Raw genomic sequence first — 576,716 nt, forward strand, 5'->3', positions numbered from 1 at the left:
TACAGGTGTTTTCACCATTTCTCCTCAAGCTGGGAGAATAACCAGTGCTTCCAGAGATGTTGGGTGTTCCCACTCCCTCTCTTTAGTAAAATGTACACCCCCCCCCCTCCCCATAGGACACTGTAGCAATATAGCTATCACTTCACTGCCAAGCTCTTCCCTGGGACAGCCTTTCATCTGAGCTGGTCAGCACAGCTGATACATTTTGTGTGGTTTTTGAGTAATTGCAATCAAAATTGGGAGTGATATTTGTATGCCTCTATATAGTGTAGTTACTATTTTAAATGTATGTTTATCTTGTATGTAATAAAGCTGCCTTTTGTATCCTTGCTATTGTGTCCTTGCTGTATTATCACTGAACCATAAAAGGAACCGGGGTACTGTGCAGAGCTATAAACCGCGGCCTTTCTAATGGCGTTAACTTTCAAATCCACATGACTATGGGGTCTATTTACTAAGCTTTGTTAGGAGATAAAGAGAACAAAGATAAGGTACCAGCCAATCAGCTCCTAACTGTCATTTTTAAAACACAGCCTGTGGCATGGCAGTTAGGAGCTGATTGGCTGGTACCTTACCTCAGTTCACTTTATCTCCTAACAAAGATTAGTAAATAGACCCCTATGTACCCACATAACTGGTATCCTCATAGGCTAAGTGGTGATTGATGTAGGGGCGAAGATTGAGAAACAGAAATAGGGATTGAGGTAAAAAAAATCATCTTGGCGTCGTATAACAGAAATGTATTGTTACAATTTATAAAAAGTCCATGTGTAATGAATAATCAGATGCTCAGCTGCTCCTCCCTCCATATTCCATTGCTCCGTCTCTGTGCTCTCTATCCCTTCATTGTCCTCTTACCGTTTTACCTAGTGGGACAGTGTGGCTTGTGCTGCTGTGCGGCTCCGCTCATGGCCGGATTAAGCATTTGAGAAACCTGGGGCACTTTACACAAAGAGGGCTGCCCCAACTTGTTGTTCAGCCTGCCTCCACTCGTCGGCCGGCCCTCCTCCCCTCATCGTCCAGCCCTCCTCCCCTCATCGTCCATGCCTCCTCCCCTCATCATCCATGCCTTCTCCCCTCATCGTCTGGCCCACCTCCACTCATCATCCGGGCTGCCCCAACTCGTCGTTCGGCCTGCCCCCACTCGTCCAACCCTTAGAAGATGCAGGGAAGTTGGCTCTGGCTCCACTGTGCACTCCAATTCCTATGGCTAAGACATACTTCCTCTCAACGTGCGGCGAGGCGGTCTGACTTCTTCTCAAGTCACTCAGCGATCCAAAGAGTCCAATTTTACCCCAGGTTTTGGCCTTTGCTGGCACTCCACCTATGTCATAAGCCCCACCAGCCTCCTAGCTTCCCCCTGATAAAGAGACATATGGATGCATGGTGTCAGTGCAAATAGAAAACCATTTTATTCCATATATGATGGAAGAAGGGAGTAAAGAAAGAGTATCAGTGTCATTGTTTCATGTGGAAACAGCTATCATGACCACCTGGTGTATGTAAAGAATATCAGATACATTTTGTTAGAACATGAGTTGCTCCAACAACAAAAAGTAGTAGCGATATTATTTCCAAAATAGACCAGTTGGGTTTATTATACCATTTAATGGCCTGATACAATTAGAGGTGAAAAGCCACGATCGGTGAAAAGCGTTCGCTGTTGCGATGTTTTCACCACATTCCCGTGTATAGCCCTATTCAATTCCAGGTTGTTTTTGCATATACGAAAAGTCCATAAGCAAAAACAGGATTTAAAGTGTCTCCACCCGGAGGCAGTAGAAAAGTTGTGCAAAATCTCTATTTTTGGCTAAAAATTTGGGGACTTGGTTCAGAGCCTTTTGGACAACCCCCCCCCCCCCCCCACCCTAAGGACTAATTATGCGCAAAAAAATAATAATAATAATATATATATATATATATATGGTATGTCATTTGTGGGGTGAAAATGTAAAAAGTGTTTGAAAATGGGTATATAGTACTGGGTCTGGTATTTGGGGGGCTGTATGGATGGGACAGGTGTTTTTAGGATTGCAGGAGGCTGCAGCAGGTGTTTTGTTTTAAGTTTTTTAAAAGGCACTTTAGACCCCTAAAAATATATTAGTACCCATTTAAATGTACCCCCGATTCAACTACAACAACAACTATTTTTCACAAAAGAAACTGCTTTTAGTCATTTTTCCACACTTATGCCAATATGCATATAACAGTCTTTTTACTCAATTTAAGAACCCAAAATAAATTTATTAGGGCTATTAATACACTTATTTATCGATTTTCTGGGTCAGTTAAGCTTTTAATGGGGTAGAGACTGATTTCCCCAAAATAAGCTATCCTTTTCGCTAGTTTCTCCCGTCACTGCATTCACACATCGGCATTTTCGCCTGTTTTGGAATTGAATAGGGCAAAAAGCGTGTATGCGCATTGTGAAAATACACGATAACTTCGCATACAAAAGGAGAATGAGGCGAAAAGATTGCATTTCGCCGTCCATTACTTTTCGGGGTATATTTATATTTAAGTTCGATTTTACTTTCGTTTTGAAGTTCGATTTAGCTCACCTCAAACTGAATCAAATCGAAAATACAAATCCCTCATTTACTAACATTTGATGTTAGAAGCATTTTCTAAATCGAATTTGACTTGGTTCAGTTTTGAACAGTGATTTGCTGTTCGATTTGGCATGTTTATGTACAAATCGAACTGCAAATCCCACTTCAAAACGAACTGCAAAACCCTGACTTAATAGAACTGCTTCATGCTTTCACTTTCATTGTGAGCAGTTCATTTTCACACAGATACATGCATACATTAGTGAGATGCATGCATGTATCTTACTGTAACCAGCTTAGAAAGAATTAAATTTAGAAAAAAAATGACGTGGGGTCCCCCCGAAACCAAACCAGTCCCGGACTTTTCATAGCCAATCCTAGATGTCTAAGTACAGGGGAAAAATTGTGTAGGCTGTGTGTATAAGGTGTATATAGAACATAAATGCATTCTGTGTGTATATTTGGGTCCCATTCCCAAGATATTTCATTATGATATGCAAATATTCCAAAATACGGAATATTCCGTTATCCAAAATACCCCTGGTCCCAAGCATTTGGATATCGGAAACTCACCCTGTGATAGTAAATAAGGGATTTGTTTGTTGGTCTATGTAAAAGTAGCAATGTATTTCCAATGTTCGATTTGAGTGCGAATTGAGTAAAATTCGGTTTTAAGTTCCATTTTACATTCAATTTGGCCTTTAGTAAATACCCAAATGCAAAATCGAATGCCAAATCACTCAAAAATCAAAATCTAACTTTAGTAAATTTACCCCTTCGCCTCTAATTGAATTCGGCCCTAAGTCAGAAAAATAAATAAATAACACACACATACACAATCTCAAAGCTAGACTAATGCTGAGTACACACTGGCCGATATATATATCTGTCCATCGGCAAGTGTGTGAGGGTGATCAGCCGATCGCCCATACACAGGGGTGCCGAGCAGGGCCGCCAAGAGCCAAGGCGGGCCCCGGTAATAGGGGGTGTGGCCTAATCTCGGGAGGCGTGGCCACGCCCCCTTGCTGAAAAAAAAGTAAATAAAAAAGATTTGCAGCGCCGCGAAGCGGCACTGTGTGCCGGGGAGGGGGGCGCTCTGAGCCCCCTCAGCCCGGCACAAAGCCAGGGGGGGCGCGATCAGTGTGATCGCTCCCCCGCACAGGCATAGGAGACTGCTGTGGCTGCTGCTCAGCAGTCTCCAACTGCAGCTCAGCACACGCTGTGTGCTGGGCTGCTGTGAGGGAGGGGGGGCGGCGTCGGACCCGGGCCCCCGCCGGGCCCCTCAGGAAGCCCAGGCCCGGGTAATCTGTACCCGCTCCCCCCCCTCTCGGCGCCCCTGGTGCCGAGATGGGGGGAGAGCGGGTACTAATTACCCGGGTCCGGCACCGCTCGCCCTCCCTCTTAGGTCACAGCAGCCTAGCACACGCTGCTCTGTTCTGGGCTGCACTGGGAGACTGTCCGAGGCTGCTCAAACAGCAGCCGGAGCAGTCTCCTATGCCAATTGGCTGTGCGCCGGGCTGAGGGGCACACAGCGCCCCCCTTTCCAGCGCGCAGCGCCCCGACCCGAATTTTTTTTTTCACGCCCTCCGCGATTAGGCCACACCCCCTGCGTGCCCCCAGGCCAGCCCGCTGCAGCATGCAGATGATGGTCGTTCAGTGTGTATGAACGACCATCATCTGCAGATATATCGCTATAGTGTGTGCCCACCTTTACTCATGTTGTAAAAAAGTGATAATTTCCACTGTGTTGAAGTTATGGATTCTTGTAAATTACCTCTTATTTTTGTCCCTTTGTTACATGACTGCAAATTCACAATAATTCAAATCCACAGAAATATGTCATAGTTGTTCACACTGCAAAGCTGCATTTGCCATAATCCTCACACTGTACAACTTCAACTTTCACCCAGGCCGGTGCAAGGCTCCTCAACACCCAATTCAAAGCTTCAGCATCTAAAAATAATAATAGCAGTAATAATAACAATAATAATAATAATCTGCACATATAAATATCAGGTTAATGGGACACACACAGTAATTTTCTACATATGTAGGCAACTTGTACCACTGTTGTGGAACTACCATTCCCAACGTGTTTACTGGCAGACAAGACAAGCTGGGAATTGTAGTTCTACAACAACTTAAGAGGCAGAGGTTGCTGTATAGTCTGTGCTTAATGTCGTTCCCTCTATGGTGCTACAAGACAATTACATTACACACCTGGTGGCCTATTTAAAAATAATAATTAAAATTACTTGTAAAATGTAGCTGCTTTTGTGGCATTTCACTGTGTAATCACAATTTCTAATACTGCGACAGACTACACGGTGAAGGTCTGTCCTGGCAAAGGCTTTCCAATTGTTTGGAAATGTAATTCGCAAATGCAAAAGGCATCTGTATTGTGTTCATGCATTCGCAGTACAGTTGTGTGTGACTCTCCCCCTTCATGTGTCTTCAGACGCTGATCCCCCAAACGGATGGTACATTATGGAGGAAAGCTGGAAGAGATCATTCTCTTTCCAGCTTTTCTCCCTGACTGCCTTTGTGAGAGCACATAACACAATTTTCAGATAGCATTAGACGGTGTAATGGTTAGCATTACTGCATCACAGCACTGAGGTCTTGGGTTCGATTCCCACTATGGCCCTAACTGTGTGGAGTTTGTATATTCTCCCTGTGCTTGCGTGGGTTTCCCCCCACACTCCAAAAATATACTGGTAGGTTAATTGGCTCCAAACAAAAATTAACCCTAGTGTGTATGTGGTAGGGAATATAGATTGTAAGCTCCAATGGGACAGGGACTGAATGTGGAAATAAATGTTTTTAAAACAGGTTCACATTGTGAAACTTTTTATGTGCTCTTTAATTTGCGGAAGTGCCCGGGCTCCATGTAAGCTATGGAACACTTTCACTATTTGAGATCTGTTGTTTCTGATTTTTAGACAGCAGTAAACAATTTTTCCTGCTAAAAAGCAATATAAATAGTTTTTGTTCCTTTTATAAACAGACCACTTAAGCTAAAGCTAGGTACACACTTGAACGATTTAACAAATGATGCGACAGTCATTTCAATTCTACTAATCCCAGAAGACACGATATCGAGCATACACACTATGCAATCTTCTGAACGACACCCCAATATAGTGTGTCGGGTGATTGTATCCAATTGATTGTTTCTTCTGTACAATGTGTGCGGTCGTGCATACACATTACACAATGTGCACCACATCGTACATCGCATCGTCCCATATGACGTGCAGCGCATCAGATGAGATGATGCCATGAACAACGTGTGCAAACGTCACATTGGGCATACACTTATACAATGGTCGCATGTAGATTGTTTAAAAGTACAAAGATTGCACAATACATTGTATAGTGTGTACACAGCTTACCAACACAGCCGTAACATGATAGTTATGCTGGGTACACACTAGACGATATGTCTTCCGATTCCGCAGCTCGGAGCGACATATCGGGTACATCGTCTAGTGTGTACCCATGATATGTGCGCTCCTGTGGGTCGTTAGCGACATCCCCCGTAAGCCCTACTGCAGGCCCGACAGGGGATGTCGCTAACAATGCCATGTTGCAGAATGCAGCCGGGCGCAGCCCTCACTCCTTCGGACCCGGCATCGGCAAGTGTGTTTGCGCTTGACACATGCCGATGTCGCCCACGACGTCGGGCTGGGGACACATTGTCTGATGTGTACCCAGCTTTAGGAGCTGAGTGGCTGGTAGTTTATCACTCTCCAATGTATCACTTTCCAGAGCTTAGTACATCTCCCCCACAGTCTGTAAATTGACAGTTAGGAGCTGATTTGTTGGTACTTAATCTCTCTCCACTTTATCTCTCCCCAAGGCTTAGTACATTTCGGCAGCGACTGAGCAAAACACAACATAATTTAAAACAATTTTAGCCAGTAATTAGAACTTCTTGACCCCCCCCCCAAAAAAAAAATAAAAAATCAATCAAAAACACACAAACAAAAACAGTGCTCCATAACCTGCCTCAGTAACACTGATACAATGAATACTGCATTTCACATCATTATCTTACATTAAATTCATTTTACCTGGACAAATAGAACTGCTAATTTGAAGACAGAGATATGTACCCTGAAACTGTGACTCATTACTCGCCCACAGCTGACAGTATAGCCCTGTGCCTTGTGAGTGAGGGGGTACAGCTATCTCTCTTCCCAGCTCAGCAGCAGTCACACAGTTAAACCCTCTCTATTTTCCCACACCCACTCCCACACCATTCTCTGTCAGTAGCAGCTTCAGAGGAGTAACAGAAGACACAGGGGGGAACTCAGACAGAAATCCTAGAATAAGCCTACTGTGCACCTATAACAGCATAGATGAGGCTCCTAAAACTTGCAGAGGGGGGTTACCCTGCCCCTGTGGCTGAGATCACACCTGCCTCAGATGAGTGATATGTCTGTCTATAGAACTGTACACAATGTTGCAAACTCAGATCACTCCCAGGTATCTTAGTGCGCTTTATAGAAGTGTGTAGGAAGGAAGATGTCCCCATTGTCTGCTGGTGTGTGCTGGGCACTGCAGTCTGGAAGCACCGTACAGCTGGGGAGAGGGGGAGAGAGAGGAGCAGGCGGAGCCAGTGATCGCTGCAGCTGATCACACACATACACAGCATTCTCCCTTCTATTCACACTCACCACAATCATGATTCTACCACCTCCCCCGAAAAGAAAAAGGACTGGAGCTAATTCTCCTTGAACTGGGTATTTTAATACCATCGACTGCATTGCATAAGAGATCCCCCTCCTCCCCTCCAAAAAAGGATCTCCTTGGACAGAGCATGAAGCAAGGGACTGTGCTGTGAGTACCATTGGTGCTGTTATTCACAACATCCCAGGAAGCCAAGAGAGTGGGTTGCTTGGAGAAGGCTCCATCCTCAGATCATTCCAAGCACAGTTCTGCTCTGCCGATCTTCAGTTTGGGGGAGGGGGGGTGGGGGGGTACTTTGCCTCTGAGGTCTGCCAGGTTGGACCTCTGCTTGAACCCATGTGCATTTTGTTCACTGATACTTTCAGGGAGAAGGTTCCTGGAACCAAACCTGCACCTGACCGGTTAGGAGACAGATTTGCTATCACTCTTTTGTATTCAGGTTACTCTGCGATATTATTTTTATTTTTTCTGCATTCTAACTTCTAGGCAACGTCAAAGCTGCAGGAGATGCTTTGCTGCAGAACCAAAGCCAAAAGGGACAGGGATCTGGGGGATGAGATGATGAGATCATTTGTATTGTCTTTAAGAAAAAAGAAATTGGTACAGTAAATCAGTGTTGTAACCTGCTTGACCAGTTTGATGCGAGATCTCAATGGATGTTCATGGATTATGTGGTTTGTAGCTGGGCATAGGGGACCATTACTTTCATAGAAATAGGAGTCAATTCTACTGAGGAAAAACAAAAACAAAAATTACATTACAATATAATAAAGTGACACTGAGTTGCACATTGATCGAATCTGGCTGTTGTTTTTTCCATATTATGTCTGCACTCCGAAGGAAATTTGGGGACGATTATCAGGTAGTGACCACTTCGTCCAGTGGCTCTGGATTTAATCAAGCTGCCCCCAAAAAGAAAAGACAGAGGTTTGTGGAGAAGAACGGCCGGTGCAATGTCCAGCATGGGAACCTGGGAAGCGAGACCAGCAGGTACCTCTCTGACCTCTTCACTACACTGGTGGACCTTAAATGGCGGTGGAATCTATTTATATTCATTTTGACTTACACTGTTGCCTGGCTTTTCATGGCATCCATGTGGTGGGTCATTGCCTACATGAGAGGGGATCTCAATAGAGCACACGATGAGAACTACACACCTTGTGTAGCCAATGTCTACAACTTTCCATCAGCCTTTCTGTTCTTCATAGAGACAGAGGCCACCATTGGGTATGGATTCAGGTACATTACTGACAAGTGCCCTGAAGGGATTATCCTCTTTCTTTTTCAGTCCATCCTAGGTTCCATCGTCGATGCCTTTTTGATAGGCTGCATGTTTATTAAGATGTCTCAACCCAAAAAGAGAGCTGAAACTCTAATGTTCAGTGAACATGCTGTCATCTCAATGAGAGATGGCAAGCTCACCCTGATGTTCAGAGTGGGCAATCTCCGAAACAGCCATATGGTTTCTGCACAAATCCGTTGTAAATTGCTAAAAGTAAGTATTAGTCATTGCATTTACTTATTTTTTTCCGCAGAGTGACCTCAAGGCTCTTGTTGACAAGATATTGGAGAAATGGACACCATGAGATGTTGACATAGCCATGTGCTCTGAGTCTTCGGTGTAGCTGACTGTGAGGTTGCACTACTTAATTATGTTGATTGAAGGATTATTTTAGGAAGCTGAAATAGTTGTTTGATCAATAGAACTAAACACATCACACAGTGTGTAAACATGCACCAGTGTATATGAATGGGCTTAGTAGGCTATTGCTTCAACAATGTGAATATTTAAAAATACAACATTAGAATATTATTCCAGCCTGTTCTTAGATCTAATTCTAATTGCAGATCTAATTCTAATAGAAACGGGTGACCTAGAAAATCTTTGAGATATTTAACAATTATTCTGCGCAATGTGTGGTCGGTATAATTACTAAACAAGTGTAAAATCTGGACCAGTCCTATTGTTTATCTGTTGAAGTGTTTAAGTGTACCTGCAGCCTGCACAGTACCAGTTAACCGTTAGTAAAGGCCTGCTTTTTTTGTTGGTTGAAGCACCCAAAGATAATGCAGTTTAATTATCAGCTTCTATAGTTATTAATACACAATCATTTAAATTAAGTCAGTTTAATTTTTGGTGTACAACAAAGATAAGTTAGGCAATGCCGCTGCTTATTCTAGTAATCAAGCAGCCATTTTTATCTGACCTTTACTTGTGCTTCAATATTATTAAAGTTGTATTGTTCAAATTAACTAGGCACATTCTTTTAGCGCCCTTTTTATTTTGGAGTTATCATGTTAACATATCCTAGTTTATTATCATTTTCAAAGGTTAATGCCTTGTGTGCCACATATCAGAATAGAAGCTATGGTTGGTATTCTTTCTTCTTTTAAACCAGGCAGCAAGTGTTTAGGGGGCTGTTTTAGTCGCTCATCCATCACCGTTAGATGAACAAATTTATTTGCACATATAACTTTCTGGCATAATGATCCCCAAGAGTCTCCTTGTTTCTTATTCTGTTTTGCTTGGTAAGACTCCAACTGTATTGATTTGTGGTGTCATCTCTGTAATCTATACTCATTGCAATCTATTTTGACCATTTCAGCCACCTGCCTGTTCAGTCCTTGTCTAGAAATGAATGTTAAAAAACACCATTGCAATCCCCTACAGGAAATTGCAACGTCATATATTTTTTTCTTCAGTATGCATGTCCTAGCACAGTACACACAGTATGCATGTCCTAGCACAGTACACACAGTATGCATGTCCTAGCACAGTGCACACAGTATGCATGTCCTAGCACAGTACACACAGTATGCATGTCATAGCACAGTGCACACAGTATGCATGTCCTAGCACAGTGCACACAGTATGCATGTCTTAGCACAGTACACACAGTATGCGTGTCCTAGCACAGTCCACACAGTATGCGTGTCCTAGCACAGTCCACACAGTATGCGTGTCCTAGCACAGTACACACAGTATGCGTGTCATAGCACAGTGCACACAGTATGCGTGTCCTAGCACAGTACACACAGTATGCGTGTCCTAGCACAGTGCACACAGTATGCATGTCCTAGCACAGTGCACACAGTATGCGTGTCCTAGCACAGTACACACAGTATGCGTGTCCTAGCACAGTACACACAGTATGCGTGTCCTAGCACAGTACACACAGTATGCGTGTCCTAGCACAGTACACACAGTATGCGTGTCCTAGCACAGTACACACAGTATGCGTGTCCTAGCACAGTACACACAGTATGCGTGTCCTAGCACAGTACACACAGTATGCGTGTCCTAGCACAGTACACACAGTATGCGTGTCCTAGCACAGTACACACAGTATGCGTGTCCTAGCACAGTACACACAGTATGCGTGTCCTAGCACAGTACACACAGTATGCGTGTCCTAGCACAGTACACACAGTATGCGTGTCCTAGCACAGTACACACAGTATGCGTGTCCTAGCACTGTACACACAGTATGCGTGTCCTAGCACTGTACACACAGTATGCGTGTCCTAGCACTGTACACACAGTATGCGTGTCCTAGCACTGTACACACAGTATGCGTGTCCTAGCACTGTACACACAGTATGCGTGTCCTAGCACTGTACACACAGTATGCGTGTCCTAGCACTGTACACACAGTATGCGTGTCCTAGCACAGTACACACAGTATGCGTGTCCTAGCACAGTACACACAGTATGCGTGTCCTAGCACAGTACACACAGTATGCGTGTCCTAGCACAGTACACAAAGTATGCGTGTCCTAGCACAGTACACAAAGTATGCGTGTCCTAGCACAGTACACAAAGTATGCGTGTCCTAGCACAGTACACACAGTATGCGTGTCCTAGCACAGTACACACAGTATGCGTGTCCTAGCACAGTACACACAGTGTGCATGTCCTAGCACAGTACACACAGTATGCATATCCTAGCACAGTACACACAGTATGCGTATCCTAGCACAGTACACACAGTAAGACATGTCCTATTATACCCCTATTACACAAGCTAAAAATCCTGGGTTGATGCGCATCAACCCGGGATGTTTGTCGGTGTAAAAGGATCCATCCGGGTCCAGGATCCAACCCGGGTACTTTGCAGCGCTGGCCATGGGTCGATTCCATGCCACCCTGCAGTGTAAACGGCGCGATCCGGGTCACGATGATTGGCCGGCTTCAGTGGCGCTCGGAGATGACGTAATCTCCAAGTGTCCACTTCAACACCGGAAGAGCCGTGTCACTGCACACCCGGCTCTGGTGTGAATGGCGCCAACTCGGGAATATCCTGGGTCGGCGCTGGGGAAGTTCCAGGTCTGATCCGGAACTTTGGTATAAGAGCAGTATCCGCTTTGTAGGCTGGTTTTTAATTTACATTCAAGTTTATGTACAGGTATAAGATCTATTATAATAGCTATACCAAAAATATACTAAATTGCATGTTAAAGTTATCTCTTTCTCTGCACTGCTCCTGCCACCTCCCATTGGATTGTTTATCACTGCTCCTCGTAGTGCATGTAGGAGGCAGCATTTGGCGATGATTGCTGCATGTATTACATTACCACTCTAACACCACCAATGATTTATTTCTGTACCTATCTGGTTTTTGCCAAAATTAAGATAGACCCATAACATTTACTTCAAGAGATGTACTAAGTGGTAAGAGATGTAGTACCAGCCAATCAGCTCCTACTAACTGTCATTTTTCAGACACAGCCTGTAACATGACAGTTAGGAGCTGTTTAGTTGGTACTTTTTCTCTCTACACTTTATCTCTTTCCAAGGCTTAGTACATCTCCCTCACTATGCTTATATTTTTCCTTTCTTCCAAACATACACAACTTATCAAACTTTCCCATTTTACTGATCATAAAACACAACACGCTCTATACATGGCTAGATACTGCAGATGATTCATATTATATGGTGTTAATGCATTTTAGAGACACCTTTTATATAGGGTTTTTTTTTACATATTAGATGCAAGCAGACTCCTCAGTCATTGGAAGATTTTATCCATACACAACTATATATGTCAGACTGAAAAGAGGGATAATTTGGAAGGCACAAGGCCATGGGGAATGTAGGTTTAAGATAAGGGCATTTCAGAGATAAGTAGCAATGCCATAGAAAACTCCACTTCTGTTCTGCAAAACACTTTAATGCAGCATTGTTAACCCTTTTTATGTCACAGACGATTGGTTTTGGGAAATAAGAGGTTAATGCACGGCTATGCTTTACTACCGTAATATTAAAATGAACTAAATGAACAATTACAGTTCAGCGAACCACACTTAGCCCTCATTCAGTGTTTATTTTTAGCATTATATAAGGTTCACTGTACACATTATGGCTGAAAGATGATCCGTGCCTTCCAGTGTACACTTAAATGAGAAGCAAAGCCGCATACTAGATCTAAGTGCTATGCAATCTAGGACGTGGAGGTGAATACTTAGGGGGGAAAAAGGAATCCTTATTTGTCGCTTCCAAATCTTTTTGACACAACAGGGTTCCAAGGGACTTACTCTAGAGAGCGTCTTTATTTTCCTGACACTTTGTAAATGAGTGAAATTGTGTACACTCTCTGTAGTGTTTTAACATGCCCAACACACAAATAAATCATTTAGTTCAGTTCCTTAGAAGCAATAAGCCTTTTTCATTGTCTGCATGGGGGGAGGAAGCACAATTAGAAAAGCTTTCAGGCAACCTGCTGTCTGTCCACTTTCCAATATACCAGGCTTGCTTAATTATAAAACCAAGAAAGAGAGGTCCCTAATGTGCATTTTTACAAGTCATTCCCAGATAACAGGGGACAGAGTGAACACCTCTTTATTAAGGAGGGTATCTGTATTAAAGGTTAAGACATTACTGCCATAAATCTGTGACATGCTTGTACAGTGGTTTTAGTTTTGCTTAGCCTGCAGATCGTTACCCATGTGTGCAAATTTAATGTTTAGAATTTACACCCAAGTGATTTTCACTTTAGGTTTTGCATTTATCATAGGGCATGAAGCCCATATGGCCAGCAAAAGTGGTTCTTGTCACTGGCGACAGGGCTTAACCCTATACACTGAGCCGTAACTAGATTTTTTGGTGCCCTGTGCCAGAGAGAGCATTGGCGTCCCCTCCCCCCCCCCCCCCCATTTTTTAAATAGGGACATAAGTTAGTGGACCTGAAAAAGGGCCAGGGAACAGATAGGGGAGGTCAGGAGATGCTGGGGATAAAAGAAGAGGAAGCTACAAGAGAGAATGATAATAAACAGGAAAAGTGACAGGCCCAAACAGTGCCCCATGCCCTGCGGTGCCCTGTACCATGGCACTGGTCACACTACCCTAGTTACGGCCCTTCCTATACACATACAGGTGTCACAGCGGCTGTTAAGATTTGAAGAGTTTTAATGCTGATGGCTTCCCCATGCATACCGTGGGTAACCCTATTTAACAAGCATCGAGGCGTTACATATAGAATATTGTGGCTATAACAGAAGAAAATGAAAGATAAATCACCATATTATTAAAATAAAGCCTTTTTCCTTGGTGAATACTTACAGTACATTGTTTTGAGAATTTTACATTTTTTTAACTAACTTATTTTTCCAGGAGGCAAATAGTCCTCCAGCTGCTGTGGTTATGCCCCTCTCATGCCCTCAAGATGACAAAGCTTTTCTGGCCATGTCCAGGTTCAGATAGGGGGAAGTTCAATTAGGTGTGAGGTCCTGGAACTTTGCGTGATATCACTCGCGGGATATTGCAATTAAGACACATCTCTATGCTTGTGTTTTATAGAGGTGTCTTACCTACAATAATATCCGGAAGTGCATGCATCCGCGTATCGCACAAGGCTCCAGCAGTACCTCTCGGCTAATTTAATTTGCCCCTTAGAATGTGGGGTGGTATGGTAAAGTGAACAATCCCTTTGAGGATCCGATCTATTAAGTAAAGATGAGCAGTTTGGTTTTACTGAAAACCGAATACACCCGAACTTTTGAGTTCTGAGTCCCGGATTTGGAAACACTTTGGGGTTCTGAGTAGAACTGAGTCCTGACTCGGATATTCTTTCAAAGTAAAGATCTCAAAAACGGATCTCACGTGTTTTTTAATAGCGTGTGAGTCCCTCGCTCGTGATTTCAGGTGTCATGTCACACAGGAGAGTGTATGGAGAGGGTGTTGGCTGTAGTTCATGCTGCAGTACGACACACTGATCGCCATTAGAGAGAGTTGTAGGTAGATGGAGTGAGTTGGAAGTGTGTAATAGACTGCAGGTATCTTTGTCTCTGCGTATATAATTGTTTGTCAGACACTACTGTAGCTAGCACTTGGAATCTAATGCAAACAGGCTCTTGTGTATGTTAGTAGTGAATTTGAAGTGAGCTGCACTTACAATTGTTTTTCATAGATTGTTATATCCTTTTACTGTGTCTTGTGTTTGTGCCACTGCTCTGTCGCTTAGTTTAGCCGGTCAGCTTACAGCAGCCTTTGGCCTATATTGGTGAAAAACACTATAGAAAGCTGTGAGGTGGCCAAAATGGACTGGAAATGAACGTTATTGATGTTAAGAATACTGTAGGAACAAAAACAGGACCAAATTACATGATTTTAGAAGTTTTTTTTTCAATTTTACAGAAATCCAAAACAGAATCAAAACACTTGAGGGTGGTTTAGCCCAAACCAAAACACAACGATGATTTAGAAGCAAAACACAGGGGTCTCCGCACTTCTCTACTATTAAGCTATACGTTTTACAAAAATTTTGTTTTTTGGAGGATTATGGCAAGTTTAAATTAGTACCATACACTACAGAACCGCCGTTCCAATTGTTTCCTTTGGGATGGCATTTTTTGGTCTATTTTACTCAGAGGTCCAGGGCTGGTTATGCTTTTAGAGGGGGACCCCACACCATATTTTTTATTTTAACCCTTTTATCACTGTATACTGTATATAATATTGATAACAAAATCAAATTATTCTTCAATACCCCTATCCTCAACAGGAACCGAACTCCAGTTGCAGACAATGTTAAGAATTCAACATACCACTGAAGGTGCATACACACAATGATTTTTTGAACGATTATCGATAACTATGTCGTTTATCGTTCAATTGTTGAAAAAATCATTCACTTTCTGAGTGAAAACAATGAACGATTATCGTTCATGCGCGTTCACGTTTGTAGTTTGTAGTTCAGTCAGACTGACCAACTCAACGATTTCATTAAGGGAATATGCAAAAATCATTTGTAGTTCAAAAAAATCGTTTATTGCACTTTAAAAAATCTGACAGATAATCTGACAGATAATCTGAGAAAATCATTCAGAAAATCGTTGGCAACAAAATCGTTGTGTGTGTATGCAGCTTAAGCCACAGGAGCCAACTATTCAGGTGCTGCACACCTCCCTTTCTGACAGCCCTTATTATACTGTTTACCATAGTGGCCAGCGCCATTAATACAAGTAATACGATAATTTACTTTAAGCTGTTAGAGAATATGTCAGCTTTTAACTAGAGTACAAGTCTCATCGTGAGAACATCTCATTTTATTAAAGACCGCGCATGCGATGTATTCGCTGTCAAGTTTGCGACTTTTACACAGGAAATCCTCCCTGAGCACTGTTGCTCCGGTGGTCTGCTGTACTTTGCAAATTTAAATTTACAGCGTCTTCTTCTACGAGCAGCGGATCTGCTAAAACTGTACAGTAGGTGATTGGCCCGTCTGTCAGTGCTCGCTATACTGTAGTGATTTCACTACATTTGCATGCGCAATGACATTTAGCAAAAGTGACATCTGGTGGATATAAATCAGTATTACACTCTTCGCCGTCTCAGTACACTGTGCTGTGACACTCAGTATCACAGTGGAGTGCACGCGCACTGCGATGCAGAACGCAACAATCGGCCGACTGCATGCGTAATCGTAGTTGTGATTGCTGCTGAATCAGGCCCAGTGTTGTCGCAAATTTCAAACAATTCTGCATATGTATGACCAGCTGAAGAAACAGCACCTAACTCTGGAGGGAATTCCGTTGTTTTTTTTTTGCACCCAAACTCTCCTCTAAAGTGGCGGGAGGTCGGGAATCGATGTTCAATTGGTTTGGGCGCCCATTACTTTTTGCACGCGTTGCACTCAAATGCACCGGGTTTAGATGCGTAAAACGGTGGCTAAGCCTGTGCAAAGTCCTGGTTAGCTGCTGTTTGGGCACCCAGCAACCCAACTTTTTGCTGGATTTCTGCTTGCCACCTCAGGAGGGTGTGAGCAGAAATCTGTGCGCCCAGTGCTCTCTCGTCTGATCGGGGGCAACAATTGAATTGCTCCCTCAGACGCACATTAGTAATGGGTGCGCAAAAAAACTATTGAATTCCCCCCAATTACTCTGGCAGTAATGGCTCAAGACGCTAATATTTATATATTCAGCAAACTTCCAGGGCACACTACAGGTCGCTTTATTTTTCTAAAACTGTGAAGAACCCTACTGCTGACTGATGGGCCTTATTCAGAGATTTCTGTAAGTCTCCAAAGTTTAATGATCTGAGCATGCGCAGGAAATGCACTGTGCACGTGCATCTCCTGGTCCTGAGATGTCTGATCTGGTCCTGAGATGTCAGTTGCAGAGCCCCAAAAGCCGCAGCACGAATTACATACTGCTGGCCTTTGGGGGTGACGACAGGCAGCGTCCCAGATAACAGGGGCGTGTCTGCCCCATTTTCTTGGCATGCCGAAGCCATCCTTGGATGCTGCTTCACTGGGCCCAGCAGCGTGGTTTTGCTGGACATCCTGATGAACCTGAGGGCTACTCAGATGTCTGATAATCAGTTGATCCGATGCTGTTCTTCGGAACAGAGTAGCCGGCAGTGGGCGTCATTTTACTTTGGATGCCTCCTGCAGCATTTGCATAACTTCGCACAGCCGCTGTGTACATTAGCGCACATCTGTGATACAGGCCCTATGCTCATATTTGTACAAAATAGTACAGACTGTCCCAGCAAAGAAGTAAGTTGGTTTTAAAAGTCCGGTGCAGCTGAGTAATGATGACTTGTGATACTTTTCTTTTTGTTAAATGCCAGTGATATATATATATATATATATATATATATATATATATAATGTATAAGTAATGTTGGCGCTAGGCTGGTGTATGACAGTGAACAACAATGAATAAAAATAACTATAAAAAAAATATATAAGTTCTTGACCAAAGTCCGTGTTTAGTGCCTAGACTTAGGCAACTAAGCAAATGCCTACGACATTTGGAATGCCGTGGGGCATCCATGCCTGCCTTGGGCCGGCAATCGGTGGATGTTTGGGGCAGACACTGAGGCACAGGGCACCTGCTGCCGACTGGGGCTACTGCTACAGCCTGAGGTACGGGGCACCTGCTGCCGACTCGGGCCCAGCAGCAGCAAACAGAGTTCGGTCAGGAAGCAGCAGAACAGCCGGCAGTGGGGCTCTGCTAGCAGTTAGGTGGCTACGATCAGAGCTCTCAGCTCCATTCGGGCAGTAGGCAGCTCACAGCCGCAACAGCGGGTTGCCGCTGCTGGAGCAAGCAGGTCCAGGGAGGCTGGAGCAGAGTAGCAGACTCTGCACGGTGGGGGCAGTGGACACAAACAAAAAAGCCTGGTGGTCACTGGAGGAGGGCTGCTGCTACTCCCCCCTTGGCCCTTTGCGGAGTCCAGCAGGCTGAGCTTGCACCGACTCCATGCAGCCTGCCAGTGCCATCCCCACAAAGCGTAGGGAGGAGGATTCAGCAGGTGACTGTTATAAAAATGTTTTGATTAAAGTCAGCTCAGCTTGTAGTGAAGGGTGCTGGTGCTGTGCGCTGGCCGGATGATTGGTGACGGGTGTGGTTGTGATCTGTGCTGCTGGGTGAGGGGTGCTGTGCTGGGAACAGGCAGAGGCGTTCTGCATGAGGGGTGCTGAGCTGGGTGAGAGGTGCTGGATGAGGATTGCTGTGTGGGAGAGGGGTGATGGGTGTTGTTGGCTGCCTCTGTGATCTGTGCTGCTGGGTGATGGGTGCTGTGCTGTGAGACAGGGAGAGGGTTCTGGGTCAGAAGCGGAACTAGTGGAGGTGCAGCCGATATATTGCACCAACCTGGGCCTGCCACAATGAAGGGGCCCGTAGCAGGCAGCAGTATAATAAGTCTGACTGTCCACCTCTGTGCCATGGGCCGTAACAAAAGAGGATTCCTGGATAGTTGTACAGTGCATCCGGAAAGTATTCACAACGTTTCACTTTTTCCACATTTTCTAATTATACAGCCTTTTTCCAAAATGGAATAAATAAATTTTTGTCCTCAAAATTCTACACACAATACCCCATAATGACGTGTACAAAGTTTTTTTGCAGTTTTTGCAAATTATATATATATATAAACAACGGGCATTGTATTCGAATAATAAGGTCCCAGATTGTTTGTGGATATTTAGGTACAAAAACAGGACGACCGAGAATGACACCATTTACATAATTTAGTGAGCAAAGGTACAGGATATCTATGGCTGTGTTTACAATTTTAAAAACGGCACAGTTCTGCTTTTCTGCAATTTTTGCTTTATGAAGGGGGTACAGAACCTAACCCGCCATATGTGCGGACCCCTATAGTTTAGCGGTTTGCAATGCATGGTCTGCATTCTTCTATTTATATAAATTAATTTATTCAAATTAATTTAGGAAAAATCAGACTTGCACTGGAGGTGCTAAAAAAAAAAACCTCCCGGCGCTCAAAATAGAAAATACCCTGCTCCTAATTGAATAGCAAAAATCCTGCACCTGCAGGAAAAACCTCGCAGGTGCAGGATTTTTGCTATTTCTGCTCCCAATAGAATATGCCCATATATATATACAATCTTTTGCCAATGTGCCCCAAAAAAGTGCAGAATTAATCACTTAGCACAAGAACTAACACTTAAAAATTGTGGGACTTTTTCTCTCAGTGGGCATTTTGGATGCGATTCAACCCGCCACTCATTGAATGCATTCTGGTCTAAATAGTGCTGGTATGTATTAATAAAATTACAAAGGACAGCTCTCCCGGAAGGACTTGCAAACTTATCACCAGATGGACCCTGTTTTGTATGAAAGATGCCATGGGGTAAATGTAATAGGTTGCGGCTTTGAGATATCGGCGAGTCTTGTCTGAGACTAACCGATGTTTTAAAGTAGTCTTTTAATAGGCAAAAACAACCTGGTTTAGCCTACTAAAAGACTGCTATTTTAAAACATCGGGTACGCCGATATCTCAAAGCCGCAGCCTATTGCATTTACACCCATAATGAGGTTTGTTGTGCATACTAGTCACTTGGATTGAGGTTTGCTTTGTATTCTGGTCACCAGCAAATTATTAGTAGTGCACTATATCCTCCAAATTTAAGCCAGCTCTTTATACTGGTTACCAGAATAAGAGTAGGGAAGCCCATAATGTAGGCTATAGTAAAGGGAAAAAAGGTGGTAATACTGTCCAATATAATATAGTCCATCAAAAGTTACTGTATTTTATCTGGTTTATAACATGAAAGATCACCAACCTATACAAGGTCCATATTTTTTAAATGTATTATTATTTATTATTATTATATTTTATTATATATGGTGCCACCAAGTGCCCATATCACCGTACGTACAGGGAAATTAATAATTCTTGCATTTTTTCAGCTATATTTTTGGCTTGCATAAAAATTGGCCAGAATTCTATTGCTTTATAAGGATAGAACAACAGAGCACCGTGGTTGCTTTATCTCCCTTGCTGTGTATTTGAATATGGACTGAACTCCCCATTGAGAGATCAGTCTCTTTTCTTACACAATATTGTCATAAAAATATAAAAAACATCCAAACCAGCACAGCATCTTGAATAGCGAAATGCAGCCTACAATGGGGCTGAGTGTATTCAGTTTTAGCAAATTAGGTATTTCCCTGTGGTAGTTTAGACCATGACAGCAACAATTCTGCTTGTCCTTCAGAACAGAAGTGAAGGAGACACAATGGATTCCTATCATGGAGCTTTTAACTATCTCAGTGCATTTGTACTGCACTCACTGCTGCATGTACTTTGCGAAAAATAGGATGTGCGTGGTGCAGTGATCCTCACACACTGGTGCACTTATCTACTGAGCAGGTCCATGATCCATTTGTAAATAAAATATGAACACTTTCAATCCTGGCCAAATCACAACCGGAAGACGCAAAATGTATCTGATTAAAAGTATAGGATGAAATCTGGTTTGTCCTGATCTGGTGCAAAAACAGCTATTTTGAAGAGTAAACATGGATTGCCCAGTTCCCTTTTTGTATGTCTTCTCCATACTTCGCAAGGAACACCCCCTCTGCCCAACGGTCCCCATCAGCCTCCGCAAATCCCATCTTTTTGCTCTGCAGACCGAGGATTGTTGGAGGAAATCTAAGTGCATGTTGATGCCAGAAAAGATTTTGCTGTGTGTCTTAAGGGGCCTATTTATTAAACATAAAAATTCAATGGAGATAATTAGCTTTAGAACTCTCATGGAGTTGTAGCTAATTATAGGTGGAATTCATCATTCCACCTCTCCATAAGTATCTATTCCGAAAAGCTGTTATTTTTGCGATGACAGCTTTTCGGGAAATAGATACTTTTCCCTGCCTACACTACCTTATCGCATCTGGAAACAGTGCTGCGCATGCGCTGTTACATCTGTAAAACCAGCGCATGCGCAGCACTGCCTACAGATGCGTTAAGTTTCGTACCCCCCCGATCCCCTTTCACCCCCTCCGCTCACCTTCCCCCCCCTCCGACTTACCTGTCCGCGCAGCAGCCTCCGGCTCCGTCCTGCTGGTCTGTCATGTGGTTTCTCAGCAGACCACATGACAGATTAGAAAAAAAAATTTTTTTTTCTTTTTCTAAACTTTCTTGTGCTCTGCTGGGGAGCACACATGACCGAGCAGCCTCCGGAGCCTGAGGACGGAGCAGAGCGCCGGAGGGACTCGTCGGGGGACCTGTACTCGCTGATACAGGTAAGTTTCACCTGCTATTCGCCACCTCACAGTGGCGAATAGTAACTGCATCAAATTCCGAAAATTGATAATTTTCGGAATTTGATGAATATCATAATTTCCACATCCCCATACTAATGTATGGGGAGTGTGGAAATTAACGCAGGGGGACTTAGCAAGGAGATATCTGTGATATCTCCTGTGTTAAGTCTGCTCATGAATACCAAAATAACGTTATTTAAGGAAAATGTCCTTAAAAACGTTATTTTAGTGTTGATGAATAGGCCCCTAAGTATGATGCATAACTGAGGTCCACTGTGAACATTTTTGCACTGTTTACAAATGTAATACAGGTTGAGTCTCCGATATCCATAATACTTGGGACCAGGGGTATTTTGGATAAGGGAATATTCCATAATTTGGAATCTTTGCATATCATAATGAAATATCTTGGGAATGGGACCCAAATATACACTCAGAATGCATTTATGTTCTATATACACCTAATAAACACAGCCTGCAGGTAAATTTATACAATATTTTTAATAATTTTGTGGCTCAAACAAAGTTTATGTACATACATGAAATTCATTTGTTTCATATACTCCTTATACACATAGCCTGAAGGTAATTTTATACAATATTTTTAATAATTTGTGCCTTAGACAAAGTTTGTGTACATTGAACCATCAGAAATCAAAGGTTTCATTATCTCAGTCAAGCCAAAAAAAATCTGTATTTTGGAATATTTGGATATGGGAGACTCAACCTGTAATAGTACTTGCAAGCTTTTTGCATGTCAATGTTGGTTACTAAATCAACTGTATTAACTAAATTTTCTTGTTTCCAGTCTCCTTTGCTTGTTTCTTAAATCCAGTCCCCATGAACCCCAAACAGCTCGTGTTTTCAGGATTTTTTGCAGTCATGTACAGATGATTTGGGATTATTTTAACAATCAGTAAAAAGTATAAACTCCTGCAAAAACATCTGTTTTTTCGCCAGAGAAAGGATACGTTTTTCACTGAACCCTGTTTATGGGGTTGTCCGTGCTTTCTCCATTGTCAATCCAGATTATATCTATTATTCCCATGGGGGTGTGGTTCAAAGTATCAATTTAAAGGTGGGTACTACACACTGGGCGATTGTACCAGGACGATATGTCAGCCAGACATATCATACTGCGGGCACACATCAGAATGATGTCATGCACGACCAAACAATCACTCGTTCCGTCCTTCATTAACATGAATGGGGTTGCAGCACATCAAACCTGACGGTGTCGTATGGGACCGCGGGAGCGCGCATATTGTGCATACACATTGCATGCACGATCTGTCATTACGGATTTGGCCAAATCGTAACCACATCGTCGCAGTGTTTATCTAGCATTACAATCCTCAAAGGATGGCATCATGCAGGTACTGGTACTCCCCATAGGCAGCAGCTTTGCCTGTAAGGAAAGGCCTGCTTGGTAATCGCCAGTGGTTCGGCTACTATGGCTGCATATTTGCAATGCTTTATGTTTTGTAGGGTCATGAAACGTTGCTAGTGCAATCCAAAAATGTTGTCTTTGCATACCTGAGGGATGAAAGTGTCTTCTTTTCACACTGGCATCAGGGATGACTCTATACTGTGAAAATGCCCATTGTTTTCTTTTCGTTACACACACTCACACACACATATATATTAGGGATGTGCAGGCTCGGATAGGTTCGAGTTTGCACATGTATATATATATATATATATTGTGACACAGTTAGGTTAGGGGGTCCCTCTCCTGGGTAGAGGACTCCTTCCTTTCACACACAGCAGCTGGGAAACAGTACGCCAGACTGGATGCAAGTACAAGCTGGTCGGCGCCAGTCTTTATTGTGCAATATCAGAAATAACACAAAGAAAACAAACGTAAATCCTAGCCCTGTCGGGGCACTAACTTCACAGGTAGTTCCCTCACTACCAGAACCTGGCAGGGCCTAATGCCCTCGCCAGCAACAAAAGCACAGCACAACACTTACAGTTAGGTTTTTATAGTCCTTGGCATCAGCCAGGCATAAGTCGAAATATGCTTTTTGTGGCTCCCCAGACAAAAAAGGTGCCACCAGACTTGCCCACTGCTCCTGGGGCCAACTCTCCCTTTCGGCCGTTCTTTCAAATGCGGCGAGATAGGCCTCCACATCATCGCCTGAAGTCATCTTTTGGAGCAAGTGACTGGCTCGTACGGAGTGAGTGGTGGTGGGAGGACCAGTATTAACATCTCTGGGCCGGACTACCAGGTGCTGTACCACCTCTCTTATGGCCTGGCTGTTTTCCGCTAAGGCCTGGCGGGTTTCCTCAATGGCGACCTGTTGAAGTCTGTTAGTCTCCTGCTGAAGTTTGTTTGTCTCCTGCTGAGCTGCTGTAGCTTGAAGCAAGGCCTTAATAATGTCCTCCATTTTGTCCTGGGGTGTAGGTTGGAAGCTGAACCTTGCCTCTCTGAGCATTGGCTGACGCCTCCTCTATGGGACTCCAAAGACACAGTGTTATTTCCACACTCACAAATTGGGTGTCTGTCCCTTTAATTTTTAAACGGAAAGTTTTCCTCTCGCTGCAACTTCCGTGTGTGTGGTTGCCCGTATTCTCCACCATATTGTGACACAGTTAGGTTAGGGGGTCCCTCTCCTGGGTAGAGGACTCCTTTCTTTCACACACAGCAGCTGGGAAACAGTACGCCAGACTGGATGCAAGTACAAGCTGGTCAGCGCCAGTCTTTATTGTGCAATATCAGAAATAACACAAAGAAAACATAAACATAAATCCTAGCCCTGTCGGGGCACTAACTTCACAGGTAGTTCCCTCACTACCAGAACCTGGCAGGGCCTAATGCCCTCACCAGCAACAAAAGCACAGCACAACACTTACAGTTAGGTTTTCAAGTGTCTCTGAGCAAACTCCCTGTCTGCTCTCCCAGGTGAGACAATCAGCCCTCAACAGACTAGGCTTATATTGGCCACTCTCAGGTGGGAACCCAATCAAGACTGTTACCAGGCAGCGAGAACCAAAACCTGGAGTGGCCGTGGGTGGAGCCCTCCCTCTCCTCTCACCCACAACCCCCAGGTCCCAAACCGGCTTTTCAAAAAGCCGAGACTCAAGCCTGCTACACTGCAGACTTTCTCCTGGGGATTTTAAACACATAGGACAGGAATCTGGGATAAATGTCCCTGCCACAGACCACTTTACCAGTGATCCTATCACAATATATATATATAATTATAAATATAAGAGACTTTAGCTAATTCATTGATCTACAAATGTTGCTAAGGAAACAGACTGCTGGTGATTTAGGATTGTGATAGACGTTCGCTGTTTAAAAATATAGGAGAATCAATAATTTCAGGATAAAATATTCCACAGTGCAGTCATTTGGCATTCTGTTTGTGGGTTCTTGCACTGAATCTGACTACTTATCTTCAGAAAAACATTTGTTTCATTTATATTACACTACATCTAAAATTCAATAACCGTGTCTTACATGACTTATTACTGCAGATAAGTAAAGATTCAACAATTCAGTAAAATTACAGAAATGGTTCCACTGATATTTTATATGTGAGGCTGTAAATCACAAGAACTACCTGCACCAGATCTGGGTTCTCTCCCCCATTACAGGCGAAACAGTCCCTTCCTGCTGAATGCTTTGAATCATCTGTAACCGAGAATTGGTTAGGATTTATTTTATGGCTGGGGGAGGTATTCAAGTTAACTTCAATGCTACACAACCTGGAGGCAGAGTGTTCCTGAGTTCTTGCTGTGCTGCAGGATGTTTTGGTACTGAGCGCTTGGAAAGAGAACATGTATTTGTTTCCCTCCTGTGTTAGCTTTGATAGGTAGCAATGGTCACCTCTGATAACATCGCAACATACAGTAACTTATTGGGAAAACTTAGGAAAATTAGTTTTATTTCTAAACAAGGCCATATATATGTGTGTGTGCGTGTGTGTGTGTATATATATATATATATATATATATATATATATATATATATCACAGGGGCTCTGCACTCACCGTAATGACTAACAATAATAATAAACAGTGGGGTTTTGGTTCATGAATTGATCAATGCATTTAAGCTTGCAGCCCTCGTCACGGGACCCCAGTTAACTTGCAGTAAACTGGGGTCCCGTGACGAGGGCTGCAAGTTTAAATGCATTGATCAATTCATGAACAGAAACCCCACTGTTTATTATTATTGTTAGTTAATATGGTGAGTACAGAGCCCCTGTGATTTCTATTTAAACAATGTGGTCACATACCATGTTGCACGCCAAATCTAGGAATGGCGAGTGCCGCGGATTAGTGCTTTATATATATATACATACAATTTTTATTTTTAGGACCTGTTCCAATTTTAAACTTCTTGTCTTTGCCAATGCTGAAAGTGCTCCTGTACTCACAGTGGAGGCAGCCATGTGAGCTAACATAAGCAATCAAGCAGCACTTTGTCTGATCCTTTCAGAAAATATGGTGTAGTTACTATATATAAAATTCATTGGTCTGTTTGTTTGTTTGTCTGTCCGGTTATGCATTTGGACACGCCTGCACCGATTGGGATGAAACCAATGCAAGGTGGTCCAGTTGTATCCTGACCAGGCTTTAGGGAGGTTAGGATCCTGGTTGGACTCCCGTTGGTGTACACTGGGCAGAACTTTGACCCAGGGAGCCTGTTCTGAGCCTTCCACTGGATGGATTTTGATGAAAACTTCACAGAGGGGTGGGAATTGGTCTGGGGTGCCTAATGGAGTGGCTGGGGTCCCAGTTGTACCTCACGGCGGAGTGCATCGGGCAGAACTTTCCTCATGGGTGTGTTGGAAGAGCTGCTAATTGTTTTTAAAAATGTTGACAGTTATATCAAACTCATTGATAACTTAATAACTTGAAGATTTAAACCTGGGCTCCGCCGGGTACTTCAGCTACAATAGTAGTAAATGATCACCAATATAACAATTATAATATAGTAGCAATCTCCCTGACTCCCTGAAGAGTCCAGCAATCTCCCTCATTGCACCTTACCCCCATTATGAAGCTGTTATATTAGAAAAAACAGAGATCTATTCATTTAAATTGGATCATTAGTATAATTTCCCTGCAATGGTTATAGGCACAATGATCCCTATGGCTACATGCATTTTCTGAAAAGTATCAGTGTGTTTTCACCAACAAATAGATCTTACTGACTGCTTTTGGGATTGTTTACATTTGGATGTAAGTCACTTTTATGACACGCCCCTCAGATGTAGCATTACACGCCCACTTTACCGCCATGCTCATAGGTACTGCTTTCACAGTCTCCCTGAAATGCTTTTTCAAAAGTAGGCAAGTATGGTCCATGGCGATAAGTAATTAGTAAATGAATAACTGATCATCTTAATCATATATACAAAATATTTTTTTGTATTAAACAGAAATATTAGTAAACATATCTTGATACAACTCTCAGCAATGAATACTAAAACTAAAGCATCATGCAGCAAATTCAATATTACTGTATAATTAGATAAACCACAGAACGGGATTTACATTTTTACAGTGGGGGATTGTTCCTAACTGGTGGTATGATGTTGTGGCCAGACCTGCGCCTTTATTAATATTCCTCTGCTAATACACTCACCCGAATGGAGTCACCTTGGAATGATATCAGTGTGCCTAAGGATAATAGCCCTTTAATTTACCTATGGGTATAAACTGGCCATGTTGCTGTAGTTTATCACTTATTATAATATTTTATTGGCTGAATGTTATTTGATATGTTTTTTTTATGTCACAAGTTGAAGAGTTAGTATTTTTAAGTTGCGCAAAGCAACCAATCAGTTTCTGTCATTTATTTAGCGCAGCCTATGAAATGACAGTTAGAAGCTGATTGTTTGCGAAAATTGTACACATTAACTCTCTCCAAGGCTTTATACATCTCCTCCCATACCTCGTTTTAAACGCCCATATGGCTGATATCAGTCTGCACAACCTAGCAATTGTCAGAGCCCCTACTTATCTAAATGAAGACACAGGATAGTTACAGTAAATAGCAGGGAAAAACGGGTCAGCTCTATTTAGGAATTGCAAGAACTTAGTGAAATCATCTACTACCACAGCACCAAAAATGGGCTTAGCTGAGGGCCAGCCGCCAGCCCATCACCAACAACTCAGGACTTAAACCGCATACACACGGGACGATTTTTAAGAATGATATGGACGATAACTATATCGTTCAACTCGTTCAGTGTGTATGCAGTGAACGACCAACAATACGCACTCCCGCTGGGCGATAACGTTATCTTTTGTCATCCGCACATGCAGGCCAGTCTGACGATATCGTCAAGAATTGCCTGTTCAGAGATGTGGCAGGATGACTTCACTGAAAGATATCTTTTAAAGACATCTATCAGTGTGTACACCCAATATCGTTTGTCCTGCACTACAGAAAGTTCAAGGGAAATCTTTCACCAATATCATTCATACAGCACATCGTCCCATGTGTATGAGCCTTTAGATGACGACCAACTGCCAGCCCATCACCAACAACTCAGGGCTTGGCGGCCAACTGCCAGCCCATCACCAACAACTCAGGGCTTGGGGCCAATTGCCAGCCCATCACCAACAACTCAGGGCTTGCGGGCCATCTGCCAGCCCATTACAATCAACCCAAGGTATCAACCTCCCCTCCCAATAACATAAAAAAGGCCCTTGTGGACCGGGCATGCCACTGACCCCAATAAGATAAAATTCAGCCAAAGCCTTGTTTTGGCGGGGAGAGCACCTCAAGAACTAACTCCAGGCGGCAACTGCTACTGTTCTTTCCCACACCCACAATAAAGCCGACATCTAAAAACAGGGTGGGAGGGAGGGAATTTCCAATAGAAAAAGAGGTAGAAACTTTATCAACACACACTCATAAATCCACCCCAAACAATACTCACACTACAAAATCGGACCAGCAACACAAAACACTCTTTCACTGCCAATAGGTTTAATAGAGGATCCTAATTCAGGGCCTAATTCAGAGATGTATGCGGATCCGATGGATTACTCACTTCTCCAATGTTTTTAGATCTGCACAGAAGCAGCACTGGGCATTTGCAGATCCGGGGCTGCAATGCCGCTCAAAGTGTCCCAAACGCCACAGCCTGAATGACAGGGCGGAGACAGGCAGCGTCCCAGGAAACGTGGGGTGTGTTGGCCCTGTTTTCTGGGCACGTGAAAGCCAGTGGCTGTGTCCTTAGAAGCAGCTTCACTGACTTCAGCAACGTGAATTTCCCGGCCATCCTTAGTGACCCGAGGGTTAAGCTGGCCACACACTAGACCATCTTTCATCCAACCATCCAACTTGTTGATTGGTTGGAATAAAAATCTGGTAAGGTATGAAAGCAAATGACAATCAGCCATTTGCTCCCAAACGCCGGGAAATGGACAAAAACTGTTGTTTGAACAAATTGTTTAGATCAAACAATTAACAAACTTGTCTAACGACCATTTTCATCTGTTTTCTGGCATTTAGGAGCAAATTACTGATCATCATTTACTCCCATACGTTACCAGATTTTCATTCCAACCAATCAACAAGTTGGCTGGTTGGATGTAAGTTGGTCTAGTGTGTGGCCAGCTTTACTCAGTTGATCGATGTTCACGCAGATGATGTGATGTTGTGTCCACGGACCCACAGCAGACCAATGAAGCCAGCAGGAGGCTATTTACGCAAGTCGCCTATTTGCACAAGACTCCTCCTATTTTCGCACAGCCGCTGTGTACAAACACGCAGCAGCTATGTGATATGCGCCCATCTCTGAATTGCCCTCAGCCTCATAGATTAATCCACTCCATGCATATGAAATGCCTTAAATAGTTAATCTTGGCAATTATTGTTATGTGGGTAGATTGGTATTTAATTACAGTATTTAAGAGCTTGAAGGACTCTCCTAGCAGCCGCTATCTGTGAGGGGAGGCAATCGGGAAGCCGACTGCCTAAATACCGGCAGCCGGCTTCCCGACTGTCTTATCCTGCATGGGTGAAATGCCGGGCGTCTATATATAGACGCCGCATTTCCCCGACGCCGGGAGACCGGCGCCCGGAATCACGATCGTAGTGATGCCGGGCGCCGCGAGCGGACAGCCGCGGGTGGGGGAGGGTTAGGTTTAGGGCTCCCGGGGGGGACTTAGGGTTAGGCACCCCCCCGGGAGGGTTAGGGTTAGGCTAGGGGGAGGGAGGGTTAGGGTTAGGCACCCCCTGGGGGGACTTAGGGTTAGGCACCCCCCTGGGGGACTTTGGTTTAGGCAGTGGGGAAGGGGGTGGTTAGGGTTAGGCACTTAGAGGGGGGATTAGGGTTAGGCACTTGGGGGGGAAGTTAGGGTTAGGCACCCCTAAGGAGGGTTAGGGTTAGGGGGGTTAGGTTAGTGGATACTTACCTATCCACGATCGGGATTTCCAGCGCTGTCGGGCTTCCGCTGCGTCGCACTCTGCTTCTGTCGGGCTGCCGCTGACGGGAATCGAACCGCCGGCCATGCGGCCGACGGTATTTCATACCAATTCCTCTGTGAGTACTATAGTACCAGGTCAGGGTATTTCTGTTTGGGTTCATATTCAGCCTATCATAACACTAGAATTTAATGACATTGAGGCAGGAGGCATTCAGTTTAATACAGGAAAAGTAAAACCTTCTGGCATTTTTCAGCACCAGTCTATGCTCATTTTATAGTATTGTATTTGCTGAGTTCTTGTTTTTTCTTTTTTTGCTTTTTGGCTTTTATTTCATCAGCATGCAGAGTAGCTGTGAGTGGGATATTCCTACCATCTTTCCTACCTACAAGACCATCAGCTCTATATTGGCATAGTTGGGATATATGCATCAGGTCATATTTCTTCAATTTGATTAGATCTTTTGAATTAAACATGCTCATCTTCACTAAATATTATAAACCAGCTGTTGCCTGCGGCTTCAGCCACGACAAAATTGTTTCTGCCAACATTTTTTTTTCAGGCGTCCTAGTTGTATTGCGTTGCATAGGGGCCTGTCGTGTGAGTGGCCCAGGTGACCAGCAGCGCTAAACAGACTGGTGGCAGCAGCGCCTTCACCCACCACTCACACTAATGTCACTGTGTGCCCTGTGCACAGACTGCTATGTAGCCTATCCTATTCACCCACCACTCACACCAATGTCACTGTGTGCCCTGTGCACAGACTGCTATGTAGCCTATCCTATTCATCCACCTCTCACACCAATGTCACTGCGTGCCCTGTGCACAGACTGCTATGTATACTATCCTATTCACCCACCACTCACACCAATGTCACTGTGTGCCCTGTGCACAGACTGTGATGTAGCCTATCCTATTCACCCACCTCTCACACCAATGTCACTGTATGACCTATGCACAGACTGCTATGTAACCTCTCCTATTCATCCACCACTCAAACCAATGTCACTGTGTGCCCTGTGCACAGACTGCTATGTAGCCTATCCTATTCACCCACTTCTCACACCAATGTCACTGTGTGCCCTATGCACAGACTGCTATGTAACCTATCCTATTCACCCACCACTCACACCAATGTCACTGTGTGCCCTGTGCACAGACTGCTATGTAGCCTCTCCTATTCACCCACCACTCACATCAATGTCACTGTGTGCCCTGTGCACAGACTGCTATGTAGCCAATCCTATTCACCCACAACTCACACCAATGTCACTGTGTGCCCTGTGCACAGACTGCTATGTAGCCTCTCCTATTCACCCCCACCACTCACACCAATGTCACTGTGTGCCGTATGCACAGACTGCTATGTAGCCTATCCTATTCACCCACCACTCACACCAATGTCACTGTGTGCCCTGTGCACAGACTGCTCTGTGGCCTATCCTATTCACCCACCACTCACACCAATGTCACTGTGTGCCCTGTACACAGACTGCTATGTATCCTATCCTATTCACCCACCACTCACACCAATGTCACTGCGTGCCCTGTGCACAGACTGCTATGTTTCTACTTCAGGGTCCATAGGGTATCCACAGGATACCTTGGGTATAGGTGTGACGTCAGTCGCAGGGCACCAAAGAGTTAAGCTTTCAGCCTCCCAGGATGCACTAGGTCCCCCTCCTATACCCCGCCCCCGGGCCAAGGCACCTCAGTTTAGTTTGATGCCCGGCCGGCGTCGGGTGCACCTGTCGGAGTGGGGGCTAGAAGAGCCCCTGAAGCTTTCTTCAGTGCAGCTGTGGCTGCACATCTGGATGTACAGCATGGACAGTCAGTCCTCCACAGGTGGATTCTCACGTGACCCGTCTTGTCCGTAGTGCCACATTGCCGATGCCATCCGTGTCCTCCCTTAAGGATGCTACGGACCGCAAGGTAGAAATCTGCCTGAAGTCCGCTTATTCCCTTGCAGGGGGGGCAGCACGGCCGGTTATGGCCATTTGCTGGGTTGCCAGAGCGATGGAGCGCTGGGCGGATTCATTAGAGGCTTCTTTTGAAACCGACTGTCCGGCCGAACAGGCGGAGTTGATTGGCAATCTCCGTGATTCGGCCACCTACATCAACGAGGCGGCTCTAGACATTAGTACTCTGGTGTCTAGAATTTCTTCAGCAGCGGTAGCTGCTCGTCACACCTTGTGGCTGCGATCCTGGAAGGCGGACGCAGATTCCAAGAAAGGTCTGGAAGCGTTGCCGTTTACCGGAGAAGTTCTCTTCGGTCCGGATCTGGATAAGATTGTGGCCACGCTGGCGGCAGCCAAATCTGCTTGTCTTCCGTCAGCCGCTGCTCCTTCTGGTTCTGGACCATCGTCCTTTCGGTCATCTAGGGCCCAGGGCAGGCCCAAACCACAGTCGTTTCCTCGACAGGCTGGCCCTAAGAAATCGGTCAAGCCCCGGAAACAGGCATGGAGTACCAGACGTCCGGCCCCCAAGCCAGATGACAAGCCTGCGGCCTGACGGTCCAGGTCTCCCCTTGGGGGATCCCAGGGTGGGAGGCCGCCTGCTGCAGTTCTCCCGGTGTTGGTCGTTCACTGGAGGTGGTCTCCCACGGGTACGCCCTCTCCTTCCGGCACAGACCCCCGGCTCGATTCTTCACCACGGGTCTACCATCAGACCGGAACAAGGCTACGGAGCTGCGGAAGGTATTACACACTATGCTCCAGGCTGGAGTTATAGTGTCTGTTCCATTCTCCCAGAGGGGCCAGGGTTTCTATTCAAATCTATTTTTGGTACAGAAACCCAATGGGTCATATCGTCCGATTCTCAACCTCAAAGCACTCAACAAGTCTTTGCGGGTCCCGAAGTTTCGGATGGAGACCCTACGGTCCATCATTCTGGCGCTGGAACCTGGGGACTACATGGTGTCATTGGACATACAGGACGCTTACCTGCATGTCCCTATTCTTTTGCGCCATCAAGAGTTCCTTCGGTTTGCAATCCGCAGCGACCACTTCCAGTTTCGGGCGTTACCTTTTGGCCTGGCGACAGCACCACGTGTTTTCACCAAGGTGATGGCGGTCATGGCGGCTTCTCTGCGGCTGCAGGGAGTCCGCATGTTGCCGTACTTGGACGACCTGTTATTGGTGGCAGGATCTCCAAAGCTCCTGTTACACCACTTGGACCTGACCATTGCACTGCTGCAACGGCACGGCTGGCTAATCAACGGGCAGAAGTCCATTCTAATCCCGTCTCGGAGGATTCTGCATCTTGGAGCCTTATTGGACTCGGGACAGCAAAGGATCTTCGTGACGGAGGACAAGATCTCTGCTTTACAGTCAAGGGTGCGCAGTTGTCTGCACAGCCACCGGGTGTCCTTACACTCGGCGATGAGGTTACTGGGCTCCATGGTGTCGGTGTTCGACATGGTGGAATACGCCCAGTTTCACTCCAGACCTCTGCAGCACCTGTCCAAATGGAACGGGCTGCCTCAGTCTCTGAAGTTCCAGACGATTGTGCTCACCCCGGAGGTTCGCCTGTCCCTTGCGTGGTGGTTACAGACGACCCACCTCAACAAGGGACGTCCGTTCTGGGTTCCAAATTGGGTCCTGTTGACAACGGACGCCAGTCTTCGGGGCTGGGGAGCAGTTTAGGGTCCACACTTGTTCCAGGGCAGGTGGACGCCGACAGAAGCGGAGCTTCCAATAAATATCTTGGAACTCCGTGCGGTCTTCAATGCTCTCCTGCAGGCACAGCGGTTTCTCCAGGGTCACCCGGTGCAGGTCCAGTCAGACAACGCTACCACCGTGGCCTACATAAACAGGCAAGGAGGAACTCGCAGTCGGGCGGCTCTCGTAGAGGTCTCTCGGATCCTGGTTTGGGCGGAGCGCAGTCTTCCAGCCATATCAGCGGTCTTCATCCCGGGAGTGCTAAATTGGGAGGCGGACTTTCTAAGTCGCCAGGACGTTCATCCAGGGGAATGGTCCCTGCACCCGGACGTTTTTCAACTACTGGTGGACAGGTGGGCTCTTCCAGAAATCGACCTCATGGCGTCCCGGCACAACAACAAGTTGCCGGTGTACGGGTCTCGCACAAGAGACGAAGGGGCGTCTCTGGTGGATGCTCTGTCCGTCCGGTGGACGTTCAGGTTCGCATACCTGTTCCCTCCGGTCTCCCTTCTTCCACGGGTAATCCGGAAATTCAAACAGGAAGGAGGGACGCTCCTGTTGATAGCTCCCGCGTGGCCCAGACGGCACTGGTTCTCAGACATTCAGGGTCTGTCCGTGGACAGTCCTCTGCGGTTGCCGCTACGACCGGACCTTCTGTCTCAGGGTCCTTGTCTTCACCCGGACCTGACTCGGCTGTCTTTGACGGCGTGGCTGTTGAGACGGCCATGCTGAGGTCCTGGGGGTTTTCCAGCTCTGTGGTGAGTACCATGTTACGAGCTCGGAAACCGTCTTCCGCGAGGATATACCATCGCGTGTGGCATACGTTCTTCCAGTGGTGTCGACCGAGAGGTTATGCACCGCGGGAGTTTCGTCTGTCTCGGATTCTTGCCTTCCTGCAAGCAGGACTAGATCATGGGCTTCGCCTTGCTTCTTTGAAGGTACAGGTTTCGGCCCTATCTGTCTGGTTTCACCGTAGGATTGCTACAATCCCGGATGTGCGCACCTTTATGCAAGGTGTTCTCCGTATTCAGCCGCCCTTTGTTCCACCTGTGGCGCCTTGGGATTTGGCTGTGGTCCTGAGGGCTCTCCAAGGACCGCCGTTTGAACCACTGGGCTCAGTGGATATTAAATGGCTAACAGCTAAGACTGTTTTCCTTCTGGCCATTGCTTCGGCCAGACGTGTTTCTGAGTTAGGGGCTCTTTCTTGTAGACCCCCTTTCTTGGTTTTTCATGGGAACAGGGCAGTGCTCCGCACTCGGCCCGAGTTTCTTCCCAAAGTTGTTTCCCAGTTTCATGTTAACGAGGAAATAGTTGTTCCGGCCTTTAACTCACCGGGTCTTTCCGTGGGTGAGGCCTCTTTGGATGTTGTGCGGGCCTTAAGGACTTATGTTGACCGCACTTCTTCGTTTAGGAAGTCAGACGCTTTGTTTGTCCTCTATGGCTTCCGTAAAAAGGGTTGGCCTGCTTCAAAGCAAACTTTGGCAGCCTGGATCCGTATGGCTATTTCTGAAGCTTATCTTCATGAAGGCCTACCGGTCCCTCCTTCTCTGAAGGCTCATTCCACTAGGTCTGTGGGTCCTTCGTGGGCAGCTCGACGTGGTGCCTCGGCAGTTCAGATCTGCAAGGCTGCTACGTGGTCTTCTGTCCATACCTTCGTGAGGTATTACAGGTTTTGACACCTTCGCCTCTCAGGATGCTTCCTTCGGGCGGCGGATTCTCCTTTCTGCACAGGAGCGTCCCCACCCTTAAAGGATACTGCTTTGGGACATCCCCAAGGTATCCTGTGGATACCCTATGGACCCTGAAGTAGAAAAAATGAGTTATGGTAAGAACTTACCCTTGTTATCTCTATTTCTACGAAGTCCATAGGGTTCCACAGGACTCCCGCCCTGTCGCACCTGTGCTGCAGATGGGCTTTGCTCTGGTCACCGGTTTTCCGTCTCCCTCTGGTGAGAATGTGATTCTTGTATGTGTCCAGATCTTTGTTCTCTCTCTTCCTTCTCCTCCTCCGGCCTATGGCTTGGTAACTAACTGAGGTGCCTTGGCCCGGGGGCGGGGTATAGGAGGGGGACCTAGTGCATCCTGGGAGGCTGAAAGCTTAACTCTTTGGTGCCCTGCGACTGACGTCACACCTATACCCAAGGTATCCTGTGGAACCCTATGGACTTCGTAGAAATAGAGATAACAAGGGTAAGTTCTTACCATATCTCATATTATCCTATCCTATTCACCCACCACTCACACCAATGTCACTGTGTGACCTGTGCACAGACTGCTATGCAGCCTCTCCTATTCACCCACCACTCACATCAATGTCACTGTGTGCCCTGTGCACAGACTGCTATGTAGCCAATCCTATTCACCCACAACTCACACCAATGTCACTGTGTGCCCTGTGCACAGACTGCTATGCAGCCTATCCTATTCAAGTGAACTTGGGCCCAAAGCACCTCTCCCCCCACCCCTTACCGGCTACAGGGATGGTGCCACACCTATCTCTTGCATTGATGATGTCAATACATTTTTTAGTTCTTGCTCAGCTTTAACCTGACAGTTCGAGGTGAAACAAAGTGCAGGTTATTTCTAGGAGTTTCCACTACACAATGATGCAGTTTTCATGAAAATTGGTTCACTAGTTTTTGCGCCAACTTGGAAAAAAACAGACGGACACAATGGGCCAAATGTAGTAGGGTGAGAGTTTAGACAATGTGAGAGTTTAGCTGTAAGCTCTCACACCTTTTAAACTCTACCAATGTAATAAAGTCCGAGAACAGAGCAAACTCACATGTTTTTAGACTAAAAAAACTCTCCCGATTAACTCTCATCCAGATGTTTTCCCATATTGAAGATAAAACTCGACCAATGTGAGGTTACTGCTAAACTCTCACATTTTCTAAACTCTCAGTCTATTACATTTGACCCAATGTTCTTATTAGTATAGATAAATATCAATATATTTAAGCACGTAAGGTACAAAAATTATGGTAGGAACAAAAGGGATAAATGTTTAAAAACTGTGAGTGACCCTGCAAATTATTGACAGCTGGCATAAAGAAATGCTACAGGGAATAACTTAAAACATTTCATAATATAAATTAATTTCTAAAACACCATCATTTTAATTTCTAAAAAATTGTTATTAAAAATCTAAAGCATTCCTTTCTTTTTAACTGCATTCTTATTTTATTCCAGTTATCATAAAATGTATTCATTCAGACATTCGTTTTCCTTATAACGCATTGCCAGGGGTGATTTTTCTGTATATCCAGAAATGTTCCAGATTCACTGAATCAATATAGTTATACAATGCTTTAAGGCGGGGGGAGGGGTATGAATCATTTGGAAGGACACACTGATGAGGACTATGTGCTACCAATGTAGATTCAGGAAATGTGTTCTTACAGTGGAAAATGATAATACAAACAGCATTTTCTATATATTAAAAATAGGAGCCAGACAAACCCTTTTGACTCTCATGATGAATGAATGCATAAATCCCATGTGACACACGCAATATGGACACAATACAGATAATCATGGCAGATGGTTATTTCGGCTCAAAGACAAATAAAATAATTGTATAAAATTACTTAACCCCCAACTACAAATTGCCTAGAACTTGAAAAAAATACATTTTGAAATGTAAAATGTCCCAAACCTTAAAAGAACTTGATTAATTCAGGAGAAAATATGGAGGCGCAGAAACGGGATGAGGGGGTCCAGAAACGTGAGTGCAGACATAAGGGAACGTCTGAGATGATATAGGAAAGCATACAAGAGGAATAAATAAGTACAATTTGGAGGTGTGGACATTGGGCCCTGATTCAGCACAGGCTGGAATTGCAAAGCTGCGCGCAAGCAGCCTCCTGCTTGCATTACTTATCCGCGCTGCGTCCAAAGATGAAGCATCGTAATATCAGCCGGCTAAGTGAACCATGGTGTCATGAAATCTGGCCACCGCATTTGAGAGAAAGAGGCCAGGAAATCTCCGTCGGCCGACGGAGATCTTGGCCTCGTCCCTCTACCCCGCAATGGCAGTGAGACGCCTGCATTTTGGGAAACTGAGGCCGTCACCGCCCCCTCCCGCCCACAAACAGCAGCCGACTGTCAATCACAGTCTGCTGCCAGTCTGCATGCGATCACGCAATACCCGTACTGCACATGCGCAGTATGGGTCCGGTGCCTGCGTAGATTGCCGACCATCAGGAATCTGCGTTCAGCAGTACACTTACGTGCACTGTTGAATAAGGACCATTGTCTGTAGCTAAAATCTACTTTCGAGATTATTTTATCTGTAACATCTTTGCTATTTAGTTTAAATTATTATTATAATTACTAGGTTGGAGAGAAAGGTGTGTCTTTATATTGGTTTTTGTTTAAGAGATTCAGCAAAGCATACAGTACCACACTTCCATTCTCAGTGCACTATAGGAAATCATTATTCACCTTTGCTTAGGGCAATGCAGCTCTGATTATAGTACAATGGAAAAACCTGCGTCCTCTGCCATAAAAAAAGGGAAGAATTTGATCTACACATCCAAATCCATGAAATACGTGGAAAGACGCATCACTGCTGGACTGGCCAAATGTAATACTAAATAAAAGTACAGATGCACACTTTAAGCACTGCGGGTATGCTAATGATGATAGGAGAAGTCTACTATAAGCCAAACATACAACTTCACTCATTCCACTGTAATCCTTTAGTAGAGTGTAATTTGAACTAAATGACTAACACTAATATGAACTATGTATTGTGATGTTTTTCCCTGCAGTACTGGTTACATCTCTTACAAGGAGAAACTCATTTAAGGTGTTATTTCTGGTTATAACACGTCACTCTATAATAGTCAATCACAATACAGTATAGCAGTGGTTCCCAAACTGAGTGCTGTAGCACCCTGTGATGCCACGGGGAACTTGCAGGGGTGCCATATACCAAATCAAATTATTAATAATCAAAGTGATAGGTAAAACCAGTGCTGGTGGTTGCTATTCATAAAATACTTGGGCAAAGAGAACGCAACCCTGTCCACCACCTCAAAACTGCACCTAGGGATGGTAGGTATGCACTAATCTTCAATTTAATAATGTTTGCTGAATTTCTCAATAAGAAACTTTTGCCTTAGTTGTGTCATAATACTCTAGGGCGCTGTGATTCAAGGTAGTGTAGGAAGCACTGCTGTATAGAAAACATCGTAAATCTAGAAATGTTTTTTAAAAAACTTGAAAATTGGACAAGTGATCTGAAATTGTTTTTAGCTATCATGGAATGGTAGAACGAAATATGCTCTTGGTGATATGTACTTAAATGAAAGTGGATCTCCACCTTCAGTCATATATTCTTTATTATTGTTCATTTGTATCTGTTTTTCCTATTACCCTGGAATCCAACTGTCTTTGTATTGGATATGTTTGTATATACACAATAGCCCTGCCATTACTTCTAACCTCAATTAAATTGAATGTCCATGGAAGAAAGAATTGGCTGAAGATGGATTTCTCCTTTTTTACAGTTGCTGATGCAAATCAATAGATATTATTATAGTAATTTAGTTATGATATATTTTATAGATAATGTAATGTATTTATTTTTATAATTAATTTTTTTATTTGTTTACACACTCAAGTTAAGTTTTGTCTATGACGCCCATTTTTCTGTTTAGTGGCACATTTTTCGCCTGTTGACTTTTATGTCCTTTTGGTTTTAGTCTGAATTTACTATTAATGAGCTTGCATTGTCGTTTATATTTTCAGCGCCACGTGTGATGAAAGCAGAGGCGATTGCAAAATGAAAACGATATTTTGCAACTAAATATTTAAGATTCCCGTCCTAGATATGTAATGATAAAACCCAACACGCAGCGAATGAATGTGTCTGTGTAATTGGAAATGTCAGCTGTTAGCAGTGATGTAATGTGATGTCAGCCTGTCATGAAAACTGCCATCCTGGTGATAATGTCTTTCTCTCTCTTCTTCTGTATGCTTGTCTAGTCTCGGCAGACACCCGAGGGCGAGTTCCTCCCTCTCGATCAACTTGAACTGGATGTAGGATTTAGCACAGGGGCAGATCAGCTTTTTCTGGTATCTCCGCTAACAATCTGCCACGTGATTGATGCAAAGAGCCCTTTCTATGACCTGTCTCAGCGATCCATGCAAACGGAACAGTTTGAAATCGTTGTCATCCTAGAGGGCATTGTGGAAACGACTGGTGAGCTAATAATACTAGTCCAATCTTTCCATTCAATATACTGTACAACGTGTTGTATAAGCTCAAAGTCCTCTTATTACCTTTCTGTTGTGGCAGCACTAGGCAGCTTAAGGTGTCTAAAGTTACCTATGCACAGACCAGCCTGTAGGAAACTCACATGCATATGTATAAGTGACAGCCGTCAGGGGGTTCTGCAGGCAGGGGCCCCTAAGATTGGGGTCATACATACACAATAGAGCATATGAGGCATGACCCAGACGAATCAGCGAGCATGTTGAGAGGTAAATGAAGGTGAGTTTAACCTGTCACATATTCATCTGATCAGTATAATAAATTCCTGCCTTTTCCTTTAGGTCAGAGGTCCTCAGCTATGGGTGCTATGTATTTATTCTACTGCTTTCCTTATTAAGTCTCTAAGATAGACATTGTTAGTCTAGTTTTACTTCATCTATCCTAATCAGTTGCCTACTAATATGTAAAAGTATTTTAATAAAGAAAGTTAAATATTATAGATATGATATAGGAATGTGATTTAAGTGGGTAAATAGATTTATTTATATGTGTATGTGTGTATATATATATATATATATATTAGGGATGTGCAGGCTCAGTTCTACTCGGTTCCATTCGGTTTTTTTTCCCGAATCTTATTGGGTTTTAGCTGTCACGAGTTTTGGATAGCCAATAAGATTAGGTAAAAAAAACCGAACGGAACCGAGTAGAACCGAGCCTGCACATCCCTAATATATATATATAGAAGTTTGGTGAATGACCTGATATATCTGTCTGCAACGTTTGCAACAATGTCGCTCATGTGCACTGACATGCATGGACATGTCTGGACCTGCCCCCAGTCTGGGTTTGCCCAAGACCACCACCGCGCTGCCATTGCATTCATTTCAACATTCATTTCAACAGAGTGTCCCGAGCAGTGTGCGTCGACCAGAAATGGAACTCGTCTTCCACCGATTCCTTGCCACTGCGAAAGCGTGCAAACCAATCGTACACACATTTTCTACGCACAGCATCCTGCCCGTACACTTTCACCAACATTTAGTGCGTCTCCGTCTCCGATTTACCAAATTTGAAGTATAACTTAATGTTGTGTCGTTGCTCCATTCTGTTCGACGCACACTGCTAGGGACACTCTGTTGAAATGAATGCAATGGCAGTGTGGTAGGGACAGGTCAAGACATGTCCATGCATGTCAGCATGCATGAGCGACCTTGTTGCAAGCGTTGCTTACAGATATATCAGACCATTCACCGAACTTTTTAGACAGACCTCATATATATATATATATATATATATATATATATATATATATATACATACAATATAAAATTTCAGTATAGTTACCAATATTTTATGTGGGAATTGTGGTAAGTGGAGCAATTCAATGCAAATAGAGTCTTCAAGACCTCTGGGGCGGGTTGCATGATGTCACTCTTTGCATGCATGCTGGCATTATTTACACCTGTATTAATGAAAGAAAACGCAAAGGACAAATCTCTCTGTAAGAGCTGAGGGACGTCCAGGTCTATAATCCAGAAGTGCCTCTGACGTCCTTCTGCGCATGCTGTGAAGGACGCTGGGATCCGATTGGATCTCTCCCACTGGGGCTTTGCAAATAGAAGTCCCTAGGCTTCTATTGGGTAACGCCATGTGAAGATGGCATTGCCCTCTGCATCAAAGCCTCGGAATGTATTGCATTTTCGGGGGTTTTACTGCATTTCTGACATTAGTGCATCCCACCCATTTCACTTGGCAAGTGGGCATGATCTGGGAGGCTCATCTACTTTTTTGGGAGTGCAGGGTGTAGGTATATTTACTAAAGTGCTTATTATTAGAAGTAGAGACGTTGCCCATAGCAACCAATCAGATTCTTCTTATCATTTATCTAGCACCTTCTAGAAGATAATAGCTGGAATCTGATTGGTTGCTATGGGCAACATCTCCACTTCTAAAATCCTTCACTTTAGTAAATATACCCCCAGGAGGACTCCCAGTCATCCCTGGAGAGTAGGCAAATACAGTTATTAGATAGATAGATAAACGCATAGAACAATGAGAGAAGAATATATAGGCATTAGATTGATGAAGAGGAGGTAGATGTGAGGCCAATATAAATACATGCGATACATAGATTTATTTTCTTGTAATATTGTTATTCCTCAGTGTAGATGAAATTTGTTATTCAGCTTTTCCCCCCGGTGTTTAGTCTAACACTCACTGCTCCTATATCTATTTGGTTAATTTTCCTACAAATCCAATTTGGCACAGCCACGGCCACAGTCATGCTATAATAAACAATGGCTAATTACTTTTATGTAGCAAAGCTAGAGTGATTTAGTTGTGTTTTGTATTTCAGTGCATCTTGCTCATACCATCTGTTTTGAATTACATTTCTTAGTAATAGACCAACCATTTGATAACTCAGGATGAGGGTATCAATTTAAGCATTTTTGCTAAACACTTTTTGAATAAATTCAAGTTGCTACCATGTTTAGGGATGTAATGTTGCATAATTGTATCTATCTATCCGCACCCTACTCACTGTTAAAACTATTGTAAGATATTTGTATATATAGTATAGCATGTCAATGTTTGTTTTATTATTGGGCTAAATAATATATATGACGTAACTGACTATATGTAACTAAATGCATCATGCTGTATGTGCCATTACTCTACTGAAAGCTATCCTTCTTTATTCTGTCTGGATATGAGAATTCCTTTCACTGTGGGGAAGGGCAGTGCCCACAGGCATAAAGCTTCAGAATGTGATTTTCTTGCAGTCTATGCAGATTGTGAGATCTACAGTACCTACTGAGCCATTACCAAAGATGTGTCTGCGAATGGTATACGTGTGTGATTAATGGCATTTCCATGTACATCAACAGCGTTTTTTTGATTCATGATTACAGGATTTGCTGTGTGTAATGTTTTCATGAGGAAATCAAGCCTTTTTTCACCTTTCTTTTGTATAATGCTCAAATGAAAAAAAAAAAGGAAAGTAATGGCAAATAGATTTCAATATTTTAGATAGATAAGTAGATATTAGATAGATAGATATGAGATACCGTAGATAGATAATTAGATATGAGATAGATACATAGATAGATAGATAGATAGATAGATAGATAGATATGAGGTAAATAGATATGAGATAGATATGAAATAGATAAATATGACATTTAGATAGATATGAGCTAGATAGATAGACAGCTATGAGATAGATAGATGGATATGAGATAGATAGATATGAGATAGATAGATAGATAGATAGATAGATATTAGATATGAGATAGATAGATGAGATAAATAGATATGACATAGATATGAGATAGATATGAAATAGATAAATATGACATATAGATAGATATGAGCTAGATAGATAGATAGACAGCTATGAGATGGATAGATGGATATGAGATAGATAGATATTAGATATGAGATAGATAGATAGATAGATAGATAGATAGATAGATAGATAGATAGATATGAGATAAATAGATATGAGATAGATATGAGGTAGATAGATATGACATATAGATATGAGCTAGATAGATAGGCAGCTATGAGATAGATAGATTGATATGAGATAGATATGAGTCAGATAGATGGATATGAGATAGATAGATATGAGTCAGATAGATAGACATATATTAGATATGAGATAGATAGATATGAGATAGATAGATATTAGATATGAGATAGATAGATATGAGATAGATAGATAGATAGATAGATAGATAGATAGATAGATATGACATATAGATAGATATGAGCTAGATAGATAGACAGCTATGAGATAGATAGATAGATAGATAGATGGATATGAGAGAGATATGAGATAGATAGATATTATATATGAGATTGATAGATATTAGATATGAGATAGATATGAGATAGATATATGAGATAGATAGATAGATATGAAAAATGCAGACGACTGGCATCCCGAACAAGGTAAGCCGAGGATAGTTAGGTTGCAGCCACGGGGAAGGGGGGGGGTTAGGTTTAGGCTAAGGGAAGGGGGGTTAGGGTTGGGCATCCTCGGGGTGAGGTTAGTGTTAGGTACCTCCCGGGAGGATTAGGTTTAGCATGCAGGAAGGGGGGGTTAGGTTTAGGCTCCCCTGGGGGGGGGAATTAAGGTTAGGCACCACCCCAGGAGTTTTAGGGTTAGGCACCACCAAGAGAGGGTTAGGGGGGGACAGGGGAGGGTTAGCACTTACGAGCTGCTGTTAGGATGTCCTCCCTTCGGGCTTCCGGCGTCGATATGAGAATCGGCGGCTATTCAGCCATCAGTATTTCAGACCGATTCAGTGAGATAGATAGATAGATATGAGTTAGATAGATAGATATGAGATATGAGATAGATAGATGAGATAAATAGATATGACATAGATATGAGATAGATATGAAATAGATAAATATGACATATAGATAGATATGAGCTAGATAGATAGATAGACAGCTATGAGATGGATAGATGGATATGAGATAGATAGATAGATATTAGATATGAGATAGATAGATAGATAGATATGAGATAAATAGATATGAGATAGATATGAGATAGATAGATATGACATATAGATATGAGCTAGATAGATAGGCAGCTATGAGATAGATAGATTGATATGAGATAGATATGAGTCAGATAGATGGATATGAGATAGATAGATATGAGTCAGATAGATAGACATATATTAGATATGAGATAGATAGATATGAGATAGATAGATAGATAGATAGATAGATAGATATTAGATATGAGATAGATAGATATGAGATAGATAGATAGATAGATAGATAGATAGATAGATAGATAGATAGATAGATAGATAGATAGATAGATAGATATGACATATAGATAGATATGAGCTAGATAGATAGACAGCTATGAGATAGATAGATAGATAGATAGATGGATATGAGAGAGATATGAGATAGATAGATATTAGATATGAGATAGATAGATAGATATTAGATATGAGATAGATATGAGATAGATATATGAGATAGATAGATAGATAGATAGATAGATATGAAAAATGCAGACGACTGGCATCCCGAACAAGGTAAGCCGAGGATAGTTAGGTTGCAGCCACGGGGAAGGGGGGGGGTTAGGTTTAGGCTAAGGGAAGGGGGGTTAGGGTTGGGCATCCTCGGGGTGAGGTTAGTGTTAGGTACCTCCCGGGAGGATTAGGTTTAGCATGCAGGAAGGGGGGGGTTAGGTTTAGGCTCCCCTGGGGGGGGGAATTAAGGTTAGGCACCACCCCAGGAGTTTTAGGGTTAGGCACCACCAAGAGAGGGTTAGGGGGGGACAGGGGAGGGTTAGCACTTACGAGCTGCTGTTAGGATGTCCTCCCTTCGGGCTTCCGGCGTCGATATGAGAATCGGCGGCTATTCAGCCATCGGTATTTCAGACCGATTCAGTGAGATAGATAGATAGATATGAGTTAGATAGATAGATATGAGATAGATAGATAAATAAATATGGCAGAATAAGTGGAATGCCTTGTGAGTGCATAAACACCTGCTTCCTCCCACAATTCAGACTAGTGAGTATCACCACACTCTCAAACATACAGAATTACAGAATAATAAAACTAAGGTGCTGAAGAACATAGGATGGCGCTGGTGTAAAACATATAAAAATAGTATGAATGAATACTCAAATTTAAATGACGTCTGGATAAGAGTACCAAGCGGACAGTGAAGTCCTCTGAATATGACTGCAGTCCATTCAGAACATGATCAGGAATTCCTGAAAAAAGGGACATAGAAACAAATATCTAGATAATGTCACTGTATAGATCCCTAGTAATGAATAACAGGGTGTACCCCACTCAGTAGAAAGCGGGGGGGAGGGGCTAAAAACGCTCATAAAGGTTTCGTTAATCCTCTAGTATGTTCCCCCAAAGAAAAAACGGTCCAAATGGTGAAAAAGGGTGTACCCTACTCACATGTGCGTCACCTTCATAATACAGTGCACATAAATATTTCTTTTGGATAATATACTTCTCCTGTATTTCGATCCCCAAGCCTCCGTCCAGATATAGCAAGGTATCATAAACAACAGGAATGATGGGTTTGTCAGAATATTTAATTTATTGTAAATAAAAACAGCTTAACGATAACACTACTACAAGTAGTGGGCAGCAGATGGTAATAAACAAATATAACCTGAAGTGTAGTAAGTAGGTTCTGGACTTCCACAGACCACAGCCTCAGATAGCCCTCCTGTAGTAGGTCAATACATCAAGTGTTAGTGTCCCGCCACCAACGCGTTTCGATCTAACCACTAGATCTTTGTCAAAGTGTATGGGACCTACACACCAGAGCGGCAATAAATACCCAACATAATAATTCAATGATCACCAATTAAGAATCAATTCCTGTAACATGTATCCCGCATAAGTTTAAAGCCAGTCCTATGCATCCGCGGGGTGTTAATCCACGTTCCTGTCACTCCAATGTTCTATGACGCGGCGGCCTCCCGACTTCCAGGCCGAGATAGATAATAGAAAGATAGATAATTATATAGATATGAGATGGGCAGACAGATAGATGGATATTAGATAGACAGACAGATATGAGATTGATAGATATGAGATGGACAGACAGATAGATGGATATTAGATAGATAGATAAATAGATAGATAGATATGAAATAGATAGATATGAGATGGGCAGACAGATAGATGGATATTAGATAGACAGATAGATATGAGATAGATAGTTATTAGATAGATAGATAGATAGATATATAGATAGATATGAGATAGATAGATATTATATAGATAGATAGATAGATAGATAGATAGATAGATAGATAGATAGATAGATAGATATGAGATGGGCAAACAGATAGATGGATATTAGATAGACAGACAGATTTGAGATAGATAGTTATTAGATAGATAGATAGATAGATAGATATGAGATAGATAGATATGAGATAGATAGATATGAGATAGATAGATTAAAATGTCTGCATTGACCACACAGGGAAAGTGACTTGAATATTATGATGAAAGCTTCTGGTAAATAACTGCTGGCAGTAGCACCGTGTTGTATTATGATTAATCTTTGCAGATGTGGAAGAATATAGCTGTAATTTAGAATGTCCTGTAATAATGCACATTATAGATGAAAAGTACATCTTAATACGAGATCTGTATATTCATAATCATGTCATCACTTAATCTAATTGCTTTAAGGAAAAATAATGAATGACATACGATCTGCTCATCCCTGTGTGTCTGCAAATTAAAATTTATAGGATGAAGCTTTAGGAGGTGCAGTCTTCATTTTGGGAGTGCCTACAATGAATCAAACAGATCCGTATTTGATAAGCATTTGATGGATGAGATTAAATACGCTTTACTGCTAGTTCATGATCAATATGCCTTGTGATTCATACTATTGAAATAATTAATGATATTAACTGAGAGGTATTGATTATGTTATGGTTTCAGTACTTGCTACATGGATATTTTTTATAACACATTTACATATGCATTCAAAATACGGTGGTTGGTTGCAGAATATATTTTTAGTTATTGGTTTAATTTCTGTTTAATGACCCGCAGATTTTGTGCACGTAGGAGCAGGGAGCTCATCTCTTGCATGTGCTAATTGATAACTGACTGACCTGGCGGCGGTTAATACTACTCTTACCACTGCATGCCAGTGTTGCTGCAGAAGTGAGGATCGATCATCTGTGTCTGATTTTTTTTTTTTAGAAAATTGTACAAATCAAGAATTTCTTGCAGCAATAAAAAATCTTAATTGAGTCATACTCGTCTGGTCACTACAATTGGGAACAAAACCGGGTGAATACTCTGGTCTTGGGAAGCAGCATGCAGCCTCTGGGGCACCAATTTACCCCAGTGATCTAGACAGTACTCCTGAGATACTCCAGACCAGCGCCGGAGCAGGGCAATTTTCTGCCCTGTACCAGCCCTGCCCCCTGAACATGCAGCATCATGACGTCATGACAAGCACCAGGAGAAGAATACAGCCCTAGGGTTGGCCATTGGTATAGTTACCATTGATGGCAAAATAGCAAGTGGCCATCGATTGTAACCAACTATGCAATGGCTAACCATCGATGGTTTCACCAACCAATGGTCATCCCTTTTCTCTGACTGACTGGCCCGTGGGCCAACAGAACCAGGGGGTGGGGCTTCACTGGTGTTGGGAGTGGAGCTATGCTTTGTGTCCTAGCACCTTGTAAAAAATAATAATAATAATTTGGTTATGCTGTTCCATCGATGGAGGGAAACCATCTGGTTCTCCCCCAACGATGGTAAAAACATTTGGCATTGACCATAAACCATCGATGATTATGAATCATCGATGTTCGATGGCCATACCTTCGGCACCCTGAAAACCGCACACCTCTAGCTAGAGCCCTGCTCTGGAAAGGCTTCTATCTTCTCAATGGAAGAAAGTACAGAACTGAAAAGAGATATCAGGTATAAGGACAATTGTAGATCACAACAAGAAAGGACTATTTAGTAGACGGCCGAAGTCGTGGCAGAATCTTGCACCCGTAACAGATTTGGCTTCATGCTCCCTCTCTCTCTGCATACTATACATGGATACACAAGGCACTAGGACTATGAAAGCTGTAATTACAGGACTTGGAGTAACACTGATACAGAACTGTAACAGATGGCAGTGATGTCGGTGCAGTGCGTCATCTTGAGACCCTGTACACATAACCTCATTTGAAATCTATTCTGATTCTTGTTTCATGTCTGTTTTCTGTGCAATAACTGAAGCTTGCAATCCATTACGTGAGCAACTTCTTTTTCAATCTTCAGACACGTTTGATACAATTTTTTATTTTTAAAATTGATACATTGGGGACACTTACAAAAAGTGCGCCATCTGCTGCTGATCAATACCGCCATCCCCTTTCCGCTGATTAGAGATTTAAAGCCAATAGTCACTAAGTAGAATCTCATTACATCACTGAAAGGAGAGCTGACGTCATTGGGACTGGATGGCAAAGGAGACTAGAGTCCTGGGGGATATAATTATATATCTGATTTGGGGTAGATATAGGCCAGTTTTCAATTAGCCCTGATAATTTTTCGGGTGAATAAAAATGGACTTACTGCATTTTATTGCCTTTGCAACTCAATTAGATCCCATTTTATTAACCCGAAAAATTATCTATTTTCAGGCAAATACACAGGATCGATGATAAGGTCACGGACCTATGTGTTTTGGTGGCCGGGATCGCGTAAAAGCCGGCAGTCATCTGAGATTTTTTTTACCTGCTTCGGACAGGTGATGACTGCCTGATGACTGCCGGCTTTGGGGCCAATTTAATAGCCACGGGGGATCAATTAGCTGCGGTAAATTGCTGTGGCTAATTGTATTCACCCCATAATGTAACTTTTTTACTGTTAATTTTATTGTAGAAAAATTTGCAGTGACTATGGGGCATATTTATTGAAAAATAAAATTTTCTGGATATCCCTTGAAAACAGGCGTTTCCATGGTGCTGCTAATTACTAAGTTCTGGAATACAAAGCATTCTGGAGTGTGGCCCACATTGTTAACTCCTGGAGAGGGATCCAAAGGAATCATAAGAAATTCTAATTATGGATGACTAAGTCCCAGTGGCGTTACTGGGGTAGGTGACACCCAGTGTGGCAAGTAAACTCCCGGCGAAAGCCCAAAAAGGGGGTGTTCCCACCTATTTTATCACTCTTGGGGCATGCCCAGCACTCCCGGAGATGCCGGGCTGTCCTCAGAGATCGCCTTCCCCCGTACTGCTGGCTCCTCCTCAGCATCCGGGAGCAGCACCCGGCTCCCGGACACTGAGGAGGAACCGGAATTTTAATGTTAATCCCTTGGAGGGTGACACCCGTTGTGGTCCGCATCCCCCTAGTGATGCCACTCCAAGTCCCTATAATTGGTAAATATGTCCTATGAGAGTGGGCCTGATTCTGCAAGGATCGTAATTACAAAGCTGCACACAAGCAGCTTTGCAGTTGCGATCCTTGCAGATATGGTAATGCAGCAGGAGGCATCATGCCTCCTCTGCATTACTTATCGGAGCTGTGTTGTCCAATGCAGCATCGGATAATCTGCGTACCATCGGCTGGCTGCGGTGACCCGTGGGGGTCACCACCTGTTTTGCCTGGTGTTTTCTTTTACTGCAATTCAACACTTTTAATCTTTCCTTTAAAGTCAGTGGAAATGCCTTAGAACACAGGATGACACTTTGTTTTCGTACATTTGATATGCGTTTTTGTGATCAAACAATGAAATACATCCTAAGTGCTTGTCTTTAACTGCATGGAAATGCTAACTAAATGCAGTACAAATGCCTAATTAACATATCATAGATAAAAGGTATCATGTTGCAAGTGTGGATGGTGCACTGATGGTGGATTGTACAAAACCAGTGGCGGTGTTGAAGCATGCACTGAAAGTTGGCGCCTCTGGTCTTGCACATTCCAGTGCCCGCTAGTACACAAGAGGAAAGCTGACATTACTAATGTGCTCAGTTTAGACTCATATTGATGCCCATTGTCCACTCCCTTAGCAGTGACCATAAATGGGAGAATGCCTCTGGTAACTCTTTACATAAAACAAATTGTATGTTTGGCTCAATACTCATTTAATAACCAAATGTACACATCTGTATGTGTCTCCCCATGTTTATACAGGAGAGGAGACGCTACCACTGTTTAAGTCAATTTGCCACATTGCAGCAATATTCAAAGGCCTCATTTGGTATGCAGGGCGCTATAGTAGCAAGATTGCTCCTGATGTTGCCTTGCTGTGCATAATTACATTTCCTGACCCTCTGCGGATTTACTACAATGGGTGGGTTACAATAATATTTGTTCAACAGATTGTATCTTCTATGCACTTTTAGCTGGTAATTATCCCTCTATTTAGGGAGGTAATATCTTCTTCCAGTGTATGGTAATTTTTTTCACCCTTAACATTCCCATCTGTGCCTTTTCCATGCTAGTTATTTCTTACTACTATTCCATCTGCTTTTCTTTTCTTCTTCTCCATGTTTGATCCCCGTATTTACCCTAATACAAGTATTTAGATTTAGTAAATCATGTTTCTTTCTGCTTCTGAATTAGTGACTGAGCAAATGCAATTTTTGTTTTCTGCTCATCTCAGTTCTGCTAAACTTAAATAGAATAATGTTGGATATTCTGCTGTTATTCCCTGTTCACGGACATGACACATAGGTAATAGCTTGTAGGACTGTGATAAAAGTGAATCTGTATTCTTAATTTAACTTAGCCTGTCGTCCTATAAATCAGTGCACATGGGCTACAGTTTGTGTTTTGAGGGCACGCAGGCAGCATTGCTGGTTATACAGAGCTGGGCGTACACAGATATCCGTCTGATCTCAGTTGTCTCTATTACACCAGTTATTTGGTGCAAATACGCTACCTTCAGAAATGTATGTAGAGGGGCTGAGTGGCTGCAAAGAGGTGGTCCAACGCTGAATGCAGGCAAAGATCCGCAGTTATTTCCAAGCATGCAATGCTGGTGATGCCTATAATCATTTTAATTCCATTTGCTTCTCAGTTCTCCATTCTATGAAACGCATATTGATGCCCATTGTCCACACCCTTAAAACTATGAATCATGAAGAGGAGATGAGCAAATCTTCATCCGGAGTAAATGCTGTAGAAACTCTTTTTTTTCCTCTGGTGGAAACCTATTTTGCGTTGTCCATCTACCGCCTTAGTCAATTTACCAATTACCAAGCAGTGAAAAGCATAGATTTTGACCCTAGCGAACACCATGACAGATGCATTGGGGACCAGCAAGGCGTGTGAGGCTTTCCTAGATTCCAGCTCATGGGCAGACATTTGCTGGGAATGCTCATGTCACCTTAAGTTTTGCTGGTAGTGTTAGGTTTTTGGTGAAAGAGAGAGAACCTACACTTTGGAGCAGGTTTTCACCTGGGCGCATAATAATACAGCTTTAAGGAAAAAATGGGATCCTGCAATCCCCACACAGTATAAACACAATCACAATTCCTAGCGCATGACCTGTATCTTGCTCAACAAATATAAATTAAAAATATGTATATATTAAGAAAAAGGGGACTTAAAACAAAATGTCACAAGATGTAAAGAAGTTTATTTATAATCTAAAAGTATACTGTATATCATTTCATAATAATTCCTAATACCAGTATACAGATGACATACAAGACAATACAACATATATCATTCAAAAGAAAAAATTAGTTCCTACTCGGCGGTACCATCCATTGACGCGTTTCGCTTATGGAGGCTTCATCAGGGATATAAGGATACCTACCCCCTCCTTTGCTTATTTATTACCAGTTATCTATATAGCGCAGACATTTTCTGCTTTACAGAGAATATTTGTCCATTCACATCCGTCCCTGGCCCAGTGGAGCTTACAATATATATTCCCTACCACATGTACACGCATGGGTTAACCCGCTTACGCACTAGGGTTAATTTTCGTTGGCAGCCAATTAACCTACCAGTGTACTTTTGGAGTGTGTAAGGAAACCAGAGTATCCGGACGAAACCCATGCAAGCACAGGGAGAATATACAAACTCCACACAGTTAGGACCGTAGTGGGAATTGAACCCACCACCACAGTGCGGCGAGGCAGTAACCATTACATCTGTTTCGCCCCTTAAATACCTGATGAAGTCTCCATAGTCGGAGAAAGGCACCACCGGGTCCTATATCAGATCCCATTAGGCTGAAGGAAAGGACCTTGTTTTGCCTGTAAAACCCCTCCCTGGCTACCAGGAACATCCAGGATCTCCCTTATCTCTGCAACATTCCATATAGAACTCAGCTATGGTTGCTCTGAAGCAGGGTGAATGAGACTTTGTTTGAACTGGTACATATGCAGATGATGTAATACCAAGTTTATGGTTAGAGGCCCTGCCACCTAATGGATGAAGAATACAAAAACAGTAGATTATACATTTTACCTCCCTTTTTGGAACATTAGAAAACATTCCCGGTGCATCAATTATTGGACTTTGGAAGCTATACATTACCATATAAGTTTGTTTTTATTTCCCTAAGAGGAAGGAACTCATTTTATAAAAAATATTTTTTTTCTTTTTAATTGATATATGTTGTACAGGTTGAGTCTCCCATATCCAAATATTCCGAAATACGGAATATTTTTTGCATGACTGAGAAAGTGAAACCTTTCTGATGGTTTAATGTACACAAACTTTGTTTAAAGTGCAAAATTATTAAAAATATAGTATAAAATAACATTCAGGCTGTGTGTATAAGGTGTAGATGAAACATAAATGAATTTAATTTATGTACACAAACTTTTTTTTGATGCACAAAATTATTAAAATATAGTATAAAATGACCTGCCAGCTGTGTGTATAAGGTGTATATAAATCATACAAGCATTCTGTGTTTAGATTTGGGTCCCATTCCCAAGATATTTAATTATAGTATGCAAATATTACAAAATACGGAATATTACGATATCCAAAAAACCTGGTCCAAAGCATTTTGGATATGGGAGACTCAACCTGTATTATCTTGTATGTCATCTGTATACTGGTATTCGGAATTGTTAGAAAATGATATATACTTTTAGATTATTAATAAGCTTTTTTACACTTTGTGATATTTTGTTTTAAGTCCCCTCTTTCTTTTTAATATGTATACTGTACCTATATACAGGAAGTTATCAATTTAGAATTGTTGAATAAGATACTGGTCATGCACTAGGAATTATGATTGTGATCAAATTTATTCTGCCAAATTAATGTCTCCGAGTCTCTATTTATATTATGGTTTAATTATGAATGTTTTGATTATATGTTGTGTGCATGGGACACCTCTCAGACGATTGAAGGTTTAAAATAAAGTGGAATATATTGTGCAAGTTGGGTTTTTACAAATGAGCTTCAGTAATAATAAATATAAGATTATGGATGCAGCATATACGTTTTCTCCCGTGCATGGTCTATCATTCTTTTCCAATGCATATAACGATAAATGATTGCACGGGGTGCGAGCAATAATACCAGGCATCAGTAAAAGGTAAGAAGTATGTCTATAAAACTTACAATAAAGCAAAATGTCTGTTGTTGAAATCCTTTGGATTTATCTGTATTTCCTTGCAAACTAAAACTATAACTTACATATTTTTTCTAAATTAATTCATTAAGGCTTATGTAAAAATAGCAAATGCTTTTCTAATACTCATGAGGAGCAAACCAGTTTGGAGAGTATTGGGTTTTTCAGAAATGTGTGGGTTTAGAAAAAAATCAGGGACAACAGGAAAGGCAATAATATCTGGCAGTGGGTGACCTGAGCCCTGGTGCTTTGCTCAGACACCCTGCATTTAATTTGGCCACTTCACCTTCTTATTTAAATGTGTATAAAATGTGTTGTTCTCAGCAGCATAATGTTCTGTTTTATTATCTGCTTCTTCAGGCTTGTTTTTCAAAATGGTATGGTTACTGTTTATGATATGGTCCTGGAAATAAAGAGAAACGGTATCAGTAGAAAAGTGATGAACCAAACAAATCAAATAATGTACAAATAGATAAGTGACAGGAAACATGACAAAGTATAGCAGTGGGTGCAAATATAAATGGCAGGTAAGGATAGCCATCGAGTCGACCATCGATGGCGCAGAGCCCATAGTTATCCACCATCGATGGCACAACTACAGCAATGTTGCTTTTCTTGCCCTGGTGTAGGGGGAATGGAGATTAGCCACACCCATCGTCATGCCAGTAAACTCCATCACCTTCCCTGATTGGCCCGCTGCCCGGCATGTCACAGAGCACACCACCTTCTTAATTCCAAATATTGGAATGCTGGGAGGAATGACAAAGGCTATTGATGACTGAGCGGGATAAAAAAAAACATGCAATAACTAAAGTGTTACATTTAGCAATATATAAATATACTAAATGATGCATTTTATCGGGATTGGTATGTATTGTCGACATTCAGAATAAGTCAGCATTATGTTCAACACGGCATGCCGACATGGTAGTAATGCGATATAAAGCATTGCAACCGCATTGGCTGTAGAGCTTTAAACATGATGGTAAAGCATCATGTTTGAAGTTCTCTAAAGCCGACATGGTTACAATGCTTTCAGATGCATTACTACAATGTCAGCATGATGTCTTTGATGTAATGCTGTCTCCATGTTATTGTCGGCTTTCTGAATGTCGATAACATACCCACATCTCCATTTTATCTTCCTGCTGCATATAACTACTACTGAATATGTCAAGGGTATTACATACTGTATATTGCATGTGTGGTTTGATTACTGGGTGCATATATAATTTCAACTGTATAAACTGTGCTCTAGGATGTAGGTCTAAAACAGCATTTTCCTTTTCTTTCCTGCTGCAGAGTACATTAGAATGATTCAGTGAGAGTATGTAACCTCCGACAAGAGAGCATGCAGTCTGACCCCAGAGCTAATAGTGTCTAATCATCTACATTGCACTGTGTGTTTCATTGGTAAATGATCTCTAGCCACAGGATGAGTGTACAAGTGTTTTCTGTACATAGTGTTCAGCCTTTTCAGACTGATAGCATTGGGATCGTTACATTTTTATTGAAGAGTAGGTTCATGTCATAGTTGCCAGATACCATTCGCAGTTGAATAGGCGCCTCTCTGCACTCAACTGAAAGACACCGACCTTACTCACATATAGTTCATTACTGAAGTTGAGCAAAATGTGTTGTAGCATGTTGTACATGGGAAGATTTCAAAATGACCGATTACAATGTGGTTATTGAGCAAAATTCTTTAGTAAAACACCATTTTTAAAATACGATGTCAATAAGGCGTAAAAATAAGCACAAACTGAACAACTAGTTCAAAAGTCCTCTTCTACGGCAACAGTAATAAAGTATTACAGAACCCATTTCTGAATATAGAACTAATGATCCCTTATCTATTATTCTCTTATCTCTAGGATGTATTCCCCCGATTCTGCAGTGTTACAGCATTACTAGAGATTTTCACAACATTACTATATTGTTCATTTTAGCACCCTGCACTTGTCACACCCGTGTAGTTCTTCTGTCCTGCCTGGGGTGTCCTTCTCTGCTCTGGTGCTTCTAGCACACTCAGGTCTGTATCTTAGAAGTTTGTTGTATCAGCTGAGAGGAACTGCATGGGTTGTGAGTGTGACAGGTGCAGGGGCACCGAGAGGGGGGGGGGGGTACAAAAATATTTTTGTTTCTTTTTTCCCCTAAGGAGGCGTGGCCATGCCTCCCGCGATTAGGCCACGCCCCTGTCACCTGGGTCCGCCGCGGCTCTCGTCGGCCCTGGACAGGTGCAGGGCGCTAAATAAATAAACACTATCATTTTGTTGCGTTATAAATCTGCAAAAATGCAACATACACAGAATATTAAAATAAAACAGATATAGACACATTGAATGGCTTATTATTTTACTTCTATTTAAACAGATAAGTAGATTGCGCCTGTAGTATTACTTCCTTTCAGACCACATAATCCTCTACCTCCATTTTTGAGAATAATTCACTCATTCCCTACATTCCAGATCGAAAGACTGGTCCAAATCCTGCCCTTCCCTGTCCTGCCTATGTCACTCCAATTTCTGATGAGACCACACCCCTCTTCCTGACAGACCATGTGCCCTCCACCACCTGTCCTATACTATAGACCACACGTACCTACATTCTCCTCCCGGAGGGGGCAGCCAGGTCTGCATCAACATCAATGCAGAGAGGCGTGGTATAGCAATCAGTGGGCAGTGCGGGGGGCTTAGTGGCTCAATTGCGTCATTGAGACCCCAGGCCCTGTACAGCAGGGGGCGGGGCTATAATTACGCGATTCATCGCGAAGCGCATCATTGCCTACCCGCACTGCCCACTTTTGCTCAGGAAGTGGGCAGTCACGGGGGTGCGGGCAGCAACGGGGGTGTTGCAGGCCGGCGCTGGCCAGTTCCGGGAGACTTACCTACTCATCCGGGAGGCCAGGAGCACCACACGATTTTCGGTAGCTTCCGACCATTTTGGGAGAGTAGGCAAGCCTGCTATAAAGTAGACCATCGATAGTGTTAATTATTAATACTATATAACATACACTATCAAATGTATAAGGAGTTCAATATGTACATATATGTCCAGGGATAGTGCTAGGTTATTCTACTACCGCTCCTCAAGACTACCGGACTTGCTCCAATTCTCCAAAGAGCTGGAGACCTGGATTGTGGAAGAGTGGCCATATCCATAACAAAAAAAATCAGCTCAGACAGGCTGTACCTACTGCTGTATCTAATAGTTTACCAGGATCATTGGTACTAGAAGTCTGAAATATTACATACACTGCACTATGTATGAAGCAGACTATAGCTTGTTACATGTTAATTATGCCCTCTTTATGAGATGGCCACAGTCACTCTAAATCCTGTGTTTGCTCCAGCACTTTCTCCCCCTGCCGCTCTACCAATTGGCTATGCAGTCGGGAAGCCGGCGGACCTAATCCCGACAGCCGGCTTCCCGACTGCTTAATCCCGGCGAGGGTTAAATGATTTAGACGTCTGTCATTTTACCATCGATTGGGAAACCGGTGCCCGGCATCCCGATCGAAGGGGCGCCGAGCGCTGATAGCCATGGGGGGGGGGTTTAGGTTTAGGGTTCCCGGGGGGGGGGGACTTAGGGTTAGGTACCCCCCGGGAGGTTAGGTTTAGGCTAGGGGAAGCCCCCCCCGGGAGGTTAGCGTTAGGCACCCCCGGAGGGGATTTAGCGTTAGGCACCCCTTCGGGGGGACTTAGGGTTAGGTACCCTCCCGGGGAACTTAGGTTTATGCGGCGGGGATAGGGGGGTTAGGTTTAGGCACTTAGAGGGGGGATTAGGGTTAGGCACTGGGGGGGAAGGTTAGGGTTAGGCACCCCTAAGTTAGGGTGTAGAATTAGGTTAGACAATACTTACCTTGGACGATCGAGATTTCCTCCTCTGCCGGGATGTCGCTGACGGGATTCCAACCGCCGGGCATGGGTCTGGCGGTAAATCATACCGATTCCACCAATTGTAGCACCAGCAGGGGTCAGTATGTGAAGACTACAGTACAAATGTGGGAATTAGTTATGAGACTGACAGCTGAAGCCCAACAAGAGATTTAAGATATGCGTCGAAATACCGACGCCTATCTTAATCCCGACGTCGGGACACAGGACGCCTGCCCGAAGGAGGTAAGTACGTTGTGTCCTTAGTGTTAGCCGCAGGGAGGAGGGTTAAGTTTAGGTTACATAGCGGGGTTAGCGTTAGGTTTTTTTGGGCGGAGGTTAGGGTTAAGCACCCCTAGGGGGGAGGGTTAGGCACCACTGAGGGGTTTAGGCACTAAGTGGGGAGGGTTAGGTTTAGGCACGACGGGAGGAGACTTTGGTTTAGGCACTAATGGGGAGGGTTAGGGTACGTTGTGGGGAGGTTAGGGATAATCTACAAGAAGGGAGGGTTAGGTGGAGAAGGTGGGAGGGTAAGTATACTTGACCCCTGTCGGGATACCAACCATCGGGATGCCGCTGACAGTATACCCACTCCCAAATGTGCACTCAGCTACATTATATTGATGCCAAATGTGTAATTAGGTGAATATTTTGCTGAACAGTTTTTAAAAAATGCCTCATTTCTAATCCAGAGCCATAATCTTATTCTTCATCTCTCCAAACCGATGTATGGACAGGAGCTGATGTGGCCTAGAAAATGCTATACAGTTGCATAAATCAGAGGTAAAAAGCTAGAAGTGTGACTAAATATCAATTATATAAAGGGGAACATGTGCAAATCAGTTTGCCTTTCATAATAGAAAAATAAACAAATCTAACCTTATGGTTCCATGTTTATAACAGCTTTTGTTTCAGTATTTTAAAGTGATGTTATATGAGTGATTCTCTGTGTGACGCACGGTACATTTACATTCGTTCAAGTACATGAAGTGTTTCTATACCACCCATCACCCATACAGTACATACTGTTTGTATACCACCCTTCACCCAAACAGTACATACTGTTTCTATACCACCCATCACCCATACAGTACATACTGTTTCTATACCACCCATCACCCATACAGTACATACTGTTTCTATACCACCCATCACCCATACAGTACATACTGTTTCTATACCACCCATCACCCATACAGTACATACTGTTTCTATACCACCTATCACCCATACAGTATATACTGTTTCTATACCACTCATCACCCATACAGTACATACTGTTTCTATACCACTCATCACCCATACAGTACATACTGTTTGTATACCACCCATCACCCATACAGTACATACTGTTTCTATACCACTCATCACCCATACAGTACATACTGTTTGTATACCACTCATCACCCATACAGTACATACTGTTTCTATACCACCCATCACCCATACAGTACATACTGTTTCTATACCACTCATCACCCATACAGTACATACTGTTTCTATACCACTCATCACCCATACAGTACATACTGTTTCTATACCACTCATCACCCATACAGTACATACTGTTTCTATACCACCCATCACCCATACAGTACATACTGTTTGTATACCACCCATCACCCATACAGTACATACTGTTTCTATACCACCCATCACCCATACAGTACATACTGTTTCTATACCACTCATCACCCATACAGTACATACTGTTTCTATACCACCCATCACCCATACAGTACATACTGTTTGTATACCACCCATCACCCATAAAGTACATACTGTTTCTATACCACCCATCACCCATACAGTACATACTGTTTGTATACCACCCATCACCCATACAGTACATACTGTTTCTATACCACCCATCACCCATACAGTACATACTGTTTGTATACCACCCATCACCCATACAGTACATACTGTTTCTATACCACTCATCACCCATACAGTACATACTGTTTGTATACCACCCATCACCCATACAGTACATACTGTTTCTATACCACTCATCACCCATACAGTACATACTGTTTCTATACCACTCATCACCCATACAGTACATACTGTTTCTATACCACTCATCACCCATACAGTACATACTGTTTGTATACCACCCATCACCCATACAGTACATACTGTTTCTATACCACTCATCACCCATACAGTACATACTGTTTGTATACCACCCATCACCAATACAGTACATACTGTTTCTATACCACTCATCACCCATACAGTACATACTGTTTCTATACCACTCATCACCCATACAGTACATACTGTTTGTATACCACCCATCACCCATACAGTACATACTGTTTCTATACCACTCATCACCGATAGAGTACATACTGTTTGTATACCACTCATCACCCATACAGTACATACTGTTTCTATACCACCCATCACCCATACAGTACATACTGTTTCTATACTACTCATCACCCATACAGTACATACTGTTTCTATACCACTCATCACCCATACAGTACATACTGTTTCTATACCACTCATCACCCATACAGTACATACTGTTTCTATACCACTCATCACCCATACAGTACATACTGTTTCTATACCACCCATCACCCATACAGTACATACTGTTTGTATACCACCCATCACCCATACAGTACATACTGTTTGTATACGACCCATCACCCATACAGTACATACTGTTTCTATACCACCCATCACCCATACAGTACATACTGTTTCTATACCACTCATCACCCATACAGTACATACTGTTTCTATACCACCCATCACCCATACAGTACATACTGTTTGTATACCACCCATCACCCATACAGTACATACTGTTTCTATACCACCCATCACCCATACAGTACATACTGTTTGTATACCACCCATCACCCATACAGTACATACTGTTTCTATACCACCCATCACCCATACAGTACATACTGTTTGTATACCACCCATCACCCATACAGTACATACTGTTTCTATACCACTCATCACCCATACAGTACATACTGTTTGTATACCACCCATCACCCATACAGTACATACTGTTTCTATACCACTCATCACCCATACAGTACATACTGTTTGTATACCACCCATCACCCATACAGTACATACTGTTTCTATACCACTCATCACCCATACAGTACATACTGTTTGTATACCACTCATCACCCATACAGTACATACTGTTTCTATACCACTCATCACCCATACAGTACATACTGTTTGTATACCACCCATCACCCATACAGTACATACTGTTTCTATACCACTCATCACCCATACAGTACATACTGTTTGTATACCACTCATCACCCATACAGTACATACTGTTTGTATACCACTCATCACCCATACAGTACATACTGTTTCTATACCACTCATCACCCATACAGTACATACTGTTTGTATACCACTCATCACCCATACAGTACATACTGTTTGTATACCACCCATCACCCATACAGTACATACTGTTTCTATACCACTCATCACCCATACAGTACATACTGTTTGTATACCACTCATCACCCATACAGTACATACTGTTTCTATACCACCCATCACCCATACAGTACATACTGTTTCTATACTACTCATCACCCATACAGTACATACTGTTTCTATACCACTCATCACCCATACAGTACATACTGTTTCTATACCACTCATCACCCATACAGTACATACTGTTTCTATACCACTCATCACCCATACAGTACATACTGTTTCTATACCACCCATCACCCATACAGTACATACTGTTTGTATACCACCCATCACCCATACAGTACATACTGTTTGTATACCACCCATCACCCATACAGTACATACTGTTTCTATACCACCCATCACCCATACAGTACATACTGTTTCTATACCACTCATCACCCATACAGTACATACTGTTTCTATACCACCCATCACCCATACAGTACATACTGTTTGTATACCACCCATCACCCATACAGTACATACTGTTTCTATACCACCCATCACCCATACAGTACATACTGTTTGTATACCACCCATCACCCATACAGTACATACTGTTTCTATACCACCCATCACCCATACAGTACATACTGTTTGTCTACCACCCATCACCCATACAGTACATACTGTTTCTATATCACTCATCACCCATACAGTACATACTGTTTGTATACCACCCATCACCCATACAGTACATACTGTTTCTATACCACTCATCACCCATACAGTACATACTGTTTGTATACCACCCATCACCCATACAGTACATACTGTTTCTATACCACTCATCACCCATACAGTACATACTGTTTGTATACCACTCATCACCCATACAGTACATACTGTTTCTATACCACCCATCACCCATACAGTACATACTGTTTGTATACCACCCATCACCCATACAGTACATACTGTTTCTATACCACTCATCACCCATACAGTACATACTGTTTGTATACCACCCATCACCCATACAGTACATACTGTTTCTATACCACTCATCACCCATACAGTACATACTGTTTGTATACCACCCATCACCCATACAGTACATACTGTTTCTATACCACTCATAACCCATACAGTACATACTGTTTGTATACCACCCATCACCCATACAGTACATACTGTTTCTATACCACTCATAACCCATACAGTACATACTGTTTGTATACCACTCATCACCCATACAGTACATACTGTTTGTATACCACCCATCACCCATACAGTACATACTGTTTCTATACCACTCATCACCCATACAGTACATACTGTTTGTATACCACTCATCACCCATACAGTACATACTGTTTCTATACCACCCATCACCCATACAGTACATACTGTTTGTATACCACCCATCGCCCATACAGTACATACTGTTTCTATACCACTCATCACCCATACAGTACATACTGTTTGTATACCACCCATCGCCCATACAGTACATACTGTTTCTATACCACCCATCACCCATACAGTACATACTGTTTGTATACCACCCATCACCCATACAGTACATACTGTTTCTATACCACTCATCACCCATACAGTACATACTGTTTGTATACCACCCATCACCCATACAGTACATACTGTTTCTATACCACTCATCACCCATACAGTACATACTGTTTGTATACCACCCATCACCCATACAGTACATACTGTTTCTATACCACTCATCACCCATACAGTACATACTGTTTCTATACCACTCATCACCCATACAGTACATACTGTTTGTATACCACTCATCACCCATACAGTACATACTGTTTGTATACCACTCATCACCCATACAGTACATACTGTTTGTATACCACTCATCACCCATACAGTACATACTGTTTCTATACCACTCATCACCCATACAGTACATACTGTTTGTATACCACCCATCACCCATACAGTACATACTGTTTCTATACCACTCATCACCCATACAGTACATACTGTTTGTATACCACCCATCACCCATACAGTACATACTGTTTGTATACCACCCATCACCCATACAGTACATACTGTTTCTATACCACCCATCACCCATACAGTACATACTGTTTGTATACCACCCATCACCCATACAGTACATACTGTTTCTATACCACCCATCACCCATACAGTACATACTGTTTGTATACCACCCATCACCCATACAGTACATACTGTTTCTATACCACTCATCACCCATACAGTACATACTGTTTGTATACCACCCATCACCCATACAGTACATACTGTTTCTATACCACTCATCACCCATACAGTACATACTGTTTGTATACCACCCATCACCCATACAGTACATACTGTTTCTATACCACTCATCACCCATACAGTACATACTGTTTGTATACCACCCATCACCCATACAGTACATACTGTTTGTATACCACCCATCACCCATACAGTACATACTGTTTGTATACCACTCATCACCCATACAGTACATACTGTTTGTATACCACCCATCACCCATACAGTACATACTGTTTGTATACCACCCATCACCCATACAGTACATACTGTTTCTATACCACCCATCACCCATACAGTACATACTGTTTGTATACCACCCATCACCCATACAGTACATACTGTTTCTATACCACCCATCACCCATACAGTACATACTGTTTGTATACCACCCATCACCCATACAGTACATACTGTTTCTATACCACCCATCACCCATACAGTACATACTGTTTGTATACCACCCATCACCCATACAGTACATACTGTTTCTATACCACCCATCACCCATACAGTACATACTGTTTGTATACCACCCATCACCCATACAGTACATACTGTTTCTATACCACTCATCACCCATACAGTACATACTGTTTGTATACCACCCATCACCCATACAGTACATACTGTTTCTATACCACTCATCACCCATACAGTACATACTGTTTGTATACCACCCATCACCCATACAGTACATACTGTTTCTATACCACTCATCACCCATACAGTACATACTGTTTGTATACCACCCATCACCCATACAGTACATACTGTTTGTATACCACTCATCACCCATACAGTACATACTGTTTGTATACCACTCATCACCCATACAGTACATACTGTTTGTATACCACTCATCACCCATACAGTACATACTGTTTGTATACCACCCATCACCCATACAGTACATACTGTTTCTATACCACTCATCACCCATACACTACATACTGTTTGTATACCACCCATCACCCATACAGTACATACTGTTTGTATACCACCCATCACCCATACAGTACATACTGTTTCTATACCACCTATCACCCATACAGTACATACTGTTTGTATACCACCCATCACCCATACAGTACATACTGTTTCTATACCACCTATCACCCATACAGTACATACTGTTTGTATACCACCCATCACCCATACAGTACATACTGTTTCTATACCACTCATCACCCATACAGTACATACTGTTTGTATACCACCCATCACCCATACAGTACATACTGTTTCTATACCACCCATCACCCATACAGTACATACTGTTTCTATACCACTCATCACCCATACAGTACATACTGTTTCTATACCACCCATCACCCATACAGTACATACTGTTTCTATACCACTCATCACCCATACAGCACATACTGTTTCTATACCACTCATCACCCATACAGTACATACTGTTTCTATACCACTCATCACCCATACAGTACATACTGTTTCTATACCACCCATCACCCATACAGTACATACTGTTTGTATACCACCCATCACCCATACAGTACATACTGTTTCTATACCACTCATCACCCATACAGTACATACTGTTTCTATACCACCCATCACCCATACAGTACATACTGTTTGTATACCACCCATCACCCATACAGTACATACTGTTTGTATACCACCCATCACCCATACAGTACATACTGTTTCTATACCACCCATCACCCATACAGTACATACTGTTTCTATACCACCTATCACCCATACAGTATATACTGTTTCTATACCACTCATCACCCATACAGTACATACTGTTTCTATACCACTCATCACCCATACAGTACATACTGTTTGTATACCACCCATCACCCATACAGTACATACTGTTTGTATACCACTCATCACCCATACAGTACATACTGTTTGTATACCACTCATCACCCATACAGTACATACTGTTTCTATACCACCCATCACCCATACAGTACATACTGTTTCTATACCACTCATCACCCATACAGTACATACTGTTTCTATAAAACTCATCACCCATACAGTACATACTGTTTCTATACCACTCATCACCCATACAGTACATACTGTTTCTATACCACCCATCACCCATACAGTACATACTGTTTGTATACCACCCATCACCCATACAGTACATACTGTTTCTATACCACCCATCACCCATACAGTACATACTGTTTCTATACCACTCATCACCCATACAGTACATACTGTTTCTATACCACCCATCACCCATACAGTACATACTGTTTGTATACCACCCATCACCCATACAGTACATACTGTTTCTATACCACCCATCACCCATACAGTACATACTGTTTCTATACCACCCATCACCCATACAGTACATACTGTTTCTATACCACCCATCACCCATACAGTACATACTGTTTGTATACCACCCATCACCCATACAGTACATACTGTTTCTATACCACTCATCACCCATACAGTACATACTGTTTGTATACCACCCATCACCCATACAGTACATACTGTTTCTATACCACTCATCACCCATAGTACATACTGTTTCTATACCACTCATCACCCATACAGTACATACTGTTTCTATACCACTCATCACCCATACAGTACATACTGTTTGTATACCACCCATCACCCATACAGTACATACTGTTTCTATACCACTCATCACCCATACAGTACATACTGTTTGTATACCACCCATCACCCATACAGTACATACTGTTTTCTATACCACTCATCACCCATACAGTACATACTGTTTCTATACCACTCATCACCCATACAGTACATACTGTTTGTATACCACCCATCACCCATACAGTACATACTGTTTCTATACCACTCATCACCCGATACAGTACATACTGTTTGTATACCACCCATCACCCATACAGTACATACTGTTTCTATACCACCCATCACCCATACAGTACATACTGTTTCTATACTACTCATCACCCATACAGTACATACTGTTTCTATACCACTCATCACCCATACAGTACATACTGTTTCTATACCACTCATCACCCATACAGTACATACTGTTTGTATACCACCCATCACCCATACAGTACATACTGTTTCTATACCACTCATCACCCATACAGTACATACTGTTTCTATACCACCCATCACCCATACAGTACATACTGTTTTCTATACCACTCATCACCCATACAGTACATACTGTTTCTATACCACTCATCACCCATACAGTACATACTGTTTGTATACCACCCATCACCCATACAGTACATACTGTTTCTATACCACTCATCACCCATACAGTACATACTGTTTGTATACCACCCATCACCCATACAGTACATACTGTTTCTATACCACTCATCACCCATACAGTACATACTGTTTGTATACCACCCATCACCCATACAGTACATACTGTTTCTATACCACTCATCACCCATACAGTACATACTGTTTGTATACCACTCATCACCCATACAGTACATACTGTTTGTATACCACCCATCACCCATACAGTACATACTGTTTCTATACCACTCATCACCCATACAGTACATTCTGTTTGTATACCACCCATCACCCATACAGTACATACTGTTTGTATACCACCCATCACCCATACAGTACATACTGTTTCTATACCACCCATCACCCATACAGTACATACTGTTTCTATACCACTCATCACCCATACAGTACATACTGTTTGTATACCACCCATCACCCATACAGTACATACTGTTTGTATACCACCCATCACCCATACAGTACATACTGTTTCTATACCACCCATCACCCATACAGTACATACTGTTTCTATACCACCCATCACCCATACAGTACATACTGTTTCTATACCACCTATCACCCATACAGTATATACTGTTTCTATACCACTCATCACCCATACAGTACATACTGTTTCTATACCACTCATCACCCATACAGTACATACTGTTTGTATACCACCCATCACCCATACAGTACATACTGTTTCTATACCACTCATCACCCATACAGTACATACTGTTTGTATACCACTCATCACCCATACAGTACATACTGTTTCTATACCACCCATCACCCATACAGTACATACTGTTTCTATACCACTCATCACCCATACAGTACATACTGTTTCTATACCACTCATCACCCATACAGTACATACTGTTTCTATACCACTCATCACCCATACAGTACATACTGTTTCTATACCACCCATCACCCATACAGTACATACTGTTTGTATACCACTCATCACCCATACAGTACATACTGTTTGTATACCACCCATACAGTACATACTGTTTCTATACCACTCATCACCCATACAGTACATACTGTTTGTATACCACTCATCACCCATACAGTACATACTGTTTGTATACCACCCATCACCCATACAGTACATACTGTTTCTATACCACCCATCACCCATACAGTACATACTGTTTGTATACCACCCATCACCCATACAGTACATACTGTTTCTATACCACTCATCACCCATACAGTACATACTGTTTGTATACCACCCATCACCCATACAGTACATACTGTTTCTATACCACCCATCACCCATACAGTACATACTGTTTGTATACCACCCATCACCCATACAGTACATACTGTTTCTATACCACCCATCACCCATACAGTACATACTGTTTGTATACCACCCATCACCCATACAGTACATACTGTTTCTATACCACTCATCACCCATACAGTACATACTGTTTGTATACCACCCATCACCCATACAGTACATACTGTTTCTATACCACTCATCACCCATACAGTACATACTGTTTGTATACCACTCATCACCCATACAGTACATACTGTTTGTATACCACTCCATCACCCATACAGTACATACTGTTTTCTATACCACTCATCACCCATACAGTACATACTGTTTGTATACCACTCATCACCCATACAGTACATACTGTTTGTATCACCACCCATCACCCATACAGTACATACTGTTTCTATACCACTCATCACCCATACAGTACATACTGTTTTCTATACCACCCATCACCCATACTGTACATACTGTTTGTATACCACCCATCACCCATAAAGTACATACTGTTTTCTATACCACCCATCACCCATAACAGTACATACTGTTTGTATACCACCCATCACCCATACAGTACATACTGTTTCTATACCACCTCATCACCCATACAGTACATACTGTTTGTATACCACTCATCACCCATACAGTACATACTGTTTAGTATACCCACCCATCACCCATACAGTACAAACTGTTTCTATACCACTCATCACCCATACAGTACATACTGTTTGTATACCACCCATCACCCATACAGTACATACTGTTTCTATACCACCCATCACCCATACAGTACATACTGTTTGTATACCACCCATCACCCATACAGTACATACTGTTTCTATACCACTCATCACCCATACAGTACATACTGTTTGTATACCACCCATCACCCATACAGTACATACTGTTTCTATACCACTCATCACCCATACAGTACATACTGTTTGTATACCACCCATCACCCATACAGTACATACTGTTTCTATACCACTCATCACCCATACAGTACATACTGTTTGTATACCACCCATCACCCATACAGTACATACTGTTTCTATACCACTCATCACCCATACAGTACATACTGTTTGTATACCACTCATCACCCATACAGTACATACTGTTTGCTATACCACTCATCACCCATACAGTACATACTGTTTCTATACCACCCATCACCCATACAGTACATACTGTTTCTATACCACCCATCACCCATACAGTACATACTGTTTCTATACCACCCATCACCCATACAGTACATACTGTTTCTATACCACTCATCACCCATACAGTACATACTGTTTGTATACCACCCTTCACCCATACAGTACATACTGTTTCTATACCACTCCATCACCCATACAGTACATACTGTTTGTATACCACCCATCACCCATACAGTACATACTGTTTCTATACCACTCATCACCCATACAGTACATACTGTTTGTATACCACTCATCACCCATACAGTACATACTGTTTGTATACCACTCATCACCCATACAGTACATACTGTTTCCTATACCACTCATCACCCATACAGTACATACTGTTTCTATCATCACCCATACAGTACATACTGTTTCTATACCACCCACATCACCATACAGTACATACTGTTTCTATACCACCCATCACCCATACAGTACATACTGTTTCTTTACCACCCATCACCCATACAGTACATACTGTTTCTATACCACCCATCACCCATACAGTACATACTGTTTCTATACCACTCATCACCCATACAGTACATACTGTTTGTATACCACTCATCACCCATACAGTACATACTGTTTGTATACCACTCATCACCCATACAGTACATACTGTTTGTATACCACCCATCACCCATACAGTACATACTGTTTCTATACCACTCATCACCCATACAGTACATACTGTTTCTATACCACTCATCACCCATACAGTACATACTGTTTGTATACCACTCATCACCCATACAGTACATACTGTTTGTATACCACCCATCACCCATACAGTACATACTGTTTCTATACCACTCATCACCCATACAGTACATACTGTTTGTATACCACCCATCACCCATACAGTACATACTGTTTCTATACCACCCATCACCCATACAGTACATACTGTTTGTATACCACCCATCACCCATACAGTACATACTGTTTCTATACCACTCATCACCCATACAGTACATACTGTTTTGTATACCACCCATCACCCCATACAGTACATACTGTTTCTATACCACTCATCACCCATACAGTACATACTGTTTGTATAGCACCCATCACCCATACAGTACATACTGTTTTCTATACCACTCATCACCCATACAGTACATACTGTTTGTATACCACTCATCACCCATACAGTACATACTGTTTGTATACCACTCATCACCCATACAGTACATACTGTTTCTATACCACCCATCACCCATTACAGTACATACTGTTTCTATACCACCCATCACCCATACAGTACATACTGTTTGTATACCACCCATCACCCATACAGTACATACTGTTTCTATACCACTCATCACCCATACAGTACATACTGTTTGTATACCACCCATCACCCATACAGTACATACTGTTTCTATACCACTCATCACCCATACAGTACATACTGTTTGTATACCACTCATCACCCATACAGTACATACTGTTTGTATACCACTCATCACCCATACAGTACATACTGTTTCTATACCACTCATCACCCATACAGTACATACTGTTTCTATATCACCCATACAGTACATACTGTTTCTATACCACCCATCACCCATACAGTACATACTGTTTCTATACCACCCATCACCCATACAGTACATACTGTTTCTATACCACCCATCACCCATACAGTACATACTGTTTGTATACCACCCATCACCCATACAGTACATACTGTTTCTATACCACTCATCACCCATACAGTACATACTGTTTCTATATCACCCATACAGTACATACTGTTTGTATACCACCCATCACCCATACAGTACATACTGTTTCTATACCACTAATCACCCATACAGTACATACTGTTTGTATACCACCCATCACCCATACAGTACATACTGTTTCTATACCACTCATCACCCATACAGTACATACTGTTTGTATACCACTCATCACCCATACAGTACATACTGTTTGTATACCACTCATCACCCATACAGTACATACTGTTTCTATACCACTCATCACCCATACAGTACATACTGTTTCTATATCACCCATACAGTACATACTGTTTCTATACCACCCATCACCCATACAGTACATACTGTTTCTATACCACCCATCACCCATACAGTACATACTGTTTCTATACCACCCATCACCCATACAGTACATACTGTTTCTATACCACCCATCACCCATACAGTACATACTGTTTCTATACCACTCATCACCCATACAGTACATACTGTTTCTATATCACCCATACAGTACATACTGTTTCTATACCACCCATCACCCATACAGTACATACTGTTTCTATACCACCCATCACCCATACAGTACATACTGTTTCTATACCACCCATCACCCATACAGTACATACTGTTTCTATACCACCCATCACCCATACAGTACATACTGTTTCTATACCACCCATCACCCATACAGTACATACTGTTTCTATACCACCCATCACCCATACAGTACATACTGTTTCTATACCACCCATCACCCATACAGTACATACTGTTTCTATACCACCCATCACCCATACAGTACATACTGTTTCTATACCACCCATCACCCATACAGTACATACTGTTTGTATACCACCCATCACCCATACAGTACATACTGTTTGTATACCACCCATCACCCATACAGTACATACTGTTTCTATACCACCCATCACCCATACAGTACATACTGTTTCTATACCACCCATCACCCATACAGTACATACTGTTTCTTTACCACCCATCACCCATACAGTACATACTGTTTCTATACCACCCATCACCCATACAGTACATACTGTTTCTATACCACTCATCACCCATACAGTACATACTGTTTGTATACCACTCATCACCCATACAGTACATACTGTTTCTATACCACTCATCACCCATACAGTACATACTGTTTGTATACCACCCATCACCCATACAGTACATACTGTTTCTATACCACTCATCACCCATACAGTACATACTGTTTCTATACCACTCATCACCCATACAGTACATACTGTTTGTATACCACTCATCACCCATACAGTACATACTGTTTGTATACCACCCATCACCCATACAGTACATACTGTTTCTATACCACTCATCACCCATACAGTACATACTGTTTGTATACCACCCATCACCCATACAGTACATACTGTTTCTATACCACCCATCACCCATACAGTACATACTGTTTGTATACCACCCATCACCCATACAGTACATACTGTTTCTATACCACTCATCACCCATACAGTACATACTGTTTGTATACCACCCATCACCCATACAGTACATACTGTTTCTATACCACTCATCACCCATACAGTACATACTGTTTGTATAGCACCCATCACCCATACAGTACATACTGTTTCTATACCACTCATCACCCATACAGTACATACTGTTTGTATACCACTCATCACCCATACAGTACATACTGTTTGTATACCACTCATCACCCATACAGTACATACTGTTTCTATACCACCCATCACCCATACAGTACATACTGTTTCTATACCACCCATCACCCATACAGTACATACTGTTTGTATACCACCCATCACCCATACAGTACATACTGTTTCTATACCACTCATCACCCATACAGTACATACTGTTTGTATACCACCCATCACCCATACAGTACATACTGTTTCTATACCACTCATCACCCATACAGTACATACTGTTTGTATACCACTCATCACCCATACAGTACATACTGTTTGTATACCACTCATCACCCATACAGTACATACTGTTTCTATACCACTCATCACCCATACAGTACATACTGTTTCTATATCACCCATACAGTACATACTGTTTCTATACCACCCATCACCCATACAGTACATACTGTTTCTATACCACCCATCACCCATACAGTACATACTGTTTCTATACCACCCATCACCCATACAGTACATACTGTTTGTATACCACCCATCACCCATACAGTACATACTGTTTCTATACCACTCATCACCCATACAGTACATACTGTTTCTATATCACCCATACAGTACATACTGTTTGTATACCACCCATCACCCATACAGTACATACTGTTTCTATACCACTAATCACCCATACAGTACATACTGTTTGTATACCACCCATCACCCATACAGTACATACTGTTTCTATACCACTCATCACCCATACAGTACATACTGTTTGTATACCACTCATCACCCATACAGTACATACTGTTTGTATACCACTCATCACCCATACAGTACATACTGTTTCTATACCACTCATCACCCATACAGTACATACTGTTTCTATATCACCCATACAGTACATACTGTTTCTATACCACCCATCACCCATACAGTACATACTGTTTCTATACCACCCATCACCCATACAGTACATACTGTTTCTATACCACCCATCACCCATACAGTACATACTGTTTCTATACCACCCATCACCCATACAGTACATACTGTTTCTATACCACTCATCACCCATACAGTACATACTGTTTCTATATCACCCATACAGTACATACTGTTTCTATACCACCCATCACCCATACAGTACATACTGTTTCTATACCACCCATCACCCATACAGTACATACTGTTTCTATACCACCCATCACCCATACAGTACATACTGTTTCTATACCACCCATCACCAATACAGTACATACTGTTTCTATACCACCCATCACCCATACAGTACATACTGTTTCTATACCACCCATCACCCATACAGTACATACTGTTTCTATACCACCCATCACCCATACAGTACATACTGTTTCTATACCACCCATCACCCATACAGTACATACTGTTTCTATACCACCCATCACCCATACAGTACATACTGTTTCTATACCACCCATCACCCATACAGTACATACTGTTTCTATACCACCCATCACCCATACAGTACATACTGTTTGTATACCACCCATCACCCATACAGTACATACTGTTTCTATACCACTCATCACCCATACAGTACATACTGTTTGTATACCACCCATCACCCATACAGTACATACTGTTTCTATACCACTCATCACCCATACAGTACATACTGTTTGTATACCACTCATCACCCATACAGTACATACTGTTTGTATACCACTCATCACCCATACAGTACATACTGTTTCTATACCACTCATCACCCATACAGTACATACTGTTTGTATACCACCCATCACCCATACAGTACATACTGTTTCTATACCACTCATCACCCATACAGTACATACTGTTTCTATACCACTCATCACCCATACAGTACATACTGTTTGTATACCACTCATCACCCATACAGTACATACTGTTTGTATACCACCCATCACCCATACAGTACATACTGTTTCTATACCACTCATCACCCATACAGTACATACTGTTTGTATACCACCCATCACCCATACAGTACATACTGTTTCTATACCACCCATCACCCATACAGTACATACTGTTTGTATACCACCCATCACCCATACAGTACATACTGTTTCTATACCACTCATCACCCATACAGTACATACTGTTTGTATACCACCCATCACCCATACAGTACATACTGTTTCTATACCACTCATCACCCATACAGTACATACTGTTTGTATAGCACCCATCACCCATACAGTACATACTGTTTCTATACCACTCATCACCCATACAGTACATACTGTTTGTATACCACTCATCACCCATACAGTACATACTGTTTGTATACCACTCATCACCCATACAGTACATACTGTTTCTATACCACCCATCACCCATACAGTACATACTGTTTCTATACCACCCATCACCCATACAGTACATACTGTTTGTATACCACCCATCACCCATACAGTACATACTGTTTCTATACCACTCATCACCCATACAGTACATACTGTTTGTATACCACCCATCACCCATACAGTACATACTGTTTCTATACCACTCATCACCCATACAGTACATACTGTTTGTATACCACTCATCACCCATACAGTACATACTGTTTGTATACCACTCATCACCCATACAGTACATACTGTTTCTATACCACTCATCACCCATACAGTACATACTGTTTCTATATCACCCATACAGTACATACTGTTTCTATACCACCCATCACCCATACAGTACATACTGTTTCTATACCACCCATCACCCATACAGTACATACTGTTTCTATACCACCCATCACCCATACAGTACATACTGTTTGTATACCACCCATCACCCATACAGTACATACTGTTTCTATACCACTCATCACCCATACAGTACATACTGTTTCTATATCACCCATACAGTACATACTGTTTGTATACCACCCATCACCCATACAGTACATACTGTTTCTATACCACTAATCACCCATACAGTACATACTGTTTGTATACCACCCATCACCCATACAGTACATACTGTTTCTATACCACTCATCACCCATACAGTACATACTGTTTGTATACCACTCATCACCCATACAGTACATACTGTTTGTATACCACTCATCACCCATACAGTACATACTGTTTCTATACCACTCATCACCCATACAGTACATACTGTTTCTATATCACCCATACAGTACATACTGTTTCTATACCACCCATCACCCATACAGTACATACTGTTTCTATACCACCCATCACCCATACAGTACATACTGTTTCTATACCACCCATCACCCATACAGTACATACTGTTTCTATACCACCCATCACCCATACAGTACATACTGTTTCTATACCACTCATCACCCATACAGTACATACTGTTTCTATATCACCCATACAGTACATACTGTTTCTATACCACCCATCACCCATACAGTACATACTGTTTCTATACCACCCATCACCCATACAGTACATACTGTTTCTATACCACCCATCACCCATACAGTACATACTGTTTCTATACCACCCATCACCCATACAGTACATACTGTTTCTATACCACCCATCACCCATACAGTACATACTGTTTCTATACCACCCATCACCCATACAGTACATACTGTTTCTATACCACCCATCACCCATACAGTACATACTGTTTCTATACCACCCATCACCCATACAGTACATACTGTTTCTATACCACCCATCACCCATACAGTACATACTGTTTGTATACCACCCATCACCCATACAGTACATACTGTTTGTATACCACCCATCACCCATACAGTACATACTGTTTCTATACCACCCATCACCCATACAGTACATACTGTTTCTATACCACTCATCACCCATACAGTACATACTGTTTCTATACCACCCATCACCCATACAGTACATACTGTTTCTATACCACTCATCACCCATACAGTACATACTGTTTCTATACCACCCATCACCCATACAGTACATATATGAGAAAAACTGTTCAAAGCAGACTTAAAAAAAAATAAAAACCCAACATGATTATACATTCATTGGGTTTAAATCCTTTTGTGTAGATAACTTTACTCTACAAATTGCTGAACAGTTTATATTTGATAAGGGACCTGTAATCCATCCAATCTTGTTTGCTGTGTATATACTTTAGTTGCCATGAACTCAGGGCCGGCTCGAGGCATGTTCGACCAGTGCGGTTATACAGGGACGCCACCCCACAGAGGATGCACCCCTCCCAGCCATTCCCAATTTCAGCGGGACAGTCCCGTTTTTGGGGGACCGCCACGCTGTTCCACCTGCGGGACGAAGTGTCCCCCGGTCGGGATGATGGGCACCTTGGCGATGCCGGCCCTGGAGAAGAGGAATGGATGCTGCACGCGGCATCCATTCAGTGCAGGAAGAGAGCTGGGGGCAGCCCAGCTACTGACGTAGTGCAGGGCTCGCCCCCCAGCCTGACGTTAAGAGGAGGCTTGCCATACGGGCACACACCCAAATAATGTAATTTAGGGGGCGTGGCTTATGGTAGTTAGGGCCACACCTCCCATTTTCGGACGCGCGGCGGGCACATGAGCCCCGTCCTGCACAGGGCGTGGCTCCCCCTGGAGCTGGCTCTGCATTAACTACAACCAAAGTTAATTGACAAAAACTGAATCTTTCTGAAATCAAATTGTAGTCACAGCACCTAAATCACCGTGTTCTACAGATTCAGTAGCGTACAAATGCCAAATGCTCAGCTTATGTCTGCGCATAGTGATTTAAACTGAATATTTATTACTGTGTATTACCGAGTTAAATTATATACATGAATTAACTGGACTATTATGTCTACAATGCTCTTTTTTCCTTCCCTGCAATAGGTTGAAATGTCAGGGGGTAAGTGCTTCTCTAACAGAACAGACAAAGGGGGACTGACAAGTTTGTAGACTTGGTTTGGAGCTATATAAATTTTCCATACACAAAGGGTGAGACCAAGGACGTCACAGCAACTCAGGGCCTAATTCAGAGGTGGACGGAGTTAGAACAGAGACTCACTTCGCATGTATCCTGATGGTTACTATCAGCGGACACAGGGCCTGATTCATTATGGATCGCTATTGCAATCGCAGCTGAGATTATATGATAATTAATTCAGTCGCACAGCCAGTATAGAGACGCCTACTACCGATATATCGCATCCATAATACCTTGCAGTCCTGCGTATACATTGGGAACATCGAGTAACATCGGCCCCTCACGCAGAATTACAGCAGCCCTGACCTTACTCAGAAATTGCTAACCTCGTTGTACGCAGTGAGTACTCAGGCTGCATTTGCCGTCGCAGTGCCTAATTTATGCACGCCCATGCAACAACGTTCAAACGGACAGGCACGCTTGCGTTCTCTGACCACTCCCGTCACCACCCCCAAACGCTGACCTCCCATCACTCACTTTGCGATGGCTTTCTGTGTGAGTGATCGCAGTGCGATTGCAATGCTAACTCACGCACGCGACTGCAGTGCATGCGCAGTACACACCATCGACCGTTCTGCGTACGCTGTTGCAGTTGCGATCCGTTATGAATCAGGACCACATATGGAAACTGCAGTTTCAATAGGCGTTGCTGGGCGGTGACTTGGGGGGGGGGGTGACTTTTGTTGGCGTGTGTGTCTGGGTCGTGCCGGTGTCAGGGACTACGTTGAAAGACCATAGGGTTGCGCCAATGTCCGATGTCCGCTCCACCAGACATTAGAGCAAATAGTTATTTTAATGCCTTCAGACAAATATTGCACGGGTGCTCTATGCGTCTCTGTGTATAAACGACAGGAACTTCCTGTTATGAATTTGACAACCGTGTAGTGTCTTTGCCCTCATGTACCTGGAATTTGACCTATTTATGGCTCATGTAAGCCCTTGTGTGCAATCTGTTACAGTAATTAGAAGAAATCTAGCATGTGACCGGCTAACATTTTATTTCCATGCTAGATTTCTTATTACAAAGCCAGTTGTTTCATCATGTTAAACATATGAATACCATAATATTGTAATTTTACTGTTTATTGAATAATTCTGCCTTTGTGTGCTGAGAAGTGATTATAATCTTGATTGCATGTGAAAAGATTGACTCAGAATTCCTTCTGTTCAGTTTTTAAAAGATAATTAGATGCTAGTTGACTAATCTGATGCATTAAAAAAGTGCATCTCAAAGTCAACATCAATACAAGATAAAAACAATAATTTCTCTTTCGTGATTCGTATAATTGCCTACAATTTTTTTGTTAACTATATTTGTGTTCTCCTCCCTGTTATTTGTAGTAGCTCTCATTTTATTCATTAAAATGAAATGAATAAGTATTACTGAAATGAGCTCTGGGGGATATTGCTCTAATGGCTCTGCTACCTTACTGCACACAAGAAAAACCAACAAGCACTTAGGTATATTTTTATTCATTATGAGACACTTTATTACGCAGGTTTCATTTATGTAGAAATTATGAAAAGCGGAAAAAGAAACAATTGCAATAATTACTGCTGTTCACTAATAATCTGATGCACACAGGACAGGGCCTGTTTCCTAGTTAGGAGCAAATCAAACACAAAGGAGCAAATACCTGTAAGTTGCTCCTGGAACAAACCATGTTGCAATGTAAGGAGTGAAAATCCATGGGAAATACTGGCTGCTTTTGCATGTACTGCACGGAGGAGGGGGGCCACAGCATAAGGGACATTACTGTGGGCATTACTGAGGGCACAGCATAAGGGGCATTACTGGGGGCACAACATAAGGGACACTACTAGGGGCATTACTGGGGCACTGCATAAGAGGGTGCTACTGGGGGCACTGCATAATGGGCACTACAGAGGCATTGCATAAGGGGCTTTAATACAGGGGCATTGCATAAGGGGCTCTAAAACGGCATTGCAAAATGGGCACAACTACAGGGGGTACTGCATAATGGGCACAACTAGAGGGGGCACCGCATAATGGAAACTGCATAAGAGGCACAACTACAGGGGTTATAGCATAATGAGCACAACTACAGGGGCACTGTATAGGTAGACCTATAGGGGCCCCGAGGACATTTTCTTATGGGCCCCCATACTTCTAGTTACGCCCCTGTTTCTAACTCTGGGCTGCATTTATCAATGAGTGATATTCTTGCTATCACTTGTTACTAATCTTAAATGGTGCTCCAACCAATCAGCTCCTAACTGTCATTTTACAAACACATGAGCGTTAGGAGCTGATTGGTTGGATCACCATTTAAGATTAACAAGGAGTGATAACATGAATATCACTCGTGGATAAATGAGGCCCTGTGAACCAACCTCCCCATACTACAGACTAGCTCGTAAGCATATGGGGGGGGATCTTTAGCACCTACTATAGGGCAGATGAAAGTACACCCTGATGATAAAAGCTGTATATTTTGTCAATGCAGAGATGTATGTAATACGGGATTCCTATAGCACAGCACATGTGCAGAAATACCCTATATTTCCATGCACTATTCTCTTGTATAACATCTGCCCATTTCACTTTCAATTCTGCATCTGCTTCTTTTATCTATAACACGTCAGATACTCCAATGGGTGGCAGATTTTTTTTTTTTAAATGTAGAATTATTTAAAAACAAACAAATATATAAATGTCCCCCCCTCCCAAAATGCTGTCGTATGAGATTACAATGATGATTGATACATTAAATAAACAAAACTAATTCTATCTATATATCTATCTGTCTGTCTATCTATGAATATGAGAGTAGAGAACGTGTGATATCCAAATCACATATGTCAGTCTTGCTCCATAGCACAGTGACTACTTTCTGCATTCATATTTTATAGTGCAATGTAATTATTAATGAGCAGCAATACAAAGAGATGCTTAGTCCTATTGTCATTCAACAAACGGGTCAGCGCTCGTACTCTCCTCTCCATCATTCCACTTCTGTTTTGCATAGGTCTCTTTTGTGCATGCTCTAAATGAGATTGTTGTAAGTGATTTTCCAATCATGGTTCCTAACATACTTATAAAAGGGAACATGCTGTAGTTGTTTATTTTTGTCTATGAAAAATGATCTTTTGTTAAATTGCGGTATCTGGTATCATTAGGACATGAAACACATGTGACCTCTCTTTTGTGGTGGAAACAATAGCTGGTGAAAGACAGTGAGATGTACAATTAGCGTGCCTTCCATTATAGTACCTTTACTTCCCCTCTAGATATAAATGAAGACTCAGATGTCAAAGCGTATAATACGTTTCTTCCTATATGAACATCTGTCTCTTTGGCAGACTAATTAGGTAATTTGCTTGGCATCCATAAACCTATCATACCTTTGGGTTTATATAGATGTGATCTGCAGATGGTTTCTCCTCCTCTTCCCTTGGACTGGACATAGTGTTCCTGGATGCTTTTGTTTCTTTTATTTTTAGACTCGAATGTCTGTGAGTTCTGATACGTTTAAATCTGATGATTCTATGATTTTTCTTCAAAGCGAACAAAATAATTGCTGCAACTAATTTGACTTTTGCAGTCACCAACTGCTTCTGTTCCGTTTGCTAACAGTAGTCTGCTGTAATGGGTATGCAGACAGAATGTTGCCAATCAGATGTTGGCATTCACAATGTCGGCAGCCGTAGGTTGACATTGATTTCATCATCATTAAAATGTCGACATAGGAAATGTCGGCACCGTGATAATGACATTTCCATTAACGTTAGGGCTAGGAAGATTATTATGTAAAAAAGGAAACTGTCGACATTTAAACAATGTCGACACTATAGTGGTGTTGATATGCTGTATGTTGACATGGTTAATGTCGACCTTGTGGACATGTCGATGTAATGATATAGGCATGCAAGGTGCATCCGCCTGGTTCAGAGTTGTAAGCTATGGTTGCCGCAGCTACAATTTGATGTGTGAACATATGCTAATGCAACAGCGGCTGGGACTGTTACCGAGACGCCCACCTGAGCCTTTCCAACGGCGTATACATACACAGCATCAGACACAGATCATGCAAACATGGAATGAATGGCCGCTGTAACTGAGATGCTGGGACCATGTTTCCTGCGTACGGGATCGCAAATGCAGGACGTGACAGGCCCCTGAAATGATCGAGACACGCCTGTGCTTTTAGCCGACGCTCCTCGTATCTTCTCCCAAATGCCCCCTGACTGTCAATCACACTGCGAATAAAGACTCACAGCGTGCGACTATGGTAATATACTTAGACGCATGAGCAGTGGCACAAAAGCTTGCTCAGTTTGCAAAAACATTAACATAGCGTACACCTCTGAATTAGAGCCCATTGTTACTTGCTCTTTCTTGCTTTATTCCCAACTCAGAATCAGTCCCGTAAATAACATGCATTGTGTACTAAGTGGGAATTCACACACAATTCTTCTACAGATGTGTCCACATACATCTTCCTTCCTTGCACATTAAACAGCCCTTCCAGTCCCGCCATGCCATGATGTGACTCTGTAGTGCCGAGCATCTTTTCGTGCAACTTTTTGCTTTCAAATGCATCTTTTTCACATAACCATGTTAATAGAACGCACAAGCAAGAACGCCCAAGCAGCTTCTGCTGATTAAAATGATATGCGGCATGCCTATATTCTATATGTGACTGCGGTTGTATCTGCGTGCAAAATGCTATGCTACAGTGTCAGCGGCTGTGACACTGTAACATAGCATTTCGCAGGCAGATACACCCGCAGTCACACATAGAATATAGGCATGCCGCATATCATTTTAATCAGCAGAAGCTGCTTGTGAGTTCTGTTCACATCACTGTGGCAATAAGATGCATTTAAAGGGAAAAAGTTGCACAAAAAGGCACTCAGCGCTACCGAGTCACACCACGGCATGGCGTGACTAGACGGGCTGTTTAGCATGCAAAGAGACTAGATATATTAGGACACATCTGTACCATGGTGGCGGTAACATTGCAAAGCAGTATGAAGGGCCATACAGTATCTCACAACGGTTCTGCAGTTAAAACAAAAGTCATACAACAACCCCACCCTGTATTTAATTTCCCACCCATTCTCTCCTTACTGTATCTCCCCCTCCTATGGAAATAGTTTACTTGCTGCCCTGTAGTTAATTTTCCAAGGGATAGGTTTAGGCAGCAGGGAGGGTTAGGGTTAGGAGAAGGGTTAAGCTGATATATCTGCAGATGATGGTAGTTCATACACACTGACTGAACAACCATCATCTGTGTTCAGTGTGTAGGAGGGGGCGGGTCCCGCTGGTCGGGAGCATGTCCGCCCTCCTCCCCTCGACTGCCGCTGTATGTGTACGGGCGGTCTGCAGACTGCGCGTACACACTTGCCGATGGACAAATATGTCTGCAGATATATCTGTCCATCGGCTGTGCAGCACAGCCAATGCGATATGTCTGTGATCGACTTCGCCGGTACACACTGGCTGACAGGCAGCAGATATATTGGCTGATCAATTGATCGGCCAATATATCTGTCAGTGTGTACCCAGCATTAGGATACATACCGACAGGTGTCGGAATCCAAACCCTATAGGGATGCCCGCCTAAGTGCCGGCATCCCGTAACCAACCCAGCAGCCAATATCCCGGCAAAGTGGATGCCGGCGCTTAGAATACCGGAATCAGAACCCCAACCCCTGTCAGAATCCCGCCATCGGCATCCCAAAGGTAAGGAGTGGGGTTAGGAGGAGCGTTAGGCACTAGGAAGAAAGTTAGGGTTATACACTAGGGGGCGTGGGTTAGGTTTAGGGAGCAGTGGGGAGGTTAGGTTTAGGCACAAGGGGGGAGGGTTAGGTTTAGGCAGCGGAGAGGGAGGGTTAGGGGTAGGAGAAGTGTTAGAATATCTACCAACGGGTTTCCGTATCCCGTCGGGATGCCGGCTTTGGGATTTTGACTGCTTGCATGCCATATCCAACCCCTTTAGGAGGTAATCATTATGTATATGTCCGTTTGTTATCCCTTGATTTATGATATATGCACATTTATCTTCTGCAGTGCACATTATAATAAAACTAGCAGCTTACTATTCTTCACTTGACAAACCAGCATTTTGGGAAGCTATGGCAGGAACATTTGTTTTGACTGGCTAATGGGGAAGTCCCCTAAGTGTATTATCTTACATATAAAATATACATTTATCAATCTAGAATATACATATAAATAAATAACAATATATAAACTTTATGGAAACCTATTCAAACTGTGCCTCAGGCCTTTACATGATCTAGTTTCTTCTGGCCAAACAAACATCTGTATTCAGGGCCGGTGCTACCATTAGGCTACCTTAAGCAGCCACCTAAGGGCGCCGGCCACTGGAGGGCGTCGCTGAGTCCACTAAATCCACTAAAAAACAAATGAATGGCATAATTCATGGCTGAGTGGCATATAATGAATTTGTGGCACAGCTGTGTGGCATATTATGAATTTGCGGCAGTGTTATAAGGTACATTATGATGTTGGTACTCTGCTGTGTGTAATATTCTATATAGTATATTATGAATTTGAGACACTGCTGTGTGGCATGTTATTTAACTGGGGAGACTGATGTGTGGCATATTATGAATTGGAGGGAGCAGGGGCGGTTGGTGAAATGTTGCCTAAGGCGCCCGGAAACCTTGCACCGGCCCTGTCTGTATTACACTATGAGGCTGATTCAGTTGCATGCAGCTGCGACCACTTAGCATTTTTTGAAATAGTCGCATCCGCGACTTAATACTAATGCCAGTGCCGTCACAAGGGGTGTTTGAGGGGCGCGGACCACACACGAGTGTCACCCGCCAAGCAGTAAGTGCCGACTCCCACTCAGTGAAAGGAGCCGGGTGCTGCACTGTAACATTACGTGCAGCACTCGGCTCCTGACAAAGTGAGGCACTGCCCGCAGAGTGGTCCCTGGGTGCAGTCTGCAACTCTGGGACACCGGAGTTCCCCAGTTATGGGGTTGGGACCGTGAGGCCATGCCCCTTCCATGAGTCCACGCCCCCTTTCTCCCGCGTGCACTAAAAAGCCCTCCCTTCACCGGGTGCAATAGCGGGGAGGAACGCCACTGACTAATGCTACTGTAGTATAAGCCTTTCCGCAGGTGTGCAAGTGTGTGTCTGAAAGTGCAAGGACTGAGACACACACTTTGAGCGTCTTTAGACACTGTAATACCTCTTGGTGCAACTTTAGATGCAACCATGGAAAATTGCACTTGGGTAGGTGCACATTCTCTGTCTGGCCTCCAATGTGAGTGATTACGCATCGAGTTTGCAAGCAATTTCAGCAACACACCCGCGACACTCCCATAATGCGCCTATAATTTGAACCATCTTCATGCCTCTGAATAGCCATCGCCCAGGAACGCCCGATGCATTTCTGATACAGTGCGTCTCAATTGCAACTGCCCCTCTTTGCTTACACACAGTGGGCAAGTTTTCATGGATTTCGCCCACGTACAGTAGCAAAAAAGAATCCGCCCCTTTATATGCAGCTTAATAATCATAGGATCTTATTAGCATATTATTAGAATATTATCATATTATGCAGAATCTCCTCTCAAGCAGTATTAAGCTGGGTACACACTGGAGCGACGTCGGCCCAAATTGTGGTTTCGTAACGGCAAATCGCCTACATCGCTCAGTGTGTACTGGCGATTGCAAGCTCCCACTGTCACTAGCGTGGATCGCTAGGTTTGATCAGACCTATCAACCTAGCGATATCGCTAGTGACCTGTAGTAAGTTAATGAAGGACAGAACAGTGGTCATTCCATCGTTCATAATTTGTGTGTACTTGAAGTGTACGGGCAATCCCCGTTCAAGGGTGTTCATTCCAATGTCCGAACAAATGGCCATTGCTCCATTGTGTACCCAGCATTAGACTACCATTAGGGGGGGGGGGGGATATTCACATAAGAGCAGGGTTTTGGCGGTGCACCAAGAGGAGCTCCGGATTGATAAAAATCAGACAAAATAAGGTAAATTGTTATGGACCATACACACGGTCAGATTTTTCTTCAGATCTGTACGATAACGATTTAAAAAATCGTTCAATCGTTCATATCTGAAGGAAAATCTGACATATCTGTCAGATGAACGATTTGAACTATGCGAGTTCCCGATGGTCAGATAACGATATCTGACATCTGATGTGTTTACAGTCAGACTTGGACGATTCCATTAATATTAATGCAGTCAAAAATCGTTCAAATCGTTGAAATCTTTGGTAAAATCGTTCAAATCGTTCATCTGACAAATCTGACCGTGTGTATGCTCCATTAGTTTTAATAAATAGATACCTAAGACACAAAAGACTAATCATACTAGTTGTTTACCAAAAGCAAATGTAACGATGAACTGACTATTTGTGCTTCAAATTTTATTTAAATGCAAATTGCCCTTGAAATGAATGCAATGTACAGGACATTAACAGCTAATACATACACCTGTACCATTTCTATTTCATAAGCACACATGCAATTACAATATTTCCCATGAAACACCGCAGTATAGCTGCTAATTTAAACTTTACAATTAACGTTAAAGTATGAGTGACGTGTGTATTCTTTAAATTAGTCATTGCCTAGAAGATTAAAAGACCTCCTGCTTTATAACGTAGGCTGAAGAAATTAACTATAAATAAATAAAGATATAGTTTTCCTTAGGGGGTCTTACACATTCTCCTCCAGCTCTTTGGCACCATGATCTAAGAAATCGCAGTGCTTTGGGGAAGTACGATTTGTAATGATGTTATTGGAAAGCCGAGGAAGACATATTGAGCTGGAATCTTGCATTTCAGGGTCCTAATGATTTATTGAATGCTTTACAAGTTTAATTTACTGTGTGTTATTTTAAAGTTAACATTTGCTAAACCTCCTGCAAATTCTTTCAGCCAACTTTTGCATCCCTTAAAAAAAAATAATCTATTTTTTATTTTAAATGAAAGAATCATGATTTCTATACTTCTAATTTAATGTACATCCACAAAAATTACCATTTCATTACCTTATGCTAGCAAAATATTGTGGTTAGGTACAAGGGCAGTTTTTTCCTACCTTCCCATTATTTGCTTCCTGCCTCTTCCACTTCTCACTCCTTATTTTAAGATTTCTCCACTTTCACTACTTACTCTATATTAGAGCCTACCCTCCTCCCAGCTGTACTGCTTACACTAATATATTCTTACTACTATTAGTGTTAATTCTAGCTCCGGCACTAGGGCAGGGTGCCCGACCGTAAAAAAATACTGTCGCGTGCGCTAAAGGAGGCGTGGTCATGAGAAAAGGGGCGTGGTCACAAGAAAAGGGGTGTATCCTTAAGAAGTGCCCCCTTTTCGTCACTCTTGAGGGTATGCCCAGCACTTACGGACATGCTGCTCTGCCCCCAAGCAATCTCCTCAATGTGAATAGATGCTGCACACATGTGAACAGCATCTACACATCGGCGGTGACCGCTGCACCACAATCACCCCCACCTGCGGGACACTGCGACCCGTGGGTGGGAATAGCACCCAACATATTTGGCAGGATGTTTAAGCAGGACGTCGGCAAATAGGGCATGGCACATTTTGCGGCGCCCTGATAAAACAGCCTAGCAAGAAGACTAATTTTCGACCCTCAACCACACTACCACCTCTTATCTCTGTTTTTTCCCCCCACTAAACTTGTTCCACACAGATAGGACATTGTCAGTGGCCTGAAGCAGTTATGTTCAACCTTAGTATTTTATACATTATTTTCATTTTTTATTTTTACCAGACCAACCTATCTCCATCATAAAGCACACCAACAGGGGTTTAAAGCAAACACAGTATCCCATGTGATTTACAGTCCATCACAAATTAAATATTAAAGAAATTGAGAAGGTGAGTAAGAAACTGTACAGAGCTTGTGTGAGTGTACGGAGCTTGTGTGAGTGTACGGAGCTTGTGTGAGTGTACAGAGCTTGGTGAGTGTACGGAGCTTGTGTGAGTGTACAGAGCTTGTGTGAGTGTACAGAGTTTGGTGAGTGTACAGAGCTTATGTGAGTGTACGGAGCTTGTGTGAGTGTACAGAGCTTGTGTGAGTGTACGGTTCTTGTGTGAGTGTACAGAGTTTGGTGAGTGTACAGAGCTTGTGTGAGTGTACGGTTCTTGTGTGAGTGTACAGAGTTTGGTGAGTGTACAGAGCTTGTGTGAGTGTACGGAGCTTGTGTGAGTGTACAGAGCATGTGTGAGTGTACAGAGCATGTGTGAGTGTACAGAGCTTGTGTGAGTGTACAGAGCTTGGTGAGGTTCATAATCTTGTTCAAAGACCGCAAATTTAAATATGTTGTTACTAATTAATCTTCTTCATCATCCATTTTTTAAATTACTTTAATTATCTTCTTAATTGTCATTTTATTGCCTTCCCCTATTCCTCTCTGTTCATCTACTAGTAACAACCTTTTCAGTCACTTAGTAACATGCTTTATAACCACTAATGACCCTAAGGAACATGTGCTAGAAACAGTGGATGCTTTATGAACCAGTTCCCTAATGTATAACATTTTGATACAGTAACTTGTGAGTGTTCCTAATGGGACATGAGATGAGACTGATATGTGTATGACACTACATTGTCCATACTTGCATGTGCTCTGCTCCAGAGCATGTGCAGTGCAAAAACACATCGCGCCTGATTTAGGAGTGGACCCTAACTGACTATGTTTGCGCAGCTGAGCGATTATTTGCTACTGTGCATGCACCAAATATTTTGAAACCCCCTACGGCACATGCATTAACATTAATGTACGCACAAATGCGTTGTTACGTACAGGGCTGCTGGTATCCAATATGCTGAGGCAAAAACAAGGGCGTTCCTGGGTGGTGACCTAAAATGAACACAAAAAGAGGCCCAGGGGCGTGTTATGGAGGTGTCGCAGGCGTGTCAGTGAAAGCGGCTGCGTTTCCAGATGCAGAGCCGCAGCCACAGAGACCATGTTTAGCCAGAGTTCAGACGGAGACACTGCATCTACCACAGGCTGGTGCAAGTGTTGATGGTGCACGCCATGGTGTGCCGATGGTGGATTGTTACACCGTGCACGGTAAGTGATAGTCTCAGGGATTGCACATTCCGACATAGTACACAATGGAAGGGCTGAAACTAGAATTTGCATATTATCACCCCCACTCTGAAAATATATCCACTAGCGACTGCAACTGCGTCCACCTCTGCATCAGGCTCATAATATACCCCATCATGTCCATAATATATTACGTAAAAGTATAATGTATTATATTATTGGGTATGGGATCCTGGCGGTCGGGATACCACTGGTCAGAATACCGACAGCGGCATCCCAACAGTCAGAATCCCGACACTCTTAGGTAAATAAGGTAAGACTAACCCTTAACCCTACTAGTAACCCTCCCTCTTCGGTGCCGAAGCCTAACCTCTGCCCTTAGTGCTTAACCCTAACCTCCCCCTCGCTGGTGCCTAACCCTAACCCTCCTTCCTTAGTGCCTAGCCCTAACCTCCCGTCTTTGTACCTAACCCTAACCTCCCCCTGCCCGGTGCCTAACCCTCCCTCCTTAGTGCCTAACCCTAACCTCCCGTCTTTGTGCCTAACCCTAACCTCCCCCTGCGCGGTGCCTAACCCTAACACTACATGCTTAGTGCCTAACCCTCCCTCCTTAGTGCCTAACCCTAACCATCACCCTGCGCGGTGCCTAAGCCTAACACTCCCCCTAACTCCCGATACTTACGTTTGGGATGCTGGCGGTCAGGCTTCTGGTGCTGGGATCCCGACGCTGTCGGGATTTCGTCACCAGTATTTCGACCATCAGAATCCTGCACGCCGGGATGCTGGCTAATATCTGTTTAGAAGGTTTGGATCGGTACCGGCACAAAATCTCTTCTGTTACGTTAGCATAATTTATTTTAAAGTTTGACCCTATGCATTTCTTTAAATCTCAGCATGCCGGAGCCTGTGATTACTTGAAATAGTTACTCATACTCGGAATTACATCACTCACTTAATATTACTATTTTCACCCTTTTTAATTTTATTGACACATTTATATATTATTTTGCTTTCATTTTTCCCTTTATTAGAAATCGCAAACATATCATTACAAAACAACTGGTCAAAGCTGGTTACATTGTCTGTGTGGACCATGTTATATAGTCAGTGGCTACAAATCTACGAGTTATGTTACTGTCCGCATTACAGTAGATTGCAAATGTATTGTACTGGGTAATTATGGACCTTTCACTTGAAATACTTACGGGGCTAAAGTCAGACGCTGAAGGTCTTGGCTCAAGTACAGTATCAAAGTACAGCTAGATTGGAGGGGAGGTAATTGTCATTATCGTCTTTCTGTGTAACCGTTTCCACAGCAATTGTTCATAGATGAATCAGAAAATGGAGCCAGAAGTGTCACCACTTTTTTGCAGCATAGGTGTTGCTTGAGTTATAATAGTGAAGTTTATAGTTAAACAGAGTAGCAAGTGTGTCTAATTATGAAGTAACTTGAAATAATGTTTTGAAAGAATGTACAATATATTTTCTTATTGGAAATGATTCTCTAGTTACTGCTTTAAACAGCAGTCGCTACTCTTTTACTAATCCAGCTGCTAGGACGCCTGTAGAGGCCACTGCAAGGTCATCAGCTCTTTTACAGTAATTGTATGAAATGTATTCTTATACAGATATGTTCTCGTACTTAGAACCTTAATACGCCATGTGGCGTGAGACACCTGGCGTGAGTGAGCCTCCAAGTCATGTGCTACTCTGCTAGCGCTATGCGTCTTTTTTGTCATCTTTTTCACCCAAAACTGCGTCTTGGTCACAATGGGCCGAATTCAATTCAATGCGACGCTGAATAACCGCAAGAGGGAGCTCCCGCAGCTATTCAATACATTGCGCTGTTTGGGCGGCTAAACGATTTCTTCTCGCACCCCCCTGGGGATGTGAGCAGAAATCCGACAAAACTACAGGCGCAATGACGTTTTCTGCCCTTAGCACTGCGGAAACAGCATCGCGACTAGCAGTTTAGTTGGAAAATGCCAGTTCTCGAGACTAAACACCATGTTTAAGGCGTGAGGGGAGTGAGAATGGGATTTCCCCGACAAAACAGCGCTCTAAATTGAATATCTCCGGGAACTCCTTCCCGGCGCTATTCAATTCGCATTTGAGTCGAGCCCATTGTGATGTGACTATGACCCACCAGGAGACTGCACTTATTAATTTGATGCAACACTTGTATATCTGTGTGCGACTGAGTCTGTATATACGAAGCATAACGGAACTTGGCGTGGAAAAAGCCGCACCCACTGTATCGTAGCATTTTGTATTCAGATTCAGACTTGCACACAATACAAGTGTTACTGTATTGTTGGTGCATAGCACACCATACTGTATGTAATATTTGGTTATTACATACAGATGTGCCTTCATACACTATTCCTTCTCGGCGTGTCAGGTCCTGTGTGACCTAGCGTGCATTAAGCATCTGTTTTGTGTATTTTTCACTTGAATGTGCGTCTTCATTGCAAACGGCTGCGGCAAAGCTGCTTCGCCAGACTACACTGATTAATTTGATAGGCGACACGTGTATGTCTGTGTGCAACTGAGTCTGATTCTGTATACGAAGTGCTACGATGTAGCGCCCGCGGCTTTCTTTCACGCCAAGCTCCGTTGTGCTTGTTATACAGATTCAGTCTCAGTCGCACACAGATATACAGGTGTTGCATATCAAATGAAATTATTCAGTGCAGCGTTGTGAAGCAGTTTTGTTGAATATTGCGACTAAGATACACATTTGAGCCAAAGAGTCGCTACCCTGCTCAGCTCGGCTCACTAGCGCCAGGCGTCTCGTGCTGCATGTGTAATGAGGCTAGGTCTATGAGGTCACACCTGTACAACACATTTTTGATCAGCAAACAGATTTTGATATACAGAAGAGGTGGGGGAGGGACTTGGAGCTTTGTAGACCACCTGAGAGCTTTGCAAAGCGAGTGATAGCAGACGAATATGGAGAATAGAGTGTAAATGCACTTCTCTTTCTTCCATGTTTGCCTTAGTATATAGTGTATCAAACCTTCTAATGAGGACAAGTAGAGAAGTTGCCAATAGCAACCAATCTACTGTCGCTATCATTTATCTGGTGCACCATATACAATGATAGCTATAAGCTGATTGGTTGCTATGTACAACTTCTCCTGTCCTCTTTAGAAGGTTTGATACAGTACATCTCTCACATATGGGGGAGCTGTATCAAACCTTGGAGAGAAATAATGTAGAGAAATTGTCCATAGCAACCAACTGATTGCACTGACATTCTTTAGGCTATACTAGATAAATGACAGATAGAAGATGATTTGTTGTTAGGGACAGCTTCTCCACTTTATCTCTCTCCAAAGATTGATACTGTACATCTCCCCATTAAACCCATCGAGAGAGACAGACAGACAGACAGAAAGACAGTATATATAAAAGACATCCACAACTTCTATTTTAGCACGTCAGTTTCCAGGCAGTCTCCATTTATTTATTCTTTCACAGGCAGAAACATAAAGCTGTGGCTTGATCCACGGCCCGTAGTGAAGGTAGCTGTTGTGTGCTATGTGGGTCTGGGGCAGTAAAAAGTGGGCAGCGTGGTTGGTTGGCATAGAGGCAGTTGCGCAACCACACTAAGGACCTCATTCAGACCCGCTCGCAAGCGCCTATGCGCTCACAAGCGGGTCGATGGTGAGGGCCTGCGCGCGCAGCGCAATCCCCGGAGCGAGTGACAAAGAACTCGCTCCGGGGCTCGCTACAAAAGGGGCGGCTGTCGATGTTGATCAACAGCTCGCCCCGTTTTGTAGGCGGAGTGGGGGGGTGGCCTGGCAAACGGAGGCGTTCCTGAAGGAACGCCTGCCATTTGTAGGCGGCCCTACTGACATCACCAGTGATGTCATTAGGGAGCTTCCTGCTCTGTTAGAGCAGGAAGCTACCTGGTGCTTCCGGTAGATGAGACCCTACCGCAAGGGTCTCGTCGCAAGCCCCGATGGTCGCGATGGTCTCGACCATTGCGACCATCACCTAGTCACTCGCTAAAGCTGTGGGTGGTAACCCACAGCTTAGCGAGTGGCCAGGAGGCCGCCTTTCTAAAGAAAAGTGGCCGCCCTCATTCAGAGCGATCGCTCGCTTTTTGCGAGCGGCTCTGAATGAGGTCCTAAGTGTTTTTTAAGTTAACTTTGCTTCATCTGTAAATACATTGTTTAATGGGGGACATGTGCAAAGCCTTGGAAAGAGATAAAGTGGAGAGTGATAAAGTACCAACCAATCAGCTCCTAACTGTCATGTTACAGGCTGTGTTTGAAAAATTACATATAGTAGCTTATTGTTTGGTACTTTATTTTTCTCCACTTTATCGCTCTCTAAGGCTTAGTACATCTACCCCAATGTGTTTTGCAAAAATATTAATTTCAAAGCCTCCAACTAGCTAGATTCTTTTTGATTTTATTATTTTTTGTTAAAATAATTGTATTGTTAGTTTTTTAAATACACTAAATGTTTCCGAACCTTTTTTTTCATATATTTTCAGAGAATTACTCCATTGCAGGAAAAACATCCTTAAACATACCCTTCAGTAGAAATTTATGTTAGCACAAAAGGGGAGTTAGTAGATTTCCATTGTATTGAACAGGGGAGCGGGGGAGGGTTCTACAATGAAATTCGCTTACTTGAAAGAAGCGCATTGCTGTTCTGTTGTTGCATTATTGCTGTGTAATACTTTTCTATGCATCCTCTATGCAGTTTTTCAGTTTGCGTTCTCGAGGGGATAGCTGCTTCACAGAACAGCACATAAGTGGTGTTGATCAGCAGACTCCATTTCACTCCATCTGGGAACCAGGTTCCCAGTACACAATCTAACAAAATATCCTTATCCTGATTTTTTTTCTCTCAACCATCAGTAAAGGCGGTTAAAGTGTTTAGCATTGCACATTTTCCTCTGTAGTCCTGTAATTTTGATATGCTGCGACACCACGATAACAAGCAATGGTTTATACAAAATGATCAGTTTGAGGGACGCAGTCTACTGGAAAATATGTCTCCTGAAGCTAGAGTCGCTGACTAAAGGATGGAGCATGCAGGTTTGACAGACGTTTTGTTTATGTTTTATTGTTTCATATTACCAAGCAGGCATTTTACCAACCCTGCTGACGAGTGATGGGTACAAAGAGGAACCGAATTCTTATAACCTCACGCAGTACAACCATGCACCAGGATACCCATGTAGGGCCCATGCTGCCATACCAAAGGTATGAGTGCCAGGCTGATAGCTTTCCATTTTGGTTGGACACTTTAATTACTCTACTAAAATATTCTGTAAGCGGTTATGTTTTAGGAAGTGCTAGAGCTGGGGAATCTTCACACGTATGAAGTTATCCATTGAGGCAAACTACCAGACTGTTCTAATTTAGGTTCAATCTGTGGAGTCTATCCTGACCGTCAGCACCATTGTTCCGACAGTCAGAATGTTGGGAGGTATTTACTGCTGAGCAGTGCATCAGTGAACAGGTACCTAAATAGTAACTTATCATCCCTGACTTGGGCATAAAAGGACAGATGGAAACTAATGGTGGGTACACACTGGCTGATATATTGGCCGATCAATTGATCGACCAATATATCGTGCCCCCGTCGGCCAGTGTGTACTGACGATACGTCTGTGAACAACGTCGTTAACTGACATATCGCATTGGCTGTGCTGCACAGCCAATGAACAGATATGTCTGCAGACATATCTGTCCATCAGCCGATCACCCGTACACAGGGGTGGAGAGTGAGGGGGGGTGCCCGGGTCCGGCACAGCTCCCCATCCACAGCAGCCCAGCACACGATGTTGTGTGCTGGGCTGCACTGAAAGACTGTCCGAGGCTGCAACCCGAGCAGTCTCCTATGCCAAAGGGGGGGAGCGATCATGCTGATAGCGCCCCCCATTGGCTGTGCGCCGGGTTGAGGGACACACAGCTCCCCCCTCCCCAGTGCGCAGTACCGCCGGGTTGAGGGACACACAGCTCCCCCCTCCCCAGTGCGCAGTGAAGGGGGCGTGGCCATGCCTTCCGCGATTAGTCCATGCCCCCTACTCGCCCCCAGTCCGGCATGACCCGCTGTTGCATGCAGATATTGGTCCTTCGGTGTGTATGAACGAGCATTATCTGCAAATATATCGGCAGCTCACTCGATCTACAGATATATCGCTATAGTGTGTACCCACCGTAACACCTTATGTACCCAGTGTTCCCTACACATCTTAGATTGTAAGCTGATTTGGGCAAGGCCATGTATGTAATGCACAGGCTGAAAGTTACATTGTGGGAGTAGCAGAGTCCTCTAACCAGACAAAGGGGCAGATGTACTAAGCTCTGGAAAGTGATAAATTGGAGAGTGATAAACTACCCACTAGTGCATGGAGGGGGGTTTTTCTAAGTACCCAGAAACCCCCCCCCGACCAACCAATATTTTTCTTTCTTCAGAGATGGAGATTGTCTCCATCTCTGCACCATCCTCGGGCCACCCACGATCGGCTGCGCGGCCAGGCCCCTGCCAGTTCAGATATCAGCGCTTCCGCGTCAGGTGGCTTTCATACCATCTGACGCGGAAGTGCTGGCAGCTGAATGCGCCATGCATACAGCCCTCCCAGAGGGAGCTAGACAGAGGGAAGCATTGCCGGAACCGGGCTCCACCTTCCGGCCCACAGACGGAGGCGGGCACAGGAGCGGGGATTCAGGTAAGTGTTTTTTTTTTTTTGTGTATTAAATTTTGTTATATATTTAGGGGCACTGCTGGGGGGAGGAACTACTGGAGGGCACTATATTGGAGTCACTTCAAGGGGGGACCACTAGTGGAGGCACTGTCACTGCTGGAGGGAGGCACTACTGGGAGCACTGGCACTGCTGGGGGGCGCTGTCTAAGGGGCACTAAATAAGGGGCACTGCATAGTGGGGGACTTCTACTGGGGGCACAATATAAGTGGCATTGCATATGGGGGGCCACTACTGGGGACTCTGGCACTGCTGGGGAGGCACTATATAAGGGGCACTACTGGGCGCACTGTATAGGGGGGACTACTACTAAGGGCATTTTATAAAGGGCACTACTGCGGGCACTGCATATGGGGCACCACTACTGGGGCACTGGCACTGCTGGGGGGGCACTGCATTGGGGGGACCACCACTTAGGGCACTGCATAGGGGAGACTACTCCTGGGGGCACTATATAAGTGGCACTACATAGGGAGGACTACTACTGGGGGCAGTATATAAGGGGCACTGCATAGGGAGGGGGAGGACTACTACTGGGGGCAGTATATAAGTGGCACTACATAGGGAGGACTACTACTGGGGGCAGTATATAAGGGGCACTGCATAGGGAGGGGGAGGACTACTACTGGGGGCAGTATATAAGGGGCACTGCATAGGGAGGGGGAGGACTACTACTGGAGGCAGTATATAAGGGGCACTGCATAGGGAGGGGCAGGACTACTACTGGGGGCAGTATATAAGGGGCACTGCATAGGGAGGGGCAGGACTACTACTGGGGGCAGTATATAAGGGGCACTGCATAGGGAGGGGGAGGAATACTACTGGGGCCAGTATATAAGGGGCACTGCATAGAGGGGGACTACTACTGGGGGCCTCTGTCACGTGCACCTACTTATATATATGTGTGTGTAGACATATGTAATGGAAACAATGCTGCGTTTGCCCCTGCTACCAGCCACCCAGCTCCTATCATTTTTCAAATACCTCAGCCTGTAACATGACAGTTAGGAGCTGAGTGGCTGGTAGTTTATCACTTTCCAATTTATCACTTTCCAGAGCTTAGTACATCTCCCCCAAAGTAGTGATGTGAGGCTCCTGTCACATCGATGCAGGAAGAAACTTGCTTTTGAAGTACGTTATTTCTGAATGAAATAAATGCTGACCTAAGCTCTATACTGGGTACTGTCATACAGTTTTTACCGAGCCATAATCAGTGCTGCAAGCACAGTAGATTTAATTCTTAGTGGTACTGTACCTAACCATCTCCCCTTTCCATATACGCGCTACAGATTAGATTTTTCTTGTACTCTGGAAAATACAATCTCTATCTTTTTATTTATCACTAATATCATAAAAACTGCTTTCCTGAATCCCAATAGCTCGATCTCTCCATTTATTGTACACCCTGCCTTATTCAAATCCTATGTTTCTCTCCCAAGAGGTTCACACACCTCAATAGTGAGCATCTTACCCGAACACATTACACACACACATTAATCTCTTTGCACAGGTCACTCAATCCTTTTATGCTGTGTGCACATTGGCAGTAGCTGATCCATCCATTCACCATGGTCTGTCATACTGCATTGCTCTGTACGGAATTACTCACTGCAAAAATGTGGACAGAAAATATTAAAAAAACCCATAAAAAAACAACTTAAACACCCACAAGAAACACACATAAAATTAGAAACAAAAACACAAATAAACTATATGGACCTGTAGGTTCTTTTATGCAAGCCAAGTTTCTATACAACCGTCCCCTTACCCTCTCTCACAACCTTCAATCAATCTTAGGCATTACAATATGTCTTTCTATATCATCTTAAAATTTAGTGTTATCTTTTTAAAGCTGCATCTGGCAAAAGTACACTTTTGCTATCATTCTTGATCTCCAGATAATGCCGGAGAATCTAATTTTGAAGTGGACATGAATAAAATAAAGTTTGTTAAACACTTCATTGCAAAAACATATTTTCTAACAAGTATTGCTTCTCTATGCTTTGCATCCATTTCCGAATCGGTATCCGGTCATTAGGTCTACATTGTCTAGATAGACAATGTTTGGGTAGACAATAGAAGATAGACAGGCAGTAGGTCGACAGGGACTGAAGTTCGACAGGGTCAGAAGGTCGACATACTAAAGGTCTACTGGTAACAAGGTCGACAGGTATGAAGGTCGACAGGGTCATAAGGTTGACACACTAAAGGTCAACTGGTAACAAGGTCGACAGGCAGTAGGTCGACATGGACTGAAGGTCGACAGGGTCAGAAGGTCGACACACTAAAGGTCGACTGGTAACAAGGTTGACATGTACTGAAGGTCGACATGGTCATTAGGTCAACACTCATATGGTCGATATGCAAATGGTCGACACATGGATTGTTTTGTTTTTTAGCCCTAATCTTTACCCTAACCCTCCTCTTGGTGCCTAACCCTAACCGTCGGGGTAAGTGCCTAACCCTAACCGTCGGGGGTAAGTGCCTAACCATCGGGGTAAGTGCCTAACCCTAACCGTCGGGGTGAGTGCCTAACCCTAACCGTCGGGGTAAGTGCCTAACCCTAACCATCGGGGTGAGTGCCTAACCGTCGGGGTAAGTGCCTAACCCTAACCTTCGGGGTAAGTGCCTAACCCTAACCATCGGGGTAAGTGCCTAACCCTAACCTTCGGGGTAAGTGCCTAACCCTAACCTTCGGAGTAAGTGCCTAACTCTAACCGTCGGAGTAAGTGCCTAACCCTAACCCTGACACTAACCCTAACAAAAACAAAGTGTCGACCATTTGACTACATAAGTGTTGACCTACTGCCTGTCGACCTTCATACCTGTTGACCTTGTTACCAGTCGACCTTTAGTGTGTCGATATTTAGTGTGTCGACCTTCTGACCCTGTTGACCTTCAGTCTTTGTTGACCTACTGCATGTTGGCCTTCATACCTGTCGGCCTTGTTACCAGTCGACCTTTAGTGTGTCGACATTTAGACCCTGTCGACCTTCAGTCCCTGTCTATCTATTGCCTGTCTATCTTCCATTGTCTACCCAAACATTGTCTATCTAGACAATGTAGACCAAATGAACCACACCCTTCAGAATCAGTAATGCTAGGTAAAATATAATAGCTTTTCTTAGGCCGAGTACACACCAGGCAATATATTGGATGATTATATCATTCCAACGCGGATCAGAATGATATATCATCCATATCGCTCAGTGTGTGCGTTCACGTGCGTCGTGCTGTGCGTCAGATGGACTGATGTCGCTGATGACCGCATGCAAGTGGATATAGGATGGAAGCGTATATCGGCCGGTCATACACCTGATCATGCATTAGGTCGGCTAGGATACATATCGTTCTAATGTGCACACCACCTTACTCTCCTCGCTATTTGTTTTAGACTTCACTTCAGTATAAACCCCTCTACTGGGCTGCCGTGGTCAGTGCATGGGCCTTTGCATATATGCCCAACAGATCGTCACCTTACACCCCAGTGGTTTGAACATTTATCATTATTCAATCTTACTCATTAGAGGAGAATGTGCGCTCCAGGTGCTCCGGCCTCAGTGTCCCTGGTGTGTGCGGAGTCCGACAAACAGTCCATCAGAGAGACTGACTTAGGGCTGCAGGGGCTGAAAGTGCACCAGGGAGCCTGACATCAGGACCTTGTGTTCACAACAACCCAAGCAAATATAGGAGGACTCTCTAACGCTGCCTAGCACTGGGACTCACTTGGCGGCGCAGCTAATGCCAGCAGCAAAGTGGCAGGTAGGACGTACAGCATACCACCTACTAAATTCTTAATGGTACGCTGTACCGGCACCTACTGTATGACCTATTTGCACTACTGGTCAAAATCTAAATTCTAACCCTTAACCTAGTTTCAAAACTATCCAGAAGCTCAACATGACTCTCCTTCCTAAAAAAGAAAATAGGTTGGCATAGAGTTGAGCATTAGGAGCTATATCTCGCTCCTTCTCCTGGACCCATCAACTCTGACCTGGCAGCTTGCTTTCCTGCCCCTCTACTGGGACCCCTTTTGTCTATCTTGGCACCTCCTCCCTTCTCTTCTCCCTCTCCTGGGACAGGTCCTCTCTGCCCTGGCACCTTGTCCTCCACCTCTCTCTCTCTCTCTTTCTATCCCCCCCCCCTCTCCATGGCGCCTTGTCCCCTATTCCCTCTCTACTGTGGTCCCCTATTCCTCTAGTGAGCAACTGCTAAATGGACATTATGGAAATTATATTATAGATGGAGACAGTGTAATTTGTAATACTGTTTTACATTTTTATCCTTGTGTCTTCCAAATGGATTTGTGGGTCAAACTAAATAGACATTTGCCCCAGGTCATTAATTTCTTAAATTAGTCCTAATCACTGGTATACAAGACAAGAGCTCAATGCACCTGTAATCTATAAAAGCTATAACAGACAAAGGTAAAATCTGTGATTCAGTAGGTGAGATTGAACAATGGGCGGCAGTTTTCCATTTCTCTGTAATGAAATCAATAAGTTACAAGTGTATTACTTTTTTTATACAACTTCAAACTCTTTTCTTTTTATAACACCCTTTCACGAAGGAAGTTGACATTACAACGTGATTAACCTTTAGAAGAGTAGTAACGCATCTATTTTTATCAAATCTAAATCATGACGTTATGGAGAAATGCACGTCTGTAAGAGAGTTACACAAGTTACAATTAGCAGCTTTAATGAAGGAATGTGTCCCGACAGTTCCTCAACACAGGGATGGAGATGGCAAGATCTAGTAATAAAGACCTGTGCCTCGCATAGCAACATATAAATATATGGCATGGGAAGAGGCCAATTTCCTAAAAATTCAACCTAAGCAACCACTGTATAACCGATTAGCTAAAGGCCACCTTTGTTATGTAATGTAATAAAAACATTTCTGTTTCTTAGACCTAATAATAGAAATTGTGTAATATTAATTACGTAAGTTACTTTTGGGACTTTCATGTTTTTTTTTTTTAAATTAATTTATAAACTCTTAAATGCTTTGATTATGACGGTAACCTCTTTTTGTTGTTTGCTATAAACAACATTCGTTAAGCTATTTTAGGAACTTCCAAAACAGAATAATTATCACACCTACTCACACATTCCTGCTACACAGCAGGAAGACTGAATAGACATGTTGGCTCATTTTTCAAGTTCATTTTTACATTATGGTTATTTTTAAGGTTTTATGTACTACCACTAAATGACCCCGTAAGATAGCGTGATATTGGGTATTCTCACAAATGGGGGTGCAGCCTTAACAACCAGGATTAAACTTGAAATGTAGAAGAAAAGAGAGTGGTTGTATATATTAGGCGCACAAGAGCCACATTAAGTAAAACTTTGCTTTTAATTGAATGTTTAAAAGTGTTGTCCCATTTCCACTAGGTAGGGTAAAGTCAACAGTGAAATATAAAGGTTAAAATCGAAGAAAAAACAAAGATCTATACATATAAATTGTGCTTGAAGACGATAAAAGTGAATGATAACGATATTGTTCAACGATATATCGTTCCTATCGTCCAGTGTGTATGCATCAAAAGACCAACGATGCGCGCTCCTGCGGGTTGTTAACGATGTTTACTGTCGTGCAAAGATACAGGCCAATCTGACGATATCGTCAGAAAGTGATGTGGCAGGATGACGTCACTGAACGATATCGTTCAGTGTGTACACCCAATATCTTTCACCAATATCGCTTAGCACATTGTCCAGTGTGTATGAGCCTTTTGCCATATTCAGTTAGCGCGAAATCGGACGATTTCGCCGTTGGCAAAAAACAGGTGAAACCGGGAGGAAGGAAAAAAACAGGCAAAAAGTTTTCACCATCTCAGGCCAGGTGAAAAAAAAATGCTAATTCCTATTTTTGCCTAAAAATATGTGGATTTATTTCAGAACCCTGTAAACTCCCCCTCCTAATGATAAATTACCCCAAACATTTTTCGGAAGTTCGCGAAAAATGATAGGTCATTGGGTGAAAAAAAGAAAACGATGACACTTGGTTTAACATATTGCGTCTGGTTTTTTGGGGGGCAGTCAGGAAGCGTCAAGTGTTTAAACACTGCACGTGGCTGCAGCAGGCATTTTCTTAACGGTTTTTAAAAGTGTGCTTTTTCAACACGATAATATATTTGCACCCATTTTAACGTACCTCCAATTTACGTGGAACAGTAATTTCCTGGAAAAAAAATAGCTTTCTATAATTTTTTTTTATTTTTTTCATGTACGCAAATTAACGTCAACCTAGGCAATTTAAGTGCCCTATATACTTTTATTACGGCCAATAATACTCTTCTAAATTAATTTCAGATGTACATCAGCCATTTTTTGGGGTACAGATGCAGACTTCCTTACTTTTTCGCCTATTTTTGCCTGTTTTTGTTTTTTTTGCACCTCACGTTTTTGCCTGTTTTTTGGCTAAAATCGTCCAATTTCGCCGGCAAAATCAGGCGATTTTATCGCCGACTTGAATCTGGCCCATAGTGTACTGTATTAGATCATAAATGAGTGATGAGTGATATTTAAAACTTCTCCAATGAAGGGACACAGTATCCAATCACCGTTTGGTGTATATGCCCTTGAAAAAAACGGAGAAAAAGTCACATCATATATCTTTATCTATAATTGAATCCTCCCAGTGGACGGTAGGCTCAAATATACAAAAGAATAAAGAATTTTATAAGGACATCCATTGCTTACTTGTTTAAGGCTCCAAAACCTTTTGGCACCAAGGTTGACTTATTTATGATTTAATACACTTATGTATGTTTTTTTTTAAGTTTTTTTTCTATTATTTTTATATACTTTGTGAATGGTTCTCTTATGTCATGTTACGGCATGGCATGACTAGAAGGACTGTTTAACGCTCAAGAAGGCTAAATGTATGTGGACACATCTGTACTGGAGTATAAAAATGAGCAAGTGTCAGTGAGCAACTTGCTTCAATCTCCTTGAGGAGTATAATGTTCACATAGAGCATCTATACTGTAACCCAACGCGTTTCGGTGAAGAAGCCTTTGTCCACTACCAGGGGCGTATCTACCCATTGGCCAGGATGGCACTCGCCAAGGGCACCAGCCGAGGGGGGGCACCATCCGGCAGTGTCTCCCATGGTCAGGGGGTAGAATAAATACTGTAGTAGATTTATCCTGCTACTGTCCATCCAGGGCCTGGCAGCTGCTGGTGAGTGTGAGGGAGTCACCCACTCCCTACTTTCCAGAACCTCCTCCTCACCCACCCCAGCACCTCACCGCCCGTCCTCCCCCAGCCTCCTCCTCCCCCCTGTCCCTGGATCCTCCTCACTCTCACTGCCGTGCAGGCTGACAGCGGGACACCCGGGCCCGCAGCTGACTCTCTGTCGCACATGCCGCCTGGCACCGGGGAGCGGATGTGGGAGGGTACCTGCCGGCTGTTCCTGTGCGTGCTGACAGCGGGACACCCGGGCCCGGTGCTGACTCTCCATCGCACATGCCGCCGGGCACCGGGGAGCAGAGGATGTGGGAGGGTACCAGCCGGCTGCTCCTGTTCCTGGGCGGGCTGACAGCGGGACACCCGGGCCCGCGGCTGACTCTCCGCCGCACATAGCATCGAGGAGCAGAGGATGTGGGAGGGTACCTGCCGGCTCCTCCTGTGCGGGCTGAGAGCGGGACACCCGGGCCGGGAAACCAGAGGTATGTGACAGGCTGAGTGTGAGTGTGTGACAAGGTGTATTGTGACAGGTGACAGGCTGAGTGTGAGTATGTGACTGGGTGTAGTGTGAGTGTGTGACAGGGTGTAGCGTTACAGGTGACATGCTGAGTGTGAGTATGTGACAGTGTGTAGTGTTATAGGTGACAGGCTGAGTGTGAGTGTGTGACAGGGTGTAGTGTGAGTGTGTGACAGGGTGTAGTGTGAGTATGTGACAGGCTGAGTGTGAGTATGTGACAGGCTGAGTGTGAGTGTGTGACAGGGTGTAGTGTTACAGGTGACATGCTGAGTGTGAGTATGTGACAGTGTGTAGTGTTACAGGTGACAGGCTGAGTGTGAGTATGTGACAGGCTGAGTGTGAGTGTGTGACAGGGTGTAGTGTGAGTGTGTGACAGGGTGTAGTGTGAGTATGTGACAGGCTGAGTGTGAGTATGTGACAGGCTGAGTGTGAGTGTGTGACAGGCTGAGTATGTGCACATGGTGTAGTGTTACTGTAACTAGCATGGGAGACATGGGGGCTGGCTAGAGAGAGGTTTTAAGTACAGAGTGTGTATTTAAACAGAAAATATGGGGGGAGGGGGCGCCATTCCATTACTTTGCCATGGGCGCTCGGACCCCTAGATACACCCCTGTCCACTACAAACCATCTAGGTCTGGATATCAACACATCTGCTCAGTCATTCATCATTTTTATACTTCTAATCAGCACTAGTTACAGTGCTGTACCTCGCCCCTCCCAGGACACCTTTCTTGGTACAGCAGCTTCAACTTTCACCATTAGTGAGCGCAGTAACTCAACTTGCACCCTAGACGAATACCCCTCCACTTGGAAATAGTGCACCACCTTGGGCTCTGCACCTTCACCACATTTCTTTTTATGTTAGCAGTTGTAACCCCTCTTCTATCACTAAAGGGTAACTGGGTTACTAACTCCTATATAGTCTACTGAACCCACCCTTACCCTCTCTCTAAGTGGTGTACCTTTTCTCTATCAGTGCCCCCACCCAAGCTGTATTAACTGGTATTCTGTTCACCGGGCTCGCTTGGGTAAGCCAAGTGCCTAGTACTATACCCTCTATTTCCTATCGTGTAGGATACTGTGTATTGCATACTGTTACCAACATAAAATTGTTATAATAACAAACCATCTGTGTTTATGGATTTCGATGACCACAGATTACCCTCATCGCTCCTCTAGGTAAGTAAGACAATAGTAGATATATCTCAACACCTTTTCTCTTTATAGATATAGGTAAATACTGTACATATTAATAACAATACATTACTACTATGTCACAATCTGTTACATTTATAAGAACATACTACTCAACTGAACAATATATATTATATAGATAAACAAATTCCCTTTAATATTGCTGAGAATTTTCACAAATTAGTATTGTAGGTAGCATCTCTTTCTAAGAACAATGAAGCCAAATCCTTTCCTAGAAGTATCCCTTTGGAGAAGCATATTGTAGTGAAGTCCTTAATGATGTCCAACTGCACTTTAGTGTTCCTGACGACAAATAATTGATATATTTTATCAGTTATGCTGCTGGCTGATAGATAGATGTGTTTCCTCCATAGGTAGTTTCCAAAAGCTACATATTCATATACTGAAATTGCTGAACATGAGTCCAAACTTATCCGGCTCTTAGTTTTGGCTTGAGATGAATGTGCTCCCGTTCCCATCTGTGACAGCTGACCTGTCCCTAGCACAGTATTTATTTCATTAAAGATACAATCAGCTCATACTGTAGATCCTGTAGTGGTAAGTCAGAGATGCAAGCCTTGGACTTATAAAACTGTATATAATTATTCTATGAGCTTCCCACATCCTATCACTGCTTGTTTGCTGTAGTTCAGTTATACACTGTTAAATATTCAAGTCTCTCCTTATCCCAGCTTATACTCCCCCAAGGTCTCATTGTCCCTATGCCGCTGGGGATGCGGTGGATATATATATGAATGTAACTGACACCCCTGCACAGGCTTCCAATCCCAACCCTCCACAATATTCTCAAGTCTCCTGATGCTCTGTGAGACTTTGTATGGGATGCAATGTACTGCGGTTACTCACTACTACTGGTGGGCACTACTGCCACTACCAGTCATCCACCTGTCACTATTGGAGCTTTTCACTAATTTCCCTAACGAAGGGGAAATCCCACCTCCACTGACAGCATCCAGATCTGCCTCTCATACCACAGGATGGCTCCCGGCAACCTGGCTCTGGTTGGCAGCTGACCTCTTGATGCAGCCGCTGCTGCTCCACATCCACGCCTGCAGACATGCCCCTCTTCGGGACCACAGCCTCTCAATAGCGGGGGTGTGCCTTAACTCCACCCCACTCACAGCCTCCGCCAGTTGCCACCAGTCCCTCTGCGCTGTTCTGCCGCCGGGACCTCTGCCTCCTGTCAGCGGTGGGCTTACACCGCAATACTGACAGCCAATGCTGCTGCCTCCTCACTGGCTCCACCCCCCTGTGCCCAGCAGCCCACATGGCCACGCTGCCTGGGTCACAGGGAGATGGGCACACAAGGAGGGTAATGTCAGACTCCTGTCAGCTGCTGCTGATAGCCCTAATCCCTTTCTCAAAACCGGCCCCACTTTCCCTGACAGAAACCAAATCACTCCCACCTATATCACTCCGCCCCCTTCTTCTGCACAACCTCACCACAGGGAAAAAAAGTACCACATAAATTTATATGTAAATACATTAAATATATATATACATATCATGAACTGCAATACTCCATTATAAATACATGACACACACATACATTTTACCTCAAGAACTGTGACTGCAGTACATATATATTTAACTCATATATGTACTTATTAATATAGTATGTTATTTAACCCTTAACCAGGGTTACACAGTTGTAAGGCGAGGGTCTGCATCCTCTGTTTTGCAGTGTGTGGCACTAAGCAGTGACTTTATAGCCAAGCACCACACTCTCATTCTTTTACTGACTTTGGGGAGCAGCAGTCGGCAGCTTACCGTATAAGAGGATACCAGCTGTTTTCTCCTCAGTGTCAGCAGTCAGGGATCATGTGGGGACACTGCAATGACATTAGAAAAATTGAATGAGTAAAATGCACTGTTTTATTTGAACTATAACCTTTGGCACACTAGGGGGTAAATTTACTAAAGTGAGAATTTTTAGAAGTGAGTTTTAAAAGTGATGTTGCCCATAGCAACCAATTAGAATCTACTTAACATTTAACTAGCACCTTCTAGAAGATAATAGCTAGAATCTGATTGGTTACTATGGGCAACATCACTTTTAAAACTCACTTCTAAATACTCTCACTTTAGTAAATTTACCCCTAGGTGTCTGCCTTGTTTCATGTAACAGTAGCTCTGGCCAGAGTCGGATCAAGAGATCAGGGGGCCCGTGTGCAATGTCCGTACACCCCCTTCCCCCCTCTCTAACTGTTGCATATACTGTGCAGACTCTGGCACTTTGCCATAGGCTACTGCGCACATGAAAATCTCCTGGAGAATGACGCCAGCACCATTTTCCCAGTGATTTTATATCTTTTACATTTTAGAATACAGTGGGGGTATACGTTTCCGTAAGAATCCATTCATCCTAACTTCTTGTTTTTTCCAGGTACTAGTTGATGTTTGAAAAACATGCTAACGGCAGACAAGTGTGAACGAGCCACAAAGGATAAATGCATAAAATGAATCTTGTTCTGAGATGCCATAGTTTCTTTTCTCTTCCCTATAATTCTTTTATCTTCTAGCAGAGAGATTATTTCATTCTTATTGAGGTTTGAGAATCTTTTCACATTCCAATAGCTTAGATGTGTGGCCTAGTCAACCCATGAGTTTGTTTATAGCCTCCCCAGAGGATTAACTATGGCACAATTCAGCAAAGTAAATGTCTGAGGTTACTGTCCTATAAATTGAACGTTTCCTAATTTCTGTGATCTGTTCTTCTCCCTTATGATGACACTCAATGGTTATTTACATGCGAGCTGAGTGCCCCCATTGTCCAACAGTCTGAGCTTACTCGATAGAGAGAGGTGGTACCCATGACAAATGGTTTGGCCATCGTGCAGCGTAAGAATGATTTCTAGCTTGCCCAATATCCCGCCTTTTATAATTATACAGGCACCTAATCCAAATCTATTTTTTTGCAATATTACCTTGCCCTTGATGCATTAGGCCATTAGATAAAGTGAATGCTACAGTTCCCAATTCTCCAAGGCAATATTTTCTGCCTCTTCTATATAATACGCCATCTTGATTTGCAAAGTCTGGCAAGTTCGTGCAAATATCCCAAGCCCCCAAAAGTGCCATTTCCATTCAGTACATGGCTGGTTATATATTAAATCAATTATGTTTTACACAGTACATCTCATTTTTTGGTACAGTCATTGTAATAACTAAAGATTTTTTGTCTCTGAATATATGAAAACCTTTTAGCTCGGTAAAGGTTTCCTTGACCAGTATATTGGTGCAGCACAGTATACAAGTATTACATAAACATATATGTTATCCCAGTACTGTACCTATTTTTTAAAACTACAGTCATGGTTTTTTTTTATACACTAGCACTAGCTTGTTTGCCCCTTTTGCATGCATACTAATCTAAAATGAGCTGATTTCTTTCAGCTTTAGTCTTCGAAATCATAAGCTACAAAAATATGGTGATAAAAAATGCAGCTCTTGTTGCTTAGCAACACCATAACTATATATAACACTCGTTAATGTGTGCATTGTTTTACAGAAACAGAACAGAGATCCCCAGTATACACTGAATTGCATAATCATTAGAAACGCCCTGGAGATGATGGTTATAACTGTGTTTCTAAGTGCAAAACTGCAGCAATTAGACCAACTGTTTGCCAGCCGATTATCTGTAGAGGTTGGTATTCTGTGTCTATTGCCAACACATTTAGTAGTCTTATGAGATGCTTATTAAGCTCTCTACCATGCACAGAATCTCTGTATATATTTTCACACTTGCAAACTAGGACTAATGAACCTTCTTTAAGTCAACAGCAGATTTATATATATATATAATTAACATTATTATTTATTACCAGTTATTTATATATATATATATATATATATATATATTATTTATAATAATATATTATATATTCTGAAGCGCTTTGGACAATATATATCCATTCACATAAGTCGCTGCCCAGTGGAGCTTACAATTTATGTTCCCTACCACATGGACACACACACACACTAGGGTTCTTTTTTGTTGGCAGTCAATTTAACCTATCAGTATATTTTTGCAGTGTAGGAGGAAATCAGAGAACCGGAGAAAACCCTTGCAAGCACGGGGAGAATATACAAACTCCACACAGATTGGTTTTAAACTGAATAGCCTTCCCCCTGAACCATATCTTGCCACGAATACACTTTACACCATAATTAAAAATTAATTTAGCGCTGTAAGCTATCAAAATTGCCAAAGACAATTACTGTTCGTTTTAAAACTCGTCGCGTATGAAAAATGGTGCTCAAGCCAATCAGCTCCCAGCTGTCATTTTTCAAACAGATGACAGTTAGGAGCTTAGCCTGAAGCACCATTATCATACGCAACAAGTTTCAAAACTTGTTGCGTATAATAAACTCGATAAATGGGCCTCTAAGGTCTCATTTCTTTTTATTTATTTATTAACAGTTTCTTATATAGCGCAGCATATTCCGTTGCGCTTTGCAATTGGAATCATTTATAGAACAAAACTGGGTAGTAACAGACAGACATAGAGGTAAGAGGGCCCTGCTTGCAAGCTTACAATTTATAGAAGAACAGGTGGAGATGGAGATCTCAGAGAACAGATCTAACACCCAGTCACATTTCTATAAGGACATGTTTAAAAGTGGACTGACCCTTAAATAAAAATGTATTGCCCACGGCACATGTGGTAAGATACTAGGCCATAATTAGCGTCAGTGCTCTCTTATTTATTATAGAACACGGCTCTGTCAATCAACTTCTGCCTGACAACTGCAGAGAAAACTTAGCAGTCAGAATTCCGAGGGTTGTCATGCTTGGAAAGATATTCTAGATCAATGGGGTTATGCTTGAAAACTATCGAATGTCCAATGTTGCCCTTTAATATATGCAAAACTCATTATATAAGTAGATACATATATAAAATGGCTAATCCAACTAGTGTATAATTATGTATAGCTGGATGAAATTTGGCACTGTTAGGCACATTCGTGGGTCCTTATTAAAACAGAGAATTGCGCCAATAAATAGTTTTATTCACAAAGATCCACATAATCCAGATTTGACACATTTAGCCGCCTGCATTGGCACCAAGCCCATTGTATTGTTAACGAGAGTCAATGTAAAAATGTTATTGTGCTTCTAATGGAGTTCAGTTTTGGTAGCTAAAATCAGGGAATTGTATTGTTTGTGACAGGAAGGTAATCAGTTAACTGGAATCTTCGTCTGTTTAAATATCACATTGCTCTTGTGAGCAACTGTAATTGTTTTCATTATTTTATATTCGAGTAGTGTATACAGTAGTTTCTAAACCCGGAACACAATAGCAGAAAGCAACGCTGCTATTTTATTGTGTGAGTTTGCCTGTAGGTTTTTACTAACAACAGTTTAAAATAGAAGAAAAAATGTTTCTGTGTCCTTCATAATTACATCAAAATGTCAAACGTAGAAAGCGAAAAATACAACATTTAACATGATTTCCATTTAAACCCATTGCCTACAGACAATGACTGCACCCACTTTTTCTGGGTCGATTCAGTATTTGGGTACTGCATTCCCATGATAATTGTATTAACTATTTATTGAACGTCTGCCTTTAACACTCAGTATAGGTGGTTGGTTTAGATGAAACCCAGCAAATCATTTAATTTCACATCTCAGAACTTTTCTTACCACCATCCAAAATTACTATGCTATGGGCTAGGGAAGGCACATTACATGGTGTACTATGGGGAGGTGGGGCACATTACATGCTATACTATGGGGGTATGACTATGCTATTGGGAGGAGGGAAGGCACATTACATGCTATAGTATGGGAAGTATGAATATGCCATGAGGAGGAGGGAAGGCACATTACATGGTGTAGTATGGGGAGGTGGGGCACATTACATGCTATAGTATGGGAAGTATGACTATGCTATGGGGAGGAGGGAAGGCACATTACATGCTATAGTATGGGAAGTATGACTATGCTATGGGGAGGAGGGAAGGCACATTACATGGTATGCTATGGGAGGTGGGGCACATTACATGCTATACTATGGAGAGTATGACTATGCTATGGGAAGGAGGGAAGGCACATTACATGCTATACTATGGGGGTATGACTATGCTATGGAGAGGAGGGAAGGCACATTACATGGTATACTAAGGGGAGTATGACTATGCTATTGGGAGGAGGGAAAGCAAATTACATGCTATACTATGGGAAGTATGACTATGCTATGGGGAGGAGGGAAGGCACATTACATGCTATACTATGGGAAGTATGACTATGCTATGGGGAGGAGGGAAGGCACATTACATGGTATGCTATGGGAGGTGGGGCACATTACATGCTATACTATGGAGACTATGACTATGCTATGGGAAGGAGGGAAGGCACATTACATGCTATACTATGGGGGTATGACTATGCTATGGAGAGGAGGGAAGGCACATTACATGGTATACTAAGGGGAGTATGACTATGCTATTGGGAGGAGGGAAAGCACATTACATGCTATACTATGGGAAGTATGACTATGCTATGGGGAGGAGGGAAGGCACATTACATGGTATGCTATGGGAGGTGGGGCACATTACATGCTATACTATGAAGAGTATGACTATGCTATGGGGAGGAGGGAAGGCACATTACATGCTGTACTATGGGGAGTACATTGGGAAGTATGACTATGCTATGGGGAGGAGGAGGGAAGGCACTTTACATGCTATACTATGGGGAGTATGACTATGCTATGGGGAGTATGACTATGCTATGGGGAGGAGTAGCTGGGGACATTACATGCTATACTGTGGGGAGTATGACTATGCTATGGGGAAGAGGGAAGGCACATTGTATGCTATACTATGTGAAGGGGGGCACATTACATGCTATACTATGGGGAGTATGACTATGCTATGCGGAGGAGGAGGGGGCACATTACATGTTATACTATGGGGAGTATGACTATGCTAAGGGGAGGAGGAGGAGGGCACATTACATGCTATACTATGGGGAGTAGTGAAGGTACAATACAAGCAATACTATAGGAAAGGAGGGTTATACAGATGGACATATGGATGAGGAAAGGGGCAGAGCACATGACTGGATATACAGATGGGGGTGTACAATAATGGACATATAGACAAGGATTGGGAGTGAGCACATTACTGGACATTCACATGAGGAGAAGGGGGCAGCACAATACAGAACATGCAGATCGGGGTAGCATAGTACAAAACTTCTAGACATTAGGGGGAGGGGCTGATTCAGAGCCGTTCGCTATTTATGAGCGCACGCTCTGAATCAGGGCGGGGAGTATTTTGTTTTTTCCTGTCCACTCGCTAAGCTGTGGGTGCCCACCCACAGCTAGTGCGAGTGGGCAGGCGATGAGACCCTAAGGTAGGGTCTCAGCACTCGCAATGCCGAGTTGACTTCCAGCTCTAATAGAGCCGGAAGTCCACTACTGATATCACGAGTGATGTCAGTAGGGACGCCCACAAACGGCAGGGGTTCCTTAGGAACACCTCCGTTTGTTCAGCCACCCCCCCCTCCCCGCCTGCAAAACGGGGCGAGCTGTCGATCACCATCGACAGCCGTCCCGTTTTGCTGCGAGTTCCGAAGCAAGTAAAGGTCTCACTCGCTACGGGGCTCGCGCGTGCGCACTTGGCCACCATCGACCCGCTTGCGAGCTTGTCTGAATCAGGGCCTTAGTGCAACACATACAGATTGAGGGGGTTGAGAACAATACAGAACATACAGACATAGAGGGGCACGTGCAAACATGGAGTAATAAAAGTCAAGGAAAACAATGGAAGATGGAAAGAATAACAGAATACAAGATATATTATGATTGCGATAATAATATTAGTGGAAAAGCTATCTACAGATGTGTCCTCTTTCATCTTTGCCAGCAAACGTGCACACGCATCACGCCATGCAACTTGCCGTGCACGCGTGCGCCACAGTACACCAGGCCGTGGCATCATTCGCACCATGCAATGCTATGGGTCACGGGCGCAAACTCAGCGTGCATACCCGGCCGCGCGACTCACACCATATGTGGCACCATTTGCTGCAGTGGCGGCAAAGCTACAAGATGACACATCTGTATGTAAATGTGTGTATATATATATATATATATATATATATATATATATATACAGTCAGGTGCATAAATATTGGGACATTGACAGAATTTTCATATTTTGGCCTCTATTCACCACCACAATGGCTTTGAAATGAAACAAACAAGATGTGCTTTAACTGTAGAGTTTCAGATTTAATTTGAGGGTAATTACATCCAAATCAGGTGAACGGTGTAGGAATTACAACGGTTTCTATGTGTGCCTCCCACTTTTTAAGGGGCCAAAAGTAATGGGACAAACTAAACAATCCTAAATCTAACTTTCACTTTTTAATACTTTGTTGCAAAACCTTTGCAGGCAATTACAGCCTGAAGTCTGGAACGCATAGACATCACCAGACGCTGGGTTTCATCCCTGGTGATGCTCTGCCAGGCCTCTACTGCAAATGTCTTCAGTTCCTGCTTGTTCTTGGGGCATTTTCCCTTCAGTTTTGTCTTCATCAAGTGAAATGCATGCTCAATCGGATTCAGGTCAGGGGATTGACTTGGCCATTGCATAACATTCCACTTTTTAGCCTTAAAAAACTCTTTGGTTGCTTTTGCAGTATGCTTTGGGTCATTGTCCATCTGCACTGTGAAGCGCCGTCCAATGAGTTCTGAAGCATTTGACTGAATATGAGCATATAATATTGCCCAAAACACTTCAGAATTCATTCTGCTGCTTTTGTCAGCAGTCACATCATCCATAAATACAAGGGAACCAGTTCCATTGGCAGCCATACATGCCCACACCATGACACTACCACCACCATGCTTCACTGATGAGAGTGTTCTTGATTTGGCCAACTGTTGTGAAGGGGTTTTTCTTCAGCAGGGAAATAATTCTTCTGTCATCCACCACAGTTGTTTTCCGTGGTCTTCCGGGTCTTTTGGTGTTGCTGAGCTCTCTGGTGCGTTCTTTCTTTTTAAGAATGTTCCAAACAGTTGATTTGGCCACACCTAAAGTTTTTGCTATCTCTCTGATGGGTTTGTTTTGATTTTTCAGCCTAATGATGGCTTGCTTCACTGATAGTGACAGCTCTTTGGATCTCATATTGAGAGTCGACAGCAACTGATTCCAAATGCAAATGTCACACCTAGAATCAACTCCAGACCTTTTACCTGCTTAATTGATAATTAAATAACGAGGTAATAGCCCACACCTGTCCATGAAATAGCTTTTGAGTTGATAGTCCCATTACTTTTGGCCCCTTACAAAGTGGGAGGCACATATAGAAACCGTTATAATTCCTACACTGTTCACCTGATTTGGATGTAATTACCCTCAAATTAAATCTGAAAGTCTGCAGTTAAAGCACATCTTGTTTGTTTCATTTCAAAGCCATTGTGGTGGTGAATAGAGGCCAAAATATGAAAATTCTGTCAATGTCCCAATATTTATGCACCTACCTGTATGTCCTCATACACTGTGGCTCACCAGGTCCCAGATCACTTGGCCGCACCGAGCATTTTTTTTGCTCAAAATGTGCATCCTGTTTGCACAAACAAAACACCTGAAGGGGCAAAACCTTTTTGCTAGATTCAGTGACGAATCCACGGGGGGTGATCAGGGGAACCCCTCCGTAATACTTCTCCCCTGGCCACTACCGTTGGCCACTATATAGCCGTACAGCGGCATATCAGGCAAGGAGAGAGCAGAGACTGTAGCTGCTCAGCCCAGCACACAGCAGCAGAGAAGAGTTCGGAGAGATGGGGACAATGGCCCTGATCACCACCGCCCCCTTGGATTTGCACCTGACTAGATTACATTGATCAATGTGTACCCAGACAATATGGCTGCCGACGGTGCACGACCTGCGGCGCGGTACACATCAGAATGATGTAATGACAGATGGAACGATCTCTTGTTCCGTCCTTCATTACCTTGCATGGAGCCACGTGCGATATCGTCCGGCCGACTGGAAGATATTGCTAATGACCGCTGGAGTGTGCAAATTAGCTGTACACACTGAGCGATCTGCGCGAAACGTCGTTTCGATTCGGCTGGAAACTACATATCGGGCCGTCATCGATCCAGTTGTTTTATTCTCGCAGCCCCCAATGACTTGGCCCACCATATCTCTATTACCTGTGCAGCAGTCTGTGGCAGCTTACATAGAGATGACAGTACATGTCTTTTTCGGTACTACTGTCGGGAAGCTTCATATTAAATCAACGAGAAATCATTAGGAACCTGAAAAACTGGTAAACTGATATGCAGGAGCTCAGCATCGTGGTGATATAAATAGCATGGTTACTCAACAACAAAAAAAATCTTTCCTGCAAATAGGTATTATGGTTATTTGAAACCTGTGCTAGAAACAACTAGGACACGGCGGAAAATATGTTTCCCTTTTTTTTGTACATTGCAAAGTAACATTACTAATAATGAAATTGTTTTTCCTATGAATAAATGGTTCCCAACAGTCCAGAGCAGGAACTTAGGGAAAAGCTGGTCCCACTCCAAATCTACCCATACTGCACCCACATCATACAGTAGTTAAAACTGGGAGACGATTAGTGGGTGTGTTAATATAAGTAAATAAGCGTCATTGAGGTCAAATTAAAACTTGACCAAGCAATAGGCTGTACCAGTGGGTATACATTTATATTACATACTTTTAGTAATGTATCCTCCTGTGGATATTAAAGGTCTACACAGCCGTACTGAAAAAGTAGGATTTGTTGATGTAAAGCAGGGGTGGGGAACCTTTTTTTCTGCCGAGGGCCATTTTGATATATATAACATTACTCACGGGCCTGTGGCAGGCCACACCCCCTCCATGTGATGCCACACAGGGATGGGCCACAATTGCCAGTGATTACAGCAATGCCTGGAGCATCCTGAGGATGCTCTGAGGAGCAGTAAGGGCAGCAGTGTGACCATCTGAAGAGTCCTAAGGATGCTCCAGGCGGCACTGCTGCATAGAATCTGGCCACGATGCCATTATAGGCACCCTGCTATCCAGATGAGGCTAGCAGACAAAAGCTCAGAGGGCCAGACAAAATGATTCTGGGGGCCTTAAATGGCCCCCGGGCCTGAGGTTCCCCTTCCCTGATGTAAAGCCTGAAAGATAAATCAATGTCAGGTATTGTATGTGATCTTAAAATAAACAAAATGAAAGTGAAAAACAAATAGACAATTTTTGGGAAAAAGAAGTAAAAATAAAAGACCTACAAAACCATGTGGGCCATTTGTTATGGGTCTGGTGTGACTTTTTCTAAGCTTTTTGGCCTTATTTCTAAAATAATGTTTGGCGTAAAAGACAACGCAGCAGCTCATCACCCTGAGTCTGTCTGGGCCTTGATGATGTGCGTCACATGATCAGGCTCCGCTTCCGCTGTGCCTGAATGCAACACACAGTGGTGGGTGGAGCCTCATGAAGCCATTTCCCATAGGGGAACTGCAGAATGTAGGTATGTGATATGATATTTACAGTACTATACCTCTGGAGATTTTTCTGTACTTAGGTGCACTTCTAGTTTCCCAACAGTGGAAGGACATCTTGTAGCACACAATATTAAAACCAAGGTGATTTTACCAGATGCATCAAAAGCATTTAATATATTCCTGTAGTGTTATGTTACGTGTGTTATGTAGTGTAGTCTCTCTGTATAGACTATGAGTAAACTTACGGTGTGGTATATGATACTTCTTATGTCTGCAGCCATATATTCAGACCTCTGTGCCCCATCATCCCCAATTATTTTATATTCATCCTTTTCCTATCGGACATACCTCCAAATATACTGTGCTGTAAGTGAATTATCATAGATGAATAAGACTTACACATTAGGGGGCCTATTCATCATAACTAAACTTTCTCTGGAGGTAATTAGGTTTAGAACTCGCATGGAGTTCTACCTAATTACCGGAGGAATTCATCATTCTTCCTCTTCATCAGTATCTATTCCGAAAAGCTGTCATTTTTGCGATGACAGCTTTTCAGGAAATAGATAGTTATCCCTCTCTACTCTAACTTACCGCAGCTGGAATCTGTGCTTCGCATGCGCTGTTACATCTGTAAAACCAGTGCATGCGCAGCACTGCCTACAGATGCGGTAAGTTTGTGTCCCCCCCCCTCCGCTCACCTGCCCCCCCTCCCCCCCGCTCACCTCCCCCCAGCCCAGCACTTACCTGCCCGTGCAGCAGCCTCCGGCTCCGTCTGCTATGCTGTCATGTGGTCTCCCAACAGCACACAGTACTGTTTAGAAAAAAATTATATATTTTTTTTTCTAAACTTTATTGTGTTCTGCTTGGAGAACACATGACCACATAGCAGACGGAGCCAGAGGAGAGACCAGAGCGCCGGAGGGAGATGCCGGGGGACCTGCCCACGCTGACACAGGTAAGTGTTACCTGCTATACGCCACCTAACAGTGGCGAATAGTAACTCCATCAAATTCCGAAAATACATAATTTTCGGAATTTGATGAATACCATAATTTCCATATCCCCGTACTAATGTATGGGGAGTGTGAAAATTAACGCAGGGGGACTTAGCAAGGAGATATCAGTGATATCTCCTGTGCTAAGTCTCTTCATGAATACTAAAATAACGTCAATTAAGGAAAATGTCCTTAAAAACGTTATTTTAGTGTTGATGAATAGGCCCCTAGGTCTGGTAAAAGATAAGAATGTGTCCCCTAAATGATGATCCCAGTTCTATAGTCATCACTTTTACTGTCATTCGATAAATAGACAAGATATATAATAAGTTGTGCCTTTAATAACCCTCACCTTTTATTTAATGTTTTTCTTTCATTGCAAAATTCAGTTGTTGTCAATAGCAGCTAAACCAAAAACAGAATTTTGCTCTAGGAGTGATCATGTTATTGTGGTAAAGAAACGGCATAATAATAATAATAATAATAATAATAATAATCTAAATTTGCATAAACAATTGCCTTGATTAATTTCCGACATGTACGGAAAAGAGCGTTTAGTTGTAAGGCATAAAACAATGTTAGTTGAAGAGAGATTCAGTCTTGTGCCATGCACTGTTGCCTTTTTATGGTAACTGTGAAGATTGTTGTTGTATAAAGCCTGTGAGATTGATGGGTCAGCTCCACTTACTCCCAGAGATAATTGTTTATAGCGGATTTTCAATTGCTTCAGTGTGGTCAGGAAATTGCAGAACAGGCCTAACAGAAACATATGAACTGGGGAGTCATTTAGCCTGAATTCACAAAACACAACACTTAAACAACTGTATATAGAAGGTGCAAGAATAGTAGCACAAGTGTAAAATTAACATTATACAGTATGTTGTCTTTGCTGATGACCATTTCCCTGCATTGTAAGGGTCATTACACTGATTACAGTTCCTAGTTACTTTTGATGCACTGAAGGTGCAGAATTCTTTTTCCATTTTTATCATTTCTTGTAGCCTATAGAAGTTTTCCCTTTGTAGTAGCTTTCTACCTGGTACTATTTTCTTTTGGTACACATACATAAGCTTTGCTTCCAAATATTATTATATGCTGCAGCTTGTATTTCTTTCTACTCCACTTATATATACTGTATATATTTTTGTGTTGCCATATTGAGTTAAGGATATTAGCAGTAACAAGCTAACACAATACTTTACCCCAATACGCTGTTGGTATAACGGGATGTAGTTTAAATTCCAGCTGTTGGGATGCCAGCGCTCACACCAGTTAGAATCCCGGCACCAGCATCCCAACTGCAGGCATCCCAAAGTTAAGTAGTGGGGTTAGGGGGAGGGTTAGGCACTAGGGGGAGGGTTAGGTTTAGGCACTAGGGGGGAGGGTTAGGTTTAGGTTGCAGGGGGGTTAGGTTTAGGCTGTGGGAGGAGGGTTAGGTTTAGGCTGCAGGGGGGGTAGGTTTAGGCTGCGGGGGGAGGGTTAGGTTTAGGCTGCAGGGGGGTTAGGTTTAGGCTGCAGGGAGGGAGGTTTAGGGGTAGGGTTAGGATACTTACCAACAGGTGTTGGTATCCTAACCCTGTTGGGATGCCGGTATCGGGATTCTGACACAGGGACCCGAGCGCCGGCATCCCGTACCCAATCCGGTATAACTGTGTCTAAGGTAATTGACAGAAAGTATGGTTCTTTTTTCTGCTATAACAGACTGTTAGTCACTGAATGGTAGTGCTTTCTGAAACTAAATTACTTTTTAAGATAGCTTGTGTTCTGTGTAGTCAGTCCCATTATCTGCACACAGCATCTTTGACATCCAAGTAAATTTGTTGCTATGAACCAAGTAAACTGTTGTGTATCTTGATTGATCATCAATGACCGTGAGAAATTATGTTTTATAATGCCTCATGCTTCAGTGATGTCACTGGTTCATTGTGCATTCAGTCAGTCAGATCTTTGTGTACAGATGCAAATGGCGAGTTTTTGCATACTGATCAGATGTGAATTTAAGCATCTTTGTATATGTATGTCCTATTCTGAGTTGGATGAAACTTGGCCAGATCTGCCTTTCCATGAAATTGGGCATTTCAGGGTGGGAACTGGGCAGCAATAATGCAATCTCATGGAACCGTGAGCGTTATAGAAATGTCATAGGAGAGCCGTTGGCGTGTATGTGATGCTTATGCAGTTCTGAATCACTTGCATCTAGCATAGGGCTGTTGTGAATGCTGATACTTATGATGACGGTTGCAGTGGGTGGCGTAAAATCAGTAAGCGGCATGGGTTTCCACTTGGTGCGCAGACCATTGCATCTGCCATACAGAATCTCATATTAGCATAAGGCCCTAAATATGGCTTAATCGGCTGCTCTCAACTACAGTCACTTTGTGTGAGACTCGGGACCAGCCCTATAATATTTAGCTCCACAGTGGACTTTAAACAGATTATCAAACACATACACACATGGATGCACCTATTGAAATCAATGCACTATAATGCCCCAAAATAAACTATTGGCATAACAATAAAATGGCTCACTAGCTACTACTGTAAATAATAAAACTCACAATATTACTGCATTTAGACAAGCAAGCCACTCATTACTACTACTTTCCCAGGCCTAAGAGGCAGGGCTGGTACAAGTTTTGGGGCCATGCTGGGTGGCACAACCCACCCACCCACATAGACAGTTTCTTTGAAAGGCGGGAGGTTGAGGCAGCAGACTGGGATTGTAGTGCATGAGTCTGACATCATAGCCAGGGGTGTAGGCAGAACCATAGCAACATTTTGTAGTGCCCTCAGTTCACCATACATCACATTGAAGTGCTGGCAGTACGCATTATGCTACACTTTCCATCTAATTCTTGTTCTTACACACCGTCCTCAGAACATATAATGCCATATTGTAGTTCCCACAGTGTATATTATGCCACACTGTAGTGTACCAGTTAATTTTATGCTACACTGTAATGCCTGCAGTTCATAGTATTCCATATATATAGTGTCCCTAGTTCTTACTGCATTGGGCCATTACATTGCCCTGTTCAGATTATGTCACAATATAGTGCCTCTAGTTCATATTATGCCACACTATAGTCCAGTCCATATTGTGCCACATAACAGTGCCCCAGTTCAAATAATGTAGCATCACAGTGTTCCAGTACATTATAAAATTCACTACACACATCTCTTACCTTAATAACACCACTCACTGAAAATGGAATATCTCCCCATTAGGCAGACTTATCCTACATAGAAATCTGGAAGAGTTTATATCCCACTGACCTGTTATCTTCATGTCCAGTATTTACCAACCAGCTACTACTTACTAATGCAGGAAATTCTATTTTGGGTGGAGATCTTATTAATTTCAGCACACTGTTCCTTTGTGGGACGATCTTAATCTCGGACTTCAATCTCTGCCCAGCTCACTTCACAATTGTTGTAATCAGGGTCGGACAGGCCCTCAGGTGGACAAGGGAAGCTGCCTGGGGGCCCATCATCCTTATTGGTTTGGTTCCAGATTGCACACTTAAATAATACATTGTTACTCTACTACTGAGATAGTTACTTGGGAGAGTAGGACCATGTACAGGTGGCTGACATAGGGTCCCTACTGCTGCAATTCCCATGGTGGGTCCTTTGTACCTCAATCTAACACCGGCTGTAATCAAGGAGAAGCCTAATCAATGACAGTGCCAGGCTCACTGGTTAGCTCAGCTGTACATGTGAGGGTGAAATGGAAGTGCAGAAGGTGGATCATCACAGGGTGAATCTTTACTGAGAGGGAGAGACCACCACCTATATGAGCGATGATGAGTCCCCTTTTAAGTGTGGGAAAAGGTCTGGACCCAATTGCTTAGATGGCAATTGTGCGAACTTGGTAAACAATGACCTGTGTCTGATGCCCTCTAAGCCTCTGGCCCCAATAGCAACAACGCCACCTGCACCCACTATAGCTATGCCCATGATCATAGCCATGCTTCTCCTTCATGTCAGTGGCCGGTGCGCCTTGTGGGGGTGCTGTGAGGGCATTAAAACCACTGGATGAATGACATTTTGTCACCTATCCAGTGTGTTGGTTGTCCCCTAGCCATTGGTGCCTTAGGCAACCATCTAGATTCTCCTAATGTTAGAGCCAGCCCTGCTGAGCATACAAACTGTAGAACAACAACCTTCTTTTCTCTGGCTGTTAGTAGCCATGGATTGCACAATATAGAGTGGGATGAAGACTCCAGCACACAAGGCTCTATAACTAGTGTTTCCTAAAGGGATGCAGTTTACTTGCCGGCATCCGGAATGCCGCCTGATGGAATCCCGACTCTGGAAGCCTGACCTGGTACTAAAGATGGGCGTCTAAATCCCTCACCTATCTTTAGCCTGGTAAGCGGGGAATCGTAGCATGTAGCCGTGGGGGGGGGTTATGTTTAGGCACCCCTGGGGGGTGACTTAGGGTTAGGCACCCCTGGGGAGTGTTAGGGTTAGGCTAGGAGGAGGGGGGTTACGGTTAGGCACCACTGGGGGAGGTTAGGGTTAGGCACCATCACGGGAGGCTTAGGTTGAGGATGCGGGGAGGGGAGGCTAGGTTTAGGCACCCCCGGGGGGTCTTAGGCTTAGCCACCACCCCGGGAGTTTTAGGGTTAGGCACCACTAAGGGAGGGTTAGGGGGAAAGGGTAGGGTTAGGGTACTTACCTGCCCCAGTCGGGATCTTCATGCTTTGGCCTTCTGGCATCTGTATTTCATCCGCCGGGCATAGATCCGGCGGCATTAAATACCGATTACGTTTTTAAAGGCCACAGCAAATAAAAACTTACTATTATTACCACAAGGATACAATTCCTAGTATATTCATAAAAAACAAATATGTATCATTCTAAATTTTTCAATTTAGACAGTAATATTGGTGAGTTATCTAGGAGTCTTATGGTATAATATGTTTAAAATTCATATCAGGAAAAACAATTTATTTAATATTAGGGGCTGGAAATGTGTTAATATGTGTGCAGCGCATACACAGGACTGTCTTTCTGATTCAGCCCATCTCTCTTCTTTTGTATCTGTTTCAAGGACAACCTACAATCATATTCAATAATATAAACAATTCAACAACATATTGTTATATTTGTCAGATGAGATAAAACTATTGATTTTTCTGTTATGCCAACGTAATCTGATAAAGGATTTTTTTTATATCAGATTTCTGCATTACAGGACCGGGATTATACTGACCAGACTGAAGATCTTTTCAGAACAGATATTAATGATGACAGTGATCTATTTCAGTAAGACTAAGGAAAGGCAAAATGTCTGTAAAGTTGTTCTAAAGTGCTTTTGGGGCTCATGTAGAGTTCAATGTTATGCATAGGGGCCATATACCATTTCTGCCTTGCCCTAAGAATGACCTCTGATGCTTTAGAATATTACTGTATTCATACTTATTTGTGCTCCTGATGTTTTGGATGTTTCACTAGATTTCACAAAAACACAGTGAAAAGAATTCTGAAAAAAAAAAGATCATTTAAGTAGCAAGAAATCACTTTTTGATATTTTTTTGAAGTTAAATTATTTAAATTGCAGCATATATTAATAATATCAGGCTGGTCTAGTTGTTGCTAAACAGATATAACCTCCTCATTATCGTAAGGATCAATTTCCCATTTATACTGATATTGTATGCATTATTCAGCTTTTCTGTTACTGTGGTTTTTTTTAGGACAAAAACACTGCAAAGGTTTTCAAGGGGAGATATATATGCCCCAGGTTTTTAGCTTCTGACTGGTAGAAAGAAACTGATTAGCAGTCTTGATTGCCAGACCATCTGTTAGAGGCTGATAAAGGGTGTGTCAGTCTCTGTAGTCAGTCTGCCACTGCCTGGTGAACACGTCAGAGGCCTGATGAGAGACACTGATTACTGAACATAAGTGCTGTGCTAAAGACTTCTGTTGCATTTTTCAGACTTTTATTGCTTTAATACAGGGGTCTTCAAACTTGGCCCTCCAGATGCTGTGGAACTACACATCCCAGCATGCACTGCACATAGTTTTAGCATGCTGTTATATCAAAAAGGTGGCAGTGAATGCTGGGATGTGTAGTTCCACAGCAGCTGGAGGGCCAAGTTTGAAGACCCCTGCTTTAATAGGTAATAGATTTAATGATGCAGTTTTTATACTTAGATCTGCAATTTGACTAGATCCCCCCACACCAGTAATATCCACCACTTGCAGAGACTGCCTAGCAGTGGCAGGGGTACCCAATGGAGATGCTTCCTGCTAGTAACAGCTGGACATGCAGTCCCAGGGGGACGTTTTTTCTCCTCCTGGGACGGCAATTAGCAGATAGAGTTCTTCCAATAGGGAGGCCACTCTCCTGCTATTACAACAGCCCTTTCAGGCTTCTAGGGGCTGAAGTGTAGTGTGTAGGGGAATGTTATTGCAAAATAATTGGATCTGTTGCATCTAATTTTAAAGAAAATAAAATGCAAAGGTGAAGTATTAGTATGAGTAAAGTCATGGAGAACTAGGATAAGACGTACTTCACTGCTGACACTTGGTTGATACGGCCAGAGGCACTTCTGATACCAGAGATAAGGTTAGTGCCTCCGGATGCGATGCAGCTTGAAGTTTGGTTATAGTTGGAGCTATTGGGAACAGAAAGGATCATTATTATTTTTGCTATTGTCATAAGAAGGTTTCAGTAGTAAATTAATTTTACATTTTTTGTAAGCTAAAAAAACTGGTTATTTAATAATTCCTCAATTAAAAAAAATCATCTTCCACTTAAGGTTCAAAATTACTTATTTTCTTTTCCAGTAGACAAATGTTCTAAGTTGGAAAATGTCTTTGATGTTTTCTTAATATGATATTTATTCTCATCGAAAGCAGACACAGACATCTATTATATAAGTTCAAATCTTTCATGGAATTCACAGTTTTAATTAGAAAATATTTTTTGATTAAAATCTTTATTTCCATATCTTAGTCTAATAAAAAAATTAAAGTTAATATGTAACAAAAAAATTAATGCTTCAGTTAAAAAACAAACAAACATGCAATTACATGATATAACACAAAAATGTGTCTAAATGCAATTATAATGTTATTTTGTGATATGATAGAAGATGAAAATTAAACTTCATAGTTTAAAAGAACACTTATGTCTCAAAAAGACATTCAATTGCATGGAATAAAATACTAATTTTTTTTATAGCTTATATCAACCAATCAGATCTAGCACCAATCATATTAATTAAAATACTGTAGATTTTGGGTTAGTTTGCAAATTAGCAACATTATAGGAACAGGAGATCTCTTGCCATGGACATTGCTCTTCTAATAAGCTGGGTACACACCTATACAATCATTGGGCCTTTCTTTTGATTCCCGACCCTTTCATGCCGTATCTTAAGAGTGTGTACATTCTTTTGATCGTGTTTTCTTGGAAGAAAACTGGTTGCATTGAAAAATAAGGTTTAATGTGCAGTTTAATTTTCTGATCCATTGGTACAATAATGGTACAATATGGAAAACAAATTCAAGTGTGCACACACTTTCGACCGCTCTGCCTGATGCTTCTGCCCATACACCTCCAGCAGCAGAGCCTCCTTTGTGTGTTTTCGGCAGATATTTTAGACAGATGAGTTTCCTGGATCGCAAATTCGATTGTAAAGGTGACTATGCATGAATTGGCACTTTGAACGGGAATAAGTGTAATCAAAAGTATGTACCACCTACATCCACTCACAGCTCCCCTCACAGCCATCTCGTTCCCACTCTTTCCTCCATCTACCCTGTGGGTGTGTCTTGAGGAGAAGTAATAGCGGGGCAAGGCGGCACCTATCATTGTAATAACTCAATATTATGTTCCAAAACTTAGAACTATTTATGTTAATACATAGAGCCCTGAGATTCTAAAACCATGGCCCTGATTCAGACCCACTCGCGAGCGGCTGTCCGCTCGCAAGTGGGTCGATGTTCTGCACTGAGCATGCGCACGACGGAGGGAGCTCCGTCGTGCGCATGCGCCAGACGCGACGAGCGAAGGACTTTCCTTCGCTCGTTGTGTCTGATCAAAGGGGGCATGCTGTCGATGTTGATTGACAGCACGCCCCCTCTGGTGGGCGTGCCGGGGGTGTGCCTCCCTGACGGGGGCGTTCCTAAGGGAACGCCTCCCGTCAGAAGCCGGCCTACTGACATCACTAGTGATGTCAGTGGGAGTGATTTTGGCTCTGATAGAGCCAATATCACTCCGGAGCTTGCGGTTGAAAACCTCAACCGCAGGCTCCGGCTCGCAGTTTTGATGGTCGCGACCATCGCGGCCATCAAACTGCACGCTCGTATAGGCTGTGGGTGGTGACCCACAGCTATACGAGCGTCCAGGAGGACGCTCCATTTTTATGGAGGGCGGCCCTCATTCAGAGCGTGCGCTCTGCTCAGAGCGTACGGCTCTGAATGAGGGCCCATGACTTCACTTTTTCCATAAGATGTAAAACTATATTAAAACTGTGCTTAAAGCATGTTTAATTGAATCAGGTAATAATTGCTCAGCACATTAAAAGTTTTTATTTGTTTGCAAATGTTACATTACTCACAGAAAAAAAACTATTTCAAATTGTGTAATTCGATATGTTACAGAACTATGATAAACAGCGATGAGTAACCAGGATCTGTAAAAGTCATCGTAGGTCATAATCCAATCAGTATATTGGCGTCTCAGAAGCCCATTTGCTAACAGTCAGACATGTTTTGCATTTGCCTTTCCTGTAACTTATTGTAGACTAAAGGCATTAACTCATAAGTTTACCAGAGCCTCCTGGATTCTGTATACTCAGTCGTTATGGATCATTGTTGGCTACAGTAAGATCACAGTTAGAAAATGTTCTTTTAGTACATTATATAGGATTTTCTGCTAAAACTGCCCCCAAAACGCTTTCTCAAGGTGACTCAAGGACGGAATGTAGTTAGAATACCAACGCACGGGAAGCCGCCCGATGGAATCCCGGGGCAGAGATCCAGACTTAGTACTAAAGATAGGTGTCTAAATACCGACGCCTATCTTTAGCCTGATGACGGATTCCCGACAGACTGCTTCCCGAAAGAAGGTAAGCGGGGAGGGTTAGCTGTTAGCCGTTGGGGGGGGGGGTTAGGTTTAGGCACCCCCCGGGGGACTTAGGGTTAGGCACCCCCCGAGGAGGGTTAGGGTTAGGCTAGGGGAAGAGGGGGTTAGGGTTAGCCACCAGCGGGCAAGGTTAGGGATAGGCACCCCCCGGGAGGGTTAGGTCTGTGGTGCGGGAAGGGGGGGTAAGGTTTAGGCACCCCCAGGGGGGCCTTAGGGGTAGGCATCACCCCAGGATTTTTAAAGTTAGGCACCCCTAAGGGAGGATTAGGGGGGGAGAAGGGTACAGTTAGTATACTTACCTGCCCCATTGGGATTCTGGTATTTTGGATAGAAAAGCATTTTGGGGGCAGTTTTAGCTGAACAGCCTCCGGGATTTCATACCCAACTCTTCATGGACAACTTGAGATCAGATAATGTTAACATTATCCAAGTTTAAGCTTTTGTCTTTAATATAAAAGCAGATGAGCTATATTATGTGCATGTGGATAATTATGTTTGTTTGGATTTTTGTACAAAGTAAAGTAAACCAAATTATGTTATTGTAATTATCACCTATTTCTATTGATAGCATATTTTTTTAAGCAGTGATTTTTTTTTTATGGCAGTACTCAGGGGTACACCATTTTGTCACCCTAAGTTAAGTAGTGATGATGTCACATAGATTTGCCATAAAAAATGTGACTCTGGGATATATTTACTAAACAGTGATTTTCCGAACAGACGATTTTCTGCGATATTATTGAGAGATTTAAAGTGGTGACTTTTTTTTAGAAAGTCCATATACTCCTTTGCAAGGCCACTTCAGTTCTCCTTATTCTTTTATTAAACATGATTCTCTATGTTTGTTTATTTGTGGGTGTTTATTCACTTGACGTGAAACTCACCCTAAACTTGTTTGGTATTGGAAAATTTCAAAAATTTATTTTGAAGTGTTGTGTGTCCATTGCTTATGTACTGGGGATGCTCGACTTCTCCCCACTCAACCCCCCTGGTTTCTTTTTTCCTTGCTGCTACTTGTCAATCCCTTCTGCTGGCTGGGACAGAAGGGTAATTTACTTGTGGTTTTCTTAGGGCCCCCACACACAGTGCGATTTTTTAAACGATTTGGCCATTTTCGACCGGTAGGAACTACAAATTGTTTAAAATGTGCCGTGTGTGGGCATGATAACGATGCGGATGCGCGCTCCCGCTGTCGTTGATCGTGGTTCGCCGATCAGTTGAACCTGCAGAAAGATATCGACCGATCGTTCGTGATTTGGCAGACATCGTTCCATGTGTATGTGCACGATAAACGATGCGATGGATAATATGTTATCACTTTTCCTGGCCACTCCCCTCCAATATTTTGTGCCAGCATCATGAGGTTGTTTGCTGCAAACTATATATCTTTAATGATCTGTAGTCGTTAACGACCCATCTATATCGTTTGTTCAATCGTTCCACGTGTAGGCACAATATTGTTTCTCCGGGTGTGTACAGGAATTCAAGGGAAATCGCAAACGAGATTGGATCATTTGCAAATCGTACCGTGTGTAGGCCCCTTTACTTGTTTTCAAATTGGGTGTAGGTAGAATTTCAAAAAGTCCAAATACTGACCCTACTTCCACTGCCTCGACTCATTTTTAAATTGATTTCCTGGAACGTGGGGTGCCTTAACGCTACCGTTAAAAGAAAGCGGGTAGTCTATTTTATTTTTATTATTTTATTTATTATCAGTTATTTATATAGCGCACACATATTCCGCAGCGCTTTACAGAGAATATTTGGCCATTCACATCAGTCCCTGCCCCAGTGGAGCTTACAATCTATGTTCCCTATCACGTACACACATACACACTAGGGTTAATTTGTGTTGGGAGCCAATTAACCTAGCAGTATATATTTTTTGGAGTGTGGGAGGAAACCGGAGCACCCGGAGGAAACCCACGCAAGCACAGGGAGAATATACAAACTCCACACAGGTAGGGCCATGCTGGGAATTGAACCCATGACCTCAGTGCTGTGAGGCAGTAACGCTAACCATTACACCGTCTGTGCTGGGTAGTCACCCATTTGCATAAATTCCGTCCCAAGGTTATATGCCTACAAGAAACTGATTGGGAAGCGGGAGGAGATTCCATTCTACGGGCCCGCTGGTTGGGTGAATGCATTTCCTCTAAATTTCAGAGAAAGGCAAGGGGAGTCTCCATTCCATTTCACAAAGATATTCAATATACTATTACTTCCACTGTTTCTGACCCGGAGGTGCGTTATTTGATTCTGGATGCGACAATTTGGGGTATGAATTATACTCTTTTTAACTTATATGCACCTAATGTGCCCACCTCTGAGTTCCTTCTGGGGGTAACTTCAGTTCAGTAGATAACCCTTTCTTGGACAAACAACCTCCCTCTAGGCATCCTACCTTGCCTTTATATAGAAAGATGCAATTACTAAAAACTACCCTTCAGCTTACTGATATCTGGCGCCTTCTTAATTTCTTTGATCGATCTTTTACTCTGCAGTGCACAGCTCCTGGTCGCGTACTGGTGCTTTTCTGATAGGGGATGCATTGGTCTCACACACACACCAGACTGACATGCTTAATATTGTTATCTCCAACCATGCTCCTGTCTCCCTTACTCTCACTAAGCCCGCTCTTGCGGGGGGATTTCACCCATGGCGCTTTCTGTTTTATCTTTACACTTCAGATGACTTTCGTAACTTTCTCATTCACTGTTAGATGACATACTCGGATGATAATATTGATTCATGGGATAGGCCTGCTACGTTTTGGGGTATCTCTAAAGCCACATGAGGGAACAAATTATTGACTAAATCTCGCCCCAAAAAATAAATCTTCCTCTCATTATCATAGTCTGCATAGTTCTCTGACTCATTCAATGCGTGCTTATTTAGTCTTCTTCTCATTACATGCAATCAAGGCAATTGTTAGCCGACTTTATGCTGACACAGGCGAATCGTGTTTTGACTTTCTCAAGGTTTAAATACTTTCGCTGGGGTAAGGCCAACTATTGGTCAATATATCTAAAACAGGGACTCCAAGGAGATTGATCACAGCAATCAAAGATCCCAGTTCCACCCTTGTCGATACCGCTACCTCCCGTATTCTTCAACACTTTGAGGCCTACTATTCTAGTTTATATGGTGTCCGTCCATTTGACCAAACTCTTCATAACCGTTTGATGTCTTAAGTGCCCCTCCCCCGTTATCTCTTTCAGATAGTGAAACACTGCAACAGGAAATCACATTGGACGAATTAACGCACACAATTTCTAATTTAAGGTTATACAAAGCCCCGGGTCTGGATGGGCTCCAATGAATACTATCAGATACTGCAAGGACATATAGCTCCTGCTTTACTTGAATTATTCAACAACATTCTTAACAGTAGCACAGCTTTTCCATACTTTAATGACGCATGCACAGTGCTGATCCCTAAGCCACATCGAGATCCCAAATCAATAGACTCTTCTTACAGACCCATAACATTGCTAAATGCGGACATTAAGATACTTGCCAAAATCATGACTGATAGATTCAACTTTTGATGCCTCAGCTACTCACGGAACAACAGCTTGGATTTGTCAAAAATAAACAACTGGTAAAAGGGATTAGAACTGCAGTGGTGGAGTTAGTGGCGTCTCATGGAGAAGATAGCGCACAAAACGTACTTCTTAGTCTAGATACGACGAAAACCTTTGATACGGTTCTGTGGCCACATTTGTTTGCCGTCCTTCATGTGAGACAATTTTATCCCTCTTTTATTGTTTTTTTCAGGTATATTTATTCCAGTATTTCCACTTCCTTATTGATTAATGTCTGCTGCAGTAATCCCATTACTATGGTTAGAGGAACTCGACAATGGTGTCCTCTCGCCCCTTTTATTTAACCTTGCTCTTGACCCCTTGCTCAACAATTTAAAGTCTAGTACCTTGTTCCAAATGGCAACAAATTAAAGCTCACAGCTTTTGCAGAAGATATTATGCTAAATGTGTTGGATCCCTCTCTCTCCCTTGATCGCATCTTTGCTGCTTTAGCTGACTTTGGCTCCATATGTGGTTTCATGGTCAATGTCACTAAGTTGGTGGCGCTTCGCCTGGGTCGGCCCTCTTCTCTTATCCCTTTTTCGGCCAGCATACCAGCTACGTAGGCTACACAAAATTCACGTATTTAGGTGTCCAGATTTCAAGTAATTCCCATCTTCTCTATGATTTAAACTTTTCCTCAGTAATCTGTTTCTTACTTAGCCAGGGCCAACCTGATTAAAATGATACCATACCCTAAACTAATGTACCCTATTCAAGTTCTTCCTTCTTTCTAATAAAGATGTACAATTGGTTAATTATATTTTTAGGAAATTCATCTGGAATGCTAAGTGCCAACGAATTTGTTTAAATTGGTTTAAATAAATTACAATACATTATCCTAGTGTACAATTGTATTCTTACACTGCTCACTTTATATGTTAAGGACTGGCTACTAGACCTACATGCTAATACTTGCCTTGAAAGGGAATTTTTAGAGGGTGGCAATCTTATTAGTTTTGTTCACACTCATGATCAGGAAGTCCACCCGGTGTTGCGGGATAACCCATTGCTTTGGCAAACTAGGAGAACATGGCACATTCTTCGGCACTAATTTGGGCTGAATGCACATAAGTCTTTATACCTCCCCTTTCTTTCCAACCTGGACTTTCAAAATGGTAGGGCCTCGTATCCATTTAACATATGTCATGCTCAGGGGGTGGGTGATATACAGTAGGAACACTTGTTAATAAATCCACCAAAAGGCCTCTCACGTTCCAGGAGGCTAGGGAGAGTCATTCCACATTGGCAGCATACCCTCTTGCATTTTTGGAAGCACAACACTATACTAGCTCAGTTGTGCGAGTTTTTTCAACCTTGAATTGGGGTAATCCACTGGATACTCTCATACGAACCCTATCTCTGACAACTAAAGCCATTTCCATAATTTATACCCTTCTTCATCCCGCATTTCTACCTGATAATTCTCTTACAAACATTGCTCCTTGGCTCTCCCGATTTTGTAATTTAACAGTGGGTGACTTAATTCGATCCCATGACAAAACCTGCACATTGATGCACTACTCTCCTTATATTGCAATGTTTTTAAATATCCTTCATAGAGCCAATTTATTTCCCCATAGGAGTTTTTTTTATAGGAGCCTCGCCAAGTTCGAATTGTTACAAATGTGGAGCTCAATCAGCAGACTTGTACCATTGCCTTTGGGCATGTCCCATGATTCGTGGTTTTTGGCTTCAAGTACGTTCCTGCTCCATTGCTAATTTGGTTAATTATGTCCCTTTTACGCCAGAATAGGCCTTGTTTGGAATACTTCCCCCCTCATACTCGTGTTACTCAAGGTGGCAGACGCCTCTTATTGGCATTAAGTGCAACAGCTTGTAAGGCTATTCTACAAACCTGGAAAAAAACCCTCCCACCCTCGCTTTCTCTTTTTAAAGGCAAGTTACTTTATTGTTTAGGATGAATTGGGTTGAAGTCATTTTGGATAAAGATTTCAAAATGGAGAAATTCTTCCTTATATGGCAAAGTTATATGGATACATTTTCTACCTCTATGCTTTCCCAAATCCATCATAGTTTACAGAACTCGTCCTGGTGTCTGTAACAACTTGCAGCTAATGACCCTCCGATACAATTATAACATTGTAGTTTTCCTTTTAATTATTTTTTACATGTACATTTGGTGGGCTGGTGGGAGGGAGGGGGGTGCGGGGGAGGTTAGCAAACTTCTAGTTTAGTTTTTGCTATCTCTGTAATGTTCTGTTGTATCATTTTAATTTTCTTTCGTATTGCAATGATTCCATATGTGAAAAGAGCCTATTGGTTCATTCCTTTTCTATTTGGATGATGTTATAAACCATTTGTACAATTATTTATAATCTTTATTTCCATTTTTCTTTTTCTTTCTCCCTTTTCCATGAATATTTGTATTTTTGTTCATTACAATGTCTGTAAATGTGACACTTGACGCTTCAATGAAAATTAAAAAAATTGTTTAAAAAACAAAAAGAAAGGCAATATACTCAAAGTACTAACTTTAAAAAAAATTAAATCAATGCTTTATATCCCACTGCAAAATCGCAGAATAGAAAAAAAAAGAAGAAAATAGAAAATTGACTGTAAAAGCACGTTAGTAAATAAACCCCTCAGGGCTAGAAATAAAAACTGACATATCCACCTCCAGCCACTGGAGGCCGCTAACAACTGACTATCCCTTTTATGTGCTGAACTGCGTATGTCTAACTTCTCACTTATATATCAACACAGCTTGAATGTGATTATTGCCTACAGTACCTACAACTTACCGTAGTTTATGTACCAATACTTTGAAGTTGATTTCCATATACTGGCTGTAAACCGTATCATGATGCACAGTTTGCTTATATATAATGATGCATACGTTTTTTCATACTACTTCTAAAACATTCATGTTTCTAAAATTTTAATACTAACAGGATTCTTGCATTAGATTGTTAAGCAATTAGATGAATGAGCAGCGAGTTCAGAATTTCCTCTGAGGAGATCATTAATTAAAAATGACCATGTAATTTTGCATAGTCGGCAATTGAGTTAGTGACTAAAACATGGATTTCATATCTAATAAATATAAGCATATATTATAGCATTTAGGTTCCTTTATCAAATTGAAATCGAATAAGAACATACCCGTGAATAAAGATTTGAAGGCTTTTGCACATACTTGCCAACTTTTAGTTGCTCCTGTCCGGGAGATGTCCAGAGAGAAGATGCAACTGACGATTTCAAGGGTGGATCTGGACTTTCTGCATAATTTGGCCCTGCCTTGGCAAAGTGCAGTGAATCACAACTCTGTAGGAAAGGGGTGGGACTAAAAGACGCAAATCTCCATTTTCGCCCCTTTCTCTCCATATGGACCCACAGTTTTCAGTATTATCACATGATCCTGCCCACTTCACTAGGAAATAGGTGGGTTGCAGGAGATCCACCCGCTCTTCCCATGTAAAATCAGGAGTCCTCTGCACCTTCCAAGAGAATAGGCAAGTATGAATGACGTGTCTTTGGCATTTCAATATTGATTTCCTTACCCATAATTTGTTATCTCATGCTACATACATACATACATACATCACTAACAATGTATATTACTTCATGTAAATACAAATGTAACAGTTCTGTGGAACAGAAGGTTTCTAAAATACCCAGTGATTACTTTTTTAAGTTATATTTTACAACTTTTAAGCTATTGACAATATTAATTGGGCCTGATTCAGAGGTGGATGCAATGCCGATGTTTGTGCAGTTAAGCAATTATTTGCTACTGCTCAAAATGTCCTGAAACCCCCTACGGCACATGTGTTCCCCTGAATGTACGTGCAGACCACTGTTGCATACAGAGGCGCTGGTATTAGAACCAGTGTGGAAAACCATCGGCGTTCCTGGGTGTTGTCTGGGAGGTGGCCTGAAGTGAATGCATAAATAGGTTTTCTGAATGCATATATAAATGCTTTGTAGAAAAATACTGAACAGTTCTTTCAAATAGCAAAGTATTTTCCACAGTAGAGAATTGATGACAAATAACAGGTTTTCTGACTGCACAGGTAAATGCCTTGTAGAGAAATACTGAACAGTTCTTTCAAATAGAACAGGTATTTTTATATATGGCAAGTAACAGGTTTTCTGAATTCACTGGTAATTGCTTTGTAGAGAAATATTGAACATTTCTTTCAAATAGCAAGTATTTTCTACAGTAGAGAATTGCTATCAGAATGGAATTCCTGTACAGTACAAGCACTTTGCACAGCAGCAAGCTATTGAGTAGATCTTCAGAGTACTCCAGATTAGTTGCACTGTAATAAAATGCTAAATAGTTCTTTTCATTAGGCACAAATAATTTGCATTGTAGCAGATCTTTTACAGAATCCAGGTTGTCTTCATAATAGAAAAATATCATCAGGTTTTCCAAATGTCACAGGCAGATGAACTATACTGAGCAGCTCAGAGCAGACATCCATGTATGCATCAGGACAAGAATGAATCAGACTGATTACAACCCACAACAGACTCCTTATAAGGGCGGAACATCCAATCAGCATATGTCAAAGTACCAAGTGAGTCTCTAACCCCAGCTGCAGCAATCAGGAGTCAGAACAAAGCTCAGCACGATGAGACCTAGTCTGCATAGATGATGGGTTACCAGGAGTCAGATTGACACTAACAGAACTAACCTGATCACATCTACTTAGCTGTGCTTATTCCAGGTTCTAACACAGTTATTCTCAACTCCATTCCTCAAGTACCCCAACAGGTCATGTTTTGTGGATTTCTTTAACCATGCACAGTTGAGTGAGTCTATTTAGCTGGGTCAGTAATTATCTCACCTGCGTCCACAAACAGAAATCCTCAAAGCATGACCTGTTGGGAAAACTTAAGGGTTGAGGTTGAGAACCACTGCTCTAAAAGATGTTTCTTGAAATTTGGTGCCATCCAAATACCTATAGCAAGATTAGAATCTTCTTTGTTTTTAAAGTTGTGATTATAGTATATTTGTTGGTAGCAAACGTTATTATTCACATATAGCAATTGTGTAAGCCACCTGTGGACTATTTGTCCCCTGGCACATTTGAACAGGACATGCTATTGAATTGTACAAGGGGGTTCCACCTCAATATCTCTGCTTCACTAGAGCGTGGGCCAGGTTGAAGTGATATGTAAAGTCTATAGCTTGTCTGTCACAACTAAGAGGAGGATAAGTACCTCATCTGCCCAGTGTCCCACTAGTCATATGTGCAGGTCTCAATGTGGGGTCCCCCACCCTTTATTCTAGAGACCTTTCTCAACTGAAATCCTCCTCCTACTTTATAATTGTTTTATTATGTAATTTAAATTGTTTTTGTTTTTTTGAACTATGTGTCATAGACAGTGGCATATTAATGCCCTAGGGGGCCTGTGTGCAGCACTGAGCAGCACCCCATCTTCTCCCCAAGCCCTGCATTTTACCTTGTGCTGTCAAGTGGCTCCCTCCACCACGACAATATCTTCCCAGCAAAATTTGGAACGCATGCACAAAAGAGAGCAATGGCTCTGACACAGTGCCAGAGTACTTGCTTTCATAGTGCGGCGCCATCTTCCTGAAGATGTCACTGGTAAGATGGCGCCATGGAGAAGGAGGGCCCCACTTTCTAGCACACGGTGAGTATACTATGGGTGCAGGGTGTGTGGTCCGGGGAATTTCTGGCCTGCACGGGCACACCCTGCACACATTACAGATCAGGGCAGGCTCAAGGCACAGTCCACCTGAGCAGTCGCACAATGACGTCACCCACAGTGGACGCGATGATTTTCTGCCACTATATTCCCTCTCTGACTGGCCCTTAACTAACTGTCACTGCTTGTCTCTGTCTAGAAAATCCCAGCTGGCCTGCTGCACCTGCCACCACTGCCCACCCCACTTCCTTGAAGACACACCCAGCCATCCAGGATTGGGCGGCGCTGGGTGGGTCGGGCGAGACATGAAATTACCTCTGAGATGGTGTATGAAGTCACATGCCATCCCTGCCTGCGCAGTCTCTGACTACGGCGGCAGCAGCGGACATGACTGGCTGCCTGTGGTGGTTTGCTAGCGGCTGGTGTGGGTTTGTTCCCCGGCTGCGGGACCAATGCAGCGGAGGACTGTAGTGGTAGACCCCAGGACTGAGGAAAAGCAGACTGGATAGATCGCCAGTGACTCGGTGAGTACTGAAGCTGACAGTCTGACATACCTCAATAGTGCCTGACCACTACTACTAGCTCTGCCTGACAGACAGCTAACTTATATCTAAGCTGCTGCTGGAGACTGGAGAGGGACCAGCCAAGAGGAGTCTGTCTGAAGACTGACAGTGAGTCAAGTTTTAGTAGAGATGGTGGGAACGGATAGTGGTGTAGTGGTGTGGTCACTGGACTGGTGAGAGAGGTGCATGCAGATAGGGAAAAGTATAGATCACCTTCAGTAGATGTACCTGGAAGTGATGTGGAGTGAATGCGGAAGTGCGTTCCATGATCATAAAGTCCAACAAAAGCAGAAATGTGTCCGCTCGCCGCACTTCGGGCACGGTGGCTCGGTCCGCTCACCACAAGTTTATATTCCCCCTCTATGTCCACGTGGATAGTAACTAATAACGTTGGAGAGTACCTGAAGACCTCAGGGTACATCTACTAAAAGGGATCTATTCGCTGCCCTGCAGACTGCAGTGCAGGGTAAGCCCTGGGAGGGGGAGGGGGCTCCAACATTTCTCGCTCAGGGTGCTAATTGGCCTGTTATAGATACACCTGTGGTCATAGACAAATAAATTCTACAGTTCATTTTCAATAGAGATGTCTGCTCATTATGGACCTTATTCAGACCCGGTCACAAGCGCTGAGCGCTCGCAAATGGGTCGATGTTTAAGCCCTGCGCAAGCGCAGCGGCCGCACTGCTCGTGCGCAAGCCCCGGAGCGAGATGTTGATCGACAGCTCGCCCAGTTTAGTAGGCGGGGAGGGGGGTGGTTTGAAAAACGGAGGCGTTCCTTAAGGAACGCATGCCATTTTGTGGGCGGCCGCACTGACATCAGCAGTGATGTCAGTTAGGAGCTTCCTGCTCGATCAGAGCAGGAAGCTCCCTGGTGCTTGCGGTTGCCGAGACCGCCATGACCATCTACCTGGTCGGTCACTAAAGCTGTGGGTGGTAACCCACAGCTTTGCTAGCGACCTGGAGGCTGCACTTCAAAACACAAGCGGCCGCCCACACATTTTGCAAGCGCCTCTGAATGAGGGCCTATGTTTCTACTTTCATTACATTCTATAGATAGGTTATTGTTTTAAGAACATTCCTTGCAGAAGTTGCTGTACAATAGAACGTTTTTTTACTGGTGATCTCATCCCATCTTCTCTCTATCAATTAAGATGTCACCAATCATCACTGTATCATCACTATTACTTGCTTTGACAGAGTATGACTGATCATCACTGCCTGGGGCACAATGACCAATTTTAAGCCTAGCTGATTCATTATGGTCAATATCATCAATGGTGGTGCTGTCAGACAATGTAACAGCAGTAAGTATATCCTCCTCATTACACCAAGCAGAACAGTATTGGGATATGTAGAATCACAGTATATGTCAGCACTGGGGAGAACATTTCACACTGCAGTAACTGATCCATTATTATCATAATCACCTCCATTTTCAACATCTGTTTTCATCATCTTTATACAAATGTAAATGAACCTGATCTGCCCCACTCTTTCTGAGCCTTTTCATCATCATCATCATCATCATCATCATCACAATTATAATTATCTCCAGAATCCGAACGTTGCATTAATGCTTCAGGACTCAGTAATTGCACGATTTCTTCCTAATGCGCTTATACTTTTTTTTTTTTTAAACCACTGACAGTCTCTGTTCAGGGCAAACAAAATGACTGCCAGACAGTGTGGAGGCTTACAGTTCTCTGGTCATGTGATGGCAGAGGGGGAGAACAAGCATGTCACATTGCACACAGAGCTCAGAGGGGTGTTCCAAAGCCTCTCTGGTCACTACTCATGGGCTATGTGACTGTGTTTGTCAAGGTAGAACAGAATCATAAATCACAGACTAATGCAGATAACACCTAATGAAAATAAAATATTTCCATTAATGGTAGGTTGAGGGAATTGTTTTTATTGTACTGGATAGAGGAATCTGTAATTATATTTGTTTTCCTCTGTCTGTTCTGATCTGGGTATAAATAGAGGGACATACACATGCAGATTCAATTAGCTTGTTTGCACATTTTGTAATCTGACTGGGAGACAATTGTTTGTTTTAAAGCCTCATCCTAATAAATCGAAATACTATCCGTTAAATAGAAGCTGACATTTACCAACATTGTCCTACGCATGAGATCATTGGAATAAACACTTAATGAAAGGGGAGTGTGGAGTATCCAGATAAACACTGGAAAATAGTCACTCAGCTTGGACATTGGTTCCCGGAGGCAGGCATATTGTGAGCTGGACCAGTATTCATGAGACAAGCCCATCAGTTTATCTGAAGCTAATGACATTGCAGAGATGGGAGGCATCATGTCTGTTCTTACTGAATTATGCATATTGGTTCGTCCAACTGAATGACTGAATATTCAAGCCCCCAAAATATTGGTACACTATAAAGTATACTGTTGGGCCAAACCAATATTCATGCTTTTATTTCTATAGGAACAATGAACTTTTGCCTTATGTCCAGTGACTTTACTATTTTCTAATCAGTTCTATTTTTACAAATGCTTTAGTCTACAATACGTCTGCCTACAATGTATGTGTGTGAAGGGTACACTTTGCAACTAAGATTTATTTTGTAATTAACTTGGGATCACAGTGTGTCCACATGAAAGTGAAGTTACTTCCCCATTCATCATGTCACCCTGAACATCTGACAAACTTCCATGAATCTTAAACTGATTTACTACATGTCTTTGATCTTGAGAAACTACTGTTGTCTGAATTTGCAATTAATTCATTTTAAAGTGTCTTATCAGCATTAGCCAGTCAATTAAAGGAGGTTGCTTTACTAATACCGAATATTACAGTTCTTTAGGTGAAGCTATTGAAGTCTCGCTCATGGTTCACAAAGGCAGAATACAATCACTATTGTTATTCTCATAATTATGCGGCACTTGAGCTTTAGGCTTTAGAATTATCATATTGAAAATGAAAATCTCATTTCCATTTGTAATGCTTATATTTTTAGTACAGCAATTTAGAGTGTTGAAATAGTCCAGGTAACTTAAATGAAGGTATTTGTCAGTTTTTGCTAGTGTTTTTAAATTATGTTGTATTTTTTATTGCCTTATGCTAATATTGCCACCTACTGTCTCTCCTATCTGCTACATCATGGAACCCACCTCACCTTGTTTTCTCTGCAATCTCTCACGGCATGTTACACGTCTATGAAGCACTCATCCTGCTCACTGTAACCTACAATATGTAGTGTACCCTAGATGGCTGCCTTGCTGGTACTGTCAAGGGCAAGATGAGCGACCAATTGAAAGGACCTGGAATCCTTCGTGGGTGGGAGGAGTAATCTCTGCAATTGTTGACACAAAATGGCTGCCACACCCTTTTTAGTATCTCCATGGTCTCTCTACTTCATTCATAGCTAAACTTCTTAACTGTGTGCATAGTTTTGCAATGTATTATGTTCATTCTATCTGTTAAGCGCCTTGAGTCCTACTGGAGCGCTATATAAATTTATGCTGTCACGCCAAACAGCCCCTCTTGGCTGCGTCCAGTCACAATGAAATGCGATTAATTTGATATGTGACACTTGTATATCTGTGTGCAACTGAGTGTCTTTTCCACACCATGTTCTGTTTAAAGAATAAGTCGCACACAAATATACATATATATATAAGTGTTGCCTATCAAATTGTTCAGCACAGTCTCCTGGTGCACCCTGACACCCGACGCTAGGAGAGTTACACAGGAACCTGGCGGCTCACTCACACCAGTTATATCACGCTGCATGGCTTATTGAAGCTAGAAGGGCAAGGATACATATATATTTATAGAAATAAATAAATGATGGCATTCAAGGAAAGAAAACACAAACTCAGGCAACTGATTAAACCGATGTTTCAATGTTCAGAGAAACTTTTCCTCAGGGTATAGAAAGACATTGATCCACTGTACTCACCACTCCTAGATCTATTGTGCATGTAATATGTGACCACATTGTTTAAATAAAAATCACAGAGGCTCTGCACTCACCGTAATAAAGCATGGGGATTTAGGTCATACTTTGATCAAACCATTAAAGCCTGCAACCTGTCAACGGATCCCAATTTTCTTCAAGTTCCTACTCTACTCTCTCAGAATTATAAACATGGCAGTTGCAATCACATTAGAATTAAACTTAGGATATGCTCCCTGCTTTGAAGCTCACCTGCACACATGCTTTTAAAGGTAAGAAATGCAAAGTATAAACATTTCTCATTGTGGCAAGTACAGATCCTAGATGGGGTCCAACTGCCAGTACATCACCAACAACTCAAGGTATCAAAATTAACCTGCCAATGACCGGTGGTGTCACCGCAGTAGGGTAGAATCAGCCTAACCAGGGGCGTAACTAGGTATATAACACATGCCCCTTCAGCTCTGGGCCCCATAGCTGCTGCAGCACTTGCACCTATGGTAGTTATGCCCATGAACATAACCCCTTGTATTGGCTGAAGGGGCACCTCAAGACAGCAACTTTTATTATACTTTCCTGTCAAACAAGGTTTCCAGATTTGAACCACTGTCACCACCATACTAAACTATAGCCACTCCTATGACACACTTAGCCAGATCATCAAGAAACAAAAACAAACATTCCCAATTGAGATGACCTCAATTAGCCAGTAAAGATGTTCTTAAATTGAATCAAAGGGTAACAGACCACTATACTCCCAAGACTGTGTATCCCACGATCAGCCATAGAATAAACCCACTCTCGTGCCATTATTTTTGCATCATCACTTTGTTGACACTTCCCCTGGTAATAGATGACACAACAGATAAACTAAAGTGAAACTAATTTACTGCTTCCATCTTCTATCTGCATCATTTTTTTTTAATATCTGCTTTGTAAAAAAAGTAAAAATCACCATGAAGCCATCGGAATATGTTAAAGAACACTGCACTGGTCTATCATTTCACTGGGGAAATGGGTGGCATGGGAGAGAGAACCTTGCTGATCTTCCGGGTGGTCTACTTAAAACTCGTGGTTCTCTCAGATGTTTCAGAAGAATAGTCAAGTATGCATTATATATATATATATACATAAATATACATATATATATATATATATATATATATATATATATAGTTGCAGTTGTCACATTGCTCTGGACCAATGTTTCTCAAACTAAGATCTTCATGAAACACTAACAGTGTGTGTTTTCAATGTATGCTCAGGAACAATTAGTACCGTCTGTAGATCTATTGTGTTGTCAATTAACTCACCTGTGCTCCAGCTAGATGATCTGGAAAAGATGAACTGTTAAGACCGGTGCCCGACCTCGTCAGCAGCGGGGGAGCCGGCATCGGCAAGTGCATACACACTTGCCGATGCCGGGAGTGACTACGGGGGCCAGGCTGCATTCGGCAACATGACCCCCACTAACTATATCACCTGTCGGAATTGCATGACAATGCACGGGAGCGCGCATCATCAGTGACATAGCAGGTACACACTAGACGATGTGACCGATATGTAGCTCTGATCTGCCGGATCGGATGACATATCGTCTCGTGAGTTCCATGAGGACCAGGTTTGAGAAACACTGCTCTATACGAATAAGGATAAACTACTGTATCTTGTTTACTTGTTCCAAGTTTTGAAGTGGATGAGAGATGGCTCTTGGATGAGGATTAAACAACCTTTAGGCAGATTATAGTAATGTTCACGTATTATTTCACAATATGGGTGTTCGGATTTTTTTTTAGATTTTTTGGAATTGTCCATTCCTGTGATTAATATGTTGGTCAGTACAGGGCTAGAAACATTCCCATGATGTATAGCAGAGCCGTAACTAGACTTTTTGGTACCCTATGCCAGAAAGGGCATTGGCGCCCCCCATCTTTCAAATAGGGACATAACTCACCCAAAAAAGGGGAATGACCTCATGGGGAAGGGACAGGGAAGAGATAGGGGAGGCCAGGAGATGTTGGGGATGAAATAATAGGAAGCTATAAGTGAGAATTATAATAAACTAAAATTGACAGGCCTGAACAGCGCCCCTTGTCCTGCAGTGCCCTATGCCAGCCTCACAACCCTAGTTATGGCCCTGATCTAGGGTTGTGCCAGCTGTACAACCCTAGTTATGGCTGAATTAAGGTCTGTGGGGGCCCCTATTAAATGTGACAAACTGGGGGTATGCGCAATGGGGACCTTATGTAGAGCCCCCAGTAGTGTCAGTGGCCACAGTGGTAGTGCCCCGTATGCAGTGCACCCAGTAGTAGTGCCCCCTATGCAATACTCCCATTAGTAGTGCCCCCTGTTATAATGCCCTCTGTATAAATGCCCCAGTAGTAATACCCCTGTAGTTGTGCCCCAAATAGTAATGCCCCCCAGTAGTAATTGGGCGTGTGCCCAATAGTATTGCCCTAGTAGTAATGCCCCCTGTATAAATCCCCCAGTAGTAATACCCATGTAGTTGTGCCCCCAATAGTAATGCCCCCAGTAGTCATTCCCCCTTTAGTAGAGCCCTCTGTAGAAATGCCCCCAGTAGTAATGCCCCTCAATTAGTGCCCCCAATACTAATGCTCCCTCTCTAGTGGAGCCCCCAATAGTAATGCCCCCTGATTAATGCCCCCAGTAGTAATGCCTCCCCCTCCGAGTAATGCCTCCCCCCGAGTAATGACCCCAGTAGTAATTCCCCCCCCAGTAATTCCCCCAGTAGTAATTCCCGCCCCGGTAATGGCCCGAGTAGTAATGCCTCCCCCCACCCCGAGTAATACCCCAGTAGTAATGCTCCCCCCTGAGTAATGCCCCAAGTATTAATGCCCACCCACCAGTAATGCCCAAAGTAGTAATGCCTCCCCCCTCCCCGAGTAATGCCCCAGGTGTAATGCTCCCCCCCGAGAAATGCCCCCTGTAGTAATGCCCCCCGCCAGTAATGCCCCCAGTAGGCCGCTTGCTCTAAAAAAAACAAAAAAAAAAGCTCATACTTAACTTAAGCTAAGCCCCGCGTCCGCTGCAGTCCGCTCGGCTGATCCTCTGCACTATGGCAGAGATGTCATGACGTCTTTGCCATAGTGCTCTGCGTGAGCCGGAAGCTGGAGCTAACGTGAGCTCAAGAATCCGACTATGGCTGCCGCTTCGGGGAGGGAGCCAGGCGCCCGCTGGTTACAGCGGGCGCCTGGTAAATGGAGCCTCCCTGCGGCACCGGGGTTAGGTTGGCCAGAGGAGGCGGAACTGCTTCCGTTTCCTCCGGTCCACTTTAACCCCGATGGGTGTGGGGGCCCTTAACGTGTGGGGGCCCAGGGACGATCGCCCCTGTCACCCCCCCGTTAATCCGGTCCTGGCCTTGATGTATAGAGTAGTGTAGATAAGCAGGAAGCCACAGACTGAATGAGCAGGGACCTCTAGAAGCACAGAGTAGATTTTGCCAAACTAATGTAGAAAGGTAAAAAGATTGAGTTGTATATTGCACCTTTATCTAAAGTTCATACACCAACTTATTATTGTGAACTACAGACAATTAATACTCATGCCATTTACAAGCATATTTATAGTAAGCCAGCATTTTAAACTTTTACAAGGTATCTCTCAGTCTATTCAATGTAATAGGTTGGGCTGTGTTGCACGAGATGTAGTTATGAGACCGGCGGCTGCAATGCCGCCGGTCTCAGTACCAACGCTGGAAACCCAACAAGGGACTTAAGATAGGCGTTGAAATACCGACGCCTATCTTAATCCCAACGCCGGAATCCAGGAGGATGACAGCCCGCACAAAGGTAAGCCGGGGAGCCCTTAGTGCTAGCCACAGGGGGGGGGGGAGGGTTAGGATTAGGAAGCATAGGAGGGTTAGCGTTAGGTTTTGGGAGGGTTAAGGTCAGGCACCACTGGGGGGGTAGGCTTAGGCACTAAGGGGGGAAATTTAGGCTTAGGCACTAACGTGTAGGATTAGGGTGCGGGGTTAGGAGGGTTATGCTACAAATAGGGAGGGTTAGGGGGGAAGGGAGGAGTGTAAGTATACTTACCCAACCCCTGTTGGGTTACCAACCTTCGGGATGGCACTGTCTGTGTTTTGATGGGAGGCATACCGATAGCCGGCATTACACACAGTGCCTTAAGTTTATTGGAGAAAATGGCATAATGCAATAGGTCGTTATAATACAGTCCAGTCAGTTTCCAGAAGATGACCATGAATTTCTAGTGAATACAAACAATACACTTCATCTTGTACTGAAAACCAGGCAAGTGCATAACGTGTCATGGAGTATGGCGACAGCTTGTGCACAATGCACGTCCATTGGAACCTCAGTTTTGCTGAGCTTTTCTCTAATAAGTCTCTGAGGAATTTAATAGCATCTTACAGTATACCTACTCCGAGGCTTATAGGAATCCTTGTACAGAGTAAAAATGTGTGTACATGGCTGTAATTCTGTTACTATACTGACTGTGCATTTAAAGTGAGGTCATACTTACATGTCACACACAGTGTAATAAGGGACAGGAAGCACAGATTTACACTAGAAAATATTCCATTGTTGTGACTACTGAATCAAGTTGATATTCTGCTCTCTAAATATATATACCAGTGTCTGTGAGCAGGATTTCTCAGGTTTGTGAATGGTGCTTCTCACTATGGACCTCTTTCAGAATTAGCAGCAAATCCAGCTGAAAGTGTCCTGGACAAACCATATTGTGATGTTGGAACTCTTCGCATGTAGGAATTTCCTGTAGCACAGAAATACTCGGCAATGATGAGTTACACTAGGACACTCCTTCTCCCAACTGCATAGTTCAAATTTGGAGCAATGCCTCCCCAGGTAGCAATATGGTTTTGTATCTCCCCTCTCTCCATCTGTATCATGATTCTGACATATGCATTGTACTCAGGACACTGTGTAATACGGACGTTTTCATTTACTGGACCATACAACGCAACAGCAAATAGAGATTAGTCCAACTATTTTGTTGAGTTGGACACATCTGCAGCAGCCTGCTTGCTACCTTATGATAATGCCAGTATCCAACTGTGTATACGCCCCAGTATGCTGAGTAGCCGTCCGTTTTCATACAGAAGGTTGCTTCACCCATTTTAGTATCGGTACTTAGATCTATTGCATGCTTGGTGCAAAAGAACCATCAGAAACAGGTGACTTATCTCTGTCCACATGCTGCAGCTTGACCTACATGCTCACAACACTCCCATGAGATTGATCAATTCCGTGCGATCGCATTCACCTGATTGCCGCCCCGAAACGCCCATTGTGTCAGAATGGAGTGATCTTTCAATGGACATATCGAGCCATCCGCACTTTCAGTCTCCATCCATATGCATTGGTATGGTGCAGTGCATGCACAGTTGCAGGTATCCACATGATCCATCCGCATTTGGTAGTGTCAGTGTATGGGGTCCACAACCTATTAACTTGCAGATGCTGGTCTCATAAACTATTAGAAGAGTAGCGGTAGAGAGCATGTGCGGCAGAATGACACTGGGTGGAATTAAGGTTATGTAAGTAGTCCCACTAGATAACAGTCATTACACTTGGCCAAAGTATATATGATGTTGATTGTGTTGCACAGTTGTTTGGTGCTGCTGGCGGTTAGTCTACACGTGGTACTGCTTAACCAGGTCTTAGGTTTATTGAGCGAGGTAGAACAACAAGTATCATAGGACACAGGTATGTACAAATAGTAGTACTTATGCAGCCTGGTGCAATAGGGTATCGCTGGACGTTCTAATGCACCGGGTGTCAGTAGCACTGGACCCTTCTAATATGTTGGTGGTGACATAGTGTACTTGTGGTACTCTGTGGGCTCTGCAGGGCTGGTATATCTGCGTGGGTCTTAGAGGTACGGCCGTTCACTAGGAATGCCAGGGAGGAAAGGCGCATGAACAAGTCGTTCATTTGTGATAGCACATGGAGATCAGGCTTCCGGCAGAGCTCTGCCAGGTCCCAGAGACCGCTTGCTCAGCTACCTGGTTGCACTAAGGATGGAGGCAGGCGCTCTTCATCCAACAGGACTTACAGGATTCACAATCAGCTCCTTTATGTAGAAACAGAAACTTTACCTATTTTATAATGATGCCCACTGGGAGATCTGGGGTAGATAGGTCCAGGAAAGATTCCATTTCTTTGCGCAAAATTTAATTGAAAAATTAAAATACCGTCAAAAAGAAAGGCAGGGGGCACAAAAAGAAAACCAAAGCTATATTCAGTTAAATAGTGTTGGCAGTAGTAAATTGTAATGAGGGTGGTTAGTGCCAGTGGTGCAATGAAATGTCTCTAGTCCCTGGTGCAGATGTCAGGCTGTGGCGTGTCGCCAATTTCGTGTCACCTGGAATAAATTCAGATCTTTTGCTGCCTAGCTTTTGCCCATTGAAAATGGCTCCATAAAGTTAGCTGATGTTGTGACCTTCACCTCTGTTGTCATAGTATCTGAGGACTTTATAAGTTTATATTCGAAACCAAATAGTCACAGGGTATTTAGACATTTATCACTTCCCAATGTTTCTTTCTCAGGAACGTTTGGACATTATGACCTGCCCAACCCAGTGACACCTCCATGTTTCTGGGAACTGCCAGTTATGTAAGGCTATCAGGGAAGTAGTAGCACATAACATCCAGACCAACATCACAGCATATAGAAGCTCTTGTCATCACTGTTTAAGGACTGGACAAATGTATGGTTCACTTTGGATCCCCAGCTTCAGGTAACAGGGGAATTCTGGGGGAAGAAGACCCCTATCTGCTATCATGGGACACGTCATAAGGAACTGGCAGTTAATAGCACTTCATATATCGCACACACCATGGCTGCTTTTATACTGCTCCTGCTGCATGCATGCATATATTTCCTACTGTTTTGAATTTGGTTGTCCAGGATTGGGGTTTGCATGAAATTAGGAGGAGTTTCACTTACAACTGGGCATTTATGAGCAGACCGGGGCAGGTTTGGCTGGATCAGAAGGGTGACTTATTTTATCCCACTAAATAATGTGGATATGTTGGAGGTAAGCGCATGTACGCTGTACAGCTGAAGGCCAACATATGTCATTTTGCTGCTCCTCTTATTAATCCTTAGTCATTTCCTTTAGATACATGATAGGATAGCTTAGACATTCTAAAGAAGCCTACTTTCCACTAGGGGTGTGCACCGGCCACTTTTCGTGTTTTGTGTTTTGGATCTGGATTGGTTTTGCCAAAACCACCCTTCCGTGTTTTGGGTTCTGGGTTTTGTGTTTTGGATCTGTATTTTTTTTTTAAAAAAGCATAAAAATAGCTAAAATAACAGAATTTGTGTGTTTTTCTGCTCCTATGCTATTATTAACCTCAATAACCTTAATTTCCACTCATTTCCAGTCTATTCTGAACACCTCACACCTCACAATAGTGTTTTTATATCCAAAAGGTTGCACCGAGGTAGCTGGATGACTATGCTAAGAGATACGAGTGGGCGGCACAAACACGTGGTCCATCTAGGAGTGACACTGCAGTGGCAGACAGGAAGGCAGTTCGAAAAACTAGGCCCCAAACAGTACATAATTCAAAGAAAAAAAAAGAGGTGCAAGATGGAATTGTCCTTGGGCCCTCCCACCCACCCTTATGTTGTATAAACAGGACATGCACACTTTAACAAACCAAACATTTCAGCGCCAGGGTCTGCCACACGACTGTGGCTGAAATGATTGGTTCGTTTGGGCCCCCACAAAACAAGCTGGCAATTAATCTGTCCCTGCACAAACTGGCTCTACGGAGGCAAGATGTCGTCCTCATCCTCCTCATCCACCGATTCCTCACCCTCTTCAGTGTTGTGTACATCCTCATCCTCACAGAGTATTAATTCGTCCCCGCTGGAATCCACAACCACAGGTCCCTCTGTACGTTCAGGAGGCTGGTCTCCCTGGAAGAGTTGATAATTCATTTTATGAACATCATCTTCTCCACATTTTGTGGAAGCAACCTCCTACGCCTTTCGCTGACAAGGTTCCCGGCTGCACTAAACACTCTTTTGGAGTACACACTGGAGGGGGGGCAACTCAGGTAAAATAGAGCCAGTTTGTACAGGGACCTCCAAATTGCTTCTTTTTCCTGCCAGTACAGGTACGGACTGTCTGACATGCCTACTTGGATGTTGTCACCGATGTAATCCTTTAACAGACAGACACACGCTTGTCGCTGCTGCTTTAAGGATGCAGGTGCGGCTACAGCCCACACATTTCACAAAGACAGAAAAAAAAAGAAGAATATTTTTTTTGTTTGTGGAGCGCACTTTGAGGGTTACACCACCCTTTAACAGACAGACCCACGCTTGTCGCTGCTGCTTTGAGGACAGTATCATATGCATTGACAGTAGACTTGTCAGAAATTGTTGGCACGTCCTTCAGTCCGGACCAGATGTCCAAACTGGCCTTGACTTATGACACAGGCGCACGCTTGACGCTGCTACTGTGTTGATGCACGTGCGGCTACATCGCACACAAGTCACAAACACATAAAAAAAATAGTTTTTTATTTTTTGGAGCACTTTGAGGGTTACACCACCCTTTAACAGACAGACGCACACTTGTCGCTGCTGCTTTGAGGATGCAAGTGCGGCTACAGCCCACACAATTCACAAAGACAGAAAAAAAAGAAGAATATTTTTATTGTTTGTGGAGCGCACTTTGAGGGTAACACCACCCTTTAACAGACAGACGCACGCTTGTCGCTGCTGCTTTGAGGATGCAAGTGCGGCTACAGCCCACACAATTCACAAAGACAGAAAAAAAGAATATTTTTATTGTTTGTGGAGCGCACTTTGAGGGTTACACCACCCTTTAACAGACAGACGCACGCTTGTCGCTGCTGCTTTGATGACAGTATCATATGCAGTGACAGTAGACTTGTCAGAAATTGTTGGCACGTCCTTCAGTCCGGACCAGATGTCCAAACCGGCCCTTGACTTATGACACAGGTGCACGCTTGACGCTGCTACTGTGTTGATGCACGTGCGGCTACATCGCACACAAGTCACAAACACATAAAAAAATTGTTTTTTATTTTTTGGAGCACTTTGAGGGTTACACCACCCTTTAACAGACAGACGCACGCTTGTCGCTGCTGCTTTGAGGATGCAAGTGCGGCTACAGCCCACACAATTCACAAAGAGAAAAAAAAAGAAGAATATTTTTATTGTTTGTGGAGCGCACTTTGAGGGTTATACCACCCTTTAACAGACAGACGCACGCTTGTTGCTGCTGCTTTGAGGATGCAAGTGCGGCTACAGCCCACACAATTCACAAAGACAGAAAAAAATAATATTTTTATTGTTTGTGGAGCGCACTTTGAGGGTTACACCACCCTTTAACAGACAGACGCACGCTTGTCGCTGCTGCTTTAAGGATGCAGGTGCGGCTACAGCCCACACATTTCACAAAGACAGAAAAAAAGAAGAATTTTTTTATTGTTTGTGGAGCGCACTTTGAGGGTTACACCACCCTTTAACAGACAGACGCACGCTTGTCGCTGCTGCTTTGAGGATGCAGGTGGAATCTAGACGGGATTTGGAACCGGGGACACACTACCTCCATCAATTGTCTAAATCCCACTGCACTAATGGCGGATACCGGACGCACGTCTAACACCAACATAGCAGTCAAGGCCTCAGTTATACGTTTTGCTTCAGGATGACTGCTGTCGTACTTCATCCTCATCGCTAGGGACTGTTGGAGGGTCAATTGTTTAGTAAAAGTAGTGGTGTTCCTACTTCCTCTCTGGGATGATGAACAACTCCCAGCAGCAGCAACAGCACTAGGAGGAAGTGGTTCTTGATCTTTCCCTATTTTATTTTTATCGGAGAAAGTTTGGTCCTCCATTTATGTTATATTGATATATACGTGCGGCTAAGGCGCACACAAACACAGAAAATATTTTTATATTTTTGCTGGAGAGTAGTGCACTTTGTGGGTTACACCACCCTTTAAGAAATGAGCCAGCCCTGCTCTTTACTTATGGGACACAGGCGCACGCTTGGCGCTGCTCCTTTGTTGATGCACGTGTGGCTACTGCGCACACAATTCACAAACACAGAAAATATTTTTTTATTTGGTTTGGAGTGTACTTTTGGGGTTACAGCACCCTTTAACGGTCAAGCCAGCCGGCCCTTTACTTATGACACAGGCGCACGCTTGGCACTACTTTGTTGATGCACGTGCGGCTACTGTGCACACAATTCACAAATACAGAAAATATTTTTTTATTTGGTTTGGAGTGTACTTTGGGGGTTACAGCACCCTTTAACGGTCAAGCCAGCCGGCCCTTTACTTATGACACAGGCGCACGCTTGGCACTACTTTGTTGATGCACGTGCAGCTACTGCGCACACAATTCACAAACACAGAAAAAATATATATTTTTTTAGCACTTGGGGGGAGCACCCCTGACGGACAGAGCACCCCCTGGACAACACTACAGCACCCCTTTAGGACTGGGACACTGCACAGGACTTTGGAGTGGACACAGCCCCTATGGACAACTGACTGCACAACACAGTCCAGCCAGCCCCTATGGACTTTGAAGTAGTGGACACAGCCCCTATGGACAACAGCAGCACAGCGCAGCACAACACTACTCTGCATTACACTACACTACACAGCCCAGCCAGCCCTAACTCCCACCCTCCCTCTTCACTGTCCACAGCCGAGTGAGAAAATGGCGCCGACGTGGGTACCTTATATGGGATCCAAAACCCGCGAGATCCGGAAGGCGGGATGATGACGTTTTGTCTCGATTTCAGATCCGAGTCAGGCGGGAAAAGTCGAGCCTGCCTCGGATCGGCCTCGGATCGGGGGGGTTCGGATTTCAGAAATCCGAACCCGCTCACCCCTACTTTCCACACATCATAATATTCTGAGGTAACTGATATTCCTCCTACTGGTGTCCTTCTACCTTCTATTCACCTGTGGGTCCTTCAACTATGCTTCCCCGAGAGAACAGTGCATAAGGAAGTGAGGTTCAGAGAACCCCTGTGTCAGCAACCTAGATCAGAATTTTGCATCATCATCATCATTATTTTTTATTGATGACTAGAATTCTCCTTGGACTGCATATTGGTTACGTGAATGCTATATATCCTTTCTTTTGCTGGTTACATGATTCCCTCTGGCTCATAAATCGGTCATTACATTTCTCTCTAAATTTAAAATACAATCAACGAACATAAAATGAAGAAATAAAAAGACAACTAAAATCTCCTTTCAACAGCTTCTAGATTAAAATGTGTGTTCATTTTTCTAAAGCTGTGATTGAAATATAATTTCTGTTCAGTGATGGATTTTTCTCTAGTATAAATCTGTTTTTCTCTTTGGCCGAAGTGATTAGAAGTGTTTTTATTTTTCCCTGAACGCATTTGGCAGCTGCGGATTGAGCAGGGGACAAGTACAGTTCACTGAGCAGTCTTGAGTTGGCGTTTCTCGATCCTGATACATTTTTACCATGTGCGCAATCTAAGATTTTTTTTTTTTTACTTTTATCGGCAGTTTTTTTAATATCCTAAATCCATCCTCAGCAGAAAATATATTTTTCTTTTAAGGCCTAGTAGTACAATGTTAATAAGATGCATTCTGCTTCACCTCAGTGCTGGGTTTAGATGCTGCCAAGATTTATTCAACCATTCCATGAGGCGAGTTAAATTTAGAATCCCCATCTCATAGTGTCACATTGAGTGTGAACTAAACAGTGCATATGGTGAAATAATACAAGCTACTCACTGGAGTTGAAATGATCCATTCACACATTTAAAGGGGCTGTACATTGTTGCTCAGTTTCGATTAATGCAACATGTCCCCACTTATGACTAGTAAGTAGAAATATTGTGGCTATCAATAAATTACTTTATTCCGAGTCAGAAAAACATGCATGTGTCTAGTCTCCACGCACAAAGAGATTGGCCCTTAATGAGTTTCAAGATCTTATATTGGTTTCATATTAGACGAAGGATCTACCATATGACTTATTCAGTGTCGGACTGGGGCATAAAAGGCCCACCAGGGGATTGCAATAGTAGAGGCCCGCAGAAGGGGCGTAACCATCTGTCAAAGTGGGTGTACCCAGTGAATAGGAAGGCATGGCAATAGTATGTGCAAATCGATGAAGCGTTTGGTCCCGGCAGCTAACACCATCTGAAGATGGCATTAGTCGCTGTAACCTTTGGGCTACCATTTGTAAAATTTATTGGGAGAGGATTCCTCCCCGCGCATGCGCAGTAGCGGGCCGGGGGTCCCAATATAGTAGGGAATTGACCGCTAATGCAATCACTTCACTGCTAATACATTGGAGGGATGAGCTTCTGTCCTTGCATGTGTTTTTTTTGCACAATCAGGCGGTAAATAATTTCTTATTACCGCGAATAGCAATGATTATTCAAATATCAGGTCTAATACCCGATAGTTAATGAATATGTCCCTAAATAATGTCAAAGTGCTAATGTAGGTGCTAAGATATGTTATTTAGATAATAGGAAAGGCAACGTTGTCATTGCACAGCAAACCAGATAATCGCAGTGAATTGAATACTGGTGGAAGCAACACCTACTTCCTAGAGTTCATATATTAATAAATGTGATGTATTCCATACCTGGCACTGGGTATTGAATACATCACATTTATTAATATAAGATATGTTATTTGAATAAAGTAAAGCAATTTGTAGTAAACATATATATTGTCAATATTAAAAGGGATAGGTACGTGATGCCGACGCTCGGGGTCCTGGCAGTCAGAATCCCAACAGGGTTAGGATACCGTCACCTCTTGGTTAGTATCCTAACCCTCCCCTGTACCTAAACCTAACCTCCCCACCTAGTGCTAAAACCTAACCCCCCCTCCCAGAACCCTAAACCTAACCCTCCACCCTTAGTTCCTAAGCCTAACCCTTCTCCTAACCTTAATTCTTACTCTCCCCGCTACTTACCTTTGGGATGCCATAGGTCGAGATGCCGGCACCGGGATTCTGACATGTGTCGGGATTCCAGCGTTGGTATTCTGACCACTTGCATCCCTGTTGTCAGGATACTCAACGTATCCCTATTAAAACAATTATAATACAAATCAATATTTCTCAGCATATGTTCCAAATAGATGTACATAATGACAATAACAATAAATACAGCAGAATTGCATGCAGCAGCGTTAAAACGACGGCAATGGCACGGCATCTTGCAGCCCTGATGGCCCACTCCAAGCCCTAATTTGCATAAGTTTGCTAGGAGCCCTATGGGGCTGTGAGCACTTTTATGCAAATTCGGGCTGCCGTCAAGTGCGGCTGTTGTCGCTGAGACTCGCACCAGTATTTACACATATACATACATATGTATGTGCGTATGTATATATATATATATTATATACTGTAAATCACCTATACACACATATACTGTATATGCATATACTGTATACACAGCGTTCCCGCTAGGTTGTTTTAGCGGGGTGCCATGCCATGCACAAATTTAAAATGCTAAAATGCACCCTGCCCTTATGGAGGGCACCCTGGCGCCCCGTTCATCTCATGCTGGTGACTTCGGTGGGCCCGCGGCACCCTGCCTCCCGATTAACTTGCTCCCACCTACTTCATGCTGCTGCGCATTGATTGGACAGACCCATGACAGCGTGCAATCTGATTCGCTGGCAAGTTGTCATGACAGCCAGGGGTGAAGTTCAGGTGTCCGGCTGGAGTGGCGCTACCACTCTACAACGTCAAACGCAGGGTCAGCAGTCCTACCACAGCGCACGGTCTGCTCTGTATTGACACATGGGGAGAGAGAGGTGGCAGTGACTGGAAGACCATGCAGCTTAGTGTTCTCTGCTGGCGTTCCCACAGTGCTGCTGCTATATGGGGATGGTGCAGCGCTCCAACTTTAATGGTACCAGCTCCAGGTGACTGTGTATGTACGTCTAGTGCAGCAGCCCATGTCTTCTGGATTCAGTCAAGCTAAGGCGACTTACTCTGCAGAGAATTCCTGAAAACATGAGCTGCTGGGGGGGGTGAACACCGGGCGTGGAATTTGCTGCTGCAGGCTAATAAGGAATGGGGTCTCTGTGCATAGTGACTGCCTACACTGACCCTTGCCCAAAGTGTGAGTATAGGTGGGTGCCTGAGTGTCCCCACTATGTACCAGCACAGCAATCTCTACACCCTGTGTTACCCACACAGTGTTCTAATTGAGGGGCCTATTCATCAACACTAAAATAATGGTTTTAAGGACATTTTCCTTAATTACCGTTTTCTTAGTATTCATTAACACACTTAACGCAGGAGATATCACTGATATCTCCTGGTTAAGTTCCTCTTCGTTCATTTCCGTAGAAATTAGGCTATTCATCAAATTCCGAAAATTCTGTATTTTCGGAATTTGATGGTGTTACTATACGCCACTCTCAGGTGGTGTACAGCGGGTTATACGTACATGCTATCAGCGTGAGCAGGTCCTCCTCGGCATCCTTCGTCGCTCCCTGGTCCCTCCTCCAGTTCCGGCTGCTGCTCTGTGTGTTCTCCCGGCAGAACACAGTAAAGTCAGGGTCCGTGGCTGCAGCCTGTGACAGGCAGCCAAGTAGGTGGGTGAGGGGAGGGGGGGTTGGGGGTGGTCACAATTACCGCAACTGTAATCATGCGCCGCTATAATGAACGTAACGGCGCATGCGCAGCACTGATTACAGCTGCGGTAAGTTAGAGCAGGTAGGGAAAATTATCTATTTTCTGAAAAGCTGTCATCGCAAAAATGACAGCTTTTCGGAATAGATACTTATGGAGAGGAGGAATGATGAATTCCTCCGGTAATTAGGTAGAACTCCATGCGAGATCTAAACCTAATTACCTCCATCGATTTCTTAGTGGCACTGGCCAAGGTCACATCTACTCTGATGCTAACAATATTCCTTTGATAATTTGCAGCTTTAGGCCTATGTGGGTCTTAATCCGGCAATGGTCCCACCTGTGGGCCATAATGTACTGCGTGGTGGAAAGGTTTGCAGGTCTCTCTTTCTCCTAGCAGGGCTACATTGAATGGATGCCTTGTAGCCAAGCACCATACCACTAGGGTCCCTTTTTGTGTGCACACAAAGTCCTGATCTCCACCTCCTGAACGTTTGCAGGTATGTATTATTCTCTTAGCATATTCTCCTAGACAGCAGCTTTCAAACTCTAGTGTGTTGTCTACCACAGGCAATAGGTAGTAGTCTTGTCAAGTAGCTAGCAGTGTATGTTCTTTGCCAGAAACCCTGGTTTCATTGGCTCAATGTACTGTATAGCTCAGTAATTATTGTGTTACTATGCATCTCATTATATGAGCCCTATCAATGTTGTTTGAAACATAACTAGCATTTGTAATCAGTTTATATTTTTACTACCAATTTTAGCGCTGCTCGCCCACTTATCGCCTTTTCTCATGTCTCCCCCCACTCCTCTTGCCCACTGTTTCAGCCACTATCCTACCCCTCAGTTCATAGTTTAAAATCTCCTCCAGCACGTCTACACCCTCCCAGTTGGGTGCAGGCCATCCCTGTAGAACCTGAAGCTCAGAGAAACCAAACCGTTGCCTGCAAACTGCAACCCTCTATCCTACACCAATTTCTCAAGCACCGATCAGCCTCTCCCAACTCCTGCTCTTTTTTCAGATGCTGCATGTGGCACATGTCGTTCGTTCAAAAACAAGGGGTGGCTATTCAAATGATCCCTTCGCAAATTGCAGTCTGTTCCCACCTCTAAGTCTGAACGAGCGCGCAAAACATACGCTCGTTTATTTGATAAAAATGCCCCCTGGCCGCTCGCACCATACGTCATGTCCGCTATTTATTAGATTAATCGAGTACATCGTACAGCGTATGAACTGCTCGCTATTCTTGTGGTTGGTTTTTTCAACCGCTATTGACGTGGTCAATGACGCTGCTGTATTAATTAGGCACTCCCTTAAAACACCCATTTTGACCTTTAAGCACGCCTGCGTTCGAATTCCACTCCCCGGTCTTCAAGCACCTTCCCCTGTTACCACCCACATACACCTCATTCTGTCACTCAAAATAGCAGGCACTCGCTATATAGCGTACAAACGATTTTCGGCCGCACTGACTGGTTCGCTCATACGTACTAAAAACCGTACGCATGCGCAGATGTGCGAACATCGCTCGGAACGAGCGTACTGCCGCTAGCGAGCGGCTCTGAATCAGGCCCTAAATTCCTGAAATATATATTTTTTAAGGATCGTCTGTTTACCTGTAACTTTGTCATTTGTACAAATGTCTAACATGACTGATGGGTCCACTCCAACCCCTCGTTCCACATTATACTGAACACACACAGCCAAGAGACTGTAAACTGTTCAACATTCATGGTCCTAGGAACCTATCTGTCCTACTACTAATAATCCACTACCACCAGTACCTGTATGGCTTTCATTACAGTCTTAATGGAACAGCTATCCTACACGAGGAGTACCTAAACTGATATCTACCAGTTTGGCATTTATTGATGTGTATCAGTTCAGGACTAACCTCCCTGACAGTCTTCCTTCTATTCTCAACCTATTTCAGTTTTTGATGCTTTCCTAAATATTCAGCTGCAGGACACAGTGAGAGGAGTTCTGCAGAACCGCGGTCACACACTCGCTCACTTGGTCTAAAGACAGAAAGATTGATGTGAAAATGACACTATGTAATGGATGTCATGCACTGACATGGCAGAAGGGTCAAGAGCAGACTTGACCCAAATCAATCCGCTCCAAAAATGACAATCATACCAGAAACGAGTTGGAAGCCCTCAAACTGTCCAATTTCAATAAATTTTAGAAGCACTTTGAATAATTTGAGCATCTTCACTCATAGAGAAAAGTAAACATGCTACAAAATTTAATTTGCAGAAAAAAAATCACGCAGAACAAACTTTTAAAGAGGCCTTTATGCATGGTATTAGTAAATTCCACATTACACACAATTTATAATGTATAAATATAGCTGGGACAACAACTGTGCTGTTTAATTCTGTTTGTATAGTGTGATGCGGTTATAATAAGGGAGAAGACCTGGAAGATCAAAAGTGATAGGAATAATTCCATGCATGAGGTCAAATTCTACCTGAGAAATGTGTGTAATCAATTATACAGTGCGTTCAAAAAGTCCCTCCGCAGTGAATGTGTGTCTCTGGGTGTCTCTGTCTGAAGCAGAGATGATATTAAGGTGTGGATAGCCCAGGTAGTGACCAGAGTAGGAACTGACCTGCTGGAGGGAGGGGGTCACAGAGCGGCCATGGAGCTAGGGCTTGAACATTTGCTACCATAGGCATGGAGTCCAATCCCATCGGGAGTACATTTGTGGAAAGCGGTAAAACCTCCAAAAATTGCATTTTCAGGGGGTTTATGGCTTTTTCACATTTAGTACATCCCGGCATTAATAAGAAATTATAACATTTTCAAAACTGCTATGGCGAATATAGCTATGGCACTAATAAAGATTTGTATTGCCGCTTATCATAGTGATAGAAAATATATAGCCACAATTTACCATTAAAATATTGCCAAGGCATCTGAGCGATGCTCCCCGTTAACTCTGGCTGGCAGCAGTAAAGGGAGACTTCTCCTATGTATGTGGGCCCCAGTTTGCTGATTCACACATGCGCAACTGCACTAGATGCCCTAGCTTGGACTTCCAGTTGCAGATTTGTTAAAAATAAAAATTCTAATTATTTAACAAAAGAAATAATATATATTGTAATATTTTTAATTTGCAAACAAAAACCGCTTTCATTTAATTAGAAAACACTTTTTCCGTTGGGGGGGGGGTTTGTTATCTACAGCCTGAGATACTGATGGCAACAGGACAACTGGCAGTTGTAACGCTACTATTTTTGTTAATAAGCTATAGCCGTCCAGGGGGACTTCTTAAATAGGGTGAAACCCACCATCCGGGGAAAATGTAAATATTCGCCATGTTTAAGACTTTGCTCCCTATGATAAATAGACTCCTTAAGTATTAGACATAGTGCACAAGCCACTGCAATAAACTCAACTCTGGGCTCTTTGGCTGATTGGCGTAGTTTAGATATTCCCGCAATTAATCGATTTTATGCTTCTGCGTGAAAAGTCAGAGAAATCCTTACTGCGCAAGCCTGAACCCAAGTGTCCGATGGCAATTGCATTTGCGTAAGGCATTGTTAACACTTGGGAAGGGGTTTTAGATCCCTGGGCATATCAAGATGGAGACTTGGAGGTGACCTAAAGTGATTGCAAAATGGGGCCGTTTCGTGAGCGTGTTAGCGGAGTGTCACTGGTGTGTCTGGGAACACTGCTACATTCCTAATTGTAAATCCACATCTTCAGAGGCCGTGTGTAATTGGATTTGAGAAGAGTAGCTAGAGTGCACCCTAGGCTACCGCAAATGTCGATGGTGCAACTGATGTTGGACAAATGCACAGTCTACGGAGCCTGAAAGTGGGCGTCTTACCACTCGTACACTCCATCACACTGTCCCGCACAAAGGGAAGGCTGAGATTAGCATTTCCATATTCCGGCAACCGCTATTGCAAGAAGGACTGCATTACCTACCATCTCTGGATCAGTATATATAAGGCTACTTTGGTCATATGCACACTTACCATGTACCATACAGCTGATCAGAGATGACATTGCCTGCCCTTGCACGCTAAGCACTTGCACCTCATATCCACTAGGTAAAGACATCTCTAACCAACTCAGGGGTTATGATATATTCCAACTGTCACATCTAATCATTGCTTAGTATGTGTATAGGGAGAAAAATGTCCGTAAAATGACTTGGCATGTGGGATTGGGATTAAAGGATATTTTTCCTTTCATCAAAAGATTAATGTAACTTTTACTAATGATGTCTGAAGCTTGATGATATCAGATGGTGATACTCTAGGAGTAATCTTGTTTCAATTATGCTAGCACTGCCTATCAATATCCATTTGGCCAGCCTTTCTAAAATGATTTTAGTACAACAATATATTAAGCAGACCATACAGGGAAAGGGATTTAGGACCTGATTCAGCAGTAATTGCAACTATAGTATGTATGCAGATTGGCCGACTATTCAGCACTGCGCATGCTTATGCACCGCACTGCGCTGCAATCGCACAGCGCTCACGCGCGCAGTTGGAATCCATCGCAGAATGCGTGACAGGCCGTAGGCATTTGGGGGTGGTGACGGGGGAGTGGTCACATAAATGCTGGCGTTACTATCCGTTTGAACGCTGTTGCATGGGCATGCATAAATTGGCCACTGCGATTGGATATGCAGCTTGAGTACTCAATGTGTGCAACGAGACTTGCAAATTCTGCGACGGGTCAGACCTGCTGTAATTGTACAGGATGGGATGATGTTTTCCGATGTTACCGAGGTAATTATGGATGTGAGAAAGCAGCAGTGGGCGTCTCTATGCTGGCTGAGCTGTGGCAGACATTAGCATATTTTCGCAGCTTCTTTGCATTCAATTACGCAGCTGTATTCGCAATTAAGATCCGTACGGAATCAAGCCCTAGATAAAGTATTTACTTAAAGTATCTGATGTGCATTCTTGTGGCTAAAAGCATAGACTAGCTACTCTGCCAGTGTTGTAGATTTAGCAGGAGCAACTTGTGCATAGACTAAATAGATAGTGCTATGGCTTGGTTAAATTTTTGTGGACATTCGTCATGTTGACACTGATGAAATGTCAGTGATGATTTACCTTCTCCAGCGACTAAAGCTGTGTCTTTCGGGTCCATTGGTCAGCTCATGATGAGTTTTGACTGAACCTGCTGTGGTTCTGCTGGTGAGTGATGCTAACCTCTAACCCTAATCCTACCCCCCTTCTCAGCCTAACCCTAATCTCCCCTCCTGCAGCCTAACCCTAACCTCCCCTCTTACAGCCTAACCCTAACCTCCCCTCCTACAGCCTAACTCTAACCTACTCTCCTGCAGCCTAACCTTAACCTCCCCTCTTGCATCCTAGCCCAAACCTCCCCTCTTGCAGCCTAACTCTAACCTCTCCTCCTGCAGCCTAACCATAATCTCCCCTTCTGCAGCCTAATCCCAACCTCCCCTTCTGCAGCCTAACCCTAACTTCCCCTCCAGCAGCCTAACAATAACCTCCCCTCCAGCAGCCTAACCCTAACCTCCCCTCCTGCAGCCTAACCCTAACCTCCCCTCCAGCAGCCTAACCCTAACCTCCTCTCTTGCAGCCTAACCCCTAACCGCCCCCTCCTGCAGCCTAACTCTAACCTCCCCTCCTGCAGCCTAACCCTAACCTCTCCTCCTGCAGCCTAACCCTAACCTCCACTCCTGAAGCCTAACTCTAACCTCCCCTCCTGCAGCCTAACCCTAATCTCCCCTCCAGCGGCCTAACCCTAACCTCCTCTCCTGCAGCCTAACCTTAACCTCCCCTCTTGCAGCCTAACCTCCATTCTGCAGCCTAATTCTAACCTATCCTCCTTCAGCCTAACCCTAACCTCCCCTTCTGCAGCCTAACCCCAACTTCCACTCCCGCAGCCTAAACCTAATTTCCTCTCCTGCAGCCTAACTCTAGCCTCCCCTCTCGCAGGCTAACCGTAATCTCCCCTCATGCAGCCTAGCCTCCTGGAGCCTGGCCCTAACCTCCTTTCATGCAGTCTAAAACTAAATGTCGGTGTTTAGACTTGCCATGGAGCCATATTCCTTGTATACCGGCTCGCAGTTGCAGGATGAGATACTCCCATCCAATGGTCAAGACATGGCTGCGTTCCTTGCCGACACTCCCCGCTACCTCCCACAAACTCTCCCTGACTATTACTCACACTGCGAATAGGTTGTTGCTGCGAGCAACTGCGGTAATGTACCTTGATGCATGCGCAGTTCAACTCAGGCGCATGTGCAGACAGCTAATAATCGCTCAACTGCGAAAACATCGACATAGTGTACAACTCTGAATGAGGCCCATTATTATTCTGTGAAAACAAAGAAAAAAGGTATGTGACTTGCGCTAAAAGAACGGCAGCCGGGGTCCAACCCACAGAATTACCAGCTCTTAACCTTGCAAAACATATACAGAAAATAAGAGAAGGCCACCCAGCGCTGCTCTGAAAAACAATTATTTGTTAAAAAGATTAATAAAATATATTATGAAAGGTTCTTCTGTCCGATAACACCAATCCAAGTCCTTAGGGAACTTCAAGCAATCGATGTCAACTGATATATCCCAATGAGAGTATGCTCACCTCAAAATGGTGAAAAATGTGCACATAAAGGTATCTTTAAGGAGATCTTCTAGATTTATTCAGGGATAACCTTTGTCCTACTGTAATCGATGTATGATACCTGGGAGAGCAGGCCGCAGGTTAGCTTGCTCTGAAACACTGTTGGCTGTAATCCAGAAGGGTCCATGGAACATCGATTACAGTAGGACAAAGGTTATCCCTGAATAAATCTAGAAGATCTCCTTAAAGATACCTTTATGTGCACATTTTTCACCATTTTGAGGTGAGCATACTCTCATTGGGATATATCAATTATTATTCTGTGTCATGATCGGAAAAAAGTGCATTCACTGACAACCATTAAAAGGACCTTGAACATGTGACAATATGGCTAAATACTATTAATGTATTATTTCATCTGTGAACTTTGAGGGGCCCATTTATTAATGATTGCATTTTGCAATGCGATCAGGGCATCCAGTATCACCCATGATCGCACTGCAAAATGCGATCATACCGGCTGAATGGAGCCCGTCCCTGCGATGTGGCCGGAGTGCATGTGGGGCTGCTGCGCATGCACAGTCCCGCGGACTGCACATGAGCGGCGCCCATTGCCGGCGGAGGGATCTCGGAGATCCCTCCGCTGGCTGAAATGCGGTAGGTTGCCTATAGACTACAGCGGCTAACGCTATCTTCAGATGGCGTTAGCTGCTTGGGCCAATATCGGGAATGCTTCGTATTCCCGATATTGATACATTTGGAGGCATCGCATCCCCCGTAGAAACCTATGGGGGAGGCAGCTGCCGGCGGCAATGGCGGGATCGCAGTAGGTATCGGAGATGAAATGCGGTAGGTTGCCTATAGACTACAGCGGCTAACGCTATCTTCAGATGGCGTTAGCTGCTTGGGCCAATATCGGGAATGCTTCGTATTCCCGATATTGATACATTTGGAGGCATCGCATCCCCCGTAGAAACCTATGGGGGAGGCAGCTGCCGGCGGCAATGGCGGGATCGCAGTAGGTATCGGAGATACCTGCTGCGGGCCCTCCTTCATACATCCGGGGGATACTTAATATTTGAGGTAAACTCCCGAAAACACCTGTTTGAATTTACCACAAATTAACTTTGATAAATGGGCCCCTATGTCACAGTGTCTGAGTGTGGCCATTGAATGCTAATATACGGACCAAATATGAAAAGTTATCTAATTTTTGCTAAAGATGGACTTTGTGACTCTGAACGACTACATCTAGGTTAATTTACATGTAGACTTACTGATCCCCCATTCTGGGTATGCAGTGTGTATGTTACAAGCTTATCACTGATCTCCCAAAAAGGCCGGCCAACAGCTGGCTACTGCGCATATTTATAAATATCCTCTTCACCCACTAATATGTCATCTATGTTGCAAATGTATAAAAGTAAATAGAATGAAATAGAAATTGGCGGTCTCGACGGCGCCAATATTCTGTGTTGTAAATTACATCAAATTATACTATTCTATATTTAGCATCATGATTATCCATTTTTCTTAACAATTAGAGCTGTTGTGGTAGCAGTTGTACAACTAGAGACTAAACATGATGCCACTTAAAGTGCTTCGGATGAGTGAAATTGGTTCTGTGCAGCCCTAAAAAGCCATCTGTGCATGTTATTGCCCAACCAGCAGTGAAAATATTGGGCTGAATGCATGGGATCAGCTTTGGAATGAATAAAGCATCTGTGTGACAGACTGTATTTTTTCATACGTTAAAATTAGCATTCCTATCAGTGAAATCCCATAGAGACCTCTTGTCCCATTTGTACAAAATTCTCATGGTAAATAAGCGGAATAATTGCATGATTTTGATGAAGTTTAGGATTTGTTTGTTTAGGGCGGTGTTGTGCTTAAACTGTTCTCACAATGAATCAGCATTCACAACTATTTAAAGTACAAGAGCAGAACCACTTTGATAGACACTGTAGCTGCTGTTTTGAAGATCTAAAGCTAAATCATGGTCATCATGAAATAACATTCTGTCTGAGCACAGGCTGTCCGCGACCAGCTCGGATCTGGATTCCTTTGCAGGGTCAATCAAATGTGTGATGTGCATCAAAGTTGCCAATCTAGTCTTAAGATGCCACCAGGTGAGATCAAGGTTATGAATATCCTGTAAAACTATATATTATATACACCAGTTGTCACCCCCCACAGTGGTAACAATATTAGCCATGTTATGATGGGACATCTCTGATAGAGACTGCTGATGTCTGTAGAACAGCCAAATTGAGCATGAGGCTTCTGTTGTCCAAAAATGACTTATCGTACACTGGGCCTGATTCACAGATGTACGCTAATGCCGCCACAGCTGTGAATTTATGCAAATGTTGCAGCCACCGGGATTTGTATCGAGACGCCCACCGGCAGCTTTGCAAATCCAAGCCACTGCGTAAAAAGACGCAACTCGGTCACGGACTAGTCGTACTTCTGAGTAACACTATGGTCATGCAGAATGGCTGCCGCAACTGAGATGCCGGAGCCATTTTTACTGCACAGAGAATCGCAGCTGCAGGCAGAGACACGCCCCCAAAATGGTCGCGACACGTCTGTGTTTGAGTCGCCACCTCCCCGTTGCGATCCACAAACGGTCCCTGACTGTCAATCACTTTGCAAAGTAATCCTCACTACGAGAACATCTGCAATGACACTTGACCATTGCGCATTGCGACTAAGACGCATGGGCAGACCGCCGATAATCGCTCACCTGCTTAAACATCGGCAATGTGCCCATCTCTAAATCAGGCCCACTGCCTTTCTCCTATTCCTCTCCTACTCTCTATTCTTGGACACACATTTTCATTAATGTTTCCTTTTAAGACTCATGTGCTTAGTGCAACTTTTTAACTTGCGTCAATTATTTACTTCAAAGTGCCTGCTAATATATTTCTGCAAATTGATTGCTGAGAGACATTACCCTAGTCCAGTGGTTCCCAAACTTTTGAATCACGGCACCCTAGAGTATCAGCATTGTTTTCATGGCACCCCTAAGTTTAAGTTTGTTATTGAGAGATTCAGAAAAAAATGTAGTAAAATGAAGTAAATTGTGCTGACCTGTCATCCTTAGGGTCAGTTATGTGGTGGTGGACAGGTTTGCGCTTCTGTTTGTTCACATATTTACATTATATTGACCTTAAATAATTTGATTTGGTGCTGGAATATCAACCTGAGGCACCCCTGCAAGTGTTCTGAGGCACCCCAGGGTGCCCTGGCGCATAGTTTGGGAACCACTGCCCTAGTCATAAGAACTGTCTTCGATTGCCTGCATCTTAAGTTCTTTACTGATATTTCTGTATATATTTGAATTGTAGAAATGATTTATCAAGAATTGAAAACTATATAAAATCACACACACACAAAAAAAATAATAATAAAATATATATATATATATATACTGTGTATATATATATTGTATATATACGTATATATTCAATACTTGCTCTGTGGTTTAAAAATGCTTAAATATGATACCCATTAGTTTTAAGGTCTGTGTTTTGTTATCAGACTTCATCCATTGGTTGTTGGAATCCCAGGCAGTACATGTTCCTCAACGGTCCTTTAATAACTTTCTCTGGAGAAAACAAAAACATATTTTATCTTGTAGGTCTACAGTTACCACTGTTGATGTATAATATATAAGAATAATACGCTCCTCTGAAACGTGGAAAAATCAAGTTTTTGCAATTTTTACCAGAGATTAGCAATTACCTGAATAACGCAATTGCAATATATTCAGCAATGCAGAAGAGAACAGACTGTAATTACTAAAAAGTTAGTAAAAACAAACCCTTACTAGCACATACTGTACTTCCTTTATGGGTTGCAAAACAACACAAAAAAAAACCACTCTAGTTATAACATCTTAGTTGACCGGATTCAGGGCCTGATTCAGAGCCGGACGCTATTTGCGGACGGTCGTTCCAAAAAAGGGGCCGGCTATTTAAATTGAGCGCTTGCTCTTTGCGGTTTGTTGACGCCTCTATGTCTGAGCGAGCGAACAAAAAATGCGCTCGCTATTTTGTAAAGACGCCCCTTTGCCGTTCGCAACACACGTCATCTCCGGTATTTATTAGATTAATCGGGTACATCGAAAGGCATCTGAACTGCTCGCAGTGCTTGTTGTAGGATTTTCTTACCGCTATCACTGCGAGCAGTTCAGGCTAAAAGACAACCAAGTAACACGGTCGATGACGCTCCTTTACTAATTATGCACTCCCATTAAACACCCTTTTGACCGTTGGGCACGCCTGCGTTCGGATCTCCACTCCCCCGTTTTCAAGCACCTTCCCCTTTTACCACCCACAAATGGTACATTCTGTCAATCACATTAGCAGCCCCTCGCTGTTTTGCGAGTGCACAATTTCTGACCGCAATGACTGGTTTGCGCATGCGCATTACGACCCATACGCATGCGCAGTTGTGCGAACATCGCTCAGAGCGAACGAGCGGCCGCTTACGAGCGGCTCTGAATCAGGCCCTCAATGTATATTTGAGCACTTCATATAAAAGTCTATTTGTTCTAATTGTAGCATGAAAGGAATACTCAACAAAGAGACCTGTGCCCTTTTTCACCACTGTGCTCCTCTTAAGACATTTAAATCGACGAACAGAGCATGAAATCCTGTTTAATATTTTTATTTCCGTATCCGAGAAAAAAGCCTGGGTGTATAAGACATGAGACTTCCATTACAGCGCAGAGAACATTTTCATTTATTAATATCTCCATGGCAATAGAACACTGTAAAATTAAGCATAAAAGCCTAACACAGGAAAAAGGCTTTTTATTTCTAACAATAGCAGAGGCTGAGCATACTGTATACTGTATATGGTCTAATTTCTCCACAATGTATCACAAGTCTCTAGCACGGCAGTAATGCTTTGAATTTGTTGACGTTTTGCTATATGAATCAGTTAGGCAGGAATGACATTTGTGCAAGGCTATGTTCAAATTAGGATTTTGGATGCATTTTAGTCTGATTACCTAGACTTAGTACATAAAACACAAGCTTTTTCTAACATGCAATTTTAATGCATGTCTTTTATTACGTCAAACCACTGAATGGATGAATAAGTGCTTCTCAGCAGACAGAAAATGCAGAATTGCTAAATAAAAGAACCATGAAAGCAGGGCTTTCCCTATAAAGGTGCTGTGCTTTTCATGCACTTTTCATCCACTATTCATTCTACAACATAAACAAATGAAAAAAAACGTAGTTGTCCTAATGTATTATTTACCACTTGGGTTAATTCCTTTGTACTTTCAGATTCAGGCCCCTATTTAACAACGAAGCATAACTCCTTTAGCGCTCACTAAAGGCGTTATGCCACTCTATCTGGATTTAAAAAATAGTGGTAATCTAAGATTACCGCTGTTTGTCAAGAATCGCTCTCGCCATTGAGAGCGTTGCGTTCCTCATTGCCGGCAATGGAGACCCGGCGCTGCCTTTCCAGCTTCAGCGAAGCCTTCCAGGCACTTCCGGGCCCCGTGTCATGCGCAGACGGAAAGTCGCGCATGCGCAATCCACCGAGCCCCGTCGATGGCAGCGTTAGGTGAGCGGAGGACCTCACTGAGGACGAAGACTTCACGGGACCTCGCCGGAGGGGTAAGTATTGGTAAAACTGAATACCAGTGAATTTTTCGTTAGTATCACGGTATGGTATTTGCCTTTGTTGTTAAATAGGGGCCTCAGATTGCTGCTGTGCGGATGGCTCTATTTGCAGCTCCTCTTCATGCCACAAGTGGAGAACGGATCCTTCAAATCAAATTAGCTGTGCTAATCTCCTCCTTGATTACAGCTCAGCACTGTGACTCAGTAGTTGGCGGCCTGGTGGTAAAGAGGGGGGACGCAGGAGGAGGGGGCCGGCCAAGATTGTCTTTTCCGGAAACTGGGCCTTATTCTGAGATTTCCGCAATGGCTATATTTATGCAGGTCGAGCGATTTGTTAGCCATTGCGTATGAGTGTAAGCCATACTGCGCATGCGCAGCAATTGTTTTGCGATTTATCTCGCACAGGGGATACATTCGCAGAGTGAGTGACAAGTAGTCAGCGTTTGGGGGAGGTAACGGGGTGGTGGCTGAGGAAACGCAGGCGTGTCTGACCTTATAAACGCTGTTTCATTGGCGTGCATAAATTAGGTATTGCCATCTCCTTCGCAGCATGAGAGCTCTCTCCGTGTGAGGAGAGCCGTGGCTGGCCGATATGCATCGATGTTACCGATGTTTATGCTGGTGTGTGACATCAGATGGATATGAGAAGGCAGCAGTTGGCGTTCATATGCATGGGTAAGCTTTGGAAACAGCATATTTTCTTAACTGCGTTCCGTGTGAAATCACATGTAAGATTGCATTAGCGGCTATCTCTGAATCAGGCCCACTGCTCATCCGGGATTGCTAACACTAACACAGATGTCCTTATTTCCAGACTGTCTTAAGCAGTCTCAGACGGGTAGTATCCCTATAATAAATTACCACCTGTTAGCATGGGGGTAACTGCCATAGGTGCAAGGTGTGCAGCTGCTATCGGGCCTAGAGCTGACGGAGGTCCATCTTCTTTGTCTCAGTTACATGTGTTATATACATTTTTCATCTTTGGGTGGTACATAGAGGCCCCTACAAACTTTTGCTATGGGGCCTTCAAATACCTAGTTATGCCTCTGCCCATTAACTACTATTGGCATGATTAGTACATTATTTAAATGTCTCCAAGTTTTAATGCATATCCTTACCCTACACACACAGGGCCTGATTCAGAGCGCTCGCAAGCAGGTCGATGTTGCACAAGTGCCATGCGCACGACGGAGGAGGCTCCGTCATGCGCATGCGCGAGACCCGGATAGCGACGGCCAAGCCGTCGCTATGGGTCTCGCTACAAAGGGGGCGTGCTGTCGATGGTGAGTGACAGCACGCCCCCTTTGGTGGGCGTGCCTGCCCAGACGGAGGCATTCCCATGGGAACGCCTACCGTCTGGGGCCGGCCCCACTGACATCACTAGTGATGTCAGTGGGAGTGCCTTCGGCTCTGATAGAGCCAAAAGCACTCCAGGTCTTACCGCAGCGAGACCCTACCGCAAGGGCTTCTTCGCAAGCCCGATGGTCGCGATGATCTTGACCATCGCGACCATCATTTTGGCCGCTCGCTATAGCTGTGGGTCGTCACCCACAGCTATACGAGCGGCCAGGAGGCCGCTCCAAAAAGTAGGAGGGACGGCCCTGATTCAGAGCGAGCGCTCTGTCAGAGCGTCCGGCTCTGAATCAGGGCCACAGTGCAGCAGCTATTTTGTAGGCTAACCATTATTTGTGAAAATGGAAAAATAGAAGTACAAAACAAAGGGCCTGATTCATACTAACGCTAATGCAATCGCAGCTGCGTTTTCGTATGCAATGCACCTGCAAAAATATGCAAATGTCAGCAAAGTTCACCTGAACATAAAGACGCCCACTGCTGCCTTCTCACCTGCGTGCGACGTCGCATACCTATGTAAACATCGGTAACATCGAAGCACATCGGCGGCCATCTTACCATTGCGGCAATTCTAACCTGCCGCAGCCTTGGGTGCTCTTCTGACACGCAAAGCTGCGTATGCACTCGCAGTGGCTAATTTATGCATGCCCATGTAATGGCGTTTAAATGGACAGGCACGTCTGCGTTTTTGTGACCACTCCCAAATACCACCCCCAAACGCTGGCTGTCTGTCGCTCACTTAGCAAAGGATTCCTCTGTGCGAGCGTGATCACAATGCGATCGCAGCACACACGCAGTGTGGTGCATACGTATGAGCAATGGCAAACAATTGCTCGATCTGAAAATTGCATTAGCGTCCGTCTCTGAATGTGTTACCAGGGCCAGGGGAGTGCTGTGCGGTTGCGATGTGCAGTTGCCCACATCATTCACAATGACAGAAAAACTAACATTTCTCATTTTCCTGCACGCTTTTATGTTGTGATTTTGCGGTTGCGATATGCCGCCGTTTACGAGCGTGCCAACGGCTAACATTACTTGGAATTGAATTGGCCCCTAAAATCAAAAGCCACACTTATTTCCAAGTCAGCCTTTACTGTGGTATCTATGACTATGAAACAGGACTATCTGGAGGTATGGCACATGGTAAGTACATTTTATGTTTAGGCTGTGCTGCTGATAGAAGATTTCAGTGAGGGACACATCACACTAAGGGGTCTATTTACTAAGCAGTGTTAGGAGAAATGAAAAGTGAAGAGTGAAAAGTGATAAGGTGCCAGCCAATCAGCTCCCAACTGTCATTTTTCAATCACAGCCTGTGACATGGCAGTTAGGAGCTGATTGGCACCTTATCACGTTTCACTTCTCCTACCACAGCTTAGTAAATAGACCCCAAAGTCACCGGAACTTCTTGCAGTTAATTGACTCTGCCCCCTTGGTGTTAAGTTTAATGTAAAAAAAAAAACCTACATACAAATAAGCGGCTCAAATAACTACATTATTGTTGATTTGTACATTTCCTAGACAACTAGTCCTACAGTAAGTGTCCACCTGAGCACCATATGATTGGATCTATAGCGAATCAATTTTTTTTAGGTCACCAAAATGTGTGAGAGGGATATGAGAATGTCGACATGGACATAATGTTGACATTAATCATGCAGACACTGATGAAATGTCGACATGTTAGAAGGTCAACATTATAGTTCCTGGTGGCCCCACTTATTGCTCCTGACAGCTGCAGCATCTCTCATTGAGGCTTCTGGGTATCAGTGGTCATGTGACCGTAACCTCTGGCTCAGCCTGCAGATGCTGCAGCATTCCAGTGAGTATTTCCCCCCTGACCCTGCTATATGATACAGGGGTATATTTACTAAGCAGTGTTAGGAGACAGAGTGAAAAGTGATAAGTCTGTGATAAGGTGCCAGCCAATCAGCTCCCAACTGTCATTTTTCAAACACAGCCTGTGAGATGACAGTTGGGAGCTGATTGGCTGGCACCTTATCACTTTCTTATCATTTTTCACTCTGTCTCCTAACACTGAATACTAAATAGACCCCACAGTCACACAGAAATCTTGGCCTGGGAGCAGAGGGTTGTTAAAGTATAGAAGGAGAACACATGTAATATTTGTGTGAACTGTGTAGTGCTGTGTTAATTGGTCAGATTAGTTTAAGGAGGTGAAGTTGTGGTTCAAGAATTTGCCAGAAGAGGTGAGTTTGTAGGGTACACAGGAAAGTTTGGAGGCTACAGGAAAGTCTTCCTACACAAGGGAGGAGGGTTAGGTACGCGATCCCAGTAGTCGGGATGTCGGTCAGAATACCAATAGCGGCATCCCACCAGTTAGAATCCCAACGCCTTAAGGTAAGTAGCCTAACCCTCCCCCTGCCACAGCCTAATCCTAGCCCTCCCCCTAGTGCCTTACCTAACCCTAAACCTAACACATCCCCTATGCCTACTACTTACAATCGGGATGCCAGCGGTCGAGATTCTGGAGCCGGGATTCTGACTGCTGTCTGTATTCCGGCGCCTCTGTTCTGAATGCCAGCATCCTGGCCGCCGGGATAGTGACTACATCCCAGGGAGGGCATTCCACAGGCTGGATGCAGCCTGTAAAGAGTCCTGTAATTGGGATTGGGGGAAGTAGTAGTTTTATCGACAATTACAATGTCTACAGTTAAAATATGGACAGCATAATGCATGCAGCATTATGCCGACACGGTACAAATGCTAATTAATGCCGGCCTTATGCTGTCCACATTCTGTCGGCACTATAAATGGCAACAAAATATACTAAACCAGTCATTGGTAATCAGTGTGGATGAGAGATGCAGATCTTGCAGAGTAAAGTGGTCGAGCTGGGAGACGGGTGAATAGATGTGTGATGCTGTAATCGTGTATATATATATAACAATATGAACTCATTTCTTTCCCTGTAAATACCTGACCTGGATTAAGGGCCTGATTCAGACACGCTGGTGAGCGCACAGCGCTTGCAAGTGGGTCGATTGTTGGCCAGTGCGCATGCACGGCGTTCACAATGCACGTGCGCGAGCCCCGGAGCGAGTGAGAACTTCACTCACTCCAGGGCTCACTACAAAACGGGGCGGCGCGCTCAGCATTATGGGACATGACGTCAGTCCCATTACCCACTGCAGGAGCCGGACGGAAGGCCGGCTCTTGCAGTGGGTGCTGCAGCAGTCAATGAGAGTCTATCTGACTCTCATTGGCTGCTGTTTAACACACGCATTACCGCCAGCGCTGGTGGCGATGCGTGTGTTATGCACAGCCTGAGCCCGCCTCCTGGCGCTATTGGGCAAGCGCTCAGGGGGAGGGAACGGGCTCAGGCGTGCAGCACAGGACCGGCGCTGGAAGCCTAGCGCCGGTCCTGTGTAAATGTGTAGCGCTGACCGCACTCATTGCGGTCGGCGCTACACTGGCTAACTAGGGCGGGCGCCCAGGGCACGCACCCCGCTCGCCCTGCCCTAGTTACGCCACTGCTTCTGAGACAGGTCATCTGTGTTTAAAGGTTTGCTTACACAAATCAAATCCCCCGGGAACCCTAAACCTAACCCTCCCCCCCCCAGGCTGTCCACGCCCGTCGCCCGGCTTACCTTCGATTGGTAAGCCGGGTGTCGGCCTCCTGGCATAGGGAAAATGACAGGCGTCCGGATTTCGCCGCCTGTCATTTAACCTTTGCCGGGATTATACAGTCGGGAAGCCGGCAGTCGGGATTCCGTCCATCGGCTTCCCGACTGTTTCCCTTAGAGATATCCATGGGAAGAAGGCGCGGGTGCCATTTTCCCAGAGACCCACGCAGCGCCGTAGCTAGACGGCAGTGTGCCCTGTGCAGCACTGCCGCCCCCTCACTCCCTCTCCGCCTCCCTCCTCCCCCCTGAGCGCTTACCCTAACTTCCGATGAGAGGAGGGAGGGCGGGATCTTCCGACGATATTCACTGTCCGGCGCGCACCACTGCCGGAGGTCTCTATCTGCAGACCTCCGGCACAGAGAAGTGTGTGGCCGGTGCCGCTGGAGGATGGCGCCCGGTGCACATGACCCCTCAGCCCCCCCCTAGTTGCGGCCCTGGACCCACGCATCAAACCAGAATCTACTGTGTTGCAGAGAGGAGGGGGCCCGTACTGGGTCTGCACACGGGCCCTCTCCTCTCTTAAAATGCCCCTGGTTCTGAGAACCTGAATGCATTAAATGAATGACTGTTTAAAATGCCTAATTGGCTCATATTGTTTTACAGTATGGTATGTGACACATATAATATAGCAATGAATCAGTTTCTTTACTCTGCCTAATACATTTTGTTAATTTACTTCTATTAGAGCTGTTGTTACTTTTTATGCTTATTCACATTTAAATACTAGTTTAAAAATCAAAACAACATATACAGTATGACTGCTGCTCATTATTTGTTAGGGTGCTCTTTAAAGCATTGCACATTAGTGCGGCATATTCTATAAACTTCCTAGCGGTTGATGGCTTTGACTAGTCATAATAACATCACCCTAAAAACTTATATCAGAATATAGTGTAAAATGTTATTATAGTTCCATCACAGAATACTTTTCCGGCTCCTCCATTTTTATAGAAGACCCCTGACTGAGGCATATTGTGATAATAGTACAGTAACTGAGCAGCTCTGTTGCAGCCTGTGGCAGTGTGACCTTCATTAATATGTAGAGATACATCGCAGTTACGTTGTCAGCATGAATCGTACATTTGTACTTAGGGAAAGTATTCTTGAAAACTGATATGAAGCATCAAGGAAAGTTGCTATTAATAGATCTATGATTGGGAGAGAAGCAGCACGGCTGAAACACTCAGTGTATCTTCTTAGAACATATGGTTGCAAGACATAACTGGAAATTCTACAGGCTTCATTTCATTCTGCAATATATTAGGGCTATAACAAAATGTAGCCTGATGACCATACACTTATGGCCTGATTCAGAGAAGGACGCAATGACGATATTTACGCAGATTATTTGCCGTTGCACATTCGTGTAAGACGCAGTGATTGGTTTGCGACTATTCTCACACAGAGGAATCACTGACAAAGTCACCGGCAGGTAGTAGTCAGCATTTGGGGGAGGTAACGGGGGATGGTTAGAAAACGCAGGCGTGTTAGTCCGTTTAAACACTGTTTTCTGGGCATCCATACATTTGCCACTGCTTACTTGCTCATAACAGGAGAGCCCTCTGTGTGTCTGGAGACCCCTCTGTGTGTCTGGAGACCCGCTATGCCTGCGACAGCTTGCTCAGAAGGCTGATGGCTGCGTGATCTGCGTTCCATGTTTCTGGTTTTGTGCATGAGCGGCGGAAGTGAGGCGAGTGGTCGAGTCTATTCACTAGATCAGGCCTGGCCAACCTGTTGCTCTCCAGCTGTTGTGAAACTACAAGTCCCAACATGCCCTGCAACTGTTTTAGCATGCCCGTATAACAAAGCTGTGGCAGGGCATGCTGGGACTTGTAGTTTCACAACAGCTGGAAAGCCACAGGTTGGCCAGGCCTGCACTAGATGGCGAGTGGCTCATATTTTCGCAATTGCGATCTGTAAAAGATCGCAGCTGCGATGGCCTTTGCGTCCATTTCTGAATCAGACCCTTAATGCATTGTATTTATTTCTCACATAAACATAGTCCTCATAACATACTTGTCTTCCCTCCTGATTCGCCCGGGAGCCGCCTGAAAATTTGCTATACAGGAGAATGGCGGCTATTAGTTGTACAGGAGAATGGCGATTATTTTCTGTGTAGGAGAATGGCGGCTATTTTCTGTGCAGGAGAATGGCGGCTATTTTCTGTGCAGGAGAATGGCAGCTATTTTCTGTGCAGAAAAATACTGGTAATTCTCAGTGAAAGAGAATGGCTGTCATGAGCTGTGTAGCCATATGCTTAGGATGACCATTTGCTATCTAACAGAATAATGGTAACGTGTTGTGCAGGATATTGGTGGGTATTTGCTGTGTGAGATAATGGTGTTCCTTTGCCCTGTTAGGTTATTAGCGTGATGTACTGTGCAAGAAAATACTGACCATTTGCTTTATAGGATCATACTGGACATATGCTGTGCTGCATGTGAATATCGGTCATATCGCAGACTCATGACTTGTGTCCTTTCCCCCATCACTGTGAAATTGCTCCAGGGAATAATGTGCAGGTAGTAAGGGCAGCTGGTAGGTCAAATGCAGCATTCCAGAACGTTGTTCCTTCTGGGCTACATTGATTGAATAGTGCAGTGTTCCTGTGTAGAGAATCCTCATCCATCATAGTACAGTGCTTTCCCAAAGATTATTTTCCGTTTCACAGGTTTTCCATTGCCTATTTAGGTCACTAGATGTGTCTATTACGCTTTAACAGATTATAATTTAGGGTATAGATTTAAAGGGACATTATATTTAAATACTAATTAGAATCCATGTTAAAACAACATTGCTTCCATGATATTTTTGTTAAAGGTCATAGCTTCGAGTACCGTCAATTTAGATTGCTGTTTAGAAAATTAATGGTTTGGGTTCTTTTATTTCGGAAATACGTAGTCCATACAAGATTTCCAGACAGCTCAGTGACAGGAACCCAACTGAGGGCCTGATTCAACAGCGTTCACAAATGCATCTACGCATGCAGATTGCAGACTGAGCGATTGTTAGCCATAGTGAATGCGTATAAGCCGCACTGCACGTGCACTGCGATTTCGCACGCACAGAGGAATCCATTGCAGGGTGAGTGACAGGCTGTCAGCGTTTCGAGGTGGTGATTGGGGAGTGGTCGGAAAAACGCAGGCGTGCCTGTCCTTTTGAACGCCGTTGCTTGGGCGTACATAAATTAGACTCTGCGATTGCATACGCAGCTTGAGAGCCCACTGCATGCGTAGAGATTTGTAGTGTCTGCGTAAGTGGTCAATGTGCATCGATGGTACCAATGTTTAAACAGAAGAGCGATAGTGGACGGATATGAGAAAGCAGCAGTGGGCGTCTTGCGTCAGTGCTGCTTTTGCAAGCATTAGCATATTTTCGCAGTTGCGTTCCATTGCGTATTTGTAGCGAACGCTGCTGAATCAGGCCCTGAGTCATCTATTCCCACTTCTTTGTGGAAGTTGGTCAGATGTAGGGGTCTGGTCTATTCTTCCTGAAATATGGGAGAACTCCCGAAAAATGTGGGAGCCTACCAGACATTGCGGGAGAGAAAGCAATATTCTCTATCATCAACCATCATTGTTAGAGGGCATACCACCCCAACCATTCTGATTTGGGCAGGACAGTCCAGTCCCGCTTTTTGGGCATTGTGTCGCCATCCCACCCACAGCCTGGAGTGACCCTCTCAGAAACAGGCTCATTGTCTTTACTGCATGATTGGACAGTACACAGTTTTTGCTGGTCATGGGCGGCCTTATCGACTTGCATATGTGCAGTACTGTCCTCACAGAACATATAAATTTCACTTCCCCTCTATGCTGATGCCGATATGGAAAAGCTTTATTGCCGGAGAGGTCGGTTTGTGCAGTACCTCTCCAGCGGGAGCCAAATTTGATACATACTGGCTCTGTATGGCTGCGAAGAGCAGCTACTGTATATAAAATGTGTTTTAGCGCATGAAAATAGGAGACATTGATAAATCTACCCGATAATATTATACAGCAGAAGTTATTGGAAAGTGAGACCCATACATAGGCCTTGCAGGACTGCAGTTGGTGTCTAATGCCGGCCATACACGGTGCGATATTGATATTGAAATGTCATGATGTGTTGTACAATTTCTCTTGAGATTCTTCCCTTGAAATTCTCTATACGATGTGTTCAAATGGTGTACGATTGATCGTGACGATCATTCGATACGGATGCTAATGTGTATGACATTGTACACAATAGATTGCAATCTTACGGTTTTGCCGTAAGAGCTACGATCCAGCTTTACGACGGTGGGGACGCGCATCGGCATCGTAAACATACAGAATCAACACACGATGTGCACGATTGATCATTACGATTGATCGAAATCGTCTACATCGTACTAAAAAATCACACCGTGTATGGGCTGCTTAAGGCTCATGTTACACTGACAAAGCTGCCAACTGCAGATTTCCACAGGAGAAAATTGCTGTGTTTATTGTCATGAGTGATTTATGAGAGATCTTCCGCTGCTGAAAGTCACTGCTCTCAGAGTATTTTTTTTTAACATTAGGAGAAAAACAGCAATGAATATGCTCTTTGTGGCAGGTAATTACCAGATTCCAATTTTATTACATTTTCCAGCAGAATTTTAACCGATCAATGTCTTTATATGATACATCCAGGACATATTTGAAAATGAGAGGTTTCTACTTGGCAAACTCTGTGTAAATAAACAATGTCAGCTGCAGCAGTCAGTGAATGTATGGAGGGTAATTGCTGGTGTGATACCCACCAATAACATCTAATGGATATCTATGAAAACAAATTCGCAATCAATTTCCAATGTAATTTTTACTGTTCTAATCAGTATGGAAAAATCATTGTTTCACTACACAACCTAGTGGACAATACTACCATCAGGGTATGCAGTCGGGATGCCGACGGTCTAAATGCCGGCCGTCGGCATCCCGACTGTCCAATCCCTGCAAGGGTCTAATGACAGGCATCGAAATCCCGACACCTGTCAGTTTACCTATGCCGGGAGCCCGACGCCCGGCATCCCAATCGAAGGTAAGTCGGGCGCGGACAGCTGCGCGGGGGGGGGAGGGTTAGGTTAGGGCCTCCCGGGGGGCCTAACTTAGGGTTAGGCAGCCCCCCGGGAGGGTTAGGGGTAGGCTAGGGGAAGGGGGGTTAGGGTTAGGCACCCCCGGGGGGAGGTTAGGGTTAGGCACCCCCCAGGAGACTTAGGTTTGGGCTGCGGGGAAGGGGGGGTTAGGTTTAGGCACTTAGAGGGGGGTTAGGGTTAGGCACTTGGGGAGGAGGTTGGGTTAGGCACCCCTAAAGGAGGGTTAGGGTGAGGGTATGGAATTAGGTTAGCGGTACTTACCTAAATTAGCAGTCGGGATCTTCACCCTCTACTGTGCTTCCGCTGTCGGGATTTGAACCATGTAGCCGGCGGTAAATCATACTAATTCCACTGTCAGGGCCTTACTGATGGCAGTGTGATCTGTGCCTCCATTCAGGGTTCACAGCTGCCCGGTACTTGATGCAGCGGCACTTGTCACTGCTCCCTGATGAGGCTCTTAGCTTTTGGCTCCCTCCATGTGACATCATGAGATTATCAGTGCAGAGGAGCAAGAGAAGAAAAGAACAGGAGTAACTGAGTAGAGCCGTAGAGTAATAATGCCCGGCCTGAGCCACACACTGAAATGTCAAAAGTAATAGTCGTAATATTGGACACATCTGCTCATAGAAGGATATTTCTTAAATTTTACAATTCTACACCTTGTACAGCTGGCCAAAAGTTTTGAGAGTGACACAAGTATTGATTTTCACAAAGTTAGCTGCTTCAGTGTTTTTAGACCTTTTTGTCAGATGTTACTATGGTATACTGAAGTAAAATTACAAGCATTTCATAAGTGGCAAAGGCTTTTATTGACAATTATATTAGGTTTATGCAAAGAGTCAATATTTGCAGTGTTGACCCTTCGTTTTCAAGACCTCTGCAATTCGCCCTGGCATGCTGTCAATCAACTTCTGGGCCACATACTGACTGATGGCCGCCCATTCTTGTGTAATCAATGCTTGGAGTTTGTCAGAATTTGTGGGTTTTTGTTTGTCCACCCACCTCTTCAGGATTGACCACAAGTTCTCAATGGGATTAAGGTCTGGGGAGTTTCCTGGCCATGGACTGAAAATGTCGATGTTTTGTTCCCCGAGCCACTTAGATATCACTTTTGCCTTATGGCAAGGTGCTCCACCATGCTGGAAAAGGCATTGTTCGTCACCAGACTGTTCTTGGATGATTGGGAGAAGTTGCTTTTGGAGGATGTTTTGGTACCATTCTTTATTCCTGGCTGTGTTCTTAGGCAAAATTGTGAGTGATCCCACTCCCTTGGCTGAGAAGCAACCCCACGCATGAATGGTCTCAGGATGCTTTACTGTTGACCATCTGTGCAAAACCATCAATAGTTGTTAACCATGAATGGTCGATTTCCATCCCTAGCCCCCCTAGTTAGTCAGACTTTCAAACAGCCTCCCAGACTTCAAATGTGCCTTTTAATAATATTTTTTTTCATTCTAGCTTACAGTAGCATCTCTCTGCCTAACTCTGCAATCTCTGCCTCGTTTCTCCCTATTGTATTCACTCAAAAGCAGGGCCCTCTGTCTTCTCTACTCATTGCTACAAAATACTTGTTGCGCCTTATAAATAAGCAATAATAACAATAAATTATAGGACCCGTTCTATAGGACCCATCCGGTGCCCCGTCCTCTTTCCCCTGCGGCCAGTAACACACTGACCGCAGCAGTAGACTCTGGGCACCAGTCTGTGCCCAGAGTCTACTGCACATTTTCCCAGTGATTTCCTACTGCGCATGTGCAAAACGCCAGAAAAATTGCAGCGGCAGCCATTTTCCAGGCGTTTTGTGCAGGGTGCTACAGCCGACGCGGGACTTTGGTGAAGTAAGTTTTAAAAAGTATGGGAGCAGGGTGTGCGGTGTGGGCCCCCGTGAACCCAGCGGCCCGTGTGCACTGCACACCCTGCACCCATTATAGATGCACCCCTGCCCGTTCTGCAAATGCGCAGAATGGGTAATGCTTATGCAGTCATCCGCCATTGGGTTTGCATACATCTCTGAATCAGGCCCCATAGATCTGTCTTTCTGAAAGTACTGTACTGTACTGTACTAACCTTTCTATACAGACTTCTAACACGACCTTCACTAGGGCTGCTGGCTCACTTAAAATGAACTTGATCGTGCGCTTCAGCTTTAGAACTGGAAAACCGTTGAAGACTAATTAATATAAGAGATATGTCAGGGCTGTCACTTTGTAGGAAGCTTTAAAAAAAAATGTGCATTTTTCTTGCATAATTAACAGATAAAAGGGTGTTCCACGTAGAACAAATGTTCTTTGCTTTTATTTCTGGATTTAAGATGCCAAATTGGTTTTAAACAGAGATGAGTGTTTTTCAAAACTGTTCCACAAAATATTTCTTTCATTCCACTTCTGGCTGTGAGATTCTGCACATTTTAAGTCCAACCACACCACCCAGCCAAAGCCGTTGACTGTCGAGAAACTACGTTATTCTATGAGAATTGCGTCCCCTGTCCCCCAAATTTCCCTAGGAATTGGGCAGGATGCGGAAGGACTGTCTACTTTCATGGGAAAGTAGGCGAGTATCATATGAGCATTTATAGTGATGAAGGCTACTTTCACAAGCAGATGTATAGGGGGTGTGCAGTCACATAGACGGAGACCCGTATATATTTCCGAGCACACGGCGCGGCTGATTTACTTGTGGATCAGCCCCAGAGGGTGGAATGACATTTTGGAGAATGATGAATAAATAGCAGACTCCAAAGTTTGTGTCACTGGGACTCCAGTCATCTACAAAAAGGGCTGTTCAGCTACGAAACTCGATTCATAGAAATCTATGATGCAATTTCCATATCTCTGAAATTAAAAAAAAAATCTTTTTAAAGCTGGGTACACACCTATACAGTCCACGGCCCGATCCCCCAATATCGGGAGATTGGGCCAACATTTGTATATCTGTGTATGCAGTACCATTGCAGTAGTGTTAGCTGATAAACAGCTTATAACGCTCCTGGGCGAGATAGGGTGGTTGCATCCAATGTGCTGTTTAATATTTGTCGCCCCGACCTCCACTGTGCTATGTCTGTACAGTGTGTACGGTGCTCCTAGGCTGCAAACAGGGGGGCACGCTGGGGCCACATTGCATGGCTGATTGGGAAAGATTAACCCGATAAGCCGCTAATCAAAAACGTGTGATCCCAGCTTAAGGCCCTCATATTAACAACCAGAAATTGCTTTGATTTCCATGCTGGCCACTAAAATGGAGTCTGCTTTGTATATTATTCACCAGACTAAAATATATTTTCTATTCTAGCTACCAAATTGGAAGCTTTACACTGCATACTATCACCAGATTACAGGTCTGCTTTGAATACTGTAAATTGTAAAATATGGGAGCATAAGTCTGCCTATGGTTGTACAGGGTAGGTTGTTATGCTGGCAGGGAACTGTGTATTCTGGTTATTGAATTGCAGGGCCATAACTAGGGTGATGCGACATGTGCCACAGTATAGGGCAGGGGGCACTTTCGTGCCTGTCAAAGTTCTGTTTATAGTCATTCTCACTTGTAGCTTCCTTTTCTTTTACCCCAGCATCTCCTGGCTGCCCCTATCTCCTTCTGGCAGACTCCCCCTCCATCTGGCCACCTACCCAAGCACATTTAGTCGCATCCTCTTTTGTATAACACACACATTTCAAAATACTGTCATATCTGGGACTCGAACCGATCACCTCTCACATAGCAGTCAGACACCTTACACATGGAGCTATCTGCCCCACAAATTCTGATGGAAGCATTGAACACAGCCATGATTCCCGACACAGTACCCTTGCCGGTGAGTTATTATATGAGCAGCCATGGAGAAGACTCGGCGGCCGGTGCAGGCAGCATTCCAAATAAGTTGCCAGCTGCGAGCCAATTAGAGCTCGCGGAACGGCAGCCAAACAGGAGTGGCCGCTCCTGATTGGCTGCTTGCAGAATGACAACCAATCAGGAGCAGCCGCTCCTGTTTGCTTGTCCCGCGAGCAGCCAATCAGCAGGGGCCGCTCCTAATTGGCTGCCGGTCCACGAGCTGTGATTGGCTCGCGGCCAGTGCCTTATTTGAAGTGACACCGATGCTTTCTAGCTGGCTGCCGGTGCATAACTGCACTACTGCAGCCCTGCAACCCGGGCCTCCACTCTCTCCGGACCAGCTGACGTACATAGGTAAGTACATAGGTCCTCCTAATGCAGCTAGCTTTTCACTGCGCAGTCACCCTCCCCCCCAAGTCCAGACAGCCTCCCCTACCCTGTGCCTCCCTTCTACTCCAGCCTTTCCTACCCTGCCCCCCCCCAATAAAGTTCAGCCTTCCCTGCCCTATGATCTCCTCCAGGGGGTCCCTGACTATTTTATTATTACCGCGCCCCACAATTTCTGGTGGCAGCCCTGGCTGCCGGCACAGGGTAGATACACGATCCCCCCCCTGATATTAGCTGCATATAAACTACAAGTAGCACTCTGTCTATCCATTCAGTCGATGATCTACACTGCTGGCTTCAGGCTTGTGCACTTGTGCTGTTAAGATGGACATATTCTACTGTAGGTGCAGGTTCACCAGCAACATCTAGAGCTTGGTGAGTTATACTGCAGAATTATTGTGTATCATTACTGCAGCCATTGGATTCACACTATATTTGGCAGAGACACCTGGATAACAGTGGTACAACGGGATTGATACCCCTTCATTATCGTATGGGACAAATCAGATTTGTCATTACCTATTGCTTGTTATTACTGCTTTATAACTGTATGCTTGTTATTACTGCATTATAACTGTATTTTTTAATATATGTGATTATTAAAATACTTTATATCTATTCTAGTCACTGCATATTTATAATAGGGACAATTAGGGGTCTCGGATGCTGGAATGGGAGGTTTATCATATGATAAAAATTGGGACATTTGGCCATACTAGGTTAATTTTTTGGCTGTTTTTTTTATTTAACATAACTGCTTTTTACCCCTGTATACCCAGTTTAGCGGTTCTTCCTCATCACAACAACGCCTAATGTGCTGTGAATGACACTGAGTACGTCTTTTGTCACCATCACTGTGGGGGAGCTGGCTGCCAGGATTACACGCAGGGCAGCGAAAACTGTAGAACCTTCTTATCAGATCTTTATATACTGATAAAAATACTTAGCACAGTGGAACCCTGGCTTTCTGAAACTATTGCTGTGAATCCCCCTAAGGAATAAATAGAATGTTAGAGTGGATTGTACATGAAATATTGTATACCTAAAAAAGGGCATGGCCTTTGCAATAACATCCCCTGAGATTTTCCATTTCATTATTTATTAGTATGAAATATTAATAAGACTTTGAAATGTTCAGCCCCAAGGACAAATGAAACAGTAACAGATTATCACTCATTCTAAACATGCAAAGAAGTTGAAGTTGTCCCTTAATATAAATGTCTGGCTATGGCCTGTAGGACATTTGTAGCCAGACACCGTTCTCAATCATTTTTGCAGAAGTATCAAGAAAAAGCATGTTCCTTAGGATTTGTATGTTGGGATGTAGTCGCCATGCTTTGTCAAGTAACATCTCGGGGTAAATGTTACAGCCTGCGTGATGCAGGCATCATTGATTTCCTGGCGGGTCTGCCCAATGTTTTAAAGGGGCAATAACTTAAAAGGCAAAACCAACTGGCTTTGACTTTTAAATGATTGCCCGTTTAAACCATCGGACAGACTCGCCGTGAACTCACCAATGCCAGCATCGCGCAGGCCATTACATTTATCCCCTCATGTTGCAGATTAGGAAGGCATCAAGCCTTTTTTTTTTTTTACATAGGTCTCAATGCATTTAGGTGCCCAGAAAAAATGTCAGACACTTGTATGACTCTCAGTCAGTAATAGAGAAACTGTGTAAGGTGGAAGTTAATTCATCGGAAACTGATGGTTTGGCAAAACTGTATTCCTCTCAGCATAAGGAACAATCCTGGAGTTCTACTAGTATGACACAGGCAGGTACTGTACTGATTAAGGGGGAAATGTGTCACGCCTTAGAGAGAGACATAGTGGAGAAGTTGCCCAAAGCATCCAATCAGCTTCTAATGGAGCATACACACGGTCAGATTTGTCAGATGAACGATTGAACGATTTGAACAATTTTACCAAAGATTTGAACGATTTTTGACTGCATTAATGAATGGAATCGTCCAAGTCTGACTGCAAACACATCAGATGTCAGATATCGTTATCTGACAAACGGGAACGCGCATCGTTCATCGTTCAGGCATGTCAGATATGTCAGATTTTCCTTCAGATATGAACGACTGAATGATTTTTAAATCGTTATCGTTCAGATCTGAAGGAAAAATCTGACCGTGTGTATGCACCATAACTATCATTTATCTAGCAATTCCTGTGGAATGACAGTTAGAAGCTGATTGGTTGCTTTGGGCAACAACTCCACTTTATCTCTCTCATTTCTTTCCAGGGATGCAGCAAAGGGAGAAATGCGGTCAAACCCGGAAAATACGGGTTTGGCCTCATTTCTCATATGCACCAAGCCTCGAAATGCGATGTACTCTGGGGCTTGGATGCAGTGGGTATTGCCATTTTCAGATGGTGTTACCTTATAGAAGCCTATGGGCTTCTATCGGGAGAGTACTGTGAGAGGGATCCAATCAGATCCCTCCTAGAACCCCCCGCAGCATGTGCAGAAAGACGCCAGAGGGACTTCTGGGTCATAGAACTGGAAGTCCCTCATTCACAAAGGACCGCTTTTACCGAGAGAGCTATCCTTTGCGGTGTTCATCATGCATACCGACTTTACTAACACTGGCATGCGATCAAAGTGTGGCGGGATGGATCGTATCCCAAATGCGATGCATCATACATCCCACCCCAAAGCTTGATACATCCGCCCAGAAACAGTTTTCTACATTCAGGGTATGTTTGTGTTCCATGAGTGCCTGACTGCGTATTCCCTGTGTGCTTGTGACATTGGAGAAGTAATTCATACTGACTATCATTTTATATTCTTTTTAACACTAGCAGAATTTGAAGATACATTAAGTGCTATAACTTTAAAATTAGTTCTAAAATTAATTTAAATTTTTCAAAATACCTAAAGTTTTGGGGCTCTGCAGTCCACAGCCAATTAGGTACATTTACTATACTGCTGCTTCTAAATGCCCATCTTAGCCCTGTAGTCTATTTTACACTCAAAAACAGCCACATATCCCTAAGGTTGGAAAACATTAATGGTAAACTTATGGTGCGTACACACGGTACAATAAAAATGCACGATATGAACGATAATGATAATGATCATATCGTTAATTTTTTGGTACCTTCCAACCCACAAACGACCAGCAATACGCGGGAACGTATGGACCATAACGATGTCATCCATCGCCCGTGCATGCAGGCCAACCTGGTTGATATTGACCAGGTTACATAGGGACCCACGATCGTTGATCGCGGGTTGCTGGCCTGTCGTTGGTGGGTTGGTGGTGTGCTGGATGATCGATATCGATCATCCAGCATTCCGGGAAGGTGTAGGGAGATCGTTCAGCGATATTGTTATTGTTGAATATCGTCCCGTGTGTATGCAGCATTACAGTAGATCCACATTTTACTGTGAAATATTAATTTATGGGTTTGGACTAGTTAAAATACTGCAACATATTGTTACATTACAGACACTTAAATGAATTTCCATATGCATGTCAAAAAGACCAACTAATGACATCTATTGGTGCTTGCAGGAATAGCAGTGCCTTAAAGGCGTTTAAAAATAGCAGCATTCAAAGTAACCACATAAATGTTCAACCAACGCTTTGAATAAAATCATAAAAGTTTATCTATTCTAAGTTTATCCAGTAACATTTTATGAATAATAACTTTAAGTTTTACTTTTCATCCCAACTCAGTATTAAATGTGTACCAATTACCAGCCCATACATACACTGTGCGATAGTGCATCACTATAACTCCCAACATTAGCTATGGAGACATGAGGCATGTCAGTGACATTCAAACTTTTATGCAATTAGCTTTATATATATATATATATATAAAAGGAACCCTTTCCTACTTTTTGTGCACATTATTAGGGGGAGATTTATCAAAGATTGCAGGGAGATAAAGTGGAGATAGATAAAGTACCAACCAATCAGCATCTAACTATCATTTTTCAAACACACCCTGTAAAATGACAGTTAGAAGCTGATTGGTTGGAATTTTTATCTCTCTCCACTTTCTTTCTGTTTTGTCCTGTATGACTTGTTGCTAGCGCACAGTGAAGGCAGCCATTTTGCGTGCTGAATCTTGCCTCAGGCCTCAATGATGTCAGACGTTTATAATGAATTGATAGGCTGCTTTGTCGTGAATATTTGACTACAAGGCATGATGACTGCATTTACTGTGATTAGTCTACCCATGTATAGATATGTCAATAAATAATAGAACAACCTCATCCAGAGTGTGATTTGGTCTATTTCTTACATGTACCAGTATTTTGTATTCACTTACTTCTAATGTGGTTGCTATGCTACAAGTACCCATCATTAGGGGTTGCCATGGTGATACTAATATAAACCCTCTACTTGTTTATAAGCAAGCTATGTTTTCCCTGCCACTGCGTCTGGAACTTGCTGGCTTTTATTATTTTGCAGCAGAACATGCATATTTGATATCTCACATCAAAGAAGCATATATTCATATGTGCCTGCACAACGCACTCTTAAAATAATGGACTGTTTCTATTATTGTTTAGAATATAGTATATTAATTATTACTATTATTATTTTTTAATTATTAATTTTATTATTACTTCATTTTTACATTATTTGACGGAAGATTCAACCAATTTCTCTTGTTAAAGCATTTCCACTTATGCCTAAGGGGAGGTTGCAGCGAGCATGTCCTATTTCTGATTGCTACAAGGCATTAGGCTTTTTATTTTCTCTATGTTGTAGGAATTTTATTAGGTGACCTTCAACCTCTGCACTGCCGGAGGACACGGTAAAGCTCCACAGGAGAATATGCTACAGGGCCTTGTCTGGGAAAGGGTTAATCTCTTTGTAGCTAATAAGAAGTGTTGGAAGTGATTCACAGCATAAAACTGACAATGGACTCAAATCTGTGGCCAGCCGGATATCGATGTCAACATCTAGGTTGCCTTCATTAGTAACACACTTGTTCAATTTAGATGTATCCCTTGTTATAGCGCTGAGAGTGGTCTATAGGGGTAGCTATGCAGACATAAACAACATTTTTCAAATTGTTCAGCTGAATATTCCCCTCATCTGTAAATAGCACATTCACTAGCGGAATTTGGCCTTATGTAGCCTTTTTATTTACCGCCATCACATCACACAGCAGAATGAAATGACTGTCGCTCTCTAAGCTCTATTCATAGATTATACGTTCAGAGAAATGCAAACTTACAAGTACAAGGTGGAATAGCAAAGCTACAAGGGAACGTCAGGAATTATGGGCCTGATTGAGAGGTGGACACAGTTCACGCACAGCTGCCATTTCTCATGGCTTCGCAAGTGCGAAAATATGCAAATGCCACTTTAAGCATTTCTCTCGTGTACTTACATGCGACCAACTGAGCAAACACTACGACGCCCACTTTGCATATGTGAGCAATGCTCAAGTGCACTGGTGCACCCAACCTCTCTACCATCGACGGACCATCAGTCACAACATCGACTCCCGAGCAGCTCCTGCCTCCCGCAGAGCCTCCCTTCAAACTTTCTTAAAATATGGCCACTGAGGGCCTGATTCAGCATGGATAGATATTCTTCTTATACGCAAGCACCGCAGTTGCTAATATCAGCGGTGATATGTAAATGTTTGCATTCACATTGCGATAGCAGCCTGACATAAGGACGCCCTTACTCACATTCGTATACTAGGGGAACATAGTAAAACAATCGGTAACATCGGACACATACGTACAGTTAAGGCAGGTCAGACCTCACTCAGGATTTGCTTACTTCAGCACACGCTATGAGGCCTCAGGCTGTGTATGGTATCGCAGTGGCTAATTTATGCACGCCCCTGCAACGCCGTCCCAAAACACTGGCACGCCTGCGTTCGACCGACCACCCCCTCGTCAACACCCACAAACGGCACTTGCTGTCAATCACTCTGCCATGGGTCTGCATAGCCTCTGTGATCGTAGTCCCAATCGCAATAGCTAGTTCACGCACACGCACTGCGATGCATACACATGCGCAGAACGCAACAATTGGCCGATTGCATGCGTATAAGCATCTGCGTTCCTTGCTAAATCAGGTCCTGAGGCTGCAGTGCTAAGAAAGAGAATGCAGCCACATGCTGAAACACCCCCATGACACTCCCATAACAGGTCCATGACACTCCCATAATATGCCCATGACACTCCCATAACAAGTCCATGACACTCCCATAACACGCCCATAACACGCCCATGACACTCCCATAACACATCCATGACACTCCCATAACACGCCCATGACACTCCCATAACACGCCCATGACACTCCCATAACACGTCCATGACACTCCTATAACAGGTCCATGGAACTCCCATAACACGTCCATTATACTCCCATAACACGTCCATGGAACTCCCATAACACGTCCATGATACTCCCATAACACGTCCATGATACTCCCATAATACGCCCATGACACTCCCATAACACGTCCATGACACTACAATAACACGCCCATGACACTCCTATAACAAGTCCATGACACTCCCATAACACGTCCATGATACTCCCTTAACACGTCCTTGACACTCCCTTAACATGTCCATGACATAACACGTCCATGACACTCCCTTAACACGTCCATGACACTCCCATAACACGTCAATGATACTCCCATAACACTCCCATGACACTCCCATAACACATCCATGACACTCCCATAACACGTCCATGACACTCCCATGACACGCCCGTGACACTCCCATAACACGCCCATGACACTCCCATAACACGTCCATGACACTCTCATAACACGTCCATGACACTCCCATAACACATCCATGACACTCCCATAACACGCCCATGACACTCCCATAACACGTCCTTGATACTCCCATAACACGTCCATGATACTCCCATAACACGCCCATGATACTCCCAAAACACGTCCATGATACTCCCATAACACATCCATGAAACTCCCATAACACGTCCATGATACTCCTATAACACGTCCATGATACTCCCATAACACTCCTATAATACGCCCATGATACTCCCATAATACGCCCATGATACTCCAATAACACGTCCATGACACTCCCATAACACGTCCATGACACTCATAACACATCCATGACACTCATAACACATCCATGACACTCCCATAACACGCCCATGACACTCCCATAACACATCCATGATACTCCCATAACACGTCCATGATACTCCCATAACACATCCATGACACTCCCATAACACGCCCATGACACTCTCATAACACGTCCATGACACTCCCATAACACATCCATGACACTCCCATAACACGCCCATGACACTCCCATAACACGTCCATGATACTCCCATAACACGTCCATGATACTCCCATAACACGTCCATGGTACTCCCATAATACGCCCATGACACTCCCATAACACGTCCATGATACTCCCATAACATGTCCATGATACTCCCATAACACGTCCATGATACTCCCATAACACGTCCATGATACTCCAATAACACGTCCATGACACTCCCATAACACGCCCATGACACTCCCATAACACATCCATGACACTCATAACACATCCATGACACTCCCATAACACGTCCATGACACTCCCATGACACTCCCATAACACGCCCATGACACTCCCATAACACTCCTATAATACGCCCATGATACTCCCATAATACGCCCATGATACTCCAATAACACGTCCATGACACTCCCATAACACGCCCATGACACTCCCATAACACGTCCATGACACTCATAACACATCCATGACACTCCCATAACACGTCCATGACACTCCCATGACACTCCCATTATACGCCCATGGTACTCCCATAACACGCCCATGACACTCCCATAACACGTCCATGACACTCCCATGACACTCCCATAATACACCCATGACACTCCCATAATATGCCCATGATACTCCCATAATACGCCCATGATACTCCCATAACACGTCCATGACACTCCTATAACACGTCCATGACACTTCCGTAATACGCCGATGACACTCCCATAACACGTCCATGACACTCCCATAACACGTCCATGACACTCCTATAACACGTCCATGACACTTCCGTAATACGCCGATGACACTCCTATAACACGTCCACGATACTCCCATAACACATCCATGACACTGCCAAAATACGCCCATGATACTCCGATAATACGCCCATGACACTCTCATACCACGTCCATGATACTCCCATAATACATCCATGACACAGGCATGGGCAGCACAGATGGAGTAATGGTTAGCGTTACTGCCTCACAGCACTGAGGTCGTGGGTTCGATTCCCACCATGGCCCTACCTGTGCGGAGTTTGTATATTCTCCCTGTGCTTGCGTGGGTTTCCTCCGGGTACTCCGGTTTCCTCCCACACTCCAAAAATATACTGGTAGGTTAATTGGCTCCCAACACAAAAATTAACCCTAGTGTATGTGTGTGCGCAAGTGATAGGGAATATAGATTGTAAGCTCCACTGGGGCAGGGACTGATGTGAATGGCCAAATATTCTCTGTAAAGCGCTGCGGAATATGTGTGCGCTATATAAATAACTGGTAATAATAATGATACTCCCATAACACGCCCATAACACGCCCATGACACGCCCATGATACTCCCATAACACGCCCATGACACTCCCATAATACGCCCATGACACACCCATAATACGCCCATGACACTTCCATAATACGTCCATGACACTCCCATAACAGGCCCATGATACTCCCATAATACGCCTATGACACTCCCATAACACATCCATGATATTCCAATGACACTCCCATAGCACGCCCATGACACTCCCATGACACTCCTATAACACGGCTATAACACTCCCATAACACGCCTATGACACTCCCATAACACTCCTATAACACTCCCATAACATGTCCATGACACTCCCATAACAGACCCATGATACTCCCATAACACGCCTATGACACTCCCATAACAGGCCCATGATACTCCCATAATACGCCTATGACACTCCCATAACACGCCCATGACACTCCTATAACACGGCTATAACACTCCCATAACACGCCTATGACACTCCCATAACACGCCCATGACACTCCCATAACACGTCCATGACACTCATAACACATCCATGACACTCCCATAACACGTCCATGACACTCCCATTATACGCCCATGGTACTCCCATAACACGCCCATGACACTCCCATAACACGTCCATGACACTCCCATGACACTCCCATGACACTCCCATAATACACCCATGACACTCCCATAATATGCCCATGATACTCCCATAATACGCCCATGATACTCCAATAACACGTCCATGACACTCCCATAACACGTCCATGACACTCATAACACATCCATGACACTCATAACACATCCATGACACTCCCATAACACACCCATGACATTCCCATAACACATCCATGACACTCCCATAACACGCCCATGACACTCCCATAACACGTCCATGATACTCCCATAACACGTCCATGATACTCCCATAACACGTCCATGGTACTCCCATAATACGCCCATGACACTCCCATAACACGTCCATGATACTCCCATAACACGTCCATGATACTCCCATAACACGTCCATGATACTCCCATAACACGTCCATGATACTCCCATAACACGTCCATGACACTCCCATAACACGCCCATGACACTCCCATAACACATCCATGACACTCATAACACATCCATGACACTCCCATAACACGTCCATGACACTCCCATGACACTCCCATAACACGCCCATGACACTCCCATAACACTCCTATAATACGCCCATGACACTCCCATAACACGTCCATGACACTACAATAACACGCCCATGACACTCCTATAACAAGTCCATGACACTCCCATAACACGTCCATGATACTCCCTTAACACGTCCATGACACTCCCTTAACATGTCCATGACATAACACGTCCATGACACTCCCTTAACACGTCCATGATACTCCTATAACACGTCCATGATACTCCCATAACACTCCTATAATACGCCCATGATACTCCCATAATACGCCCATGATACTCCAATAACACGTCCATGACACTCCCATAACACGTCCATGACACTCATAACACATCCATGACACTCATAACACATCCATGACACTCCCATAACACGCCCATGACACTCCCATAACACATCCATGATACTCCCATAACACGTCCATGATACTCCCATAACACATCCATGACACTCCCATAACACGCCCATGACACTCTCATAACACGTCCATGACACTCCCATAACACATCCATGACACTCCCATAACACGCCCATGACACTCCCATAACACGTCCATGATACTCCCATAACACGTCCATGATACTCCCATAACACGTCCATGGTACTCCCATAATACGCCCATGACACTCCCATAACACGTCCATGATACTCCCATAACATGTCCATGATACTCCCATAACACGTCCATGATACTCCCATAACACGTCCATGATACTCCAATAACACGTCCATGACACTCCCATAACACGCCCATGACACTCCCATAACACATCCATGACACTCCCATAACACGTCCATGACACTCCCATGACACTCCCATAACACGCCCATGACACTCCCATAACACTCCTATAATACGCCCATGATACTCCCATAATACGCCCATGATACTCCAATAACACGCCCATGACACTCCCATAACACGTCCATGACACTCATAACACATCCATGACACTCCCATAACACGTCCATGACACTCCCATGACACTCCCATTATACGCCCATGGTAGTCCCATAACACGCCCATGACACTCCCATAACACGTCCATGACACTCCCATGACACTCCCATAATACACCCATGACACTCCCATAATATGCCCATGATACTCCCATAATACGCCCATGATACTCCCATAACACGTCCATGACACTCCTATAACACGTCCATGACACTTCCGTAATACGCCGATGACACTCCCATAACACGTCCATGACACTCCCATAACACGTCCATGACACTCCTATAACACGTCCATGACACTTCCGTAATACGCCGATGACACTCCTATAACACGTCCACGATACTCCCATAACACATCCATGACACTGCCAAAATACGCCCATGATACTCCGATAATACGCCCATGACACTCTCATACCACGTCCATGATACTCCCATAATACATCCATGACACAGGCATGGGCAGCACAGATGGAGTAATGGTTAGCGTTACTGCCTCACAGCACTGAGGTCGTGGGTTCGATTCCCACCATGGCCCTACCTGTGCGGAGTTTGTATATTCTCCCTGTGCTTGCGTGGGTTTCCTCCGGGTACTCCGGTTTCCTCCCACACTCCAAAAATATACTGGTAGGTTAATTGGCTCCCAACACAAAAATTAACCCTAGTGTATGTGTGTGCGCAAGTGATAGGGAATATAGATTGTAAGCTCCACTGGGGCAGGGACTGATGTGAATGGCCAAATATTCTCTGTAAAGCGCTGCGGAATATGTGTGCGCTATATAAATAACTGGTAATAATAATGATACTCCCATAACACGCCCATGACACTCCCATAACACGCCCATGATACTCCCATAACACGCCCATGACACTCCCATAATACGCCCATGACACACCCATAATACGCCCATGACACTTCCATAATACGTCCATGACACTCCCATAACAGGCCCATGATACTCCCATAATACGCCTATGACACTCCCATAACACATCCATGATATTCCAATGACACTCCCATAGCACGCCCATGACACTCCCATGACACTCCTATAACACGGCTATAACACTCCCATAACACGCCTATGACACTCCCATAACACTCCTATAACACTCCCATAACATGTCCATGACACTCCCATAACAGACCCATGATACTCCCATAACACGCCTATGACACTCCCATAACAGGCCCATGATACTCCCATAATACGCCTATGACACTCCCATAACACGTCCATGATATTCCCGTGACACTCCCATAACACGCCCATGACACTCCTATAACACGGCTATAACACTCCCATAACACGCCTATGACACTCCCATAACACGCCCATGACACTCCCATAACACGTCCATGACACTCATAACACATCCATGACACTCCCATAACACGTCCATGACACTCCCATAACACGCCCATGACACTCCCATAACACGTCCATGACACTCCCATGACACTCCCATGACACTCCCATAATACACCCATGACACTCCCATAATATGCCCATGATACTCCCATAATACGCCCATGATACTCCAATAACACGTCCATGACACTCCCATAACACGTCCATGACACTCATAACACGTCCATGATACTCCCATAACACGTCCATGACACTCCCATAACACGCCCATGACACTCCCATAACACATCCATGACACTCATAACACATCCATGACACTCCCATAACACGTCCATGACACTCCCATGACACTCCCAAAACACGCCCATGACACTCCCATAACACTCCTATAATACGCCCATGACACTCCCATAACACGTCCATGACACTACAATAACACGCCCATGACACTCCTATAACAAGTCCATGACACTCCCATAACACGTCCATGATACTCCCATAACACGTCCATGATACTCCCATAACACGTCCATGGTACTCCCATAATACGCCCATGACACTCCCATAACACGTCCATGATACTCCCATAACACGTCCATGATACTCCCATAACACGTCCATGATACTCCCATAACACGTCCATGATACTCCCATAACACGTCCATGACACTCCCATAACACGCCCATGACACTCATAACACATCCATGACACTCCCATAACACGTCCATGACACTCCCATGACACTCCCATAACACGCCCATGACACTCCCATAACACTCCTATAATACGCCCATGACACTCCCATAACACGTCCATGACACTACAATAACACGCCCATGACACTCCTATAACAAGTCCATGACACTCCCATAACACGTCCATGATACTCCCTTAACACGTCCATGACACTCCCTTAACATGTCCATGACATAACACGTCCATGACACTCCCTTAACACGTCCATGACACTCCCATAACACGTCAATGATACTCCCATAACACTCCCATGACACTCCCATAACACATCCATGACACTCCCATAACACGTCCATGACACTCCCATGACACGCCCGTGACACTCCCATAACACGCCCATGACACTCCCATAACACGTCCATGACACTCTCATAACACGTCCATGACACTCCCATAACACATCCATGACACTCCCATAACACGCCCATGACACTCCCATAACACGTCCTTGATACTCCCATAACACGTCCATGATACTCCCATAACACGCCCATGATACTCCCAAAACACGTCCATGATACTCCCATAACACATCCATGATACTCCCATAACACGTCCATGATACTCCCATAACACGTCCAAGATACTCCCATAACACTCCTATAATACGCCCATGATACTCCCATAATACGCCCATGATACTCCAATAACACGTCCATGACACTCCCATAACACGTCCATGACACTCATAACACATCCATGACACTCATAACACATCCATGACACTCCCATAACACGCCCATGACACTCCCATAACACATCCATGATACTCCCATAACACGTCCATGATACTCCCATAACACATCCATGACACTCCCATAACACGCCCATGACACTCTCATAACACGTCCATGACACTCCCATAACACATCCATGACACTCCCATAACACGCCCATGACACTCCCATAACACGTCCATGATACTCCCATAACACGTCCATGATACTCCCATAACACGTCCATGGTACTCCCATAATACGCCCATGACACTCCCATAACACGTCCATGATACTCCCATAACATGTCCATGATACTCCCATAACACGTCCATGATACTCCCATAACACGTCCATGATACTCCCATAACACGTCCATGACACTCCCATAACACATCCATGACACTCATAACACATCCATGACACTCCCATAACACGTCCATGACACTCCCATGACACTCCCATAACACGCCCATGACACTCCCATAACACTCCTATAATACGCCCATGATACTCCCATAATACGCCCATGATACTCCAATAACACGTCCATGACACTCCCATAACACGCCCATGACACTCCCATAACACGTCCATGACACTCATAACACATCCATGACACTCCCATAACACGTCCATGACACTCCCATGACACTCCCATTATACGCCCATGGTACTCCCATAACACGCCCATGACACTCCCATAACACGTCCATGACACTCCCATGACACTCCCATGACACTCCCATAATACACCCATGACACTCCCATAATATGCCCATGATACTCCCATAATACGCCCATGATACTCCCATAACACGTCCATGACACTCCTATAACACGTCCATGACACTTCCGTAATACGCCGATGACACTCCCATAACACGTCCATGACACTCCCATAACACGTCCATGACACTCCTATAACACGTCCATGACACTTCCGTAATACGCCGATGACACTCCTATAACACGTCCACGATACTCCCATAACACATCCATGACACTGCCAAAATACGCCCATGATACTCCGATAATACGCCCATGACACTCTCATACCACGTCCATGATACTCCCATAATACATCCATGACACAGGCATGGGCAGCACAGATGGAGTAATGGTTAGCGTTACTGCCTCACAGCACTGAGGTCGTGGGTTCGATTCCCACCATGGCCCTACCTGTGCGGAGTTTGTATATTCTCCCTGTGCTTGCGTGGGTTTCCTCCGGGTACTCCGGTTTCCTCCCACACTCCAAAAATATACTGGTAGGTTAATTGGCTCCCAACACAAAAATTAACCCTAGTGTATGTGTGTGCGCAAGTGATAGGGAATATAGACTGTAAGCTCCACTGGGGCAGGGACTGATGTGAATGGCCAAATATTCTCTGTAAAGCGCTGCGGAATATGTGTGCGCTATATAAATAACTGGTAATAATAATGATACTCCCATAACACGCCCATGACACTCCCATAACACGCCCATGACACTCCCATAACACGCCCATGACACGCCCATGATACTCCCATAACACGCCCATGACACTCCCATAATACGCCCATGACACACCCATAATACGCCCATGACACTTCCATAATACGTCCATGACACTCCCATAACAGGCCCATGATACTCCCATAATACGCCTATGACACTCCCATAACACATCCATGATATTCCAATGACACTCCCATAGCACGCCCATGACACTCCCATGACACTCCTATAACACGGCTATAACACTCCCATAACACGCCTATGACACTCCCATAACACTCCTATAACACTCCCATAACATGTCCATGACACTCCCATAACAGACCCATGATACTCCCATAACACGCCTATGACACTCCCATAACAGGCCCATGATACTCCCATAATACGCCTATGACACTCCCATAACACGTCCATGATATTCCCATGACACTCCCATAACACGCCCATGACACTCCTATAACACGGCTATAACACTCCCATAACACGCCTATGACACTCCCATAACACGCCCATGACACTCCCATAACACGTCCATGACACTCATAACACATCCATGACACTCCCATAACACGTCCATGACACTCCCATGACACTCCCATTATACGCCCATGGTACTCCCATAACACGCCCATGACACTCCCATAACACGTCCATGACACTCCCATGACACTCCCATAATACACCCATGACACTCCCATAATATGCCCATGATACTCCCATAATACGCCCATGATACTCCAATAACACGTCCATGACACTCCCATAACACGTCCATGACACTCATAACACATCCATGACACTCATAACACATCCATGACACTCCCATAACACGCCCATGACACTCCCATAACACATCCATGACACTCCCATAACACGCCCATGACACTCCCATAACACGTCCATGACACTCCCATAACACATCCATGATACTCCCATAACACGTCCATGGTACTCCCATAATACGCCCATGACACTCCCATAACACGTCCATGATACTCCCATAACACGTCCATGATACTCCCATAACACGTCCATGATACTCCCATAACACGTCCATGATACTCCAATAACACGTCCATGACACTCCCATAACACGCCCATGACACTCCCATAACACATCCATGACACTCATAACACATCCATGACACTCCCATAACACGTCCATGACACTCCCATGACACTCCCATAACACGCCCATGACACTCCCATAACACTCCTATAATACGCCCATGATACTCCCATAATACGCCCATGATACTCCAATAACACGTCCATGACACTCCCATAACACGACCATGACACTCCCATAACACGTCCATGACACTCATAACACATCCATGACACTCCCATAACACGTCCATGACACTCCCATGACACTCCCATTATACCCCCATGGTACTCCCATAACACGCCCATGACACTCCCATAACACGTCCATGACACTCCCATGACACTCCCATGACACTCCCATAATACACCCATGACACTCCCATAATATGCCCATGATACTCCCATAATACGCCCATGATACTCCCATAACACGTCCATGACACTCCTATAACACGTCCATGACACTTCCGTAATACGCCGATGACACTCCCATAACACGTCCATGACACTCCCATAACACGTCCATGACACTCCTATAACACGTCCATGACACTTCCGTAATACGCCGATGACACTCCTATAACACGTCCACGATACTCCCATAACACATCCATGACACTGCCAAAATACGCCCATGATACTCCGATAATACGCCCATGACACTCTCATACCACGTCCATGATACTCCCATAATACATCCATGACACAGGCATGGGCAGCACAGATGGAGTAATGGTTAGCGTTACTGCCTCACAGCACTGAGGTCGTGGGTTCGATTCCCACCATGGCCCTACCTGTGCGGAGTTTGTATATTCTCCCTGTGCTTGCATGGGTTTCCTCCGGGTACTCCGGTTTCCTCCCACACTCCAAAAATATACTGGTAGGTTAATTGGCTCCCAACACAAAAATTAACCCTAGTGTATGTGTGTGCGCAAGTGATAGGGAATATAGATTGTAAGCTCCACTGGGGCAGGGACTGATGTGAATGGCCAAATATTCTCTGTAAAGCGCTGCGGAATATGTGTGCGCTATATAAATAACTGGTAATAATAATGATACTCCCATAACACGCCCATGACACTCCCATAACACGCCCATGACACTCCCATAACACGCCCATGACACGCCCATGATACTCCCATAACACGCCCATGACACTCCCATAATACGCCCATGACACACCCATAATACGCCCATGACACTTCCATAATACGTCCATGACACTCCCATAACAGGCCCATGATACTCCCATAATACGCCTATGACACTCCCATAACACATCCATGATATTCCAATGACACTCCCATAGCACGCCCATGACACTCCCATGACACTCCCATAACACGCCTATGACACTCCCATAACACTCCTATAACACTCCCATAACATGTCCATGACACTCCCATAACAGACCCATGATACTCCCATAACACGCCTATGACACTCCCATAACAGGCCCATGATACTCCCATAATATGCCTATGACACTCCCATAACACGCCCATGACACTCCCATAACACGTCCATGATACTCCCATAACACGTCCATGATACTCCCATAACACATCCATGACACTCATGACACTCCCATAACACGCCCATGACACTCCCATAACACATCCATGACACTCCCATAACACGCACATGACACTCCCATAACACGTCCATGATACTCCCATAACACGTCCATGATACTCCCATAACACGTCCATGGTACTCCCATAATACGCCCATGACACTCCCATAACACGTCCATGATACTCCCATAACATGTCCATGATACTCCCATAACACGTCCATGATACTCCCATAACACGTCCATGATACTCCAATAACACGTCCATGACACTCCCATAACACGCCCATCACACTCCCATAACACATCCATGACACTCATAACACATCCATGACACTCCCATAACACGTCCATGACACTCCCATGACACTCCCATAACACGCCCATGACACTCCCATAACACTCCTATAATACGCCCATGATACTCCCTTAATACGCCCATGATACTCCAATAACACGTCCATGACACTCCCATAACACGCCCATGACACTCCCATAACACGTCCATGACACTCATAACACATCCATGACACTCCCATAACACGTCCATGACACTCCCATGACACTCCCATTATACGCCCATGGTACTCCCATAACACGCCCATGACACTCCCATAACACGTCCATGACACTCCCATGACACTCCCATGACACTCCCATAATACACCCATGACACTCCCATAATATGCCCATGATACTCCCATAATACGCCCATGATACTCCCATAACACGTCCATGACACTCCTATAACACGTCCATGACACTTCCGTAATACGCCGATGACACTCCCATAACACGTCCATGACACTCCCATAACACGTCCATGACACTCCTATAACACGTCCATGACACTTCCGTAATACGCCGATGACACTCCTATAACACGTCCACGATACTCCCATAACACATCCATGACACTGCCAAAATACGCCCATGATACTCCGATAATACGCCCATGACACTCTCATACCACGTCCATGATACTCCCATAATACATCCATGGTTAGCGTTACTGCCTCACAGCACTGAGGTCGTGGGTTCGATTCCCACCATGGCCCTACCTGTGCGGAGTTTGTATATTCTCCCTGTGCTTGCATGGGTTTCCTCCGGGTACTCCGGTTTCCTCCCACACTCCAAAAATATACTGGTAGGTTAATTGGCTCCCAACACAAAAATTAACCCTAGTGTATGTGTGTGCGCAAGTGATAGGGAATATAGATTGTAAGCTCCACTGGGGCAGGGACTGATGTGAATGGCCAAATATTCTCTGTAAAGCGCTGCGGAATATGTGTGCGCTATATAAATAACTGGTAATAATAATGATACTCCCATAACACGCCCATGACACTCCCATAACACGCCCATGACACTCCCATAACACGCCCATGACACGCCCATGATACTCCCATAACACGCCCATGACACTCCCATAATACGCCCATGACACACCCATAATACGCCCATGACACTTCCATAATACGTCCATGACACTCCCATAACAGGCCCATGATACTCCCATAATACGCCTATGACACTCCCATAACACATCCATGATATTCCAATGACACTCCCATAGCACGCCCATGACACTCCCATGACACTCCTATAACACGGCTATAACACTCCCATAACACGCCTATGACACTCCCATAACACTCCTATAACACTCCCATAACATGTCCATGACACTCCCATAACAGACCCATGATACTCCCATAACACGCCTATGACACTCCCATAACAGGCCCATGATACTCCCATAATATGCCTATGACACTCCCATAACACGCCCATGACACTCCCATAACACGTCCATGATACTCCCATAACACGTCCATGATACTCCCATAACACATCCATGACACTCATGACACTCCCATAACACGCCCATGACACTCCCATAACACATCCATGATACTCCCATAACACGCCCATGACACTCCCATAACACGTCCATGATACTCCCATAACACGTCCATGATACTCCCATAACACATCCATGGTACTCCCATAATACGCCCATGACACTCCCATAACACGTCCATGATACTCCCATAACATGTCCATGATACTCCCATAACACGTCCATGATACTCCCATAACACGTCCATGATACTCCAATAACACGTCCATGACACTCCCATAACACCCCCATCACACTCCCATAACACATCCATGACACTCATAACACATCCATGACACTCCCATAACACGTCCATGACACTCCCATGACACTCCCATAACACGCCCATGACACTCCCATAACACTCCTATAATACGCCCATGATACTCCCATAATACGCCCATGATACTCCAATAACACGTCCATGACACTCCCATAACACGTCCATGACACTCATAACACATCCATGACACTCATAACACATCCATGACACTCCCATAACACGCCCATGACACTCCCATAACACATCCATGATACTCCCATAACACGTCCATGATACTCCCATAACACATCCATGACACTCCCATAACACGCCCATGACACTCTCATAACACGTCCATGACACTCCCATAACACATCCATGACACTCCCATAACACGCCCATGACACTCCCATAACACGTCCATGATACTCCCATAACACGTCCATGATACTCCCATAACACGTCCATGGTACTCCCATAATACGCCCATGACACTCCCATAACACGTCCATGATACTCCCATAACATGTCCATGATACTCCCATAACACGTCCATGATACTCCCATAACACGTCCATGATACTCCCATAACACGTCCATGACACTCCCATAACACATCCATGACACTCATAACACATCCATGACACTCCCATAACACGTCCATGACACTCCCATGACACTCCCATAACACGCCCATGACACTCCCATAACACTCCTATAATACGCCCATGATACTCCCATAATACGCCCATGATACTCCAATAACACGTCCATGACACTCCCATAACACGCCCATGACACTCCCATAACACGTCCATGACACTCATAACACATCCATGACACTCCCATAACACGTCCATGACACTCCCATGACACTCCCATTATACGCCCATGGTACTCCCATAACACGCCCATGACACTCCCATAACACGTCCATGACACTCCCATGACACTCCCATGACACTCCCATAATACACCCATGACACTCCCATAATATGCCCATGATACTCCCATAATACGCCCATGATACTCCCATAACACGTCCATGACACTCCTATAACACGTCCATGACACTTCCGTAATACGCCGATGACACTCCCATAACACGTCCATGACACTCCCATAACACGTCCATGACACTCCTATAACACGTCCATGACACTTCCGTAATACGCCGATGACACTCCTATAACACGTCCACGATACTCCCATAACACATCCATGACACTGCCAAAATACGCCCATGATACTCCGATAATACGCCCATGACACTCTCATACCACGTCCATGATACTCCCATAATACATCCATGACACAGGCATGGGCAGCACAGATGGAGTAATGGTTAGCGTTACTGCCTCACAGCACTGAGGTCGTGGGTTCGATTCCCACCATGGCCCTACCTGTGCGGAGTTTGTATATTCTCCCTGTGCTTGCGTGGGTTTCCTCCGGGTACTCCGGTTTCCTCCCACACTCCAAAAATATACTGGTAGGTTAATTGGCTCCCAACACAAAAATTAACCCTAGTGTATGTGTGTGCGCAAGTGATAGGGAATATAGACTGTAAGCTCCACTGGGGCAGGGACTGATGTGAATGGCCAAATATTCTCTGTAAAGCGCTGCGGAATATGTGTGCGCTATATAAATAACTGGTAATAATAATGATACTCCCATAACACGCCCATGACACTCCCATAACACGCCCATGACACTCCCATAACACGCCCATGACACGCCCATGATACTCCCATAACACGCCCATGACACTCCCATAATACGCCCATGACACACCCATAATACGCCCATGACACTTCCATAATACGTCCATGACACTCCCATAACAGGCCCATGATACTCCCATAATACGCCTATGACACTCCCATAACACATCCATGATATTCCAATGACACTCCCATAGCACGCCCATGACACTCCCATGACACTCCTATAACACGGCTATAACACTCCCATAACACGCCTATGACACTCCCATAACACTCCTATAACACTCCCATAACATGTCCATGACACTCCCATAACAGACCCATGATACTCCCATAACACGCCTATGACACTCCCATAACAGGCCCATGATACTCCCATAATACGCCTATGACACTCCCATAACACGTCCATGATATTCCCATGACACTCCCATAACACGCCCATGACACTCCTATAACACGGCTATAACACTCCCATAACACGCCTATGACACTCCCATAACACGCCCATGACACTCCCATAACACGTCCATGACACTCATAACACATCCATGACACTCCCATAACACGTCCATGACACTCCCATGACACTCCCATTATACGCCCATGGTACTCCCATAACACGCCCATGACACTCCCATAACACGTCCATGACACTCCCATGACACTCCCATAATACACCCATGACACTCCCATAATATGCCCATGATACTCCCATAATACGCCCATGATACTCCAATAACACGTCCATGACACTCCCATAACACGTCCATGACACTCATAACACATCCATGACACTCATAACACATCCATGACACTCCCATAACACGCCCATGACACTCCCATAACACATCCATGACACTCCCATAACACGCCCATGACACTCCCATAACACGTCCATGACACTCCCATAACACATCCATGATACTCCCATAACACGTCCATGGTACTCCCATAATACGCCCATGACACTCCCATAACACGTCCATGATACTCCCATAACACGTCCATGATACTCCCATAACACGTCCATGATACTCCCATAACACGTCCATGATACTCCAATAACACGTCCATGACACTCCCATAACACGCCCATGACACTCCCATAACACATCCATGACACTCATAACACATCCATGACACTCCCATAACACGTCCATGACACTCCCATGACACTCCCATAACACGCCCATGACACTCCCATAACACTCCTATAATACGCCCATGATACTCCCATAATACGCCCATGATACTCCAATAACACGTCCATGACACTCCCATAACACGACCATGACACTCCCATAACACGTCCATGACACTCATAACACATCCATGACACTCCCATAACACGTCCATGACACTCCCATGACACTCCCATTATACCCCCATGGTACTCCCATAACACGCCCATGACACTCCCATAACACGTCCATGACACTCCCATGACACTCCCATGACACTCCCATAATACACCCATGACACTCCCATAATATGCCCATGATACTCCCATAATACGCCCATGATACTCCCATAACACGTCCATGACACTCCTATAACACGTCCATGACACTTCCGTAATACGCCGATGACACTCCCATAACACGTCCATGACACTCCCATAACACGTCCATGACACTCCTATAACACGTCCATGACACTTCCGTAATACGCCGATGACACTCCTATAACACGTCCACGATACTCCCATAACACATCCATGACACTGCCAAAATACGCCCATGATACTCCGATAATACGCCCATGACACTCTCATACCACGTCCATGATACTCCCATAATACATCCATGACACAGGCATGGGCAGCACAGATGGAGTAATGGTTAGCGTTACTGCCTCACAGCACTGAGGTCGTGGGTTCGATTCCCACCATGGCCCTACCTGTGCGGAGTTTGTATATTCTCCCTGTGCTTGCATGGGTTTCCTCCGGGTACTCCGGTTTCCTCCCACACTCCAAAAATATACTGGTAGGTTAATTGGCTCCCAACACAAAAATTAACCCTAGTGTATGTGTGTGCGCAAGTGATAGGGAATATAGATTGTAAGCTCCACTGGGGCAGGGACTGATGTGAATGGCCAAATATTCTCTGTAAAGCGCTGCGGAATATGTGTGCGCTATATAAATAACTGGTAATAATAATGATACTCCCATAACACGCCCATGACACTCCCATAACACGCCCATGACACTCCCATAACACGCCCATGACACGCCCATGATACTCCCATAACACGCCCATGACACTCCCATAATACGCCCATGACACACCCATAATACGCCCATGACACTTCCATAATACGTCCATGACACTCCCATAACAGGCCCATGATACTCCCATAATACGCCTATGACACTCCCATAACACATCCATGATATTCCAATGACACTCCCATAGCACGCCCATGACACTCCCATGACACTCCCATAACACGCCTATGACACTCCCATAACACTCCTATAACACTCCCATAACATGTCCATGACACTCCCATAACAGACCCATGATACTCCCATAACACGCCTATGACACTCCCATAACAGGCCCATGATACTCCCATAATATGCCTATGACACTCCCATAACACGCCCATGACACTCCCATAACACGTCCATGATACTCCCATAACACGTCCATGATACTCCCATAACACATCCATGACACTCATGACACTCCCATAACACGCCCATGACACTCCCATAACACATCCATGACACTCCCATAACACGCACATGACACTCCCATAACACGTCCATGATACTCCCATAACACGTCCATGATACTCCCATAACACGTCCATGGTACTCCCATAATACGCCCATGACACTCCCATAACACGTCCATGATACTCCCATAACATGTCCATGATACTCCCATAACACGTCCATGATACTCCCATAACACGTCCATGATACTCCAATAACACGTCCATGACACTCCCATAACACGCCCATCACACTCCCATAACACATCCATGACACTCATAACACATCCATGACACTCCCATAACACGTCCATGACACTCCCATGACACTCCCATAACACGCCCATGACACTCCCATAACACTCCTATAATACGCCCATGATACTCCCTTAATACGCCCATGATACTCCAATAACACGTCCATGACACTCCCATAACACGCCCATGACACTCCCATAACACGTCCATGACACTCATAACACATCCATGACACTCCCATAACACGTCCATGACACTCCCATGACACTCCCATTATACGCCCATGGTACTCCCATAACACGCCCATGACACTCCCATAACACGTCCATGACACTCCCATGACACTCCCATGACACTCCCATAATACACCCATGACACTCCCATAATATGCCCATGATACTCCCATAATACGCCCATGATACTCCCATAACACGTCCATGACACTCCTATAACACGTCCATGACACTTCCGTAATACGCCGATGACACTCCCATAACACGTCCATGACACTCCCATAACACGTCCATGACACTCCTATAACACGTCCATGACACTTCCGTAATACGCCGATGACACTCCTATAACACGTCCACGATACTCCCATAACACATCCATGACACTGCCAAAATACGCCCATGATACTCCGATAATACGCCCATGACACTCTCATACCACGTCCATGATACTCCCATAATACATCCATGGTTAGCGTTACTGCCTCACAGCACTGAGGTCGTGGGTTCGATTCCCACCATGGCCCTACCTGTGCGGAGTTTGTATATTCTCCCTGTGCTTGCATGGGTTTCCTCCGGGTACTCCGGTTTCCTCCCACACTCCAAAAATATACTGGTAGGTTAATTGGCTCCCAACACAAAAATTAACCCTAGTGTATGTGTGTGCGCAAGTGATAGGGAATATAGATTGTAAGCTCCACTGGGGCAGGGACTGATGTGAATGGCCAAATATTCTCTGTAAAGCGCTGCGGAATATGTGTGCGCTATATAAATAACTGGTAATAATAATGATACTCCCATAACACGCCCATGACACTCCCATAACACGCCCATGACACTCCCATAACACGCCCATGACACGCCCATGATACTCCCATAACACGCCCATGACACTCCCATAATACGCCCATGACACACCCATAATACGCCCATGACACTTCCATAATACGTCCATGACACTCCCATAACAGGCCCATGATACTCCCATAATACGCCTATGACACTCCCATAACACATCCATGATATTCCAATGACACTCCCATAGCACGCCCATGACACTCCCATGACACTCCTATAACACGGCTATAACACTCCCATAACACGCCTATGACACTCCCATAACACTCCTATAACACTCCCATAACATGTCCATGACACTCCCATAACAGACCCATGATACTCCCATAACACGCCTATGACACTCCCATAACAGGCCCATGATACTCCCATAATATGCCTATGACACTCCCATAACACGCCCATGACACTCCCATAACACGTCCATGATACTCCCATAACACGTCCATGATACTCCCATAACACATCCATGACACTCCCATAACACGCCCATGACACTCCCATAACACATCCATGATACTCCCATAACACGCCCATGACACTCCCATAACACGTCCATGATACTCCCATAACACGTCCATGATACTCCCATAACACATCCATGGTACTCCCATAATACGCCCATGACACTCCCATAACACGTCCATGATACTCCCATAACATGTCCATGATACTCCCATAACACGTCCATGATACTCCCATAACACGTCCATGATACTCCAATAACACGTCCATGACACTCCCATAACACCCCCATCACACTCCCATAACACATCCATGACACTCATAACACATCCATGACACTCCCATAACACGTCCATGACACTCCCATGACACTCCCATAACACGCCCATGACACTCCCATAACACTCCTATAATACGCCCATGATACTCCCATAATACGCCCATGATACTCCAATAACACGTCCATGACACTCCCATAACACGCCCATGACACTCCCATAACACGTCCATGACACTCATAACACATCCATGACACTCCCATAACACGTCCATGACACGTCCATGACACTCCTATAACACGTCCATGACACTTCCGTAATACGCCGATGACACTCCCATAACACGTCCATGACACTCCCATAACACGTCCATGACACTCCTATAACACGTCCATGACACTTCCGTAATACGCCGATGACACTCCTATAACACGTCCACGATACTCCCATAACACATCAATGACACTGCCAAAATACGCCCATGATACTCCGATAATACGCCCATGACACTCTCATACCACGTCCATGATACTCCCATAATACATCCATGACACAGGCATGGGCAGCACAGATGGAGTAATGGTTAGCGTTACTGCCTCACAGCACTGAGGTCGTGGGTTCGATTCCCACCATGGCCCTACCTGTGCGGAGTTTGTATATTCTCCCTGTGCTTGCATGGGTTTCCTCCGGGTACTCCGGTTTCCTCCCACACTCCAAAAATATACTGGTAGGTTAATTGGCTCCCAACACAAAAATTAACCCTAGTGTATGTGTGTGCGCAAGTGATAGGGAATATAGATTGTAAGCTCCACTGGGGCAGGGACTGATGTGAATGGCCAAATATTCTCTGTAAAGCGCTGCGGAATATGTGTGCGCTATATAAATAACTGGTAATAATAATGATACTCCCATAACACGCCCATGACACTCCCATAACACGCCCATGACACTCCCATAACACGCCCATGACACGCCCATGATACTCCCATAACACGCCCATGACACTCCCATAATACGCCCATGACACACCCATAATACGCCCATGACACTTCCATAATACGTCCATGACACTCCCATAACAGGCCCATGATACCCCCATAATACGCCTATGACACTCCCATAACACATCCATGATATTCCAATGACACTCCCATAGCACGCCCATGACACTCCCATGACACTCCTATAACACGGCTATAACACTCCCATAACACGCCTATGACACTCCCATAACACTCCTATAACACTCCCATAACATGTCCATGACACTCCCATAACAGACCCATGATACTCCCATAACACGCCTATGACACTCCCATAACAGGCCCATGATACTCCCATAATATGCCTATGACACTCCCATAACACGCCCATGACACTCCCATAACACGTCCATGATACTCCCATAACACGTCCATGATACTCCCATAACACATCCATGACACTCATGACACTCCCATAACACGCCCATGACACTCCCATAACACATCCATGACACTCCCATAACACGCCCATGACACTCCCATAACACGTCCATGATACTCCCATAACACGTCCATGATACTCCCATAACACGTCCATGGTACTCCCATAATACGCCCATGACACTCCCATAACACGTCCATGATACTCCCATAACATGTCCATGATACTCCCATAACACGTCCATGATACTCCCATAACACGTCCATGATACTCCAATAACACGTCCATGACACTCCCATAACACGCCCATCACACTCCCATAACACATCCATGACACTCATAACACATCCATGACACTCCCATAACACGTCCATGACACTCCCATGACACTCCCATAACACGCCCATGACACTCCCATAACACTCCTATAATACGCCCATGATACTCCCATAATACGCCCATGATACTCCAATAACACGTCCATGACACTCCCATAACACGCCCATGACACTCCCATAACACGTCCATGACACTCATAACACATCCATGACACTCCCATAACACGTCCATGACACTCCCATTATACGCCCATGGTACTCCCATAACACGCCCATGACACTCCCATAACACGTCCATGACACTCCCATGACACTCCCATAATACACCCATGACACTCCCATAATATGCCCATGATACTCCCATAATACGCCCATGATACTCCCATAACACGTCCATGACACTCCTATAACACGTCCATGACACTTCCGTAATACGCCGATGACACTCCCATAACACGTCCATGACACTCCCATAACACGTCCATGACACTCCTATAACACGTCCATGACACTTCCGTAATACGCCGATGACACTCCTATAACACGTCCACGATACTCCCATAACACATCCATGACACTGCCAAAATACGCCCATGATCCTCCGATAATACGCCCATGACACTCTCATACCACGTCCATGATACTCCCATAATACATCCATGACACAGGCATGGGCAGCACAGATGGAGTAATGGTTAGCGTTACTGCCTCACAGCACTGAGGTCGTGGGTTCGATTCCCACCATGGCCCTACCTGTGCGGAGTTTGTATATTCTCCCTGTGCTTGCATGGGTTTCCTCCGGGTACTCCGGTTTCCTCCCACACTCCAAAAATATACTGGTAGGTTAATTGGCTCCCAACACAAAAATTAACCCTAGTGTATGTGTGTGCGCAAGTGATAGGGAATATAGATTGTAAGCTCCACTGGGGCAGGGACTGATGTGAATGGCCAAATATTCTCTGTAAAGCGCTGCGGAATATGTGTGCGCTATATAAATAACTGGTAATAATAATGATACTCCCATAACACGCCCATGACACTCCCATAACACGCCCATGACACTCCCATAACACGCCCATGACACGCCCATAACACGCCCATGACACTCCCATAATACGCCCATGACACACCCATAATACGCCCATGACACTTCCATAATACGTCCATGACACTCCCATAACAGGCCCATGATACTCCCATAATACGCCTATGACACTCCCATAACACATCCATGATATTCCAATGACACTCCCATAGCACGCCCATGACACTCCCATGACACTCCTATAACACGGCTATAACACTCCCATAACACGCCTATGACACTCCCATAACACTCCTATAACACTCCCATAACATGTCCATGACACTCCCATAACAGACCCATGATACTCCCATAACACGCCTATGACACTCCCATAACAGGCCCATGATACTCCCATAATATGCCTATGACACTCCCATAACACGCCCATGACACTCCCATAACACGTCCATGATACTCCCATAACACGTCCATGATACTCCCATAACACATCCATGACACTCATGACACTCCCATAACACGCCCATGACACTCCCATAACACATCCATGACACTCCCATAACACGCCCATGACACTCCCATAACACGTCCATGATACTCCCATAACACGTCCATGATACTCCCATAACACGTCCATGGTACTCCCATAATACGCCCATGACACTCCCATAACACGTCCATGATACTCCCATAACATGTCCATGATACTCCCATAACACGTCCATGATACTCCCATAACACGTCCATGATACTCCAATAACACGTCCATGACACTCCCATAACACGCCCATCACACTCCCATAACACATCCATGACACTCATAACACATCCATGACACTCCCATGACACTCCCATAACACGCCCATGACACTCCCATAACACTCCTATAATACGCCCATGATACTCCCATAATACGCCCATGATACTCCAATAACACGTCCATGACACTCCCATAACACGCCCATGACACTCCCATAACACGTCCATGACACTCATAACACATCCATGACACTCCCATAACACGTCCATGACACTCCCATGACACTCCCATTATACGCCCATGGTACTCCCATAACACGCCCATGACACTCCCATAACACGTCCATGACACTCCCATGACACTCCCATGACACTCCCATAATACACCCATGACACTCCCATAATATGCCCATGATACTCCCATAATACGCCCATGATACTCCCATAACACGTCCATGACACTCCTATAACACGTCCATGACACTTCCGTAATACGCCGATGACACTCCCATAACACGTCCATGACACTCCCATAACACGTCCATGACACTCCTATAACACGTCCATGACACTTCCGTAATACGCCGATGACACTCCTATAACACGTCCACGATACTCCCATAACACATCCATGACACTGCCAAAATACGCCCATGATACTCCAATAATACGCCCATGACACTCTCATACCACGTCCATGATACTCCCATAATACATCCATGACACAGGCATGGGCAGCACAGATGGAGTAATGGTTAGCGTTACTGCCTCACAGCACTGAGGTCGTGGGTTCGATTCCCACCATGGCCCTACCTGTGCGGAGTTTGTATATTCTCCCTGTGCTTGCATGGGTTTCCTCCGGGTACTCCGGTTTCCTCCCACACTCCAAAAATATACTGGTAGGTTAATTGGCTCCCAACACAAAAATTAACCCTAGTGTATGTGTGTGCGCAAGTGATAGGGAATATAGATTGTAAGCTCCACTGGGGCAGGGACTGATGTGAATGGCCAAATATTCTCTGTAAAGCGCTGCGGAATATGTGTGCGCTATATAAATAACTGGTAATAATAATGATACTCCCATAACACGCCCATGACACTCCCATAACACGCCCATGACACTCCCATAACACGCCCATGACACGCCCATAACACGCCCATGACACTCCCATAATACGCCCATGACACACCCATAATACGCCCATGACACTTCCATAATACGTCCATGACACTCCCATAACAGGCCCATGATACTCCCATAATACGCCTATGACACTCCCATAACACATCCATGATATTCCAATGACACTCCCATAGCACGCCCATGACACTCCCATGACACTCCTATAACACGGCTATAACACTCCCATAACACGCCTATGACACTCCCATAACACTCCTATAACACTCCCATAACATGTCCATGACACTCCCATAACAGACCCATGATACTCCCATAACACGCCTATGACACTCCCATAACAGGCCCATGATACTCCCATAATATGCCTATGACACTCCCATAACACGCCCATGACACTCCCATAACACGTCCATGATACTCCCATAACACGTCCATGATACTCCCATAACACATCCATGACACTCATGACACTCCCATAACACGCCCATGACACTCCCATAACACATCCATGACACTCCCATAACACGCCCATGACACTCCCATAACACGTCCATGATACTCCCATAACACGTCCATGATTCTCCCATAACACGTCCATGGTACTCCCATAATACGCCCATGACACTCCCATAACACGTCCATGATACTCCCATAACATGTCCATGATACTCCCATAACACGTCCATGATACTCCCATAACACGTCCATGATACTCCAATAACACGTCCATGACACTCCCATAACACGCCCATCACACTCCCATAACACATCCATGACACTCATAACACATCCATGACACTCCCATGACACTCCCTTGACACTCCCATAACACGCCCATGACACTCCCATAACACTCCTATATTACGCCCATGATACTCCCATAATACGCCCATGATACTCCAATAACACGTCCATGACACTCCCATAACACGCCCATGACACTCCCATAACACGTCCATGACACTCATAACACATCCATGACACTCCCATAACACGTCCATGACACTCCCATGACACTCCCATTATACGCCCATGGTACTCCCATAACACGCCCATGACACTCCCATAACACGTCCATGACACTCCCATGACACTCCCATGACACTCCCATAATACACCCATGACACTCCCATAATATGCCCATGATACTCCCATAATACGCCCATGATACTCCCATAACACGTCCATGACACTCCTATAACACGTCCATGACACTTCCGTAATACGCCGATGACACTCCCATAACACGTCCATGACACTCCCATAACACGTCTATGACACTCCTATAACACGTCCATGACACTTCCGTAATACGCCAATGACACTCCTATAACACGTCCACGATACTCCCATAACACATCCATGACACTGCCAAAATACGCCCATGATACTCCGATAATACGCCCATGACACTCTCATACCACGTCCATGATACTCCCATAATACATCCATGACACAGGCATGGGCAGCACAGATGGAGTAATGGTTAGCGTTACTGCCTCACAGCACTGAGGTCGTGGGTTCGATTCCCACCATGGCCCTACCTGTGCGGAGTTTGTATATTCTCCCTGTGCTTGCGTGGGTTTCCTCCGGGTACTCCGGTTTCCTCCCACACTCCAAAAATATACTGGTAGGTTAATTGGCTCCCAACACAAAAATTAACCCTAGTGTATGTGTGTGCGCAAGTGATAGGGAATATAGATTGTAAGCTCCACTGGGGCAGGGACTGATGTGAATGGCCAAATATTCTCTGTAAAGCGCTGCGGAATATGTGTGCGCTATATAAATAACTGGTAATAATAATGATACTCCCATAACACGCCCATGACACTCCCATAACACGCCCATGACACTCCCATAACACGCCCATGACACGCCCATGATACTCCCATAACACGCCCATGACACTCCCATAATACGCCCATGACACACCCATAATACGCCCATGACACTTCCATAATACGTCCATGACACTCCCATAACAGGCCCATGATACTCCCATAATACGCCTATGACACTCCCATAACACATCCATGATATTCCAATGACACTCCCATAGCACGCCCATGACACTCCCATGACACTCCTATAACACGGCTATAACACTCCCATAACACGCCTATGACACTCCCATAACACTCCTATAACACTCCCATAACATGTCCATGACACTCCCATAACAGACCCATGATACTCCCATAACACGCCTATGACACTCCCATAACAGGCCCATGATACTCCCATAATACGCCTATGACACTCCCATAACACGTCCATGATATTCCCATGACACTCCCATAACACGCCCATGACACTCCTATAACACGGCTATAACACTCCCATAACACGCCTATGACACTCCCATAACACGCCCATGACACTCCTATAACACGGCTATAACACTCCCATAACACGCCTATGACACTCCCATAACACGTTCATGAGTCCTCCTCTTTTTGCTATGACTTTAGGTCACCTCCCAGTCTCCACCCTGAAGCACTCACAGATTGCAGATGCCATCTCAAGTAATAGTGATGTCGTATACAACTGCATACGCCATTGCACACATTGGTTAGCGTGCACATTAAAAATCTTTTGAACTTTTCGCAAACAGCGCAACATTGGTATTGAGTTCACCTCTGAATCAGACTGTAAGGGGGGGGAGTTAGGAAGGACGGATTTGCAAAGCTGCACAGCTTGCTATTATATTAATGCTACAAAGGAAAAAGAAAGGCAGTATAATGGTGCACCAATCGAGAAAATAATAATTTAAAATTTAGCCTTTATTAGGTATTCATTAAAAGAAACACCCCTGTTGTGAGATGTTTATAGTAAGCTTTAGCAAAATATTAAACAATTAATTTACAGAATAAATTTACAATTTATTAATATAAATATAATGTACTTTTTATCTCACCCATATTGCGTAAGCTCAATTATATTAATGCAGCAGGGGGCGTCATGCCTCCTACATGCATTAATGATCTGAGCTACGTCCCCGGATGCAGCATCGGATCATCTGCATGATCCTTGGCAAAGGAGGCCAGTAAATCTCCGTCTGCCGACAGAGATCCTGGGCTCTTCCCTCCCCCAATGGTGGCGACATAGCTACATTTTGGAAAGCGGAAGCCGTCATCGCCACCTGCCGGACAGTTACTGTCAGTCTTCTGCCGCTCTACGTCCGATCACATGTGCTGAAAGGGTCCTGCACACGCTGCACATGCAGAATCCTGACTAATGGTAATATAGGGCCTCATTCAGCAGCGCAGAATCATCGCACAATGCCAGACTCTACTGCACTGCCAGAGAGGGGGAGGCCCGATATATCATACGTATCAAATAGTTTGTATACCCCATCCGTCGTTCATTTAATCGTCCCATCTGCTGTGCTGCACATCAGGGGGAGATGTACTAAGCTCTGAAAAGTGATAAACTGGAGAGTGATAAACCGCCAGCCACTCAGCTTCCAACTGTCATGTTACAGGCTGCGTTTGAAAAATGACAGTTGGGAGCTGATTGGCTGGTGGTTTATCACTCTCCAGTTTATCATTTTTCAGAGCTTAGTACCAGGTGAGACGATTCAATGAATGATATGGTGTAATTACATGCAGCATGTAACAATACATTGTGCCATTGTACGGCGGTTCATATAGTGTGTACGGCGATCCGATGTATCATTACATCACTCGCTGCATTGCTCGGTCACACTGTCATATGGTGTATACCCAGCTTAAGGAAGCAGGTGGATAATTACTGACACATCAAAATACATGAACTCACCTGTGCATGAAATCTACAAAACATGACCTGCTGGTGGTACTTGGCAAGAGTTGAGAATATACTCAAATATAATTGCCTTGTGCTTTAAATACTACTATTCTTCAATAAATGTTAGTAAATAAATCCCAAATAATAAAATGGACCATTAGGATTTAGAATACAGAATAAGATGAATTTTACTGTGCAAATGTTCATTATTATTATAACTGTGAGTCAAAAATGATCCACACACCAGTTATATTAAAACTTCTGTTGGCTGCACGGTCTTATCAACGCTTTCCGTACTAGGTCGCTGTCTCCCCAGTCACCGCAGTGCAGGTTTGAATATGTTACGTCAGTTCATTTGTGACTGCAGTGCAAGAAAAATGGCTGCCCCACTTGTGATTTGAGCAAGAAGAGCAGCGTGCAGTGATTCGTTTTTTTGTGGTCTGAGGGTGTGTCTGGTGCTGATATTTATGCACATATGGAGAAAGTGTTTTGTCGCAAAGAAGTGTGTATGAATGGATAGAGCAGTTCAAAGAAGGTCACACAAGTGTCAGCCTTGAGGAAGGAGCCAGACGCCTGTCTATGTCCACTACTGATTATCCTTGTTTTAAGGTGTTATTGCATCCTCCCTATAGTCCTGATCTTGCCCCATTGGACTATAACCTGTTTGGTCCTCTGAAAGAAGCCCTAAGGATGAGGATGAAGATTCACGTCTGATGAAGAGGTGAAGACAGCGGTGCATTCCTGGTTCGCAGCTCTGCCTAAAACATTTTTTATGATACGAAAGCTTGTATATCAGCAACATATCAGCAACTAGAGTTGTGTGCAGACCCCATATTTTGGTTCTAAATCATCGTCTTGTTTTGGTTTTGCCAAAGCCACCGTGAAGTGTTTTTTTTGGTTTTGGATTTCTTTAAAAATTGATAAAACAGCTAAAATCATGTAACTTGGACAGTGTATGCTCCTATATTATTACTAACATCAATAACATTCATTTCCAGTCAAGTTTGACCACCTCACAGCACCTGAAATCACAAGGTAGGGACTTAAATGCAATTCAACACACGCAAGATCCGGTTTTCTGATCCGAGTACCGAACTTGGCGAGAAGGCCTGAGTCGTGACTCTGATCTACTTGGAACCCCAAACTGATATGAACTGGGACTTGGTTCGACTCGCAACCCTAAAGTTCGGGTGTGTTAAATTTTTTGCAATACCAAACCTGAAATTAAATCGCATACAGGTAAATATAATTGCAGGTTGAATCTTCATACTAGAAAAATGCACACAATCAGGCTCTAGTCTGAAACACTAATAAATTACAATGATAAAATGCATATGTAAATTAGTATGTACTAGGCTACTGCCTTTAATTAAGGAGCCTGTAACTCCTTTAAAAAGGAACAAATAAAAAAAATAGAGGTGCTATCTAGTATGAATATTTAATATCATCAATAATCACTATGTTTCAGTAATAAATGTAATAATGTGAAATATGACATATCAACAATATTGAGCAGGGACGGCTTGGGTCTCTAAATTAACCTCGGTAGTTCTCTGTGTGCGTGCCCTGGTAGTCCTCTGTGTGCGTGCGCCGTAGGCACGTGCACTCACGTAAAAGGGGACATGGCCATATCAGGCGTGGCCTCACCTCAGAGGGGCATGGTTATATGTCACGGGGGCGTGCTGCGAGTCATGGCGGCCTGGGGCAGAGGCGGAGCTGTTCGAACAGGCTTTCAGACTGAACCGGCCCATAAGACCAGTCCGGCACTGAGTATCTAAAAAAACCAATAATAAAATAATTTAGAAATATTTACTGAAATTGTGTTAGGTTTCCTCTGAGGAAACTCCAGATAATGTGTGGCTACAATTTATGTTATTTCTTATGCATGGAAATAGAAGATGGAGTTAGTCCTGCAGAAACTGGATAAATGTCTAATTGCACAGATGACCCTTCTCTGCAGTTCTTATATATAATGTGTATGTTACCCATTGTTAGAAGATGTTATTGGAGGTAAGGTAATTATAAAGGACCTAAATGTAGAATGAATATTCACTATCCGATTGCGGTATAATTGTCCTTATGATCCAGGAGTGCCGATCCTATTGTCCCCTACTGCCGGAGCACACCTGCTGTGGCTGCTGTGGAGGGGGGAGGTGCTGATATTATATTTATCCCTCTCCCCAATGGCCACCTTTCTGATTTTATTGCCCCTTGATAAAGACCCTAGCAAAGGGTTGAAACACGATGGTGCTTTGGACGTGGGGCCCCGCTGTATGTTGCGATCACTTACAGTGGTGGATGGAAACTTTGGGGCCAGCTGCTGACCCGGGACTAACGCTGGTGATTGTACATGCTTATACAGAACTGATCATTGTCAGCTCTTTTGTTAGATCTGGTAATTGTTGCAATTTCAGCTACGTGGAGGTCCCTATGTCAAGGAATAAATCTGTTTGTTTGAATATGCATGTTGTCATATATTACTGTGGTACACTATAAATATTTCTTCTATTTTTTATGGCTACACGATAGTATGCTATTAAGGAGGATGGACCCAGGAATTATTAGCACCTCATTGGATGACTGCTGATCTACTATAATCCTAACCAAGAACTACAAAGTTATAACATTGTGGTTTGACACGTCATTTTATTTATTTATGTGGAAGCACTGGTGAGCTGTGTCTACGGTATCTCTTTGTACTTATTGTTTTGGTGGAGGAAAGGAGAAATATCCTGTGACACGTGCTGTTCTAGCTGCTGTATTCACATTTGCACACTTTAGTCCTTCACAATTGTTTCTATTACCTTGGGTAATATTCTCAAATGAATGTAGAAATTGCATTACATTTACATACAAACACCTGTTGTGTTCCCCTTTTAAAAATCAAATGTGAATCTCCTTTACTGCTGTGATCCAAACGCAAATATCAATCAACAAATGCAAATGTATGGTTTGTGAATTTATATCATATATCCGCTACACTAATGATTGCATATAGTGGGAGTAATGTTGAAGCAGCTGTCGATTGACATCATCCTCAGGGGAATATGCATCAAAAACCTCTAAAGAGAAAAAGTGGTGAAGTCCATAGCGACCAATCAGCTTTTAGCTATCATGTTTCTAACACCTTCATTAAAATGACAGAAGCTGATTGGTTGATGCGGGTAACACCTCCACTTTTTCACTTAATAAGGTGCCTGTGAGGTTCTGGTTTTGTTGTGGGCCTGGGGTGGTAATAGGAGCAGACACTGAAGCAGCTTTAAAAATAAACGTGGAGTTTTTAATGAGTGGCTTAACAGACATGAATGTGGCAAAACAAAAGTCCAGGTATAGCACTAAAGTGCACTTGGGAACTGTAGTGAGGCAATGGGAAAAAGTCCAAGTAGTGATAACAGAAGACAGTCCAGTATTCCAGGTTTTATGAGACTGAAATAAAAGTGCAGGCTGAAGAAAATAATGTCCAGAGGAATGCAAGTGGAGGCAAGGTGCAGGGTAACAGCTGACACAGGTACTCAGGCAACGGAGAGGTAATGGAGGAGGCAGGAGAATCCAGCTGGCTGGAACAAGCAGGGTGAAGCAGGCTAGGTAATGATCCCAACAGACAGGTGAACAAGCACAGGAACTCTCTCTCTCCTCTCGCTGAGAAACACGTTGCACTGGCAATGAAAGGAAGCTCTGCACTCCCTTAAATACCCAGTGCCGCACTGTGACAGGCTAGAGAGAGCATGTGACACACCAGTATAGGGCAACTAGGTCACATGTCCGGAGGCAAGATGGCGGCGCCCATGTCAGAACGGAACGGAAACACCACCAGGCCTAGCCAGACCAGAGTGACAGTATGCCCGCACAGGACTACGCGCAGCCAATGCACCCTGCCAGACACCAGCGTCACCGCCAGACGCTCCTCGCCATAGCATCCACACAGGTATTACCTGCCAGCCGGCATGCCGTGAAACCCTGGTCGTGACAGTGCCTGATTCAGCAAGGATCACTGATGCGATCGCGTCTGCTGCGAAAGTAAGCTAACATGTGCAATCGCAAAGCACTCGCATGGACAACATGCAGACGCCCACTTCCCCTCTCGCACATCCGTAAAATCTTGCAGTCCAGCCAAAACATCGGTAACATGTACATCTGAGCCATTCGCACATTTGCAGCAGGTCAGTCCTCAGTTATAAATTGCTAACTTTCCTGTATGAAGTGAGCACGTATGCTGCGTATGCCAGCGCAGTGGCTAATTTATGCACGCCCCTGTAATGGCATTCAAATGCACTGGCACATCTGTGTTTCTCCAACCACCCCCCGCCACCACCTCCAAATGGTACTTCCTGTCAATCACTCTGTGATGGTTCTGTGTAGTCACTGCGATCACAGTCCATAGATGTCTATTGTCCTGCATATTGTATAAATTTTGGGAAATACCCCCCCAAAAAAATCATTCTCATCTAATGCTATGGAATTGCTGGTCTAACTGGAATGCAAGATGCAAGTGGTGTTTTTGGAAGAAAAAAAAAATCTTATGTCTAATACGTATTAAACTACTCTATATTTCTACCCAGTATCAATTCTCTTGTCCTATAGAATTGATGTAATTCTCAGATCTATCTATATTATCTATGGAAAGCTGCTCATTACCCCTTTTTCCTAATCTATATGCTGAATGTAATTATTAGTCTTTGGTCCCAACATTGCAATGAATTGCAGAACAATAAAAAAGACAATTTAGTTGTGCAATACTAGCCCAGAATAAGTGTGGTGTGCAGTATGCATAAAATCATGCTGATTTTTAGGACAATTTGGTATCTGAAATTAATATAAAACAATGATGGTAGTCCAATTTTATATTTAAATGTCATGTACATTTTACAGCTGCTTTTATGAATCTAATGTGTAAAATAATGATCCATTTCCTTAGCAATGTGAAATAAGCAAGAAACTGGCGGGAATCCGCTGTATTAATTACAAAGTGAAGGCAGCTTGGAACGTGCAGTGACACTTCCAGTGCAGCTTGGACCAAGAATAGCACTAGCTGTGGGCCTGATTCAGACCCGGTCGCAAGCGCAGGACGCTCGCAAGTGGGTCGATGATGCCCTACTGCGCATGCGCACGATGGAGGGAGCTCCGTCGTGCGCATGCGCGAGACCCGGCTTGCGACGGGGTAGCCGTCGCTCCGGGTCTCGCACCAAAGGGGGCGTGCTGTCGATGTTGATTGACAGCACGCCCCCTTTGGTGGGCGTGCCGGGGGCATGGCTGCCAGACGGAGCATCTGAAGCCGGCCCCACTGACATCAGTAGTGATGTCAGTGGGAGTGATTTTGGCTCTGATAGAGCCAAAATCACTCCAGGGCTTGCGGCAGCGAGTCCCTACCGCAGGGTCTCCGTCGCAAGCCCGATGGTCGCGATGGTCACCCACAGCTATGCGAGCATCCAAGAGGCCGCTCCATTTTCATGGAGGAGGGCCCTGATTCAGAGCGAGCGCTCTGGTCAGAGCGTTCGGCTCTGAATCAGGCCCTGTGTCTTTTATCGTTTGCCTTTTGTCACTGGCAGAGCTAGACAAGCCGGATTTCCCGCAGTGGTTGTCACTGGCAGAGCTAGACAAGCCGGATTTCCCGCAGTGGTTGTCACTGGCAGAGCTAGACAAGCCGCATTTCCCGCAGTGGTTGTCACTGGCAGAGCTAGACAAGCCACATTTCCCGCAGTGGTTGTCACTGGCAGAGCTAGACAAGCCGGATTTCCCGCAGTGATTGTCACTGGCAGAGCTAGACAAGCCGCATTTCCCGCACTGGTTGTCACTGGCAGAGCTAGACAAGCCGCATTTCCCGCAGTGGTTGTCACTGGCAGAGCTAGACAAGCCGCATTTCCCGCACTGGTTGTCACTGGCAGAGCTAGACAAGCCGCATTTCCCACACTGGTTGTCACTGGCAGAGCTAGACAAGCCGCATTTCCCGTAGTGGTTGTCACTGGCAGAGCTAGACAAGCCGCATTTCCCACACTGGTTGTCACTGCCAGAGCTAGACAAGCCGCATTTCCCACACTGGTTGTCACTGCCAGAGCTAGACAAGCCACATTTCCCGCAGTTGTTCTCACTGCATGAAAAACTTTATTTGTCTCACTTTTTATGATCACTAAATCTATAGCCAAGACAATCACATAAAGAAACACATCTTACAGTACATACCTCCCAATATTTGCTAGTCCCGGAATCAAACACATGGGAATGCGACATGCTGGCTGGGGTGTGCTCAAGTCATTATGCACATGAACATGCACCCAGCGAATATGGCAATAACCCCAAGGGAGTACTTAGCATTTTTGTGGTGCTAGGTTACCACCCTGGCTGCAAAACCATTATTGTCTGCAGTGGAGGCACTAGCCTTCAGTGCGTACTGCAGGAGAATACCTCATGATCTGACACCATAACCCATTTGCGGGACTGTGAGAATATGCTAACGCAGCAGGAGGCATCTGAGGAGAAAAGACGCCCCCTGACAGCATCGTAGATCAGAGTGCTGTGTCCAAAGACTCAGCACGGGATCACCATCGCAACCTAATTAATACCATGTTGAGAGGTATGACTGGATGATGTTTAAAATAATTTTGTTACATCCATAAGGGATCCATTATGCATATCTGTAAATGTTTATCTTGAGCTTTTTGTACAGATATGTCCTCACTCATCTTTGCACCATTACCTAAAACACCCCCTCTCCACGCGCCTGGTCTGTCTTTTTTGCGGAAAATTAGTCAGTGCGACTTTTCCACACAAAAGACGGACCAGGCGCATCGAGAGGGGCTGTTTGAGGAGACTGCAGCAAAGCGACTGCAGCAAAGATGAGTGAGGACATATCTGTATGTTGAGTTGACACCTTTAGAAATAATTTCATGGGACAAAGTATGATAGTGGAAGACTGATGCAACGTACTGCATTGGGAACGGGTCAATGCATTATATTCTGAACCTAGATATGTGAACAGTGCAAAATAATTTACTGCTTTCTGTATTACACTCATTTTTCACCTGGTTCATTATGTTTAAAATATATAGAAACCTGAAAATGAATAGGTGTGAATTCAAACTTATGGCTGGTACAAAGCTGCTCTTTCGGATTTTGCTCCAAGTAAAATATGGCCAGTACTCCTCTCATTAAGGGGAAGATTTATCATACCTTCCAAAGAGGACAAGTGAAGGTGTTGCCCATGAAAACCAATCAGATTCTCGCTATTATATTATAGAATCTACTACATAAATAAAGCTAAAATCCAATTGTTGCTATGGCAACAACCCCTAGATATGTTTAAATTAAAATTATCCAGTTATCCTAATGTCTTTATACAAACCACCTAATATATATATATATATATATATATATATATATATATATATATATATATATATATATATATCATATATATATACAATACTACAGTCAGGTCCATAAATATTGGGACATTGACAGAATTTTCAGATTTTGGCTTCTATTCACCACCACAATGGTTTTGAAATGAAACAAACAAGATGTGCTTTAACTGCAGACTTTCACATTTCATTTGAGGGTAATTACATCCAAATCGGGTGAACGGTGTAGGAATTACAACAGTTTCAATATGTGCCTCCCACTTTTTAAGGGGCCAAAAGTAATGGGACTATCAACTCAAAAGCTATTTCATGGACAGGTGTGGGCTATTCCCTCGTTATTTCATTATCAATTAAGCAGGTAAAAGGTCTGGAGTTGATTCTAGGTGTGACATTTGCATTTGGAATCAGTTGCTGTTGACTCTCAATATGAGATCCAAAGAGCTGTCACTATCAGTGAAGCAAGCCATCATTAGGCTGAAAAATCAAAACAAACCCATCAGAGAGATAGCAAAAACATTAGGTGTGCCAAATCAACTGTTTGGAACATTCTTAAAAAGAAAGAACGCACCAGAGAGCTCAGCAACACCAAAAGACCTGGAAGACCATGGAAAATAACTGTGGTGGATGACAAAAGAATTATTTCTCTGGTGAAGAAAAACCCCTTCACGACAGTTGGCCAAATCAAGAACACTCTCCAGGAGGTAGATGTATACGTGTCAAAGTCAACAATGAAGAGAAGAGTTCACAAGAGTGAATATAGAGGGTTCACCACAAGATGCAAACCATTGGTGAGCCACAAAAACAGGAAGACCAGATTAGAGTTTGCCAAACAACATTAAAAAAGCCATTACAGTTCTGGAACAACATCCTATGGACAGATGAGACAAAGATCAACTTGTACCAGAGTGATGGGAACAGAAGAGAAGGAAATGAACTGTTCATGATCCAAAATATATCACCTCATCAGTGAAGCATGGTGGTGGTAGTGTCATGGCGCGGGCATGTATGGCTGCCAATGGAACTGGTTCCCTTGTATTGATGATGTGACTGCTGACAAAAGCAGCAGAATGAATTCTGAAGTGTTTCGGGTAATATTATATGCTCATATTCAGTCAAATGCTTCAGAACTCATTGGACGGCGCTTAACAGTGCAGATGGACAATGACCCAAAGCATACTGCAAAAGCAACCAAAGAGTTTTTTAAGGCTAAAAAGTGGAATGTTATGCAATGGCCAAGTCAATCCCCTGACCTGAATCCGATTGAGCATGCACTTGATGAAGACAAAACTGAAGTGAAAATGCCCCAAGAACAAGCAGGAACTGAAGACATTTGCAGTAGAGGCCTGGCAGAGCATCACCAGGGATGAAACCCAGCGTCTGGTGATGTCTATGCGTTCCAGACTTCAGGCTGTAATTGCCTGCAAAGGATTTGCAACAAAGTATTAAAAAGTGAATGTTAGATTTAGGATTGTTTAGTTTGTCCCATTACTTTTGACCCCTTAAAAAGTGGGAGGCACATATAGAAACCGTTGTAATTCCTACACCGTTCACCTGATTTGGATGTAATTACCCTCAAATTAAATCTGAAAGTCTGCAGTTAAATCACATCTTGTTTGTTTAATTTCAAAGCCATTGTGGTGGTGAATAGAGGCCAAAATCTGAAAATTGTGTCAATGTCCCAATATTTATGGACCTGACTGTACATTCTTAGTACATCAAGCATACTTGCCTGCTCTTCTACAGTGTCCGGTAGACCCACCACTTTTAGGAAGCTCTCCCTTGAGACTAAATAACCCTCCCCTCCACTTTGACAATGAAGTAGGCGGGACTAGGCTGTGATGCTGCGATTCACTGTAAATCGCATCACAGTAGCCCCACCTCCTACTTTTAAGTGGCGTTTTGCAGCGATGGCAGGGCAGTGATGACATGACCCCCACAATTACTTTAACGTCACATATAATGATTTATGGGTTATGACTTTCTGCAAAAGTAACATTTTATATCTCCTTTACTGCTATTCTTCCTCAAGGCTATTTTTAGAAAATAAACCCTATGAGGATCCAAAGCATATAATATGTAATTAAAAATGAGCTGTTTATGTAATCACTTAGGATAAGCAGCAACTTGGGTGTGACATTAAATGATTGTAATTAAACCTGACACAAAGCTAAAAAAGTCAAAACACTGATTCACCCTAAAAGAAAAATAAGAGACATTGTAACTGCAACAATTGTATAATTTTCTCTGCATTCTCTTTTGTTTCCTTTGTGCAAGCCAGTATCTAGCAAATGTAATTATAATCACATCTGACCTAACCTCCTCCTTATGGTTAGTCATCCGCTCTGGTTTAAACTGCCGTAATACAGTATGTCTTCTTTCGTACTGTTCTTAAAGAAAAACAACTGACCACATTTTATTGTTGAATACTCCTAATGGTGGGTACACACTGGGCGATTAAAGTGGACGACTGAACGATAATGATATCGTTATCGTTCAGTCATCCAATTTATCGTCCATTTTTATCACAAAAACGATGAACGATAATGACGACGCGCGTTCCCACGGGTTGTTCGTCATCATCGTTCATCAGGTTAACATGCAGGCCAACTTGACGATGTCGTCAGATTGCTGCATGTTGGGGAATGGGGGAAGAGAGCCCGGCGCTGAACGATATTGTTAATGATATCGTTCAGCAGGTGTGCTCAATGTCATGAACGACAATGAGCACACCCTGCTGGGGACACACTAGACGATATCGCTCAGGGAGCATATCGTCTAGTGTGTACGTACCTTAACTCTTTGGCTGCCAGATGTCGATGCCAGTCTACCCATCAGCAGGCCCCACTATTCTTTTGTATTTTCATACCCCACAATAGTATTAATTGTATCGGGACTGCAGAGGTTTGCTGACCCTGAAAGGTGTGGGTTATACAGGGAAGCAGATGGGGCTTCATCAGAAAGATGGTTGGGTAGCTTAGGAAAGGTTTGTGGCATGATCTATCAGTCTATAAATTTGTTGGCGGCCACACCTCTTGCCCTCACTAATGACTTACTTGTATTACCTGTTACAGGATTTTATTAGGTTGCAAGTGGTGATGCAGTCTCAGTAAACCTGTTGGGCCCCTTTACATGATGTATCCAATTCCAGAGTGTCCTAAGCAGCCACAGGTGTTTAGGCTTTAGTGGCTGTGGCATTTGCTTCAGATTGTGTAGCCTGTAGACTTGCCAATCATCATCCCGGTAGCAAGATACAATTGTGGCAAAAAAGCAAATTAGCAGTCGGAATACTTTTTTTTCCCTTTATAGCAACATGGCAAGTAGCCTTACGTTACCGCAAATGTTTCCTGTCTCTGTTATGGTGTTTTAGTGAGCAAGATCCAAAAACATCGCTCATCCTAAACAACACCAGGCTACGGAGCATGAGGATGAGTAATGATCATTAATGTGAATCTTCTGGTTCCATTTCTGGAAGGTTTCACTAGGAAAAGGATCTCCTTGTGCTTCTAGTGCTGTAACACGTACTACAGTATTTTTGGCCAATTTACCTTCCTCTTAATATTTTGCCTCTGACAATATCAGACTTTGTGCTTGAATTCAGTCAATGCCAGCAATCTGTCCGTGTTTTGGTAGTGTAACTAAGGTGTCTATTTATTAAAGGGAGAAAAGCCCGATCTTTTAAAAGAATATTTAAGAAAGATTTTGCCTGTACATGTAACCTGCAATCGATGTATTGCTATCGCCATAAAATAAACAGTAATTTTACCCCCTTAATAAATTCATTAAATAATTGTGTCCCATAAGTATAATTAACTATTATTTTGGACCCATTCACTAAAAAATAATTATTGCCACCATAATACGCAAGGCTATTCTGCCTCCTTTTTAAGTTCTGAATGGCCAGAGAACGCCATGTAGTTATAAGCAGTCTCGCCAGTCAAAGCCAAAGGCACCTCTTCTTTTTTTGCGTCAGATTTTTGGTAGTGGCTAGTGAAATCGCAGCTTAAGATATATGACGATTTGTGCTCGAAAATAGCAGTTTGCGTCAGGTTATTTTTGAAAAATACATTGTTTTGTCACTTTTCTGGTGGTTTTGGGGTCTATTCATCATGTTGATTATCTGGGTGGCCCCTGATAATTAACACACTTGCGGCGAGCGCCGGACCAATACATCATTGCTGGCATGGGGACAGCTGATCCGAAAATCAACGACTTCAGTGCTCCTTTTGGAGCAGTGAAACAGCACTGCCGAGTCTGACTCTGTAATGTTAGTACGCCTGCATGAACTAGATTTCACGCAGGTGCACAAAACCTTGACATCCGGAGGAAGGAAACTGACAGGGGCGGAGGGATCTGAAGGGAGCCCTCTTCGCAATCCGGGACTCCTTCCCATAGGGGAAGGAGCGGGGAGAGCTCCGGTTTCTGAAGATGGTGAATGCTCCTGCAGTCAAGTTCTGAAAATATAGTTTTTTTGGAGCATGATGAATTTCTGTCCCCATACTAGTGTATGGGGACAGCGAGCCACATCGGAAGTGAAAGGTAAGCAGGACATATCTGTGATATTTCCTGCATTACCTTTTTGATGAATGGTCGCAAAATTAAATTTCTACAAAAGCAGGTGAAAATGTTAATTTTCACCTGCTTTTGTAGAAATGAAGTGATAATGAATAGACTTCTTAGTCTTTGTTCAATCTGGAGGTTTGCATCCTTGAACATAAACCTGTTGAAAACCAGTAATTTGGCCAAATGGTGGATGATAATTTCCCCTCTCAATATTTGTTTGGAAATAAATGGACTCACCCCACTGCACGTCACTGCAAAATTCATAATTGCACCGTTTAAAATGGCTTACTGGTGTGCTCGGTAAGTATGGTGGAAAAGAGAAAAACACAAATCTCTCAAACGGTTATTAGAGTCATGCAACTTACTCTACTATAGAATATTTTTAAGACTTTATCCATCTGTCTTGCAGAATCATATCTGTCATAAGTTGCTAAAACCATCCTGCATATTTGGCATGGGAATATGCAAAATACTGCATAAAGTGTCTTAAACAAACTAATGCTCAGCTGACGTGTTTGTCATTATGTATTATGCAATAAATTATCTTTGGCGTTTGGCTTGGTGCAGTAGAATCTCCTTGAATGTATAATGGGTATTAGACTTGTAAGGAGAAGATACAAGTAACATTTGTCTGATGTATGCATATCATTTTGGTTTTACTAATGACAGCAGTAATCATTGGTAACTTTCTCTCTCCTAGAATGACTGTGAGTACATTTGAAAATCAGTCAGGCGGATCTTGTTCTATGCTACCTATACAAATAGTAGGATGTACATTCCGCCACATTTAATTAGCTAGACCTAATATTTACAGTCAGATTGGAAACTATTTTACACAGAAATCATGTCACTAGACTGTATTTTAATTACAACGTAATATAATATTCATAGCTCTAATGACTAACTTCATTTTCACAATGACATCGGTTCCTGTATTCCCTCAGGGATCGTCTCTGATTGACCTAAATATTTTCTTGTTGAACGTGTCAACAGAAAATCGGAAGAGGCACTACTACCCTGTTCAGCCACTTATAGACTAGCTGCCAGCATTGCAGAGCACCAATGTGACCGTTTTGCTGCAAAAACATTTAGATACTGTAGCCACCAAATTTGTTGTTTTCTTCATTACAAGTACAATACTTAGTGAGGAGCCACAGTGCCCTGGTTAGCCTGGAGCTCAGTGTCATATCTTAGTAGTGGCTATGAAGTATTGGCTGGACAGATCAGAAAGATGTAGGTCTGTTTACTGAAGGGAAGGGAGAATGGGAAATGCCTGTTTTTGCCGGAGATAGGGTCTCTAACTATCTACTAAGGCCAGGGCCGTAGCTAGGGTAGTGCGGCCGGTGCCATGGCACAGGGCACCGCAGGTCAGGGGGCGCGGTTTGGGCCTGTCAATTTTCTGTTTATTATCATTCTCACTTGTAGCTTCCTCATATTTCATCCCCAGCATTTCTGGCCAACCCTATCTCTTCCCTGGCCCTTCCCCATAAGGCCATTCCCCTTTTTTGGGTGTGTTATGTTCCTTTGAAAAAGTGGGGGGCGCCAATGCTCTTTTTGGCACAGGCCACCAAAAAGTCTAGTTACTGCTCTGACTAAGGCCCCCAACCAGTGATAGCTGCCGTGATGTTATATGTACAACCGCAATCCTCATTGCTAGCGCCATTTCATAGAACGTCCATGTCAGCCACGGGGGAAGCGTACAGCGTATGTTACCTGCATGACTACCTTGGAATAAAGTGGCATTATTCATCTTCTAAATAGTGAGTGCAGGCTCTTCATTTCTTATACATATATATATACAGGGCTGCCGTGAGGGGGGAGTGGGTACTAATTACCCAGGCGCAGGCTTGCTGGAAGGGCTCGGGTCCAATGCCCCCCCCCCACCCCTTACCTGTCAGCAGCCCAGCACACACTGCTGTGTGCTGGGCTGCAGTGGGAGACTGATCGCTGATGCTGAGCAGTCTCCTCTGCCTCACACTGATTGCAACCTCCTCTGGATTTGTGTAAGGCTGAGGGGCTCACAGCACCCCCCTCCCCAGCTCACAGCACCCCCTCCCCAGCTCACAGCACCCCCTCCCCAGCGCACAGCACCGCTTCACGGCGCTGCTAAATATTTTTTTCACTGAAGTACATGGCCACGCTTCCCTGGACTAGGCCATGCCCCCTTCCCCTGGGCCGGCGCCCTACGCCCTTGTATATAGAATTCTAGCTTTATTAATTTTGTCCAGACTTAGGGGTATATTTCCTAAAGTGAGGATTTATAGAAGTGGAGTTGTTGCCCATAGCAACCAGTCCACATGATGTACGGTTGTGCACATAATGGGTTATAAACATGCTTGTTTTTTGCTATCATTTCTATGGGACACAAACAAAGCAAAGGTTTTCCTGCCCAGGTAACACACGTAAAATTATTTATGTGTAGATCCAAGAGATCTCAAGGAGTTGAATTTACTTAGTGTAAAAATGTTTATGCCTCTCTTCAGCATCCTCCGCCCCTTTATTACTCTTCTCCGCATTCCTCCAGCATTAATAGATAACCACAGTGAGGTTGTATAAACATATTTAATAAACATTATAGTAGATGTTATAGTAATAGTATTAAAATAACATTCTAGAGATGTTCTGCCCTCAGCACTATGGTCCTTTATTATTCTTGATTTCCACTGTGGACTACATGCTTCCTAGTATGGAATATAAACTGCTACAGTACATTATTATTTACTGGTGTATGTTACAAATATATATATATAAACAGTTTTCTTTATTGAAGCAAAATATCACAATACATACAAATCACACAGGCAGTAAAGTTATCAAAAGAGGTAAAAGTAGTAAAATAGAAGGCCATAGATACAGTCATGAAACAGGCTGAAGCATAATACTAAACAAGCAATGAGGTTTATACAGTATATATTAAGGAAGGTAATACCCATCAGGGCCGTAACTAGGGTGGTGAGACCTGTGCCAGGCACCGCAGGGCAGGGGGTGCTGTTCTGGCCTATCAATTTTCCTGTTTATTATCATTCTCACTTGTAGCTTCCTCTTATTTTATCCCCAGCACCTCCTGGCTGCCCCTATCTCTTCCCTGGCCCTTCCCCATGAGACCATGGGCATTTTTGGGTTTGGGGGTTTTTGTCCCTATTTGAAAAATGTGTGTGTGTGGGGGGGAGGGCACCAATACTCTTTCTAGCGCAGGGCACCAAAAAGTTTAGTTACGGCTCTGATACCCATCTAAAGATAGTGTGATAGTATAGGTCAGGGGTCAAAACATCGGGCGGGAAAGATGTACACAAAAAATACAAACAAGGACTAACATTCCCCTTCCCCCAAGGTGTGCAGGAACACAACCCCAGATGTACAGAAATAGAAACAGAAATTGGCGGATCTTGAGGCTAAATATGGTTTCATATAATGGGGTCAATCCAATTAGGTTCCGCGTCTGAGGTGGAATCGAGCCACGAGGGGAGGGGGGGGGGGAATTGCCGTGCTGTTGCCAGCGTTTCTAAGCCTTTCCAATGGCATGACAATTTTCCCCCTTCGCACCTAATTGGATTGACCCCTATAAGGTGTTATAATATCATTGCGGCAGAAGCTCCTTAGTAGAGCATGGAAGAGTTTCCCACACATCAAAGAACTACTTTATGCAGTTGTCCTTCTACAAAAATACTTTTTAATGATTATTTTATTATGCCGTCTTTGTTGTTAATATTATTTCTGTACTAGAACAAAAACTTGTGAGATCTATTTTTGTTTTTCCCAGAAGTTTTTTTTTTTTTAATCCTCAAAGACTTTAGTTTGTGATAACAGGAAATAAGCAGTGTTCTTAATCCTATCTCTTATCACAAACAATTCTGTTTCAATAGTTCCTCAGGCATTTTATCCCCCATATTCTGATAAATGATAAGTTCCAATATCACTATAAACTTTAAAAATACATTTACAACTAATATATATGTATTTTAAACAGAAACATAGCATCTTGTTTTTCATTTAGCTGACGATTTTATCAGCATTATTCCATTATATAGAAAGCTCAAGATGACCTTTTCAGATAATCTTTGAAGGTGTTACATAATGATTATTCCAATCCATTCTATTTAATATACAATTTCTAATGTATACTTTGTAGCTACTGTATTCGTTTAACCAACAACACTTTGCTGAATTAGATACATTTATAAGCAAAGCAAAAAGGATTAATGCATTATGTTGTTCTGTACGGGATTGTATTGCCGGCGGCTGTATAGTCAAATCCCGACAGCGGCTGGCCGAAGGGAGGAAATCCCACTACGGAGGTAAGTACAGCTAACCCTCCCCTCTCCCCCACTGACCCTAACCCTCCTTAAGGGGTACCTAACACTAACCTCGCCCCCTAGTGCAGACAGATCCAAGGGGGCGTTGGGATTATGACAGGCGTCGGTATCTTGATGCCTGTCATAAATGCCGTGGGTTTGTCCCCGCCCCCTGGATCTGTCCCTCCACCTCAGCAGGGAGCGACAATTTTTAGACTTTTTTTTTGTGAGGGGGCCTGGCCACGCCTATTGCAGTTAGGCCATGCCCCGAGAGACTGGGGCTCAGGATGGCTCTCTACGGGCCTGACTACACCTTCCAATTTTTTCCTTCATATTTTTTGAAAAAATAATGTTGGATCTGGTTTTTTCTCTTACCTGTTTTATATAGAATAGCAATTTTATTTTGACAGCCAAAACGGACTAACCCGGGGGTATTAAATATGCGTCCCTCCAGCTGCTGTGGAAATACACACCCCAGCATGCCCTGCCACAGTTTTAGTGTACCCTAATAGCAAAACTGTGGTAGGGCATGCTGGGATGTGTAGTTCCACAGCAGCTAATGCGAAAAGTCCATGCTGTATTTCTGCTTGTGAGGTATACGGCAGTAGTGTAACCTATAGACTGCAGCAACTAACAACATCTGAAGGTGGCGTTAGCTATCTGGGTTAAGATATGAAAAGCTAAGCTTTTCAGAGTTGAATAAATTGCTGTAGCCGAAGTATCCATTTAGAATTATATGGACTATGGTATTCAGCATTACTTAGCTGAATCTCTAACTCCAGCGTACACCTTTTGATATATTGCCCCAAAAAGTAGAAGAATGCCTTAATTGTGCAGATATTTTTGCATGGTTTGGACTTAGTAAAAAGTCCCCATAACACCCCCCCCTCCCCCCCCAGCTACAATTAGGCTAGATATGATCCCTGGTAGAGTGCATCTAACAATTCCTCCTATCCTCTGATTTGGTTTGCAGGCACCGTAAAGAGACGAAGGATAAGGTGCCCTCCTTCACTGCCATATCATCAGCTCCATGTGCAAATAGCCCTCATGATGTAGAACTAAAATCGTATAACAATTCAAAATCCTTGTCAGTGTACCAAAGATTGCAATGCAGCCAGGCTATACTGTACGTGCTCTACATGCATACCATGATGCTCCAGTAGTTGTGAAACCTTAAGTCCCAACATGCTCTGCTAACCAAAGGATAACATGGCATATTGTGCCTTGTACTTTCACAAGAGCTGGAAGGCATTTTATTTAGACCTAGATCCCTGAGAATATATACTGCAATAGTATACTGAGCTTTCTGAGGAACTGAGAAATGTCATCTTCTGAGAGATAACCTCTTCTCTTTTGTAGTGACTGTCCTTGGAGATCTGAATTGTACTTTCAAAAACTGTTGAAAAGAGTTTCCTGGTGCATTATTCATATCTTCTGGATATCTTTGGCATTCCTTATAGACCTGTGGGGACTGACCAATTCCCATAATGTCGACTGCTGTTTTTATTTGTTAGACAGTGATAATTTTCATTGTGGAAAGTTGGTGAAGCCAACCTCAAAATGGCGCCACAGAAAAAAAAGCCTGGGTCCACGAAATGTGAAACCAATAGACTTTTACTGCTGTCCAGCAACCAGGTGGTGTTTAAGGTGTCCGACACTACATTAATCAGTCTCTGGTGATTTTCCACTGACCAATCCCTGTAGCTTCTGCACCATTTTAGTAGAGGCTGTGAGCTCCACTGTAGCTTGGAGCAATGGCCAGTTAGTTAGTTTTCCACCACCTAACATCAGCATCACCTTACAGCAGAGTCCGATACTGTAAAGTCTAAACTTCAGGAGATTCCCAGGTTGCCAGGGGAAGATCTTTCAAAAGTGCCAACCAATCAGCTCCTGTCATTTTTCAAATACAGCCTGTAAAATAACAGTTAGAAAATGATTGGTTGGAACTTTGGGGGTCATTCAGACCTGCTCGCGAGTGGCAGGACGCTCGCAAGCGGGTCGATGTTCCCCACTGCGCATGCGCACGACGGAGGGAGCTCCGTCGTGCGCATGCACGAGACCCGGCGAGCGACGGGCTCACCATCGCTCCGGGTCTCGCACCAAAGGGGGCGTGCTGTCGATGTTGATTGACAGCACTCCCCCTTTGGTGGGCGTGCCTGGGGCGTACCTGCCAGACGGAGGCGTTCCCATGGGAACGCCTACCGTCTCAAGCCGGCCCCACTGACATCACTAGTGATGTCAGTGGGAGTGATTTTGGCTCTGATAGAGCCAAAATCACTCCAGGGCTTGCGGCAGCGAGACCCTACCGCAGGGTCTCCGTCGCAAGCCCGATGGTCACGATGGTCAAGACCATCGTGACCATCATCATGGACGCTCGCTATAGCTGTGGGTGGTAACCCACAGCTATGCGAGTGTCCATGAGGACGGTCCAAAAAAAGGTAAGAGGGCCCTGATTCAGAGCGAGCGCTCTGGTCAGAGCGTTCAGCTCTGAATCAGGCCCTTTATCTCTCTCTAAGCTTTGATATATCTCCCCCATTCTGTTCAGCTCTCTTCACACCTAGGCCCAATCATGGGCAAAAAATGGTGCAAAGGGGTCTAATTATTAAACTTAAAGCAGACTTTTGTCAAGCATTAGAGGTAAAGAAAGCCTAACACATTGCTACACTATAATTACAATGAAGAAAAGTGCAGAGAAGCCTAGTGTCTTTGTGGGTTTCAGTGGGGACACACACATATATCTACTATATAAAAGCGAAAATTTGTCCTTCTGTCTTTCTATACAAATCCACAGTTTACAAGCGAAGATCAGAAAATTTTACATACGAGTGTATTAAAACACGGCGGAGGCAGCTATAAATTAATTAAATAAATTAATTACTGTTAATTTTTAATTAATTAAAAAACACAATTTTTGCATAGCATTCGCCCTCTACAGGTCAGGTACGGAATCAGAAAAGGATTTAGCTTATCTACTATTTTTTCTTTTCTATTTTCTCTTCTTACTATACTATATAAAAGAGAAAATGTGTCCTTCTGTCTTTCTATACAAATCCACAGTTTACAAGTGAAGATTGTGAAATTTTACATATGAGCGTATTAAAACACGGCGGAGGCAACTAAAAAATTTTTTAAATCAAAATTAATTACTGTTCATTTTTTATTAATTAAAAAACAAATTTTTTGCTGGATGCTCGTTGTGGGGCCTCACGGCATATGGGTAGGGCCTCGGAGCCTGCATTTTGTATTGTCATGTTTTGTCATGATCTTAATGTTTATTAACGAAGACAGCTTTAGCAGGCTTTGCCAGCATTCTCAACTCTCTGAATATACCAAATTACGCAACAACATTGACTTCTTTCTTTGAACTGTGTCAAAATGATGACTTTGCAAGGACCCTGCTGTACTGGAATCTGTATGAATTACCGCCGGACCCATGCCCGGCGGTTGGAATCCCGACAGCGGCATCCCAGCAGAGGAGGAAATTCCCGATCATCCAAGGTAAGTATTCTCTAACCTAATTCTACCCCCTAACCCTCCCTTAGGGGTGCCTAACCCTAACCTTCCCCCAGTGCCTAACCCTAATCTCCCCTTCCCCGCTGCCTAAACCTAAGTCCCCGGGGGGGTGCCTAACCCTATGTCCCCCCCCCCGGGGCTGCCTAATGCTAACCCACCCTTCCCCTAGCCTAAACCTAACCTCCCGAGGGGTGCCTAACCCTAAGTCCCCCCCGGGAACCCTAAACCTAACCCTCCCTCCCCTGCGGCTATCCGCGCTCAGCGCCCGGGGTCCCTTCGATCGGGATGCCAGGCGCCGGTCTCCCGGCATCGGCAAAATGACAGGCGTCTAGATTTAGATGCCTGTCATTTAACCCTCGCTGGGGTTAAGCAGTCGGGAAGCCGGCTGTCGGGATTAGGTTCGCCGGCTTCCTGACTGCATACCGCTGTACTGTGAGCTGCCAAAATATTACACATGGAATGCTTCTCGAAATGTTTTTATGCGCAGAAAACAGGAAGTTGCTGTAGATGGTCATCCTGGTATCAGAGCAACAGAAGCTCTTGGCCGTGTTTAAATATATATATATATAATACCACAATCCACAGAGGCAGCACTCAAAGACTTCAATATATGGTGAACAAAAGAGCCACTGCGGGGTAACTTTTAATGTGACATACAGGTCAACGTTTCGGGGACCGTATCCCCTTTCTCAAGACAGGGGGCGTGTTGTCTTGAGAAACGGGATACGGTCTCGAATCGTTGACCTGTATGTCGCATTAAGTTACCCCACAGTGGGTCTTTTGGTCACCATATATTGAAGTCTCTGAGTGCTGCCTCTGTGGATTGTGGACTATTTGTGGGGGAGCAATACCCTCCAGGAGGGCACCGGAGCCCAGTTACTTTCACGGACTGGTGAGTGCCGGGTCTCTCTGGACATATATATATATATATATATATATATATATAATTATTTTATTTTTTTTACAGGTAAAGGCAGTGTGGGTGAATTTAATAGGCCCTTAGATGCAGTGAGGTGTTGGGAGCAGCAGTTACTCTCTCCCCCCCCCCTCTCAGAGAGAGACACACTTACCGGCGCTGAGGTTACTCTTTTAGCAGGCACCATACCGACTACCTATAGTGCCGCCCGGCTGTCGCTGCAGCTGTCCCCGCTGGCTCCATCTGGCACCTGGAAGTGCCCGCTATCCGAAGTAGCTTCCAGTTTGCATTCCACAGTGGAATGCAAATCCGGAAGCGCACATCCGGGTGATGTGGGCCTGTCCTGCGCGCTGATGTGAGCCGGTCCGGCCGGTTGATGAGAGCAGGCCTGACTGGCAGTGTAAGCCGGCCCGGCAGAGGGGTATATGGGACCGGCCCAGCGGGAACATTCCCGCTGTCCCAGTGGCCCAATCCACCCCTGGTCATTGGATTACAGTCTTCTCCAGGCACACAAGTTATACAAAAAATTTAGAATGTTTTAGAATTATAATTATTATTTATTATATATGACACCAACATATTATACAGTTAGTCATGGCCATGAGAGGAATAATCATGGCATAAAACCATTGACGAGAAACCATCAATGGACATCCCTGCTTGTGCTATATAGCGGGCCCATCAGATAAGTGGCCGGGGTTTATTGGCACGTCAGGGGGCAGGGCTAACCTCTTTTCCCCGTGTGCTGGCAAATTAACTCCAATTGCAGTGCTCTCTGCCATCGATAGCGTAGAACCATTGGATCTCTGCCATCAATGGCAAAACCATCAACCATAGGTGGCAAACTGATGGTTGCAAACCATCTATGGTAATCTCTAGTACAGCTGTGTAGTCACAATTATCTGTCAATATATACTCCAGCTCACTGGGTTCAGCAGCTGAATAGAGATTTTAATAAAACATTATTCATAAATTGCCATGTGATGTTACCTTGCTATCCAACAGTCTCTATTTAGCCAAACCAGTCTCAATTAAAGGACTTTGGGCCTGATTCATTAACGATCGCAACTGCGATTACGCACGCAATTGGCTGATTGTTGCGTACTGCGCATGCATATGCATCGCAGTGCGCAAACCTGTCACTGTGGTCGGGACTGCGGTCACAGTGACTATGCACAGGAAGTGCCGTTTGTGGGAGGTGACGGGGGTGGTCGGCAAAATGCAGGCGTGGCAGTGCGTTTGAACGCCGTTGTAGTGGCATGCATAAATTAGTCACTGTGATGCCATACGCAGCCTGAGGACTCATAGCATGCAATGAAGTTGGCAATTTCATTGTAAGGTCAGAGCTTGCGCAAGTTTGCATGAGGCTGCGATGGTACTCGATTGTAGCGATGGTTTTGCAGTCTTGCTGAACATTACGGATGTGTTCAAGGTAGAGTGGGCGTCCTTGTGTTATGCTGTGACAGCATAGAGATCGCAATGGATTAGCATTAATGAGACTGTGTGCGTAATTGCTATTGCAATCGCAGTTGCGATCGGTAGTAGTGAATCAGGCCCTTTGTCCCTTTGTTCCAATCAGGTCAAAGGGTTCGGTGGTAAGTTCAGAGCAGCAGACTAACCTAAAAAGTTAGAAGATGTGCCTGACATTAAGATGCATTGGGGGTGTAAAAAAAAGGTTTACTGCTAAATAAATAAATAAATAAATAAATAAATATATATATATATATATATATATATATGTATATTTATATAAAAATAAAACCAAGTGGATGTGTGTAGTACTTTTTGTGTATTATTTGTACTTTTGTTTAATCAATAATTTCCAGAAGACATTATTAATAAGTATAACATGGTAGATTTATTGAATGATGCCCAGTAATTCTGCCCAAAGCAGGTCATTGCATGTATTCTTTATTAAATCTGGGTCATATCCTTTGTATTTATGTCAGCGGCTTGTATTGTAAGCAAGCAATACCTTTATCTGAAATTGTCACATTTAGTTTATCCAAATGCTCAGCAGTTTGCCTGACAAACATTCCGTAATTGCTATCTTACGCTAAATGTATGTATACTATTTTTACTCTGCAATATCAATGCCAACTGCATGTTTTAAGCACCATGCATTCCAAAGCAATGTGTTTTAAGTTATTATCACAATACACTCTATATATCTGTCACTAGACTACATATATGTTGTGTAATCAATTAGCACCAGCTTTTCAAAAAGTATATATTGAATTAAATGAACCCATATATTGTTTAGCACCTATGTTTTATTGTAATTACAAAAATAAGACTTTTGAATATCATTTGCTGATCACAACATATTTTGCACAGCACAGACATAGGTGCACGACCACTTTCAGCTTTGGGAAGTACCTTAGTGGAAACGCTTTGACCAACCTTTTATGGTATATTATTCTCAGATGGTATGACATGTGCATGACCAAGGCAGGCTTGCCTACCCTCCCGATTTGGTCGGGAGCCTCCCGAATATCGGGTGCCGCTCCCGACCCCTCGGAAAGGCAGGCAAGCCTCCTGGCTGCCGCCTGCCCCCCCCTCGACTACAATTAGAAACCCCCGCGCTAAATCTCGTCATCGTGGCTCCACCCCCCGCTTCACAATGCTTTTATTTTCGGCAATGTGAAGTGGGGGCGGGGCCACAATGAAGCGATTGTGCTGTCACATCCCTGGCCCCGCAGCCATGCAGTCAGTGCCCGGCCACGCCCCCCGCTGAGTGCAGGCATTCAGCTCCCTCCAGGAAGGAGGGAGCTGAATGTCGGCAACTATGGACCAAGGGCAGATTAACAATGGGCCTGGACTACAGCTCCAGGCCTCCACATAAAAATAGGCCAATCATTTTGACCAATTGACAACATTATGATGACCAGCTGCCCAACTGCCTGAGCGGCCATAAATCATAAGTAATAAAATTATATTTCTCTTTAACTTGCAAAATGAGGCAATTTTTCTACTTTTATGTATTTAGGGAGACATACGGCTGATAGTGTAGGAGGGTGCACGCCCACGTGACACTAGCCACACCCACACAGCACTGGCTACACCTCGTCCACTTCCCACAATAGGCTCTTGATCATTTTCAACCCAAGGCCCATGTGGCTTTTAATTTGGCTCTGTGCATGACAACAAAAGTAAACATGACATACAGTATCGATGTGTACTCATAACCTAGTGTCCATACGGTGTGAGACACCCGGCACCACTCAGTGTACTAGAAATGCCAGGCTGGGACTTTAATCACACAGAAATTAGTTTTAAACATGTACAAAGCTGCATGTGAAGCACAATAGAACTTTGCGTGAGGCAAAGCAACGGCTGCTGCATCTAAGCATTTCATATACAGATTCAGATGCAGTCGCACATAGATATACAAATGTCACACATCAAATTGATCAGCGCAAACTGACAATGTAGTTTGATGCTCCCAGTTCTTTAATTTATGTAATTAAGATGCACATTTTGAACTAAAAAGATGCTTGGCACGGCCAAGTCGCCGGTGACCTCACACACAGAGAGTGGCTATTTGCCGTGACTAGAGCTAGTGTATGAGGACACATTTGTATTGCCCAACATTCAGGAATGTGAAATTGAGAAATAAAAGTTGCACTCTTGCCTGCCCAGAAATGCCCTTTTTTGGGCAAAGCTCCTCTCCTTTTGTGGACCACACATTGGAGCTCTCCCACCAAAATTATTTATTGTAATTTATATATTTTTCTTGGAACCTCATTTATAGCTGAAATATGTCATAGGAGTATGGGCATCTCAGATCTATCTGTATTCAAAGGCCATAGTTGAAGTGGGTGCAGCTGCTGCAGGATCCCAGCAACCACGGTAGTTCACCCTTTATTTGTGGCATATTTACACTGTCTTAATAAATAATAAGACATGATGGGCATTTTCCCCTGCAGTTGGACTCTCCTTATCAGTCAGGACTGTCCCTGCAAACTTCGTATTGAACTGAACCTTCTCTTGGGTATGATTGCTTTTTATATATATAGATGACTCCTAGTACTCAGATTGGTGAATAGTATAGACCATTGACTGGTGTGTCGGGAGATAGAGTGCCATTCCACTATTTACTGGGTATTACCATATTTTCTCTCTAGTGCAATATAAAACGGCTTGCTTTTGTTTTCAAAACAAGTACTCATACTGTAGCTCAGTGACAGCAATAAAAAATAATAAAAAATGATAATCTATACTGGAGGGACAATAGGTGGCGCTGTGTCTTTAGTTGTCACTGTTATAGTCTTGCTTGGTTGTGACAGTTTACTCTCATTTGGGGCCAAATGTAATAGGGTGAGAGTTTAGAAAATGTGAGAAAAAACTCTCACATTTATAAACTCAACCAATGCGTTAAAGTCACAGAACACGCAAACTTGCATGTTTTTCAGACTCAAAGAACTCTCAAGATTTAAACTCTCATCCAGGTGTTTCCTGTATTGAAAATTCAACTCGATCATTGTATTAGTGTGAGCGTTTTACTGCTAAACTCTCACATTTTCTAAACTCTCACCCTATTACATTAGGCCCTTGGAATCTTCCTGTTAAACCTCTGTTACTAAGTACATGTAATGATCACCATAAAGTTTATCTCACAATCTTCCCTGTGTGTTTGATGCTTGAACAAAGAAGCATATTCTGCAACAGTGGGATGGACTATTACATACTTTCCGAACTACTGGAAGACCCCAGTCAGGTTGGCTCAGCAGAGGGGACGTGTCGTACTAAAGCTGGCTGGCCAGCGGATGTGATGACACAGTTGCATCATCATGGCACTGCCCACTGCTACACAATGCCACGATTACTGGCATTGAGAAGTGGGAGGTGGGACCTTGATGACACCATCTTACTTGGTAAGTGGGCGGCTGTGGACAGTTGGTGGCCAGCTCAGGGAAACTTGCCCACTCTTTCTGGCGGCAGGATTTTCTATAGCCTCCTGGCCTAAAAGTAGACAAGTATGGACCATTGTACTAATATAGCTTCCTATAGTTTTCTGATTAAACAGAACAGTTGTATCTTGTAAAAAAAAACCTCTGAGACAGGTCAGTTAACTCTCTACTAAAATACATGAACAATATCTCTATTTAGGTTTAGTTTCTCCTTAAACTTCTTCTAGACATCAGGTACAAATGGTGTGTACATGGCCTGAGGATAAAGGCTTAACTTATTACAGATTACATAACATTCGGCTCCTCAACCAAAACAAAAGCTAGCTGTCTTTATTGAACTGCAAAGCACACTGTACCTCCTGAGATATTGTAGCTCTTCTTTTCATTTATTATTCGGCAAAGTGACGCATTTCTCTGCTATAAAATGACTGGTAACAAACGAATCAGCCAAGTGTGTGTGCCGGAGAGTGAGAATTAATCAGCAGTCGCATGTTTCTCAAACATTCACTAATCAAATACATGTCTTGGGTGCTCAGTGGCCATCAGCACACAATTTTCTTTAATAATATTAAATAGAATTTCTGCAGTCACCAAAAGAAATCTTGTTAAATATTAATAGCGAGAACTGATATTTAAGATGCGTTTTTCTTTGCTGAGCTGCTAATCACCTCCAGTATGTCAATTAGCAGATCCTGTCACTGATTAACAAGGTGTTCTGGAACATATAATGTTTATATTCAACATATTGTGTCCTCCATCTATACCTCTCTGGCATATCTATCTATCTATCTATCTATCTATCTATCTATCTATCCATCTTCTATCTGTCTAGCTATCCATCTTCTATCGGGTTGGGTTTGAGATCCCGACCGCCGGGATGTCACTGGTCAGTATACCGACAGTGGCATCCCGACAGTCACAATCCCGACACACTTAGGTAATTAAGGTAAGACTAACCCTTACCCCTACCCCTCCCTTCCTGGTTCCTAACCTTAACCTTCCCCCTTAGTGCCTAACCCTAACCTCCCCCTTGCCGGTGCCTAACCCTAACCCTCCCTTATTAGTGCCTACCCCCAATCCCTCGTGTTAGTGCCTAACGCAGTGGTTCCCACACTGTGCGCCGTGGAAACCTGGGGTGCTTCAGGATACTTGCAGGGGTGCCTCAGTTTGGTGGTCCAGCACCAAGTCAAGTTATTTATGGTCAATGTAATGTAAATATATGGATAAACACAAGCACAAACCTTTCCACCGCCACATAACAGCCTAAGGATGATAGGTAAGCACAATTTACTTCACTTTACTACTTTACTACATTTCTGAATTTCTCAAATTTTTTTCCCAATGCTGATACTCTAAAGCACCGTGGTTCAATAAAGTTTGGGAACCACTAGGCTAAAGTCTACCTCGCCGGTGCCTAACCTAATGCTTCCAGTTTAGTGCCTAACCCTAACCACCTGTCCTCAGGGCCATCTCCAGCATGAGCCACGCCCTATGCAGCAAGGTACCCGGATGCCCTAAACATATCATAGACCATGCCCCCTAAATGACGTTATTTGGGGGCGATCCATATGGAACGCCTCCCATTTCAGTAGCTGGGCTGCCCCCAGCTTTCTCCCTGCACTGCATCCATTTTGCTTCCCAGGGGCCAGCACCGCTGCACAGGTGCCCAACATCCCGACTGCCCACGGGACACTTTGTCCCGTGGGTAGAACAGAGTGGCAGTGCCCGAAAAGCGGGACTGTCCCGCTGAAATCAGGAATGGCTGGGAGGGGCGTGTCATCTATGGGGTGACGCCCCTGTTCGACCGAACTGGTTGAACATGCCTCGAGCCGGACCTGCCTGTCCTAGTTCCTAACCCTAACTTCCCCCTGCCCTGTGCCTAAGCCTAACCTTCCCCCTAACCCCTGATACTCACCTTCCAGATGCCGATGGTCGGGATTCTGGTGCCGGAATCCCAATGCTCTATCTATATATCTACCTCAGTGTTCATTCTAGCACCCTGCACCCGTCACAACCCGTGCAGTTCCTCTTTCCTGCCTGGAGTGTCGCTCTCTGCTCTGGTGCTTCTAGCACACTCTGGTCTGTATCTCAGCAGTTTGTTGCATCAACTGTGTGTGTTACCGGCGGGCTATGGCACCATGATCCCCCCTCCCCCTTAATCCATCTCTGTCCTATTACTCCTGCCTATTCTAGTCACAGCTACTGTAAGTGGCAAGCATAAAGTTACTGGAACTACAGAATGTCAAAAACACTGTACATTTAAAGTCACACTTTGAAATTAGAATATTGTCTGGGATAATTATTTGGACATAGAATCTGGAACTGAATAAAATTGACCATATTTTCTTTAAGACTTTTTAATGTAACATTCAAAACATAACATTTTCAGTTGCTGGTAAATATCACTACTTGTTTGAGAATACTAAAAATACTGGGCTTTAACTTTGTGGTAATGTATAATGAAGAATCCTACATTTATTTATTTTCTTTGCTTTATGTATAAAATTCAGGGGTCTATTTAAGAAGCATTACTTGTTCCTATTTAATAAAGGGTTAACGACTGAGAAATCATATATTTCTCCAACACTATCCTAGTTAAAGCAGTTTAAGAGGTATAAGTGGATGGCGACTGTCAGCAATTTATTAAGCGTTGAAAAGCTCAGCCGTTCACCAATAGTTGACTACATCTCAGGATGGTGTTCCCTATATCTAGCAATGTGGCCATTTGAAGCTGGGTCAAATAAATATGTGCATGCGCATAACCTCATTTTACTATAGACTTATAATATTTATAATATATGGGGGAGATATACCAAGGCTTGGAGAGAGATAAAGTAGAGACAGGTAAAGTCCCAACAAATCAGCTAACTGTAATTTTTCAAACACAGCCTGTAAACTAAAGGCCCCTACACAATACACTATATTGCTAACGATTTGACCAATTCCGACACGCATCGGAATGAAAAATCGTTGATATCGTGCAGCGTGAGGTCGTCAGCCGCATCGCCTGATCATTTGTACATGCAGGAAGATCAGGCAATGCGGTTGACGATCCCATGCAGAGCTATGCAGCGGTTGGGAACCGGATCGCCCAGTGTGTACGCACCGCCCGATATGATGGCCCGTCGGCGATGGGGTCTTGGGTCGGATTGCTGGGTACACAGTCGTTTAGTGTGTACCCAGAATAACATTTAGGAGCTAATTGGTTGGTACTTTATCTCTTTCCAAGGCTTAGTACATCTCCCCCATAGACCCCTTATGCTTCAAGAAGAGGTTTAAATACGGTTTCAATTGTGTTTTAATCCATAACTCCAAGCAGGGGCATAGCTAGACCTACCTTTTCAGAAGGCTTATTATCCATTATGTATCTCAGTGTAAAACCCCAAGTGTCTGTTTCAGTTTTCAACAAACAAGTTATTTAGATGTTAATTCTAATAGTTACACATATTTTTGTAAGCCAGAACTAGGCTAACAATGAAACAATGGAAGAGAACTGTCCATCTTAAATAAACTGAATCTATGGCAGCCTTGTGGTTCTTTTTCTATTATACAGTGTTCCAGACATTGCGTTTTAAAACCATATCAATTGCACAAAGAATGAATGAGTTTAACACATATGAAGTGAATATATTGTCCCTTGTGCTTTTCTGGCTCTTAAACAATTTTTTTCCCGATCATTCGTGTCTGAGGTTACTATGGTATTGAGATTGCTATGGTAACCGCAGACTCCGTCGTGCTTTGGGCAGCTATCAATTCCGACCTTACGGACACTTAATATTTCAGCTGCTCCTGTTTCTTGCCCTTAACGGTATATTTAAAAGAAAAAATATATTTTAAAAGGCAAGGGAATACTTTAAACGAGATTGAAAATATAAAATATATAAAAAGTATTTCAGCTTGTTACTTTTTTTTATCATCACTCATATAATCTACATTGGACCGCAGAAATGCTGATTTTGTTATTTACAAACCAAAAGTAGAAATCTGCAGTGCAAATGCTCCTTTGTAACATAAAATACCTACTTTTGAGCAATTGCACACAATATATTGGACAGGATGTATATGGGGTTCCCAAAGCTTGATGTTCCCAATAGGGCGAGATGGACTAATCGGGAGCACTCCTTACCAAGGTGTAAGTACAGTAACATTACACTGGACAAACCATGTTAACTGGGTGGGATTGGTATGAAATACTGCCGGTTCGATTCCCGGCAGCGCCTGGCTGACAGATGAGCAGAGCCCGGCAGCGGAAGCCCGACAGCGCTGGAAATCCCGATCGTCTCTAAGGTAAGTATATACTAACCTAACCCCCTAACCCTCCTTATGGGTGCCTAACCCTAACCTCCCCCCCAAGTGCCTAACCCTAATCCCCCCTCTAAGTGCCTAACCCCCCCTTCCCCGCTGCCTAAACCTAAGTACCCCGGGGGGGTGCCTAACCCTAAGTCCCCCCGGGGGGTGCCTTACCCTAACACTCCCTCCCCCTAGCCTAACCCTAACCCTCACGGGGGGGTGCCTAACCCTAAGTCCCCCCGAGTGCCCTAAACCTAACCCTTCCCCCCCGCGGCTGTCCGCTCGCGGTGCCCAACATCCCTTCGATCGGGATGCCGGGCGCCGTTCTCCCGGCGTCGGGTAAATATGAGGCGTCTACATCTAGACGCACGGCATTTCACCCTCGCTGGGATATGACAGTCGGGAAGCCGGCTGCCGGTTTCCCGATTGTATACCAACTGGGTATAGTTTATGGTAGGTAATACTAAGAATAAGGGGGTAGGGGGTTAATTTTAATGGGTTAATTAGAATGAAGGTTCTTTTACGAGACTGAGGGATGTAATTAGGGGTTTAAAGTACATAAATGTAATTATTTTATGATGTTGGGGCTAATTAATACAGGCCATTATGAAAGTAAATTATGTAAAGAGTTTATTTATATTAATGGGGTTGTTACTACAAAGCTAAAGTAGTTAATGATTTTGAGGAAGGGTTAATTATTGATGAGGGAATGATATTGTAAGTTGATCAAATCTGTATTGTATGGCAGTCACAGTCTTTTGTTTTGTCAGTCACTAATGTTCTCTGCATTATATGGCAGTCACTGATGCTCTCTGCATTATGTGGAAGTCACTGATGCTCTCTGCACTATATGGCGGTCACTGATGCTCTCTGCACTATATGCCGGTCACTGATGCTCCCTGCACTATATGGCGGTCACTGATGCTCTCTGCTTTATACGGCGGTAACTGATGCTCTCTGCATTATATGGCGGTCACTGATGTTCTGTTATATGGCAGTCACTGTGATGTTCTTTGCATTATATGTGTATCATATAGGTAAATGGTGACTACTATCAATACTATATACTGTGGCGGCGGGGAGATCTTAGCTGAGTCTTTGCCTTAGGTGAGAAAAAGCCTAGCTACACCCAGGACATCCCTCTTTTACCACATTTTATATTCTTAAATCTGTAGTAAATATTTTCTTTCATCTTATGTTATATCAAAAAGTTTTACGAGTACATTGGAAGGCAACTCTTATAGTATGCTGAAAATCTGCTCCTAGGAGTGCCACAACATAAAATGGGCCTGTCTGCAAATATCCAGTTTTCTCACAGTCCAGCCAACTGGACAGGTCCCTTTCATTCATTTACATTGTTTCTTCTCTAAGTTCTAAATGGTTTCCCCCAAATTGGTCACTCATAAGAGTACCTGGAGAAGGCTGCATCTGCAGAGGGCATGTTACAGTACATGTATACGTACATAAACTTTATTCTATGTATTGTGCACTTGCACACCCCTGAAACTGCCTCTCCAGACAAAGAAGCCAAAAGTGAAAGTTATGTATAATGTTATATGAAGCCTTATGTATTTAGTAAATAAAAGTCATAACTTAGTTTTGTCATCTATTTGCCAAACAAAGACACAATCTTTTGACGGCACTGTATTTGCCTGCATGCTTGTGCTCTGCATAATCCAAAGTAATTTTGCCATAAGATTTGGAGGTAATGATACTGGTAGAGATGAAAGATTATAGAGCGCTTGGTGTATCCAGGCGCTCACTTAGGGGAGTTTCAGGTTGCCCAGTAATTGGGTGGTCACTTGATTGATAGGTACTGTAGTACCCATGACAATAAGCATCATGTACCATAGGTGGATGCATGGGTTAAAAAATGATTGGTGGGTTGAGGGTGAGGGTTAATTATTGAATGGTGGATAGGAGATAATTTATTTTTAAGGCTATTTATTTGATTCTGGGGGTTATTTCATAAGCTGCATACACACACAACGATTTTGTTACCAACAATTTTATGAACGATTTTCTGTCAGATTATCTGTCAGATTTTTTAAAGTGTAATGAACGATTTTTTGAACTACAAACAAGTTTTGTAACTTCCCTTAATGAAAATCGTTCAATTGGTCAGTCAGAATGAACTAAAAACTACAAACGGGAACGCGCATGAACGATAATCGTTCATCGTTATAACTCAGAAACTGAACGATTTTTTAAACGATTGCACGATAACGACGTAGTTATAGTTAAATCATTCAAAAAATCGTTACGTGTGTATGCACCTTTAGTCCTATCAGTTTGGAGAGGTGATGGGACTATGAATTTAATGGTGTGCTGGTTTGCAGATATTCATATATTCTTTGAATTAGTTTGGGGAGCTATTTATTAAATGTTAATAATAATTATATGAATGTTAGGGTTGAGGAGGACTTTCTATTCAATGTGAAAAGTAATTATATTTAATATCTTGCCTCTTTGGCGGAATAAAGGTTTATGTATTAAATATGAAAGCTATTCATTTATTGTCAGGGCTGTTTAAGTGGAAAATAGGTTACTTAGTAAGTGTAAATACTTTTTATTTAATGACGGGGCTGCTTGCAGGACACCTAATTATGAAGTATGGGTACTATTCATTAAATGGAGGGCTGGTCGGGGGTCTAGGGATGCCAAGAATGTTCACCCATTGATAGGTTTTCCATATTTCTTGTACCTACCCTTTTTCAAAGCAGGGCTTCAGCATTTCAGGATCCAGACAAACAAGTAATGAACTGAAGACACCAGCAACAGTGTTGGATTCACGGGAGGTGGGGGAGATCACGGAGATCAGCAGCCTCGCAGACACTCCCCAACCCAAAACATAGACATAGCTGCATGTGCTGAGTTGAGAAGGGAGGCCGCTGAGCAGTAGCAGTCTGCTCTCTCCCTACCTGATGTACCACTGCACTGCTATATAGCAAACAGTGGCAGTAGGCAGGAGAGAAGTATTATGAGGGGGAAGGGGGGTAGCACCCTGGATCCACTCCTGAGTAGCAGCAGCAGTTAATGAAAGGTGCCAGAAGAAGTGGGATAGAGCATTACAGTCAGCCACCTGTCCTGCTTCTGGTGAGACAGTCCCAATTATGGGTGACTGTCTTGCCCAGTTAGGACTTTGGCCCGATTGCAGGCGCAAATGTGAAGTATGTACTGCTCCACATTGCCCGGCTCATGAAAGGGGAGCTCAAGCAGCTCTGATTACTGATTGCTCAGACCATATATTTAAAGTGGTTGGGTTGGGAAGGAGATGAAGAACAGATTAGTACTGGCTAAAACAAAAGCCACTTCCCTTGGAAGATAGACGTGCCCACACTGGACAAAAAAACCTTCCCCACCTCCCCTCCCCTCTAGAACTCCTGAATGAAGAGGGTCAAAGAAAATCCCCAATATATTGTGAGATAAAGCTACAATATGACTATAGAAAATCTGATACGTTCTGTTTAATTGAGAACATAATTTTGTGGACTACTCTGGTCTAAATTGCAGTTTTAAATGTCTTTTTAAGCCAGCAGTTGGGATATAGAAAAATCTAAATCTGATGAATTGTAACATGTAGCAGATAACAAGTCTATAATAGTTACAGGGAACTGTAGGGAATATGTAAATCTTCAGTAAACAGTATGCTTGATTAAGGTCTGAGTCCTAAATAAACCATGTGCTTCCAAATTTCATTGGTAAACAGCTGTGCTTGTCCAGAATAATAAGTCTCAGTGTAGATGAAAAATAATAATAGTTATTTTTTTCTCTGAGGAAACTTTCTTAGAAAACCGACATTCAATTCCATCCACTGATTGGAATATATTGGTGGCAATTATAGATCTCAGCAAGAGATGTCAACTGTCTGGGAACAAACAAAGTGCCAAATGGTTAAACATTGTGTATCTGATATTACCAGAACTAGCGTAAACAGCACAGTATGAAATGTATCAAAGGAACAAAACGTATTCTTTGTTTTTCCTTCCATGAAAGGACTTGTTATTTCTTGTACTGTACCTAGGCCGCCGTTAAAGCCGCCAGTGTAACGCATACGTAATTGTAGACTGATATGTATACCCCAGTGAGAAGGTAAAGCCAGAAGGTAGACAATTACTACAGGTTGTAGACACAGAGACCTTTTTAAACAGATAATTGGAATGTTGTCTCCCAACTCTCTTGCAGTGTTGGAAAAGCATATGGTCTGGTGAAAGCGTCTCAGCAATTAATTAGTACCTGAGGAAATATACTTTTAAGACGTGAAAATCAATTATCCTTGGTTTAATAATTGCCCAGAGGTTTATCTCAGTAGGATAAGTTTGGCAGGACAGAATATTCCAAGAAGCAACATATTACGTTTGATTGTTATGCAGGGAAATAACAAACGCAGCAAACTGATGACGTTAACTCCTAATGCTGTTACAGGATACAGTGAATTTACTAAATTTGTAAATGAGTCACTTCATTCACTCTGTCTGATATTTCTGTTCGGATCTCAGAATGAGGCAAAACATCATCTTTCACATAGATCTTGGCACAGAAATCCGAACTTGGTGGGAAGCTCCGAGCCAAAACCGAACCGCTTATCTAAGTTTTAAAGGGAGATAGTAATTTGCAGTAGGAGAGTTAAGAACATACTTGCCTACTCTCATGTAAGTTGCTGGAGGCTCCCGCATTTTCCGGGAGCCCCCGCACCCCTGGTAGAGTCTCCGGATCTTCCGCATGCTAGTGAAGTGGGCAGAATGGGGAGATAATTGCCGGCATCACGGCATAATTACCGTGAAATGTGGCACCTTATAAAGGGGGAGCGGGACTAAATGATGCAAGAACACATCATTTTCCCCTCGCCCAATCCTTGTGCTCCCAGGATTCGCGGCAGTTTACAGTGACAGGGGCGGGGCCTAATGACATAGGTACCTGGACCCGCCCCTCAAAGTGGCCACGTGTGTTGCTCTCCAGGCATCATTCGGGGAACGGATAATAAAAGTCAGAAAGTATGGTCAAGAACAGTGTAATGTTTAAAAGGAATTTAACTTGCTATTTAAAGGGGGGGGGGAGCTATGTGAGATTGCTGGGGAAAAATAGCTGGTAAAATCAATATAAATATATTATAGAAAATAATGAAAAAGTAGTATAGCAACTTTAAGTAGTCATTCACTCCTATCTGCTTTTTTCTTCACGTTACATATGTTAATAAACGCCTGAAAAATCCAGAAAAATAGGACAAACAAGTAATGCAATTCCCACCATTGCATTATAAAAATGTAAAGCTGTGATTTCGTTTTTTTGAGCCGTAACATGATCTATTTCTCATGCGTTAATGGGTGCGTGATCAGTATAAAATAGATTGTATTGGTGAAAGTGGATACATGAAAAATTTAAAAAGTGCTAAAATCACTTAATTAAATCTTGTGTTACTTTCAATGAATTTTTACGCATTTTACCAGTGCATTTGCATGAACAAACCCTGGAAATATGGATTATATTAAGCACAAGTAAATATAATGGCAAAAAAACTTAATCTAGCTTGTCCCATACTTCAGAACATAGATAGAACCTGTCTAGTGTAGGATATTAGAATTTTGTAATATAGAAATTCCGTTTCTATTTGTATATGCTTCATCTTGTACTTACATTATGTCTCAACATTTTGGGTCCAGGAATCATAAAGTGGCATGGTCACATCACAGTGGTGGCATGCCTGGGATCCGGGCAATATCCCGGCACATGGAATATCGGTGCCGGAATCACGACACTTGTCAGAATCCCGGCGCCAACATCCCGGCCACTGGCATCCTGAAGGTAAGTAGCGGGGTAAGGGGGAGGGTTAGAGGTTAGAGTTAGGCACTAGGGGGAGAGTTAGGCTTAGGCACTCGGGGGGGAGGGTTAGGTTTAGGGTGCGGGCAGGGGGAGGTTAAGTTAAGACACTAGGGAGGAAGGTTAGCTTTAGGCACTGGGAATGGAGGGTTAGGGGTAGGAGAAGGATTAGAACCTAACCCTGCCTGTGTCGGGATTTTGACCACAGGCATCCCGTACCCGCGTAGCCAAGTTGTGATGGGGAGGGCAAACCTAAAACTCATGCAGCCACCCTTCAAGACCCATTCATCATTAGGGAAGAGTAGTGGTAAATGGGAGATAAGTCCCAACTTTTCCACGGATGGACAGAAATGGTGGGACAGGACACTAAATAGTTTCACCTGAATTGGAACTATTGGGAGAATTTCCACTTAAACTGAATTTTTAGAGTCTGTCAAACTGGAGTACTAAAGTACAGTGGCTTCACTAGGGGGGTGTAGACCGCAACGGGTGTCACCCTCCAAGGGGATGACGCCAAAATGATGGCTCCTCCTCACTGACCTAGAGCCAGGCACTGCACTGTGATGTTATTGTGTAGCATCCGGCTCCTAGTCCCTGAGGAGCCTGCAGTGCAGGGAGAGTCTCTGGGGCAGCCCCGCATCTCGGTTGCGCCCATAGTGATAAAACCGAGGTGTACATACTCCTTCCAGGCCTCATTTAAAACAACATTTCAGCATCTCGCAGCTGAAACAAGATACTGTAGTTTTGGTGTAAATTTATGTAAATTGTTCTATGACAAATTTGATTGCTATGCGTAAACCTAAGATGTACAAATGGTCTCAATTTTACCACTTAGAAATGTAATAACAAATACATTTATTAATTTACACAAAACAAGAACAAAAGACTTTCGTGCTGTGTACCTGTTATAACTATTCATTTGTAGTTTGGAATAAGTTAAATATTTATGTAGAGCTCCAGTTATTTACATAATCAAACTCATAAAAATATATAAAGCTACTTAAAGTTTATGCAAATAAGACTGTTAATAGTTCTTAGGCTTATGTGATGAGTGTTATCTTTTGAAACATCTTCATTGTGATAAAAGATGAACATTGAAGTGTTGCACCAAACTCCTGAGATATCACTTACAATCACTAAAATCTTTTAAAACATGGTGTAGGGAACCGTATACTATAGTAGTATATCTTGCCTCCTCAGACATGCAATCTCATTCATCTGGAACTGGAAGCAACACAAAATCTATGCAGTGGAGAAAAAAAAACCTCTACTTTTTATTAGCTCAATAATTAAAAAATAGCCTCTTGTTAGGTCTCTAAGGGGTCCATTCATCAACACTTAATTTCTACAAAATCAGGTGAAAATTAAGTATTGGGGCTAATCATTATAAAGGTAATGCAGGAGACATCACTGATACCTTTCAGCCCCGATCTGGCCCGGTGTCCCCATACACTAGTAAGGGGACCTAAATTCATCAAGCTCCAAAAATACAATAGTGTTTTCGGAGGGATTCTTTCGGATCATGCACTAGCACTGCTGAGTCAGACCCGGCAGCCTTAACTTTCTCTGCTATGGAAGTAACAGTGACGGGGATCACGGAGACAGCTATCTCCACATCAGAGCAATGTTGAATTGCTCCGTTATTTTGTATCCACTGCTGCTACTCGCAGTGAGTTTGGATACTTGGATCCCTAAGAGTGAAAAACAAACAAAAAAAAATAATATTGACTATATTAATCATTGTATTCCCCATTGGACAGAAAAATGTTTTGGAAACCATTACTTTTGAGTTACTTACTTTTTAGTTACTTTACTGTCTTATATTTTTCTGAAAAAAAATGCACATAGTGATCTATCTTGCAGATACAACCTCTATCCTATCACATAGGTTAGATACTGTAGAGCATACATTACTACCCTCCTGGAATGGCCGTGAGGCTCCCAAAAATCAGGTCATGCTCCCAGCTGCCCTGAAGAGTGGGCAGGTATCCCGGAGTCAGCCGCTGCCTGCCCGTAGCCCCCACTTAGGTGATTAAAGATGGCAATCCGGGCAGCTGATGACACGATTCGTTCTGAATGTTGTCATTGTGGCCCCTTCATAATGCCGGTAATCACAGCATTGTGTAGTGGGGGCGGGGCAACATTGATGCAATTGCATCATCACGACCACAGGCCCTCCCACATAGCAGCAATACGACCCCTGCTGAGATGACCTGGCTGCCCCCTCCCAGAGAGGGCAGCCAGTAATTTGGCAGGTATGCTGATCAGTGGTTCTCATACTCGGTCCTCAAGATCCCAAACAGTTCAGTTCATTACTCACTGACACATTTTAAAAGATCCACAGGTGGAGCTAATTATTTTTCTTGTGTATCTGTGAGGAGATCTGGAAAACATGCACTGTTTTGGGCCCTGAGGACCGATTTTGAGAACCTGTGCTGTAGATACAAATGCTCACTTTTTGTCAAACTTATCCTAACCCCAGGACTCCCCAGTCCGGCCTATCTGCCTCCCTGTAGAACGTTGCCTGGCTATTCTTGTTAGTTGAAGCGACTGGCGCAAAGAGCTATAGTCTCCAGACCTGACAAAGTTAGTATATGGCACAATGCTATCAGAACGACTAACTGAATAACAAAGCTCTTCAGAAAAATTAACCAGTTGATACACTTGTTAGAGAATGAGGTTATACCATAAAGCATCTTGCTTACTCTACTGGAACATCAGGAGGGCTGTCTGATTTTGGGGTGTTCCCAAGGACTCCTGGTAGAGAATGTCGCCATCCCATATCCCACCCAATTCCTAAATGGGTAGGATGGGGAAGGAGTGATGACATGCAAATTACATCAGATTTGCGCTAATACATAGAGGGCGGGGGAGATGATGAAGTTGGCCTCACACTGGCCACCTGCATTTCCCCTCCAGAAACCCTTGGAGATAGTAAGAAAAAAGCAGGTAAGTAAGCTATAAGATCAGTTACTATACTGCATGAATAAATATGCAGCGAATATGTCATTTGAACTTGATTTTGTACAAATTTCCACAATAGTATGCAATGTACAATGACAGTACAGTACATGTAAAGATAGCTGTTACTGGGTGGAGCTAGGTGGTTCAGGGTATTCCTTACTTAGTGCTGACTAGTCACTTGAAAGGGGTTGGGTACGGGTTCCCGGTGCTGATAATGTCACCGGTCAGAATCCCGGCAGCGTAATGCCAACGATAGAAATCCAGACGAATGCAGGTAAGTATTCTAACCCTACCCCGAGCCCACCTTTCCCACAGCCTAACCCTAGCCATCCCCTCCTGCAGCCTAACCCTAACCATCACCTCCCGCAGCCTAACCCTAACCCTCTCCCAAGTGCCTTACCCCTAAACCTAACCCTAATACTCAGTCTGGATTGCAGCTGCCGGGATTCTGGAGCCGGGATTCTGACTGCTATTACGATTCCAGTGGACCCAGGCTTCTGACTGCTGTCGGGAATCTGGCGCTGGGATTCTGACTGCCAGCATTATGTGCACCGGGATGCCGACTACGTCCCTTTAAAAGCACCAAGTTACGCAGTAGTTTTGCAGGACATAAGATTTAAGACATAAATATATTAAAAAACAAAAATAAAGGTCACATTAAATGGATTGTCCAATATAGCCAATAGGATGACCTTTGAAGGGATGTTTTTACTCTATTTCACAATACACTTTTCTAGCTGGGCCCACTACCCCACAGAAAGTCTTGCAGTGTGCTTCTACAGGGGAAGGTCCACAAACCAGAAGGAGTGTGGTAAAGATGGTGTAATGGTTAGCATTACTACCTTACAGCGCTGAGGTTGTGAGTTTGATTAGCTCTAACTGTGTGGAGTTTGTATATTCTCTTGAGTGGGTATCCTCCAGGTTCTCTGGTTTCCTCCCACAATCCAAAAACATACTGGTAGGTTAATTGGCTCCCAACAAAACGTAATTCTAGTGTGTGTGTGTACATTTGTTAGAGAACATAGATTGTAAGCTCCACTGGGGCAGGGACTGATATGAATGGCCAAATATTCTCTCTAAAGAGCTGCGGATTACATGAGTGTGCTATACTGGTAATAAATAACACTGCCACATAATTTGTGATTTATAAATTACCCCTTACATGTATAAATAGGCTACTTGGATATATTGTACAAAGAATGCTGTTTTAACCTACAGTTTTTATCAGTTGTACTTGTGAAATATTAATGAACTTCTGTTGATTTGGAGCAGATAACATTCACAATCTATAAAATTAGATTTATTGCTGAATTGTTTTGCTGTAGCTATTAATTTTTTTTTTTACTTATTAACCCCCCCGCCCCGCCCATTAGTTCCAAATTTGTACAGTGTAGGAAGTTAGCAAGTGGTAATTGATTTGAACACATTTGTGATTCTTTTTTAACTGTGTGCTAGCTAAACAATTATAAATTTTTTTATGTTATGGTACTCAAATATATACTGTATATATTTTTCATTACTTAATACAAACATGGTTTATTTTGGCAGTATTTTTGGGATTTCATAAACTAAAGTCAACAAAAATACTAAAAACATGTTTTCATGATCCTGCTCTATGATTATTTTGACATAATTAGTGTGCATCATTATAACATTAAAATATACAAAACATAGGTTCCTCAAATTCTCTTGTTAATCATCATAGGATCCATAATGTTTAGTTTAACTGAGTTCAGAAAAAATTATATTTATTCTTTTTTTAAAACTTTTAGTTATTTAGTTGTTACTGTGTTTTTTTCTTGGTGTGTCAAACAGTGGGATACAGTAGATCTTAAAAAACATTCATATATATATATATATATATATATATATATTTTTAGCAATTTCTGGAAAACTCTTTGGAGCACTGGAATGTCACTAAGTCTGGCTCCTCGTGACATTTATAGCTGCTGGGAAAACAGTAATGCCTAACTGCGCCTTAAATAAAAAGATTGTCTATAATGGTTAAGAGACTGCTGTAATATGTAATATGAAGTTAATACTTAATAATTTTTTTTAACCTGCTAAAAAATGTTCTCCTGTTTCTAGGGATGACCTGTCAAGCACGGACATCGTACACCGAAGATGAAGTTCTATGGGGTCACCGATTTTATCCTGTGATATCTCTAGAAGAAGGATTCTTTAAAGTAGACTATTCCCAGTTCCATGCAACATTTGAAGTTAACACTGCACCTTATAGTGTTAAAGAACAAGAAGAAATGCTACTTATATCTTCGCCATTAATAGCACCAGCAGTAAGTAACAGCAAAGAAAAAAATAGTTCTGTAGACACTCTGGATAGTCTCGATGACATTAGCACAAAAATGCCTCCAAAACTCCAGAAAATAACCGGCAGGGAAGACCTGCCAAGGAAATTACTCAGAATGAGCTCCACCACTTCTGAAAAAGCTTACAGCATGGGTGACTTGCCGATGAAACTACAACGAATAAGTTCAGTTCCGGGTAATTCAGAAGAGAAACTGGTAATAAGAACAACAAAGATGATTTCGGATCCGATGAGCCAGTCAGTAGCAGATTTACCACCAAAGCTTCAAAGATTGTCTGGTGGCGGAAGGATGGATGGAAACCTGCCACCCAAATTGCGAAAAATGAATTCAGACCGATTTACATAACACAAACTTTTAGGCAATATTCAAAAAGTGGGTTAGAAAAAAATACAGTGACAAAAAATATATATATAGGGAACAGTACAAATGCAGTTCCTGTACAAACACTGAAGACTGTATTTCCTTTGTAGGAAAGCCATACTGGGCTGCAGTTTTAATGCTGATGGTAGTCAGGACTGTACTGTATATATATAGTGCTTTGATAAGAGACCTAACATGTTTTTATGGTCTTTCTAGAACTAAAGTAATACTAATTGGCATGTAGTATCACAACAAGCATGCAAATAGTGTGCATATTTTGCATATAGTTTTATGGCATGATTCTTTCTTTATATTGTATAATCAAAAAAAAATGAAAGGGGCATTATTCTTCCCCATATTTTTTAAAATTACTGCTTCTGTAATAAGAATGGTTAACTATAAGGGCAAAATTTTATTGAAGATTATTTATTACTTGGATTTAAATTGTAAATATCTATCCATGTAAGTAAGTTCCGAGCATGTATTAGGTCTTAAAACAGGAATTCTAAAAACACTTACTTTATTTTTGCAGTCACAAGACACCCTACACTGGTGCATTTTTATTTATAAACTCCAGAAAGCGCAGAGACCATCTTTCTTTTTTATCTACAAAATACTTGCTAGAGCTGCTTCCTCCTTTGTATTTGCATACAATGCCACATGAAAGAGATCAAAAGCTAAATAAAAAAATGGTGAGACAGAGAAAATATTAATAAAAACAAAATTCCAGTTCCATAAAAAACCATGCTTCTACATTAAAATAATAATTTATACATATATATATATATATATATATATATATATATATAAATCTCCACAGTTTTGTTGGCACTCCCAAATACAAGCAAATTGCCCAGGTGCTCTGTCCGTCCAGTAGTACATACAAATAGAGCAGAAACGGCACACGGAGATGTTTTAAATGAATAAACAGGTGTATTAAAAGTAGCAACGTTTCAGTGTGTAACCCCCTTTGTCAAGCCAAGTCTTTTTTATGGTGTTGGTTTTACAAAGGGGATTACACCCCGAAACGTTGCTATTTTTAATACACCTGCATCCATTAATTTAAATGGTCTCCGTGTGCCATTCCCCATCTATTATATATATATATATATATATATATATATATATATATAAAATGTAAACTTGAGAAGGAATGGCACACAGAGACATTTTAAATGAATATATAATACCAATTGATAAAGGGCTGTATACCAACACATAATATCTTTGAATAATAATTTAATTTTTAAGATATTATTTTAGTATGTGTGTAATATGGGTGCAATTATTTTGTGCTTGCCAAAGTTTTCACATAACAGATACTTTAGTTTATAAAGAAAAATGGCAGGTAGGTGATAAAGGTTATAATTTAATTTACATTAAATGTGAAGTTTCCCTATTAATTCGAATTTCTGTTTTAATGGTGTTTCCATTTCTCCTGGACTAAGTTTAATACTTTTAATTCTTGTTCAGTTGTTCAGATTCCATGAAGCAAAATGACTTTCCCTGCATAAAAGAAAAAACGAAATACATCTTTAGAATATTTATATATCAATACTTGTTACTAAAAATATAATCTCTTATAATATAAATTTTGCATATCTGTCTGTTTTAATGCGTTATATGATGTTTCAGTACATATTTAACACACTTTTTTGATAATTTTATTTAAATGTTATTTATCTATTACAGTGTTTAATTATATAGATGTAGTATGTTATATATTTCAACTGATAAAATGTGCCCTTAAAATTCTGGGCTATAAAAGCCATAAAAAGTTTTTTTTTTTTTTAAATAATTTAAACATAATAATTATTGTTTTTAATTTAAAAACAAAATAATATCTCACAATGTGATCTTGGGTAATTTTATTTAATTAAAGTCTTCTACTAAGATATATATTTGACATACTCCACAACAGGCTGCTACTGGCAAAGAATAAGAATACTGAAATTATTGCTAACCATAAGTATATATTATATTTATTCAGACATGGCTATATTATGCAGTGTTGTACACTAAGGGGCTTTTTTAAAAATAATTTTAATATTGAACTTCAACACTAAAAATTATTTCTTAGTACCATTGACTTGCATCTACTTGAGGAAATGGGGGAGGAAGTGGGGATGCAGTCCGGATGTCTGCAGTATATATAGTATTGACAGTGACTTTACAGACACAATAAAGCTTGCATCGGGAACTCGACATGTTTAAAATGCTACTTACCACATTTTAACTGTGTTCAAATTATAACTTAACTATGATGCTTTCGGACCATGTTTAAAGTTATAATGCCTGGTTGGATAAAATGCTGCAAGTAGCATTTTAACCATGTTGGGATAACGGCGCCAGCTTTCTTGTGTCTACAGAGTCGCTGTTAACATAATGACTGTAGACAATTTATACAGAAACCCGACAAGTGTATCCCATATGCAGTAAGGGCATGTCCACATAAATGCAATGTATACATGCATGCATAAAAGTCTGTCACAGGGCGTGTCTTGTGTGTGCTGGAGGGCTGGTGTAAATATATATGCAAAAGTGATAGTAACAATTGACCAAAATATCTACCCTTTTCTGATTAGCTGATTGCATTTTGACCCTCGACACTGAGTGACTAGTTCATTAGTGTGGCTGCCATATTATATAAAGTTACCTCCCTCTATTAGCAGTACTTAATTAATCCATTTGGATTGCAGCAGTGAAGAAGATTCCTATTTTTTTTTAAAAAGGGGAAAACAACAATTGTATTTAATTATACTTTATTAGGTAAATGCAACTGTTTAGTTTCTTATTAACTCTCATAGGCATTTCCAGACTCACGACAAGAAGTGTGCGACGCCTCCTCCTTAATCCTTACTTCTGTCCCCCATCCCTTCCCCAGGATTTACACTACCATTCCTCACCCCCCCCCGGGACATACACTACCCACCCTACCACTCCAGGACGTACACTATTCACCTGTCCTGGACGATGGTCACTGCTGTTGTCCCTTCCTCTCTGATTGCTCCCAGCCTCGTTTTCAAGCCAAGATGGCCGATGTGAAACTGCTCTAATCATATTCAGCAGTTTCCTATCAGTTGTATTGGATTAAAAAACAGGCTGACCCTTCAAAGGAAGATGGCAACAGAGGGGAGGAGACACTTTAGTTAGGAGTTGAGGCTGCCTAAGGGTATGCGCTCACCTATGTTAACACTGTCCATATATTATTCTGTGTATATGATACATTTTTATTGTGTACAATGAGGGCAATGAGACTTTAGCATTTACAACAAACAATGTTATGCTATCTGTACACTATTGTGGAGAGCATGTATACATTACACAATCGCTATGACTGACATAAGCCTGGCACAAAAGTACATTAAAAATGCAAGTGTGCCCAACTACAAGTGCACCCCCTTAGGGTATATATAATACTATCATCTTATGACTGTTACTGTCTAATTCATAATAGTGTTGACTGTGCAGTACAATTTAGACTAATGAAAGCAGTAAGATCCATCATATGTGTTATTTCTGTTAATACAAAAATTTTAACAACTGCAAATTCTTCTAAAATATGGAAAGGGTTGTTGGTCTATATAGTGCAATATTAAATAAAATGAGCAAAAAAGTAAAACTCCAACCAAAATGGAAAACATAGTCTTAGGCTAGATTGGCGGTGTTAACGTACAAAACAAAAGCCTACTTACCTTGGATACAGTATTGGTTTTCTTTCAGCTACACCTAAAATAAAACAATACAGTAGGTGTTTGCAGCATTACACTTTTTTATTTCTTCTTTCCACAGCTACTTTAGTCCGCTGAGTGTGCAGCGTACTTACCTAAATGTCTGGCTGACTCCAGAATTCACATTCCAGAGAGAGCAAGGAACTAGAGAAGTGAGTAGGGGGCGTGATAAAATGAATTGCGCCATCATAATATCGCAGTCCCAAAAGGAACACAATATAACACCTTTTGTCCAATATCACAAAGACAATTGGAGTTTTCCTGGGCAATAAAAGTGCCACAACACTTATATGACAACACTAACTGATTAAACAAACAAATGAATCCAGTAAAAATAAATAACACTAAAACATGAGGGTTACACTTGAATAAGATTGAAGCCTCTTATACCACTTTTCCACCAAAATCCCAGGTCCGACCCAGGATTTGCAACATGCTTCCAAACCAGGTCAGATCAGGGACAGACCCCTTTCACACTGTGGCGCCGTTCACACCGCACCCATGTACAGTGGAGCTCTTCTGTCAGTGCTTGGAGATGACATCATCTCCAAGCGTCGCAAAATCCGGATCTCCCCATGCTGTAAACGGGACCCAGGTCGTCTGACCGGAGTTATCTGTTTACATTGCCTCTTAACCCGGGTCCTTCCAGTGTCCAACCCTGGTCGCTACCTGGGTTGGATTCCCGGGTCAGTGGACCGGGTTTTTTGGGGGGGACTTTTTTCCACTGAGCCAAGATCCAGGTAAACCCGGCAATAACCCAGGTCATTGCGGCAGTGGAAAAGTATTAGTTAAACCAAACTAATATCAGCCAATCAGCCGTACTTATGTGGCATACATTCAATCTAGGCTTAGTAAACAATATAAATAGGTTGAATAAGCTTATTGTATTTACTGTATACATTTAACAGCACAACATAGTACAGAATTGAGTGATATGGAGATCTATAGAAGCCTTAGTCAAAGATCTCGGGAACTCAGGAACAAGACACTTATGAAAGATTATTTTATTCATACTATGTGGGTATTTTTGTCCTTTATTTTATTACATAGTATTTATTATAGAGTTTAAATAGCAGCACAGATATAGGAATACAAAGGTCTGGGCACTATTATTATTTTTTTTATGCTATACATGCCCATTGTTTAAACTTACGGGTTAATCTATTAAGAGGCATTATATCCGCACCTTAGGGTGATATTTGACCTACAGTATTCTCTCCAATTAGACTGTGGCATCAATGAGTATTACGTAAGAAGCCACCAGATAACAGATGTTCATCTGTTCCTGCAGCATTAAATATTCTCTTTGCACAAAATTCGACAAAATGCTGCAGAAACAAACGCTAACATCAGAAGACTGGTTCTGTTTATTTTTTTATTTATTGTGTTATATATTCATTTGCTTAAAATTGTTATTTGGAGGAGCAGCCCTAAATCCTGGTGATAAAATAGATGATTTGATTTTCATGGTGGCTAGTCCTTGGTTTTTTTTTCTTTTTCATTCATGTTTGCTTATATTATACATGTGTAATAATCATTCTTGGAGAGTCAACTGGTGATCAAATATGGTTACTGGATAGAAAGCGGTCACTGTTGCGTAGCATACAATAAATGATCTTGTATTCAGAATCCTGGTGTGCTCTCTGTTCAATTTGTTCTGCGTTGTAACTGTTGCAGAACCCAGAATAAGTTATTTGGATGAATTGCAGCTCAATTTAAAAGGAATGTCCACCTACAGCACAGGGCTTCTTCTCTAGGTTTCCCTTAGCTAAATATGTTTTGTGATATTGTATAACTACAGTATATTCAGATGTACATACCATTCTGGAGAATCCCAACTGCACCTGGCACTATGCTACTTTCCCATGTCTCCCTGCTTTTAATGAATCTCTGTTGACTTATCCACATTGTTCTCTGATTAAGTACATGAAGATTTTTTCTTTATTTGAATAATGCTTTGTTCACTGTATGGACATACAGTATGCAAGCAGATATTTGATCAGTATGGTAGATACACTAAAGGATTTTAAAAAAATGGGTGATGGATCTTGAATGGTGAAAACTGGAGTATACATGCCTCCCAACGTGCTATTTTGTGTGCACAAGGGGCTGAGATCGCATCACATTAAGAGTGTGTCACTCACCCCAGGGATGTGCCCAGTACTTCAGAAGCACTGGGCTGCCTCTAGTCCCCTTCATCTCTCCAAAAACTTTACTTCAATGTTAAGAAGCACCTGCTACTGGTATGCCTGGCATTGAAGGGGCATCTATCAGCATGGAAAACCTCCCTGCTGACGCAGAATTGGGACAAAAGTCCTGATCGCCAGGTCAATCCCCTCAAATTGAGACCATCCTACCGAAATGAGGACAGCTGGAATATACATATCTGGTGGGCATGTTTTGGTATTCCTTTCCCAAAAAGCTACATGCGAAAAAGTGCACTTGATAAAAGTGGATGAGAATGTGGCCCATAAACTCACTACGAGCCACTGACTATGTGCCGCAGTGATGTCATTAGTTCCTTGTGATTCAATAGGCTGATTTTTCATGACTATTTCATGGTTTCATGATTCTGAGGTGGGCACAAGTGGGAAAGCAGACAGATGTTGCGGATATTTAGCATAATGTGCTTGCGCGAGTCAAAGACATTGTTCACATGCACCGGATCAGACTTACACTAATTGGCAGAGTACGTTGCCGTGAACGGATCTCTCTGTTGATGGACCACAACTGACACCTAAGAAATGTGTGTTTTTTGGTGGTAACTGGCTGGCAACCATGCAATCACAAGGTGTCGCCGTATTTTGTGGGAGTGTCGCTTACGGGTAGTCCAACTTCCACGCATGATCGTAGCGTTCGGACACAGATAAGGAGCCTGTTTCTGATGGTTCTTTTACACTTAACATGGGGCTGGTGCAAGATCAGATACTAGTGCTGCCTGTTTCGTCTGCAGACATAACCCCGGTGAGCGGGATGGGCTTCCACTCAGTGGCCCAATTTTTTTGCACACTATGGCAGATTTTCGAATTAGCATATGAAAATAAGTAGATTTTCATGGGCGTACGGAAAAGTGATCCCACATGCGACCAACTCAGAGTAGCTGCTTCTACTGTGTGTAGATGGCAGGAGGACAATGCAAATTTAACATAATGAGCCCCAAGTTAAGGTTAGTTATAATAACTACATTCACTCATGTCTGAGTGAAGCTTCTTGAAAATGAGAGAAACATGCTCTTATACATGAGGCTTTAGTGAATAGAGTATACACATATTTGAAACTTCTAGAAAGTAATTTATATAAGTGGACTTTCCTTTTACCAAATATTCAATTGTCTTTTTTTCTATTCACTGCTAAAGTTGAAGGACTTAGAAGCACAAATAAATCCAATTTGATTTTGACGTAGACAAAAATGTTATTTCATTGTGTAATACCTAAATACATTGCTCTTGCACTAACAATTTAATTTTTACAGTATATACAAATTTAAGTGTTACATTTCAGCATGGAACTATTATTTATATTTAGCAATGTGAAGCCCTGGGGAAAAAATAATAATAATTAAAAAAAAATAGTATGATCTTTCTATTTTTATTTTCATCAAGGACTTCACATTTTGCCTTTATCCAAATTGACCTTTTTATACTGTATTTCTTTGAAAACACTACTCCAAATAAAGCATTTTAAATAGACAATACCATCGATTTTGATGGCACAAATAGCCATAATTATTGTGGAATGTAAGTTCAAATATTAAAAAATGACACCTGATGTACAGTGTGCAGTGCATAATAATATAACTCAATAAAGTTTTTTTTTTAAACTTTCTATGTTTGCCTTTTTTGTTTAAACTATAACCTTCTTTAGAATTTTAGTATTTATGATACACAAGTATTGTTAATACTGGAATAATTTACTGTACATTTTATTTAGCATATAGCATATGGAATAACATGCCTACTACTACACAGGAAATTAGAAGTCAGGTTATGTGAAAATATAACGGTATACAAAGTTCATAAAATGACAAAAACTTCTATTATCCTCTTAATTTGTAAAAGACCATGGGGCCTATTCATCTTTACAAAAAATTTGATGGAGGTAATCAGGTTTAGAACTCGCATGGAGTTCTACCTAATTACCGGAGGAATTCATCATTCCTCCTCTCCATAAGTATCTTATGCGATGACAGATTTTCGGGAAATATATACTTTTCCCTGTCTACTCTACCTTACCGCAGCTGTAATCAGTACTGCGCATGCGCTGTTACATCCGTAAAAACAGTGCATGCGCAGCACTGCTTACAGCTGCGGCAATTGTGTGTTAACCAGTGATATCTCCTGTGTTAAGTGTCATCATGAATACTAAAATAACGGTAATTAAGGACAATGTCCTTAAAACGTTATTTAGTGTTGATGAGTAGGCCCCTACATATTATTATTTATATATGCCCATGTTCCTAATAAATATTATGAATACGTGTTTATATGGATTTCATTTTCAGAGGTTTAGTATTTCAAGTGCACACACACACTAGCTATTTTGTAGTATATATTACATATAATTAATTTTGTTCCCAAGCTATAAAGAATTTTAATGTCACAGTAGAGCTCAGAGGTGACTTCTAATATTTCATGGTCCGCTTAAAGAAATAAGTCTTGTCTACTGGTGCCTAATGCAAAGTTATCTGTTAATAAATCCTGTACAGTAACCAGGAAACATTATAGGATGGAGGAGGTGCTCCAGAAGTAGGATAGATTTAGGATTCTAACTTGAAGAACTATTAATTGAGAACAAAGACTCTCAGAAGCTGAAGAAAACTTTTATTACAGTAGATATACTGTACAGACTGGAAATAGTAAATCAACTTGGTGATAAAACAAAAAGGTTTACATTTTATGGTGGATGTAATGGTAACAATAAAAACATCTGGAGTGAGGAAGGGAAGTGGTTATCAAATTGACTCTTCAACATTTAGTAGTTTTAGTTGACGATGACCTTGAGAGGCTGCAGAGTCATCATATGCAGTGATTGGGAAGGAAAATAACTAGGGTCAGATAGTACACAGAAAATAAATGTTATACTGTTGATTTAAAGACTCACAGTCAGGTGCATAAATATTGGGACATTGACAGAATTTTCATATTTTGGCCTCTATTCACCACCACAATGGCTTTGAAATGAAACAAACAAGATGTGTTTTAACTGCAGACTTTCAGATTTAATTTGAGGGTAATTACATCCAAATCAGGTGAACGGTGTAGAAATTACAACGGTTTCTATATGTGCCTCCCACTTTTTATATATGGGTGAAGGTGTGTGTTAGGACAGCGCATGATCAAAAATTCCTTCGAAATATAAATTATTTGTTAGACACTATATCAAAGATGAGTGTATACATAAAGTGCAGTAAAGTGGTTATATAACATATAAAACAGTCACTGATCCTTGAAATGAAAGGTGGCAGCAGTCTTCTTGAGATCCCATCTGGCAGACGGATAAGACAGTTCTGAAAAGAGGTTCAAACGGACATAACAGTGTGCTGTGAATCAACCTCAAACAACTTAGTATAGTCTGCAGCTCACAAAGTGGTTTCTGCAAAACCACTAAAAATACAAATGTAGAAAAAAAAAGAGTTGAGCGATAAGGACAAATAATATTGGTTGAGTTTATAAATTGAATATTTAATACCAATATAAAAAGCAATTGCAAAAACACAAATAAATTAAATAACAATCATTCAGAGAATATCCGGATAATGAACCAGCAAATCGCATAGATATACAATGTATAAAGTGATCAATAGTGTAGCAATTCAGGCTACAATATGGAAAAAAATTAGCCATTCACTTAAAGCCATATATTGATCTCAAGACATAAGTTCAAATTTCATGTTGTACATATATATATATATATATATTTATATATTAGGGGTGAGCGGGTTCGGATTTCTGAAATCCGAACCCCCCCGAGCCCACCCGATCCGAGGCCGATCCAAGTCAGGCTCGCCTTTTCCCGCCTGACTCGGATCTGAAATTGAGGCAAAACGTCATCATCCCGCCTTCCGGGTCTCGCGGGTTTTGGATCCTATATAAGGTACCCGCGTCGGCGCCATTTTCTCACTCGGCTGTGGACAGTGAAGAGGGAGGGTGGGAGTTAGGGCTGGCTGAGCTGTGCAGTGTAGTGTAGTGTAGTGCAGTGTAGTGTTGTGCTGTGCTGTGCTGCGCTGTGCTGCTGTGTTTGTGAATTGTGTGCACTGTGGCTGCACGTGCATCAACAAAGGAGCAGCGCCAAGCGTGCGCCAGTGTCCCATAAGTAAAAGGCCGGCAGGCTTGTCCGTTAAAGGGTGCTGTAACCCCCAAAGGGCACTCCAAACAAAATAAAAATATATATTTTTTTGTGTTTGTGAATTGTGTGCGCAGTAGCCGCACGTGCATCAACAAAGTAGTGCCAAGCGTGCGCCTGCTTCCCATAAATAAAGGGCCGGCTGGATTGACCGCTAAAGGTGCTGTAACCCCCAAAGGGCACTCCAAACAAAATAAAAAAATATTTTCTGTGTTTGTGAATTGTGTGGGCTGTAGCTGCACGTGCATCAACAAAGGAGCAGCGCCAAGCGTGCGCCTGTGTCCCATAAGTAAAAGGCCGGCTGGCTCATTTCTTAAAGGGTGGTGTAACCCACAAAGTGCACTAGTCTCCAACAAAAATAAAAAATTATTTTCTGTGTTTGTGTGCGCCTTAGCCGCACGTATATATCAAAATAACATAAAAGGAGGACCAAACTTTCTCCGATAAAAATAAAATAGGGAAAGATCAAGAACCACTTCCTCCTAGTGCTGAAGCTGCTGCCACTAGTCATGACATAGACGATAACATGCCATCAACGTCGTCTGCCAAGGCCGATGCCCAATGTCATAGTAGAGGGCACATACAATCCCAAATGGCAAAGTTCAGGAAAATGACCTTGAAAAAAACATTTAAATCATCTGAAGAGAAACATAAACTTGCCAATATGCCATTTACGACACGGAGTGGCAAGGAATGGCTAAGGTCTTTCCCTATGTTCATGACTAGTGGTTCAGCTTCACATGACGATGGAAGCCCTCCTCCCACTAAGAAAATCAAACGTGTTAAGCTGGAAAAAACCCGGCGAAGAACTGTGCGTTATAAGAAGATATTACAAATCCCCAAGGAGAGTCCAAGTGTGGTGGTGGTTGCGATGCCTGACCTTCCCAGCACTGGACGGGAAGAGGTGGCTCTTTCCACCATTTGCACACCCCCTGCAAGTGCTGAAAGGAGCACCCACAGTCCACTTTCTGATATGCAAATTGAAGATGTCACTGTTGAAGTACAACAGGATGAGGATACTGGTGTAGCTTGCGCTGAGGAGGAAGTTGGCGAGGAGGATTCTGATGGTAATGTGGTTTGTTTAAATCAGGCACCGGGGGAGACAGTTGTTGTCCGTGGGATGAAAAAGCCCATCACGGTCATGCCTGGGCAGAAGACCAAACATTCCACCTCTTTGGTCTGGCAATATTTCTATCCAAATCCAGACAACAACTGTCTTGCCATATGTACCATATGTAAAGGTGAAATAAGTAGGGGTAAGGACGTTAACCACCTAGGAACATCCTCCCTTATACGGCATCTGCAGCGCGTTCATAAAACGTTACTGTCAAGTTCAGAAACTTTGGCTAAGACCGTAAGCAGTCCAGGGACACCTAAATCCCGTTGTCCTGTTGTATCCAAGCGCCTGCAAACCACACCGTCAACTCCCTCCTCGTCAATTTCCTCCTTAGTCAGGATCGGAAGTAGTCCTGCAGGCCATGTCACTGGCATGACTGAACCTCCTAACCGGGATTCCTCCGGAGGATCCTGCATTGCTACGCCTCCAGCTGCCACTGCTGCTGTTGTTGCTGCTGGGAGTCGTTCATCATCCCAGAGAGGAAGTAGGAACACCACTACTTTTACTAAACAATTAACCCTCCAACAGTCCTTAGCGAGGAGGATGAAGTACGACAGCAGTCATCCAGAAGCAAAACGTATAACTGAGGCCTTGACTGCTTTGTTGGTGTTAGACGTGCGTCCGGTATCCGCCATTAGTGCAGTGGGATTTAGACAATTGATGGAGGTAGTGTGTCCCCGGTTCCAAATCCCGTCTAGATTCCACTTCACTAGGCAGGCGATACCGAGACTGTACAGAAACGTCATAAAAAGTGTCCTCAGTGTCCTGAAAAATGCCGTTGTACCCAATGTCCACTTAACCACGGACATGTGGACAAGTGGAACAGGGCAGACTAAGGACTATATGACTGTGACAGCCCACTGGGTAGATGTATCACCTTACGCAGCAACAGCAGCAGCATCACCAGTAGCAGCATCTCAGAAACGCCAGCTCGTTCCAAGGCAGGCTACGCTGTGTATCACCGGTTTCAATAAGAGGCACACCGCCGACAACCATCGCCCAGTGGCTTACCCCACCAATATTGTGCGGGCATTACATCTGGGCAAATTCCAGCACGTCCCATGTTTTGCTCACACAATAAACTTGGTGGTGCAGAGTTTTCTGAAAAGCGACAGGGGCGTGCAGGAGACGCTTTGGGTGGCTCGAAAAATTTCTGGACACTTTCACCATTCAGCGACTGTGTGCCGAAGAGTGGAGCACCAGCAAACACTCTTGAACCTGCCCCGCCATCACCTGAAGCAAAAGGTTGTGACGCAGTGGAACTCAACCCTCTATATGCTTCAGAGGATGGAGGAGCAGCAAAAGGCCATTCAAGCCTATACATCCACCTATGACATAGGCAAAGGAGGGAGTATGCACCTGACTCAAGCACAGTGGAGAATGATTTCTGTGTTGTGCAAGGATCTCCAGCCCTTTGAACTTGCCACACGTGAAGTCAGTTCTGACACTGCCAGCTTGAGTCAGGTCATTCCCCTCATCAGGCTTTTGCAGAAGCAGCTGGAGAAAGTGAAGGAGGAGCTAAGACGGAGCGATTCCACTTGGCATGTGGGACTTGTGGATGAAGCCCTTCATTCGCTTTGCCAGGATTCCAGGGTGGTCAATCTGTTGAAATCAGACCACTACATTTTGGCCACCGTGCTTGATCCTAGGTTTAAAGCCAATGTGGTGTCTCTCTTTCCGGCCGACACAAGCCTGCAGAGGTGCAAAGACCTGCTGGTGAAAACACTGTCAGCTGAAGTGGAACGTGACACGTCAACAGCTCCTTCTTCATTTTCTCCCGCTACTGGGGCTGCCAGGAAAAAACTTAGGTATCCTAAGCAACCCGCTGGCAGTGATGCAGGGCAGGCAGGACCAAGTTTGGACATCTGGTCCGGACTGAAGGACCTGGCAACAATTTCTGACATGTCTACTGTCACTGCATATGATACTGTCACCATTGACAGAATGGTGGAGGATTACATCGGTGACAGCATCCAAGTAGGCATGTCAGACAGTCCGTACCTGTACGTGGCCCATCTAGGAGTGGCACTGCAGTGGCAGACAGGATGGCAGTTTGAAAAACTAGGCCCCAAACTGTACATAATGCAAATGCAAAGAAAAAAAAGAGGTGCAAGATGGAATTGTCCTTGGGCCCTCCCACCCACCCTTATGTTGTATAAATAGGACATGCACACTTTAACAAACCAATCATTTCAGTGCCAGGGTCTGCCACATGACTGTGTCTGAAATGATTGGTTCGTTTGGGCCCCCACAAAACAAGCTGGCAATTAATCTGTACCTGCACAAACTGGCTCTACGGAGGCAAGATGTCGTCCTCATCCTCCTCATCCACCGATTCCTCACCCTCTTCAGTGTGTACATCCTCATCCTCACAGAGTATTAATTCGTCCCCGCTGGAATCCACAACCACAGGTCCCTCTGTACATTCAGGAGGCTGGTCTCCCTGGAAGAGTTGATAGTTCATTTTATGAACATCATCTTCTCCACATTTTGTGGAAGCAACCTCCTACGCCTTTCGCTGACAAGGTTCCCGGCTGCACTAAACACTCTTTCGGAGTACACACTGGAGGGGGGGCAACTCAGGTAAAATAGAGCCAGTTTGTACAGGGACCTCCAAATTGCTTCTTTTTCCTGCCAGTACAGGTACGGACTGTCTGACATGCCTACTTGGATGTTGTCACCGATGTAATCCTTTAACAGACAGACGCACTCTTGTCGCTGCTGCTTTAAGGATGCAGGTGCGGCTAAAGCCCACACATTTCACAAAGACAGAAAAAAAAAGAAGAATATTTTTATTGTTTGTGGAGTGCACTTTGAGGGTTACACCACCCTTTAACAGACAGACGCATGCTTGTCGCTGCTGCTTTGAGGACAGTATCATATGCAGTGACAGTAGACTTGTCAGAAATTGTTGGCACGTCCTTCAGTCCAGACCAGATGTCCAAACCGGCCCTTGACTTATGACACAGGCGCACGCTTGGCGCTGCTACTGTGTTGATGCACGTGCGGCTACATCACACACAAGTCACAAACACATAAAAAAAATAGTTTTTTATTTTTTGGAGCACTTTGAGGGTTACACCACCCTTTAACAGACAGACGCACGCTTGTCGCTGCTGCTTTGAGGATTCAAGTGCGGCTACAGCCCACACATTTCACAAAGACAGAAAAAAAATAAGAAGTTTTTTATTGTTTGTGGAGCGCACTTTGAGGGTTACACCACCCTTTAACAGACAGACGCACGCTTGTCGCTGCTGCTTTAAGGATGCAGGTGCGGATACAGCCCACACATTTCACAAAGACAGAAAAAAAAATAAGAATTTTTTTATTGTTTGTGGAGCGCACTTTGAGGGTTACACCACCCTTTAACAGACAGACGCACGCTTGTCGCTGCTGCTTTGAGGATGCAGGTGGAATCTAGACGGGATTTGGAACCGGGGACACACTACCTCCATCAATTGTGTAAATCCCACTGCACTAATGGCGGATACCAGACCCACGTCAAACATCAACATAGCAGTCAAGGCCTCAGTTATACGTTTTGCTTCAGGATGACTGCTGTCGTACTTCATCCTCATCGCTAGGGACTGTTGGAGGGTCAATTGTTTAGTAAAAGTAGTGGTGCTCCTACTTCCTCTCTGGGATGATGAACAACTCCCAGCAGCAGCAACAGCACTAGGAGGAAGTGGTTCTTGATCTTTCCCTATTTTATTTTTATCGGAGAAAGTTTGGTCCTCCATTTATGTTATATTGATATATACGTGCGGCTAAGGCGCACACAAACACAGAAAATATTTTTTTTAATTTTGCTGGAGAGTAGTGCACTTTGTGGGTTACACCACCCTTTAAGAAATGAGCCAGCCGGCTCATTACTTATGGGACACAGGCGTACGCTTGGCGCAGCACCTTTGTTGATGCACGTGCAGCCACAGTGCACACAATTCACAAACACAGAAAATATTTTTTTATTTGGTTTGGAGTGTACTTTGGGGGTTACAGCACCCTTTAATGGTCAAGCCAGCCGGCCCTTTACTTATGACACAGGCGCACGCTTGGCACTACTTTGTTGATGCACGTGCGGCTACTGCGCACACAATTCACAAACACAGAAAATATTTTTTTATTTGGTTTGGAGTGTACTTTGGGGGTTACAGCACCCTTTAACGGTCAAGCCAGCCGGCCCTTTACTTATGACACAGGCGCACGCTTGGCACTACTTTGTTGATGCACGTGCGGCTACTGCGCACACAATTCACAAACACAGAAAATATTTTTTTATTTGGTTTGGAGTGTACTTTGGGGGTTACAGCACCCTTTAACGGTCATGCCAGCCGGCCCTTTACTTATGATACAGGCGCACGCTTGGCACTACTTTGTTGATGCATGTGCGGCTACTGCGCACACAATTCACAAACACAGAAAATATTTTTTTATTTGGTTTGGAGTTTACTTTGGGGGTTACAGCACCCTTTAACGGTCAAGCCAGCCGGCCCTTTACTTATGACACAGATGCACGCTTGGCACTACTTTGTTGATGCACGTGCGGCTACTGCGCACACAATTCACAAACATAGAAAATATTTTTGTATTAGGTTTGCACTGGAGTGTACTTTGGGGGTTAAAGCACCATTTAACGGTCAAGCCATCCGGGCCTTTACTTATGACACAGGCGCACGCTTGGCACTACTTGTTGATGCACGTGCAGCTACTGCGCACACAATTCACAAACACAGAAAATATTTTTTTATTTGGTTTGGAGTGTACTTTGGGGGTTACAGCACCCTTTAACGGTCAAGCCAGCCGGCTCTTTACTTATGACACAGGCGCACGCTTGGCACTACTTTGTTGATGCACGTGCGGCTACTGCGCACACAATTCACAAACACAGAAAAAATATTTATTTTTTTTAGCACTTGGGGGGAGCACCCCTGACGGACAGAGCACCCCCTGGACAACACTACAGCACCCCTTTAGGACTGGGACACTGCACAGGACTTTGGAGTGGACACAGCCCCTATGGACAACTGACTGCAGAACACAGTCCAGCCAGCCCCTATGGACTTTGAAGTAGTGGACACAGCCCCTATTGACAACAGCAGCACAGCACAACACAGCCAGCCCCTATGGACTTTGAAGTAGTGGACACAGCCCTTTTGGACAACAGCAGCACAGCACAGCGCAGCACAGTACAGCACAACACTACTCTGCACTACACTACTCTACACAGCCCAGCCAGCCCTAACTCCCACCCTCCCTCTTCACTGTCCACAGCCGAGTGAGAAAATGGCGCCGACGCGGGTACCTTATATAGGATCCAAAACCCGCGAGACCCGGAAGGCGGGATGATGACGTTTTGCCTCGATTTCAGATCCGAGTCAGGCGGGAAAAGTCGAGCCTGACTCGGATCGGCCTCGGATCTAGGGGGCTCGGGGGGGTTCGGATTTCAGAAATCCGAACCCGCTCACCCCTAATATATATATATATATATGTCACAAGGTTGCTTGTAAAAATGTCTATAGACCGGAGGTGGTACTCACACAATATAATCAGAGACGTGGTTGATATATCCTCCTGCAATCCTTTAATCTCCAAGCCATGCCAAGGTAATCCTAATGCGGACTGGATGTGGTACTCACACAAAGTAGTCAGAGACCAAATGTATCCTCCTGTAGCCCTTTGGTCCCCATTACACAGGATGACAGTGTGCCGGGATAGTCCTGGCAGCAAGATCCGAGCAGTGAATCCTGTCCACGTGGTCTCTAGGTCAGCTGTGTGCAGTATTGTTCCAAATATTGAAGTATGGCGTTGATGAATGGGATGACCGTGGCAGATGGTAACAACCGTACGGTAATAGGGGAGATCCCTATAGGTAGCGATAATGAATCAGTGTAGAATAGCTTTTGCTGGATCCAGATCCAGTAAAGTGGGAAACTGGGAGTTGTTTTGCCCAGAGAAATGCATCAAGGCTGAACACTTTACTGGTGCTGGATCCAGCAAAAAGCTGGATCAATGGAAAAACATCCCCACAGCATGATGCTGTCTCCACCTTGCTTCACTGTAGGGATTGTATTAACCTGGTGATGAGCGGTGCCTGGTTTCCTCCAAACATAACACCTGGCATTCACGCAAAAGAGTTCAATCTTTGGATCTGATTCAGATCCGGTCGCTAAGTTGCGCTCGCACGCTCTGATCAATTTTCGCCAATCTGTGCATGCGTATAATTTGCAGAGTGCGTGCGCAAGCCAGTATTTGCAATCTGTTTTTGGTTGCTCGTAAGCCACTATCAGGTCGCTACTTTGAGTGACAGATAGTGCCGTTTGTGGGTGGAAACAGGGGAAGGTGCTTGTAAACGGGGGAGTGGTGTTGCGGACACAGGTGTGTCAGTCCACCAAAACGCAGTTTAAAGGGCGTGCATAATTAGCAAAGTAGCGTCATTGTACACGTCACCTGCATGTATTTCAGCCCGCACTGATCGCTGTGCTTGCGGCCGGTTAAGGCAACCTCAAGCTCTGCAAGCAGCTCCGATGGCTCTCGATGTTGCCGATTAATCCTACATTTCCCGGAGATGACGTATGTTGCGAGTGGCAAGGGGGCGTTTTTATACATTTGCGAGTGCACTTTGCCGTAGCTCGCTAAAACATAGAGGGCCTCCTTACGCAACGCAGTGCGAGCACTTCATTTAAATATCCGGCCCCTTTTTGCCAGCGAGCGGCCGCAACTTGCGATCAGGTCTGAATGAGCTCCTTTGTCTCTCATGGTCTGAGAGTCCTTCAGGTGCATTTTGGCAAACTCCAGGCAGGCTGCCATGTGCTTCTGTCTGGCCACTCTACCATACAGGCCTGATTGGTGGATTGCTGCAGAGATGGTTGTCCATCTGGAAGGTTCTCCTCTCTCCACAGAGGAATGTTGTAGCTTTGACAGAGTGAACATCGGGTTCTTGGTCACCTCCCTGACTATGGCCCTTCTCCCACGATCGCTCAGTTTAGACAGCCGGAAAACTCTAGGAAGAGTCCTGGTGGTTCTGAACTTCTTCCATTTTACGGATGATGGAGGCCACTGTGCTCATTGGGACCTTCAAAGCAAGATTTGTGCCTCGAGACAATCCTGTCTCGGAGGTCTACAGACAATTCCTTGGACGTCATGCTTGGTTTGTGCTCTGACATGCACTGTCAAGTGAGGGACCTTATATAGACAAGTGTATGCCTTTTAAAACCATGCCCAATCAACTGAATTTACCAAAGGGGGACTCCAATTAAGCTGTAGGAACATCTCAAGGATGATCAGTGGAAATAGGATGCAACTGAGCTAAATTTTGAGCTTCATAGCAAAGGCCGTGAATACTTATGTACATGTGATTTCTTAGTGTTTTTTTTAAATTAAATTAGCAAATTAAATCTCAAAAAAACTTTTTACACGTTATCATTATGGGGTATGGTGTGTAGAATTTTGAGGACAAAAATGAATTTATTCCATTTTGGAATAAGGCTGTACCATAACAAAATGTGGAAAAAGTGAAGCGTTGTGAATACTTTCCAGATGCACTGTACGTACAACATGAAATTTGAACTTATGTCATTTTAAAGAAACCAGTTCTGGAGATCAATATATGGCTTTAAGTTAATGACTAAATTTTTTCCATATTGTAGTCAGAATTGCTACACTATTGCTCACTTTATACATTGTATATCTATGCGATTTACTGGTCCATTATCCTGATATTCACTGAATGATTGTTATTTCATTTATTTGTGTCTCTGCAATTGCTTTTTATATGGTATTAAATATTCAATTAATAAACTCATCCAATAGTATTTGTCCTTAGCGCTCAACTCTATTTTTTCTACAGTTCTTAAAAGTGGTTAAAAAGATATTAAATTGGCAACCGTTGCTCAAATCAAAAGTGTGGACTCAGGATGTCATCAGCTGGATCACCTTAAAAGAGCTCATTCAAGCCCATAAGGGAGAGGGGTAATATAGTGTAGTATTTCTTTCATGTATATTGTGGCAAAATAGAATAAGGGCTGTGTACCAAATAGTGCTATGTATATAGCCTGTAGTATTATCTTTCCAAAAATCTCCTGGTATCCCTTTAGTATTTCATAGGAATATATATGATGAGTACTAACGAGCTTCAAATCAAATACAAATGATCCCCCGTCAGTACATTTAACACAGGTTTTATTTGGCTACAATAACAAAGGAGACAACTTAAGGCCCCCATACATCAGAGATGGATTGCAGCAATCGTGCAATTTGCAATCGATTGTGTATAAAAATCTGCAATGTATGGGCTTCACAGATCGCAAATTGCAACCAAAAAGTGATTGGAACAGTTAAATCTGATTGTTCAACATGTTGGATTTCACAGATGGATTGGGGCTGTAGATTGCTAGTGTATGGCCATGATCAGCAGATTTGCAGACCGTTACCAGTAAAATGATGGGCCTTTCCAGATTGTCCGATCTGTGTTTTCTGCAATCGATCTGCAAATCACTGAAAAAGATCTGTAGTGTATGGGCGCAGATTGCTCGATTGGGAAATCCTAAGATCGGGCAATAAATCTTCAAATTGTTCAATTGTGGTTTTCAGATTGCTGATGTATGGGGGCCTTTAGGAACATACAAATTGAAATAAGATAAAAAGTGTGCTTATCTTTTAAAATGGTAACCCAGTTCTTACAGGTATTAATGTCCACAAATAGAGAGCCTGGGTCAGATATATATAGATTAGGGGTGTGCACCGGCCACTTTTCGTGTTTTGTGTTTTGGTTTTGGATCTGGATCTTTCTTCGTGTTTTGGATCTGGATTGGTTTTGCCAAAACCACCCTTCCGTGTTTTGGGTTCTGGGTTTTGTGTTTTAGATCTGTATTTTTTTGAAAAAAGCATAAAAACAGCTAAAATCACAGAATTTGTAGGTTTTTCTGCTCCTATGCTATTATTAACCTCAATAACCTTAATTTCCACTCATTTCCAGTCTATTCTGAATACCTCACACCTCACAATAGTGTTTTTATGTCCAAAAGGTTGCACCGAGGTAGCTGGATGACTATGCTAAGCGACACGAGTGGGCGGCACAAACACGTGACCCATCTAGGCGTGAAACTGCAGTGGCAGACAGGATGGCATTGAAAAACTAGGCCCCAAACTGTACATAATGCAAAGAAAAAAAAGAGGTGCAAGATGGAATTGTCCTTGGGCCCTCCCACCCACCCTTATGTTGTATAAACAGGACATGCACACTTTAACAAACCAATCATTTCAGCGCCAGGGTCTGCCACACAACTGTGGCTGAAATGATTGGTTCGTTTGGGCCCCCACAAAACAAGCTGGCAATTAATCTGTCCCTGCACAAACTGGCTCTACGGAGGCAAGATGTCATCCTCATCCTCCTCATCCACCGATTCCTCACCCTCTTCAGTGTGTACATCCTCATCCTCACAGAGTATTAATTCGTCCCTGCTGGAACCACAGGTCCCTCTGTACGTTCTGGAGGCTGGTCTCCCTGGAAGAGTTGATAATTCATTTTATGAACATCATCTTCTCCACATTTTGTGGAAGCAACCTCCTACGCCTTTCGATGACAAGGTTCCCGGCTGCACTAAACAATCTTTCGGAGTACACACTGGAGGGGGGGCAACTCAGGTAAAATAGAGCCAGTTTGTACAGGGACCTCCAAATTGCTTCTTTTTCCTGCCAGTACAGGTACGGACTGTCTGACATGCCTACTTGGATGCTGTCACCGATGTAATCCTTTAACAGACAGACGCACGCTTGTCGCTGCTGCTTTGAGGATTCAAGTGCGGCTACAGCCCACACAATTCACAAAGACAGAAAAAAAAAAAGAATATTTTTATTGTTTGTGGAGCACACTTTGAGGGTTACACCACCCTTTAACAGACAGACGCACGCTTGTCGCTGCTGCTTTGAGGATGCAAGTGCGGCTACATCGCACACAAGTCACAAACACATTAAAAAAATAGTTTTTTATTTTTTGGAGCACTTTGAGAGTTACACCACCCTTTAACAGACAGACGCACGCTTGTCGCTGCTGCTTTAAGGATGCAGGTGCGGCTACAGCCCACACATTTCACAAAGACCGAAAAAAAAAGAACAATATTTTAATTGTTAGTGTAGAACACTTTGAGGGTGTCACCACCCTTTAACAGACAGACGCACGCTTGTCGCTGCTGCTTTAAGGATGCAGGTGCGGCTACAGCCCACACAATTCACAAAGACAGAAAAAAGAAGAAGAATATTTTTATTGTTTGTGTAGCACACTTTGAGGGTGTCACCACCCTTTAACAGACAGACGCACGCTTGTCGCTGCTGCTTTGAGGATGCAAGTGTGGCTACATCGCACTCAAGTCACAAGCACATTAAAAAAATTTTTTTGATTTTTTGGAGCACTTTGAGAGTTACAACACCCTTTAACAGACAGACGCACGCTTGTCGCTGCTGCTTTGAGGATGCAAGTGCGGCTACAGCCCACACAATTCACAAAGACAGAAAAAAAAAGAACAATATTTTAATTGTTTGTGTAGCACACTTTGAGGGTGTCACCACCCTTTAACAGACAGACGCACGCTTGTCGCTGCTGCTTTAAGGATGCAGGTGCGGCTACAGCCCACACATTTCACAAAGACAGAAAAAAGAAGAAGAATATTTTTATTGTTTGTGTAGCACACTTTGAGGGTGTCACCACCCTTTAACAGACAGACGCACGCTTGTCGCTGCTGCTTTGAGGATGCAAGTGCGGCTACATCGCACACAAGTCACAAACACATTAAAAAAATAGTTTTTTATTTTTTGGAGCACTTTGAGAGTTACACCACCCTTTAACAGACAGACGCACGCTTGTCGCTGCTGCTTTAAGGATGCAGGTGCGGCTACAGCCCACACATTTCACAAAGACCGAAAAAAAAAGAACAATATTTTAATTGTTTGTGTAGCACACTGTGAGGGTGTCACCACCCTTTAACAGACAGACGCACGCTTGTCGCTGCTGCTTTAAGGATGCAGGTGCGGCTACAGCCCACACAATTCACAAAGACAGAAAAAAGAAGAAGAATATTTTTATTGTTTGTGTAGCACACTTTGAGGGTGTCACCACCCTTTAACAGACAGACGTACGCTTGTCGCTGCTGCTTTGAGGATACAAGTGTGGCTACATCGCACACAAGTCACAAACACATTAAAACATTTTTTTTGATTTTTTGGAGCACTTTGAGAGTTACAACACCCTTTAACAGACAGACGCACGCTTGTCGCTGCTGCTTTGAGGATGCAAGTGCGGCTACAGCCCACACAATTCACAAAGACAGAAAAAAAAAGAACAATATTTTAATTGTTTGTGTAGCACACTTTGAGGGTGTCACCACCCTTTAACAGACAGACGCACGCTTGTCGCTGCTGCTTTAAGGATGCAGGTGCGGATACAGCCCACACATTTCACAAAGAGAAAAAAAAAGAACAATATTTTAGTTGTTTGTGTAGCACACTTTGAGGGTGTCACCACCCTTTAACAGACAGACGCACGCTTGTCGCTGCTGCTTTGAGGATGCAGGTGGAATCTAGACGGGATTTGGAACCGAGGACACACTACCTCCATCAATTGTCTAAATCCCACTGCACTAATGTCGGATACCGGACGCACGTCTAACACCAACATAGCAGTCAAGGCCTCAGTTATACGTTTTTCTTCAGGATGACTGCTGTCGTACTTCATCCTCATCGCTAGGGACTGTTGGAGGGTCAATTGTTTAGTAAAAGTAGTGATGTTCCTACTTCCTCTCTGGGATGATGAACAACTCCCAGCAGCAGCAACAGCACTAGGAGGAAGTGGTTCTTGATCTTTCCCTATTTTATTTTTATCGGAGAAAGTTTGGTCCTCCATTTATGTTATATTGATATATAATATACGTGCAGCTAAAGCGCACACAAACACAGAAAATATTTTTTTATTTTTGCTGGAGAGGAGTGCACTTTGTGGGTTACACCACCCTTTAAGAAATGAGCCAGCCGGCTCTTTACTTATGGGACACAGGCGCACGCTTGGTGCTGCTCCTTTGTTGATGCACGTGCAGCCACAGTGCACACAAGTCACAAACACAGAAAATATATATTTTTTTGGTTTGGAGTGTACTTTGGGGGTTACAGAACCCTTTAACGGTCAAGCCAGCCGGCCCTTTACATATGACACAGGCGCACGCTTGGCACTACTTTGTTGATGCACGTGCGGCTACTGCGCACACAATTCACAAACACAGAAAATAATTTTTTTTTTGGTTTGGACTGGAGTGTACTTTCGGGGGTTACAGCACCCTTTAACGGTCAAGCCAGCCGGCCCTTTACTTATGACACAGGCGCACGCTTGGCACTACTTTGTTGATGCACGTGCGGCTACTGCGCACACAATTCACAAACACAGAAAATAATTTTTTTTTTGGTTTGGACTGGAGTGTACTTTCGGGGGTTACAGCACCCTTAACGGTCAAGCCAGCCGGCCCTTTACTTATGACACAGGCGCACGCTTGGCACTACTTTGTTGATGCACGTGCGGCTACTGCGCACACAATTCACAAACACAGAAAATAATATTTTTTTTGGTTTGGACTGGAGTGTACTTTCGGGGGTTACAGCACCCTTTAATGGTCAAGCCAGCTGGCCCTTTACTTATGACACAGGCGCACGCTTGGCACTACTTTGTTGATGCACGTGCGGCTACTGCGCACACAATTCACAAACACAGAAAATATATTATTTTTTTAGCACTTGGGGGGAGCACCCCTGATGGACAGAGCACCCCCTGGACAACACTACAGCACCCCTTTAGGACTGGGACACTGCACAGGACTTTGGAGTGGACACAGCCCCTATGGAGAACTGACTGCACAACACAGTCCAGCCAGCCCCTATGGACTTTGAAGTAGTGGACACAGCCCCTATTAACAACAGCAGCACAGCACAACACAGCCAGCCCCTATGGACTTTGAAGTAGTGGACAACAGCAGCACTACACTACACTACACTACACTACACAGCCCTAACTCCCACCCTCCCTCTTCACTGTCCACAGCCGAGTGAGAAAATGGCGCCGACGCGGGTACCTTATATAGGATCCAAAACCCGCGAGACTCGGAAGGCGGGATGATGACGTTTTGCCTCGATTTCAGATCCGAGTCAGGCGGGAAAAGTCGAGCCTGATTCGGATAGGACTCGGATCGGGGGGGCTCGGGGGGGTTCGGATTTCAGAAATCCAAACCCGCTCACCCCTAATATATATATATATATATATATATATACTGAATATATATATATATATATATATATATATTAGGGGTGAGCGGGTTCGGATTTCTGAAATCCGAACCCCCCCGAGCCCCCCCGATCCGAGTCCGATCCGAGTCAGGCTCGACTTTTCCCGCCTGACTCGGATCTGAAATCGAGGCAAAACGTCATCATCCCGCCTTCCGAGTCTCGCGGGTTTTTGATCCTATATAAGGTACCCGCGTCGGCGCCATTTTCTCACTCGGCTGTGGACAGTGAAGAGGGAGGGTGGGAGTTAGGGCTGTGTAGTGTAGTGTAGTGTAGTGCTGCTGTTGTCCACTACTTCAAAGTCCATAGGGGCTGGCTGTGTTGTGCTGTGCTGCTGTTGTTAATAGGGGCTGTGTCCACTACTTCAAAGTCCATAGGGGCTGGCTGGACTGTGTTGTGCAGTCAGTTCTCCATAGGGGCTGTGTCCACTCCAAAGTCCTGTGCAGTGTCCCAGTCCTAAAGGAGTGCTGTAGTGTTGTCCAGGGGGTGCTCTGTCCATCAGGGGTGCTCCCCCCAAGTGCTAAAAAAATAATATATTTTCTGTGTTTGTGAATTGTGTGCGCAGTAGCCGCACGTGCATCAACAAAGTAGTGCCAAGCGTGCGCCTGTGTCATAAGTAAAGGGCCGGCTGGCTTGACCGTTAAAGGGTGCTGTAACCCCCGAAAGTACACTCCAGTCCAAACCAAAAAAAAATTATTTTCTGTGTTTGTGAATTGTGTGCGCAGTAGCCGCACGTGCATCAACAAAGTAGTGCCAAGCGTGCGCCTGTGTCATAAGTAAAGGGCCGGCTGGCTTGACCGTTAAGGGTGCTGTAACCCCCGAAAGTACACTCCAGTCCAAACCAAAAAAAAAATTATTTTCTGTGTTTGTGAATTGTGTGCGCAGTAGCCGCACGTGCATCAACAAAGTAGTGCCAAGCGTGCGCCTGTGTCATAAGTAAAGGGCCGGCTGGCTTGACCGTTAAAGGGTGCTGTAACCCCCAAAGTACACTCCAGTCCAAACCAAAAAAAAAATTATTTTCTGTGTTTGTGAATTGTGTGCGCAGTAGCCGCATGTGCATCAACAAAGTAGTGCCAAGCGTGCGCCTGTGTCATAAGTAAAGGGCCGGCTGGCTTGACCGTTAAAGGGTGCTGTAACCCCCGAAAGTACACTCCAGTCCAAACCAAAAAAAAATTATTTTCTGTGTTTGTGAATTGTGTGCGCAGTAGCCGCACGTGCATCAACAAAGTAGTGCCAAGCGTGCGCCTGTGTCATAAGTAAAGGGCCGGCTGGCTTGACCGTTAAAGGGTGCTGTAACCCCCGAAAGTACACTCCAGTCCAAACCAAAAAAAAATTATTTTCTGTGTTTGTGAATTGTGTGCGCAGTAGCCGCACGTGCATCAACAAAGTAGTGCCAAGCGTGCGCCTGTGTCATAAGTAAAGGGCCGGCTGGCTTGACCGTTAAAGGGTGCTGTAACCCCCAAAGTACACTCCAGTCCAAACCAAAAAAAAAATTATTTTCTGTGTTTGTGAATTGTGTGCGCAGTAGCCGCACGTGCATCAACAAAGTAGTGCCAAGCGTGCGCCTGTGTCATAAGTAAAGGGCCGGCTGGCTTGACCGTTAAAGGGTGCTGTAACCCCCGAAAGTACACTCCAGTCCAAACCAAAAAAAAAATATTTTCTGTGTTTGTGAATTGTGTGCGCAGTTGCCGCACGTGCATCAACAAAGTAGTGCCAAGCGTGCGCCTGTGTCATAAGTAAAGGGCCGGCTGGCTTGACCGTTAAAGGGTGCTGTAACCCCCGAAAGTACACTCCAGTCCAAACCAAAAAAAATTTATTTTCTGTGTTTGTGAATTGTGTGCGCAGTAGCCGCACGTGCATCAACAAAGTAGTGCCAAGCGTGCGCCTGTGTCATAAGTAAAGGGCCGGCTGGCTTGACCGTTAAAGGGTGCTGTAACCCCCGAAAGTACACTCCAGTCCAAACCAAAAAAAAATTATTTTCTGTGTTTGTGAATTGTGTGCGCAGTAGCCGCACGTGCATCAACAAAGTAGTGCCAAGCGTGCGCCTGTGTCATAAGTAAAGGGCCGGCTGGCTTGACCGTTAAAGGGTGCTGTAACCCCCGAAAGTACACTCCAGTCCAAACCAAAAAAAAATTATTTTCTGTGTTTGTGAATTGTGTGCGCAGTAGCCGCACGTGCATCAACAAAGTAGTGCCAAGCGTGCGCCTGTGTCATAAGTAAAGGGCCGGCTGGCTTGACCGTTAAAGGGTGCTGTAACCCCCGAAAGTACACTCCAGTCCAAACCAAAAAAAAATTATTTTCTGTGTTTGTGAATTGTGTGCGCAGTAGCCGCACGTGCATCAACAAAGTAGTGCCAAGAGTGCGCCTGTGTCATAAGTAAAGGGCCGGCTGGCTTGACCGTTAAAGGGTGCTGTAACCCACAAAGTACACTCCAGTCCAAACCAAAAAAAAAATTATTTTCTGTGTTTAGCCGCACGTATATATCAAATCGATATAACATAAATGGAGGACCAAACTTTCTCCGATAAAAATAAAATAGAGAAAGATCAAGAACCACTTCCTCCTAGTGCTGAAGATGCTGCCACTAGTCATGACATAGACGATAACATGCCATCAACGTCGTCTGCCAAGGCCGATGCCCAATGTCATAGTAGAGGGCACATACAATCCCAAATGGCAAAGTTCAGGAAAATGACCTTGAAAAAGACATTTAAATCAGCTGAAGAGAAACGTAAACTTGCCAATATGCCATTTACGACACGGAGTGGCAAGGAACGGCTAAGGTCGATCCCTAGTATGTTCATGACTAGTGGTTCAGCTTCACATGACGATGGAAGCCCTCCTCCCACTAAAAAAATCAAAAGAGTTAAGCTGGCAAAAGCACAGCGAAGAACTGTGCTTTCTAAGAAGATATCACAAATCCCCAAGGAGAGTCCAAGTGTGGTGGTGGTTGCGATGCCTGACCTTCCCAGCACTGGACGGGAAGAGGTGGCTCTTTACACCATTTGCACGCCCCCTGCAAGTGCTGAAAGGAGCACCCACAGTCCACTTGCTGATATGCAAATTGAAGATGTCACTGTTGAAGTACAACAGGATGAGGATACTGGTGTAGCTGGCGCTGAGGAGGAAGTTGGCGAGGAGGATTCTGATGGTGATGTGGTTTGTTTAAATCAGGCTCCGGGGGAGACAGTTGTTGTCCGTGGGATGAAAAAGCCCATCACGGTCATGCCTGGGCAGAAGACCAAACATTCCACCTCTTTGGTCTGGCAATATTTCTATCCAAATCCGGACAACAACTGTCTTGCCATATGTACCATATGTAAAGGTGAAATAAGTAGGGGTAGGGACGTCAACCACCTAGGAACATCCTCCCTTATACGGCACCTGCAGCGCGTTCATAAAAAGTTACTGTCAAGTTCAGAAACTTTGGCTAAGACCGTAAGCAGTCCAGGGACACCTAAATCCCGTTGTCCTATTGTATCCAAGCGCCTGCAAACCACACCGTCAACTCCCTCCTCGTCAATTTCCTCCTTAGTCAGGATCGGAAGTAGTCCTGCAGGCCATGTCACTGGCATGACTGACTCTCCTATCCGGGATTCCTCTGGAGGATCCTGCATTGCTACGCCTACTGCTGCCGCTGCTGCTGTTGCTGCTGCTGGGAGTCGTTCATCATCCCAGAGAGGAAGTAGGAACACCACTACTTTTACTAAACAATTGACCCTCCAACAGTCCTTAGCGAGGAGGATGAAGTACGACAGCAGTCATCCTGAAGCAAAACGTATAACTGAGGCCTTGACTGCTATGTTGGTGTTAGACGTGCGTCCGGTATCTGCCATTAGTGCAGTGGGATTTAGACAATTGATGGAGGTAGTGTGTCCCCGGTTCCAAATCCCGTCTAGATTCCACTTCACTAGGCAGGCGATACCGAGACTGTACAGAAACGTCAGAAAAAGTGTCCTCAGTGTCCTGAAAAATGCCGTTGTACACAATGTCCACTTAACCACGGACATGTGGACAAGTGGAACAGGGCAGACTAAGGACTATATGACTGTGACAGCCCACTGGGTAGATGTATCACCTTACGCAGCAACAGCAGCAGCGTCACCAGTAGCAGCATCTCAGAAACGCCAGCTCGTTACAAGGCAGGCTACGCTGTGTATCACCGGTTTCAGTAAGAGGCACACCGCCGACAACCTCTTAGAGAAACTGAGGGAAATCATCGCCCAGTGGCTTACCCCACTTAGACTCTCCTGGGGATTTGTGATATCTGACAACGCCACCAATATTGTGCGGGCATTACATCTGGGCAAATTCCAGCACGTCCCATGTTTTGCTCACACAATAAACTTGGTGGTGCAGAATTTTCTGAAAAGCGACAGGGGCGTGCAGGAGATGCTTTGGGTGGCCCGAAAAATTTCTGGCCACTTTCGCCATTCAGCGACTGCGTGCCGAAGACTGGAGCGCCAGCAAACACTCTTGAACCTGCCCCGCCATCACCTGGAGCAAGAGGTTGTGACGCGGTGGAACTCAACCCTCTATATGCTTCAGAGGATGGAGGAGCAGTAAAAGGCCATACAAGCCTATACATCCACCTATGACATAGGCAAAGGAGGGGGTATGCACCTGACTCAAGCGCAGTGGAGAATGATTTCCGTGTTGTGCAAGGTTCTCCAGCCCTTCGAACTTGCCACACGTGAAGTCAGTTCAGACACAGCCAGCTTGAGTCAGGTCATTCCCCTCATCAGGCTTTTGCAGAAGCAGCTGGAGAAAGTGAAGGAGGAGCTAAGACGGAGCGATTCCGCTCGGCATGTGGGACTTGTGGATGAAGCCCTTCATTCGCTTTGCCAGGATTCCAGGGTGGTCAATCTGTTGAAATCAGACCACTACATTTTGGCCACCGTGCTTGATCCTAGGTTTAAAGCCTATGTGGTGTCTCTCTTTCCGGCCGACACAAGCCTGCAGAGGTGCAAAGACCTGCTGGTGAACACACTGTCAGCTGAAGCGGAACGTGACACGTCAACGGCTCCTTCTTCATTTTCTCCCGCAACTGGGGCTGCCAGGAAAAAACTTAGGTATCCTAAGCAACCCGCTGGCAGTGATGCAGGGCAGGCAGGACCAAGTTTGGACATCTGGTCCGGACTGAAGGACCTGGCAACAATTTCTGACATGTCTACTGTCACTGCATATGATACTGTCACCATTGACAGAATGGTGGAGGATTACATCGGTGACAGCATCCAAGTAGGCATGTCAGACAGTCCATACCTGTACTGGCAGGAAAAAGAGGCAATTTGGAGGCCCCTGTACAAGCTGGCTCTATTTTACCTGAGTTGCCCCCCCTCCAGTGTGTACTCCGAAAGAGTGTTTAGTGCAGCCGGGAACCTTGTCAGCGAAAGGCGTAGGAGGTTGCTTCCACAGAATGTGGAGAAGATGATGTTCATCAAAATGAATTATCAGCTCTTCCAGGGAGACCAGCCTCCAGAAGGTACAGAGGGACCTGTGGTGGTGGATTCAAGTGGGGACGAGTTAATACTTTGTGAGGATGAGGATGTACACACTGAAGAGGGTGAGGAATCGGTGGATGAGGAGGATGAGGATGACATCTTGCCTCCGTAGAGCCAGTTTGTGCAGGGACACATTAATTGCCAGCTTGTTTTGTGGGGGCCCAAACGAACCAATCATTTCAGCCACAGTTGTGTGGCAGACCCTGGCGCTGAAATGATTGATTTGTTAAAGTGTGCATGTCCTGTTTATACAACATAAGGGTGGGTGGGAGGGCCCAAGGACAATTCCATCTTGCACTTCTTTTTTTTCTTTGCATTATGTACAGTTTGGGGCCTAGTTTTTCTAACTGCCATCCTGTCTGCCACTGCAGTGTCACTCCTAGATGGGTCACGTGTTTGTGCCGCCCACTCGTGTCGCTTAGCATAGTCATCCAGCTACCTCGGTGCAACCTTTTGGACATGAAAACACTATTGTGAGGTGTGAGGTGTTCAGAATAGACTGGAAATGAGTGGAAATTAAGGTTATTGAGGTTAATAATAGCATAGGAGCAGAGAAACCAACAAATTCTGTGATTTTAGCTGTTTTTATGCTTTTTAAAAAAAAAATACAGATCCAAAACACAAAACCCAGAACCCAAAACACGGAAGGGTGGTTTTGGCAAAACCAATCCAGATCCAAAACACGAAGAAAGATCCAGATCCAAAACCAAAACACAAAACACGAAAAGTGGCCGGTGCACACCCCTAATATATATATATAAAAGTGAGTAGGAAGTGCCTTATAGTGAAATAAACTTGAAAACGATGACACAAGAGGTAATTAGTATGCGTACCATATAGGTTTAATAAGCAGGCACATAGTAAATCTGTCTGTCATTGAACCTCGGACCACCAAATGGGGTTTCTTCACCTTAAACCATATTCTGTTACACTGCTAGTCTGTGGAAGAAGGTGGATTAACCCACCTGCTTCCACAGACAGAAATCCTCCATACATGACCTGTTGGGGATACTTGAAAGTTGTGGTTGAAAGACACTGCAATAGGATTTCTGGATTAATGAGCGACCGTACACCATGATGGTTGATGGACGTAAGGGGTGCAGTCTGATTATCTAAGGTGAAGAAACCCCATTTGGTAATCCATGGCCCAATTACAGACAGATTTACTAAGTGCCAAGAGCTGGCCCTAGGCATAGGCATTATAAGCAAATGCTTAGGGGCGACTGGAATGCCTAGGGGCCATTTCAGGGCTCTGCCGCTGCACCCTCCCCCACCCCTGCCGGGTTCGGAGCTCAGCTCCGATCGTGCAGCGAGCCTTGTCAGAATGAGCTTCTTCACAGAAGCTCATTCTGGCTACGCTACAGGAGAAGACAAGATGGCCGCGGGAGGGCACGCTGCGCCTGCCCAGCCACCGCTGCTACTCCTCCAATGCTCCCATGGGCCTTTGCGGAGCAGAGACATGAGTGACAACTCACGACTCTGCTCTGCTTTCATTAGCCGCCCAGCGCGCGCCGCACACGTTGCACAGCCATCGGACCCAAGCGGCATCCTCAGTAGCAGCTTTAGCTGCATCAAGAAAAAAAGAAAAGTCCCTGTTCAAAAGGAGGTATTTGGTGCTAACTGGAAGGGGGAGGTGTTGCGGGCACTGACTGGGGCAGAGAGAGGGTGTTGGTCTGTGCTGTGGCTGACTGAGAGGGACTTGGACATGTGCATATATATATGTATATATATTAGGGGTGTGCACCGGCCACTTTTTGTGTTTTGTGTTTTGGTTTTGGATCTGGATCTTTCTTCGTGTTTTGGATCTGGATTGGTTTTGCCAAAACCACCCTTCCGTGTTTTGGGTTCTGGGTTTTGTGTTTTGGATCTGTATTTTTTTTTTTAAAAAGCATAAAAACAGCTAAAATCACAGAATTTGTAGGTTTTTCTGCTCCTATGCTATTATTAACCTCAATAACCTTAATTTCCACTCATTTCCAGTCTATTCTGAATACCTCACACCTCACAATAGTGTTTTTATGTCCAAAAGGTTGCACCGAGGTAGCTGGATGACTATGCTAAGCGACACGAGTGGGCGGCACAAACACGTGACCCATCTAGGAGTGACACTGCAGTGGCAGACAGGATGGCAGTTTGAAAAACTAGGCCCCAAACTGTACATAATGCAAAGAAAAAAAAGAGGTGCAAGATGGAATTGTCCTTGGGCCCTCCCACCCACCCTTATGTTGTATAAACAGGACATGCACACTTTAACAAATCAATCATTTCAGCGCCAGGGTCTGCCACACAACTGTGGCTGAAATGATTGGTTCGTTTGGGCCCCCACAAAACAAGCTGGCAATTAATGTGTCCCTGCACAAACTGGCTCTACGGAGGCAAGATGTCATCCTCATCCTCCTCATCCACCGATTCCTCACCCTCTTCAGTGTGTACATCCTCATCCTCACAAAGTATTAACTCGTCCCCACTTGAATCCACCACCACAGGTCCCTCTGTACCTTCTGGAGGCTGGTCTCCCTGGAAGAGCTGATAATTCATTTTGATGAACATCATCTTCTCCACATTCTGTGGAAGCAACCTCCTACGCCTTTCGCTGACAAGGTTCCCGGCTGCACTAAACACTCTTTCGGAGTACACACTGGAGGGGGGGCAACTCAGGTAAAATAGAGCCAGTTTGTTGTACAGGGGCCTCCAAATTGCCTCTTTTTCCTGCCAGTACAGGTATGGACTGTCTGACATGCCTACTTGGATGCTGTCACCGATGTAATCCTCCACCATTCTGTCAATGGTGACAGTATCATATGCAGTGACAGTAGACATGTCAGAAATTGTTGCCAGGTCCTTCAGTCCGGACCAGATGTCCAAACTTGGTCCTGCCTGCCCTGCATCACCACCAGCGGGTTGCTTAGGATACCTAAGTTTTTTCCTGGCAGCCCCAGTTGCGGGAGAAAATGAAGAAGGAGCCGTTGACGTGTCACGTTCCGCTTCAGCTGACAGTGTGTTCACCAGCAGGTCTTTGCACCTCTGCAGGCTTGTGTCGGCCGGAAAGAGAGACACCACATAGGCTTTAAACCTAGGATCGAGCACGGTGGCCAAAATGTTGTGGTTTGATTTCAACAGATTGACCACCCTGGAATCCTGGCAAAGCGAATGAAGGGCTTCATTCACAAGTCCCACATGCCGAGCGGAATCGCTCCGTCTTAGCTCCTCCTTCACTTTCTCCAGCTGCTTCTGCAAAAGCCTGATGAGGGGAATGACCTGACTCAAGCTGGCAGTGTCAGAACTGACTTCACGTGTGGCAAGTTCGAAGGGCTGGAGAACCTTGCACAACACGGAAATCATTCTCCACTGCGCTTGAGTCAGGTGCATACCCCCTCCTTTGCCTATGTCATAGGTGGATGTATAGGCTTGTATGGCCTTTTGCTGCTCCTCCATCCTCTGAAGCATATAGAGGGTTGAGTTCCACCGCGTCACAACCTCTTGCTCCAGGTGATGGCGGGGCAGGTTCAAGAGTGTTTGCTGGCACTCCAGTCTTCGGCACGCAGTCGCTGAATGGCGAAAGTGGCCAGAAATTTTTCGGGCCACCCAAAGCGTCTCCTGCACGCCCCTGTCGCTTTTCAGAAAATTCTGCACCACCAAGTTTATTGTGTGAGCAAAACATGGGACGTGCTGGAATTTGCCCAGATGTAATGCCCGCACAATATTGGTGGCGTTGTCAGATATCACAAATCCCCAGGAGAGTCTAAGTGGGGTAAGCCACTGGGCGATGATTTCCCTCAGTTTCTCTAAGAGGTTGTCGGCGGTGTGCCTCTTACTGAAACCGGTGATACACAGCGTAGCCTGCCTTGTAACGAGCTGGCGTTTCTGAGATGCTGCTACTGGTGACGCTGCTGCTGTTGCTGCGTAAGGTGATACATCTACCCAGTGGGCTGTCACAGTCATATAGTCCTTAGTCTGCCCTGTTCCACTTGTCCACATGTCCGTGGTTAAGTGGACATTGTGTACAACGGCATTTTTCAGGACACTGAGGACACTTTTTCTGACGTTTCTGTACAGTCTCGGTATCGCCTGCCTAGTGAAGTGGAATCTAGATGGGATTTGGAACCGGGGACACACTACCTCCATCAATTGTCTAAATCCCACTGCACTAATGGAGGATACCGGACGCACGTCTAACACCAACATAGCAGTCAAGGCCTCAGTTATACGTTTTGCTTCAGGATGACTGCTGTCGTACTTCATCCTCCTCGCTAAGGACTGTTGGAGCGTCAATTCTTTAGTAAAAGTAGTGGTGTTCCTACTTCCTCTCTGGGATGATGAACGACTCCCAGCAGCAGCAACAGCAGCAGCGGCAGCAGTAGGCGTAGCAATGCAGGATCCTCCGGAGGAATCCCGGATAGGAGAGTCAGTCATGCCAGTGACATGGCCTGCAGGACTACTTCCGATCCTGACTAAGGAGGAAATTGACGAGGAGGGAGTTGACGGTGTGTTTTGCAGGCGCTTGGATACAACAGGACAACGGGATTTAGGTGTCCCTGGACTGCTTACGGTCTTAGCCAAAGTTTCTGAACTTGACAGTAACTTTTTATGAATGCGCTGCAGGTGCCGTATAAGGGAGGATGTTCCTAGGTGGTTGACGTCCCTACCCTACTTATTTCACCTTTACATATGGTACATATGGCAAGACAGTTGTTGTCCGGATTTGGATAGAAATATTGCCAGACCAAAGAGGTGGAATGTTTGGTCTTCTGCCCAGGCATGACCGTGATGGGCTTTTTCATCCCACGGACAACAACTGTCTCCCCCGGAGCCTGATTTAAACAAACCACATCACCATCAGAATCCTCCTCGCCAACTTCCTCCTCAGCGCCAGCTACACCAGTATCCTCATCCTGTTGTACTTCAACAGTGACATCTTCAATTTGCATATCAGCAAGTGGACTGTGGGTGCTCCTTTCAGCACTTGCAGGGGGCGTGCAAATGGTGTAAATAGCCACCTCTTCCCGTCCAGTGCTGGGAAGGTCAGGCATCGCAACCACCACCACACTTGGACTCTCCTTGGGGATTTGTGATATCTTCTTAGAAAGCACAGTTCTTCGCTGTGCTTTTGCCAGCTTAACTCTTTTGATTTTTTCAGTGGGAGGAGGGCTTCCATCGTCATGTGAAGCTGAACCACTAGTCATGAACATACTAGGGATCGACCTTAGCCGTTCCTTGCCACTCCGTGTCGTAAATGGCATATTGGCAAGTTTACGTTTCTCTTCAGCTGATTTAAATGTCTTTTTCAAGGTCATTTTCCAGAACTTTGCCATTTGGGATTGTATGTGCCCTCTACTATGACATTGGGCATCGGCCTTGGCAGACGGCGTTGATGGCATGTTATCGTCTATGTCATGACTAGTGGCAGCATCTTCAGCACTAGGAGGAAGTGGTTCTTGATCTTTCTCTATTTTATTTTTATCGGAGAAAGTTTGGTCCTCCATTTATGTTATATCGATTTGATATATACGTGCGGCTAAACACAGAAAATAATTTTTTTTTTGGTTTGGACTGGAGTGTACTTTGGGGGTTACAGCACCCTTTAACGGTCAAGCCAGCCGGCCCTTTACTTATGACACAGGCGCACGCTTGGCACTACTTTGTTGATGCACGTGCGGCTACTGCGCACACAATTCACAAACACAGAAAATAATTTTTTTTTTGGTTTGACTGGAGTGTACTTTCGGGGGTTACAGCACCCTTTAACGGTGAAGCCAGCCGGCCCTTTACTTATGACACAGGCGCACGCTTGGCACTACTTTGTTGATGCACGTGCGGCTACTGCGCACACAATTCACAAACAGAAAATAATTTTTTTTTTGGTTTGGACTGGAGTTTACTTTGGGGGTTACAGCACCCTTTAACGGTCAAGCCAGCCGGCCCTTTACTTATGACACAGGCGCACGCTTGGCACTACTTTGTTGATGCACGTGCGGCTACTGCGCACACAATTCACAAACACAGAAAATTATTTTTTTTTTGGTTTGGACTGGAGTGTACTTTCGGGGGTTACAGCACCCTTTAACGGTCAAGCCAGCCGGCCCTTTACTTATGACACAGGCGCACGCTTGGCACTACTTTGTTGATGCACGTGCGGCTACTGCGCACACAATTCACAAACACAGAAAATAATTTTTTTTTTGGTTTGACTGGAGTGTACTTTCGGGGGTTACAGCACCCTTTAACGGTGAAGCCAGCCGGCCCTTTACTTATGACACAGGCGCACGCTTGGCACTACTTTGTTGATGCACGTGCCGCTACTGCGCACACAATTCACAAACAGAAAATAATTTTTTTTTTGGTTTGGACTGGAGTTTACTTTGGGGGTTACAGCACCCTTTAACGGTCAAGCCAGCCGGCCCTTTACTTATGACACAGGCGCACGCTTGGCACTACTTTGTTGATACACGTGCGGCTACTGCGCACACAATTCACAAACACAGAAAATAATTTTTTTTTTGGTTTGGACTGGAGTGTACTTTCGGGGGTTACAGCACCCTTTAACGGTCAAGCCAGCCGGCCCTTTACTTATGAAACAGGCGCACGCTTGGCACTACTTTGTTGATGCACGTGCGGCTACTGCGCACACAATTTACAAACGAGGAAAATAATTTTTTTTTTGGTTTGGACTGGAGTGTACTTTGGGGGTTACAGCGTCCTTTAATGGTCAAGCCAGCCGGCCCTTTACTTATGACACAGGCGCACGCTTGGCACTACTTTGTTGATGCACGTGCGGCTACTGCGCACACAATTCACAAACACAGAAAATAATTTTTTTTTTGGTTTGGACTGGAGTGTACTTTGGGGGTTACAGCACCCTTTAACGATCAAGCCAGCTGGACCTTTACTTATGACACAGGCGCACGCTTGGCACTACTTTGTTGATGCACGTGCGGCTACTGCGCACACAATTCACAAACACAGAAAATTATTTTTTTTTTGGTTTGGACTGGAGTGTACTTTCGGGGGTTACAGCACCCTTTAACGGTCAAGCCAGCCGGCCCTTTACTTATGAAACAGGCGCACGCTTGGCACTATTTTGTTGATGCACGTGCGGCTACTGCGCACACAATTCACAAACGAGGATAATAATTTTTTTTTGGTTTTGACTGGAGTGTACTTTGGGGGTTACAGCGTCCTTTAATGGTCAAGCCAGCCGGCCCTTTACTTATGACACAGGCGCACGCTTGGCACTACTTTGTTGATGCACGTGCGGCTACTGCGCACACAATTCACAAACACAGAAAATAATTTTTTTTTTGGTTTGGACTGGAGTGTACTTTGGGGGTTACAGCACCCTTTAATGATCAAGCCAGCCGGCCCTTTACTTATGACACAGGCGCACGCTTGGCACTACTTTGTTGATGCACGTGTGGCTACTGCGCACACAATTCACAAACACAGAAAATAATTTTTTTTTTGGTTTGGACTGGAGTGTACTTTGGGGGTTACAGCACCCTTTAACGGTCAAGCCAGCCGGCCCTTTACTTATGACACAGGCGCACGCTTGGCACTACTTTGTTGATGCACGTGCGGCTACTGCGCACACAATTCACAAACACAGAAAATAATTTTTTTTCTGGTTTGGACTGGAGTGTGCTTTGGGGGTTACAGCACCCTTTAACGGTCAAGCCAGCCGGCCCTTTACTTATGACACAGGCGCACGCTTGGCACTACTTTGTTGATGCACGTGCGGCTACTGCGCACACAATTCACAAACACAGAAAATTATTTTTTTTTTGGTTTGGACTGGAGTGTACTTTCGGGGGTTACAGCACCCTTAACGGTCAAGCCAGCCGGCCCTTTACTGATGACACAGGCGCACGCTTGGCACTACTTTGTTGATGCACGTGCGGCTACTGCGCACACAATTCACAAACACAGAAAATAATTTTTTTTTTGGTTTGGACTGGAGTGTACTTTCGGGGGTTACAGCACCCTTAACGGTCAAGCCAGCCGGCCCTTTACTTATGACACAGGCGCACGCTTGGCACTACTTTGTTGATGCACGTGTGGCTACTGCGCACACAATTCACAAACACAGAAAATTATTTTTTTTTTGGTTTGGACTGGAGTGTACTTTTGGGGGTTACAGCACCCTTTAACGGTCAAGCAAGCCGGCCCTTTACTTATGACACAGGCGCACGCTTGGCACTACTATGTTGATGCACGTGCGGCTACTGCGCACACAATTCACAAACACAGAAAATAATCTTTTTTTTGGTTTGGACTGGAGTGTACTTTGGGGGTTACAGCATCCTTTAACGGTCAAGCCAGCCGGCCCTTTACTTATGACACAGGCGCACGCTTGGCACTACTTTGTTGATGCACGTGCGTCTACTGCGCACACAATTCACAAACACAGAAAATAATTTTTTTTTTGGTTTGGACTGGAGTGTACTTTGGGGGTTACAGCACCCTTTAACGGTCAAGCCAGCCGGCCCTTTACTTATGACACAGGCGCACGCTTGGCACTACTTTGTTGATGCACGTGCGGCTACTGCGCACACAATTCACAAACACAGAAAATTATTTTTTTTTTGGTTTGGACTGGAGTGTACTTTCGGGGGTTACAGCACCCTTAATGGTCAAGCCAGCCGGCCCTTTACTTATGACACAGGCGCACGCTTGGCACTACTTTGTTGGTGCACGTGCGGCTACTGCGCACACAATTCACAAACACAAAAAAATTATTTTTTTTTTGGTTTGGACTGGAGTGTACTTTGGGGGTTACAGCACCCTTTAACGGTCAAGCCAGCCGGCCCTTTACTTATGACACAGGCGCACGCTTGGCACTACTTTGTTGATGCACATGCGGCTACTGCGCACACAATTCACAAACACAGAAAATTATTTTTTTTTGGTTTGGACTGGAGTGTACTTTCGGGGGTTACAGCACCCTTAACGGTCAAGCCAGCCGGCCCTTTACTTATGACACAGGCGCACGCTTGGCACTACTTTGTTGATGCACGTGCGGCTACTGCGCACACAATTCACAAACACAGAAAATAATTTTTTTTTTGGTTTGGACAGGAGTGTACTTTTGGGGGTTACAGCACCCTTAACGGTTAAGCCAGCCGGCCCTTTACTGATGACACAGGCGCACGCTTGGCACTACTTTGTTGATGCACGTGCGGCTACTGCGCAAACAATTCACAAACACAGAAAATAATTTTATTTTTGGTTTGGACTGGAGTGTACTTTCGGGGGTTACAGCACCCTTTAACGGTGAAGCCAGCCGGCCCTTTACTTATGACACAGGCGCACGCTTGGCACGGCTTTGTTGATGCACGTGCGGCTACTGCGCACACAATTCACAAACACAGAAAATAATTTTTTTTTTGGTTTGGACTGGAGTGTACTTTCGGGGGCTACAGCACCCTTAACGGTCAAGCCAGCCGGCCCTTTACTTATGACACAGGCGCACGCTTGGCACTACTTTGTTGATGCACGTGTGGCTACTGCGCACACAATTCACAAACACAGAAAATTATTTTTTTTTTGGTTTGGACTGGAGTGTACTTTTGGGGGTTACAGCACCCTTTAACGGTCAAGCAAGCCGGCCCTTTACTTATGACACAGGCGCACGCTTGGCACTACTTTGTTGATGCACGTGCGGCTACTGCGCACACAATTCACAAACACAGAAAATAATCTTTTTTTTGGTTTGGACTGGAGTGTACTTTGGGGGTTACAGCATCCTTTAACGGTCAAGCCAGCCGGCCCTTTACTTATGACACAGGCGCACGCTTGGCACTACTTTGTTGATGCACGTGCGGCTACTGCGCACACAATTCACAAACACAGAAAATAATTTTTTTTTTGGTTTGGACTGGAGTGTACTTTGGGGGTTACAGCACCCTTTAACGGTCAAGCCAGCCGGCCCTTTACTTATGACACAGGCGCACGCTTGGCACTACTTTGTTGATGCACGTGCGGCTACTGCGCACACAATTCACAAACACAGAAAATTATTTTTTTTTTGGTTTGGACTGGAGTGTACTTTCGGGGGTTACAGCACCCTTAATGGTCAAGCCAGCCGGCCCTTTACTTATGACACAGGCGCACGCTTGGCACTACTTTGTTGATGCACGTGCGGCTACTGCGCACACAATTCACAAACACAGAAAATTATTTTTTTTTTGGTTTGGACTGGAGTGTACTTTGGGGGTTACAGCACCCTTTAACGGTCAAGCCAGCCGGCCCTTTACTTATGACACAGGCGCACGCTTGGCACTACTTTGTTGATGCACATGCGGCTACTGCGCACACAATTCACAAACACAGAAAATTATTTTTTTTTGGTTTGGACTGGAGTGTACTTTCGGGGGTTACAGCACCCTTAACGGTCAAGCCAGCCGGCCCTTTACTTATGACACAGGCGCACGCTTGGCACTACTTTGTTGATGCACGTGCGGCTACTGCGCACACAATTCACAAACACAGAAAATAATTTTTTTTTTGGTTTGGACTGGAGTGTACTTTCGGGGGTTACAGCACCCTTAACGGTTAAGCCAGCCGGCCCTTTACTGATGACACAGGCGCACGCTTGGCACTACTTTGTTGATGCACGTGCGGCTACTGCGCACACAATTCACAAACACAGAAAATAATTTTATTTTTGGTTTGGACTGGAGTGTACTTTCGGGGGTTACAGCACCCTTTAACGGTGAAGCCAGCCGGCCCTTTACTTATGACACAGGCGCACGCTTGGCACTGCTTTGTTGATGCACGTGCGGCTACTGCGCACACAATTCACAAACACAGAAAATAATTTTTTTTTTGGTTTGGACTGGAGTGTACTTTGGGGGTTTCAGCACCCTTTAACGGTCAAGCCAGCCGGCCCTTTACTTATGACACAGGCGCACGCTTGGCACTACTTTGTTGATGCACGTGCGGCTACTGCGCACACAATTCACAAACACAGAAAATATATTATTTTTTTAGCACTTGGGGGGAGCACCCCTGTTGGACAGAGCACCCCCTGGACAACACTACAGCACCCCTTTAGGACTGGGACACTGCACAGGACTTTGGAGTGGACACAGCCCCTATGGAGAACTGACTGCACAACACAGTCCAGCCAGCCCCTATGGACTTTGAAGTAGTGGACACAGCCCCTATTAACAACAGCAGCACAGCACAACACAGCCAGCCCCTATGGACTTTGAAGTAGTGGACAACAGCAGCACTACACTACACTACACTACACAGCCCTAACTCCCACCCTCCCTCTTCACTGTCCACAGCCGAGTGAGAAAATGGCGCCGACGCGTACCTTATATAGGATCCAAAACCCGCGAGACTCGGAAGGCGGGATGATGACGTTTTGCCTCGATTTCAGATCCGAGTCAGGCGGGAAAAGTCGAGCCTGACTCGGATCGGACTCGGATCGGGGGGGCTCGGGGGGGTTCGGATTTCAGAAATCCGAACCCGCTCACCCCTAATATATATTTATATATATATAAACGTGTAGAAAACAGCGGCACTCACAGGACTTGGTAAATGAGACTCAGGTACACAAGAGGTGTATGGGATTCGACGTTTCAGTCGGTGAGGACTTTTATTAAAGTCCTTTATTGATAAAAGTCCTCACCGACTGAAACGTCGAATCCCATACACCTCTTGTCTACCTGAGTCTCATTTACCAAGTCCTGGGAGTGCCGCTGTTTTCTACACGTTCATACATCAGGTTCTCCTACTTCAGATGGCACCTGGGCAAGTATTGGTTGGTACTGTGGAGTGCCGGCTCCAGTGACTTTATATTTATATATATATATATATATATATATATATATATATATATATATAAAATATAATGTACATATTTTGTGTATACATGTATACATACATATGTATGTGTATATATAGTATAATGTACAAATTTTGTGTATATATGTATACATGTGTGTGTATATATATATATATATATATATATATATACACACACATTCATACATATAAATAAACATACCTACGTATATTTGATTATCCTTATATACTGATGGTATATTTCCATATTCCGGATTGGTGATGTATCAATGTGTAGTTACTATTGATCACCTTTTATTGTTATGATCAAAGTATTCACCTACAATAGCTACTTCCTGGCTGTTTCGGCGGTGGAACGCACGGCACCACTGATTGTATGGGCGGGCTGGTGCGTTCTACTTGGAGAAAGTGGTGGGAGGCTGTCGCAAATGCTGTACTCCTGCCAGTGGCAAACGCAGGATTTCCAGAGGGGGGTTTCCAAATGCTTAATTTTAGAGCGAGTGTGGCCAGTCAATGAAGAGGGGTGAATTAGTACTTTAATAAGCTTCATACAAAATGTATTGTGTGTAATAATTCCAGCATATACAGGACCAGTGATCACAGTAAGCCATTAGATGAGGCAGTAGGGCCATCCTGAGCAGAACGTATTTATTTTAGATGTGGGCACCATTCCAGAGCATGGGAGCAAGTCTGGGAGCCTGGAGGAGCAGCAGAAGAACCTAGGACTGCCCTGGACATATACAGTATGTATATATTGGGCTCTATAGCAGTACATCTCTAACAGTGCATGTTTTCCAGATCTCCTAGTTGGTGCACAGGTGATTTATTACTGGCTGATACATGTTAAAAGATCCACAGGTGGTGCTAATTATTTCATTTGTAATACTGAGAAGAACATGCAGCGATAGTAACATTCTATTATATTACTATTTCTATTGTGGTCATGGTGTGGGCTGGGGAGGGGGGGTTTCCAGGGAGATGGAAACCCCCCCCTGCGTTTGCCTATGCCTGCTGTGTTGGTAATGGAACACATAGTGCCGCTAATTTGCTGTGCGGGCCTGTGTGCTCCATACAGAGAAAGTAGGATTATAGAGTAGATACGATATGGGTCATGTGTATGTGAATATATTTGTAAATATATATGTGGCTATATGTATGTATAAATAGATATATGTGAATATATGTATATATATATATATATATATATATAAAATTCATACTTTAGCACATATTTCTTTAAGAATAAAATAAACAAATGTGGTATTTTCGGCATCCACGTATAAACACTAATGCTGGGTACACACTAAACTATATGTCGTCCGATCCGGTGCTTCAGGGTGACATATTGGGCACATCGTCTAGTGTGTACCCGCAATGTCGCTAACAATGTGTGCTCCTGCGCACAGGGCCTGATTCAGAGCCGGACGCTATTTGCGCTCGCTCGTCCAGAAAAAGGGGCTGGCTATTTAAATTGACCGTTCGCTCTTTGCGGTCTGTTGACGCCTCTATGTCTGAACGAGCGAACAAAACATGCGGACGTTTTTTTGTAAAAAACGCCCCCTGGCCGCTCGCATCATACGTCATCTCCGCTATTTATTAGATTAATCGAGTACATCGAAAGGTGAATGAACTGCTCGCTATTCATGTGGTTGCATTTTCCTACCGCAATCATGCGAGCAGTTCTGGCTAAAAAACACCCAACTGACGTGGTCGATGACGCTGCTTTGTTAATTATGCACACCCTTAAAACGCCCGTTTTGACCTTTTGGCACGCCTGCGTTCGGATCTCCACTCCCCGTTTTCAAGCACCTTCCCCTGTTACCACCCACAAACGCCTCATCCTGTCACTCAAATTAGCAGGCATTCGCTATTTTGCGAGCACACCATTTTCGGCCGCACTGACTGGTTCGCGCATGCGTGCTAAAACTAGGGGTGAGCGGGTTCGGTTTTACTCGGTTTTACCTGGATCTTTTTATTGGCTATCGCCGAACATGTGTTTTGGATAGCGAATAAAATGAAGCCAAATTTGCTGTAAAGTGGCGATAAGAACCGAGTAAAACCGAACCCGCTCACCCCTAACTAAAACCCATATGCAGATGTGCGAACATCGCTCGGAGCGAACGAGCGGCTGCTTACGAGCGGCTCTGAATCAGGCCCACAGTCAGCATTATCATGAAGGGCCGACAGGGGAATATATCATTAGCAAGGACCATGCTGCCAAATGCAGCATGGTGCCGCCATCACTCTGTCGCTGCTGGCATCTGCAAGTGTTTATTGCATTTGCCGATGCCAGCTCCCCCACCGAGTCCAGTCGCTGATGATGTCAGGCACACTAGACATCGTCTGGTGTGTACCTGCCTTAAAATTGGTGGTGGGATTATCTGTTAGGGGGCACTAGTCAAAATTTTGAATAGGGCACCAAATTGGCTAGGGCCGGCTCTGTATGTACCTGCTTATTAAACCTATATGGCAAGTATATTAATTACCTCTTGTACAGGGCCTGATTAAAGTCTGTGGTGGCCCCTGGGCAACAAATTTGTGGGGGCCCCCATCAGTGATCAAAGATTATATATATATATATATATATATATACACACACATTATATATAAATATATATATATTTATATTAGGGGTGAGCGGGTTTGGATTTCTGAAATCCGAACCCCCCCGAGCCCCCCCGATCCGAGTCCGATCCGAGTCAGGCTCGACTTTTCCCGCCTGATTCGGATCTGAAATCGAGGCAAAACGTCATCATCCCGCCTTCCGAGTCTCGCGGGTTTTGGATCCTATATAAGGTACCCGCGTCGGCGCCATTTTCTCACTCGGCTGTGGACAATGAAGAGGGAGGGTGGGAGTTAGGGCTGTGTAGTGTAGTGTAGTCTAGTGCTGCTGTTGTCCACTACTTCAAAGTCCATAGGGGCTGGCTGTGTTGTGCTGTGCTGCTGTTGTTAATAGGGGCTGAGTCCACTACTTCAAAGTCCATAGGGGCTGGCTGGACTGTGTTGTGCAGTCAGTTCTCCATAGGGGCTGTGTCCACTCCAAAGTCCTGTGCAGTGTCCCAGTCCTAAAGGGGTGCTGTAGTGTTGTCCAGGGGGTGCTCTGTCCATCAGGGGTGCTCCCCCCAAGTGCTAAAAAAATAATATATTTTCTGTGTTTGTGAATTGTGTGCGCAGTAGCCGCACGTGCATCAACAAAGTAGTGCCAAGCGTGCTCCTGTGTCATAAGTAAAGGGCCGGCTGGCTTGACTTTTAAAGGGTGCTGTAACCCCCGAAAGTACACTCCAGTCCAAACCAAAAAAAAAATTATTTTCTGTGTTTGTGAATTGTGTGCGCAGTAGCCGCACGTGCATCAACAAAGTAGTGCCAAGCGTGTGCCTGTGTCATAAGTAAAGGGCCGGCTGGCTTGACCGTTAAAGGGTGCTGTAACCCCCGAAAGTACACTCCAGTCCAAGCGAAAAAAAAATTATTTTCTGTGTTTGTGAATTGTGTGCGCAGTAGCCGCACGTGCATCAACAAAGTAGTGCCAAGCGTGCACCTGTGTCATAAGTAATGGGCCGGCTGGCTTGACCGTTAAAGGGTGCTGTAACCCCCGAAAGTACACTCCAGTCCAAACCAAAAAAAAAATTATTTTCTGTGTTTGTGAATTGTGTGCGCAGTAGCCGCACGTGCATCAACAAAGTAGTGCCAAGCGTGCGCCTGTGTCATAAGTAAAGGGCCGGCTGGCTTGACCGTTAAAGGGTGCTGTAACCCCCGAAAGTACACTCCAGTCCAAACCAAAAAAAAAATTATTTTCTGTGTTTGTGAATTGTGTGCGCAGTAGCCGCACGTGCATCAACAAAGTAGTGCCAAGCGTGCGCCTGTGTCATAAGTAAAGGGCCGGCTGGCTTGACCGTTAAAGGGTGCTGTAACCCCCGAAAGTACACTCCAGTCCAAACCAAAAAAAAAATTATTTTCTGTGTTTGTGAATTGTGTGCGCAGTAGCCGCACGTGCATCAACAAAATAGTGCCAAGCGTGCGCCTGTGTCATAAGTAAAGGGCCGGCTGGCTTGACCGTTAAAGGGTGCTGTAACCCCCGAAAGTACACTCCAGTCCAAACCAAAAAAAAAATTATTTTCTGTGTTTGTGAATTGTGTGCGCAGTAGCCGCACGTGCATCAACAAAGGAGCAGCGCCAAGCGCGCGCCTGTGTCCCATAAGTAAAGAGCCGGCTGGCTCATTTCTTAAAGGCTGGTGTAACCCACAAAGTGCACTACTCTCCAGCAAAAATAAAAAAATATTTTCTGTGTTTAGCCGCACGTATATATCAAATCGATATAACATAAATGGAGGACCAAACTTTCTCCGATAAAAATAAAATAGAGAAAGATCAAGAACCACTTCCTCCTAGTGCTGAAGCTGCTGCCACTAGTCATGACATAGACGATAACATGCCATCAACGTCGTCTGCCAAGGCCGATGCCCAATGTTATAGTAGAGGGCACATACAATCCCAAATGACAAAGTTCAGGAAAATGACCTTGAAGAATACATTTAAATCATCTGAAGAGAAACGTAAACTTGCCATTATGCCATTTACGACACGGAGTGGCAAGGAACGGCTAAGGTCGATCCCTAGTATGTTCATGACTAGTGGTTCAGCTTCACATGATGATGGAAGCCCTCCTCCCACTAAATAAATCAAAAGAGTTAAGCTGGCAAAAGCACAGCGAAGAACTGTGCTTTCTAAGAAGATATCACAAATCCCCAAGGAGAGTCCAAGTGTAGTGGTGGTTGCGATGCCTGACCTTCCCAGCACTGGACGGGAAGAGGTGGCTCTTTCGACCATTTGCACGCCCCCTGCAAGTGCTGAAAGGAGCACCCACAGTCCACTTGCTGATATGCAAATTGAAGATGTCACTGTTGAAGTACAACAGGATGAGGATACTGGTGTAGCTGGCGCTGAGGAGGAAGTTGGCGAGGAGGATTCTGATGGTGATGTGGTTTGTTTAAATCAGGCTCCAGGGGAGACAGTTGTTGTCCGTGGGATGAAAAAGCCCATCACGGTCATGCCTGGGCAGAAGACCAAACATTCCACCTCTTTGGTCTGGCAATATTTCTATCCAAATCCGGACAACAACTGTCTTGCCATATGTACCATATGTAAAGGTGAAATAAGTAGGGGTAGGGACGTCAACCACCTAGGAACATCCTCCCTTATACGGCACCTGCAGCGCGTTCATAAAAAGTTACTGTCAAGTTCAGAAACTTTGGCTAAGACCGTAAGCAGTCCAGGGACACTTAAATCCCGTTGTCCTGTTGTATCCAAGCGCCTGCAAACCACACCGTCAACTCCCTCCTCGTCAATTTCCTCCTTAGTCAGGATCGGAAGTAGTCCTGCAGGCCATGTCACTGGCATGACTGACTCTCCTATCCGGGATTCCTCCGGAGGATCCTGCATTGCTACGCCTACTGCTGCCGCTGCTGCTGTTGCTGCTGCTGGGAGTCGTTCATCATCCCAGAGAGGAAGTAGGAACACCACTACTTTTACTAAACAATTGACGCTCCAACAGTCCTTAGCGAGGAGGATGAAGTACGACAGCAGTCATCCTGAAGCAAAACGTATAACTGAGGCCTTGACTGCTATGTTGGTGTTAGACGTGCGTCCGGTATCCGCCATTAGTGCAGTGGGATTTAGACAATTGATGGAGGTAGTGTGTCCCCGGTTCCAAATCCCGTCTAGATTCCACTTCACTAGGCAGGCGATACCGAGACTGTACAGAAACGTCAGAAAAAGTGTCCTCAGTGTCCTGAAAAATGCCGTTGTACACAATGTCCACTTAACCACGGACATGTGGACAAGTGGAACAGGGCAGACTAAGGACTATATGACTGTGACAGCCCACTGGGTAGATGTATCACCTTACGCAGCAACAGCAGCAGCGTCACCAGTAGCAGCATCTCAGAAACGCCAGCTCGTTACAAGGCAGGCTACGCTGTGTATCACCGGTTTCAGTAAGAGGCACACTGCCGACAACCTCTTAGAGAAACTGAGGGAAATCATTGCCCAGTGGCTTACCCCACTTAGACTCTCCTGGGGATTTGTGATATCTGACAACGCCACCAATATTGTGCGGGCATTACATCTGGGCAAATTCCAGCACGTCCCATGTTTTGCTCACACAATAAACTTGGAGGTGCAGAATTTTCTGAAAAGCGACAGGGGCGTGCAGGAGACGCTTTGGGTGGCCCGAAAAATTTCAGGCCACTTTCGCCATTCAGCGACTGCGTGCCGAAGACTGGAGCGCCAGCAAACACTCTTGAACCTGCCCCGCCATCACCTGAAGCAAGAGGTTGTGACGCGGTGGAACTCAACCCTCTATATTCTTCAGAGGATGGAGGAGCAGCAAAAGGCCATACAAGCCTATATGACATAGGCAAAGGAGGGGGTATGCACCTGACTCAAGCGCAGTGGAGAATGATTTCCGTGTTGTGCAAGGTTCTCCAGCCCTTTGAACTTACCACACGTGAAGTCAGTTCAGACACTGCCAGCTTGAGTCAGGTCATTCCCCTCATCAGGCTTTTGCAGAAGCAGCTGGAGAAAGTGAAGGAGGAGCTAAGACGGAGCGATTCCGCTCGGCATGTGGGACTTGTGGATGAAGCCCTTCATTCGCTTTGCCAGGATTCCAGGGTGGTCAATCTGTTGAAATCAGACCACTACATTTTGGCCACCGTGCTCGATCCTAGGTTTAAAGCCTATGTGGTGTCTCTCTTTCCGGCCGACACAAGCCTGCAGAGGTGCAAAGACCTGCTGGTGAACACACTGTCAGCTGAAGCGGAACGTGACACGTCAACGGCTCCTTCTTCATTTTCTCCCGCAACTGGGGCTGCCAGGAAAAAACTTAGGTATCCTAAGCAACCCGCTGGCGGTGATGCAGGGCAGGCAGGACCAAGTTTGGACATCTGGTCCGGACTGAAGGACCAGGCAACAATTTCTGACATGTCTACTGTCACTGCATATGATACTGTCACCATTGACAGAATGGTGGAGGATTACATCGGTGACAGCATCCAAGTAGGCATGTCAGACAGTCCATACCTGTACTGGCAGGAAAAAGAGGCAATTTGGAGGCCCCTGTACAACAAACTGGCTCTATTTTACCTGAGTTGCCCCCCCTCCAGTGTGTACTCCGAAAGAGTGTTTAGTGCAGCCGGGAACCTTGTCAGCGAAAGGCGTAGGAGGTTGCTTCCACAGAATGTGGAGAAGATGATGTTCATCAAAATGAATTATCAGCTCTTCCAGGGAGACCAGCCTCCAGAAGGTACAGAGGGACCTGTGGTGGTGGATTCAAGTGGGGACGAGTTAATACTTTGTGAGGATGAGGATGTACACACTGAAGAGGGTGAGGAATCGGTGGATGAGGAGGATGAGGATGACATCTTGCCTCCGTAGAGCCAGTTTGTGCAGGGACACATTAATTGCCAGCTTGTTTTGTGGGGGCCCAAACGAACCAATCATTTCAGCCACAGTTGTGTGGCAGACCCTGGCGCTGAAATTATTGGTTTGTTAAAGTGTGCATGTCCTGTTTATACAACATAAGGGTGGGTGGGAGGGCCCAAGGACAATTCCATCTTGCACCTCTTTTTTTTCTTTGCATTATGTACAGTTTGGGGCCTAGTTTTTTAAACTGCCATCCTGTCTGCCACTGCAGTTTCACGCCTAGATGGGTCACGTGTTTGTGCCGCCCACTCGTGTCGCTTAGCATAGTCATCCAGCTACCTCGGTGCAACCTTTTGGACATAAAAACACTATTGTGAGGTGTGAGGTGTTCAGAATAGACTGGAAATGAGTGGAAATGAAGGTTATTGAGGTTAATAATTGCATAGGAGCAGAAAAACCCACAAATTCTGTGATTTAAGCTGTTTTTATGCTTTTTTTCAAAAAAATACAGATCCAAAACACAAAACCCAGAACCCAAAACACGGAAGGGTGGTTTTGGCAAAACCAATCCAGATCCAAAACACGAAGAAAGATCCAGATCCAAAACCAAAACACAAAACACGAAAAGTGGCCGGTGCACACCCCTAGTACATATATATACATGCAGGGGTGGACATATGGACCCATTAATATCAAGAAAAAGGGTGTGGACAGTATTATGTTATCAATAATAGTACTATGTTATCAATAAAATTGCTAATCAACATAGAAATAAAAAGGCTCATTATTAGTAGGAGGCTGCTTGTGCAAAGTGTACTGAAAACATGGACATACACGCTCTGCATAGTAAACAAACATTAGCAAATAAAGCAGCTACGTGTGCAAAGTGCACTTAAACATGGACATGTACATGGTGAACAAACATTAGCATATAAAACAAATACATGTGCAGAGTGCACTTAAAGGCATAAACCTATTATTTGTGCATAGTAGACAAACATTAGCATATAAAACAATTACATGTGCAAAGTGCATCAAGGAATAAGCAGTAAATAATGCAGTAAATAATGAAAACAAAAATACATCTTACCTAAAGACATAGGGGCCTATTCATCAACACTAAAATAACGTTTTTAAGGACATTTTCCTTAATTAACGTTATTTTAGTATTCATGAAGATACTTAACACAGGAGATATCACTGATATCTCCTGGTTAAGTCCCCCTGCATTAATTTCCACACTCCCCATACATTAGTACGGGGATATGGAAATTAGGCTATTTATCAAATTCCAAAAAGTATGTATTTTCTGAATTTGATGGTGTTACCATACGCCACTGTGAGGTGGGGTATAGTAGGTAACACTTACCTGCTTTCAGCTGGACATGTCCCCCGGCGTCTTCCTCCATCGCTCTGGACTCTCCTCTGGCTCCGTCTGCTATGCTGTCATGTGTTCTCCCCAGCAGAGCACAATAAAGTTTAGAAAAATAAATGTTGTTGTTTTTTTTCTAAACTACTGAGTTCTGCTGGGGAGAACACATGACAGCATAGCAGACGGAGCCTTAGGCTGCTGCACGAGTAGGTAAATTGGGGACGGGGGGAGGTGAGCGGAGGGGGGAGGGGCAGCAGGTGAGCGGAGGGGACACACACAAAATTACCGCAGCTGTAGGTAGTGCTGCGCATGCGCTGGGTTAACGCATGTAACAGCGCATGCGCAGCATGGATTCCAGCTGCGGTAAGTTACTGTAGATAGAGAAAACTATATCCTGAAAAGCTGTCATCGCGAAAATGACAGCTTTTCGAAATAGATAGTTATGGAGAGGAGGAATGATGAATTCCTCCGGTAATTAGGTAGAACTCCATGCGAGTTCTAAACCTAATTACCTCCAGAATAAGTTTAGGTATGATGAATAGGCCCCATAGTGGCTAGAGCAAACACATGCTGTTGTGTTTATGCTTGGGACATTTGCAGTATTTATGAGCAGTGACAGGAAGTGACATAGGACCAGGTGTCCCCCTATGTTTGTATAAACTGGATGTATAGTAATAATACCGATCACACAAGCAATTAAAAGTGTGTGGCCAGTGTGGTAACTTGTTAAAGGCTCATAGAGAGCAAAATCAAAGTGTATAAGTGCTGAAAAACCGGCAAAAATATCCATGATAGGTAGTTGGACAGTCACTATATATATATATATATATATATATATATACAATTCCTAGTCTGTCCGGCACTCCAATATCAAGTAATGCTCCGGTGCCCTCCACGGTCGAGAAACAGGCCGATAAATAAAGATCTATAAACGGAGGCACTCGTGAGACTGAGTAGTGTAAGGTAAAACCGTCCTTTAATCCTACGTTTCGGGAACAACTCCCGTCGTCAGGGACATACAGCAGTACTAAAAAACACCAAAACATACATACATATACCCCCAGAGCTGCCCCAATCAACATTGAAACAAGACGCACCTGTTGTAGAGCGGGCAAGAGAGGTCCCCTCCAGCGCGGCCAGACAGTCCAACGCCGGGTGATGACGTCATCCGCCCGCACCCGCCCCACGTGGTCACCGTCTCAGGTTGCCAAGCAACCCAATGACAAAACATATAAACAATAAATCTGTGCAGCAAAAAACATGCCGCACGCAGTTAAAATAATAACATCATACATTTAAAAACATTAAATGACACAAAACGTGACTCCATTGATATTGTGTTCCTTAATATTATCTATACGGACAACAATTTCTAGAGGCAAGACAATGCTATACACATTATGGCGCAACATTTAGGTAGCCAATCCAACAATATTCCAGTGTGTGAATAAATCCTCAGTAACAACCCACCCTGCAACGCAGTATTCAACAAATACAGAAAAACATACAGACATTTACAACCACAGATCAATTATCAACTAGTACCATACTCATAGATCACCAAGATCCCATGAGGGTATCTCACATCAAATGAAACACTTTAAACCCAAAGTTTCGTTAAGGCCTCTAGGGGCTAGGGTGCCCAATTTATGTATCCATCTCGACTCCTTTTGCAGTAGCCTCCTACCTCGATCACCACCTCGCTTAGAGAGTGGCTCATGGTCAATAATAATAGCACGCAGATTCGCCACCCCATGTTTAGCCTGCAAGAAGTGCCTTGCTACAGGCTGGTCGCTATGTCCCGTGTCTAGTGCCTGTCTAATGGCACTCCTATGTAATGCCATTCTTTCTTTAAACATCCTTTCTGTCTTGCCCACGTAGTTTAACCCACATGGGCAAGACAGAAGGTAAATTACATGGGTTGTGGTACACGTTAGGACAAATCCAATGGAGTATCTTTTCCCGGTATGCGGATGAGAAAATGTGTCACCCACAGACAGTGATCTGCAGGTCACACAACCCAAACACCGGACACAGCCCGGCTTTTTACTTAAAAAGTGACTAGGAACGACTTTGTCCATATTCGTTATGTCAACTCTTACAAGCCTCTCCTTCAAATTCCGACCCCTTGTATGGCAAGGCATAAGCCTTGATCCATACAAAGCTGGAAGTTCTTTATCTGAACTAATATTTGGCCACCACGCCTTAGCTTTTCTGTTAATCCTACGACTATCTGTGGTATATTTGTTAACCCAAGGAATCACTTGTCTTGTGTTACTGACAACTGTTTTCTTTGGTACAAAAGTTTGATCTCTAGGTATATTTAACACCCTAGCTTTGGTACTTTCCAGATCCTTTCTTCTGTAACCTCGAGCTACAAACTTCTCCAACATCTCTTGCATCACTATCTCTACTTGTGCTGGGTCAGACACTATCCTCCGTACTCTCAAAAACTGAGAGAAGGGGAACCCCCTGCGTAAGGCTGCAGGATGAAAACTGTCATATTTGAGAAGAGTATTCCTATCTGTACTTTTAGAAAATAAAGTGGTTACTATGTCCAGATTCTGCAAAGATATATCCACATCAAGGAACTGGATATTAGTATTGCTAATATTATAAGTGAACTGTACTACACTACCCGAATCATTGTGTTGATCAAGCAGTGTACGTAAATTCATCTCCGTGCCACGCCACATGATGAGCAAGTCGTCTATGTATCTGTAATAAAGAATTACATCATCCAATAGACGGCCCTGCCGAAACAAGAGATTTTGTTCTATGCTGTACATAAAGGCATTGGCGTACGATGGGGCCACATTGGACCCCATCGCACAACCCGCCCGTTGTACATAGTACTGACCGTCGAAAAAGAAATAATTCCTCTCCAAAGTGAGGCGTAACAGTGTTAGAAACAACTTCACTGGGGGACCCACATAGTTGACATTATCAGTAATTAGCAGTCTGACTGCCTCCACACCTGCATCATGAGGAATGCAGGTGTAGAGGCTAGTCACATCCGCACTGCACAAAATAGAACCACCTGGCACAGACCCCAAGGTTTTCAGGGACATTAGTAATGTTGTAGTGTCCTTTAAGTAAGATGGTATTTTTTGAACACAAGGATTTAAGATAGTGTCCAAATACACCGAAATTGGCTGATATAGAGAGCCACGGGCCGAGATAATTGGCCTCCCCGGTGGATCCTTCAGACGTTTATGTATTTTCGGTAAAGTATAGTACAGTGGTACCCTTGGATGAGCCACCGTCAATGCGGACCGCAAAACATTAGTTATATCCTCTTTCTGAACTGCTTCCAGTTCAGGATCCACCGGGGAGGCCAATTATCTCGGCCCGTGGCTCTCTATATCAGTCAATTTCGGTGTATTTGGACACTATCTTAAATCCTTGTGTTCAAAAAATACCATCTTACTTAAAGGACACTACAACATTACTAATGTCCCTGAAAACCTTGGGGTCTGTACCAGGTGGTTCTATTTTGTGCAGTGCGGATGTGACTAGCCTCTACACCTGCATTCCTCATGATGCAGGTGTGGAGGCAGTCAGACTGCTAATTACTGATAATGTCAACTATGTGGGTCCCCCAGTGAAGTTGTTTCTAACACTGTTACGCCTCACTTTGGAGAGGAATTATTTCTTTTTCGACGGTCAGTACTATGTACAATGGGTGGGTTGTGCGATGGGGTCCAATGTGGCCCCATCGTACGCCAATGCCTTTATATACAGCATAGAACAAAATCTCTTGTTTCGGGAGGGCCGTCTATTGGATGATGTAATTCTTTATTACAGATACATAGACAACTTGCTCATCATGTGGCGTGGCACGGAGATGAATTTACGTACACTGCTTGATCAACACAATGATTCGGGTAGTGTAGTACAGTTCACTTATAATATTAGCAATACTAATATCCAGTTCCTTGATGTGGATATATCTTTGCAGAATCTGGACATAGTAACCACTTTATTTTCTAAAAGTACAGATAGGAATACTCTTCTCAAATATGACAGTTTTCATCCTGCAGCCTTACGCAGGGGGCTCCCCTTCTCTCAGTTTTTGAGAGTACGGAGGATAGTGTCTGACCCAGCACAAGTAGAGATAGTGATGCAAGAGATGTTGGAGAAGTTTGTGGCTCGAGGTTACAGAAGAAAGGATCTGGAAAGTACCAAAGCTAGGGTGTTAAATATACCTAGAGATCAAACTTTTGTACCAAAGAAAACAGTTGTCAGTAACACAAGACAAGTGATTCCTTGGGTTAACAAATATACCACGGATAGTCGTAGGATTAACAGAAAAGCTAAGGCGTGGTGGCCAATTATTAGTTCAGATAAAGAACTTCCAGCTTTGTATGGATCAAGGCTTATGCCTTGCCATACAAGGGGTCGGAATTTGAAGGAGAGGCTTGTAAGAGTTGACATAACGGATATGGACAAAGTCGTTCCTAGTCACTTTTTAAGTAAAAAGCCGGGCTGTGTCCGGTGTTTGGGTTGTGTGACCTGCAGATCACTGTCTGTGGGTGACACATTTTCTCATCCGCATACCGGGAAAAGATACTCCATTAGATTTGTCCTAACGTGTACCACAACCCATGTAATTTACCTTCTGTCTTGCCCATGTGGGTTAAACTACATGGGCAAGACAGAAAGGATGTTTAAAGAAAGAATGGCGTTACATAGGAGTGCCATTAGACAGGCACTAGACATGGGACATAGCGACCAGCCTGTAGCAAGGCACTTCTTGCAGGCTAAACATGGGGTGGCGAATCTGCATGCTATTATTATTGACCATGAGCCACTCTCTAAGCGAGGTGGTTATCGAGGTAGGAGGCTACTGCAAAAGGAGTCGAGATGGATACATAAATTGGGCACCCTAGCCCCTAGAGGCCTTAACGAAACTTTGGGTTTAAAGTGTTTCATTTGATGTGAGATACCCTCATGGGATCTTGGTGATCTATGAGTATGGTACTAGTTGATAATTGATCTGTGGTTGTAAATGTCTGTATGTTTTTCTGTATTTGTTGAATACTGCGTTGCAGGGTGGGTTGTTACTGAGGATTTATTCACACACTGGAATATTGTTGGATTGGCTACCTAAATGTTGCGCCATAATGTGTATAGCATTGTCTTGCCTCTAGAAATTGTTGTCCGTATAGATAATATTAAGGAACACAATATCAATGGAGTCACGTTTTGTGTCATTGAATGTTTTTAAATGTATGATGTTATTATTTTAACTGCGTGCGGCATGTTTTTTGCTGCACAGATTTATTGTTTATATGTTTTGTCATTGGGTTGCTTGGCAACCTGAGACGGTGACCACGTGGGGCGGGTGCGGGCAGATGACGTCATCACCCGGCGTTGGACTGTCTGGCCGCGCTGGAGGGGACCTCTCTTGCCCGCTCTACAACAGGTGTGTCTTGTTTCAATGTTGATTGGGGCAGCTCTGGGGGTATATGTATGTATGTATGTTTTGGTGTTTTTTAGTACTGCTGTATGTCCCTGACGACGGGAGTTGTTCCCGAAACGTAGGATTAAAGGACGGTTTTACCTTACACTACTCAGTCTCTCGAGTGCCTCCGTTTATAGATCTTTATATATATATATATATATATATATATATACACACATATATGTTCACAAATGTAATACACAGTAAAGCAGCGATCTGGATTTATATAATACAGTCTTATACAGTATAAAGAACCACTCCCCAGATAATGGAGTGGCTGCTTATACTCAAATGGTGAGGTTGGTAGTCAAATAATTCAGAATTGTTTGATGAAGTAGCTATAGATGAAGTCACTCTTAGTGTAAATAATAATTGCATACCATAAAAAATTGTACTGTGGCTTTAGGACTTCATTCAGAAGGATAACATACGTCTTAGGAAAGATAATAACTGGAAACCTGATGTCCAACGAGGGAGGTCACGCACCAATGTAGTAGAGTCCAGGAAAAAAGCCAGAAGAGGTCAAGTATTAGGGAATAGGGTGTGAGGTGCAAGAATGGTATAAAAAAGTGCTTTATAGTGCAGATGTGCAACAATGGCAAATCATAATAATAGGGCAATAAGAATTAGCAGCGTACCAGGCAATTTATAAATCGCTTGTCTCTCCTTATTGCAACACAGGATATCATCTACTGTTCTTTCAGTGTTGAGTATTTCTATGTTCAATGTTCACAAAAGAATAGAAAGATTTCCACATAGTGTGATAATTTTTAACACACAATTTTATTAAAAAAACAACAAATATATATACAGTATATACACAGTTGTGCAAGATGGCTTACTGTACCTTCTGCAATAAAGTGCCACCATTATTCTCATTGTTATTCCAGATGAATCCTTCTCCCATATATTTGTCTTTCTGCCCCACCCCTTTCCTGCTTCAGGTAGAAGTAGTTGACTTTTTTTCCGACATTTATCTTGTAGGGAAGAGGATGAAGGGAGAGATTTTAATTGAATGTACCTTTGAAGACACTTTCTCCCACAAAGAAGGTAACAACATAGAGCATAAAAACACACAGTATTTTAAGGCTAGACATTGAGATGGGTGGACTTACAGGTGGGCAGGGTGGGAGCAGACAATAAAATTGGGAAAGCCCTGCTCACAAAAACTTAACTTATTTGGGGCATGGCTTAGACAAAGGGTGGTTACATGGAGTCAGACTGTAATATTGTCTAACAGCAGTAATAGGTGCTGTATATGCAGGGTTAATGCAGATATGCAGCATACACAGTAACAGATGTAATGTGTAGTAGCGCATTCAGTCAGAGGTTGCGTAGACAGCAGCAGCATTCAGTCCCAGATGTAAGCAAACAGGGTTCTCCTGTCTCTTCATCTCAACAATTAGATTGGTGTCAGATCAGCAATATTAAACTTGTGGGTGTCTAACCATGGGTGGAGGTGTAGAGCCACAAGAGCAGACTGCCAAGGACGGAGCCTTGTTTGACCACAATGGGTTGAGGTAAAAGAAGGGAGAAGGAGTAGAGGTATAGACATAGAACATAGGAAGTTAACCAAGAGATAATAGTGCCAGGTGGTCAACTAAGTAGTAGTAGTACAAGATGATAAGCATTAGCAGAAAAAAGAATGTTGGTGACTTTAGTGCGGGCAGCGTCAGTGGAAGGAAAGGGATAGAAACCCGATTGTTGAGGATCAAGAAGAGAGTGACAGGAATAAAAGCTTGTGGATACTTAGAGACAACCTCAGGCAGGGGCAATCGAAGGCTTTTGTAAAGAAAGGCTAGATGAGAACATGTGTGAAGAGCATTTTGGGGAGGTGTTCTAGGTGCATACAGACCCTGGAGAGTGGGAGTGGCAAAGGTGGGTTATGATAAAATCAAGGGCGTGATTGGAGAGAGGGGAGATGACAGAGATAAGGATGAAAGAATAGAAGAAAAAGGTGTGAGGCAGATAGGGCTGGTAGGGGGTGATTTCATTTATTGTGGTAAAGAAGGTGACAAAATTTAAAGCAGCAAAGGAGGAGAGGGAGAGGAGGAGCTGGTGCAGAGGCAATAATGTGACTGTGGCTGGATGGGAAAAAAAAGACTTAGGGGGAAATGTATTAAACTTTCCAAAGAGTGGAGATGTGGTTAAGTGGAGCAGTTCCCCTGTCACACTCCAGACACTTAAAAAGTAGAGATATGGTAACTTACCCTCGTTATCTCTTTTTCTACGAGGTCCATAGGGTTCACAGGGCACCCGCCCTGATGCACTTGTGCTGAGCGGCAGAAGTCGCAGTGGGACTTGAAGGGGTATAACACCGCAAACATAACTCCTCAGAGACTATGGACCTGATTCAGACCCGGTCGCTAGCAAGCGTCCGTTCGCTGCTGCTGATGTTCGTTAATCTGCGCATGCATTGCAGTGCGCGTGCGCGAACTACTCATAGCGGTCGGGATCTGCTCACTCACCCAGCAAAGACAGCCCAGTGTAATGAGTGACAGGAGAGGTCATTTGTGGGTGGTTACAAGGACAGAACACTAATAACGGGGGTGTGGAGGTGCGAACGCAGGCGTGCCTGAGTGTAGCAACGCCGCTTCAGAGGCGCGCATAATTATCAGCCATCGTCATAGTACACGTCACCTGCCTGTTTTTTACACTGTAGTTCTTGCAGTGCTTGTGGTAAGGTAAGGCAACCACAAGCGCTGCGAGCCCTTTCAATGGTCCTCGATGTACCAATGTTTTAATACATTTCTAGGAGATGACGTGCGCTAGTGGGCGTCTCTACAGACGCTAATGGGCATCTATAGACACAAAGTGATCGATGCCAACACAAAGTGGGCGTGCTTATGCCTTTCCGAGCGATCGTCTGCCATGCCGTCACTTAATCGAATTTGCATACGCTGGGTGCGAGCGATCGCATCTAGCGAGAGGTCTGAATGAGCTCCTGTGTCCCCTGCCCCTAAAACCGCTGTGCATTTCTTACAGAGCAGCTTAGTAGGAGCCAAATTAGGCATATCACTGCCAGTCATAGTGAAGTGGATACCATTCTATAGATGTGACTGTATAATAAGATCACAGCCTGCGACTTTTAGCCACACCCGCACAACACCAGTGCTGTGGCTCAGAATAGCAGAATAAGTACAGGGATAGCAAAAAATTACTGACAGTTTTTAAAAAGAGAAACTCAGACAGATAGCGCTAGCATACAGTCGCAGACAAATGCAGAATAATAACAATAATACATGTTGGTAGCTGCTCAATCACTTCAGTAATATCACTCAGGTGCATGTAAGGGAGGGGTTAGTCTATACAAGAAACAGCAAAAAGTAATCCCCCAGCACACTGAATGAAATCAGCAATAAGATTTGAAAAACTACATGGTGGTAGAAATTTCAGAGATCTCAGTTGCATATATTTGCAAAGATATGGCTAAGCCTCCGGGTCGCGTCACGGCGTCTCTGATACCGGAGGTCCCTATCACTTGGTCAGAGTCCAGGGTGCAGAACCCTCAAAAAGCCGGCGAAGGCCAGCCTCCCCAGTGAAGCAGACCAGTGAAAGATTACTTTTTGTTTCCTGTATAGACTAACCCCTCCCTTACATGCACCTGAATCAGTGGTGTAACTTCATCCCAGGTGCCCGGAGGCAAGATAAATGTTGATGCCCCCCCTCCCAAATTAAAATTTACCACCCCCCCAGCACCTATGCCAGCCCCAGCTGCCGCTGCCCCCCTATACAGTTCCTTTTATTCAGTGCCCACAGTAGTGGTCCCCCTAGGCAGTGCCCACCTATGTAGTGCCCCCCAGTAATGGTCCCCCTTTGCAGTGCCTCCAGTAGTGGTCCCACTATGCAGGGCCCCCAGTTGTAATGCTCTTGTAATGCTCCCAGTAGTAATGCTCCCTGCAATGCCCCCAGTTTTAGTGCCCCCAATAGTAAGGCCCCTGTACTGCCCCCAGTAGTAAGGGCCCCTGTACTGCCCCCAGTAGTAAGAGCCCCTGTAGTGCCCCTATATGATGCCCCCAGTAGTAAGGCCCCTGTAATTCCCCCAGTAGTAATCCCCCTGTAATGTCCCCAGTAGTAAGCCCCCTGTAGTAAGCCCCCAGTAGTGCCCCCAGTAGTAAGCCCCCAGTAGTGCCCCTGCAATGCCCCTAGTAGTGCCTCCCTGTAGTGCCCCCTGTAATGCCCCCAGTTGTACCCCCTTTAATGCCCCCAGTAGTTAGCCCCCAGTAGTTAGCCCCCTGTAATGCCCACAGTAGTAAGCCCCCAGTAGTGCCCCCTGTAATGCCCCCAGAAGTTAGCCCCCTGTAATGTCCCAGTAGTTAGCCCCCTGTAATGCCCCAGTAGTAAGCCCCCTGCAATGACCCCAGTAGTTAGCCCCCTGTAATGCTCCCAGCAGTGTCCCCTGTAATGCCCCCAGTAGTTAGCCCCCTGTAATGCCCCCAGTAGTAAGCCCCCTGCAATGCCCCCAGTAGTGCCCCCTGTAATGCCCCCAGTAATTAGCCCCCTGTAATGCCCCAGTAGTTAGCCCCCAGTAGTAAGCCCCCAGTAGTGCCCCCTGCAATGCCCCCCCGTGCGCACACACACATACAATTAAAAAAAAAAAGCAATACTTACCTTAAACCCCGCTCCAGTGCTGCTGCCATCCGTCTGTCCCCAGCGCCCGCTCCACGGAACTATGGGAGTGACGTCATGACGTCACTCCCATAGTGCACTGCAGGACCCGGAAGCCGGAGGGAGTTCAGGAGTGAGCTCTGCCTCCGTCCTCCGGCCGGGCGCCCACTGGTAGTGGTAACACACTCAATGGGCGCCTGGCAAATGGAGGGTGCACGGGGTGCGACCGCACCCCCTGCACCCTCCGTAGTTATGCAACTGGAGGTGGAGCGCCGATCAGCGGCACTCCTTCTCCATGCAGTGCCCGGAACGGCCAGCAGACAATGGAGCCAGGTGCCCCCTTCAGGGCTGGCACTCGGCGGCAAATGACTCTATTGTCTCTGGGAGTTCCGCCACTGACCTGAGTGATATTACTGACGTGATTGAGCAGCTACCAACATGTATTGCTGTATTGAGAGGCATAGATGGGACCAGCGTTTGAAGGGCATGCTGGTTCTTGGAGTGCCATTAGGAGGACTTAGGGGTGACTCCAAGGTAAGCTGGCTCTCAATCATACTTGCCGACTATCTGGCTGCTCCTTCCGGGAGGGAGCAGCCAGATCGGCAGAACAGGGGGCGTAGACAGCAAAAGGGGGCGTGTCCAGATGGCGGGCGTGACAGGGGGCGGGGTCATGCAAACGCGTCATTTTGGCCACGCTACACAATGCCAAAAAATAGGCGTGAATCGCGTCAGCGTGAATCGCGTCAGCAGCCACCCTGCTGCGGGGGTTTAACAGGTATTGGTGGGGGGGGTTGGGGGATCAGTGGCAGGCGGGAGGCTTGCCTGCCTTTCTGGGGGGGTGGGAGCTGCGCCCGCTTATCGGGAGGCTCTCGCCATAATCGGGAGGGTAGGCAACCCTGCTCTCAATTCAGGTATATTTGTGTGTGCCATTATCATGTAGCCTTATATTGGGCAATTATATGACCCAAATTGGATATAGATTTTGGGGACGAGTTTGGGGTGCAGTGCCCCTTTGCGTTGATATGGCTGAGCTGCTCTGGAGTGGCACACTTTAACACTGTATTTAGCACTTTAACACCTTCAAATTATTATATTATTTTTATTTATTTTGTCTTTCTCTTATAGTGTGTATATATATATTATTTTATTATTTTTTCTTAGCATTTTAATTACACCTTTCACCTATGTATCACCCATTAACACATAGTATAGGTTAATAAGAACAAAGCAAAAACTAACACTTTAGTCTTTCACTGGTGTGTTTCATTGGGGTGGCTGGACTTCGCCGGCTTTTTGGGGGTTCTGCACCCCGGACTCTGACCAAGCGATAGGGACCTCCGGTATTAGAGACGCGGTGACGCGGCGCACTTAATGGCACTTACTGGACAACTACAGAGACTTAGCGCCTAGTAGGACAAAGTGCTACATACACTGACCACCAACAGGAGGAGAGGTATGTAGGGGGACCCATACTCCGCAGCGCCTGGCAAGATCTGCGACACGCAGTCAGGAGAAAACCTCATGGGGGGTGGAGCCAGAAGGAGGAAACTGTCACAGTTTACACAGTTTAGCCAGACTGCAGTGGAAAGGCGCACTGTACCGCGGGGAGGAGCCAGCTGTTAGACAGGGAAGGCTGCCTCCCCTGGCCAGCGTTTAACCCCTAGGACGCTGGAGTGTTCCCACCACTCTCCCTGGAGGCTTTGTGGAAGTGCAGGATTCAGTGCCTGGTTCCACATGCTGTCAACCCCAGGGAGTCCCCAGCCCTGGAGGAAAAAGACTGCGATTTGGCACGCACCACCGCGGCGCGTGTCACTTACCTGCTGCCCCGTAACAACCAGCCGCAGTCTAGGGATCCTCCGGGGTCTCTGCTAGCCAATACCCAAGAGGCTTGCCGAGATCCCCGGATCTGTACCGGCATCTCGGTGCCAGCGGGGTGATGACACGGCAGTTCGAACTTCCACTGGACTTTCCGTGCTGCTGCACTAGAAAAATCTTCAAATTTCAGGGGCTGTTTAGCTACAGCCCCACTGCGTGTTCAGTGACCGTCTGCGGCCGGGCACCCAACCACACTGAGGAGCCTCCGGCCTGGGGGCAGGGTATAGAGGAAGACCCATTGCATTCTGGGAGAAGAATTTACTGTGGAGGTGCCCGGATGACTCTGCATCACCTATTCCCCAAGGTCACCCTGTAGACCTTCTGTGGATCCTGAAGTAGAAACCACCTTTTTACCTCTCCGGTACCTGTCCAGACTGGCAATGAGGTCCACTCGCGCTGTGCATCACTCCCGAATATAACAGAGGTCAACTCACACTGCACATCGCTCCTGGCTGGTGCTGAGATCTACTCCTGTCCCATCTGCTTCGTGTCCTGTCACTGAGCATGGACATGGCTCTCCGCAATCACTTGCTCACAGTGTGTCTCCCAGCATGATGGTATACAAACTGCACACCAGAGTTCCCTCCAAAACAGCAGTATGGGTGCAGCCATGATGGACTCTATCACCTGACTCTCCTCCACCACTCAGAGTGCTGCTACCAGACGAGCTAATCGCAACATCCAATCCCTGGGGATCATCCCCTATAAATTCCATTTCCTGACTGTTGCCAGTAGAATGTTGCTTCTTGCTGAAGTTACAGCTCAGTACTGAGCTCCCAGGTACTCTGTGTCTGAACGGTCCCGTTCTGTTATATCCAGTTCCTAGATCTGGCACAACAAGTCTCCTATACCATCTTGCACACCAGTCTGGTTTTACCACTGAGACTTGTTGTTACAGCAACAATCGGTTCCAGCCGGTACCTCCAACCATCAGTCTCATCCGATTTTTCCATCCAGATACTTTTTAAGAGAGGAGGGGGCCCGTGTGCAGCCTCCGTTTGGGCCCCCTCCTCTCTGACGGCGGCTCAGCAGCACTGAGTGCTGTAGATCCTGGCTTCATGCCAGAATCTACAGCGCATGCGCGAGTCTCTGTGAAAATGGCTCCCGCGCCTACTTTCCTGGGGACATCTTTTCTGCGCATGCACAGATCACTGGGAAAATCGCCGCCTCCATTTTCCCAGTGAGAGTTTGCTGCTCTACAGCGCCAGTCCGGCGCTGCGGAGCAGCACTTCGGGAATCGGTGGTGAGGTAAGTATAATTATTACCTATGGGTGCGCAGTGTGCGCTCCCCTGGACCCGGGGGCCCTTGTGCCCCTCATTCCCTGCACCCATTATAGATACGCCCCTGTTTCCAACATCGGACTCATATCAATTAAGTCCTTCAATTCTTCAATATCGGTCCCAACCGATCAAGTTCATCAAGTTTTCAACATCGGATTCAAATCCATCTAGTTCTTCAATTCATCAACATTGGTCTCAAACAGATCCAGCTCTTCACTTCGTCATTACCGGTCACTCCGGCCCTATGCAACAATTCAGCATCATCGGTCAGAGGCCCTGATTCAGAGCCGGACGCTCTGACAGAGCGCTCGCTCTGAATCAGGGCCGGTCTTTATTTTTTTAGAATGGCCTCCTGGCCGCTCGCATAGCTGTGGGTGACCACCCACAGCTATAGCGAGCGGCCAGGAAGATGGTCGCGATGGTCAAGACCATCATGACCATCGGGCTTGCAACGAGACCGTTGTGGTAGGGTCTCTTTTCCGCAAGCCCCAGAGAGATTTCAGCTCTAACAGAGCCAAAAGCACTCCCACTGACATCACTCGTGTTGTCAGTGGGGCCGCCCCCAAACGGAGGCATTCAAATGGGAACGCCTCCATTTGGGCAGCCACTCCCCCGGCCCGCCCACCAAAGGGGGCGAGCTGTCACTCAACATCGACAGCTCGCCCCCTTTGTTGCGAGACCCGGAGCGACGGAGTGCCCGTCGCTATCCGGGTCTCATGCATGCACACGATGGAGCCGGCTCCGTTGTGCGCATGCACACTGGCCCACCATTGACCGGTTGCGAGCGCACAGCGCTTGCGACCATGTCTGAATCAGGCCTAGAATCCGATTCTGCTCATCTATACTGTATCATATCTCCAGTTCTCATTCCTAATAAAGACACTGCATTCCTGTCCTCGCCTTCGGGCCCATCATCCTCCACTTCAGCCTCCTTCGCCTGTTTCAACCCTCAGGCGCGACATCACCATAGCAACCAATCAGCTTCTACCTATCATTTTATAGAATGTACTTGATAAATGCTAGCTAGAGGCTAACTGATTGCTATGGGCAACTTCTCCACTCTTTAGAAGGCTCGATACATTGTCTAGTGAGGGAGAGAGTGGAGCTGTAAGATGAAATAATAAATTAATAAACTACTAAAGTGAAGGAAGTCAGCATTACAGCAAAAAAGATGATACAAAAGCAATGAGAGAAAGCAAATTGCTTCAACAGTAGTACGTAAATTACATATATCACGTAAATCACATCCTGGCAGCCGGGATGGTGGCAGTCAAAATACTGGTGCCGGAATCAAAAAAGGACTCATCAAGTTAAGTAGTAAGGACAAGCCTTTCCAAAATAACTTAAAAGTTGTTATAGTGTATAAAGTAGTTACCTCAACCACGAGGCTGGGGTCAATGAAGGAAACAGATAAGAGACTGTGACGATTAGACTTACTGTAGGGGCCATTTATCAACAATCGCATTTGAAATATGATCTGGGCGCATTACTAGCGACCATTGATTTTGGAATATTGTAGGTGAGTATTGTAAAATCAAAAACATGTAAAGATTTGCCTTCATACATCTAGCCTCAATACACAACGCAGCGCGACTTGCCTGGCATAAGTGAGCTGCCAGGTCATGTGCTACTCTCCTAGCGCCGGGTGTCTTTTTGGAGTCTCTCTTTGCAGAAAATGCATGTAAGTCGAACTGTGATGTGACTAGGATGCACCAATAGACGAGACAGTGCTGATTAATTTGATATGTGACACTTGTATATCTGTGTGCACCTGAGTCTGAATATGAAGCACAACAGAACTATGGGGTCTATTTACTAAGCAGTGTTAGGAGACAAAGTGAAAGGAAGTAAGGTACCAGCCAATCAGCTCCCAACTGTCATTTTTCAAACACAGCCTGTGACATGGGAGTTGGGAGCTGATTGGCTGGTACCTTATCTCCTTTCACTTTGTCTCCTAACACTGCTTAGTAAATAGACCCCTTGGGATGAAAAAAGCTGCGGCCGCCATATTGTATCACCTCGTATACAGATTCAGAGACTCGGGACCTGGTGCCAAGAGGAGCTTTTTACTGCGACTGCAGCAAAGATGTATAAGGACACATCTGTATAAAGTAAATATCTTGTAAAAAAATTCTATGCATAGTACTACAAAAGCAAAACAAGAATCCCCCCTACACCCCCAAGCCCCCCCCCCCTCCCACACACACATATATCTATTTCCGGATAGCACTACATAGCGAACCTTTGGAACAGTGGAGCTGAGAATGCTCTTCATTTTTCATTAAGTTAAATCTCTCTAGTCTGTAGAGTATACATATATGGTTTCTTTCTGTGCTGTTTTCTTTTACACCAATACCACTCCATTGAAATAACCTCAGAAATAAATATCCTATGTTCTATAATGCTGGCATGTAAGAGCAACAAGAGGAATCTATGGTCATTCGGAAATGTCTTTCAGCCTTAACGCTATGAGCTTGAGTTGCCTTGTAGCCTTAGGGGGATAGCAGTCATCATTACTGTTCTAAAACATGTCTGCAGACAGGTTACCAGAGAAACAAATGGTCTCCCATGCTCGGGAAGAAAGCAGGTAAGATATTTTAGGAGTAAACTCAGATGACATTCCCTGCAACATGCCTACATTGAAGCGCTGCTAATTACTGCACGGTAAAAGTATATTTTTATTGCTGCATTATATAAAGCTGCACAAGCTGGAATACAGCTTGGTACACACTGTGCTTGTCCTGCCACCGCATGTAGACGCTGGACATGAACGATGTGAACGAGTTACATTTTTGAAGGAAGTGTCTTCTTTGATTTAATAGACAGTATCTGAAATGTAGAAAATGATGACATTGTTAGCAGAATTTAGATTTAGGACGTCTGTAAAGACATTTGCATTTTGTCAAGTCCAAATTAATTTTTAAAGCACATCCATTTATTTTTCAATATTACACATAGCTGTATAAACCATCATTAGATGAGGGATGAGAGAAAAAAGACACATGTAGGCTTTGATCAGAGATTTTTTTCCAGTAAGGTTGAAATGTTTGATATTGCCCACGTCTTAAGAAGAACTCTTTTTTTTTCAGTGGGTGGTACTGTGACACTAGATTATACAATAAAAAGGGGAATTCCATTCAGATCTAAATTTGTCCTATTGTACTATTGCCAGAGTAAGTGGTCATTGATCAGGGCTAATCAGGACAAATGATGGGGCTCTCAGACACAAGATCTATGTTGTGCTTATTAGGTTTCATTGAGTTAGGATGGTAAAGGACCATTTTATTATATAAGGTACAATTTAACCCTTGAGCCATATTAGTGCAGCGTTCAGCAATAGGGGCTTAAGACAACCAAGGACGCACGAGTCACATGTAAACGCGCACACACACAGCAGCGTATACTGTGGTTACCTGCCTGCAACTTTATGCAAAGGTCGTTACAAAGTCCTTTTCTAGTGTACATCTGTCCGGCCCAGTGTGCTAGGACTGAGAGGCCCGCCTTTATCGTCCGCAAATGCTATAATACCAATTGGGTCCTTATATGCCACCTTTGGTCGCACCGGCCCTATGTCAGGTGCAGTTTCCATGTCTGGCTCTGGCCTCCTACGCTTGCAGCTTTGTTTCTGGGAACGCAGCTACTTGCATTGACACTCCCATAATACACCCACTGAACGGTCCATTTTTCATGCACTGCTAGCCACCTCCTAAGAACTCCCGTAATTGCCACAACGATGGCAACAGCACCTTTGTGCGTACACAATGTGTAATACATGCGCCGTCGGGGCTTTCCGAAATTTTCATGCATGTGCAGTCGCAAAAAAAAAAATCGCTCAACTACATCTGTATTGCGTGCAGATTGCAGGCCCAATGCGTGTGGGATATTTATTGATATATATTGTGTATTTGAGAGTATTTATTGATTACTATGAGGTTAATGGGGTTTCTTTAATACAGTATATGTGGGCGTTTATAATGCAAATTGTTGGGGGCCCATTTTTGCTGAATGTGAATGCTGTTAAATTAACGCTGTGACCACTTGGAGGAAATAAGCCTATCTTTTAAATGTGGGAACTATCAATCTAATGTTGGAGCTGGTTTACTCGTGTCTACACATTGCTTTGATTTTCACGTGGCGAATAGTACAGTACCTATACCTTATCTAAACAGGGCACAAACATTCCAATATCTGGCCAAGCAGTAACACAGCTTAAGGGGTCTATGTACTAAGCCTTGGCGAGAGATATAGTGGATGGAGATAAAGTACCAACCAATCAGATCCTAACTGTCACTTTGCAGTCTGTGTTTGAAAAATTATAGTTAGGAGCTGATTGGATGGTACTTTGGGCCTCATTCAGAGGCGGTCGGAGGATGCAAGTGGTCGCTCAGAAACTGGGCGGCCACTTGCATCCTGACCGCCCGCCTCTGTTGCGGTCGTTAGGCTGTGGGTTAACACCCACAGCTCTAACGACCGCTCGGGTGATGGTCGCGATGGTCAGAGACCATCGCGACCATCGGGGCTTAAGACGAAACCCTAGGGTAGGGTCTCACTTGTCGTAAGCCCCGGAGAGCTTCTGGCTCTGTTAGAGCCGGAAGCTCTCCACTGACATCACTAGTGATGTCAGTGGGGCCTACCCCAAACGGCAGTCGTTCCCATGGGAACGCCTCCGTTTGGGCTGCCACCCCCCGGCCCGCCTTCCAAACGGGGCGAGCTGTCAATCAACATCGACAGCTCGCCCCCTTTGGAAAGAGACCCGCTACGACCAGCGCTGTCGGTCGTAGCGGGTCTCACGCATGCGCACGAGGGGGCCGGCTCCCTCATGCGCATGCACACTGGCAAAACATCGACGCGGCCGTGCGGTCGTAGACCGTACAGCCGCCTCTGAATAAGGTCCTTTATCTCTGTCCACTTTATCTCTCTCCAAGGCTTAGTACATACTGTACAGGGTCTAAGATACCAGCAAGTAGTGAAATCTGCAAGAACAATTATTTGTAGGTACACAAGCAACTATGTTCATGAAAGAAGAGTCAGATGCATCCAACAGTGCAGGCAGCGTTGCCAGTGTGTTTGAAGGGAAAAGTAATGGAGGGTAGTCTAAAGCTCTAGCAAGTGGCGTCACTAGGGGAATGTGGATTGTAACGGTTGTCACCCTCTTTGTGGGTGACACCAAAATGCCAGCTCCTCCTCAGTGACCAGGAGCCGAACGTTGCACTGTAATGTTATTGTGAAGAGTCAGCAGTACTAGGAAAGTTTTTTGGGGCAGGCCGGCATCTCCAGGAGTGCTGGGCACACCCTAGAGTAGTGATGACACCAGGGGCGTGCCACAAGGCAACGCCCCCTCCCAACAAAGCCATGCCCCCATTTCGAGTGCGCAAGCCTCCGCTGCTCACAGGAGATGTAATAAGTGCATTGGGTGTCACCGACCCCTATGACGCCACTGCCGATAGCCACAACTCTTGTACGCTGGTCACTGCCGCTCTTCATTGCCCTCCCTTTATTAATAAACCCCCCTAATAAGAATATGGACACACCTACAAAATTAGGCCACTTACTGTACAATGAGCCCCTATATAGACAGACAGACAGATAAAAAGATCAACCATTTTATGCCTGACTTTCTATCAATTTGAAAATAAACAAAGTGTTGCTTATAGAAGTGAAACCGAAAGATTGCATAAGAAAAGAGGTGTGTTAAACCTCTAGGATGGGGGCCGGCATGTATGCAAATTACTGTTTAGAGTTAGCCTATCGTTAGCAGGGGCGGGTTTTCAATAGAGACATTATATAAGGGGCTAGAAGTGAGGGCCAAAGCCTCTTGGTTCCAGATTCCTCCAGGACAGGGAAGTGCATTTTGTCAGTTGTCATTTTCCTTAATAAAACTCTCTTAGTGCTTCTCCTTCTTCTCTTCTTCTCTCCTCCTTTTCCTTATTGTATTTAGTCTCTTTTCATTTACTTCATATCATTGCTTTTACTTTTCCTTTCTGTCCTCAATCAGTGTCTTTTCTGATTTCTTGTTCTGCTGGGGGTGGGTGTAGCTATGTCCTGCCTAGTAATGAGCCTCCCCAGACCCTGGTCCCTGGCTCCACAGTGTCCCCATGTTATTAGGAGCTGCAGGTGTGGTTCCCCTATTGATAGTTCTATCCCCCCTCAGGCAGCAGCAGCTTTGTGGAAGGTGTGCCAGTGTGGGGGAGGGGTGCTTCCTTTTAGTCCTTAATGCCCCTGGTCAATATTATCTTTGTGGCTGCAATGGCCAGCACCATGGGCAAATGCAGGAGGGGTTTGTGAGTGCCTTGCCTGAACCCCTCCTCAGCCCACACCATGATGACTACAGTGGAAGTGGCATATAATACTAGAGTTGCATGTTTTTTAGGATCCCCTCAGTGTCACAGATGAAATAACTAGCACTACAGTCCCTGTTGATCTTTTAAATGTGTCAGCCAGTAGAAAAAGTTAAAAAGCCAGTAATGAATATTGTTGTGCACCAACTAGATCTGGAAAACATGCACTGTACGGGGTGCACTGATATGGATCACCTATTGGATCAATTATTAATACTGGATAATACACCATCCAGTACATAGGGGGACCAATCTGTGCATCTGTTTCCAGGACAGTGCATGGTTTCTTTTTCTGCCCTCTCCCAGATTCCCCAACTTGCTCATATGATCTGTAGAGGAGCCGGCACATGAAGTGGAAAGATTCAGCTCAGACAGGATGGCTCTACTTCTACATATAGTTGCTTGCTGTGTTTGCTGGTCCTGTATATGCCAGAATTATATCATTCAGTACATTCGTATGATGTATTTTATAGCTGGTCTGTGCTGATTATGCCCTCTTAATGGTAGAAAACAGTTGCAGCAAACAGTGTCAGTATTATGCTGGGCATTGAGGTATCATTGGGGGAATAGAATGCTTTAGTGATGCGTTATATGACAGTAAGGGGTAATGGCTTTGACACTGCTTTATTTATCTATAGCACCTAAGATCTAGCTTTTATCTCCTTTGAATCATTATTATCAGCCAATAGAGGAGATTGTATTATATACTGTATTCTGAGCATTTAACTTACAAAATAGACAGAATACATGTGCTACAGTGAATTTCTACAGGGTGCACAGCTTATTATTGCAATCACTGCCCCAAGCAGCTATCACCGGGAAGCTCCATTCTCAGCTATGCTCCTACTTCGACAAATATACATTGCTGGAGGTCACGCAGCCTTCGCGTCCTGCCTATGAGGGGTACAACGCGTGCAAAGCAGCTAGTTCAGTTCGTCAGGGCTAACAGCAGGCGTCTGGGGAAAATGCTTCGCCTTTAATAATTCCACATTAAAATGTCGTTTTCGTCACCTCTGCTTGCGATGTGGTGGCAATCACCCAGTTGCCAAGTGTTTCAAGGGGGGTGCCCAGCAGCAGCCTGCACAGCCAGCAAAAGGCACAAGTGCTAAGTAAAGTTCCATCCCCTGTCCGTGTCACAGCGATAGCAAAATGGTTGAGTTGGTACCCGGTTCTGCAGGACGCAGAATTTTCGTTAAAAGGCTTCAGTTTTGGTTTTCGTTTACCTATTTGCAGGGATGTCGACACATATTCGCCTAGAAATTTGAAGTCTGCCTTTGAATTGCCTCACATTCTTAGGGAAAAAGTGGCTGGCGAGGTTAGCGCAGGCGCATTGCTGGGCCTTTTGCAGAACCCCCATTAGGGATCTTGTGAATTCCCCGGTGGGAGTGGTTCCCAAGAAAATTCCAGGAAAATAAGGGCTCATGCAACATCTGTCTTATCCGCCAGGCTCGTCAGTAAATTATGCCATACCAGTTGAGGTTTCCTCGGTGGTGTACCAGTCTTTTGACGATGCTTTGGACGTCATTAGGTGTTATGGTCCGGGCGCACTGATGGCTAAGATAGATGTTGAGTCAGCTTTTCGTCTACTTCCTTTGCACCCAGAGTCATTCCAGTTTATGGGTTTTTAGCTTGGACAACGAATATTGCATAGACAAATGCTTGCCTATGGGGTGTTCTGTGTCCTGTGCGTTTTTCGAGCATTTTAGCACCTTCCTACACTGGTGCGCGGAATTTATTTATTTAATTTTTGCGGTAGTCATGGAATAGCCCACTATCTCGATGACTTTCTGTGTGTCGGCCCTTCCGGTTCAGGCAGATGCAGTTATCTTTTGTTTTCTTTACGAGCGCTGTTTTTTCATTTGGAGTTCCCGTTGCTGTGGACAAAACGGAGGGCCCTTCCCCTTGTCATTCCTGGGTATCGAGATCTGTACCTCGGTGGGTTCTTGTCGCATTCCTCTCGATAAGCCTGTCAAGTAATGCCATAGCGGAATGCACGGCTTCCAGTAGAATTACCCTGCGGCAGGCGCAATCCCTCCTGGGCCTGTAAAGTAATTCCAATGGGCAGAGCTTTTTCACGTAATTGGAAAGGCCCACGGCTGGTGTCACTAACCGAGACATTTGCTACGTTTATCCTCAGAGATTAAGCAGGACCTCTCTGTCTGGGTCTCGTTTCTTCGGGATTTTAATGGCGTTCGGTTGTGGATGTCTCCAGCCGCTGACAATTTGCAGCTGCAGCTGTTCACCGACGCAGCAGGCACCACGGGGTTCGGATGTTACCTTGATGGCTCCTGGTGCGTTGGCCGTTGGCTGGAAGAATGGGTGGGAAAGGGTTTGACTAAGGACTTACTCCTTCTCAGACTCTTTCCCATAATGGTTTCCTTGGAAATCTGGGGGGAATGGTTACGCAATCGCAGCATCATTATCAGGTGTGACAACCTGGGCATGGTCCATGCGATACAATCAGCAACATGCGGCTTCCCTGCTGGTTTTGCGCTTGCTAGCGCAGCTGTGCTCACATGTTTGCGCTGTAACATCATGTTTAAGGCAAGACACGTTCCTGGGGTGGAGAATGAGATAGACGATGCGTTATCACGTTTCCAGTGGGCTAGGTCCCGATCTGTGGCCCTGGTGCTGACGTTGTGCTTTGCCCCTCTTATGTTTGGCAGGTGATCGAGCCGGCATGGAGGGCTAAGCAGAACAGTCTTTAGCCCCCTCCACGTTGCGAGCATATCGGCAGGCATGGAATGAATGGGAAGATTATTCCCGTAGCAGCAAACAGGCAGGTAAGAGTCAGCATCGTTCGATGCTTTCTTTTATTTGGAGTCTCCGTTTGGCTGGCAGATCCAGGGCTTCTGTTGCGCGCTCTTTGGGGGGCATTGCATTTTATTGTAAATTGAAGGGCCAACCTGACTTTACTAAAAGTTTTCTGATAGTGAAGGCTTTAAAGGGTTGGGCACGGGTCTCCCGGCCAGTAGCTGACCGTAGGAGACCTGTGGACGCTCATCTGCTTCCGGCAGTATTAGGGGCGGTTCTCGGAGTGGCTCTTACTGCGTATGAGGCGGTCCTGATTCAAGTGGTGTTTTCGGAGGCTTTTCACGGCACCTTGAGGGTATCGGAGCTGGTGGCATCATCCAAATGGGTTGATGCCGCCATGCTCCTCTCGGATATCCTGGTCAGTGAGAGGTCTGTTCTCTGTAGGATTCGGCAGTCGAAGACCGACCAGACTGGTAGGGGTAGGTGGATCTCGTTGGGTCCATCTAGGGACGAACAGATCTGCCCCGTGGCACTAGCTATGCGGTATGAGTTATTGCGGCCGGATGTTCCTGGTTCATGACTCATGCATATGGACAGGACTCCGCTTACCAAATACCAGTTTGGTTGGTTTTTGAAGAGGTGTGTATCAGTTTTAGGCCTCCCGCCTCAAGATTTTGGTACACACTCGTTTCTGATCGGAGCCGCAACTTCGGCGGCAGCTGCGGGTTTCTCGGCATCAGAAATTAAGGCCCTAGGACATTGGAAATCGGATAGTTATAAAGGTTACATTTGACCTAGGCATGAAGGCCCTTTGTTTAAAGTCATTTCACAGTCTGTTCCGGTTACGTTTATATTTTATGCTTGCCTGGTTTTTGTCTTGTCTCATGTACTGTCCTGTCTTGTCTGTTACCCCTGTCCGTCCTACTCGGGATTAGCTACTCGCCATTGCTGGCAATGGGAGTCTTGAGGGATTTTACAATTTTTACCTGAACTGACGGATTCAATTCGGCTATTCTCAATCATTTAATTAGGCCATAGTCCATCCCTCAGCAGGTTTTTATTTTACCTCTTGCCGAGTTCACCTGTTTTTTCCCAATTCCCCCCCCACCCATTCTTCCTCTTTGTGTCTTCTGTTTGTCTCAGCCACTTCAAATAGTAAAGTCGGCGACCAATAGAAAATTTTTCTTTTTGGCAGATACTCACTTATGTTCTATCAGATCCCACTAATGCACCATAAAATTTTATTGTTTTATGACAATTACTAATGTTTTATTTACTGCTTTCCTCCACCTTTAGGATTGCTCTTTGACACGCAGGACATTTGGGTTATAGGCCACTCATATATTTTCTGGGCTGCTAGGTTTGAGTTCAGATCAAGCTCCAATTTTTGAATATTCAGCTAGGGTCCGTTGGATAGGTTCCAGAGGTATGAGATGGCATTCCTTTTGTCCTAAACTGTTAGAGTATGCAAGGCTTTTTGGTAGGCCACGTATTTTGGTGGCTTATTTAGGAGGCAACGACTTAGGGCAGAGGTCCACTGTAGAATTACGAGTTGATATTGTCAACGATTTGGCGAGGGTGCTATCGGCCTGGCCCTTGTGTAAATTAATTTGGTCTTGCATTGTACCTCGACAGGTCTGGCGTGGGGTTAGGAGTTTTCCTGCTAATGACGAAGCTAGGAAGAAACTTAATTTCGCAGTTGCCAAATTTGTGATGGCCAATTATGGCCGTTTCATTTACCATAATAACATTCAATTTCGATTTAGTTATATGTATAGACCTGATGGAGTTCATTTAACAGAGGAGGGTGTGTCATTGTTTATTGGGGATCTTTTTGAGGAGTTGGCGTTATTGGGGTAGTACTTGGTATGGTGGCGGTGCGGCGGTTCTATAAGCTGAACCTTGCTGTGGCGGGAAAGAACGGCAGTTCACCAGTCTAGGTGCAATTATGATTTAAGGGCGCTCCCTTCGTTGACTGGTAGTTGGCTGTACCAACCTAACGGGGGGCAGTATCATCACCTAAACGGGTGGGTAGTCAAGGGTGAGAGTTACCTTTTGTGTTTGACATGGTTTACATGGTTATGTGTATGCACTCTGGGCGATCTACGCCTGCTATGTCTTTTGTTGTTTGTGTGTGGGCATAGCAGATCTGGCTGATTTCTGGCCGTCCTTTCTTTGCCACCATACATCCTTAATTAATTTAAGAATTAATAAATAATATTAATTTCTCCAATAAATCGCCATCAAGTTATCTGCCAAATCCACGTCTCAGTGTCTTTATTTTATGTTAGTATGATAAGTGGTTTGCACACATGACAACACCTCATCCGATAGAAGGTTTAGTGAAACCGAAAGATTGCATAAGAAAAGAGGTGTGTTAAACCTCTAGGATGGGGGCCGGCATGTATGCAAATTACTGTTTAGAGTTAGCCTATCGTTAGCAGGGGCGGGTTTTCAATAGAGACATTATATAAGGGGCTAGAAGTGAGGGCCAAAGCCTCTTGGTTCCAGATTGCCCACCCTCCCTTCCCTTTGCAATTATTGGCAGGTTGTTGTAGTTAATTATGTAGTGGCGGGAAAGAACGGCAGTTCACCAGTCCAGGTGCAATTATGATTTAAGGGCGCTCCCTTCGTTGACTGGTAGTTGGCTGTACCAACCTAACGGGGGGCAGTATCATCACCTAAACGGGTGGGTAGTCAAGTTAGAGGGTGAGCGTTACCTTTTGTGTTTGACATGGTTTACATGGTTATGTGTATGCACTCTGGGCGATCTACGCCTGCTATGTCTTTTGTTGTTTGTGTGTGGGCATAGCAGATCTGGCTGATTTCTGGCCGTCCTTTCTTTGCCACCATACATCCTTAATTAATTTAAGAATTAATAAATAATATTAATTTCTCCAATAAATCGCCATCAAGTTATCTGCCAAATCCACGTCTCAGTGTCTTTATTTTATGTTAGTATGATAAGTGGTTTGCACACATGACAACACCTCATCCGATAGAAGGTTTAATATGTAAAATGTTGTACCATTGAGCATCATTTTAATTTGCTTCAGTTTTGGGGGCATATTTATCACATCCAAAATTCTAGCCCTGTCCCAGCGAATGGGCTGGAAGCAAAGTGATAGCTCTGCTTACAGGTATGGGCCCAGCGCATGCACGGCCGTCGGGCTGCAAATGCATCAGTGGGGGCCAATGGGAAGGGATAAGGACAGAGGAATTCGGAATATCCCTCTCCGAATTCCACTCAGGTAAAATATGTTGTGATGTAGCCCATAGGCTATTATTGGAAAAGGCCATCTGAATTTCTTTGAGTATGCCCCTCGCTGACACCATCAGGTGGCACAAGGTCGGAAAATGTGGCTGTCACTGTTTTTATTTTTCATTATCAACTTTTTTCTGCTGGCCCCCAAAGGCATATATATATACTGTATATATATTTAGGACAGATATTGGTTGTGTCTGGCAATGTACACAAGTCACTTTAATTGTATGGTTAAAGAAAATCTAAGATGTACGTATAAACGTCTGTCATGCATTCCTCAGAGAACTGCAAGTGGATTTTCCATACTAACATAATGGTTTCAGTCATGAATCAGCTGCAAGTCCTAGCATTATATCCAGATATTTGTGTGTGTAACAGTACCAGCTGCGCCCAAGAAGGTGCAATCTTCCTCAGCTAAAGATTAATCTGTCTAGCCCATGAAAAAGCTATATTGAAAATCACTTTTACATGCATGTCCAGGCCAGGGAAATTTGCTTCCACTTAAAAAGCTCTCAACGGCTGGTCAATTGAATTACCAATGGGTTTCATTTGTTAGTATTGTATGCCTAAGGGTAACTAATACATATGTAGATGAGGTAATACAGGTTTCCTGGTACTACACAGAACATGATAATACCAGACACTAGTGGTCAGTGCTACAACATTTTAATCTGACTTGTATTGTTATTATCTTCAAAAGGGTTGAATAACTAATACAGAGAACATTTATTTTCTTCTTATTAAAAAAGGACCCTCCTATAAGTATCATGAAATTATTTTCATTAAAGATGATTAAATAGCTTGCTGTGATAGTTATAGGCCACAGTGGTCTACTCTATAACTGCAGACCAGTGACATAACGAAAACCACCGCCTACATTATCCAAACTGTGAGCCTGATTCACTACGGATCGTGCGATTACACACGTAGATCTGCTGTGAAAATATGCTAATGTCTGTAATCGCAAAGCCAGCATAGAGATGCCCACTACTCAGGCTTGCCTACCCTCCCGATTTGGCCGGGAGCCTCCCGATTTTCGGGTGCCGCTCCCGGCCCCCCGGAAAGGCAGGCAATCCTCCCAGAAGCTTGAGACCCTCCCCACCTCCCCCCTGACAAAAACGGAAACCCCCGCAGCGGGGGGCCTGGTGACGCGATTCGCGCAGAATCGCGTCATCGTGGCCCCGCCCCCTGCTTCACAATGCTGAAAATAGCATTGTGAAGAGGGGGCGGAGTCACGATGACGCGAGCGTGCATCCCCGCCCCCGTCCCCGCCCCCAGTGTGCCACCAAATGGCCGCCCCCACCCCCGGCTCCGCCCCCAATGGTCGGCCCCGCCCCCTGCTATTAGCCGACAATCAGCTCCCTCCCGGAAGGCTGGAGCTGATTGTCGGCAAGTATGCCACTACTGCTATCTCACATCCGTGAGAACTCGCAGACTTGCGTATACATCAGTCGGTGCCATCGAGTAACATCGGCCCCATATATTAACGGTCGTCGTACTCAAACTGCGTATGCCTTAGCAGTGCCTAATTTATGCACGCCAAAGTAATGGCGTTCAAATAGACAGGCATGCCTGCGTTTGTCCAAGCACTCCCCCTTCACCACCCCCAAACGATGAAGTCCCGTCACTCACTCTGCGATGGCATTGTATCTGCGTAAGCGATCGCAATGCTAACTCATGTACACAATTACTGTTGTGCATATGCATGTGCAGTATGTACCATCGACCAATCTGCGTGCGCTATTGCAATAACGATCCGTAGTGAATCAGGCCCTGTATCTGGAAAAAAAAATCGACAATGTAAAGGTCGACAGTCAGAGGGTCGACACCAGATGGTCGACATGGTTAAATGGTCGACATGTTCAAATGGTCGACCCATATATAGTGGCTATTTTATCATTTTTCAACATTTTTAAGGTTATGGTTAGGCTAGTTAGGGTTAGGCTGTCAGAGGGGACGGTTTGGGTTAGGTTTAGGCACTTGGTGGAGGGTTAGGGTAAGGCACCAGGGGGAGGGTCGGGGTTAGGCACCAGGGGGAGGGTTAGGGTTAGGCACTAGGGAGAGGGTTAGGCACTAGGGAGAGGGTTAGGGTAAGGCACCAGGGAGAGGGTTAGGGTTAGGCACCAGGGGGAGGGTTAGGGTTAGGCACTAGGGGGAGGGTTAGGAACTAGGGAGAGGGTTAGGGTTAGGCACTAGGGAGAGGGTTAGGGTTAGCACCAGGGGGAGGGTTAGGGTTAGGCACTAGGGAGAGGGTTAGCGTTAGCCACTAGGGGGAGTGTTGGTGTTAGGGTTAAATAAAATTAAAAAAATGTATCATCCATTTTTGAGTCAACCATTTCTGTGTTGACCATGTCGACATTTTGTCCCTGTTGACCTTCTTCACAGTCGACCTATTGTCAGTCAACATTTTCTACCTGTTGACCTATTGCATGTCGACCATCTGGTGTCGACCCACTAACTATTGACCTTTATATTGTCGATTTATACCACACCCATCCCAACTCTAGCCCTAATAATTCCCACAAATATACTGTACCACATATACATTTCCTATGTACATCAGTCACATACTATTAAACATATTTACACTTTACAGTAATACTTAAATATCACAGACATCACACAGAAAATGTATATGTTAACATCCCATAGTATAATATATATATATATATAAATATATATATATATATATGTATATATATATTAGGGGTGAGCGGGTTCGGATTTCTGAAATCCGAACCCCCCCAAGCCCCCCCGATCCGAAGCAGATCCGAGTCAGGCTCGACTTTTCCCGCCTGACTCGGATCTGAAATCGAGGCAAAACGTCATCATCCCGCCTTCCGGGTCTCGCGGGTTTTGGATCCTATATAAGGTACCCGCGTCAGTGCCATTTTCTCACTCGGCTGTGGACAGTGAAGAGGGAGGGTGGGAGTTAGGGCTGGCTGGGCTGTGTAGTGTAGTGTAGTGTAGTGCAGAGTAGTGTTGTGCTGTGCTGTGCTGCGCTGTGCTGCTGTTGTCCATAGGGGCTGTGTCCACTACTTCAAAGTCCATAGGGGCTGGCTGTGTTGTGCTGTGCTTCTGTTGTTAATAGGGGCTGTGTCCACTACTTCAAAGTCCATAGGGGCTGGCTGGACTTTGTTGTGCAGTCAGTTGTCCATAGGGGCTGTGTCCACTCCAAAGTCCTGTGCAGTGTCCCAGTCCTAAAGGGGTGCTGTAGTGTTGTCCAGGGGGTGCTCTGTCCATCAGGGGTGCTCCCCCCAAGTGCTAAAAAAATAATATTTTTTCTGTGTTTGTGAATTGTGTGCGCAGTAGCCGCACGTGCATCAACAAAGTAGTGCCAAGCGTGCGCCTGTGTCATAAGTAAAGGGCCGGCTGGCTTGACCATGAAACCCCCAAAGTACACTCCAGCTGTAACCCCCAAAGTACACTCCAGTCCAAACCAAAAAAAAAAATATTTTCTGTGTTTGTGAATTGTGTGCGCAGTAGCCGCACGTGCATCAACAAAGTAGTGCTAAGCGTGCGCCTGTGTCATAAGTAAAGGGCCGGCTGGCTTGACCGTTAAAGGGTGCTGTAACCCCCAAAGTACACTCCAAACCAAATAACAAAATATTTTTTCTGTTTGTGAATTGTGTGCGCAGTAGCCGCACGTGCAGCAACAAAGTAGTGCCAAGCGTACGCCTGTGTCATAAGTAAAGGGCCGGCTGGCTTGACCGTTAAAGGGTGCTGTAACCCCCAAAGTACACTCCAAACCAAATAAAAAATTTTTTTCTGTGTTTGTGAATTGTGTGCGCAGTAGCCACACGTGCATCAACAAAGGAGCAGCGCCAAGCGTGCGCCTGTGTCCCATAAGTAAAGAGCCGGCTGGCTCATTTCTTAAAGGGTGGTGTAACCCACAAAGTGCACTACTCTCCAGAAAAAATAAAAAAATATTTTCTGTGTTTGTGTGCGCCTTAGCCGCACGTATATATCAATATAACATAAATGGAGGACCAAACTTTCTCCGATAAAAATAAAATAGGGAAAGATCAAGAACCACTTCCTCCTAGTGCTGTTGCTGCTGCTGGGAGTTGTTCATCATCCCAGAGGGGAAGTAGGAACACCACTACTTTTACTAAACAATTGACCCTCCAACAGTCCCTAGCGATGAGGATGAAGTACGACAGCAGTAATCCTGAAGCAAAACGTATAACTGAGGCCTTGACTGCTATGTTGGTGTTAGAGGTGCGTCCGGTATCCGCCATTAGTGCAGTGGGATTTAGACAATTGATGGAGGTAGTGTTTCCCCGGTTCCAAATCCCGTCTAGATTCAACCTGCATCCTCAAAGCAGCAGCGACAAGCATGCATATGTCTGTTAAAGGGTGGTGTAACCGTCAAAGTGCGCTCCACAAACAATAAAAAAATTCTTATTTTTTTTTCTGTCTTTGTGAAATGTGTGGGCTGTAGCCGCAACTGCATCCTTAAAGCAGCAGCGACAAGCGTGCGTCTGTCTGTTAAAGGGTGGTGTAACCCTCAAAGTGCGCTCCACAAACAATAAAAAAATTCTTTTTTTTCTGTCTTTGTGAAATGTGTGAGCTGTAGCTGCACTTGCATCCTCAAAGCAGCAGCGACAAGCATGCATCTGTCTGTTAAAGGGTGGTGTAACCCTCAAAGTGCGCTCCACAAACAATAAAAATATTCTTTTTTTTTCTGTCTTTGTGAATTGTGTGGGCTGTAGCCGCACTTGCATCCTCAAAGCAGCAGCGACAAGCGTGCGTCTGTCTGTTAAAGGGTGGTGTAACCCTTAAAGTGCTCCAAAAAATAAAAAACTATTTTTTTTATGTGTTTGTGACTTGTGTGCTATGTAGCCGCATGTGCATCAACACAGTAGCAGCGTCAAGCGTGCGCCTGTGTCATAAGTCAAGGACCGGTTTGGACATCTGGTCCGGACTGAAGGACGTGCCAACAATTTCTGACAAGTCTACTGTCACTGCATATGATACTGTCCTCAAAGTAGCAGCGACAAGCGTGCGTTTGTCTGTTAAAGGGTGGTGTAACCCTCAAAGTACGCTCCACAAACAATAAAAATATTCTTCTTTTTTTTCTGTCTTTGTGAAATGTGTGGGCTGTAGCCGCACCAGCATCCTTAAAGCAGCAGCGACAAGCGTGCGTCTGTCTGTTAAACGGTGGTGTAACCCTCAAAGTGCGCTCCACAAACAATAAAAAAATTCTTATTTTTTTTTCTCTTTGTGAATTGTGTGGGCTGTAGCCGCACTTGCATCCTCAAAGCAGCAGCGACAAGTGTGCATCTGTCTGTTAAAGGGTGGTGTAACCCTCAAAGTGCGCTCCACAAACAATAAAAAAATTCTTCTTTTTTTTTCTGTCTTTGTGAATTGTGTGGGCTGTAGCCGCACTTGCATCCTCAAAGCAGCAGCGACAAGCGTGCATCTGTCTGTTAAAGGGTGGTGTAACCCTCAAAGTGCGCTCCACAAACAATAGAAATATTCTTCTTTTTTTTCTGTCTTTGTGAAATGTGTGGGCTGTAGCCGCACCTGCATCCTTAAAGCAGCAGCGAGAAGTGTGCATCTGTCTGTTAAAGGATTACATCGGTGACAACATCCAAGTAGGCATGTCAGACTGTCCGTACCTGTACTGGCAGGAAAAAGAAGCAATTTGGAGGCCCCTGTACAAACTGGCTCTATTTTACCTGAGTTGCCCCCCCTCCAGTGTGTACTCCGAAAGAGTGTTTAGTGCAGCCGGGAACCTTGTCAGCGAAAGGCGTAGGAGGTTGCTTCCACAAAATGTGGAGAAGATGATGTTCATAAAATGAATTATCAACTCTTCCAGGGAGACCAGCCTCCTGAACATACAGAGGGACCTGTGGTTGTGGATTCCAGCGGGGACGAATTAATACTCTGTGAGGATGAGGATGTACACAACACTGAAGAGGGTGAGGAATCGGTGGATGAGGAGGATGAGGACGACATCTTGCCTCCGTAGAGCCAGTTTGTGCAGGGACAGATTAATTGCCAGCTTGTTTTGTGGGGGCCCAAACGAACCAATCATTTCAGCCACAGTCGTGTGGCAGACCCTGGCGCTGAAATGTTTGGTTTGTTAAAGTGTGCATGTCCTGTTTATACAACATAAGGGTGGGTGGGAGGGCCCAAGGACAATTCCATCTTGCACCTCTTTTTTATCTTTGAATTATTTACTGTTTGGGGCCTAGTTTTTCAAACTGCCATCCTGTCTGCCACTGCAGTGTCACTCCTAGATGGACCACGTGTTTGTGCCGCCCACTCGTATCTCTTAGCATAGTCATCCAGCTACCTCGGTGCAACCTTTTGGATATAAAAACACTATTGTGAGGTGTGAGGTGTTCAGAATAGACTGGAAATGAGTGGAAATTAAGGTTATTGAGGTTAATAATAGCATAGGAGCAGAAAAACACACAAATTCCGTGATTTTAGCTGTTTTTATGCTTTTTAAAAAAAAAAATACAGATCCAAAACACAAAACCCAGAACCCAAAACACGGAAGGGTGGTTTTGGCAAAACCAATCCAGATCCAAAACACGAAGAAAGATCCAGATCCAAAACCAAAACACAAAACGTGGCCGGTGCACACCCCTAATATATATATATATATATATATATATATATACACACACACACATTAATCACATATGACATTTGCATTAATTACACATTAGATTTATATGATAAACACATCAAATACATATTAATTATATTCATATAATATACTGCACATAAATGAATCAGTTTCATTGTTATTAATATGTGCAATAAAACTATACAACTGTGTGATATCCAGGCTCCATAAAGAGTTAATTAAAATATTACTGACATGATTGAAGTCAGGGGAAGATCAGCCTCATGAAACAGGATAGAAATAGTAACAGAATACAGGATTAATACTTTGCTGTGGAACTGAGTCGGATACAGTTATGCAAATTGTGCCTTTATCTGTAATATTGTAATTCTATGCAAACTGTTGTGAAAAAAAAAAAAAACACAGTCACCATCAAAAATAACACAACAAGTTAATCATATTAGGAATAATCTCTGTTCATGCAAATATCTCTATGATGTTGTATACTCTTTGCTCTGCTGAATAATGGCTCTGCTCAGTGTCTTTGGGCCAAATGTATAGGGCGAGTTTTTAAAAAAAGTGAGAGTTTCGCAGTAAACTGTCATATTGGTCGAGTTTTATCTTCAAAATTGGAAAAAATCTGAATCAAATTTTAAATTGTGAGAGTTTTTTGAGTGTGAAAAACATGCGAGTTAGCTCTGTTGCTCTGTTCTCGGCACTCTGTTACATTGGCCGAGTTTAAAAAGTGTGAGAGACATTCTCTAAACTCTCACCCTATTACATTTGGCCCATTGTCTGGACCTTGCACAGAAAGTGATTCATCTCTACCAGTACAGTACCATCCACACCTATCGATCAACCTTCTTTTTTTTTTAAGCTAAAGTGCCATGTTTACAAGTGAATACAGCTGTCCCTGCACATATACTGTATGACTGGTTTATTGCAACTTTTACTATAAGTCAGCAAGCCTCATGTTTTTTCATTCTCTGACGAGTGTTTTGGAACGAGACATATTTTTGACTGACATTCTTAAGAGTGCTGGATGGTAGGGATGGACATTGGAAGCCGATGGGTAGCACTAGCAACCATAAATGTTCCCAATCCGATGGGATTTTCAATGCCTATCTGATGGCCGACTACTTGAATGCAGCTGCTGAGACCGGGAAGTGGTGTCTGCAGCTTAGTGTATCTGCGCATGTGTGAAGCTCCGACTGCTTCTGTGCATACTGTACGTCGCATCACTTGATTTGATGTCTGAACCCTTTCATGCCGGGCTTTCGATGTCCATTCCTACTGTATGGTGTGTCTGTGGCACCCCACCAATACCCTGTGTTCCTACCCATGCTGATGTGCCTCTATGAAAATGTAAAATATTAATGTGACTCCTGCCATTGTCTAATATAGGGCATGATTTAACTGGTTTCATTAAGGTTCAGGGACTATTTGCACTGCCTCCTCAGTGGTGGTGGACGTTAGGGGACCAGTGAGTACTGTAGCAGGCTCAAGGATTTGACCTAGAAAAAATGGCAGTTGGTGTGGGCAGTTGGTGAGGTAGCTGGACAGGAGAAGGGGCTGCGCTGCCTTGATGCTTACCTGAGTGCTGCAGCCATACTTCGGGACGAGCAGCGGAGGTCTCTGAGGCGGGGAACATCCAATGGGACTAAGCAGTGTCATCCGGGGAGGTTCTGAGAACAATCAGCATAAGAGAGGTGTGTCGGATGACCCCCAAGGGAGTGCCTCAGCGGAGCTACAGAAATATAGAGACTGAGCTTGTAAAGGAGCCGGAGGTAAGAAAGCTGCTGCAACCTCCCAAATAGACACTCAGTGACATTGGCGCTTATTAACTGGAGGCCTACAGCTGTCTACCGTTACATATGCACAGCAATCCCTTCAGAGATCAGCGTGGGGTTTATAGACTGCATTCATAATAGTAAGAGTAACCCCCTGAATCCGCATATTGGAGATTAGGTACAACAGTTACCAGCAGTGTTAGGGGGACACTTCAGTGTCAGCACCTGTAATACTATGAGTATGAACTAAGGTTGCTAAGCAGAGAAGGAACTGACTGTAATACCAACACCATCGCAGCAGGATAATATACAGAGGATTACAGTATTGCATTAAATACAGACAAGTACTGTAGCTGGAGCAGTTTAAGAACTGTTCTTCATATCCCGGGCAACGAAGGGTGCACCCTATTAACTATTTCAACGCTGAACTAGCAGTATATGAGACCTGTAAAGTGCAGTAGTGTGAGGAAAACATTTTCCTAAAAAGGTGTAAAGAAAAGTAACACAACTTTGCAATTGTATCCTTGATGTAAACTTGTCCGTTTATCATTCTCACGTGAGGTTTTTGTATATATTTTAGAGATGTTAGGAGAATTGCAAAATTAGTCATTTGTTAATTGCCACTAGAGCATACTTACCCATTTATAGTTTGCAGGTTCGAAGTTCAGAGTTCGCTAGTGATCTGCAGGTTCCTGAAAAATAAAATAAACATAAGAAAGGATTCACTATTGCCATCTTTATTGTTATACTATGTTGTCTGATTACATTATGAATAAACTCATAGTATAGGGTATCACATGTCCTCCTTCCTAAAGTTCATGTTCTTAGACACCGCATTAGTGGAGCTTGTCATCACATCAGCAATTCAACACAAGTAGGGAGCATTAACGTATACAAGGTATGTTATTATGGTCTGCTACTGGGGATGCACTAAGGGAACCTATTCCTCTCTCATCTTTACTTTCTGTGGAATGCTGTGGAGTTCCAGAAGGAATTATTCAGATATGCATTACTAAGCAACATATTGATTGTACCTTCTTTGTTTTTTTTGTGTGTATTTATTAAATATTTAAAGGTGATGCACTAGTTGGCTATGTTTTATGTTTTGAGGGCCTGATTCAGAGCCGCTCGCTGCTGGCGAGCGCTCGCTCTGAATCAGGGCGGGGTTTTTTTTTTTTTTCTTCAGGCCACTCGCTAAGCTATGGGTGACCACCCACAGCTTTTGCGAGCAGCCTGGAGATGGTCGCGATTATCGCGAACATTGGGCTTGTGAGGAGACCTTGTGGTGGGGTCTCAGCTCTCGCAAGCCCAAGTGGGCTTCCTGCTCTAATAGAGCAGGAAGTCCACTACTGACATCACTAGTGTAGGGCCACCCACAAACGCCAGGCGTTCCTTTGGGAACGCCTGCATTTGCTCAACCACCCCCCAACCCGACTACAAAATGGGGCGAGCTGTCAATCAACATCGACAGTCGCCCTGACTTGTAGCAAGCTCCAGAGCGGCTGAGCTGGGGTTCGCGCATGTGCATGCCGGACGTGGCACATGCGCAGGGGGCAAACATTGTCCCGCTTGCAAGCGCTGTGCGCTTGCGAGCAGGTCTGAATCAGGCCCTGAGTTACATCTGATATTAAGAGCACAGACTGGTGATAACAGTGGGTGGGTAACAGATTAGCAAGGTTTTTACATAATTTCTGGTATTCAAACACCTGGTGGTGATTTTCACTGTGGTGGGTTATTACAGGCCCTTATGTTTCCTTCTGTTGGTGCTTCTGGGAGGAATGAATCTTGTCCACTGGCATATTAAAATAAAACAGTGTCTATCACAAGCATGTTACACAGCTGGGGTGTCCCATCCCTGGCATCCCCTCTCACAAAGTGTCAAGAGTCTGCTCCCCTCAGCGCTCACATACTGCAAGAAAGCAAGATACATCAGAGGACAGCAAATAATACTGAGCAGTAAGGAACTCCTCAGCAGTCTCTGCTGTGCTCTTATTGGGTAAGTCACACATCAAACAGTCACTCAGCCAATCAGAGCACAAAACTGAACCCATCGACACTGCAAAGCTTCAGAGATGGATGGAGGAGGCAAAAAGACAGGAAGAAAGAAGTGCCAGTGTGTCTTAGTATTTATATATGGCCCAGAGCTTAGGGGGGGACATCTTCCTTGTCAAAGTTACATGTGTTATATACATTTTTTACCATTGGTTGGTACATAGGGCCCTTTGCAAACTTTTACTATGGGGCCTTCAAATACCTAAAGTGTGAGTCTATGTATGTATAATAGAGGGAGTATGTGTATGTATGACAGAGGGTGTGTTTGTATGATAGAGTGAGTGATTGTATGTATGATATAGGTAGTGGGTATGATAGAGCCAAGTATAGATAGAAATAGAAGCGCTGATTGTCAGAACAAATTTATTTAAAATTCAATAAATAATTGCATAATCAACAATTATATATTATTGCAGTCATAAAATTCATCACAGGGATATGATCACATTAGTAATACTCAGATTTTATGTAACATCGTCTGAGTACAAATACTTAATTAATCCTTGTATATTATGGGTGGGATGTACTAAGGTTGCAATGTACATTCCGCCAGTCAATGCAACCTTACTAATCGCATATGTACTAACATATGCGATTACTATTGCAAATGACAGCTCTTGCCATAAGAGCTGCCCTTTGCGAAGCAGCAGATGCCGGGTGAGGGGTCTCTGTGGGACTCTGCCCCCTCCGAGCCCTGGGAACTTCCTGCTGGTGATCTGTGAAAGAAATCCCCGGCTCCTCCTCCTCCTCCCTGCACCCTGAAGATTAGGAGAAGAAGGAGGTGGAGGACCCAGGAGGAGCACGGGCCGGCAACCAGGAGACTAAGGTGAGTGGAGGCCAGTGATGAGAGTCTGCGGGGCGGCAGCGAAGCGTCGGACATGGGATGCGGTAAGAAGCCCATAGACTTCTATAGGGTAATGCCAGGTTTTTCTGGCGTTACCCTGCGCACCAATAATAGGGCGGCCGGGGCTTAGTACATATGAAAGTGCGGTAAAAACTCAGAAAACGGGGCTTTACTGCATTTTTCCTTTGGTACATCCCAACCTAAGTAACTTGCAGCAATACTGATGTTAGTACAGCCGTATAGTGTATAAGCAGATTGGTTGGTCTTTATATGTTAAATAACTTGCAACAATAGCTGTGTTAGTAAAGACATATAGTGCATAGACAAATTCAGCAGTCACTTGTTAGTATGAACGGCAGTTAGCTTTAAGGTGCATACACATGGTACGATATACCGTTCATATCGGTCATTTTTATTCAGTGAACGACCAACGATACGTGTTCCCACATGAACGATAACGATATCTATGATCGTCCGATGTTGCAGGAGGACTTCACTGAAAGATATATTTCATGTCGTTGGTGGTACTGATCATACCGTGTGTATGCACCTTTAGTTAGTACAATAGTGCAGCCGAAACTGTGGTTCAATGTGGTTACTATGTAACAAGTTATTTGTCTCATCAATAGCCAAGCAAACTTTCTGCCCTTTAGTGATACATCCCCGGCATATGGGGATAATAGGCAATCTCAGATCTGAGAACACAGTCCTCCGTGTGCCTATGTACAAGCGCGATTCTCCTCTCAGCTGCTGCCAGCTATCCCAGAGCACAGCTATATCCAGAGGGTACCTTGCACTGACCACCACGATGCAGAACAAATCTCCGGCTAGCAAATTTCGTGTGTAGGGCTGGTGATTCCTTAGCGTGTTTCCCCGCCTATTTTCACGTTGACGGCTTCCTCAGACGGTATCAGCTCTCTGTCTAGACCGCCCTTTTATCTTCCTTGTTCACGGAATGTGCATGCCCAAGAAATCTGTATTCTAGGCCTCGTTTTTGTTTGGCCTGCATGAACATGTGCACTGATGCTCAACAGAGTCGTACTCCAAGCTTCATTCTCATTTGTCCACATAGACGTACATATTGGAGGATTATGCGTTTTATATAAATAGCACAGATTCGATCTTTCATTCATTATTTTCTTCCCATAATTGCACATAGGTTAATACACTAACAATACTTTTTCTAAATCACCATTCAAAAACACTGTATCCTCGATGTCATCACTTAAAAATTATATGTAATAGAACAATATGCATATATGTATATATACCTAACAAAAGGCACCCACACATGTACATAATCACAAAGGCACAGTATATATAGAGACCCACATGAAATATACAGTACTTCTAATTTTACCATCTAGTTATATATATCAAACAACAAATGCATATATATCCCATTCAAACTCCCCCCTTTCTCCCCCCCATACATACAGTATAACACAATACTACATTATAACACAATACTCCCCATATATTCACTGTATTGATGCATATTCAAACCTGCCAACATACGTGAACAATATTAATGAACATACATGTCCATCACAGAGACCCGTTGTATATCTATATATTATTGAGTTAGATTGTCTTGTTTAATCCATTTGGTAACATAGTATTCAAACAATAAATCCAATAAACTTCCCTACGACATAATCTACTGTATATATCCCCCACACGTACAGTACATTGTGTATGCTCAATACCTCTAACTGACACATTGTTCATAGATCCATTTTGACATAGAGAGATAGGTTTAGATAGTGGATGAGTTTTAATACCATAGTTAATGTTTATTTTATGCTCCATAGATCTGTTATTTAGCATCCTCGTGGTTCGTCCCACATTCTGTCTACCACACCCACATTCGATGAGATAAACAGCATAAAATGATTTGCAAGTTATATATTCTTTAATGTTAAATTCCTCCTTTGTACTATGGGATCAAAAATGAACCATTTTTTGGGGATTGTACACACATGTAATGCAGGATGTTCTCCACACTTATGGAATCCTATGAGTTTTTGTGGTAAGCTGTTTTGCTAACACACTTTTTTTTATCATCCTTATTTCCCTGAAAATGAACTGTCACCAAGTATGATTGCAAACTTTTTGATTTAATAAAAATCACATTTCCTGTCATTTTTATTTCTTTAGACAGCACCTCATCCAATCTAGGTAATGATGAGTTTTCTTTATTATATGTGCACAACTATTATATTGGGTAGTGAACATTCCTAACCTATCTACTTTATTTCCAGTTCATCTTTTATCCACCCCTAATAACTGGTCTATAGTTATACCACTAACCTCTTTTTACGCTCTCTCCAATAAATCCCTTAGATAGCCTTGTTTCAAAAAGGAAACCACCAATGATTCTGCCTGTCTCTGAAAAGCCTCTTCACTGGAGCAATTTTGCCTAATTCTAGTAAGTTGCCCCTTAGGAATATTTTCTTTCCATCCTTTGGCTTGTGAGCTTTCATAATCAAGGTACCTGTTTTGGTCTACTGGTTTAATGAACATATCCGTAACCAGTTTTCCATCCCTGACCTAGAGTGCTTAATCCAAGAAATTGATATGAAACATATCATAAGAGCATGTCAACTTGAGACAACTTGGACATTAATAGTTTTTTTTTAGAGTTTTCCAGACGATCTCCTCATCTATCACATGCAAATGCTACTAATCCCATATGTGCACTGAGTGAGCTCTCCATAGAAGTAGGTGCATATTTATCTCAATCTAACAACCAGTCTTTGATGTATCGCAACTGTGCTGAAAGGCTGTACCACTCCAGATTTGCAAATTTCTCCCTCCTCTGTCCACCGGTTGTTGTAATTTGGTCATGCTAATCCTTGCTTTCTTCCCTTCCCAAATGAATCTACCAAACAATCTATTAATATTGTCTGTATCTATTTTCGATATTATCAGCAGCAATGACTGAATTGGGTATAACAAGCGAGGGAAAGAGACCATTTTGACAAGATTGATACGTCCCAAAAAAAGAGATTGGTACATTTTTCCATTCCGCTAATTCTTTTTCACACATTTTAATAGCTACTTTCATGTTGATATTATATAAGGAGTCTAAATCCTTCGGGATTCTTACCCCCAGATATGTAATATATTTAGGGGCCCATGTTATCATCAAGTCTCCTGCCCATGCTGGTTTTCTACACCCACGTTTTAAATACATTGCTATGGATTTTTCTAGGCTTACCATAAATCCTGATATTTGCCAAATTCTAATAACTGCTCCATCAAGGGTTTTAAGGAGTCTCTTGGGTTGGCTATATAACATAGCAGGTCGTCTGCAAAAGCAGATATTTTGATCTCTCTCGAACCGACCCCTATGCCCCTCAGAACCGACCATTCCTGTAAGTACCGTAGTATGGGATCCAGCACCAGGTTGAACAAGAGTCCCCCTACTCATCATTACTCTTTCACTTATATTACCATTTATAAGGAGGGATGTATAGGGAGATTCATATAAAAATATAATTAATTTTATAAATTTCTCTCCAAATTCTCTTATATTCAGCATTTTATATAAATAAGACCATGATATGGTATCAAACGCTTTAGTTGTGTCAAGGCTCAATAAGATACCATATTCAGATGTCTCTTCTTGTGCCTGCACAATGGCTGCTATAGCTGTTCTTATTCCCTTCACTGCATACCTTCCAGAGACAAACCCCAGCTGGTGATTCGTCAATAAATCGGAACACATTGTCTGTAGCCTATTCGCCATAATTTTGGCCATGAGCTTACAGTCCACATTCAACAGTGATATTGGTCGGTAAGATGACTCCACTTGTGGGTCTTTTCCAGATTTCAATATCAATGTTGTATATGCTGCATTAAATGATGGATAGCTGGGGCTGTCTCTATGTATGTACTGGAAGAGGTTAGTTAATATTGGAGTGACCTCCTTCTGCAATAATTTAAAATACTCTGATGGGAGACCATCAGGTCCTGGAGATTTTCTTAATTTTAGAGAAGAGAGCTCTCTCGTTATCTCTTCCTGAGTGATCTTGAAATTAAGTTTTTTTTCTGTATCTGGGTTAATCTATGCAGATTGGCTTTCTTTATTAAATGATTCAATAATGGGACATCTTGGGGTATGGCTGTATACAGTTTTGAATAGTAATCATGAAAAATCTGCATTATTTCTTCACTTTTGGTATAAACTCTACCATTCTCTAAGTCCTTTATTGCTGTGATATTATTCTTCATTTTGCGAGGTCTAGACAGAGCTGCAAGCAACCTCCCCAACTGATTGCCCCACCTATAATACTGATTCTTGGAATAATCCAATGCTCCTTTCACCTGGGCTAACAAATAAGTTTCAAGCAGTTGTCTATTTTGCTTATATATTTTAAAGGTATTATCCGATGGATTAGTTATATACTCCTCAAAGCTTTTTGATACACTCTCCCTCATAGACTCATATTTCTGCTTTTTCTTTTTCTTATAATTACATACGTAGGCTATTATGTGACCTCTCATTACTACTTTTGATGTTTCCCAAAACAATATAGGGTCTTTTTTATGTTCCTCATTATCTTTTTGAAATTCTGACCATTTGGTCCTTAGATATTTACCAAAATCTTCAGAGTTATATAAGTATGCTGGAAATCTCCAAGAACATGTCCCTGTCTTCTGGTCTAGCAATTTTAACACTACGTATATTAGAGCATGGTCTGATACAACTATATCAGTTATTCCCCCGTCTATCACCTCTGTTACTAATCCTTCTCCTATTAATATATAATCTATTCATGAGAATGTCCTATAAACCCCAGAATAACATGTATACCTTCTACCTGAAGAATTTTTAAGCCTCCAATAATCTGCTACTGCTAGTGTATTTTTGATTTTGAATATGGATTACGATTTTCAACCCTTTGTTTGGGGGGTGATGAATTATCGAGCTCTGCATTATCAACCCAGTTAAAATCCCCTCCCATAATGAGGTTTGGACACAACCTCTGTAACAACATCTGGGTTATTTTGGTAAAGAATTTATCTTGGGCAGTATTTGGGGCATATATGTTTAACAGGGTGTATATCTTTGCATGTAATTGAATTGTCAATAATAGGAATCGTCCCTCTGGATCCTCGACCTTCTCTAGCACTGCATAACGTAGATGTCGGGCCAAAATTATTGGCACTCCTCTGGTTTTGGTTTTATAATCCGCCGAAATACACTCTCCTATCCAATTGGCCATAAATTTAGATTCTTTTCCCTTTTCCCAATGTGTCTCCTGAATGAAAGCTATCCCAGTTTTATTTCTTTTCAGATGTTCTACTACTTTTTTATGTTTTACCGGGGTATTCATACCCCCCACATTCCATTAAATCAATTTCACCGTCTGTGGCATTATCTATTCAATAAACAAATAAAAAATACTAGGGCGGACCCTCTCTTAATCCAATTCTTTCTACCTGATAGCACATTTGTCTCCAATCTATTGAGAATATATAAAAATTAAATGTAATGCCTGAACTAAAACATGGCCATGGGCTTAGTGCTCACTCTATTAGTGAAAACATTCTTGTGGCCATTAATTACAGATACCCCACTTATATGTTCTGACCAACCCTTGAAGTGCTCTCAAATAATTTTGGTTCCAAAAAGGCCAAAGTAACATCTATCATTTACATATTGTCCAATCAGGCACTACCTTTGACCCATTCCCTTGTGGGAGTGCAATAATCTTCTGCTCCACAACTGTACTACCTTATTGGATAATTTTAAATAGGTCTTTGATGAACATGTCAGAGTGGCTTCAACTGCAACCTGTCTTCTACAGATATTTATGGATATTCATCTCAGGGAGCAAGCTCTTGAAAGAGAGTCTACCCTTTACATGGCAGTTAAGTTGGTACCTCTCTTCCAAATTCCAGTAGGGCTCTCTTCTCCAGCAGCTTCTGTGGAAGAGCCAATGCAAATTGGTCACTCTAACTTTTCTCCGCAGGACTGAAAAAATCATTTGAAGAATAATTTGTGCCTCTACTGTAGGAAACCATGGCACATAGTAGCTGACTGTCCCCACAAGCCTGAAATTGTCAGAACCTAGATGGTAAAGAATGGGCTGTTTTCGGTTCTCTGTTACTCTCCATCCTTGAAAATCTTTTCTATGCAAAAGTAATTAAAAATTTGAGACAAGCTTCAAGAAACGTCTGTATTTCTAAATTCTGAGAATTTCATTAGTACCTCTTTGGACTCAGAATTAGGACTTTGTACTTAGCCTCTTGTACACTTTTGTATCTTATGGGCATTGATGGAAATACAGTAAGCTACAGAATGGCTATGTCTCGCTCAAAACCAGTCCCATTGTTGTGCATACAGTGTCCCTTCATCAAGAAGCTTCTTGGTCATCTCTCAAGCCATTAACCCCATTATCCTGGGCCTTCCCTGGCTGCAGAGCCACTTTTTGCAAGTGGATTGGATGATCAGTCAAATTCTTGAATGGGGTTATTTTGCACCATTGTCAATGTGTGCAAAAAGTAATTCCTCACTCCAGGTCTTACATTTACATAGCCCAATCTGATCTTTCCAGTCTTTCACCTATACTGAAAAGTGTCTGCCCCACATGGCTTCAGGTGCACTACTGAGTTAACACCTAGAAAGACACCTCCCAGGAAATGCATGTACTGTATCTTTTGTCTGTACCTGAAATTCAGGCCATATCTTAATATATGAAAGAAAACCTTGAAAATGGTTTTATCCACAAGTCTTTCTCTCCAGCAGGGGCCTGTTTCTATTTTGTAGAAAAGAAAGATGGAGGCCTTCGTCCCTGCATTGACTTCCATGGACTCAGTGCTTTTACCCTTAAGAAAATATATCCCCTTCCACTAATTTCTGAATTATTTGACCGTATAAAAGGAGCTTTGATCTTCCCCACATTGGATCTCTATGAAGCATATTAATTTAATTCATATCAAGTCAGGGGATGAATGGCAGATGGCCTTCCACACTAGAAACAGGCATTTTGAATATCTGGTCATGCTTTTCAGACTCAGTAATGCTCCTGCAGTCTTCCAGAGCTTTATGAATAAAATATTTTGCGGTCTGCTATAGAAATATGTGGTTGTATATTTTGATGATATCTTAATCTTCTCTAGGACTCTCACCTCTCAAGTGCACATGTCCAGGAAGTGCTTTCTCATCTCAGAAAGAATCACCTATTTTACAAATTGGAATAATGTTCCTTTCGAACAAAAAGTACCACTCCTTTTTGGGGTATACTATATCTCCTCATGGACTACAGAGGTATCCAAAGATGGTAAAAACCCTGGATTGGTCTCAACCGTAAAGCTAGCCAGAAATTCCTTGGCTTTGCCAACTATTATAGACAATCAATCAAGGGATACTTTTCTATGGTACCATTCATCACTGCTCTTAACCATCTGCACATAACATAAACCTCCTACCCAACAAACCATGGAATCATCTCTACATGGATCTGTCGAAGCTGAATAATTGGCTGAGACAAGTTCAGTTTAAAATTTAATCGCGGTGACGCTATCTTGCGACTGGCCACAAGACGCCATCTTGAATGAGATTGCAAGACGCCATTTTGCAAATGGCCGCCTAAGCGCCATTTTAGATAAACTCACATTTTAGTACATGTGGAGATAATACTATTAGCACCATGCGATTGCATCTTTCACCATTTCTCATATGCACATTAATACACACAATTGCGCTGTTAAATAGTCGCATATTAGCGAATGCATAGGACTTTGTATGAAACCGCTGTTTTATTAGCTTTATGCGCACGCATCTGCCCCAAGTTAACTAGCGTCCTTATATCAAACCCTGAATACCCACACATTACATATTCACACATAAGGTTCAATAAGCTTTAAAGTGTATGGTTTAAGTTGGTTCAGTTAGTTTAAATGCTGAGAAATAAAGGTATTTGATAACTAAGGTATTATACATGCTAAACAAGTCGTGTTTGGTTTTGTACTGATACGTATTCTTTTTACAGTATTCCGGTGTTATTGGTGGGGAGGTCGCATCATGCAAACTCAAGTTATGGATCGCAGAGCCTACAAGCAACAAAATGTATATTTCATGAACAACTGTTAGGATGTTGCAGAGGGCGTGAAGAGAAAGATCCCCAGCTGTTAGAGGCAGGGAGAGTCTATTTGAACCAGCCTGTTAAATGTGCTGTAACAGATGCTTCTCCCCTGGGAACCAATGACATCAGCAACAAACTTCCCTATTGTCCTGTTTATTCTGGGGGGGTATAAATATGTGTGCTCAAATGCTGGTTCTTAGTCTTCGTGCTGAATGCTGTATGACTAGGGGTCTCTTGCTGATGCCTATCTCCGGGTCCGGAAGCACTGCGTATGTATACTGTACTTGGGTCTGTATAATTTCCTTTTGCGCCTAAATTGTGTCTGGATCAATTGCGTGTAACTGTCTGAACTTTTACCTGAATAACACTTGTGCTTTGGAACCACAGATTCCACGTCTAAGTCTTTATTTATGGTATGACTGCGTACGCAAATTAGCGTCATCTTTAGAGGTTTATAGGAAGGGTTTTAGAAGTTATAGGCAGGGGTATATTGAGGTTCTGATCCAGTATCGTTAGTTGGGGGCTAGTAGTGAAGTCACTTACCTGCTCACATGGTACATACATCTATTGATATTTCAGCAAAGGGTGGAGTGGTCACATGCAGGGTTTGCCTGCAACCGCTTTGTGCTGAAAGATCGCTATCCATCTCCATGTGAATCAAGGAAGCTGACTAGAATCCAGGGACAAGAGAGGAAAAAGTTTGTTTTCCTCTGTTGATAGAACCTTACATTTAAAGCAGCGTCGCAGTACTGAGTACGCGGCTAAGTCGCAGGTTTGCGCATAGCAAAGATGCACTTTTGTGTACGCAGGTAAAAAGTAATTATACGGTTGTGTGGTAGTTGCATAATTGTGTATGCGACTGGTCGCACAATATCGTATACGTACTTCCGGTTGTGCTGCCACGTGTTTGAACAAAGCCATTGAGGTTTACATTTTTTTCTATTACCAATATCTGGGTTAACGTGTATTTTTCTGCGCAGGAAAAAAAGTGTGTAACAGTGAATATTTGTTGAACAAAGTTAAGGGTATCGTATGATCCTTAAGGGCTAGGTGCAAGGGTTAGTCTAGCCGCTCGGTAAGCAGCTTTACCGTTCTATACACAGTAGCAGGTGTACATGTTGTCCTTGTTGTAGAGAGGTGCGTGAGAGTAGCCGACATATAAACTCTCATAGGTGTGGAAGCTGCCTTACAAAATCTTATCCAGGTGTGGAAGTTGCCTTTTTCAAATCTTATTCAGGTGTGGAAGTTGCCTTACTAAATCTTATCCAGGTGTGTGGGTGCCGCCGACTTAAATCGTCCACAGGTAAGTGAAAGTATCTTGATTGTCTTTCACCGGTTTAAATCTTTATTGAAAAGCGTAGGAGTTGTCTCAGAATGGGAGCCACGCAAACAGTAGAGATGTTAGGCAATGATGTGCTGCTAATGGAGGCGCCGATCGGATCGGCCCGTCATATCATGCATACCAAGTAAGGTATTTATGCAATAAGGTATTGTGATTTATGGTTTTTAATATGATGAGGAAGAGTGTTAGACCGTTTCCCAGAATTGGTAGTTTTGATAAAAATATGTTAGACAATGTCCGGGATCACATCAGTGTGATGCGCTCCCGAGAGAAAAATGTTAAATATTTTGAATGTTTAAAACTGTGGCAGCATGAAGGGGATGCGTGGCTTAAAAATGTGCAAACGACGCAAACTAGTGTAGTGAGTACATTGCCAGAAAATACATCTGCAACGCTAAATTGCAATACGGGAGAGCCGCGAAATGGCACGCATGTGCGTCAAAGTAGCATCGTGGAGAGTATTGCCAGCAGTTCACGCTCACCTCCCCCACCTTATGTGGATGGAGGTGCAAGTACAGTTACCAAAAATACCCATAAAAATGTAACAAGCAACTTGTACCCTCTCTTAAGCAACTATAAAGAAAATGTTCATGATACGGATGATGAGCCTATTGTAATGTCTGCCATTTCCCATTCTGTGAAGATGATAGATGCTGCATCACCACAATCACGAGTGGTGCCGCCATCTCCATCGGTAACAGCAAGGGAAGTGTTAATGCCCTCTGCACCTGTAGAGGAAGTTGTTCATACCATACGCAGCAGCAGCAGACTAAACCCCCAGCCAGGTAATCAGGTCAAAGGTAGCAGCGCTACCGGTCTCCATCCCATTCGGACAATAACTGTTCCAAATGGAAATGCAGACGCAAACGGTATAGTGCCCACGAGGGAAGTAGTAATGCATTGTCCTTGGACAAGAGCAGAACTAAATTCCATCATAAATGATTTCCCCGATCCAAAAAAGGGATTAGCCAAATGTCAAAGATTTTTGAGAAATTTGGGTAGTTCACATGAACCCACTAATAAAGATTGGCATGTGGTGTTAAGGGCCTGTCTGCCACGCAATACTGACGTGACAAAATTTATCACGGATTGTGTATTGGATGGTGACGTTCCCTTAACAGACCGAGTAAACCAAGGTAAAATTTCCCGCATTGTAACTCAATTGGGTATATATTTTCCAGTAGTAGTTAACTGGAACAAAATTTTCACCATTAAGCAGAAAGAGAGTGAAACTGCAGAAGATTATTGCGATCGGGCTCTGCAGGCTATCACCCAGTACACTGGGATAGAAGCTATTAAAGATAGCACTCACCACAGGGGAATGATAGTTACGGTACTTGTAGATGGTCTGAAAGAGAGTTTAAAAACTCGGGTTCAGACCTCACAGCCTGGCTGGTGGGGAATCACAATAGATACCCTCATAGAAACCGCCATTGAACATGATAAAAACATCTCCAAAAAGAGAGAAGCCCAGAGCGAAAAACTAATGGCTGTCAGTATACAAGCTCTGGAGGGAATGACGGTAACATCATAGCCAACAGACACACTTGCACTTGCACACACACTCATGTCTGAGCAAGTATGTGCTCTCACTAACCCCACTCAACAACAAACACAACTCTATCCCACTAACCCGATGCAACCACAGGTCCCAGGCTATCCACCAACTTCTTATCCCCCACAATACCCTTACCCTCCCTATCCTTACCCATATCCACCACCATTACCCTCTGTGCAAACCTCACAACACCACATGTCTTCACCCGAAACACGAACATGTTTTAACTGTAAACAAACAGGACACTTAAGTAGAAACTGTACAGTAAAAGGAGTAGGGATCCCACATCAGGGAAGACCTAGATATCCCCATAAGGGATATGCACAGAGGCCAGCAAATGTTCAGCAGGCACCAGCTCCAATTGTAGCCGTAAATGCTTTATTGGAGAATGGTAGCCAACGCTAAGGGTCAGGTCATACCTGTAGTCTACAGATGGTCAGGTTAACAGGAAGTACTAGGGAAGAACCGGTCATGATGGTTGATGTAGCTGGTACTGAATATCCTTTTCTTGTAGACACAGGGGTGACCAGGTCAGTGATAAAATCTCCCATTCATTTGCAGGTGACCAACGAGACAGTACCAACAATGGGTGTAACAGGTAAAGTGGAACATTATCCTTTAACAAAGTCCACAGAGGTTACTATTGGGCCGTTGCATACCAGGCATTCTTTTCTCCTGGCTGCTGCGGCTCCTACTAACCTACTGGGCAGAGACTTGTTATGTAAGATGGGATGTGTTATATATTGCACCCCTGATGGTGTATTTTTAGATATCTCAGAGAGAATGGTATTCGAGGTGCGGGATATGTTAGACACTCCTCAAAGGATAATGTATCACTCTACAGTTTTAAATGAAACTCCATCACAGGTAGATGAAATGTTGTCCCTAATTCCAGAATCCCTTTGGACTAAAGATGGACAGGACACTGGATTAATGGCAAATGTAAGCCCAGTAATGGTAAATTTAAAAAGCGGAAGGCAAGCTCCAAAAATTCCCCAGTACCCACTAAAGCAGGAGGTAGGATTAGGGGTTTTTCCAATAATTGAGTGATTATTGCAACAGGGAATTTTGTTCGTACAGCTAGTGTAGCCAACAGTCCCATCTTTCTGATGAAGAAGAGTGGTGGGAGGGGTTATAGGCTGGTACAAGACCTTAGAGGTGTTAATAAGGTAGTCGAGAGCCAATTCCCTGTATAGCCAAATCCAGCTGTCATTTTGATGCAGATCCCACCAAATGCAACCCATTTCACTGTCACTGACCTCTGTTCTGCTTTCTTCTCCGTGCCTCTCCATCCTGACTGTCAGTATCTATTCGCATTTACATACAGAGGTTTACAATACACATGGACACGATTACCCCAAGGTTTCATAGACAGCCCCAGTATCTTCTCCCAGGCATTGCACGACTGTTTACAATGTTTTCAACCTGCCAACGGATCTGTTCTAATTCAATATGTGGATGATGTATTGCTATGTTCTGACTTGTTTATGTCATGTTTGAATGATACTAAACTTTTGTTACTTCATCTCTCGCAAACAGGACACAAGGTGGCTAAGGACAAACTACAGCCGTGCCAATCCAGAGTAAAATATTTGGGACACTGCCTAACCCAGAGGTTATGACACCTTACAACAGATAGAATCCAGGCCATACAAAACATGACACTGCCGCAGAATCAACAGCAAATTCGTACCTTCTTGGGAATGTGTGGATACTGTAGAATGTGGATACCAGGTTTTTCTATTTTGGCCTTACCTTTACAGGAATTAGTCTCTTCCTCAAAGCCCGATCGTGTAGAGGAATCATAACAGGCTTTCCTTAATCTTAAGGATAGTCTGACAAGAGCTCCTGCATTGGGAATACCCGATTATGAAAAACTTTTTGATTTGTATTGTACGGAAGCTGATGGTTGTGCTGCAGGTGTCCTTACACAAAAACATGGTGATGCCAGTAGGCCCGTAGCATACTACAGTGCCCAATTGGACACGGTAGCAAGATCACTCCCCACCTGTATGAGAAGTGTAGCAGCTACCGCTCTATTGGTGAGTAAAAGTGAGGATGTAGTATTGGGCCATGATATGATTGTCTACACTCCCCATGCTGTATCTGCTCTGTTGAACTCAGCTCAAACCAGACACATCTCCTCAGCTTGGTTCACCAAATGGGAACTAGCTCTAGTCGCTCCTGCAAATATTACTGTTAAACGTTGCAGTACGCTGAATCCAGCAACATACCTACCATATGTACAACATGATGTACAAAGGGTGGAAGGAGAAGAGTTACTGGCGGGAGGTGAGTTCGGCAGACATAATGATACGCACGATTGTATGACATATCTGAATCAGACCTTTACTGCCAGACCTGACATACATGACACACCTTTAGAGAATGTGGATGTAACTTTTTATATGGATGGGAGTTGTCATAGACAAACAGACACAGGTGAATTATGTACAGGTTATGCTGTTGTAAATGACACAGACATCATAGAAGCTAATCCTCTCAGTCCTCCTTACTCAGTCCAGGTGGCAGAGTTAGTAGCACTGACTAGAGCATGTGAACTGGCAACAGGCAAATCTGCTAACATTTACACTGACTCGAGGTACGCGTTCGGGGTGGTGCTCGATTTTGGGGCTCTATGGCGTCTGAGAAATTTTATGACAGCAGCAGGCACACCAGTTGCACATTCCCGACACATAAAACATCTTTTAGAAGCAATCCAACTGCCCAAAGCAGTGGCAGTAATTAAATGCAAAGCCCACACATGTGAGGATGACCCGGTGTCACTGGGCAACAACAGAGCTGATGAAGCTGCAAAATGGGCAGCAGGGTTAAAAATGTTTTCTCCAACTGAAACAATTATGTAATTTCAAACTATTGATATGCTGAAATTAATTGAGATGCAAAATTTGTGTTCAATTCAGGTAAAATCCATTTGGAAGTCCAAGGGATGTGGGCAAGAGTCCTCTGGGCTCTGGAGGGACGGACATGGTAAGCCAGTAGCCCCCAAGGCATATTACCCCAGCCTGGCTGAGGCAGCACACGGTCTGACTCATCTGGGTAAACAGGGTATGTGCAAGTTGGTGAGGGCATACTGGTGCGCACCAGGTTTTTCTTCACAAGCAGAAAAGATAGCAATGTCCTGTCTGACCTGATTGAGAAAGAACATAGGGAAAGCGATCCCTACCGAACCGTCCTACATTCCACCGACTGATGGACCTTTCCAGGTGATACAAAATGATTTCATCCAATTACCACCCTGCAGGAACCTTAAGTATGTATTAGTGTGCACTGACGTATTTTCTAACTGGGTTGAGGCCTACCCAGCGGCCACTAATACTGCTGTGTTTACTGGCAAGAAAATAGTTCAGGAATTTGTATGCAGGTACGGTATCCCTAAAATCACCGAGAGTGATAGGGGCACCCATTTCACAGGTGATGTTTTTCAAAATATGTGTAAGCTATTAATAGCCGACTTCATACCCCCTACCGACCGCAAGCCAGTGCCAAGGTAGAGAGGATGAACGGGACTATTAAAAATAAGCTAAGTAAAATCATGGCAGAGACTGGACTAGGATGGCCAGAAGCATTACCTTTGGTCATACATAGCATAAGGACCACTCCCAGACCTCCTCTGAATCTGTCCCCATTTGAAATATTGTTCGGTAGACAACCTCATTTGATTATAAGTCCACAGGAAGACGTGAAGGGTAACAGCGAGGTAACTGTAAAGTATCTTATATCAATGAGTAAGCAGTTAAAGCAACAGCAGCAGAAACTGAAATTGTTGTCTAATGATATGCCTGAAACGAACTGTCATGATGTTGAACCAGGAGAATATGTAATGATCAGAAATTTCTTGCATTCAGGTTGTTTGACTGATCGGTGGGAAGGTCCATACCAGGTGCTGCTGACAAGTACTACATCTTTGAAGGTGGCCAAGAGAGATACCTGGGTCCATTCCACTCACTGCAAAAAGGTCAATCAACCGGTGGAGAAACAAGTCGGAGACAAAGCTGATAGCGTGGACCTGTCGATCGCGAGCTTGTTCCGGGAGGATTGAACAGGTTGTAGTGAGATACCTGAACTGAGAGAAATTTGCAGGTCTTATTGTGACAATGGACGGGCCTGCTGTGTTCATTTTCATATTCTCTTTTAGAGTGTTCACCATCCTGGTCAGTCCGGGGATATCCAGTGTCTGTAATGGGAGACCGATTGAGGAAACGGGAGTTGATGGCAGTGCTGATGGAGTGGAGTCAGGAGGAGTGCAATGCCAATCAGGGGAGTGTCTGACCAATCTTAGTACTGTTATTGTTAAGAGAGCTGTCATTCCGGATACTCGGGGAAGGTGTGGAGGTTTATCGTCTGAAGATTCCTGTATTTGTGAGATTTGTGGGTCCCTAGTTGATGAGAACTGTATCCAACGGTGCCAACCTAAATATAGCCCGTACTGGGGTGGGTATCCTTTAGAGGATTATCATAGTATGGTAGGCAAAGTGTTAAATCAAACTGATTGCTGGGTGTGTTCACATTTGCCACAGGGACAGCATAATGTAGGGTTGGTGCCATTTCCGCTGAATATCATGGAAATTTTAAAATTGCAAAAAGGGAAAACATTGGATGGAAAATTCCTCTCATCCAAACCACCTCATTTCAAACTCTATCAATTCCAAGTAGATAGATCACTTTTGTGTTTAAACATAACCAACCCCAATAAACCCGGGAGTTGGGAAGTGACGGGGAATAATCAGACGATGACCTTCTCACAAAGAGCTGATAATGAGTCCATAAACCATGATCTGTTACGCTCCATTAAGTCTGGTGGGAAACATTTTAGGTATCGGTATACATTGAGTTCCACCAAAGAAATTATTGTACCAGATGGAAGAACCAGAAATAGGATTGTTTGCAAGGGAAATGTGCTTAATGATAATGATGCATACCATTCCTTATGTTCTCCCTGATAATGTACATTTCATCTGTGGAAGAAAAGCGTATAAGTGGCTCTCCCCAAGTTCCGAAGGTTTGTTTTACCTGGGAAGAGTAGTCCCAGAAGTTATGACCCTCACACATGTTGAAATGCTGGGTATACATAAAAACACACCGTCACCATATCTTCACACACAATATGAACGCAGAGGCAAAAGAAATATGGTACCTGGTGATATACATAAAGCCACTCAGTTAATCAGTGAGACAACTGGCTTTCAAGTTCTAGTTGAATTGGGTCTCATCAGGATCGCTCGGGGCACATTAAATTTTAGATATATCCAGGAACTTGCTAAATTGATAGATAATATCACCGAGATGTACGATGATACATTCAGGTATACAGGGAGAGAATTGCAAGCATACAAGAAAGAATTGGTGCAACACAGGCTAGTGCTATTTAACTGCTGTTACTGGAGGGTATTGCGTAACGTTGGCCACCCAGTTTGGAGTAAAATGTTGCACCTATGTCACCAATGATACCAGCGACCCTAAGGAGGTGATAGACCGGAAGATGAATGAAATTCTGCAGCTAAAGTGGGAATTTCGCAAGAATCATAACGCTTCAGTGGCTGAAGTAGGGGAGAAGATAGAAGGATGGGTTTCATGGCTGAACCCAGCAAAATGGTTCTCAGGTCTAGGGGAATGGGTCCATGAAGTAATCGCCAGCATAGGCAAATTCTTAATCCTTATACTGATTGTCATCATAATAATTGGCATAAGTGTCCGGTGTGTTCCAATTGTGTTGAAGTGTGGAAAATGTAAAAACAGAGTGAAACGAAAGAATGAAACTATGATGGTGGTCAGTAATGACAATATGTATACCGAGGTAAATATAGAACTGCATTACAACCCTGAACTAGGAAATACTATAGTTTGATGTATTATATTTAGACATGCATAGAATGTATTATTGAAATGTTATTTATAGAACACCTCAGATAATGTAAAGTCTCAATTCCCCATCAAGACTGCTGTTATAAGACTGGTGCATTCCCACACCTTTCACATGATCTTCCAAGATCCGTGGTGTGCGTATAATAGTAGTTTTATGTCCCCACCCAGAGACACATTATTGATGGATTAAGAACCACCTTGTGCCATCCCATAAAAACACCAAATAATATGTAAATGTAAGCCTAAATTAAATTCTAATAGCAGATTGTGATAGCATGTTGTTTGCTATCAAAGGGTGGACTGTCGAAGCTGAATAATTGGCTGAAACAAGTACAGTGTAAAATGTAATTACGGCGACGCCATCTTGCGACTGGCCACAAGGCACCATTTTGAAAATGAGATCGCAAGACGCCATTTTGCGAATGGCCGCCTAAGCGCCATTTTAGATAAACTCACATTTTAGTACATGTGGCGATAATACTATTAGCACCATGCAATTGCATCTTTTACCATTTCCCATACGCACATTAATACACACAATTGCGCTGTTAATTAGTCGCATATTAGCGAATGCATAGGACTTTGTATGAAACCGCTGTTTTATTAGCTTTATGCGCACACATCTGCCCCAAGTTAACTAGCGTCCTTATATCAAACCCTAAATACCCACACATTACATATTCACACATAAGGTTCAATAAGCTTTAAAGTGTATGATCTAAGTTGGTTCAGTTAGTTTAAATGCTTAGAAATAAAGGTATTTGATAACTAAGGTATTATACATGCTAAACAAGTCGTGTTTGGTTTTGTACTGATGTGTATTCTTTTTACAGTATTCTGGTGTTAAAGGTGGGGAGGTCGCATCATGCAAACTCAAGTTATGGATCGCAGAGCCTACAAGCAACAAAACATATATTTCATGAACAACTGTTAGGATGTTGCAGGGGGCATGAAGAGAAAGATCCCCAGCTGTTAGAGGCACAGAGAGTCTATTTGAACCAGCCTGTTAAATGTGCTGTAACAGATGCTTCTCCCCTGGGAACCAATGACATCAGCAACAAACTTCCCTATTGTCCTGTTTATTCTGGGGGGGTATAAATATGCGTGCTCAAACGCTGGTTCTTAGTCTTTGTGCTGAATGCTATTTGACTGGGGGTCTCTTGCTGATGCCTATCTCCGGGTCTGGAAGCGCTGCGTATGTATACTGCACTTGGGTCTGTATAATTTCCTTTTGCGCCTAAATTGTGTCTGGATCAATTGCGTGTAGCTGTCTGAAGTTCTACCTGAATAACACTTGTGCTTTGGAACCACAGATTCCACGTCTAAGTCTTTATTTATGGTATGACTGCGTACGCAAATTAGCATCATCTTTAGAGGTTTATAGGAAGGGTTTTAGAAGGTATAGGCAGGGGTATATTGAGGTTCTGATCCAGTATCGTTAGATCTTATCTGTGAATTTTTACAATCAGAAGGATGCAGTGCTATTTGGATGATTGCGAACCACATTTCAAAAATGTCTCCCTTTATTCCTTTAAAGGGTCTGCCCTCTTCCCCTAAACTGATTTCACTTTTCATCCAGCATGTTTTAAATCTCTATGGTTGTCTACAAAAAAATGTTTCTGACTGTTACGACACCGTGCCCAGCTTGCGCTCAGATACGCCAACCTGACGTAGCTGAGTGGTTGTGACGTGGGTTTTACTTAAGCTGCCACCACGAAGAGTATCAAAATAGCTCTCTTACATTCGCCAGACACATAAATCTCACTTAAACTCACAGTGATTACACAAATATAGCATGGGCCTCTACAGGCACGTGAATTCATTAGAGCACAGAGATAACGCTGATAAAGTTTTAATATTTATTGAGAAATACCTCTAGGGTTAAATTACAAGAAAAATAGGTAAATAAACAAGACACATATATATTAATAATAATAAATGCACAGATTGATTACAGATAAGTAAAGGTTAGAAAGTCAGAATCCTAAGGTATCTTACGCTGAAGTCTTAGAGAATCTGCCCCTGATTCAGAGCCGGACCCTCTGACAAAGTGCTTGCTCTGAATCAGGGCCATCCCCCTGAATTAAGAGCGGCCTCCTGGCTGCTCACATAGCTGTGGGTGACCACCCACAGCTATAGCGAGCTGCCAAAATGATGGTCGCAATGGTCAAGACCATCGGGCTAGGGTCTCGTTGGGTCGGAGGGTCTTGTTGCCGAAAGCCCTGGAGTGATTTTGGCTCTATCAGAGCCATGTGCACGATGGAGCCGCATCCGTCGTGCGCATGCGCACTTGGCCAACATCGACCCACTTGCGAGCGCTCAATGCTCGCGAGTGGGTCTGAATTAGGCCCTCTGTGTGGAGGGAGACCACCATAGACTGACATGGGGAGCACTTCTTCGCTCTCAGCTATCCCTAGAAGTGAACACCTAGCAATGTGGAATGCTGAGTATTATAGTTCCACACGCTCCCCTCTCCCTCAGCAGCCCCCACCCTTCCCAGGCTCAAAAGTACAGTCCTTTGTTCTCCCAGGTTCTTGTGTAAATGTAAATAAGCACAACTACAAGACCTGACACTAATTAACTTCCCTGGAGCCTTTAGGGTATTTTATGCTAGGAAGACTGCTAGCATGAGGTGTTACAAGTGACCCTTCTAGCAGCCAGTGTGACTGTACTGCTCCTTGAGCAGGCCACCTAGTGTGTGAGCAGACGTTACATCCCTGAAGCTTTTCTTCAAAGGCTAGGTGTCACGTGGCCATTTGCTCTGATTAGCTAAGGCAATCCAATTTTGACATACTGTATCCATTCATAGCAAGCAGCCATTCCTGAAATATACTTTAGGAAATTATGATAATACACACACTTTATACAGAGCACACAAAATACGTACAGTCATGACATGGGCTTTTGATGAATCGCCGTAACCCATGGCGATGGTCACACTGACCATGGCAATCAATTTATGTCCCACTTCTGGAGGGATTTATGCAAAAAATTGAGCATTAAATTGAATTACTCCACAGCTTACCATCTACAATGTAATGGTCAGACCTAGAGAGCGAATCAGGACTTTTAGAACTACTTAAGCATCTATATTTTGGCTACCCTGGATGATTGGGCTCATCTTCTTCCATAGGTAGAATTCACTATCATGAGGCTTTTGATGAAACTCATTTTTCATTGTATATGGGACTCAACCCCCCCCACAGACAAAATCAATCTGGGACACTGGTTTTGGCTGTCCACACATTATGTCCAGTTGAAAGTCCGTGAAGTTGGCTTCCCGCTTCATTGGTCCCATTAATATTTCCAAAATAGTCAATGCTGTAATGTTCCGGCCCCCATGATCATTATGGATTCCCAACACTTTTAATGTAACTCGTCTTCTGAAAAAAATCTCAAAAAGTTTCGTAGCAAGCCTTTTTTTGGGTGTTCAGTGCCTAATCCTAAAACAGGGGTATCGTCATGAAATGGCACTTTGTGCTCACTTACCAGGTCTGAAGGATTTTCTGGGCAGCACACTTTCCTGCTCAGTGGGTAGTCCAGTGATCACCTTTCTCCTGCTGGAGTGTGCAGGCTCGGACTAAGCCACCAGGGAGTCGGTGACATCCCTGGTAGACTTCAGTGATTTGTAGTCACGCTCTCTATCACGGGAGGGCTGGCCCTACTGTGCCACTCACTATTGCAGGCTTAAGTGCAGCTGCTTGCTGGGCAGAAATCAAGGCTGTGACTGACCCTGCCGGTAGCTACATGCATAGGACCAGGGCACACTGCAGTCATACTCAGCACTGCACTACTGGGTAATAAATCCCAGTAGTCTTTGCAGAGGGGTCAGTGGAGCATGTGCTGAGCTCTGATTGGAGGAGCCCGTCACATGCTTTCCTGACCTCTGGAGATCAGCAGCAGCACAGCCTCAAGGGAGTAACTCATTGTAAGGCTCTGATGGCTTCTGTGACTGCTGCTCTGTTGGCTGCATGAGGCTGCTGTGGCTTCTGGTGAGTACACTGTGTGGGCACTACAGGTGGCATAATTTGGGGGACACTACAGTGTGGTATAATGTGAGCGAACTACAATGTTTGGGTACTACAGTGTGGCATAATGTGTGGAAGACAGTAGTGTGACAATGTGTGGGCACTACAGTGTGGTACAGTATAATGTGTGGGGCACTATAGTGTGGCATAATGTGTGGGCACTACAATATGGTATAATGTGTGGGCACTACAGTGTAGCATAATGTGGGGGCACTATAGTGAGGTATAATGTAAATGCACTACACTGAAGCATCATATCGGTGGCACTACAGTGTGGAATGTCAGTACATGTGTAGTGGACTCATTTACCCACAAATGACCAGCATTACATGGGTTACTGGGTGTCTCACCACTACATCTCTGACTCCTCCATGCTTACCACTACTTCCCTGACCCATCCATACTCACCACTACATATTTGCACTATGCCCCAGACCCCTCCTTACCAAACACTATCTCTCTGCTCTACCTCCCTGACCACTGCATACTCACCACTATTACTATTCCCTTGACCCTTCCATACAAAACACTACCTCTCTGCTGATTGTACTATCCCCCTGGCCTCTCCATACCAAACACTGCACTGCCTCCATGCCCACCACAACCTCCCTAGCCCACATAACTGACTGCCATGCACAAGAGTAGATCACTGACCTCTCCAACTTATTATATGTATATATATATATATATATATATATATATACACACACACATATTGAGTTTTATGGTATTCTGTATTCTAGCATATAAAAGGGTCATACACTATATCAATACTTTTTTCCTTTATAGTTGGTCACACTCCCTCCAGTAACTGGCCACACCCCTTTGTAGTCCTCTCTTATTGTGTTCCCCTGTGGGCCTTTCATGCTCCAATCCACTGGTCATGTGGGTGGCTCAGTTCTCTAGCAACGGCATTTCCCATAGGGACCAGCACTCCATTCCTACCCAGCCTTAAAGACACAGGATTGTGTGACAGTGATGTAACAGTTGCACCAAATTTTAATCTCCACCCTATTTAAGGAAGGTTCTGACCACTATTCAGTGCCAGAGTATTAGGTCACTTATCTTGTTCCAGCATTTGCTTTGTTTCCTGCTTGTGTACCAGACCCTGCTTATCCTGACTACAGTTCTCTGCCTGTATCCCTGACCTTGGTTTCTTTTACTGTACTGCTACTTTGCCTGTGCCCCTAAACACTGACTTCCTAAATACGCTATTGCCTGCTGATTCTGTACCTCGCTTCTCTTGCGCTCCCACAACATCAATACCAGGAGGCCGTTACAGGGCTGTGACCTGCAGACACCCATCCGTGAAGGCAAACCTACGGCAGTTCTTGGCGTAGACTGGGGCATCAATTATACTCCACGCCTCAACCTTGCGAAAATCCTTATCTAATAGTATCCTGTTCATCCATATCGTGATAGGGGCATTCTCGTGAAGGCAAAGGTCAGCGTGCATGTGTAGACCTCAACTGAGGGCTACTTTGAGTTGAACATAAGCAAATATACACCTGTTTGGAGGTGTATCTTTGCACATAATATTGGACAGTTGCAAGTGCAACACTGATGATAATAACTAGTAGCAAGCCAGATACAAATGCTTCTTATGTAGATGTGTACACATCTGAAGATTCATGCAGTTCTGCATATACTGTAGAAAACACGTTCTCAAACTTGGTCCTCAGGATCCCAAACAGTGCATGTTTTCCAGGTCTCCTCACAGAAACACAAGTGAAATAATTAGCTCCACCTGTGGATCTTTTAAAATGTGTCAGTGAGTAATGAATATACCTGTGCACCTGCTGGGTGACCTGGAAAACGTGACCTGTGTGGGGTCCTGAGGACTGAGTTTGAGGACCACTGCTGTAGAAAATACATGCATTTATTAGGTAACTAATATGTTATAATAGTGTGAATTACAAATATTGCAATATTAAAATCATGGCAGGATCATCTGCTGCTGTAAGCGATTATGAATTAAAATAAAAACACCAAAAACCTATAAAACAGTGTAAAATGGTTAAAAAAAGGGAATTTTTCTGCTGAATGGTTGTGCCCAAAATACATTTCTCCCTAGACCTACAGTATATGATAATTATAGCCCCGATTAAAACATCTTGATGAGGTGAACAAGCTTGATCTGTTGTCACATACTTGCTGGAAAGAACAGTTCCTGCTAAAAGGTATTTGGTTCAGAGAAGCTGTCAATTGTCTAATAAGTAGGTTACACAGCTGCACAAGAAGTAGAGAAAGGGTGTGCTGTGATATTAGTTACTTAATAAATCAAGCAGTATCAAGACATTTTTCCCTGTGGAAAACTAAGTTGCTATACATTTCTACCATTCCAGTAGTCCAGAGAAATCATTACAAACATGTCCATGACCTGGATCTGTCCAGCCATGTAAATGACCAGCCCCATTACTGGGTACAAGGATCAAATATCAACTCTGACCCTCTTGGTTCTCTGAAAAATGCGGGCAGTAAGTGACTGTGGTGGATTTCAGAAACTGCTGGTTCCCTAGGCCAGAGGCTCACAAACTCCACCATTACAGCGCATATTTTAAGGATATCCATGCTTGAGCACTTAATTAGTATCTTAGTCAATTTGATTTAAACATCTGGACTCCAGCATGGTTATCATTAAAGCTGGGTACACATTGGAGCAATGTCGTTCCAGTTTGGCTGATTTTGTCAAAACGGAACGACAAATCGTGCATATTGTGCAGTGTGTATGCACGATACGCGCGCTCCTGCGGTCGCATGTGATGTCATCAGGTTTGATGTGCTGCACATCAAACCTGGCGATATCAAATGCGGCGCGTCATTCATTACCTTGTTCTGATGTGTACCCAAGATCCCATATGTCGGCCCGACATATCGGCTGAGTACATATCGCTCATGTTGTATCCAGCTTTAAGCCTGGACTGTAATGGCGGAGTTTAGGAGCCTCTGCTCTAGGCCTAAATCAGCATCATTCTGAAACAGATAAGGTGGATTTTTGTTTGTTCTCTTTATAAACACTTTATCTTCTCACAGACGCTTACTTAGAACAATGAAAGTGGAAAGGTGAGAGAAATTTAGCTTGATTGGACCAAACAACTAGTTCAGAGGTACCCAAACTCGGTCCCTAAGGCACCCTAAAAGGGCCTATCCATTAGCAGATGTTTTTCTGAACGATGAAAGACAAAACATATCTATTGAAAATTCCGGTGGCTGTGCTGAAAGATATCTGTCATGTACTTGACAGATTTTTGCAAAAGACGAACAATGAACGATATCGCATGACATCATTCAGGGAGTGCATTTTTTTCTATCCAGTGCTTTGTAGCTGCTGCTAATATCGTTCATTGTTCATCGTTTACCGCATATAAACTGCCAGATATGATAATTGACCAACATGTTGGAGAGACGAAAGATAAAATTTATCGGTCGCGGGAGTGCGCATCTGTCATCGTTCTGGGCCTATCCATTAGAAGATAAATTGAACGACTGAACAATATATAGTTCAGTTGTTCAATTTATCTGCTAATGGACAGGCCCCTTAACAGTCCAGGTTTGAAAGATATCCTTGTTGACCACAGGTGACTTAATTAGTATCTCAGTCAAATTGATTTAACCACCTGTGCTCAACCATGGATAGCTCTAAAACCTGAACTGTTGGGTTGCCTTGAGGACCATGTTTGGGAACCTCTTGACTAGTTTAAGAAGCAATAGAACACAATAGGCCGGAGGTTCCCAAACGAGTAGAATTGTTTTCTTGTGGTTTCCACTCCTAATCTAGCAGAATGCAGAATTGCCGCAATCGATTGAAAAAGATAAAGATTTTTACACACAATCGATTGCAGAATTGCTGCAATCAATTGTTGAGGTATGGGGGCTTTAACTCACATGATAATTACTGCATGCTGATGGTGATGGCATTTGTTATGTTTCTGTGGCTTTCTAATCCTGTTTGCAGAGCACATTACAGAATTATATTATACTTATTTTCTTTCACCTTAAGCCCTTAACTGTTTATCTGCTTACAATACAAAAATACAGCAGATGCATTTAAACACAACATGAAAATACGAGTCCTGTGAGCGTGGCCTACTTCTCCCTAAGTAACACTTTTACACAAACCTTTTAAACCTGCCATAGTGTCACTATTGTTTATTAAATCATACAAAATCACTTTTTATTCACATAAGAAAACTACCTGCATCACTGGTACAGTGCATAGGCTACTCTCTGGCAGGAATTACCTCTGTTACATAAAAGTGTTGAGGTATATAAATAACACACATACAGTATATTTAACATATATCTGCAGTTGGAGCTAACTTTCCCTGCTTTTAATATAGACTATAGCTTGGAGAGTGTAGTGTTTTTCACATATGTTTCTCCTTCATCCACTAGGGGACACTGGAGTCTCAGGGCCTAATTCAGACCCGGTCTCTATGAGCGTACGCTCACTCAATGCGTATGCAAATTTTTGAAAGTGACGCGGCGGGGAGCAATCGCTCGCCAAGGCATAAGCACGCCCATCTTACCTGTACAAGCGTTCACTTTGAGTATGCAGACTCCCCTTAGTGAATGCAGAGACGCCCACTGCCCCACGTCATCTCCTGGAAGTTTATAAAAACATTGGTACATCGACCGCTATCAGATGTGAATGCAGTGCTTGTGGTAGCTTTTTTCTAACGCAAGCATTGCGAGGAAAACAGAGTTAAAAAAATGGCTGGTGACGTGACTTTGACGCTGCCTGTTCATTATGCACACCTCTAAAACAGCGTTGAAACACTCAGGCACGCCTGTCTTCGCACCTCCACTCCCACGTTTTTACAGGACTGCCCCTGTTACCACCCACAAACGGCCACTCCTGTCACTCACTCTGCTGGGCTGGCTTTGCTGTGCGAGCGAGGGATCTGCAAACGCACTGTGTAGTTTGCGGCCGCACGCACTGCGATGCATACGTATGCGCAGATTAGCAACCATTGACAATAGCGAGTGCACTGTGAATAGCGTCCGGGTCTGAATCAGGCCCTCAGTACAGTGGGGTATAGAAGTGTGTTAACCGGGAGCTGGCACCTTTAAAAATTTTGAATGGCAGCCTGCTCCTCCCCCTCTATACCCCCCTACAGGCAGTCTAAAATTTGTGCCCTGGGAGCTGGACCTATGCTCCTTAAGGCTCTACACAATCAGCATGAGGACACAGACAGGCAGCCCACTGCCCCTGCCTGTCTGCGCCGTTGGAGCTGCCGGGGAGACCTCACTGCAGCTGCTTGCGGTGTGTGCTGGGGTCTCCTGCTATAGAGACCTCAGTCTGTGGGGAGTCCGAAGACGCGCTGCATGCGGCGCACGTCACGGGCTCCCACAGCAAAGCACACCATTGGCAGCACAAGGCAGGGTCAAGGTTAGTGTGTCCTGGCTCTCTGAATAGCAGGTGAGCCAGGACGTTAGGCGGGCATTCACAGCGGTCCTCTAACGCTGAGAAAGAGTGCCACAGCGGGGGGGGGGGGCGGAGCCTAAGTAATTGCTTCTGCTCATGCCTCCCAGCAGCCCCAGCGCTTCCACAGGGAGGCTGGAGGCCATTTTAGACACTGCTGCACACGGAGACTATCTACTGTACGGCACTGTGACACAGAGTCAGGCCAGTACTGCTGTTTCACAGCATTTATTACATACAGCACATTCACTTAGCACTGCAAGGGTCATAGCATATCTCCCTCTATACCCCTTTCCAATTTCTTACAGTCTCTGTATAACTCTGTATTGTCTCACTGTCCCTTCACCAGTGTGTGTGTGTGTGACAGTGTATTGCAAGTCATGTATACCAAGAACTCTAAGGCTGCACAAAAATCTTTCTCATGCAAGAATTGTGCAGAGAAATTCACACAGGGACAGTCTAATACTTCCCTGCTGTGTGACAAATGTGTTTCTCAGTCTCAGACTGCTGACTCACCTATTCAGCCTATATGGTCTGATCAATTGACTTCAGTGGTGTCTAATCTGTCTGCAGAGCTGGAAGCAACTCGCAGAGACAGGGAGGTAATCAGACAGACATCTTCCGAACCAGATTGGGCTCGTTCATTATCCAGGTCTGTTGAGGGACTTACAAAGGTAATGTCCCAGGCTCCTCCTGCAGCCTCGTCTTATAATGTCCCTAATAAGAGACTGATTCAGAATCCCTTGCTCTGGGATGAATCAGATGAGGAAGAGATGCAGGAGCCAGAAGAGGGCGAGGTTCAAGAAGATGAGGTTCAGATTTTTGAGGAGTCAGAACCTGCATCTCAGGGCGTAGAAGCATTAATTACTGCAGTACGCCAAGTTTTACATGTGGAAGACTTAGAGGTGACTGCTAGACCATCTATTTTTAGTAAAAGACTAAGACAGGCTGTCACTTTTCCAGCGTCAGAGGAGTTGGGTGAAATCCTAACCTCAGCATGGAAACACCCAGATAAGAAGTTTCAAATTTCAAAGAAACTTTTATCTTATTACCCCTTTCCTCCCGAAAGCAGGAAATTATGTGAAACTCCTCCAGCAGTAGATCCCTCAGTGTCCCGTCTTTCTAAAAAGACAGTACTCCCGATGCCTGGGGCTGTTTCCCTAAAAGAATCTTCTGACAGGAAGCTGGAAAACATGTTAAGGTCTATATATACAGTTGCAGGGGTATCCCTGCGTCCAGCGCTAGTTAGCTGTTGGGTAAATAAGGCTGTAGAAGCTTGGGCAACGCAGCTTGCAGAGGGACTTAAGACCAGTATACAAACTGAAACTCTCATTCAGCTGGCCGAACAGATTGTGGAATCAGCTTCTTTCCTTGGGGAAGCTTCTAAGGACATCTGTGGTCTTTCTGCTAGATCCTCGACTTTAGGTGTCTCAGCTAGAAGAGCTCTTTGGCTGCGTCAATGGCAAGCAGATGCAGAGTCTAAGAGAGCAGTAGAGGCTCTTCCCTTTATGGGGGATGTTCTATTTGGTACGGAGTTAGAGAGGTGGATCTCACAAGCTACAGGTGGTAAATCCACTTACCTACCATCTGCTGCTCCTCCTCCTAGACGACCTGCAGCAGGACCATTCTTTCGGTCCTTTCATGCCCCTGGAAGGTTTAGAGGTAGTTCCAGAGGAGCTCCGGCCTTCGCATTCAGTTCCAGAGGCCGTGGTAGAGCTTCGGCATCCTCTGCATCCACATCCCAGCAGGACAAGGCTGCAGCCAAGCCTTCTGCATGACGCTCTCCCTTCTCACTTGGGGGATTCCAGGGTGGGAGCTTGTCTTCTGCACTTCAAAGAAGTGTGGATCAAATCTTGTCCGGACGTCTGGGTCCAGGACATCATTACTCACGGCCTGAAGTTGGACTTCAAGATCCAACCGCCTTCTCGTTTTTTCACAACCGGTTTACCTCTGGCATCAGAAAAGCGAGTGGTAGTTCAGGAAGCAATACAAAAGCTGTTATTGTCTCAGGTGGTAGTGAATGTTCCGACCCATCAGAGAGGTCAGGGTTTTTATTCCAGCTTGTTTGTGGGGCCCAAACCGGATGGTTCAATGAGATCCATTCTCAACTTCAGGGATCTAAACCCTTATCTTCGAGCCTTCAAGTTCAAGATGGAGTCTCTCCAGTCTGTTATAGCAGGACTCGAGAAGGGCGAGTTCCTTGTGTCCTTAGACATAAAAGATGCCTATCTCCACATCTCCATCTGACCTCCTCATCATGCATTTCTTCGATTTGCGGTACTAGACTCTCATTTGCAATTTCAGGCCTTACCTTTCGGTCTTTTGTCGGCACCAACAGTGTTCATGAAGGTCATTGCCATTATGATTGTCCTGCTTCATCTTCAGGGGGTTATCATTGTTCCATACTTGGACGATCTCCTGATCAAGGCCCTGTCAGTAGCTCACTTGTTACTGGATCTTCAATTAACTCAGAGTCTTCTCTTTCAACATGGGTGGATTCTCAATTTCCAAAACTCCTCTCTGATTCCAACACAACACCTGCTATTCCTGGGCATGATATTGGACATGGTGGAACAAAAGGTATTCCTACCTCAAGACAAGGTCTCCTCCATTCAGCACATGGTGCATCTGATTCTGTGGCATCGCGGAGTATCTGTACATATCTGTATTCGCCTGCTGGGGAAGATGGTGGCAACATTCGAGGCAATTCAATATGCGAGATTTCATGCCCGGCCATTTCAACTGGACCTTCTCTCCCAGTGGTCAGGATCCCACCTCTTTCTCCACCAGCGAGTCCTATTGTCTCCCAAAACTCGAACATCTCTCATTTGGTGGTTGAATCCCTCTCACCTGTTGGCAGGAAGATGGTTTGCAGTGTGAGATTGGATTCTCCTCACTACAGATGCAAGTCTGAGAGGGTGGGGGGCAGTGACCCTGGGGAAACATTTTCAGGGGCACTGGACTCAGTGGGAGGCGGGACTGCCTATAAACATTCTAGAATTAAGAGCAGGGTTTTATGCACTCCAGCTGGCCCATCCTCTGTTGCAGGGTCAGGCAATCAGAGTACAGTTGGACAATGCCACAACGGTGGCATATATAAACAGACAGGGTGGCACCATAAGCTGGGCCACCATGAGGGAAGTAAGCAGAATTCTGCTTTGGGCGGAGGAATATGCAGTGGCGATCTGTGCAATCTTCATCCCAGGAGTGAAAAATTGGGAGGCCGACTACCTCAGTCGGCAGGACATTCATCCAGGGGAATGATCGCTCAATCCTCATGTATTTCACCAACTGACTCTGCGTTAGGGCCAACCTCAGGCCGACCTTATGGCGTCAAGGTTGAACCACCAATTACCAGTTTACTGCTCCCGAACGAGGGAACCACAAGCAGCAGCAGTGGATGCACTGACAACACTGTGGCCGTTTCACTACATATACCTGTTCGGGAGGCAATCGGGAAGCCGACTGCCTAAATACCGGCAGCCGGCTTCCCGACTGTCTTATCCCGGCAAGGGTGAAATGCCGGGCGTCTAGATGTAGACGCCCGCATTTCCCCGACGCCGGGAGACCGGCGCCTGGCATCATGATCGTAGTGATGCCGGGCGCCGCGAGCGGACAGCCGCGGGGGGGAGGCTTAGGTTTAGGGCTCCCGGGGGGGACTTAGGGTTAGGCACCCCCCCAGGAGGGTTGGGGTTAGGCTAGGGGAAAGAGGGTTAGGGTTAGGCAGACGGGGGGGGGGACTTAGGGTTAGGCACCCCCCGGGGGACTTAGGTATAGGCAGCGGGGAAGGGGTTGGTTAGGCACTTAGAGGGGAGATTAGGGTTAGGCACTTGGGGGGGAGTTAGGGTTAGGCACCCCTAAGGAGGGTTAGGGTTAGGGGGGTTAGGTTAGTAGATACTCACCTATCCACGATCGGGATTTCCAGCGCTGTCGGGCTTCCGCTGCTTCGAACTCTGCTCATGTCAGGCTGCCACTGACGGGAATCATCATACCATCGTATTTCATACCCATTCCATGAATGATGCCCTCTCCCGTCATCTGTACTTGAGGTACAACCTGGGGATATCGTTAACGATGCCATGCTGCCGAAAGCAGTAGGGTCTTGCCCTCCCCAACTGTTGTTAGTAATTGCCGGCATCGGCAAGTGTGTATGCTGGCACACCCGCCACGTTCCGCCACAGGCGATATCGCTCATACATCCAGTTGCATGGGGCTTCAGTCCAATAGATGAGGAGACAGGTGGGTGTGATGGGGGCAGAGTAACGTGAATCACATCACTGAGGTCCCATCCCCAGCGATGTTTTGCCAGGATTACATAGGTGTCATCAACACCTGCATCCTGCCACTTCACAGTCAGCTGGCGGGAAATTGCAGAGCACACACCAAGAGCAGGGCCGTAACTGGCTATGGGCAACTGGTGCCGTTGCACAGAGTGCAGAAGCTCTGTGTGCAGCACTGTCACCCCCCTTGGCTCTAGCTACTGGCTAGAAGGGTGCCTGGAACAGCACCCTGCAGCCAGGATTGCTGCTGCAGTACCCGGGGCATGGATGCACAATATATGCAGCAGTGCTCAGGACACTAAGCAACCAGTCACACCAATTTCTAGGCAGTGTGACGTCACGCGTTCAGCTGGCAGGGCAGACACGGGGTGCAACCGTGCCCTGTTATGGCTCTGACCAAGAGCAAGAGTGTAGTATTTTTGAAAAATTTTCATAATCTGAAGTATCTTTAATGTTGGCACCTTCTTGTGGGATATTTTTCCTTCTCTCTTATTTCTCCTGAAATTATACCAATTCACCAAAAGCACAGTGTCGAAATGATAAAACAATGGATTCAAAATCATTACAATAAAACAAAAAACTTGTCAATTTGCATTTAACTAGCTTCTGTCTAGTAGGCAATTAGCAATCTTGATATAGCCAGCCCACCTGTGAGAGGCTGATAAAAGGTGGGTCTGTTGCTCAAGTCTGCCTGGAGAGCAGGTACAGGCCTGCAAAGACAGAGGGCCTGATTCAGACCCGCTCGCGAGCGCTGAGTAGGTCGATGTTGCCCAAGTGCGCATGTGCACGATGAAGGCGGCTCCGTCGTGCGCATGCGCGAGACCCGAATAACGATGGCCAAGCCGTCGTTATGGATCTCGCATCAAAGGGGGCGTGCTGTCGATGGTGATTAACAGCACGCCCCCTTTGGTGGGCGTGCCAGGGGCGTGGCTGCCCAGATGGAGGCGTTCCTATGGGAACGCCTACCATCTGGGGCCGGCCCCACTGACATCACTAGTGATGTCAGTGGGAGTGCTTTTGGCTCTGACAGAGCCAAAAGCACTCCAGGGCTTGCGACAGCGAGACCCTACCGTAAGGGTCTCGTCGCAAGCCCGATGGTCGCGATGGTCTTGACACTTGGTCACCCACAGCTATACAAGCGTCCAGGAGGCCGCTCCAAAAAGGAGGAGGGACGGCCCTGATTCAGAGCGAGTGCTCTGTCAGAGCGTCCGGCTCTGTATCAGGCCCAGAGTGCCTAATTCATCTTTGGTAATAAAAGGGCCTGATTCAGCAAGGATCACAGTTGCTTATACGCACGGAATTGGGTGATTATTTTGCACTGCGCATGCGTACGCATTGCAGTCAGGCCCGGATTTCCTGCTAGGCATCCTAGGCGCTCGCCTAGGGCCCGGCGGGACCCAAGGGGCGCATGGACGGGCCCCTTTCCCTAAAGAAATAACCCGATCACAGTGCTCCCAGAGGAGCACTGCACGAGTACCGCGTGACATCATGACATCACGCGGTCCCGCCTCCACGTGCAGCTGTCCGTGCTTTCTAGAAGGGGGAAAGACTGAGTGTGTACAGCCGGCCGCCTGTGCACGGCACACTGCACAATGTAACTCACCGGGGACCCGCCATCCAGCTAGTCCCACCGCGGCCCGCCCCAGCAGCCACTCCGCCAGCCTTCCAGGCCCTCCGTCGCCCACCAGCAGCAAACAGCAGCAGTGCTGCACCTAAGGCCAGGTAGGTGCCTGTATTAATTACCCTTATGAGCTATGTGACACAGTTAGGTTAGGGGGTCCCTCTCCTGGGTAGGGGACTCCTTCCTTACACACACAGCAGCCAGGAAACAGTACGCCAGACTGGATGCAAGTACAAGCTGGTCGGCGCCAGTCTTTATTGTACAATGTCAGAAATAACATAAAGAAAACATAAACATAAATCCTAGCCCTGTCGGGGCACTAACTTCACAGGTGGTTCCCTCACTACCAGAACCTGGCAGGGCCTAATGCCCTCACCAGCAACAAAGCACAGCACAGTACTTACAAATAGGTTTTTCAAGTGTCTCTGAGCAAACTCCCTGCCTGCTCTCCCAGGTGAGACACTCAGCCCTAAACACACTAGGCATATATTGGCCACTCTCAGGTGGAAACCCTAACAAGCCTGTTACCAGGCTGCAAGGCCCAAAACCTGGAGTGGCCGTGGGTGGAGCCCTCCCTCTCCTCTCACCCACAACCCCCAGGTCCCAAACCGGCTTTTCAAAAAGCCGAGACTCAAGCCTGCTACACTGCAGACTTTCTCCTGGGGATTTTAAACACATAGGACAGGAATCTGGGATAAATGTCCCTGTCACAGACCACTTTACCAGTGATCCTATCACATATCCCCCCCCTTTGTTTCGACCTATGGGGCGGAACAACTGAAGCCCCCAAACAATGAACGCGTGACAACGCATCTGCTTTAGACAACAGGCCCCCTGGCCTGTGTTCCACTGAAAATGTAAAAGTTTGTAACGCCAAGCACCATCTCGCATTACTGTCCTTATTTTCGGACATCCACTTCAAAGGGGCATGGTCAGGGATCAATTTGAACTTTCTTCCAACCAAGTAGTACCTGAGAGCCTCTAACGCCCACTTTATGGCCAACGCCTCCTTCTCCACTGTGGCATCGGGTAGGCATCGAATTTTGAAACACTGTTCAACTTTCGGAAGTCATTACAGAAACGCACACTCCCGTCGGGCTTTGGAATCAACCCAATGGGACTTGACCATTCACTATGTGATTCTTCAATAACCCCTAACTCTAGCATATTTTTAATTTCTTTCGACACCGATTCTCTTTGTGCTACTGGTAACCTATAGGGCTTTAGATTTACTGGAGGGGCTCGGTCGGCTGACAGTACCGTTCTATCTTTCCAGGGCTTTAACAGATTTATATGGTATATCTGTTCCGGCTTTCTTTTCCCCGGCTGGTAAACTTTGTAACTGACCTGTCCCACTCTTTCTAAGATTTCAAAGGGCCCTTGCCATTTAGCCAAAAGTTTATTTTCCACAGTGGGAACCAACACTAACACTCTGTCCCCAGGAGCAAAGCTGCGTAACTGAGCATTGCGGTTGTATACCCTCTGCTGTGCCTGTTGAGTCTGTTCCAGGTGCTCTCTCACTATCGGCACCTCTATAATAGGCAATGGAACTAGTGGACCCTTAAAATGTGGACTGGGAGCATGATACTGAGACTCAGGGCAGGATGCGCAAAAGTCAGATACCTCTTTATGAAGCCCGGGCCAGAAAAACTTCTGCATTATTCGCTCAGTGGTTTTCTCTACCCCTAGATGGCCTGCTGTTATATGACCATGGGCCAGATCCAACACTGTTCTTCTGTAGGCTTTGGGAACTATTAGTTGTTCCACAACATCTTCCCCCTTCTTAGTCGCCTGATATAACAAATCATGACACTTTACCATGTGGGGATAGGACAAAGGACTATCAGGGTCTACGGGTTTACCATCAACTAATTTTACATTCTCCCTGGCTTTTACCAAAGTAGGGTCTTTCAACTGCTCCATGGCAAAGACCTCGTTTCTGACCTCTTAATCAGGCAGACGATCAACTGGCCCAACAACACTTCCCACCTCAATGGGAGGCACATCAGTTGGCAGGCCACTGTCACGCTCCACATTCTCTAGTTCGCCAACCATAGTAGAAAAAGGGAATAACTCTGACTCAGAAGAAACTCCCTCCTCCACTACATCGACAACCTTCTCAAATGGACCGGGGTTGTTCACTTCTGGAACAAAATGACTTTCCCACAACTTCCAGAAGTGAGCAAAGTCTCTCCCCAATATTGCATCGTACATCAGACCAGGCACCAAACCCACAGAAACTATAGCCGAACCACATGGTGTCTCGATGTTCACCTCGGCAGTAACATAATATCGAGTATCCCCATGTATGCAGGTCACACCAACAGTTTTCCCTGTATGCCTCAAGGGGTTCACCAGCTCAGCTTTTATAAGTGTCACCAAGCTACCAGAGTCTAACAGTGCCTCTGCTCGGTTGCCACCTACAGTGAGTACACACATGTCCTTATCAGTCTCAGCCTGCCGGTCAGCCGTACAGACTGTCTGTGCAAAGAAAGACCCCCTGCGGTAGACATGAGCAGTATCACATTGCATAGGTTCAGTTGTAAGTGAACAATTAGCGGAAATATGGCCGAAGTCACCACACCGGAAACATTGAATCATATTAGTGTCTAGTTGTTTACGGGGCAAGAACCTTCTTGGCCTGGCAGGCCTGTCTCCAGGTTCTACACCCTCAGTCTTAGGTACATTCCACCGCCCAGCACCCTTCTCCCCTGGAACAGTCTTACCAGTATCTGTGGGAGTTCGCCGGTACGCCATCGGGGCTCGCTGGGGCATACTCCTCAGCTCCTCAGCCGCCACGTACCTCTCCACCAGCTCGACCAACTGGTCCGCGGACTTAGGGTCTGCATGGCTCACCCACTTGCGCAGAGTCACAGGTAATGACCCTTTCCACGATCTGTGGTCCCGTCAGCGTCTCGGGCTGTAGCCATTTTGAGGACAGATGGACGAGGTCATGCATCTGTGAATGTGGAGGCTTGTCCATATGGAACTCCCAGCGGTGGACCCGTTGGGCACGAACAAAGGAGGTGACTCCCAACGAGTTAGGATCTCCTGTTTTAGTTTTTTATAGTCCTTCGCATCAGCCAGGCATAAGTTGAAATAGGCCTTTTGTGGCTCCCCAGACAAAAAAGGTGCCACCAGACTTGCTCACTGCTCCTTGGGCCAACTCTCCCTTTCGGCCGTTCTTTCAAACGCGGTGAGATAGGCCTCCACATCATCGCCCGAAGTCATCTTTTCGAGGAAGTGACTGGCTCGTACGGAGTGAGTGGGGGTGGGAGGACCAGTAGTAACCTCTCTGGGCCGGGCGACCAGGTGCTGTACCACCTCTCTTATGGCCTGGCTGTTTTCCGCTAAGGCCTGGCGGGTTTCCTCAATGGCGACCTGTTGAAGTCTGTTAATCTCCTGCTGAGCTTCTGTAGCTTGGAGCAAGGCCTTAATAATGTCCTCCATTTTGTCCTGGGGTGTAGGTTGGAAGCTGAACCTTGCCTCTCTGAGCATTGGCTGACGCCTCCTCTATGGGACTCCAAGGACACAGCGTTATTTCCACACTCCCAAATTGGGTGTCTGTCCCTTTAATTTTTAAACGGAAAGTTTTCCTCTTGCTGCAACTTCAGTGTGTGTGGTTGCCCGCATTCTCCACCATATTGTGACACAGTTAGGTTAGGGGGTCCCTCTCCTGGGTAGGGGACTCCTTCCTTACACACACAGCAGCCAGGAAACAGTACGCCAGACTGGATGCAAGTAAAAGCTGGTCGGCGCCAGTCTTTATTGTACAATGTCAGAAATAACATAAAGAAAACATAAACATAAATCCTAGCCCTGTCGGGGCACTAACTTCACAGGTGGTTCCCTCACTACCAGAACCTGGCAGGGCCTAATCCCCTCACCAGCAACAAAGCACAGCACAGTACTTACAAATAGGTTTTTCAAGTGTCTCTGAGCAAACTCCCTGCCTGCTCTCCCAGGTGAGACACTCAGCCCTAAACACACTAGGCATATATAGGCCACTCTCAGGTGGAAACCCTAACAAGCCTGTTACCAGGCTGCAAGGCCCAAAACCTGGAGTGGCCGTGGGTGGAGCCCTCCCTCTCCTCTCACCCACAACCCCCAGGTCCCAAACCGGCTTTTCAAAAAGCTGAGACTCAAGCCTGCTACACTGCAGACTTTCTCCTGGGGATTTTAAACACATAGGACAGGAATCTTGGATAAATGTCCCTGTCACAGACCAGTTTACCAGTGATCCTATCACAGCTGCCATATACACACTATATATATATATATATATATATGTATATATATATATATGTATATATATATGTGTATGTATGTATATATATATATATATATATATATATATATACACACACATATATATATATATATATATATATAAATGTGCATCTATGTCAATGGGAATAGTTATATATAATTTTTTTTGTTTATTATTATTTTTTTTTTCTTTAATAGACATTGTAAAAACTGTGGCTGCTGCTGAGCAGCCATGAGCAGTCTCCCACTGCAGCTCGGCACGCACTGTGTGCTGGGCTGCTGTGAGGGAGGAGGGGTGCGCCGGACCCGGGCCCCCGCCGGGCCCCTCAGGAAGCCTGGGCCCGGGTAATCTGTACCCGCTACCCCCCTCTCTGCGCCTCTGGTCACCACCCCCAATTGCTCACAGCCTGTCACTCTCTCTGCTATGAATTCCTGTCTGCGTGCGTAATCGCAGTGCGATCAACGCGTAATGCAGTGTATATGCATGCGCAGTACGCAGCAATCAGTCGGTCTGCGTACGTGGTTGCAATTACGATCTATGCTGAATCAGACTCACTATTCCCAAAACTGAATCAGTCCCAGAATGCTGCTTGTGATTCTATGTGCTGTGCTAAATACTGTTTTGTGAGTTGGACATTCATCATCACTTATTTTTTGGAAGTGATAGTTTAGGGCAGGAGGCATGATGAATGCCTCCTAAATTGTGTTTGAACTCATGTGATAATTATGTTTTGATGAACAGGCCCCTTGGTCCTTCTACCTTGTGAGACAGAATTGTATATTAGTTAGAAAAAACAAAACCCTAGTTGTGGATACGTTTAACGAGGCCCTGAACTGTTTTTCACTACTTGGCTGCTGTGTGAAAAGTGCGGCACTTTACCCCAGTAGACAGTAACACTTACCTGATCTTGCAACAAATGGTGGAGAATACAAGCATTTCACTTGCATTGCAGCCATAAAAATCTATGTGAAAACTTTAAAGTGACATTCATTTTTTTTGTTTTTATTTGGAAAAAGATTGTTATATTGTGAACTTTTGGGTTGTGTCATCATCAGATGCTTAGGGAAGCCAAATTCTGCTTCCCATCTGCACCAAGAGATAACATGGAATACATAGTTAAGGTATTACTACTGTGGCTCAGCAGGAAGCCACCAGGGTGCAGGAATTTGCATTGAGAAGGTCCGTAGGCAACAGCAGTTGGATGTTGAGGAAATTCGGAGGCAGCCGAAATTGGCCATCGATAAATCCAGAGGCAACAACAAATGGATGTTGAGGAAAGCCACAGGCAACAGCACCAAAACCATTAAGCCTCAAAAGAGGTGAGATTAGTTCATATTTTGATGTTTGATGCTATATTGGGGAGAGACTTTACCCACCTCTGGAAGCTGTAGGAAACCCAATTTGTTACAGAAGTAAATAAACCAGACCCATTTGATAGTGTTAGTGGAAGCCTTCATTGAGTATGAAGTGTTCCCTTTATCAAGCATGGTGTAGGAGTCAGAAAATGACGAGAGCAACGGGGCGTAGAATGATGTACCTCCTACTGAAGTAGTAAATGTTGTTGAACCAGTTGACTGATTGCCTGATCTTGAAGAAAAGAGATCTTTGCCTCAGAACAGTTTAAAGACCCTACTCTGGTAAAGGCTAGGGAGAATGTAAAATGGGTTTATTGAAACCCAGTAGAGCGTAATACGTAGTAAATTGCCATACCCTCACATGGCAGTACGTCAAGATTTGTTGTACCGAGTGTTCAAGAAATAAGAAGATAGTGGAACAATTGATAGAAGGCATATAAAATACCTTTTTTAGACCTCTTAATAGTGCAAGGATCTTCTAGTTTCACCTCCTCAGATCATCTTAGCTCCAGCTTCCTCCCACTTGGTTGTAACTGTGTTGAGACTGACTTGGTGGTTGTCATCCGCAGTTCTTAAAAGGCACAAGACATTCACCATCCAGCCACTAGATCAATGATTCCCAACCTCGGTCCTCAAGGCACACTAACAGTCCTGGTTTTAGTTATATCCATGATTGTGCACAGATGGTTAAATCAAAATAATTGAGGTACTAATTAAGTCACTTGTGGTCAAGTATGGCTATCCCTAAAACCTGGACTGTTAGTGTGACTTGAGGACCATGGTTGGGAACCCCTGCACTAGATACTGCTCACAGTGTGCCAGTTACTGCAGATGTGTGTGTGGCCTGGATTGAATAGAGCAGAACCTTGAGGCAGTAGGGATTATCTGGGAGATTCTGCTGGGGAAGTAGGGTGATGATGTTTATATACACTTAGTGAACACTTTATTAGGTACATCTGCTTGCTAATGCATATATCTAGTAAGCCAATCATGTGGTTCAGAACATGCACCTGAATGTGGAAGTATCTAAATCACCTGGAATGATTGTTGAAACCTAATGGGGTAGTTTGCTGATCTCCTGGAATTTAATAGTACTCTATGTGAAACAAAAAACTAGAGATGTGTGGGTTCAGCTATATTTGTAATGTGGATGTGACAATAAATTTTGATTGATTGATTGATTAAGTTACATTTGGTTATGTTCGGCTCTCAATAATGTCATCATATTGGCTATCCGGCTCTCACGTATTTTGTATAGCCAATAAGATAAATCTGAACTTGTGCTACTTTGGCGAAAATAACTGAATAAAACTGAACCCGTATATCTCTACAAAAAATATCCAGTGAGCAGTGATTCTGTGGGCGAACATGTCCTAATAATGGGAGAAGCCAGACTGGTTCAAGGTGACAAGAACTCGAATAACCAACAGTGATACTGTATGCAGAAAAGCATCTCTGAATGCACTGAAAACGGAACCTTGAAGTAGACACAACAGGTTCCACTTCTGCCAGCTAAGGACAAGAAAATTGAGGCTACAGTGGACACATGCTCACCAAAAATTGACAATTGAAGACTGGTATGACAAATGTCAATCTCTGCTGCAACTTGCAGATGAGAGGGTCAGAATTCGGAATAGACAACATCCATGGATCTATCTAACATGCAAGATCCGCCCACAAAACAGACTTATATTCAAACTCTGCGTTAGTCCCTTTGGTTGATTTATTTGTTTTCACTGATTTAAGGGAACTGGATATAGAATGACCATGGACTATGGATTTACATTCAGTATCCAGTAACACATTATATATATATATATATATATATATATATACACACATATAAATGTATTGAGAATGTTCTTGCGTTCATCACTTCCCACTCACATATTCAAGCATAAATATACAGGGGTAGGTAACTTTTTCTATTTAAGTTCAGTGGGTCAGTTTTAAATATATCCAACCCATCCGCATGCCCCTCTTATATTCCATCAGATATACTCCATATGCTTTTTATGTCATCAGACCCTTGCCCATGCCCTTTAAATGCTACAGTACTCCTCCCTGTGACCTTTATATGTCATCAGACTCCTCACATACCCCTGACATGCCATCAGACCCCTCTACATGTCCTTTATAGGTGACCAGACCCCACCACATGCCCCTTATATACAATCTGACCACTCCAAATGTCCCTTATATGCCATCCTTTCCTTGTGCCCCTGTATGCCATTAGACTTCACCATTGACAATGCTAAGTGTTAGTTAGGCCCTCATATGTGCTACTAGAATCAGATTCTCTTTTATATCCAATACATATTTCTATTAAGTTACATAATAGTTAGAAATAAAGTATAGTTCATTTCTCGCCTGCACAATGCAGTCCCAGAACCATCTGAATATTTGCTTTTCTGTAAATAGTGAACTGATAGTGTGTGTACAGTGTTATACAGGTAAAAACACATTGACCAGGCAGGCAGGGAATAGCTGCCTTTGTAGCAATAACAAGTAAAGAAACTAGTTTTATCTACCCAGAGAAAGCTCAGAGGCTTGGTGAATAAAATTCATGTTTTATTGAACAAAAGATAAAAGCATTAGTCAAAGGAGGAAGGAAAGTAGAACAATAAGACCAAGCGTAAAATATAGAAGCAACCGAAAAGTCTGAACAATCCAACTTCAGTTTAGAAATTTTAGTGGCAGGACTTATAGTTGACCATATTTGTTTTGACCCATTCTTAATGTTACGTTAATAATTTAACATGTCTAGCATTATGCATAAATTGGTCGCTGAATAACTGGACTGACAAAAAATATCAGTTTTCTAGGTTTTATAAGCTCTAGATCAGTGGTTCTCAAACTCGGTCCTCAGGACCCCACACAGTGCATGTTTTGCAGGTCACGCAGCAGGTGCACAGGTGTAATCATTACTCACTGACACATTTTAAAAGTTACACAGGTGGAGCTAATTATTTTACTTGTAATTCTGTGAGGAGACCTAGAAAGCATGCACTTTAGACCACAGGTTCTCAAGCTTGGGCCTCAGGACCACAAACTGTGCATGTTTTCCAGATCTACTCACAGAATCACAAGTGAAATAATTAGCTCCACATGTGGATCTTTAAAATGTGTCAGTGAGTAATGATTACACCTGTGCACCTGCTAGGTGACCTGGAAAATTTGACCTGTTTGGGGTCCTGAGGAACGAATTTGAGAACCACTGCTTTAGGCAATCACAACAAAAGTGAAAATGTGTTAGGGCAGAATCATTGTTAGATGCTTACAGTATCACTGAGGATTTCTTCACAGTCCAATTTATTTCTCTGTCCATCAACAGAGAACAGGGTGACTAAGGGACCTATTTATGACCCATCACATTTTCTGCCCGTTAAGTATCATACTATCTTATGGCTGCACAAAAACGGGTTGCGTATGTTAAACCTCCCTCCTTCTCCCCCTAACCCTCTCTTCTTGCACCCTAACCCTCCCCATTAGTGCCTAAACCTAACCCTCCCCCTTGGTGCCTAAAATTGACCCTCCCCCCATTGTGCCTATACCTACCCCCCCAGTGGTGCCTAACCCTAACCTCCCCTCCAAAGCCTAACTTTAACCCCCCCCGTGGTGCCTAAAGCTAACCCCCCCCCCCCCCGCGGCTAACAGCTAACCTTCGTTCGGGATGCTGTCTGTTGGGATTTACCAGTCAGTGGGCTGGTGTTGGGATTTACCAGTCAGTGGGCTGGTGTTGGGATTTAGCCACCTATGGTAAATCCCGGGTCGGGTTTCCGATGCCGGGATTTCAACAGACGGCGTCCCAGCCATTGGTATTATAACTACATCCCCACTAAAGCATGTTCCAAATTCACAGCAGCAAGTGGCAGTAAGGAACAAAAAGATTTGGGGCATTTATCGGGGCATTTATCCCTATTTTGATAAATAAACCCCTTTGAGATACTTAAAGTATTTTGTTCTCAAACTAGTTTATGAAATGAAAGCAAAACTTTTAAAAATTGCTGCAACATTTATTTGCGAGTTTAAAATAGGTTCGTTATGATTGTGTTTGTGCATCTGTTTTTTGATAATGGAAGGTATAAAAGGATTGTTATATCCCCTTTGTTTTCTTATACTGTTCCTTGCTTTATAACTCTTAGGGCCTGATTCAGACCTGCTCGCTAGATGCGTTTGCATGCAACCGTCAGCTGCCAAAGTGTGCAAATCCAGCGACCGCACGCCAGGGCATCAGCACGCCCACTATGCTTTGGTGTGCGATTGCGGTGTGTATTTAGACTCCCACTTTCCCTTACTGATACACATAATCTCCAGGAAGTGTATGCAACAATCGGTATCATCGAGTACCATCGGGACCGTACGCAGCACTTGTGGCTGACCATACCTTACCGCAAGCATTGAGAGTGCTTCAATGTGTAATTCAACCATGTGATGTGTACTATGACGCTGCCTATTAATTATACACGCCTCTGAAGCCATTATTATTGTCCAGGTTATTTGCATACTCTCTGTGTGCCCCTTGTGTACAATTACGTTGTATATGTCCATACTTTAAACGTGCATGGCAATGAACCTTACCCCATTTCTCCTGAGGTGGAGCTGTAGGAGTAAGATGTGTTTGCCTGTATGTGTTACCATAAGTTGTGTATTGGCCATCTTGTAATCTGCCGTTTACCACAACATGGTCCCCGATCTTTAGTTTTTAAATAAATCTTGCCTGTATTCTTCTATAACCATTGCTGCATCTGCAAGCTTTGATTCTTTTGCCGCACTTAAGCGAATTGCTGTGTCAATGTATGTAAATCTTTCCACAAACATGCGTATCATGCCTTGTGGGGCTTCCGTACTGTGATCTTTTGTCACCCTCTTATACATGGCTTCCAACCTACCACATAGAGACAAAGGCTCATCATGTATGGTAGGTTTAAAGTTAGATAGAATATCTGGGGTTACTTCCCAATGACCTGTTGCCAATTTCATGAGAGCAGAAAGGCTCTCTTCTTTATCATGAAATTTTCAAATTTTTGGAAGTAATCTTCCCAGTTGCGGCATACCTCTGGTTAAGGTGAGTGGGTAACCATAATTTAAACAACTCCATGCGATATTCTGGGCAGCGTTAAATGTTTTGCAATGTCCCTCAAAAATATCACAACAGGTAAAAGGGTCTATGCTGGGGTCGTACTTTGGGATTTCCTTATAAATTTTTAACAGGAATTGTGTCTTCTCCATGCTATAATTTCTATAGGGAGTGTGCAATCCAGTTCCGTTACTCTGACCTGTTTGGAGAATAGGAGCAGACTGTATCATTTGCCAATTATTGCTGAGTCCAAAAACAGAGTCATCAACATGTGCATGGACAGTTGATCCACTTCCAATGGGTGATGGGGAATAATTTAATGTATGTTCTACAGGGTACCTGGGGTCACCCACTGGCAGAGCCGGCCCTAGGCATAGACAAACTAAGCAAATGCTTAGGGCATTTGGAATGTCTAAGGGCACCCAAGCCCGTCTAGGGCCGGCAGCGCTTTGGGGCATGAACAGCCTGGGCAACAGTTGTTGGCTGGGCAGAGACTTTGGCAGCTGCTACTGTCACTGTGCAGCGTACATGATCGGAGCTCAGCTGACAGCTACGATCTGGCCTGGCAGCAGCAAACAGTAAGCGGGCACCTGCAGTTTGCGGGCGGGGATGAGGCACCTGGATGACGGCCAGTGGTTAGCACGGGTGCTGTGCTGGGAGAGGGGTGATGGGTGCTGTGCTGGGAGAGGGGTGCTGTGCTGGGACAGGTGCTGGGTGTTGTGATCTGTGCTGGTAGAAAGGTACTGTGCTGGGTGATGTGTGCTTTCCTGTGATCTGTGCTGGGTGAGGGGTGCTGGGAGCACAGCACAATGGGGAAGGGGCCACAGCACAGTGAGACCATGCCCCTTCTGTGAGGCCACCCACTTTTTCAGGATCCTATGGGGGGGCACCACCCAAAATGTTGCCTAGGGCACTAATTTGGCTAGGGCCGGCTCTGCCCAATGGGGGTGCCACACTCTCAGGGGTAAGTATGGGCATAGTATATCCCATGCTTCCCATCTCACCGCCTCTATTTTCAGTTACACAGACTTGTTTTTTAGACACCATATTAGATAAATCACTTATAGTTTTGTGTATATTTATTATCATTTGGGTTTTGTTGGTTCAATTATCCTTTAACTCTGCAATTAAAGCTTCATTGGATACTGCTTTATCTTTGAATTCATTAATCTCTGTATATAGTATTGCTAACACTTTATCAACATCCGTATAATATCTCTCTTTTTCTAACAATTGAGATTTGAGCATACAATTTTGCCTTCCTCTATTAATATTGCTGAAATCTTTCTCTTGTAATTGTTATTATAGGATACACACCTTTTTCACTTTTTCAGCACAGCACTGGCAATGAGAATTTGCATCTATCTTTTTGTTATTAGCCAACATCTCAGCATGTTCTGGTCTCCAAATTGTATCCTCAAATACATGTACCAGTTTGGCTAACATCTGCAAACGTTTGTTTTTTTTATTTAATACACTGCGCTTATTTATACATTAAGTATCATGTGTAAAAGCCTGATCTAACAGTGTGTTCCATAGCATCTCAGCTAAGTTGTATTTGTTTGGAATTACAGGGTTAAATCTGTTTTTGCACAAATTCCCAATAGTAAAAAATTCATACCCACCTGTTCCTTTGTAGAACTCATTGTCTGTCTGTGATCTGTGTTATTTCTCACAGTGGGAAATCTGACCCCCTTAAGTCACCAAGACTTAACTTGATGCGTCCAGAATCCTCCACCAGGACTCTACTTCAATACAGGTTGAGTCTCCCATATCCGAAATGCTCGGGACCAGGAGCATTTCGGATTTTGGATTATTACGGTTTTCGGAATACCCGAGGGGGAGCACAGCGGGAGGCCTGGTGTGTGCTGCGGGTGGATCCGGAAGGTGTCGCGCAGGTGCTGTGGATGTTGCGGTGCTCCGGCGGGTGGAGCAGGTGTCGTGAGGGGTCCGGCGAGTGAGGCGGAAGGGTCCGGCGGGTAAGGTGAAAGGGTGCAGCGGGTGTGGCGGGTGTCACGAGGGGACCGGCGGGTGACGCAGAAGGGTCCGGCGGCTGCCACTGGGGGTCCGGCGGGCACTGCGGGGGGTGGCCTGGCATGTGGACCACGCCCACGCCGCTATTCATTGGCCACTATACTAGTGACGTCACAGATGCCCTGAAATATTCCGGTTTTTGGAATATTTCGGTTTTTGGATTTTCGGATATGGGAGACTCAACCTGTACAACAATATTTCAAAAAGGGAAACTGCATCCAGTCCTTAGCATGCGACAACCCACTCATTGATATCTCTTCAAATTTGGGAAGACAAAGGAATAAACAAGTATCAAAGGAACTTTTAATTTTTCTAGGTTTGCTGTAATTAATTGTATTTTGTTTTGTCTAGTATTCAGACGAAAGCTTGTTATCTGTCCAAATTTCTAGAAAAGACTTGCAGTAGTAACATACTAGTAGCACTTCGTTCTGTGTACTTGTTACCTGTCCCTGGCTTTTCTACCAAATATTTGGCCTACAGATTAACCCTGATTCACCACTGTATGCTAGTATAAAATTACAATTAAAACATTAGTGCCCTGGCTCGCCAATATAAAAAGATAGTTATATCCCCTTTGTTTCCTTATACTGTTCCTTAGTCCTTTCACCACATGAGATAACATAACATTCCCACAGAGTTCTCTGCATAATATTCACTTTATCAAGAAAGGATTACATAGTACATACATAACCCTGCTACAATTTACTACAAAACAATATATTCTATTACACATATAAAATACAATTTACAGTACATATGTATATCCTAATGGTTCAGTGTAAGCAATAAAATAATAATAATAATAATAATAATAATAATAATAATAATAATAATAATAATAATAATACTTATTGTCCTTGGAGCTACACAGGCTTAAGGCCCCCATACATAGGCAATCTGAAAACCACAATTGAACAATTTGAAGATTTATTGCCTGATTTTAGGATTTCCCAATCTAGCAATCTGCGCCCATACATTACAGATTTTTTTCAGTGATTTGCAGATCGATTGCAGCAAACGCAGATCGGACAATCTTGAAAGGCCCATCATTTTACTGGTAACGGTCTGCAAATCTGCTGATCATGTCCATACACTAGCAATCTGCAGCCCCAATCGATGTGTGAAATCCAACATGTTGGACAATCTGATTAAACAATTCCAATCACTTTTTGGTTGCAATCTGCGATCTGTGAAGCCCATACATTGCAGATTTTTATACACAATCGATTGCAAATTGCACGATTGCTGCAATCCATCTCTGATGTATGGGGGCCTTCAGCTTGAACCTCTTCAATCAGCAGTCTCCAACACATGTGAGTCCAGCCCTGTTGCTAACTCTCTCACATATAGACATTGACTGTAACCTGACACAGGAAGCGGGACAAGTAATCTCTATACAAAAGCTGATCTTGTGTGTGTGTGAGTGGCTAGATCAAGTGTGTGTGAGTGGCTAGATTTTTTCATATGTTAAATGAAAACCAGTAAACTGGTTTCTACCCACAAAATGACCAGGATCTGTGAGGCCTAAATGGTGAATAATAGAATTCTCCTATAACAGATTTGAACATTTTTGGGAACCACTATTTTAGTGGTATATTTATTAGAGGTTGATTTAAATCGATTTTGATCGATTTAAAATTGATGAAAATTGATCAACATCGATGTTGTGTTTCTGGGGTTGAATCACAAAGTTACTAACAGACAATTTTTGATTTGGTTTTTAGATATTATAAATGTGTGATTTAACCCCAGAAACACAACATTGATGTTGATCGATTTTAAAACAATTAAAATTGAACATAAGTAAATATACCCCTAAGTGTACATAACTGTATTAGATGAAGTTGTACAAAATGCTATTCAAGGTATTGTTTTCAAGCTAAAATAGAAGCTAAATATAAAAGTATAAGTTTTATTATTACAGCTGAGTAGATATCAGCCCTGGGGATAGCTGTTTGAATCATTTAACTTTTTTCTACAATTTAATCTCCAGTATTTTTGCTGAACACAGATGGCATAATGAACAAAACTGCTAAAAGGATCGAAAATATGCACCTAAAATGTACCACCATTGTACTAAACAAAATAATTTGTGTTCTATAAAGTGTATGTTGAAAAAAGGCTGAAGCAGGAATTTGTATTATGTGTATTACACTGAGTGCACGGCTTTTAGGTTCAAGGGAAGCCGTGGATTATATTAATGGTGGAAACTGCAGAATGCATTCTTCTGTTTAAGTGTTTTCGTTGATAGTTTTGGGATCTTTTAATGTGTGTGATTAAAAAGAAAGAAACCCCCAATTCAGATACAGAAGACCTCCTAACTGTTCTGATTTGTGTTGGTGATTTTAAGGGGTGAATGCAACCTAATGCTGTACAAGTACTATGCACTTCACCAGGGAACTGACATTGGGGGTCATTCAGACCCACTCGCGAGCGGCAGTACGCTCGCAAGTTGGTCGATGTTCCCCACTGTGCATGCGCACGACGGAGGGAGCTCCGTCGTGCGTATGCGCGAGACCCGGACTGCAACAGCCAAGCTGTCGCTCCAGGTCTCGCACCAAAGGGGGCGTGCTGTCGATGTTGATTGACAGCATGCCCCCTTTGGTGGGCGTGCCAAGGGCGTGCCTGCCTGACGGAGGCGTTCCCATGGGAACGCCTGCCATCTGAAGCCGGCCCCACTGACATCACTAGTGATGTCACCCACTGCTATGCAAGCGGCCAGGAGGCCGCTCCATTTTCATGGAGGAGGGCCCTGATTCAGAGCGAGCGCTCTGGTCAGAGCGTCCGGCTCTGAATCAGGCCCATTTTTCACTATTAGGGGTACATTTTGCAATAATCGCGTTGGTCCCGATTTGCATTCTCGGGTGATAATATCACTTTTTGCAAATAGGAAATTTACTATCACTAATGATTTGTTCATCTTTTGGGGTTAAAATTGAGTGAGTTAATGCTACAAATTCGCCCATTTTTACCATTAGAAATTAATTCACCATCGACTCAAATCGGAAGTACTATTTACCATTATTTGTTTTTCTAAATTCGTCCGTTTTACACTCAAATCAGGGACTCAATAGAAGTTTTAAATTCACCACCTTCAGAGCTTCGAGTTGCAATCCAAAATACACAAGTCAGTGTGATTTGTGTATGTTTATGATTGGAAAGTATGTTGTAAGGGTTAATTAAAAAAAAAATTATGTAGGGACCCCCCCAAAAGCATAACAAGCCCACGACTTGTCAGCCAAAAATGCCATTTTCTGAGGTTTGACCATAATTCCTGTATGCACCAAGCTATGGAGAGCAAAACTTTCCAGAGCTTGGAGATTTCCCCGAGAGGGATCTAATTGGATCCCTCCCAGGGTCCCAAGTGGTTTGGTTCATAAACCCGGAAGTCCCCACACTGCAAAGGACAGCTCTTATCGGGAAAGCTGTCCTTTGATTAGATCATCATGCATACGGCGTCAATAAATGATGTTATGCATGCAATTACTGGCAGGATGCATTGCATCCAAAATGCGATGCTTGATGCATCCCACCCCAAAGATCTCCATTTGGGTTCTAATATGTAGACTGAAAAGGATATTGCAAAGCATTGATTTTGACATCCCATAGCCATTTCAGTATGGACTTTGATGTGTGATTGGGTCATTAAGTTTCAGCCTTCCGACAGAGGCACTGTCATGCTCACAGAGATTTGGAGGATCCTGGACTGATCTACACCAATTTGTCACTACCTGGAGACGTTGATGGACTCCCTATTTTCACAAAGAACCTTTGCAAAGGAAGAACTTTGCTGCTGGGAGCCTATAGGTCGAGGTCCTTCAAGTTAGCACTGGGTAAGATCAGTAGGGAGCATGGTGAAGTTAGAAATCTCCTTGAGGCATGAGGCAAGGATAATGAAGTAGAGTGGATAGGTACTGATACTCGAATGAACAGGATATGTCGTAGCAGGTAAAGCAAAGGAACACTGGAGGTTTGCATAGGTACTAAGATGCAGAAAGGTACAGTAAGTCATGAGGCACTACTAGTATGGATTGGATTTAAAGACACTGAACCTTGCTGAAGACACAAGCACATCAAGAACCTGGAGATTCACTAAAAACCTGGCACCAGGAGACAATTCTAGAGAGAATAGAAGTAGTTCTGGCAATTATTACCAGCATCTAAGAGTTTACATAGGCCACCCAAGGCCTGGAAGCTCTGTAAATGGTCTGAGGTGGTCACATGACCGTAGAGCATAATGGGGAGTGGTTTTGTAACTGCTTCAGGTTCTTAGGCAAGATGGCTCCTTGCACACATGGAACTGCAGTGCCACTGAGAAGAAATGGAAGAGAACCCAGCAGCCAAGGAGTCCTGTGGCGGATGGCACCCACCTAACCGGATCCCTTGCAGAGAGCCCCTGGCATGCCAGATGTGGTAAGCGGTACCCATGATCTGGCATGTGACACAGACAGATTTTGACCTAAAATCTCCTGGTACAGTATAAAGAACTCTTGGGCCACTAACAGCAAAACCGTGACAAAGAATCAACGATCCACCACTATACAGTATTTGACATTGGGTATCAGGTGGTTTTCTTTGTATGCAGTCCATTTGTTTCTCCACACATGATAATGATGTGCATGGCCATCTGATAAAATCACACTATTCCAGGCTTCTTTCGTGGAAACTGTGATCTTCAGGTTCAACTTTGAATCTCTTACCATCCTTCTCATTCTGTGGGGTCAATTTAATTAGCCACAAGACGGCTCGTTTCACAAGTAGCACAGAACACACAACTTTTTGTTTGCAGGCCCATGGGGCTATTCGGGGCGAGATCAGACCACAAGAGGGGAGAGTTTAACTACTGTTGCTGGTGATGTCTGTAAAATATTTAATTTTGCCATGTTCTGAGATCCGAACTTGGAGGGGAGATCTGAGTCAAAACTGAACCGCTCATCTCTAGTTTCTATGTCGTTTCCAGTCGCCTCCTTTAAGGCTAATTCAATTGATCCCTAAGTGGGGACAGTAAGCTCATGAGCTCTCTTCCTGGAAAATCTTCAATTGCTCTATGCTCTTCCTGCTTTTCTATTATCACCCAGATTATACTTAATGGTAATTTCATTTGACTTCTATTTTATTTATATAACAATTTCCTAATCTGTGCAGTTCTACAACCTTCTGTCCCATTTAAGTTGCCAGCTCTTTGGTTTTAGCCATATTGATGGATAATAAAGAGAAACAGCAAATGGTCTTAGCCAGCAATGGCGTTTCTAGAGCCATTTAATCACTTAAATGGCTGTTACATATGCGGAAATGCTAGTTCCCAGACATTTTATGTAACAGGCCATTCATTATTAGGGGTTCGATACAGCCGCCTTATATCCAGCAAACTCCAATAAAGTTTTCGGAGTTTGCTTGCGAGAACAAACGCTGATTCTCAGAGCCCCGCTCATTCCTATGGGAAGGAGATACTCCTTACTGTGTACTCAGTTGCTTTGCACATGCATAACTTCCGGTCACACATCCACAGAATTTGGTAACGGGGGAGGTTAGTAATTCTGTTACTGAAGTAACAGTGTTATTAATAACAGAGACAGCTGCTTTTTGGAGCAGTTGTCCCCACACCGGAGCAATGCTGAATTACACCAGTGATAAATATCCCCCACGGCGAGTCAGATACTTAAAAATGATGAATAGGCCCCTAATAGCAATAAAGAGCAGTTTGTGTGCACTAAGATGCAAGTTACTTTGGTTTTGTTTCCCACTGAAGCCTCTGAGCACAGTTAAGTGTAGGGTAGCCTTGCCGACTTTTTGGCTGCCCCTTCCAGGAGGGAGCAGCCAGATCGGCATGACAGGGGGCGTGGCCAGCATGAGGAGGTGGGGCTGGCCAGACTACAAGTATTTGTGGGTGGGGCAGAGGCGGGGCCATGCGATCAAATCACCAGCCCCCCCCCCCGCTGCAGGGTTTTCAAAGGTAATTGCTGGGGGATAGGAGGGGGGGCGGCAGCCGGGAGGATTGCCTGCCTTCCCGGAAGGTCAGGAGTGGCACACAATTTTCGGGAGGCTCTCGACCAAATCGGGAGGGTAGGCAAGAATGGTCTAGGGTGCAGAGATTGGTCTGATTTTGGACAGATCTATTGAACTGTGTAAATGAGCGCTAATAGTAAGGATGACTACTTTCACAAAATGGCGCTTAGCGGCAGTGCGTATGCATACATTCATATGTAATACACTGAAACAGCAGGTGTATTACTGTGCTGAACTCTGCCTGCAGTCTGTAAAAACAAAACTACACTTCCCACAAGCCATTTCAGCAGGTTGACTTCTGCACATGCTCAGTAAGGCTGTGTCGGCCATCTTTGACAACAGAAAAGGTTGAGCAAACTATGGGCCTCATTCAGAGGCGGTCGGAGGATGCAAGCAGAAACTGGGCGGCCGCTTGCATCCTGACCGCCCGCCTCTGTTTCGGTCGTTAGGCTGTGGGTTTACACCCACAGCTCTAACGAATGCTCGGGTGATGGTCGCGATGGTCAGAGACCATCGCAACCATCGGGGCTTACGACGAGACCCTAGGGTAGGGTCTCACTTGTCGTAAGCCCCGGAGAGCTTCTGGCTCTGTCAGAGCCGGAAGCTCTCCACTGTATGTCAGTAGGGCCTCCCCCAAATGGTAGGCGTTCCCATGGGAACGCCTCCGTTTGGGTTGCCACCCGCCTGGCCCGCCTTCCAAACGGGGCGAGCTGTCAATCAACATCGACAGCTCGCCCCCTTTGGAAAGAGACCCGCTACGACCGGCGCTGTCGGTCGTAGCAGGTCTCGCGCATGCGCACGAGGGAGCCGGCTCCCTCGTGCGCATGCGCACTGGCCAAACATCGAGGCGGCCATGCGGTCGTAGACCATACGGCCGCCTCTGAATAAGGTCCTATATCTCTTAGAATGCAGAAAGTCTGGAGAGATTGATATTTCAGCACTAGATGTTTTTTAAGAAGTTCCAGAAAATTTCAGTCACATCCAGATAAAAGGGAAACTGGTTCTGTGCTGTGGGGATGCTGGTTGATGGACTGGGGCTGCTGTCAATCGCTCCTGTATGCTAAGGGATCATTGAGGATTTGCCCAAAGGGTATCCCTGAGAGTACTGGCACAGGGGCAGATACCACCTTGCCCCACGGCCCAGCCCGCCCCTGCTGCCTAGCCCCAGAAACTTTAGGGGATTTGATATAGTAAAATACATTTAAGATGCTTTTTTAACACTCCTGCTACCAGCTGACTCTCAAAAGTTAGGACACTTAAAAAGTTTGCATTGTATATCACACAGTTCCCCAGTTCACACTATGGGCCTGTTGTTGTACACTATTGCTGCTGCAGCTGCGATTTTTAGAGCAGCCTTCAGTACTTGTACTGAGATGCCCACAGGAGCCATCGCAGCTGTCCACAACTGCGCACACAAACACAGCATCGGAAACAGACCAGGCAAACTCCTTGAGTGAGTCTATGGTAACTCTGAATGGCCGCCGTAACTGAGACGCTGGAGCCCTGTTGCCAGCACACGAGATCACAAATGCAGGATGTGATACGCCGCCTAAAACGATCGAGACATGCCTGCTTTATTAGCTGACTCCCCGTTGCCTCCCCCTGACTGTCAATCACACTGCGAATAAGATTTGCAGCGTGCGGCTACAGTAATGTACCTTGATACATGCGCAGTGCAACTCGGCCTGATTCAGCAAAGAATGCACGGATGCAGACACGCACAATCGGCTGATGTTCGCGGTCTGCGCATGCGTCTGGGTAGCACTGCGCACGCACGAACCGCTCAGTGCCTCTGCAAAAGCAAGGACACTACAGATACACAGGAAGTGCCATTTGTGGGTGGATACGGGGAGTGGTCGGCTGAACGCAGGCGTGCCAGTGCGTTCACACCCCGATACAGGGGCGTGCATATATTAGCCACTGAGATGCCGGACGCAGCCTGGCATCACTCGGTTTGCAGGAAGTCTCTCAACTCCTGCGGCAGGGCCAGGTGTACCTTTAGTCTACATGCAGATCCGATGTTACTCGATGTTCCCAATGTTTTCTCAGACTTGCGCATCAGTACGGACGTTAGCGGAGGGTAATGGGGGCGGCATTATGTAGTGCTGGGGGCCTGCATATTTGTGCTGCGATTGCAGTGCATATGCAATTATTAGCATATTCTCACAGCGGCCGGATGCGTTCGTCTGCATCCGTGCGTTCCTTGCTGAATCAGGCCCTCAGACACATCTGCTGTGGCAAAAAATCACTCCATTTGCAAAAAACATTGGCATATTGTACGAGTCAGGCCTTATATGTTGTACTGTGGCCCAAATTCATATTATATGTCACAATGTGCCTCAATTCATATTATATGCCACAATGTGCCTCAATTCATATTATATGCCACACTGTGCACCTAAAACACTTTATATGATATGCTGTACACCAAATAACTTTATATGCCACATTGTTCTTATGCCACTCATTAGTATCGTAATATAACATTATGCTCCCACTTTATATCATACCAAACACTAGTTTCCCAAATTTTTATTATAACAATAGATTTGCCCCCATTCTTATTATGCTAATAGTACTGCTTCACAACATGCAAATCATTTTTAAATGAATTACCTGTGCTGTGCTTGGTGTCTGTCCACTGAGCCCCATAGAGCTACATCTTCCTCCAGCTGCACTTGGGGTTCTATTTACTAAGCAGTGTTAGGAGACAAAGTGAAATGAAATAAGGTACCAGCCAATCAGCTCTTAACTGCCATGTCACAGGCTGTGTTTGAAAAATGACAGTTGGGAGCTTATTGGCTGGTACCTTATCTCCTTTCACTTTGTCTCCTAACACTGCTTAGTAAATAGACCCCTTGGTGTCTGAAAAGAGCTTTGTCACAAAGGTGCAATTCCAGCCATTTCAGTTGTGCCTGTCACTGTGGTGCTGCCCCCTTGCAAAGTCAACATCCGCAGTGCAGGTAGTAGGCAGGTTTTTGGTCCTATCAGTGAAGGAGGGGGTTATAAGGGGGATTGTTCCAGGCCTCTCTGAAGCTTGGGGCCCGGTACGTGTCCCCCAAGTATTACAGCTGTTTATTTCCCTTACGGACAAATTAACACTGGGGGTCCTATTCATTATGTAAATTATCGTGGTCCAGATGGACCCTAATAATTAACATTCTAACTCTGGCCAAGTGCCAGAGCAATTCATCATTGCTCTGGCGTGGACAGCTGATCCAAAAATCAGCTGTCTCCCTGAATGTCTTCACTGCTACTTTCAGAGCAGCTCTGCAGTCTTCACTGCTACTATCAGAGATATCTCCTGCATTACCTTTATGATGAGTGGCCCCCAAACTTAATTCTGCAAAAGTAGGTGAAAATGATGATGATGATAGACCACTTGATGCTTTAAAAACAAAACTGCAGCATTTTGAGTTAACAAAAGATTCATGTAATGGATTTACTGTTTGCCAATAAACAAAATGTGAGGCATAGCTATAAGTACAGTAGGAAATGTGTGCAAAACCAGGTTATTCATTTCTGTAACTGACCAAATTGATGGGGGATAACTTGGGGGTATTCTAGTTGTTTTGCTCCTCGTTCCTCTACGACTTTTTCCAAGGACATAATTATCTTCAAGATATTCAATCACTGGATCTGCATTGCTAGGCATATGAGTCTTTAAATCTGCAAAAGCCGATGATATCTCGCTTTCTGGTAGGAAAGCCAGAGCCTGTAAATGTCTCATTTTAAAAGAAAAGTCTGAGTCTGCTTCATATTATTCAGCTAAACCTGCGCTCTGGATACTTTTCCATATGTTCTGTGACAAATGAAACAGACAGCATTTATGAACACTAACTCACTTTTTGCAGCATTTATGGCGGCCAATTCCAAGTCAGTCATTATATACTGTGGAGCAAGCTAGGCTTTATCAAAGAGGTCCTCCTTGATAAAGCCCCCATATATTCTAGCGAAATCGGTCAGAGATTTACCTGCCAGTGATTATATATTACAGTAGCTTTGCTGCCACGCTATTGAAACTGGGAGCTTGTGCTGTGGAAGCCTAATAGACAGAGTCTCAAGCAGGCAGCTGGAAGCTCCTTCAGCACATATATACAAGCGTCTGTGATTCAGAACAGCTCACTTTGCTTGGGACTGTGCATTGGAAATTCCCTTGGTTATCAGATGCACATGTGAAACACCGACGGGACCCCCACTACTTACCAGGAGTGCCCACCGCGAGTGTGCTTCATAGGAGGTATGTCCTTCCAAACTCAACGGATTGTTAATAGGACTCTGTAGGTATCGATGTGGTAAGAGACTGGTATAACAGGGTGCGCACTTATATCATACAGAAAGAGCTTTATACATTTATTATTGGATTTTCCACATGTCATTAATTTGACAAGAGACTGCTCCAGGCATCAAAGATCCAGTGATTCATAATCATTTCTATTAGAGGCAGTATATGTTACTGTATATTTCAATTCTTAGGAGTGTATTTGAGTCTTTCTATATTGGATAAATATGATTATTTATAAGTGTAAATGTAATTATATGTACTGACATTTTCCATTTTTATAAAGATTATTAATATTATATAGGTGGTGTCTTGAGAATTTTTTCTGCCATTTTGGGAACTACAGTACATAGTATATTATTTATTTGCTTATTAGAGCATCACCATTCTCTTGTTGTGGTATCTCTATATTAGTAGTGGGCAGACACAAGCCCATTGGGTGAATTTGCTGCTATTATTTATTATATTATATTCATTGATTAGCGCTCAGTCTTTTTGTTTCTCTATTTACATTTTCAGTATTATTACTGTCTGGTTTACTTTTGGGATTTTCACATGTCGGATTGTGGATGTCAGCATTTTGTTCTGCCTGTATTATGTCATTTTGAAATAATAAAATATGTGGGAAGCGCTTAATGAATTATTGAAGTACTGTGTGACTGTGGGATGTGTATAATAATGTATATACAGTCAGGTGCATAAATATTGGGACATTGACAGAATTTTCAGATTTTGGCCTCTATTCACCACCACAATGGCTTTGAAATGAAACAAACAAGATGTGCTTTAACTGCAGACTTTCAGATTTAATTTGAGGGTAATTACATCCAAATCAGGTGATTACATCCAAATCACTTTTTAAGGAGCCAAAAGTAATGGGACTATCAACTCAAAAGCTATTTCATGGACAGGTGTGGGCTATTCCCTCGTTATTTCATTATCAATTAAGCAGGTAAAAGGTCTGGAGTTGATTCTAGGTGTGACATTTGCATTTGCAATCAATTGCTGTCGACTCTCAATATGAGATCCAAAGAGCTGTCACTATCAGTGAAGCAAGCCAACATTAGGCTGAAAAATCAAAACAAACCCATCAGAAAGATAGCAAAAACATTAGGTGTGGCCAAATCAACTGTTTGGAACATTCTTAAAAAGAAAGAATGCACCGGAGAGCTCAGCAACACCAAAAGACCCGGAAGACCACGGAAAACAACTGTGGTGGATGACAGAAGAATTATTTCCCTGGTAAAGAAAAACCCCTTCACAACAGTTGGCCAAATCAAGAACACTCTCCAGGAGGTAGGTGTATATGTGTCAAAGTCAACAATCAAGAGAAGACTTCACAAGAGTGAACACAGAGGGTTCACCACAAGATGTAAACCATTGGTGAGCCACAAAAACAGGAAGACCAGATTAGAGTTTGCCAAATAACATCTAAAAAAGCCATTACAGTTCTGCAACAATATCCTATTGACAGATGAGACAAAGATCAACTTGTACCAGAGTGATGGGAAGAGAAGAGTATGGAGAAGGAAAGGAACTGATCATGATCCAAAACATACCACCTCATCAGTGAAGCATGGTGGTGGTAGCGTCATGGCGTGGGCATGTATGGCTGCCAAATGGAACTGGTTCCCTTGTATTTATTGATGATGTGACTGCTGACAAAAGCAGCAGAATGAATTCTGAAGTGTTTTGGGCAATATTATATGATCATATTCAGTCAAATGCTTCAGAACTCATTGGATGGCGATTCACAGTAAGGATGGACAATGACCAGAAGCATACTGCAAAAGCAACCGAAGAGTTTTTTAAGGCTAAAAAGTGGAATGTTATGCAATGGCCAAGTTAATCCACTGACCTGAATCCGATTGAGCAAACATTTCACTTGGTGAGGACAAAAGTGAAGGTAAAATGCCACCAACAACAAGCAGGAACTGAAGACATTTGCAGTAGAGGCCTGGCAGAGCATCACCAGGGATGAAACCCAGCGTCTGGTGATGTCTATGCGTTCCAGACTTCAGGCTGTAATTGCCTGCTTCACTGATCAGGTGGTATGTTTTGGATCACGATCAGTTCCTTTCCTTCTCCATACTCTTCTCTTCCCATCACTCTGGTACAAGTTGATCTTTGTCTCATCTGTCCATAGGATATTGTTCCAGAACTGTAATGGCTTTTTTAGATGTTGTTTGGCAAACTCTAATCTGGTCTTCCTGTTTTTGTGGCTCACCAATGGTTTACATCTTGTGGTGAACCCTCTGTGTTCACTCTTGTGAAGTCTTCTCTTGATTGTTGACTTTGACACATATACACCTACCTCCTGGAGAGTGTTCTTGATTTGGCCAACTGTTGTGAAGGGGTTTTTCTTTACCAGGGAAATAATTCTTCTGTCATCCACCACAGTTGTTTTCCGTGGTCTTCCGGGTCTTTTGGTGTTGCTGAGCTCTCCGGTGCATTCTTTCTTTTTAAGAATGTTCCAAACAGTTGATTTGGCCACACCTAATGTTTTTGCTATCTCTCTGATGGGTTTGTTTTGATTTTTCAGCCTAATGTTGGCTTGCTTCACTGATAGTGACAGCTCTTTGGATCTCATATTGAGAGTCGACAGCAATTGATTGCAAATGCAAATGTCACACCTAGAATCAACTCCAGACCTTTTACCTGCTTAATTGATAATGAAATAACGAGTGAATAGCCCACACCTGTCCATGAAATAGCTTTTGAGTTGATAGTCCCATTACTTTTGGCCCCTTAAAAAGTGGGAGGCACATATTGAAACTGTTGTAATTCCTACACCGTTCACCCGATTTGGATGTAATTACCCTCAAATTAAATCTGAAAGTCTGCAGTTAAAGCACATCTTGTTTGTTTCATTTCAAAACCATTGTGGTGGTGTATAGAGGCCAAAATCTGAAAATTCTGTCAATGTCCCAATACTTATAGATCTGACTGTATATACATTATACACATCCCACAGTCACACATTACTTCAATAATTCATTAAGCGCTTCCCACATATTTTATTGTTTACTTCCTATTGACAAATAGAAAGCACGGAAGCAGCTACAGAACCCAAGGTGCGCTACTATTATTGCTATTTGATCTGAACTCATTTTGAAATGTCGGTAATGGTGACTAGTCTAGATTTAAAACATGTTGGTATAATGATCTGTCAGTATTTAAACCATGTCAGCATGATGAGCTGCTGGTGTCTTTATGTTAGAGATTTTATCCATGTCAACATTAGTACCTTGTGGGTATATAGAGTGTCGGGATGTTGTTTGCAGGGCCGTGTGATACCCACATAGTTATGGGGTTACCCCTTAGTATATCAGGGAGACACTTAGGTGTTCTTTAGCCCCTGACATTTTTTTTAATATGTATATATATATATATATATTACATGATTATACAGCACCATTGGCCCCATAGGGTAATACAGTGAACTTTTGCTGACCTTTCTCCCTCGAACCCCACTAAGCATGTTCAGGTAGAAAGTGCCCCTTGATCAGCGACCCATTTTTGGAGGGAAAATGCTGCCCCAATGATTGGTAGCCTAGGTGTACAGGCAGAGATCCATGTAGGTGGCCTGTTGCTGGGTCCCCTCTGTCCACTCATAGATGCCGGAACGACAGGGAAGAAAGTGAGGGAGAGCTTATAAAATACCCTCCTCAGGGCTGTCTGGGGGAGAATTTCTGTAGAAAGAGTCAGGGAGGATTTGTCTGTGGAGTGCCCCTGGATCTGTAAAATAAGGGGTGCTGTAACCCTTTTATTTGCCCTTGATTACAAATACTTCACCTGGTGCTGGTTGCAAAGAGTGTCTATGGCGTGCCCCCTGGATTCATAAAATAGGGGTGCTATTACCTTTTTGATGCTCTGAATAGCTAATGCTGCATTGTGCCAGACAAGTAAACCCCATTGGATTACAATACACTGCCAGATTGAGTTGAGGATACTGTGGATCCACCACAATTTGGATTACTGGGGCTGGATCCCACGCTGGAGCCTGGAGGTTGTACTTGTTGCTAAGTAGGTACAGCCCCTGCACTTACCTGCTTCATGGAAGACTGCTGCTGCCAGGGAGGAGGAGAGCCTGTGACTGGCAAGGACACCTGGAGCGGTAGCGCTGCCCTACTGGTGCCCGCAGCGAAGGAGCCACGCTGCCGGTATTAAGGAAGAACCGGACTGCTTCAGGAGTCATCGCCCCCACCCGCTGGGTGAAGAGGATGGAAAGCCCCAGTGCCGATGTTGACACAGCTGCCGCTATATGAGACTCCGCTGAGGACCCGACTGCGAGAGGAAGGACCCGGAGAAGACTGCCACCGAGGAGACCCTCTGCTGTGCTGCCCTTAGCGCGCTCACTGTAACCTAAATCCCTGCTGCCTGGAAGGTCCCGCAGGAGACCCAGGGGCACTGCTGCCCCGCCACAGGCAATGAGGAGAACAACCCCAGAGGAGGATTGCCGATACCGCTGATTACACGCACTGCCTGGCTTACAGTTGTGTCATCTCCTGTGGAGTACTTGTTACCAGAAGAGCTTCAGTGGTTATTGCGCAGCCCGTTGCGGTGCTTAGCATCCCGGGCTGTGCCTGTTCCAGTGACCAGGAGTAATTTGGGCGGAAGAGCCCCTGCACGTGGTGAGATCTATGCTGCCCCAATCCCCCTCTCCTCATAACTTACCTGGGCCCGTATACTGTTACCTCCAGGCTCCCTCTGAGCACAACCCCTGCCTTTAGCTAGACGTCCCCCATTTAGGACACCCTTTACCCCGCATTCCGCAGTGCCTTTTCGTGGGTCCCTTGTCCTCTCCTAGGAGCTGCAGTATTACCCAGTGTTCACTCTCAGGCACACCAGGGGCTTTTCCTTTGCTTATAGCACATAGTTGCCCCATCTCCCCCTTCTTAGTGCCTTAAATTAGGTAAAGTGTGTGTGTAGTGATGAAATAGGGGGGAAGTAAAAGATAGGTCACCCCCTCTTTTCCCCTAGAGTTGCATTGGTGGTCACTTTCTTTCCTGTGAACCTCTGGCTCATTGTCCAGGAGGGGATGTGCCTTATGGGTGTCAGCTCATGTCCGATGCCACTGTGGGTGATGTACAAAGTATTTTATCTCTAGCTTTAAAGTAAATGTAATGCCATGTGATATGTATTTGGCTCTGTTTACTGTTTGATTCGTGTGTTAGCTAAAGGGTTGATAGTGGCCCTCCGTGGCCCTTTATCTGTTACAATACTCTGTAAAGCTGTTTACTGCTCACTGTGTTATTATTGTCAATGCTAATGAATATTTTGCTTGCATGAAATGTTTGCGTATTTACCTGTATTGGTGTTGATGTAAATTGTTTCTTATACACTATTTGGCCCGGTAACCATTTCAAAGACCATTCATGCTTATGTAATGTATATTACTTGTTTATTTAGCCCTGTGTAACCCCGCTGGCAATTCTGGTGATAGTAATTTGTGGCATAGGCTATTAGGAAGACTGTTGTACTTATTTTCTCAAGGCTCAAGGACTATTTGTTGTTATAGCTGGTGCACTACAAGAACCTATCCAACCTACATGTGCATAATCCTGCTTGGAGCTAATTATTTTGCATAGACTATTTGTTGGTACAGCTGGTGCACTACAAGAACCTATCCAACCTGCAGGTGCATAACCCTGCTTGCAGCTAATTATTTTGCATAGACTATTTGTTGTTACAGCTGGTGCACTACAAGAACCTATCCAACCTACATGTGCATAACCCTGCTTGGAGCTAATTATTTTGCATAGACTATTTGTTGGTACAGCTGGTGCACTACAAGAACCTATCCAACCTGCAGGTGCATAACCCTGCTTGCAGCTAATTATTTTGCATAGACTATTTGTTGTTACAGCTGGTGCACTACAAGAACCTATCCAACCTACATGTGCATAACCCTGCTTGGAGCTAATTATTTTGCATAGACTATTTGTTGGTACAGCTGGTGCACTACAAGAACCTATCCAACCTGCAGGTGCATAACCCTGCTTGCAGCTAATTATTTTGCATAGACTATTTGTTGTTACAGCTGGTGCACTACAAGAACCTATCCAACCTACATGTCCATAATCCTGCTTGGAGCTAATTATTTTGCATAGACTATTTGTTGGTACAGCTGGTGCACTACATAGAACCTATCCAACCTGCATGTGAATAACCCTGCTTGGAGCTAATTATTTTGCATAGACTATTTGTTGTTACAGCTGGTGCACTACTGATATAAGCCTAACCTGCATGTGTTTTTCCCATGTTTTTCTCAGCAAAAAGGGAGCTCTACCACAGACTGTATTTCACAGCTATAGACTGCCGGAGCACCATTGATTCAAGCTAGACCAGCAGGTTTCATATTTAGGTCTCTTATTTGTTTTTTTGGTAAAGTAAAGTGCTGCAGGAATTGTGGTTCTTGATGGTTTCACATGCTTGCCAGCTGGGGTCACCTGTAGATGACGGGGAGGTAATAAATAAATACCTTGTCATTGAAAAGTGTAATTAATTTCATTTAATCTGTAAATGGTAAATATATCCTGTCATTTGTTGTTAATTATTAACAAATAATAAAATTGCGTTGCACCTTCCCTCCTGACTGGTCATTGTGTCTGCAAAAGGGGAATTCAGGCTTGCCTCTCTGTCATGGTGTGTCCTATGGGGAAATCGGCCACCGAAGCAATCCGAACACACCTGAACCTGGTGCTAGTGGTGCAGCACTGTACAAACCAGTCAGTACATCACATCCGTAAATAGGGGTGTGCAGCCGCGCAGGGCTCTGTGGGCGGCACCAGCACCACCCCACGGCACCTGCTTCTGACTGCAGGGTGCCTGTAACAGCACCCTGCAGCCAGCATCGCTGCAGCAATGCAGCCTGTAGCATCCCGCGGACACTACAGGCAGGCATCCTGTCATAATTACAGCAGCCCGGAGTGGCTTGAAGATGCTCCGGGCACTGCTTGAGCTTCAGATGCCGACGGCCCCGTCCCCTTATGCGCAACGTCATGACGTTACACACAAAAGGGGCGGGTACGGCACAGGACGCTCAGAGCGCTAGCTGTGGCTCTGATTGTTTGTCAGTATATTGTCCAGATTTTAATTGTCGGTACGTCTACCCAGTCAGAATTTTGGTGACGCATTGAGACTGCTTGTATTTGCATTGCAGGCAAACCATACCCAACCCTGTCATATAGTTGTCTACAAAGTTCCTGGAATTAGCTGCTAAGCAGTTGAGTCTGGCCTGTTGCTCAGCCTAAAAAACAGGGACTCATCAGTGCTTATATAGGTACCGCTTATATAGGTGGCGGTCTCTGTCGTTGCCTCTCAGTAATGCTCCACAGTGATGTGATCTATTGCCCTCATTCAGACCCGGACGCAAGTGGCCGTTCGTACGTTCGGTGTACGTAAAAAAATATGGAAATTCAAGCACTCGCTCGTATTTTCGAACGCAGCCAAACATCCTCCCCAAACTCAAGCGACCCCTCCTCTAACTAACGGGCGTGCCAAATAGTGAGCGTACATCCCCGAAGTGGCTTGAAGGGAACGCACGCAACAACCCGGAAGTGGGACTGTCAGATTTCGATTAACTGCTCGTTTATTCTGCCTACCTCCCTCAATCGTATCCTGCCAATCAATATATCAATTAGCTTAATTGTTTTTTTTTTTTTTTAACACAATGCAATAAACTTTATTCTTGTCCGTGTTTGTGTTTACCCGCAGAATACGTACGGCTTAAACATTCGCTTTTATTTGTCAAAATACATGTTAGCCCCAATTAAACAATTGTTCTATTTGTTTTTCTACCCGCAAATTTCCCGGGGTTCATTTCTTTATTTAAATTTGCTTACGCATGTCACTGCATCAAGCCTATCATAACTCTCAAGAGATTTCTGGCCCTGTCGAACACATGCCTCATACACTAACCAATAGAATTGGTCCTGTTAATTACCCAAATACATTAGCCAATCAAATTTTTTTGGGGCACTTTATTAAAAATGATTTTTAACAAATACACCATTGCCATCATGAGAGCCTCCGCATTCACCAGGCGCGAGCTGCTGGTGCTAACGGAGGTGATGGATAGGCGGATCACCAGCCAGCCTCCACCCATCACCAACCGCGAAAAGCGTTCCGCATATGCGGAGGTACGGGGCCGCCTGCGCTCCTTCGGCTCACGCCGCCAGATCGGGAAGCTGGAGCGCAGGTGTTCGGACCTGCAACGGCGGACGCCCCGCTTGCTGGCATGCTTTCGCATGCAGATCGCAGAAAGTAAGTTTTATGGACTGTGGTTTTCATGTTTGTCTTTGTGGCCCTAACTGCGTGTGCATGTTTTCATGTATGTCATATTTATTCATTGTACTCATATCTGCATGGCCATGTTTTTATGTATGTCATCTTTATGCATTGTACACATATCTGCACGGCCATGTTTTTATGTATGTCCTATTTATGCATTGTACTCATATCTGCATGGCCATGTTTTTCATGTCTGTCCTATTTATTAATTGTACTCCTATCTGCATGGCCATGTTTTGTTTTTTTTTGGGACAGAAAATAGTGTTTTTCTTGGATTTGGGTTGAAACTAACCCCAATTTGTTTCACATCTTTTAGGGGCACAGCGAACGCTACGCCGTCATCGTCATCCCAGACGGCGCTCCCGCCCACTCTCCCCAACCCCCAGCCAACCCTCCACAACCCAAAATTCCCCTATTTCCCACTCCTCCCCAGCCATCCAAGACCCTCTGGCGGAAATTTCGGGGCTCCTTCCCCTCCGTCCCAATTCCCCCTCTCCTCCAACCACCCCTCTTCGAATTACCCCCTCCCCGGATTCTGAAATTACCCCGCCCAGATCGTTGGGGAATGGAGGCAACTCCGAGGAGGACGAGGGAGGGCCTTCTGGAGCTGCCGTTTTTTCTAACGGTATGTTTGTGTTTTTGTTTTGTTTTCGCCACAAACTGTTTGTATGTAATCATGTGTCGTTCCCTTTTTTTGACTTTTTGGGTAGACTTTTGGTGATTTTGCAGATTGCCTTTACCTGTTACTGCTGATTTCACCATACACATATCACACCTGTCGGAATTTGTTTATTGGCCTTGTATTTTTGGCCTACACCATTTTGGGGGGATGGGTTTTAATGGTGTAATTATGCTTTGTTTCAAAATATTTGTATTGTTGGTTTGTTTGTTTGTTTTGGCTTGTTAATTAATGTGGTTTCATTATTGTTGTATTAATCCCCACACTTTTCTCACCCACAGAGGAACAGAGGCGTAGGTCTGAATTAGCCGCCTGTGTGGCCCGTATGCGGGACAATATAATCGGTCTGCTGGTGGTCCTTGACCATATGTCGGTCCTCCTTAGGGACTAGTTTTTTTTTTTTGTTTGCTATATTTAAATAAATTAATATGTTCAAAGTAACGTTCTGTCTCATTCGTTATTTCAAAATCAGAGATTGTTTACCCTGACATAAGTAGACTCTTCCTGCAAGGATTTGCAATTTTTGACAATAAGATTGTGTGTTGTATTTTTATGTAAATCAGGCACAAGAAGCACCTAACAGTAACAATCTCATTTCCCTTTTTTGGTGTAGTCACAATTAGATTTTACTACATTTTACAGGTTCCTAGTTGGGGTGCAAGCTGCTTAGGCCGATATTACGAAGCCAAATGATTGTACAGGATTCCTTTGGGTGTTGGTTTGGACCCTGAAAACATATTACATTTTAGCTCAACTTGCGTCATTACTGGATTACCCCTTAGGCAAATGTAACGTGTGTGAACCTGGTTACACTTGCTTGTAACGTTCAAAAAAAGGTACAAAATTTCACTCTCAAGACATTTATTCACAACATAACTCCAAAATCAAAGTGGTCACTCACAAACAAAACACACACTGATAATCACAAATACAACACATATCAAAAATTAAAAAAAAACCCACAACAAATCAAGAACTGGTTGACGAAGGACCATGCCAACATGATTCCACAAATATGGCGTTGCAATATGGGTTCGATAATATATCCCCAAATTTTCCACATACAGGTTTTTTAAGGGTAGCAGGAAGTAGTCATCGTTGGAGTGCCAAAGATTATGGAAAAAAACAGAAGATGGAGAAAATAAAAACAATTAATTAGATGTTCACAAACAAACCGTACCACATTGGGTATAAACACTGTTGTTTTGACAATAATTACCTAAAATATCTGGCCACCACATCATCGCGTATGGCCCCCCCACATACTGACCTCCGACCTACCTCGGGGGGGCCATCCTCAGGTAAGGCATCCTCTGGCTGCATTGGGACACCACTCCTTATGGCGATGTTGTGAAATATCCCACACAGGACCACAATTTTCGAAACCATATCCGGCAAATACATGAGCTCGCCACCAGAGCGGTGGAGGCATCTGAATCGGCCTTTTAAAAGGCCGATACAGCGCTCCACCACTTGCCTGGTGGCTGTAAGTGCGGCATTAAACTCACTTTGTGGCCCTGGTGTGGGAGCCAAATAAGGAGTGAGCAGCCAGGGCGTGCAAGGGTAGCCACTGTCTCCTGTGAAAAAGAATAGACAACATCAGGATCACTCTGTATGAAGCTTAACAATGTTATGTACTAAAGGTCTCCACTTACCCAGAAGCCACGCATCACCAGCTTGTAGGTTGTTTAATTTGTGCCATATCCCTGATTGCCGGATGACGAAGGAGTCATGTGCACTTCCTGGTAATTTTGCATTCAGGGACAGGATCTGGAGGGAGGCATCACATACCACCATTACATTCAGGGAGTGATAGTGTTTCCAGTTTCTAAATATTGCCTCCAGCCGTGCTGGAGGCTGAAGTGGTATGTGAGTACCATCCACAACCCCTATGATGTGTGGGAAGCCAGCTATTTGGTAAAAATTGGCCTTGGCCACACTAAGGGCACCCATATCCAAAGGCATTTGAATAAAATGATGGAGGTGTTTGAAAAGTGCCTCCATCACTGCCCTCAGGATCCGGGAAAAGGAGGATTGGGAGATGCCCGCCACTATTCCCACCGTTGTTTGAAACGATCCTGAGCCACAGAAATGTAACACTGCCATAAATTGTGTAAGTGGTGGTATTGCTGTAGGACTGTCAATTTGCCGCTCAAGATCACTCTCTATTAATGAGAGAGTGTCTATGATGATTTTGGGTGGAAGACGGTAGCATCTTAAAACCTCATCATCGGGCATTCCAAAAAGGGTGACACGTGTTCGAAATATCTGGGGCCTTGCACGCCTACGATGCCTACGCCTGGGACGAGATTGAGGTTGGTCGGCTTCCGGGAGCATGGCCAGAACAATCCGACCCAGATCAACCTGAAATGGCAAGATTTGAATGTAAGGCTTTTTAACCCCCCCAAAAGAAAAAAAAATAACTTAGCTTGATGATACCATCCATTGATGCTTACATGCCGGGGTATTGTCATGATACGTGCAAACTGGAAATAATCACAACATAAATATACATCATTTTATGCTGGGCATTTCTGTTTCAAAATTTTGTGCAAGACAAAACATAAAAGGGGAGAAACACACATTTGGCCAAAGAGCAAAAAGACATTGCGCACACTACATCAAATTGTGGCCAAATGTAAGCAACAAATGCTAAAGAGAAAACAGAATCAATTTTACGGGATGAATACGTTTTTCAAAATGCTCTAATTAGTTCGCAAATACAAGTGACAATACAAACTAATAAAAATGCGCTAATTAGTTCGCAAATACTAGTTAAAAAATACGCAGCTACCAAAAAAAAACATTTTTAAAACATTTCTGATTTAGAAAAACAAAGGTTACAAGTGTAAGGCCACCCAAAGTTGCGTAAAGACAAACAAGAACATTTACAAAACAATTAAACAAATGAACTTACCAAGAGATAATATATAAGATTCCGGATGAAAAGGTCTTTGGGGCACAGCCAAATAAAAACCTAAGAGAGATGAAATTACGCCAAAAAAACGTTAGAAAAATCAGAAACAGAAGGAGACACAAATTGAACCAAAGTTAGACTTCCAAAAACTTACCAAAACAAGAAACGCCAAAAAGAAATCCAACAGAAAAAATGCGAACGGAAATAAAAAAGCTAATATATCAAAAATAAACTACTTCCACCAACGCAAACTTCAAAAACCGCCAACAATCAAAAAACGCCACCTCGACTCGAGACTCCCCAAGCCATAAATAGTGTTTAGTTTCCCGCACAAATTAAGGAGGGATCATAGGAACGCACAATCAATGATGCGGCCGAAAAATAAGGACGCATGTATAAATACGTCACGAGCCAAACCAAACATTCTGGTGTATTTTTTGTTTGGAGCTCAGACATGGCTACAGACCAGGGAAACAATGGACAACAGTCTGGCGGTAAGTATTTCAGGCATTTTGACTCAATGATTAATTAGAAACATAATATTGTGCAAGTTGTGAAGTTGACAATTCTCCAAATTGACACAAATAGGTGAGGAGGATGACATGGAAGAGGCTGACGGGCCCAGTATTCCGGGCAAAGCTGCCAAAAAGAAAAGGCAGCCACAATTCACAAGAAAGGAGATGGAGGTTTTGATTCAGAAGTGTGTGGACATCCTGCCACAGGCAGACAGGAATATGAGTGCAAGCCAGAAGTGGAGAATGTGGGAAGAGGTAGCCGTTGATGTCAATAGGGTGGGTGATTATGTCCGTCTAGCCCGGGATGTCAAACGGCGGTAAGTAAACACTTGCCCCCCCCTAAAACCAAAACCCATTTTTAACAAAAGGATAATGGTTCCAATTTCACCCACAGATGGGCCGACTTCAAATATCGCCTGAAGCAAAAACTGGCGGACAGGGCTAGGCATGCAAGGGGGACAGGTGGGGGTCCCACCCCTGTGTCATTGGAGTTGAATGATTTAGAAGAGCTGGCACAGGGGTGTGTGCAGCCTGTGGAGGTGTTTGGCGTGTCCAACATGGATACGGACATGCCAGACTTTGCGGCTCCTCATGTTCTCCCAGGTAAATATTGTGATGTCACCAACTCTGAAATGTTATTGTGCCAATATGTAGATTCTAATGTGAGTCTTTTCTCATTTTTCCAACAGAGACACAGGCGGATGAGTCTGCTCCAGAGGGGAGCCTTGGCCGCCGAATTTCTGCTGGCTCTGCAGGGGAGGAACCAGTACATCCGGCTGAGGACCCTGCAGAAGCCAGTCCAGGGCAATCCCCCTCGCAGGCAGTGTCCCTCCACACAGAACTCAATTTTAAATCGGATTTCCATACGGAGATTCTGCAGAGGATGGACGCCAGTCTGGTACGGGTGGCTGAGGCCCTGGAGCAAAATGCTGCGGCTAATGTGACCATTGGTCAGGCCCTGGCGGAAAATACCAGGGCCAACATCCGCATCGCCAATGCCCTGGAGCAGCTCATTCGCCAGCACATGGTGAAGCCGACCTCCCTTCCGGCCGGAACATCTGGATCCTCCACCTCTGGCACAACATCAGCCAATCCTCCAAATGTGCCTAGCCCTGTGCCTAGTCCAGAGGCCACAACATCTGCCTCTGGACAGGCCAGCCCGATGACATCCCGGACCCGGTCTGGCGCCCTCCCTCCCCCAGCCAAACGGGCGAAAAAACGGTGGCAGCATTGGATACTTTTCCCACACTCCTTCTGTGCTTGCCTCATATTCCTTTCTGGCCAAAACTTCCCTCTCCTTTCTTGTGAATTGTTTTTAATTTTTTGATTTACGTTTAACAAAAAATTATTGTTTGCACAATTAATAAATATTGTGGAATGAACACTGCCAAAAATGTTTGTGTAAAATATGTGCATTAATTTTTTTTGGGATACCAATAAATTTACATCAAATGTACGACTTTGTATTCTGACATTATTGTCAAAATGGGTTACATTTAATCCGGGCCCACAAGGCAACAACGTTCAAAAAAAAAATTTTACATTGGAAAAAAAGGGCTCTTTAAGGAACGTTTAAAACATTACCTAAGGATGCAAATTCACCTTGCAAAAACAAAATGAGCCAAAAAACATAAACATGATGACATTATTGTTACAATAGTCCAAAAACCACAAATTGAGGCCAAAATAAACCCCCACAAATGTACACTAATTGATTGTGTAATCCAAACATTAGCAGCTATGATTTCCACCTGCGTTCGGTTTTGTGCTATCCAAAAAAACTGCTTTCCAAACACATAAAAAGCCGGTTTTCAATCCAACACTAATTGATTTTCTGACAAGCCGTGATTAATCGATGCTACATCGTGGAGTGCCGGGACGGAGGAGAAGGCCATCGCCAATGTGGTCGAGTTATCCAGACCCCAAGCTGTGCGAGCATTTTGAAGGGAAAGAGGATCATCCAGTGACGTATGAGTTGGTACGAACACATTTGACGTTCGCATTTGTTAATGTATGTACGCCCCAAAAACGTCTCCCCACGCCTGCATTTTTCCATCTCCTCCCCCGTCAACACCCAAAAATGCCCTGTTCTGCCAATCACATTTGACATGTCAATTCCTGTACGCTATTTGACGAACGAGACAAAAAAACCTCGCAATCTGCCGTACGCACATGCGCAGTGTAACACCGACGCATGCGCGGTTAGTCAACATCGGAACGCAACGAGCGTACTGCTGTTAACGACCGGCTCTGAATCAGGGCCTATGTCCCATGCTCCTGTCTCACACCTACAGGCACAGCTGTGCTAATCAGTGAGCCTGCACTATCTGAGAGTAGGCTTCTCTTTGATTACAACCTTTGTGAAGTGACCTGGGGGGATGGGGATTTAGCTCTGAGATTAGGACTGTCCCAGAAAGATAGATGGTGCTGAAATGACAAAGATTTCCACACAAAATGGAAACTGCTGCATTAGGAAGGTAGGAGCTGACTGGTCCAAGTGTTATCTGAGGGCCTGATTTAGGCTAGTATGTATGGTTTATGTACTAACCCAATGATGGGTGAACTGCGCATGTGCAGGACCCATCCTGCACATGAGTCCTGCAATCATGGTGCAGTGCCCAATGAGCCCCTGCCTTATTGACGGGCTGCAGCCCCGTTTCCAGGGAGTGCCGAGACCAGCATCAGCATTGATGCATATTTCCTCGCAAGCAACCAGGAGCCAGCCGATGGTTGCTGTAGTGATCTGAAGCGACAACTACGGATGCTGCTCTTGGATCACAGATACATGCAGTAGGGGTCTATTTCCTACAGACACCTCCTGTTGCATTTGCATTTTAGTCGGTAGGTATCCTAACCCTTCCCGTGCCCCTAACCCTCTCTCCCCGCACCCTGAACTGAACCTCCCCCCTAAGGCCTAACCCTAACCCTCCCGCCAGTGCCTTACCTACCCCTGTCCCCCCACTACTTACCTTCGGGATGCCGATGGTCGGGATTCAGACAAGTGTTGGGATTTCTGCGCTGGTGCCGGCAACCAATTTGCCGGGATTGTGACTACATCCATTTACCACATATAATAAGAAATTACAAATTTACTTTAATGATCATCTTTTGATAAAATGAATTTTAAAACGTTTTGTTTAATGTCTTTTTTTTGCTGTTTTAATTATGCACACCCATAAAACGCCCGTTTTGACCTTTAAGCACGCCTGCGTTCTGATTTCCACTCCCCGTTTTCAAGCACCTTCCCCTGTTACCACCCACATATGCCTCATTCTGTCACTCAAATTGTCAGGCATTCGCTAATTTGCGAGCACATGAATTTCAACCGCACTGACTGTTCGCGCATGCGTATAACGATCCGTACGCATGCACAGTTGGCCAAACATCGCTCGGAGCAAACGAGCTGCCGCTTACAAGTGGCTCTGAATCAGGCCCAATAGTCCCACTCCCACTTGTAATCAAGTTCTATTAGAACAAACTTACAGTACACTGTCAAGGAGTTAGCATGAGAATGCATTTCTGCTGTTACAGAACATTGCCTATAACAACGTCCCTGCCCCACGTCAATATGCCCATTCAGGTGATGTGTCCAGAGACAAGGAGCAAAACCTTGTAAATCTGCATAGGCACATGCTGTATGTGTTTGCAGTTCTCAGCAATACCACAGCGTTAATTTGTGCATTTTGTGCACCGAGAACTGTCATAGAATTCACTCTCCATTGCATTCTATTGTACAGCCATTGATCAGCTTCTTTTATTTTTGTTAAATCGATATTTTTTCTACTGCTTGCACTAAGGTGTTATGATCTGCAAATAATGATAATGCATTGCTTGTGGAAAGAAGTTATTTTTTTCTAGGTTATTAAAAGCTTGTGTTAACATGCAGCCTAACCCTAACCACAGCCCAGGCCTAACCATAGCCTAATATTCAGCCTTCCCTAACTGCATCTTAACCCTAACTGTAATCTAATCCTAACTCTACCCTTACTACAGCCTACCCCTAGCCACAGCCTAATTCTAACCCAACCCTAATTGCAGCCTTACCCTAACCACATCCTAACCCTAACCACAGCCTAATCCTAACCTAACTACAGCCTAACCCTAGCCACAGCCTAATTCTAACCCAACCCTAATTGCAGCCTTATCCTAACCCCAACCACAGCCTAATCCTAACCCTATCCTAACTACAGCCTAACCCTAACCACAGCTAATCTTAACCCTAAATTGCAGCCTAATTGTAACCCAACCCTAATCGCATCATAACACTAAACAGAGCCTAATCCTAACCGTACACTAACTATAGCATAACCCTAACCGCAGCCTAACCCTAACCCTAACTGCAGCCTAATCCTAGCCCTAACCTAACTGCTGTCTAACTTTAACCACAGCTTAATTGGAACCTACCCTAACTGCAGCCTTATTCGAACCTTACCCTAACTGTAGCCTAACCCTAACCACATCCTAACCCTAACTAATGTCTACTCCTAGCCACAGCCTAATTCTAACCCAACCCTAATCGCAGCCTTACCCTAACCACATCCTAACCCTTACCACAGCCTAATCCTAACCCTATCCTAACAACAGCCTAACCCTAACCACAGTCTAATCCTAACCCTACCCTAACTGCAGCCAAATCCTAACCCTACCCTAACTGCAGTCTAACTCTAACCACATTCTAACCATGACCACAGCCTAACCCTACCCTAACTGCAGTCTAACCCTAACCGCATTCTACTCCTAACCCTAACGGCAAGATAATAATAATCAGTCATAACCCTACTGTAACTGCAGCCTAACCTTAACTGTGACCTAATCCCAACTCTACCCTAATTTAAGCAGAATAATGCTAACTACATCCTAACCCTAACCACAGCTTATTCCTAACCCTACCCTAACTACAGCCTAATCCTAACCGCAGCCTAATAATAACCCTAACTGCACCCTAATCCTAGCCCTATTCCAACTGAAGCCTAACCATAGTCTAATCCTAACCCTACTCTAACTGCAGCCTAATCACATTCTAATCCTAACCCTAACTGCAGCCTAATAATAACTGTAACTGTAGCCTAACCCTAACTGCAGCCTAAATATAATCCTACCTCAACTGCAGCCTAACCCTAACCACAGCCTAATCCTCATTATTCATCATTTCCTCAAGAACAGAGCTAAACTAAAAGCAGAGGCTATGGAGCTTACAATTTTTTCCTTATATACTTTTGTATTCAGCTGCTATATCTTCTTCCTGAGGACATTTGACAGTAATTTGGAAAATGAGATTTTCAGAAAATTGTCATTTTGTAGGTTTTACATTTTTTAAGATGACAATGACATATAATACAACAATAAGAAAAGGCAGTATGGCAAAAATTCAACAAAAGCGCTTTTGTACACTGGCTGAAATATGATTTTCTTTGACTGTTTCATTCTACATTAAAACATGCCATCTCAGTAGCTGACTGCCAATGTCAAATTCAGCTGCATATTTTTCTTGTCCTGTATGTATTATTCTTACTTTGCCTATTCAACAAGGCCAGAAACAGAAAATTGAGCTTTATGGTACACTACAAGGATATTTTGATGGATTATTCACAAATACTATACTTGATGTCATCAGAAAATCTGGTAAATACTAAAAATGAATAGGATATTATATGGAGCTTTAGGTCAGTATTTCCCAAACTCATTCCTCAGGGAGCACTAGCAGTGCATGTTTTCCAGTTCTCCTCGCAGAATCACAAGTGAAATAATTAGAGATGAGCGGGTTCGGATCTCAGAGATCCGAACCCACCCAAATTTCGGGGATCCGGGGCGATCCGAGCCAAGCTCGGATCTCCCTGCCTGCCCCAGATCCCTCACCCGAGGCAAAACCTCGCGATCCCACTGTCGGGTCGCGAGGTTTTGTATTGAGCGGGCTTAACGCTGATTGGCTGAGAGAGACGTCTGTCACGGCTCTCAGCCAATTAGCGTTAAGCCCATTTAATATGCACAGTTGCACACAATCAGGAAGCAAAAGAAGTTGGCGCCCGCCATCACCCGCTGCGTGACACTGCCAGCACCCCCCACTGCTGACACCGCTGGCACCCCCACTGGCAGCGTCCCCCGCTGCCGACACTGCCGGCACCCCTGCACTGCTGCCCCACATGCTAAGGACACCGTCAGTGACCCCCACACTGCCAAAACTGCCAACACTCCCACACTGAGGACACCACCAGCATTGAGAACACCCCTGCACTAAAGACACTCTCAGCACACATGCACTGAGGACACCGCTGGCACCCCTGCTCTGCCGACACCGCCGGCACCCTGCATTGAGAACACCCCTGCATTGCCGACACAGTCCGCAAACCTGCACTAAAGACACCACTGACACTGCTGACATTGCCGGTACCCTTCACTGAGGACACTGCCAGCACCGCAGCACTGCCATTCCATGTACTGAGGACACCGTCAGCAACCCCTGCCCTGCCAACACAGCCAGCAAACCTGCACTGAAGACACCACTGGCACCCACGCTCTGCTGACACCACCGATACCCTGTACTGAGGACACTGCCAGCACCACAGCACTGCCATTCCATGTGCTGAGGACACCATCAGCAATCCCACTCTGCCGACACTGCTGTCACAGAAAGTGCCTTATTGGTGAATCCAACCCACACTGTATAACACACTGCATCTGTGTTGGAAATTGGAAGCTGAAGTGCCACATGTTAGTGCCACCCACTGTGTCACTTAGCTTAGTCAGCCTGCTAGCTGGATGTATCCTTTTGGCCTTAACTAGATGAAAAAAATAATATTGTGAGGTGGTCAAAATTTATTGGAAATGACTGGAAATAAATGTTATTGAGGTTATTAATACTGTAGGAACAAAAAAAGGCCAATTTTATGTGATTTTAGCTGTTTTTTTTTATTTTTTAAGAAAAAATCCAGATCCAAAACCAAAACCCGAAAACAAAACACGGAGTTGAGGTTTTGCTAAAACCAATCCAGATCCAAAACCAGGGGAGATCCAGATCCAAAACCAAAACACGGGGGTCGGCGCACATCCCTAAAAATAATTAGCTCCACCTGTGGATCTTTTAAAATGTGTTAATGAGTAATGAATACACCTGTACACAAATTAGGAAAAATTACAACCGTACACTGTTAGTGCTCCCTGAGGAATGAGTTTGGAAAACACTGATCTATATTGCCTACTCTCCAACATGACCCCTTCCACCAGGTACAAAATGCTCTGCTCTTGGACTTCCCACCTAATTAATTTATGATTGCAGTCACCTCAGGCTTGCCTACCCTCGCGATTTGGCCGGGAGCCTCCCAAATATCGGGTGGAGGGAGCAGATTGTCGGCAAGTCACCTGTGTTGAACTGGGTAATTGTTGAGAAGGGTGCTTCAACACAGGTGACTGCAATCATAAATTAGGTGGGAAGTCCAGGAGCAGAGTATTTTGTACCTGGTGGAACGGGTCATGTTGGAGGGTCTGATATTGTTATATTGTTAAGGTAGAATGTGATATTACATACCTCCCAACATGACCCATTCCAGGAGGGACAAAATGCTCTGTTCCTGGACTTCCCTCTTAATTTATGATTGCCGTCACCTGTGTTGAACTAGTTAATTGATAAGAAAGGTGTTTCACCGCAGGTGACTGCAATCATAAATCAAGAGGGTAGTCCGGGAACAGAGCATTTTGTCCCGCCTGGAATGGGTTACGTTGGGAGGTATAATATTAGGATATTACCAGTGATGGCACTAGAGGTGGTGTGGCTCCCCTATTTGAATTTTGGACTGCGCTGCAGTCCCACCTCTGGGGCCGCCACTGCATATTACTGATCTATATTGGAATGCTGCTAATACTGACACAGACCCTCCAACATGACTGCTTTCATCAGGTACAAAATACAGAGCTGTTGTAGTTGTCCCCAACTAATGGGACATAATGGAGAACTCCTCCCAGTTGGCCACCACGTGCCTCACAGTTAGTTCACACACCTCCCTAGCCATTAGCTGAGTGTCATACATGAGATAGGAAGGGGGCCTGGAACAGGTAGGCTCCGCTTCCTGTGATGGGGACAATGGTGTGAGGCACCATCTCCCCTTAAACATTCAAAAACTCAATTGCTATGTTCGAGAAAATAGAAAATCCAAATACAAAGCAAGTGGTGTATCCAAATGGAGAAAACCTAGTCAAAGCGTTAAGTCCTTAGCAGTGGCGACTCCAGAGGTGGGGCTGCAGTGCAATCCAATATTCAAATAGGGGAGCCACACCAACTGTCACCCCAAATGCTGCCAAACATCACTGACAGTTGGTGTGGCTCCCCTATTTGAATATTGGACTGCACTGCAGCCCCACCTCTGAAGCCGCCACTTGACCTAGACCACAGGTTCTCAAACTTGGTCCTCAGGACCTCAAACAGTGCATGTTTTCCAGGTCTCCTCACAGAATCCCAAGGGAAATAATTATCTCCACCTGTGGATCTTTTAAAATGTGTCAGTGAGTAATGAATACACCTGTGCACCTGCTGGGTGACCTGGAAAACGTGAACTATGTGGGGTCCTGAGGACCGAGTTTGAGAACCACTGACCTAAACAATGACCATACAAATGAACACAAATGAACTTTGTGCTGATATTTGGACTCAGATAAGAATTGTCTTTTTACTGCTAGATTATTTATTTATTTAAGAATCTCATTTAACTGAGCCAACCCTTTCTAACTCCTCCATACTTGCCTTTGCATTGTCCCCACTGTTTTCATTACCTATACCCCCATTGTTTAGCCCCCTTTTGTTTTAAAGAACATCATTGTCTTAATTTTATATTGTATAATTAAACTTTAATTTTATATTCATTCACTACCACATTGTGTACTCGATCACTTTTATTCATTTCATTATCTATGTATTCACTTGCATTTTACGTACTGAATGTAATCAATCAGTTGCCATTACACTGTTTGCTTACTTATTAGAAATTTGACAGTCGCTGAATGGTACACCCAGTGGCGTAACTAGGGCAGGACGAGCAGGGTGCGTGCCCTGGGCGCCGTGGGACCGGCGGAGTGGGGGGGCGCCGCCGGCCATGGTCTGGCCCGCCCTAGTTAGCCACCAGTGTAGCGCCGACCGCAGTGAGTCCGGCCAGCGCTACACATTTACACAGGACCGGCGCTAGGCTTCTAGCGCCGGTCCTGTGCTGCACACCTGAGCCCGTTCCCTCCCCCTGAGTGCTTGCCCAATAGCGCTAGGAGGCAGGCTCAGGCTGTGCATAACACACGCATCGCCGCCAGCGCTGGCGGCGATGCGTGTGTTAATCAGCAGCCAATGAGAGTCAGATAGACTCTCATTAACTGCTGCAGCACCCACTGCAAGAGCCAGCCTTCCGTCCGACTCCTGCAGTGGGTAATGGGACAGACGTCATGACATCATGATGTCTGTCCCATAATGCTGAGCGCGGCAGCCAGGGAGGACTGGCGGCGGCGGCGGGAGCGGCGTCACGGACTGGAGGAGCAGCAGCAGCGTGGATTCAGGTAAGTATGTTTTTATATATTTTTTTAAAAAACCTGTCAGCACTACTGGGGGCACAACGGGGGAGGGGGTGGCTACCACTGGGGGCACCATTATTGGGAGGACCTCTACTGTGGGGGGGTATTACTGGGGGCACCATTATTGGGAGGACCTCTACTGGGGGGGGGATTACTGGGGGCACCATTATTGGGAGGACCTCTACTGGGGGGGCTATTACAGGGGGCACTTAATCGGGAGGGGGAATCTCAACTGGAGACCACTACTTGGGGGGGGGAAATACTACTGGGGGCATTATAAAAGGGGCCTACTACTAGGGGCACTGCACTGGGGGGACCACAACTGGGGGCAATAACAGGAAGGACCACTACAGGGACCACTGGATAGGGCGGGTCACTACTGGGGGCCTGCATCAGGAGGACCACTACTGGGAAAACTGCATGGGGGGGACTACTGCTGGGGGCACTATATAAAGGGCACTGCATAGGGGGGGGACTACTACTGGGGGCACTATATAAAGGGCACTGCATAAGGGGATACTACTACTGGGTGCACTGCATTGTGGGGACTGGGGTTAAGGTGCATATGGATAGGAATGTTCAGCATGAAAATAAAGGGGTGTGTCATGTTGACACACCACATTTTTAAGTGACCACGCCCATTTTTCCCCGCATATCGGTATGTTGGAGGGGGCTCCCTTTTCAAATTTGCCCTGGGCTCCAAATACCCTAGTTACGCCACTGGGTACACCCATCTATATAATAACTTATAGCACGTATCCCTTACCTATTATACTGTTCAGCTGACACCCTGATATCTAAAGGGAGGGCAGTTTCTATTTATAGACATTTACTTATTTACAGGGCCGGATTAAGGTCTGTGGGGGCCCCTGGGCAACAAACATGTGGGGGCCCCTATTAAATGTGACAAACTGGGGGTATGCGCAATGCGAACCTTATGCAGAGCCCCCAGTAGTGTCAGTGCCCACAGTGGTAGTGCTCCGTATGTAGTGCACCAAGTAGTAGTCCCCCTTATGCAGTGCCCCCTATGCAATGCTCCCATTAGTAGTGCCCCCTGTATAAATGTCCCCAGTAGTAATATCCCTGTAGTTGTGCCCCAAATAGTAATGCCCCCAGTAGTAATGCCCCCTGCATGTGCCCAATAGTAATGCCTCCTGTATAAATCCCCCAGTAGTAATACCCCTGTAGTTGTGCCCCCCAATAGTAATGCCCCCAGTAATTATGCCCCCTGTAGTAGAGCCCCCAGTAGTAATGTCCCTCTGTTAGTGCCTCTAATACTAATGCTCCCTCTGTAGTAGAGCCCCCAATAGTAATGCCCCCTGATTAATGCTCCCGGTAGTAATGCCTCTCCCTCCGAGTAATGCCCCCTCCCCAGTAATAATGCACAAATTAATAATGCCTCCGCCCTTAAAGAGTAATGCCCCAGCAGTAATGCCTCCCCCCTCCGAGTAGTGCCCCCTGTAGTAATGCCTCCCCCCATGAATAATGCCCCAGTAGTATTGCCTCCCCCCCACGCATAATGCCCCAGTAGTAATGCCTCCCCCCCACGCATAATGCCCCAGTAGTAATGTGCCCCCCCCGAGTAATGCCCACCGCAAGCTGCTTGCACTAAAAAAAAATATATATAAAGCTCATACTTACCTTAAGCTAAGCCCCGCGTCCGCTGCAGTCCGCTCGGCTGCTCCTCTGCACTACGGGAGAGACATCATGACGTCTCTCCCATAGTGCACTGCGTGAGCCGGAACTCGGAGCTCAGGAGTGAGCTCTGTCCTCTGACGCCGGCTGCCGCTGCGGGGAGGGAGCCGGGCGCCTGCTGGTTACAAGTAACAAGTGGGCGTCTGGCAAATGAAGCCTCCCTGTGGCGCCGGGGGTTAGGTTGGCCGGAGGAGGCGGAACTGGTTCCGTCTCCTCCGGTCCACTTTAACCCAATAGGTGTGGGGGCCCTTAACGTGTGGAGGCCCAGGGTCGATCGCCCCTGTCACCCCCCCGTTAATCCGGCCCTGCTTATTTACACAAGCGTTTCTGTGCTACATCTATTGTATTTCATTATTTACTCGGTTTGTTCTATATTGAGGGGGGTGTAATCTGTTATTGGCGCAACCTGATCTTCACCTACATATATATTAAAAAGTTGGAACACAAAAACAATAAGTCAGATAATTTTGAGGCCTCTTGCCAGTCAGAGTCCAGGGAAGATTTCCCCCTAGCCACCCCCCCCCACACACACACACACACACTTCCGGTAGGACCTGGAAGTGAATGTTCTATGCTACATAGTCACTGATGTTTCATTAATTTATTTGTGAGCTAACAAGGTTCTGTGCCATGGCAAGCCCGTATTCACTGCAATCAATTTCACTCCAACTGTATGTAGTTTTTAATTTACAGTGGTATTAGTCGAAAACTTTTGACCGTTTGTAAACCAGGTGATTTGCTACAATAATATGAACTATTTGCATGTGTATAGCAGAAACATCAGTTAATACCATGTTCATAAGGCTTATACTTGAATTTAAAAAGCCTATTTAAAAGGAAACCATTTGTGCAGTCATGTGACGATAGCTAAAAACACTGCATGGAATTTCAGACAATGGGTTGTACAAGTATCTTCTAATTATGGTGGGAATGAAATCTAGTTCTCTAGACGAATTAATTCACAAGAAAATTATGTATGGCACCGCTTATAGTGTTGGCATATAATTACCACTTAGATTTTCATTATGGAAATTAATATTTGAGCTTGTGGGTCTGGTGGTATTGCACTGGTGTAATGAGAAACTGTAAAAAGAGTTAAATATTTTAATATGTAAATCAATTACTCTTTTATGTCTCCCAGTTTATTATTAGAACATTTAATAGATATTGTATTTACAGTATAAATCTTCATGTATGTACGGTTCTATCACTAAAAGATCTATATTATACAGAGTAATTTACTAACAGTCAGCTTGCACTACAAAGCACAGCAAGATTTGCATACTTATACTACCTCTGTTGATTAATTTTACAGGACACTGGGCCTGATTTAGAGCCGGACGCTCTGACCAGAGCGCTCGCTCTGAATCAGGGCCCTCCTACCTAAAAATGGAGCGGCCTCCTGGCCGCTCGCATAGCTGTGGGTGACCACCCACAGCTTATGCGAGCGGCCAAAAAGATGGCTTGTGATCAGACCCTGCGGTAGGGTCTCGCTGCCGCTAGCCCTGGAGTGCTTTTGGCTCTATCAGAGCTAAAAGCACTCCCACTGACATCACTAGTGATGTCAGTCGGGCCGGTCCCAGACGGTGGGCGTTCCCATGGGAACGCCTCCGTCTGGGCAGCAACGCCCCGGGCACGCCCACCAAAGGGGGCGTGCTGTCACTTACCATTGACAGCACGCCCCCTTTGGTGCGAGACCCATAGCGACAGCTTGACTGTCGCTATGCGGGTCTCCGCATGTGCACGACGGAGCTCCCTCCATCGTGCGCATGCACATTAGGACACAATCGACCCGCTTGCGAGCGCTCAGCGCTCGTGAGCCGGTCTGAATCAGGCCCTCTGTCAGCATCAGTGGTCTGTTCGCCACGAGCAGACTGCTGTTTCCAGAGACTGCATGCAACATTCAATGTCACTGGGACAGTGCTGATTGGCAGAGGTTTGGCACCTGCACAGAAACGCATCGGTTTCCCGCTGTAGAGCCGGCATAGGCCTGCACTGATTTACAATGCATCTAGCACTAATTAAGGATCACCTAATGTTAATTGTTACTGTTTGAATATGTGTGTACCCCGGGACACTACTGGACAAGGGGACCGACCTGCACCAGGAGATAGGTGAGCATTGGATTTTTTTTTCACAGGTAAACCCATGGGACTTCTACCTGGACAAGATCTTGCAGAAGGTAAGTATGTGTGAGTGTGTTAGGTGTGTAATAAACCTGTAATTCTATGGTGTGTGTGTACTGTGGGGGTACAGGTGCCAGCTGCCTGCTGGCACTTGTAGTTCCACAAGTGCCAAAGGGCAGGCACGCTGGGACCTGAAATTCCACTGTAACAAATAATACGATTCATCTATTCTTTGCACTATTACCCCAGGAGCCTGGAGCTAGTTATGCATTTTTTTGGGGGGGGAGGGGGCACCCTAATTTTTTTATTATATTAACCATTTAGATACTTTTAAAGCACATAAGCAGCCTGCACATATCTCACTGAAATGTGCGATCTGCTTGTTCGGGAGAGTTTGGCTGCGGTCAGACTCAGTGATTGGACACCCCCGCGCAAAAAAAATGCATACCATGCATACCATTGCACACAAGTTCCAAATGGCCAATAATGTGGCGGTTTCGACAAGAGCACCTCATAGGGAGACCCATGCACTTGCAGTTCTATGGAAATAATGAATATTTTATCAAGATGATAATGCCACCTGGACAGGTATACAGAAAATGTAATAACTGGGATGGACTGGCCAGCTCAGAGTCTAGATCTTAACCCCATTGAGAACCTCTGGGATGAATTGGAGTGACGGGTGCATTTTAGGCCGACTCGACCTTCTTTAGTGTCACAGTTGGCCACTGTACTTAAGGCGGAATGGTAAACTTTACCCACATAAAGGGACATATTTATCATTATTTATTGAGCACCTATATGACTTACTCTCACTATTTTGTGCTATGATATATGTCTACGAGTGCTTGGTGAAACACTAGATTTTAATTTGTGCTGGTTGCTATTTTTGCACAACCCTAGTACCGTACTATCAATTGCATTGCTTACAGGTTATATTTTGCCTGCATCTCAAAAACATTGCATTTGAATCCATCATGGGTTGTCCAGGATAAAATGTCCATCCTTTAGCTGGATTAGCTCCTAACTAAAAGTGGCTCAAAAAGAGTATTCTAGGAGACCTTGAATGGGGTTAGTTTAACGAAGACAAGAGCAATAGAACACTCTAAGCCTGATTCAGAGGTGCTTGCCATGTCAATGCTGTGTGCTAGCGGCCAATGTTTTCAGTCTGCGCATGCATCCAAGTCACACAGCGCACGGGTTCCAATGGTTACCACTGAAAGGCGCAGAATTAATTTGGACACAGAGAGAGGCAATTTCAGTGGGCGTTACTGAGTGGTAACAGAGGGGGCAACTAGCCAGACACAGGCATGTCATGGTCAATGACTGCATCTTTTGCCGCAGTTGTACTGATTTTGGTGGCCATGTTCAGATGGAGATTCTGCGCATCCATAGGGCTAGTGCAGTGTTCAGTGGTGTGACCAATCTGTGGCCGATGGTGCATCTTAATATGCAGATCGGCGGATAAGCGCTGCAGCCGAAGGGCGTCTCTGTATAAATATCATTGGCTGCGACAGTAACATAAAGACACAGCTGCTCTGCGTCAAATGATGCAGTCATGGATGCATTAGTGTGCACCTGTTAAGCAGGCCCTATATCTATACAATCTTCACCAGTTTACAAAACTTTAATATTCTATTAAACCTCTCCACAAGGAGAAGGTGCTTTTGAAAATGCATTTCTATGGCGGACATGGAAGTCAATGTCCCACCCCCTGGTGAAAGCTAGGGAAAGCCTTGTAACATAAATGTTATTATAGATCCAACTCTTTCATTTCCTTTAGACATATAGAAAAGAAACACAAACAAACAGTATCACTGGTACTATTAGAAGAAAAGACTGGGGGACAGTAGTCTTCAGTTAGACAACAATTCTAATGGAACCATATTACTGATGGTACCAAATGACAAATATATTTTATTAATATAAAAATTTTTATAAGGAAAACCCACATTTTGTCCTGGTCCAAAACTTCTGTTACTATTATGTATTATCTGGTTGAACCTATGTTGCATGCAAACAGGTGGCTTCCAGACCATGTGATCTCCTGCATGAATAATGAATACCGACTCAAGACACTGTCTGTCCAGGGAGGATCAATTTCTTCAGAGGTTCCCTGTTGCAGAGAAATCATATAGGTAAGAAAATACTCATTGTCAATCACAGGCTCGCTGTGCTTATTCACTTGAGAGAGGGACTGTGGGCATGCCCATCAGCTCTTGGAGCGGTGGGCATGCCCTCAACATGCCAAAACCAGGGGGAGTGGCTTGTGGGCATGGAATTTCACTCTGGGCCACACCCCTTTGCAACAGGTTACACCCACTTTTTTGTGGGCATGACCTGTTGATTTCATTTTTTTTTCCAGGGCCATTTTAAATTACCAATCCGCCCCTGTCCACTTCTATATACCTGCACATTAGTAAATATACCCCAAGGAGTCCCAAGCATGGGACCCATCTTGTAGTGTGGGGAAGGGTGGCTCTTTTTCCAAATACTTTTACATAGTGTTCTCCTATAAACACTTTCCAAAGTTGAAATGCTAATATTGCAAATGTACCTTTAATTTATGTAAAATAAATAGCAAATAATAACCAGTATAAATAGCTGTAGATGCTAGCTATATTCAATTAGTAATATTCATTAATTAATGTTGAAAGACATTGCCAGCTTCAGACCTTGTTTTTATAACCAAACTATTAATTTTCTGAACAAAAGATGTTGACTCTCGCCCACAGAAATCTTTTATGAAATAATAAATACATTTCCAAACTTACAATGTCTGGTTTCAATATTATCTGAGAATTTATAAATGTGCTTCATTTTAGACCCATGCCCAGACAATATCCTGTACTATAGTTTCAAGGGTGCATGACGTAAATCTAAACATTGTACTAAACCTATAACTAGGTCTCTAACAAAGTAGAGAATAGCTAGTTATTATCTCTGTTTTCTAGTTAGACTGATTTGGTCATTTCGATTCTCAAACTGCATTGACTAATCAGCTCTAGAATTGGAAAGTGTGCTAGAATTTAGAACTATTTATACTATCAAGACAAAGTTCAAAGGTGAACAGGAACTACCACATTTGAAATCGTTCCGGTAGGTTGCTCCAGCTAAGTAGCAAATATGTAAAATAGCTCAAACACATTAGAGCTGAATTTGATAATTTTTTTTAACTCAATAAATTTTTATCGAAAAGTATAACAGCAAAATGTGAACAGATATAATAATCACATGTAAAATGTACAGGTTATAAGAGAATGGGGGGAAAGAAAAAGAATAGAACAGGGGATAGAAAGGTAAGGGAGAAAGGGGGGGGAATGGTACCTATGTAATACAGGACAAGGAAATATACACATTATGAGGAGATGAAACAGTTTTCAGCATAGTAATACAAGTAACTTTCCTAGTTTATAAATTAGAGGAGAAACTAGTCGGAGCAAGATAATCAGCATAAAAATCATTCTACAATCTCTGTTTAGTCACTGAGGTTGAGTATTTAAAACCAGGAATTTCTATCTCAAAACTAAGCTGAATGTTGGAAATAATTATAGTTCTAAGAGGAAGGTCGGGTCTCTTCTAGTGTTGAGCTAGTGCTGCTCTTGTAGCTATGAGAATGTGGTCAATTACATATTTATTATAAGATTGAACTAATGGAGGAAAATGGTAAAAAAAGATCTATTTCAGGAATGCGAGGGAGACACTATGGTGACCTGAAAAACGAGATCAGAGACTTTGATCCACATGGGCTGAATGTCTGGGTAAGACAAGAAGGTGTGTATCCGAGAACCCACTTCACAATTCCTCCAGCAGGCCACATTTTGTGTAGTTTTTCTAGAGTGTGATATAATCTATGGACGATTTTAAACATCATATCAGAGTGGTTAGTATACTTAGACATTTTGTAAATGCTTTTAACCAGTGATAACCAATCTTCATTGGCTTAAAAGATCTGGAGATCTTCCTCCTATTTAATTTCTATAGGTATCTTGTCTTCTATGGAAGAAACAAATGTTCTGTACCACATTGAAAACCTAATTTCTGACCTGATGAAGAGATTTTGGAGACTATATAAGGAGAACATGGGGGATAAGGGCCGTGAATGAGTAGTATTGGAAGAAATCCAAATATTTGTAAAACTTGTGCAGCAATGGAATATTGCTCCCGGATTTGAGGAAATTATTTAAAATGTTGGTTATCATATAAGTCCCAAACCATGAAAATTTCCTGAATATGCCAGTTTCTTAAATTGAGGTTTGGGATCAATTTGGAAACTGCCAAAAGAGAAATATTAGAAGACGGGAGTGAAAAGTCATCATATAATTTGATTAATTTATCCTAAACAATTAGGGAGTCTGATAAGCTTTTTAGGCTAAAGATATGAGGAGGCCTACAGTATGCTTGGAATCAGTCCAAAGCAGATCATGTAGGGGAAATGGATTGCATATAGCTCTTTCTATGTCTACTCAGGGTTTTAGAATAGAAGGGGAGAGCAAGTCCTTCAATTGGTCTAATAGGCAAGCATGCTGATATGTTTCTAGTTTAGAAGCAGCGAGGTCCCCTGTAGAGTTAGATCAAAATAGATTAACCCTGGACAATCTATGATGTTTCGGTGAATTTGTTCAGAAATTGCATGGGTGTTATATAGAGGGGATGTAGTTAGGATACCGACAGACACATCCCGACATGGGACTAAAGATAGGCATCGAAATCCCGATGCCTATCACTAGCCCCACTACTAAATACCGACACTTGGCTTACCGAACGAAGGTAAGCCGGGTGTCTTAGTGTGTAGCCACGTGGTGGGGGAGGATTAGCGTTAGGGACCCCTGGGGAGACTTAGGGTTAGGCAGCCCCCTGGGAGGGTTTAGGTTAGGGTAGGGAAAGGGGGGTTAGGGTTAGGCACCACTAGGGGGGGTTAGGGTTAGGCACCCCCTGGAGGGTTAGGTTTAGGGTACGGGGAGGGGGGGTTAAGTTTAGGCACTAACGGGGGAAGGTTAGGGTTAGGCACCAAGGGGGAGGTTAGGGTTAGGCACCCCTAAAGTAGGGTTACAGTTAGGGGGGGAGAGGGGAGGGTTAGACTTCTTACTTGATGTTGGTACCCCCAAATAAGGCAAAAAGATATAGGATAATAGTATAGAAGTCTATTAGTCACCCTAATAAAAGTTTTTGAGGTTCTTAAATTGTGTCAGATGGCTGTTATATGCATTTTTCTAAAAGTCAAATAATGATAGAAAGCAAGTATTTTTGTGGCAATATAAATGTTCTACATAAATTGATAAATTGGGGGTGCATAAAATGCCTGTAAGTATATATTTGTGTCATTTAAATCCACTTTGAAAAAAATCTTAAAAACACCTGTCCCATTCATACAACACCCCCATAAACCTGTCCCACTTCAATTAACCCATTGTCCTGCTCTTTGCACTTTATCTCCCCAAAAATTACGCAATTTTTGTCCAAATGAAGCTAATTAAAAATTATTTTTGCCTAATTAGGCTTTAAGGAGGGTGTCCCAGTGGTTTTGAACCAAGTCCCGACATTTCTACCTTAAATAGCAATTTTCCACAACTTTTCCCCTTGCTCAGGACGCTGCGTGAAACCTAATTTGCGTAAAATGCTATGGAGAATTTACACCCACAAAAACAGGGGCTAATAGGACTGCACGATAAATATTTTTTCATATGATAGGCCGTTATTCATAAAAAAGCAGCTTATCGCACCTAATTGAAATTCCCCCTTAATGACAGCATTAACTTCTTCGCTACGACACAGCAATAGGCCACAGCTTCATCTGCTAGGATACATACAAGATTTAAGAAGTCCAGAAATAAATTAATAGATGTTTCAATGGGCTGGGGAATGGTTGGGTAATTTTTAAGATTATACAGTTTCTCATAGTATGCTGCAAAATGGCGTGCAACATCACAAGAATTGAAAACCAGAGTCCCACTGGAATTAGAGAGGTGTTTAATTTTATTTATTGAATTTGTTTTTTCAGAGTTTTCTCGCTCTGTTTCCTAGAGTATAACATTTCTGATTCAGTTGAGCAATATCATGATGGACATGGAGAAGTGTAAGGGCATTTAACTTCCTTCTGGCCTCATCTAAGGTAGATTTCTGACCTTGGGATTCTTCTCATCAATTGGACATCCTGGTTTGTTTTCTTAATCCTAACTGCAGCCTGAGTAGCTGACCCACAGATTACAGCCTTTAAGGCTCGCCAATGGTTGGTGACAGTAGTATCTTCAGGGGCATGCCTCTCTTTATAGGTGTCTTGTAATATACGCTTCCCTCCATCCTCAGCAATATAAAAATATGATAAAATTTGTTAGTTTTTAATCATTGATGAAAATATCTAAAGGTAAACCTTGGACACACCCTTTTATTAAGTAAAAATATGATTTCAAATAGTGTTTAAAGTAAAAAAACCCTCTAATTTTAATGCAATCTGCAAAAGTGAATGACAAACCTCAGTTGTTGTGAATTGGCATATGTGAGGTGCGAATCACAAATTTCAATTGGGTCGCTAAGATATTATTATCATCATCATCTATTTCTATGGTGATACAAGGTGACCACAGCGCCTTACAGGGATTAAGCAACATAATTATAGGTACATGCATACTTAGGATAACACAGGACACATATTAACAAAATTATACAACCAAATGTAGGTGGAAAGGTAAGGAGGAAGTAGAGAGTAGAATACAATATGTGGGGAGGGGGCAGTTTAATATATCAATATATTATTTAATTTATGTAATACTGTACTGGAGTCTCTTGTTCCCTCTGGTTCCCTGGAAGTCCTCCTCCTTCTTACATTCCCCTTGTACTGGGTGACAGTGACCATGCATCGAATAGGATATAAAAAAAAAATTTGTGGAACATGGGAAGAATATCAATTTTTTGACTCTCCCCAATAAAAGCTCCCCATTTGCACCCCTATAACTAATTTCAATAATCTCGCTCTGCAAAATTAAATCCTGCTTCTGCGCTACTCTACAAAACTAGGCGTGCTTGCCCTGCACTTATCAATGGGCCTGATTCATTACGGATCGCTATTGCAATTGCAGCTGCAATTAAGCACGTAGGTCCATTGCACGAATATGCTAATGACCGCAATCACAAAGCTGTTATAGAGACACCCAAAGCAAGCATAAATACACCCATCCGTAATACTTAGCAATCCTGCGTATTCAGGCCCGGATTAATGGGTGGGCGACGCAGGCAGTCGTCCCGGGGCCCCCACACAAAGGGGCCCCCCACACAGGGTCAGTCTGTGAGTGCTGGTACCCAGCCATGGCACCTGATCCCGGACGTCACAGGTCTGCTGTGCCGCCATTCTGTATTCACTGAAGCAGCAGCACGGCAGCTGTCTGTCCCCGCTGGCTTATCTCCTCCCCACAGCCACTTGGCTCCCTCCTCAGTTGGTTACGCCATAATATTGATACTGGTAGCATTGTATGGTATATTGGGGAAGCACTGGGCATATTATTAATACTGGATACACTGTGGGCATAATATTAATACTAGGGCAATGTGTGGCATTGTGGGGGGGGGGCACCGTGGGGCATAATAATATTGTAGGCATTGTGTGGCATCATGGGTGGCACGGTGGGGCATGAGTCATAGTGTGGCACTGTGGGGGAGCATTGTGAAGCATAATATTAATACTGTAGGCATTGTGTGGTATCATTGGGGACACTGTGGAGCATAACATTAATACTGGAGGCATTATGTGGCATACTGGGGGTATAGTGTGTCATATTATTAATACTGGGGGCATTGTGTGGCATAATATGGGCCCTGGGTGGTATAATCTTTATACTGGGGGCAGTGTGGCATAACATTCATAATTGGACAAAGTGTGGCATAATGCCATTTTATTGGTAGGGGCCCTCACAAATTAGTCGCTCTGTGGCCACCACAAACCTTAATCCGGCCCGGTGCACATTCATCAGGAACATTGAGCCTCATGCACAATTGCACAAGGTCAAACCTTACTCAGAAATGGCTAACCTTGTCGAAAGCAGTGAGATCTCAAGCTGCGTATGCTATCGCAGTGACTTACTTATGCACGCCCCTGTAACGGCGTTCAAACACACTGGCACGCCTGTGTTTCGCCAACCACCACCCTCTATCGCTCACTTCCTGCCAATCACTCTGTGAAGTGCCTGCGTAGTCTCTGCGATCACAGTACGATCGCAGTGGAGCCGTCACGCATTGTGATGCATACGCATGCGCAGTATGTAATAATCGTCTGTCTGCATGTGTAATCGCAAAAGCGATTCATAGTGAATCAGGCCAAATGTCTCATCTCTGTGTAAGCATAGTTCTGCCTTGATGCACAGGGGCCGTTGAGATAGCAATGGGGCCCAGCCCAGGTACTGAATGGTACCTGGACAAATCTGGAAGGCATCGCCACACCCCCTCCAGAAATAACCAAAGGAAAATACTATGAGCAGTGCCGGGAAGTAGTGCCACAGGCTCCAAAGGGGGACATTTGTCTCTTCAGAGGTGGCCAGGGGCCCCTCTAATAGGTCCGGGTAATTTTGCCTTTTTGGCACCCTGCTAATGTTAATGTCACTAACTTGTGGCTTTACACCACTCAGCAGGTGTTTTGTCCATTGGAAATGAACTCCTGTGAGCATGAAAAGAGTAAAGTGCTAATGCCTAAAAGAAAGGTAAATATTTCCATTCATATATTACCATACACATATTTTATTAGCAAGTACATCACCGTGATTGAATTTTAATGTGCAGCAGAGATTCTTTATGGTTAAATCGGATAGCTTAGCAGGAAGGAGACGTAAAGCACGCATCATAAAGGATGGAAACACGCACAACTGATATCTACATTAATAGTCATTACTTCCCTCACTTGAATAAAGTAGCAATTATTAACTGTACAACATGAATATATACCTAATGGGTGGAATAATTTACAATAATTAAATGTTGCTTCATTACACTGTAATCAGCTCATCTCTAGTTTTATAAATGGCTATATATGTTACACAATCTTGACAGATTATTTACATACAGTTGAAGCCACAAACAATATTAAATATTTTTGATTTATAAATGAGATCCTAAAAAAAATTATATCAATTTCACTATAAACAACGTGAATTACTCATGCACTGTTCCATCTGTACAAGCTACATCATTCTTACACATGCTAGACAGTGTCATGACCATTTTTGTATCCAATTATTTAATATTTTAGTTTTTGTAATTCTAGTCGTCTATGAAAATTAACTTTTTTTTTAAAACTCTGGTTAAATAAAATAGATGATTCACAATTGACCAAGCTATTTATCAAGAGTGTCATTTTAAGATCGTTTCAATTTATTAAACTCCTAACACCAGAGACATAACTGATTTCTCCAATGTTTGTAGAGTTATTAGTGGAAACCTTTGTCCCAATCTATATCTCTGGGGACAGCAAAAATTAAAAATGTATCAAGCTTTAAAAACTTAGCTTCTCTCTGAGTTTACCCCCTCGTAGCTGTGGCCACTCTTTCACATTGGTACAGCTCCGGCGTCAGTGAGCTATTCCATTTGTGAATGCGCAATCAGGATATGAAGTCTTTCACAGCTCCATTAAGCTAAGTGAAAAACTTTTCAATGGGAAAGTGCTTCACATAGTAGCTGTATCCAGGGGCGCTGAAAGGGACGGAGAACGCGGGTACTAATTGCCCAGACCCGGGATTTTTGGATTGGCCCAGCGGGGGCCCATGTTCGATACCACCCCCCCTTCCACTTACCTGCCAGCAGCCCAGCACACGCTGCTGTGGGAGACTGCTTGCTGCTGCTGAGCAGCAGCAGTCTTCTCTCCTCTGCCTGTGTGAGGGAGCGATCATACTGATGGGCTCATAGGTTTTTCTTTTTCTTTCTAAGAGGGCATGGCAACACCTCAATGCGATTAGGCTATGCCCCTCTTCCCTTAGGCCTGGGTCGGCTCTCTAGATCCAAAGATGCAGCTACTATGTGAACTTCGTCCATCTCTGAATCAGGCCCTTGGTTTTATAATGAGTAGCATATACAGATATAGTTTTATTTTGTTTGCATTATGTAATAAAAAAATAGACAACACTGTTTCTAGGATTCTTCCATCATTTACTTTAACTTTATTCCTGTAACAAATAAAATATATTCTAAAATGTACTTTGTTACATCCATTATGGAAATATCACCTTGAAAATAATTGTTTACACACCTCATCCCAAATACAAGAATGGCTGGGGTGTGATGCCAAGGATCCCAACCCTTCATAAAATATTCACTCAACACACAGTTTCACCCCACACACAATCTTGTCATGTGTTCAGAGTACTGACAAGTAGCTATATGGAGAGAGGACCAGCCAAAGAGGCATAGCCATGCCCCCAATGTTGTGTGACCTTGCCCCCACCAGTGTTATATTGTTGTGGTATACCACCTCCATGGGGCCCTATAGGCACAAATGTTGTCATGGCCCTGGAACTTACCATGTTCTCCCTGCGGTTGTATCACAGTTCTCAAAATATTAGGCACCCTTGCGCATATTCAATTTAAGCAGCCCTCCACTACAGCTGAAGCAGCTATAATATAAATGGTGGTGGACCTGAATATCACTGTAGTGGTCATGATGCTGTGATACAATGTGGGAATATTACATTAATTACAGGTCTTCCACCTGTGTATGCTTTACATAAAGTCAGCCATAGTTAGATGGTCCAGGAACATAGTCACACATTTATTTATTTTTTATTTGACATCATGATGACACGTTACAATTTTGACAAATTATGGTATGAGTATGGTGACAAAAGAGACCTTTTGCTATACATTTAGCTGTTAGCTATATGAGGGTGGTTCAATAAGTAAGGTAACAAGACCTGTTACGTGTGTAATGTTGTCTTTCATTCTAGTTTCCCAGAGCAGGTAGACCCTGTGCGGGCCCTCGATATGGCGCCGTAACATTGCGCGGGGCAAAGCCACACACAACAGAATTTGGGGCGTGGCCTAATTACCATAGGCCACGCCCCCATGTGACATTATTTGGAGGCGTGCCCGCATGGCACGCCTCCAAATAGCGTCAGGCTGGGGGTAAAACCCAGCTCTCCGTCACTGGCTGGGCTTCCCCCAGCCTCTCCCGTCAGTTAATGGTTGCCGCGTGCATGCACGCGACATCCATTCACTCTCCGGGGGTCCAGCACCACCGCACAGCTGCGGCGGTGGGGGTCCCCAGCCTCCCGATTTGACCACCTGCGGGCCACTTCGGCCCGCGGGTGGAACAGCGGGACAGTACTGTCCCACTGAAATCGGGATGCTGGGGAGGGGTGCCGCCCCTGTGGGACCACGCTGGTCGAACACCCGTAGAGCCAGCCCTTGACCACTGCTTCCCCTCACGGCCATTAGACTGTGCATCATATCAATCATACTGTCCCAACATCAGTTGTAAGATGGCAGGGCTGGCAGAAACATGGTCAAACATTGAGGTGCATTGTGTGATCAAATTTCTGTGTCTAAAGGACACATCAGCAGCTGAAAATCTTCACCAACTTGTACGATGATAACGTCATGTCACGGAAACAGGTATGGGTTTGGTGCACTGCCTTTGATAACAGCAGGACAGACATTCAAGATGTGCAGCAATCCAGCTGGCCAAGCACGTCCACCACAGATGACAATTTGTGCCGCATTGAAGGTCTGATTCAGGAGGACAGACGCATTCGAGTTAGTGATATTGCTGATAAACTAAACATCTGAGTGGGTACTGTGCCCAACATCATTCATAGGCAACTCAGGAACATGAAAAAGTGAACACGTTGAGTACCAAAGCAACTCACAGAAGTTCACAAAACCAATAGGATGGGAATGTTTATTGTACACTTCACGCGGTACCAAGTGGAGGGAGCGCTGTTCCTGCAGCGTATTGTTCAGGCAATGATACATGGGTGCATCATGTGACAACAGAGGTGAGGCAATTATCCATGACTTGGAAACATGCATCGTCCCCACCTTCAAAGAAATTAGAAACAACTCCATCAGCAGGTCATGGCAACCGTGTTTTGGGACCACAAGGGAATGCCTCTTATTGATTTTCTCACCATAGGAGGTACTGTGACTGCTGTTTGCTATTGTGACACATTGAGCCAGTTGCGGAGAGCAATTAGTCAAAAAAAGACTTGGGTAGCTATGAACAGGCATTGTATTGCTGCAAGCAAAAGCCAGACCACACTCAGCCAACAGCATGTGCAGGGGGTGTATTTATAATGGGTGCATGGTGTACGGTGCACACGGACCCCTGGGTCCAGGGGGGCCCACACCGCACACCCTTCACCCATGTTTTAATACAGCGCAAGGCTGTAGCTCTGGACAAAACACCCGAAAAGTGACCATCGCAGCCATTTTTCCAGTGTTGTGCTCAAGCTCACTATGGGAAATTGCAGAGAAAATGGCAGCTGCGCCATTTTCCCGGTGACATGCGCAGTAGAGTTTACTGCTGCTGTGATGTGGCCGGCCGCAAGGGAGAGAGGAGGGGGCTCCGGACGGGGAATGCACACGGGCCCCCTCCTCTCTTAAGACGCCTCTGAGCACGCGTGAGTTGGGAGGTACTGGAACATCTACCCTATTGCCCTCACCTGGCACCAAGGAATTTCCATCTCTTTGGACCATTAAAGAAGCACCTGAGTAGAAGGAGATTTGCAACCAACAGTAAAGTTCAGGAAGCAGTCATGTCCTGACTTCAGGCATTTGACACTGATTTCTTCTATGCCGGGATAGATGTCTTGGTGTACCATTGGAACAAATGCTTAGACAAGTATGGGGACTATGTGGAAAAATAATCTGTACCTAAGGGAACGCCTGCATTTGTGCAGCCACCCCCCTCCCCGCCTATAAAATGGCGGGGTGGGGGGTGGCTGCACCGTCTTGTAGTGAGCCCCGAAGCGACGGAGCTGCCGGAGGCGGCGCATGCGCAATGGGGGAACATCGACCCCTGAATCAGGCCCCAAGTCCATACTATAGATTATACGTATACTGTATGTATGAAATAATTTATGCAATCAGAGGTCTTGTTACCTTATTTATTGAACCACCCTTGTATTATTTTTGCACCTCTTTCCAATTCCTCTGATTTACCATCTCATCTCACTTCTGATAAGCATAATACACATATTTGACCGAATTTCAAAACATTGAAAATTCCCCATTTCATATTCATAACATTATCTAGTTAACTCTGTGTTTGGTATTATAATACAAAAGGAGTGGATCACAAACATAGCCATCTGCATTTAATAAAATCTGCAAACAAATTAGCAATACAATAAATTTCAGCTTCTGCTATTTCCACAGTGACCTTATAATGGCTGACCAGTAATGTAGCCCAGATCAACAAGTGTTTGAAGTTGCAGTAAGTATGACAACATGAAAACGGGCAGCTGCTGATCAAGGGTTTATAATACTGTATTACATATATGTTAGTGCTGCTAAAATATGATAATCCTTATGGATCCAAGTAATGGCAATAGTGTAGGGAAGAAATCCAAAGTGAGACCCTTATATCAGAAAGTGCAATTTTATGAGTTACAGACATGAACTTCTCCTGCTGCAGCTTTACTCACTTCTGTCAGTGAGTCATTGGGGTATATTTACTAAAGGACGATTTTTAATCGATTTAAAATCGATTAAATAAAAAATTGTCTGTTAGTTAATGTGTGATTTAGCCCCAGAAACACAAGATCGACGTTAATTGACCTTTAGTAAATATACCCCATTCACTGATACTAAGGGAAAGCGTAGTGATCAATTTAATTGTCTGTGATATGCAGGAGAACATCCAGCGAATAGAGTAGGATCAACATTGTTACTTTTCCTTCACATCTCTATGTAGTGCAAGGAAAAAGTAGCGATTATGCTGGCTGCAATGTACCATTACAGAACTGCCCACTGTGGCTGAGATACTACTTGAATTGCCCACACATAGGGCCTTATTTAGAGCAGCTTACGAGCGCACAGCGCTCGCAAGCGGCTCGATGTTTCCTCCCTGTGCATGCACCGCTTCCAGCGTGCGCATGCGCGAGCCGCGCCGAGCAACTGAACATCAGCCGCTGCGGGGCTCGCTACAAGATGGAGCAGCTGTCGATGGTGAGTGACAGCTTGCCCTGTTTTGTAGGCGGGGGGGGGCTGGCTGCGCAAACGGAGGCGTTCCCTTAGGAATGCCTGGCGTTTGTTGGAGGTCCTACTGACATCATTACTGATGTCAGTAGTGGACTTCCTGCTCTATTAGAGCAGGAAGTCCACTCGGCCTTGCGGTACCCGAGACCCTACACAGGGTCTCGTTGCAAGGCTGATGGTCGTGATAATCGCGACGGACTCCTGGCTACTCGCACAAGCTGTGGGAGGTCTCCCACAGCTTAGCGAGCGGCCAGAGAAAAAAAAAACACGCCCATCAGACCCAGTGAGCGGGTCTGAATCAGGGCCAAAGTGTGAGATCAATTACCAACGCTTCCTCTTGCTGTCATTGTTTTAAATATGCTGTGCTGTACACAGAACAGGATAATCAGGAGAAAGAGGTTACCTACTGTACTCTTTCCTCCATATACCTTTATGGACATCACTGGTCAGAATAATGCTAATGACTGCATAGGGAAGCACAGGTAGTTGGGGTCATATAGTGATTTGTTCTGCAATCAGTGAACTAAGGGAGCAGATGGAAGTGGAGGAGAGCTTTTTTGGGGGAAATAATAAATATTGCAGTTTGAGGAAACAAAAGTTTTGGTTGAATTTTTCCTAGCACATTCTAAAATTGTAGAAACAAATATTGACTTACCATTCACTCCACCAAGAGAAAATAGTGTTTTTGCTGAAACACACATATTCTAAGTGGTCTTGGGCAGTGCTTAAAGTGGTCCTAGAGAAGTAATGTAACTCACCCCCTCTTCCCCACCGCCTCAGTGCCCCCTGCAGACTATAAATATATAAATTTGCGCCGTCCCTCCCTTTTTTCATTAACGGGACAGCACGCGGCACAAAAAGGGCCATGGTCTCAAAAGAAAGGGGCATGGTCACACAATTGTATCCCCATTTCAAATTATGCCACACTGTAGCACTATATTATTCACATTACACTGCACATAGTGCCCCTGATTCGCATTACACCACATAGTACTGTCCCTTATTCATGTTATTACACACAGTAGTGCCTCTTTTACACAATGTCCACATTAGTGCCCCTTATACACAATGCCCACAGTAGTAATGCCCCTAATACACAGTAGTAGTGCCTCTTATACAATGCCCACAGCTGTAGTGCCTCTTATGCAATGCCCACTGTAGTGGTGCCCCTTATACAGTGCCACCTGTAGTCATGCCCCTTATGCAGTGCCAACATTAGTAGTGCCCCTTATACAATGCCCACAGCAGTAATGCCCCCTATGCAATGCCTACTGTAGTGGTAGTACCCCTTGTGCCCCTTATGCAGTGCTCCAGTGGTAGTGCCCCTTATGCAGTGACCCAAGTGGTAGTACCTCTTATGCAGTGCCCCCAGTGGTAGTGCCTCTTATACAGTGCTCCCAGTAGTGGTGCTCCTTATGCAATGCCTTCAGTAGTGGGGGCCCCTGTGCAATGCCCCAATTAGTAGTGCCCCATTAGTAGTGCCCCCATTAATAATGACCCCATTAGTAGTGCCCCCAGTAATAATGCCCCCATTAGTAGTGCCCCCAGTGGTAATGCCCCATTAGTAGTGCCCCTTACACATAAAGAAACACATGATACTTACCTTAAGCCCCGCTCTTGTGTCCGCCGCCGTCTGACTGCTCCTCAGATCTATGGGAGAGACGTTATGATGTCTTTCCCTTCAACCACTGTGGGAGCTGGAAGGCGGAGCTCAGGAGTGAACTCCAGCTTCTGGCTGCCGCTGTAGGAAAATAGCCGGGCGCCCGCTGGTAACAAAATCTCAGCGGGCGCCCGGCAAATGGAGTAGGCAGCGGTGGTGCCTTTCCAGCCAGGCGTCTCACTGTGGCGCAGAGCATGGTGAGCGCAATGCGTCACTGTCACTGGCCGGGAAAGGTGGGTTGGAGTGGGCGGAACTCATTCCAACTCCAAATAAAACTGACAGAACGAAGTTCCGACCCGTTCTGGCCCACTCCGGTCCCCGCTATATGATGCCTGTTTTCTCAACACTGTACAGCAGGGAGCGAGTGGTGGGTGAATAGGATAGGTTTCATAGCAGTCTGTGCACAGGGCACACAGTGACATTGATGTGAGTGGTGGGGGAATAGGATAGGCTACATAGCAGTCTGTGCACAGGGGCACACAGTGACATTGGTGTGAGTGGTGGGTGAATAGGATTGGCTACATAGCAGTCTGTGCACAGGGCACACAGTGACATTGGTGTGAGTGGTGGGTGAATAGGAGGCTACATAGCAGTCTGTGCATAGGGCACACAGTGACATTGGTGTGAGTGGTGGGTGACTAGGAGGCTACATAGCATTCTGTGCACAGGGCACACAGTGACATTGGTGTGAGTGGTGGGTGAAGGCGCTGCGGCCACCAGTCTGTATAGCGCTGCTGGTCACATGGACCACTACTGCAACAGGGCCCCTATGCAAAGCAATACAACAAGAACACCTCAAATTAAAAAAATGTTGACAGAAGCAATTTCATCATGCGTGAAGCTGTGGGCAACAGCTAGTTAATAATAATAAATTTTATTGTTATTATGCTGTATTTATTTTTATATGCTCAAGTCTTTAAATCTCACAAATTAGAAGACATACCTAACCCATCCATGCATGTCGATCTTTATCCTTGGGAAACACAGCATTTAAAGTACTGTATGTTGCTCATTTCAGCTATTTCTCGAGTGACTAGAAGCATCTGTATGATAGATAATTGGGCATCTCCTTATAAACTGGAGTTGCAGACCTACGTTTTATATAAAGCGCTACATTTAACAGAGGTGAAAAGTTCATCTGCTCTGCTGAATTTAAGCTACTACTGAAATGCTGTAAATCTGCAAGTATTTTAAACTGCTTCCAGTGCACAGGATCTTAAAGGACAGAAAAGTTAAGATAACAGATGTGCAAAACAGAAGTTTGATGGCTGCTTTTACCATAAAGCTGGTATGATGGCGGCCAGTTTATTCTGCTAAGCATTAGCGGGGTAAAAGCTGAACTTGAGACATTTTTTGGTCAACAAGGAAAAAACATTCTGGATCAGTTATGAAAATTTGGTTAATCTGTAACAAAGTTATTTTTATTCTATGCAGCCATATTTATTATAGTATACATAGATGGGGCGGATCAAAGAGGGGAGGGCCTGTGTGCAGCCTCCGTGTGCCCGCCTTCCCCCATCTTACAGGCTGATTTCTGCAGTAGACTATGGCACCTGCTGGAGTCTTCTGCGCATTTGGCGATCTCCTGGAAAATAACGCAGAAGCCAGAATAGTCTGTAATGAAAGTTTGTTTTGCAATTGTGGTTCTGCAACTTTCCCCACCCTTAATTAGCTTGTGAACAAACTGCTCAAACACTCCCTCCCCCTGGCCCAGATGCTGACCCAGCATCTCCTACAAAGGGGAATCATTTGAAAGCCTGCAAAGGTTTGGTCTGCTACCTTAGCCTGCATCTTAAGCATGTCATCTGAAGCATGGAGTTAGAACCGGAGTTTGAAAACTGGATTTGGACTTTGAACAACTTTCTAAACCAAAATGGAACAATTTCACAAACACAACAGCTCAGGAATGCTACAACTCCACATTCAATTCAAGCCCCCCCCCCTCTTAGACTGGGTTTTGGGGCAGTCTCATGCTATATCCAAATCACACTCAACAAACGTTTGGATGCAACAAGATCTCACACTCGACCGAGGGAAACGCTAGGTGCAGTCATGTTACCTGTTACAGTTTACACCTTCTTTTAAATTTCAGATTAACTTTAAGATGGTTTTACCTAATGCTGTCACTATTCTTTTAAGATGGCCTTTTATACCTTTGTATTTAGCCTCTCATTCATTATTTTTATTTTCTCTCCACCTGGATGTTTTACTTTCACTACTTACACACCCTGCCAGATGTAATCTACACAGTGCACCCCAGATGGCTGCCTTGGATGGTTATTTCTTGGGCAGGATGAACAAACACGTGGATCTATTCATTCAGGGTGTATTATCTTACAAATGTTTCAGACATCCGTATACATCATGCCCAAACTGCATCATAGTTTGCTGTGTTTGGTATTCTTTGTTTTGTACCATGTATGATATGTCATCATGTTATACATACAATGAAGTGCATCCTCCATAGGCAGGATGTACTTCAAATAGATCTACTCACACTGGGTATATCATACTGCCACACACGTCAGTTTTCCCATATATGCCTTGGGTCCTTGTACGGCTTATCTCCCACATTGTAACCTTCGTAGTACGCCCAGCATGGCTGCCTCACTTGGTACACTCATGGATAGGATGAAAAATACATGGACCTGATGATTATGGTGGGACCCTACCTCTAGCGTTAGAATGCTGCAACCACTTATGTTGTGTCATCTCTTCTAGGCATAACCTATTAATCCTACGTAGTGTGCCCAAGATGGCTGCCTCATCTGGTACCTTTTGTTGGTGGAATATATAACCCATGGAAGTTATTTCTCAAAATGTCTGCACCAACCCTGCAATATGTTTATTGTGCCCTTTAGGTTCTGGTTGTTTTTAATTATCTCCGTGTGGTTTTCTATTTTCTGCAATACTTAATCCTTGAACAATGTACCATGTTTTCTGATGTCTGTAAAGCGACTTTGAGTCCTGCGGGAGAAAAGCGCTATATAAATACAATTATTATTATTATTATTTTCTCCATGATTTTTGTAGTGCGCAAGCACAGATATTCAGAAATACGGTGCCTGCACCATATTTCCCAGTGATACATGTGGCACCAATGGAGAGGTAAGTATTTTAAGTGGGTGCAAGGTGTGTAGTCTGGGCCCCCTGGACCCAGGGACCCATGTGCTCAGCAGACCCTGCACCCATTATAGATACGCCCATGTGTTGTATCACACTAACATAATACTATATCATGTATTAGTTAATATTATTGTACCAATACCGTAAAATTAGCAGATATGGGATGGGATGTATCAAAGTTAAAAATGCGGAAAAACCTTAGAAAACTGCAGTTTTTGTAGGGTTACCACAATACATATGGCTCGCAGAAAAAGGGTCCACAGAAAATATCAGAGACCTCCTCTGCAGACCTGCAGTCCCAATAGAATTCTATGGAGCTGCGATATGACAGTATGCAGCAAGTTTTGGAAAATGACACTTCTATAGATGGCAATGCCTATATAAGCCTATATGCTTCTTTACGTCAAACTCCCCGAAGAGGGATATGAAGGAGGGTGAAAGAGGGAGAAATGTATCACAATTTTCATACAAAAATTGATACATTCTGCCCATGGTAACATATAAAACAAAAGAATTGAGCCAAATCCCATGTGGGGTAGCATTTATTAAAGCTTTTGCACCAAAGAACAGGGACATTTTGGGAAAAAAGAAAATAAACTCCTGTGAACAATGAGTCCATGGGGTATGAAAATTGGCTTCTTATTTAATGCAGCCATCCCATCAAAAAATTAGTTGTGTTTTTCTTCCTTGGTTTATTTTTTCGGATTAATAATTCTGCATTTTTCACAGTGTTATGCGATTATCATGGCAATCATAGTCAAAATACATATGATGAGGTGAGCAGAGAGGCTTTGAAACATCCCTCTGACCTCTGTTTTCCTTGTGACATCCTCCCTCTCCCTTTGCTATCACATGTCAAGATCTGGCAGAAATTCTTGTTTTGCGCTATTTAGAGCACTGGTTCTCACCTCCAGTCCTCAAATACAGTCCCCCTAATGGGTCATGATTTCAGGGTTTCTATCTGTGGAAACAGGTGGGATAATTACTGACCCATCAAATTAGATCAACTAACCTGTGCATGATTAAAAAGATCCAGAAACATGACTTGTTGGGGGTACTTGAGGTCTGGAGTTAAGAATCACTGCTCTTGGGAGATTTTGCAAAGGATATAATGATTTGTAGGTGGATAAATAACAAAAAATGGAAAAATGGAACTTAACATTCTATTTAAATAGCTGCAATTAAATGATAATTGATTCTAGTTTCTTTAATATAATTTAGCCTACAATGGCCTATACCAGCTAAATAGTAAACATGAATAATCTTTTTGCCTGTTTTTACTTCACAGGTATATTGCTGCATAAGTATATTGACTATTTATATTAATCAACTACTAAACCTAAGATATAAGTTAGGTTTTATAAAATAACAATTATACTCTAAAATAAGTGGGATAATGTTCATTGACTAACATTTGAGAAAAAGAATCCTTGTATAAAACTTTTGTTTCTTATACAGGTATAGGATATTTTCCTTATCCAGAAACCCATTATCTATAAAGGTCTGAAAAAAATAAATTCAAAAACTGTTATATTAGAGGAGTACAGGAGGTAGGGTGAGCAAGTTGATTGCCTGGGTGGGCTTTAGAGCTGAAGCCACCATGGGCTGTCTAAAATATGATGCACTGAGGTTGACACTAACTAGCTGTGTTCTTCAGAAGGCTGGCTGTTGGGCAGCTGTTATAATCCATCCAAAAGCGTAGTGAGCAGAGCTGCCATCACAGTAAGCTGCTGGAAGCATCAGCAGAGTGCAGTGATGGACTGAGGCTGTGATTTGAACCCAGTCTCCGTCTCTCTGCATGCCAGTCAAACAGAGTGCCAGGAGTTGGACTGTTCAGCCAGACTTTCTGCTGGACCAGCCCATCAGGCCGTCAGCCCTTTTGGTATTTGCCAGAAGTGCCAGATGGCATGTGTAGGGGGACAGTAGACTATGATACTTTTTATTTTATTTATTACAATTTTTTCATATAGTGCCAACATATTCCATTGTGGTTTATCATTGGGATTAAAACAGTAACAAAATAAAACTGGGTTATAACAAACAAACAAAGAGGTTAGAGGGTTCTGCTCACCATCTTACAATCTATAGGAAAGGAGGGATTTGATAAATAAGATAGATAGATGAGGTGGAATGCAGACAGGTTGAGATTTATCAACTCACGCTTATCATGTGACTGGCTAACATCATAGCACAGCCTTTGTGAAATCACTCAGCTTTGGTATAAAAGTCACTGCTTGGTGTAGCGCTGTCATGTATCGGCAAAATCTGCTAATATGACAACTCACTATGTAAGGTGAGTTGATTTTAACTTAAATAGTTAGATAGATAGGTAATATTATAGTACAGACCTGCTCCTTTCCTGAATTAAATTGAATCACAATTGTGATGGGATTTTCCTAGGAATCTGCAAAAGTTTGGGCTACTACACTGTTATTTGTCAGTGAACTTTTCCACCACCAAAATAATTAATGTTTCCAAAACTGTTAGAAAACAGAGAAACAAATTATCTTATTGTACCTTTTTATGTGCTGAGTTATATCACAGTTTACCGAGGAATCTGTAAAAGTTTGGGCTAGTATGCTGGCATTTTATTTTTGTGAATGCAAGGTATCATTCCTACTTTTCTCTATCTCACTGTGTATAATAATAATGTACTGTCCACCTGTTGTAATTTAATTGTAGAATCAGACTGTATTATATTATTCAGTAATGGATCAATCCATGGGTCAGGATGATCATCCTAGTACTAACAGTACTGGCACTAGAAGCACTACTACTAATAATTCAACATTTTCTACTAGTGGAGGAAAGTTCATGAAAATGTATGCAGGCCGTTCCAAATCACAGAAATCTTGCTCAATGCCAAATAAAACATCAACTCGTGGTGATGTGACTGGCAGTGGAAAGGTCAATGATGATGAATGTAATGATTTGACCAAAAGAATGAAAATAGCTAACATTCCATATACCATACATAGTGGCAAAGAAAGGCTCAGACCTGTTATAAAACACAAGAGTATTTATATAAAAACCCTAGAGCCACGCTACAGAGGTTTTCTGCCTATAACAGCCACTTGTTGTTCCTTTAGAGTAGAGTACATTCGCCGGTACCAGGCAAAATAGATATAAATGCAGAAAGCACCTACAGGGTGACTACAGAGCAGTGCTGGTAATATATTGCAAGCAGATGGTTACACAGCTGAGGTGGACAATCGCTGTGAATAGAATAAGTAGCTTGCAATGATATACAACAGCAGAGGTGGACAATCACTGTGAGTAACAGATGTAGCTTGCAATAAAATACAAAAGTTCACAGTTGCAGGGACAGGGTCCAAATTCCAATCAGACTGGGGGGCTCCAAGTACACAGACCAGACAAGACACATGCAATAGAGACACCAGGGCACAGGCTTCAGAATACAGACCAGAGGCTTACACAGGAGTATAAGCTATAACTGGCTTTGGTGTGCAGGGCTGGCTGCCTAATAAGATACATCTCCACCAATCGCAGGCAGCCAGACAGACCAGTCCCCCTAATTAATTAATGGAGAGCCGTTGTCCTGGCTGAAAGTAAGGTCCGGCTCAGCGTTCCCCGAGGCTGCCTGACCTGGTTGCCTAGCAACCAAAGAGATCATTGTGCAGTACATCAGTGTGTTGCAACATTTCTGTTGCCTGGCAACGACCGGGACCCATCACAGGGATGAGCCACAAGACCATGACCAGTTTTTGCTTCACATGGTTCTAGTAGAAACAAGCCCAGGTCAAAAGTGAGTGGCCAACACAGTCATGCATGTCCTGCAACCTCCTAAGCACTAACTTCTCGCTCTAAGGAAGAAAATGATACACAGAATCTGATTGGTTACTATGGGTAACATCCCCACTTGTATGTTTTAGAAGCTTTAGTAAGTGTAGAGGCGGAAGAACAAAATTAGTCTTCATAGAAGAATTCAGATGAGAGTCTAAGGGTGTCCATTAGCAACACGTGTATGTCAAACATTACATTTTGAAACTGTGATAAGATCAGAGCAGTATCCTCCCACAATTTTTAAATAATCTGAAAATGTAAGGATGAGTAATATTAAGAAGATTTAGAAACCGAGGATGGAAATTTAGATGTTGTTAATATGCAACAGGATGATGGTGATAATTGTGTATCTGACAATGAGGACAGTGATACTGTGTTGTATGTGAACAAGATTATGATGATAATGCTGATGACTGTCTCAAGGTAAGGCACCCACCAGTGGTCCCACCTCATGCCCATAATAAGCACATTGTTGTTTTGTCTGGCCAAAGAACCACAAGATCCACCACTCAGGTGTGGAACTATTTCTACCCTAACCCAGGCAATGTTTGTCAAGTCATCTGTAGCCTTTCTGACACCAAAATAAGTCAAGGTAGGAATGTTAATCATCTAGACACCTCCTCACTAATAAGTCAATTACAGTGTAATCATGCAAGTGGTTCATCTCAAAAAGTGAAATCACGTGCAATAAGCAACCCAGTAACAGCTACTAGCAGCATGGCCAAATTCCTCACACAATCTTCACTGCCAAAACCCACATCATTGGCCTCCTCAGGAACAACAGTATTAAGTAGTCCTGTATCATTGAAAAAAATGCAATCTGATTCCTATAATAAAATAAATAATAAAATCCATAATTCCCAAGAAAAATCTCTGGGCCCTAGGGCAACTGCTGTTGGGGTTTGATTATCAGCTAAGAATGGGATCCTGAGTAAGTTTCAATCAAATGTCTCTCAAACAATTGTTTGAAAAGGAAAGTATGTCAGCAATCATCCTGTTACACAGCAGATCACCAAAGCGATGACTGCCATGTTGGCAGTTGATCTGCATCTAATATCTGCTATAAATGCAACAGGTTTCAGTCAGTTAGTAGATGTCATGTGCCCACGTTATAAAATTCAGTCTCAATTCCATTTCTCTCAAACAGCAATCCCACAGCTATACTGTACATGGAGTTCAAAGCCAAAGTCATTACTTCTCTTGAAGAGAACATTGTACCCACTATCCACCTAACTATGGATATGTGGACAACCAGCACTGGCCAAACAAAAGACTACATTACTGTGACAGCCCAATGGATAGGTGTATGGTCCTTAGCAAGAGCATTAGCAATAGCAGCATCATCATCTTCATCATAATCATCTTCATTCTGTTAGCACAGCAGTGCTAGCACACAACACCAACTCATTCACAGGCAAGCTACTCTATGTATTGCTGCCTTCACAAAGACACATACCAGTGTAAACATACTGTATAAACTTCATAATGTTATATTCAAATAGCTCACCCCACTAAAACTCTCCTCTGGATTTCTCATATCTGATGATTTAGCCAGCAATGTGAATAGGTATTTTGCAACGGTCTGAAGAAAATTGCACCAACTGCAAAAAAAAATATTATCTACCTTATCATCAGCTAAAGCAATAAGAAAATACACTTTTAAAAATAATAGCGGGATCTTCTTCTTTTCCGATACCTTGAGCTAATGCACAGCTTGCAAATGAATCATTTCCTGATTAAATGGATTTGGTTGAAGACATGTTTGTCCTGAAGTTGTAACATGTAGAAAATCGGTTGTGGTAATTTATATAGGAATTATTACGATAATTTTCTTGCAGCCCTAGAGCAGGTCTAAAAAAAATAAAAGATCCCTATCATAAGATTACAATGTCAGGGACCCCTTCAGAACCCCTTGAACACCATCCCATGACTAATTAGGCAATTGAAAGTTCTTAATTAGCCTAATTGGTCCAATAATTACATTACATTGTTGGTTGTTAAAAACCAATTATGACTTCAAATTACTCCGAAAATCAACTTTTTTTGTTAATTTATGCATTTAAAAAAAATAATAATAATCTAGTGTTTTCACAGGCTTAAAATTGCTGTCATATTCATATTTGTTTTTTTTAATACATGACTGTCAAAATTTGGTGTTGGATCCAAGGCTATTTTCATTGCAGAATTAGCATTAATTTATTAACTTAACCACACAGTACTTTTAAAACAACCACTACATTTTAAGCCAGATTTCTCAGATGAGCAAAATTCAGTGCAACATCAATATGTCAGAACAATAAACTCCCATTTGTGGATTTCGTAACCATATTTCCATTAGTTACCCCATGGGTATATATCTGTGGCAACTTGGGGTTTGGTACCACCAGGATGCAGAACTTTTCGTCTAGCTCTCTTCCATACCTTCCAAGTTATTTAATTAATCATAATAAGTCAAACATGTTTAATAATTCTTATATGCATGATAGAGACAGCTATAATAGAAGATCACAATCAATACAGGGTTTGGGAATGAAAAGCAGAGAAACTCTTAATTTCAGATACTATACTTGATCCTAGCTAAGAGGACTTGAAGCTCTGTTGCTAGTTTCTCAAAATAAAAAACCAAATAATTATAAAAAAAATACAATTATGAGAATAATTATTTTAATTACTCTATCCTTGAAATTTTAGTTACTTATGTGATTATTGACTGAAGCACAATAAACAAATAATTAAAATAAAGAATGGGGTCAGAACAGGTGCACCATTTTTGGATGAACTTTAATACCAGGTAAATATGCGGAGTGGACAAAGATCTTAATTAATCTCCATGTTATAAAATAGCATTTAATGTATGGCCCCAACATATTTTATTTCTAGTCTTATTCTACTCTTCATCAATAAAAACTATTCTATTTACTTTAAGTTGTTATTATTCTAATCAAATTTAGGGGTTGATGTATCAAGCAGTAAAAAGAGCAGAGAAGTGGACCAGTGGAGAAGTTGCCCATAGCAACCAATCACCTTCTACCAATCATTTTATAGAATGCACTTGATAAATGCTACCTCAAAGATTTTCTTAGAACAAACTACAGGTTATTAAACTTCACTTTGCCCACATATTCTGTTACGGATGCAGTATTATTCCCACTGCCACAGCATCCCCACACACCACAAGGGCCTCTCATCTATTCTTGATGCAGTTTTTTTTTACAACATCAATATCTACTTTTTATAAAGGTGCTGGCCTCTAAATCTGACACCATTTCATTTATGTATGTTGCACAAAACAACCTTGTTTCTATTTATTTATATTGTATTTAATTGGTGTTGTATCCAGTATTAAACTGCTGTGTGTTTAATGCCGCTGCTCTATCACTAATTTTAGACATCTCGCTATTCTATACTTAAATAAACACCTTAAAACTTTCAATAGATTTCATGTCTATTGCCCAAAAGCTACAGGCCTTTGGGCAGTATGTATAAAAACTATAAGTTACCGGGCAATTCATCATCAGGGGTCCCAATAGGACCACCTGATATTCAGCAAACTCAGAAAAACTGAAAGTTTTCAGAGTTTGTCTGTGAGAACAAGCACCATCTTCAGATGGCTCTTGTTCTCGTATCCCCTCTCCTTCCTGTGGGAAGGAGTTCCGGGGATGCAAAGAGGGATCCGAGCGGCTTCCTCCGCCACCTCACTGCCTCCCCGGCAGCTTTGCGCAGACGTGACCCCATGTCACGCATGCGTAGAAGTGGCGATAGGGAACATGTAATTAACGCAGCTACTTCTATAAGTGCGCTCCGAAAAGCAGCGGGGACAGCTGCTTTTCAGAGCAGATGTCTCTGCACTGGAGCAATGATGAATTGCCCCAGTGATAAGTATCCCTTGCTGCGAGGTGGATACTTAATCATTGGGCCCCTGATGATGAATAGGGCCCTATAAATGAACACTGATATTAATAACAATGCATAAACTTTAATTAAATCCATAATCAATACCAAAACAAAAACACACTTGGAATTTTCAGCAAAGCAGAAACCAAAGCTAAAACATAAAACTAGTTTCAGAGTCTGAACCAATACCAATACCAAAATGCAGGGATCCGCACACATCTCTAATTTTAGATACCCTTCCTGTCTAGGTCTGAACTTCGTCGGGGCCACACACTCTCAATTGGCAGTCTGCTAAAAACCTGTGAGAAAGCTACAAAAGTATTCTTTTAACCTCAGTCTGAGCAAACTCATGCAAGTTCATATTAAATCCAGAGCCTCTGTGTTTACATGCAAGCGCGTAACTAGAACTTTGTGGGCCACAAGGCAAGATCTTAAAAGGCCCCCTCCCAGAGGTAAAAAAAACACATACATTTGCCCTCACACAGGATCCATTCATGTTATGCCACACACAGCCCATTCAGGTTATGCCACAAAGTACTACCCCCTATACACATTATGCCATACAGTAATGCTCCTTACACTACACAATAATGCCCCTTACACTACACAGTAATGCCCCTAACACAGTTTACCCCTTACACATTATACCATTGTCTTTCCTGCAGTAATGTGACTGGAAGACAGTGCAAACAGCCTCTTCCTGCCTTCAGAAAATGGAAACAGAAAACAATGCTTTGGGCTATACTATGTAAATATAGTAAATATAAATATAATGTCAAGCAACTTGTGGATGTATAGGAACATTTAAATGTTAATTAGTATATTGTATTAGTTAAACTTAAGGCAACTTGTATGCTGTATGTATAGTGGTCCATTAGTACACTTGCAGTGGATGTTACTGCATATATTATAATAGAAATTATGTATAAATTCTTTACTGGTTAAGAATTGAGGGTTCTGTAATAATGAGGTCGATATTGCTTGCAATGATTTTAATAAAAAAAAAAAAAGATATTGACATTTAAAGCATCTGAAGTACTTCGATAAATGTTAAAATGAATGCTGGCTACCACATAGAAATGACTATTTCTGGCATCAGGCATTTCTTTTTCTTTTCGTAAAATTGATGATTCATTTCTTTTTATCATCCAAGTGTCTCATTTTAGCCTGTGTTGTCAGGAAATGAAACTCTAACTATAGAGACCAAAGAGCGTACTGTACTTGTGTGACTTAGCTTTTGATATGTTGTATTGTATTAGCTTTTGTAAGCTTTTTTTTATACTTCATATTGCTCGTGTATAATTCTTTGATAGGCTTTTTTTAAGATGAGTCTCATCACAAAGATACAGTACAAGAATATAGTTAAATAAGGATTACTCGAAAATTACTTTTGGAAATGATTTATTTTGCAAGCTATGTTAATATTTTTTTTCAATTGTGTCTTTAATAAGGTGGAACTTGCTAAAAAAGAAGAATTCAGTAATGCGAGAAAGATGAATCGAAACTTTCCATTTATATAGTGCTAGCTGAAATCTGGGACATATTGATTCTGGGTGAAAGGCATTACCATTTAAAAGTGCCTTAGAACTCAATGGAAATGATTTGGAACTGTGTATAGGGGTTGGTGAAAAAATATGGTATAGTGTATAATGATAATACATCATGATGAGAGATTGCAAAATTAAACATTGAGTTAAAGGAAGTGATAAGTTGCTCCTGATTAATTTTTTAATATCGATATTTAAAATAGAGTTAACAGAGACAAAATTAAGCCAAATGTATGCAAAATAAAACATGAAATACACAAAGGAGGTTAGAAATTAAAACATCAATAATATTTATCTTTATGAATATAACATAGGTATTTCAAATATCATCTGTTACATTTTGCATATGTACAGTAGGTTATGTAGTGGAAAATATAACAAAATATTTTAATTTTAGAGCCATCAAACATTTTCATTTAGTGTCTGATGTAGAGTTCCATTTAAGGTGGCCTCAATTGTGGCTGCTTTACGCATTTGGAAATAAATGCAGATTTCTATCAGTATTCATAATTGGCTGCATCTTTATGACCACACCTCCCCTGTCCTCTGCAGAAAGTAGATGTCATCATTATTAGCATACACTTGCATCAGCTTTATCAATTCTCAGTATCCTGTAACTCTGTCAACATGCCCATGGAACACTTATCCTATATGCAGATTCCCCGTTGCTGCCCAATTCCACCCACTTAGTCACAAGTGGAGATGCGGCTGAGATGTAAATGACTCTGAATTGCCCATAATTGCTCTAACTTGTGTAGGCAGGCACAGTCTGCTGAAAAGTGCGAGATCTGTACACAGACAGAATAGTGTACAAATCCGATTCAGGCACTGTTTCTTCAATATTTATTTTATTATTATATTATATAATAAAAGGATTTTACTAATCACATGTAATTGACTACTGATGTTCTTCCATCATAACAACTTGGTGTTAGAAGTGGGATGCAAACACTCCAACTGTCTGCATCCCACTTCTAACACCAAGTTATTATGATGGAAGTGGGATGCAGACGTTTAGAGATTCTATACTTTTGGAACAATTTTTTTTTTTGCTTGACCACTGGTGTTTTATATACTTTATAGATTACAGGACATCTCACCTTATCATTACATACATTTGGGTAGAGTTACAATGATAAATAGATAACACAGTATTACAGAGCCCCTCTTTAGTGACCTGACCATTATATTTGTATGAATTTTGAATTAAATGAAAACTACATACTACTCTACAAATTTATAAAATTTCTTTTCATTAGGTTTTCCACTTGTTAATTTTTAGGTGTATTTGACAAAGATTAAATCAACTATTCATTAATTATTCCACATATTTTTGGTTTTCCTAACAGTTTCTTACTTAAAAACAATTGGACATAAGTTTGTTCCATAGTCCAAAACAGCAGACGATAATGGGTGATTTGACTGGGTGGGAGTAATGACAGAGAATATGGAAGGGTATAGCATGTTTAAGAGGGATAGCTAAGTAAGAGGGTTATGTATATAAATAATTGTATAAGACTTGCCCAGTGGTGCTTGGAAAATGGAGATACCGTATAGGTGAAAGTTAAGCACTCCCCTATGATACACGTCTTATATTCAATATATGAATCTTGAAATATATTGACTACAAGGTATAAATTCGGCATCTAAGTAAAATGGATGCATTGTTTGTTGCATCTTTACTTCCGACATGTCTGTACGCTATATTTTACATTGCACATATCATAATGTGCCATATATGGTTTCTATCGTAGGGTATAATTAGCCTTTATAATATTATACAGGGGTTGGGATTTTCAAGCTTTGGAGAGCTTTAAAATGGAGAAGTTGCCCAGTGGCGGAACTGTGGGAGCCAATGGAGTCAGCTGCCACCGGGTACCAGCCTTGAAGGGGGCACCATTGCTAATTCACTGTCCCCAGTTCAATGTCCCCCTGCTTGCAGTGCTGTGACAGAGTTGTTGCTGAGGCTGAGCTGAGTGCCTATCATAAATCTGTCAGACCAGTTGACACTGCCTGTCGCCCAGGCAGTTCATGAATCTTCAGTACAAGGGGACGGCTGCTGCGATTCTGCCCCCCTGCTTCCCACTACTCCTCCTATCCTGCCCCCTGCTTCCCACTATTCCTCCTATCCTGCCCCCCTGCTTTCCACTACTTCTTCTATCCTGCCCCCTGCTTCCCACTATTCCTCCTATTCTACAGGCCGTAAGTGCTTCTGCATCATTATGCATTCCGAACCCCACGAAGTACAGTGGGGACACAAAGGACTGTCGAGGGTTCCTGAACCAGTGCTCAATCCAATTTGAGGTTCAAGCAGCAAATTTCCCCTCAGAAAGGATGAAAGTGGCTTACGTGATCTCGCTGCTGTCCGGTCAGGCCTTGGCTTGGGCCTCTCCTTTATGGGAAAGAAATGATCTTCTAGTTAACAATAGCACCGAGTTCCTGAAGGTTTTCCGGAGGGTCTTCAATGAGCCCGGTCGAGTAACCTCTGCGGGATCGGCTATCCTACAGCTGAAACAAGGCAATCAATCTGCAGGACAATATGCGGTGCAGTTCCATACCCTTGCTTCAGAATCGGGATGGAACAAAGAAGCTTTAGTAGCCGCCTTCATGCAAGGTTTGTCCAATCAGATCAAAGATGTTATCGCATCCAGGGAACTGCCAACATCTTTGGATGACTTGATCTCCCTGTGTATCCGGGTAGATCTTCGCCACAGGGAGAGAACAAGAGAAAAGGAACAGTCTCACGGGTTTACCTTTAAGCTTGCTCCATGTTTCATGACACCAGTGGAACCTCCAGAAGAACCCATGCAGGTTGGGAAATCTCGCCTTCCTGTCGCAGAGAGAGAAAGGAGGTTTAAAAACAGACTGTGTTTGTATTGAGGTGAACCAGGTCACCTTCTCTCTGGCTGTCCTAAACATCCGGGAAACGAAAAGGCCTAACTGATCGAGGGGTGGTCAGGTTGGGTACATTTCAACACACCCCAAAGAACTGTGTAGTTCCTCAATTCTCCATTGATGTGACCCTGGTCCTGGGAAAGTCCTCTGAAGTCATTAGGGCTTTTCTGGACTCAGGTGCTGATGGCAACTTCATGACGGCTAAGAAAGTTCAAGAGCTGGGAATTCCTATTATGCCACTTCAAACACCTCTCAGCATCATCGGAATGGATGGGAATAAACTTCCTACTGCGACCATCCACTCTCGGACGACAGAAGTTATCAGTCAAGTAGGGGCCATCCATCGAGAATCAATAGCATTCTACATACTTCCATCAGCTGAGAGTCCTGTCATCCTGGGTCTTCCTTGGCTTTGCAAACATTCTCCTGTGCTAGATTGGGAGGAACCTCAAATCCTGGCATGGGGTCCTCGATGCAATGACTCCTGTTTGCCATCTGTCAAACCTCCCCAGCGAGCCATTCAGAGTTCAGTAATCTCTCCAGTTCAGCTTCCAGCTCCATACCAGTCCTTCTGAGATGTGTTTAGTAAGAAAGCCGCTGAGACACTTCCTGCTCATAGAGACTGGGATTGCGCTATTGACCTATTACCTGGGAAAGAGCCACCTCGGGGAAGAACTTTTCCTCTCTCACTTCCCGGGTCCCAATCAGTGACTAGAGTATATCCAGGAGAATCTGGAATGTGGTTTCATCAGAGAGTCCAAATCATCTGCGGGTGCCAGTCTATTCTTCGTCAAAAAAAAGGATGGAGGTCTGAGACCATGTATTGATTACTGGGGCCTGAATGCTATTACCATCAAAGACCAGTTTCCATTACCTCTGATATCCGAACTCTTCGATCGAATTAAAGGAGCTAAGATTTTTACCAAGCAAGATCTTTGCGGGGCCTACAATTTGATCAGGATCCGAGCTGGAGATGAGTGGAAGCCTTCAATACTCGTGATGGTCACTTCGAGTACCTAGTCATGCCTTTTGGGTTAAGCAACGCTCCAGCTGTCTTCCAAAAATATATGAATCACATCTTCAGGGACTTGCTCTATAAATACATTGTGGTATATCTAGATGACATCCTAATATTCTCAGAGGATGTGACAAGCCATCGCCTGCATGTATGTGAAGTGCTGACACGACTTCGGGCCAACCAGCTGTTTTGCAAACTTGAAAAATGTTCCTTTGAGCAAAAGGAGCTAACGTTTCTGGGATACATTATTTCTGGTTCCTGCCTTCAGATGGATCCTGCAAAGCTAGGTGCCATTACTAGCATTCATCAAGAATCACTCAAGCATAGCAGCTCCAATTACTGCACTCACCAAAAAAGAACAAGATACTCGGAGATGGTCTTCCGCAGCTGGAGGCCTTTGTTCTATTAAAACAGTGCTTCATGTCAGCCCCTATTTTAAGAAAACCTGACTGCGATCTGCCTTTCTTCTTGTAGGTGGATGCCTCCATGGTGGGAGTTGGGGCAGTACTGTCACAGAAGGATGAGTGGGGCAAGTGGTACTCCTGTGGGTTCTTTTCCCGTAAGTTTTCTGCTCCAGAGAAAAATTATGCAGTTGGGGATAAGGAATTACTTGCCATTAAGCTAGAGTTGCAAGAGTGGAGATATTTGCTGGAGGGGGCAAAATTTCCGGTGACAGTCTACACAGATCACAAAAACCTCACTTATCTCAAAACCGCTCATTGCCTGAATTATCGCCAGTTCATGTGGTCCCTGTTTTTCGACCGGTTTAACCTGGTTATTACCTATCGTCCAGGTAACAAGAATGTAAAAGCTGATGCCCTGTCTCGAGCATTCAATGTGGCCCAGAAGGATGAAGTAAAGGAAGACAAACCAAATTTAAATCCTGGGGGCTTTGTTGCAGTCACTAAGGTCAAAATCCTGCCAGGGAAAACATTTGTAGCACCCGAACTCCGGTCTAAGTTACTCCAGTGGGCCCATTCATCTCGTTTTTCAGGTCATGCAGGAATGGGGAGAACTTTGGAACTGATCCTTAGGAGTTTTTGGTGGCCAACTGTACGTCGCGACGTCAAGGACTTTGTGGCAGCCTGTACTATCTGTGCTCAGCATAAGGTGCCTCCTCAACTTCCTTCGGGGTCTTTATGTCCACTTCCAATACCTGATCGTCCTTGGTACCATATATCCATGGACTTTAGAACAGACCTTCCCTCCTGCCAGGGGTTCAATACAATCTGGGTAGTGGTGGACAGGTTCTCCAAGGTCGCTCACTTTATCCCATTAAAAGGGTTACCGTCGGCTCCAAAGTTGGCTGAGGCATTTATAAAGGAAATCTTCAAGCTACATGGGTTCCCCAAAAACATTGTTTCAGATCGTGGGGTACAATTCACTTCCAGGTTTTGGAGGGCATTATGTAAGTGCTTTAATATCAACTTGAGTTTTTCATCTGCAAACCATCTTCAGAGCAATGGTCAAACGGAGCGTGTAAATCAGAATTTGGAGAAATTCATTCAGATTTATGTCTCAGCTAATCAAGACGATTGGATTTCCTTGTTGCCATGGGCTGAATTTGCTCACAATAATCTGTACCATGAGTCATCGGGGTACTCTCCATTCTTCATTCAGTATGGGCTACATCCCGTAATACCTGAAGTTCCTGCTGTTCAGTCAGTGTCTCTTCCGGCTGTTGGTTCTTCAGGATTTGGAGGGAGGTGAAAAAAAATTTGTGTAAAGCTTCTTCTAGGTATAAGCAGGTGGCAGATAAGAAAAGGGAAAAGATTCCTGTACTGAATCCTGGCGATAAAGTCTGGTTATCCACTAAACACTTACGATTAAAAGTTCCCACCATGAAGTTTGCTCGTAGATTCATTGGTCCCTTCCAGATCCTGCAGGTCATCAATCCGGTGGCTGTTCATTTAAAACTTCCTGGTGCTCTTTGGGTTCCCAACGTGTTCCATACCTCTCTCCTGAAACCATTGGTGCTTAATCGATATTTGAAACAGTGCAAACCCCCTCCCTACTGCTATTCCAGTGGATCATCAAGAGGAGTATGAAGTCAAATAGATTCTATATTCCAGAATGTCCCGAGGTGCAGTTCAATTCCTGGTGGACTGGAAGGGATACGGTCCTGAAGAGCGTTGTTGGGATAGGGCTTCAGATATTCATGCACCCCAACTCCTTCGGAAGTTTCATCAAAAGTTCCCTGGCAAGCTATTTGTGGGGTGTTCGGTGCCCACCCCTAGAAGGGGGGGTAATGTCACAGTGCCGCTGAATCCAGGTTGCCCTTACCTGGTCCGGCGACGCTGGAGTCTGGGCTGGTGTGTGACAGCAGGCGGGAGATCCCCGGCATCCACTGTCAGCTGCTCCTCTTCTCCCCCAGCGGCTGTGTGTGGGCGGCCGTGGCTTCCTTAGAAGCGCGTGCTGCTCGTTTAACATTTAAAGGGACAGGCACCTGTAAATGGAAGTGCTGATTGGGGCTAGTTTGAACCCTGACCTATAAAAGGAAGTTCCTGGGAGCACTCCAGTGCCAGAGTATAGGCTCCATTACCATACTCCAGCGATCCTGTGCATATCCTGATTATTGGTTCTGACCCTTGACATGTTTTGTGACTCTGATTCTGCCTGACCCCTGGTTCTACATTGATATCTGGTTCTGACCTCGGCTATTCCCTGTGACCCGTGTACGTCTGCGCCCTGGTACCGCTTCGTCCGTTTGGTTCTGACCCGGCTAAGTTGACTACGCTCAAAGTCTCCTGTATATCGACCAAGTGCCAGCACCTGTATAGGGAAACCTAACCTGAGGGCCGCGATCTGTGTGTCAGACGCAGCCAAATCCATACCTTCGTGCGAGGGTCCCTGGTGAAAACCGCCGACACATTAGACTCCGCGCCTCAGGAATAGGTCTAGCCAATTCCCTGAATATGGGTAGCATCCACTATCCGCCCGTGAGTTTGTGACAGGAGGACATACTCAGACAAGTGATATGCATCTAGCATAGGGCTGGTGAAAGTTTTAATGGTCCAAGAGATGTTGGCGTCTAAAGACTACATAGCATGATAGCAGCGTTTGTAGACACTTGAAGTAGACATCTCAGTCTATGCATATTTGGATGTACTCCAGGGAAGGCCTAGAGTCGCAAATGCAACTGCCGCAAAAGATGCAAGGAAAGCCGCAACTGCACGACGAGTAGCAATTGGATTGAACCCATTTTTTTTTTTGCTGCAAAAGTATTCATATAAAGTAGCAGATTAAAGTAGCAAATGTTGAGAAAAATCCCAAGGCGTGGCTAAATCACAGATTCAGAGGCTTTAGCACATTTAGCCGTATGGCTAGAATTAAGGAAAGGTGTATGCGGACACATCTGTGTATATATATATATATATATATATATATATAAATTTTATTTATTTATTTAAGTATTTTTCCAGTAGCACTTTTAAGTTTGGGGGGGGCACCAACACTTGTCTTGCCTCTGGGCAACTGGGATGAAGTTACGCCATTCAAGTTGCCCAAAGCAAACAATCAGCTTCTAACTGCCACTTCAAAGACTGTGCTATTGAAACGACAGTTAGATAACAGTTAGAAGCTCAGTGGTTGCTTTGAGTAACTTCTCCACTTTATCTCTCTCCAAGGCTTGAAACATCTCCCCCATAATATAATGCCTTAACACAGACTTAGGATAGGAGTGTGGATGTTAGACATGTGTCATTTTGATATTGCAAGCACTGTTCTCAATTGTGTTTGTTGCACATGCAGATGTCATCAGTGTTCAGCTGTTAGACTAAAAGAAAGTTACCTACTAGGAGGTGTGTTTTATTCAGACTCTGTTATAGAAGGTGTTATTTATTATCCTCCATGCTGAAAGCAGTGTGTTAGGAGATTTGTATATCTGCTAACAGTAGCACATAAATCATAGCTCTGCATGGGATGACATAGATGTCTACAAGTACAGCTACATTATAACATGTTGCTTTTGTGCTCTGTAGTGCACCTGTTTGGACAAGAGACACATGACAATATATAATTTATTCAATTTGAATACAGCAATATAAAATGGAATATATACTGTCAAATACCATCCTTCCCTGGTCCTCCTTAACTCCTGCTACTTCTTACACCTCATCATTACTTTACATCACTTAGTGCAGCGTCTCAACTGACAGCAGGGCCCTGCACTCCATTCCCTCCCATGGTTTTGTACCCTGAACAGCAGTCCATTTTGCACAGGTTTTGCAGAACATGTGTCCTCCACCCAGGACCGCCATTAGGGGAGAACTGCCGGAACTAGAATCCCGGGCCCGGACAGAAAGGGGGCCCGGCTGGCTGCAGAGCAGACAAGCTCCGAGGGCATTTTTAAAGTGGCGCCGGCCGCGAGCCAGTGATAGCTCGCGGACCGGCAGCCAATTAGGAGTGGCCACAGTGGGGGCTCCTGATTGGTTGCCGGTCCGCGCACTCCAATTAACTTTCAGCCAGCACTAAATTAAGAATGCAGCTGCCTTCTGGCCCCCAGGCCCTGTCTCTGTCCGGGTGTGATCGTGAGCGGCAGCCAGTCCAGACTTCACCCTGCTCTCCCTCCCTGACCCCGCTCTCCCTCCCTGACCCCACTCTCTCCCTGACCCTGCTCTCCCTCCTTCACCCTGCTGTCTCTCCCTGACCCCGCTCTCCCTCCCTGATCCCGCTCTCTCCCTGACCCTGCTCTCCCTCCTTCACCCTGCTCTCCCTCCCTGACCCCACTCTCCCTCCCTGACCCTGCTCTCCAACTTTTACCTTACTCTCCTCCTGCTCTCTCACCCTCCCCAAGCTCTCTCACCCTCCCCATGCTCTCTCACCCACACCCTGACCTGTAGATTATAGATTAACATGTTATAATACCCACCCCCACAGCCCAAGCTTTGATATTTTTTTAGTTTACGTACCAATTAATGCCACACCTCTGCTATAGCTTCACCCACATTCACAGCAACGCCCACCTCTGACAAACTGCCCCCCTGTCCCAAGGGGAGGGGCCCTGACTATTTTGATAGTCCTGGGCCCCACAATCTCTGATGGCAGCCCTTCCTCCACCCCCCACATCCTGCTTTTTTGTGTGAGTACCAGGAGGCAAGGATGGCATTGCCTGTCCCCAAAATAAATTTTGCTAGCCAAAAAATATTGGTATCCTTGCAGATTGGTAATACCAAAGAGTGACAGATAAGTAGCTTCCATAACTGTTTATACTTTTAAATAAACACATCGGATTAACAATATGTATTAAAAATATTCTTTGGTGTTCTGGAATTTTTATCGCTTGCAAGATTATTTGTCACACTGAAACACAATGTTTCCCAATATTTTCTTTATTAATCATTTGGCTTAAGAATATCTTTAAACACAGGAATCGGTTGTGTTTAAATGTAATTACAATTTATAATTCAATAACCTGTTGAAAAAAAAGAACATTTTCAAAAACAGGTTTGTGAGTTTTCATTTATCATTACACTCAAGTGAGAAATGTACATATTAAAACAATTGTATGTGATGTTCAGACAGAGTGAGTTCCCTTGAGGAGTAAAATGCTATTTTTAAAAATTCATAAAGCTATACCATATGGCTTTACCCTCTAGATTATCTGTGCTGATAGCTTTATATAACTGTTTGCATCCTGATGTATCACACCTTAGTGAGACATCTTTCCCATGATGTAGTATATAATGAACAAGTGCTTCTGTGTAACGTCCCTTTAAGGATTAACACAATTTATATTTTTAGGATGTCTTAATGTTTTCTGGCCATAAGTAGCCTCTAGCTTCACTTCTGTCCTACATTCCGGTGGTCTTTGCATATAGCTATAGGAAATAGAACAGCCATATTCTCTTCTTTCACCCTATGGCTTAGTGACAAAACAATATAGCCCACGGAATAACAGAACAAGTGCAAATCCTAAAGGACAGGGGATAATTTTTAGAGGAAGTGCTCCTTATTTTCATAGTATTTAACAGTAAAAAAAATGATTTTGAGTAGGCTTAGCGTTATTACTGTAAAATCATTTTCAAGTTGTCTGCCCTAAGAGATACAAAAATGTTTGACTCTTTAAAAAAGATGTTGTATAGTGCTTGGTAATTTTCATGTCAGTTTCTTCTTTATACAATTCAAACTTGAAGAATATAAGTTGGATATATGAACCTTCACATCACTATTCAGATGTTGCTGTCATTTAGATTCTTGGGTTGGCAACTTGTGGTTTTGCCTATCCCCCAACTTCCATTTCAAATTTGCATACACCTGGACACACGGAAGTTCTTTGCGCTTAAATAGTTTGTGTTGCTGCTAACATGTATAATGGTCTTATTAGCTATAGCCTGTTGCTCTCTGCCCACTGCATCTCCTGCAAGTACATGTGTATCCATTTTTGAAGACTTTATACAAGAGCTATTACCCTATTTAAGCATTCATAGAAATGGAAACAAAGTATATACAGTATATATATATATAAATATATATATATATATATTATATATAGGACCAACAGCAGCAGGTACTGTAGCTTCAACGTTTCGAAGTTTACTACTTTGTCATCAGGAATAAAATGGAATACAAAATACTGTATAGTTTCCTTAAAGAAGTTGTCCCACCACGTGTACCGCCGGCTCCTGGGACAAGTGAAAGACGCCTACAGATAACGTCATTAAACAGCGCCCATTGTCGTGGCTACAGAAGAAAACAAACACAGAATACCCACATTAACACCCAGATCGCAATCCCCAAAGAGTGCACAATCAATATTAAAAACAGTATACTAGGATGATGATATACATAGTATGGATAAATACAATAAAGGTACATAAATAAGTTCAATAAAGGTACATAGGTAACAGATGTATCAAAAGCTGCAGAACAATATAACATAGTCCACAAAATACATGAAGCCTGTGCTAACGATCCATATGTTGAATATATTGTATAATGTAGCAAAATATAGCATAATGCATTACTGTAACATAATGAAATAATACTGAAACATTATTGATAAAATAGCAGCTCTCAATCCATAACACAAAAAAAAACTAACACAGAAAAATGTAATATACAATTGATGCTAGTGTGGTGAATTTTCTGGATGTCCAAGTGGAATTGGTAGATGGTTGCATCAGTACTATACTGTTTAATAAACCCACAGACAGAAATACACTTTTACACGCAAATAGCTTCCATTCCAAACCACTCAGGTATGGACTCCCATTCATTATGGCCAGATGTATCTGTAAGAATGAAGTGGAGACTATACGCCACATACTGTAGATATTATGTGTAACAAATTTCTGGAAAGAGGGTATATGATGGAATTATTATTGAAGGCCAAAGATCGTGCTGTAGCTGTACCAAGAGAGCAACTTTTGCATAAGATCATACAAAAATTTACAAACAAGAAGCTCCAGGGGGTATCACTTTAATATAGCAAGTGGTGAGAGGCGACTAAACTCCTTTGGCCCATCATTCAAACTGATAAGGATCTCAATTTAATAGACAAAGAAATCACACCCTGCTATTCCTGCGGTAGGAATATAAGAGATTGGGTTGTTAAAACAGATATATGTAACAGGTCTTCATCTTCAACAGAGCGTTCAGAGTTCAGACAAACTTTCTGTTTGCCAAAAATTGCTGCTTTACATTCCTAAATTGTCTTACTTGTATATACTGTTGGGAACAGTGTCTGCCACCCATGCAGTAATATTAAACATATAACATTGGCTTACTTGTAGATCCTTTACTGTTGGGAACAGTGTCTGCTACCCATGCAGTGATATTAAACATATAACATTGGCTTACTTGTAGATCCTTTACTGTTGGGAACAGTGTCTGCCACCCATGCAGTGATATTAAACATATAACATTGGCTTACTTGCACAACCAAATTTATTGTGTATTTTATTATGTGCCCATGCGGCCTTAGGTATGTGGGGAAGAGCAGATGGCTCTCCCCTGCACTTCTATTGAAATGGCCATTGAGAATAAACATAGTGACTTCTATTCCTGAGAGCTGCCTTTCATGTGCATAGTGCTGCCTGTCTATCATACATATATATATATATATATATATATATATATATATATATATATATATAGATTGTAAGCTTGCGAGCAGGGCCTTCCTACATCTATGTCTGTCTGTTATTACCCAATTTTGTTCTATTAATGTTTCCAATTGTGAAGCGCAATGGAATACATTGAGCTATATAAGATACTGTTAATAAATAAATAACTGTGTATGTATGTGTGTGTGTGCCATATTGCAACTTAACCAGGCAACCTAATATAAAAGCAGGACATCTGTTCTGGTGTTTTCCTCGTCTCACTCTGTTTTGCATGCATGACTGAATTTCAAAGTTATTCCAGCATTCTGTTAATTTGACAGCCTACAGCTGCATGTAACCTCTGGGCTGTTTTCTACTCATCCAATAGGACAGTATTAGAGTGAAATGTGGGAAGAGAAACAGTTTGGCATTAAGTACTTCATCACCTTCTGGAATCAGTATGGGACATTTCTGAAAGTAAAATTGTATGCAATTTCTGTGAGCCACCAGTTCAAAATGTTAATTAAGTTTCAATGTCTTAATGGCCATGAACATGTCAATAGACCTTGAAGATCATTGTTTGTGTAAAAACACTATTTTATAATATATTTAAACAATTGAAATATATATATTTTTTTAATATGACATGTGTACACTAATGAAATCAAAATTCGCATTTGTGCTTGAGGCTCATCTTTAGCAATTAAAAAAGACCATTAAAATGTATTGATGAAATTTGAATCAATTTGATAAGCAAAATGAGCCTCTGGATGAAATTGCTAAGGGGCCTATAGATTTAGGAGTAGATTTACTATATGTCGGTTTTTCAAAGCCACAATCAGCTGGTTTAGCAATGATTCCTATTGTCTTTTTAAACTATATTATAAAATCTACACCTTAGTGCAGCGTTTTTTCAACCACTGTGCCGTGGCACACTAGTGTGCCGCGAGGGGTTGTCAAGTTTGCCGCGGCGGTCAGCTCAGTGCACTTGTACTGTAGTGTGTTTTATTCCTGTGGAGGCCAATGTAGTGTGTTTCACTCCTGTGGAGGCCAATATGTGTGTATATTTTTATGTTGGAGCCAATGGGTATGTTTTTTCATTGGTCATGCACACCACAGAGCCGGATAGTATGCCTTGGCAATTTTTAAAATCTTGTTTAGTGTGCCCTGAGTTGAAAAGGTTGAAAATCACTGCCTTAATGTTACACCACTGCATTCCTTTGTAGAATAATTTCTGAGAGATGCAATGGAGTTAAACGAGTGGTTGTCTTAAGAATGTACTTAAGAAGTAAAGATTTGCTGAGTGCAGTGAAGGGTCATGCTTATAACTAAGCACTGTAACACTGTGCAAACTGAATGTTAGCTGCAGATAAAAAAAATCTTCAGGTTATTCATCACAATATATTAGTAATGGCAGTTTTAATGTCGTTTTTGGGATTTGATCAACTGTTTATATTGTATTTACAATCCATTCTTATTACTAAACTGGTACAAAATTTTAGAATAATAATCATTTTTTATTTAAACCTAGTTTACAGTAGGTTTAATAAATAATATAATATAAAATAATAAATATCCAATACAAATAGTGTAGTCCACATTTATGTTAAAACTTGCTAAGAAAACATATTTTTCATGAAGTCAGAACAGCAGATTTGGTTGATATCAGCAATGTTTCTGCCAGAAAATGGCAAAAAAATGAATTACAATAAATGCCATTTCCTATCTGTTTTTATGCTTTGCTTCCTAGGATTGGTAATGTGTTGACAATATCCTGATTATTTTTATCGGAAACATTTTGTCGTATTTTTTTTATCTTTTAGTGATCATTTTTTTTAAAGGTAGAGAATATTTAATTATTTAATTTGCAGTTAAAGTGCAGTTTTCCAAGGTATATTATATGTAATAAATCATACATATTTGTGTGTGGTTTATAATACAAATATTGTTAATGTATTAATTTTTACTTACAAAATAGTAAACCCATTTAAAAAAATAAATAAATAGATGGGTGAATGAAATCAAATTTTGAAACTTGGCCAAGATTCAGAAAATTTCAGCCAGTGAATTGCTTGGAAATTCGTCTTAATTCATCAAAACAATTTCAAACAAATATCACCTATTTGAAATTCAGGTAATTCCGTTCCCATTTACATCATAGCCAGCAATAGTCTTTTACTTGAACACTGCTGTTTTAGCATTCTCCTCTGTAGCTGGTCCCACAGCATTAACAGGTCTAGTCCCCTCATTTACAAAAACCTCAGTTCCTAAACACAATACCAGCATTGTCCAAAGTAACATAATTAAATAATAAAAATTGTCAACAAGCCCCATTGTTAGACACCCTGGATTGGTTTCCACTCTGACAGGGAGTTAGTGTACATTTGGTACTTTTATGCAGGAAGAATGTAAAAACCAGGGTCTTTCCCCCTCCCAGAGTTTACCAGCCCTACTGTGAAAAGCACTGTTACTGTTCCTAACCCGCACTGGGGTGTGTTGGCCATTACGCCAAAAAAGTAGGATCAATACAACCAATTTTTATTACATGAAATTATTATCAAAATCATAATTCACCACTTTTTAATGTTTTCATTCTTCTTTTCCTGCTTGATCCAATATTGTCAAAATGTAAAATAATAAAGAAAACTCACCAATAAAAAATTACCAATCTTTACACAGGGACATTCTACCACTTACTTATCAAATCTGAGAGTCCATGTTGCTCCCATACATTGTCAGGCAATTGCAAGCAGTATCACAGTTTAGATCGTTTCACGGTGATCACTGTTGTCATTTTATTTTAAGATGAAGCTGTGAACAAGGTTTTAGCAGAATCATTTATATGATTATAGTTTATTTTAAAATTGTTTGTGTTTTTTTACTATATTGGTATAATGGATATGGCTCTGGTAGACTTAGGACACTGATAAGACAAACCTGTCACTTCAATATTCCAAATCATGACATCAGACTGGGGAAGGGCCCATAGGTTTTTGGTGCATATCTGAAAGCCATTAAGATGGGTTGAGGATGAGGATTTTTTATATTTTTTTGTTTTGTACAATTTGCAACTCTAAAATATAAGCACAAGCCTTCCACTGACCAACTGTGGACTGATTTTCACTAAGGCTTGGTTCCCCCTACAGCTCAAAATATATTGTATTGGGGCTGGTTGAAGATTTCCGAATTGAGGTTTGCTATCCGTGCTACCAGAGATCAGAAAGGGTCATTTCACTTTTTTATTTTTTTAGTCCAATTTGTAGTGAATTAGAATTTTGGTGAAAGAGAATTTTTGAGGTTTTATAAAACTCTTGTTAGGGTATATTCTAGAAGTATCCTGAAGTGTAGTCCATTTTATCTATATTAGTATAGAAGTACAGAATGTTTTTTCTCCTGTCTGAAAATGCAGTAACATCCCATTAGGAAATATTCTGATTATGATAGATACACTGTACAGTACATTATAATATGCAGCAGCATTTGGCACCCTCATCTCTCTTCAGTTTAAAATGATACACACTGAACACAGTTTACTCTAACACACACATTGGTCTTGTTCATTTCTATCTTATTAATCAACCATTAGCATCACACATTATTCCGTATCTCAAAATTTTTTTCGTTACAACTTTTCAAAGTCATTTGGCAGAGCTGGATAATTGAACTTTTACTAATCAACTTTCTCATGCTCCCTGACATTCATACATCACTCTCAAACACACAGATATTGCAGACATTTTATTTCACCATTATCATTTCGCCGGTAAGCTGTATGTGAAATATTGAATATAGGACCTCATTCAGACCCGCTCGCTAGATGCGATCGCTCGCCCCCAGCGTATGCAAATTCGGCTAAGTGATAGCATGGCAGGTGCTCGCTCGGAAAGGCATAAGCATACCCACTTTGTTTGGCGAGCGTTCACTTTGTCTCTATAGATGCCCGTTAGCTTATGAGGAGACGCCCACTAGCGCACGTCATCTCCAGGAAGTGTATTAAAACATTGGTACATCGAGGGCCATCGGAAGCGATCGCAGTGCTTGTGGTTGCCTTACCCTACCGCAACCACTGCGAGGACTTCAGTGTAAAAAACAGGCATGTGACGTGCACTATGACGCTGGCTGTTAATTATGCACCCCTCTGAAACAGTGTTGAAATACTCAGGCACGCCTGCGTTCGCACCTCCACTCCCCCGCTATTAGAGTCCTGCCCCTGTTACCGCCCACAAACGGCCTCTCCTGTCACTCATTACACTGGGCTGTCTTCGCCGGGCAAGCAAGCGGATTTCGATCACTCCGAGTAGTTCGCGCACACGCAGAATGCATCGTACGCATGCACGGTCGTTTACCATCAGCAGCGAACGAGCGAGCGGCCTCTTGCGAGCGGCTCTGAATGAGCTCCATAAGCTGTTGTCGTGATCATTACATCTGATTTGCTTCAAACTCTGCAACAGACCAGTAGATAGAGAACCCTTTTTCGTCAAACTTAATTTGACAGGTACCTCACCCCCAACCACACCCCTAACCCCTCTAATCAGACGGTATTGTTGTTAACCTTAAATGAAGAATTATCAGCAAGATACTGCGGTCTCTTAAAATAGAGTGTTGATTTATAAATTAGGCTTACAAGCAATGAATATTGTTTATTCGATTCAAGCGGGATACCTATAAATCTTTATCTAGCAAAAGATCCGACGCGTCACGCCGCGCTGCTAACCGAAAAAAGCAGATGAAAAAGGCATATTACATGGTATTGAACCCAGTAGTTATAGCGGTTTTGATAAACATTATAAGGCCAATATAGGCGCGTTTAAAAGAACGGAAATTAAAAAATGGATGCAAAAACAAGATGCGTATACGTTACATAAGCCGGCTAGAAAAAGCTATAAAAGGAACATGATCTGCGTATCGGATATAAATCAACAATGGCAATGCGACTTGGTATCGCTCATAGACCTTGCAGAGTACAACAATGGTTTTAAGTATATAGTAACCAATATCGATATACTCAGAAAGAGAGCTTGAGCTGTAAGCCTAACGTATAATAACGCAGCAACCGTCGCTAACGCTTTTGAAAAAATATTTCAGCAAGGTTGTGTACCAAAGAAGCTGCAAACCGACCGTGGTAAGAGTTTCTAAACAAAAGCCTAAAAAAACTGTTAGAAAAATACGATATACATCATTTTATGACCAATAATAATGTGTAGGCTGCGGTTATAGGTAGATTAAACAGGACTTTACAAACACGATGTGGCGCTATTTCACAGCGCAGAATACTTACAGATATATAGATGTTTTACAGGAATTCATATACAGCTATAATATCATGTATCATAGAATGATTAATTGTACGCCGTGTGATGTGAATGCCTCTAACGCTTTGAGTATGTTTAAGACGACGTACGGCGAATACTTTAAAAATAATAAAATACAGCCTCGATTAGCTGTCGGTGAGCACGTATGCATCTCCAAATTTAAGGATAGATTTCAGAAAGGCTATGAACAGAATTATTCTGAGGAAATATTTGTCATACAGGCTGTGAACGCTAAAGGACTTAGGCTGCTTTATACGTTGGCGGATCTGTACGGCAAAGTTATAACAGGCAGTTTTTACTCCGAAGAACTTCAAAGCATTCCCAAAAACTATAACAGAATTTACAAAGTGGAAAAGATTTTAAAAAAATAAGACGGCCAGCGGTCGGAAATACGCGTTGGTCAAGTGGGTCACAGCGTCTGAGATAAAAGATATATAAAGCGCATTACGGTCTAAACAAGGAGAGAGATGGATGACAAGTCGTTCTACATAACATTGCCCAGCAACGCCTCAGCGGACATTCCCGCAAAATCAGATTTCTAACTATACAACAAAATTTGCAAAGCCGATACACTTAAGCGGCGAATGGGATGTAGCTCTTACAGAAATACAATACCCGCACACGTGGTATACAATCGATATACGCGATTGTGTGTTGAAAATAACAAGGTGGGGTGGGCCGAACACGGATGTCACGAGGGTGTGCATTAAACCCGGTTTTTATGAATCAATCGAGGCACTAGAGGGTCGGTGATAGTTATGTACCTTTGCTACAGACTGTTGAAATTAAGGGGCGTAACAACGAAATGGTCACAATTCGATATGAGAAGCCTGATTACGTACCATTGTGCAAAGCCCATTTTGACACGATTACCGTAGAGATAAAGAACGACCAGAACGAGAACATAGCATTTAAGTTTGGGAAAACAATCGTAAAACTACACTTTAGACGCAAAAACGATTTTTATTAACCGGACAGAATGGTCGCTTTTAAAAATTATGGCGTTCCGGCGCTCTATGCACAATATTATAAAGCACAAGTCAGTTATGGATTACCCGGTTTTCACGGCAGCGCTTACACGTACGGATGCGGTTTTAGGCAGAATTTTTCGAAGCCATTTCAGAAAAGCAGTGCCTCTTTTCCGGAGAGGTCTAGAGTTAGCCAAACCGTGCGTGAAGACTGCGGCGCGTAATATCATGAAAGACGTTATCGGACATGCCACAATGGCAGTGGTGAATAAAACACACTAGGTGAACCAATCCAATCAAGATGGTTCAGGAATAATATATACAAGAAAAGGCGTGTCTAAAAGAAAACGTAAGCAGACGATAGGACTTCCTCCTTGGGGCATCCCCTTTTTAAATAAAAAACGGAGACGCCGCAACTTAAAGAAGAAGAAGAGAAAACCGAAGCGCAGTGTTGGTGAGATTTTTTAATCAAAATGTCTTTCATACACGCCCAGTCCTTCAAATGCTCAAAAACAGAGCTGGATCTTTTTGACTTGCCCCCGACACAAACTAGCGTAGAGAAAAGTCTATACGTTGAAGTTCAACCTTTAGCGGTGTTATCTGACACAGCACCGCTTGAATTTTATATAGCGGCCAGCAGCGAACACTACTACGATCTTGCATGTCACGTACAGTAGGGTGTTGTTCAGAATAATTCTGTTCATAGCTTTTCTGAAATATATACTTATATTTGGAGATGCGTACATGCTCACTGACAGCTAATCGAGGCTGTATTTTATTCATTTTAAAGTATTCACCATACGTCGTTTTAAAAATACTTAAAGCGTTAGAGGCGTTCACATCACACGGCGTACACTTAATCGTTCTATGATATGTGTTATTATAGCTGTATATGAATTCCTGTAAAACAACTATATATCTGTAAGTATTCTACGCTGTGAAATAGTGCCACATCCGTGTTTTTAAAGTCCTGTTTAATCTTTCTATAACTGCAGCCTTTACGTCATTATTGGTCATAAAATGATGTATATCGTATTTTTCTAACACTTTTTTTAGGCGGTCGGTTTGCAGCTTCTTTGGTACACAACCCTGCTGAAATATTTTTTCAAAAGCGTCAGCGATGGTTGCGGCGTTCTTAGACGTTAGCTTACAGAACACGCCCTGTTACTGAATATATCGATAATGGTTAATATATACTTAAGACCACCATTGTACTCCACAAGGTCTATGAGCGATACCAAGTCGCATTGCCATTGCTGATTTATATCCGATATGCAGATCATATTCCTTTTATGGTTTTTTCTAGCCGTTTTTTCCTACGTTACATATACGCATCTTCTTTTTGCTTCCATTTTTTAATTTTCGTTCTTTTACACGCGCCTTTATTCTCCTTAGAATATTTATCAAAACCGCTATAACTACCGGGGGTTCAATATCATGTAATACGCCAGATCTTTTGCTCGTAGGCATAGCAGCCTGCTAGATAAAGATCCATTTACTTTTATAGCTATCACGTTTGAATCGAGTAAACAATATTCACAGCTTGTAACCCTATTTTATAAATTAACACGCTATTTTAAGAGACCGCAGCATCTTATTGATGATGCTTCATTTAAAGGTTAAGAAAAATACTGTTTGATTAAACAGCAACAACTTTCGATGAACTCATTTTATATAACATGTTATATCAAGCTCTATCGTAGTTATATAACATATTATATAAAAATCCTATCGCTTTTATATAACATTTTATATTGATTTTTATCAAAAAGATATAAAACCCTATCAAAAAGATATCAAAACCCTATCAAAACGCTATAATATCATATAAAATGAAATCAAGCATTATCAAAAGGGGAGGAAGAGTGGGAGTGCCAGGGGGAGGGGTTAGGGGCATGGTACCTGTCAAATTAAGCTTGACGAAAAAGCCTTCTCTATCTGCTCAGGCCCTATGTGCCAGTTAGTTTTATTTAGGAAGAGGTACCTTAGGTACAACTTTATCCATATTAAGAAAAGCCTGTGAAACCTCATCTTTAAATAATTTAGAATATTTACTATGTAATATTTTTTATGTAAACGTGAAGACCCAGGGTAATACTTACTAATAATCGATTCTAATCGATTTTGATCAATTTAAAACATTGTCGTTGTGTTTCTGTAGCAAAATAACACATTTACTAACAGACTAATTTTTTTTTTCAGTATTGGTAAATGTGTGATTTAGCCCCAGAAACACAACATTGATCTTGATTGATTTTAAATCGACCAAACTCGATTAAGATTGACAAATATAGTAAATATACCACCCAAACTTTTACTGGTTTATGTGGAATTTACAGTCCTGTCCCTCTCTTCTGTGGAGAAAGGGGCATCCAAATGTTCCAAAAGGCTTACTCATTATCTGTTGGAGTTTTACGTAGTTAGAATATATTTTTCTTACCAAGTTCAAATGATTTTTTTTGTATTGACACAGATACACTGTATTAGATATATATTCAGTCACATCAATTTTCTTTAAAAGTATACTTCCAACAAATCAAAAAAGAAATATGTTGCTTTCATTTTGCAAGTAACTGATTTATTAAATGCTGTAGTTATTTCCCTTATTAACTTATCTAAGTTATATCTCAATATTTGATGTGCTGACTCCATATGCAGTTTGGAAAATGTACAATATGGGAGCAATGTTTAACCATGTTTTATTCATTAAGTTTAATAAAACAAGATTATTATGACACAATATTCACATCAATATTTTATTCAGGACCCAAAGGAACAGCATTGTAGAAAAGACATGTAACAGAGTGCTTATGACACTCATCTTCTGTTTCTTTTGTCAGAGCCACATAAATACTGACTTCTGATTCCCACTGTTATAAACTATTTAAACGTATTTGCACAATTGTTTTTGTTGGATGGAGAAGACACCAGTGAACACTTATGTAAATCACATGAAACTTCATTGCTAAAACTGTTTGATTTGTTATTTTCATTACATGTGAAACCAAAGTGCTGTGCTGAATTCTTTTCATCACTGTATCCAATTTAAAAACAAAACATGCATGAATGTTCCACTGCAACACTTCTGTGTTGGTAAAGTATCTTTATGGACAGTAGCATGGGAGCTGTTGTCAGTGCAACATACAGTATTTTAAGGAAAAAATCTGTTTTCTCTCTAAGTAGCCCCTGGCTGGTGATATCATTCGCCAGCCAGCTCCAGCGATAGCTTTCCCATGCACAGTGCAGCATGGGGAAGCGTATTTAACAAGGAAAGCAGCAACACAAGTGCAACTTGCTGTCCTCCTATTCATCTCAAGATGGAGCAGATGCTTTGGAAAGCATATGTATTATTTACCTTAAAGTTAAAGTATTAGAATATATATATACTGTATATATAGATGTTTCAAACGGACTAGCACTCCTCTATTTGGAAAACAACTTGCTCCGGTGCCCTCAGAATGATGAAACATGTAGAAAAGCAAAATAATTGCGGCACTTGGAGGCAGGTATGCAAAAAAGTGTATTAAAAGTTGTCACAAATACTTTCCAACTTTTCGGGGCTCTTAGGCTCCTTTGTCAAGGCGTGAACAAGTGTATAACGTAAGATCTTACCTTATATAGAGGAAAGAAGTGACCACCTGCTGTGTATAGTGAGGCAGAGCCAGCTTCTCCATCTGTCTCCGTGCTCCGGGGCTTCCAGGGTTGCGGACTGGCGACATCACGCGCGTCAGGTGCTTGGCTGCCATGGCTACCCTAGTCGCTGTTCGACGCCATGGAGCCGGGTCTGTGGATGAAAAAGAATAGTACTGTGCTTTGCAAAAGTGGAAGAAGATGAAACATATCGCCAAGATTGTGGGAATAAAGAAAGAAATAGAGTGTAGAGAATGGAATACTGACAATAATAAACAGTAATTAACCAATATACAAAATAATGCACAAAATAATACACAGGTTTCATGGCTGCAATGGGGAGAGTGTGAGTGTACATATATCTCAAGAATGTAACAAAGGTGTGATGAAATGTACTCAGAATAAAATGACATAACCATGATAGTTGATAAATAAGCAAAAAGCAGGCTATGATAGAAGAGATGGATGTTAGTGATAGAAAAGGAGATAAATGTGTGTGCCAGGATGTAAATCAAGTGGTGATGGAAAGAAATGGGAAGAACCAAAAAGTGTCAATGTGTAGAAACCTACGGTGTGTTAAGTGTAGTGATTATTGAATGAAGAGTGAGTGAAATCTAAAGAACAAACATAAACGTGAGAAAACAGTGGAAAAACTAGAAAGGAATACAGAGTGTGAAAGCAAATGTGAAAAAGTAATCTATGGTGTAGTATGCATGTTAAATGGTGATGTGGAACCTAGTGTTAAATGGTCTGGGAAGACATGTCCTACTCACTAAAAAAATTAGAAAATACAGAGTGCTATAAGAGATGGATGATGATGGGAAATTTGAGGAAAAAAGGGGGGGAAAAAGAGGCAGAAAAGAAAGGAATGGAGAAGGATAAAAAAGGAAAAGACAATTCATTAAAAAAAAAGTAAGATCTAAATAGAATCAAAAAAGTAATTGTTGAAAACATTTTTTAGAAAACAGGTAGGTAAAAATATAAATGAAAAAACATCCCAAAGAAAAATATTTGTAGATGAATTTCTTGATACTTGAGAAAATAATTCAATTGATTGAGAAAATTCAGGGTTAGGGGGTGACCGTGGAAATAAACTCCTACAAAGAGAAGCCCGCTGGATTTTTAAGTTGAACACCATCTGTCCCTTTGGATTGAATGACAAGATCTCGTGGTCCATTTTTAACTAACCCTGAATTTTCTCAATCAATTGAAATTATTTTCTCAAGAAGCAAGAAATTAATCTACAGATATTTTTCTTTGGGACGTTTTTCATTTATATTTTTACCTACCTGTTTTCTAAAAATGTTTCTTAACAATTACTTTTTTTAATCTATTTAGATCTTACTTTTTTTTAATGAATTGTCTTTTCCTTTTTTATCCTTCTCCATTCCTTTCTTTTCTGCCTTCCCCCCCCCCTTGTTTTCCTCAAATTTACCATCATCATCCATCTCTTATAGCACTCTGTATTTTCTAATTGTTTTAGTGAGTAGGACATGTCTTCCCAGACCATTTAACACTAGGGTCCACATCACTATTTAACAAACATACTACACCATAGATTACTTTTTCACATTTGCTTTCACACTATGTATTCCTTTCTAGTTTTTCCACTGTTTTCTCACATTTACGGTTGTTCTTTAGATTTCACTCACTCTTCATTCAATAATCACTACACTTAACACACCGTAGGTTTCTACACATTGACACTTTTTGGTTCTTCCCATTTCTTTCCATTCACCACTTGATTTACATCCTGGCACACACATTTATCTCCTTTTCTATCACTAACATCCATCTCTTCTATCATAGCCTGCTTTTTGCTTATTTATCAACTATCATGGTTATGTCATTTTATTCTGAGTACATTTCATCACACCTTTGTTACATTCTAGAGATATATGTACACTCACACTCTTTCATGATTTATGTATATTAGCCTCCCTCCCCACTGCAGCCATGCCACCAGTGTATTATTTTGTGCATTATTTTGTACATTGGTTAATTACTGTTTATTATTGTCAGTATTCCATTCTCTACACTCTATTTCTTTCTTTTTTCCCACAATCTTGGCGATATGTTTCATCTTCTTCCACTTTTGCAAAGCACAATACTATTCTTTTTTATCCACAGACCCGGCTCCACAGCGTCGAACGGCGACTAGGGTAGCCATGGCAACCCAGCGTCTGACACGCGTGACATCACCAGTCTGCGACCCCGGAAGCTCCGGAGCACGGACAGAGATGGAGAAGCTGGCTCTACCTCACTATACATAGCGGGTGGTCACTTCTTTCCTCTATATATGGTAAAATCTCACTTTATACACTTGTTCATACCTTGACAAAGGAGCCTAAGAGCCCCAAAAAGTTGGAAACTATTTGTGACAACTTTTAATACACTTTTTGCATACCAGTCTCCGAGTGCTGCAGCAGTTATTTTGCTTATTTATACTATATATATATATATATATAAATATATATATATATGTATATATATACTGTGTATATTTATTTATTAGAGATGTGCACCGACCCCTATGTTTTGGGCATGCACAATTTAACAAGCCAATCACTTCAGTGACAGGGACTGCCTCTTGTGGCTGAAGTGATTGGTTTGTTTGGGCCACCACAAAACAAACTACCAATGGGCAGCTGACATTGCTGACAATGATCTCTACATACAAACTGGCTCTACACAGGCAAGATGTTGTTGCCATTATCATCCTCACCCTCACCAGTGTGCACATCATCTTCACACAATATTAATTCATCCCCTCTGGAATCCACCATTACAGGTGCCTCTGGACTTTGACGCAATTTCCGGTAAAGGTCTTCCTCATGGAATTTGTAGTTCATTTTGATGAACATCATCTTTTCCATATTTTCAGGAAATCGCCTCCTACAGACTGGAGGGTGGGATGCTTAAGTAAAGCAAAGTCAATTTTTGCAAAGGCCTCCAAATTGCCTTTTTTTCCTGCCAGTAGTCAAATGGACTGTCTGACATGCATATTTGAGTGCTGTCATTAAAATAATCCTCAACCATTCTTTGAAAGGTCTATAATAAGGGATTGTATATTTAAATACACCATAGAACAGCACCTGTATGTATTAATTTATGAATCAACAGTACTGTAGTGTTCTGTTGGGTGTCTTACACTGAAATGAAAGGTATTAAAATATTGATCTATATATAATATAATATACATTATATAGTCCTTGTTAGTGGTGGATGGTATAGGAGATGTTAATCTTATAGTGTACATCCCCACTTCAGGAGGAGTAATGGTGGTATGTACTTTCCTCTTTCGGGGTGGGTAAGAAGAGGGAGTGGTGAGAAGGGGGATAGGGAGAGGGTTATATGTTAGATAGCAGCCTAGGGGTAGCCGTCCCCAGCCCCTAGATAAGAGTCTCAGTGTCCTTAGATAAACAGTCACTCGGTGTTAGCTGTAAAGTTCTGATGAGGCCTCACCTGTCTTCTGTGTCCTGGGTCTTCGGTCCTTCTTCTGGCATTGGTCTGGACTTAATTAGTGGTGAGCGCATGCCATGCTACCACCGGCTTGGTCTCCGCAGTGTGCGGAGGAGCAAAAGGTCACTTCCGGCTTTGCGGAATCTGCACATGTCGCGAGCCCAAAATGGCCCCAGTCCCAGCATCCTTCTACGTGGCATCCTTCTACACGGCGTCCTTCTACGCGCTTGACACCCAATGGGGAGGAGACTTTGTCAGTGTGAATCACTTTGTTTTGCTATTGGTGCTCCAATAATGTGTCTTTGTACACACATCAGCGGTATCTAAATAGGATGACCAATTGCAGCAACATACGAATACAGACACAGTAGCGGCTGCAATATAAGATGCAGCCGCTACTGCAACATTGTCCACCTCTGAATCACCCTGAGTCTACTAATCTGCAGAGAGAGAGAGAGAGGCATTTATAGAAATATAATACAAGAGTAAATACAGTACAAGTGCACTAAGGACTGGTAAAAATTTTACTAAGTGCTGAAGATAATTGTGCTGTTAAAGTCTGAACTGTATTTAATGTGCAATATCATTGGGTAACTGAAGCTGTTGTTTTTCTCTGAATCAAGAATTATCAGCATTAAATTCAAATTTTGCCTATTGTGGATTACAAGTACATGTATGTAATAGGACAGTGCCCACCAAGCAAGAAAGTACTCCAACGAAAAAACTCTGTGCTCGCTTTTTAAGTAAATGACTGATCAGTTTAGGGTACTTATAGTTTGTTGAGTGATCATTTATTTTGCTATTCCATTATATGTGCTATTGAGAAAGTCACTGTGTGCATTTAGAGTATAACGGTTTAAATAATTGAAGGGAAAAATTAGAGATCTATGGACATAAAGGGGCACTTGGGACTCTTTTGTTACCTGTGGAAGAGTCAATGAGAGATCTATGGACTGGAGGCAGGGTAGCAAGAACTCTGTGGACTGGAGAGGGAAGAGAGAGTTATGGAAGGAACAATGAGAGTTCTATGGACTAGAAGGGGCACATTTGGCTTTTCAGCACTTGGGACAAATCAATTATAGACAACTTATAAGTGTTAAGATTTTACACCTCCACCAGTTTGTATTCCACTAATACTGTATAGTGTTAATATATTTTCTTTATATATATATATATATATATATATAATTATTTATTATCTGTATGTCCATATGTACTTATGTTTATATGTGATTCAGGTTTTTATTGTACAAAATATATATTTTATACATCTTCTTCAAGGGGTCCCAGTATCCAAATTTATCAGGGGTCCATAATTCTTATGGGCATCCCTACCTTCTAACCTATGTATGTTGTCTTAATAACAATGGCCACAGTATGCAAAATTTAATTTAAAACATAGTAAATATAGGTGGTACTAAAACTTTGGGATGTAAGTAGTATATCTAAAATTTAGCCTTCTTAGAAACCTTATATCTTTACTGGTCGAAAAATGAGGCAAACCGCCGTAATTGTTCTGTGATAGTAACACCTTCATTCTTTCCCCCACAAATGTGCCATCACGCAAACCTTTGCACCCTAGTGGAAATGTAAACATGAACAATTTGAATTCATGTAGTGGTCAAAGCTGCTTTTCCACAGCAATTTAAAGGTTGTAAATATTGGCTTCTGTCTGTAAGTAGAATTCCCCTTTAGCAATAGCCCACATCAATAGTCCACGACTGCAATGTAAATTGTATTTCCCAGATATCTGTTCTCTTTAATAGGAGTGGCTTATTTACCATTTGATACCAAACTAAATTATCTGTATACATGTAGTACCTATTATCTGTCACGACCCTATCTAGTTGTTACCTTTTTGCCTTGACACTTACCCCTGTCAGCTGCCCCATGGATCTGTGTGTGTGGTTTGCCTGGAGGATTTGCTCTGATTATTGCACCTGGCCTCTCCTCTGTCTGTGAGCACTGCTAGCCCTGATTGGAATCGCAGGTGTGGTTCTGATTCTCAGAGCTGCAGAGATGAATACTCCCTCTGCATGTTGTGCCTTCCACCACTCAGAATGCTACTGCCAGACTACCTGTCCGTATCCACCAATTGCTGCCAGACCCATGGTATATATATCCTCTCCTGATAGTATTCTGGGCCTGAACATCTCATCTTCCCGTGGTGTATGGTTCATGCTGTTTCTGCGTTCTAGTGAATCCCTGAAACCTGCTACAGCAATCCCTGGTGCAATCCAGAAAACCTGTTACAGCTATACCTGCCAATCCAGTAGACCTACTGGCAGCAACCCCCGGTGCGTCCAGAAAACCTGCTACAGCTAAACCTGGTAATCCAGTAAACCTGCTGACAGCAACCCCTGGTGCATCCCGAAAACCTGCTACAGTAATACCTGGCATCCAGATGTCCTGTTACAGCAATACCTGGCCTGTGCTCTGCTGCTAGTCCTACTCCTGGTTAGTCCCTGGCATTCTGTAAACCTGCATCGTGTCACCCTGCCTTGCTTCCTGCTGTGGATCAACTCCTGCTCCTTTTACCTACCTATTCCCTCCCTGAAGCTAAAATTCCCAGACCTACCATTTCCTTCCTGAACCTGTTATTCCCTATTACTCTTCCAGCCTGCACCTGTGTTCCAGCCTTTGTCACAGAAATTCCAGATTACCCTGTTTAGCCCTCGTCTCAGCATTACCTGACTTCCCTTCAGCCATTGTCACATTATTCCAGTCCAGAGTCAAGTTCCTGTCATATCAGTTCTATCCACGTTGTTCCAGTCCAGATTCAAGTTCCAAGCTCATCAGTTCAGTCCATGTTGTTCCAGTCCAGAGTCAAGTTCCAAGCTCATCAGTTCAGTCCACGTTGTTCCAGTCCAGAGTCAAGTTCCAAGCTCATCAGTTCAGTCCACGTTGTTCCAGTCCAGAGTCAAGTTCCAAGCTCATCAGTTCAACAAGTCTTCCTGCCGGTCCCAGTCCGGTTCCTCCAGTTCCTGTCATTTATCATCAAAGGCAGTTTTCACTGCTACACAAGTCTTGTAAATAGAGCTATCTACATCACCCATGGTTCTGGTCCAGCTGGCCTCCAGAGAATCCAGTTCATCACCTGAGACAGGTAACTCACAAGCACCAATCATGACATTATCATTCTTCAACCACAAGTTTGTACACGGACTTTCTATATGTGTCTCATTGGTGGGAATTCTTAGCAATTGTCTGGGAGGTTTGGCGGACAAATGGAGGTATTATGTGAAAGTATATGAGCTAATTATGGGATTTTTAATCCACTCACGTGACTCCCTCAACTAATCCAGAATGTGACTGCATCCGCTTTTGATACTTTCTACTCAACTCTTCAAAATTGGAGAAAAGTAGATAAAAGAAAGTTAATCATAAAGATCATGGGGCCTTGACATTATCAGGCAGTGGTGGGTACTTAACCACCGGATTAATTCCAAATTGCTCCAGTACAGGGACAGCTGAAAAGGAGTTGTCCCTGAGTACTACAGGTTTGCTGCTAATTAGTAGCGGCATAACATTACCCAGCAGCAGGGACTTTGTTCTGGGATGCCTAATGGAGTGGTTGGAGTCCTGGTCAGACCTCAGGGTGGAGGTCTGACCCTAGGAGCTTGTTTGGACCCAGGAAGCCTGTTCTGAGCCTTCCACTGGATGTATTTGGATGAATACTTTACAGGGTGGTAACATTTAATCCCAGAAAACATACTAGGGGTGGCAATTGATCTGGAATGCCGAAGAAGATGTATAAAAAATATACTTTACATAATTAAAATGTAAATCACATATAAAACATAAGTACATATGGGCATACAGATAACAAATATATATATATATATATATATATATGATAAAAATAAATTAGCAAGCGCACATGTGACAAACAATAATCCTACAAGCAGACAATATATGTGTGTTTTTATAAAGTACACCTAGCTTGTATATGAGTGGCTGCTAGGATATATTAGTCATATATAGTGATAAACCATATATAAATCAATTAAATAGTGAAAAATCCCAAGCGCCAGAAGGTGAACTGATCAAAAAGATATAGTGAAAAATACGTGATTATGAATGGAAAAGCAACTTATCTTCAATAGAAAATCTTCGGTCACCTGACCAACCATGATTCAAACATAAAGGAAAAAAAGAAAACAAAACATTGTGTGTACCGTCTTAATACTGCATCAATCAAACATCCATCGCTGTGTAATTTAGGAGTTATTGGATCTATAGTCAGTCCTCACATGTAATAATACTCCAAATATTTATACACAAAACAAAGTTTAATTTATAAAATAAGATCCATGACTAAATGCAGGTAAACAACGTACAAACGCAAAATATTATAAAGGCTTATCTGTCCATCATAAGAGGGTCCAGGATAGTAGGGTCCCAATGCGTTTCATCTTGGTAATATAAGACTTCTTCAAGGGGATAATGAAATATTACTCTAAGGACATATTTATACCTATGGTAATTAAAAATGGAGGATCCACATGGACCAAACAAAAAACATAATTTCCTGTCCTCAGACAGGGATAACATCACTTCCTGTCCTTAGACAGGGAAAACATCACTTCCTGTCCTCAGACCAGGGGAAAAAAAAAACTTCTCTATTTGGAATAAAGACTTTAAAATACCTTGTGAACATATAAAATATTAAATATTCCTAAACATATAGAGCCCCATCCACATATAATATTTACTTAGACCTTTAGAACTGGGCTAATCCACTAACGGAACTGGGAGTGTAGCATTAATCACGTCCCCTCCGGTTTGGGGAAACAGAGCACCTACTACAGAGGTCTGTCCAAAAAGTCATTTCCTTATAGGCGCCAAAACAAATGGCAGCCGGGACTTTACTTCCTTTCCGGATTGAATTATAGTGACACACAGACGTCACATTCTGTCCGGGTTAAGCCGCACTTGTCGTAACACCACTTCCACAGGTCCTCTGCATACAATACGATAGATACTAGGGGAATCTCTACCTTGATGCAATCTGTCCTTGAAAAGTGGCCATTTTACACCCGACCATAGTGTGATATAGAGTGTCCATATGAAACAGTGTCCATTTCTAAAAGGGCTTGGAGTAAATAGCGCTAAAAATATAAGAATACAAGGGTGAGTATAGATACCACTAAATAAATGAAGGGAAGAATGCAACCACCATTAGAGTCTAATAAATGTATATCTACAGACTTAAAAAAATAAAAAAATATTAATTGAGCTAAGAAAGAGGAATAGATAAATATAATAAAAAATAAATAATCACAAATGTTCATAAAAAGATTCACATGATATTCATAAAAAAGGTGCAATTTCAAAGGCTTCATTAAAACCACTGGGGGAGAGAGTACCTAACTCAAAGATCCAATACATCTCTCTTTTGGATAATTTATTGAGAATATCTCCCCCTCTCTCCCCAAGTTTAACTAATTCTATCGGTTTAAAAGATAAGTAGTCGGGATCAGAATTATGATGTTCGGCAAAGTGTCTATATATAGCATGAGTTGTTATTTTATTCTTAATATTACGAGCATGCTCTTGAATACGTAATTTTAATATTCTCTTCGTTTTTCCAATATACTTAAAACTGCAGGCACAGTCCAACATATAAATTACCATAGCTGAATTCTGTGAATTGTCATGATTATGGAAGATTTTCCGTTTTGGATGTAAACATTTACATATGTTGCAGCTGCTACATTTATAGCAGCCGTGACATTTTCTTAAAGTGTTTTGATTTACTTGAATCTTCTGTTTTAAGTAAGCTAGGTGCTAAAATTTCCTTGATATTCCTAGTCTATTTAAAGATTACCTTTGGTCTAGAAGGAAGAATACCTTTCAGAATTCGATCCATTAGTAAAACTTCCCAATGACGGTTAAGTATCTATTTAATCTATTCTTCTTGACAATTACAGGTGGTAATAAATGGAATATGTTTGATCTCTGTCGTCTTCTTTCTTGGTTGGAGTAGTACAGATTGATCCAGACTACTGATTTTGGTTGAAGCCATTTTTATTAGTTCATCTGGATAATTCTTTTCTACAAATCTGTTGGAGTAGGTTTCAAGCTGTGTGGTGTAGTCCTCTTCTTTACCACAGTTTCTTTTATACGAGAAAACTGTGAAAAGTTTATATTCCTTTTCCAATGTTCTGCATGACAGCTATTAAAATGTAAATAACTGTTTGTGTCCACAGTTTTGATGAAGTTGCTGGTCACCACTTTTCCACCGTCACCTTTTAATATTATATCCAGATATTCCACTATGTCCTTGCTTAGAGTGTACGTGAATTTCAGATTATAAGTACTAACTGAGAGAACTTTGAAAAATTCTACAAAAGATAAATCGTCTCCCTCCCAGATGATGATGATATTGTCTATATAGCGTTTGTACATTTTCAAGTGTTTCTCATAAGGATTATTGTAATGAATAATTTCTTCTTCCCAACTGCCCATCACCAAATTGGCAAAACTTGGGGTGAAGATAGTCCCCATTGCTGTCCCACAAATTTGAATATAGAAACAATCCAGGAATTTAAAATAATTGTGACTTAAAATAAATCTCATAAAATCACAAACTCCGTTCTTATGCAGTGTTGACATTTATGGATCCCTATCCATAAATTTCCTACATGATAATATACCTTTATCATGATCAAAACATGTATAGAGGCTCTGAACTCTCTATTGTAATCCAAAGATAGGTGTGTTTCCATTCAATTTTGGACATAATTTTCAAAACACTACTTGTATCCTTTAGATAGGAGGGTAATTCCATCACATATTTCCGTAAAAAAATGTCTATATATTCCAACACATGAGATGTAAGGGACTCAATTCCCACAATTATTGGTCGACCTGGTGGATTATCCAAACATTTGTGAATCTTTGGTAAAACGTAAAATACTGGAATTACTGAATGGGTGACCATTAAAAATTGATATTCCTCTTTACTTAAAACCTGATTATGTAGATAATGTAATAAAACAGTTCTGAGATCTTCCACAAATTTTATCGTAGGATCCTGTGGTAGAACTTTATATGATGATTCATCTTTTAGGAGTCTTAGAGCCTTGTTTACATAAGCTGTATGGTCTTGAATTACGACCCCACCCCCTTATCTGCCTGCTTGATAACTATCATATTATTATTTTGTAAATTCTTTAAAGCTTCTTTCTCTGCATTTTTTAGATTAATCTTTTTTAAGGGTTGGGGTTTTTGTTCACACAGGTCTTTTTTTTACCAAATTATAAAATACACTGATATGATTTCCCTTTGACTCCAAAGGATAATGTTTTGATTTATTTCTAAGACCAGATTTCGATTGAGGTACATGAGTTACTTCTACCTCCTTTTTCATGAAATCCTTTTCAATGTTAAATTCCTAGTAAATGTATTAAGATCTATAAAAGTTTCAAATAAATTCATCTGATTTGATGGTGCAGACTTCAGCCCTCTATTCAAGAGATCTACTTCTGCTTTTGTTAATGCACGTTGAGATAAATTAAAAATTCCAGAGTTCATTAGTTCTATTGTGGAAGGATTCTCCTTTTGTTTGTTTTTCCTCCTATTGCCTCTGGTGCCTCATCTTCTGAGTGTCTTCTTTTTAGGGTTGACTTGGTTTTGAACCTCTCTTCAAAGAAACTTTTCTTCCATATGCCTACGGTATCTATCAATGGATCCGGAGATAAAAAATCTGAGTCATTATTTGACTCAAATCTCTGCAAGGTCGAGAACTGATTTCTCGTTGGAATGGCGTAAGTATATGGAGAGAGATTCTGTCCCCCTCTTTTAGTTTTTACATTGGACATTCTTTCCTTCCTTCTAAATGGTGTCTGTTTCCAGTTTTTTTGGGGTCTATATTCCTGTGTTCTTTCTTGCCTGATGTTAAATCTACTTCAATTTTTAATTTTATTATTTTGATAATCTGACTTGTCCCTTAGAAATTTCTTCTCTTTTCCTTTAATGACTTCCTCTTCTATCAGTTCCATCTTTCTAGTTAATGTAATGTAATTTGCCTTAAATACTTTTTCTTTATGAGTCAATAAAGTTTGTTCTTTAACTTTAAGATCTTCCTCGATTTTAACTAGAGTTTACTTCTTCTCTGTGATGATGACTTGCATTAATTTTACAGAACACTCATGTAGGACATTATCCCAGTTTTCAATAAACTCTGGGTTGTCCAAGCCAAAAGTGGGATTTTTTAGAATCCTTAATCCTCTTGGAATTCTTTGAACCAGAATGTAATGCTCCAGTCCCATTATCTCCCACCATGTTTTAATTTCTCTAGTTAAAAGCATTTCCACTTCCCAGAAAAGTGCATCCAGATCCTCCATACCTGAGGTGTTAGTATGTGAATTTTGAATCTCTTCGTTAAAGATTCTATGATAAAGGTCATTTCTTTTCCCTAAGTCTCTGTTACTAAACATTGTAACTAAGGGTTATGTTACACTGTCAGCTGCCTAAAAAAGTCATGAATAACAATGATAAAATAAATTAGTGAGTACACAAGTGACAAACAATAATCCTACAAACAGACAATATATGTGTGTTTTTATAAAGTACACCTAGCTCGTATATGAGTGGCTGCTAGGATATATTAGTCATATATAGTGATAAACCATATATAAATCAATTAAATAGTGAAAAATCCCAAGCGCCAGAAGGTGAACTGATCAAAAAGATATAGTGAAAAATACGTGATTATGAATGGAAAAGCAACTTATCTTCAATAGAAAATCTTTGGTCACCTGACCAACCATGATTCAAACATAAAGGAAAAAAAGAAAGCAAAGCATTGTGTGTACCGTCTTAATACTGCATCAATCAAACATCCATCGCTGTGTAATTTAGGAGTTATTGGAACTATAGTCAGTCCTCACATGTAATAATACGCCAAATATTTATACACAAAACACAGTTTAATTTATAAAATAAGATCCACGATTAAATGCAGGTAAACAACGTACAAATGCAAAATATTATAAAGGCTTATCTGTCCATCATAAGAGGGTCCAGGATAGCAGGGTCCCAACGTGTTTATTCTTGGTAATATAAGACTTCTTCAAGGGGATAATGAAATATTACTCTAAGGACATATTTATACCTATGGTAATTAAAAATGGAGGATCCACATGGACCAAACAAAAAACATAATTTCCTGTCCTCAGACAGGGAAAACATCACTTCCTGTCCTTAGACAGGGAAAACATCACTTCCTGTCCTCAGACCAGGGGAAAAATAAAACTTTTCTATTTGGAATAAGACTTTAAAATACATTGAGAACATATAAAATATAAAATATTCCTAAACATATAGAGCCCCATCCACATTTAATATTTACTTAAATATTAAATATTAAATATTAAACTGGGCCATTCCACTAACAGAACTGGGAGTGTAGCATTAATCATGTCCCCTCCGGTTTGGGGAAACAGAGCACCTACTACAGAGGTCTGTCCCAAAAGTAATTTCCTTATAGGCACCGAAACAAATGGCAGCCGGGACTTTACTTCCTGTCTGGATTGAAGTATAGTGGCACACGGACGTCACATCCTGTCCGGTATATCCTGTCCTATATATACTTACCATACTATCCATTTAAACCGGGACACTCATGAATTACACAGGTTCTGTGGCTCAGTAAAAAAAACAGGTGAAATCCAGGCTTGAAGTCAGCCGCACATACAGTAGCATGCGCCCGGCATCTATTCTCCCTGTCTGCAGGGCTTGGGGGCTGCCCGGCGTGTCCGTAAGTGCCGGGCACTCCCCCAAAAGTGACGAAAAGGGGACACGTCTTATAGACATGCCCCCTTTTCGATGACCACGTCCCCTTCTCGGACGCGCGCGCCAGCCGAACATGCCCTCTCTAGCTCCGGCGCCCTGCCTTGCACCGGAGCTAGAGTGAACACTATACAGTATATATACTTTTTTTTGCTTTTGTGAAGAGTTACACGTCAATGCAGAAGTACAAACCACTTGTCTATAAACTGTGGCAGAACATGTATCCTGCCTCAGCGGTGTCACTAGCCCCCAGTGAGGCTATATGCTACATTCACATGACTGTTGATTAGTTTGGCATTTAAAATACATTAAAGTGAAATTCTTAGTTTTATTTTCAGCAATTTGGAAAAGCCCAGCTACTATTCCACATTACATCCCTAGATAAAGCTGATAGCTAGGGAATACTGTATTTGGTAGCAAATTTGTTAGAAAATGATTATAGTAGTTTTATCAGTTTTAAATATTGTCTATTACAACAAAACATTATCAACTGACCTTACAAATTGTAAACTTGGCTTTTTCATGGATTTCATATTTGCAGATTCTGCCTATGACTTCAGTGACTTTGGCATACCAGCTTTGCAATTTGATTTTTGCTGACTCAAGTGTGTATATAGATCATTAATTTGACAGTTCATACTTTTGTGCAATTCAGCTATTGAATCTTAAAGAGATTTGCTCATGATGACTACACAGTATTTTACATCATATATTTAATACATGGTCTTAAAGTCCCATGGGGGCTGGGAGGGCTGGGGAGCAATGTCTACACCCTCAAGATGTTGTGTCTGTGCCCCCTCATTAAAGGGCCCCTGACGGGTGTGTCCTGTCCTCACAGGTTACAGCACTTTCCTATCACAAGGGTCCTGCAGAGCTCTTGATGGCCATGTTCTTGGGTATTATTAGATATTCTACCATCATAGGCCAGTGCAGGGCATATATTAGGTGCTTGGAACTACACTAGACTACTGAATAAAATACTGACAAAATTGCAGCCATTTTTAGTATGCCAAAAATACTAAGTTTCTTGGTATACTGCAGGGAATATATACAATATATATGAAATTTGCTATACTGTATATAATGGATGTGCCTTTTCCCCAGTATGTGTGTGTGTGTATATATATATATATATATATATATATATATATATTAGGGGTGTGCACCGGCCACTTTTCGTGTTTTGTGTTTTGGTTTTGGATCTGGATCTTTCTTCGTGTTTTGGATCTGGATTGGTTTTGCCAAAACCACCCTTCGGTGTTTTGGGTTCTGGGTTTTGTGTTTTGGATCTGTATTTTTTTTAAAAAAGCATAAAAACAGCTAAAATCACAGAATGTGTTGATTTTTCTGCTCCTATGCTATTACTAACCTCAAAAACCTTAATTTCCACTCATTTCCAGTCTATTCTGAACACCTCACACCTCACAATAGTGTTTTTATGTCCAAAAGGTTGCACCGAGGTAGATGGATGACTATGCTAAGCGACACGAGGGGACGGCACAAACACGTGGCCCATCTAGGAGTGACACTGCAGTGGCAGACAGGATGGCAGTTTGAAAAACTAGGCCCCAAACAGTACATAATTCAAAGAAAAAAAAGAGGTGCAAGATGGAATTGTCCTTGGGCCCTCCCAGCCACCCTTATGTTGTATAAACAGGACATGCACACTTTAACAAACCAATCATTTCAGCGCCAGGGTCTGCCACACGACTGTGGCTGATATGATTGGTTCGTTTGGGCCCCCACAAAACAAGCTGGCAATTAATCTGTCCCTGCACAAACTGGCTCTACGGAAGGCAAGATGTCGTCCTCATCCTCCTCATTCACCGATTCCTCACCCTCTTCAGTGTTGTGTACATCCTCATCCTCACAGAGTATTAATTCGTCCCCGCTGGAATCCACAACCACAGGTCCCTCTGTACCTTCTGGAGGCTGGTCTCCCTGGAAGAGCTGATAATTCATTTTGATGAACATCATCTTCTCCACATTCTGTGGAAGCAACCTCCTACGCCTTTCTCTGACAAGGTTCCCGGCTGCACTAAACACTCTTTCGGAGTACACACTGGAGGGGGGCAACTCAGGTAAAATAGAGCCAGTTTGTACAGGGGCTTCCAAATTGCCTCTTTTTCCTGCCAGTACAGGTACGGACTGTCTGACATGCCTACTTGGATGCTGTCACCGATGTAATCCTCCACCATTCTGTCAATGGTGACAGTATCATATGCAGTGACAGTAGACATGTCAGAAATTGTTGCCAGGTCCTTCAGTCCGGACCAGATGTCCAAACTTAGTCCTGCCTGCCCTGCATCACTGCCAGCGGGTTGCTTAGGATACCTAAGTTTATTCCTGGCAGCCCCAGTTGCGGGAGAAAATGAAGAAGGAGCTGTTGATGTGTCACGTTCCGCTTCAGCTGACAGTGTTTTCACCAGCAGGTCTTTGCACCTCTGCAGGCTTGTGTCGGCCGGAAAGAGAGACACCACATAGGCTTTAAACCTAGGATCGTGCACAGTGGCCAAAATGTAGTGGTCTGATTTCAACAGATTGACCACCCTGGAATCCTGGCAAAGCGAAAGAAGGGCTTCATCCACAAGTCCCACATGCCGAGCGGAATCGCTCAGTCTTAGCTCCTCCTTTACTTTCTCCAGCTGCTTCTGCAAAAGCCTGATGAGGGGAATGACCTGACTCAAGCTGGCAGTGTCTGAACTGACTTCACGTGTGGCAAGTTGGAAGGGCTGGAGAACCTTGCACAATACGGAAATCATTCTCCACTGTGCTTGAGTCAGGTGCATACCCCCTCCTTTGCCTATGTCATAGGTGGATGTATAGGCTTGTATGGCCTTTTGCTGCTCCTCCATCCTCTGAAGCATATAGAGGGTTGAGTTCCACCGCGTCGCAACCTCTTGCTCCAGATGATGGCGGGGCAGGTTCAAGAGAGTTTGCTGGTGCTCCAGTCTTCGGCACGCAGTTGCTGAATGGCGAAAGTGGCCAGAAATTTTTCGGGCCACCCAAAGCGTCTCCTGCACGTCCCTGTCGCTTTTCAGAAAATTCTGCACCACCAAGTTTATTGTGTGAGCAAAACATGGGACGTGCTGGAATTTGCCCAGATGTAATGCCCGCACAATATTGGTGGCATTGTCAGATATCACAAATCCCCATGAGAGTCTAAGTGGGGTAAGCCACTGGGCGATGATTTCCCTCAGTTTCTCTAAGAGGTTGTCGGCAGAGTGCCTCTTACTGAAACCGGTGATACACAGCATAGCCTGCCTTGGAACGAGCTGGCATTTCTGAGATGCTGCTACTGGTGACGCTGCTGCTGTTGCTGCGTAAGGTGATACATCTACCCATTGGGCTGTCACAGTCATATAGTCCTTAGTCTGCCCTGTTCCACTTGTCCACATGTCCGTGGTTAAGTGGACATTGGGTACAACCGCATTTTTCAGGACACTGAGGACACTTTTGTTGACGTTTCTGTACAGTCTCGGTATCGCCTGCCTAGTGAAGTGGAATCTAGACGGGATTTGGAACCGGGGAACCACTACCTCCATCAATTGTCTAAATCCCACTGCACTAATGGCGGATACCGGACGCACGTCTAACACCAACATAGCAGTCAAGGCCTCAGTTATACGTTTTGCTTCAGGATGACTGCTGTCGTACTTAAAAGACTGTTGGAGGGTCAATTGTTTAGTAAAAGTAGTGGTGTTCCTACTTCCTCTCTGGGATGATGAACGACTCCCAGCAGCAGCAACAGCAGCAGCGGCAGCAGTAGGCGTAGCAATGCAGGATCCTCCGGAGGAATCCCGGATAGGAGAGTCAGTCATGCCAGTGACATGGCCTGCAGGACTACTTCCGATCCTGACTAAGGATGAAATTGACGAGGAGGGAGTTGACGGTGTGGTTTGCAGGCGCTTGGATACAACAGGACAACGGGATTTAGGTGTCCCTGGACTGCTTACGGTCTTAGCCAAAGTTTCTGAACTTGACAGTAACTTATTATGAACGCGCTGCAGGTGCCGTATAAGGGAGGATGTTCCTAGGTGGTTAACATCCCTACCCCTACTTATTCCACGTTTACATATGGTACATATGGCAAGACAGTTGTTGTCCGGATTTGGATAGAAATATTGCCAGACCAAAGATGTGGAATGTTTGGTCTTCTGCCCAGGCATGACCGTAATGGGCTTTTTCAACCCACGGACAACAACTGTCTCCCCCGGTGCCTGATTTAAACAAACCACATCACCATCAGAATATTCCTCGCCAACTTCCTCCTCAGCGCCAGCTACACCAGTATCCTCATCCTGTTGTACTTCAACAGTGACATCTTCAATTTGCATATCAGCAAGTGGACTGTGGGTGCTCCTTTTAGCACTTGCAGGAGGCGTGCAAATGGTGGAAAGAGCCACCTCTTCCCGTCCAGTGCTGGGAAGGTCAGGCATCGCAACCGCCACCACACTTGGACTTTCCTTGGGGATTTGTGATATCTTCTTAGAACGCACAGTTCTTTGCTGTGCTTTTGCCAGCTTAACTCGTTTGATTTTTTTAGCGGGAGGAGGGCTTCCATCGTCATGTGAAGCTGAACCACTAGTCATGAACATACTAGTCATACTAGTATGACACACACTAGTCATAGGGAAAGACCTTAGCCGTTCCTTGCCACTCCGTGTCAGAAATGGCATATTGGCAAGTTTACGTTTCTCTTCAGATGATTTAAATGTTTTTTTTAAGGTCATTTTCCTGAACTTTGTCATTTGGGATTGTATGTGGCTTCTACTATGACATAGGGCATCGGCCTTGGCAGACGACGTTGATGGCATGTTATCGTCTATGTCATGACTAGTGGGAGCAGCTTCAGCACTAGGAGGAAGTGGTTCTTGATCTTTCTCTATTTTATTTTTATCGGAGAAAGTTTGGTCCTCCATTTATGTTATATCGATTTGATATATACGTGCGGCTAAGGCGCACACAAACACAGAAAATATTTTTTTATTTTTGCTGGAGAGTAGTGCACTTTGTGGGTTACACCACCCTTTAAGAAATGAGCCAGCCGGCCCTTTACTTATGGGACACAGGCGCACGCTTGGCGCTGCTCCTTTGTTGATGCACGTGCGGCTACTGCGCACACAATTCACAAACACAGAAAATATTTTTTTATTTTGTTTGGAGTGTACTTTGGGGGTTACAGCACCCTTTAACGGTCAAGCCAGCCGGCCCTTTACTTATGACACAGGTGCACGCTTGGCGCTGCTCCTTTGTTGATGCACGTGCGGCTACTGCGCACACAATTCACAAACACAGAAAAAATATTTTGTTATTTGGTTTGGAGTGTACTTTGGGGGTTACAGCACCCTTTAACGGTCAAGCCAGCCGGCCCTTTACTTATGACACAGGCGCACGCTTGGCACTACTTTGTTGATGCACGTGCGGCTATTGCGCACACAATTCACAAACACAGAAAAAATATTTTGTTATTTGTTTTGTAGTGTACTTTGGGGGTTACAGCACCCTTTAACGGTCAAGCCAGCCGGTCCTTTACTTATGACACAGGCGCACGCTTGGCACTACTTTGTTGATGCACGTGCGGCTACTGCGCACACAATTCACAAACACAGAAAAAATATTTTGTTATTTGGTTTGGAGTGTACTTTGGGGGTTACAGCACCCTTTAATGGTCAAGCCAGCCGGTCCTTTACTTATGACACAGGCGCACGCTTGGCACTACTTTGTTGATGCACGTGCGGCTACTGCGCACACAATTCACAAACACAGAAAATATTTTTTTTTTGGTTTGGACTGGAGTGTACTTTGGGGGTTACAGCACCCTTTAACGGTCAAGCCAGCCGGCCCTTTACTTATGACACAGGCGCACACTTGGCACTACTTTGTTGATGCACGTGCGGCTACTGCGCACACAATTCACAAACACAGAAAAAATATTATTTTTTTAGCACTTGGGGGAAGCACCCCTGATGGACAGAGCACCCCCTGGACAACACTACAGCACCCCCTTAGGACTGGGACACTGCACAGGACTTTGGAGTGGACACAGCCCCTATGGAGAACTGACTGCACAACACACTCCAGCCAGCCCCTATGGACTTTGAAGTAGTGGACACAGCCCCTATTAACAACAGCAGCACAGCACAACACAGCCAGCCCCTATGGACTTTGAAGTAGTGGACACAGCCCCTATGGACAACAGCAGCACAGCGCAGCACAGCACAGCACAACACTACTCTGCACTACACTACACTACACAGCCCAGCCAGCCCTAACTCCCACCCTCCCTCTTCACTGTCCACAGCCGAGTGAGAAAATGGCGCTGACGCGGGTACCTTATATAGGATCCAAAACCCGCGAGACCCGGAAGGCGGGATGATGACGTTTTGCCTCGATTTCAGATCTGAGTCAGGCGGGAAAAGTCGAGCCTGACTCGGATCTGCCTCGGATCAGGGGGGCTCGGGGGGGTTCGGATTTCAGAAATCCGAACCCGCTCACCCCTAATATATATACACTGCACAGTATATTATTATTATTATCCTTTATTTATATGGCACCACAAAGGTTCCTCAGCGCCTTTCACAATACATAAATGAGCACACAAGAAAAACAGTTATTAGCCATGCAATACACTGCAGGACAAGGACGTGGTTTATAGACATAGCTGCATAACACAAGCAGCAGGACATAAGCAACCAAGTGTTAGGTGCCATTGTGGGGAGTTAGGAGTAAATTATTATATAACTATGGGGAGGAGGACCACATGAGGAACGAGGGCCCTGCTCGTGAGAGCTTACATTATATATATATATATATATATATTAGGGGTGAGCGGGTTCGGATTTCTGAAATCCGAACCCCCCCGAGCCCCCCCGATCCGAGTCCGATCCGAATCAGGCTCGACTTTTCCCGCCTGACTCGGATCTGAAATCGAGGCAAAACGTCATCATCCCGCCTTCCGAGTCTCGCGGGTTTTGGATCCTATATAAGGTACCCGCGTCGGCGCCATTTTCTCACTCGGCTGTGGACAGTGAAGAGGGAGGGTGGGAGTTAGGGCTGTGTAGTGTAGTGTAGTGTAGTGCTGCTGTTGTCCACTACTTCAAAGTCCATAGGGGCTGGCTCTGTTGTGCTGTGCTGCTGTTGTTAATAGGGGCTGTGTCCACTACTTCAAAGTCCATAGGGGCTGGCTGGACTGTGTTGTGCAGTCAGTTCTCCATAGGGGCTGTGTCCACTCCAAAGTCCTGTGCAGTGTCCCGGTCCTAAAGGGGTGCTGTAGTGTTGTCCAGGGGGTGCTCTGTCCATCAGGGGTGCTCCCCCCAAGTGCTAAAAAAATAATATATTTTCTGTGTTTGTGAATTGTGTGCGCAGTAGCCGCACGTGCATCAACAAAGTAGTGCCAAGCGTGCGCCTGTGTCATAAGTAAAGGGCCGGCTGGCTTGACCGTTAAGGGTGCTGTAACCCCCGAAAGTACACTCCAGTCCAAAAAAAAAAATAATTATTTTCTGTGTTTGTGAATTGTGTGCGCAGTAGCCGCATGTGCATCAACAAAGTAGTGCCAAGCGTGCGCCTGTGTCATAAGTAAAGGGCCGGCTGGCTTGACCGTTAAAGGGTGCTGTAACCCCCGAAAGTACACTCCAGTCCAAACCAAAAAAAAAATTATTTTCTGTGTTTGTGAATTGTGTGCGCAGTAGCCGCACGTGCATCAACAAAGTAGTGCCAAGTGTGCGCCTGTGTCATAAGTAAAGGGCCGGCTGGCTTGACCGTTAAAGGGTGCTGTAACCCACAAAGTACACCCCAGTCCAAACCAAAAAAAATTTTTTTTCTGTGTTTGTGAATTGTGTGCGCAGTAGCCGCACATGCATCAACAAAGTAGTGCCAAGCATGCACCTGTGTCATAAGTAAAGGGCCGGCTGGCTTGACCGTTAAAGGGTGCTGTAACCCCCAATGTACACTCCAGTCCAAAAAAATATATATTTTCTGTGTTTGTGACTTGTGTGCACTGTGGCTGCACGTGCATCAACAAAGGAGCAGCGCCAAGCGTGCGCCTGTGTCCCATAAGTAAAGAGCCGGCTGGCTCATTTCTTAAAGGGTGGTGTAACCCACAAAGTGCACTACTCTCCAGCAAAAATAAAAAAATATTTTCTGTGTTTGTGTGCGCTTTAGCCGCACGTATATATATCAATATAACATAAATGGAGGACCAAACTTTCTCCGATAAAAATAAAATAGGGAAAGATCAAGAACCACTTCCTCCTAGTGCTGTTGCTGCTGCTGGGAGTTGTTCATCATCCCAGAGAGGAAGTAGGAACATCACTACTTTTACTAAACAATTGACCCTCCAACAGTCCCTAGCGATGAGGATGAAGTACGACAGCAGTCATCCTGAAGCAAAACGTATAACTGAGGCCTTGACTGCTATGTTGGCGTTAGACGTGCGTCCGGTATCTGACATTAGTGCAGTGGGATTTAGACAATTGATGGAGGTAGTGTGTCCTTGGTTCCAAATCCCGTCTAGATTCCACCTGCATCCTCAAAGCAGCAGCGACAAGCGTGCGTCTGTCTGTTAAAGGGTGTTGACACCCTCAAAGTGTGCTACACAAACAATTAAAATATTGTTCTTTTTTTTTCGGTCTTTGTGAAATGTGTGGGCTGTAGCCGCACCTGCATCCTTAAAGCAGCAGCGACAAGCGTGCGTCTGTCTGTTAAAGGGTGGTGTAACTCTCAAAGTGCTCCAAAAAATAAAAAACTATTTTTTTAATGTGTTTGTGACTTGTGTGCGATGTAGCCGCACTTGCATCCTCAAAGCAGCAGCGACAAGCGTGCGTCTGTCTGTTAAAGGGTGGTGACACCCTCAAAGTGTGCTACACAAACAATAAAAATATTCTTCTTCTTTTTTCTGTCTTTGTGAATTGTGTGGGCTGTAGCCGCACCTGCATCCTTAAAGCAGCAGCGACAAGCGTGCGTCTGTCTGTTAAAGGGTGGTGACACCCTCAAAGTGTGCTACACAAACAATTAAAATATTGTTCTTTTTTCTGTCTTTGTGAATTGTGTGGGCTGTAGCCGCACCTGCATCCTTAAAGCAGCAGCGACAAGCGTGCGTCTGTCTGTTAAAGGGTGGTGACACCCTCAAAGTGTGCTACACAAACAATTAAAATATTGTTCTTTTTTTTTTGGTCTTTGTGAAATGTGTGGGCTGTAGCCGCACCTGCATCCTTAAAGCAGCAGCGACAAGCGTGCGTCTGTCTGTTAAAGGGTGGTGACACCCTCAAAGTGTTCTACACAAACAATTAAAATATTGTTCTTTTTTTTTTGGTCTTTGTGAAATGTGTGGGCTGTAGCCGCACCTGCATCCTTAAAGCAGCAGCGACAAGCGTGCGTCTGTCTGTTAAAGGGTGGTGTAACTCTCAAAGTGCTCCAAAAAATAAAAAACTATTTTTTTAATGTGTTTGTGACTTGTGTGCGATGTAGCCGCACTTGCATCCTCAAAGCAGCAGCGACAAGCGTGCGTCTCTCTGTTAAAGGGTGGTGACACCCTCAAAGTGTGCTACACAAACAATTAAAATATTGTTCTTTTTTTTTCGGTCTTTGTGAAATGTGTGGGCTGTAGCCGCACCTGCATCCTTAAAGCAGCAGCGACAAGCGTGCGTCTGTCTGTTAAAGGGTGGTGACACCCTCAAAGTGTGCTACACAAACAATAAAAATATTATTCTTCTTTTTTCTGTCTTTGTGAATTGTGTGGGCTGTAGCCGCACTTGCATCCTCAAAGCAGCAGCGACAAGCGTGCGTCTGTCTGTTAAAGGGTGGTGTAACCCTCAAAGTGTGCTCCACAAACAATAAAAATATTCTTTTTTTTTTCTGTCTTTGTGAATTGTGTGGGCTGTAGCCGCACTTGAATCCTCAAAGCAGCAGCGACAAGCGTGCGTCTGTCTGTTAAAGGATTACATCTGTGACAGCATCCAAGTAGGCATGTCAGACAGTCCGTACCTGTACTGGCAGGAAAAAGAAGCAATTTGGAGGTCCCTGTACAAACTGGCTCTATTTTACCTGAGTTGCCCCCCCTCCAGTGTGTACTCCGAAAGAGTGTTTAGTGCAGCCGGGAACCTTGTCAGCGAAAGGCGTAGGAGGTTGCTTCCACAAAATGTGGAGAAGATGATGTTCATAAAATGAATTATCAACTCTTCCAGGGAGACCAGCCTCCAGAACGTACAGAGGGACCTGTGGTTCCAGCAGGGACGAATTAATACTCTGTAAGGATGAGGATGTACACACTGAAGAGGGTGAGGACGAGGAGGATGAGGATGACATCTTGCCTCCGTAGAGCCAGTTTGTGCAGGAACAGATAAATTGCCAGCTTGTTTTGTGGGGGCCCAAACGAACCAATCATTTCAGCCACAGTTGTGTGGCAGACCCTGGCGCTGAAATGATTGGTTTGTTAAAGTGTGCATGTCCTGTTTATACAACATAAGGGTGGGTGGGAGGGCCCAAGGACAATTCCATCTTGCACCTCTTTTTTTTCTTTGCATTATGTACAGTTTGGGGCCTAGTTTTTCAATGCCATCCTGTCTGCCACTGCAGTTTCACGCCTAGATGGGTCACGTGTTTGTACCGCCCACTCGTGTCGCTTAGCATAGTCATCCAGCTACCTCGGTGCAACCTTTTGGACATAAAAACACTATTGTGAGGTGTGAGGTATTCAGAATAGACTGGAAATGAGTGGAAATTAAGGTTATTGAGGTTAATAATAGCATAGGAGCAGAAAAACCTACAAATTCTGTGATTTTAGCTGTTTTTATGCTTTTTTTCAAAAAAATACAGATCCAAAACACAAAACCCAGAACCCAAAACACGGAAGGGTGGTTTTGGCAAAACCAATCCAGATCCAAAACACGAAGAAAGATCCAGATCCAAAACCAAAACACAAAACACGAAAAGTGGCCGGTGCACACCCCTAATATATATACACTCCGAAAATGGAAAGTTTTCAGAGTTTGCTTGCGGGAAGCTATGACATCTTCAGTTTGCATTGGTTACCGAAGACCCACTCCTTCCTATGGGAAGGAACACCAGGCTGCAAAAAGGGATCCTATCAGATATCTACGCTCATGTCGGCATGTTCCATGTGCATGCATGAACTTGGGTAACATTTGTGCATTAACACTGCTGCGCAATGCCGTAGCTAGCACTCCCCTCCATATGTTGTCACATGAAGGGGGCATGGCCTGGACCCGGCATCGGGAGGAGGTGATTACAGGAATGCCCAAAGCATCCTCAGAATGCTCCGAGGTGCTGTCAGGGCAGCATTGTGACCATCTGGAGTGACCTAAGGCTGCTCCATGTGTCATGGCTTCAGAGATTCTTGTAGCAGGGTGCCATTACAGGAGCTGGATGCAGGAGCTGGGTGTCAGTATTGGTGACGCCCACAGGGCGCTACGCACACTCCTAGTTACGACCCTGTTGCTGGGTAATGTTATACCACTAGTTAAGTATCCACCACTGCCTGATAATGTCAAGGCCCCATGATCTTTATGGTTTACTTTCTTTTATCTACTTTTCTCCAATTTTAAAGAGTTGAGTAGAAAGTATCAAAAGAGGATGCAGTCACATTCTGGATTAGTTAAGGGAGTCACATGAGTGGATTAAAAATCCCATAATTAGCTCATATACTCTCACATAATACCTCTGTTTGCCTGCCAAACCTCCCAGACAATTGCTAAGAATTCCTGTCTGTGATGGCCCATACCCACCAATGAGACCATTATGACACATATGGGAAGTCCATGTACAAACTTGTGGTTGAAAAGGGACGATAAGTATTACATGTATACAGACAGTTAGATATCAAGTGGTAAATAAGCCACTTCTATCAAAGGGAACAGATGTCTGGGAAATACAATTTACATTGCAGTTGCGGGCTATTGATGTGGGCTATTGCTAAAGGGGAATTCTACTCACAGACAGAAGACAATATTTACAACCTTTAAATTGCTGTAGAAAATCAGCTTTGACCACTACATGAATTTCAAATTGTTCATGTTTAAATTTGCACTAGGGTGCAAAGGTTTGTGTGATGGCACATTTGTGGGGGAAAGAATGAAGATGTTACTAGCACAGTTACGCTGGTTCACCTCAATTTTCGACCAGTAAAGATATAAGTTTTGTAAGAAGATTAATTTTTAGATATACTCCTTACATCCCACAGTTTCAGTACCACCTATATGTATTACCTGAAATTTTACATACTGTGGCCATTATTATTAAACCAACATACATAGGTTAGTAGGTAGGGAAGCCCATAAGAATTATGGACCCCAGACAAATTTGGATACTGGGACCCCTTGAAGAAGATGTATAAAATATATATTTTATATAATAAAAACCTGAATCACATATAAACAGAAGTACATATGGACATACAGATAACAAATATACAGGGGCGCCGAGAGGGGGGGGAGCAGGTACTATTTACTCGGGCCCAGGTGGGCCGCGGGTCCGGCACTGCCCCCCCTCCCTTTCTCCCTCCCTCACAGCAGCCCAGCACACAGGGTATGTAGAGCTGCAGTGGGCGACTGCTTGTGGCTGCTGAGCAGCACCACAGCAGTCTGCTATGCCTATGGGGAGGAGTGATCACACTGATCGTGCCCCCCTTGGATTTGCGTCGGGCTGAGGGGCTCACAGCGCCCCCCTCTCCAGGGGGGCGCTGCAAAAATTTGCTTTTTTAATTAAGGGGGCGTGGCCACGTATTCCACATATTTGGTCACTCCCCCTCTTCACCTGGGCCCGGCAGGGCACTCTACGGCCCTGCAAATATATATATATATAATAAAGAAAATATATTAACACTATACAGTATTAGTGGAATACAAACTAGTGGAGGTGTAAAATCTTAGTAACACTTACGAGTTGTCTATAACACAGGATAATTGATAATGAATCAAAAAGAGTCCCAAGTGCTGAAAAGCCAAATGTGCCGCCTCTAGTGCATAGAGCTCTCATTGTTCCCTCCACAACTCTCTTTGCCCTGTTTGCAGACTTCTCACTACCCCGCCTCCAGTCCATAGATCTCTCATTGCCTCTTCCACAGCTAACAAAAGAGTCCCAAGTGCTGAATAACCAAATGTGCTCCTTAATGTCCATAGATCTCTCATTTTTCCCTTCAATTATATAAACACGTTATACTCTAAAATGCACACAGTGTCTCTCAATAGCACATATAATTGAATATAATCATAAATATATATGAATTACAACCCACAAATACCATTATTGCATAGAGAAAACAAAAAATAGAGAGGGCTATGCTAATGGCAGCTTACATTCTAAAGGGGAAATATTCGGATGCAAAGAGGGAGAGTGGAGTGGGCCTTTATAACTAAATGTTGTTTTGTGTTAACATTTTAAGATTTGTTCCTTCTCCAGCACCTGTTGTTCTGTTCCTAATATTTTTTATCCCTTAAGAAATAGTTCTGTTTTCTTTTTACAGTAAACAGAAAAATATTGATTACAGAAAGCTCCCCTCTAGTGAAAATAAATTTGGTTTTAATCGAGGTACACTAGGTCCCAAACAACCACTGAATAAAATTACTCTGAACAGAAGGGCTATCCACAAACCTACAAACCCTTTGATGCCAGACAATAAATCAATATACAATACTACGTCCGCTATGGCCTTATCATCATGTAAGAAAGATGTAAGGGAATTAAATCTACAGTAGACACAACTGCTATTCCGTGGTATCAAGGAAAATTTTATTACACGGCACCCTGCAGCCAGTATCGCTGCGGCAGTGCCGCTTGTAGTGTCCTTATTACACTACAGGCAGGCAACCTGCCATAACTACAGCTGCTCGGAGCATCTTCAATGCTAAAGTTAAGGCCCCACCCCCCATGCATGTGATGCGCAAAGAGGGCGGGGCCGGCACAGGGAGCTCAGAGCCCTTGTTATGACTCTGACTATCTTATAAAGATATAGGCCCTGATTCAGACCCACTCGCAAGTGGGCGTACGCACGTTCGGCGTACGTAAAAAAATATTTAAATTCAAGCACTCGCTCGTATTTTCGTACGCAGCTAAAAATCCGCCCCAAACTCAGGCGACCCCTCCTCTGACTAACGAGCGTGCCAAATAGCGAGCGTACATCCCCGAAATGGCTTGAAGGGAACGCACGCACAAGTACAAACCGGAAGTGGGACTGTCAGATTCCGATTACCTGCTCGTTTTTTCGGCCTACCTCCCTCAATCGTATCATGCCAATCAATGTATCAATTAGCTTAATTTTTTTATTTTTTCAACACAATGCAATAAACTTTAATCTTGTCCGTGTTTGTATTTGCTCGCAGAATACGTACGGCTGAAACCTTCGCTTTTATTGTTCAAAAGACATATTAGCCCCAAATAAACAATTGTTCTATTTGTTTGTCTCCCCACAATTTTTCTGTGGTTCATTTCTTTATTTAAATTTGCTTACGCATGTCACTGCATCAAGCCTATCATAACTCTCAAGAGATTTGTGGCCCTGTCGAACACATGACTCATACACTAACCAATAGAATTTGTCCTGTTAATTTCCCAAATACATTAGCCAATCAAATTTTTTTGTGGTGCTTTATTAAAAATATTTTGTCAAAAAAACACCATTGCCATCATGAGATCCGCCGCATTCACCAGGCGCGAACTGCTGGTGCTGACGGAGGTGATGGACAGGAGGATCACCAGTCAGCCTCCACCCATCTCCAATAGGCGCAAGCGTTCCGCATATGCGGAGGTACGTCGACGCCTGCGCTCCTTCGGCTCACGCCGACATATTGGCCAGCTGGAGCGCAGGTGGTAGGACCTGCACCAGCGGACGCCCCGCTTGCTGGCATGCTTTCGCATGCAGATTGCGGAAAGTAAGTGTTCTGGACTGTGGTTTTCAAGTTTATCTTGTGGGCCATAACTGCGTGTGCATGTTTTCATGTCTGTCCTATCGAGTCATTGTAGTCATATCTGCATGTGCATGTTTTCATGCCTGTCCTATTGAGTCATTGTAGTCATATCTGCATGTGCATGTTTTCATGTCTGTCCTATTGAGTCATTGTAGTCATATCTGCATGTGCATGTTTTCATGTCTGTCCTATTGAGTCATTGTAGTCATATCTGCATGTGCATGTTTTCATGTCTGTCCTATTGAGTCATTGTAGTCATATCTGCATGTGCATGTTTTCATGTCTGTCCTATTGTGTTTTTTTTTTTTTTTGGTTTCCTGTTGAAACTAACCACAATATTTTTGTCATTTTTTAGGGGCACAGCAAACACTACGGCGGCATCGCCACACAAGACGCCGGTCCCGGCCCCTCTCTCCAACCCCCAATTCCTCTATTACCCCCTCCTCCCCAGACCCTGTGGCCGAAATTTCTGGCCTACTTCCCCTCCAGCCCAATTCCCCCTCTCCTCCATCCGTCCCTCCTCCAAATACCCCCTCCCAGGATTCCGAAAACACCTTGCCCCTAGGGTTGGGGAATGTAGCCACCTCCGAGGTGGTCCAGGGAGTGGCTTCTGGCTCTGTCGTTTTGGAGAACGGTATGTTTTTAAAGTTTATTTTGGACACCACAAACTGTTTGTATGTAATCATGTGTCGTCCCCATTTTTTTTGACTTTTTGTCGCCTTAGGGTATTTTTGGGGGTTGTCTTTACCTGTTCCTGCTGATGTCACCATACACATATCACACCTGTGTGCCTTTTTTTAGGGCCCTTGTATTTTTGCCCTTAGACATTTTGGGGTGCTGGGTTTTATCCATGTAATGTTTTTTTGGCCCACAAGCTTGTAAGTTTTGGTTTGCATGTTTTGTGTTTTTTTAGAATGTTGCTTCATTATCGATTTATTAATCCCCAAACTTTTGTCACCCACAGAGGAACAGAGGCATCGGGAAGAGATAGTGAATTGTGTGGGCCGTATGCGGGAGCAGGTCACCGGGCTTATGCAGGGCCTTGGTCCTCCTTAGGAATTAGTTTTTTTTTTTTTTTTCAAATTGTTTCTTAATAAATCAGTTTTAAATCAAGCTCTGTCTCATGCGTTTGGAGTAAATCCAAGATTCTTTACACTGACATAAGTAGACTCTTCAAGCAAGGTTTGCCACAGAATCTCACTACAGATTGTGTGTTGTATTTTGAATGCAAACAGGCACAAGAAACACCTCCCAGTACCAATGTCATTTTCCTTTTTTGTGGTGGTCAACATGATAGTTTACACCATTTTTCAGGTTCCTATTTGGTGGCCAAACTGCTTCGGACAATCTTACGAAGGCAACTGATTGTACACGATTCCTTGTTGTGTTGGTTAGTACCCCGAAAACATATTACATTTTAGCTCCACTTGCTTCATTACTGGGTTACCCCTTAGGTAAAATTAACGTTTGGGAGTTTGTTTACACTTGCTTCTAACGTGCCCAAAAAGGAAACAAATTACACTCTCCAAATATTTATTCACAACAGAAATCAAAATACAAAGTGGTCACTCACAAACAAAACACACAGTGATAATCAGAAAAACACCACATACCAAAAACACTAAACAAACACACAACAAATCAAGAACTGGTTGACGAAGGTCCATGCCCACATGATTTCAAAAATATGGCGTTGCAATATTGGTGTCAGAATATATTCCCGAAGTTTCAACATAAAGGTTTTTGAAGGGTAGCAGGAAGTAGTCATCGTGGGAGTGCCAAAGATTATGCAAACAAACAGAAGATGGTGCAAGAATTAATATCAAAAAAGATGAACGTTAAAAAACCATAACACATTGGGTATACACACTGTTGTTTGGTCAATAATTACCTAAAATATCGGGCCACCACATCATCGCGTATGGCCCCCCACATACTGACCTCCGACCAACCTCGGGGGGGCCATCCTCAGGTAAGGCATCCTCTGGCTGCATTGGAACACCACTCCTTATGGCGATGTTGTGAAAGATCCCACACAGGACCACAATTTTCGAAACCATATCCGGCAAATACATGAGCTCGCCACCAGAGCGGTGGAGGCATCTGAATCGGCCTTTTAAAAGGCCGATACAGCGTTCCACCACTTGCCTGGTGGCTGTATGTGTGGTATTAAACTCACTTTGTGGACCTGGTGTGGGAGCCAAATAAGGAGTGAGCAGCCAGGGCATGCAAGGGTATCCACTGTCTCCTGTGAAAAAGAATAGACAACATCAGGATCACTGTGTATCAAGCTTAACATTGTTATGTACTAAAGGTCTACACTTACCCAGAAGCCACGCATCACCAGCTTGTAGGTTGTTTAATTTGTGCCATATCCCTGATTGCCGGATGACGAAGGAGTCATGTGCACTTCCTGGTAATTTTGCATTCAGGGACAGGATCTGGAGGGAGGCTTCACATACCACCATTACATTCAGGGAGTGATAGTGTTTCCTGTTTCAAAATATGGCCTCCAGCCGTGCTGGAGGCTGAAGTGGTATGTGAGTACCATCCACAACCCCTATGATGTGTGGGAAGCCAGCTATTTGGTAAAAATTGGCCTTGGCCACACTAAGGGCACCCATATCCAAAGGCATTTGAATAAAATGATGGAGGTGCTTGAAAAGTGCCTCCATCACTGCCCTCAGGATCCGGGAAAAGGAGGATTGTGAGATGCCCGCCACTATTCCCACCGTTGTTTGAAACGATCCTGAGGCACAGAAATGTAACACCGCCATAATTTGCGTAAGTGGTGGTATTGCTGTTGGACTGTCAATTTGCCGCTCAAGATCACTCTCTATTAATGAGAGAGTGTCTATGATGATTTTTGGAGGAAGACGGTAGCATCTTAAAACCTCATCATTGGGCATTCCAAAAAGGGTGACACGTGTTCGAAATATCTGGGGCCTTGCACGCCTACGATGCCTACGCCTGGGACGAGATTGAGGTTGGTCGGCTTCCGGGAGCATGGCCAGAACAATCCGCCCCAGATCAACCTGAAATGGCAAGATTGGAATGTAAGGCTTTGGACCCACCCCAAAAGAAAATTAAAAACAACTTAGCTTGATGATACCATCCATTGCTGCTTACATGCCGGGGTATTGTCATGATACGTCCAAACTGAAATTAATCACAAAAATAATTTGACAAATTTCACTCTGTGCATTTATGTTTCTAAATTTTGTGCTAGACAAAACTTAAAATATGCGAAACACACATTTGGCAAAAGAGCAAAACAACATTGCACACAGTACATCAAAATGGGTTGAAATGTTTGCCAAAAAAACGAAAGGGCAACCACAAAAAATTTTACAGGATTAATAAGCATTTAAAAATGCGCGAATTAGTTCGCAAATACAAGTTACAATAGTAAGTAGTAAAAATGCGCTAATTAGTTCACAAATACAAGTCACAATAGTAAATAGTAAAAATGCGCTAATTAGTTTGCAAATACAAGTCACAATAGTAAGTAGTAAAAATGCGCTAATTAGTTCGCAAATACAAGTCACAATAGTAAGTAGTAAAAATGCGCTAATTAGTTCACAAATACAAGTCACAATAGTAAGTAGTAAAAATGCGCTAATTAGTTCGCAAATACAAGATAAAAAATGGACTTACCAAGAGCAAATATATAAGAGTCCAAACCAAAAGGTCTTTGGGTCCGAAATTAATAAAAAGCTAAAATATATGAAATTATGGATCCAAAAATTAAAAACAAGAAGAAACACAATGAGACAACAATTGATCAAAAGTTAGACTTCGCAAAACTTACCAAATCAAGAAACAAGGCCAAAAAAAAGAGAACGGAAAATAAAAACGCAAATCTAGCAAACAAAATAAACTCCAAACGCCAACTCCTTTATCCGCAAACAAGAAACTCCAACCAAGGTAACCTCCAACAATCCAAAAACGCCACCTCGACTCGAGACACACCAAGCCATAAATAGTGTTTCGTTTCCCGCACAAATTAAGGAGGGATCATAGGAACGCACAATCAATGATGCGGCCGCAAAATAAGGACGCATGTATAAATACGTCACGAAAACACATTAAAATTCTGGTGTATTTCTTGTTTGGACCTCAGACATGGCAACAGACCAGGGAAACAATGCCCAAGAGTCAGGCGGTAAGTCTTTCATGCATTTTGTATCAATGATTAATTTGAAACATAAGATTGGGCAAGTTGTGAATTTGTGAAATCTGAATATTTACACAAATAGGTGAGGAGGATGACATGGAAGAGGCTGCTGGGCCCAGTATTCCGGCCAAAGCTGCCAAAAAAAAAAGGCAGCCACATTTCACAAGAAAGGAGATGGAGGTTTTGATACAGAAGTGTGTGGACATCCTGCCACAGGCAGACAGGAATATGAGTCTAAGCCAGAAGGTGAGAATGTGGGAAGAGGTAGCCGCTGCTGTCAATAGGGTGGGTGATTATGTCCGTCTAGCCCGGGATGTCGAACGGCGGTAAGTAAACACTTGCCCCCCCTAAAAACAAACACCATTTTAAACAAAAGGATAATGGCTTCCATTTTTTCCCACAGATGGGGCGACTTCAAATATCGCCTAAAGCAAAAACTCACGGACAGGGCTAGGCATGCAAGGGGGACAGGTGGGGGTCCCACCCCTGTGTCATTGGAGTTGATGGATTTAGAAGAGCTGGCACAGGGGTGTGTGCAGCCTGTGGAGGTGTTTGGCGTGTCCAACATGGATACGGACATGCCAGACTTTGCGTCTCCTCATGTTGTCCCAGGTAAATCTTTTCATGTCACCAACTCTGAAATGTTATTGTGCCAATATGTAGATTCTAATGTGAGTCTTTTCTCTTTTTTCCTAACAGAGACACAGGCGGATGAGTCTGCTCCAGAGGGGAGCCTTGGCCGCCGAATTTCTGCTGGCTCGGCAGGGGAGGAACCAGTACATCCGGCTGAGGACCCTGCAGAAGCCAGTCCAGGGCAATCCCCCTCGCAGGCAGTGTCCCTCCTCACAGAACTCAATTTCAAATCGGATTTCCATACGGAGATTCTGCAGAGGATGGACGCCAGTCTGCTACGGGTGGCTGAGGCCCTGGAGCAAAATGCTGCGGCCAACGTGACCATTGGTCAGGCCCTGGCGGAAAATACCAGGGCCAACATCCGCATCGCCAATGCCCTGGAGCAGCTCGTTCGCCAGCACATGGTGGAGCCGACCTCCCTTCCTGCCGGAACATCAGGATCCTCCACCTCTGGCACAACATCAGCCAATCCTCCAAATGTGCCTAGCCCTGTGCCTAGTCCAGAGGCCACAACATCTGCCTCTGGACAGGCCAGCCCGATGACATCCCGGACCTGGTCTGGCGCCCTCCCTCCCCCATCCAAACGGGTGAAAAAACGGTGACAGCAATGGCGACTTTTCCCACAATCCTTCTGTGCTTGGCTCATATTCCTTTCTGGTCAAAACTTCCCTCTCCTTTCTTGTGAAATGTTTTTAATTTTTTGTTGTATGTTTATGTCAACAGTTATGTTGGGCCAATTTGTTTGATTTTGGGACTGATCTTTGCCAAAAAAAGATGTCCCCAAATTTTTTATTAATTTATTTTTTGTTTGACCAATAAATTGACACCAAAAATCTGACATTGGATTGTGAAATTATTGTACAAATGGGTTACATTTAATCCTGGACCAAAAGGCAAAAACTTGCCAAAAAAAATATTAAATTTTTTTTAAAAAAAGGGCTCTTTAAGGAACGTTTAAAAATTCATATAACGAGGCAAATTCAAGAGGCAAAAATAAAATGGTGAGAAAATTAAAACATGATGACATTATTGTTACAATAAGCACTAACCACCAAATTGAGGCCAAAATAAACCCCCACAAATGTACGCAAATTGATTGTGTCATCCTGACATTAGCAGCTCTGATTTCCACCTGCGTACGGTTTTGTGCTATCCCAAAAAACTGATTTCAAAACACATACCAAGCCGGTTTTCAATCCAACACTAATTGCTTTTCTGACCTCCCGCGATTAATCGCAACAACATCGTGGAGTCCCGGGACGGAGGAGAAGGCCATCGCCAATGTGGTCGAGTAATCCAGACCCTAAGCTGTGCGAGCATTTTGAAGGGAAAGAGGATCATCCAGTGACGTATGAGTCGGTCCAAACACATTTTACGCTCGCATCTGCTAATGTATGTACGCCCCAAAAACGCCTCGCCACGCCTGCGTTTTTCCATCTCCACCCCCGTCAACACACAAAAACGCCCTGTTCTGTCAATCACGTTTGACATGTCACTTCCTGTACGCTATTTGACGAACGAGACCAAAAAAGCTCGCAATCTGCCATACGCACATGCGCAGTGTTACACCGATGCTTGCGCGGTTATTCAACATCGGAACGCAACGAGCGTACTGCTGTTTGCGAGTGGCTCTGAATGAGGGCCATAGTTATGGAATACAGTTATAGATGTACAGAATACCTTTTGTAGACATTTTTACATTTGTTTTTTTAAGGAATGAAGATGTACAGTATGTTTAATATCACTGACATACTGTTTAACATTCAGCTGCTGATCATCAAACTTCAACTTTCTGGTGAAGAAAGTTAATTTAACTTGTCTTTTAATTTTCTTTTAACCTTTGAACAGTATTAAATGTTAATCAGCCATATTATTTTTAATAAAAAATGGCAAGAAAGTGAACCTTGTCAAATGTTCTTGCAGTGCAATTCTCTTCCTGGGAATCAATTATCTACAGTATCCGTTTTAAAATGATACCATTAAAACACAGCTAACTAATGAGCTCAGCAACATACATTTAATTTAGTAGTGAAAAAAGGAGGAAATCTTGCTAAAAATAGATTCAAATATTTTAACTGGAGCAATGGGAGCAGGTATTTCTAATATGCACAAGTTGCCACGTGTGTCATAATATACCAGATGGCCACTCCACCCTAAGACGTGCTTTGCTTAACTAGTAACTGAAAGCTCTGGGATCTTATGTAAGCCCTCACTGGGACTATTGCTTCATAAGATGCTTGTGTGAAATTTAGGGGTCTATTAATTATTCCTTTATTTCTACAAAAGTACTGTAGGTGAAAATGTTAATTATCTAGAAATGAAGTATCAGGGCCACTCATTATGAAAGTAACACGGGAGAGATCTTTCAGCCCGAATTGGCCTCCTGTCCCTATAAAATAGTAAGGAGACCTAAATTCATCAAGCTTCGAATATACTACATTTTCTTCAGATGATGCTGATTTCCAAATCCCATTCCTTCCATATGGGAATGTGTCCAGGGTTAAGAGAGATTCTTTTTGATCCCTTTGCCCATTTGGCGCACTAGTACTGCCAATTCAGGCTAAAGTAGCGATGATAAGAATCGAGGGGACAGTTGATCTTCGGATCAGCTTTCTCCGTTCTGGAGCAATGATGAATTGCTTCAGTGATTTTGTATCCACCTCTGTTACTCACAGCAAGTTGAACACTTAACTGACAATCCATATCTTTATTAGGCCCTCACTCATTAAAACCTTTGCAAGAGCAAATCTAGAATTCTAGTCCTTGCTGGTGTTTCAAGTGTCTTGTTTTGTTTGCCAGCTTATCTTCCTTCATGATTCTACATTCCCCAAACTATTGATTTTAATTCTATGCTTTAGGATTTTTATAATCTCCAACACATTGACTACATCTTTGACACTTATGACCAACCCTCTCAGGATTGATCCTGCTGTTTCTCTGATACCCTAGTCAAGTGGGAGCCAGGACAAATTATCAATTGGAAACATTGTTTAATCCTTCATAAATGTATTAACTATTTTTTCTCCACATAAAGAAGCAACTATGATAAAGATAATAATTATACTAAAGCTGCGTACACACGGTACGATAAAAATGCACGATATGAACGATAACGCTATTGATCATATCGTCCATCTGCCGTGCATGCAGGCCAACCAGGACGATTTCGTTCAGGTTACATAGGGACCCACGATCGTTGATCGGGGGTCACTGGCCCGTCCTTGGTGGGTTGGTGGTGTGCAGGATGATCAATATCGATTATCCAGCACACATGGAGATCGTTCAGCGATATCATTATCATGTGTACGCAACATTAGGATTCTGTTTAACACTCTGCTAATCGCGTGTGACCTGAGAGATATGTACATGACTCTTTTTTTTGTGACTACCAGAGCATGCTTGGGCCTGCAGGGCCCCCCTCCTCATCTATCTTCCTACTTCATGCAAGGCAACATTCAGTAGTTCTTTGACCTTCATAGGTGAGTCAGCTCCCTACTTGAGATATGTGTAACAATATCTTCAGGATTCAACACATTTATCTCACAGGTAAGACGCGAGCAATGGTGTTAATCCTACTGAGACAAGCAATGGAGTGTTAAGGGGTATTGTTGAGGACATAGCTATTGATTTTAGAAGTTTACAATGAACAATCAGAAGAAGGTGTCAAAACACTGACATTTTCCCATCATCTTTGTAGATAGGCCGCTCCTATCTACAAATCCAGGACTTGATTTATAGAAGGACATCAAGGTGTCTCCACGATCCCAGCCTGTTTCTACTGCCCACAAGAATCGGAGGTCTCTCTCCCCATCTTGGACATTATCCGCGAATACAGTTAACACTCTGTCTAATGCCAGAGTGATTCGGCTAACAAGCTCCACTGGTAGCAGCTACGTCACACATCACTGCCCCCACCAGCACTCCAGGGGAGCCGAGCGACTGCACAGAACTGTACGGTTGAGCCTCAGTCCATTAAGTTACTTCTGCTGTATACCGTGGCTTGGGCAAGAGACACTACACGGCTGTGGTGAGATCACCATTGAAGGGAATACAGAGTAAGTTTCCCCTATCTGGCTAGCTATGGCCTTTGCTTTGACTGTTTAATCAGCCAGACATGCACTTTTTATTTAACTATAACTGATGAATAACAACTGGAACTCAAAAGTTAAATTCAGCTGATACAAGTCGTGGTTAATGTCTGAACTGTTTACCACTAATATATTGGACTTTGAGTCAAGTACTGGATTAACAAATGTTGACTGTTTTTGTGGCATACACATAGCCACTATATTGATTGATTTTTTTATGCATGTTTTCTTATATAATAGATATCTCTGAAACATGAAACTTTGTATTTGATGGGACAATGTTGCAATACATTTTCCCATTGTGTGTCTAATGAGTACAATTGCATTGAGCTGCTATATAAAGGTGCACGCTCCCGCTGGTTGTTTTCTACATCAATCATCGCCTGAACATGCTGATCAATCTGCCGATAACAACAGATTATGCATGTTTGGGGATGAGGGAGGGTGCCTGCACTGAATGAATTCAGTGTAGGCACATTACAGGATGAGGAACGACAATGTTGTAATACAACATTCGTACTGTCATTCCTCTATCGGCAAGTGGATATGCACCTTTAGATCTAGGAATGAATCTGCTATACATGTTTTTTACATATTTATTATGTTATTTTTATTTTCTTTTTAATAAATTCAATTTTATATATATATATATATATATATATATATATGTTTCAGGAAAAAAGCTGCACTTACTGCAACAATATTCATCTTCTGGGGTGCATTGTCCCAATGTCAATGTCAACAAGAAAAATCAAGCTGTCACAATCTAGTCCAAACAAGAGAGAGCACTCACCAGGCTTGCATTCCACAGAATTTTTTTTTGTAATCTTTCATATCATAATCCAGGTTAACGTTTCGGTCCTAAATAGGACCTTTCTGAAGACCACCAAGTGCCAGGAGCAAAAGAATTCATAACCAAACACCATAGTAGTGCTGCCTTAAATACCCATATCCATAATTAAACCCACCCCTATGGGGGGCGCCCATCGCGCCAAATCCAATGAAAACATTACTGGTGAGCATAGGAACTCCAATCACTGTACAATAAACTTATAAACAACATCTCTTAGGCTAAATACTCACATTTAGAATGCTGTTTAAACACTGACAGCACCATGTAACTCCCCACATGCATCGCTTGAAGCGCTGATACCGGAATTGCTGTGGCTCCGTAATACCAGAAATTACATTACCCCACATGTGACTCATTGCCATGGTTGCACAGGCTTGCGTTTCACACTTTGGAAAGCATAGCCACCAGACACAGAACAAAAGCGCTAAATAGCTATCTTATAACAGTGTACAGTACTGGGGCTCACAATAGTGCATTCCATCCACCCTCATCAAGGAATTACACAAGAGTCCTATATTTAAAATTCTATACTTAATATACTTAGAGAGCTGTGCATATCTGTCAATGGGTATCTATGGCAACCAAACTTACTTTAAAATATACCACCGAAAAAGGTGACTAAAAACATACCTTAACATTTAAAACATAAATACATTAGTATACATACATATATTAAACATACATAGATTACTTATATTAACAATTTAGGTCAATATGTCTAGAAATAATATATATATATATATATATATATATATATATGTCCAGTGGTTTTAACAAAGGGCTGAAGGAAGTAATCAATGAATTGTGCAATCGGCTGAAGAATAGACCCCCTTGCCGAAATAATCGGCCTGCCAGGTGGGGCTATTAGTGTTTTATGCACTTTTGGGAACATGTAGATAATTGGGAAAACAGGGAAATCTACCCTAAGAAAAGAAGCCACTCCATTATCAATTCAAGTGTGTGATAATGTCATATCAATCAGTGCATCTACTTCCTTCTTGATTCTAATGGGTTAAAATCGAGTTTACGATAGGTGGTGTAATCAGACCACTGTGCTCTAATTTCTTTATCATAGTCATTGAAATTCAGCAGAACCACTGCACCACCCTTGTCCGCATTTCTGATGACAATGGTAGTGTCATCTCTCAGTGATTTCAGAGCTGTCCGTTCTTCCGGGCTAATGTTGTCAAAAAACCTATTATCAGAATTAGCTTGTCTACAATCTGAATCTACCAACCTAAGGAAAGTTTTCAAGCTGGGATTAGATGACTGGGGATCTAATGTACTAGTTCTCTTAAAGGTCTGTATCCCAGTTTCTGGCATACCTACATTTTTAGTTTTTTACCATCAGAAAACTCCCTCAACCTCAACTTACGGCCCATTTTAAAATGGTTAATCGACCACTGGAAGGAGTCAAATTTACAGGTTGGAATAAACGACAGTCCCTTTGATAATATGCCTATCAGATAAATTGAAAATCAGCTTCTTGTTCCACTCTTCCCCCTTGGTCTGCCTCTGTTTCTTCCCCATCCTCAGGTGGTCTTCTATGTCTCCTACAACTCCCCCTCTGGTGGATCTCGTACCTAAAAAAGGGGATCCTGATGGTGGCAGGCCAATGTTTCTGGTAATCTTACTCTACAGCTTCTAATTTCTTTCTCTTAAAAGATATTAAATCTGCATGATATTTATCTATTTGAGTTTGGATACGATCCAACCAATCCTCAGTTTTATCAGCCTTCAAAGAGGCTACATGATTCCGCTCAAAACTTTTTATCTCAGACCTGACTTTCTGCAATTCCAGCCCCACCTCCTCAATAACCAATTAAATCCAATGAACATTTGTTCAATACACCACACCATTTCACGCAGAAGGCTGGGTTTCTGTGTCCAATGGTGGGTGTATTGCTAATCCTGAACCCACGTGGGATCCTTTTCTTTCTGGATGAGGGAAGGTGCCTGCATTGAATGACATATCATTCAGTGTAGGCACATTACAGGATGAGGAATGACTGTATGATTACAATGTTGATTAATTGCACTGTCATTCCTCTATCGGCAAGTGGATATGCACCTTTAGATCTAGGAGTTAAACTGCTATACATATTTTTTACAAATGTATTATGTTATATTTATTTTCTTTTTAATAAATTGTATTTATATATGTACCAGTCAAAAGTTTGGACATACCTTCTCATTCAATGGTTTTTGTTTATTTAAATTATTTTCAGCATAGTAGATAAATACTGAAGACATCAAAACTATGAAAGAACACATATGGAATTATGTTGTAAACAAAAAAGTGTGAAACAAATCAAAATATGTTTTATATTTTAGATTCCTCAAAGTAGCCCCCTTTTGCTTGGATGACAGCTTTGCACACTCTTGGTATTCTCTCAATTAGCTTCATTCTCCTGGAATGGTTTTGAATTAACAGGATTGCCTTGTCAAGAGTCAGTCTGTGGAATTACTTGCCTTCTTAATGTGCTTGAGAGCATCAGTTGTGTTGTGCAGAGGTAGGGTTAGTACACAGTGGACACCACTATTTGACTACTGTTGTAATCCATATAATTAAACCAACCACTCAACTCAGTAAAGAGAAGCGACAGTCCATCATTACTTTAAGGCATGAAGGTCAGTCGATATGGAAAATTTCAGGAACTTTGAATGTATCCTCAAGTGCAGTTGCAAAAACCGTCAAACGCTATGATGAAACTGGCTCTCATGAGGACCGCCCCATGAAAGGAAGACCAAGAGTTACATCTGCTGCAGAGGATAAGTTCATTAGAGTTATCAGCCTCAGAAACCGCTACTTAACAGCACCTCAGATTAGAGACCACATAAAGTCTTCACAGAGTTCAAGTAGCAGGCAAATCTCAACATCAACTTTTCAGAGAAGACTGCATGAATCAGGCCTTCATGGTCATATTGCTGCGAAGAAGCCACTACTGAGGATGAACAGGAAGAAGAGAATTGTTTGGGCCAAAAAACACAAGGAATGGACATTAGAACAGTGGAAATCTGTACTTTGGTCTGATGAGTCCAAATTTGAGATTTTTGGTTCCAACCGCTGTGTCTTTGTGAGATGCAGAGAAGGTGAGTGGATGGTTTCTGCATGTGTGGTTCCCACTGTGAAGCATGGAGGAGGAGGTGTGATGGTGTGGGGGTGCTTTGCTGGTGACACTGTTGGTGATTTATTCAAAATTCAAGGCACACTTAACCAGCATGGCTACCACAGCATTCTGCAGGGCCATGCCATCCCATCTGGTTTGCGCTTACTGGGATCATAATTTGTTTTTAACAAGACAATGACCACAAACACACCTCCAGGCTATGTAAGGGATACTTGCCAAGAAGGAAAGTGATGGAGTGCTGCGTCAGATGACCTGGCCTCCACAATCACCCGACCTAAACCCAATTGAGCTGGTTTGGGATGAGTTGAACCGCAGAGTGAAGGAAAAGCAGCCAACAAGTGCTCAACACCTCTAGGAACTCCTTCAAGACTGTTGGACAACCATTCCAGGAGACTACCTCATGAAGCTGATTGAGAGAATGTTAAGAGTGTGCAAAGATGTCATTCAAGCAAAAGGGGGCTACTTTGGGGAATCTAAAATATAAAACCTATTTTGATTTGTTTTAACACTTTTTTGTTTACAACATAATTCCATATCTGTTATTTCATAGTTTTGATGTCTTCAGTATTAATCTACTATGTTGAAAATAATTTAAATAAACAAAAAACCATTGAATGAGAAGGTGTGTCCAAACTTTTGACTGGTACTGTATGTATATATATATATATATATATATATATATATATTCGAGTAAGCCTGGCACTCAGGACAATAGATATGAAAAACGGGTGCCATCCTAAAAAATGTATACATTTAAACCTTCTGGCAAGGATTACTCCCGGCACAATGACAAAGGAAGGCGGCACTCCAATGAATGAATAAATCAAATCAATATGTATTAATAATGCGCCAACATAGTTATATCCATAAGTCAACGTTTCAAGGCGGTTAGCCTTTTCATCAGGACGTGTTTAGGAAAGCTGAAACATGAAACAAGCTTACCTTAAATAGCCCAAGAAAAAGTGCTGAAAGTATCTCCTCACCGTGTCAGGAGCCACGAGACGTCAGCGTTCACCGGAAGGAGGGAACTCACCAAGCGTTGCACTACCCTGTGGTTGCCCAGCAACTGCAGACGCACATTCCCACTGCATCAACGGGCAAACTGCAATTCCCATAGTCACAACATAGGAGTCCTACGCTGAAGGTGCTGGCATCCCACGGGCGCGCCGCGCCTCTGTGGTTGCCCAACGCCTGGCAGTTTGACGAGATAATAGGCTCCTGAGGAGAAAAAAATGTGAAACATATACCTAGGAGATATTAAGGGAGATAGTGCATACAGACAAAACGACAAGAAAAAAGAAAAGAACAACAAAGAAAAAGTATGTGATGTGCAAAAAACTAAGAAAAATGAACATACAATTGAAAGTGTACAATATAAAAAATAGAACTAGAATCCACTAGATACTAATTAATCGATCAATGACATATAATAATCCTATCTCCATATAGTAACTAGTAATGAACATCAAAGAAGAGAACGGTCAATATACTATGCAGATAATATGCCATTCTAAGTCCAAAGGAGACTGTCACTTAAAGGAATACATTTAACATATTTTTTTCATTCAGCCCCCTCGGGGCTATAGTGTCCAGGTGGTGAATCCAGCGTGCCTCACACTGGTTCAGACGTTTGGCTCTATCCCCACCCCGAACATCAATCGGAATGTGATCCACAATTTTATATTTGAGGCTGGCTAAAGTATGGTTAGCCAACCGAAAATGGCGATCCACCGGTTGCTCTATCTCCTTGCCTCCCAAAGCCGCTCTGATGGAAGAACGGTGCAGCGCTGCTCGTTCCCTGAAGGTACGAGTGGTCTGACCGACATAATAAAGCCCGCAAGGTCAAATAATGATGTACACAATAAACGTAGAAGTACACGTAAGTACATGCCGAATAGGGAATTTGCGGCCACTGTGCGGGTGTTTAAAGTAGTGTCCTGGTTCTAAATATCTACAGGTGGTGCAGGAAATGCACTTGTAGCACCCTGGTTTCTTCCTCTGCACTGCTATTTCAGAAGCCGAAGATGGTGAAACAACATAGGTCTTCATCAATAAATCCTTAAGATTTTTTCCTCTAGAGTAGGCCGGCATGAGGGAAGAATGTTTAAATACAGGAAGGTCACTGTCGCTGGTCACCATCGGCCATAATTGCTTAGAAGAACGTTTTACCGTAGAGCTAATGGTGGAAAATTCAGAAATAAATGGAATCTTGTCAGCCACCTTTTGTCTGGAGACAGGTTTTAACAACTCAGTCCTGGACATCTGTAGAATTTCGTCTTTGCTGGCCAACAATTCCTGTACAGGGTAACCGCGACTTACAAATTTTGTTACTAGCTCATCCAGACAACCCTCTAATGCTGCAGGGTCGCTAGTAATTCTAGCAGCGCGCATAAACTGAGAACGGGGCAAAGATTTCTTCAAAGCTAACGGGTGACAGCTACTGTGATGCAAAACAGTATTCCGGTCAGTAGGTTTATTGTAGAGATTGGTAGTGATAATACCATTGGACACAGAGACTGCAACATCAAGATAATGGATCTCATTTCTGCTATATTCCAGAGTGAATTTAATTGGACCATCCAATTGATTGATGGAAGTTACAAGGCTGCGCAAATCATTCTCAGTACCGGACCAAATTAAGAAAAGGTCATCTATGTACCTAGTGATCATTATAATATGACTGCTCACATGTGTATCTGAGAAAAAAAATTCTTTTTCACATTCGAACATAAAAATGTTAGCGAAAGATGGGGCCACACAGGACCCCATTGCGCAGCCTGCCAACTGTAAATAAAACCGTCCATTATGCAGAAAATAGTTCCTAATCAACGTAAGCTCAAGTAATCTCAAAAACAGGTCAATATCCAACCGATTAAATTGATTGCTGACCAGAAATCTACGCATGACTGCTAAACCTTCTTGATGGGGAATAACAGTATATAGATTCTTCACATCAAGTGTGCACAAAATAATATTTGTTGGAAGTGTAGCAAGATTTTGTAACTTGAGCAAGAATTGTGTAGTGTCCTTAAGAAATGTATTTTGTTTCATGATAAGTGGTTGAACTAAAAAATCCAAAAATTGACAAACAACATGATACAGTGACCCCCTTGCCGATATAATCGGACGTCCGAGTGGATGAACAGGATTTTTATGTAATTTGGGTATTGTATAGATGATAGGAATCCTAGGAAATGTCTGCAATAAGGAGTCTTTTAGTTTATGATTAATGAGTTCTTGTTCGCATGCCATGTTCAAAACAGCCTCTAACTCTTGTACAAAAGCCGCAGTGGGGTCGTGAGATAGCAGTTTATAAGTGCTAGACTCGGACAACTGTTGATCGATCTCCTGAAGATAGTAAAGGGTATCCATTACCACTAGGGCTCCCCCTTTATCCGCAGGGCAAATAACAATGTGGGGGTCGTTGCATAGTTGTTGTAATGCTGTTTTCTCTGCTTTATTTAAATTGTGATAACATTTCTGATTTGTGTTAGTGCATTCAGTTACCGCTGTATCCAGTAATCTGGAGAACGTTTTTATTGAAGCATTTGATGAAGGTGGATCAAAACCTGAAGAAGAGTGTGTCTGGTGGAAATCTGCAAATTTATCAATGGATGTAGAAGCAGATTTATGTTGTAAGAATTCCTTCCTGCGCAATGAACGGTTGAACCTGTGTAGATCGATTTTCCACGTTAAATCATGATGTAAATTGGTGGGGATAAAGGATAAACCCTTATTAAGTAACGATGTTTCTGATTGTGACAATGGATGTTTTGATAAATTGAAAATTAAGTCTTTTTCCTATGTGTAGGGGGCTTGGTGTTGTCTTTGGTTTTGTTTACCCCTCCTCGTGGGCTTGGTCCAGGACTTTCTTGACTGGCTCTTGTAATTCTGCCTAAAGGGACTGCTCGGATAGGCTCCTGATCATCTGAATCATCTATAGCGAAATCGCTATCACTTGTGGCTTTATACCCCTCTCTTTTACGGGATTTATTCCTCCACGTGGTACGAGGCCAATTTGTATTCCTAGAACTGGATCCTGATAACCAGTTGTACACCCTGTGATCCCCGTAGTCTGCCTGTACTGTGGTAAATTTTTTCTTTTTAAATTTAAGCAGGTCTTGTTTATATTGTTCACATTGTGTTTCTAATTTCTCCCACAAGATCTTTAGTTTCTTGTCATCCAGACTAGTTTTATGTGTGGTATAGTATTCAGCCAGTTTAGTCCGTTTGAGTGAAAGTTCTTTGCTTGATTGCTGTATGACTAGTAACTAGGGGTGTGCACCGGCCACTTTTCGTGTTTTGTGTTTTGGTTTTGGATCTGGATCTTTCTTCGTGTTTTGGATCTGGATTGGTTTTGCCAAAACCACCCTTCCGTGTTTTGGGTTCTGGGTTTTGTGTTTTGGATCTGTATTTTTTTTAAAAAAAGCATAAAAACAGCTGAAATCACAGAATTTGTTGGTTTCTCTGCTCCTATGCTATTATTAACCTCAATAACCTTAATTTCCACTCATTTCCAGTCTATTCTGAACACCTCACACCTCACAATAGTGTTTTCATGTCCAAAAGGTTGCACCGAGGTAGCTGGATGACTATGCTAAGCGACACGAGTGGGCGGCACAAACACGTGACCCATCTAGGAGTGACACTGCAGTGGCAGACAGGATGGCAGTTAGAAAAACTAGGCCCCAAACTGTACATAATGCAAAGAAAAAAAAGAAGTGCAAGATGGAATTGTCCTTGGGCCCTCCCACCCACCCTTATGTTGTATAAACAGGACATGCACACTTTAACAAATCAATCATTTCAGCGCCAGGGTCTGCCACACAACTGTGGCTGAAATGATTGGTTCGTTTGGGCCCCCACAAAACAAGCTGGCAATTAATGTGTCCCTGCACAAACTGGTTCTACGGAGGCAAGATGTCATCCTCATCCTCCTCATCCACCGATTCCTCACCCTCTTCAGTGTGTACATCCTCATCCTCACAGAGTATTAATTCGTCCCTGCTGGAACCACAGGTCCCTCTGTACGTTCTGGAGGCTGGTCTCCCTGGAAGAGTTGATAATTCATTTTATGAACATCATCTTCTCCACATTTTGTGGAAGCAACCTCCTACGCCTTTCGCTGACAAGGTTCCCGGCTGCACTAAACACTCTTTCGGAGTACACACTGGAGGGGGGGCAACTCAGGTAAAATAGAGCCAGTTTGTACAGGGACCTCCAAATTGCTTCTTTTTCCTGCCAGTACAGGTACGGACTGTCTGACATGCCTACTTGGATGCTGTCACCGATGTAATCCTTTAACAGACAGACGCACGCTTGTCGCTGCTGCTTTGAGGATTCAAGTGCGGCTACAGCCCACACAATTCACAAAGACAGAAAAAAAAAAAGAATATTTTTATTGTTTGTGGAGCACACTTTGAGGGTTACACCACCCTTTAACAGACAGACGCACGCTTGTCGCTGCTGCTTTGAGGATGCAAGTGCGGCTACAGCCCACACAATTCACAAAGACAGAAAAAAGAAGAAGAATATTTTAATTGTTTGTGTAGAACACTTTGAGGTGTCACCACCCTTTAACAGACAGACGCACGCTTGTCGCTGCTGCTTTAAGGATGCAGGTGCGGCTACAGCCCACACATTTCACAAAGACCGAAAAAAAAAGAACAATATTTTAATTGTTTGTGTAGAACACTTTGAGGTGTCACCACCCTTTAACAGACAGACGCACGCTTGTCGCTGCTGCTTTAAGGATGCAGGTGCGGCTACAGCCCACACAATTCACATAGACAGAAAAAAAAAGAACAATATTTTAATTGTTTCTGTAGCACACTTTGAGGGTGTCACCACCCTTTAACAGACAGACGCACGCTTGTCGCTGCTGCTTTGAGGATGCAAGTGTGGCTACATCGCACACAAGTCACAAACACATTAAAAAAATAGTTTTTTTATTTTTTGGAACACTTTGAGAGTTACACCACACTTTAACAGACAGACGCACGCTTTTCGCTGCTGCTTTAAGGATGCAGGTGCGGCTACAGCCCACACATTTCACAAAGACCGAAAAAAAAAGAACAATATTTTAATTGTTTGTGTAGAACACTTTGAGGGTGTCACCACCCTTTAACAGACAGACGCACGCTTGTCGCTGCTGCTTTAAGGATGCAGGTGCGGCTACAGCCCACACAATTCACATAGACAGAAAAAAGAAGAAGAATATTTTTATTGTTTGTGTAGCACACTTTGAGGGTGTCACCACCCTTTAACAGACAGACGCACGCTTGTCGCTGCTGCTTTAAGGATGCAGGTGCGGCTACATCGCACACAAGTCACAAACACATTAAAAAAATAGTTTTTTATTTTTTGGAGCACTTTGAGAGTTACACCACCCTTTAACAGACAGACGCACGCTTGTCGCTGCTGCTTTAAGGATGCAGGTGCGGCTACAGCCCACACATTTCACAAAGACCAAAAAAAAAAGAACAATATTTTAATTGTTTGTGTAGCACACTTTGAGGGTGTCACCACACTTTAACAGACAGACGCACGCTTGTCGCTGCTGCTTTAAGGATGCAGGTGCGGCTACAGCCCACACATTTCACAAAGACCAAAAAAAAAAGAACAATATTTTAATTGTTTGTGTAGCACACTTTGAGGGTGTCACCACCCTTTAACAGACAGACGCACGCTTGTCGCTGCTGCTTTAAGGATGCAGGTGCGGCTTCAGCCCACACAATTCACAAAGACAGAAAAAAGAACAATATTTTAATTGTTTGTGTAGCACACTTTGAGGGTGTCACCACCCTTTAACAGACAGACGCACGCTTGTCGCTGCTGCTTTAAGGATGCAGGTGCGGCTACAGCCCACACAATTCACAAAGACAGAAAAAAAAGAACAATATTTTAATTGTTTGTGTAGCACACTTTGAGGGTGTCACCACCCTTTAACAGACAGACGCACGCTTGTCGCTGCTGCTTTGAGGATGCAGGTGGAATCTAGACGGGATTTGGAACCGAGGACACACTACCTCCATCAATTGTCTAAATCCCACTGCACTAATGTCGGATACCGGACGCACGTCTAACACCAACATAGCAGTCAAGGCCTCAGTTATACGTTTTGCTTCAGGATGACTGCTGTCGTACTTCATCCTCATCGCTAGGGACTGTTGGAGGGTCAATTGTTTAGTAAAAGTAGTGATGTTCCTACTTCCTCTCTGGGATGATGAACAACTCCCAGCAGCAGCAACAGCACTAGGAGGAAGAGGTTCTTGATCTTTCCCTATTTTATTTTTATCGGAGAAAGTTTGGTCATCCATTTATGTTATATTGATATATATACGTGCGGCTAAAGCGCACACAAACACAGAAAATATTATTTTATTTTTGCTGGAGAGTAGTGCACTTTGTGGGTTACACCACCCTTTAAGAAATGAGCCAGCCGGCTCTTTACTTATGGGACACAGGCGCACGCTTGGCGCTGCTCCTTTGTTGATGCACGTGCAGCCACAGTGCACACAATTCACAAACACAGAAAATAATTTTTTTTTTGGTTTGGACTGGAGTGTACTTTCGGGGGTTACAGCACCCTTAACGATCAAGCCAGCCGGCCCTTTACTTATGACACAGGTGCACGCTTGGCACTACTTTGTTGATGCACGTGCGGCTACTGCGCACACAATTCACAAACACAGAAAATAATTTTTTTTTAGGTTTGGACTGGAGTGTACTTTCGGGGGTTACAGCACCCTTAACGGTCAAGCCAGCCGGCCCTTTACTTATGACACAGGCGCACGCTTGGCACTACTTTGTTGATGCACGTGCGGCTACTGCGCACACAATTCACAAACACAGAAAATTATTATTTTTTGGTTTGGACTGGAGTGTACTTTCGGGGGTTACAGCACCCTTTAACGGTCAAGCCAGCCGGCCCTTTACTTATGACACAGGCGCACGCTTGGCACTACTTTGTTGATGCACGTGCGGCTACTGCGCACACAATTCACAAACACAGAAAATAATTTTTTTTTAGGTTTGGACTGGAGTGTACTTTCGGGGGTTACAGCACCCTTAACGGTCAAGCCAGCCGGCCCTTTACTTATGACACAGGCGCACGCTTGGCACTACTTTGTTGATGCACGTGCGGCTACTGCGCACACAATTCACAAACACAGAAAATAATTTTTTTTTTGGTTTGGACTGGAGTGTACTTTCGGGGGTTACAGCACCCTTAACGGTCAAGCCAGCCGGCCCTTTACTTATGACACAGGCGCACGCTTGGCACTACTTTGTTGATGCACGTGCGGCTACTGTGCACACAATTCACAAACACAGAAAATAATTTTTTTTTTGGTTTGGACTGGAGTGTACTTTCGGGGGTTACAGCACCCTTAACGGTCAAGCCAGCCGGCCCTTTACTTATGACACAGGCGCACGCTTGGCACTACTTTGTTGATGCACGTGCGGCTACTGCGCACACAATTCACAAACACAGAAAATAATTTTTTTTTGGGTTTGGACTGGAGTGTACTTTCGGGGGTTACAGCACCCTTAACGGTCAAGCCAGCCGGCCCTTTACTTATGACACAGGCGCACGTTTGGCACTACTTTGTTGATGCACGTGCGGCTACTGCGCACACAATTCACAAACACAGAAAATAATTTTTTTTTTGGTTTGGACTGGAGTGTACTTTCGGGGGTTACAGCACCCTTAACGGTCAAGCCAGCCGGCCCTTTACTTATGACACAGGCGCACGTTTGGCACTACTTTGTTGATGCACGTGCGGCTACTGCGCACACAATTCACAAACACAGAAAATAATTTTTTTTTTGGTTTGGACTGGAGTGTACTTTCGGGGGTTACAGCACCCTTAACGATCAAGCCAGCCGGCCCTTTACTTATGACACAGGCGCACGCTTGGCACTACTTTGTTGATGCACGTGCGACTACTGCGCACACAATTCACAAACACAGAAAATAATTTTTTTTTTGGTTTGGACTGGAGTATACTTTCGGGGGTTACAGCACCCTTAACGGTCAAGCCAGCCGGCCCTTTACTTATGACACAGGCGCACGCTTGGCACTACTTTGTTGATGCACGTGCGGCTACTGCGCACACAATTCACAAACACAGAAAATAATTTTTTTTTGGTTTGGACTGGAGTTTACTTTCGGGGGTTACAGCACCCTTTAACGGTCAAGCCAGCCGGCCCTTTACTTATGACACAGGCGCACGCTTGGCACTACTTTGTTGATGCACGTGCGGCTACTGCGCACACAATTCACAAACACAGAAAATATATTATTTTTTTAGCACTTGGGGGGAGCACCCCTGATGGACAGAGCACCCCCTGGACAACACTACAGCACCCCTTTAGGACTGGGACACTGCACAGGACTTTGGAGTGGACACAGCCCCTATGGAGAACTGACTGCACAACACAGTCCAGCCAGCCCCTATGGACTTTGAAGTAGTGGACACAGCCCCTATTAACAACAGCAGCACAGCACAACACAGCCAGCCCCTATGGACTTTGAAGTAGTGGACAACAGCAGCACTACACTACACTACACTACACAGCACTAACTTCCACCCTCCCTCTTCACTGTCCACAGCCGAGTGAGAAAATGGCGCCGACGCGGGTACCTTATATAGGATCCAAAACCCGCGAGACTCGGAAGGCGGGATGATGACGTTTTGCCTCGATGTCAGATCCGAGTCAGGCGGGAAAAGTCGAGCCTGACTCGGATCGGACTCGGATCGGGGGGGCTCGGGGGGGTTCGGATTTCAGAAATCCGAACCCGCTCACCCCTACTAGTAACATCAAGTCAAAGCTACACTTGTTCAGTATAGCAATCCACTGTTGACAAAATTCGGCACTGTTGCGGCCAATAGTGGGAGTATTTCTAATTCTGAAACCACGAGGAGTCATCCTGGCTCTATGACAGTCAGATAATGAAGATCCATGGAGTAAATAATCAGTCTCTCATTTCTTCCACTTGAGTAATAAATGAAATAAATCCTCAGATGATGCTTGTTCCAAATCCTCGCTAGTACCAGGCTGAAACAAAATCGCTGAAGCCTGTTCATCGCTAAAACTCTTAGTCTCTCCTTTAAATTGTAATATATCCAAAAATGAAGTGGGATCTAAGTCTTTAGATGCAGATTCCATAACTTATACTCCGTTTGTTTCAAGGAATAAATATCAAAACTGCCAACAGCAAACAATGTCCTTGTAGTTAAAAAGGTGCAGTATTCCAAAGCAATTAATAAATGGTGATTAATCCACAGGCAAAATAATCCGGTGCCTTGACAATTTGGACCAATGAAGTTCCACAATATATAGTCGAGTAAGCCTGGCACTCAGGATATGAGAAAACGGGTGCCATCCTAAAAAATGTATACATATAGACCTTCTGGCAAGGATTACTCCCAGCACAATGACAAAGGAAGGAGGCACTCCAATGAATAAATCAAATCAATATGTATTAATAATGCGTCAACATAGTTATATCCATAAGTCAACGTTTCAAGGCGGTTAGCCTTTTCATCAGGACGTGTATAGGAAAGCTGAAACATGAAACAAGCTTACCTTAAATAGCCCAAGAAAAAGTGCTGAAAGTATCTCCTCACCGTTTCATATATTAGGGGTGTGCACCGGCCACTTTTCGTGTTTTGTGTTTGGGTTTTGGATCTGGAGCTTTCTTCGTGTTTTGGATCTGGATTGGTTTTGCCAAAACCACCCTTCCGTGTTTTGGGTTCTGGTTTTGTGTTTTGGATTTGTATTTTTTTTGTAAAAAGGCATAAAAACAGAATTTGTGGGTTTTTCTGCTCCTATGCTATTATTAACCTCAATAACCTTACTTTCCACTCATTTCCCGTCTATTCTGAACACCTCACGCCTCACAATAGTGTTATTATGTCCAAAAGGTTGCATCGAGGTAGCTGGATGACTATGCTTAGCGACACGAGTGGGCGGCACAAACACGTGGTCCATCTAGGAGTGACACTGCAGTGGCAGACAGGATGGCAGTTTGAAAAACTAGGCCCCAAACAGTACATAATGCAAAGAAAAAAAAGTGGTGCAAGATGGAATTGTCCTTGGGCCCTCCCACCCCCCCTTATGTTGTATAAACAGGACATGCACACTTTAACAAACCAATCATTTCAGCGCCAGGGTCTGCCACACGACTGTGGCTGAAATGATTGATTTGTTTGGGCCCCCACAAAACAAGCTGGCAATTAATCTGTCCCTGCACAAACTGGCTCTACGGAGGCAAGATGTCGTCTTCATCCTCCTCATCCACCGATTCCTCATCCTCTTCAGTGTTGTGTACATCCTCATCCTCACAGAGTATTAATTTGTCCCCACTGGAATCCACCACCACAGGTCCCTCTGTACGTTCAGGAGGCTGGTCTCCCTGGAAGAGTTGATAATTCATTTTTATGAACATCATCTTCTACACATTTTGTGGAAGCAACCTCCTACACCTTTCGCTGACAAGGTTCCCGGCTGCACTAAACACTCTTTCGGAGTACACACTGGAGGGGGGGCAACTCAGGTAAAATAGAGCCAGTTTGTACAGGGGCCTCCAAATTGCCTCTTTTTCCTGCCAGTACAGGTACGGACTGTCTGACATGCCTACTTGGATGCTGTCACCGATGTAATCCTTTAACAGACAGACGCATGCTTGTCGCTGCTGCTTTGAGGATGCAGGTATGGCTACAGCCCACACAATTCACAAAGACAGAAAAAAAATAAATAATTTTTTTATTGTTTGTGGAGCGCACTTTGAGGGTTACACCACCCTTTAACAGACAGACGCACGCTTGTCGCTGCTGCTTTGAGGATGCAGGTGCGGCTACCGCGCATACATTTCACACACAAAGACAGAAAAAAAGATTATTTTATTTTGGTTGGAGCGCACTTTGGGGGTTACACCACCCTTTAACAGACAGACGCACACTTGTCGCTGCTGCTTTGAGGGTGCAGGTGCGGCTACTGCGCATACATTTCACACACAAACACAGAAAAAAAGAAGATTATTTTATTTTGTTTGGAGCACACTTTGGGAGTTACACCACCCTTTAACAGACAGACGCACGCTTGTCGCTGCTGCTTTGAGGACAGTATCATATGCAGTGACAGTAGACTTGTCAGAAATTGTTGGCACGCCCTTCAGTCTGGACCAGATGTCCAAACCGGCCCTTGACTTATGACACAGGCGCATGTGTGGCGCTGCTACTGTGTTGATGCACGTGCGGCTACATCGCACACAAGTCACAAACAGAAAAAAAATAGTTTTTTATTTTTTGGAGCACATTGGGGGTTACACCACCCTTTAACAGACCTATGGGACACCGGCGCATGCTTGGCGCTACTCCTTTGTTGATGCACATGCAGCAACAGTGCACACAATTCACAAAGACAGAAAAAAAATAATTTTTTATTTTTTGTGGAGCGCACTTTGAGGGTTACACCACCCTTTAACAGACAGACGCACGCTTGTCGCTGCTGCTTTGAGGATGCAGGTGCGGCTATAGCCCACACATTTCAGAAAGACATAAAAAAAAGAAGAATTTTTTATTTTGTTTGGAGTGCACTTTGGGGGTTACAGCACCCTTTAACGGACAAGCCAGCCGGCCCTTTACTTATGACACAGGTGCACGCAGTCGCTGAATGGCAAAAGTGGGCAGAAATTTTTCGGGCCACCCAAAGCGACTTCTGCACGCCCCTGTCGCTTGTCAGAAAATTCTGCACCACCAAGTTTATTGTGTGAGCAAAACATGGGACGTCCTGGAATTTGCCCAGATGTAATGCCCGCACAATATTGGTGGCGTTGTCAGATATCACAAATCCCCAGGAGAGTCTAAGTGGGGTAAGCCACTGGGCGATGATTTCCCTCAGTTTCTCTAAGAGGTTGTTGGCGGTGTGCTTCTTACTGAAACAGGTGATACACAGCGTAGCCTGCCTTGGAACGAGCTGGCGTTTCTGAGGTGCTGCTACTGGTGACGCTGCTGTTGTTGCTGCGTAAGGTGATACATTTACCCAGTTGGCTGTCACAGTCATATAGTCCTTAGTCTGCCCTGCTCCACTTGTCCACATGTCCGTGGATAAGTGGACATTGGGTACAACCGCATTTTTCAGGACACTGAGGACACTTTTTCTGACGTTTCTGTACAGTCTCGGTATCGCCTGCCTAGTGAAGTGGAATCTAGACGGGATTTGGAACCGGGGACACACTACCTCCATCAATTGTCTAAATCCCACTGCACTAATGGCGGATACTGGACGCACGTCTAACACCAACATAGCAGTCAAGGCCTCAGTTATACGTTTTGCTTCAGGATGACTGCTGTCGTACTTCATCCTCCTCGCTAAGGACTGTTGGAGGGTCAATTGTTTAGTAAAAGTAGTGGTGTTCCTACTTCCTCTCTGGGATGATGAACAACTCCCAGCAGCAGCAACAGCACTAGGAGGAAGTGGTTCTTGATCTTTCCCTATTTTATTTTTATCGGAGAAAGTTTGGTCCTCCATTTATGTTATTTTGATATATACGTGCGGCTAAGGCGCACACAAACACAGAAAATTATTTTTTATTTTTGTTGGAGACTAGTGCACTTTGTGGGTTACACCACCCTTTAAGAAATGAGCCAGCCGGCCCTTTACTTATGGGACACAGGCGCACGCTTGGCGCTGCTCCTTTGTTGGTGCACGTGCAGCCACAGTGCACACAATTCACAAACACAGAAAATAATTTTTTATTTGGTTTGGAGTGCACTTTGGGGGATACAGCACCCTTTAATGGTCAAGCCAGCCGGCCCTTTACTTATGACACAGGCGCACGCTTGGCGCTACTTTGTTGATGCACGTGCGGCTACTGCACACACAATTCACAAACACAAAAATATATTTTTTTTTATTTTTTTTGGAGTGCAATTTGGGGGTTACAGCACCCTTTAATGGACAAGCCAGCTGGCCCTTTACTTATGGGACACAGGCGCAAGCTTGGCACTGCTCCTTTGTTGATGCACGTGCAGCCACAGTGCACACAATTCACAAACACAGAAAATATTTTTTTATTTGCTTTGGAGTGCACTTTGGGGGTTACAGCACCCTTTAATGGTCAAGCCAGCTGGCCCTTTACTTATTACACAGGCGCACGCTTGGCGCTACTTTGTTGATGCACGTGCAGCTACTGAGCACACAATTCACAAATACAGAAAAAATCTTTAATTTTTATGCACTTGGGGGGAGCACCCCTGATGGACAGAGCACCCCCTGGACAACACTACAGCACCCCTTTAGGACTGGGACACTGCACAGGACTTTGGAGTGGACACAGCCCCTATGGACAACTGACTGCACAACACAGTCCAGCCAGCCCCTATGGACTTTGGAGGAGTGGACACAGCCCCTATGGACAATAGCAGCACAACACAGCCAGCCCCTATGGACTTTGGAGGAGTGGACACAGCCCCTATGGACAATAGCAGCACAGCACAACACCGCCAGCCCCTGTGGACTTTGGAGGAGTGGACACAGCCCCTATGGACAATAGCAGCACAGCACAACACAGCCAGCCCCTACGGACTTTGGAGGAGTGGACACAGCCCATATGGACAACAGCAGCACAGTACAACACAGCCAGCCCCTATGGACTTTGGAGGAGTGGACACAGCCCCTATGGACAACAGCAGCACAGTACAGCACAGCACAACGCTACACTGCACTACACTACACAGCCCAGCCAGCCCTTACTCCCACCCTTCCTCTTCACTGTCCACAGCCGAATGAGAAAATGGCGCCGACGCGGGTACCTTATATAGAATCCAGAACCCGCGAGACCCGGAAGGCGGGTGATGAAGTTTTGCCTAGATTTCAGATCCAAGTGAGGCGGGAAAAGTCAAGCCTGACTCGGATCGCCTCGGATCTGGGGTGCTCGGGGGGTTCGGATTTCAGAATTCCGAACCCGCTCACCCCTAATATATATATATATATATATTTATACACAGCTGTTTTATTTTGACTGGAACACGCCGGGGCAGTATCCCTTCTGTTATTTCCCCATCTTAAGCATATATTTGTACAGCTGCTACAGTTTCAAGTAAGCATCTCACAGTTTTTCGAGTAAAACAATAAAAAAGAAAAAATATGGACAATGGCGAGTAAGTAGAGTGTAATGCATTGCTTGATGTTTATAAAAACACAGATAGAAGACATTAGGAGGAAAGAAATCAACACATTTGGTTCCCAGAACAACAAATTTCAATGCAAAAGTCTATACCATGGAACAATTCACATGTTCCTGGACACAAACAAATCCCACAAAGCACCCATTATACTCACGAGCAAGGTGGACACATCGAGCCTGCTCCAAACTACCAACCAGTCACATCTATCATCTACCGCTGTCATCATCCCAGCTCTAGTCATATAAAGTGAATTGTGCTAAATTTTAATTAAGAAGGGATGGCAGTAAGGAAGCTCTTACTTTCATTATGCTTGTTCTTACTAATAATTACCTAGATTTATCCGCTTTTGATTTCCACTTTCTGTACTCCTCAATAATTCCTTGTGGGAAAGGCAGGGGGGGAGACTTTCTGTCCCCCGGGCAAAGACTCGGCTCGGTGCCCACCCCTGCCCTGTAGATAGAAGTCACCTTCTACTTGCTTGGATACATCTGTCATAATTGTAAGGACTGGAATGTATGTACAGTAGGGTGAGGGAAAAATCTAATTTTAGTCCCATTACATAATGGTGCCAACACCTGGTGCATGTATTCTGTGGTTCTGGTGTGTCTTCATTTCTCAATGGAGCATGTAGGCTCCATTGTCTCAATATTCAATGGCTAAGTATTGCTGCCTGTACTACACTACCTCACCCATCCACAAAGCATTGCAGTGACCGCCATAGAATGCAGAGAGCATCAGTAACCCCCAAATAATGCAGAAGACATCACAGTGAAAACAGAGACCCCCAAATAATGCTGAAAACACATTTACTGACACTTACCTGTTCAGGGGCGGGATGCACTCAAACCCCCAATGCAGAATTGCACTCAAACCCCCAAAAATGCCTATTTCAGGGGTTTGACCGCATTTCTCATATGCACTAAGCCTTGGATGCGGTGGGTAACACAATCTAAAGATGGCATTACTCTACAGAAGCCTATGGGTTTCTAATCACAAAGAGATGTGAGATCGGATCCCTCCCAGCAGCCTCAGCAGGGTGCAAGTTCTTCTGCGCATGCGCAAAAGGACACCAGAGGGACTTCATGGTCTTGGTCCCTGAAGTCCCTCATTCGCAAAGGACAGCTCTTACCGAGAGAACTGTCCTTCGTAATTAATGCTGGCATGCATGCGAAGAGTGGAAGGATGCATTACATGCACATTGCAATGAGCCATGCATCCCGCACCTGGAGAGGTATCTCTCTGGTCTCTGTGGAGCTCTTGAGTAGAGGAATAGATAGACACGGTAGAGGAGAGGAGGGGCAGGGACTTGGGTGGGAGGAAGGAGGGTTTGGGAGAGAGACATGACTATGAGATAAGGCTCCATCACGTTTCATCTGAGTGTGGACTTAGGAAACTTTCCTTGACAAAGTCCCCACACTGGTGAAATGATTTGGAGCCTTATCTCACCAACATGCAACCTCTGACAGGTCTGGAAAAAATAGTGCCTTCAGCCAATAGACCGCTGGAGCAACGCTCATCAAACTGACAAACTGCCTGGACTGCTGCGCAGATGATGGACTTAACATCGAGAAGCTGCATGTTTTCTGCTATAGAAAGATCTTTCATAGACACCGGCGTGAGGGGGAGTTTCAAAGCAGCGACAACAGTACTGAAATATTCAGCATCGTTTAGGGTAAGATAGGGAAAGTTACTTGCGGCATTGCACCACAGCAACAGGCACCCTTTACCCTGCAAAAAGAGCTATAGCATTGTTCAAGGTTGCTGCTGACATATATTTTTACATATTTTTATTTTTTACATTTTATTTTTACTTACTTATTGATCTGGTCACCACTTTTTTTACTTTCATTTGTTTAGTCACCTTTAGTTTTATTTAATTTAATTTTGAGTTTATTTTATTGCAGCTTATTTTATTGCAGCTTAATTTATCTTCCATTTTATCTTATTTTATTTGCTTTTAACCATATGTGAGGATTCTAGTTTCATGTATATCACTACAGTTTTTATATATGCATATTAGTACACTCATTTATTGCTGCCAATTATACACTACTTACCACACACGGAGTCTATACATTTTTACACACAGCGATTCCCCTATTGCATATACACTGCAGTGTGTACAGCCCACTTGAACATCCTGAGGATGCTCCAGACAGTACTGTAAATCCCGTCACTGTAGGCCCCATCCTCACTGCGCCCACGGGGCATGGTCGGCACAGTGCACAATAAAGTCCTGTTACAGCTCTGTGTATACAGAAAAGTTTGTGATTAAAATACTGATTATTCTGCTAAAATATGCAAATTGTACAACTGAAAATGATAATACATCACTACATTTTCTAAACTTTTCAAGTAATCACAAAAAGATAATTTTCTTGTGGTTTTACTGTATATAAATATCTATAATCTCTGTACATTTCCATTATAAAGCATTTCTCCATGACTGGGTCTTTTCAGCATTTAGGTTTCAAAGCATCACATCTAAAAGCAAAATAGATTTGTTTTCGCAGGTTGTGAATGTGAATAAAGAACCTAACAATTTTATAATAATACAGACTTTTTATTGTAAAACAAATAGCTCTGTTTTTGTTTTTGAAAAATAATAATAAAAAAAAATATCTGCTTTTTATCTTTATTGTTTATCCATGTCTTACTGTGGTACAGTTTAGAGATAAATAAGAAAGAGAGATAGAAAGAGATTAATGAGAAAGAATAGGAGAAAGAGAATGTGTTGTACAGCAGAAAACAATTTCTAATTTGAAAAATAAATACAAAATTACAAATTAGCCACTTACAAGAACAAATGACCTTGAGGCATGCATTTTTTTTTATAAATTATAGATCAGATCAAATGTGCTCAAATAATTCAGGCAAAGCTGTAAAAAACAAACCCAAATATAAAATTTAAGTATATATAAATATATATATCTATCCTGGATAATTCTAAGAATAAGGTAAGGGGTAAATTATTTAATGGGGTTGATTACAGTTGTGTCCTAATACACTATTGCCACAGTCATGCCAAACAGCCCTTCTCAACGTGCCAGGTCTTATGCACGCCACATGGTATAGTGGGGCTAGTGTATGATGACACACCTGTGGGATTAGGGTTTTTTGCTGAGACTGAGGGATATAATCAGATGTCTAATGCTGTCTGTATTATATGTAAGATATTAATGCTGTCTATGTTATATGGCGGTAACTAAAGCTGTCTGTAATATATGGTGGTCACTAATGCTGTCTGTATTACATGGTGGTCACTAAGGCTGTCTGTAATATATGGTGGTCACTAATGCTGTCTGTAATATATTTTGGTCACTAACGCTGTCTATAGTATATAGGGGTCACTAATGTCTGTATTATATGGCAGTCACTAATGTTGTCTGTATTATATGGTGGTCACTAATGCTGTCTGTATTATATGGTGGTCACTAATGCTGTCTGTATTATATGGCAGTCACTAATGCTGTTTGTATAATATGGTGGTCACTAATGCTGTCTGTACTATATGGTTGTCTCTAATGCTGTCTGACTAGCTTCACCTCTGGTCCAGTTGAAGTTGGGACAGTTGTAAGGTATGCATTACGTTTCAACAAGATTTCTGTGGCCAGATAAAAGCATAAGGCTGCAGGCAGAGTACATTTACTGTATACAGGTACCACAACACTTACAACACACAAGTTTAACTTGAAAAGAAAATAGGCAGCTTGTAAGTGGTAATTTTTACATCCAAATGTATTGTTCCCTGAGTTATATTTATAAAACACTTTCAAAATGAGCCATTAATGCACAAATTTATAGTTGCCGATTTTTTGGCAGCCAGGTCAGCATGGCGTGGGGGAAATGTGGAGGGGGGGGTGCTGTTGAACATAGTGGGCAGTATGGGGAGTAGCACAGCATAGGAGGCAGTGTGGGGGGTGTAGTGGAAAATTATCATGAGCACACCCCCCGCTATACAATGCACAGATTATTAGCATTGTACAGCGGGGGCGTGGCTACGATGATGCAATTTATCACCAATCGCGTCATTAGGCACCAGGACCGCCCCCTTCACCTGGTAAGTAGGCGGCATTGGGCGGTTGGTGGCTGGCTCTGGGAGACTTGCCCACTTTTTGAAGTGGCTGGGAGCGTCACCCGATTTTTGGGAGCCTCCCGGCTGTTGTGGGAGAGCAAGTATGATTAAAGGAGTGTCATTTCTACTTCACCGGACATTTAACAAGACCTTTTACATAACTTAATTTTCCTTACACAATTTATATGAGTGTGAATTCGGTCTCAGGGTAATGTAGATTCCGAAGCTCCCCCCTTCTGTGCAGTTTTCTGAAAAATGCATCTGTCAGCAAAGGAATGGATCACGATGTCTATTTCATTTATTTAAATATAAACACTACACCTATTTCCAGATAAATATGAACTCAGGGATAGGTATACATTCACATAAATAAAGTTTAGCACAGGATATACTTGTTCCTTTAGTAAGAGGTGACAGTTGTGGCAATTTATGTTTTTCTCAAAAATTACTTCTTTTAATTTCACATGTAGGAGGTTTAATTAACTGCTTCTACGTAGTTGATATTTTCGCATGGATGACCTTCATTTTTTTTATTTTTTTATTAAATGTTCTGCTTGACTAACAATTTCTGTGAAATGAGTGCCTTAGCCAGTAATTTGCAACAGAGCATTAAATTGTTCCGTTAAACAGCATTAGATAACAGTGTTCATATGTATCTTCCAGATACTGAGCTTAGAGAAGCATTTTTTCTTAAAATTCAAATGGATTTTTCCCATTTGCTGTTCATTTTGCATTAACCTGTTTTTCAGACATGTAATTACTCTTACACAATGCATTTCAATGTCCACATAATATAATTTACAAAAGGGAAATCCTCGTATAAGGGTTGGGTATGGGATGGCGGCACTCGGGATCCTGGAAGTCAGAATCCCAACGCCAGCATCTCGACAGGGTTAGGATAGGTCAGTAGGTATCCAGACCCTACCCCTAACCCTCCCCTACCCTAAACCTAACCTCCCCCCATAGTGCCTAAACCTAACAAACCTAACCCTCCTCATAGTGCCTAACTTTAACCCCTAACCCTCCCACTAGTGCCTAACCCTAACCCTGCCCATAGTGCCTAACCCTAACCCTCCCCATATTGCCTAACCTTGACCCTCCCCATAGTGCCTAACCCTGACCCTCCCCATAGTGCCTAACCCTAACCCTAGTGCTTTAACCTAACCCTTAACTCCCCCTAACCCCATTTTTACCAACGGGGGTACCGGCAGTCAGGATGCCGTTTCTGGGATTCTGACAGGTGTCAGGATTCCGGCACTGGCATTCTAAGTGCCAGCATACCGACTGTTGGTATTATAACTACATTCCATATGTAACCATCATGAGTTATTAGAAGCATTGCATATTCTGAATCCGGTGTTATGATAAAAACATGAAAGAAGGATATGTGATAATTAGGGGTGTGCACCGGCCACTTTTCGTGTTTTGTGTTTTGGTTTTGGATCTGGATCTTTCTTCGTGTTTTGGATCTGGATTGGTTTTGCCAAAACCACCCTTCCGTGTTTTGGGTTCTGGGTTTTGTGTTTTGGATCTGTATTTTTTTTAAAAAAAGCATAAAAACAGCTAAAATCACAGAATTTGTTGGTTTCTCTGCTCCTATGCTATTATTAACCTCAATAACCTTAATTTCCACTCATTTCCAGTCTATTCTGAACACCTCACACCTCACAATAGTGTTTTCATGTCCAAAAGGTTGCACCGAGGTAGCTGGATGACTATGCTAAGCGACACGAGTGGGCGGCACAAACACGTGACCCATCTAGGAGTGACACTGCAGTGGCAGACAGGATGGCAGTTAGAAAAACTAGGCCCCAAACTGTACATAATGCAAAGAAAAAAAAGAAGTGCAAGATGGAATTGTCCTTGGGCCCTCCCACCCACCCTTATGTTGTATAAACAGGACATGCACACTTTAACAAATCAATCATTTCAGCGCCAGGGTCTGCCACACAACTGTGGCTGAAATGATTGGTTCGTTTGGGCCCCCACAAAACAAGCTGGCAATTAATGTGTCCCTGCACAAACTGGCTCTACGGAGGCAAGATGTCATCCTCATCCTCCTCATCCACCGATTCCTCACCCTCTTCAGTGTGTACATCCTCATCCTCACAAAGTATTAACTCGTCCCCACTTGAATCCACCACCACAGGTCCCTCTGTACCTTCTGGAGGCTGGTCTCCCTGGAAGAGCTGATAATTCATTTTGATGAACATCATCTTCTCCACATTCTGTGGAAGCAACCTCCTACGCCTTTCGCTGACAAGGTTCCCGGCTGCACTAAACACTCTTTCGGAATACACACTGGAGGGGGGGCAACTCAGGTAAAATAGAGCCAGCTTGTACAGGGGCCTCCAAATTGCCTCTTTTTCCTGCCAGTACAGGTATGGACTGTCTGACATGCCTACTTGGATGCTGTCACCGATGTAATCCTCCACCATTCTGTCAATGGTGACAGTATCATATGCAGTGACAGTAGACATGTCAGAAATTGTTGCCAGGTCCTTCAGTCCGGACCAGATGTCCAAACTTGGTCCTGCCTGCCCTGCATCACCGCCAGCGGGTTGCTTAGGATACCTAAGTTTTTTCCTGGCAGCCCCAGTTGCGGGAGAAAATGAAGAAGGAGCCGTTGACGTGTCACGTTCCGCTTCAGCTGACAGTGTGTTCACCAGCAGGTCTTTGCACCTCTGCAGGCTTGTGTCGGCCGGAAAGAGAGACACCACATAGGCTTTAAACCTAGGATCAAGCACGGTGGCCAAAATGTAGTGGTCTGATTTCAACAGATTGACCACCCTGGAATCCTGGCAAAGCGAATGAAGGGCTTCATCCACAAGTCCCACATGCCGAGCGGAATCGCTCCGTCTTAGCTCCTCCTTCACTTTCTCCAGCTGCTTCTGCAAAAGCCTGATGAGGGGAATGACCTGACTCAAGCTGGCTGTGTCTGAACTGACTTCACGTGTGGCAAGTTCGAAGGGCTGGAGAACCTTGCACAACACGGAAATCATTCTCCACTGTGCTTGAGTCAGGTGCATACCCCCTCCTTTGCCTATGTCATAGGTGGATGTATAGGCTTGTATGGCCTTTTGCTGCTCCTCCATCCTCTGAAGCATATAGAGGGTTGAGTTCCACCGCGTCACAACCTCTTGCTTCAGGTGATGGCGGGGTAGGTTCAAGAGTGTTTGCTGGCGCTCCAGTCTTCGGCACGCAGTCGCTGAATGGCGAAAGTGGCCAGAAATTTTTCGGGCCACCCAAAGCGTCTCCTGCACGCCCCTGTCACTTTTCAGAAAATTCTGCACCACCAAGTTTATTGTGTGAGCAAAACATGGGACGTGCTGGAATTTGCCCAGATGTAATGCCCGCACAATATTGGTGGCGTTGTCAGATATCACAAATCCCCAGGAGAGTCTAAGTGGGGTAAGCCACTGGGCGATGATTTCCCTCAGTTTCTCTAAGAGGTTGTCGGCGGTGTGCCTCTTACTGAAACCGGTGATACACAGCGTAGCCTGCCTTGTAACGAGCTGGCGTTTCTGAGATGCTGCTACTGGTGACGCTGCTGCTGTTGCTGCGTAAGGTGATACATCTACCCAGTGGGCTGTCACAGTCATATAGTCCTTAGTCTGCCCTGTTCCACTTGTCCACATGTCCGTGGTTAAGTGGACATTGTGTACAACGGCATTTTTCAGGACACTGAGGACACTTTTTCTGACGTTTCTGTACAGTCTCGGTATCGCCTGCCTAGTGAAGTGGAATCTAGACGGGATTTGGAACCGGGGACACACTACCTCCATCAATTGTCTAAATCCCACTGCACTAATGGCGGATACCGGACGCACGTCTAACACCAACATAGCAGTCAAGGCCTCAGTTATACGTTTTGCTTCAGGATGACTGCTGTCATACTTCATCCTCCTCGCTAAGGACTGTTGGAGGGTCAATTGTTTAGTAAAAGTAGTGGTGTTCCTACTTCCTCTCTGGGATGATGAACGACTCCCAGCAGCAGCAACAGCAGCAGCGGCAGCAGTAGGCGTAGCAATGCAGGATCCTCCAGAGGAATCCCGGATAGGAGAGTCAGTCATGCCAGTGACATGGCCTGCAGGACTACTTCCGATCCTGACTAAGGAGGAAATTGACGAGGATGGAGTTGACGGTGTGGTTTGCAGGCGCTTGGATACAACAGGACAACGGGATTTAGGTGTCCCTGGACTGCTTACGGTCTTAGCCAAAGTTTCTGAACTTGACAGTAACTTTTTATGAACGCGCTGCAGGTGCCGTATAAGGGAGGATGTTCCTAGGTGGTTGACGTCCCTACCCCTACTTATTTCACCTTTACATATGGTACATATGGCAAGACAGTTGTTGTCCGGATTTGGATAGAAATATTGCCAGACCAAAGAGGTGGAATGTTTGGTCTTCTGCCCAGGCATGACCGTGATGGGCTTTTTCATCCCACGGACAACAACTGTCTCCCCCGGAGCCTGATTTAAACAAACCACATCACCATCAGAATCCTCCTCGCCAACTTCCTCCTCAGCGCCAGCTACACCAGTATCCTCATCCTGTTGTACTTCAACAGTGACATTTTCAATTTGCATATCAGCAAGTGGACTGTGGGTGCTCCTTTCAGCACTTGCAGGGGGCGTGCAAATGGTGGAAAGAGCCACCTCTTCCCGTCCAGTGCTGGGAAGGTCAGGCATCGCAACCACCACCACACTTGGACTCTCCTTGGGGATTTGTGTTATCTTCTTAGAAAGCACAGTTCTTCGCTGTGCTTTTGCCAGCTTAACTCTTTTGATTTTTTTAGTGGGAGGAGGGCTTCCATCGTCATGTGAAGCTGAACCACTAGTCATGAACATACTAGGGATCGACCTTAACCGTTCCTTGCCACTCCGTGTCGTAAATGGCATATTGGCAAGTTTACGTTTCTCTTCAGCTGATTTAAATGTCTTTTTCAAGGTCATTTTCCTGAACTTTGCCATTTGGGATTGTATGTGCCCTCTACTATGACATTGGGCATCGGCCTTGGCAGACGACGTTGATGGCATGTTATCGTCTATGTCATGACTAGTGGCAGCAGCTTCAGCACTAGGAGGAAGTGGTTCTTGATCTTTCTCTATTTTATTTTTATCGGAGAAAGTTTGGTCCTCCATTTATGTTATATCGATTTGATATATACGTGCGGCTAAACACAGAAAATAATTTTTTTTTTGGTTTGGACTGGAGTGTACTTTCAGGGGTTACAGCACCCTTTAACGGTCAAGCCAGCCGGCCCTTTACTTATGACACAGGCGCACGCTTGGCACTACTTTGTTGATGCACGTGCGGCTACTGCGCACACAATTCACAAACACAGAAAATAATTTTTTTTTTGGTTTGGACTGGAGTGTACTTTGGGGGTTACAGCACCCTTTAACGGTCAAGCCAGCCGGCCCTTTACTTATGACACAGGCGCACTCTTGGCACTACTTTGTTGATGCACGTGCGGCTACTGCGCACACAATTCACAAACACAGAAAATATTTTTTTTTTTGGTTTGGACTGGAGTGTACTTTCGGGGGTTACAGCACCCTTTAACGGTCAAGCCAGCCGGCCCTTTACTTATGACACAGGCGCACGCTTGGCACTACTTTGTTGATGCACGTGCGGCTACTGCGCACACAATTCACAAACACAGAAAATAATTTTTTTTTGGTTTGGACTGGAGTGTACTTTGGGGGTTACAGCACCCTTTAACGGTCAAGCCAGCCGGCCCTTTACTTATGACACAGGCGCACTCTTGGCACTACTTTGTTGATGCACGTGCGGCTACTGCGCACACAATTCACAAACACAGAAAATAATTTTTTTTTTGGTTTGGACTGGAGTGTACTTTCGGGGGTTACAGCACCCTTTAACGGTCAAGCCAGCCGGCCCTTTACTTATGACACAGGCGCACGCTTGGCACTACTTTGTTGATGCACGTGCGGCTACTGCGCACACAATTCACAAACACAGAAAATAATTTTTTTTTTGGTTTGGACTGGAGTGTACTTTGGGGGTTACAGCACCCTTTAACGGTCAAGCCAGCCGGCCCTTTACTTATGACACAGGCGCACGCTTGGCACTACTTTGTTGATGCACGTGCGGCTACTGCGCACACAATTCACAAACACAGAAAATAATTTTTTTTTTGGTTTGGACTGGAGTGTACTTTCGGGGGTTACAGCACCCTTTAACGGTCAAGCCAGCCGGCCCTTTACTTATGACACAGGCGCACGCTTGGCACTACTTTGTTGATGCACGTGCGGCTACTGCGCACACAATTCACAAACACAGAAAATAATTTTTTTTTGGTTTGGACTGGAGTGTACTTTGGGGGTTACAGCACCCTTTAACGGTCAAGCCAGCCGGCCCTTTACTTATGACACAGGCGCACTCTTGGCACTACTTTGTTGATGCACGTGCGGCTACTGCGCACACAATTCACAAACACAGAAAATAATTTTTTTTTTGGTTTGGACTGGAGTGTACTTTCGGGGGTTACAGCACCCTTTAACGGTCAAGCCAGCCGGCCCTTTACTTATGACACAGGCGCACGCTTGGCACTACTTTGTTGATGCACGTGCGGCTACTGCGCACACAATTCACAAACACAGAAAATAATTTTTTTTTTGGTTTGGACTGGAGTGTACTTTGGGGGTTACAGCACCCTTTAACGGTCAAGCCAGCCGGCCCTTTACTTATGACACAGGCGCACGCTTGGCACTACTTTGTTGATGCACGTGCGGCTACTGCGCACACAATTCACAAACACAGAAAATAATTTTTTTTTTGGTTTGGACTGGAGTGTACTTTCGGGGGTTACAGCACCCTTAACGGTCAAGCCAGCCGGCCCTTTACTTATGACACAGGCGCACGCTTGGCACTACTTTGTTGATGCACGTGCGGCTACTGCGCACACAATTCACAAACACAGAAAATAATTTTGTTTTTGGTTTGGACTGGAGTGTACTTTCGGGGGTTACAGCACCCTTAACGGTCAAGCCAGCCGGCCCTTTACTTATGACACAGGCGCACGCTTGGCACTACTTTGTTGATGCACGTGCGGCTACTGCGCACACAATTCACAAACACAGAAAATAATTTTTCTTTTGGTTTGGACTGGAGTGTACTTTGGGGGTTACAGCACCCTTAACGGTCAAGCCAGCCGGCCCTTTACTTATGACACAGGCGCACGTTTGGCACTACTTTGTTGATGCACGTGCGGCTACTGCGCACACAATTCACAAACACAGAAAATAATTTTTTTTTTGGTTTGGACTGGAGTGTACTTTCGGGGGTTACAGCACCCTTAACGATCAAGCCAGCCGGCCCTTTACTTATGACACAGGCGCACGCTTGGCACTACTTTGTTGATGCACGTGCGGCTACTGCGCACACAATTCACAAACACAGAAAATAATTTTTTTTTGGTTTGGACTGGAGTGTACTTTCGGGGGTTACAGCACCCTTTAACGGTCAAGCCAGCCGGCCCTTTACTTATGACACAGGCGCACGCTTGGCACTACTTTGTTGATGCACGTGCGGCTACTGCGCACACAATTCACAAACACAGAAAATATATTATTTTTTTAGCACTTGGGGGGAGCACCCCTGATGGACAGAGCACCCCCTGGACAACACTACAGCACCCCTTTAGGACTGGGACACTGCACAGGACTTTGGAGTGGACACAGCCCCTATGGAGAACTGACTGCACAACACAGTCCAGCCAGCCCCTATGGACTTTGAAGTAGTGGACACAGCCCCTATTAACAACAGCAGCACAGCACAACACAGCCAGCCCCTATGGACTTTGAAGTAGTGGACAACAGCAGCACTACACTACACTACACTACACAGCACTAACTCCCACCCTCCCTCTTCACTGTCCACAGCCAAGTGAGAAAATGGCGCCGACGCGGGTACCTTATATAGGATCCAAAACCCGCGAGACTCGGAAGGCGGGATGATGACGTTTTGCCTCGATGTCAGATCCGAGTCAGGCGGGAAAAGTCGAGCCTGACTCGGATCGGACTCGGATCGGGGGGGCTCGGGGGGGTTCGGATTTCAGAAATCCGAACCCGCTCACCCCTAGTGATAATACTAATACTATTGCTAGGAATGACCACTAAAGCTGGGTACACACTAGATGATATTTTGGACAATTTGTCATTTTGAGGCAAATTGGAATGTCAAATGATCCACATTGTCCAGTGTGTACATACTATTGTATGCTCCCATGCTTTATTCGTTGTATCTTCAGATCTGCCTGCAGTGCAGGCCAATCTGAACATCTGACGGCCAACACCATGATTTTGGATGCGGCGGGGGAACGATATATCGGGCGGTTGTACACCAGATCGTGCAGTGCGTATGTACTGCCAGATATACTGTATCATGCAGTCACATCTGCCATCGCTGGGTACACACATTACCTAGTATGTACACAGCTTAAGGAGCTGGCTGCTGGTGCTGAGCCCTCTGATAATTATTCAGCATATTGCAGTCTAATGATTATGCTGAACTCCATCTATGAAAAGCTGTTCTGGTGTAAATTGAGTTGATGTTCTGTTTGCAAATCTAACAACTGGAGTTTTTGTATCTTAGCATGTTAAACTGCAATCCAATTTTAATTAGTGTAAAAATATGTTTTATGATTTGTGGGGACCAGTGGCGTAAGTTCATCCCAGACGCCCGGAGGCTAGTTAAAATTTGGTCCCCCCCCCCCCCTGTCACTGTAATGTAGCAATTTGCATGCAGACAGGCTATAGACAGATGAAGGCAGCAGCTGATGGATGGACATGGAGCTCTTCACTAATGTATGGTGGCTTCTCAGGTGCCAGGAAGGGGTGCCATGTATTGGGCAGCCGTGACGGTACACTCTGGGTACATAGTTACAGCCCTAAGTGGGGTGAATATGTTGTGGACAATGGAGGAGGTGCCCCTTCAGAGCTGGAGCCCGGTGGCAGGTGCCTGCATTGTCTCCCATAGTTCTGCCCCTGGTGGGGACCCTTCTGGCACCTTCACTACACACATAAAACCAAACCACAAGCAACCCCAGACTTTCAGGCTTAACAATCCGTCTGGGTGTGAGGCATTGGTAATGGGGGGCATAGATTTAGTGGCACTTTATCCAAAACCACTTTCACATGCAAAAAATACAAAAAGACTCTATAGATCTATATCTAGCTACCTTACTGTTTTTTATCTATGTAGCTAAGGATCTCCTGCCTATCTATCTATTAGAGACTGGAGAAATGTCTGAATATGGAGTATTGTGCTGGAACAGTCCTTCTCACGGAGGTGCAGAGTTTTAGTGATAAAATTGTCAAGTTTCACTCTTTGCTTATCTGATCTATAGCGTCATAGCTCACTGTGCGCCTGATTCTGAGTAAAATGCAGTCACGACCAAACCTGCGCATTTTGCTGTAGTTGCATCTGCGTCTTTATGCTAATGCCGATACAAATCCCTTCCCTAATGTACATCTGTGCGTCCGGACGTGCAAGTACTGAGACACCCACTCACAGTGTCTCAAGATGCTCATTACCGTCTGTGGCACCTACAGACAAGCCATCGGTCGCACCGCTGAGACTTGCACCAGCCCTATGGCAGGTATAGTTTCTCCGTCGAAGTGTGGTCCCCTATGTGAGCGGCTGTATGTCTCTGTACACAAACTCTTTCTGCAACTCGCCAGCGACACTCCTATAAGATGCAACATCTCCATGTGTCTATTTAGCCACCACCCTGTTACTTCCCAGGCACTGCTCAGGAACAATCCACTGTATTTACAATATCGGGATGCATGCGCAGTGCCACTTAGATGCACGCGCAGGTAAAAAAACTATGACTGTTTGCGTGAGTATCGGAATAGTATCCAACTGAATCTTAAAGTCTATACAAAGCTGGGAAATCAACTGTTAGTTCTTTCCGCTGAATTGTGTGATTGTTGTGGGACTGAAAACACTAAAGGCCACATCTTAATAGTGGTGCCATTGGTGTTTAACATCATAACCATCATATGGGGGCCAACAATGGGCTTCTCTGGCCAAGGGGAAGGGACCTCCCTGCCAGGGGCATATTTATAATGGGTGCAGGGCACACAGGCCCCTGGGTCCAGAGGGGGACCTCACTGCACATCCTGCACCCATATTATACTTACCTCTCCAGAGTCCCATGTCGGCGCCTGTGTCTGTGCTTTAAAGAATGACTGGAAAATGGCTGCTGCGGCCATTTTCCCGTTGTTTGCACATGCGCAGTACATGGGCCATTTTACTGGTGACCAGTGGATGAGTAATAGACTCTGGGTACACTCTAGTGCCCACAGTCTATAAGTGTGGTGCTGGCCGCGCAGCGCTCAGTGAGAGGAGGGGGCCCATGACGGAGACTGCACACGGGCCCCCTCCTCTCTAGAAACGCCCCTCTAGAAATGCCCCTGCTCCCTGCTAAGCTGAATGGCAGGATGGTGGGCCAATCAGGAAAGGGAGTGGGGCTTAGTGGGTCAATAGGGACAGGGCTACGCTGCACCCCCGCACCAAGGGGGGGGGGACATGGCCAAGAACCATTGGATCTCTGTCATCCAGGGGCGTATCTATAATGGGTGCAGTGTGTGCGGAGGGGGCCCCGCACCACACACCCTGCACCCATATTATTTAAAACTCACCTGACCATGGTCCTGCGTTGGGTGTCAGCGCTGCATAGTTAATGGCTGCGGCGGACAATTTTTCCGGCGTTCTACTAATGCGCAGTAGACTCTGGGCACCATCTAGTGCCCAGAGTCTACTGCTTCTGCGGTGGCCGGCCAGCCACGTCAGTCGGCTGCTAGCCGCTGTGGAGAGAGGAGGGGCCCTGCGAGGAGAATGCACACGGGGCCCCTTCTCTCTTAAAACACCCCTGCAGTCATCAATGGCAAAACCATCAACCATCGGGGCAACCCATAAATTTGTATTAACCTTTAATGGTCATCCCTAATGTGGGTGAGAGTTAATGACATAGGGCCTGATGTAAGAATGCTCAGAGAACAGAGGTGCTGTTAGTTAGAGGCTCTGTTTCACACATATTAGGGGGTAGATGTAATAGCCTGTGAATTGCAGGAAACAGCGACTTCCCGGCAAGTCTGGACAAAGGACCTCATTCAGACCCACTCGCGAGCAGCTATCCGCTCGCAAGTGGGTCGATGGTCTGCAATGCGCATGCGCACGACGGAGGGAGCTCCGTCGTGCGCTTGCGCGAGACGCGACGAGCGAAGGACTTTCCTTCGCTCGTAGTGTCTCATCAAAGGGGGCGTGCTGTCGATGTTGACTGACAGCACGCCCCCTTTGGTGGGCGTGCCGGGGGCGTGCCTGCCAGACGGAGGCGTTCCCAAGGGAACGCCTACCATCTGAAGCCGGCCCCTTTGACATCACTAGTGATGTCAGTGGGAGTGATTTTGGCTCCGATAGAGCCAAAATCACTCCTGGCCTTGCAGTTGAGAAACTCAACCGCAGGCTTCTGCTCGCAGTGGCAATGGTTGCGATGGTCAAGACCATCGCGACCATCATCCTGCACGCTCGTATATGCTGTAGGTGGTGACCCACAGCTATACGAGCGTCCAGGAGGATGCTCCATATTAATGGAGGTGGGCCCTGATTCAGAGCGAGCGCTCTGGTCAGAGCGTCCGGCTCTGAATCAGGGCCAAAGTTTTAAAGTACTAATCATTTAAAAGGCAAAACCAACTGATCTTACTTTTTAAATGATTGCAACTTTAAAACTTTGGCCAAACCCGCCGGGAAGTCCCAAATACCTGCAATTTGCAGGCTATTACATTTACCCCTAAAGATAGGTACACACACTGAAAAGATATATCTGCAGATCAAGTGATCTGAAGATATTTCCTCAGATGATGGTTGTTCATACACACTGAACGACCATCAACTGTCTCTGGCTGCAAGTCCCACTGGCCAGGGGAGCGTGCCCCACCCCCCTGCCCGCGGCCTCTGCTGCAAGAGTACGGGCGGCCAGCAGACCACCCATACACACTGCCCGATGGACATATATGTCTGAATATATATCTGCCATCGACTGTATGGCAGAGCCGATGCGATAGGTCTGTGAACGATGTCGTTCACAGACATATCGCTGGTACATACTGGCCGATTGATCAGCCAACATATCTGCCAGTGAGTACCCAGCACGTGTCAACCTGAGTTACTGATTCCCTGTTGCCTACAGCGATTATACAGGGCTGATTGGCATAGACCAGGGGTTCCCAACCACGGTCCTCAAGGCACACTAACGGTCCACGGTTTTAAGGATAGCCATACTTTAGCACAAGTGACTTAATTAGTACCTCAGTTATTTTGATATAACCATCTGTGTACAATCATGGATATCACTAAAACCAGGACTGTTATACCCCTTTTACACCGGAGCTAAAACCCGGGTTTTTGAAGGGTTAACCCGGGCAGCTCCCTGGTGTAAAAGGGGAGAGGGTTGGATCGCTGGGTCGAGTGACCCGGCAATCCAACCCAGGTAACTAGCAGGGTTTAACACGGGCATAGCCCGTGAAACCCTGCTATGGGAACAGCGCACTCCGGGTCACGAAGACCTGGAGTGCGCTGCTAGCTGGCCGATTGGCCCGGCTTCAGTGGCGCTTGGAGATGACGTCATCTCCAAGCGTCCACTTTCACTCCGCAAAAGCCGGGTCTATGCAGACCCGACTGCGGTGTGAGCGGCACTGACTCGGGAATATCCAGAGTCAGCGCCGGCAAAATTCCGGGTCTGAACCGGATAGGAACTTTGTTCCAACTCCGGTTCAGACCCGGAATTTAGGTGTAAAAGGGGTATAAGTGTGCCTTGAGGACCGAGGTTGGGAATCACTGGCATAGACTTTACTGAAGCAACAGAGAACTGGGAGCAGATCAGTCTGGGACCTGTAGTACTACAAGCTGTGTGTCAAGTGTCTGCAAAATTGTACCTGAGAGTACATTCATATAACATTGTATGGTCATTGGATCGGATGAGACAAAACCAATATTTATGCTGTAATATTATATTAATGATGTATTGCGTATCTACCTTTCACAAGGCAATCATAACAATGGAAGAAGTCTGTGTATTCAATTGGCTATTCAAATGCTAATTACAAACTCAGGGTACACACTCTGAAAATTCATGACTCAGCAAGCAATATGCAATTGGCAAACAAAAATAGACCAAGCAAACAAATCTCCCAAGTGACTTCTAATTCTAATATATCTACAACGAAAGAGAACGTTAATCTTTAAAAAATTAAGTGTACATTAGCAGCACTCCTAATTGATTGATGATGCTACAAGTCAACAGCCATCTAATTACAAGGAGATACGTTGATGTGCTCCAAGCTTAATTGGGTAATCTGGAAAGCTTCTAAAAAAATTTCAAAAACAATCCATAGGCATATCCATGTTGTATGTTATTCTACACTTACTGTATAAATGCTTATGCTTTATATATAGTTTAACTAAAAGAGAGTAGCAATGGTTAAATATAATGGTCTTTTTTCTTCTTCTTTAGATTGCCAGTTTCAACACACTGCATATGACTAATACCCCTTTTCCACCAAAATTCCGGGTCTGACCCGGAGTCGGAACAGGGTTCCTATCCGGATCAGACCTGGAATTTAGCCGGCGCCGACTTGGGATATTCCCGAGTCGGCGCCGCTCACACCGCAGTCAGGTCTGCATAGACACGGCTTTTCTGCCGTGAAAGTGGATGCTTGGAGATGATGTCATCTCCAAGTGCCACTGAAGCTGGACCAATCGGCCGGCTTGCGGCGCACTGCAGGTCATCAAGACCCGGAGTGCGCCATACACACAGCAGAGTTTCACGGGCTACTCCCGTGTTAAACCCTGCTATTTACCTGGGTTGGCGATCCAACCCTCACCCCTTTTACACCAAGGAACTGCCCGGGTGAACCCTGCAATAACCCGGGTTTTAACTCTGGTGTAAAAGGGGTATAAGTTACTGTACATCAATTAATCATAGGTAGAGTAATGCACAGCTTTAGACATGCCCTTTCCTAAATTCTGTGTTATTCAAAGTATTACCAACTGCAACTTCAGGTGAAAAAAAATGAAATAGCCTGTTCAAGAGTAGGGCATTTATAGCAAAATATGGGTAGTGAGTTGGTACAGTGGTTAGCATTGCTGTCTTAAACATTTTCTGTCCAACCATCCAACTAGTTGATTGGTTGGAATGAAAATGTGGTAACGTATGGGAGTAACTGATGATCAGCAATTTGCTCCTAAATGCCAGAAAACAGATGTAAATGGTCGTTCAGAGAAGTTTGTTAAATGTTTGATCTAAACAATTTGTTCAAACAACAGTTTTTGTCCATTTTCCGGCAGTTGGGAGCAAATTGCTGATTGTCATTTGCTTTGATACCTTACCAGATTTTCATTCCAACCAATCAACTAGTTAGATGGTTGGACGGAAAATCTTTAGGTGTGTACCCAGTCTTACAGCATCAGAGTCATCAGTTCAATTCCCAGTCTGTATGTTTAATACAGTGTAATGATTTTAAATGAGGGTCCCAGAGTTACTGCACTTTGCCCTGAAGTGAGGCAACCGACGCCTAGGGCTGCAATTAAGGACCAACATCCTTCCGGCATCTGGTGAGAGTTGGGATATACACAACATCTTTCTTGTGACAACCCTATAAACAGAAGTGGAGTAAATTTTAGATACTATACAGTATCTTGAAACACGTGCAGAAAAATGTAATTGTCTTTTTATTTTTTTATTTTAATACGACAATCTTGAATTCTCAGAAAGCTTTTTAAATAGTGGGGTCAGATACACAGGAGTCTGCTAAACAATATTTCATTATTAACCTTTCAATAATTATTAGAAGTTCAGATTTATGTTCCCGTGTATCCTGACAGGGCTGACCTTTTACTGCTGACTTAAGGTGCGTATCCATTAGATGACGGGGTAACGACAGTACGATTACAACATTGTAATCGTACAGTCGTTCCTCTTCCCCTGCAGTGCCTACACTGAACGATATGTCATTCAGTGCAGGCACCCTCCCTCATCCCTGAACATGCCCAAACTATCATTATTGGCAGATTGACCGGCATGTTCAGGTGATGATTGATGTCGAAAACGACCAGCAGGACCGCGCATCCCTGGTCGTTTTCGACATTTTCATGCCCAATTCATTCACAATTAATGAGCAATTGAACGATTACGATGTCGTAATTGTTCAATCGCTCTGTTTAATTGGCAAGTTAATACGCGGCTTAAGGCTCAAACTTAAGCCGTCCAATTTTTAAAATTCATATTCCCAGATGAAAACAAATTTTTTTTCCTCTGCTATTTTAAAGTTGCATTACCACTTGTAAATAAAAATATTGACCAAAACTGCCTCTGACCCCAGCCGGGGTGGCAACAGTGGTTTTCTGTAGGAGCATTTTATCAGAAAAGGAGGCCTGTGTTTAATCTCTGTGCTGCCCCCATTCCCCCTTGCTGGCACATGTGCAGTGAAAACTCCGGCGTATGCATACCTTTGGGAAAATGCCCCCATACCAATTTCCCAGTGATTTCTTCTTTGCACGGCGGCAATTTTTCCAATGATTTGCAGATGCGCAACACAGAACATGTTCCCAGATACCTGCATATGCGCAGCAGACTCTGGCACAAAGGCCTACTCCTCTCTTAAACCATCCCTGCTTAAGGGGTGTGGTCAGTCTCCAGAGGGGGTGTGGCCAACCACCACAGAAGCTTGGCCAACCATTAGAGAGAACAGGGGTTTGTCAGGACTGCTAAATTTGTTTGGCAAGAGGGCAAATCTTGGTGCAGTTTCCTAGAAATTAATTAAGCCCCCATTTTCATCTATGGCCACCCTCCAAATGAATATCAATGAATAATTTGAGTGCATAGCCTGGATCCAGAACGTTAGACGATAGGGTGGGGCCATCAGGCAAACGGACCCACCGGGGATTTCCCCTATATCCCTGTGAGCCAGTCCGACCCAGACCACCGCATGCCAAAAGTGTTGTGATTGACATGCAGAGTCCCTGGAATTTAAATGGGTGATCTGTATTGGGGAAAATATAGTAATTTTTGTAAGTGATTATATTATCATTGAAAAATAAATATATAACACTATAAGAAGAAAGTCTGATGTTGCACATTTTTACAGTTTAAAATGCCAATGTACTAGTCTTTCTAGTTATTATATGGATTATAAACCTGATAGTTAATTTTAGGCATTGCTTACTATAATATGCTTAAAAGATATGTCAGGTAAAAAGTTATGATTGTACATATAAATGAAATGGGTCACAGCATTAAGAGTGACTGAATGCAGAGCAGCTTGTGGTATTTTTAGAGCGCTGTAAGTAGCTTACTGTGACTCAGCAATGTTCAGATTCAGACAGCGGTAAATAGTATATACGATAGCATACATTTAAAGGGAAAAAAATGGCTCAAGAATAGGCTAATGGTATATAATAATGGGAAGGACTGTCTATGCCACCTGCTGGTCACAGCAGGTGACACCCTCTAACACAGCAGTAACCGACCAGGGTGCTCGGGCACCTCGGTATGACAATACAAGGTCTGATATGCCACAAGCATTTAGTATAAAAATTGGAAAAATATATAGTGAATTGTAAGAGTGCATTAAGTTTTATAATAATCCTGGTTTCATTTGTTATAATATTTTAACAGCAGTGTGTAAAAAATTATAAATATTGTATTATCTGGGTTAGCAGGTTTCTCACAATGCCAAAATGATGGGAACTGCTGTTCTATCTTAAAGTGTCTGCAGACCAGTTTGTCTTTTTATATATTATTCAGTCATTAGAGGAGCTCCAAATTTTAAATGTACCTGTCACCCCCATGCAGAGAGGAGGCAGACGGATTTCGGGAATAAACCAATAATTAAGTGTAATAAAATAAGAATTAGTGACTGTACCGAGGCATGAGGCTCTGCTTAATTTCATAAATACTGGTTCAGCCCACCAAATGGTTGTTAGTGACAAATACACTTCGATTACCATAGGAGACAAAATAAATCTGTCACAGCCACAGTTATTAGTGTAAATATATTTGAGGGGATATTGAAACCATCCAGGCAACTGTATTATTTCTTTTATTATATAACCCAGAATCCTAACACTGATAATTCTGGCAGGATGTGAGAACACCTGAAGAGGGAGATGAAATTCCGGAGGGGGTGGAAGAGGGGGGGTGGGGGGGGGGGTTCTTAGGATGAAAAGTAACAGAGTGAAAATTAGATGGAAAAGTCATAAAGTAATAAATGGGTGGCAGCATGAGGACAGGTTGTACAGATTATAAAGCCGTGTGCACTGGATTGTAAGAGAGTATGGGGGGGGGGGGTTAATAAATGCCATTTATATGCTAGTCCCTCTCCAGACTGCCACTTACCTTAAGGCTAGTCACACCCTCTCCGGTAGATCAACAGTTGTCCAGGTGCAGCATGCATAGAGTTTCACTTCTTTTTTAAGCCCACTTTGAGCACTAATGGGAATGCTCAATACAACATTTCTGCAAATGCCTTTCAAGATCCCGCACTGTTCTTTAATACTTACTACTCAGACTTTACCAAACAGGTTGCTGAAGTCAGGGTCATTGAGAGCAGTGACGAGCAGGGTATGGGGGACACGGTGAAATCAAAGAATCAAGGCTACGCCCCCTCCCTTTTATTTCTAAGAAAGCACTATGCGCAGCACTGCGTGCATGGATGGGGGCCAGATCCAGGTGTAGGGAGGGGGGGACAATCAGTGCGATTACCACCCCTGTAACACTTGCAGGGAGAGAAAGGAGACTACTGCTGCTCAGCGGCAGGACCCTCCGCAGCAGTGTGTGCTGGGCTGTGGAGAGTGAGTGGAAGCAGTTTCCTCTCTCTCACTGTGGGGTCTTGCTGATGTGATTCTCTGTATAGTGATTCATTATACCCCATCCAGCCTATTTCGCTAGGGAAGTGAGCAGAATGCGGAAAAGTGCTATGAAATTCCGAGTATAGCATTTGTTCCCGGGAGAGCAGATTAGCATGGTTTTACCAGGGATATTTTTTTATATCAAAGCACAGCAGTTAATTTCCAATGTCCTTGGATATGACAGAGCTCAGCCAGTCTACAGAGCATTATATGTTAGGGGTGTGCACCGGCCGCTTTTAGTGTTTTGTGTTTTGGTTTTGGATCTTTCTTCGTGCTTTGGATCTGGATTTATTTTGCCAAAACCACCCTTCCGGGTTTTGGTTTTGGATCTGTGGATCTCATTCAGAGGCGGTCGCATGGAGCGATTGGTCGTAGCGAGCGATGTTTTTTTTCAATTGTGCATGCGTACACATGGCAGTGCGCGTGCGCAAGCCTATCTTTCCGACCACAATCCTCTTGCTCGCTAGTCACTACGAGGTCGTAGCTGTGATTGACATTTTGTGCCGTTCGTGGGTGGTTACAGTGGAAGGTGCTTGTGAACGGGGGTGTGGTGGTGCGAACGCAGGCTCGGTTGACCTTAAAAAGGGTGTTTTAAGGGCGTGCATATATTACTGAGCGAGTCATCACACACGTCATCTCGTTGCAATAACGATGCTACTGCTCGCAGTGCTAAAGGTAGCCCAGGGTCTACCTTAAGCATTGCAAGTGCAGGCAATTGTTTCTGCCTCAACCGATGTCTATACGCAATTAACAATGTAACAGGTAAAAATCGTGCTGATGTAGGTTGCCGCCTGCGACCGACTCTGAATTAGCCCATAGAGATAGAAGGCTTTCATTGTTGTGGGTGTTTCCGCACTTACGATGTGCATTGCGATTGAGCGCTCGCTTTGCATATTCTCGATCACTTTGGGTGCGACCGCCTCTGAATGAGGTCCTGTAGTTTTTGGGAGAAAAGCATAAAAACAGCTAAAATCACAGAATTTTTTTTTTTTTTTGTTCCTTAAGCTATTATTAACCTCAATAACATTCATTTCCACTCATTTGCAGTTTATTCTGAACACCTCACAATATTGTGTTTAGGCCAAAAGGTTGCACCGAGGTAGCTGGATGACTATGCTAAGCGACATAAGTGGGTGGCACAAACACGTGACCCATCTAGGAGTGGCACTGCAGTGGCAGACAGGATGGCAGTTTGAAAAACTAGGCCCCAAAGAGTACATAATGCAAAGAAAAAAAAGAGGTGCTAGATGGAATTGTCCTTGGGTCCTCCCACCCACCCTTATGTTGTATAAACAGGACATGCACACTTTAACGGACCAATCATTTCAGCGCCAGGGTCTTCCACACGACTGTGGCTGAAATGATTGGTTCGTTTGGGCCCCCACAAAACAAGCTTGCAATTAATCTGTCCCTACACAAACTGGCTCTACAGAGGCAAGATGTCGTCCTCGGCCTCATCCACCGATTCCTCACCCTCTTCAGTGTTGTGTACATCCTCACACAGTATTAATTCATCCCCACTGGGTGACCACAGGTCACTCTGTACTTTCTGGAGGCTGGGCTTCCCGGAAGAATTGATAATTCATTTTGATGAACATCATCTTCTCCACATTTTGTGGAAGCAACCTCCTACGTTTTTCGCTCACAAGGTTCCCGGCTGCACTAAAAACTCTGGGGGGGGGGCAACTCAGGTAAAATAGAGCCAGTTTGTACAGGGGCCTCCAAATTGCCTCTTTTGTCTGCCAGTACAGGTATGGACTGTCTGACATGCCTACTTGGATGCTGTCACTGATGTAATCCTCCAGCATTATGGAGCGGTCGTTAGCTCTAAGAGCTCGCAACCGGGTCGATGTTATTCCAGTGCGCATGCACGAGACCCGGCTAATGACGGGTGATCCGTCGTTAGGGGTCTCGTAGCAGACGGGGCGAGCTGTCGATGTTGAGTGAAAGCTCGCTCCATTTGCTGGGCGGGCCGGAGGCGTGCCCGGCCAAATGGAGGCGTTCCTATCAGAACGCTTGCCGTTTGGGGGAGGCCCCACTGACATCATCAGTGATGTCAGTGGGGAGCTTCCTGCTCAAACAGAGCAGGAAGCTCCCTAGGGCTTAAGGTTGACGAGACCCTACCTTAGGGTCTCGTCATTAACCCCGACCGACATGGAGGCAGCTGTTCAGGATGCAAGTGGCCGCCCTGTTTCAGAATACTGCTTGCATCCTACAACCACCTCTGAATGAGGCCCTATATGCAGTGACAGTAGACATGTCAGAAAATGTTGGCAGGTCCTTCAGTCCGGACCAGATGTCCAAACTTGGTCCTGCCAGCCCTGCATCACCGCCAGCGGGTTGGTTAGGATATCTAAGTTGTTTCCTGGCAGCCCCAGTTCCGGGAGAAAATGAAGAAGGAGCTGTTGCCATGTCACGTTCCGCTTCAGCTGACAGTGTTTTCACCAGCAGGTCTTTGCACCTCTGCAGGCTTATGTCTTTTGGAAAGAGAGACACCATGTAGGCTTTAAACCTAGGATCAAGCATGGTGGCCAAAATGTAGTGGTCTGATTTCAACAGAATGACCACCCTTGAATCCTGGCAGCGAAAATGAAGGGCTTTATCCACAAGTCCCACATACTGAGCACAATCGCTCTATCTTAGCTCCTCCTTCACATTCTCCAGCTGCTTCTGCAAAAGCCTGAAGAGGGGAATGACCTGACTGAAGCTGGCAGTGTCTGAACTCAGTTCACGTGTGGCAAGATCAAAGGGCTAGGAAACCTTGCACAACACAGAAATCATTCTCCGCTGCGCTTGTGTCAGGTGCTTACCCCCTCCTTTGCCTATGTCATAGGTGGATGTATAGGCTTGAATGGCCTTTTGCTGCTCCTCCATCCTCTGAAGCATGTAGAGGGTTGAGTTCCACCGCGTTACAACCTCTTGCTTAAGGTGATGGCAGGGCAGGTTCAAGAGTGTTTGCTGGAGATCCAGTCTTCGGCACGCAGTCACTGAATGGTGAAAGTGGCCTGTCGTTTTTCAAAACATTCTGCACCACCAAATTTATTTTGTGAGCAAAACATGGGACATGCTGGAATTTGCCCAGATGTAATGCTTGCACAATATTGGTGGTGTTGTCAGATATCAGAAATCCTCAGGAGAGTCTAAGTGGGGTAAGCCATTGGGCGATGATTTCCCTCAGTTTCTCTAAGAGGTTGTCCGCAGTGTGCCTCTTACAGAAACCAGTGATACACCGCATAGCCTGCCTTGGAACGAGCTGGCATTTCTGAGATGCTGCTACTAGTGACACTGCTGTTGTTGCTGCGTAAGGCGATACATCTACCCAGTGGACTGTCACGGTCATATAGTCCTTAGTCTGTCCTGTTCCACTTGTCCACATGTCCGTGGTTAAGTGGTCATTGGGTACAACTGCATCTTTTAGCACACTGAGGACACTTTTTCTGACGTCTCTGTACATCCTCGGTATTGCCTGCCTAGTGAAGTGGAATCTAGACGGGATTTGGTTGCGGGGACACACTACCTCCATCAATTGTCTATATCCCACTGTACTAATGGCAGATACCGGATGCACATCTAACACCAACATAGCTGTCAAGGCCTCAGTTATCCGCTTTGCAAAAGGATTACTGTTGTCGTACTTCATCCTCCTCGCAAAGGACTGTTGGATGGTCAATTGCTTATTAAAAGAAGTAGTGGTGTTCCAACTTCCTCTCTGGGATGATGAATGACTCCCAGCAGCAACAGCAGCAGTGGCAGCAGTAGGCGTAGCAATGCAGGATCCTCCGGAGGAATCCCGGATAGGACAGGAGTCAGTTATGCCAGTGACATGGCCTGCAAGACTGCTTCCGATCCTGATTGAGGAAGAAATTAGCGAGGAGGGAGTTGTTGGTGTGGTTTGCAGGTGCTTGGATAGAACAGGACAAAGGGATTTAGGTGTCCCTGCACTGCTTACAGTCTTAGCCACAGTTTCTGAACTTGACAGTGACTTTTTATGAATGCTCTGCAGGTGACATATAAGGGAGGATGTTCCTAGGTGTTTAACGTCCTTACCCCTATCTATTACACATTTACATAAGCTACATATGGCAAGAGAGTTGTTGTCCGGATTTGGATAGAAATAATTCCAGACCGAAGAGGTGGATTTTTTGGTATTCTGCCCAGGCATGATGATGGGCTTTTTCATCCCACGGACAACAACTGTCTCCCCCGGTGCCTGATTTAAACAAACCACATCACCATCAGAATCCCCCTCGTCAACTTCCTCCTCAGCGCAAGCTATACCAATATCCTCATCCTGTTGTAATTCAACAGTGACATCTACAATTTGAATATCAGCAACTGGAATGTGGTTGCTCCTTCCAGCACTTGCAGTGGGCGTGCAAATGGTGGAAGAAGCCACCTCTTCCCATCAAGTGCTGGGAAGGTCAGGCATCGCAACTGCCGAAACAATTGGACACTCCTTGGGGATTTGTGATATCTTCTTAGAACGCACAGTTCTTTGCTGTGCTTTTGCCAGCTTAACTCTTTTAATATTTCTAGCGGGAGGAGGGTGGCTTCCATCGCCGTGTGAAGCTGAACCACTAGTCATAAACATGGGCAAGGGCCTTAGCCGTTCCTTGCCACTCCGTGTTGTAAATGGCATATTGGCAAGTTTACGTTTCTCCTCAGACGATCTACATTTATTTTTATGGGTCATTTTACTGAACTTTGGCTTTTTGGATTTTACATGCCCTCTACTATGACATTGGGCATCGGCCTTGGCAGATGATGTTGATGGCATTTCACCATCTACGTCATGACTAGTGGCAGCAGCTTCAGCACTAAGAGGAAGTGGTTCTTGATCTTTCCATATCTTATCCTCCAAATTTTTGTCCTCCATTATTTTTATGGAGTGCATTATTTTTATGGAGTGAATAACCCCTGTAAAAATTATTTGGATGAATTAAATCACCCCTTTTTATTTGGAGTGAATATATACAGGGCAAAGGGCAGCATACCCCTACACCACACACGGGAAGGCCCTGAAAAATTATTTGGATGAATTAAATCACCCCTTTTTATTTGGAGTGAATATACACAGGGCACAGGTCAGCGTAGCCATACAATACACATGGGAAGGCCCTGTAAAAATCATTTGGATTAATTAAATAACCCCTGTAAAAATTATTTGGATGAATTAAATCACCCCTATTTATTTGGAGACTGGAGTGAATACACAGCACAGGGCACCGTAGCCCTACAACACACTCACGGGAAGGCCCTGTATATTTTTGGATTAATTAAATAACCCCTGTAAAAATTATTTGGATCAATTAAATCATCCCTTTTTATTTGGAGACTGGAGTGAATACACAGCACAAGGCACCGTAGCCCTACACCACACAGGGCAGGCCCTGTAAAAATAATTTGGCCTGATTATACAGCACAAGACAGCACCACTGGACTGGACTGGACTGATACAGCAGAGCAGGTCACCCCCAGACTTATACAGCAGCACAGCACCACTGGACTGGACTGATACAGCAGAGCATGTTGCCCGAAGACTGATACAGCAGCACAGCACCACTGGACTGGACTGTTACAGCAGAGCAGGTCACCCCCAGCCCAGACTGATACAGCAGCAAAGCACCACTGGACTGGACTGTTACAGCAGAGCAGGTCACCCCCAGACTGATACAGCAGCACAGCACCACTGGACTAGACTGATACAGCAGAGAAGGTCACCCCCAGACTGATACAGCAGCACAGCACCACTGGACTGGACTGATACAGCAGAGCAGGTCACCCCCAGACTGATACAGCAGCACAGCACCACTGGACGGGACTGATACAGCAGAGCAGGTACCCCCAGACTGATCCAGCAGAGCAGGTCGCCACCCCATGCCATGCCGCTTTCCCACAGACACTAGAGACACGTCCTTTCACTACCCTCTCCAGGACTGGAGTGAAGATGGCAGGGCGGGAGGCGCAAAATGTGCAAAGTCCGGGTCTTGCGAGAATCCGACACCAGGATGATGACATTTTGCCTCGTTCTGGGAACAGAGTCTGGCGGGAAAACCTGAGCCGAACCAGCTCATCCCTAATATATGTTTTATTCAAGGGCAATGACAATAAACGTCTGCCCAGTATAAAGATTTCCATAAAAAAAAAACAGAATGAAGTAGGAAAATAAATTGATATACTGTATTTACATATTTAAATTGTTGCAGAAGGGCATGTCAAATAAATTATGTTCGGAAGGTGAAGATCTTCTAATACCTGAATTCCTAGAGTACTGTAATAGCATTGATCATATGAGATATATTTCTGTAATGCAGCACACAGTGGTGCTGTTACCAAGTTACAAGCATACTTACCAACTCTCCCAAAAGGACCGGGAAACTCTCGATTTTTCAGGTACTCCAATGGATACGTGGAAGAGTGTGTGGATGTACCATTTACCACTTTACCCACTTCCTAGTGAAGTGGGCAGGATGGAGAGCTACTATCATGAATCATGTGTCCGTGTGGAGGGTTCGGGACCAATATGACATGATTAGCTTTATTTTATCCACGTCCCCTCCATGAGGATCCACAATTCACAGCAATTAGCTACAACTGGGCAAGAGCATAATGATGTGAAGAGCCTGGCACTGCCCCCCAAGTAGTCATCTGCATCTCCTCTTTGGGCTTCTCCAGAGAGGAGAAATGAAAAGTAAACAACTAGGGTTAAACGCAAACCGGTTTTACAGATGAATCTTGCATGTTTTCACACTGTGTATGCACTAGTGCGGGGCATACTCAACTATGGACTATTCGGCATCATGCCAAACTCATTTCTCTGGGTGGTATTGGGGCATTCATAGGGTAAGTTTAGTGAGGGGCACTATTGAAGTTGTTTAGGCAGGCTTGCTGGCCATGCAGTGTTGTATGTATGTATAATTACACCTGTAGTCAGATGGATCTTTTGCTTCAGGGCAGGCCCGGCGACAAGGGGGGACAAAGGGGACACCCACCTATATCATGCCCTAAGGATCACAGGGGCCCCGAGGACCAGGGACAGAAAAAACTGGGCAGCAGCACCTTTTAAAACTTTTTAAACAGCTGCTGTGCTGTTACAGCAGCTGTCCAGCCAAAGCCCCGCCCACTGATGCCCTTCCCCACCTTCCCAATTTAAACACCGAGTCACACTGTGACACGCAGGGGGCGGTGCTCCTCTTCTTGGGCCCACATCCCCTGGCCTGCACCCAGTTCCAGCACCTCACCTCTCCTGTTTCTTTCCTGTTCCTCTCCTCTCCCATTGGCTTCCTCCCCTGTTGTTCAACTTCCCTCTCGCAGTTCCCACAGCACATCTTCAAGTGGCATTACCCAATAGAAGCCTATGGGCATCTTTCCGGGATGCTCCCCCTGAGAAAGATCCGATCGGATCCCTCCCATCACCCCCCGCAGCCGGTGTCCTTCTGCACATGCGGTGCTTCTGCTCATGCACAGAAGCATGCAAGAGGGACTTCTGGGTGTTAATCCTGGAAGTCCCTCTGTCTGTGGGCATCGGAAAGACCAGCTCTTATCGGGGGAGCTGTCCTTTGTGATATTCTAAGTACATACTGCGGTAATGAACCACGGTATGAACCTGAAGAGAGGTAGGATGTACCGCATCCCGTATGCGATGCTTAGTACATTCCGTATGCGATGCTTAGCCCTAAGTGACTATGTTATTATAATTTTAAACATACACATTATATATGTATATATATATATATATATATATATATACACACACAAGTGTGTGGGTGTATGTGTATATATATGTATATATATATATATATATATATACAGTATATACACACAGTAACACACGTAAATATAAATTCATACATATACACACACGAATATATATATATATTATACACATATATGTGTGTGTTTGTGTTTCTTGCAGCACGTTGAGCTAACATTAGCAGTATCCTGAAGGAGTGAGATGCAATATTGTGTTTAAGCACATCTTGTATACGGATTAAAAAACGCAGTTATCGAGCTAAGTGTGCCTATTCATCACGTCTCCTATTAGCTGATTACTGTGCCGTGATTTTTTTCCAGTTAACAATAGGACTGTTGATTCAGTAACATGATGATGTACCCCTGATGAAGTCCCGTCCTAGGGACGAAGCGTGTTGGGTTTTCATCTATATCTGTGATTTTACATTTGATGTAAGTAACTTCATATGGAATATACTTTTTTTATTAAATAAATACTACTTTATTTTAATATTGTTGAGGAAGAGTTTTATCTATTACTGATAGTGGCCTATCAGCCCTCTTTTGTTTTGTGTACTTTTGGTGTAAAATTTCAAGGAACAAGCGCACATCCTGGAAACACTGTTTTCACCATCCTTTAACAACTAAAGATCAACAAGAACTCAGTTTCATAATATCCCTAAGAATGAAAGAAAACCCACTATCTACATCTGTATCTGGGACTGATTATTGGAGCATCCCGATTGCTGTCAACATTGACTATATTATATTTGGAGCACTCAGTTTGCTGTCAATATTGACTGTTTTACACTTGGTTTTACAGTATATGCACATTTCAACTGTTTATATGAGCGCCCTTTCTCTTTCTTTTTTTGGTGTTTATCTATTGTATATCCGTCTAACAGAGATATAAAGAGAAAGGTGCAGCCGCTTATAGTTTACCCTGTATTATTTCGGATTCTTATTGTTATTTTTAAAGGAATAGCGCAAAATAAGGGCATTTGTTTATACATATATATATATATATATATATACAGTATATGTATGAATGTACCATTTGTATACCTGCGTGTATTCATTAGTACCTGTTTGGTTAAACACCTTGCCCTTTGGGATATTATCTAATATGTTAATTAAATAACATCAAGATATGACATCTATATGTCCCTACTGTTAATTTTTTCTGTTGAAGTGTTCTATGTGACCTAATCACATTGATTATTCTAATGAACTTATAATATTATCAGCTGTAAATAGGCATTGCTGTTTATAGGAGGATTATTAGGTAATTCTGATAATAGAGGAGGATTGCTGTCATATTTTAATTAATTTCATCAATTGATGGTGGTAATATTTATTATATACATTATGTCTTTTTATAGGCAACACTGTGTTTAAGCACACTTTTTCTGTGGATTTAAATAAAACCAGCTATCGAGTTAAGTGTACCTATTCATCTCATCTCCTATTAGTTAAGTACTGTGCCGTGGTTTTTCCAGGTTAACAATAGGACTGTTGATTCAGTCACATGATGGTACATATGGGAAACATTTTTATATAGACTTTAAAAACATAAAAGTTAAATTTTATGTTGTTTCAACTTAAGTTTTCTCTGTGCCCCTGTATTCTTCACTTGTATACACCCATTCATTTCTAAAGATGTACCCCTGATGAAGTCCCACCTTAGGGATGAAACGCGTTGGGTTTTCATCCATCTCTGTGATTTTACATTTGATGTAAGCTATTCCATATGGAATTTATTTTATGAGATAAATATCACTACATTTTAATATTGTTGTGGTTGTGTTCTATCTAGTACTGATAGTGGCATATCGGCCCTTTTTTTGTTTGGGTGTATTTCTGGTGTGAGGGTATCTTTCAGCAAAAATCTCAAGGAACGAGCGCATGTCCTGAAAACTGTGTTTTCATCCTATAATACCTAAAGATCAACAGGAATTCAGTTTTACAACATCCCTGAAAAGGAAAGGAAACCCACTATCTACCTTTGTTTCTGGGAGTGATTATTGAAGCATACTGATTGCTGTCAACATTGATTAAAATATATTCAGAGCACGCAAATTGGTTGTCAATACTGACTGTTTTACATCTGGTTTTACAATATATGCATATTTTAACTGTTCATATAAGCGCCCATTCTCTTCTTTTTTGGTGTTTATCTTTTGTATATCTGTCTAACAGAGATATAAAGAGAAAGGTGCAGCCACTTACCGTTTATTCTGCATTATTTCGGATTCTTATAGTTACACCTAAAGGAATAGCGCAAAACTACGGCTTTTGTTATATTTACAGTTCCTTGCAAAAGTATTCACCCCTCATTTTGTTGCCTCACAACCTGAAATTAAAATGGATTGTTTGAAGGTGCATTTCATTTAATTCACAGTACATGCCTACAACTGTGAAGTTGTGTTTTTTTTTATATTGTGAATCAAACAACATTTAGGACAACATAACAGAAAACGTCAGCGTGCATAACTATTCACCCCCCTAAAGTCAGTACTTTGTCAAACCACCTTTTGCGGCAATTACAGCTACAAGTCACTTTGGATAAGTCTCTATGAGCTTGCCACATCTTGCCCCTGAGATTTTTGCACATTCCTCAAGGCAAAACAGCTCCAGCTCCTTCATGTTGAAGATTGCTGTTCACAAGCGGAAACCATCCAAGTCTGACCACAGATTCTCAATTGGATTGAGATCTGGGCTTTGACTAGGCCATTCCAACACATTTTAAATGTTTCCCCTTAAACCACTCGAGTGTTGCTTTAGCAATATGCTTCGGGTCATTGTCCTGCTGGAAGGTGAACCTCCGTCCCAGTCTCTGAAACAGGTTTTGCTCAAGAATATCCCTGTATTTAGTACCATCCATCTTTCCCTCGACTCAAATCAGTTTCCCAGTCCCTGCTGCTGAAAAACATCCCCACAGCATGATGCTGCCACCACCATGTTTCACTGTGGGGATAGCGTTTTTCTTTGTGGCCGAAAAGTTAAATTTTAGTCTCATCTGACCAGAACACCTTCCTCCATACATTTGGGTAGTTGCCCACATGCCTTTTGGCAAACTCAAATCGTGTATTCTTCTTTTTATCACTAAGTGATGACTTTTTTCTGGCCACTCTTCCATAAAGCCCAGCTCTATGGAGTGTATGGCTTATTGTGGTCACATGCACAGATACACCAGTCTCTACTGTGGAACTCTGCAGCTCCTTCAGGGTTACCTTTGGTCTCTGTGCTGTCTCTCTGATTAATGCCCTCCTTGCCCAGTCTGTGAGTTTTGGTGAGTGGCCCTCTTTTGGCAGGTTTGTTGTGGCTCCATGTTCTTTCCATTTGATGGTGCTGCGGGGAATCATCAAAGATTTGGATATTTTTTTATAACCCAACCCATAATTGTACTTCTCAACAACTGTGTCCCTGACTTGTTTGGAGAGCTCCTTGGTATTCATGGTGTGATGCCTCTTGCTTAGTGGTGTTGCAGCCTCTGGGGCCTTTCAGAAAAGGTGTGTTTATACTGACAGATCATTTGACACTTAGATTGCACATAGGTGGACTTCATTTCACTAATTATGTGACTTCTGAAGGTAATTGGTTGGACCAGAACTTTTGAGGGGCTTCATAGCAAAGGGGGTGATTACATATGCACATGCCAATTTTCAGAATTTTATTTATAAAGATTCTTTTTTTATATATTTTTCTCATTTCACTTCACCAAATTAGACTATTTTGTGCAGATCCATCACATAAAATTCAGATAAAAAAATAAATAAAAAACATTACAGTTTGTAATGTAACAAAAAAGGAAAAAAGCCAAGGGGGGTGATTACTTTTGCAAGGCACTGTATGTATGAATTTATATATACGTTTGTAACTGTGTATATATATATATATATATATATATATATACATATATAAAATAGACACATATATGTGTGTGGTTGTGTTTCTCTATCTGTAATACTTGTGTGTGCAGGGGTGTTTGTGGACCTGACGTGTGTTTGGAGGAGGTGTCAAGGAGGGGGCATTTGGGGACCCCAGAGATATAAGTGTACTGGGTCCCAAGATTTCTGTTGCCGGCTCTGCTTCAGGGGCAGGGCTAGTGCAAGTGCACACTCGTAATGATGATGGCTATGAAACCAGGTGGTATATTTACTATGATTCAATTTTGTTTTCTGTTCGATTTTGGTTCGATTTTTTTATAAAGGTGTTTACTAAAGGCCAAATCTAACAGAAAAAGGATTTAAAATGAAATTGAATTTTGAAAAACATTGATCTTTTCCCATACAGGACTATAGGATCCCTTCATTTACTAACATTCGATTTGCAAATCGAATGAAAAACTAACTCAAAATCGCATTGCAAATTCCCAAATGAATAGAAGAACTTCATGCTTTTGTTTTCAGCATGAGCAGTTCGATTTCACTCAGATACATGCATACATCAGTGAGATGCATGCATGTATCTTACTGTAAAAAGCTTGTAAAGAGTTAATTTTAAAAAATTCTAAATACAGAACCAGCCCTGGACTTTTCATAGCCAGTCCTGGTTGTGTAAGTACAGGGGGAAAATTGCGTAGGGTTCCCCTGTACTTAGCGCAAGCAGCACCAGGCTCTGATCTGGTTCCTGGTTCTGGAATTATAGGGGAAAAAATGTTTAGGGGTCCCCTGTAATTTCCACAACCAGCACCGGACCCTTTCTATTGGGGAAGGGGATAATGCCACAGCCAGGGAAACCCTATCACCGGGTTCCCCAGCCGAAACATTACTCCTGACCGCTAGTCACCCCAGGCTGGGGATCCCTGGGGATTTGGGGACCACCCCTATAAATGGGTCCCCCACTCCAGGGCACACCAGGCCTAGGCTTATAACCCAGGGCTATCCCCGGCACTCCTGGAGCAGTGGGTACTGGGTTGATAGTGTAAAAATGTAGTGTAAAAAGATAAGTGTAAACATTGTCTTTACAAGTAGAACTTCAGGTCCCAGCAAGCCTCCCCCGCAATGTGGTACTTGCAGATCCACAAGTACCAGCATGCGGGGCATTAAGGGCCCGCTGGTACCTGTAGTTCAACTGTAAAGAAATTTTTAAAACAAAGGCAATACACACATACCGTGACAGTATACGTTTAATACATACATACACACTCACTCACACATACTCACGTTCATTACCTGGACCAGTCCTCTTCTCCCTGTTGGCATCCATGGTCTACGTAAAATTTAAAAAAACTCGATCCACGAACTAGGTACCAACCACGATGGTTGATACCTCCCGAGTGAAGAGTTAAGACACGGTTTTTATCTTTGTAGTGCCGTGTCTGAGCATTAATTGGCTGGGAGAGGTCAGCCCAGCCTCTCTTAGCCAATGAACGCCTCCCACCATTGAAGTCAATGGTGAGAGCAGCAGGGTTACTAAAGGAGACTCTGCAGTTCTCACCATTGACTTCGATGATGGGAAAACAAAAGCATGAAGCAGCTCTATTCATTTGGGGCTTAGAAGTTCATTTTGGAGTGGGAATTGCTGCTTGATTTGGACATGTACATGCAAAATTCGAACAGCAAATCCCTTCTAAAACTGAAACAAGATTGCATTTGAGTTGAAAATAGAATGCAAAATCCATTATTAGTAAATTTGAGATTTGGTAAGGGATTTTGCTGTTCGAGTTCAATTCGATCTTAGGAGATTTCAGAGATTCATAAAAATGAATCTCTAATTGAACTTTAGTAAATTTATCAAGAGTATGGATGGGGTTGGTCCAGCTGTAGAAAATTGTGCAACTCTGCATACAGGCAAATATATGCATTTAGTTCCGTGCTCACCATATGTTAGCAATTATGGAATTATGCATTCAAATCTGCAGAGGCGCCAACAGCCAAGGGAATGCAATGATAGGGGGCCATACTTAGGGGGCGTGGCCAGCCTCCTGAGGGGGTGTGTCCCTCCACAGAGGCTTGGCTAACCATTAGAGAGTGCATGGACTGGGCCTCTTAAAAAAGAGAGAGAGAGAGAAAATACTGCTAGTACTTGCATGATAATGTACCAGATTAATGTCTGTGCAGTGTAATTTAACATATGTATATTGTATAATTCAAGTGCAAAGTCTGGAACCTGGTCCCTAGATGAGGGGGTGGGCCCTCAGACAGTAGGAGTTTCCTCTGTACCCCTGTGGGCCAGTCTGACCCTAGGCGCCAATGCATAGAAGCTTTATAAAAACTCAAATAATTAGCAAACAGTCTGTGAGCTTTGCTATTGTTCCTACAGGCTGCTATACTGTATAGCTGCAGTTTAATGCAATTGTTAATGTGTAAATTCTATTATGTTTGCAATGGAGTTGACTGGCAAGTTGTATAGAAGGGGGAACTCAATAGCTTTAAAATAGGCCCTTAGGTATTGCGTGCAGTGCCATCCAAATCTCTTTGCTTATTTGAACATTTTTTTCAATGCCTGCAAACAGAAGAGTAGTGTTATTGTTCCTGCAATAAGTACTACTGAATTCGAGAGCAGTTTAAAGCAATTTTGGTTTGAATTACAATTATTGTTAATATGTGGATTACAGTGTGTTTTTAAGGTAGTTAGCTGAATAAAGTTATTTCAGATAGGGGTTGTTTTGTTACTGTAAAACATTCTCATGTGTTAATTGCAGTTGCTTCACAAACATCATTAAATTTTTGTTTAGCTATCTGCAAGGTGTGCTATAGTAAGTAAGTGCTATCACACAGAAGTGCAGTTTAAAGCAATTGAGCAATTTAAAGCAATGAAAGAGGAAAAGCAAGATATACACTTAAATTATCTTGGTTGAAGCTTATGCTAAGGTTCAGGAGGTTTGCTTTGGCATCTGATATTTATATAGATTATTTGTCATTCTTTTGTGTGCATAGCTTACTGAGCCTTATGTATTCTAAATGTACTTATATTTAAAAATGCTCTTTCACTCCATTCGTTCATCCATCATACTCAAATATCTTTGTAAAACCAATGGCGGATTTTACCTGGTGGCTGCCCCAGTGAGACAGTTGCAGTCTTTGCACAGCTTGCACATGCAGTGACTTTCCATGGGAAACACTATCTACTAATAATACACAGGACAAGCAGTCCAAGGGATAGGTGTTTTCCGCGCTTGGGACTGCAAGTCCAGAACGCAATTACAGAGAGAGTGCTTCCAGTGGCAAGTCACTCCGCTGTCTTTCCGTCTACCCTACCTGGCTTCTAGGGGCTGCAGCCAATGCAGTCCCTAAAAGCCAATGCTTCTGTGCCAGTCTGCCAGTGTTTTTATGCATGCGCTGGTCCCGGTGCCTGTCAGATCCATTGCACATGTGCAATGGACCTGGTAGGTGGTGGTGCAACACAAACAATCTGCAGCACAGCGGGAAGCCACCCTTATCAAGAAAGGTAAGGAGTCACCTCTAGTTAAGATTTAATTAGTAATCAATTGTATTTCATCTAATGCCTCCCTGTTTATGCATGCCATACATTTCTACTGTTTGATATTATTGTATAGGTAAACTACCTATAACATATATAACATATGACATAAGTCTGAATGAAACTATTGCTACAACCATTTGTGCTTCGAGGCATATACAGCTTGCAATGAAAGACAAAGTCATAGCCAAACTCAATCATATTACTACACTAGGAGAAGGGGCGTAAGTTTATGCCAGATGCTCAGAAGCAAAAAAGATGGTGGTGCCTCACCCTCGGTAGTTCTGGCTTGCTCCAGCCCCCCAGTGTCTCTCCAGCTAACAAGTGTCTCTCTAGCCAGCACCCTTCTGTCTCTGCTGCCAGCCCTTTTCTGTCTCTCCAGCTCCCCCAGTGTCTCAGTCAGCCCCCTTCTGTCTGTCAAACCAACCAGTGCCTCTCCCAGACTCATTCTGTCTCTCCCCCCCAGTGTCTCATGAGCCTCCTATTGTTCTCCAGCTACCAGTGTCTCTCCAGCCAGCCCCATAGTGTCTCTCTAGCTCTCATTCCTCTGGTTCAAGTCCACAGACACTTACCTTCTTCTGGATGCTCCTCTTCGTGCTGCGGCTCCTCTGCCTTCAAGTGCTGTGGCGCAGCATCACGTACTGACTTCACGTGCGTTGCAAATCTTCAGACACCACCGGTGGTTGGTGCAATAAAATTTTTCTTGTTTATTGTGACTCTCAATAAAAAAAAAAACAACTTTACAGCACCAGTGCTTAAATACAAGAGACAGTGGCTCGCCAGACCCCACAGATAGATTTGTCTATAACGGCTGCCTGTGCTGCTGCAGTAATCAGCAGAGTGCAGGCAGCAGTTATAGATGGCTTTATCTGTGTGCCCCTTGTACCAACCATTGCTGGGCCTGCTCCTTGCAGCCCCCCTGACAACTGACACCTAGAGATCAATGATTCCACTGCATCTGAGAGTTTTGCCACTGACTAGAAGTAATCACCCCTGTGGAAGAGGACACTCCATCAGTGTCTGCAGTGGTTGCAGACATTAAGAAAGATGTGTATCGATCCGGTCCATGTGAACAAAACCCTCATCACTCCCTGAAGACGGTGAAGCAACTATTTGCCAATTTGCCCAATGCCAAGGTCTTCAGAACTTTAGATGACAAATGTGGATTTTGGCAGATCACTTGGGACAAAGAGTCTTTGATGCTTACTACTTTCATTAAACAAGTGAGCAGATATGAGGTTTTTTAAATGCCTTGTGGAATATGCATGGGCAGTAAAGTTTTCCAGTGTTGTATGGAGCACATATTTAGGGGTTTCCATCAGAAATAATCATGGACAACATTCTTATATCGGGTTCCTTTATGGAAGAGCATGAACAAACTTCACTCAAAAACCTGCATACGGTAAGACTGCTCAACTTTAAATTCAACCCAGATAGATGCCGCCTCCATGTTACTGAGGTTCCTTATGTGAGTCTCTTACTCATGTTCCAAGGTGACAAGCCTGAACCTATGAAGCCACAGGCCATGTGTCACAGTTGGTGTCTGAGAGTTACAGTACCTGACTCAGGTGTTGAACTGGATTCAATGGAGACCGGCTTGGCTGGAAACATAGATTATGTAAATAGCTCTATTTGCATATGAATTGTATAGCAGTGAGAACTGCCTTTGATGATAAATGACAGGAACAGGAAATTTGTAATGTTGGAGTGGAACCAGTAAATTACTTGGAGGAACCAGTCTGGGACCGGCAGGAAGGCTTGCTGAGCTGGATGGGGTACCAGTAGGTGGGCTTGCAGAATTGGACTGAGAACCAGTAGATAGGCTTGCTAAATTGGACTGAGAACCAGTAGGATTTCTGGATGTGCTAGGTATAGCTATCAGCAGGATTACTGAATGAACTGGTCTGGGAACCAGTAGGATTTCTGAATGAACCAAATATAGCTATCAGCTGGATTACTGAAAGAACTGGTATGGGAACCAGCAGGATTTCTGGATGCACCAGGTATAGCTGTCAGCAGGATTACTGAATGAACTGGTCTGGAAACCAGCAGGATTTCTAGATGTACCAGGTATAGCTGCCAGCAGGTTTAGTGGATGAACTGGTCTGGGAACCAGCAGGATTTTCAGATGTACCAGGTATTGCTGCCAGCAAGAGCCTGGGATACACTTGTACACAGGGAGACAGAAGTAGCACAATCTGTACACCATGGGAAGTAATGAGATACTCAGGCTCAGAATGCTATCAGAAGAGGATGTATATACCCTGGTTCTGGCAGGAATTGGTGGATACGGTCAGGTGGTCTGGCAGTAGCACTCTGAGTGGTGGAGAGCACAACATGCAGAGGGAGCAATCATATCTGCAGTACTGACAGTCAGATCTACACCTGTGATTTCAATCAAGGCTAGCAGTGTTCACTAACAGACAAGGCCCAGGTGAATAATCACTGTGTAAAGGAGAGCATAGTCCAAATGTATACACAGAAGTGTTGCAGCCAGCATGATTAGAGCAGATCTCCCAGGTGAATTACACATATAGATCCACTGGACAGTTGACAGGGGTAAGTCTCAAGGCAAAAAGGTGAAAAAGTAGCCAGGGTCGTGACAGTACCCTGCTCGTTATGGGTGGACTCCGGACACTCAAATATATACATAAGAGAACACGAAAAATGAGATGCCAGAAAAACTGAAAAACTTTCTTAAATCTTGACTGAACCTGTCAGAACTCTTCAAGAACTCGAAACTTTGAGACCTCTAGAAGGTGCTAGAATATTGCTTCCTGAGGTGATTTGCTCAAAAAATAATTCCCTGGTGAACAAAATGTCAATCAATTCAAGCAAGCCATCCTCATTAATAATTTTGACCCCAAGACTCTTTGCTTTCACTCTCTTGGATTTACTATCATGGTAACGGCCCATAATAAGGTGATTGATTTTACTACAGATCTTCCCAGAGACTTTGCCTCCATAACTCTCAATTAACAACATGGCTTCATTATTCTCAATGGACTCCAAGAATCCCGTGATTACAAAGGTTAAGCCCTTCAAGCATTTATCTGTTCCCAGGGGACTTTGCGAACATGAAAATTCCTTGGTCTTTAACTTGGAACCTTTCCCTTTCTGATATGTAGGTATCTCAGATGTAGTAGTTACTGGTAACTCCCGTGGAAATACATGACTGGGAAGGACAGGGTCAAATGACAGATGGTCTTCAGGAAATGGAGAATTATCATGTTCATGATCAAACTCAGATTCCGAGTCAGCATCTAAAGGTAGAATGAAAGAATTAGTATGACTTGAAGACTGATAGGACTCCTCTGAGGAACAGTAGTATGAAGGGGACAAGAAGGTATGCGCACATCTCATATTCACGAATGCCGATTCAGTGGAGCGGCTTTTCTTGGACGGTTGGAATTCAACATGCTGACCCTCAAAAACTTAAGCTTTTTCGGACTTCAGGGGGGTGGAAGACTGAGCAAAAGATGGATTCTTGGTAGGACAAACAGACTATTTGGACAAAGTTTTAGAACTGGGAACTTTGCTATAATAAAGATAGCCAATAGCATCTTGTTTTACAGGTTTAGGACCAAATTCTTTAATAACAGATTCACTGAAAGTCTTCATATTTAGAAGCATTGGATCACTAGACTCGATGATAGGATTGGCCCAGTCCAACACCTTACCTCTAAGGGAAAGGAAAAGGAACTTGCTTCATTAATGCATAATATTAGAGAAAGGAGTATTGCTTCATTAATGCATAATATTGTGATATGTCCCCATCGAAATAAATGCATGCTGGAGTATCCAACGAATCCTGTGTGTTTGAGGATTGTGGAGCACTTTCAGATGCAGAGCTGGAGGAAACTTGAGGATGCTCCGAATGATGGGGGGGGGTTGAAATAACTGAAGCTGAAAGATGCTCGGTATTTGGACCAATTGATGGAACTGGAAGGGGTCCAGAGGAACAAGAGACAGTAGCATCAACAATCAAAGTTGGGAACAGACTACAGAAATTGTCATCCACTAGAACAATATTCACACGAGATACTGAACAGGAACCATGATTAGAATTAGTAGTACAAGACACTCCTCCCTGGGAACTGGAACCTGAAACTGCTCCTGGGGAACGAGATTGAAACCCCCTCCTGGGGTATGAAACTAGGAACCCCACCTGGGACATGAGACTTAAAATCCCCTCCTGGGGAACGGAACTTGAAACCCCCTCCTGGGGTGCGAAACTTGAAGAAGCTCCATCCAGCTTGCAACCGGCAGAATCTGGAATAGGACCAGAACAGGCAGAATCTGGGATGGGGCCAGAACAGGCAGAATCCTGGATGGGGCATTGGAACGGGCAGAATCCGGGATGGGATCGGAATGGGCAGAATCCGGAATGGAACCGGAACGGCCAATGAGACATTGACACTACCCTGTTGGAAATGCAAAGGGAACAGTCTTTAATGAAGTGGTCAGAACCTCCACAATAGAGACAGAGATGTAAATCTTTGCCACAGGGAGCTTGGGGCATGGGTAACTTCGATGTCTCACTTTTCTTGGTATGGAAGAATCTTTGGTTCTTAGGGATTCCAAGGCAGAGGTTTTAGTTGAGTCAGGGGTAGTACTTAGAAACTCGGAAATGATCTGAAAAATTTTGATGAATAGAGCTTGTAGCTGTTCCAGCAGTTGAAGGAAGGTAGTTAGGGGTTCAGGTGTGATTTGAATGTCATCTAGCCGAGTAGTCAGAATTTGCAAAAGCTGTAGTACTTGATGCTGTACCACATCCTGTGAATCCAAGCAAGTGACCAGGTTACGGAAAGCACTTGGTCCAGTATTATGTGCTTGATCCGCCACCATCGGTAGGCCTGAGTATACTGTCACAGTTTGTGTCTGAGAGTTGCCTGACTCAGGTGTTGAACTGGATGTTGTGTAGTGTTGGGATTCTCATCAAGATGATGCTGTTGTCTGTCTGACGACCCTGCTCACTACTAGTCTTGTATTATGGTTTATTGACATACACCTCCATGATTTAATCTCCCTGATGCCTTGGTGATGTTTGCATGTTGCAAGACAAACCTGTTAGTTCTGCCTCCAAGGCCCTCACTGAAACTGAAATACGGTATGCTCAAATAGAAAAGCAGTTTCTTTCATTGGTATTTACTTGCAAAATGTTCCATAACTTCATATATAAATGCACAGTGATTGTAGAACCTAACCACCAGCCCTACATCACAATTCTGCAAAATCTCCTGCACATTGCTTCAGCCAGAATCCAGTGATTCATTTTGAAACTTGATTGTTATCACTTTTAACGTGGTATACCATTGTGGCCATGACCTTTATGTGGCTGGTGCCCTCTGTCATGTTTTCATTTCTGATCCAGATGTGCCTGCTGATGAGGATGAGCTTGACGTTATGCATGTTCTACTGTATCTTCTAGGCAGCTACATTAGCTTTGTGATGCTACCCTTAGAGATGACCTTTGTCGTCATTTTTCAAAAGTTGTGCTGGGTGGTTGGCACTCCTCTTCCAGGCGCCTGGTGGAGGACCTTCATCCATTCTCTACCATGCGTGATGAACTGACCTTTTCAGATGGCACTTGTTCTCAGATCCCTGCTCCTTCCTATGGGAAGGAGTTCCGGGGATGTGAAGAGGTATCCGAGCGGATTCCTCCACTGCCTCCTCACAAGCTCCCTGGAATTCAAAACATTTTTAACTCAATGGAACATTACTCATAAGATCAGCAGCCCTAGGTACCCACAGTATAATGAGTTGGCTGAAAAGAACAGCAAAGCATGTTCCAGAGATGCATCCACTATAAAAAAATTTCTGTACACCAAATTCCATTGTCAAATGTAAGCTTCAACCAAAAGTAAAACATGACATGCACAGTGCATTGATCAATTCCAGGCAGTGATTAAAATCCAGCTACAACAGATCATCACACCACCTGAATTACCTACACCTTGGCCAGCCTATGCACATAGAAACCCTGTTGGGTTTTGATCAACTAAGCAGAGTACATGACTTGCTCATAGGCCTAGCAGCTATATTGTGGAAGCAGTTGGTGCTCTGTACAAGTGCAACAGATGTCCGTTAATTGCACCAGACAGCTAGTCACCCCATACCAAGACTTTATCTCCAGTACCCCAACTGTGGTCTCGGATGATTCCATGACTGCACCTACTACAGATAACGCTCTGGAAAAGTCCTCTGAAATATCCCTATACACCATCATTAGATCTGGCAAGTCACCAGGCCAAATTGCAAGTTCTAAGATGTTGGGCCTGATACAGATATGGAAGCAATGCCAATATTTATGCAGTTGAGCGATTATCGGCCAACTGTATATGCATCGCGGTCGCACTGCGCACGTGCCGATACCTTAACGATGCCGTTTGCAGTGAGTATTTCTTTGAAAAGTAATTAACATTCAGGGACCGTTTGGGGGTGGTTACGGGGAGTGGTGGCGAAAATGCAGACGTGTCTCGGCTATTTTTGGGATGTGCCTCAACATACTACTGAGATCTCTTACAGAGGAAACTTGGCGCCAACGTCTCAGTACCCGCGACCATCCTGCGTGACCATAGGGTTTTGCAGATGGTAGATTATTGAAGAATCTGCGACCACCACTGGGTGTTTGTACATATTTGCTTGGCTCTGTGAAGCCGCCCATGGGCGTCTCAATACATTTTTCAGCAGCTGCATGCATTAGCATATTGTCGCACAGCAGCTGTGTACTGGATCGCATCTGCGATTGCATTAGCGTACATATCTGAATCAGGCCCTTTGTTCCCTAATGTCCATCCATCCTATTTGTTACTTAGGTCATTTCATTGCACACTGTTTTGCAGTCAAATGTGTCACACACCCACAGTCTTTCTATTCCGTCTGACTACAACATTCATAACTACAGCACACATGTTAATTTTATAGTAAAATGTGATTTCTCATATACCTGGTGCATACTGGAGCTTAATATAATATTGGCGCTTTATTTTATTTGATCATAATATCAATTACTTTATTTGCTATAGAAGAAATAGGCGCTGACATGCTTATGTGTTGGCTTGGGATATTTGTTTTAAGGATGTTGGTGGACCCCTTGGTTAGGTGACGCTCCTATTTCATTATTCACTATAAAGCGGGCGTTCCCACACCTTTTTCTTTCTCTTGTTACACTTCTGCACACATGCACTTTGTTGTTTTCCCTACCTTTGAGAGGGAATATATAGATGCATACTGTACTTGGCTGGCAGAACCATTGCTCTGTCATCTTGGCCTTTACCATACCTCCCAAAATCCAGATTTTGGTGGGATAGTCTATTGTCAAGCCCCCAAAATGTAATTGACCAGGGAGCGTGACCTTGTGGGCAAGAGGCCAAGCCCCGTTTTGCATGCAAGACACACATAAGAAGTCCCGCAATGGGATGTCAGGATGTTGGTAGGTATTCCTTACCGCAGATGTTACTGCAGGGCCGTAACTAGGGTGGTGCGACGTGCCATGACACAGGGCACCGCAGGGCAGGGGGCGCTGTGTGGGCCTGTCAATTTTCTGTTTATAATCATTCTCACTTGTAGCTTCCTCTTTTTTTTTATCCCCAGCATCTCCTGGCCTCCCCTATCTTCTCCCTGGCCAACTCCCCATCCATCTGGCCACTTCCCCAAGCACCTTCAGTCACATTCTCTTTTATTTACACACACATTTAAAAACACTGTCATACATGGGACTCAAACCAATCACCTTACACGTGGAGCTATAGTATCTGCCCCACAATTTCTAATGGCAGCCCATGAGGTCACACTCCATTT

The 576,716-nt window shown here is 43.7% G+C and overlaps 1 protein-coding gene across 1 annotated transcript; it reads left to right on the forward strand.

Annotated features, from left to right (window-relative positions):
* The first annotated feature begins 7,625 nt into the window (after positions 1-7,625).
* KCNJ3 (potassium inwardly rectifying channel subfamily J member 3) lies at positions 7,626-257,754 on the forward strand. The gene is made up of 3 exons (XM_088462014.1): positions 7,626-8,742; positions 39,312-39,528; positions 256,310-257,754. Exons 1-3 carry the CDS (start codon positions 8,071-8,073, stop codon positions 256,891-256,893), a joined length of 1,473 nt encoding a protein of 490 aa, XP_088318140.1. The 5' UTR covers positions 7,626-8,070; the 3' UTR covers positions 256,894-257,754.
* Positions 257,755-576,716: the final 318,962 nt, after the last annotated feature.

This window comes from Taudactylus pleione, unplaced genomic scaffold (genome assembly GCF_031769625.1).
Source record: "Taudactylus pleione unplaced genomic scaffold, aTauple2 ptg001137l, whole genome shotgun sequence".
Lineage (NCBI taxonomy): Eukaryota > Metazoa > Chordata > Amphibia > Anura > Myobatrachidae > Taudactylus > Taudactylus pleione.

Coding starts and splice junctions, on each gene's coding strand:
- KCNJ3 (XM_088462014.1), top strand. CDS start 8,071: ATGTCTGCACTCCGAAGGAAATTTGGGGACGATTATCAGGTAGTGACC. Junction 8,743..39,311: donor TCCGTTGTAAATTGCTAAAA/GTAAGTATTAGT, acceptor ATGCTTGTCTAG/TCTCGGCAGACACCCGAGGG. Junction 39,529..256,309: donor GGGCATTGTGGAAACGACTG/GTGAGCTAATAA, acceptor TCCTGTTTCTAG/GGATGACCTGTCAAGCACGG.